Consider the following 499,845-nt stretch of genomic DNA (forward strand, 5'->3'; position numbering starts at 1 on the left):
TCTTCGGCACGAAGAATACGGGATATCCTGCTGGCGATGTGGACTCCCTGATATGCCCTCTCTTCAGATTCTCGTCTAAGTATTTCCGTAGCTCCTCACTCTGCTTGTCGTTGGTGTGATAGACCTTAAATAGCCGTAGCTTGGCTCCTTCTTTTAACTTGATCTTGTGGTCCCACGGTCCTCGCTCTGGAAGCCCCTCCAAGTGCTTGGCCGTGAAGGCTGGGTGTCCTTGATATTCCACCGGTACTGCCTTTTTCTCGCCCTTCTCCACGTTGTTATAGTAGGCGTACTTGTTGACCTCCGATATCTCCACCAACGTCGTTAACCCTACTTCTTCGATCTTGCCGCCTGTGTCGATGGAATATACCATTACTTCCTGTGCTCCTTGCGGTGGTGCCGTGGAGGGTGCTTGTCCTGCACTCTGCTCCGTACGTGCTCCTGATCTTCCATCGTTGGTTGGATACTTCCAAGGCTCTCTTGGTCGTAGGTGGCCACCATCCCTCCAATCGATGTCTGGGTTGTAGTCTTCATGCCATGGTTGCCCCAGGATCATATCCTTCGAGGGTCCCATATCCACAATGTCGAATATAACTGATGTCGTTTTTCCTTCGACTGTGATGTCCAGGGGTAGTGTTTCCCTATAGACCTTTTGCGTGGGAAATGGTCCTTGTATAACGATCCATTCCTTCTTTTTCTTCCATGGTATACGGGCCTGGTGCACGAACTGTGGCGAAATCAGGTTCGTTTCTGCACCACCGTCTACCAATGCCACTGCCTGGAGATCCCTCCATCGTGCAGTAACCCAGAGGCGTTTGTCTTTCTTGCCTCCTCCCTGTGCGGCAGCGACCTCGCTGACAAGCGCCGGGTCGTTGTCCCACACCTTCGCCTTACGCCGATGCTTTCGAAAATGCCGTTCGTGGTCCGTTAGAGGTTGACGGCCCCCGCGAAGGGCCGCGAGTCGTTTCCCAAGCGGTTGTGTCGTTCAAGAGCGTCCTCCTGCTCCGGGTTGACCAGCAACACGAAGTCTTTCAACCATGCCCGCCTGGCTTCCTCCCATCTTCCGTCTCTGGCATTCTCTCGCATCCACGCCCGATAGCGGTTCTTCTGCTTGGTCTTGGGCGTCTTGGCTTGATGATATCGCTTGACCTTCTCCCGCAGATGTATAGCGCAATCTGGGCTTGGGCACCATCCTAGTACCACCCCCTCCCACGAGCGCACACTATCGTCTGTGTTCCAACCGTCTGCGTATTCGACGCAGCACCTCGCATGCCTTGGTGCGATCTGTATAACCTGAAGGCCACCCTTCAGTTCAACCGGGTCCTGAACCTTCCATAAGACATAGTCGTTCAGGTCCTCCTGTTGGGCCTTTTCCCACCGGGCCATAGTCCTTTTGACTGGCTGTGGCTTGCCCTCCTTGCCCACCTTGCGTACCGGCCAGTGGCCGTATAGCGACTTGCTCTGGTGGTGCTCCACACATCCGTGTGTAATACACTGGAACCAAGGTACTCTCCGATGCTCCGGATGCCTGGGATGAAGCTGTGCCGTATCCCCCTCACAGGGTGTGTACCATGTGGGTGTTGGTGTATTTCCTGGCAACTTCGCGATCCCGATACTAGCGACCTTCCTGCCTTTCCAGTACTCTTCCCAGCTCTTGTACAAGAGCTTCACAGGCTGTGATGTATCCTGTGAGACAGTGATTCCGTGCTTGCCATACTGTCTCTCTGGTATCGTCCACCTGGTAGGTCCTTGCGCGAGACCCTCGTCCTTGGCGACCTCCGTGGTGACTTCCGCAGTGATCTGTGCCATCTGATCCCGCAAGGCCTGTATCTGGAGATCTCCTTCCTCGTGCTCCGCCTTCAGCCTTTCCAGTGTTTCCTTTACTTCCTGGAACTCTATATCTTCCTGTCCGGCGTGCCAGTTGGAGTCTTCCTCGGAGCTTGCCGCTCCGCCTTGTTGATACCCGATGGCTGCTACCTCCACAACCCTCGGTCCCTTCGATGTGGTGGTTGATGCGATCTCCTTTTTCCATCCGAGCCGTTTGGGTGCCCTGCAGTCCTTCTTGAAGTGTCCTGCCTTGCCGCAGTTAAAACACTTGAGGTTGTCTCTGCCCTGGCCTCGGCCTTGCGGCCTCTGCTGCTGTATGGCATCGACGTCCATCGGTCCCGAGTGTGTAGTGCCGGAGTAGCTAGTGCTGGGGTGTCTCCGCTTACGCCTATCGTTGGAGCGGTTACCGTTGAAGTGTCCCCTGTAGCTATTACCGTAGCTACCCCTGCCGTTACCTCCTTTCTTCTCCATACGATGCTCGAACTGCCGATCGTCGATCCGTATGGCCATGGCGATATACTTGTCGATAGTGTCGGGCCTTGTCTCCTTATACAACTCATCCTTCACCTCATCCTTAAGGCCATGGTAGAAAAGCTGCATTAACCCTTCATCGTTAATAGCGCTACGCAGGCTATCGATCTTGAACTGAGCCGCGTAGTCGGCTGCCGAGCGCGTCTGGCGTAGACTCAAGAGTCTACCCTGCGCGCGCCTTGCCTCATCGTACTCCCCAAACACCTCCTTAAGCTTAGCCTCAAAGGCACGATAGCTCTCGAAGCATTCCACAGTGATCTTCTCCTGATCCTCCGGCTCCTGCTCGTAATAGTCGTCGAGGATAGGCTCGAACCATGCGAGAGCCCTGTCCTTGAGCCTGGTGGCCGCGAAGATCACCTTCGACTCCTCGTTGGTGAACTGTTCTGGGTATTGACGAAAATAGGTCTTGAGCTGGATTAAGAACCCTCCAAGCTCTGCCTTTTCTCCTCCATAGCGCTCCGGTACCGGAAGCTTAATGGTCGACTTGGACGTAGCCGAGATAGCGAAAATCTGCTCCCGGGTCTGTTGAGCCTCGTCCTCGAGCTCTTTGAGACGCTTGATGACCTGCTCTGCGGTAGAGGGCACAGGTCTGGCGGAAGGTCCCTCGGCGCCTGGGCTAGGCGGGACGCCTCCCATCTGAACGTTCTCAGGTCCGGCCATGGTGGTAAAAAGACGCCTTCGACTTATCCGTGACAGAGTTGAAGTGAGTATGCAACGTGTGACGAACCCCTATCCAGAACCTCTGAAAGGGATATCGGTTGAAGGCACTTCTGAATAATCCTGGTTCGGTGCAGCTAAACAGTGCACAACAAGATGTCTCGATGTAAACACTAGATGCCGTGAATACCACTTGAATTGCATACTGCGGAACTGTCTATCTACGCCAGCCAGTTCCTCCGTATATATAGACCTTGGAACTCTGAGGTGCTCGCCCTGCTACGGCCTCGATCACTCCTAGCACATTGCATCCTGCAATGTGCTCGTCGTGCTATACCTCTGATCACCCCTAGCACTTTGCATCCTGCAGACTGCTCGTGAGCCTTGGCACCGTAGCACTTCTGTCCATGCCTGATTGGCCGTCCCCTGACTTCCTTAATGATTGGCTGGGCGCCCCGCGTCCCACATGTGGCGTGGCCCGCTGTTGGTTTGACTGTGACACACGGCTTGACACCTAGTGGGGCGCAGAGCGCACCACGGACCAATCGTTAGTACATAAGCAAGGACCAATCAGGACAGGATCAGTGGGATCGAGGATCGATCCAGAAGAACCAACTCCAGAGGTGACAGTATCGATAGGATCGAGGGTCGAGTCAATCGATCCAGAACGGTGCCAGGCTTGGCGCGAGGACTATATATACGGAGGAACTGGCTGGCGTAAATAGACAGTTCCGCAGTATGCAATTCAAGTTGTATTCACGGCATCTAGTGTTTACATCGAGACATCTTGTTGTGCACTGTTTAGCTGCACCGAACCAGGATTATTCAGAAGTGCCTTCAACCGATATCCCTTTCAGAGGTTCTGGATAGGGGTTCGTCACAACACAACTTCGTTAAACGCCAGCCATAGCTCCGTACGCGTTTTACGCGTAGGTACGATTACTAGAGGGCCAAGTGTGAGGATCCAAAGGTTATTAGCGAGTGGTTCGCGCTTATACGGAGCACTAAGGCCAAGTACGGTATCGTAGATGACGATGTTTACAACTTCGACGAGACTGGGTTTATAATGGGTATTATCTTCGCGGGTATAGTAGTTACGACCTCGGACGGCCTTAGCAAGGCAAAACTGGCCCAGCCTGGCAACCGCAAATAGGCAATGGTGATCCAGGGAGTCAATGGCTGTGCATGCACCAGGTGGCTCTCCTACGTGCAGAGAACGCTTCACTCCGCAAGGCTAACGAGGACTTAAGCAAGCGCCGGAGAGCCAAGAGAACACGTGTGCAGCTTGGAGGATCACTTACTGTACAAGATACATAGGATCTACTGGACCAGAAGGCCGTGGGTGGGGAGGTAGTGGAAGAAACGCAGCCGGATGGTAATGGTCTAGGGAGGGGTCGTACGAAGGTTCGTTGCTGTGGCGTGTGCGGCAAGCCTGGCTATAATGCACACACTTGCCAGAAGACTGCAGAATCGTCTGATTCAGCTGTTTTATATGTGATTATAGTTAGTTCCTAGTATTGTTTTGGTATATCTAAGGATGGTTGTCACCGGTAGTGGAAGGTGAGCCACTCACTTGTCTGGGCCACTCGCTTGTCTAGGCCACTCGCTTATCATGTACGCTATCAATATTTTCTTCATTTTCCTAGCCTATAACCCTAACTACGCTAATATTATATGGGAGGTAATACCCCAATAACCAAAGGGTAATGCCCCCTTAGTAGGTCTCTAAACATAAAAGGTTCAATGATCCTGAACATTCCGACCAGCTTTCTCCTCTTCATCACCTCATTATCATAACACACACATTACAGACCGTCAACTTAAAGTTCAGCTATCAAACAGCTACCATCATGGAGTTCTCCGACGCCCTTCTCACTCTTATCACTCTGGCCACCAGTGCCATGTCCTCTCCCGTTTCCGTTACCGAGAACGAGATTATCGCTCGTCCAGTTCGCAACGATGACCTCCAAGAGTAAGTTCATGATTAATTTACGATGACGCCGTCTTACACACTCCATCTCAATTCCAGCGCCGACTTTAGATAACATCATCCGTCGTCAGAGCAGCAACCCCAATGCCGCCGCCACCTTGCAAGCCTGGCGGTTTGACAGATTCTGCTCCCCGGTTGATGCCCAGGACTAGATCTGGAATCCCGTCAGCTGGACCGGCGGTACCAACCCCTCTGGTGCTTACCTCTCATTCTGGTCGGGCGGCGTGCTACAGGACGTGTACTCTGTGCTGCTGATGGGTTTGTGGGGATTGGGCTGCCGGTTGATGGTGTACGCCGGCACTGGCTGTTTTGGAGGGTTCTCGAGCTTTCAGGTGAACAGCTGCGGAAGTCGTAATGGGGCGTCAATCAAGAGCTTCAATTTTGTCTGCTGAGCAACTTATTGATTGGTCAGCAATATCAGGACCATGGAGGGTCCAGAAATGGGCAGAGGGTGGCGGAGCCTGGTGAGAAGGCGATTGTGAAATTCAACATCTTCACGTCGTCCTTTTTGCACATGGGGCTTTGGATCACTGATGGGGGTGCCAGAAGGCATTCAATTCATTGCTCCAGATCATTATCACGATTTCTTTTTGACGGATATACATCACATAACATTTCAATGAAGAACACAGTCTCTCGTTACTACCTCCAGTCTATAAGAATACCACCTGAAAACTCAAATCCCCCCTACAATCCCCACATTACCATCACAACCACCCCTCAAACAACCACAGCGCGTAAACACCCACCCCTACTTTTTAATCACCAAGGCCGAACCCCCCCATCCAAATCCAAAATTCCACTCTCCTCCCATGCCTCTTTATCCCTCTTCCCATTCACCACCTCCACCAACGCCCTCGCCGGATCCTCAGCACTCCTCGCGCCCCCCCTTTCCCTCATAACTCTCCCCTCCTCCCCCGTCAAATTCGTCACACACCACCCCGGATTAAAACTCGTCACCTTCCCCCCCCAACTTCTAAAACCATACCTATCACACGCGGCCAGCATATTCAAGGCCGCTTTGCTCATCCTGTACTCCGTGCCCGGGGCGTCACGCCAGGGGTACTCTGGGTCCAATCTGAGTGTAATACTCCCTTGTTCGGACGACACATAAATCACCCTCGGGTTCGTGGACTTCTGCAAAAGGGGGACTAGGGTCTCGGTGAGGACGCGGGGGCCGAAGACGTTGGTTTCGAAGGTGAGGCGGAGGTTCTCGAGGGTGGTGCAGGGATGGTGGACGATTATGCCGGCGTTTTGGATCAAGATGTCGAGGCGGGAGAAGGTGGACTCCAGGTAGGTTTTGGTGGCTTCGATGGTTGAGGTGGAGGTGACGTCCACCTCGATGGGGGTGATGAGGGAGAGGAGGGTGGGGCCGTGGTCGGCTTGAATTTGGGACAAGGCGGCTTGCCCCTTTTGAAAGGAGCGGGAGCCGAGGAGGAGATGGTAGGAGGGGGAGGATTTGGAGAGGGCGACGGTGGTTTCGAGGCCGATGCCGCTGTTGGCGCCTGTGAGGAGGGTTAGGAATGGGGTGGGGCATGGGATGATGGGGAAGACGAACCGGTGATGAGAATGATGGTCTTGTCGGCAGCGGTGGACATGTTGATGGTAGTTGCGGTGGACTGGTTTGAGTAGGTAATGTTTGAGGTTGAACTGATGATGCTGATGAGTTACAAGATAATTCAGTACGACAGACAGAGCTGGTTATGTAGATACATGTCATCAATCTGAATGACATAGAGGAGCCATTGGCATCGCCGGCATTAACGGCCTTAAACATGACGCTCGATTAACTTCTATCTTTCACGATCTCAGAATTGACGTTACAGATTCATCTTCTACCTATTGTTATTACATCTTTCGGTCTCGTTAATGCCGACTCGAATTTCATAGGATGTAAGCTGTCCAACCTGGAGGAAGAATGCCAAGATATTCAGGGTCCAAGATATCCCCCATTCTTGGCAAGCAGCCGGAGCTCCTCCGCCAAGACAACACTACCCCGCCAAGCCGCAGCTTCTCTCTGGACCATATCTGCTCCAGACGCAATGCGTACTTCAAACCGCTCAAATAGTCCTCGGAAGACATAATCAAATCGGGCTTCCAGGTTTCTTGGAAGAATGACAGTGTCAGAGTTTAAGGACTCAACGGAAAGAGCCGTCAAATCACCACGTCTGCCCAGCGCTCCATTCCTGAAATGATGTCAAAAGCCGCAGGCTAGGGGTGACACAAATGCGACAAGAGTGATAAATCCTATTGCTGTCTACCTATTCGAAAGATCAATTGTTTGCGTGTCTATGTATTCCACCGGGCATCTGGGTGTAACCGTTACCGTTACCCTGACAGCCAAATCAGTAGCTCCCAAGCATGACAGCCAACCGGCCCCCATCGTTCACGAGCACCATACCGTTGCAGTAACTTCCAGCGCGGCTGGCAAGATACAATATCGTGCCCGCCATCTCCTCCTCCCCGCCAAATCTTCTGGCGGGAATGAACCGCGGGTCGTCGCTGGATTCAGTGCCGGGGTCTCGACTTCCAATCAGCCCGGACGCGAGCTCAGATGGGAACACTGTGTTGCGCGTTTCTTGTCAGCCTCCCTTTCTCTCCCACAAATTACGGGCAAAACTCACATCCAGGTGCAAGCGCATTCACCCGAATCCCAAACCTCGCCAAATTCGAGCTGGCCTGCTTGGCAAGGTGCAAAACCGCCGCCTTACTCGCCGCGTATGCCGGCTTGGACGCTGGGTGACGACTGAAAGCAGCAATGCTACTAGTAACAATAACTTGACTCTGCACACTCGGCACATCACTCCCCTGCTTATCCCTCCGTCCAAAGACCTTACTTCCCTTCCCTTCAACCGCATTCTTATTCCCCATGTCCAAGAGTTCCAAAAACGCCACAATGCTGAAAAACGCACCCGTAACGTTAACATTCAAACAATCCGTCATTGCGCTCATTGTCTTCTCATCGAACATCTTCTGCCGAATCTCCGACAGGGACATGGAGGGGTCAAACCCGTTAGTGGGTCCAAGCACGCCGGAGTTGGCAACGAAGAGGTTGACGAATCCGGACTGCTCAGTAATGATATCGACTGCGGACTGGAGGGATGACGCAGAGGTGACGTCGCATTGGATGGGAACGAAGACGGAGGGGTTCTGAAGGGCGGCGGTGTCGAGGACGGATTTACGGCGGCCGAGGAGGTAGATCTTGGAGGCGCCGTTGGCGGCGAGGGCTTGGGCCATAGTGAGACCGATGCCTGGATGGAGGCGGATGGGTCAATAAAAGAGGGAAATGGAGAGGGGCGGACAAGGGGGAGGTACCAGTTCCGCCGCCGGTGATGACGGCGACCATACCCTCCACGCTGAAGAGCGAGGCGGCGTTGAAGTTGTTGGTGCTGTTGGATCCCATTTCGAAGTATTTGCTTGCCCGTCGCTTGCGTATCGAAATTGCGGAAAGACAGGAAAGGCAGGAGAAATCAAGAAGTTAAAAACAGATTCAGGGGCAAGAGTAAGTAATGTAGTTCGCAGGAGCTATGGCGCTTTCCAATAATGTCAGTAGTTAGCGTAGGGTGTTGTCAACATAGCATGACTTGTTAAACTCAGGGGTAGTCGGGACGTAATAATACCGTAATTGTAAGATCCAAGCTCTATTCAGGGAAACTTTAGAGCTTCACTCTAACGCTTCTCCCTTTTGTCGTTCTATTCCGGAACTAAGAGATGGAAAGCCCGATCCTTGTCCGGAACGCCGATGTGTCGGCGAAAGAGTGGCATCGTAACAACAGAGACAATCATTATGGGATCGATGAAACCAGCGTTAAACACGTTTCCAAGTTACTCAGCATCGGACTTTATTTTGCAGTTGGCTCTTCCAAAATTTCGTTGTTCAACGTGTGCGACTGTCGTTGATTCAAGCTTTCGGCTCACTCCACCCCCGGAGCCGAGTGTGTGGGGATTCCCGGACCTCCGGACTTAGAGCCCCACTAACTCCGACCACATGCCGGCAGCTGCCACCGAGCATGCAGGAAGGGGATTCTGACGGCTGTTGTCCGATGGCGGAACTGTCAAAGAATTCACCTGGATCAACAAGTCCAAATGAAAGCAGGTATCCAAAACATTCAGTTTCTTGCAAAGTGTTCTACGTTAACCAAAACCATCACTCCTGCGAGGGCCCATAGGTGGCCGCCCATGCATCGTACGTTGGGGAAAGCATCAACTGCTGCAAGTGCCCCAACAAGGCCAAACGTCAGGCAACGATGGTCAAGGTGACAAGCCCAATGACAGCAACCAGAAGGATGACCCGATCGTCCTAACCTCTGACGAGTCTGACTCGTCAGAAGTGGAGGAAGTGGCTGCTCCCACCCCACAGAAGCGCACTGCCAGCCAGATGGGAGCATCGGAGAATGGAGAGACTGCCAAAAAGAAGGCCGGTCCTTCCCGCAGTAATCTCTCTGCTCCTGCGGCCGATGCCGCCTCGGCTGGCCATAATCTCGGCACTCCTGCGTCCGAAGCCGGCCCCTCCTTCGGCCAACCCGGCTCTTCACGTGATTCGCACTCCCCCCTTCCTGCCCGCAGCCAGGGACAGCACACATGAACGATTTTGAGTATGGAGGTTTTCAGGAAGAAAGACCAGATCGAGAAATTCCAGGAGCAGGTTAATGAGTTGCTTGACAAGGCCTTGGCGAGGGAGTCTGAGATTGAATTGTTACAGAAGAAGGTCGACACTCTCACACAGCAAAAGCAGGATGATCAGACAGCGGTTGCGGGCGAAAGGACGAGGAGTGCTGCCTTAAAAAAAGAGATTGACACTCTGCGCCAGCAGATGTCTGATCAATCCCAAAAGCTGTCAACTGCCACCGAGGTGCCAGCTGTCCGATCTGGCATGACAGCAGATGCTACCGTTGGTGAGGTGAACGAGTTGAAGCACAAACTTGCTGAAGCCCAGCAAGCTCTTATCACGGCTAGGAGTGAGCAGAACTCATTAGCACAGTACAAGCGGCTCAAGTCCATTATTGACGAGTCGACTGCCACCAAGACCGCGCTGGCCAAAGAACGTGCCAGGGTGGCAGAGCAAGAAATCACGATCGACAATCTTCGTATGGAACTGGAAATCGAGCAGAGCATGTCGACTGCCAACGACAGCACCATAACGGAGCAGCAGGGCACAGTTGCGGCTCTCAACAGCCAGCTGGCGTCCCTCCAGCGTCAACTTGCGGACGGTGCCAATAATGAAGTGTCTTATCCCAGCAGTGTCTCGTCCGACAACGATGTCTCCTCCGGCAACGATGCCTTGAATAGTGTGATTGAGCACCAGGGGAACCTCATTCAACAGTTGAAGGGTGAGGTTGCCACCCTTGAGCAGCAACTTATACAACGTCCGGCCACGTCCGAGGAGATCGACGAGTTGGTAAACAGGATTAATGAACAAGAGGCGAAGGTCAACAGCCTGAACAAGTCAAACGACGACTGCATACAGGAGATGACCAACGTTTCTGGTGACCTAGTCAGCACTCAGAACGAACTGCAAACAGTCAGAGCCGAGAGATATGAGGCCATCAAGAAGCTCAACAAGCACCCAGATCAGATCGCGAGCTGAAGAAACAGACCGCGAGCCAAGAAAGGTCTGCCAACACCACTGACCTCGAGAAAAAGCTGGCCTCTGCAGAGAGCAGCTTGGACTTGGCCAACCACCAGACCGAGGAGCTCAACGACAAGCTTCAGGAAGCGGAGGTCACCAATGGAGACCTTAGCACTGCATATCAAGATTTACAGGCCCTGGCTGATGGTCTCAGGGCTCAGCTTGAGACACAGTGGGAGAACGACCCAACGGGTAACGCTCAGCGCGATCCATTGAAGAAACTCCTGTCAGAGCAAATAGATCAGACCAAGCGGCTAGAAGGCGAGCTGAAGAAACTCAAAGAGACCTTTTCCATGGCCCAAGCCGAGATCGTGGCTCGAAGTGAGCACTTCAGGGAGAATGCCGAGAAGGAAAGGCAGGCCTTCCGAGACGAGAAGGATATATGGAAGCACGATAGGACTGAGTTGGAGGCGACTATTCAGCGCATGGCCAACGACCTCTCGAGTCTGCAGTCGAAAAGTGATGGGGTCCGCAATCAAGTCGACAACCACAACGGCAGCAATGGTGCCGAAGCCGAACAGCTGTCTCCGGCCAAGTTCAAGGCCCTCAAGCAGGCCCTCGATATTTGCCAAAATCACATGAACTCCGTCCAAAGCGAGCTCACAACTTCCAAGAAGAAGATTGAAGAACTCGAGGCCAAGATCAAGGAACTTCAGGAAAGGCTGCTGGCTGCGGACAAGAAAGCGAAAGACGCCGAGACAAAGATTGTTAAGGTGACCCAGCAGTTTACCAGCTACAAAGAGCAGGCGGCTTACCTCAAGGAGCAGGAGAAGACCCAGAAGGACAAGATCCCCGAGAGCCGATCTCGCAACCCTGAGTCTGGAAATCCACTGCAAAAATACCTCGACGAACGGCATGAAAGTGATCAGGACACGATCTCCAACCTCCGTCAGGTTATCCACAAACTAACCCAGCAAGTTAAAGAACTGCTGGACAAACCGCTAAGCAGGAAAAACTTGGATGCTAATGCCATTTCTGAGGGAAAGTCTAGTCTGACCAAGCTAAGTATGGAGAACGCAGACCGGGTGTTTGACAAGCTCAAAACAGAGCAAGTTAGAGTCCTCTAGCTCATGGATGAGAGACAACAACTTAACGTTCAAATGCAGCATCTAAAGCAACAGCCGCACAGCAATGGCAACGTAAAGGACAAGGATAGAATCTCCCACCTCGAAGCGGAGCCCCACGCCAAGTCTCTTAACAGTCTGCGCAAAGGGCTATACAGGTGCAGCAGTTGTGTGCCCAACTTCAACAGCAAAAAGCCACAATCTCGCAGCTCCGGACGCACAACCAACAGCTTTCCCTTGTAGCTCAGAAACTGCAAGTACGGCTTGATACCCTTGGCAATGACCACTCCAAGGCCAAGGAGCGAATCACCGCCCTCGAAGCGAAACTTCAAACCAATTCGTTGCAAGTCTCCCATCTGACCAACCTCAAAGCCATCCTGTGTGACCAAGCCGACGCCCTCAAGGCTGACGTTACCGAGCTCACCAAGGAGCGCGACGACCTCCACAAAGATTGGCGTGCCGCCGCTGACGAGCTGAACTTCGTGACAGAACTGATGGTCCTGGTCGACAATGGCGGACACCCGGACTTTGCGCACATGCAGAATACCTTGGAGCCCAAGATAAAGGGGCTCACGTCCAAACTTTCTGAGGCTATCAAGGCGAGGCATACTGCTGTGAGGATAAAGGCCGCGGCGCTGGAGAAGCAGGTGCAGGTTCTGGAGGGGATTTTGAAAGAGAAGAATAGGTTGGTTGAGCTGGCGCTTGGGCTGGCGTCGGGGGGTAGTGGGTCGCCTGAGGGTGATGGGGGTGAGGAGGAGTTGCAAGATCCAGATGATATGGATGCAGATGCGATGGAGGTCGATGATTCAGACATCGTCAACAACCCAGCCGTCGAGACTGATGATGTTTCCCAACACACGTCCGCCCAGAAGCTGTTCAGGTCAACTGCGCTTGGTCGTTCGACCCGCAAAGGTGGACCAACTCACTTTGTCTTTTCGTCATCAAGAATGCGGTTACGAAGGAGGCCAATCCGTCAGATGTCTCGAAATTCCCCATAACTCGTCAAAGGGTCTGTTCTCGACGGTTGCTGGATGTCGCCCCGGACTTGTAGGGAAAGATCTTTCCTGTCCGTGTTCCTGTCACTAAGTCATCTTCGTAAACAATGGAATCCCACCTGGTTTGCTGCAGGGAGAAAAAGACGGGACCCTCGAAACTGCTAGATACGGCCGGAATGGACGGCTAAATGTCGGAATTTATGGTGGAAAAGTATAGATAAGGACGAGGGAGCACCTGCCAACCTGAGGTCTTTCGACCTTGGGGAAGGTGCAATCTCTCACTGCTCCAGCTCAGACGATGTGAGGAAGGTCGCACCTTCCTGCTCCACTCTCTCGGTCGATTTCCATTCCTCTTTTTCCCTTTGCTGCATGTTGTATAACTGAAGGAAGCGACACCTGATACTCCTTCCCCAAGGCGAAATCGGAAACAGCCGCTACAATCATCAAAATGGGTACGTGATTCTTCTTCCTGTCACTATGATCCGACTTCAGAGTCGCCACCCCAAAAAAGAAAACAGATTGATGATTGACAAGCCGCGCAACAGCTGATACCGCCACCACGGCCATCCGGGCCTCGATCGGAGACATTCACAGAGTCAGCACCAAAGACGTACCCCAATACGGCCCCCTATATGATGCTATCCACGATCAGGTCAGAGAGACGGTCAATGGCCTCGTCTTGCCCACCGAGGAGGAAAAGGCGACCCTGCCCCCACATTGCAGGCAAGATGCCGGCTTCCTGTTACTACCTCTGCGCCGTCGAGTTTGCCGAACGCGCCTCGTACTATGGCTGTTTCCAAGTCTACAAGAACTTCATCCGCGCTCCCCTCTGTTTTACAGTATGGCAAGACGTTGATACCCTTTGCCATTTCTCTCTACATGTTGGCCATCGGCGCAGGTAAGGAAGTAATTGCACAAGATGGCCCATTTCAGGACTACTCATGTTTCGTAGCCCAGTTTAAGCCCAACATCTCCCCTATGGTCATGGACCAAAGTCCGCACAAAGTCGCACATGTGATTGAAAATGATGTGCGAGAGAGTCATTGTGGACCCTGAGGCTTCCTTCAACAGCGTCATGCTGTGGTTCTACCTTCGGATCAACATCGGCGCCTGCTTTGGTGTTCCCACCGTATACCTGGCCAAGATCGTCGGCTACTGGGTGGCCTACCTTGTCCCGACCATCTTGTAACTCATGCTTCCCCCGCTCCTGTGGTACCTCAACCCGAGGCTCATCAAGCAGGCACCCGGCGGCTCTGATCTGCCCAACGTCTTCAGGGTGCTCGGCGACTGTCTTCGTCATGGTGGCATGAAAAGCATCGGCCGCAGCGGCTTTTGGGAACAGGGCAAGCCGAGTGTGCGCACTGCTGCTGGCAGCACAAAGGAGTACGGATACGATGACGAGTTTGTCAACGATGTTAGACGAGCCTTTCAGGCCTGCGGGATCTTTGCCTTTACGCCCATTTATACTATCAATGATGGCGCTCTTGGTGCGGCTTCCAATGCTCTGACGTCTAGTCTGGTTACCTATGGCTTGCCCAATGATTTGCTCGACAACCTGAACTCGATCAGTATTGTCGTTAGTAAGTTATCCCCTGCAGTTTCCCGGTTACGTTGCTGTGCTGACACCATTCTAGTGGTCCCGCTCATGAACCACGTCATCTACCCCATTCTACAGAAGCGAGGCATCTACTGGGGCCCCATCAGCCGCATGACTTTTGGCTTCGCGCTGTGCACCATTGGCTCCTCGGGCTTTGCCATTCTGCAACATTACACCTACCAAGGGTCCCCTTGTGGTTACAACGCGACGACATGCGCCGAGATCCTCCCCAAGGGTTCGAAGACAATTTCCGATATGTCCTATCTGTGGCACAGCATACCCATTATCCTGACGGCCATCTTGGAGATCTTTGTCAATGTCATGGCTTATGGAATTGCGTACAGTCGGTCGCCCAAGAACATGAAGGGGCTTGTCTCGAGTATTAATCTGTTGATGACAGGTGTGGCTCCTATTGTCGGCTTGCTCTCCGCGCCAGCGATCAACGACCCAAATTTGGTGGGTGTGTTTGCCACGCCGACGATTCTAGGGGCGGTGTCGACTGTGGTGTTTTATTTTACGTTTAGGTATATTGACAGGGAGGATTTTGTGCTCAACACAGGAGATGAGCTGGGGACAGGGAGGCAGGGACCGACTGTGGACACTGCAGGCGAAAGAATTTTCCAGCGATGCGAATAAATAAAGATGCGACTGACAAAACGATGAAAGTTGGAAGGTACAGCTGGAAGAAAAGGCGCAAAATGCAAAGTTTGGGACAAGCTGTGATCAGCTTCAACTTAATTTTCTGGCTGGCGCTTTTGAGTTCTTGACATAACGTCCTTCTTTCCACAACACCACTGGGCGATAGCTGGGCGAAGCCACTGCAACACCACTGCAACACCACCACCTCGTGACGCTATACGACCACCAGGCCCCGAACAACAGAAAGATGGAGTTTGGAACAGTTCCAACGGTTTTCAAAAAGTAGTGCAGGTCCATATTTTTCTCTTTGGTAACTCCACAAGCCCTCAATCTTCAAACTTGTACTTCCAATCCGGAATGCTATCTTCAATCTCCTTGAGCTCCTTTAGAACTTCATCTCGATATACAGTATCTGGATGCTCGTCGTAGTACTCACGGATCGCCCGAATATGGTCTTGGGCCCATGTCCGCGCAAATTCTGACACCTGGGAAAAGTAGTGCGGGTAGAACTCGTTCCAATGAGCCGTCAGCCCCTGCGCTTCCAACACATTCCGTTCAATCAGGCCGAGCTGCTGATAGATGGCCGACACGGCACCGTCTAGCTGTGTCACGACTTGATCATCCCGCACATACTGGAAGACGCCACGAGTTTCGCGCAGCGGATTGAGGAAGCGATTAACCGCCGTCTCGTCGCCGTCTTGAGCGTTGTCCAAATACTCTTCAAGTATTTCCTCAGACATCGGACGGACATATCCCTCGATTCGCCCCTTTTGTGCATTGACGGCTGCGTGGAGGAAGGTGAATGGCGCCGGGTTGCGGTTGGATCCTATTGCCTCGTAGAGGCGCTCAACAGGCCGCCTTATATCCGAAGAGTTGGGTGTAACGGGAGGCAAGCCGGCCGGAAGCCCGTTCGCGTTATTCCAGACGTTCTGCCAGAACTCGGCTCTTATGCCAGGCGTCCTGGTTTGCGGTCCTTCGGGAGTGAGTTGCCCAATAGGTCGACCGTTTCTGCCGATATATCCGGCGCGTCTTGGATTCCAGTGTTGACCGTGGTTGGCAACTGCTGCAAAACGGGCTACTGCAACAAGCTGTTGTATTTGGCATTGTTAGCAAGTGGACTGATTATGACACAATCACAGACAATCCAAATCTGAACCCCTCACCGGCAGTGGGTGTTCCACTTGGAGGTTAGGGGGCAACGTCAAGTCACCACCCTCCTCAATGGGTCGAGATTCGACCCTTGCATTATCGCAGTTTTGTGAGTGTACATCGTAATAGCGATCCAAGAATCCCTGCTGAGCAAGCCTCCATAGTGCCCTTCCAGTGACGTAGGCAAGGGACCACTGGGTGATCTCTGCTCCGTTGGTCGTCCACCAACTGAACTTTCTCGGTGCGGTTCGCTTTTCAAGAACCACAATGCCTCGCCTTTGTGTGATGAGGTCAAACTCCCCATCATTGTCAATGCAGGCAGCAGGGTCCAGGTCGCAGGTTGTCTTATCACAAACCAACGGTGGTGGTAGTCGCTTGCTGACTTGACAGCACATGGACTTTTTTCTACCCCCTGAGTGGTTTCCCTATTGTGAGTATCGAGCCATATTTTCCCCTTTCCTTTTTGTACGTGGCCTGTTGTTAAGGAAAGGCGTGTGGACTTACAGCTACAAAGGTTCCACGAGCTGCCGCCCGCATGGGAATCCACCTGTACCTCCGCCAAGTCCTTACCATCCTCTTGCATTTTGCAGTTGCTATCTACACACTCCGGGGCACTACCTCTCCACGTACACGAATGCAAAGGGGTGTCATTTGGGCAGCAGTATTCTTGTTGAAGATGCCGTAGTACTGATCAGTAAACCAAAGACACCTGTCATAGTGGTGATGATATGATGGGCTTGCTGAACAGGCAAGGTAATGAATGTACTCACTGGGTTCACCACTCATAGGACAAGCCCCCTTTTTGGTAGCCAGTTCTTTAAAGCCAGTACCACAGTCACCCCCACCGAAGCTTTAATGTTGAAGCGATGGTCAGACCATGACATTGGAAACGGAAGCTCACAAATGAGATCTACATACCACGTGGTCCAGTAGCACCCATCGATCACTGTTTTCCAATCACCGGCCTCACAGCAAAACACCTTGTTGCCCCTGGCGCAGACGTAGGGGTCGGACTCTCGATCCTTTTCGGGCCCGCCGCCCCTGAGATTCTGGTCAGACAGGTCGACAGTCAACAAGACGACTGAAAGTACACGTAGGCACTTACCATCTCGAATTCAACACCCTCGCCTCGCCGGCATGACACTGACCGTTACAGTCACCCCATATCCCTCCATCATTCCCGCTGCCACGCCACACACACTTTTGAGGTGCCGTGTCCTCGGGGCAGCAAATCGGCTTGCCTTCATCTTCCTTACCCTGGAGATCGGTAACGGCGATTAGTATAGTAGCTTACAGACCAAGGCCAGTTTGAACAATGGAATTACAGAACCTACACAGCCATCTCTATCCCAACCAACCAAACTCTCACCCTTCAAACATCTTAGGTCTCGGGCCGGCTTGCAGTCATATTCCTTGATGACCCTGCACCCCTGCCCGTTCTCGCCTTGCAGGCTGTGGGCAACGTTTTTGGAGGTCTGCGCCAGCGCCACAACGCCGTTCAAGGAGGTGTCCACGTGAGAGACCTGATACCCTACCAGCCCACTCATGGCAGAAAACTTGTCGTCATCCGTATCAACAGCCCAGATCATGCTGCCACCGAAACCAATCCGGTTGGCCCATTCCTTCTTCAGCTTAAAGGTCTCGGCGTCATCATACGAGATCCACTGATCCCTGTCAAAAGTAAAATACTTGACGGCCGCCTTGCGGTCGAACACGGGCTTGATGTTGGGAACCTGCTTGAGGATGGCCTGGATCTCGTAGTACATGAGGATCCCGGCCTCCTTGGAGCACGGGCCTTGTTTCGCGCCGCCGCTGAATGGGCAGCCCGGGGTTGAGCACCTGGGGTTTTCGAGCTGGAAGGATCGCCCGTAGAAGCCATAGCCGAGGACTACCTGGTCGGGCCGGACGCCTACACGCCAGAGAAGCTGGGCGGCGAGGTTGATCTCGGTGAGATTGGTGTGGGCCTGGGCGATGGCGCCGATGGGGTTGTTCCGGTCCCAGGTGCCGTGAAGGTCGTAGCTCATCATGTTGGCCCAGTCGGCGTACTGGAGTAGGCCGGGGAGGTCGAACCATCGGAGGTACCAGAACGAGGAAGGGATGGTGAAGGTGATGCCCAGCCGGCGCGGGGAGGCATCAAAGGTTGACCGCAGGGTCTTCAGCAGCAGCACAAAGTTTGGGGTGTCTTCGGGCTTGCCACCTCTGTCAGGGGCTCCCGGATATTCCCAGTCGATGTCTAAGCCGTCGAATCCGTATTTGTTGAGAAACTTGACGACGCCGTCGGCAAACTTTTGGCGGTTCGATTCCGTGCTAGCGATTTCACCAAAGAGTGGTTGGGTGACCGTGTCATTGTCTGAGAATGTCCAGCCTCCGACTGCCACATATACCTTGAGGCTTGGATTGAATTTCTTTGCGTCGACTGTCAACTGCCACAGATCTTCGCTAGTTTCGTCGTCCATGGTGGTAAGTGCATAGCTCCGCGGTTCGATGAAAGCAAAGGCGTAGAAGAGGTGTGTGAGCTCCGTCAGAGGGAGATCGCTGGGGGATTTCTGATTGCATTTCGATCGGTAACTCCAAGACTCATAGTATCCGATTACTGGCACATCGTCAGTCTCCAGTTATTCTATTACTGGTATCCTAACAAATTCTTACAGATATCCATGGATGCATTCTTGGGAGAACCGCCCGGTGGTTGCGGTTCCAGAACACAATTTGACTGACACCCAGGCCGACAAAACTCCTAATTAAGTCGGATACTCTATTATCAGCATCCGTCCTCACAGAAGACGAGAAAGGAGAGGCATTAGTCCCTGTACCTCTGTCGTCCCACAGAACCCATGCTCGCTGCAACAAGCATTCAGAGGGCAAGTGGTTCCGGGTATCTTTGCGTACTGCCCGCATGGGGCTTTCGCATCACAATTCGAAAGACATCCTGTGCCGCAATAAGCAGGGGCGTAACCGCAGTTTCCCGATGGACCGCAACACGCTCCGTTGGAGCACGGCCGACCAGGACCACATGTATAGGGGTCATCAACGAGGACTCGTGCAAAGCCGGCGGGAGGCTGTCCAAATGCTTCCAAATTGTTGGAACTAGCGGTCGAGCGTGACGCTGTGGTGTCGTTGCCGGTAACGGGCAAACGTTGTCGAGCTGTCAGTTCGGAATGACTTGACCGGTCCTTTGGGGCGTAGCTCCAGAACTGAACGCTGACAATAGCCAGGAAGAGGAATAAAGCAAGCCATATGTGTTGCTGTGCGTTCAATGAGCGCATGATAGAGTCGATTACGAGCGTGTCTGCGCCTGATAAGTGTTCAGTCTACTGACGGGAGACAAGCTGTCTAGAGGGTGTAGAAACTGATCAATAGAAAAAGGTAGAATATAGAAAGCCACGAACACAGGGAAGATTCATGTGAGTGGCTCAGATGTCTGGGTGTCATGGGGCCTTACCAGACTCTCAGTTTGTATCTGGCTACTCTGAGCTACGGTCTATCACTTACGAGTAACCGGCAAATGGCTGTTCTGACGGCAGTTATATGATCAGATCGCTTAAGGACATGGAGGGTCTCATCAGATACACAGTGTCTTGGATTATCATCAAATTGCCATCCATGCTCGCCTAACCATGGATCGATTGCTCTGTAATGTTTATAACTATGACAGGGTAAAGATGATTGGTCAGCTCGTATTTTACCTATCTCTGGTTTAGGTCATTCTCCATATGATCACTATACACTCGCATTTGTCGCTTACGTGGTCGACGAAAAGTATCAGCTAATATGGCATGAAATTTTAGGTATGTCTTACACGGATAATTCAGGGTCAAAAGGGGTTCGGTGAAGTGAACATCATCTCTCTTTGCATTCTGGACAGTGTGTGTCACGGGGCGCGCCAAAGGCTGCATGCGCAGCGGATGAAAGCTCGAGGAGCATTGGGCAAGGGATGAATTAAGGGGATATGCGCGGTTCCCCTCTTTCTTACATGATCTAACACATGCACGGCAATGGTGGCATCCCGTCATGTACCACAACCCACAACTATGCCGTATCTATTTTACATTCCTTTTTTCACCGGTCGGTTACCGGTAGAATTCCGCTAGAGGTATCAGAGTCCGAAGGCACTACCTCGTGTTCGACTCCCCGACATCCTTGTGATCGTCCAGACCGACAGATGAATTCTTCAAAGCTCGTTCAAGTATGGCAAATGCACCCTGCGAGAAAACGCTTCTTCAGACCATATAGAACATCAGCCCTTCAAGAGCTATCAGTTTTACTAGCTACTTATTTGAGCTTGAAGGTTCCAACGACGGAATAACATGGTCATTTCACGATCCGGATCGACTGCGAATACACTCAGCTGGTTCGTTGGTCTCCTGTCGACCTTTACCATTGCAATCGCTCAGCAATTCAGCGATGGGCTCCTCGGCTACCATGTCTACCCAGGGCTGAGTGACCAGTGTGCCGAAGCTTTGAACACAACCATCACAAATTGCGCAAGCTTTCTGGCCACGGTTGCTGTCGACATGCCCCGTCTTGACTCGAGGTCTCTTGAGACTCTGTGTACCGCGACATGCAGGTCCTCCCTGTCTTCCGTCCGAGGGACAATCGCCTCGCGCTGTCGAGGCAATACCGATGTCCTCGAGATAGAGTCAATCGTTTATCCTGGTGCGGGTCTCTGCTTTAGGGGCAAAACCTCGAAAAAGAGCTTCACTAAGACAGGATTCTCAAACAGCCACGTTCGTGATTGACAGGTTTCTCTATGCGTATGATATTTCTTGCGCAAAAGACAGGTGAGAATTACTATGTCGATCTTATTGTGTAATCCGGATGATGATATCCTGCTGACCTCGTGACAGGAACACCGGCAGGTTCTGCGATCAGATCTATATGGACGCCCTCTCAAACGGCACGGCGTCTAATGGCTGCTCCGACTGCGCTTTGGGTGTTGTGAGTAGACAATTGAACTCGCCTTTTGGGTATCACCCCGATTTTGCGAACGACTTTCGTTCCAAAACGTCGGAGTGCGGTGCCACGGGTTATACCTTTACCTCGCCAGCACCATATGCCATCAGCACGAAGCCCAACACGAGCCCGACAGACATCCCAACATGCGTGTCGCCATACACCGTCCAAGCAGGAGATACGTGCGACTCGATTGCGGTGGCCAGGGGTGTCTCGACTCATAGCGTTGTCAAGGCCGGCGGTACGGATCCCGACTGCACTACCTTGCAGGTCGGCGTGAAGCTGTGCTTGCCAGAGCCGTGTAAACTCTATCGTGTTCAGTATGACGATACATGCGAGCGTATTCTGGCGTCTGTCACTGGTTTGCAAGCGCATGATCTTCTAACTTGGAACCCCAACATCAACCCACTCTGCACCAACCTGGGATCGATGGCGAAAAAGCTCATTTGCATCAGGCAAGTTCGGGTTCACCCCCCTGATCAGGATGAACAAGTTGATTGCTTTATGGACCGAGTGGCTGACAGTTGGTCTGCTGCTACAGTCCCCCTGGCAGGACTTTAGACGAAGTTACCAGGATAACGACCCTGCCTCCAACCACTACGCAACCTCCTGAAACAGCCGTCCCTCGCCCAACAAACGCCAAAGCCGAGTCACACACCCGGTGTGGCAGCTGGTATGAAATTCAAGAAGGGGACTACTGCCAAGCCATCTCCATCCGCCAGGCCATCCCCCTCCAAGACTTCTTCTTTCTCAACCCATCCATCAGCAATCCCGACTGCCTCAACCTCTGGCTCGAGACTTCCTACTGTGTCAAGCCAGTAGGCGACATCAACATGTACAGCGACTACCCTTATTCCACATCCCCGGTCTACACGCTCACTTCGTCCAACTACGTCACAACCACCGCTTCTCTGGTTGACAGGGTGCCGCCCATCCCCACTCCCATCATCTCGCTGCCTCTAGCACCTGGCTCGCGGACAGCAGCCGACGGCTGCCTTGGGTTTGTCAACCATCGGGTCGTCGTTCCACAGATGGATCAGTCCCTGCAGACGGATGTGCCCCCCTTGACAAACATGATCAACAGTTGTGACTACGTCCTAGGGGCGTATGAGGTCCACCTCGACGAGTTTCTGTCCTGGAATCCCAGTCTGGTGGCAGTGAGTCCTTGCTACCTGCAGGCTGGGTATAGGTATTGTGCTGCGCACCGAAACGCTACAGGCGAGTGCCTATTTTATGACGAGCTTACACCAAACCGACAGAACAATTTGCTAACATTTACGTCTCGTTTGTAGCCGAACCGTCAAGGGCCAACCGCACTTGTATGGAGGTGGCAAGTTCTCATCCCGGAACCATTCCGTCCTGTTCTTGCTATACCGTCTTGAGAGGCTGGGATGCCAAAGGTTAGTTACAGTAGCAGTTTTTTGCTCGCCTTTCCCCGTCATAAGAAAAATATGATTGGTAATCCAAAAGAAACTCACTATTTTCCTATTATAACAGTCTACCCTTGCGAAGACATCGCCCTGGACCACAACATCACAGTGAGCGACCTCATGACCTGGAACCCCTGGATAGGACCAAGCTCGTCCGTCTGTGACACGGGCATATACGCCAATCTTCCCGAGTCTAGCGAGCGTCCGATCTGCGTGGGGACAGGGACAAGAAGCAACACCAGCTCTGTGACGTCAGCACAAAGGACGACGACGACAACGGCTAGAAGCACTACTCCTAGCCTCACAACCTCCGATAGTCCAGGCGCTCCTACGCAGACGGGAATCGTGGCGGGTTGCCGGAAGTACTACATCGCGCAGGCAGGAGATGGTTGTTGGGCCATCGCCAGCAGCAACAACATCAATCTCGATGACTTTTATGGGTGGAATCCAGCAGGTTAGTACTCACAAGCTTGCACTGGAAACAACAGTGGAAACAAGACTCGTTAACGTTTAAATTCGGTAAATGTGCATTTTAGTCGGCAAAGACTGCCTAAACCTCTGGCCAAACTACGCGTACTGCGTTCAGGGCCCAGCCTCCATGACTTCCCCCACTCAAGTACCCACAACGACCACGGCTGGCGGGGTGCCGCCGCCGGGACCGACGCAGGACGGGGCTAATCCGGCGTGTAAGAGGTGGCACACGGTCGTTTCTGGGGATGACTGCGCTGCTATCCAGCAGAGATATGGCGTGCCGGATTTTGCAACGTTTCTTCGCTGGAATCCTAGCATTGGGTCTAACTGTGAGAATCTATGGTTGGGGTACAGTGTCTGTGTCGGGGTTTGAAAGGAGGGTTAGGATGCATGTAAAGATGTGATTCAGCCTGCCTTGGCCTGAAAGGTATGCTCAGATATGATTCCCTCTAAAGGGTATTAGAGCACCTACGCAGTGTAGTGGACCTCAATTCGGAAAATAACAGGAGTTATCTGCATCCACCACCGCATAACACATAGACCACTTTCCCCAGAAACTGCCCAACCCCCGAACAACATCAAGATGCCCACACCCTCCCAGACTCTGGCTTCGTCCAATATATATACCAATTGTCGGGATTGTCCATCTCCACCCAACTCGCCGGCCCAACCATGCCCACACTGATCCTCATCCAATCGTCCAAATCCCACTCTTCTCTCTCCTCTGCGCTAGCATCCTCCGGAGGCATCATGCGACTGTCCACCCACCCTCTCACAACGTTCACATACGCTCCATAATCACCCCCCTTACCTGAATCCATTCCCAAGCAACTCAACAGCGCCTGTTCATCAGCCTCCAAAAAGACCTCATACCTCGACCCTTTCGTACCCAACCCGCCGTCTTTTGCCACCACCACCCCTGGGTCTTCACCCTCTACGAAGGTTTTGAACTTCCCCCTCAGTTGATCTCGATCCGCACCGTCGAGGGTCGTGGGGTCGGAAACAAACCGCCAATCCATCTTGTCAAGCACCTCCGGGTCATCGCCAACCTCGTCCTTGCAATTCGCAACGATGATCCGCTGCAGCATCTCCCACGGGGCGTCTAGCTCGGGCTTGTAGCAGGTTCGGTAAACCACCCATCCCCATTTGGACCCCTCAGGACCGAGGAGCCACTTGATCTTTTGGGCGGGGGAGGCGTCCTCCCACTCCTCTCCGGAGATGGCCTGCTGCCGCTCCTCCTGTCCTTCTCCTGGGGAAGAAGGCATTGCGGTGATTATAGATGATGTTTTTGTGGTGAAATGCCGACTCGGAGGGAAGAAGGCAGGATTTGTTGCTCCTGCTGCTGGCGATGGTGCACGTCCTGCGAGGAAGACTGCCACTTCGGCTGGGGAGACCTGGGGGTGATTGATAAGGAGAGGACGATTGCCGGGGTGGTGATGTGATGAGACACCAAAACGAGAACGAGACCCGTGTGGAGCGCTGGGAGGGACGAAACGTCGAGCGAGTGCTGTCTGGATGGTAGCGCGAGTCCGAGAGTGACAGTGGCTGCGCATCTTTTGCTAATGCCAATCGAGACTTTGCAATGACAACGGTGCGTCGTTCGCGTTCTTGTTTTTCTTTTTTTTTTCTGGAAAGGGGAGAAGGGGGTTTATGTGTCTCGGATAAATCCAGGAGGGGTTGAGCTTTCCCGGCATTTATAGAATTTATCATGAGGTCACTATCTCTTTCTCTCCTCAGGTTAACACCCAAAGCGGAGGAGCACAAAGGTGGACAATTCAGTTCAGTGACTTCATTAAAGGTATACTTCTAAACACTTGATTCGCTCAAACCCCATGAACCTCACGATTACAAAGTATCCATTTCAACTTTGATCGATACACAACATCTTCATGGCCCTCTTCCCCGATCCAAAAATTCCAACAGCCCAGTATTTGGCTTACCGGGCGTTCAGCGCTATATTACAGGGCTTACCTCACAAAACAGCGGCGCGCAGCTCGCTAGTTGTACTTTTTGCCAGCCAACGAACCACCACTTGAACCACTACCATGGTCACATTTTTTATTTACACCACAACGCCGACAATCAACAATTGTTTTTTGCTCTTTTCCTCACCATCACGCACGCGTATGATGAGACTCACAATGATGCAACTCAAAACCTACGCTACCTGGCAGAACGATGAGAGCCGGTCAAATATCTTAAAACATAAGCTAATACCAAGTTTGTCGACGTTAAATAAAAGAAAACATTTAAAAGCCCGTATTCTTTTGGTCTACCTAGGACGCGGCTGCATAACTACGTTGAACGGTCAATTCCTAGCATCTCCTCAAAATCCCAACTGAACCAAAGTACCATCTCAAATAGAACAGTAACAAACATTGAAGACCTATTCGAGCTTAATATAGCATCAAAAGATAGACGATTCAAGAAACTCAATAATCCTAACAACATTCCTCGCCCCTTCTTCTCAACTTCAACTTCTCCAACATCCCATTGGCTCCCGTTCCCATTACCAAACCCGCCCCCAAACCGTCAGTTCATCATCCTCAACTCTTGGCATCTCATTCCGAGTCTCGAATGCGAGAGCGCGGCCCACTACGCCGATCTGGTAAGGCGCACTCTCCCAACCCCTGTTGTCCCCTCGTAAAGATAGGGATAATACGCCCAAATCCCCTGCTAAACTAACGGGTTCCAGGCAGTTGGTTCGTTAATTTCCCATATTTTTGATACATAAAACGAACGACCTGCACCGCCCTGTTCTTGCATTGCCACTACCACTCCTCGCATCATCATCTGTCATTCCTTCTTGTCGATCTTTTTGGTGTATTTCATTCTTTTATTTCCCACCCATAAACATTCCCCCAAATTCAACTACAGTTGCCCAACGCATATTATCAAAAACAACAAAAGACCAAAATCAAAATGCTCACCAAAAGCCTCCTCATCTCCGCCCTCGCCGGCGTCGCCCTCAGCACCCCGGCCCCGGCCATCACTCCTGCGCCCATCTACCAGCGCCAACAACAATCCGACTCCTCCCTCACCCTCGAATGCCAAGCCCAGTATGAATCCATGATAGCCCGCGCCCCCAACCCCTCCAACGACTCCCCCGTCATCCAATGGCTCAACTCCGAGGACATCCTCCGCATCGTCGACTCCGAGGACGTCAACAGCCTGTGCTCCGCCATGTACGGCGACGGTGGCCTCAAGCCCCCCGCCTCCGTCGCGTCCGCCTGGTCCAGCTACATGTCCGAGGCAAACGACTACGCGAGCTCCATGGCCGAGCCGGCTTCTAGCTTGAAATCCAAGTGTCCCGCCACGATTGGTGCGGCCATCGCGCTGCTGGCTATTACCGACGAAAATTCGTGCAAGACGGCGTACGCGGCGTACTCGAATGTCCTTGATGGGACTACGGAGGGTGGCTCCAGCCCGACGACGACGACGGGTCCGGCGAGGACCACGACGTTGAGCCCTGTGCCGACGGTGACGACTGGCCCGAACCCCGAGGATGAGGATGAGGGGGGAAATGAGAATGAGAATGTGGAGGAGGGAGGAAATGCACAGACGACTAGCACCTCTACGGCTGGCGGTGCTAGGGAGACGGGATTCGTTGTGGTTGCCGCTGCGGCGATGGCGGTGGCGGTGGCTGGTGGGATGGCTGCTCTCTAGAGAATGTTAGTGTTTGTAAGATAAACGAGACGATGGTGGAATAATAGAGTCATACCTAATATCAGAGAATTACACAACACTCTTCCTCCTCCGCCGCAGGGGCTTCTGAGTCAACCTCAACTGGAGGACCCAACGCTGTAGTCGTCCGATAATACCTAGCCCATGATGGGCTTATCACCTCCATGCCGCCTTGCAATCCCCATGCAAGGTTTCTGTCGGTTAAGTTGTATCACTGAGCCCGGCTCATCAACCCACAACTTGAAGGGGAATACGTATGATGCCGGGCGAGACATGAATGCAGCGACCAAGTCCCGGTCTAGCATCCTCAGGTGAGTGACGTCGGTCCACCAAGGCGCGGGATTCATCTTGACATCTTGGCTCCACAAAGAGCTTAGGCCAACCTGGGCTGGTTTATTTGGGTCTGCAGGATTTCTCGGTTTGCCTTTCCATAGTTAATATCAATCAACACTTTTATACCAACATATAATTCACTTGTGCTATTCGCCCAGGTGGGCGAACGCAAATAGGACCCGCCCGGGGCGAGTTCGAGTGAGCAAGCAGGAAATTCAAGCGCGAGTGAACAGCTAGAAGGTTTGAGCGAGAGTGAACAAGGTACCAGGGAATTTAACTGGTACTAGGAAATTTGTAATATAAAACCTTCCGGAGAGTCAATCCTTCCTCTTCTTTTTCGCACACTATCACTCCCGCTTCTAGAGATTCTTTTCACCTCAGTCAACCATCAACTCAACCACTCTGTGAAACCGTCAAAATCCACAGCCATTCCCTCAACATGACTGCGATGTCTTCTTCGAACAATTTTGCAAGCGAATCCGCCCAGAAGACCATTGAAGTCATCTTCAAGCGTGGCGTTGCTAGCTCTGGCAGCTTTAACGCTGCTTCAAGTCGCACACCTCGTGCCCTTTCTGACATCATTTTCAACACTAAAACTAGGGGAGAGTCTGCCAATGAGAAGAAGTACGTGATTGTTTAGAGCCCTAATCTACTTACACAATATGTGTCATCAATGCTGACTGGCTGAAATAAAGTGCTGGCGAAAGTAGAGCCTAAACGCGAATTTAGTGGCGTAGGGCCTTTTTGAGAAAGAAGCAAGACATTTCGACTGGGATCCAATGGGATAATTGGTCGGCAAAAGCGAGAGGATAATGGCTTTGGCGAAGAGATATCAATGACAGTAGGTCATTGCTTGATGGGTGATACCTTGTGAAAATCAAGCCGTGCGTGGAAGAATACCTATTAAATTGGTATAAAACTACGCGAGTGATAAAACTGTATGTAGTAAATCCAAGAGAAAGCAAATGAACGTAAGATTGAACCGAGCCTGATTATCTACATTCCATTCTCATACTTCTCATATGCTCAAAACCAATCTCGTTGACTTCCACTCCGTCGCAGTACACATAGTCATTATCCCAAGCTTCATAACCCCCACTAGTCAATGCACCTTGGGGTTCCACCCGAGCTGGTGCAAATCGCAGTATCACAGTCAGTGATTTTTCCATACACCTCTGACCCTAATGTTACCGTTGGCACAGTACCCCCTATCATGAAAGGTAAAGCTGTCCACATCGCCGGTCGAGATTCTGCCCGGGGGATTAGACACTCAGTTTTAGTCTGCTTTGAAGCTGGATAGTGCGAAGTACTGGCCTCATCAGTCATTGGTGTGCTACCTTCGCCTCAAATGTCGAGGCGAAGCAATTTTGAGGCATTAGGGCCGCAATGATTGCTCCGTAAAGGATAGTACCCCAATCGCATCGGACAAGACGTTGAAGCTCAAAGCTCTTGCCATATCCATTTGACTGGCCATTTCTGTCAGTCCCTGCCTACCTTAGGTTAAGCTTCCCTCGAAAGAGAAGGCAGACATTGTTGGCCTTTAATCCTCTGGTTACTGACTCGCTCTGTGTACGATGCTGCCAGTGCCAACTGGTTGGTCATCGGACCATTGGAAACACTGCCAGCTTCCAGCTGGGAATCATGCAGTTGCACAACTGCTCTCCGCATATGAGACCGGAGGAAGGGTCCGTGGTAGGCTTTTGTCATTTATCCCAGTGTCAGTTCGCACCCCAATGAGTTTAACACTTGTGATAGCTCCGTTGGAGTAAATGCTAATTATTGATATTATAGATCGCAGATCATTGAGTTCCTTGGCGGGATGTTCATGATAAAAAGGCCCATTTGCAGACCTCCCTGTTCAGCGACCTTGTTATCCACCCGAAACACACCCCCTGACATCTTCACCTTAGCACATTTGCTTCCTTTCCCAATCATAAATGCGGCGAGACGGCTAATGGCAGCTTCTTCAAGGCATTTCCTCCATTGGCTATCTATCTGCACAAGCAGACAAATCTCTCCAGCTTGCGCATGTGGGGGTGAGGCCTACTGCAGAATGCTTGGAGGCCCAATAGGAAGGTAGTCGGGCGTTTGTATCTTCCAATATGTGTTTTTTCACCAACACTGCGATCGCTTCCTCCATTTTAACTCTCCACTCATCTCCTCTGCTCCAGAGCCCTTCGCCGGTTTCAAACACCTCTTTCACTCAGGAGACTGAAGCTCAACATGGCAACTCTCGATACCCTCAAAAAGGCCCTCGTGAAGAAGGCAGCCGTGACCACCACGGCAAAGCAGTCATTGTCCGACGATCAATACAGTGCCGGTTTTGACTTTTTCTTGAAGGATACGGCATGGAAGACTTATCAGGACTTCATCATACCTCAGCTATCGCAGCTTTTGAGTCCGCTCTTCCAATCCCGCCTTCGCATATCTGTGCTGGAAATTGGACCTGGCCCAAAGAGCGTGCTTGGACACTTGCCCGACGACCAAAGACAAAAGATCACAAAATACGATGCTTTTGAGCCGAATAAGCTGTTTGCTTCTAGATTGGAAGAATGGCTTCGATTCAAACCCTTCCCAAATCTGGAACACGCCGCCAGCCTCGACCGTTCTGCTTTCACTTCGCGTGTCGATGTGTACAAGACTCCCGGTTCCCAGGAGCAAAGATTCGATGTCATCCTCTTCTGCCACAGCATGTACGGCATGAAGCGGAAACATGAGTTCATCAACAAAGCCGTGAACATGCTTCCTGACCGGCCGGGAGGTGGGATGGTTGTGGTGTTTCATCGTGACAGCCTTCAAATCGAAAATATGGCCGCTGATCGAACCTTGACCTTCCCCACAGGTGTGGTAAGCGTGCCAGACACCGACGATGATCTCGACTCTTTTGCACAATTCATCGCTGCGTCAGCTTCACATGATGATTCCCTTCGAGCTTCCTGGCGAGAAGTTTGTCGTGGGCTGGGAGTTCGCGACACTGTACACTCAGGAAGGATATCTTTCAGCACACCTGAAATCATGACCGTCTTCACTCGAGATCTGGGCTATAGCGGGTACTTGACGCTAGTGCAGGAGATGAGGGCAGTGAAGAACAGACAGGCTGGCCGACGCCATCCCAGGGGAATTAAACAGCCTAAGAATATCGAATCTATTCAACAATGCGTGAATTGGGCACTCAAGAAGAGGACGGGTTTGACTGTTTTGGGTGGCGGTCATAGCGGTCATTGTCTCTGGTATGGCATCACGGCGATTGATATGGGGATCCTGAAGAATGTGTATGTGGTCACAGCTGGGAATACCATGTCAAGTTCCCTGATCGTCGCTGAGTCGGGTTGCAGCACTGGAGATATCATCCGGAGATGTGTTGCAGACGGTCTCACGGTACCTCTTGGGGCGCGACCCAGCGTGGGGGCAGGGCTTTGGCTACAAGGCGGTATCGGCCATCTGTCTCGGCTCTATGGACTGGCGTGTGATGCAATTGTCGGTGCGGTAGTGGTCAGTGTCGATTCCGGGAAGGTTCTCAGCGTTGGTCATGTTCCCGATCAGCATCGACCTACCCATGCAGTGCAGGTGGATGGCAAAGATTTGCTATGGGCTATCAAAGGTGCTGGGACCAACTTTGGCATTGTCGCCAGTGTCACTTTCAAGGCCTGTCCAGCTCCAACATATACTGTGCGGAGCTGGGTCCTTTCATTCAACGACTTGGTTTCAGCCAGGGCCAAGCTGAGGGAGTTTGACAACCTCTTTGCCAGAACCCTGCCTAGGAGCTGCTCAGCGGACGCCTATCTTTTTTGGAATCAAGACCGGTTGCATCTTGGCGTAACAATGTTCGAGACCTCCACTGCCACTAGTTGCGTCCCATTGATCGCTTTGACGAGGGCTTACACGATTTTCGGACCGGAGAGAGGCATTCAGACTGTGGACAGCATGGGTGTGTTCGATACTGAGATGTACATGTCGGAGATGCACGGTGGTCATGGGGGTGGCAAGACGTCCTCTTTCAAGCGATGTTTGTTCTTGAAGAATATTGGAGAGGATACTATCACCACCATCTTGTTGAAGGCCATTGAAAGCCGGCCTACGCCACTATGCTATCTTCATCTCCTCCAAGGTGGTGGTGCCATCAACGACGTGCCAGCAGACGCCACCGCGTTTGGGTGCAGAGATTGGGATTTTGCATGTGTGATCACTGGTGTTTGGCCTCGTGATCAAGATGGGAGTAAGCAGGCTACAGCTGCTGTGTGCTGGGTGTATGAAGTTGCTGAGAGATTGCTGCCTCTCAGTACTGGCGCCTATAGTACCGATCTTGGGCCAGACCCCCGCGATGCAGCTCTGGCAGCCAAAGCCTTTGGGCCAAACCTTCAGCGACTTGCTCGTCTCAAACAGCGATGGGACCCCAACAACGTATTAGCCTATTCCTACCCACTCCCGGCACCGCCTAAAGATCCGAAACTCATCGTCCTCGTCACCGGTGAAAGCGGCGCTGGTAAGGACTTTTGTGCTGGAGTCTGGGTCTCTCTCTTCACCAAGAACAGCATCACGTCGAGTGTCTCAAGCATAAGCGAAGCGACTAAACGCGCATATGCCACAGCCAGTGGTGCTGACTTGAACCGCCTCCTTGAAGATCGTGACTACAAGGAGCAGCACCGAACGGCATTGACGACGTTCTTCCAAAACCAAGTTAACGAACGGCCTCAACTCCCACGGGAACATTTCCTTGAGGTGGTGCATGGTGCAGATTCCGATGTATTGTTCATCACGGGCATGAGAGACAAGACGCCTGTAGTGGCATTCTCCCACTTGGTGCCTGGTAGCAAGCTTTTGGAGGTCAGAATCGAGGCCAGTGAGAAGATTCGACGGGTCCGCCGGGGATTGGAGACGAGCGGTGACACTGATGAGAGAGCTGAGAAGCACACGCCCAGCATCACGATCTCTAACAATGCAGAAGGGAAGTCTGCTGCGATAGCCGCTTTTAGTAGGCACTTGCTGCCCCTCATGCTTCCATCCCTCCAACGTCTGAGAGACATAGTCCGCCAGATCACTGACTTTCCAAAGACTGACATCAACTTTCGTCATATCCTTGGAGTCTCCCAGACCCGTGGTGGATTATCGCTCTGCACATCTCTTCTACAGACACATTTCACTGGTGGTTGGTCGCAAATCTCGTCGATTGTGTGCGTTGAGACTGGTGGTTTCATCTTTGCTTCTGCACTGGCGTTGAAAGTGGATGTCCCGCTCGCTCTGGTGCGTGAGAGGGGCAAGCTGCCACCGCCAGTTGTTTCCATGGCCAAGGACGTGTCGCATATCTCAGGTATAGCTGGAAATAAGGAGCCTAATGAGGTCATGATTGAAATGGAGGTCGGTGTCATCCCCAAGGGCGGAAAGGTGGTAGTGGTGGACGATGTGCTCGCTACTGGAAAGACACTTTGTGCGGTACTCAAATTATTGATCAAAGCTGGGGTGGAGATGAAGAATATTTCTGTGATGGTTGTGGCCGAGCTTCCGTTTCACAAGGGCAGAGAGTTGTTGTACAATGAAGGTTTTGGCAGCGTCAGCATTCAGAGTCTACTGGTTTTTGGGGGTGCTTAGAGCACAAATAGAAGCATAGCACGCAGGTAAAACGATTCATGCTAGGTACTAAACTTGCACATCTTCAGACTATTTAATCGCAAGCCAGAGCCATTCCATCATAAGAGCAAATGCAAATCCACAAAATCAAATCCGCCCAATCCCCCCGCGTCCATTCTTCGAATGTCCAAAAGGTCCGCTACCGCCCCTACTATCCTTCCCCTCATCCCAGTGAGTGGGAATGCCGTCGTCATCTCCAAGCCAGTCATCACCCCCATCGTCATCACCTCCATTCCCAGGCCAACCAGGGAAGCCACCATTGTCCCCATCATTATCACCCCCATCGTCATCACCTCCATTCCCAGGCCACCCAGGGAAGCCACCATTGTCCCCATCATCATCACCGCCATCATCATCCCCACCAGGATTCCCATCATCACCACCGTCAGATCCAGAGTCGGATAGTCAACTGTTCCCTGCGGTCAAGCAGACACCACCATCGACGTCCCATGCATCAACACCTCCACTCTTGGCAGTCAAAGTCGCAGCGAAGACGTTGATCTCCTGGGTGGTCTCCTTGACCGGCTCGTAATGCAGGAGGTAAAACAAAACGATAACATCAGGGCTGCCCTTGACAATGATGGAGGCAAGAGAAGACCCCGGGATGGGGTTGTTGGCCAGCACAACCGGCTGCGGCTGGGTCACGGCGCCAGATGCATCGACTTTGAGCCGGAAGATCTGGTTTTGGAGGTCGGTCGTGTAGAAAGCCCAGAAGTTGGATTTGTCATCGACGGCGGTAATGGCTGAGTGAGCGGAGAGGGTGATGGTTTTATCGTTGATGGAGTAGGTTGCGTAGTCTGTGAGCAGGATGTTAGAAGAAATAGGGTATGTACAGAAGCTAACAGAGTCGGGGGTAAAAGTGGGGACTGACCGTTGGGTCCTTGATCTTGGGAGGAACCAAGTTCGAGTTTGTCATACTGGAAGAAGACGACCGGGTCGTCTGTGTCGGTGGGGTTGTTGTAGCGGATGACTTCGATTCCTGGCTGAGGGGGCACGGCAGTGAGGGCTGTGCCGACGAGAGGGGGGTCATCCAGGGGCGGGTTGCCAGTCTGCCATTTGTAGGTAGGGCTGTGGTTGACTAGGACGATGTTGCCTGTGTCCGATGTGTCCTGGTAGTACAGGCAGACGAAGTCGTAGCCTCCGTGGCTGACAAGGCGGACAGCGGCGAGCTTGGAGTAAGGGGCGCACTGCCATCTCTGGTCGTAAAGCTCGCCTTCAACCCATTTGGTTCCGTTGAAGTATATGTCGCGGAGGTAGTTTTGCTTGTCGACGAAGAAGACGAGGCGTTTGGCGTTGTAGTAGATGGATTTGGAGTTGATGGCAGCGAGGGGAGTGAAGCGCTTGGCGGGAGCGCTGCCAGACTCTTTGGTGAGGCCTATGCCTGTTTGGTCGCCAGTGACTTCGTAGGTTGCGGGATTGCCAGCGAGCTTTCCCTTGATTTCAACAAGCTCGCCGTTGTAGGTTTGGGCGTAAGTGAAGATCTCGCCTGCATCGTTGACGCAGGCTGCGAGAGCAGTGTTTGGGAGGAAGTTGAAGGACATCTTTGATGATTGGGGATTGGATGGTATGGAAAGATTCTTGACTTGTGACTGATGCTGTTATTTCAGCTGACAGTTCTTGCTGGATTGTGAGTCTTTGTATACTTTTTGACCCACGGCGAGGAGCTCACTGCCCTCAGTACCTAGTATGGCTGTGTGCTTCATCGATTTCTACGTCTGTCATCCTTTTAGTGTCCCCGTTCTTCAGTGAAGATATCAAAACAATGGGTACATGCAAGAGGAGACTTCCCATTGGGCTTTGGGCAACCTGCAGATTCCCCTCAACACATCCCGCAATTTTCCTTCCGTCAAATAGCATCGCCTCACTACATCTGAGCAGTCTTCGGGCCTCTCGCTCAAGCCTTGGCATTCAGTCACAAGGTCGCAGTATTGCCCTCTGAGATAGGATCAGCCCTCAGAAATGAAGCTGAAAACATCGCCAAATTCCTTCAGATTCACCGAACCCAGCTGAAAATCCCTAAAAGGGAAAGATTCTCGCTTGTAAAGGTTGTGAATAAATGCATGCACTAGGAAACAGGGACAAGATCACCACCCGGCAGACATGGCATTGGAGTTGACAATTTTGTCTCAGCTGGCCACAATTGCGAGCATCATGAAATGATGCCGTTTTTCATGACCGTCATGTTCTTGGAAGTAACACCGCATATTTGACGAGCCGGAATAAATGTCCTGAAGCACGGGATTGGTGGCTTGTTTCTCGGCCCGTGTCTACATCCCTTTTGACCCCTCATCATGGTGCATAACCGACGGGCTGGACAGCGGCTGTCCCGTTGTCAGAACTTTGTGTCCAGTAGGTGGTCAGAACTTTGTGTAGGAGTGGATTGTGGCGCTGCTGAAAGAAGGATGCATGACAACTAGGTCGAGTTCACCGACGGATTCTCGTTGAAGCTTAGTCTCTACATGTTGGTGTGTAGAGTGGTTGTGAATACGGTAATGAATGATGGAGACAATCACTGAGGGCGTCTGCTGGCAAGGAGACCTACTTCTGACGCGTAAGCAGTGAGAACATTTCAGGGGCATAGATATGATACCTACTACCTTGGGAGAAAGAAACACTGGCAGTAGAGATTTGGGGCTTTTGCTATAAGAGGCTGAGTTTTGACGCTCTTTCCCTCTCCTACAGACTGCAACAGATAAACACATTCGCTGAACATCAAGACTTCTAAATCTGGTTTCTCCACTCATCGATTGCCATGTCTCCTGTCTACCCTGTGACGGGCATCAAAGCCGGCGTTACTGGTACCACAGTCCCCCTCCGTCTAGAGGTGGACACCTGGTATCCCGGCCAAACACCCGAACACCTCATCCAGAACAACCTCTTCATCTGGGCCCTCCGCTTCCTCCAAGAGCGTGACCCCGATCACAAGCTCTCCTTCTTCCAGATCGCCGGCATACATGGCATGCCATACCAACCATGGGATGAAGACACAGACGCCATCACTGCCAACGAGGGCTACTGCACCCACGACAGTCTCCTATTTCCCTCCTGGCACCGCCCTTACATGCTTCTCTACGAGCAAGTCTTGTACGAGATCATGGTCAAGCAAGTAATTCCCCAGCTCCCAGAAGATAAGCAACATGAATGGACGGACGCTGCTGCCACTTGGCGTCTCCCCTATTGGGATTGGGCCCAGAAGAAGACGCGAGAGGGGCAGGATGAGACCCTGTACGATGTCCCACTCATCACCAAGCAGCCTAGAATCGGTGTCATTGATCTTAAGGACGGGGTGACTGTGTTTTACATTGATAATCCAATGTATAAGTTCACGATGCCTGATGAGGAAAGGATGGGTTGTTTCGGGATTAGCGACATCCAGGACACTGACGCCAACAACAACATCACGACCATTCCGGTATGACTTTTGTCCCAGTCAAAGATTTCATCACACTAACAACCGCTAGTTCTCCAAGGCTCAAGCAACCTCTCGCTGGGCCACTTACGAGCCCGAATCCGACACCGTCTCCACCCAATGGACCGAGGGCACCGTCCGCAACTCTCTCATCACTTCCACACTCAACGAACATCCTTGGTACGGTAAAGGCATTGACAACGTTCCCCTCGCCGAGATGGTCTACCGCCTCTACGTCCACGACTACATTGCCTCCTACACCCAGTTCGCGACCACCAAATTCCGCACCTCCCCCGACTATGACCCCGGCTCACCAGCCGCCTACCTCAACCTGGAGTATATCCACAATAACATCCACAACTGGACCGGCGGCTTTGACAAATACGTCGGCCACATGGCCGAGCCCGCCGTCGCGGCCTATGACCCCATCTTCTGGATGCACCACGCCAACGTCGATCGCCAATTTGCCCTCTGGCAAGGCATCTCCCTCTTGGATCCCACCAAAAACTGGTTCGAGTCACGCAACGAGCAGCTGGAAGACGACGGGAACTGGTACATCAGAACCGGCGACCTCGACACCCCCTCCACTCCCCTCGCTCCTTTCCACAAGGATGCCGAAGGCAACTACTACACCTCGGACGACGTGAGAGACATCCACAAACTAGGCTACACCTACCCTGAACTCCAACCCTGGCTAGACAAGTACAAAGACACTCACGGCAACTTCGACGCGAGCCTCTATGTGGCCGACATCAAAGCCATGATCAAAGCCATCTACTCCCCAGGCGAGATCGGCGCCCCGACCGAGATCTCCTCCATCCCTCGCTCCTTAACCAGCCCCCTCGGCCAACCCGACTTCAACAAAGACATAATCGTCAACGTCACCTACAACCGCTTCGCCCTCAACGGGATCCCCTACACAATCTACTTCTTCCTCGGCGCCCCCTTCTCCCCTCCCTCCTACTCCGACCCCCTTCACACCCACCCCCAACACGTCGGCTTCATTTACACCTTCTCCAACCCCATCCACCGCAACCGCGCCGCCCCCGGCTGCGGCAACTGCCGCCGCAAAGCCCTCACCGACACCAAATCCCGCGCTCAAGTCCCCATCACCGGCGCGCTCATCGCCCGACACCCGGCCATCCACAACGGCAACTTGCCTCACGGTATTCATGAGCTGCCCAGCTTGGAGTCCGACACTGTGGGGGAGTACCTAGAAAAACACCTGCATTGGAGCATCCGATCTGTAAGTTTTATCGTCCTTTGTTTACTCTGTTTCTTTGTTGGGGTTAGTCTCGTTTGTTTAGCGCACCCGTTGGCCCCTTTATTGCCCCTATCTAGCCCCTGAGCAGGGGTTGTCGGGTGGACCCACTTTGCCCGCAAAGCGTCTGTGGTCAACATGCTGATGAAAATGGATGATAGCACACTGGAAGCGATATCGATATCCCAGAGGAAGCTCCTTTTGTCGAGATCTCTGTGTATCACCGCAATGCCAAGTTTGATGATGTGGGCAACGCAGCGCGGTATGAGCGTGTCGAGCGGGCTACTCGGAGCAAGCCAGGGGGGTATCGCTCTGTGACTGCTTGATTTCTCTTTGTGCTTTTCTTCTTTCTTTGGCTTCCTAGGTGCTTCCTGATGTGTGGGAGATGATAGGGGTCCAAGATTGCCAGCTGGACACAGATGATGGAAGCTGGTGCAGCCCAACTGCGCGCACGGCTCAGACGGCTGCGGGATCATCACCGAAATGACTTCTTAGCAATGCTGCCTCGCACTTCCAATCATGCAATGTGACCATCCTTCTGCCACCTCTTTGCTTTTCCAACCCACTACCATCATGTTCCTTGTCGCTCTCACCTTCCCCTCCAGCTCTCCGCATTTCCGTTTCCTGCCAGAGTTTCCATTGCACGCACCTCCCCATTCTAGCTCCCACCTGGAAAAGATCTCAGGATGCAACACAAACACATCATATGATAGCTTCATCCTTCCCCTTCTTCGAGAATCTGCATCCCATATCCGGTTTCTGACGGCCCCAAACTGCACTTCTCCCCATCCCAAACCGAAATCCTTCACGAGAAGGCCAAGAATCCCATTTGATGATCCCTTGCCTGCCCGAGAATTGGTACAACCAGCGATTACAAAAGAATCCATCATTGGTTCCTCCACCAAGCTGTGCAGCCCGATAATGTGCAGATCCATATTGATATTTGCATCACTCCCACCAGTAATCAAGAGATGCTGGACACCACCTCCCCAGGCTTTGCTGCACTCATCCCACGTTCTGTTGTCGCAACCCCAACTGTGAACCTTGATCGGAAAGCGGGGTCAATAGCGGCAATTGGGGTAACAGAGCCTCACCAGGCTGGGGGCATCGAGGTATTAATAGATGGCGATGACTCTCTTTCGACACGTATTTTGAAGAGAAAGACGACGCAACCAGACAGGCAGAGACGAAGGCCGCCTTGGCTTATGAAGATGGCTGCTATCACTGCATCAGCTCCTGGTCGCATAGACTACTATGCACAGAGCTTGTGCCCCAGTACCACCACTTCAGCGACTTTCAAGAGAGGGACAGGGGAAACTCTACCTGGGTTCCCCTCTCAGTACAAGGGTGAGAGGGTGTGGACAGGATCCAAGTGGTTAGACCCCAACCTCGAGAAGAGTTACATCGTGCAGATCGACAAAGACGACTTGCTTGAGGTGGAGAATGCTCTCCGCCATTTTCAAGGTAATGGAGCCATGAACCTCCCGGCCCCTTGACCTGTGTTGATGAAGCTGACAGAAAGTGGTCATCAGGTCTGAACGTGCCGCCTGGTCTTTTAAGTCGCGACACTTTCCCTCTCCCCAAGGGGCTGAGCAACAGGCTTCGGAAGGTATCTCAAGACTGCTACAATGGTCGTGGGTTTGCCATTGTTCGTGGTATCTCTCCTGATCGTTTCACCGATGAGGAGAATGTGCTTGTCTTTGGCGGCATATCCTCGTACATCGCACCCACTCGCGGATTCCAAGATGTTCACCGTGAGCTCGTTACTTGCCATGTCCTGAGTGAGGATATGAGACCTGGCTCGAAGGAGCAGAATTTGAGACCTGCATTTACCAATGGCCGACTGGTGAGCCTCTGCTCCAGAACGTGAGAAGCAATTGGCTAACCCGATGAAGGCGTTCCATACCGACGTCGGCGATATTCTCGCTCTCCATACGCTGGGCGTATCCGATACAGGTGGTGAAACGATGATTGCCAGTGCTTGCCAAATCTACAACGAGATGGCAGAAAGTCGACATGATCTGATTCAAGAGCTTGCCCAAAACTGGGCTTTCTTCCAGTAAGTTGTGCTCTGGATACTCCAGTTTGTTGCATTTTGCTGATATGAGAATAGCTCCCAGGACTACTACACCGACGGGACTCCTCTCCTGACGAACGCCCCGGGGGACAAGTTGGTGTTCCAGTTCTCAAGGCTGCCCATCACAGGCTTTCGAAGCCAGGGTGCGAACCCCACTCTCCCTCCGCCCAGTGAGAAGCGTCTTGAGGCCATGGCCAAGGTGGAAGAACTAGCGTGGAAGCATGCTTTCCCGTTGCCTCGGGAACCTGGAGATATGGCGTACATCAACAACTTGTGTCTGATGCATGCTCGCAGCGCCTTTGACGTGGACAAAGAGGGCAACCCACTGCCCTCAAAGCGTCATCTCGTCAAGCTAATGCTGCAGGATCCAGAGTTGGCGTGGGAACTTCCTCAACATCTCGGCTGGTATCTGGAGCGTGTCTATGGCCCGAACCAAGAAGACGGGGGCAGGACTGAAAAATGGCAGCTCAGTGTGAAGGACGAATCATTGCCCGATGGTCGGATCTGGGCTGGCTCTGGAGCCCTCTCCAATGGCTAAGAGCATTCCCAAACTTTTCCCCTCTTAGTTGGTTGGTGCTATTGCCTCGTTGTCACTCCTTTCAGGATTCTTGTCCAGATGTTTGATGTTCATGGCTGCAGCCAGAATGATTACCATTGCCGCCAGTGAACAAGGCACAACTTCCATATTAGGTATTAGCAGGACTTCCTTTGGTCTCTTAAGTATGGAGATCATAGGGTGGCAGCAAACTCAAGAGACAGTACTCACAGAATGCGGTGTGCATCCCATTTTCAAAAGCCACCAGAACTGCCGTGCGTGCACCTGTGTTGAGTCTCCTGACACTTTTCAAATCTCTCATGGCATCAAGAATAATTCTCTCCGTGGTCTTGGAATCACCCAGGCTGGAGCGAATGCCAATCTTTGCGACCGACCGAGTTATCGTAGACATAAGCGCCATGCCCAAGTCCGCTCCAAAAGTCTCGATGAGGTAGTACAATGCTAGTGTTTGAGGCCACCCTAAGATAGATATGTTAGCGCGTGAGGTTGTATGTCTGTGAACACGATAGGCAATACATTTCTTTTCCGTGCTCGACAAAGTGGCATAGAGCAGACAGCTCTGCCACAAGCCAGTACTGATACCAAAAACTACAAGCAATGGCGCATGTTGCGCTAGTTCGGGTTCTTTGACTCGTCAGCATTGGCATTTGTCCAAGAAAACAAGACATCACCTTACTAATTAATCGCATAGCAAACAGAGAACAGCATGCTCCCAATGCCATGGCGTTTGCAAGCATTATACGCTGCACTGGGAGGATATCGTTCTTAATTAGATACCCGCCAGAAATGGCACCGATGGGAAACCCAAGAAACACACAGGTCAAGGCCCAATCCTCAAGCGATGGGCCATCGAAGGCGCGTACTTGGATGTAAGGTGGTATGATGAAAACAATCTAAGTCTCGTTAGCAGCTAGCAGACTGGATAAGGTACGAAGCGAGTAATCACACCGAATTCAAAATGGAAATAACTCCAAACACTTGAAACAGGACACTCAGATACTTCTTCGTGAAAATTGGTGTCATGTCAATAACGGGGAAAGAGGCGATCTTGAGCTCGTAGACCACGAACATCACCATAAACAACGGACCGAGAATGAGGAGGGCCACTTCTAGAGGATCTGTCCAGCGGAGAATATTGTCGCCGAGCGTGAAGGCAACGAGAGGTGTGGTTACCGCCAAAATGAGCAACAGCCAACCTCCTCCATCTGCGTGGGATGGCAGCTGAGAGGGATCGCCGTGCTTGAGCAAAGTGGACTGTGAGTACCGTGCGTGACAGGCAATCTTTTTAAATGACCAATGAAGCACGACCACTCCAGTGAGGGCGAATAAGACCTCTAGGAGAAAGGCGCTGGTGGCCTGGTTAGCACGTGCCATACGACAAAAGGTTGCCTGAAAGTCGAGACACACGAATGCCAACCAAATGACCTGTACATCCAAGCACCCAGAGGCCCTGCTGCCATGCTAGTTCCCATTTCGATGCATGTAACAAAACTTTCCCAGATTGCGAGCTGTTTGACGCCAACAATTTCTACCCTTCGTCAGCACTTTCACTGTGTTCAGGTGTTGAATGACAAACCATTGATGACGATCATGGAGAGCAGAGTGATCCCTGATGAGCCAAAGCCCACGACAAATCTGGAGCCCAGGAGTTGCCAAAATGATGTGCTAATGGTGCTGTATGCCATGTCAGCGGCAGCTGAATCATATGCCTCAGTAGGTAGGTAGGCACATACCAAAGGGTAAGCCCGAACGCGAATGATCCATACGCAATGAACATCATCCGTTTGATCCCATGATATGCGAGAAGGTAAGAGTACTGTGATGACATCAGCTTCGTGGACCTGAAAATCTAATGCTAGGTTCAAATGAGTACCACTGGCACAAAGATGGCTGAACATATCGACGCCGTAAGCATAACCCAGGATGCATCCTTGAAATGTTGAAGATCAGAAGCTAGATTCAGTTTTTTTCGTCAGTAAGAGTCGTTCAGGGCTTGTTGTACGAAGACGCTCACCGAGACGGGAGTAGCTCGTGGCTAGAAACGCAATATCAAAAGCTTTCACAAAGATGCTTGACCGTGTTAAGGATGTTCGGTTGTGGTAAAGTCTGAAGATGCAAGGAGGACACACCCAGCCAGTAACGCGGGGCCCATCAACCACAAAAGACCGTTTTCGGAGGCGGTCGATGCCTCATCACGAGGACTTGATAAGGGGAGAAGCGGGTCCTCTTCATTCAGGTTGCTCGAGTTTGTTTCGTCGATCTGAGCATGGTCGGCAACTGCTGAGAGGAAAGTGCCCTCCGGCCTTGCATTGTGGTGGGTGGCAGCCATGACGCAGGATGGAGGGAGGACACACAATGGAGTGCTTACGAAAGCAGGGTGGAAGGAGGGCAGCGGGAGGCGTGATGTACATCGAACGAAAAGAATAATAACCCTCACAGATTCAAGCCTCAAAGCCCATCGAACCTTTTCACGTTCTGCCCAGCTTCGTGTTGCCTCTTGACCCGACGAGTGCTTGGAGATATCTGGGGCTGAGAAAGTTGCCGTGTGGTCGGATGTGTTGGCAGGTGGCAGATTGTTGCACAGCAGGTATGCCAGTCAGCCTGCAGGATCAAACTAAACCATTTGGGGCACTCGGCCTCGACTCTGCGACCCCTTTTCGACATTCGGCAAGCGTGCAACATGTGATTATCATCTTTATGGGCGCTCCCCGGGCGAGCCAAGAGTCCAGCAAGCCCCATCACACTGTAAGTGATGAAATTCTGCGTGTGGCCCAGGCGAGTTTTCAAAGCCAACAGTTCCAAAAACTGACTTCTCATAGGTACCGACTTCCCGTTTGGGCATTCGGGGGAGGATGATGACCGTGTAGAAGTTATGTAGAGCTTTGACTGTGAAATGAAGAGTCAGTGATAGCTCAAAGATGGGGATAACATTTTGAGGCGCGTTCGGAATGTTATAAGAAAACTTCCGTCCGGCATCTCGGTTGAATCATATGTCCCGTTTCAGACAAAACAGATGCATCTAGTGTCTTGATACCTACCATGCAAAGTCAGAAATTTCCAACAACCTGCAGTCCTGTGGAGGGAGCCCATAGTCAGCTAGACAGAGGCAACAGTGTGCATGGTGACAGGTATGATCTCTACCTTTCTGTGGCAGTGAGTGAGCAGCCACTAACTTTATATCAAAGGTCTCGTTCGAGACAGGCCTCACCGAAATCGGCGGGAAACACTATGGAACACGACCTCTTGGGAGTGGGTGCTTGGGCAATACCCTATCATGAAGTCACAGTCCCGTCTTCTGTCGAGATAGGCACGGCACAGGGTGGCAACAAATTCAGCTTGAGGGCCAAGTCAATATTATGCAAACAATACGTCCACGCCATCATGCTACCCCCCGACAGTTCCCAACTTTGCACCACAGCTACATCCTATGATGCGAGACGAAGGACTAGTCTAGAGCACCATGTGCAGTTCGAAAGAAGGAGAGCCGAATATGGCATGCTGGAGCGATACTTGGAAGAGATGAACCGTCCGTTAATCTTTTCTCAATAGCGAAGCTGAACACAAAGAATTGAATCGTGGGTGGAGCATTTTTGTATAGTATATGAACGCGCTTGACATTCGGGAAGCGCCGTTCTGTGTTCGTGGGGGGCTCGGAAACCCATAAGTTGGAAACCTTACGAATGACGAAATGCATGATATTTCTGCTGTGTTAGATAGTGGGTTGTGAGAACGGCTTCTCCAAAGCGTCAATAACAACATGCTCTTCTTCTCCACCCACTCGTGCCGTGTCGGTGCCGACCAAAACGTAACCAAGTTCCTCATAAAGCTTCCTGCCCATTGGACTGGCCATAACAGTCAAAATCCAACCACCTCTTCTCACGGATTCATCAACACCCCAGTCACACAGTCTGGTTCCAGCACCACGCTGGCGAAAGTCAGGGTGCGTTACGAGCATCCAAAGGTGAAGTTGCTCTTTCCCATACGACTCGAAGCATTTCGCAAATGTCCGTTCCATAGCGGCTGCGTATGCCTTCATGTGTTCCCGGTTACCATCCCGTCGTTCGTCAATGAAGAGATCTACTCCAGGTTACACAAGATCAGTCAGCCAGCTGGCACCAGAGTACAATAATCTTACCTCCGCCTTTGGCCTTGATGTGAACAGCAATATCCCAGACACCAATAGCAATGGGGAGGTCATCGAGTCCTGCCTCCTCATTGGTCACTGTGACAACGTTGAAGGCGAACTTTTCTGGCTGCTCTAGGTACTCCTCATACTGTCGGCGCGTGTACTTCCAGAAGTCCTCCGGGTATTTGTCGCGGTATGGAAACTTGTAGTTGCAACCTGGGTCGTCGGGAAAACCAGCCTGGATGACCCGAGTGATGGCGTCGAGGTCGTTCTTGGTGGCTTTCCGCATGACGAGAATCTCGGCACCATAACGCTCGCGGTACAATTCATAAGGTCCACCGCCCATGGTTGGTAATGCCGGATACTATCAGGCTCGGTCAGGCAGGGTGAAAGGTGTGGATGGCCCTTGCAATCGTCAGAGATGATCTGGAGGCTGAGCTGGGTTGTACAGAGCGAGACTCAGACTTGGGTGGATTCTGCCTTACGCACCTTGACGGCCAAGAGAGAGTGTCAAATTCCAATTCCTTGATTGAGAACGTTTGAAATCTGGGACTGAGGCGCAGGAACGTGGCCGCCTAGAATTGGATCTCCTGGAGCCTTCTTGTATCGCGGTTGCCTTTGAGGTGGGCTGGATAGCGGGGTGTTGGGGTAGAAGTGTGATTGGTTCGTCCTGCAGCTGCCCGTCCGGTCACCCAGAAGGAGGCCGATTACCCAATTCGGTAGTCGGCCACTCCAAGCCACACAATTCCCTGTTGAAGCATTCTGGGAGTAAATGTGACGGTATGTACCGATCTCCCCCCCGTGCTTACATACTCCCCTGTCACAACAGCTGGGCAAACTGAGGGGTTTTGTCACCCTATTTTGATGAGAAAATGCACTGATATCTGAGTTACACAGGCAGACCATGGAGCCATCGCCCCGTTTACAAGTCTCCCTGCAGCGTACACACTGTCGATATCCTCTTGACCTTCCTCGTTTGTACGGCTCAACGTTCCGGTCACAAATATCTGGGACACACACCCCACCCTGTGCTATCACGCGGTTTTATCCCTCCCAAACTACCGGGCCTCTTTGTAGATTCAATATTCAAGTTACATTTCGATAATCCACAGCCCACGCTGCGCAACATGTATCCCCAGGCACCACAATTCGGTCAGGTTGAAGGGCGCGAGGAATACTGGGAGGAGAGATGGCCATCATGGCCAGGACCTTTCCTTCCACTCGATGAAAGCATGGCCCTGATTGAGGCTTCTGTGTTTCCTCCTTTTCCGAGCCCCCTTCCTTTCTCGAATGCTCAGGCTCCTCTCCCGCCCGCAGGGTTGGAAGAGCTATTCCCTGAGATTCATCGCCAAGTGCTGGTGAATGGCTTGGACAAGAATGGGCAAGACGAGCCTATCGTATCTGAGGTGGAGTTCTTCGGTCTGTCTGATGGTGCGCTGGGTGGTCAGGACTTTCTCGACTTGGAGGCCCCTTTGGAATCTTTCGCTAAGGAACCTGGGCTTGGTCATATTCGGTCTTCCCCACTGCCGCAAGTCCAACCAGTTACCCAACTATCGAGCCCCGACACATTAGGTTTCTCATCCCAGACTCTGTCTATATCCCCGAAGACAGTGACGTCCAACCCCTTATCAGAATCGCCCAAGACTGTCGCCTCCAAGACACTGTCACCCGTTGGGAGTCCTACGACCACACCCACCCAGCAAGTTCAGTTTCTTCAGTACGATCCTGCCAGGCCCACAAAGAGGATCCCAAAGGCAGCCCGTCCTCACAATGGGAGACCTCCGACCACAGAGAGAAAGCCACGTTCTGTGACCAAAAGAAAGAACGTGCTGCTGGAGAATGAAGTACGACCCAATCTTCTCAAATAACATCGATGTATCGTAACTTACTTTTCCTTTAGGCTTCCGTGATATCGAAGAAGAAAGACGCAAGTGGTAAACTGCAGTCAGTCGTGGAGGTCTGGGGGAAGCATCAAACGGTGCGCAAGGAAGCAAGCGAGGAAGAGAAACAGAACACTCGATACAACCGGCAGCATGGTGCCTGCGAAAAGTGTAGGAAACAAAAGCTCAAGGTGAGTTCTTCCGACCAGTGCCCATTTTCCCGTGCAACTTGCTAACTTTGGTATCAAGTGTGTCCAAATGGAACTGCAATACACACCATGCGCAAGATGCCTAAATTTGTACCTGAATGACCTCAAGAGGATGCAGAATGGAGGCACTTTCAAGGTTCAGCCCTGTGTCAGAATCGAGATCCTTGGCCTTCCTCTGCACCGAAAGGGTCCGACAAAATATTCAGAACTCGATACCTGGCTTCCTCAGAAACAGGCCCAGCTGGAATGGCACACTTTTGACAACACCACTCGAGTGTTCAAACTTACTCAAGGTTTCGGGGAGGGAATTGACAATGCACTGCGTCTCCGGGTGTCTAGATTCAAGCCTGGGCCAGGAGACCGCACTGCGTACTTCTGGACTGACAAGAAGACCGGGCTACTGCGTTCCATGGAGATGCCGCCCTACTTCATCAGCGACATGGATGCCGCCAAAGCCAGTGTTGTCGAGTTTCTTCGCAATTCTCGCTCCGTCTACATTGACACCCTACTCGGTGATGCCAGCCTGATAACTCGCAAGACGTTTGAGTCTGCTTTGAGATTCTCAGCTTTTGGTCAGGTAAGCTAAATTGTGACTGCTGGGGGAGGCCTAACTAACCAGAGGTACAGAGCAAATTGGTATCTCTTGCCCTCGACACCTGGGTTGCCGCACGGTTCATTGAAAGTCACTGGCGTGTCTTCGAGGGTGGTGAGGAAATCGGGGCTCACCCCACCGCCGAGGCCGGCCATCCTTACGACGGCTTCATCCCAGTAACACCAATCATGGACACGCAGCTCGACAACTTGGTAATTGCAGATCTGCTAGCGCCGATGAGAGAAGAGCTTCTCAAGCGGCTCAAGGCAAAGATTGACGAGAAGAAGCGCTCCAACTGGCTGGAGATTTACCTCACGCTTTTCGTGATGATGTCTAACACTGGTTGGATCATCAAAGACATGATTGCCATGACAACGTGGAAGGGCCTCAAGATGGGCAATCGTGGGGGACAACTGACAAGAGGTTACATTCACGCCTCCAAATCTCTGCTCTCGTGCTTTCACTACGCCTGCTCCGGGTCATTCCCTTTCACCATACCGGAGAATGAGCTGAAGACAGGAAACCACAACATGACCAGCGACCAGATTGAGTACATGGCCTTTGTGCAGCAAGAGCTTGCCCGTGAAGGTTCCAAGCATGCCAACTGGAAGAGTCTGGACATGTACAAGGACGATGAATACTGGACCCACCAGCTACTGTGCAATGACTGGAAGGGAGACGCGCCTTACACAGCAGGACCGATCGATGACTTTACCGAGGATGATTTTCTTTCTTCTTCTACTACATGATTGCGCTGCTTCAGGGGCGTTTTCGGGAGAGTTATCTGGATTCAAAGGGCTTTGCATACAGTTGCAATGGAATTTCCATCCAAAGAAATATATCTATGTGAATATAACCAGAACATCTAGATGTTCACGGTAGTTGCTGTGTCTCCTCTCTGATAGTATACACTCCCGTACTTACATCATGATACCCCAACTTCCCCACCCTCCCCGTCAACTCACTCCTCCAGTCCTTTCCCTCCTTCACCTTCTTTACTGCCCTCTCAAAAGTATACACGGCCTCCCACCCCAGCTCCCGCCTCGCCAAATCACTATCATAAACCCGATCCACCCTCTTCAAAAACTTCCACCCCTTCCCTTCAAAAACCTCCCTCACCCCCTCCACCGCCTTGCAATACTCTTCCCCAGCGTCCCTATCTAACCCCTTCAACACTAGTTCCTCCCTTTTGAACACCGTCGGCGCAGAAATGATGTACTTTCCCCACTTCCCTTTCAACCCCGGCCCCTTTTCCATCGCCTTCACGCAAGCCCCCACTACATCAGCGATATCTACCCTCCTATAGCCCAACTCCAACACTTTCAAATTATCATCCCCCATACTCCCCCTCCTCTCCTCGTCATCATCCCCCTCGGGAAAGAATCTACTCGTCCTCAACACCACAACCGGCAGCCCGCTCTCCTTGTTAACCAACTCGCACACATCCTCCGCACTTATCTTGGTAACCCCATAGACGTTCTTCGGTTTGGGAACCACCCCCTCATCAATCCACACGGCCGGTAAGCCAGGTCTAGCCGTCAGACTGCCCCCAAAGGCAGAGGTGGTGGAGACAAAAACAAAAGTCTTGACCCCCCCTTGCCTCGCAACGCTCGCTTCAAGCAGATTCAACGTCCCCGTGATGTTTGTGGCGATGAAGTCCGCCTTTGTGTGCGAGCAAATGTGCGGTTTGTGCAACGTGGCAGTGTGGATTACATATTCTAGGTCAGGATGGAGCGTCGTGAAAACGGACGAGACAAAGTCCGGGTCGGCGATGGTGCCGACGTGGGTGGTGAGCGGGCTGGGCTTGATGTCTGTTTTACAATCAGTATCAACTTCTAAAAATAAGGAGTGGATCAAAAGGGAAGAGTGGAATCACCAATGCCAATCGGAGTGAACCCGTAGTGTGACAGGGTAAGCATGAGCGCTTTGCCCAGATGGCCGGACGAGCCAGTGACCAGAACCTTTGGTGGACTAGACATTTTGTTGTTGACGTTGATTTGGTAATCGAGTTTGAAAAGATGAAAATCCGGAACATACAATTAAAAATCTAGAAAAAAAGCTTATATGGATAATCCCCGGTGACTCATGCCGGCACTCAAGGTGCCAAGCTTCCATTGACAGCCCTGGTCCATGTTGACATCAAGGGATGGATACCGTCCGTAAAAGGAAATATATCACCGACTTATACACGAAGAGCAGGGACAAGAAAGGTTGTTCATCGCTAAATTGTCATACTACCTAGTCATTCTACCTTCAACCACAACGAAAAGACTGCAAGATCAAATGAAAAGCCTCAGCTTGATATCCCGAACGCCAATAATAATATCCCTCCTGTACAGTGAAGTGGGCAGTCAAATCGAAATGGTATCGTTGATAGGTTGATATGCAGCGTTTATACAGCACCGAAGCAACTGTGACAAGTTAGCCTGTGTCGTTCACTCGGAGCGGAGTAGGGGGAACATACGTCTCCATGATGATGCCAGTAATCTGGTAAGGGTCAGCGTTGGAGGCTGGGCGACGATCCTCGAAGTAGCCGTAGCCCTTAGCGGCGCATTCTCTTGGAATGCGGATAGAGCAGCCACGGTTGGCAACACCATACGAGAACTGATCGATAGCACCAGTCTCGTGTCTGCCGGTGAGACGCTTCTCGTTGTCCTCGCCGTAGACGGCGATATGCTCTTGGTGCCTCTTGCCGAGCTTCTCGATAGCAGCCTCGATGTACTTCATGCCGCCCTGTAACCAAAGTCGTCAGTATATGTTCACGAGTGAGAACCACTATGTCCCAACAATCATCGTACCTCTTGACGCATCTCCTTGGTAGAGAAGTTGGAGTGGAGACCAGCACCGTTCCAGTCGCCAGGAATAGGCTTGGGGTGGACGGAGACCTTGGCGCCGAACTCCTCGGCAATGCGGTGCAGAAGGAATCTGGCAAGCCAGAGGTGGTCACCCATCTCGATACCAAGGCAGGGGCCGACTTGGAACTCCCACTGGGCGGCTATTGTGCATGTTAGCAACCTCGGGTCCAACCTTACACCGAATCACAGGAAAACCTACGCATCACCTCGGCATTGGTACCAGAGATCTTCACGCCGGCGTACAGACAGGCACGGTAGTGAGCCTCGACGATGTCACGCTGCACAACCTTGCCGGCACCCACACCACAGTAGTAAGGACCCTGAGGGGCGGGGAAACCGTTCTTGGGCCTGGGATCCAATCAGCATCTGTCTCACATCGTTCCAAAACACACGTGGGTGGAAGCACATACCAGCCATAGGGACGGTCGTTGAGGTCGAGGAGAGTGTATTCTTGCTCAAGGCCGAACCAGGGCTCGTGAGCGGCGTGAGCCTCCATCAGCTTGGCGGTCTCATGACGGAAGTTGTACTTGTTGGGGTTGCCATCGTTGTCGATGCACTCGGAAAGGACGAGAATGTTGTTGCCGAGACGGAACGGATCGGGAAAAACCGCTACGGGCTTCAGGTAAACGTCCGAGTTGTCGCCGGGGGCCTGGCCGGTGGAGGAACCATCGAAGTTCCAGATGGGAAGATCATCCGGAGTGTAGCCGCCCTCCTTCTCGTCGAGTGTCTGTTTGCAGGAGACTGGTAAGTATGCGTCGGATTTGGGCTTTCGGTTTCGGACTCTTTGCTTACTCTCGACTTGGAACGGGTACCACCTTCAGCATCAATCCTAGACACATTCTGTTAACAGCCGTTTTCCCCTCATTGGCCCTCATTGGCTGCGGTTCCAGGTGCAGGGATGAGCGGGATACTCGGGGGGGGGCCGCGTGGGGGACTCACCAGATGTACTCGGCCATGATCTTCCCCCTTTGGTCCAGAGTCAGGAACTTCTGGAGCTGCACGCCAATCAGTCAGCACGAGTCGCAGAAATAGCGGCGGCTTGGCCGGCGCCAAAAGTCAGAGTCGGGTCTTGCTCACGTTCTGGGCATTGGAGAGGAAGGACTCGGTAGTCGCCTGCAGTCGTCGTCGAACATGGTGGTTAGCTCGGCTCTCCAAACAGCGACGCAAGAATGCCATCGGCGGCATTGTACGCGCACATGGGAATCTGCGGAAACCTGAAGATGGCAGGGCCCGAAGGGCTGTACGCCAAGCAGGCCGGAGTGTTGGTGTTGGCGGGGTCACATACCATGATTGCGGATTATGTGAGGGCACGGTGGGAGGACTGAGCTCAAACTTCAGAAATCTGGAAGAGTCTGAAAGGACAGGGCGCAACGGTGTTCCCTGGGGAGGTTTGGGGATTTTAATAGAGACTGCAGAAGGGAGGTTTCATATGAAGGAGGGTTTGTCTGTCAGTGGCGATGGCGGGGATCGTGGGGTTAAAGCTTCAGCACCCGATAACGGACAGCGGCGCAATCAAACGCGGCGGCGCTGGCTCGCGACGAGATAAGGTAAGAGCCCAGGCCGGTTATCTGGGGGTGGCAGGTGGTTCACGGGTGATCGCGGGGTGAGAGCCGTGATAATCTATCTGACAAAGACGCCCAAGAAACGCATTCAGACACCCATTTGGGACTGGACGCGGTCGCATTCCAATATCTGGGGCTGAGTTCCCGAGATAGGACCACCATCAGGACAAACGAGGGGCAGAGGGGAGCAAGCTTCCCTGGAGCTTTCCCCTCGCATGATCCCACCCACAGGAGCCGCCGCCGAGAAGTAAGCTTATCGCTGCCTGCCGATTGGCTCCCTGCCCCGCGCTGCATAATACCTCCTCGTACAACGACGAGCGCCCGACAAATGGGAGCCGCCGAATATCTAATTGTGATTTGTCTTTTTGTGCTCCAAATACTTTGCTTGGCAGCAGTTGCAGACGAGTGCAACCCGTCTCTTTTTCTACCGCGGTCCCCGTTTTTCTTTTACTCGATGCCATTTGTTACGTTCAACAAGAGTCGCACCCGTGGCCTCGATCCCGTCGTCGAGTCAAGAGTTTGTCCCACCACCAAAGAACCCCCAAAATGCCCCCACTGTTCATCGTGAATATGGCGGGCCATGTCGATCTACCCTAACCCCATAGGGATCCATGGCAATAAGGGTCCTGAATAGAGGCTGGTCAAGATCCCCAACCACAAGTGCCAAGGTCGACGGCAGACCACCATGAGGCATATAGTTGCAGGCAGCCAATGATGACCGTGACGGAACTGCAGAGCAACAGCCAAAATAAATTTTCTCATGTGCCCTTTTCCTTTTTCATCCCACTCTTGATACTGGGACATGTGCCAATCAAGGACAGCCTCACCCACCTTTTTTCAGCCGGCTTTTGCCACTCAATATCAACCTCCTGACGCCAGCATGCATTTCAATCCAACACAATCCGCGGCATGACGGCAACCTAGTCCAGAGCTATCGTTTCGATCCCAACCCCCAGGCCGATGTCCTGACCTCGTCTTGTTGGTGACCTCACGCCCTCAATGCCCTTCAACGTCAGACGCGCTGCAGAATGACCGCTGCCTGACCTTATTGGAGGCATAACTAGGCGAATGATGCAGATAGGCCACTTCAACAGCAAGTCTCCAATCAACCAGGGCTCGTATGCTGACCATCCGCCGGAGACATCATAAATTCGGATTTGAATATTCTTTTGCGTCCGACTGGAAATATTGGGACAGTTTCACTCTTTTTTGCAGAGCGAGACAATGGTAGATTTTGATTGAAAGCAGCTTCAAACGAGATGGGTTTCAGTTATGAGGCTGGTTGCATGGATTTGGTTGGTTTCAGCTTCACCTTCACAAGGCCGACTCCCAGAGGAATTGCCAACCAAGGTACAGTGGTCACTCTGTGAAAGCGTGATAATACTCATTCATCAGGGGCGTGGATGGCGAATCGCGCTTAACTCACGGTTTTTAAGACCGGATATGTCAAGTCTTGAAAGAAAGACGCAGTCTAATTCCTTTGACGCGGATATCGTAGTTTCAGTCCCAGACGAACGTTCCGACCAACACCCTAAGTCCACACAGCATTTCAACATGGCGACGGTTACTGGGATAGCTTGTTTTGTTCTCTATGAGCTGCGTAGTCAGTTAACGCTTGAAGGGGCTGCCTTTACGAATGTCCTCGCCAAAAGATGGCTTACTACTAACAGCACAATCAAAGTTGGGGTGGATGTTGCTATCAACTCAGTTGTTGGCATCACGCTTGTCTAAAATCAATGCCAGTGCTGCAAGGGCCTGTTGCCAACACATAAGATATGCTTGAATATGCTCCTGAACACAGCGTGACCGAGCAATTCCCTGCGGAAAGGTGAGACCAATTCCAAGATAGTGTAACTATAGCTTCGGGTCATTTTCTAGCTAGCCCTCGATACTGTAGCCATTCCCTGTAGTTATGTTGAAGTCCGTCTTGTATCTCAAGGAATATTGCCGCTTGATAAGTGGAAATCGACCACTTGGAATACCAGGTAGACAACACACTGGACCGAGGAGCAGGAAAATTTTATCCTTAACATCATAAGACCACCGCGGCTCTTGGCCTCCCTCAATATTCTCAGAGTTCCGTGCGTTGGAATTTGACTTGGGGCTCCTGTAGCCCACTGCGGGCGACTTGGTCAGAGGAGAAAGATCTTACTCGTTAGCACCGGTCGAGGTGCACCGTCTTTCAGCGTTTCCGCATTGCACATAAACCCTCGGAATACCATGCAAGGGTCAAGAGAGTCGCTATCTATGCCAGATTCGTCTTGCTCGTGAGGTTGAGGTCGAATTCAGAAGTGCAACTCAGATCCCATTCTGTCATCATCTTTCCAGCGGTGTATGAACCCAGTGCAAATTGTCCAGCGTGACTTCGGGCTTGTTAGTCATAATCGACAAGCTGAGTCTCTGGTTGATGTACCTAGTTGATGCGAGGCAAACAAGTTGATGTTGAGGTTGTGGACCGTGGCGTGCTGAAAATGTATCACTCCCTACTGTATCTGGCCGATGGAAGGTACCAATTGCTGTCGGTCTACAGCGGGAAAACTGAAATCCCATAAGAGATCGCACAGTATCTATGTATTTATTCCCAGGGCGAGAGAGCGCCTGTTGACACTGGGGCTCTTTCCATTTGTGGTGTAAATGGCCCCAGTGTGACCAATCAGGTGTCGTTAATTAGGTCCGACACCAAATGGTTCGATGTGGCCTTCAACATCACACCACCTTGAGCCCATGCGTCATGGTCACACCACGCAACACCAAACTCGTGACTAGTTGACTCGATGGAATGCTTGAAAAGCTCAGTATCTCCTCTTCCCCTTTGATATCTTGACCTCAGCATCATTTGGTCTTCTGAGCCTCATCCTCCCACTCTGCAACCACCCCTGTTCGACCCCAGATTTCGGTTGTCTCCACTTACACCGACTATCCCTAAACGGCAACCCTTCCAACCTCTATCATTTTCTCTCCTTCCCCTCCACAAGACATCCGCAACCATATCACGATGCCAGCATCACGAAATCGTCCGATGCAGCACATCGACCGCAAGAGTCTCTACACCAGTCTGGAGGCTCGTGTCAAGTACTTGCATTCTTTTCTTGACTTTGGTGTCAGTGAGTGTCTTCCTTATGCCAGGCTATCCCAGCATGAGCAACACTAACGACTTTACCAGGTGACATCGAAGCATTGAAGAGCGGCAGCAAATATATCCAGGCCCTCATCCCAGCGGTTGTCAACATTGTGTACAAGAAACTTTTGCAGTATGACATCACCGCCCGGGCTTTTACGACAAGATCCACAGCCTTCGAAGGTCCCATGGACGACACGCCAGATGAGGACAGCCCCCAGATTCTTCATCGCAAAATGTTTCTCAGAGCATATCTTAAGAAGTTGTGTTCAGATCCTGCGCAGATGGAGTTCTGGGAGTACCTCGACAAGGTTGGCATGATGCACACAGGCATTGGCCGAACGCACCCATTACACATTGAGTATATTCACATCGGCGCCGGACTCGCTGTTATCCAAGATGTTCTCACCGAGGCTATCCTCTCCCATCCTCGTCTACACATCCAACGCAAGATCGCCATCGTCAAAGCCCTTGGCAAGGTCATCTGGATTCAGAACGACCTGTTCACCAAGTGGTATGTCCATGATGGGGAGGAGTTCACCGACGGCATGGACTTTGGCGAAATCGAAAAGGAAGGCTGGCTGCACGGAAAGAAGGTTCTTAACGAGCAAGATGCTATTTCTGAGGGCAGCGATGACACAGCAACAGCCTGCCCCGCCAGCGGACAAAAGGGCAAAGATGGTCCGACAGCTGGTGTGTGTCCATTCACAGGGATATCGTCAGACATGAAGAATTTGAAAGTGCAAGATGACAAGCCCAAAGTGGAGGTGACGGCGACTGGACAGCAATAAGCCTGGGCGGCATTGACGACCACTGGTTTCACGAGAAATGATTGGCAAGGAGTTCAAAGGTTTGAGGGGTTTTTCTATGTACATACTTTTTCTGGCAGTGTTTGGCTTGTTGCGTTTCAGAACCAAACGATAGACCGAGGTGGTCGTTTCTTACATGGTCATTAAATATCACCATTCCTCACTCTGTCTATCACATATGCTCCAAAAGATGTGTGTAATCAAGGAAACAATCAGAAAACTACCCACCTTATCATACCTACCTAAAACCTCCTATATTGTGTAATGTGGGACAGGTGCATGACTGGCCTGTGGAGGCCTGGAAGGCAACCAAACACACTGCCACCTCGAATTGGGGGCGATATCGGTCCTTCCTTCCAGAGTTCAAGTCGAAGACTACCCAACAACAACAAAAACACACGTCTTCATCCAAGTTTGAGTTTCTGGCAATATGGAAACTGCAGCCGCGATTGTCGGATTAATTGATTTCTCTCTCAAGGCTACATCACGGATTTACGGGTTTACACCGTATACAAAGATGCGCGCGCCATTACTCTCCTCATCATGGAGAGAAGTGACAACCCTGTGGCAACCTGCTTCAAGGAAGTCTCGGCTATCCTGGACCTCCTGGATACGAAACACTGAATCTTGTGGCCTCTGCGGCAAAAAGATGTGGAAAAGCATCTGGACAACATGGAGCGAATAAAGACCCAGCTTGGATTGGCCATACAGTCACAGTCCATGTCGGTTTTTCTTTCATCTGTATCGCGCTTTGCTCTTACAAACTGACATTCTTGCAATGTTGCACACACTGACAGGGCGGTATTACTGGGCATTGACAGTGTTGTTGCTTCGCAATCTGCCATGTTGGAGCAGCGTATCCAAACTGAATTCCGCCGACAGTCACTTCAATGGCTTAGAGCGCCCGATGTCTGGCGCAATCTCCGCAATGCGCTCGCGAAGTGGGAGCCGGGAACTGGGACGTGGTTCCTCGAGTGTCCCGTTTTCAAGGATTGGCAGCAGCCTGCAGAGTTTCTTTGGCTCACTGGCATCCCGGGTGCAGGCAAAACCATCATCAGTTCAGCCATCGTCGCAAACCTCCTTCGCCAAGAAGATGGGTCCTCAACGCCGGTCATTTTCTACTATTTCGACTTCCAGATCGAGACGCAGCAACACGTACACGCCATGCTTCGGTCGCTATTGGTGCAGATGGCGGCTTGGAGTCCCGCATGCCTCAGATCGCTCCAAGCCCTCCATGATAAAACCATTGCTTCCAGTGCCAAAGATCCATCTCTAGACGACTTGCTCGAAGTCGTTGTTACGGGCCTCGGTCATTTCCCCAAAATATCTGTGGTAGTAGATGCCCTAGATGAATGTGTGGGGAGGCAGACCCTTTGGAAGCATATCAAGACTATTTCAGAAGTCTCTGGCGCGCATCTTCTCGTACTCAGCCATCCAGAAAGGGATATTGAACTTGTACTACAAGACGCTCCCACCAGGACAAGACTATTAGGTGTCGACGTCGATGCAGACATCGGTCTGTATATTGACCATAGGATGGAATCCTCAGATGACATGAAAGAATGGGATGACATTGTCAAAAGAAGAGTTCGCGAGATTCTGACTTCGAAGGCTGCGGGCATGTCAGTATTGTTGCAAGACATACGACATCCTGAGCGCGGTCTTTAACTGATAGTTGAACAGGTTCCGCTGGGCACAATGCCAACTTGACGCCTTGGAAATATGCACCAGTTCCTAGGAGATTGACGAAGTGTTGTCATCACTCCCACAAGATCTTCCCCCCACGTATGAACGAATACTGGCACGACTGGAAACAAGAAGTCTCAGAAATGTTCGACTGGTACCGCTAGCCCTCTCTTTTGCGAAGCGAGACCTCACAGTCGGCGAGCTCTCGGACATTCTTTGCATCGACCCCAATGGAGGCCTTCGCATCAAAAACACTGGGATTTATTTGGAACCGTCTACTCACCTCTTGTTCAAGCCTTGTGTCACTTTCGCCGATGTCCCCCTCATCGGAGATTGATAGCAGAGCTCACATACGGCTGGCGCATTTCACGGTCAAGGAGTATCTGGTATCCAAAGAGATAAAACTTGGAAAGGCCAGCAGATTTGCACTCAGTGCTGGAGAGGGGAGTCGTGTCATGGCAAAATTATGTCTTGCCTGCCTGCTCTATCACGACAACCTCATATAGTTTCAGCCAACAACACTGAAGAGGTATCCCTTTACTGTCCATGCGCAGATATTTTGGGCGACCCATTCAAGAGATGCAAACGGCGAACACGTGGGGTGTGACACGCTTGTCGCTCAGCCTTTCGCCACTCCATATGGCTCTGCTATCACGCCGAGACGAGTTTCACAAAACAATGGACATGGTAGAATGGCTGTTGTCGCTGGAAGCTGATACAAGGCGACAGTCATACTTGGGAAGCCCTCTTCAATTTCTATGTCTAATTCAAACTCACAGTGATGCCTCCACCGCTCTAGCAACCTAAGCTACTCGAAGCAGGGGTTGATCCTAGCGAGGGCTTTGAGTTTCAATATTTCGAGGTTCAGCTGGCTACTCCCCTCCAGTGTGCAGCTGCAAATAACAACGGCGATACAGGCACAGCACTTATACAAACTCCCCTTCGGCACGGCGCAAATATCAACCTTGTGAGGGGGGAAGCCAGGAACATGTCTTCATGCAGTGGCTTTATCCCGTTGCGCGGATCAGTTCGCTTTTTCTGTTGGGAACTGGCGCAGATCTCCACCTTGCTAGTCCAAAATACGGATTTGTTCTTGCTTGCTGCTGGATATGCCAGGGGAAAGGATATAATGAGAATCTGCATCGAAAACGGACTGGGATGGAGCGAGTTCGTCGACGACTCTGATGATAGAATCTCTGGCATCTCACCCGACCAAGCCTGGAAGCAAATGAGTGGCGAGGCCCAAGCCCCGGTTGTTGAAGGATATCATTCTTTTTCTTGCGTCCCAGCCAGGTGATTGAACGTCGCCATCGGTCGAATTGCTCCCTGAAGATTCTCAAGACCGTCTTAGCCTACGGTGCGCCTATCAAGCACCAGGTCTCTCAAACGCGTGGTTACATATAAACCGGCGGACAAGCCCGACATTGCGAGATTCATCGTGTACTTGGAGACTACACCAGAGACTGAGTGGAATCTTGAATGGAACGACGTCGGCTACAGGTTCAATGTGGCCAAGAGAGTATTTGAGAAGCGAGATGACAGGCTAACTGACATGACGGACAGTTTGGAGCGGATCGTGGAGGCAAGCTTGAATACATCCACCACGTGTTCTGCTATGGACCAGTAAGTAGCATTGCAGCCTCTCCAAATAGGCACTTTCAGTGTTGAACTTCTCTAGAGCTTTTGAATACCTCCCAGGTGACTTTTACACATCAAACTTCACAAAACAACAGAAAGAACCGTCCGTGTTCAATTGGGAGTGACATCTGAATAGGTACCTGTAGTGATATTATTAGAAGCAAAAAACCTCCAGATGTATGGGGACAAGGATGGATATCATCTCCAATTTGTCTCATAGCTAATCTCAGGTGTGCATGCTACCAGTAGTAAGACATACTTTCTCATCCAACCCCTTCACCCATGATCAATCTTTACCTATACCGACTCTCAGCCCCCGAGAACGGGGTCCTCGGCTGATGCATGCACGTTCAGAAACGTGTATTCATATGTAGATTACCCTTTCAGCGCGTCTGCCTTGTGGGGTTCTGGTAGCCTACTACCCTGGTTACCTGTCTGACATCTGCTCACAGATACCGTTTGTCATCTCAGAATATATCATGAGCAACGCAGACGAAAAGAAGTCGTATGAATCTCAATCATCACCGCCTTTCGGCACCTCGGTTAACATTCGCAACGCTAGCCCCTCAATAACCGCCGGCTTGACTGCCACGGGTGACCGTCTATACCTGCCAAATAGAAATCCCCACGGAAAGCTCCGTGATGCCAAAATTCCTTTTTCCATCCACCTCCGCCGAGGATCACCAGATCAGGTACCTACATTTCGTACAAAGTGGAGCAAAGGTGTGTACGCAACAAAAAAAAAAAAAAAAAAAAAAAAAAAAAAAAAAAGGGTCGACGTCCACGAAGCAAACAAACCGAATACGACCAAGCCGCGGGAGTGACGTTCTCTGGAGTAAGTGGAGGACCAAGCCCACGCGGCATTTCTCCACGTGAAACCCACCGTTTCAGAGAAACAGGAAAACGACGGAGAGAGGAGACAGAGAGCAGAAAACGGCGAGCTGCATTCCTAGGGTGATGGGGTTGGCAATGTGGAACGAATCACACCTTGGGCACGTGGCATTTTTTTTTCTCATCAATCTCCGGAAGGCTTGCTTCCATCCATTTTCTTCCTTCTCTTGAGCTCATCACAAGCCGGCGGTGAAACGCTCTTGGGGCGGGGGACGAAGTAACCTTGGCCAATGCGTCTTGTTGTGCTGCATGAAACACAATTCTTGTCGACTGGTGACCGGGCCTTCGTTCGAGCGGAGGGGGAGCAATGACAAGAAGAGTGTGGGGATGATATGATGGAAAATGGTGCATCAGGAAAGGAATCTCGTCAATGCAATTGCCCAAAGACTACCTACATAGTACAGGAACCCCCACCAAGAGGAGACAACGTCGTATTGTACCCCACGTAAAAAACGATGGAGATTTTTGTCTCCAAGTCGGCGATCTCGTACATTTCCTGGCTCCAAAAGAGGTTTAATGTGCGAGCAGGGGTCCGCTGCCGAAACTGCGAAGGGACACGACGAGCGATGCCATGTTGGGCTTTCAACTCCTGTCTGCTGCAGGAAAAAGGGAGACTGGCGTTCTGACAAAGCGGCGTGGCAATGGATCCTGAGGTTTGATATTATATTGGTAGCAAGCTAGGCTTGGAGGAGAAATCTAAGCGGATGCAGCGCGCTGTCACAACAGGACGACCGGCATCTTGCTGGGTGCGGGAAGCATTGCCAAGAAATATATCGAGGGAACCTGGTTTGCGCGCATCTGTGAGAAGAGAAACATGCACTGCATATGAACATCTTCATGCACGAGAAGAACTGACTTGCAGTTGTGACTTTCCCTTGGGCTCGAGGATTGCCATCGAGGGGGGGGGAGGGGGGCTGCTCAATCACCGGTCCGGCATGGGTTTCGGGTTGCGAGGTCGCCGATCGACCAGCTCCGGCTTGCTCCGGAAACCCCGGCATGTCTCGAAGATGCCACTGCGTTAGACTCGGCGAGCTCGGCGGTCGAGGTGGATTTGGACGGCCCACTCGGCAGCGATTTGCTGTTGCATCCTGTCCCAATGTCCGCGTCCCGTCAGAGCGCTACATGCATCCCGACGCAGGTGATAATTGGACGGGTTCATCACCGCATATCAGACGACTTTGGTGGTGAAGGCTTGAGATTATCGCATAGTATCAGCATATTATGACACGGTTATTACTCCGATACCAGGTCGGAAGATTTTGAAGCAAAAGGGGAGCCGTCCCAATGCCGGAGATCTCCCGTCTGGTGACCTGATACGAAGTACCACCTGATCTCAAGTTTCTTGAACAACATTTCGGCCTGATGGGATGTTGTAACCAAGAATTATGGCGCTGTCGCCCCACCGTCTATCGTATTGATGCATCTGTTCCGTTACGGTAGCTTGGGCTTGGGGAAGACAAGACTGAACAAAGAATGCCTGAGCGTAGGTAAGGTATGGATAGCGTTTTGATGCTGGCTTCGTCAAGTGCCAAGCGCCAGAGATGCAGGCTCTTCTCCAAACAACAAACAATATGTGTTTTGGCGGCGGCCACAGATGTTTGGGAAGATGTATGGAGTTGAGTTGATGAAGGTGTCGTTGCCTTCTGCTGGCGGACATGAAGATGATGAGCTCGGGCCGTTCCTTGCCCTGTGATGCGGGCAACGGGATGGGGGGGCAATGACTGGTGTTTCGCTCTTTGACGAATGCGGAATTCCCTGCAGATGGTGGGGCTCAAGTTGTGGGGTCCAGGAACAGGGGCTTTTTCAGGAACAGGAACCAAGTCGTCACCTCAGTGCTCGCAGAAAACGTGTTCGGGCTGCATTGCAGGTCTTCCTCGCCATGCCATCATCTGAGCGTCCCAGCGCCTTCTCGATCCCATCCTTTTTTTTGGTATCCCTGCCGCCCGCGTCCGCCGTGCCACCGTGTGTGTGATTCCGTATGCTGGCCATCATTGGAAGCTCTGTGCACTTCCCTCGGGCCCACTGCAACGTCGTCTAAACCGCCATTGCCTACGACAACGAATCATGGACAGCACAACGGCTGCCATTCCGGCTGATCAGTGACCAAGAGACAGGGCACCCCCCCTCGCAATCCAAAACAGCCTCATCCGAGTCCAGTTGCGCATAACGACGACGCTTCCACGCTCCCACGCTCCCACGCTCCCACGCTCCCACGCTCCCACGCACCTTCCTGATTCCGCACGAGGTGCTCGACGTTTGTGATCGTCGCGGAACGTTGTGGCTGCATCCGCCATCGAGATGTTTATGCGCCCTCCCCTGGGCCCTGGGAAGAATGGGTGGCGGACCGGGGAACTGGACCGTGAAGCGTCGAGACCTTCCGCCTCGACTCTCTCAAGACATTGTCCGTCCGGCCTTTGTCGACTTGGCGGAAGACGACACCGCTTAGCCAAGCGACGAAGCTCGCTGATGTTACATTCGGTCGCCGTTGTGACGAAAAAAGATACTCGCCAAATCGGACCCGCAAACGCATGACGGAATGCCCCATTCCCATCCATGCAGCACGAGGCAAGCGGGGTTGATAGCAAGCAATTTGTTGACCATATTGACCTTTTCCCACGACTACCCAAACGAGACACGCTCCGCTCACTGTTGATCAGTCACATCTTGAGGCTGGGTAGGTATCAGAGACGACCACCGAGATACACGTCTCTACCTGTCCACAATGATAGATATCCTCGCATCGTGCCGTGTCGTGGGGGTTCGTCCCAGCTACAACTGAAATATGGGACAACTGATGAGAGAAGTGCTAGGCAAGGACCTAATATGCTAGAAATAGCCTCAGGACAACCTCCTCGGCCATATATTAGCGCCCTTTCACCTTACCGGCCCTGCTATTGACAGGCAAAACCTTTGTTAAACCGGAAGAATCGCCAACAGAGCGCTTATCGGTTGACAACCAGCAGGCAGATTCACCAACGTGCCGTCTTCATCAACAGGTTCTTCTCACTGAGGCTTCCCTCGTGGCCCCTGCGCAGATCAACCGACCTTGCGTGCTTGCTAGAGCATGGAAGCTTTCCCCGCAGCGCGCTTTTGGCGAGCTTGACGACGTGCTCCGTGGGAAGTATCTTCAGCCGGCAGATCGCATCTCCGTTTTGGGCAGCCCGGATCAGCCTCCCACGGCCAGCCTGAGACATCGCTTCAGAGCAGAGCGCATCTCGAGCACCAGCAGTTCACTGAGATCTTCCGTACTGGTCTAGATGCAAGCTTATCATGGACCACAACTGCAGTCTTAGCAGTCTGTATAGTTTTCAACAAGTAATCCGGACACACAAGCGGAATCAGCAGCTCTGTTCAAGGTTCTCCCTCGGGCTGTTTAATATTGTCGACTTGATTCGCAAGCTGGGCGACGTTGCATCTTTGGATACTACCACAAGCGTCTGTGGGTGTTCATCTCAAAAAACCAAAAGCGGTTTCGAATCTCCCGGAAGGGAAAGCCAAGCTGTCAAGCTCAAGCATCCTTATTGTCGACAGCCCAGATCTGGATGGACCTTGCGCCCTGAAGCCTGCGTGCATGAGTGTACTGGGCGATGTTACGGTACGCGAAGCGCGCTCTTGACACCATCGCTTTGACCTCGCCATCGGTTTCTCGAAACTGTCTGGCAAATGGCGGTCCCACTGTCTTGTGTCCCGAAACTAACTCCCATAAGTCCGCCTTCAATGGAGTTTTTGTGTGTCCAATGGCGTTCAAAAGAAAAACGATGGACAGTCATGTGGAGCTGGTACTCTTAACGGCTCAATGCGATGTGCCTCATCGCTGCCTTCTTCGCGACCTGTGACCCAATATCCAACCCAGCGAACACCGCCATGTGTATGTACAACACACATAGACATCCCTGGAAAGCTAAACATCAAGCTCTTGCATTCGGGTCCGCAGAAACGCAAACTCGGGCAAGATGGTGGATATTCATGCGGACTGTTTGTCTGATATTGGACCTGGTGTGGTGCCAATCTCGCAGTCGAACATCCCCACGACAAAAAAGTGTCATCTGCTCGCTTGATGCTACACTATAGCAGCTCCGAATTATCATGGCCTCTTTGCCTCCTGTCCTCCAGAGCTCGATTACCGCCCCAATACGGTCGCCCGCATATCACCAAGTACCGGATCGTCCTTGGAGCGGCGCATCAGTGGTCCAAAGCTTCTGGAGATGTCGCGGATTTGCTCGGCGTCGTCAGTGCGTGGACCAGGGCCAGCTTTTCGTAGCAGCACACCACACACCCTCGCGCCCAGGTCTTGATGACTTCTGCGCACAAGCCTCCTGCTGGCTCTTTGTTCTCTCCAATCCCTTCTCATCAGTCACGTCTGCTTCTGCCCAAGAAGAAGATGGGATCGGGCATACTCCGGCTGAGAGCTGTCGTCCTGCTTCTCATCACCTTCCGTGCACCTTCTCCACATCCCACCTTCCCGTCCGTCCACCCCCTGAGCTCTGCTCGTCACCCCACCACCCCACCAAAACATCCCCTTGCTCCGGCGCTCCAAGCTCTGCCCCTCAGACGCAGGCGAGGGGTCGTCTTGCTCGCGAATGCAAGGGCACACACTCAGGAATGCTTCTGCGAGCAGCGGTCGATTTACCTCGCAGCATGCACGCGTCGCTTCGAGACGGAGAAGGCCCTGAGCCCCGGGCCCTGGCTGGGCTTCCAGGCACGAGATGAAGGATGACGTCCATCAAGGTGCACAGTCTCAGGAGCCGGACGGTTGTGCTGATTTTTCCTTTCGGGACTTCCACTCAACGCGGTGCCCGTTTGTTGGGTAGCCCGCTGCCCGTTGTGCAGTAGCCGGAGTTGCACTTGCACCGTCCTCTTTTGTTTACCATTTTCATCAAAGAACCTCCATTCCCGATCCCCTGTTCGAAAACCTCGACGAAACCACGCATCGGTGCGATGACCTGCATGGATAGGGACCATTCAGCATCCGTACCCACCATCGCCGCGCAGACCGTTTTCTTTTCTACCCGCCCCACATGTGACGGCCAAACTACCTTGTACCCAGGACCAGGGCAGGGCCGCTCCGAGTGTCCTAGGCCGGGAGGATGTTCCTCTTTGACCCATCATGTCCACTACCTTTTCTTCTTTCTTCTCGGTCTTCTTGTTGGTTGACAGGATGAGTGAGCCCGCACGGAGCAGGGCTTCTTCTTGCCTGTGTATCATGGAGATGCATACAGACAGGCATTGGGCCAAGCCAGAGTTATACTTCCTTGTTTCCATCAGCTCTTAACATGGAAACACATCCTTCCGCGTTGTTTCCCATCACTTCACCTACACACAATACCCCAGGATATAATTTCTAGCGGGGCTCCTCATCAAGCGCTTGCGAATCCACAAGCATACCACACACACCAGGCGAACACCCACACCTCTCATCAAAGCTGTTTCTTGTGAAAGCCACTCAGCTCGGACCAAGTGACGTTTCTGATATCTATTCGGGTTATTTGTTTGCAGTTCCCGCCCGCAACGGTCAAGACAGGGGCCCCGTGGAGACATTATCTTGGGGGGTGTGTTGAACGCTTTTTTCTTTCTCCATACCACTCCCGCTTGATTCGCGCCTCAGCCTTTTTTTGACCTTGTTCTTGTCTTGACCCTTTCGTCTCTCCCGAGTGGGGTCCATCTATACTGGGTCTCGGTTGCATTTCAAGTATACCCCCATCCACAACTTGGTCCTTCTTTTTTATTTTATTTTTTTTCCTTTTTTGTTTATATAAACTCGGGTCACCACCTCGTCTTCTTCCATCCTCATCAACTATCCCCTTCAACAACATCAGCCTGACCTTCACAGCAACACATATCGGTCAACACTTGGCTACCACCTACCAGGTAATATATCTCCCCGTTTTGTTCTTCTGACGTGCCACTCAAACTAACCGTCGTCAAGGTCACAACTTCACTCGAGCACAAAAAATGTGCGACTTCACCAAAAACTACTACATCTACACCGGCTGCATGGACCCGGGGGTACACTTCTTCCGTACCTCGGTCGACGGGAGCCGCCAACGCTCGTGTCCCAGAGGCCCTCACGAGCGCTACATCATGCAGCCCGGACAGTGCCCTCTCTGCTACGGTTGAAAAACCATCAGTCCCGTCGACCAATGTCCTTTTTTCCTGGACTTGCCGGAAAACCATCACCTTTGTACACCACCACACCCCGACAACAATGCCAGACCCTGATGAATGAATGACCAGCTTTTTCTTGTATTTTTGTTCGGGCGGGAGGGGGGAGGGCGAAAGGCGTTTTTCCTTTTTCCTCTTTTTTTTTTTTTTTTTTTTTTTTTTTTCTCGAGTCATCATCATTATCATCATCATCAGCGGCCTCGTCTTTTTCTTTTACTAGCATTCTTTCATTTCGGGAGCGGAAACCAAAATACCCCTTTCAGTCATTACCAATCTTTGTAATTCATTTTTTTTTTTCTGCGGCCAATCAGGCGGGGAGAAGACTACACCAAACGAATCCGAGGATACCACCACCACCACCACCAGAATACAACGCCTATGCAGGAAGACAACCAACCGGGACGGATAGGACGGGAGGAGGTGGTGAGGGAGAATCCAGCGCTAGAGCTGCGCCGAATGTTGGATGGAGGAAAGAGGTCAGGGGCAATGGAGAGAGAAGGGGGGGGGGGCGGGCGGATACCGGTCTGCTTCGGAGGGGGGAGACCTCAAAGTGGGGAACGGAGGGAAGGCTTTTGGTCTCTCGGTGGGGGTCTGCAACTTCCTCCGTGGCCTGATGGCATATGTTGATGGGAGAACAGCTGTGGTTGGTTGACGAGACCCATACCAAATTTGTGGCCACCCATTTTCGAGAAAGAGGAAGGCAGGGCTTGGTGTCTGTATCTACCATGTAGCTGATGTGTGTGTTGTGTTGTGTCAAGTGTGCATTATCTAGCAATTATACCCCCCCTCTCTCTCCTACTGTTCCCTTGGCTGTTCATCATCATCATATCAGATATCAGGTGTGACAAAGATGGTGGAAGGCATAACGGCACTGAGGACAAGAAGTAGGGAGAGAAAGGAGCGCTGCTGATGTTATTGTCGTAACAATATGACCGTCATCCATTCCCAACCAATCCATCCATCCAAGATTTTGCACACAAAAACGTGGCCTACCACGTCTCGGATCCCCGTGCGGTTAGTCCAGCCGGTGATGGTGGTGTGGCATGGCTGGTGAAGTGAGACTATCTTCTGATCCCAGATAAACCGCGAGAATAAATGAGACAACTTCGGCGCAAGGCTATCGCCGCCTCCTGGGGAAGGTCCAAGAGAGATCAAGACAATCATGGGGGCATCTCCGGTCTGGGACCGTCGCCGATGATGGGTCGAAAGGAAAGTACTGGATGGTGACTAGCTTTCTCGGTAAGATCCTCGGAAGCGGAGGGAGGGAAATCAGAGCGAGACCAACCAGCATCACCACGGCCACCCTCCCAGCCCTCTCTAGCCAGTGCGCGGATGGATGGGCGGCCATGCATGCATGTCTCTCCTTACGCTAACACTGATCATCAGGTTGTTTTTCTTCAACAGCAAGGAGAAACACGCATGGGTCCTGCCGAACGAGGCCTCTTATTGCATATCTTATGCTTGTCTAGACCCAAAGGCTGCAGGCGTGTGCGCGAAGGGGGTTAGATGGGGGTGTGATGGTGGTGTGGAGATGAGGAGGGCTTGTCCTTTCTGTTTGTGCTCGCTGCCTTCAGATAAGGAGGGGAGAAGGTATATATGATGAATAGTTTAGTCTGAATTGGTCATAACATATAGACGACTAGGAAAGGCGAGACGAAGGACTGCCATTGAAGCTTGTCCTGCCCTTCACCAACTCCTAGCTCGTCAGGCTGGCTGGGGCTGGTGTCATCATCAGTACCAACTTGGCTTGCTGACTTCTAATATCGCGAAAGATTCTGCCTATTCAAGGCATGGTCAGCAGCTCACGTCGTAGCCCAGTCGGATTCCACCGAGAACCTGGACGCTCCCCACCTAGCAACATCGTTGGGATGGCGGTATGTGACATCCAGCTCATGCAGAGAAACTATATGACTTGACAAACAAGAAACCGGAACGAAGGGTGGCGTGGTCCAGCGGCTGCCGTGAGACGATAAGCGGCTTGCAAGGGGGGTGGGTGAGGGGGCAAAGCTACTCCGCTCGACGGCGACCGAGATGGCAGCTGTGAGGGGGGGAGGAGGGGGGGGGGGTGAAAGAGTAGAGAAGAGAGGGGGGGACCCATGACTGGTGATACCATGATGCGTTGGCAACACTATCTTGTTCTCGGAGGGCGGGGGCAGCAGCGATATCGACTCTATCGAGGCCTGAAGAGGCGACCAGAAGGGAGTATAGCAGCGCTCCGATATAGCCTGCTGCCCAGTTCCCACGTTCCCCTCACAACGGACTCATTCTTGAGCTCTTGTTCCCCTCATCATAACGAGACCAGCTGCCATAGAGGCCACTTAACTCTGCCGAGCTGACCTGGAATATTAAGCATGATTAGGTTCCACCAAGCAAGCGTGATAACTCGTTAAAGAGCAAAGCAACCTGCTCACCTCCTCCCACAAACATGTTGAGTGAGTGGCTGATTTAATGACTAACAGAAACGTTCCTTGTATCGGAGCCAACTGATTTGAGGCAAGCAGAGAGCGGTATCCGTTTTCGTCCCTCTCTTTCGGTACATGTAATGGCGCAATTCTGTCGATCTTTCGAGGAAACAAGCGGGATTTTCGCGTGAGGAAAGATGTATCTTGAAACGAAGTCAAGGGCAAGATGGGAGTGACCTGAGTTGGTGTAGCTCTTCTGACCAGCCGTCAACTGTCTCGGCACAACAGCCAGCCCTCCGCCTAGCACTGTGGTTGATAGTGATGCATTGTGTGCCAGCACCCCTTCCACAACGATCTCTTCACGGGTGGCTGCATGTAAGGAATTTGGGCGAGAGTATTGCGCCCTTGGCATCACTGCACATCGCCGTGACTTGAGGTTCCCCCCAGAGTTATCTTGCCCACTTGCTGCGTCTAGTGGCTGTGGTCTTCCCACACCATGACGAGAAATCGCAGCCACTTTGATAGAGAACAGTCAATGCGTTAAACTTGGAATCGATACAGCGGACATGCCAGAACTTGACAGGCCAACACGATGTTGGCACGAGATATCTCCCGCATGGCTGGCAAGCAGAGCCTACCACGTTGAGACAGGAGGTAAGCAGGGACCGATGTCCACGACTGGGGGAGACGTCCTTGGTTGATCCGCCATTCAACAGTTGGTGACAGAGCCGAGGATCAAAAGCTGGGATATGGGACTGTACAAGGGCTCAATGAACTGGAAACCAGGCTCGAGCTCCAAGACAGCCCTTGTGGGTGTGGTGAACTCGTGGCAGATTAGCGAGGTGCCGCCTGCTCTCCCGATGGGTGTGTATTCTGGGACACGGGACATAGGGGTGATCGGGTTGAGATCAGATGTATCGCCCCGCTCGTAGTACTGGCTAGACGCCTGGCTGGCGGCAAGAGAGTGTTCGACGACTGGAGCCAACTTGGTCCTCAGAACCATACCCAAAGGATCTGGGGTACCCTTGACGTCGTAGATAGGATTGGGGGCCAGAGCGCGGAGAGAAAACTGTCGAGCTGACCTGACCTTTGAAGGACACACCCCTGTAGACTCCCTTGTGTCTGACTGCCGCAAAAATGTTCAGTTTCAGGCGCCCAGGACGTATCTGATGAAGCATTTGCATTCTGTTTCCAGCGGGGAGTGCACTATGCATAAATCTCGTTTGAGGGCACTGACCCTCACCTGTGTGAGAAACGGCTGTGAGGGACGTCGATCAGTGAACCAAGCAAGTACTCCTGTCCAAATCGGGATAGCCACACAGACCTTCTGTCGTCGGTCCGGGCCCTCGGGTTGATCTTGGCATAGAACCGGATGAACAAGCGCCAACAATCCACCCCATGTCTTCAGATTTCAGTTCCTGAACCACAGGATTATCTGTGTCGGTAGAGCAGTGGCACAAGTCATTCTTGGCCAGAGTGGTGTTGATATGGTGTTGATGTGGTATTGATGTGGTGTTGATGTGATGATGTTGCCGCCGGGGAATGCGTCAAGACAGACAAGCGATTCCCAGCAAGGCATCGGTACCACTGCCGACCACAACAATCAGATGCCATTGTGTACACCACTTGTAGAGTCCTCACTGGAGGTGATGTTGTAGGTGACAAGGTAGCCGGGGCGCTGAGATAAACGGAGAGCAAAACCGCATCTTCTCCCCGATTGAAAAGACGGGAGGGAGTTTTGCTTGCGTAGGTGTTGTTTCGGGATGCAGGGGGGGGGGTGCTTGTTTTGCATGTCTGCGGAAGGAAGCCACCGAACGCCCAGCACACTGTGCCCGTGGAAAACGATGCGGATGACACGCCGTCCAGCTAGATTGCTCCCACCAGATTCCCCGCAACCGGGTCCTTCCATACGTGTGGCTTAGTGGCACTTTTCATCATGCAGATGAATCCCAAGACGGTGTGCAGCTTACACAACAAAGTTATGCGATCTTATGTGTCCCCCCTATGAAAGCCACTCGGCTTTATATACAGGAATTTGTAGTCTAATCGTCGAACGACAGACAGTTAGCAATGAAGACACGCTTTAACCGCTCAGAGCTCTGTTGGAGAACGTTACCATGACCATCTCGAAGATAACTTTTGGCGCCACCATAACTCATCAAGGAAATTATGTGGTTGGTGCCAAAAAAGAAAGGTGAAGGATGCTCCGGGAGGACAGACGCGTGAAGTTGGGACATTGCTGTGGGTTCACGGGAGTTAACAAGATCCGATCTGATGACGCCTCCTCAGCTCAAGAAATTCCATGAGTGAAGTGTGTTAAACATCAGGCCAGGCGTAGTAGCTCTGGGAAGGAATACCGCAGGATGGTAGGCAGTGGTTCACCTGAACTTTCCAGCTGTGAACTGAACACGTGAGGCTGGATGGTGGCTTGGAAGCATTGACGATATGAAGTTAGCTAGAAAAGACAATCGCATACCATGATGTGGGTATTGTGTATGGTCTGTTCCAGAGGACGCGCACGAGAGAGGCACATCTCGAACAACCTGTCTGACGAAGAATGGGAGATGCGAGGTTGCCTGTCAGCGGCTACAGGTCGTTCCGCAGAACGCGACCCTGGCTTGGCACCGGGTTCCTGAGCCCCACACCCCGCAATGCCAAGCTGTCAGCCAGCCACAGGATCCACCAGTGGTTCTGAGCTTCAGCCTCATCAAACGGACCAATCCCAGCCCTGCAGTCCAAACCTTCAGGCAACCAACCAACCGCGACTTCAATATCGACATTTCTGGCATGTTGTTGAGTGAGTGAAGACGAGCAACCTCTTCTCCAATCTACTCTCTGGAAACTATGAGTGCCGCGTTTCTGGATAAGTTTATTCCAGCGGGATGCATTGTCCTTCATGAAAGACTGCGTCCGGTGTGTCCGAAGGAACTCCAGGTCCAGGATGAATGGCTTCACTTCCGCTCAACTCCAACCGACGATACCCCTGGGGATCATAGCTATCTCGAATCGCTGTCACGAGACACATTGATCACTTCAATAATAGGACTGTCGAAAGTGACAATAGACTGCCGGCGTCTGCTTCGCTATGGCTGGATTCACCTGACCTACAACCACGGCTGCGGTGTTGTTCGAGTTTACGTGCTACCTGACGACGTGGACAACGTGACCATCCCAAGGGCTAGCTCCATCTTGAAGAAAGATCGACAAAGTTTGCTAAGTCAGTTGGACTATTCGACGGCAACCTGGCATGGACGGCCTACTTGTTTCTTTGTTCCAACCACTACCCATCCTCCCATGTTTGAGACCGCAGCGTCAAATGCAGAACTGTACCCACCGAACCAGGAACAGTCCCTTCTCGGGATCTTCAGTAGGATTCCACCCCCAGATCCAAGGCCTGAACAAGTCGAAGATGCCGATGTTTACGACGCTATGTGCTCCCTCCTCGACAGCGATGTTCCCGGCCTGAGGACTACCCTCTATCCATATCAACGACGATCTGCTGCCCTAATGCTTCAGCGGGAGACACGATCACAACCAGTATTGGACCCACGACTGGTCAAAGTTGTCGATCAGTTTGGAAAGTCTTGGTACTACGATGCAGTGACTGGCTCCGCCTATCGTGGGCCACGGTACTATGACCGCCCACTTGGAGGAATCCTTGCTGAAGAGATGGGCTCTGGGAAAACACTGATATGTCTGTCTCTCATTCTTGCTACCAAACATATCCCGACCCGAACGCCAGAAATCTTTCACTCAGAGGCGTCGCCGGTTCGACCAACAGTGGGCAGCATGATGGATATGGCTGCAGCTTGCATAACAAAACATTCTATTCCCTGGAAACACCTCTTTGGCAGTGACTCATCAAGCGGGCTTCAGTTTGCAACCTGTTCTGCTGCTGTTAGACGGAACCCAGGATTCTACCAACTCCCTCCCCAGGGTGGACCTCGGTCAGCGCGCCAAAGGGGTTCGACCGATACCTCCATGCGGAAAATCTTCCACAGCAGTGTGTCGCTTGTTCTTGTTCCTCTCAATCTATTACAACAATGGAGACAAGAAATAGCCAAACACACCGTGGGACTTCGGGTCATTGTGTGGTCTTCTAGCGAGAACCAGCCTTTGCCCTCTCTGGAAGAGATACTGGACAGCGACATTCTGCTGCTGTCCACCACGCAGTTTGAGAACTTGCGGAAGACGGAAAAAGCGGCTTCTGCGCTCAGTATTTTAAAACAGTTGCATTTCAAGCGCTGTATAGTTGATGAAGGTCACACATTGGGTGGCGCGACAAACTTCAACAAGCGAAACATGCAGCTCATCATCGACGAGCTGCAAATTACAGCAAAATGGATTGCTACGGGCACGCCTTCGAAGGGACTGTATGGTCTTGATGCTTCTTCTGACACAGCCAACGGGAGCCGGGATCAATCTCTCGAGAAGATCGACCTGGAGCGGATTGGTTCATTGGCGACGTTTTACTTGAAGATGCGACCTTGGGCGAACCAGTCGTCTGAGACCGGCGATACACCTGCTCAATGGGCTCGTTATGTTACTGCGCGCTGGCCAGGCTTGATCGCCACAGTGAACAACTGCCTCAAGACTACGCTTGATTCGTTGATAATCCGGCATCCGTTATATGAGCTCGGGAATATCCTTCCGGTGGTTGACAAGAAGGTTGTATTTTTGGAGGGCTCTTATCAGGACAGGCTGACACTCAACCTGTTCTCCATGATGATCATCTTCAACGCCGTGCAGTCAGAGAGAACTGATCAGGATTACTTCTTTCACCCCCGACAGCGAAAGGCTCTATTGGAGCTTGTTGGCAACTTGAGACAGGCAAGTTTCTTTGGCGGCTCATTCTTCTCGCCGGCGCAAATCAGCAAGTCGATAGAGACTGCAGAGGAGTTTTTGAAGGAAGGCAAAGTACAGGTCAGTGCCGAGGATCGTGCTTTGCTTGGTGAGGCTATCAGCTTTGGTAGATTGGCACTCGGAAACACCATCAAGGAGTGCGCAAATCGGTTTCGGGACCTCCCCATTTATGTTCAGGACTTTCCGTTTGCTGCAGGTCGGGAGTGGTCCCTCGATGACGAGGAGGGTGATCCAGTCTGTACGGCTTCTGCAATAATACTAGAGCTACAAAGGTTTCTTCAGCCGTTGTTGGATGCACCGACAGCTCTCCAGATGATGTTTGCGAATGGACGTCTGGCACTGCGTGGCCAGGAAGGAAGGGCAAAGTTGATCGAAGCTCAGATCCCAGCCACTTCGACACCGAACAAAGTACTTGCCGGCAATACGGAACTTGGCCAAGATAGCAGTAGCCCCGTCAAACGGCGCGCTACAATATTGGGGAGAAACGTCCAGATGCAGCAAGCGCCTTCACTTCCAACAGCAGAGGTCAAGGGGACAGGAATTGCTGCACCGCTTGCGAAGACTCGGCTCATCTCAACCGCCTCCGCAAAACTGTCATACCTGATCGACCAGGTGATCAAGTACCAAGAGCATGAACAAATCATCATTTTCTACGAGAATGACAATGTGGCTTACTATCTCGCAGGCGTTCTGGAAATTGTAGGTCTGCCAACACTCGTCAAACTAAAGGGCGTTCTACTGACCCAAATACCCACCACAGCTTCAAGTCCAACACCTCATTTACGCGAGAGGTTTGAGTCCACAACGACGCGCAGACTATGTTGCAACATTTAACCAAAGCTCCAAGTTCAGAGTCTTGCTCATGGACATCACCCAAGCAGCTTTCGGTCTGGACATGAAGTCCGCTTCCAGAATTTACTTCATCAATCCGGTTCTTAACCCGCAAGTCGAGGCCCAAGCCGTTGGTCGAGCACGACGTATCAGCCAGCAGAAACCCGTCACAGTCGAAACGTTGGTTCTCAAAGACAGTGTGGAGGAAGTTATTGTTCGACGCCGCAAAGAGATGACACAAGCAGAGCAAAGAAAGTGCAAGTCTATTCTAGACGACAAGCCCATTTATGAATGGATCCTGAATGCCAAGATCCATCCATTGCCGGGAGGTGATGGCCAGCCGGTTGGAGGACCGGATCAAATGGCGAGGCTGCAAGAGCCGCAGTTCTTGTTCGGGAGAGGTTCCGGGAGGGAACTGAACCACCCTGATGAAGACATTGTCAAGGCAGATGATGCTGTGGTGCCAAAGAAGATGGATGCCCCGATCTATAACGGGGTCAATGGGGGTCTGAAGAGAAAGATGATGCCGGTCCAGCCGGCGACGGTTTTTGAGACTTCCAATGGCGTTGAGCGGCCGAAGAAGAAAGTTCGGGTGGCATTTGTCGAGCTGGACGGTGGTGAAAAGACTTGATCTCTCAGCTGCCTGCTTCATGTTTTCGCGTTGCTGCCATCTCTGTGAGCCGCAGGACTCACTTCGTCTAGACGAACCTGAAAAAGGCTTTCCAGGTTCTTTCCAATAAAGCTCAGGCCTAGTAACTAAGTTAAAAAGCCACACATGGGCCAGTACAGCGGCTGGCCGTCCAATCAACACATCATCAGCAGCGCCTCTGAGGCATCGCGCAATCGTGGCTAAGCAATATGCGCCAACAAAGAGCGAGGTCAGAGAATCATCAGTTCAGCTATGTTGATGGGATTAAAGGGACATCTTGGTATGGGTAGGGCCGAGCTTTTTTCAGCCTGGTTCGTGGAGCACACCCCCAACTTGGAGAGGCATGATGCGGTCTTGGATTGGGAGTCACCGCGGCATGACACCAAACCTATGACTTCGGCATTCAGAAGAAGCTCACTTCTCGTGTAACCCCTCGGGCATCGTTCCACTGGGGCGAGGGAGCTTCCCTTTTGAGTTTTGTCAGGTGGACCAAAGACTTGTAAGACTACAGAACCAATGGAACACAACCCCAGGTTTTTCGCTACGCAAATGTTATGACACTCGAGCTATACACAAAGCCCCACGAGACGAGATGGAGGTGCAGAGTACCATCTCAGGTGTGCATTCATTCCCGTCCCTGACACCGTCAGGTCCCGTCACCGCTTCTGGGGTTGCAGTTGATGATGATGTTTCGGTTCAGCCTTTCAGCCACAACCAAGTTGCCACATCCATCCCGTCACCGCTGTCGCTTTGTCGCCAAGTTGGTTAAAGATCGCAGAATTGGCCCCCTAGATCGACCCATGCATTAGTGTAGTGAATACGAAGTGTGTGTGGGCGCCTGCCGAGTCTCGAGTCTTCCCCAACCTCTTGTTTGTTGCGCGCAAACAGAATTTCCCGTTACAATTTGTAAATTTGTTTTTCTTTTGGGCCCGTCGAAAAGGTCCCAAACCTGATTCTTGTGCATCCACGTTTTCGTGGTGGACCCCACCATCAAGCCCATTCACCAGCCCCTCCTTTGGTGGGTGGATTGGTTTGATGGTGAGAGGCACGTTTGGGAAGGCTTCGCAACTGGCGCGGATGCCGTTGCTTCAGGTAAAGTTTCTTCAGGAATCTGAAGAAGAGCTAGAAATAGCTATGCTATTCGAAACAAGTCAACAAACAACCTTTAAAAACCCCCCTGGCGAGTTCCCAGACACCAAGCTCGATCTGGCGAGTTCGAGTGGAGATCCCCCGTACAGCGCATCGCAAACCATCCCATCTCACCGTGCAGTAGCACTTGCTTGCATCGCGGCGCTAGACACAACAGACAACACAGGGCCCTATTGTCTTCTCATCACCACATCCACTGACAGCAGCATTGCGGCGACACAGGGGGCAAAGAAGCAGCCAAGTTGAATTCAGCCGCCCCAGGGTCGGGGTGCTGCAAGTGTGGGTGGTGCCTACCAACCACACGCCCCCCCACCCTCCTAATACCGGGCATACCCCATTATCCAAGATCGGGGCAGGAGCATAAGGCTCATGATGACCCCGCCGGTCCAGTAACGCAGCAAGAATGAGATGCATGTGGACTGTGGACAGATTGTTTCGCATCGCGTGGTGTGCGTGGGAACCAAGCAATCAACACCTTCTTCCCGAGCCGAGCCAGCAAGCAAGGACACAAGCGAGGACAAGCATCTCAGGCAAGGTCGGTATTTGGGTTTTATGAAACCGTATTCCCACTACCTTTCTTCTCGCGCTCCTTTTGTGGTTCCAAAGGGTTTGTGTCCTCCCTTGTCCCTCCAACGACCCGGATATTTTAATCGAGATCGCACAACGGGAAAAGAGAAAACTGCCGACGCTTCCATGGTGGTGGTGCAAAAGCCGCGCATGACAACAGAAACTCGGTACCTTATCCATTCACATTCAACGACCCGGCGACACAAGAAGCTGGACTTGACTCGCCTGCCTGCCTACCTGACTGACTGACTGACTGACTGACTGACTGACTGGCTGGCTGGCTGGCTGGCTGACTGACTGACTGACACCCACGCGACCGAGCCATTGCGCAAACCAGGCACAAAAACCGTCTCTGGTTCATCATCATTATTCTAACCCACCTGTTGGATGCATGAACGGCTCCGGTGACTGACCGACATTGTTGAAGAGGCGGGTAAGGTGGGAAGAAAGTTTGGAGACAACACGAAAAAGGAGGGGCGGGAAAGAAGCGGGGTGGTGGGTTTTGTGGAAGAAGCAGGAAACATCTTCAACTCGGGATATAATATTCCTCGGCCGTCGACCTCTCTTCTTTGCGCCCGCGCGCGCTTCGATCTTTGACGCCAGCCTGGGGCGCGATATACGAAAACTCGAAACTGCGGCTGAATAGCATCGGGTTCTCTCTCTCTCTTTGTTGGGCCCGGACCGGCAACTCTGTGTTGTGGCGTTTAGTCCGTGTGCATATCCAACGGTCCGATCAAGAGTGCGAATAGGGGGACAATAAGGTACTGACCAACATTATCGAGACCGACGATTTCAACAACAGGGCAAACCCATGATACGCCCACGGCACTCGTTTGAGGTCCAATCTCATAATCGTTGCCAATATGAACGGCAATGATACACCAAAGTCACGACCGCGGTCATCGTCGATATCTTCGATAAAGTCTTGGTCGCCGTTCAAGAAGAGACGCAATAGTGAAAGCGAGGCTCCGGTTATCGTTCAGGATGTCGAAAGGAAACCCAGTGCCGGGACAGGTAGCCGCAGGAGCTCTTTTTCCCTTTCCCGGAGCTCCTTTTCGCTGTCCCGAAGCAATACTGCCGAAAAGACCATAGTCACAACGACCATGGCGAAACGACAAGAGCTGGCCGAGCTTTCGAAGACGCTGACGAATTCATATGGGTTTTCGACGCCCGAGACCAAGACCGGGAATGGGAGTGCACGTCCTGAGATGGCAGCGGGTACCAGCGCGGGCGCTGCAGCTGCCAAGAATAACAACCGCAGGTCAGGAACTTCTCGGTGAGTGCGGTTTTCTTCTTCTTGCTGTTGTTTTCTGTCGCTTTCAGCCCATCAGCTTCCATTTCGTATCAGCTGGTCATATTATCTCCCCCCTACGCAAAGTTGCAATCGATATCACTCGGCGATGTGGCGTCTGGTGGACGTTGTGGAACATGCAATCGTTTTATGGAAGAACAATAGGGAAAACCCTCCGTTGGGCATGGTGTCATCATTCCTCTCGGCACTCGGAAGTCCCCCTGTCGCTGGGCCTGGGGGCTAGTGCCCCACGCTGGACTTCCAGGTTTGGGCGAAACCCCAAGCCGGCAGGTCGGCAGCCTACTTCAAAAGTATTTTTACATTCTTTGTTGCTCTTTATATGTTTCACAAGCCCATTGAGCCTTGCATGTTCTATTGGCTTTCTTGCTCGGTTTGCTGTCAAGGCTGGCTTGGTGACACACCCCCTTTTCATCTGCGATCCAGCGATTCGAGCACTGATGCCGCAGCAGCGCAGCGTGTGAACGCTTCCGCGCGCAATTTCCACCATCTGGCTAGTGGCGCCATGTCGAGCCTCTGAGTGCCCAGACACAATCCCACCCCAAAAGTTCAAAGCGGTTAGCGCTTGGCAGGGTCCTCAGCAAGCGCTGAAGCTGACCGTCTTTCCTGACTTCTCGATTCGGAATGCAGCGCTCTTGGTTCTTGGTTCTTGGTTCTTGGTTCTTGGAGCCTTGGAGCCTTGGAGCCTTGGAGCCTTGGATGTGGTGGTGATGGTGGGATGGATTTGGAAGCACATGCAGGAACCGCTGGGCCATCAAAGCCGCGCTTCTCCTCTTTGTACCCACAGACAGCCGGACAGGTGTTGGATCTGTTGATCCCACGCTTCTCTTGTTTCTTTCTTTGACCGTTCCCAACGCCTGTCATATCCTTATTTGTCCGAGATCTGCATGGTTATCCTTCCCAAGTTGTTCATTTTAAACGCGCGACTTGGCCCACTACCAGCCTTGCCTATGACCTTCTTGGCTGATTTCCCCTTTCTTCGCTTGTACTTTCGTGGAATATTATAAGAGATCATTGTTGTGCCGATTATTGACTCCTGTAGACCTCCGCCTTCCTTTTACAACAGACCCTACAATCAGCGAATCGTTTCGATTACGCCCGTCTCCTCCCAGCGGCCCTCCCACCGGTCTTTTCACAGCTCCCCAGACATTCTCACGCAGGCGGATAAGTCGGATAAGAGGGACAGAAGAGACAAGGAGGACACGCCAGAGGATGATGATATTCGACTGAAACCACCTGCTCCGCGAGTCAAGCCAACAGTGGTAAACACGCCTTTACCACCTGTTTCTCAGCCCAAGCAGTCTGATATTTGTCCGATGACGACAGCCGCCCCGATATCGCCAAGTCGACCGTGGGCAGGAGGGATGCCCTTGGCGATGTATCCGCCAAACGACCAGGAGTTCGTTCTGAGGACGCAGAGAGCAAGTGCAAGGATACAAGAAATTACCAATGGAAACGGGAAGCCCGAGGTCGGGGCCTATATTAGCGGCTCGCCCACGGATGGCGTACCCACGACCCACAAACCGACAGTCCAGCTTGGTGGCAACGCCAGCTCAGTTTTGAATGGTACGGCGGAACGATCGGGGTGGTATGATCGACCAAGACGCCTGTCCAACAACAGCGAGGCCAGCAGCACGGTAGCCAGCAGTGCTGTTTTTGACGGTGAGAGTTTTGATGGACGGATACGTACCATGTCGATGAGCAGCAGTCATACGAGCGTCGATTCTTATCCGATCGGAGGTCCACAGTCACCAGCAGCTCAGCCAAGATGGCAGACACCGTCAAACACGCCGCTCATCATGGGAGCTGGAAACGCTGTGCGGCCGTGCGCACAGTCCTACCCGTGGCAAAAACCAGCACCAATCAAGCAGTATCGAAAAAAGGCACAGGGAGAGCTATTTGCGGCATTGCCGGGCGAAGTGTTGGAGCTGATGCTGGAAGAGTTGCGCAAGCTGCATCTTGGCCAGGGCCGGAATAGTTGTGCTACTTGCTGGATGCGCGATTGCTGCTCGGTTGCCCTCAGCGCTCGCAAGTGTCTCAAGTATGCTCGGGAGGCCTTGTATGGGCACATTCACATTGTGGGACATGAGGGCCCGGCCATCAAGAAGCGGACAAAGACGACGTACGGGTCGAGATTGATCTTGCTGAGGCGGACTCTGAGGTCAAACGCTCAGATTGCGGTGATTGTTCGGTCGCTGAAGCCACCTGCATTGCCTCAGGGGGTTGGGTTGACAGAGTACAATGATTTGCTTGCGTCGGTGATCATGGCATGTCCCAGCCTGGAGCGGCTTATTGGATATTACCCGACGTTCAACCACTCTTTCCAGAGGATATTCCAGGCACTCTCGACGCGGCCCAAGCTGAAGGAGATGAACTGGATTTTGGAACCGTCACCGTCACAACAACAGCAGCGGTCACGACCGGGCGGTCCAAATAGCCACTGGGGCCCGGTAGATCTCACACGGCAGGAAGCCCAGGGATTCTTGGATTTCAACGTGAATTGGAAACACCTCACCACACTGGTAGTTCACTGCCATCTCGGTGCCACGCTCAGCCCACCCGACCTCCTAGACCGCACCGTTAGATGTCTTCCAGCCCTCCAGAATCTGTATCTCTCTCACCTGCCACACTCAGCGTTCAATGACAGTTCTCTTCTGGCCCTCCCTCCACTGAAGACACTATCGTTGGCTCATTGCACAGGCGTAACCACCAACGGCCTCTCTGCCCTTGCAACTCGACGCAACAGCAATTCCCTCCACACGCTCACCCTCATTCACATGAACATCGAATCTCTCCCCGCCATCGCCCGACTATTCTCGTATCTTTACTGCCTCGAAACCTTCAACATTGTTCAGACAATCGCCCCTGCGATACCACCAGACGAGTTCATCATGCTCTTTCCGTATCTCGCGTGCCGAACCCTCAAACGACTGCACTGGGACATTCCATACCTACCAACACAGTCCACACCCTCGGATACCATCCTCGCAAAGTCCATCAGCGCAGGGGGCTTCCCCGCCCTCCGCTACCTCTGCGCGCCGAACGACCCGGAAGGGATCTTCCAGGCTGTCTGCCAGCCGAGAGAAAAGGTCGATTTGCCAGGTGACCGCTTCCGCGGACGAGCCCACAGTTACGGGCACGCACACGCCAACAGCACTTCCTCTCGCCGCCCCAGCTCATCCCAAGCCTGGCAGGGTTTTGGCTCGGGCCACCACCGCAACTCGTCCACTGCCTCGTCGCAGCGGTCCGGCAGCGCGCTGGGGTTCTGGGGGAGCAGCAACCGGTCTCGAAGCGGGAGCCGGTCGGGCAGCAGAGGTGGAAACACCCCACCGCCGGTCAGCCCGCTCTTCCCGCCGCCGGATGCGCTGGATATGATGGCGCGGGATAATAGCGATTTGCACCAGGCGAGGATGGCGGCGCAGGCGAGGATCGACCAGGCGAAGAAGTATCCGAGGTTTTTTATTCAGGTTTTTGACGAGGGGGGCACCATGAGGGAGAAGTATGGAGTTGGGGCGTTTGTCGGGACGGTGGGGAGCAAGGTTAGGTATGTGCTGACTCCGAATGAGGGGTTGGGACAGACGGACGAGGGAGGGGGGTTGGTGACGGTGGAGGATATGATTAGGGATGATGGGGGGGAAGCGTTGGTTATGGGGGGAGGGGAGGGGGATGGGAGAAGCAAGAAGAAGAAGGGTGCTGGGGTGGGGGAGCGGGAGGAGGGGGAGAAGAGGACTAGGGAGGGATGTACGGGACGGTGGAATACGTATTCGGGCATGGTGGTTGATAAGAAGGACAAGGAACGGTGGTGGCATCAGGAGCGGGGGAGGTGGAGGCAGGCGGTCCCTTCTTGAGGAGAGAGAATCATGTTGTATATTGAGCATATTTTTGGACGAGGTGATGATCATGTTGGAAATGCTTTGGCAGATTATCTGGGGTACAAAGTAGGTAGCCAGTTTTTAATCATGAAGCGATGACATACAAGCACACACATGAAGACTGTACGATGTAGTCAAAATAAGAATATCCCCGGCAACTCAACGTCGGTTTAGAGCAATTTCCCTATCGGGCGATCGTGAAGGATGGCTGGGGTGTCATTAACGTTTCTGGGTTAGGGTTGTTACCTTCTGTCGGGATCTGCCGGCTTTGAGCGACAAGGGTAGTAGCTTATCGAACCGGCGGAGATCGGTGGTAGCGCCGACGTCATTTTTCTCTGGCTGGGAGCCGCAGCGGATCTCGGGTTTTTTTCCATCATTTCACTAATATCTTGAGCATAACTATCAACAATTACGCGCTTTTAAACACTAGGCTATTCATCTTTGCGAACCTGCACCCTGGACTTACCGGTTTAAATCCTCAGAAAAAAGAGCACAAACGTCAGAATGCGGTCCTCGCTTGTGTCGTCCTCGCGGCGCGCGGCATCACAAATGTGCGCCTCTTGTCAAAGAGAGGCGAAGAACTCGCTGAGATCGAGAGCAGCCTTTTCCAGTCTGTCTGTAACCCCCAGAGAAAGATCCCAAACATCAATGTCAGGGAGTACACCCAGAATATCACTCCTCCAGCCCCGACAACAGCGGTGGTCCTCCTCCTCCTCCTCCTCCTCCTCCTCCTCTTCTTCTTCTTCTTCTTCTTCTTCTTCACCATCAGAACCAACACCAGCCTCAAAAGACGGGAGCAAGAAGACGAAAACCCCCCCATTCTACGCCCTCTTCCCCCAGACCCTCCCCCTCGGCCCACCTCCCTCGGGACCATTCCACATCCCCCTCCGCACCCTCCGCAACGAGTTCCTCAAGCTCCAAGCCCTCTCCCACCCAGACTTTGCCCACTCCTCGGCGTCCGCCAGTGCCAAATCCGCCGCGACGACCAACTCTGCCATTATCAACACGGCCTACAAAACGCTATCCAACCCTCTCTTGCGCGCGCAGTATCTCTTGCATGAGCTGTACGATGTCGACTTGGCGGGTGATGAGGCGGGGACGCATGCGGAGCCGGACCCGGAGCTGTTGATGACTGTTTTGGAGAGTAGGGAGATCATTGAGGAGGCGGACACGGAGCAGGATCTGGAGGAGCTGAGGGAGGAGAATGAGAAGAGGATTGAGGAGGCGGAGAGGGGGTTGGAGGAGGCTTTCAAGGTGGAGGATGTGGAACGGGCGAAGGAGGAGGCGGTGAGGTTGAGGTACTGGATGAATATTAGGGAGGGGGTGGATAATTGGGAGAGGGGGAAGGGGGTGGTCTTGCAGCATTGAAGGGGGCGGGGTTAGAGATGGGGAAGAGTAAGGGAGGCTCTGCGGTGCAATCAATGGCACTTGCGAAGTCTGGTGAAGGTGAAAGAAAAGGGGAAACCTGATGGGAAGGGGACATTGAGGCTTGTGTGTGTCTTGCCAAAAAGAGCAGCGTATGCGTATATGTAGGATTATTGGCAAAATATTGGGAAGAAACGTGCCGCAGGACTGCCATGTTTGAAGCAAGAGTTCAAAGTTCACGGGGGTGCGGTCACTTCGAATTTGTTTTGTGCGGCCAGAGAGCCGGAAAAAATCGTACGATCTTGACGTAGGGCCGCCAGTGCCAACCAGTAGGTAGGCACATCTGACAGCTGCATCACTTTACACGCGCTGATGGGAGGTCTGCTGAGGACGCGGCTGATCAGAAGCCCCCAAACAGGCTCTCGATCTCAAAGTGCATCACTCGACCAACCCATAGCCGAGAGTAATCGTTGATAATTCGTGTACACCAATCTGAATACATGTGCCGTAATGCACCCCAGATATGCATAGATAAGGATGCATGATTCCCCCTTTACTACCACCCGCGCTACCACTCTTCCGTTCGTCCTATCATTCATTGCACACTAGCATCAGAGCCGTCTCTCGGTGATCCTCGGTATTCAAGTGACCCAAACCACCGGTATCTTCATCAGATTAGGCAGGGATGAGACGGTCCAATCGGAGGATTTTATCTTGGACCGCATGGGAGGGAGCCAAAAGCTTGGGTACAAGGCGAGTTGCTTCATTCATGCTCAGGTATCTAATTACATACAAAAAAAAAAGAAAATTAAATATTGTGTTTTGTCTCGTCATCATAATTATCATCCTCCAATCAGCACGCCCTTCAGGGGAGGGCAAGAGCCTCCTGGAGGGCAGCCAGCGCGCCAAAGAGCTCGTTGTCATGATATTTTCTGGTGGTAATCTGCAAGTTGATAGGGGCGTTCTCAAAGTCACCCTTGGCCCACAGTTCCCGGGTGTGCTTGTCTTGCTCGCTCAGAGGAGTGGCGTCCTCGGGAGCGTAGTCCTCGGCACCCTTCTTGAGCGCCTTGATGGGGGTGGGGAAGACAACACCGGGGTAGTCGAGGTAGTTCCACAGGGCGGTGTAGTTCCAGTAGAAAGCAGTCTCGTGCTCACAAGCCGGGCCAACAAAAACGGGAGAGATGACCACATCGACATCCTGCGCGTTCCAGTCCGCGACGAACTTCTGGCGGTAGACATCACGGGCAACACGGTACTCGAGCACCTTGGAGACGGGGAGCTCTTCCTCGCTCACGGCGTCCTTCAGGATCCACTCCGTCAGATGGAACATTGGCTCGCCCGTGGCGGCAAGGTGAGCTCTGACGGCGTTGCCACCGTCGGGCCAATAAGCCTTGCGGATATTGACCATGGCCTCGGCCGCTTGGTAAGGGACAAAGGACTTGACCTCGAACTTGCCAGGGAACTTGGTCTCTAGCTGCTCCTTGGCCCAGGCAAGAGCCCGCTTGACAGGAGGCTGAGGGATGATGGCACCGTCATTCCACATGATGCCGACCTTGAGAGGAGTGGTCTTGGGAGCGGTGGCAGTGCCGGTCCACGGGATAGGGATGAGTGCTGGGTCCTCAACGTGCGGGTTCGAGGCTTTGACGACGGAGCAGAAGAGATCCATATCCCTCAAAGAGTGGCCCATGGGGCCGGTAGAGCAGAGCACCGTCAGCTCGGCAGCGAAACCACCAACAAGGAAGTCCTTGGTAGGGAGATAGTACGATGTCGACTTGTAGCCATAGATACCGCAGAATCCAGCCGGCCCGCGAATCGAACCGCCAATGTCGGTACCGATACCAAGAATGGAGCCGCGAATGGCCAACAGGGCCGCCTCACCACCGGTAGATCCACCAGCCGACAGATCAATGTTGTGAGGGTTGAGGGTGCGACCAAGAGGAGAGACGGTCTCAAGGTGCATGATGCCCTGGGGCTGGTTGGTCTTGCAGTAGAAGACGGCACCTGCAGCGCGAAGGATGGCCACCATTTGGCAGTCATAGTCATCAATGTGGCGCGTGTCGAGGAAACCAACGGCTGTGTAGTGACCCTTAATGGGCATGTGCTCCTTCAGACTGATAGGAACACCATGAAGAGGACCAACGGTCTTGCCGGTCTTCTCCAGATGCTCGTCAAGGGCCTTCGCCCTCTCGAGCGCCTCGCCTTGGAAGTACTCTACCAAGCAGCCGGTGAGCTGGTGGGCGATGGCAGCACGCTTGGTGAAGGCGGTGGCGACAGCCACGGCGCTGAACTTCTTGGAAGCGATGGCAGCGGCCAAGGCAGTGGCATCGTAGTTTTCGGTAATGTCGATTTCCTCGGCAGTCAGGATACCGCACTCTCTTGGTACGGAGGTGACGTCCCGTGGAGGGTTGTCAATCAGTGACTGGGGTAGGTAGTACTCGTCAGGAATGCTGGCCTCGAGCTCGGAAAGATACTTCTGGCGCAGAGCCTCGTACTCAGGGGTTCCTTGAGGCAAGGGTACCCGCTGAACAACAGGAAGCGGTCTGGAAGACATGTTGAAAAATGACAAGGGGTAGATCGTTGAGTAGATAGGGTTGAAAGATGATGAGATGAGTTGAACTGGTGATTGGAAGCCAGGTGCGAACGGGCCTTCGACATTTATCGACCTGGAAACTGCTGTATTACTATTGGGAAATCTGTCCTCTGGATACCGAACCCGGTGATACCATCGTAATACCTGACACAACACGCGTTGTTGATGAAACTTGGATATCTCGTTCAGTTGGCTTATCGTGAGGGGGTATCAACCAGATAGGCACGGTGGAGAGCTGGGCTGGAGCTGTCCCGATACCAGCTGCCCGAAAGCCAGTCGAGGGGACGATGATGATCCCCTCCCGAGATATGCAAGCACGGCTGATGCTGGTTGGTTCTCTTTCCGTCGGGATCGTGGTGTGTAGTTCACTGCCAAGAGCTACCGGCGGTTTAGCTCCATGATCCTGCTAGAGAAGCCGACATATCTGATAAGAGGGAGATGTCTCGGAATTTAAGTGGAGATCTGGGGAATCCTCACATGCCCTGGATTGTAAGCCACTAAAACGTAGAATGATTGTCAACTTACACATCTTCACCAAAAAAATAGGCTTTGAAAGAAAGGTAATAGAGGTCAAAGGATAGTAAGAACGCCTATTATCCATCTCCGAGCTTCATTAATTATCTTTTGACGTGTATTGAAGATACGGTCCTCCGTTGACTTACTTTTGCAGTGCCAGTTATTTTGTTCCTAGCGTGCCTCGTTATCCGATAACAGCGGAGAATAATTAGGCTTCCAAGACGTGTCTAAGTGGTCAGCATGGTTGACAGCAGGATCCTAGCGGTAGTCCTGGAGGTCTGTGTAGCTGTCAGTGTCTGACAAGTGCTGAGATAACGGCGAGTGGTTCCCATGTCTCTTCCAAAGAAGGTAACATAAATGCAGTTTATAAATACATTACGTCTTGTCCCCAATGAAGATTGTGATTCTCCAGTCAACGCCCGCTCATCCACCTCGACACACACCTCAGGATGGCTATTCAGCATACGGCCGTGGTGCCCGGCACCGTCCACCTCGTCGATGTTTCCGGCGCGGCGCCTGCAGGCGCAAAGATGCGGGACGGAATCCAGCTTGTTCCCCGTCCTAGCGATGATCCCGAGGACCCTCTCAACTGGAGCAGAGGCCGCAAGATGTTGGCTCTCGCCATGGTTGTGGTCTACACCTTTGGCACTGGACTTCCTATGACCCTCCAATACTCGATTCTCGCCGACATCACCGCGGATACCGGCATCTCCACTGCAACACTTGTCGAGGGTACCGGTTACGCTTTCTTGCTGCTTGGTTTCGGCTGCTTGTTCTGGCAGCCTATTGCCTTGACATATGGCCGCCGCGGTGTTTATCTCCTTTCGACCCTTGCTACCGTGCCCTTGATGGTTTGGACAGCCTATTCCAAGTCGGGCGGCGAATGGTTCGCTCACCGTATCATCATTGGGTTCTTCTGTGCACCTATCGAGGCCTTACCCGAGGTCAGCATTCCCGACGTCTTTTTTGCCCATGAGCGCGGTGCCATGATGGGCGTGTACGTCTTTTCGCTCTTCGGCTCCAACTTCCTGGCTCCCTTGATTGGCGGCTGGTTCAACGAGGCGTATGGATGGAAGTGGACCATGTACTTTGGTGCCATTTTCGCTGCCGTGGCCTTCATCATCATGTTTTTCTTCATGGAGGAGACCATGTATTTCCGCCAGGGTTTGGAGGGTCTGGAGGATGAGCAGGATGAGATTGCTGCTGCTGCTACCACCACCGATGCCGGAGAGAAGGGAGAGAAGAGCAGCAGCTCGAGCCAGACCGTCAGCGAATCTCCTGCTGCCATCTACGTCAAGCCCACCCTCGCCCAGAAACTCGCGTGGTTCCGCAAGATGGACGGCCGACCAACCTACCAACACATGCTCAAGACCATGTATATGCCCTTCATTTACCTTTACCAATTCCCCATCGTCCTCTGGGCCGGTTTCATCTACGGCATCAACCTCTGCTGGTATCAAGTCCTGAACGGAACTGCCAGCCCTGTTCTCGCCAACGCTCCCTACAACTGGTCTTCCGGTCTTGTCGGCACCATCTACACCGGTCCCATCGTCGGCGCGGCCATTGGCTGCTACTGGGCTGGTTCCATTGCCGATAAGTTCACCTTGTGGCTTGCCCGCCGGAACAACGGCGTCCGTGAGCCCGAGCACCGTCTCTGGCCCCTTCTTGTGACGGCTGTCTTGGGAGCCGTCGGCCTTATCATGTGGGGTGTTGGTGCCCAGCATCACGCTCACTGGGCAGTTTTGGCCGTCGGTCTCGGTATTCTGACTGCCAGTGTTGTAGCTGGTGGCTCGGTTGCTCTCTCGTACAACATTGACTGCTACAAGGATATCTCGGGCGACACCACCACCGCTGTTATCCTGGTCCGCAACCTGATGGGTTTCGCCATTGCCTATGGAATCACGCCCTGGTATACCAACATGGGTCTCCAAAACTGCTTCATCATGGCTGGCTTCCTTGCCTTGGGCTGCACTCTCACCTTTTTGTTCATGACATGGAAGGGCAAGGATCTCCGTAGAGCTTCTGCCGAGCGGTATTGGAAGTATGCCGCCGAGAGCTCTTCTGCCCACTAATTGTTAGGGGGGTTGATGGGTGGGCGGAAGCCCTAATGTTGGATCTGATGAAGATGAATACCTAATAATACATAGAATATGAGTATGAGTAGTGAGTCCTTGTTTCTCATCAAGCTTGCTCACCAAAGCAGCGGCGGGTGGAAAGTCTCAAACGATAATGATAGATAAAATGAATATAAAATACCTAGGGAATTTTCTTCTCAGACAAGATTCCCCTTTGCGTGACGTGGCTGTGTTGTATGTACATTGGAAAACGGAAGCCACCTTCCTTTTCCATTGGTGGACCCAAATGCGCATGACAAACCCCACTCCTGGTGTTTGACAGCTCTGGGCTTGGCGTTTCCCCACAACCCCGCCCCCCCCCCCACTCAAGCGGCCCAAGGCTGCACACTCCAGCACACAGCTTCCAGTCCCCCCACTGTCGGGCTGGCTGAGCTTCAACTTCCATCCATACAACGCTCTCAGCCTTGCTGTCACCAACCAATTTCAGGTCCGATTCATCACAGCCAGCTTATCATACCCAACATTTCGATCTCGTCATAAGCCCCAAATCCAAGTAACTTCGTCATTCTAGCTACCCAATTCGACCTCCGAACATGGTTTCGCCCAAGGTCCAAGAGGCCCTCGCAAAGGCCCAAGAGAACCCCGTCATCGGTTACAAAACCCTCCTCAACAGCCTCGACGACTTCTCCCCCCCAGAAGCCCGCAGCACCGACCTCAAAGCCATCACTGACGACCTATTCGCCGCCTCCCACGGCGTCGTCACCACCAAAGCCGTCCTTAGCGACCTCATCAACGTCCTCACAAACTCCCAGAACCACGAGTCCTGGATCGACGTCGGCACCCACATCGTCCGCGCCATCTCCTCCACCCCCTCCCTCTCCTCCTCTCTTGTCGACCAAGCCTCGGCCCTCCGCGAGCTCATCGCCACCGCCCACGAAACCAACGAGGACTTCCTCGCCGCCGCCAAGATCCTCGCCGAGATCCCCCTCGACTCCTCCCAGCGCCGCGTGTCAGACCGCGAGAAGGCCAAAATATGGATCAGAATTGTCAGGAACCACCTGGAGGAAGATGACAGCACCACCGCTGAGACATACCTCAACAAGCTCAAGAACGTGATGCACAAGATTGGAGACGCGGATCCGGAGATGATGCTCCACTTCAAGCTGAGCGCCGCTCGGATTCAGGATTCCAACAGGCAGTTCTTGCAGGCGGCATCGAGTTACCACGACATCAGCTTCTCGCCTTCGATTGCTGAGGAGGAGAGGCTGCACACGCTCAGCATGGCGATCAAGTGCGCGGTCTTGGCGCCGGCTGGTCCGTTGAGGAGCAGGGCGTTGGGCAGGCTTCACAAGGATGAGAGGTCAGCGGGGCTGGAGGAGTATGGGATTCTGGAAAAGATGTTCTTTGATAGGCTGCTGTCGAGTGACGAGGTGGAAAAGTTTGCGCAGTCGTTGGCGCCGCATCAGCTGGCCAAGACGTCGGACGGGTCGACGGTGTTGGCCAGGGCTGTGGTGGAGCACAACTTGTTGAGTGCTGGGCGGTTGTACACGAATATTGGGTTTGACGAGTTGGGGCTGTTGCTGGGGTTGGATGGGGACAAGGCTGAGGAGACAACGGCAAAGATGATTGAGCAAGGGCGGTTGACTGGGTCTATCGATCAGATTGATCGGATCATCTACTTTGAAATGGCTGAGGCGTCTGGTGAGCATGGTAGCGGGCATACAACAGCACAGGTCGGAAAGGAGATCCGGCGGTGGGACATCAACGTGCAGGCCTTGGCCGAAGATGTCGAGCGTGTGACAGACCTCCTGCAGGCAGAGTTTCCAGATTTTGTGGCCACTCAGATCGCCGTATGAAAGGGGGGATACAATGTCAGAAGAAGCGCATCTGTCTATAACAAGCGAGCCGCATCGTCCCCCTGTTTGGGACATGTAGCCGGTTGAATTGTGTACGGACATGCCCTGTCTGTGGGCAAATTGTCTAGATCATAGATGAATAATGAAGAATTCGAATATAAAACACATATTTACTTACCCTCGAGATACCTATCCAACCGTTGCCGTAACTCGAAATACGCCGATGCCAAACCTGTTCTCTTGAGACTAGAAAGCCAAACGCTGTCCGCCACTACCATGTATAACCAGAAATAGAAGTCCAATCCAAAAATAAAAAGAAAAAAAAATAAAAAGCAGGCGCCTAGTCCAGATCGGTTCGCCGAACCACGACATAGCCCCCGTCGAGGCTCTCTGGATTGCCGGTCTCCTCCTCGAAGAGCTTGTCATCGTTCTTGAATATCCGCCGTCTCTTTGCGGGAGGAAGATCCGCCACCCTCTGCTTAACCAGTAAGCTCACCAAGGCCATGCCCACTTTGTTACCGATCAGGTCATAGCCCTCTGGGGTGAAATGGATTTGGTCATCCCTGTAAGTCTTCCTGTCTGTCGAGGACATCTTCGTCAAGCTGATAGCATCGTGGAGATCGTATACGTGCCTGCGCTAAGTCAGCTAGGTAAGACAACAAAAAGTGGTAGACGATTGAACCCACAAGTTAGGCTTCTTGTAACCCATGATCAGCTCGTTGAGCACTTTCCTATCCGCGTCGCCCCTCATCTTGAATTTGCCGTCGCCCACCACATCGGGGACTGTTAGGGCCAGGACTTTACATCCACGTCGAAGCGGTATATCCCAGACCTCAGTCAACTTCTTGAAGATTTCCTGCGGTGGTACTTTAAACGCGATGTCGCTTGATACTCCGTCAGCGGACCTCATCAACCAGTCTATCATAGGGACGTAGACATACTTTGTGCCTCCCAAAACAATCACCCAGTCAAACGGACGCTTATCGTCCTTTTTAGCAGGCGGGACTATATCTCAACCTTGAGTGTTAGCTGTGTGTTCAAGTCCATCCATTTTGGCAATTGGGAAGCATTAACGAAAGAGCAACTAACAGCACTCCTGCATCCTCGTCAGAAACCCATTCCTGACCATATCCCCGCACTTCCCCCGCTCGACGGTGGTTATTTCGTAGTCGGGAAAGGCCATCGCCAGCATCTGGTCCATCTTGAAATGGTACGGGTGGTAGGCGGAGCCTAGGTAGGAATAGCCTGCTGTAAGACTGTCCCCAAAGCAGAGGATGCGCAGCTTCTGGCGGGCTGCCATCTTTGCAAGGGCTTTGGAGATGCGATGGCCCAGGTTTGTTTTCGGAAGGGGGGGAGTAGCGATATCAAGAGACACGTGTTCGAGGGGTTGTGAGGTGGTGGAAGTGGAAGCTGATGCTTGATTGATGGTTCGGATCTCGGGGGCAGAATGCGGCGGAGAGAGGACTGACGGGGTGATGATGACGCGGGGATGCGCCTCCTTCGTTGGCTATCCAGCCAGCTTGTTGAGCGCTTCGTTGAAACTGTCGAAATGATATTCCAGAGGCAAGTTTATAAGCAAAGTTTGATGCACCGTAAAAAGAGCAATGTCTGATGATACGCGCAAGGTTGCAAGTTCCAGGTTGTTGATGGCTGTTCATGTGGTCCATGGTCTGCTGCCGTTGGGAAGGGTGGGGGCGGGGAGCTAGCTGAGGTGTCGGCCTCGCGCTAACAGCGGAACCCCTGCCCAGCGAAGTGGGCCTATCTGCTCACCAAGCACCAAGGTCCCATTTTCATGGCAATTCAAAAGATCTCGATGTTTCTGAGCCTTATTTCTCGGTCTCTTGCTTTCGCTGCTTGTAGCATGTCAATGCCTATTACCGTTCACATATTTACTTGTATATCATCCTCCAGAAACTCCGGAGATAAACTCGAGTATCCACATGGTCAACTAGGTACATCACATGAGCAGTTTTATGTTTCCCTGAAACAACCCGGGGTTGGAGATTCAACTTCAACAGTTGTCTAGATGGGACTACATGCTGATAACGTCTGCTGAACTTTCCCCAAGAGCCCCTAACCATGAGCAATAGCTCGGTGACAGGAGGACTCTAGTCACAGCAGAAAGACAATTTGCACTTAGTGTCGCCACCCAGCCCTCCTTATGAATCATTCAACCTTGACGGCACCTGTTGTTGATGCAAGGGAAAAGAGTCCCATCTACTGCGTATAAAACAAAAGAATACTGCACTTTGATATCGCCAAGCCGCAACTGCAGCCTCGGCCAAGCGTTACAGCGAACTGTCGGTCCGTCCGCCGTTGTCGGAGTTCTAGATGTCAACCCCGGACCGCTGTCCGGTTCGTCACTTTCCCCAGTAAAAGCAACTGTCGGGTACAGTGGGGTCCCCTAGAGCAACAGCACCCGTCCTCCAATCACTCACCACCGCATTAATTGAGCCAGATATCGGGTTTGCCCGCTCCCGCGTGACATTATCCCGTTGGCGATTGAGGGATGTTGAGATATAAATAATAAAATCTTCTCCGTATAGTTGTCAACATTGCTATTTGCTTTGAAGTCATTCCACGAAGCCCAGAAGGCGAGTTGTCACAATGGCCAAAGTCTTCAGTGCAGAAGAAGGCATGTCTAAACAAATCAACCACACACAGGCAAATGCATTGCTGACCGCTGATACAGTTGCCAAGCACAACACCGCAGAAAGCTGCTGGGTAGTCCTCCATGGCGCTGTTTACGATGTAACAGAGTTCCTCCCCTCCCACCCAGGAGGCTCCAGAATCATTCTCCAGCTCGCCGGCCGGGACGCCACCGCCGAGTTCGACCCTATCCACCCCCCAGGCACTCTCGAGGACAACCTCCCACCCACCGCCAAACTCGGCATCGTCGACCCCGAGAGCCTCAAAAAACTCCAACGCCAGTCCAACACCGCCAACCCATCCCAGGAAGCAGCACGCCCACCCCCGCCACTCCACCACCTCCTCAATCTAGACGAAATCGAAGCAGTTGCCAAAACCCAGGTCTCCAAGAAATGCTGGGCTTACTACTTCTCCGCCGCCGACGACCTCATCTCCAAGACATACAACAATACCGTCTATCGCAGCATTCTCCTCCGCCCCCGCGTCTTCGTCGACGTCACCAAAGCAGACACCACCACCTCCATCCTCGGCGGCGCCTTCAAGCTCGCCACCCCCTTGTACGTCTCCCCAGCAGCCATGGCCCGGCTGGCTCACCCGGACGGAGAAGCTGGAATAGCAAAAGGCATCTCCCGCTTCGGAGCCATGCAGCTCGTCTCCCACAACGCCTCCATGTCGCCGGAGCAAATCGTTGCCGACGCCAAACCGGATCAGATCTTTGGCTGGCAGCTCTACGTACAGAACGCTCGTGCTAAATCCGAGGCCATGCTGGCGAGGATAGCCAAACTGCCGCAGTACAAGTGCATTGTTCTTACTCTTGACGCACCTGTTCCTAGCAAGAGGGAGCACGACGAAAAGGCCGCGTTGGAGGCGGAGCTACTGATTGAGGCATCGAAATCGGAGGAGGAAAAGGAAAAGGCAAAGAAGAGGCCGGATTCGAATAGTGGTGTGGGACAGCAGCTGTTCTTTGGCACGGCGGCTGATTTGACGTGGGATACGACTTTGCCGTGGTTGGCGAAGCATACCAAACTGCCTATTGTTTTGAAGGGGATCCAGACGCACGAGGATGTTTACCTGGCTGCGCAGTATGCGAAGAAGCATCCGGGGACGGTCAAGGCGGTCATTTTGAGCAATCACGGGGGTAGGTCGTTGGATACGGCGCCGCCGGCGGTGCATACGCTGTTGGAATGCAAGAAGTACTGTCCGGAAGTGTTTGATATCATTGAGATTTGGGTGGATGGGGGTATCAGGAGGGGGACGGATGTGGTCAAGGCTTTGTGTCTAGGGGCAAAAGCGGTGGGCGTAGGCAGGGCTGCACTCTATGGGTTAGGGGCTGGCGGGTGGAAGGGGGTGGAGAGGACTTTCGAAAGTGAGTTTGCCTTCATTGCTGCGGATTCTTTGGTCGTGAGGGTGCTGACATGATCATCAGTTCTCCAAGGCGAAATTCAGACGTGCATGAAGATGATGGGCGCAAAAGACATCTCGGAGCTTGGGCCACGCTTTGTGAGTTTGCCCGGATTTCAAGGGGCCCCTGACGAAGAGCTAATAATCTTGTGATCGCAGATCAACAGCAGGATGGTCGAGCGGGACATATTCGATGGCGGGGCTGGTCTCGACAGAACGGGGTTGTGGACGTCTCGTGCTGCCAAGCTGTAGGCGATTTTGCGGGGGAAGGTGTGCCAAGCTGGGTTGAGCATGTCGTAGATCCTTTTGCATGACGATCTCGTCCTAGCCGAGGCGGCATGTGGTTTGACGGGTGTTTTTGGGTTCTAGACAAATTACCTGGAAGAAGAACGTTTCGAACAAGCACGTTCATTTGGGAAGTGTGTGTACAACGCTGGTTTGTAATGCGAGATATTCAGATGGGTGTTGCAAAACCTCGCGATGGCCTTCTCATGGCAGCTATTCAAAGTCAGTCGGTCAGTCCGATGTTCACATGATGTCAATTCGATCAAGCAGTGCCGTCGGGTTGTTGCATGAGGCACAGATGTAGCCAAGACGGCTGTTCGAGGCTCTGCGGGTGCCAAATCTGCAAGGATTTGAGCTGGTCTCATGATGACCACCTCCTCCCCTTTTCCACAACAGCTTCCAGATCAGCAAGGGCAGATGAAAAGGTGACGCCAATATTTGCTATCAAAATTCAAGCTGGAGACCACAGGATCAAGTTGATTGGCTTATCTGCACCCACATGGATAAGAGGGAGAATGGGAAGTGTTCAAGGGAAAACCCAAACGCCACTTGAATCAACGGCATACTGCGTATTTGCGTATTTGAGAGACGCGAATTGCCAAAACCGCAACGTTGCAACCGGGTTTTCTGAGAGGACAGGAGTCGAATCGGCGGTTGGCTTCGTGCGTGCCATCAAAGAATTTCGTTGTGGTTGCATCACTGGAACCGGGCCGACCACTCACAGGCTTCCATCCTGGAAAGAGGACTCAAGCTTCGGTGTCAAATCTCCCAGTGGATCGCGTGGACACCTCTCCACTGGTCCACTCTCAACAACACAGACGGTATCGACTCGCAAAAAGCGCTCCACGGATACGCAATTGTTGAACTCTTCCGTGGAGTCGCTAGAAAAGTGGTTGAGAATCGGCGGTGATGGTGATCAGGGCGAAGAGAAAATAGTCGAGGGAGCTGAAGGAGAGATTCACATGCAAGTTTGGACAAAATGATGCTCGGCCCCTCATCTGATAAATAGGCGAACGTTTGACCAAGAGATTAATTACTCTTGGAGAGGATTATTGGAGAAATAGCTTGGCTGTGCGACTCCAAAAGTGCCTCTGTACCCAATAGTGAGCACTGCTTGACGCCTCTCGCGGCCAAATGCAGGTGTTGAGCTTTGTCGCTTTTGGTGGAGTAGACCCAAAATTTTCATGTGCTCCATCCATGCCGAGGGCCTTTCCCTGTCGAGCAGGGATCTGCAGACGGGGAAGGAGGTCCCCCTTGACGCCTCTCCCCCAGAAAATGCGGGGGCAGGCCACGAAATGATCTCTTGGCATCATCCTCGTTTTGGCAGTCACGTCCGTTGTCGTTCAGATTCTCGACCCTCGAAGCTCGACAGTGCCACCGTTTTTGCAGAAGAAGACCCTCGCCACGATAATGCCAACCACGACGGATTTGAATAGTTTTTCGGCCGCCCTTGCAACGGTGTGTTAGGGGTGCCGAGTAAGTAAGACTCCCTTCGAGTCAAGCCGATTTAGATAGACGTTGCGCAAACTGCCAACACAAGAGCTGCTGCAATCTCGTCAGGTCTGAGCAGCCTGCATATGCAGAGCGTTGCTAGGCCTCATGCAGTTAGAGACGTCTCCTCGTGAGGCTTTTCCCCACTGGTGCTCGCAGGTTCCAATCCTTTCACGCTGTCGACGGCAGCAGGTACGGATACGGAAGCAATCGCCTCAGCATGTCAAGCTGGCCTGGCCCCGTTTCCTCCACATTCCCCGCATTGTCAGTCTCGGGCCAAGATCTCTGGGCATTGAGAAAAACCCCATTCTCCTGGCGACGGTGACAATTGATGGGGAGGCCCAACCGACTGTTCAACGCGAAGGAGAAAGCGTCCGGATTTGGACAAGAAGAAGGCCTCACTGACATCACAAACCGAACCAGCTGATGTGTTTTTGTGTTCAGATCAAAGAAACGTCGGTGAGGTAGGTGGCTTTGATCTGATCTCTTGGCTCTCGGTACGGTAAGCCCCATGTCCCACGGAACATTTCAGGGGCGCTGGCCATCTTGGAGCTGAAAAGGGTTAGGGTATGAAATGACGGGCGCGACAAGGGCGCAACAAAGACTGCGGGGGAACCAGGTCAACTGGGCAATAGCTCGGGGGACCTACTTGAACAGGCTAGAGGAGTGGTCAAGACGAGACCTACCAGCGGGGGGTGGCAACCAGGATCCATTGTCCTCCAGACCAACGCACCTTGCCATCACGGGGGAGCAAGCGACAGAAAGCGACGATGGCCCCGACCCTTGCTCTCCCGACTTGCAAGCTTGCCCGCCGACAGGCAACTCCCCTGTGCGGCGTCCCCAATTCTCTTTGCGACCACTCAGAGCTCTTGTGTTCATGACACACTTATAAGTGGTCAGCCCTGTCCTCCCGCGTCTCTTATACCCCCCTTCTTTCCTCTTCATACCGTTTCACCCTCCCGTCCATCCACCCATTCTGCATCTTTCTTTCTGCAGGCTGAGGAGAACCGGTATCGAGATCCGTCACAGACTTCCGACATGGCCGACGCCGACAAGCCCATCGCTACCACTAGCGAGAATGTTGTTGAGAAGCCGCGGAGACGCGGATGTGTAGGACACTGCGTCAGATTCTGGTGGGTGTACTTGATCGTCCTCATCGTTCTTACTGTCATTCTTGTGCCAGTCATGTAAGTGTTTGCCCATTCTCCGTTGCCAACATTCGCGGCGAATTCTTACTGATTCCTCACCCAGTCTCCTGGTCGCCGTTCCCAAGATTGCTCAGTCCAAGCTTGATGACGCCGAGCTCATCATCAACGGCATCACTGTCACCGATACCCAGACCAAGAAGATGACCATGTCTATCGACAGCACCATCAAGAGTGATGGCAAGGTTCACGCCACCATTGAGCCCTTCCTCGGGGTCATGTACCTCGAGGATATCCCTTCTCACATTCCTTTCGCCAGCATCAACTTCCCCGAGACCACCAGCGAGGCCCTTCAGCAGGTCAAGGTTACCCAGACCCTCGAGATCAAGGATGTGGATGCCCTGACCACCTTCAACACATGGCTGCTCGCCAACGAGACCCTCAGAGTGACCGTCTTTGGTGAGACTGGTATTCACGTCAAGGGCATCTCTAGACGCTATCCGGTTACTTTCAAGAAGACCATCGAGATGCCCGGCCTCCAGATGCTTCGGGGCACTTCTGTCAACGAGACCACGATCAACCTCGATCCCGTGTATAACTTCAACGCAACAACCTGGATTCCCAACCGCTCTCTTGTGTCTTTCGAACTTGTAAGTCTTGACCGAGTCATCTCTACCATCACTTGAGCGTTTACTCATCCTTCATCAGGGCAATGCCACCTTCCACAACTACCTTGACGGCAAGGAGATTGGTACCGTCTATATTGACAACCTCTTCCTCAAAGCCGGCGAGGTCACCAAGGCCGACATGCGCGCCACCATTGAGAATGCACCCGTAATTGAGGCCCTCGGAAAGTCTCCCGCTTGCGACAAGGACAATGGATGGCTCGACTTCGAAATTCGTGGCAAGACCGTCAACAACAAGGGCCAAGACCTTCCCTACTTCGCCAACGCTTTGGCTGCAGACACCCAGACCATTCCTATCGATATCGGCGGCACGATTCAGCGGTCTTTGGGCCTCACTATTCCCTGCGGCGGCCTCGGCGGCGGTGATCATTCTGATTAAGTCGCAGGCCGTCATGAGTCCTGATGAGCACCTTGCCATATATCGAAACTTGTAATGACCGGGCGAACGGATGGAATTCTGTGTTAATACCTTTCTGCTTTTTTTGTTGATGTTGTTTCTGGGAGCCGAGATACCACTGTATGGTTTTTTTTGCTGCGATGGGATGAGTAATGTGGAAAAACAAAGATACCAAATGAAGTTCATGAATTGAACTTGGAGAAGGGAGGCTCAGTCTGACTGTAGCTATGGGAAGATAGGGGTCTTGGGGCGGGGGGTTATGTACAGTACTTTTGGATGGGCTGGCTATATATAAGTCGGCAGTCCTTGTGACACTGCCAGTCGGTGGGCGACATTGACTGACCAACAACATGACGCCTTTTAGGCCTTCAAGATACGCATGCTTCCTATCTTTTACGTGACCATCAAAGATTTGTCCATCTGAGAACTAATATGGTCTTGCATCAGCTTATATCACCCTGGCTGCTCACGTTATCATTACCTAGGTGTGCAGTAGAGCCGAAGCCAACTTTATAAACTCGCTCTACCTACCTGCCTACCTCCGGACCAAGTCTTCACGCTGAATGCCATCCCTTCCATCATTGACCCCGCCTGATGTTGACGGGAACGGGACAATGGCAGGAAGATGATGGTCCTCGTTGCCAGGAAGAAGACATTACCGTTGAATAGCCACCGGTTTCATCACAAGTCACCGAGGGTGCCCAAATGATATTGCTGCAACACTTGTACTTTTTATCACTCCACAAATTTTCATGGAATTGTGCAGAATAACTGGCCCTGACGGCTAGGATTACGATGACACTTCTGTAACCGAGCAGCAGTTCAGGCTCTATTTACATATGTCGGACGTATTGGCACCTGATCGTGATTTCCCTTCCCCGTATATCAATTCCTCAATCTCGCACACCGATGCTTCTCTTCAGGTATGCACAACTACCTATCACAATCCTTCATCCCGTCCCGTCATCAATACCTCCCCTTCCTCTTCCTCCCAAACCGTTCCTCCCCCGACAAACCCGTCCTCAAATCTGGCAACACCCCACTATCACCCCCCGCCGCTGCTGTCCCAGCGCTCACAAACTCAACCCTCTCCCCTTTCCCCCTCTCCCTCTCCTTCCTAGTCTTGATCTGAGTCTTCCACAACGCATCCTTGTACGCCCACCCGGGAAACCCCGTCAGCGGATCCCAGAGCTCTTTACTCAGGGTGGTAGCATACTGCTCCGTTCCTTTCCCTCCGTCATCATCCCCGTCAAAACTCGTCCCGATCCCCGCAAACGTCAGCAGCTGCTCCATCACTGCTGGGTTTCTCAGGCCGTGGGATTGCGCGATACGTTCGTTGAAGTGAATGTTTTTCTCCCGTTTGAGTTTGAGGAAGTTGTCGAATTTGGCAGTTAGGGAGTTGATTTGTGGGAGGAGGGCTGGGGAAAGGGGCGGGGAGGGAGGGATGGAGGTGTCGGGATTGGGAGGGAGGGTAAGGCTTTGGATTAGGGCGCGGTTGGCGGAGTAGGGGGATCGAGGGGGGGGGGAGGGGTCGAGGGGGATGGTCATTTCCATGTCTTCTGGTTCGGGGAGGGTGTTCGATGGTGGGAGGGAAGGGCCGAGGGCGGGGCCTAAGACAGGGCCGAGGGGTGGTGACTGTTTTGATGGCTGGGGCAAGGGTTGAGGTGGTGGTGAGGGTTGTTTGGGTGGGAACGAGGGTGCTTGTTGGGGCGCATCTTTTACTTCTGGTGCGATGGGTTTGGCTGGTGGTTTGGTGACCTTCAAAAACGCGTGTTAGTGGAAGTATGCATGGTTGCGAGAGTGTAAAAACATACCTGAGGCTCGGGGAGCGGTTGGGCTTCCTCGTCCTCGTCACTACTTTCGTATACTACCAAACCCATTTTTTGGAGACAATATTCGGCCAATTTCGTTTAGAAAATATGAGTCTTCGTGTTTTGGGAATAATGGAATTGCGGCTCAACTTGATGGTTCTCTTGTATGTTTGAGAAGAAGGGTATCACGTGCAGCCTTGGCAGATGAAGTTGAACCTGAGCCATCCAGCCTCAGGCTGTCAGCCACCCACCCTTGCCTTGGCAGCGCAAGCCCGCACTGACCAAGCAGCACCCGCCAGGAAGGCAGCACTTGGACGCGAAGCTACAGGGAGCTCCAGCCCCAATCCAACATCTTCGAACAAGCTCCCCGTATCAACCAACCCAACGTAATCACCGACGACGAAACAGACTCCAACCGCTCTCGAGAAACGAATCGAAACCCGAATTCGATAGCCGCTCCCCAGACCACTGTTGTGTTACTACCCTCCACAACCCACCGCAGCCATGGATCACCGCCCGCAAGCCTGGGGTCGTGTATGTCCCCTCACATCCACCACTGCCCACCACGGCAACAACTAACTAACCTTCCCGCTCTCAAAGCCCAGAGATGATGTCTACGGCGCCTACGATGCCTCCTACCTCAACAACAGCGGTCCCAGAACCGTCACACAATCACCCGTCGTAACAGGCACCTCGGTCATCGCAATCAAGTACAAGGACGGCGTCGTTATGGCGGCCGATAACCTGGGTATGTTTCGCCTCCTCAACCCACCCCAGCAACCGCCCAACTGACATCCCCTCCCCAAACCAGCCTCCTACGGCTCTCTAGCCCGCTTTACCGACGTCAAGCGCCTCCGCACCTTCCTCGACACAACCGTCATCGGCTTCGGCGGCGACGTTTCCGACATGCAGTTCCTCGACCGCCACCTCAAAGAGCTAGCCACCGACGAATCCTACGAGGTGGAACCAACCCTCGACGACGAAGACGACGAAGAATCCTCCTCTTCCAAACCCGGCCACCTCAACGCAGCCAACCTCTTCAAGTACCTCCAAAAGCTCATGTACCAACGCCGCAACTCGTTCGACCCCCTCTGGAACCAGATCCTCGTTGCCGGGCTCGACTCGGACTCGAAGCCCTTCCTCGCTTCTGTTGACTTGAGGGGAACATCTTTCACTTCCCCGTCGTTGGCTACCGGGTTTGGCGCGGCGTTGGCTCAGCCCATTATGCGCAAGTACGCTGGTACCGAGGAGGATGCTGCCAAGCTTACGAGGGAGCAGGCGGTGGAGGTGGTCAAGGAGTGCATGAAGGTGCTTTTCTACCGTGATGCTAGGTCGCTGGATCGGTATTCCATTGCGGTGGTGAACAAGGATGGGATTGAGCTCAAGGAGGATGAGCAGCTCGAGAAGCAGAGTTGGGCGTTTGCTGAGCGGATCAAGGGGTATGGTACTCAAACTGTCTAAGGCTTGGGCTTGGGCTGTAGCAATGATGGGAGCATGGGTTCTTAGAAATGGATGGGCAAGTCTTCGCCTTGTACTATCAGCAAGCATGTGCAAACGAATGAATGATTCTGAGCAAAAAAGTAGCTTGTGCCAGCATGGCTCACCGGTTCAAATTACGACTAACCTTGCATCACGAGAAATGTTCAGATTTGCTCTCCAAGTTACTGTTCATGTCTCTTTATTTCGACTCGCTTTCCTAGATATGTATGCCACTATCTTGTAAATCCCTAACAAAAAATCGACATGGGGCGAAAATAACACAAAAATACGCTTTCTTTGGCACGCCAAAACCAGTGCAGACGACAAGTCTTTAAAAAGCATCGGTGTACCACCCACACCTGATATCCTTTTTTTGGGTACCCCCCCCCCACCTTCCGCCCAACGCCAGTTGGCTTGGGAAATTAACAGACGGTAGCATCCGTATTCTTACACACATACAACTCCACCCCCAGTGCCGGCTGTTGCCAACACTCTACTCAACAGTAACCGACTTAGCCAGGTTACGAGGGAAGTCAACGTTGAGACCCTCGAGAACAGCGAGCCAGTAGGCAATCAGCTGCAAGGGGATGACATTGAGGATACCCTGGAGAACATCAACCGTCTTGGGGACCTCGATCTTCTCGGCCTGGTTCTCGCTGAACTCCTCGTCGCCTTCGTTGCAGATAACAATGGGCTTGCCTCCACGAGCAGTAACTGGAAATGTGACGTCAGCATGAGAAACGTGAATAGGTCATGAAAGCGGGTTTGCAAACCTTGTTGGTAGGCGTTCAAGCTCTTCTTGAAGAGATCATCACGGGTGAGGATCATGATGATGGGCAAGTTCTCGTCCACAAGGGCGAGCACACCGTGCTTGAGCTCACCGCTCATGACGGCCTCGCAGTGCAAGTAGCTGATTTCCTTGATCTTGAGGGCACCTTCCAGCGCTGTGCTGTATTGGCTGCCACGACCAAGCAGGAGCAAGCTCTTCTGGTTTCTGAAGGTGCTCTCGCAGAGAGCCTTGATCTTTTGGTCTTGAGAGAGGACGGACTTGATCTGGTCACTGATCTTAGAGAGGCCCTCCATAATCTCCTCTCTTCTCTTCTGCTTGGAAGCGCGGTCCTCGCCCAATGAGAGAGCGAACATGATCATGGCAATGAATTGCGAGGTGTAGGCCTTGGTGGACGCAACACCGATTTCGGGGCCGGCGTTGACGTGCACACCGCAGTGGGTGAGGAGGGAAATGCTGGAACCAACAACGTTGACGATACCGACAGTCAGGGCACCGCGGTCGAGGCAGTATCTGAGAGCCATCAGCGAGTCGGCTGTTTCACCAGACTGGGACACAAAGACGCAGGTGTCATCTCTGAATACTGGCGCCTGGCGATCCAGGAAGTCGGAGGCAAGCTCAACGGCAATAGGAATTTCGGTAAGCTCCTCAAAAACACCCCTGACAGCCATGCAGCTGTGGTAGGAAGTACCGCAAGCAATGAAGATAATGCGACGGGACCTGCGAATGGTGGCGATGTAGCTCCTCAGACCACCGAGTGTTACTGTCTGGTTGCCGATGTCAAGACGACCACGCATAGTGTTGACAACCGACTCGGGCTGCTCGAAAATTTCCTTTTGCATGAAGTGGTCGAACTTGCCCTTCATGATCTCCTGGAGCTCGAGCTCAAGGGTCTGGATGGTACGGACATTGCTGCTTCCATCGGCCTTCTTGAGGCGATGGATGTGGAGAGAACCCTCGTGGATGTGGGCGATGTCATCGTCCTCGAGGTACATCACCTTCTTGGTGTGCTCGACAATGGCCGATGGATCCGACGACAAAAAGAACTCGGTGGGCATTGGGAGGCCATCATCGGTCATGAAGGCGCGGGACTGCGATCGGTGAAGGAGCGACTTGTCGGGGGCTCCAAGCAGGCCGTTAGGTGAGAGGAGGCCACCGGCGACAGACGACTTCTTGAGCGCAACATTCTGGGAGGCGGCTTCGGCGGAGAGGGGAGTGTTGTCGTCCGAGTACTCGACATCGACGAAGTCGACCTTCATGCGCTTCTGCGTCTTGACACCGACAACCAAGGGAGAACCCTTGCGAGCGGCAATCACCTCATGGGGATAGTGCACGCTCTTGATGAGCAAACCGTAGGCGCCCTCCAGCTCGCTAATAACGGCCTTGGCGAGATCGGTGAACCCAATGCCCCTGTTCTGGTCGTAGAGATACTTTGCGAGCTTCGCAATGCATTCTGTGTCCGTCTCGGTCTCAAACCTGAAACCCTTGGCCTCAAGGAGAGTCTTGAGCTCCTTGTAGTTGGTGATGATGCCGTTGTGGACGATGGAAAACTCCCATGTGGGGTCGGACCTGAAGACGATCAAATGGTCAGGTCGGGGTCAAATCAAGGCAGAGGGGTTGCAATGGACGTACCTGTGGGGGTGGCAGTTGAGACGGGAGGGGGGACCGTGGGTGGCCCAGCGAGTGTGTGCGATACCGACGTGGGAGTCGAAGACCTTGGAGAGGTCGGGCTTGCTCTCATCAACAAGCTGCCTCAGCTTGGCGACCTTGCCTACCTCCTTGAAGGCAAGGACTTCCTTCTTCTTGTCGCCATCGACGGCAAAACCGGCCGAGTCGTACCCTCTGTACTCGAGACGGGAAAGTCCTGCATTGGCGCAACAAGTCTAGATCAGCCACAGCCCACTCTCTGACGGATCCGTTGAATCCTGTTTGTTGTGCCTCGTTGCTGTTTCTGGGTGAAACGCCGAGGTGGGGGAAGCAGCGGCGTCGTATTCCCGCCCAACCAAACGAAGGACCAGAGACACATACCGTTGATGAGTGTGTCAATGATAAACTTCCTGTCCTTTTCCACCAAGTAATTCACGTAACCGAAAATGCCACTGCGAGTCCGGAGTCAGTGTATGGTAAGGTAGGGGCGGGGCTGGCTTCGGGAAGGGGGCTGCGTACCACATTGTCACCGACTGCCAGCAAAACGAGGGGATCGAAAGGAAAAACCGGAAATTGCGAAGATGAGAATGCGCGGGGTGAGCGAGTGGGTATCACGGGATGGTGCTTTCACAAGCCTCCAAAGCTAAAAGCAAGAACAGGTGAGTCGAGTTGATGATGGGAAGGGGAATGGAGTCAGGAAGGCCACCTGTATCTGCAGCCTCTGGGGAGCTTGACTTTATGGCTGGCCCTCTGGCACCGAACTGGCGCGAGGAATGCTGCAGGGTGTTTGGAGTGGGGCACCTAGCGGCCGGAGTCGACTGGGAACAGGGGTTGTGCTGGGCGCAGCATCTGCCATTGACCACCGTCGTCACTGCCCACCACTCGTTTGACCTTAGCCCGTCGTGTTCACCTCTTTTGCTTTCTTTGGAATAATGGAATACCACTTGGAAGCGCAGTTACCCGGCCCTTCCTAACACCCTCGCTTTATCCAATTCGCCCGCCCTGAAATCCCGATCGACACACTGCAGAAAGAGGCACTATGTGTTGCACTTCAGGTTTCTTGTTCGCTGACAGCGCCGCTGTCAACAGGGGATCCAAGAGCTCCCACCGACGGAGGCGTCTCGGTGGCACCCTGAGTCCTGACCGCAAGGCCTCATCCCCGCGCACCCCCCTTTCCCATCCCCCAACTGTCTGCTCTGCTCCTCGCCGTCTGATATCAAAACAAACCAGGCGTTGTTTGCGTCGCTCGTAATCTTTCACAACACTTGGACTAGGTTCCGGATGTCTCACGGGTGCCTCAACTTTTACAAGAGGAAGGGGTGACCAAAAGCAACGACATCATTCCAATGCAACTGTTCTCCGAGACGGTCTCAGAATTGGACAGGAAGGAAACCAACAGCCTTCCCATTGGAGAAGACGAGGAGCCGCCAGCGGGCTGCATACTCTTGTCAGCTCATCGCTCATCCTCAACTCCGATCACCACAGCACCGCTTGCTAGTCAGCTTGCCGCTTGTCGGTCCAACACTTTGGCTTTTGTCAGTTACGTGGTGCTATCTAGCCTCAGCAGTAGCTCGTCCCGTCAGATCGAGGCGGCTGCTCTTAACGCCCTTTTGCGAGTCGACTGGTCTTGTCTCGGCAGTCGACCCTCTCAACTTGTTTCTCGGCAAGCTGCCATCGTTGTACGCTCGCTTTTCGGCGCCAAGAACGCTGCTGCTTGAGCCTGTCGTCTCACCGCCACCCGAATCCTGACATAACGGCTTCGGGCCCCTCAAATAGAGCAACGATGTGTCAATACAGTTCCGACAGGAGACACTCCGACCCTCTGCCCAGCAATACACGTATTGTCTGTTCTTCGTGCCCAGCGCCGACAATCCGGAAGGGGCAGCCACTCGGATCGGTATACAATTTGCTCCAGGGTCCCTCTATAGCAACAGTGGAGCATCTTCGTATCACGACGGGCCAAGCTGTTTCCCCGTGGACGAGTGGATATAACCTCTAGTGCTTCGAGGCAGAAATATAACACAACATACAATCTCGTGGCTCTAGCGGTCCCCCAATTCTCTAGCTGCGTCCCTGTGCACAGTAGTTGGGTGTTGTCATACCAAACCCCCTCGTTCATCTGCCCTATCGCTGTGCCTGTGAACATGACGTCTGTTTCCAGGTTCTCCGCCAATTGCCCATGGACATGGCATCCGGCTACGCTAGGCCAGGAACCGCCTAGAAAGACCAGAGAATGGTTCTGAATGCAACCCTTCCAACCAAGAAGCTTCCAAGATGATCGCCTCCCAGGTCCGGCACTGATTACCGGGAATGGAATAACTATCATCAATCAAAACAAGCAGGAACCGCATCAAAAAAGGGGGGCCAAAAGAGGTGAGATCGCGTAGCCCACTTTTTGAGGCTGTGAACTGGTTTTCACACCCTGGTTTGTTGGAACAAAGGGATGGGTCTCTTCTCTCTCCCACAGGCGCCCCTCCCCCTGGGCTTTGCGATTTCTATTCTTAGAAATACCTAATCTTGCTGGGTCCCTGGCGTGGGGCTTAAACCTTCCAACTGCCGGACACGATCATCTTGTCCCCTGTGGACGGTATCGTAACGACAAACGGCTTGGTGGGGGTGGAGGGGGGAAAAGAGAGAAGAGAGGGAACCAGGTGCAAAAAAGTGCTACGATGCAATCGGGCCGCCCATACGCAATACGAGGAAACAATTGCCCCCTTTTTCTATGTTTATTTATGCGATATCGTCACGGGCCACTGTCAGTGATATGAGGATGATGAGCAGTCGGATGCCTTGTCGCTTCGGCTCGGACACGGGCCTCGGAATTCCTTCCGAACATACGGAGCACGGGACAACCGAATGCGTTGGGTGTTGAGAACAATGCTGATGGAAAATAGGAGACAAGCGTCCCCGGCCAAGAAAGATGTCTTGACATCAATGTGGTCCGTTGGTCCTTTCGATGTCCTTTCATTGACCGTCAACCAACACAACCTCCTGTCCTGTCAAGACCTTGTGTTCAGAATCCTTCCCATGCAAATGCATGTCAACAAGAGCGCTTCCTGCAGAAAGAATGGTGCGAGCAACTGTCTGTTCTCTGAGACCGAGGTGAACCGACCGGATCCAATGAATGCGAAATCCTTCAGCCTTATCAGCCTTATACGGCATGCTCTTTTGACGAATCGGACTTCCAACGCGCCAGACTCTGCATACTGTTATCTCCAAAGGCGTCTCCGTTGCTTGCTCTGAAGGTGTTATATGCCATACCTGCATCAAGGCTTCTCACAGGCTTCCATCCAGGACACGAGGAGCGCGAACGGCACCAACAACCAACAAGAGTAAACACAAGATGTGATTGGTCACTCGAAGCAATTCCAAATACATCGTCATCATAATATCTTCCCTATCGGTGCATAGTATTACAGTAAAAGTAGTTTCAGTGTGCTCAAAACGCTTGGCATGAATTCATGCGCTCTATCCGCGTCTTCCTGTAATGTGATTCGTCATTATCTAACCCCCTTCCGCTCTTCACCAACACCAAACCGTCTCTACAACTTCTGGTACTCAAGCTTGCCCTCCAGCTTCTTCGACTCAGCCACCTTGCGAACTGCCTTGTTGAAGTCATCCTGATTAATCGCATCTCTGTCGGCCTTGATGGCGAAGAGGCCGCTAGGAAGAGAAGGTCAGCATGGTAGTCTTCCAGTGTTTGTTCCTGTTGGTAGACTTACGCCTCGGTAACCACGTTTCGCAAATCGGCACCGTTCAGCCCATCGCTCATCTTCACCACGCTCTCAAAGTCAATCTCCCCTTCCTTGGCCACGCCCGCGGCGTGAATCTTGAGAATCTCCAGACGTCCAACCTCATTGGGGAGGGGAATCTCAATCTTGCGGTCTAGACGCCCGGCACGTAGCAGCGCAGGGTCGAGTGTGTCAGGTCGGTTCGTGGCCATGATGATCTTGGTTTTCCCGAGATAGTCGAAACCGTCGAGCTGGTTGAGCAGCTCCATCAACGTCCGCTGGATTTCACGATCGGCACTAGTACCTTCGCTGAACCGGCGGCCACCGATGGCGTCGATTTCGTCCATGAAGATGATGCAGGGTTCGTGCTCCTTTGCGTATCCGAACATTTCGCGGATCAACCTGGCAGACTCGCCAATGTATTTGTCGACGATAGCTGATGCAACGACTGTGGAGGTGATTGCGTGTTAGTAAACTTGTCGTCCAGAATAAAGCATACCGATCACCTACCCTTAAGAAAATTCGTCTCTAGACTGCTAGCAACTGCTCTGGCAAGTAAGGTCTTGCCGGTACCTGGTGGACCGTACAGAAGCACGCCTTTGGGTGGCTTGATGCCTACTCGCAGAAACAACTCTGGGTTCTTGAGCGGAAGCTCAATGACTTCTCTGAGCTCGCGAATCTGGTCGTTGAGACCACCAATTCCGCCGAAGCTGACCTGGCCCGGATCTTCCAAAGACATGTTGTAGACGAGGGGGTCGACCTCGCGGGGAAGCATGCGCATGATGGTGAGTGTCGTCATATCAAGCGCCACACGGGTTCCTTGCTTGAGCTTCGCTTTGTCGACCTTGGAGCGGCAACCGACGACGTAACGAGGACCTGACGAGGCCTTAACAATGACTGCAAGAGGTTGGAATGTTAGCGGCGTGGTTGCGGGAAGTCAAATAACCATGAGCAGAGGGAAATGGACCGGAGGACGAAAAACATACACCTCTCCTCGTCAAGCTGCTTCAGTACCTCGCCAATAATCTGCCCGACACTTTGTAACGCCTTGATGTGATCCTCTGTGTTGTCAAAGTCCTTCTGAAGACCCTTGATTTCGAGCCGGAGGTTCTTGAGCTTGGTTTCCCACTCTCGCGACTCAATCAACTTCTTCTTGAAGCTGGCGAGAGCATGCTCGCGCTCCTGGTCCGACATGATGGCGGCGTGGATATGGTAGCTGTTTCGAGGGTTGTGAAGGGCCGGATCTTGTGGCTTGATGTTTAAAGTCGCAGCGGTGTTTGTGATTTGGATCTTTCGGTGAAAGAAAGGACGTTGTTGAAGGAATCGTGGTTGTCAGGCTGGGGTTGAATAGCGGCTTTCCCAGCTCCAGTTGCGATGCGTGTGCCACTCTGGGAGCTTATTCGTAGCTCTTGTTGCCTTGCCAGAGTGGGTCTGCCGCCCAAGTTGCTAGCCGCACGGGGCGAGCTGTGGCTGGTGCGACAAGGGTAGTTGAGGCTGATGTGACATTCAGCCAATAGGAAGCCGGTAATATTTTCCGATCCATCTGATGAAGTCACCAACCATCCCCAATTGTCTCGCGAAAGTACATGGTTCAATTACTGTCATAACCCTCTGCTCCGTATTCTGTTACACGTCTCCTTTGAAAAAGAGAGATAAAAAGTGCTTTTCTCCAAGAGCTGACTCAAGTATCTCTTTGCAGCAAGCGAAATCCCTCTCCGTTTCGGCGCCTCCAGCCTTCAGGGTGTCATACGCCGTTTGGAGGGGGAGGACAATGGATGTTGGCCCAAAGAGCTTCATCTTGTCTTGCATCAAATACTTGGTGCTCCGGCATATGAGCATCGACATCCGCCTGGTTTCTTGAGAGACCATCCCTCGCGATATATGAGCAAAGGGACGCAGGTCTGGAAATAAGCCCACAATCTTCCCGACACATGTCAAGCAAATCACATTGAATGCCCAGCAATGCGTCAGGCCGTTAGCTGTTGTGAGGCTGTCAAACCAGATGCAGTCTCCATCATACCAGAAACGAGGGGCCTCAGGAGTGGCCTGGAAGCTTGTTTCCCACAGCGCAAGTCGGTCAAGCAGTGCTTCTAGCTCCGTCAATAGCCTGTCAGCAGTCGTGATTCCAGCCTCCTGACTCATTCTTTCGATGATGCCCGGAATAACAGTTGCTTCGTTCATCAATGCTTGCATTGGCGAAGGAATGATCTCTTGGAAAGGAGCTGTTTGCCACTCTTCTGAGGCAAGGAAAGATGCCTTTCTCGACTGGATCTTCAGTACAATCTTAACAACATCGACATGGGTCAGCTACACATCGACCGAGACACACATCGAACAAGATGGAAGATCTTTGATGCTTACCAATGCCGGTCTTGCCCCGACAAATAGCCTGTGGGCGATGCCTGATGCGTAGAACTGTGGCTCTCGCGTCTGCATCAACTCCCCAAGTCCCTCTAAATGAGCGGTCCAGCTTTCAAGGCTTGTTGGCAACACAAGCTCAGCAAAGAGCAAGCACATTACAGCAGCCATTAGCTGAACCAACGACGACTTGTTGGGGATCTTGAGCGAGTCGTTGACGGATCGTAGCGCTACGCTATATGCTTCAAGCGCCGTCGCCATGGGGATCTTGCGTTGCGTCTCGCACACGAGTATGGAGAAAGCAAAGGCTTTGATGGCAGCATTCAAAGCTGTGTTGTTACCAGCTTTGACGAGATCTGGTAGTACTTCTGCCCACGCACCTTTACGAGTCAATTAGCCCTTGTCTTTCCATGACGCCCTGAGAGCAGACACTTTGAAGGGGGAAATCAAGCCCCTTGACTTTTGAGGCCTCAAGCTATACGTACCGCATATTCGAGGAGTAGACGCACTGGCGCCTTTTAGAATCGCCGCAACATCAGTACCTGGAACATACCCCTGGATGATGATTTCTATCAGCTTGTCCAGCGGTAGGTCTTCGTGGTAAAGCGACCTGAGACTCCCATTCGGCTCATGCGTTTTCCGGTTCAAGAGTATGCCTGGAAGCTGAGAGGGGGGATGCTTGGTTACGCCAGAGTGACCAGCCACTCTAGCAAGTATCGGCTTTGTCTGAATGTTAGACGGAGCGAACTGAGAGATGAATATCCAATCCGGTGGATATCCGGGGCAGGTGATGTTGCGGAGGAGACATTGGCCGCATGAAGGCTTTCTCCCGTCACACTAAACGCGCCTCGTCAGCAATGTGGAAGGTAGGTACAATCGGATTCCGTACACTGATCTTCTTCTGCCTGCAGATTTGACATGTCGTCCTCTGTCGAATCTTCATCCTGGGTGCTGACACAGCAAGTGATGTTCAAGGCTTGGCGGGTTATGTTTCCAGGAAGGGAATAGCAACATCAGAAGTGAGAGTCGCGGGGCTCCATACTTTATGTACTCCAACTCACCAAGTCTGGGTATACCCCTCGGCGTCATGATCTGGATTTGTACAGCTCTCGCATTTCCCCGTGAGACTGATGGTTGTCGTTGCCATCTCTCCTGCGCTAAGCCGAATCGGGAGTCATTAATCGCCAAGACCTGCGCCATGGATCACAAAGCGGGGGTTAGCAACCCCCCCTGTAAAGCTTATCCTGAGTGCATCGACATCAGGCCCTTGCGATGAACCGCAGAGATCTGGGGGGTTCGAATGGAGAGCGTTGCTCTCCGTCATAGGGAACTCGTGTATATAAGACGATGGAATTTCTCCAGAATTTATCTCGACAAACCATTCCGTCCCTTCAATCTCCAAGCGCCTGTCACTCCTGAACTTCTGCATTTGACTTACACACTTGTTGTGAACCTCTCAATCATGACCTCCTCGATCAAACTCTCGGCCCCTCTGAGCCTCACCCACATCGGCACTGCGACTGCCCTCATTCATCTTGGGGACGATAGCAACCCTGTCACACTCATCACCGACCCCTTCTTCTCTCATGCCCCATTTGAATTCGATATGGGTCTCCTTGTCCTCAAGGCATCCATTGAACCGGCTCTAGGCCTTGCCAATCTCCCTCCTATCGATGCTGTTCTCCTGAGCCACGAGGACCATGTCGACAATCTTGACGAGCCTGGCCGCCGTCTTCTCGAAGGCCGCATCGTGCTCACCACCCCTGACGGAGCAAAGAACCTTGCTCCTCGGCCTGGTGTCAAAGCTTTGCAGCCTTGGTTGGTTTTTGTTTTTCCTCTCAGAGATAGCTGCAGAAGCTGATATCGAATAATCAGGGAGACTGTTTCTATCAAGCTCCAGGGACAGACTTTTGAGGTTACTGGAACCCCTTGCGTACACCTTCCTGGTGGTGAGGTCACTGGCTTTATCCTGACAACGGAATCGTTTGGAAAGACTGATGGCAAGCCAAACGCGATATTCTTCTCTGGGGACACAATTTACATCCCTGAGCTGGCAAAGATGAAGGAGAAGTACCGTATGTTTCATGTTCCTTCCCCTCCTTCACATCACCACATTACCACATTACCACAACAGCCGTTTCTTCTTTCATCACCAAAAAACCAACCAATATCTAACAACCCTCCAGACATCTCCGTCGCCTTGCTCAACCTAGGCAAAGCAACAGCCCCTCTCCCCACGGGCCCCCTTGTCATCACCATGGACGGCGCGCAGGCAGTAAAGCTGTTCCGAGAGCTGGGAGCTGACGTGCTGGTCCCCATGCACTTTGAGAGTTGGGATCACTTCAAGGAGCAGCGGGAAGATTTGGCGCAGTCGTTCAAGGCCGAGGGGTTGGACAAGGAGGTTTTGTGGTTGGAGCCTGGGAAGAAGACCAAGCTTGTTTAGGTTGATGTGAGCATGGAACGTTTACTAGGTATCTATCAAGGTCTGTCCAAGAAGGAAAGAGGTCCATAAAGGCGGATGAAATACATGTGGTGAAGGACATCTGGGTGGCTCCAACGAGGCTTCCTTTCAAGACCGTGATACAGCAAAGAGCGACACAAGGTAGCTTTTCCGGCCCGCATTCTCCGCCCAAGTCCGATCATGACACTGCCAATCATCCGCCCTCCTGTGGCACGAGGCGCACACATTGACCCTGTCGGGGAACCTCCTGACGCAGTACTGGTCCATGTTGACGAAGTAATTTTCTCCTCTGAAAACACACGACCAAGTGTTGCATGCCTCCTCCCACCCCACGCGGGCCTGGGCGCCGTCGCCGTACTGCTGCTGTCAGGCTTCCCGGACGTCCACGTTGCTGAGCCAGACTCTGTTCTCTAGGGTGGAGTCAGCTGCGACGGCAGAGATGGGTGTTGTAGATGCGGCAAAAGGGCTGTGAGAGCGGGGGAGGGGGGAATGATCATCTTGAAGACTGTTGAAGTGGTTAGTGGAGGGCCAGAAAGAGAAGATCAGGCGAGATATAAACAGAGATTTTTCAGTGCCGGCAAAGAGGAGGTAAGCTAGGCAGAATCTACAAACTTGTTTTTCTGGTGACGATGAATCTGGACTGTCGAGAGCTGAGTTCAAAGGTGTTGGGGGTTGTTATAGGGCGATGGTCTGGGGAAGGTTCAAGATCGTGGTCGTAGAGGCCTCTTTTATAGAAATTGGGAGCTCCTTCCATCTCAAGCAGAAGTCTCGAATAACTTCAGACTTGTTTACAGAACCCTTCCTACAGTCCGGTGGAGGTTGACATTTTGACACCCTAATCACCACCAGATTCCCGGTTTGTATCCCTCTCTATAGGGGTCAAACAAGACAACGGTTTGGGCTTAAAAATGAGCTCTCGCGCTCAGAATTCAACTCTTGAGGATTTCAAAGACGCTGCATTCCGGGGTGTGGCATCATAGTTCCTTTCACTCCTGGGACTGCGAATAACACGAGTACTCTGGCTCTGGAGATGCTATCACGTTGGTGCAGCTGCCCATACTATTGGCAATCTTTATGAGTACTGCTGCTGGAAAAATACCGCCGTTTAGGTGTCTGAGCCGCGACAACCTTTGGTACCGCCAAATCAGTTGGTCGGCCTTAACCGCGATGTAAATACCCTGGTAGCTTCCTGGTTGGATGTTTACAGAGCGGACGCACAAAGTAGGCAGCCTTTTGGACTTTACCCTCTCATACTGCTGTCTGGTGCCAAAGGATACCGGGTCTATAGATGAACCTCGAAGAAGATAAGGAAGGCACCTAGGTAGGAATGCAGCACGGAGCCGGGCGGAGAAAAAAGAGTACGATCACCGCTTGAATCCCTGAAAAGCTGGAACTGTAGTTATCATCCGATTGAAGACCCTACGAGCCTCCTTTAAGAATCTGTTGTCAAAATGATAGGATAGGAAATTTTGAAAATGTTGCCGCAGCTCTCAATACTTTTCGGTGAAGCAGGTAGCTGCCTCGGATGCCATCTACCTACATAATTGATAACGCACCCCATTTGCTGATGTGGGCGGATGCTGTAAGTCGGTGTTTCCTACATGTAAAATCCTAAACGCGGATTGTTTTCTTTATGCTTCTCATTGCCATTGAAAAATGGACATACCACTTGCGCAGTACCTCGTTCCCTTTGAAATCAAGCGATTCATCAAGGGCAAGCTCTGGCAACCGTGTATCCAATATAACGCCGAAAGAATCACGGTATATTTGGAGTCTTATTGCGACTACCTTACCTACCTATTGCTATCTTCCAGTTGTGACAATCGACTCTTCCCAAACGGGCTTGTTGATGAACCTTGCGGACCTTGGTCCTTACACTCCCGCAGAACCAACAAAAAGTCATGTGCCTGGACACATAAGCAGATTGGGCGTCACCAACCAGACGCCTGTGTTTGGCAACCTGTGGCAGTCTACCTGCGCATAAAAACGAATGTTTTTCATTCTGGCATGACAGACTTGTGGTTTTGAAGTAGGCCTACGATGACTCAAGTCCAAGAGGAATGACAGTCCTGTTTCTGTAGGGCTGCACCACTAGAGGATATGGAGCCGGGAATCGAGAAAATGCACAATGGTAGCGAGGAAATTGGAACCACAATAGCAGTCATTGGGTTTTGTAGCAGCTTGTTCATGGTGGCATGCTGTTGAAGCTGGAGCTGAAGCTGTGTCGCTGCGGTCCATGATTGAAACCAGTCACTGTCTGCTTACCCACGGAGTCTTGACAAAAAAAATGTCGAAAGGCATAAAAGAGCAGTAATAGGGAGCAAAGCTAGATAAGGATATCCAACCCCATTTTTTTTTTTTTTTTTTTTTTTTTTTTTTTTTTATACAACGCGCCATGTTCCCCACGTTTAAAAGTTAATATGTTTAAAACGTCTCCCATCTACCATATCTTCAAAACATACATCAACTATCATTCAGCGTCTATCCGCGATCTTTGAACATCTACCAACTGTCGCCAAGGGCCTATAAACTAAGGTATTTTGAAAGCCCCATCAATCATTTTCAAGGGCTTAATCAGGTAGTGCTATGTTATACAGGGTAGTTAGGGTAATCGACTATCTTTGGAAACCCATCATTTCAAAGAGATAACTGTCACTGCCCTTCTTATCCGAGAGTAAATGCAGTAATCACAAGACGGGGGCCTCTCTGCTGTAAGTTTTATTACTCTCCAATCACAAACCGCTCTTTTATAGGGCTGAAACGGCCGCTCGTTCTCTGCTTCAATCAAGCGCCTCGCAGCGCTTTCCCAACGGGGTGGCAGTGTACCACCACTTCACCTCCAAGCCCCTGGAATTGTCGATGTGGGAGACCTGGACAGTCAGGTACGCAAGACAATTGGCCGTTCAGGTGACGCAAGGTCAAGTGAGTGCTGCACGTCTGGTTCTTGGGAAGCGCGTTCTAGACCTCTGGATGGTCAGGGTTTCTTCGGGGTACCTTCAGCCGCATGCATCCACGTTCTTATCCCGAGAGAGATGCGCTCCCTGCTGGTAGGCATGCAAAGGTAAACCACAGCACTGCCATCGACGGCGTCCTTTTCCAGCGACGGGTTCTTCCGCTCTGTACCAGGCATCCTTAAAGTCTGTCTATTTGCCAAAAGTTTTATCATGGCGACGCAGTTGGTCAACAATGGGAGTCTGAGTCGATTCCTTTTCAACCTTTACCCTTCACGTCAGTTTTCCTTTTCTTTTCTTCACTCTTTAGTTTGTTGCAACCCTGCTCGTGTGTTGTCTTGTCATGAACTGGAACAATGGCGTCCCTCTCAGAAGATCGACCTTTGAAGAAAAAGAAGAGCAGAAATATCAAACTCTCCAGTATGTTCTGCGGTAGGCTCCAAGATACACAGCACTTGCTAACAGGATACCCCAGAAAATGGGAATCCAACATCAAGGCCCTTCTTGTCGAGAGTTTTTGGAATGGCTACAACTTTGGTGATTACATTGGGGCTTGTTGGCGTTGTCATCTATTTGAGAAAGACTCTCCCGGACGGTTCAAAGCCAAGCTATGCCAGCTCATCCACACTGCAAGCGCGAGGAGGGGGAGCGGAGGGAGCAACAATAATTGAACGCCAGAGAAACTTGTTTACTCTAGTGCCAGTCTTCACGGCTGGACCGCCAATACTGCCCGGAGACTTCCCGATCATTTCAAGCACTGTAGACTGCACAACGGTCATGGTTCCAGCGCGTCAAGTCAAACGACAGGGATATTGGCACACATACTGCTCGACAAGCTATTTCACAATTACTCGGACACCGACCGTAACTTTGACAACAAAGGGGCCGCTCTTCACTCTGAGGCCGACGAGAATAGTTACTTTTAGACTTCCATCCGGCTCTCCTGTGGTAGATTGTACTACCTATGTTATCCCAGATAAGCTCAAGCGCGGCGAGGAGGTTGACTGCACAACTAGATACGTGCCTTTCACCACATCCACCAGGCCAACAACAACTGTAACGACAACCCCAACAGAGACCCCTACAGAGACCTCGACAATAACGCCTCCAACAACACGGCCGCCCACATCGATGACCATCTCGACCAGCTCAACAGTCTTCTCGTCCACAATATCAACATCGACAACGACAACAACAACAATAGTGGAAGAGATATCCACTATGCCAACCGTTGTTGATCCCTGCGCTACGACATGGATGGACTGTCAGGACCGCATCGAGGGTAGATGCCTCACGTTTGCCTTGACACTTTCAGATTGCCCTTCCACCTCGACCGAAACTGTGACAACCACCACGCGGATAGTTACGTCAACCGTCACTGCACCACCCATTGTCGATACATGCATGGCAACTTCGGTAACCTGTACAACCATACCGATTATTCTTGCAAGGGGTCTGAGAAGGGCTGACAGGATTGACTGTATGACGTCTTTTTCAACTTTGGAAGAATGCATCTCCACCTCAACAACTACCACCACTCCTTCTACAAGCTTGCAGACTTCAACCACTCCGGGAAATGCAACAACAATTACCATCTCGCCATCATTCACTTCTATTAACTTGAGTACCTCCACCCCGGGTACGGAGGAAACTACATCCGCCTCTTCATCAGAGCAGTCAACGTCCGCCGAAGTCAGTACTACAGATCTTCCCGAGACACTACCAACCTCTGAGATAGAGTTTCCAACTACTGTTATAATTCCACCTTTGACTACCTCAACAGCCACCTTTGCATCCATCCCAACAGCTATCTCTATATCCACCTCAAGAAACCCTCTTATCACCACTCTAACAACTGCTCCAACAACTGCTCCAACAACTACCTCAACTATTACTCCAACTACTAGTCCAACGGCCTCCTCAGCAGCCATCACAGCGGTTATTCCATCGACTTCTGCGACCAATACTTTGACAACAACACCCTCTGCAATGTCAGTAACAACCACTCCGATAACGACTCCTACTACGACGCCAGAGACTCCATCAACGGTCTCACCAACGATTTCGACAAATACCCCATTGAATCCGTCATCGGTCGTGTCTTCAAATGCCGAATCCAATCCAGGCTCAACAACCTTAACAAGTGTGCGGATTCCCGGAGTAAGCACTAGCCTCCAGACCGAGACGACAAACACGGAGTCGACCAGCTTAATCTCTTCAGCTTCAGGTGGAACTTCGACGCGGAATGTGCAGACCACGGATCCTACAAACACAGCAACTTCTTGGGGGACTGAAGCAGCGACAGAGACAAACTCGGACCCATTTGTTATTGCCCAAGTATCGTCTCAACCGGAGCCCGATTCCACAGCATTGACTGTGAGTGGTTCTAGCTCGAGTTCGGTGACGTCAATTCTGACAACAAATACGGAGACTGAGGAAGCTGCCAAGTCAACTTCTGCCCAAGAATCGACAATTGTCACGGGGTCAATCTCGTCCGTCGTATCATCTTCTGAGACCAATCCATCCAGGATTTTATCCTCCACGCTGTCTAGCCCCGATATAACCCATTTTTCCTCTTTCTCCTCTGCTCAGAAATCTTCTGGGGCTTCAACTGAAGAACCCACACCGATAGCCCAAACAGGTCAAACAGCGACCGGCTCAGCAACCGTTGGTCCAGGTGAAACCACAGCAACATCATCACCAAGCCCAGATACAGGCGCCCCAGCCCTCATGTCATGGCCATATTGGAAGATCACAGAGTCCCTCACTGGAAACCATGCCCCTCTGATCGTAGGGCGAGGTTTCATGCTCATGATGGGTGCCTTCTACCAACAGGTCATCACCCATGACCCAGTCAGGCAGCTCACAAGCGGGGGCATCTCTGCCACAGAACTTGTCAGTCCCGCGATGGGAGCTTCAGAGTTTGGTCTCTTTGTAGCTCAAATTGGCACCATCTTCGTAGCTGGTGGGACGTACATCGATACCAACTACTGCAACGACCTCGCATCTCCCACCAACATCAACCCCTGTCCTCCCAAAATCACCGGAAATTCATGGGTTCTCGACATCATCATTACCATTCTGGTGATCCAAGCCGGGGTGGTAGCCTACACGATGAGCAAGTGGTTCCAAAAGCCAGGGCGCCTCTCGGCTGACCCTACCACCATTGCCGGCGTGGCAGCCGTAATGGGCCATCCACAGATTGAACAGCAGTTTTCGTCTTTTGGCGGAGAGATCACACAACAGGAACTGCTGCATGCCCTCAAGGGGCAGGAATTCAAGCTCGGGACTTTTACCACCGAGGATGGGGTCACAAAGTATGGGATTATGCCTGTGGCTTTGTATGAGAGGAAGGATAGGAACCAGAGGGGGTGGTGGGCGAGGACGAGAGACACCGTCCGGTCGGGGTTCAACAAGGCGATGTTTTTTAGGAATTGGAAGCTGAATAGGCTGTTTCTTGATGTTGTTTTCGGACTGTTGCTGGTGGCTCTGCTTGGGCTAACGCTGGCTTCGTTGGCGAATATTGACCAGCCGCAAAAGGTATTTTTGCCGACGGCTGTTGCTAGTGGAGTTGGGATGAAGATCTTGTTTGCGCTTTTGGGGGTGCTGATCTCGTCGAATTGGGGGAGGTTGTTTCAGGGTGAGTTGATATCTTGTTCTCTTTTTCCTTCTCCTTTTTCTTCCATTTTTCCCTTGTTCCCTTTTGTTCCCCTCTGTCTTATAGAACCGGACAAGCAGCTAACAGCACGCGAAAAGATACCCAAACCTTCAGCCCCTATTTTCCCCTGAGAGACGGAGAAGCACGGCCAAACCCAACCATTCTCCTAAACCGCCACAGCAGCCCCATCTGCGCTTTCATTCCCCTCCTACGCAACAGACATCTCGCTGCAGCGTCAGTGGCATTCACCGGGATCATCGCAGAGTTTCTCATCATCGCCCTCGCTGGCCTGCCTTATCGACCGGGTCAGCTTCGATCCGAGTTCTTGTTTTGCGGCATCGCTAGTGCCATCATCCTCTGCGTCATGCTAGTGCAGTTGGCACTGGTGATTATCTGGCGCAGAAAGCTGCCTCACTTGCCCCGCCAGCCGGATACAATTGCTGCGGTGATGACATACGTCGCTGGCACGAGCATGGTGAGAGACTTTTATGGGTTGGAAGAGATGAAGACCAAGGAGAGGAACAAGGCCATTGTCCGAATGGGCAAAGTGTATGCGTATGGGTGGAGGCAAGAGCCGGAGGGTGGGATAAGATGGATTGTGGATGAGGTTCCTGACGCGGAGAGGAAGAGTTTCTTGTCCGGGACGAGAACGAGTGCAGAGTCGTCGGCCGGAGGGAGGGGTTGGTATAGACCGAGGGGCCGGGAATGGAGGAGGGACGTATAGATGTGATATGACTGGATGGTATGGATGAACTGCTGGACAGCACATTATGTATACCTGCCTCGCCTAGGTAGATAGGAAGATGGCACTGCATATAAATGGAATTTTACACAACATATTGTCCTTAACCACATCATAAATGACAAGGTGATTAATAACACTTGAAAGATAAGGTGGTTGAAGGTCTCAAAAGATAGTTGGTAGGCCTCAAAAAATGGTCAATAGGCCTCGAAAGATGGTCAACAGGCCTCGGGAGACACCTAAAAGACCAGCTTCCAACTAGAAAGGGAAAAGTTGAGGGTCATCATACGTTTCACTGACTTACTGGTATTTTTTTTTTTTTTCAGGCCGTGGATGGCTCCTGTCATGATGATATGCAATTATTTGGAACAAGTCACACCAATAGACGGAGGAAAGTCAACCTCTGTGGGGGTTTTTTGTTTGACCTGCCGTGCTGCCCCCCAAAGATGAATTGTGTCCACTCCCGATAATACAGCCTGCTGACTGGACACAAACAAGCGCGTCGATCGGACGATCAAGCCGATCGTATTCATGCGATTTGCCTTTTTCTACCTTTCATTTTTCGTTTGCACGCCAACATCCAGGTTACATTCTGGGGGTGGTGTCAATTCGAAACGGGGCTATTCCCTGCGGTGCGCCTATCCGAGACAGTGGGCGCTATCGGACACTAACAGCGTACCACTGATTTCTACAGGCTGCAAGATAGCAACTCATAGCACTGCCATCTTATACCGGAAAGGCAACACAGCCCGATCACCAACTCCGCAGCGGCAGTTTGAGACTTGGGAACGCCCCGCAGAACCATTCTTCCAGCATGACAAGAGGAGTCGTTTGCAGCATCGTGTTTGGTCAGTTTACCAGGGAGACGAACAACCTTGGCAGGGAATGCCGTTTCAGCTTCTCTTGGGGGGAATATGGATACTTGCAAGGCGGCCATTTGAGATGAACATGCATTGATAAATAAATACAAAAGGCATCCTTCCCTGGTCGTGGGTGGTGGGCGTTTGCTGGTCGGCTTTTTTGGTTTGTTTGTTTTCGTTCATTTCCTGCTGTGCTTGTGAATACCTGCAGCTTGGGGGGCCTGCAGTGTCCCCTTTCACCACGCGGTTTTTTCTTCTGCTTGAAATCATCATTTTCTTTTACTGGCGTCGTTTCTCTTGGGGGTTGCTTGATTCATTCATTCTTTCATTCTTTCCAGGCAGGCCTGATTAGCACCGGCAGCGCCGTTACCATCGTTGGAAAACCATCCAGCAAAGACAAAAATACTTCAAAAATGCGAGCCTTCATCCAGACCATCATCTTCTTCCTGCTCAGCCTGCAAATGGTTGCTGCGTTGGTCATTCCAGTTCCTCTCAAGACCTCATCTACTCCCCGGCGACGAGATACATCGAAGGAGTCTGATTCAGCGTTGCCGCCAACCCAATACAAGATCACCGACTTCTACGGCCAGGCAGTAAGACACCATTTTCCATCGATGCTATAAGAGGAATTCAAAGACTAACAGTCATTGACAGGCATGCCACAACGTCTTGACATCGTGCCGCGCGGATTCCGACTGTTGCTCCGGGCTGCAGTGTGGAAACTTTGAAGGGGAGATGCTGTGTACGCCTCGAGGTTGAGAAAGTCACCACGGACGAGAAGGCCTTGATGCACAGGAGCTACATGTATGATATTGGCAGTTGTCTTCTTCAACTGTGTATGCTTGTGGTAGTGTGTACCCACCCCGCGAACAGTTGTCTGGAACGGTTGTAGGATAGCAAAAGAGAAACAGATCTTGCATCACACTATGGACTTTTGCAAAATTGCAATACTGCCTCTATTGGTTGGAAGGAAGAAGATTTGGAAAATGTTCGTCCGAGCGGCATTGAATGAGGGTGGGTTTGGTGACAGCAAACTTAACATCGCTGTCAGTTGCATGGCAACTTATGACATCTTATGGCATCTCATGACATCTTATGACATGGAAGGTATACGGGACTCCTTGTTGCGCTTCTGACAACCGCAAAAAAGGCATGTGCCTCTGACACCAAGCGCCCCAGCCTTACTATTACTAATTCTCTTCAAGTGTCGGTCACCAGTGCCTTCGGTCGGTTTCGGATTTTTGAGTTGAACGGACGTCCGGTGGGCCGGCGTCTTACGAGGCCGTTATCAACTGCACCCTCCAAACATCGAGATTCACTTTTTCCAACTCTGCTGTCCCTGCCGTTACTCACCCTTGCAAAAATGCATATTTCTCCACAAGAAGCCCACCACGTCGCCGTTCTTGCCGGTCAGGGAGAATGCGCCAAACTGGTGACAGCCGTCAAAGCTCTAGCGTTGCGAGAACATGAGTCGCCTGCCGACATCCTTATTGCTTGCAAGGACGACTTTCAACAGACAGCTGCGCATATTGCTGCAAAATCAGGGCAGTCAAGTGTGCTGACGCTTCCCTCTTGTCCGCAGCCGATGCTAATATTCAAACAGAGTCCATCGACACACTATCCGATCTTTTGGCTGACAATGAGAAAAGAGCACTCTATTTCAACATGGCTAACCGTTTTTCCGGGGATCGGCCCATCCACACAGCCATGCGCCATGGGTATCTGGATGCCTTCAAAGCCTTGGTCAATCATGGCGCGGACCCGACGCTGAAGAATCGCTTTGGAGATGTCGTTGAGGATTATCCAGGTGACTTCGAGCCAGAGGAGGTATCACGAATTGTGGAGGAGTATAGGACTAAGGTGGACAAACTCAGGGCATAATTTTGTATTGAGAACTTTGATTACTCTCTAATCTTTACTGTTATCACAGCCACCAACTCCCGACAAAAACAGCCGCAACATAACCCATGAACAGGGTATACAGTACCACAAAGTCCACCTCGAACAAAGACCACCTGACATGCTTTGCCTCCTCCGTTGGGTAACGCGCACCGTTTTCCTCCCGCTTTCCGAGCAGTCTGTCCCGCTCAGGTACGCTAGGCGGCCGGAGAGCGTACCTCAGCGGCGTCAAGCATCCCAACATTGTCGGAAACCAAAGATGTGATGGCCACGCTACTGTCTTGAGCAGCTCAATCCACATGTCCCTATTGAAAACCCAGTTGCCAGACATCCAATGTGGTCCGAGTACCCGGAATGCCTGCAGGGAGGCACATGAGGCAAATGCCAGCACGACGCTCAGTTGAACCCAGGCACCACAGTCGAAAAGAATATGGCGCAGCCGCTCGCGGAAAGGAGCACGGCGTGCAGGGTTCCGCTCTTGGAGGCTGTTGGCAATGCTCCCCGTTGGGGTGAATCCATCAGGCTTACCCAGGAAAAACGTCTTGAACCACGCAACGGTGTAATCTGTGTCATGTTAGCCGACGGTCCTTTCAAGAATCTGGCGGACTTACAATGAGACATGTATCTCATCATACCCGTCTCCATGACTGCAACCCGGTACCCAGCCATCACACCGATGTGGCAGTCATGAAGATAGCGTGTCAGGACAATGGCACAGTAAAGTCGAAGCAATAGCTTCATTTCCGCCTCGTCTCGCCAATACATCAGGTGCGTACCAGTCAAGAACACAAAGGGCGTCAACAACATGAATACTGTGGCTAGCTGAGCCTTGGCGTGGACGTTGATACCGCTGGAGAAGCCGACCAACTTGGCAGCAAGGGTCATCCGCTTGGTCAGTTTGCTGGAGAGATATCCCTTGAAGTTGACAAACATCTGAGCTCCACCGATGTACTGCTCTCATCATTAGGACAGATGATACCACACGAAAGTATAGAGGAACGTACCCATCGAGCAAATTGCTTCACATGAGCAGCATATGTTTCGGGAACCAGACCATACTGAAGCGACTCGGCCAGATAGGCAGAACGCCACCCCTCTGCCATCTGCAGCATGGAGCTGTAGATATCCTCGACAAGGCAGTCTGTAGGAAACCCACCGATATCGTCCACCGCCTCTCTTCGGACGACCCAGCCAGATCCGAGATTCCTGTGCAGTGTCAGTCGCTGGGCCCCAAGGCTTCGAGGGATTACTTACCAGCCGAGTCCGGCATGGTCCCTGATGATGTCCATACAAAGCCAGTTGATAGAACTCTGCTGATTCAGCGGGTCATTGTCCGGCACATTGTAGAACAATTGGGCAGGACAAACAACTCCCATCTTGGGATCCCTAATCAGATGTGCAACACACGCCCTCAGCCACCTCTTTTCAGGAATCATATCAGCATCCAACCCAGCTACAAGCTCAGCCCGCCCACCAGGAAGGGTGTCAGACACAGTAATTGCATGATTGAGGTTGCCAGCTTTGTACCCTGCCGGCCCATACTTGACACGCGCGGTGTAATACAAGTTGGGCGTGTCGGCGGCCAGCTGCAAAACCCAAGCCTCCAGCTTTTGATTCCGGCCATCATCAGACACGATGACTCTGAACCGATGAGCAGGGTAGTCGATGTTGAGTGTAGCGCGAACGGTATCTTGGATGATGTCGAGCTTCTCGTTGCAGACTGGGATGATGATGTCCACGCACGGCACATTATCACCCAGTAACCGAAGTCTGGGCCGATACCGAGCAAATAAGGATGCTGCTTTGACCAAAGAGGCAGCGATTGCGTCGGCTGTATGTAGGTTTCCAGTCAGTTTTCTGATCAAATCTTTCTAAGCACCAAGGATCGGCTTACCTGACCAGAGACCCTCAATGGCAAAAGCAAACCAAGCGAGATAGAGCTTGACCCCACCCAAGCTTCCTTCCTGTCCAAGAGCCAGCAGGATCTCTCCCTGAATCTTGGAAGCCCATAAGAGCAGAATGCAAGGGATGATGGCAGTCAAAAACACGAACCGGGTCAAGAATCGACGCACAGGCCCGAAGTTGGACTGGATTTGGTCGTATTCTTCGTCATTACCGATTTCAGTAACCACCATGCAATCTGGGTCGGTGATGGTGTTGTCAAAGGTAATTGGATTGCCCAAACTGTCCAAAAGAAAAGGAAGAGATGCTTTGGAGGTTGACAGAATGGATGATGTTGACTTGTTTCGGCCGTGAGAGGTTGGAAGGGGCGCTTTGGCCGCCTGCCTGAGGCGATAGTCGTCCTCTACCGGAGAGTGCATTTTGTGCTTGAGACTAACATGAGAGTGTCAGATGACGGGAGGTATCTCAAGGTTTTAAGTGTCTACGACTTCTAGGCGCTGCTCGACTTGCTATCCAACTTTTCATCGGCGCTCCTCCACCGAGACCGGAACAGCACACGCCGGACGGAGAACTAGACGAGAGGTTCTGTTCCAGTCACCGGATAGACTCATCTCGACGCCATCGAGCTGTGCGTGATGCAGGTTGTGCTATCACACCAACGATTCACGCATATCAGGGCAGGGTGCCAGAGTCTACGAGGCGCCAACAGGCGGAGACGGCGATAACGACCTGCCTGTCCCGGTGGTTTCCCGCGTCTCTCTGTCGGCACCAAATTCCGTGATAGTAATGACTCGGACTTGACAACCAACTCCACCATTTCCTCCATTCTCGGCGACATCCTCGGTCCTGACCCCTCACCTCCGCAGTCTGGATTCTTCACCGCTACAATCGACAGAATCAAATGTCGACAGGAGGGCATTCAAGAACCCACTTTCTGCAATAGAACTGCTTCATGCTACATAGGTATACGTCCCATAACCAGCCACAGAGTTCCCACATGGCCCCTGCGTGCCGTAGCGGCCTGGAAATAAGAACTCTAAGTCAACCACCCTACACCCACCATTCCGGTAGGCTAGCCTTGACCCATGGCAGACGAACTGGTTACACAAGAAATGTCAGACGTTGAAAGGAATTGGTGGGATTACAGACTAGTCAAACGGTTGGATACCGGTTGCCTGGCTGTGGCTGTCGGTGCCTCGCACACAGAACATGAGCTAGGATTCCTTCAAGAATGATGAATTCATGCACGTGGCTCAGAATATCGCAGGACCACTAGAAAACAACAAGCAAGATCGAAAATTCACCAGGGATCGGTTAAAATGGAAATCTTCGAGGACACTACAATAACCCATGCCAGGATCACGATGGACTTATGCATGCACCAGTTGCATTATTGACCCTTGATAAGTGGCAGCAAAGGATCAGTCACAGCTCGCCACCGAGCCGATCGTGAAAAAATTTCAAGAAAGCTGGATGCGGGCCACAGATGGTGTGGGCGCTAGAGATTGTTGTTGTGGGCCAAGACAGGGGGGGATGGATAGGGGTTCCATTCATGCAGCACAGTCTTGACAACACAACCTGTTGCTATCATCTCCATATGGAATGCCAGTCTGGACCAACCGAAAAAGAGGAGATATTGCGCAACCTAATGCGAAGCGAAGATGTTTGAACAGCTGAGCACATCCCATCATGGACCCTTGTTCACGCCCTTTCGTCTGTTTTGGATGAAGATGGACTTGTCTGACCTCTGCCTCGCCTCGTTCTTGGTCGGCGTTCATGCCTGAGATCAAGCTCAACTCTTGAAGCTCTATGAAAGTAATTTACAGCAATGTCAGGCCTGGTCAAAATTGCCTCACTGGCAGTTGTGCTATTCCTGTTCCTAGCCCTCACCTTTCAGTTCCAGTTCAACACAAGCGTCTACGTCCTAGTACAGCAAAGACAAGAGCACGCAAACGCTAGAAACATTGGCCGGTGGGAACAGAGCATACTCCTTCCCATCGTCCCCGTAGCTATTGCGGTGCTGCCAAGAACAGGCAAAGTCCTCGCCTGGGCTGCCGACAAGCCAAATGTCTTCTCTAACGCGACGACACATACTCTCTCCGTCATCTACGACCCATCAACGCACCAGGTCAACAATCAGAATGTCACCACCACACACCACAACATGTTCTGTCCCGGCCTCTCGCTCGACACCTCCGGACGGGTAGTTGTTACAGGTGGCAGCACTTCGGATGCAACCAGCATCTACGACGAAGTCCAAGGGAGATGGCTTTCCGGCCCGCCCTTGACTGTTGGTCGAGGGTATCACTCTCAAGCGACCCTCTCCGACGGACGCGTCTTTACCATCGGCGGTTCCTGGAGCGGTCCCCTGGGTGGCAAGAACGGGGAGATCCTCGACCCCAACAAGCAAACCTGGACAGCCCTTCCAAACACCCTCGCAGAGCCACTCCTCACAAGCGACTTCCTCGGCCCCTTCGCAGGCGACAACCACGCCTGGCTCTTTGCCTGGAGGAACGACTCCGTTTTCCAAGCCGGGCCTTCCAGAGCCATGAACTGGTACGGGGTTTCCTCCTCAGGCGTCTGCCAACCCGCAGGTTCCCGAGGAAACGACACCGACTCAATGAACGGAAACGCGGTGATGTACGACGCCCTAGCAGGGAAGATCTTGGCTGTGGGGGGTGCGCGGCACTATAACGACGCCGCCGCGACCAACGCTACCCACATCGTCACCCTCCCCTCCGGCCCGTTCACCCCGCCGCACGTCCAGGAGCTAAGGGGGATGAAATATCCCCGAGCGTACGCCAACAGCGTTCTGCTCCCGACCGGCGAGGTTCTCATCACTGGCGGAGCAGCATACGCGAAGCAATGGGCGGACGTCAACGCAACGCTCGTGCCGGAGTTGTTCAACCCTGACACGCTGACTTTCACCCCGCTGGCCAAGATGCCCATTCCAAGAACATATCACAGTGTTGCTGTGCTCTTGCCCGATGCAACTGTGTTGACCGGGGGAGGGGGCTTGTGCTGGGAGAAGTGCTTGGGGCCGGAAGAGGAGATAAACCACTTGGATTTGCAGAGGTTCACACCACCTTATCTGCTGAGTGGAGATCCGCGACCGAAGATCCTGGAGATTTCCGACACTGAGGTGGATCTGGGAGGAGTGTTTGAATTGCTGGTAGGCGGGGAGGTGGCAGAGGTAGCGATGGTGAGGTACAGCAGTGCGACACATGCGATCAATACTGACCAGAGGAGGGTGAGGCTTGTTTCAACGGCGTTGGGGAAGCAGAAAGGGAGAGCGCTGCATAGAGTTGAAATTCCCGAAGACGGAGGGGTGGTGGTGCCGGGATATTGGATGGTCTTTGCCATCTCATCAGGGAAAGGGGGGATGAAGGTGCCATCAGTAGCAGAGACAATTTTGATCCGGGCAAAGTGAATGAACACAAGTTTATTAAAGCAAACTCCACTCGGACAAGGGCACTGGTGACGTAAAAGAACATTGCATCCCAGGCTCCGAAATAGGGCAGAAAATAACAGACACCGTCAAACTGCCTGGCGGAAGATCAACAGCCAGAACACTGACCCCGGGGTTCGGTAGGTCTTCTCGGCCACCTGAGAGAGGATGCAGCTTGGGTGACCGAACTGGCTTGGTAGTACGAAAGACTGCAGCTCGGGGTGACAGGAGTAGCACATCAAGAGCCTTTCCATTCAGGCGTAGATCTGATTATCCGTCGTTAGCATCAAAGCAGCGAGAAGGGGGGGAGGGGGGGGGTTGGAAAGGACACTCACGGGCTATCCTACCACTGTTACTGTATGTGATATGTGCTTTGGTATGCATTCGCCACTGACTTGTTTCCAACGCGTCAGTTATCTCGTCCTGTATCAACACCTTACTCCGCTCTGGGAGCAATCGAACCCCACGCTTGATGCTCATGCCGTCATATGCCTGGGTTAGATCCGCAATCCAAAAACCGCCAGCGTCGGTCTTGCCCTTGGTCTTCTGAGTGACCAGAGTGCTCTCAAACTTCATTGTTGGCTCAGCGTCAACAACCTGGTTTGAGTTGTTGTGGACAATCGTGTTTTGACCAGCTGTACCGCAGCGGTAGTAGTCCCATCGGACACTGTCCTGATCTTCACTCGAAAAGTAACCAGGAGCATCGTAGCTGTCTTGGCATAGCTCTGTCGCCCATCGTTCTCCCAAGGCGTCCAGAACGAAATCACCGGCATCAAGGTTGCCATCTGCCAAATATGTCAGTCGATGTTACAGCCTGGATGAAGGGTTGCTTTACGTGTGGCGTGTCCGGTCATCTTTCCTCCTTTCATGGCGACAAAGACACCATTAGAATCCGTCCAGGAAGATCTCAGTGATACCCAGGCGCCCCTGGGGTCGGAGAAAGCCTTGTCCAGAGGCAGATGATCGTGCCATTCCCCCTTGAGAGAAGAATCATACCAGAGCATTGACAACGGATCAGCCGCATCAGGCCTGTCCCTCTGAAACAAACCATACTCAGGAATGCCGTACTCCCTCCCATAAAAGAATAGCGAATTCGCCGTAGCAGTGATCTTGGACGGACCGCAATCCCCATAATTGAACTTCTCCGTCATCCCCATATTATGAATATGAAACATGCCCGTCTCCCGAAACTTGGGATGGCTGTCCAACATCCCAAAGGTGCTCCCCAACGATGTTAACAACCCCGACGAAAGCTGTGCATGCGCCTGCGTCCCAAAATGCCAATAATCCGGCGTCTCAGCCCACGTCCCGCTCTCGTCAACACTCTTGCCGCAGTGCTGCTCTGCGTTTTCCACCGCCCTCCCCAACAAGCTTCTCGCCACACCACTGGTGTCATCCTCCAACACCGCCAACGCCCCCACAATCATCCCACCCGCAGTAACACAGTTCCAGTTCCCCGTCACCCCCAGAAACCACTCCTTCCTCTCAAAACTCTCCAGCCCCTTTCTCAGGCCTAAATCGACAACACTCCATCTTATCCCCTCTCTCTCCTCAGCTGTCCATGCGTCATAAAGCCAGTCATACGCAATCCCAAACGCGACCAGAAACTCGCCTACATCCAGCCAATGATCCGTGTTCCAGCTGTCGCCTTGCGTCCCAAACGAAGCACCGGTAGAGTTCCCGGCTGTGTGGACGATTTCTTTCCAAATGCGATCTTTCCACTTGGGGTCGTTGGTCAACCGGTAGGCGTAAGCCCAGTGTTTGATCCTGAGCTGGACCGTCCTCGCGATGTCGAGGATCCCACTCGTTCCGTCTTTTTGGTAGTCTGGGGGAGGTAAAGAGAGCATCTCGTCGGCTTGGCGGAAGATGGTTCTGTTCCACCTTGAAAGGTATCCATCACCTGCTATTTGGTCCGGAAGGGAGGCCCATTTAGACGTGTTGGCGAAGAGGCGGGGATGGGTGGGTTCAAGATGGTGGCCAAGAATCTGGATGGTGGCCTCTTCGTTGGCTGTGCTGGCGGCGGTGGGCAGTGGCAATGGTGTCTGCAAGGTTGCGGTCACCAGCGACAACCGCAAACAAAACGTCAGGGTGATGATGGTCGACATCGCCAGTGCTGCTGCCACAACGACTGCCCCCGGTACTCGTGCGCGCGGAGAGGATTGCCAAGACATGGTGATAGCTTCACATGGGTGGGCCCTCAAAAAGCAACCCTCTCAACCCCCTTCAGCACCAGCCGGGAGATGACCGGAAGAATAATACAAAAACTCAACAGGGAAAAAGAGAGAAAACAGGCTTTCGCTCACGATCCGGCCATCCTTTCATCACGCGATTCGTCCATTTACGACCCCTCTTGCCATGTCGCTTCTCAGCTCTGCGCGAATAGCCCCGTCTGTACTGCAGCAACACGCCACCCCCCGGAGCCGCACCCCGGACTGGTGTAACCGACCTTTGATTCCTCCCATCCCCACTCGCCTTGACACCACGGGAAGTGGCGGTCACGATCCCGCGCGAACAAACATTTTGCTGATTCCGAGTTCCGGGAACAAAACGGTCTCGAGGTGCATCGGAGGATCGCATCAGTGGCTGGCTTGCTGCACCGGACACGCTCCCTAGCACCTATGACGTGGCCGAGTGAGTACAAGTCGCGGGGGGGTTCGTCTGCATTGTTCTACCATCGCGCCACTAGAAAAATGGGTTGGTGCTGGGAGGAAATAACGCCGAGCTCGGCTTCAGCGGGCCAACGTGGGAACGACATGGAGAGATCTTCGCGACGGCAGCAAAATGTCCCCCGAGAGGATGGTGCAGAGGTCAAATATCATCAAGATGGATACAAAAAAAATCAAAATCAACTTCAACTGATTAAAAATTAATCACAAATCTCCTCCGGGAAGGCTCGAACTTCCAACCTCCTGATTAACAGTCAGACGCGCTAGCCAATTGCGCCACAGAGGATTATTGCTTTGCTTTGGCGACGAGGAAAATAGCCTTAGGTGTGGAGCATGAAGCAGTTACTGCCAGCTCTAAACCTTCAAACATCAACTATGATCAAAGAGCGAAACAATAACCCCAAATACATCTGCAAACTTAGAGTCGTTTTTGCTTTGTTCTTTGTTAGGGCTATATATCTGTGATACTCGTTGTCCGGTCAACAGTGGAGTCGTTGATTACCCCTGAACAAGCCACCGAGTCCCTGAATCCACCTTGCCTCGGGTTGATATTGAGGATGCAGAACAGCAAAAACAGCTCGAAGAGCATGTTGGATGCCGAAGGCTGTGAGCACTTTGGGCATCAACGGCAGTGCCAACCCGTAGCTGCAATTGCACAAACACCACAGCTCTCGTGCTAGTATTCTCAACAAACAAAACCGTGGTCACCCGATACTATGGTTCCCAGTCTTGCGGTCAGCCAAGAGACAAGTAGATAGAAACGCACCACGCTTCCATGCACGTGTCGTGAAACCAATGCCCGGCATAAATAGCTTCTCTACATCGTTGATTCGCTTCTGTGCTTCGTCAATGACGTACAAGTATGCGGGGAAAAGCAGTGGAAGTAATAGTACCTTCCTCATCAAGCTCACAACCACATGGCTGGTGTCACAAACGTGAGACCTGTAGAGCTGGTTATCTCATAACTCACTGAACATTACTTTATGCTGCGTAATAATACCATTATCAATATGAATCTCTGCCCCCCTCAAGCCCGAGCTGCCGCAGCGTCGTACAGCGCCTGTATGTCGGCTTTCCATTGCGTTACATCCACACGCACCACGCGACGGTCGTAGGTCACAAGCCCATTGACCTCCCCTTCCACGTCCGACGTTTGAGTGTACACAGCACCACTGCATGCAAAGTGCTCAACCTGCTGTCGTAGCAAGTCGAACAACACATGTGCACGGTAGTTGTAAGATGCCTCATCGGCATGCATCTCATACGTTTCATTGATCGTCCTAACGGCCGCTTGCACTGGCCAGAGACTGCGTGCATGTCAGATGGGAAGTCATTGCAGCGATGGTGCCACTCACTGTTCATCCAACGGTCGGTGGCCGAGTCCTCCATACTCTCCTTGGAATCCAATCCGGCTGGAGTCATATGGTGTGTTTGGCAGCGAGTAGAATGGTGTACCGCACTGGGGATCGGCATAATGATGATTATCCTGGCTCGGAATTAGAAAACGGATGCAAAGTTACTCGGGACTTCGCTTACATGATAATCCCCAGCTCCGTGATCATGCCACCCTGTTACGGAATTAATCAGCCGTGTTGGATCAAGCTGTCGAATGCGGTCCGTGATATGAAACTCTGGATAGCGATCCGTAATTTGGCCCCAGCCTTCGTTGTAGATGACCCAGGTGACAATGCTTGGGTAATTTCTGTGTTCCTTGATCATGATTTCGAGCTGACGTTCAAACTCGGCTTGTTCGGCATCAGTTGGCCGAGCATTGGTGTGGACCCTCATGGAAGGCATGTCTTGCATGACCAGCAGACCGAGCCGATCACATGCCTCGTAAAAGAGGTCCGGCTCAATTTTGATCTGGCAATGTCAGTCATGCCTGAAAAGTTGCCCCCGTACAGGCTCATCTCCCTCATGCTTACATGTTTGCGAACCAAGTTCATGCCAAGACTTTTGACAAGCTCCAGATCGTACACCATTGCTTCGAGAGTCGGTGGCAGATGAAGGCCATCTGGCCAATATCCCTGATCAAGAGGTCCGAAAAGGTAAACGAATTTCCCATTCAGAAGAGGCCTTTTGATTCCATTGACGACTCCTGTGGAGATGGTCCGGAATCCCGTGTAACTCTCAATCAAGTCATCACCCATTTTGACCGTGACATTGTAGAGAGTAGGCTTTTCAGGGGACCAGAGTTGTGGGCCAGGGACATTGAACACAAACTGCCGGTCTGACTCTGCATCGAATCGCCCTACCACTTCCCCTGATTTCGTGGATACCTCAATGCTAATCGGGGTGGATTGGTTCTGGGAACTATGTACGGTGAAAGTTACTGTTGAATTTCATCAGCCGCTGTCAATTTTCAAGGTGTCATCAACCCGTCGGACTTGCCGTCGCCGTTCATGTTGGCCGTCAGATCCAATGACTTGATATGATTGTTGGAAGCGCTCTCAAGCCATACTGTCTGCCAAATACCGCTGCAGGGCGTGTAGAAAATGTGCGAGAGACGTTTGGTCTGCTTCCCTTGTGGGATGCTTTGATCGTCTGTTGGATCGAAGACAAACACCTTGCTATACCACAGGTCAGCATCAGAAACTTCTCAAACACCGCGATTGTCCGACTTGCAGCTCGTTTGGTCCATCAAAGTTGATCTTCTCAGTGACATCCAAGCTGAACCGAAAATATCCACCACGATGAAACGCGAGCTGGACGCCATTGATAAACACCGTTGCTTCGTAGTCCACTGCTTCGAAATTCAACAAAACACGTTTCCCACCTCTCCACTCGAGAGGGATCGTAAAGGTCGTGCCAAACCACATGTGGGTCACGCCCTCGGTCATGATCCCGGAGATGCCACTTTCGATGCAAGAGGGGATCAAAACCTCCTGGCGAAGGGGCAATCGAGGCGGACTCTTGACATCCTCAGCTCCTTGAGCTGCCTGGTAGGTCCATATTCCGTTCAGCGACCGCCATGGCTCGCGACGGAGTTGAGGACGTGGATACTGCGGCCAGGGGCTTGTGCCAACCTTGTCAGTCCATGGTGTGTCAAGGTGAGGGCGTAGGAGCTGGTACGGAGCAGCTGCATGGGCTGAAGGGGCAGGCGTCGCGTTAGAGTCTCCAATCGTTTTCGTCGCTGTCACCAAAACTGTCGTAAAGATGGTGTAGGCATCCTGAGGCCTGGCGGTGACAGCGAGTGCCAAGAAGACCAAACAGAGGTGGGCGTAAAGTAAGATAGGCATGTTCCTACAGCAATGATGAAGTAGTGCGGCTGGCGGCAAGCGTCTCTCGCCGGAGAAGAAAAATCAAGAGGACCTTTATAGTGCTCGAGTCAAACCCACAAGCGGGCCGTTGAAAAGCGAGTCGTGTCATCTCAACGTGGTTCGGTCCGTCGTCGGGAGCTTAATCTAACAATTGGGCCGACAAGGTCCCCACAAGTCAACTCCAAGAAGGTGTAGACCCGTCACAAGACCACCTCACTCATGGATGAGGACTGTACTCTCCCAGATGACCGGCCAGTCATGCGGCAACATGCCGTGTTCTAAAGCGGCAGGGACGGCATGTGTATCTTGCCCATCTCAAGTACATGGCATGGCCCGGCCGCGTGCTCGATGTTTGCTTCTGTGGGTGGCGTACCGGATTCACAACCTCCACTCAGACTGTTCAGTTAGCCCAATTACGAGTCTTGTGTTGGGGTCAGCCTGGTATAGCCCGCCAACAGCGGGTTAGGTCGTATCAGTCCCACCACATTTCTGGTGTACCCTGAGGGGTTGCATTGCCATGAGGTGAGACAGCACGTATGACAAGCCGGCCGCGGTGAGGATGGAAGTCGGCGCCCCCAACCACGACCGCGCGCGCGATATGCAGGCTCAGGCATTGCCGTCTCGGAAAAAGCAAGCAGCTTGAATTTTGAGACAGCGCCAAGATTTGATTGTATTTCGGTCAACAGGTCAAGAACGACGCTGTAGGGATGGAGCACCTTGGAGGCTGCGCCAGCAATCGACGGCAGGCCCGCATGGCACGTCTGATGCTGGGGCCCAAGGGCCTGCCAGCAGCTGCATCTCGCCAACTGAGGCAGATCCACCGACCGCTGGGCAGTAGGTAGGCACGGATGCATAAAAAATTCGAGGATGCCATGTTGGTCACTGGTGGAGAGCAGTGTTGAAATATCAGACAAATAGGTAACCGGTAGTAAGTTTAAAAGACGATTCCCAAGGTATATCACCCTCGCCTCATCCCCTGTCGGTCGTGTCTGGTGGCCAGCACACTGCTTGGAGAACTTCATCTGATATTTCAAGCGACATGGACCTGACCAAGCTCCTGGTGGTTGCTATGCTTTCACGCCATGTTTAGACAGATAGCCCAGTTCCCTTGCTCATCTCAGAACCACCATTTCTGGCGGATATTCCGTGGGCCGCAGCTCACCCAGCATCACTCCATGCACGTAGCAGCCCCCCATCAACACATGCTCATCTCCTTCCAAAGGCCCAACTATCGGTGCTTGTTTCCCAGGCTCTCTCAACAGCAGCTCTTGATGTCGCAACGCCGATCGCATAACCAGCGGCAAAGGGGTGCCCCATGCCATCACAATGCTATCGCCAACCCGACTCCTTGGAGGAACGATCCCGAATCTCCCGCCCTTCGTGACGCAGAAGCTCTTACCCCCAATTGACCGACCGAGCTCGAAACCGAGCTTCTCATGAGCCTTGCCGTCCGCCTGTCTTGGGTATCCCTTCGCCGCGAGGAGAGCCTCACAAGTAGACACGTGTTGGAAAAGAACGGACGTGTCCATCGGGGGCAAGGACCCCGTGGCATAATCGCAAAATATCGTCCGGTACAGCGCCTCTACCAATCCATCCTCGGAGATCGGTTCTTCGCGCGCGAGCGCATCCCTGTGGAGCTGAGCTGCGAAGCTCTTTGCCTCTAGAACGAAGGCACGTATGTTGTTTAAAAAGGCTGTTGGGCGTTCCAGCAACTCTACTACCGTCAAAAAGGGCTTTCCCAGCAATTCGATTTCGTCCACGATAGATAATGAGGCTCGTATGCAATTGGGTCGACCCGGGATCTCCTCAAAGAGTTTTGTGCCATGCGCACCAGCATTGTATCCAATAGGTTCCATAGCAGGCAGTTGAAACCTGCTCAGTGTCCAGTGAGGCACCCACGACGGGAGACTCAGCAGTGATGCAGGCGCTTTCCACCACAGCACCCGCCTCATCCATAGCACAATGAACGACCAGGGCGAAGCCGCCCAGATATGGTCATCATCAGCGTCAAGCCCAGATAGCTCGAAGCCCCAGCCGGCGAGACCCAATCGTTCGGCAGGCTCATGGCGACCAGTCAAGATGTGCTTGGCACTGTCGCGCAATAAATCTCCAGCAGGCAGAATCGTGTCGTCGTACTCAATATTGATATGCTGGCGGGTTTCTTGCTGCGTCAGGCCAAGGACGGCATAGATCTTGTCCTTGATATTCGAAGCCGAGAGGTCCGTTGTCAGGCCAAGCAAAGTATCCAGTGGAAGACGACCGACACGGTCTTGATCCCACTCCTGGCTGACGGGCTCGGACCGGGGATTTCCTTCGGCGTTCCACCCGGCGACTTGGTTTCGGACCAAGCTCATCACATGGGCTCCTTTGACGCCAAGGATGGTGGTCGGAAAATTGTACCAAACGGTCCAGAACCCAGGTTCGTGAAGGAATGGCTCACCATCGCTCCCCATCATGAAGTTCACGAGGGGAGAGATATCATCCCAGTCGGCTTCCTCAGCTCCATGCTTTACCACGACCTTTCTCCCCAGGGCTACTTCCTGCAACATCCACATGCGGCGAAAGTATGGCTGCTTAAACAGCTCAATAACTCTCAGCCAAGTGGTAAGGATCGTCCACGGCCATAGTTCTACCGTGATTCTCTCATATTCGAAGTTGTCCATGGCTTCTGGGTCTCGACAGGCGGTCTTGTTGATGAAAGAGAGGGCACCTCGTCCATTGGCCGTACCCCCAACCCAGGCGATGACTCGGCTCGCATTACGGTAGATGGTCCCCATCAACGCAACTTGGTTGGACTTTTCATCCAGGTCTTCAACGGAGGCAGGCTTGTCGGCTGACGCGTGTTCATGACCCTGGTTAATGCAGATGGCATCGATCCAGACATACCTACCCCTGTCCTTGGTCTGCAGGGCGTGGAGAAGCTCAAAGACGGTTCTCGTGACCAAGAAACGCTTGCCGTCAATGACAATGGGAAAGTTTCGTCTTTCATTTCCCCACCGGTATGAGATTGCCTCGTATGCTTCCTTGCTGCGGTGCTCTCCTAGCGGTACGCTCACCAGCCAACAGCGAACGAGGTTGTCGCCAGAGATCGGTTCCAGCTGCAACAGCCTAAACTCGGCGTTGTTGGCGTCAAGAGGCGTGTAAGTGTATTGTCCGAGGCCCCGAGTCTTGAATGTACACATCAGGCGGACAGCATGCATTCTGACTGAGGCTTCTAGATCAAGAATGAAAACCATAAACCGTCGTACCTCTCGAATAACGGGTCTAGGCCAGTGCGCAACACTCTGGGCTATAGTAGACTGGGAGTTGTACATTCGATGGTAACAAACTCCAGCAGTCAATGCGGAAACCGCGGGCAGTCTGAGCCAAATGCTGGGGAAGATCCAGCGAATGGTTTCGTAAGTAGCTCGAAGGAACAGCGTCACCAGGATGAACGGGGAGGCGGTCAGATACTTCAGCCAGTGTTCCAACTCGAGGTCAAGCGTATACTCCTCGACAAGCTTTGCCAGCGGGATCTTTGTGGAAGAGGCATCAGGCCATGTGATAGACGTTGCTTGACGCAAGCCAAGGAGGAAGTGGATGGCGTTCAATCCTCCTAGCGTAGTCACCAGTGGGAAGATGAGCATGCCCCCAATGGCGCGGTAAAGATCATCTCCAGCGTAGGATATGATTGCATGAACATAGAAATCCAAGGCGTAGCGTGTCTGCCACTTCGGGCCGAGAAGTTCCCACAACAACAAGTCCCCCGGGAAGGTAGTAAGAGCTCTGTAAACATTTTCTCCGATGGTGACCAGGACTCTGATGTCACGGACTTTCTTCGGCTCAAGCGGAAGCTGAGTTGGTTGCTCGGGGGCAGGATTGAAGGAGGCCAGGATGTTTTGGTGGAACTGCGAGCTAATCCTGTCGAAGATTGCAGCGTCGATGTCAGGAGGCAGGTCTTCGTGGGACTGGTTTGCCGAGTGCAGTGATTGGAGGAGGAGTTGATACGCAAGAGCCTGCGTGTCCCTCCAGCTCTCTATTTGTTCACTAGATAAGATGTTAGCCAACTGCTCTCGCGGCGCAGCAATCTCGTTGTCGTCGTCGAGGGGGTTGTCATCGTGCTGATCCCCCGACTGGTCGGATATTTCCGTTGGAGGATGCGATGGGTCGTGCGCTTCCTCCTCCTCACTTCCGTTTTTGCTGAGGTGTTCTTCCTGCATTCTGGTCCGAGTCTGAGTTGACACCGTCAGCGAGCGGGGGGATGGATGCGGAGTCTTGGGGAGGAAAGAATGCGACGCAACGGCGGAGATCACATATACATAAACCTGGAAGCCATGTCTCAGGATGTCGGCTGACTGGGACATGCAGGAAAGCCCAACATTACTTCCTACAGTGCGGCTGGACTTGAACGCAGCGCTAAACGGATGGGCAGTGCAGATGCCCTTGGCAGCCCTAGACAGGGGACAATCCGGAGAATCTGTTCCCATTGCCAATAGAAAAAGAACCCTCACATGTAATCTCTCGTCCTCTCCTCACACCAGTCCCAGAACTCTCCTGCAAGGCCCAGTCCGCCTTCCTCTTTTCTCTTTGCTCCTTCAACAATGTCTTGTCTCAAGTCCGCCAGCCTCCCAAAAGGAACGACATAACACCCGCTATTGTTGACCGTTATATCCGGGGAGATGCCGGCAAATAGTTGCGTATGTGCTGCCAAGTTTGCAGTGTACATCAGTGGCCACGCCAGGTACGGAAGCAAAGGTGTGTGGCGAAATAGGTTCGTGGCAGCGGCTCCTGGGTTGAGCGACACGCTCACGATCCCCGACGTGCTGGCTGGATGACGATGCGCAAGCTCGGCAGACAAGAAGATATTTCCTGTTTTGGAGTTGGTGTAATTCCTGCCCTTGTCATTCGGTGGTGAACGTATTTCGTCCATTATGAGACCCCCCTTGGGGGCGCTCAACTCGGCCATTTGGCTGCTGGTCCATATGACGCGGACGCTTCCTGGTGCTGCCGAGGATGCGGTCTGCTGAAGAAGGGGGAGTAGAAACTGAGTGAGTAGGAATGGTCCGAGACAGTTGGTTGCAAGCTGCAATTCAACGCCCTGCTTTGAGACGCTCCCTAGCGGAGGCTGCGAAACACCTGCATTGTGAAATAGGAGGTCGAGGCGCGATTCCTTCGCCTTGAATGCGTCGGCGCATGACTTGATCGTCCTCAGGTCATCCAGTTCAACGTGAAGAAAGTCGAGGGTGCCGGTGGACGAAGGGTTCGCTGCTTGGATTGCTTGAATAGCACGGCGTGCGTTCTTTTCTGACCTGCCTGCGATATACACGCGTGCATTCTTGCGGTAAAGCATGGTAGAAATCTCCAAGCCAATTCCTGAGGCGCCTCCCGTGATCAAGATAACCCTGCCATCTTGTGTCCCAAGGTCGGCCTCGGTGTATGTGGGCTTTGGCGGGAAGAACTGTGACCATTGACCACCCATGGTGGGTTGATGATGCTTTGAAGTTTGTTGCGAGTTGTGGGAAAAATAAATTACGAGCAAGCTCCTCAAGAATAAGCCCGTTGGTAGTCGTTGGTTGTGTCAGACCCATGCTCCTGGAGTCCTGGGCCTGTTGGTTGTCCCCAGTGCGACGCTGCAAACTTGTGTACTAGGACGAGGCCGAGGATTTCATCTCCGTCGTCCACAGGCCTTCCTTCAACTTGAAGTTCACAAATATCTCGTTCTTCTCAACCAATATAAAAGTTCTCAGCTTTTCCCATTGGGTTTTCCTGTGTTCTGTTGGCGGCTTCAAATCAAATTCCCATACCAATCTGGCCAAAATCAAACGCATCTGGGCCATGCCGAGATGGAGACCAATGCAGATCCTGGGCCCCAAAGAGAAAGGATGATAAGAATGGCGCCGGTCATTGAAGAAAGGCGATTGCGGATCAGTTTTAGCTTCGGGAAGGTACCGCTCGGGGACAAATGACAAATGATCGTGGAAATTGTTTGGGTCACGGCCCATGGCGTAGGTGAGAATGGAAACGGCGGTCTGAAAACTGTTAGCAACGAAAGGGCTTTCACACTCTCGGCAGTTTACTTACACGCCCAGGTAGTGGTATCCCACAAACAACTGAGCCCCCATTGGCCGCCACTCTGGGTGGAAGCCAAGGAACTGGCGGACACAGGCGCAGCCCCTCGTCGATCACGGCATTAAGATAGAGCATGCCTTTCAACCTCTCCAAAGTCATCTCGTGTGGGTTTGAAAAATGGCTGCGAATCTCGTGTGTGAGGATAGAAAGCTTGCTAGGATTCTGAGCAAGATAATTCACAATCCCGCACAAGGTGGTTGCGACCGTCTCACTACCAGCAATCGTGAGCACCATAAACGTTGCGTTGACGTGGTCCATGGTAAGTCCCTCCAGGCCATCACTTTCTATCTGCTTGATTACGTGGGACATGATGTCAGATCGTGTGGACTCCAGGTTCAGTCGACGCTCAACTTTCTCTGAAACGACTCGGACGTGATCAAGAACCTTGTTCTTCAGCGATGCCGGAATGAGATACTTGAGTGCCGATGCGAAAAGAGGATAAAACAGGGCAGCAGCAGCAAATGCCCCTGCTTTTGGTGTGTTTGTGAGGAGCTCAATCCAGGAATGATACCGCGATGTGTGCAGACAATCGAATGATTCTCCAAATGCCAGATCACCCAGCATATCGAAGGTGACGAAGTTGAACCACGGAACGACATCGATCTCAACGCCGTCTGTGCCGTTATTTTCGGTTGTGACAAGGTCTCGAAGCCGATCCATCAACAATGTGATGTATTGTTGTAGGATGGGCTCTTGACCTCTTAGCGCCGACGTGGTAAATGCTGGTGCAATCAGCCTTCGAACTCGGCCATGGAGATCAAGGTCAACAATGTTGACGATCCCTTGGGCTTTTAAGCCAGGAATAGACCACCGACCATCTTTGGGTAATGGCGGTGTGCGACCTGGCTGAAGAATGTCGGTCCAAGCATCGGGTGTTGTGAACGATAACTCGCTTGGGGCAACGCGAACAACCGGCCCATATCTATGATGAAGTTTTTCAAAATCGTGAACGATGGTCCCGCTCACAAGTGCCCAGACGTATCGGAGTCGAAGTGCTCCCCAGCTTCTGGGACCGGGCACTCCGGCAAGTGGATGAAAATACAAGTTGTAGATGATGGTAAGCACCAGCCAGATCTGCTCGATGGGTCAACACAGCATTTTGGCAGTGCCAGTACCGGCAAACACGTACGTACCATGGGAAATGAGAATGTCCACATTATAAACCAAGAACTTTCTACTCCTGCCATCGGCGCTAGAGTCGTTGACGGTGTTGGAGATGACATGTCACGCTCAGTGTAGGGTCGGAAGGAAACTGAAACTGACCAGGCTCTCGTTTAGTTTGATGTGGCAGCTGCCTTTTATGCCACCGACGAAGCATGTCAGATGAGAGACCATGGATGCGAGAAATGATTACTAGTATTGGTGACAGGACCAAGCCTGTCCTGGGCCGCCAACGTAATCCATGCGAAGCGCACATTGTGATACTAGTATTCCAGTGGGCTGCAGGGAAAATGGCATCACCTCCTCAGCCCCTCCTCAGCAACCCCTCCACCGCATTCGTGATGTCGGGAAACGGGAACAGGGTCCGATTACCTGCAACCATGCCCGGAATGAAAGGATCGATGTTCCCAATGACCATGTACAGAGAATTGCTGCCCATCTGCACCGGAGCCACAACCGCCCCATCAATCACCAGGCCGTTCAACGTCGGAGGCTTCGAAATCGTCCCCAAGTTCTCCGCCTTCCTCCACGTCCTATCTTTACTTCTTAGCACCTGAATCCCCTCCAACAAATCCGCCACCAACAGCACACTCCCCCCATACTTTGGCGGCAGGTAGATCGCATCCAAGTTCAAGCGCAGGCCCTCGCCCAACAGCGGCACATTCACCGGCCTCCCCCTCTCCTCCCTCAAATCAAACCGGTACAACTTTCCATCACCATCGCTCGCCAGCATAATATCACTCCCCTTCACCACAGCCAATCCGCTATACCCCTTCCTCGTCGTCGGCGACAAAGGCCGATGCAAATACCACTCTGTAAGCTTTCTTCCATCCTTGTCCACGCGAATAATAACCCCAGGGTGAGTCCCGACAATGTAGGTGTTCCCCCGTTTATCATGTTCCACATCCTGAAACCCGCCGTATCGATCGCGGGAAATGTCCGTCATGTTCCTCGCCCAGAGAACCTTTTTCTTCTTGGGGTCATATTTCATGAGTTGGCGTTCGCCGGTTACATCGGCTCCACCGGTTGCCCAGGGGTTGCCAGAGTTGGAGAGGATGGAGATCAGCCCCGAGTAGGGATCGCGAGCGACGCCGCCGATGTGGGCCAGGGTGAGGGAGATGCCGGGAAAGAAGAGGACATCGAGCATTCTGTCACGGTAGGGGTCGTAGACGCCTACCGTGGCGTTCCAGAGGCAGCTACATACAGGTCAGCGATGGGTGTGGGACAGCCTTGTCTGTGTGCAAAGTGGTACCCAATCCAGAGGAGACAATTCTCCTCGTCCCAGTCGGCGTTTTCGGGGTAGAGTTGGAAGTAGTTGACGATGAAGCCGCCCCTGTTCAAGGGCGGGCAAACCTTCTTGCCACCGCCGCGAGGTGTCAGGTCGGATGCTTCGGTGTCACGATAGCCTTGGACCGCACTGCTGAGAGCAGCCAGGAGGCCACAGACAAAACCAAGCCGAACCATCCTGATTCTTAGTTGCTATTATTTCATTTCAAAATGACACACAATCCCCAGGCCCTGAAAGGCTTCCAGCGAGCCTTATACCTCTCTGGCTTTGCTGTACCCGAACAAGAATGGCAACTCGTGTGGGCTTCTTCTCGACACCTATCTTGATGAGCCTTTTCATGGCACCAACATCAGAACCCCGAGCCAACAAAACAGAGGTTCGAGGTGCGGCGGTAGCGATCATGCAGCCACCTGCGTCTCAGCTCCTCGTTGGATCTCACTTGCATGGTGGCCTAATGCTTACCCGCATTTATTGGTTTTTTCTCCTGATAAAGCACATCGGAGAGATCAGTCATGGTGGGTGAGAGACGGTCGATTGTGACTGAATAGCTGCAGTGCAACGGTGGAGACACTACGGACGTCGCGGCTGGGCTGTCAGAGCAAAGTTCCCAGCAGGCAGTGTGGTCCTGGACCAGGCGTGCGTGATCTCGGCATGTAGATTGAAAAGCCGAGCCAGACACGGAGACGCAGACTGAACATGGTACATTTGGATTTGATTGTCAGCACGGCAGGGGGGAAAGAGTATTGAACAACCATGGTCGTCATTGAAGCTATCTAACCTTTTTTTTTTTTTTTTTTTTTTTTTTTTTTTTTTTTTTTTTGTGATGGTTGAAACTATCTCTTCTTTTCATTCAGAAGCATATCGCCCATTATTCCACCCAACAAAGTGTCTTTGAATGAAACACGACGAAACGAGGCCGGATCCACTTTCATCCATTTCCAAACACAGAGACTCCCAGTAGTTGAAATCCACCCAGCCCATCTCACACACCACTTCACAGCAGCGCATCAAAATCCACTCCCTGATCCTTCAGCCAAAGCTTAGCCTTCTCCGCCATCATCTCCCACTCATCCTTCCTCTCACCCAACTGAGTCTGCAAATAGGCCAATACCAACGCCGTAGCAATCACGTCATCCCCCTTGTCCATCAACCCCAAATCCTTAATTTTTGCTGTCACCGCCTGTTTGTCCAGCCCAAGAAGCGTCAACAACTCCTCTGTCCCTTCCCACTGTCCTGAAAACTGCTGCAGCGCCACGATGGCTTCCAATTTGTCCGAGCTTGATTTTTTTCCCTGGGCCGACGCTTGTGCCATCGGGGCCCCCTCGTCGCCGATGTCGTCCTCGTCGGGAAGAGGCATCGTAGCTGCCTGGTTCATCTCCTGCTCGTATTGCGCTAGCTGCTCCGGCGTGATGTAAACCGTTGGCCCTTTGTCGGCACTGGAGGCGGGGGTCCATCGGTAGGGTGCCACAGACGGCTTCGCAGGGCTGGCCTGGGGCGCAGGTGATCCGAAAGGTGAGGGTTTGCTTCCGGTGGATCCAAAGAGATACGATGCTGGTAGGGCAGACGAGGCGCTGCCGAAAGCTGTTGTGCCAAAGAGCCCTCCTGGAGCCGGGGGAGGTGGTGCTGCAGATCCGAACAGGGGAGCCGGAGCAGACGGAGCAGGAGCGCACGCTCCGAAGAGTGCACCTCCAGAGGGCGGAGGTGGGGGAGGGGCCGAGGCGTTGCCGAATAGTCCTCCTCCGGATGGTGATGAGCTTCCGAACAATCCACCAGCTGGATGCATGGCGGCTCCGAAGAGGCCACCCGACATAGCCTTGGCTTGTGCACCAAAGCCGCCTCCTCCCGAGCCGCTGTACTGAGCGCTTGCAAGACCTTGGGCTCGTTGGGCTTGTTGGAATGGCTGAGTGCTTGCGGTAGCTTGGAATTGCTGACCAAAAGGAGATGCTGACTTTGTCATCGCCCGTCGAAGATGTTGTTGTTGATAAAGCGCTTGATGGAATTGGCCACCCTGCCGCACATTGTGTTCTGCTTGCGCGGTCAAGTCTCGAGACATGTTTACATCCTGGTCCTTCTCTACCGCTACAAAACTGCACCACTTGCCTCCAACCTGATACTCGACCCCGAGCCGGACAGCCTCACGTTCCACCATGTCAGAGAAGCGACCAAAGTGCTTGGTACGAAGAAGGGCAGCATCCTTCTCCTTGGAGTCCTTGGCGTGGTAGATCCAACCGCGACCTTCTTCAAGTTCTCTGACTGCCTTGCGAGCAGCGAGCTGATGGATTGTCTCTCCGGGCTCAGCAAGAACAGTCACAGGAATCTCAAGCTCGAGTGGGCCACTAGGACAGGTGCCGCGAAGGACCACTGATTTGGGAGTCCTGCGGCTAGCCTCCGGGGACAAAAGCAGGTAGACTGACGTTCTCGAGAACGGAAACAGGGGAGGGATGACGAAGGGAGCCTGGAGTATCTTGGGCTCTGCGACCTTGGGCACGTGAGAATACTTCCCACCAGCAGAGGTGTCGAGCCCCGGTTCCGTCGTCTCAGTGTCAAAGTCAGCCGCCTCATCAAACAGGGAAATCGGTTGCTTTAGCGCTTGCTCGGGCGCTTGCTCTGGTCGTGTCTTCTCCGAGTCAACTTCACCCACATCAATGACAAGGGCATCTTGAACCCTCTCAACAAGCTCAAAATCGTCGTCAACAGTCGTAGAGCCTGACTCATCCTCTTTACCATACTTGATCTCCAGGGTGTAGTCCTTCACATGAGGCGTCAACGAAGCTTTGAGCATCCTGATAACTTTGCTATTCATGCTTTCGTCATCGGCCACCGACTGTGAGAACCCGTTGCCCGCCTGCGCGATCCCTTCAATAAGAGCATGGCTCACATCATTGCCGATACCCAGAGAAAAGACACGGATTGCACCTTCGCTCTCCGCCACATGCGTGTTGATCATCCCGAAGACTTGCTGTTGGTCCCAGATCTCACCATCAGTCAGCATGAACACTTCAAGATCCATATCTTTGTACCGCCTCTTAAAGGTGTCCTGCAGGGGCATGCGCATCTCGGTACCACCATAGTTGGCCGAGATGCTGTTGACATACTGGGTGGCATGGGCCAAGCTACTGGCATCGTAAGTACGGGAGCCCTCCGGAAACATGAAGTCCCAATGGGAGCCGAAAGAGCAAATATTGAACTTGACACCAAGCGGCAAAGACTTCAGAAACAGATGTAAAGCGGTCTGGAGGTTCGGAATTCTCTTGCCGTCACCCATGGATCCGGAACGATCACAGACAAACACAATCTCAGGCTTCGAAGAAGGAAGATTGAACTTGGGCACAAGCGTCGCCATCAGGGCTCGGTGATTGGGCATGGTGGGGTGGGTCTCAAGCACAGCGACAGGGTTGGCGGTGTTGGTGGCCACCACATGGAGAATGAAGTCTTTGTCCAGCTCGGAAGTGCCCAGGGAGAGAGTTGCTGAAGCTTTTTGGAGAGACATCTCGGCACCCTTTGCGGCGCCAACCGAAGTGTTGCCAACGGCAACGGCAATGGGGTGGGACGGGGACTGGACACTTTTGATTTGGGAACCACTGGGCATCTCGGCATCAACTGTGATGCTGATCCCTTTTGTTGCACCAAACTGGGTGCTTCGGAGCAGATCACCAGGGTAGCTGCCATAGCGGGGTGCTATGCTGGTTGGGATTGTGAAGCGGATTCCGTCAACTTGAGCGTCGTGCTTCAGTTCACCCAGGTATGTGATCTCGACCTTGAGGCTTGCATCGGCTGGTATGTTGCCAATAGTGGTGGTGAAGACGTCACTGGCCTCGAACGACTGCTCTAGCAGACCGGCGACCTGGCCTTGAGCTACGGCGTCGTCGTAGGTCTGGCGTGCCTCAGAGCGTTCTTGGACGACTCCGTGGATGACGCGGTCGTTGTTGACGGTGCAGACAAAACCCACAACTGAAACGCCTTCATAGAGAGGAAACGCATATTTCAGTTCCTTGACCGGGGACGAGGGCGATCGAAAAGTCTGGGTAAGAGTAGTCCGACTGGTGGAGGCGATAATGGTGGCATGGGCGTTGATCGAAAGGGGTGCCAGAAACCGTCGGCCAGGTCTGTCATGAAAGGTATGATAGAATCCACACACGTGAGTAATGGGATTCTGCTGGTCCATCTGCCATTGCTGGCTCCCAAACAGAGACATGGCGAAATCCTGTGAAGCCTGGCAAGGTAACCTGTGAATGGGTGAAAAGCAAGGGCTCAGGTGTTGATTGATGGGGTTGGAGTTGTGATGAATGTGAGAAAGTGTCAGAGAGCAAGTGGGAAGAAGAAGCCGGCTTTATAGCAGCTGGCTTCCTTTTAAGTCTCCATGCTGTTGCCTATGTAAATCGCAGGCATCTGTGTTGGAATACGAAAAGAGTGGTGGTAGTGTTGGAAGGTCGTCACTGGAGTCACCAGCTGCGGCTGCCTCTTAAAGGCTGGCCAATCAGGTATTGTGCAGTAGTTGCGACCCACACCATCAAACTTCCCCGCCCAACTGTGCAATCGTCCCCGCAATTAATGGCAGCGCCTTCAACCTACAGCCGCAACGCCTATCACCTCTGTATTGATTGAGCTTTTGTCACACATAGCTACCTCTGTCCTCAACTCGTCCTTCTCGAGAGGCAAGACCAAAGGCAGGCAGTCCAAATGAACCGCCACAGAGTTGACGTCTTTCACAGAGCTTGCGCGTCTCTGCTCTGTTTGCCAATTTGGTTCAGTGGATTGTCACTGATCGATTATCCACCCACTGCAGATTCAACAGGCTTGGCGTTCGGTCTCGAGAGCTGAGTGCAATACGGCATTCGCGGTATGGTTTCATCTCTTGGTTGTCTTTTCCGTGCAAGGTTTTAACAGAGCCGTTGTGGTGTTCTGGTATGGGGCTGGAAAACCAACAGATACAACGTCAGATACGGTACTGTCCACAACCAAAGCCAGCTGCCGGATTATTCAGCATCCGATGACTCATCTCCTTGAAACCAATAGTCCAGCAGAGCTTTTGCTGCCTAACCCCTGAGGTTGTGAATCTATCTGTGATTACCAAAGGGGGCTCCGGGTGAGATCCGTACCAAGCCCCCGGAGAGGGACACCAGCCGAAAGTTTACCGGCGCCGGACCGGGCCGGATGCAACGCACGATCTAACTGCATAAATGGGTGGTTTCATCCGTGCGAGTAGTTTGTGGTTTCATTTATCAAGGGCATGGGCACAGGTCGCAAGCCTGTTCCTATTTTTGGGACAGCTCCCAGGCCTGACATCATATCAACAAGTTTGTCCCGCTTGCATGTCCCACCACTGGACAAACAAAAACATCCCTTGGCCAACCGCTCAAGACGACTTGACATCTTCGTGTTCTTCAACATTTCCTATTCAAACCTTCTCATGTGCAAATCCCGCTTCCCACGAGCCTCTATCTAGCCCCAACTTGAGTGGCCAACCTGGAATATGGACCCAGAAGATGAATCTCATCCTTGGTCAGCAGACAGCTCGCCATCGAGCAAGGGTTGAATCTCTGGCAAAGAACAAGTTTAAATTGACTAGAAACTGCAATTGGTATTCCGCTGGCACCCCGTGTAAATCCCCAGGAAGTAACGAGAAGCAGGATCATGAATAGAGTCATCAAAGCATTGCGGAGGCCGATAAAGACATCAATCAGAATGATGATGAAAACAGCAGCTCGGGGGCTGAACAAGAAACAGAGAAGAATGAGTCTTTGAAGAACCGGAGGGGCAGAGGGGATTTGGTAAGGGAGGGGGGGTATCAAGTGTATATGTATTAATAATACTATGGTTGTCTTTGACCACCAAGTCATCCAATATGCTGGTACTTGGTATTCGGGGTGATTAGTTCGGTGTACTGTATAGATGGAATCCAACTGCTGATCGGTCGGAAGGTATCCCAAGCCCCATTGTGCCAACGCTGAACTCCAAGTTCTTCAATCCATGCTCAAGGCTTGGCTATCCTGACAGCCCTCAAAAAGTAGTCCTCGACTGGCAGGAGGTTGAGGAGCAGACCGTTGAACTTCCAGGCAAGAAGGCAGGCAATGGCACCGGCAACGGCGTCTAGGATGAAATGGTTGGCGGTAGCAACAATGGCAGTCAGGATAATGCCAGGATAGATCATGCCGATGGCAACAATGGCCAGTCTCTTCCACCCAAGCTTTCCAGAGCGTCTGAGGGGAACGGTGGCGATGGTGAGTCCAACAAGGAAGGAGTAGCCGAAGTGAAGAGAAGGCATGGCGGCTAGTCAAGTCAGTGGATTTTCTCACAGGCGAGAGGAATAACACGTTGGGAACTCACCATATTGATTGCAGAAGCGGTTGGTGGTCCACACACTGCTGTCACCATCGGCGCCGTGGACAGTGTCAACAAAGCCATAGCTCTTCGCCTCCTTGGCAAACTCGCCAGTGTAGTTTGGGTCGCTGAGCAGTCTCGGTGGCATGCAAGGCCAGAAAGTAAATACGATGAAGGCCAACAGGTTGCAGAAGGCCATGGTCCTCCTCCTCTTCTCATAGGTATCAGGTCCGAATCGGGGGGCCAACTTTCTCCAGTTTCCACTAATCGGGCGACCTCCGTTCTCCTCCTGAATCTTCTGTCTGGGACGGGCTGTCGTGACATAGTAGAGGACGATCAGGTAAAGGATCGTGCCGGGAATGTGGATGAACGAGTATGTCTTGTTCGTCCATCGCATAAGCTCGGGTCGCTGAAGAAACCAACCTTGCACGGCAGGCTCAATGAAAATGCCCAGTCGCTGTTCCATGTGAATAACCTGGAGGGCATGCTCGCGAGCGGTGTCGACTGTTGACTCTTGCAGAGTGACGGCTGTGAAAGCTCTTCCAAGCTGGTAGACCCAGTAGATCAGAGCCCAGTACCAGACCTCGGCCAAAAAGGGAAGACGCTGAAGCACGCGACTGAGGAAACGGTCCTTGAAGATGGCGGTATTCGGCGTTGTGACCTCACGCTCCCACCTGAAGACCTTCAGCTGGCGCTTCCGCCATGGTGAGTTCGATTCGTCGGTCAAGGTGCCGTCGGAGCCGATGCTGGATTCGCTGACTGGTGACCGCAAAAGGGCATTTTCGTCGTCTGTGCTGGGCCGTCCCGATTCCAGCTCATCGTAGTCGGGGTCCTTGTCGTACTTGAGATGTTGCCAAGGCACGGGCCTGGATGATCTGTATGGTGATGGAGAGAAAGTGGCCGACTTGTTGCGGTTGACAATGGTACCAAATGTCAACAGACTGACCACAATGAGTGGTTCCAAAATGGCCCCGATCGCCATCTTGGTGAAGGAGCGAAGTGGTCAGAGACCGGGTGTTTCTCAAAAGGAAAAGTGCCAGACAGGCGAGCCCAGAAGTGGCTTCGTCACAGGCAGAGGGAGGAGCTTCAGACCGATATGCAGAGTGCAGACCGAGAACTTGACAAGCTCTCCGCTGAGGTCCCGGGGGCTCGGTTTTAACAGACGACCACCCCCTGACACCAAGAAAAAAAAACCCCTTCAGTTTGTGACTTTTCCCTGGGTCTCTGGAGATCTCCACGTCCGACATGCCGCGGTAGGGCGGCTTCCCGTATGGCTAGCCCCTGACAGAGTTCGACACCAAGGCGGGATTCAGCTTGGATGCCACTGACCTCCAAGCACAGCCCTTGCTATCTCGCAGGAAGAATCCACCTGTTTTCATCCAGAAGCGTAATAAAACCCCACATCCTGACTCTTCAGTCTCCAGTGTCGCGTGAGGATTTGCTGAAGGCAGACACCGGCTGGGCAGTTGCTCCGGCCGCATGTCTAGTCGATACCAAGGGGGGTTTCCATGGCATGAGGAAAGATGCTGCTCTTGTTGGAGGGGGCTACCACATCGCCTAGAAATCCCAAGGCCACCGGCACCACCACACGTCCCCTTGGCCCCCTCCAGCAGCAACCCGAGCCCGAAAACTTCACCCGGCCGGCGACCGTCGTTGGTCATGGCGGATATGTCGGAAACAATTCGGCACAAGGGTGGCATCTCGATGTTACAGCACGGGGGCTAAGGAGACACTAAACGAGAAAATGCCTTGGAATTCCACACCCATATCGGGCACTATCCCGCCCGATAAACATCTCGGCGGCAGAACCCAGTCGGGATATGTCAATGACGACACATTGACAAAGCAGGCAGGTTTCCGCGTACTGGTAGTTATGTGTACACGTACAGGTTAGAGACGGAAGTTCACACAAACAAACCATGACATGCTTTAGACAAAAGCTTTCATCCAGCGGCCCTCGGATGGTGATTGGCTGGTGGAGAGAATCAATTTAAGGTGTATATCGGCTGTTTCCGTTTCATGATCAGTACTTTTGCTTCGGGATCTAAAGAGGAGAGTACCTTTGCAACGGGCGGACGGGGATTCGATTGCACGATGGATCCACCCCGTCGGGCTTTCGGGACCCGACTCTGCACCAACTCCTGGGCATTGGTGATCGAAAGTTGCAGCGGTTCTTCCATCTGTCCTGGATCTCCGGTACAAGTGAGAACTTTATTTGCACCCGAACACTATTGGTGATCCAAACTACTACATAACCTGACTACAACTACAACTATGAGCGCCACTCCGGGCCGTCGGCATGTTCTCGGATCTCTAAGTATAAAACGTTCCATCTTCGAGGCGTTTGGTGCTTGGTTTTGTGAACGATCACTGGCAGGATATCCGGACACAATCCATGCCCCGATCTCCGCCCCTACAAGTGCGGCGCTAGGGAGGCTTGGCCGAGAATGGCCTTGCACCCGACGACACATCCTTCCTCTCTTATCTGTTTTAACCCATCACTGCCCGCCGAACCGTTTTGCTAGACGTTCGAGATGGTGCTGTCAGCGACTCTGAAACAGCGCGCAGTCAGGCATCATGCAAATGTCATCGAGCTGCCGACTGGGATTCAGAACCAGACCCATGCCTCCGGCTGCGCTTTGCATACAGCAGCCCGCACACATTGCAAAGCGTTGCTGGCCCAGCAGGCCCTGTTCGCCATCGAGGGCTATCCATCACACCACACTTTTTGCAAGCTGTCGTGCTGATGTCGCTCTGTCGGTTTCCTCGAGTCAGCATTCATCCTGAATCCACAAGGTAGAGGGACTGGCGACACTTACATCTCGTCTCCTTGACCGTTTCCGCCTCTTCGCATTTGACGGCTTGTCGTCTTCGTGCATCCACTCAAGGGTTTCGGTTGCCTTGCGGCTGTGGACGTTGATGTCGCCAACAGCATGGAGCAAACCCCATGATAGTTGGGTCATCGACACGAGGTCAATCTGTTTCGGCAGCGCATGGAGGACGAACGAATCGTCGGCTGGTGTCATCTGGGAAGCTCGGTATTGGCTGTATAATTCAGCGAAGCGAAGCAGTTCTTGTGCTCCTTGACGAATCTATGCTACATATCAATAAGAAGACCGGGCAACAGCTGCTCAGGATGGACGTACCCTCCAGAACCCCTTTTCCATACCATATGAAAAGGATTGATCATGGGAAACTTCCGTGGCGATGGATAGCGCTGAGGAGTCGTCAGACAGTCTGCTTGTGCTCATAGGGCTATGAGTATGGAGATTATGGCCATAGGCTCGTCGGTCCGCCCCAGTTTCTTCTTCTGGAAGACTTGATGCACGAATTGGAAGCTCGCGGGTGGGTGCTGTATGGAATACTGGCCCGTCGAGTTCAAATGCCGACGCCATTGGAATGTTGAGGGCGGTTTCCACGACCCGGTGGCAGAATGTGTTAAAGGTGTATGTGCGATGTGCTCGATAAAGTCATGTATCCCCAAACGGCCCCCGTAAATGGTACTTTTTGGCTGGATATCGTGGCAGCTCTTTTGTGTAGACCACGGTGGCAAAGAAGGCGTTGCAAAATTCACGGGTATAAGGTCACAAAGCCGGGAGATCGACCCTGCCAGTGTAACAAGCACTACCGGCATCTTCCCGGAGACGACTGTCCGCAACCTGGCCAGGCCATTGGCGAGTGGCGACGGAGAGAGCGATGGGCTGAACCACTAGCATCAAGGTTCCAAACTTTCTCCAGAACGTGCCCAGCAGCCATCGCCATCACATCAGGCTCACTTCCAATTCCGCCGTGGCCATTCTTCTATTTTTCCTCGGACCGAATTGCTGCTTTTTTTGTTGGGTCAAATAGGGGCCTCGCCTTGGAGTAAAGTCGACTTTGATTGGATGAACGCACCCATGTTCAGACAATGTCAACATACGTCAGCCCCCTCCAGTTTGAGAGTCTGCTGAAATCTAGCTCGGATAGTCCTCAGGGAAGTGCCCCTGTTGGGTGATTCCACGCCTCCCTCTTCCATCATTGTCAAGAAGAGGTCCCATTGATTTTCGAGAAATTCATCGTCCTTGGGGTGTGATGAAACGATTTCAAGGGGAGACAACTTGAGAGAGGTTGATGGGTCTACTTCAACCGCAGTCTGACAGGGCGACAGTGAAAGTTGCTCCTTGGAGTTCTGGTGAAAGAGCACAGAGGGATCGTCTGTCCAAGGAGCCCAGGGTGCACCCGCGCGGATGAGAACCTGGGCGAGATCGTAAACTTCGCATACAGACGTCGGTGGCAAAGTTTTCTTCCAGTTTCTGATTTGCCCGGTATCCGTGGGGAGGTTCATCAAATGATAAATCCGTCGTTTTTCGCGATACCCGCCAGTAAGGAGCTCAAAAGACGCACCTCGATTCTTTAGATACGTCTTTGATTTCGAGCTTGTAGAGCTGTTCGACGAGAATCGGGTGGTTCCCGCAAACGGTGACTAGGTAGGTAACCTGGCCAAATCCAGCATGCTGAGCTTCTCAGCAATAATGTGGACCAGTTCCTAAAGCAGCTTGATGAGTCCGAACTTCCTGTTGGGCGTCATGACGGTCATCGTTTTCCTCCTTAGAGATGAAAGTCGCAAGAAGAAGTCGGAGATACTGGATCAATGTGCTAGTCCCAGTCGACCAGTGTGGTGAGTACCTAGACTGTTACTTGAATTTGAAATGGATGTTGAGCGCCAGAACTGAGGGAGAGCTTGTGGGACGAAAAAAAAATGAATGAATGAGACTCATGGAAAAGAAGAAGTAAATGGGTGTCGAGCGGAAGATCAGTGCCACATTAAGATCTCAGTCGTCTGGTGGCCATTGCGATGAAAATGAAGGAAGAGCCGTCATTGCTACAGGAGCGTCGCCTCGAGAGCAAGCTCAGGCTGTGGCTCAGGATACACAGACCACTGCTGTTATTGACAGGATGTGAAAAAGATGGGGCCTATAAGCCAACTGGAATGGGCCCTATTCATTTGCTGTAATTTGATGTATTTATAAGTGATGGCGTTGGCAGCAGGTCAAGTTTGCTGTCGGACCCTTCACCCACCTTTTCACCTTTTCTTTTCTTTTCTTTTCTTTTCATCGCCCTCTCGCAACCTTTTCTGCAACCCTTTCCTCAAGCTTTTACGTCCTTTTCTTCGATCTAGGTTTTCCTGACCTTTTTTTCGACCTTCTCCTCCACCTTCAAGTTTCCCTCGACGTTTTTCTCAACGTTTCTACCGACTTTTCATCTCGTTACCGACCAACCATTCTATGCAGAGCTCATGAGTTTCACATCTGGGGCTTCTTCAAGTCTTGCCTATTTTCCTGATCATATGTATCCTACACCATCCAAAAGAAAACTATGGGCGGACCGCCAGCCGAAAGGCGTAAGGTCTAAAACCCTTCCAGCCGCAATGATCTCAAGTCACGGTGTAAGGGAGAGCATCTCGCCAGAGCCGACGACTACGCACACCCTCAATCGCATCGAGAAGCTACCCCCAGAACTCCTGCTCCAGATCAACGAGTCGCTTGAGTCGTACGCAAGGGCCGCGCTTGGCTTAACCAGCTGCACGATGCTGGCCAAAATCAGCTCACACTGCCTCCGCCTCTCAGGAAAGGGCCTCTACAACCTGTTAGCCCTTGTTGAGAAACAGGGCATCTACCCAGACGACATTCTATGGCCCACATGCGTCAAAGTCCATTCGTCAATCTCACCCACGGCCCATGCATTGCGAGCCTGCGGAAAAGACACTTTCAAGCCAGCGTGGACAAGAGGAAGCGCAGAGCTCCCAGACCAGCCTCGGTTAGCTCCCAGCATCATCAAGCTCCGATGTGTCGTCGCTATCCCCTTCAACTTGGCGAGCGCAGTGATGCGCTCCCACAATCTCGGCATTCCGACCTCCTGTGGTCGTAGCCAACGACCTTGATTGCCAGTTCAACCGAATATCATCGTGTCCCAATAGATCTTTCGAGTGGAAGTTCGACACCAAATGCGCCTTTCGCGTCGGGAGAGTCGCTGGCCCAGAAACCGGGTCAGAAGAATCACGCCTCTTAACGAAGCAAAGCACATACGTCTCCCCGGTCGTTGTGACAGCGGCTCACGGCTTGGAACGCGCTAGCATCGACCTCTTGCGACAACTTGAGGGCGAATTTAGCGGCGACACAGGAAGGTGCTCTTGCTGTTCTGCAATGCACCTCCAAAGAGACCATCTGGAATGTTTTTTCAAATCGAAAGTCCCGCTGAAATGAGCTGCCCGTGTTTCTGGGATGAAGAGAAAGATTGCAACCCTTTTCATCAGTCCACCGGATGGAAAGAAGCCGTTTCCGCACACCATCGACACATGTGCTTCTTGTGGCTCTAACTGCTGGTTCAGTGCCGAGGTGCCTCCCGATGGGCACAAGATGGTCTGCGAACTGGTGACATGGAAGGATCTCGGAGATTGCAGAACGTGGGATAATAGTGTTTGGGAGCTGGATGAAGATAACGACTGGGTAGTACGTGAGCACATCGAGATTCCCAGGGCTTACGAAGCCTATGAACGAGAGGCTGAGAGGGAGGAAGTGCAGGAGGAGACAGAGCAGTGATCAACAGGTTCAGGAAGAGGAGGATCTGGAGAGCTGTTCTGAGTATCCGATTCAGCCATTCAAATACTTATTTTTCAACAAGACATCTTGATACACAGTATTCCGGACATGGGTCTCGATGGACACACCAGACAAACTGCCCAGGGAGGAATGAAGGTCGCGTATCGACGTCACGAACTACGGCATCTCATAAAGATTGTCATGGGAAGATCAAGGGGAACAACGGCCCAGTGTTGTGGTCAAAACACGGAGCTTTTATGCGGCTAGACAACATTGCAATCCGTTGATAGCCTGCAATAGCTTTATTCGCCGACCCGTCAAAAATACCCAGGTGCCTAGGAATCATCCTTCAGGACTTTCGGTGTGCAATGCCGATTATGTTTGCCCTTGATGTGATAAGATCAGCCATGTAATATCCACAACCAGGCATTCAAGCTGTCCAAATGCTATTGTCTTGTTAGACCGAATCGGTCAAGTCTTCGAGGTATACGCAAAAAATGGAAAGACGAAACTCAGCGCCGGACTTTGACTCCACGGCGGTATACGTTCACACCAAGTCCTCAATCTAGTCATGCCCTCCGCTGCTAACCTTGTTATGGTGTTTCTCCCGGCGTACCTCGCATTTGCCTCTGACTAGGTAGAGGATCCTTTTCCATGTTCCGTCCCACGGCACGCCCTGGACAAATAACTGCTATTGCCAGCTAGTAAAACACGTGGTGACTGTCAACTCACACCTTTTGAAATAGAAACCAGGCCTCTTGGCTATCCATTCAAGGCCTACTGACCATCCTTTTGGGCTTGTTGGCTCAGTATCTTTGAAAGAGTTCCGGTTGTTTTCTGAAGCGTGGTTCGGCATGTCAGCTTGTGCTGACTTACTCACCAGTCTCACTGTGTTTATCCACAGCGTGCATGATTACGTACAAGCTACAGATATCACTGCAATAGTCGAACTAATTCTGCCGTGGGAGGCACTCATCCTTTCCACTAGCCGTTGCTAGCTCTATTTTGAGGGTTGAAACTCCGACCCCAGCATCATTCAGTCCACTGCTTTTTGCGTACCTTGAACCACATGACCACGAAAGCATGAGGTAGTCCTTCAGAATGACCGGTTCGAGGATGTGAGGTGATACGGAACAAATGCCGTCTAGCCGTCTGACATGAAGCATTTTGTCAAGGTTGACTGAACCCTTCCGGGAACGGTGATTTGAAAACTCCTAGAAACCAGGTAGAGTCCAGGGGTCAAACTTCCCGGTTGGGGCCAAAGCGCCAGCACTTGTCAGCACCATTGCCTCTTGGCATCCTTCTGACGCCCCGGGAAGTGCTCTGGTGTGCACCAAGCTTTCTAATTACGACGGTATGGGCTTAATGCGCTGTATGTAAGGCTGACTTCCTGGCAGCCAATTGTCATAGCCGCTACCAAACTTCCGTACATACCTAGGTAGATGCCTAGATAGCTAGGTGTATTGGATGTCACTGAGGAACATTGGAGTGGGGGCCCATAGCAATCAAGATCTTTCACCTCTGGTATCAACTGTTCTTGCTGCCATCCATGTGTTCAAGAACATGTCAGAGTATACTCGACGGCGTGGAGGCATACGTACGTGAATGGCGAACTAAATCTCCGACCCCTTGGTGATACAGTAAGAACATGGAGCATGTAGCACGTCTGCGTACACTTATACAGAGCCCTGTCAGGTATAGTTGGGTAACATCAAAGGATCCGACTTGTCATCCTCAGTCTGTGTGTTCAAGTCAGTTTTTGTTGCCGAACCTTACAGGTGCTGATCACCGGGGTAGGAAGCCATCGTGAGTGGTTAGCTACATGTCACTCGGGTCTCCGTATTCGTGATGCCTTGGTGAAAGTCCAACCATGCACACACATAACCACTTAGACAGGAATGGCATACAGCACACCTCCACCATGATCGATCGGAAGATAAATAGGAGCGCCATCCCGCCATACCCATCGTCTCAACCGCTCACCATCCAGCCTTCACTCAGCCCTTCCCGTCATATCTTACACTCTTCGCCTCCAGAAACAAGTCTCCATCACGATGGCCCCATCCAAGTCTCAGTTGCTGACTTCAGCTACCGCCGCGCTCCTGGCCAGCCAGGGTGCTTTGGGCCAGCAGCTCACCAAGCCGATCCTCAACCCTGAGTACGACCTCGGTGCCATGTCCCAGGCATTCTTGCCCCATCTCATTGCACCGGCCGCGACAAGCATCAACAAATGGCCCTGGGGGAAGCTTCCTGCATTCTGCAAATCCGAATCCATCCACGAGGGCTTTTCCGCCTACGACATGGAGGTCTATGAGGTTACCTTTGCGGACTGTAGCCAGCCTTGGTACATGTGCCGCCACAACGGGTCGACAATGTCGGTGGGCGGTATGATCAACGCGTTTGGGTCCCTTCCTGTGGGAACCAGAGACTTCATCCGTCATATTGTTGGTGAGTTTTTGGTGGTTTTGGCAGCCGAATAGGAATAACTCTGACATCTGAATAGTCTTCCCCGATTTCATGACACCCGGTGTTGCTGCTCACGCCAAGTAAGCTCCTCTCTGTCTCTTCAACGTACAGGACTGACAAAGGTCAAAGATCTGGATCGGGTGATCTCATGTTTGGTCACAACTACCTCGACACCAGTCTCTGGATCCACGAATCAGGCCACATCTTCGACCGCCAGCATGGTGGAAACGGCGACTATTCCGCCACCTCTGCCTGGCTCAACGCCTACAACTCCGACTCGCATCTTCCCACCGGCTATGCCAACACCAGTAAGCCATGCCCGTTACTGTCTTTGGAAAGTTCTGCGAACGAGTGTACTGATTGAAACCACAGACCAAGCCGAGAACTTTGCCGAACATGTTATTCTGGCCACATACGACAACGTCGTGCCCGGTGGTCTGGCCGGCATTCCCGCGCCCACCCCCAACCGCCAGGCTGTCCAAAACCAGTACACCAATGTCAAGAATCTCCTGGGCAACAAGATCCGCAAGGTCACTGGCGCGACCTGCAATCGCCAGCCCACCCCCCTGATCGGCATTACCAGCCCTGTTGTCTGCATGGGACCTGATGCTTTGGCTCAGGATGCTTGTGTCGGTACACCCAACATGAAGAGGGATGAGAACGGCCATGACGCTCTCATTGCCGCTGCCGAGAAGGAGCCTGGCATCTATGAGCCCGCAAGCCGCTGGACCGAGTCGGCTTAATTGTTGTTGTTGTTGTTGTTGGTGGCTGGGATGGGAGGGGTTTGAAGTGTGTGAACAGACTGCATTTGATAGCTTAACCACCGGGTGAGTGACATGGTGGGATGGTGTTTGTCAATTGAATCAATCAAATCTGTTGGATGACTTGTTATGTTTGCCTTTCTTGGTGGTGAGCCATGTTGCGGCCCCAGGTGCGATAAGTTTGAACCTTGCGGTGTGCTGGCTGAGCTTGCGAAAAATGAAGGCTTTGGAGCACCGCGGCAGTCATAGATGCTGGCTTTGGAAAAAGCAGAAGCAGCTCTGGCCAGGCGGCGTGGGCAGATGACAGACATAGTATCAGCTCTGGATGGGAGGAGTGATATGAGATTCATCAACGGGCAATGCTGCTTGTTCTTCTTGCATAATGACCGCATACCTTGCTCTCTGCAAATACCTCAACGAGAACTAAAATATTCACATGTGAGCTGCGTTCCAAAGTCCCAACAAACCCACTTCCCGCCCACCTCGGTAATCTATCTCCTGGGGAAATCACTGCGATATTGGTGGTGGCCAAGTCGACCCAGCCCTATGGGCGGAATGGGCTCTGCCTTATCACGGCCCTTGGATGCATGGGTTGAATTTGTTGTCTGGTTATCCTGTTCTCATCTTTGTCCTCTTGTTTGCTCATGTGCTAACTGGATGTAGTTAGGCACTCATCAGCCCTGTGCACGGGGATAGCCGACGCCATCATGAGGGTGTCACAGCCAAGACTGCTGCGGCCTCCAAACACACCTTTGTCCGATTGGGCAAGGCGTCCTGTGATGTAGCTATGGCGCGTGTCATAAGAACCATGGGTTGCGGCTGGGATTTCAAGTCGACGACATTGCAGACCTGATCTTCGGGTTTCGTCAGTTGCCTTTCTGAGAGGCATTGCAGCTGTTCAATGCCCATGATGAGCGACAAACCCAAGCCAGCCGAGCTGCTGAGTGCGGCAGCAGTTGAATCCCAGTCAACAACTCGGCCAGCAACTGGTTTGCCACATGAATCGCAAACAATCAAACCAACAGAAGCAGGCAAAGAACCACCAACCGAGCCATCAGCAGTGCCATCACCAGCGCCATCAACCGAACCACCAGCCTACACTGACAATCCCTACATCACCAATGGAAATACCAACACTCAAGCTCCCACAGGGGAGATCGACTTCCCCATTCTAGATCCCGGGACTGCCCGTCTCAGAATCGAAAACCAGAACCTCTACGCCATGGATCTTGAGCACCAAAACCTCCACGCCCTTCTCGACCGCTTCCTCGTAGACCCAGGCTTCTCCCCCGACGCCCCCCTCCCAACTTACACCCCACTCGACTCTGCCTTCATCCCCTCCTTCCTCACCCACCTCCCCTCCCTCTCCACCCTCCTCTCCCTCCCCCTGACAACCTACCCCTCCCCCCCCTACCCCCACTACTCCTCCCGCGACCGGCGCACCATCCACCCCTCCCGCACCAGCTCCCCCTTGGCCGCCTTGGAAGACGAGGACCTCAGACGCCGATACCACACCCTCCAGCAGCAAATCATCTCCACCTTCTTCCACGCCATCGCCCACGGCAAAAACACCGAGCTCGTCACCCAGTTTGTCAAGTCCGGTTTCATCTCCCCCGACTGTCCCAACGCGCTGGGCGCAACCCCCCTCGTGGCGGCCATCGAGGCCGGAAACGGGCAGATGGTCTGTCACTTGATCTCCCTCGGTGCGCAGGTCAACGGGTACGGCACACTACCCTCCGGCAGCCTCCGCGGCAAGGGAAAGCACGGGGGCTTGATGCCCGAGCGGACACCGCTCATGGTGGCCGCGAAGAATGGGAACCTGGCGTTGGTGAAGCTGTTGGTGGAGGATTTTGGGGCGGACGACGGGGTGATTGCTCCGGACGGGCAGCTAGCCCTGCGGCTGGCGGCGGAGGGGGGGCATAGGGAGGTGGTCGAGTACCTGCCGACGAGAAGGGGGGGCGCGTGGAGGAGGTGGAAGACGCATCACAGTGTTGCTGTGGAGAGAGTCAGAAAAGCAGGGAGGAAGATTGTGAGGTTTGTGTGGTTTTTTGTGTGGGATCTGCCGAGGTTTCTGGCTTGGAGTGTGCCGAAGCATACGATCATCAGACCGGCGGTGAAGACGGTGAAGTATTGCTGGGAGAACAAGGGGAGGTTCGGGGGGTGGGCGAAGAGGCAGGTGAAGGAGTTTCCCGGGAGAGTGAAGAGGGCGGGCAAGGGGGTTTGGGAGGGTGTGAAGAAGTTGCCGAGGGGGGTTTGGGAGGTGATGAAGGAAATTCCGGGAGTGGTGAAGAGTTTGGGGAAGTTTATCTGGAAGATTGTCAAAAAGATTCCGGAGGTGATGAAGAATCTGTGTATTTGGATATGGACGACGATGAAGAGGATGGGGGTGGCAGTGGGGAACGTGTTTTTGAGGGTGGTGTCGGTTCTTCATACGGCTGTGGCAGCTGTGCTGGGTTATTTTAGGAGTATTTCCTTGAAGGATGTATGGAATGGGATCAAGGCTGTCTTTCGGGCTGTTTTTGTCGGATTGCCAGAGGCAATTTGTAAGGCAGTTGTTGGCTTGGGCAAGTGTGTGGGTATAAGTATTGTCGCCTTGTTTGGGCTCACAGGGCAGGTGCTGGTTTTCCTGTTTGAAGCCCTCTGCTGGGTGGCCGCATACATCCCGAATCAGCTTGGAAAGATCGTCAGCGCGATATGGGCGTCGATCTCTAAGGGATATTATGAGATCATGGTGTGGATCAACCCGAAGCATTGAGTCTGGTATCATGAATCTCGAGAGTGGGAGGACGGTGGTTATGGACCATAGATACATACCCTTTTTATTTTGCAAAGATCTTTTTGAGCCTCATGTATCATATCACGCCTCTCATTGTGTTAATCAGCCCCTATCTCGTTCGCGTCACCTCCAAATCAAAAGTATCAACCCTCTTGTAAACAAAAGCCAACCAACGCCATGGGTATCTGTATGTGGGTATCATTTAATGCAACCGAAACCAATGCAACCCACAGATCCCCTGTGTTATTCCTATATTCCCCCAAATCCAAACGCAGTCTAGGAACCCTCCTCATCATTCAAATCAGCCCAGTCCAGCCCTGGATAGTATGCCAAATCCACCAGCTCATGCTCACTTCCCTCCGGTGTCGTCAACCTGATCACTGGCGCTCCACCACTAGTGGCCGGGTCGGCCCGAGTGGGGGGAGCGGAAAGCTTGTGCCAAGTGCACTTTGACAGTGTTTCAGCTATCCCATTATTGATCTCGTCCTGCCGCTCCTCGTTCTCGAAATCCTGGACGACGCCAAGTTTTCCATCACAGACGGCTGTCTGGTCGTTTGGGCGGAAAGCAAAGGAGAGGGTGATTCCCGTGCCAGTGGCAATGCCGGTGACGGTTGTTTGGTTGGAAGAGTCAATTGTGTCAGCAGAGGGGGTTGAATCGTCAACGACCTCGGGTTCAGAGTCTTGTATCTGAAGCTGTTGAAGGTCGGCTTGAAGAAGGGACTCTGACTCGGGCTGGCGGTGTTTGTTTGGAGCAAGGGATTGCGGAGTCTGCCTCTGCTGATGGCTGACGACTTGATGGTCCGGTGGAATATGGTGTGATGGTTGATTTGTGAAAGTGTAGTTGTTCTCAAAAGATACCTGAGAAGATCTGTCCTCTTCTGTGGGCTTGTTGTCTGTTGCCAGGGTCTCGGGCTCTTCTCTCTTCTCAGTCCCGAGAGAATCTTGTGAGAAAGCCTCGGCAGGACAGAGATGATGCTCGATCCCACACCGACGAGCAACCCTGGGAGCAGTTCCATTGTGGAGGTTGTCCGGAGGGAGAATCGTCTGTTCCTCATCCGCAGATCCCTGGCTGGTTTCCTCTGTTGTAGGGGGTTGAACATGTCGCTTTCGGACGGCTCCAAAGGGGCTCCAAGTGCGACCGCATTCTGATGAGCTCCAGGAGTCTTCGTCGCCATACGGAGCTGACTTGGCTACCATCTCGTGAAGCTTGGCCATGTGCGGCGCGCTTGCAGCCGCCTTCATGTACGCCTCCTTTAGTCGCAAGCAGGCGTCCAGGGCTTCAACGTTGGCAGTTGAGGCATCTGGGGGCGTGGTGGTCGCACGGGGCTCTGTCGCGGGTGATGAATTGCTGGAGTCCATTTGAGTGTTTCGGTGTGTAGGTAAGCTTGTCGAGATTCGACATGAGAACTTTGTTATGAACTCTCAAGGTGGATTGAACAAGGCAGAGAACGTTCCTTGTGGAAAGTCAGGTAACTGGGGAGGAAAGGTGGATGAGTTTGAGTGAATAGAAGTGGGTTGATTTGTTAAAACAGGTAAAGAGTAAAGAGAGCTGAGTTAAGTAGTCGAGAAAATCTATTTTTTGTCGTGGGTGAATTCTAAACCGCGCTCGGCGTAGTTTGGCTCTTGTTCGCTTTTGTAATCAAAAGTCAATTGTTGCTCCGAACAACCTTCCAGTAGCAGTGAAGAGAGATTTCTGAATGAACTATTCATGTGCTAGACCACAACGCTGGGAGCAGTGGGCATCACTATCGCTATTTGTGGATCTCTGGTTTGAATTCAAAACCAAAATCACCAAGAGAGAGCAACAACATTGCCTATCCTGACGCTCCCACCGCCCTAATTGATTTTGTAAATGTCTCTACAAATATGTAGCACAATAAAGCATCATCTCAGGACACATGATTTCCCCTGCTGTGGCTCAATAACTCGGATCTAAGGTACGTGACTAAAATTGGGCAAGTGAAAATACCCTGTGGTATTTGGTTTCTATCATGGAGTTATTATCAACACCCCAAAGACCAGCAGCCAAACTTTGCGAGCCCCCGTTGTTTTACACCCACAATGCTTCGTGATAACAACGATTGCAATGATCAAGGCAACAGTTGCAACACCGCAGAGCCTCGTGTCAAATTTTTCACAATGAGTGAACACAACTTAGGTAGACATCACTGTTGGATTATATCACAGCCTACCCAGAGCAACTTGAACCAGATGAGCTTATTTCACTTGTTTATTAAGCCAATCCTCTTCAGCAACAAGCCAGCACCAAGGTCATGATATCAAAGTCAAAAGGTTTACGCCTTTTTTTGTTATAGTACAGATGTGCCTGTTATACCGCCACACCATTGGCACCATAGACACCAAACAAGCCGTCCTCCTTAAAGGGCCCCGTCCTCTCCAAATATTCACCACGTTACATAACGCCATCACCAAGCCCGCCGTCCAAAGAATGCAACTAGGAAAACCATCGATGGGGTAAATATATAGCCAGGCACCATCAGCAGCAAAATCAAGTTAAGTTGTTATGCGCACGACTGCATATGGGACATAAAAAGCCCAACATCTTCCACCCTTCCACGTCCCTGATCATCCCATCATACCTCCTGGCAATATTCCAGACCTTGTACACAACCAAGCTGGCTCATGCGCCTCAAAGCGAACCGTCCATTGGCTGGGCCTCGAAATATTCCTGCACCATCATCCCATCCATCCCTCCGCTTTTTCTGCAAACACCGAGAAAAAAACGAGTATCTTGCTGCCAGCAGGGTATCCCATCCACCGACTTAAACCCGGAAAAAAAATGACACCAAACCCCTTCTCCCGCCTGAGGCGGTGATGATGAAGAACAAAAAAAAAAAAGGATAGCTCTAGATAGAGCTGAAGAAAGGTAGAAAGAACAAACAGACCAACCGAATGATTTCCTTTTTTTGAACCCCCTTTCCTTCGCCATCCTCCCATTCCCAGGGGTATTTGTCACCGGATTGACCCAAAAAAAAAAAGAAAAAAAAAAGCTACAGGTATAAGGGGAAAAAAGGCCACCTTCCATCCCAGACGCACCTCAACTTGAGAAAAGCACCCCTGAATCTTCCGGCGACTCGTATACACACACATACATGAATAGAAAGGAAACCGCCTCGAAGAGGATACTATGAAACACCGACCCCAAATGTAACCCGGTCGACTTTTATCTGGGGAAAGGCGCCCCTGGTGCGCGTGTGTAAACGGTAGTGCCATTTGGTCGTGGACCTTCGTACTGCACGCCCGTCATAGCCTCAGGGCCTGCGCCATTGGTTGGCCCATCGAAAGACCGAAGTGGCGGCAGCTCGGCTTGTTGCCGGGCTCTGGCATATTGGTCATTCGCGTAGTGCTCCGACCCAGGCGGAGGAGGGCCTTGCATTGAGTGACTCTGGCGGTACTGAAGCTCCTGAATCTGACGTCTCATATCCTCCATCTGTGCATCGCGCTTGGTTACCTCCTCGGCAAGCTGCTGAACATGTGACTGAAGATCTCTAATCGTGTTGGTCTGACGTGTGTGTTCTTGAATGGCTTTGCGGACATTAGCTCTCTATTACAAAAAGACACATGGTTCCGAAAACAAACCAACCTTTGGTGAGAATCTCCCACTTGGAAGCCTTGGTGCCCCGCTCTTGAGGCATAAGATCCCTAAGCTGCTCAAAAAGCTCCTTCATCTCCGTACGACGTTTCCGCTCAGCCAGCTTATGGGTGATACGAAGCTCGGGGGTCCTGCTATACGGCTGGTTGCCCGCATGAAGACCGCCTTCTTCGTTCTGCAAATCAGACAACTGCTTGTGCTGCAGAGAGTGATGGTGGGTTGTCGAGTACTCCGAGGCGACCGAAAGCCTCTGGTATTCCGTCATGCTGTGGTGGTCTTCGAGTCGACGTTGTCCGGGAGGCAGCCTTGAATCAACTGTGTATTGGCTGCTGGCCAACGATTCGGCAACGCTGCTTCTCCTCGAGTTTGCCAGGGACTGAGGTGGTCCCGACATGCGTTGAATAGCATTGTCATCTTCGGGAAAAGCCCAGGCCTGACCCTTAGTAGGCTCTGCTGCTCGAGCAATGAGACTGGTGGTTGGCCCTGTGATGGTTGGCGCAATTCTCCCTCCTCGGGGATGAACTTCGGGTTTGCGTTCTGCGTTTGGTTGATACCCGTTGGAGATGCGGTTTGTAGCAAGAGAATCGAGGTTGGCACGAGGATGTCTCTGTTGCTGTAGTGTATTCTGGATTGACGACGTCGACTGGTTGTGGCTTGCATAGGGGGACCCGCTCAATCCCAATTGGCCGAATCCCTGGTTGAACCTGCTATCCACGCTCTCCCTCCGTGACATACCAGGCTCCGGCAGCTCGCCATGGCCAAATGTGGCGCTGTTGGGGGCCGACTCCAGCGATTGCGGACGGTCAAAGCGGCGAGGGTCGGCGCTGAGAGGGGTTGTCGGCGACACGATCGAGGCAACGCTCATATTACTGTTCGTCGGAGACACGAGTGGCAGCGGGAGGAGGTGGGTCGCTGTTGTGGGCGATGGTGTTTTATCGACGGGCGAGGTTTGGAAACCGGAGTTGGGTGGGCTAAGGACGCCCAGGCCTGAGCCTGTGGAGTTGTCTGCCAGAGCTATTAGTCCTCTTCTTCTCTCCCCCTCCGTGACCGAGTAGTTCCTTTCAGCTGGAGCAACATACGCTTGCTAGACACATCTCCGCTTGAGTAGTAGGCAGAGTCTCTGTGGTCTTCAGGTGAATTCAGCACATTTGTCAGGGCGGCGGGCCCGAACTTTTGCGAAGGTGGCCGTTGTTGCTCCATGACGTTTGGTTGGGCCGTTGCTAGTTTGCCAGTAGCTGCAGTGTGGAAATCCCAGTCCGCACGTGGCTCAACCCACGGCGGCGTCGAGTGACGATTCTCAACAGCTTGCAACGTCTCAAGGCACTGAAAAGGGAGCAGCCACGGTCGGCGACGGCAGTGGTGCTTGGCTCAGGTCGGGAGGCAGGTCAATGGGCCACTGGAGGCAGGGCGGGGATAAAGACGAGGAACAGGATGAGATATGTCGCGAATTAAACAGAAGCGATTGACGCTGGACCGGCGTCTCCGGGGTTTTTGGTCTTGTTGTCTGTCTGGTGTTGGGCGGCCGTGAAGACAGACAGAAGGTCAAGATTGACGGCAGGCAGTGTTCGCAGGTGGTGGTAATATCGACGACAGGTTGCTGGAACGGAAAGCCGAAGGAGAAGCGGCAGGATTGTCGAGTGTCAAGGACGGGACAAGCACGTTTTTCAAAGAAGCCTGCCAGCATTGGGCTGGGGAACAAAGCTGCCGGGGAAGGGGGGGGCGTGGAGGGGGGAACCAAGCGCACCAGCCAGCAGCCAGCAACAAAGGGGCCGCTAGCCGGGGGGAACAACGGGCAGCTGGGATTGGGCGGATGGAATTTGATGGGCGGCGATGGTACCGGAGTGGAGGGCGTGGATGGTAGGGGAATCCCTCCCAGCGCAAGAAAAGGGCCCGTTCCTCTGTGGGCAGCCACATGTATCCCGCATGCTCAGGTTCCGGGTACGCAGTTACAATGGGAAATGGGAGCGACAGGGCACAAGCGCGGTCGATGCATGCATGCCGGGGGTACAAGTTCGAGGGTTGTGGGTTGTGTGCGTGCGCTCTCTCGGCACAGCCAGGTGACACAGAACGGATCAGAGGCAGATGCCAGGAAAGTACTGCACTGGTAGTCTCTTAACAGGGCTGCCGGAAGTGGCAGGAGCCAAAGCCGTCGCGAGGATGCTGAGCTGGGGCTGCGCTCTCTATTTTACAATTGAAATTTCACGTTTCAGGCCACCTGCCACGAGGGACAGCTGTTAGTAGGGCAGGCCTGTGGTACCAGATCCCGATCGTCGCCGCCCAGAGGATCTCCTTGGGGGGGCCCTTTGGGGCCACTAACACGGCGTGGCGTGCCATAGTCGGGACGGTTTTGGAAAGTACCTGCCTGGAGCACCGTGGACAGCAAGCAGTGGGATGGATGACTGAGAGGGCGGGGTGGTGGTGGGTTAGTGGGTGCCTTGCGCACACTCTGAGCTTGCAAGCACATGGCGGATTTGCAAAGGACAGTTGAACAAAGAGAGAGCATGGGGTGTGGCCTCATGCTCATGTGCCCGCGAGGTGAGCGAGACCTGTATGTGCATTGTTGTCGTCTCTCTGGTGGAGCGTGCACGTCGCAATTTGACTGCGTCGGTTTTCTTCAAACTGCACAAGTGCCTTCGTGCTCAGATTTGCCTGTGACAGAGGGTATGTCGATATGGGAGCATACCACCGAGTAACGGGGCACCGGCCGAGTCCTTCTCCGAGCACACAAGAGCGGCATTGCGGATGACCATCACAAGAGTTTGCCCATATCTTGTCCAGGTGTGGAACAGTCTGTCCTCTCTCACCTAGAGATATCACCGTGTCCTGGGGCCACACCGTGTTGGGGTGACAGCAGAGACTGCATACTGTAGAGCACATTTGTCCCATCTAGAGTATCAGGTATATTTGACTAGTCACTTAATCCCAGGTGGGCATACTTCTATTTGGCCCTCTCTGTCAGTGGATGGACTGGGCCACCTGCAGAAGCCAAACGATGGTTGCAGAGCGGCGTCTGCCTCTCGATGCAAGGGAAGATAAGAGGCCCAATCCCAAACCGTGCCATGGGAGCTGACAGAGAACGTGCGTTTGGTCCAGTTCTTCCACCATTGGCGTGTATGAGTTGTGTGAGCAAGATTCGGCAGACTTCCGGCTGAACACTATATGCCACTCGAACCACACTTCTAGCAAGGCCGAGTGAAACACAACGACGGCAGGGCTTTGGTAGTCATGTCAGCATTCTCTGGCTGTCTCTTCGGCGACAAGACCCAGTGGTTGGTACCGTAGATAATCTCCGTAGCGCGCCAGACACAGGCCCGGCTCCTACACTACGACAGTTCACGGGCAGGAAACTTCAGCCAAGAACCAAAAGCTGTCACTTCACCCTAGCGTAGATACCTGAGTGAGGGGCGGGCTGCGGGAGGTACTTGATGCTTGAGAGGAATGAAGTCCTTACTCCATACGGAATCGTCCCGCAACCTGCTGGAGATCCAGCCAGATGCATTGCAACGTCACAAACCCCTGTCCGCGCACAATTGCTTGCGCGCTCGGCACGTGTCGTTTAGGTTTCCCGCCCAGTGGCTCGTTCGGCGGGAATATTTAGACCCTTGGTAGCCCTGAATGGCTCCAGCCTGTTCGGGGAAGTCGGTACGGTAGCAATGTCGCCGTGGCGGATCGACATCTTGTTTTGTGGATGTGGACCGTGCTTTGATTCCCATCTGGCGGATCGAAACGCTGATGCTTTCGGACAAGACGTTGCGCTGAAGGTTTGAAGAGGAACCGAGAGATGCCCAGCCGGGCCACGGTTGCTGCTGCTGAACTGCTGCTCGGTCGGTGACGAAGGAGAGGGAGAGCTTCAGTGGCCTCCAGAGTGACACTGTTTCGGGCCTGCTGCTGGGCCTGCCGTCTGGTTGCTGCCAGGTGTCGAAACCATCGACGCCAGCTGGTGTCCAAAGGTCTGTACAACCACATAGCAGGAGCACTAGTGTAAGGGCAAGTCACATTCCAAGTTCCGAGCTGGCTCAGTGTTTGGTTCGTTCCATGTGCTTTTGATTGCGGCCCTCGTGGCCTTTGTTGGCACGTTTATTATTACCGAGTCTTGTACCCTGGTACCGTCCACTTTGTCTCGTCAACTCGGGCGAACATCCGTCCTGACTACAACACACCAGGGAATGGTCCTTGGCAACGCACATAGCCTCTCCAATCTCCATCACCCAGTTTATTACTGCGTTATGTACTGTCAAGCCTCGGTCTTGAGACGCCTTAGCCGCCGTCCCGTGGACCAACAGGCTCTCTGGGAGTTCCAGGTTGGATCCTCAACGGCCCGAGAGCAGAAGGGACCGGGTAGCCAGCCCAATAAGCTTTATGGCGTTGAAACCACTCGCAAAACACCGTTATTTCCTCCTGTACATGTTTGTGAAGACGGCACTGGCAGACAGATCTCTGTTTCGAATGGTCCCGACAAACACAGCTTGTGTTGGATCTCCCTTGCCCCACACCTCCTGGTTCATATCGGCGCCAGGATCCGAAAGCGGCTCAGGACCTGGACGATCACGCCCCCAAAATGTTTGTTTCTCAATCACAATTACCGCTCGGCTCGTCTGGCATCGAACATCTGGCATCTGGCATGCGATCTTGCGCGAACAGGTGTCGTGCCAGGTGCGGGGTTGCCTTGTTGAGTACCTTGCAGCTTCATTCTCTGGACAAGTGCTTCCAAGCTGGGAGATGGCACAGGCAAGACATCCTAAAAGGCGCACAAAGTGTGACCAAAGTTGCAGACTCTACATCGTCAGGAGATCCGGTACGAAACCCATCAGATATCGACCCAACTACTTACGTACAGCAAAGCCCAGTCTTATGCGGCCCCAGGCGCCTTGACTATCGATATGCGAGGCAAACCAGTTCGCGGAGTAGTTCCAGTCTTGATGTGGATTGGGCCAGATCCTTCCGCTTTCTTCTTGTTGTACACTTGCCCTCAAAGTTCCTCACATCAACCCAAGCTGACCTCAGTACAGTTGTCTCAAGCAAGCGGTTTGCGAATGCCTTGACGGCTGCGCTTACGACGTCTCTTCGACAGAGAGGCCTACTCAGCCAGACAGTGTCAGAGAATATCCCGACTGTAGACAGCCACAAAAGCCTTGTACCTCACAGGTCCCCGAGGGGTCGGCGACGTTGGCTGCAGCCCCTCACTCTCCACCCCACGGCTATTCAGTACCCGCAACCCACTAATCAGACTAGAGAAACGGTATCTTGCATGGTTGATCTGTCTGGGGTGAACCATGGCCGGGGTTGTGGGCCTCCCTCCTACCGTGGCTCTCTGGGCCTTCTCAGGGCCAACAATACAGGAGTCCTAGTCGACACCTGTCGACATCCGGGCGGTCTGGTCAGCGATCTCATCTCACAAATCCCAAGCCTGCACAACAATGGCGCGGAGTGTCTCCGTAGTCCAGTCCAGCCAGGTCAGGTCTTGCGGTTTCGCTCGGCCGGGAGATCCTCCCGCAAGGGATGTCGCCATAGTTTTCCAGGGATGTATTACTCGTCGATCACTGGACGCCTCCAACTGACCGTGCAGCAACCTCTTTCCGTAAGCCAGATTGCCTAGGCTCAACTCTCGATGGCCTCCCCTCGATGCGGCTGAGGCCTCGAACTTCACCAAGCATATGTGCTCTCCTGCATAGCCGAGCAGAATCCTCACCATCACAACACGGATACACGCACTGTGTTGGGCATTGTCAACTTCTCAATAGGCGGCCTGTACCTGCATTTCCATCCGGAACCGGCGTGAGACCCTGCTCATCTGATGGGTTGTGGCCGTGACACTGTGATTTCTGCTGCTGCGGTGACAAAACCGGGAGCCAAATGATGGAAAAGTGGTTCCGGCCGACAGAAAACCCTCATGTTGGAGCCGCTGGGCCACAGTCGCTGGTCGCCAGGGTTTGTGAAGCCAACATCCGTCGCTCGCGGATGAGGGTTAAAGGGCAACCCCTCTTTTTCTTTGCTTTTTTTTTTTTTTTTTTTTGGTTTCTTTTTCCGTGACAGAACGAACATTTGCTTGCAACCTTGCTGATCGTTCTCAGTATCTCATGCTCACCAGATGGCGTCGTACTGCTGGGGCTGCAGGGCACAAGAAAAGAACTGGCAGCTGAGGGACCCAATGAAGGCAATTACCACAAGTACGACCGCAGCTGCTGTATCACCCTGCACAAGAACACTGATCCGGAGACAGCCATGCTGTAAAGCTGATTTGTACTCTTGTGGCTCTCTCCACCGAATATTGTCGGACTGGAACATGGACAGTTCATCCCAGTCCTGACTGTGTTCTCTGGCTCGTATTGGCGAGGGGGTGCGTCACCATCCCATGTTCACGCAGCCAAGGCCGAAAGGTCTTCCTGTCCGGCGCCCCTGATTTGTTCCGTCCTGAGACGCAGAGGTTGCCCCTTTTTCATGGTTTCTCCTATGCCCCTTTATTGGGCAGGAGGAGGAATCGGTTCAGGGACAGAAGAAAAGTGCTCGGATAGAAACAAAAGAAACCAAAGCACTCGCTCCTGGCGAGAGGCTACGCAAGCTTCTCTGGAAATAGTTTGAGTCTCACGGTATTCTACGAAAGGCTGATCTTTTGTGTCGGGTGCCTCGAGCCCACGTGTTTCTCTGTTCCTGAAAACCCCCTCTCTCGGTTCCGTCAGGTTCGGATATCATGGCAGAGGGTCAGGTTTACCACCATCCGATGTTCTGCTATGTGCTGTCAGGTACCACATTCATCACAGTTTATAGCTGAACTGATATGCCACAGGACAGTTGCATCCGCCATTTGTGGCTAGCTTCGCCAATCACAAACTCACATTGCTCACACAAACATCTACTGTCATGAGGGGAAACCTGCACGTATCTGGCGAATCAACAGCACGGGGGAAAAGGGGGGATCAGTATGGGACTGGGGACGCGGGCGCGAGGATGTGCCACAGAGCACAACGGATGTCCTCGAGGGATGGCGTTTTCACTCCGCAAGAAGGACGAGGAGTGGGCTATCAGGGGCACAAGACTGGGTGTCACATGGCACACATAGGTTAGCAGTGCCGGATTCACCCAAAACTGGTTGAAAACTCTCCATTATAACAGAACAAGGCCATGACGGAACCAACGGAGGCGGGCGAGCGAGAAACGTCGTATGTCACTATACACAGGTAGCAAGACCATCATCTTCCAGAGGGGTTGCCACAGGTCCCTCGACTATTTACTCGAGAATGATAGGACCATCGCAAAGCACCCACTCACGGAAGTTTACCTTTGCCCTGAACCCATCCCACTCATATCTGTCATACTGACCATAACACTCCTCCTCAGTACCACAATCATTCACACCAACCACAAGAAGGCCGATTGTTCGCATGTCATTTCCCCCCTTCCCCTGAACTAGCGGGAAAAGCCTGCACACATGGCTCTCGTAGCTCCTTTGATTGTGACAGGAGGTGAGGTAACATGAGCAAACGACAGCCGTCCATCCATCCGATGTGGGATAGCTTTCAGAAGAGCACACGGCAGGTTACTTGTACCTTGGGAGAGTGCTGAGAAATAAGGTACACGGGTGGTTGCCACTGTCATGGGAGACTTCTGCGTGGTACGTAGTGATACGGTGAGGAGCTTCTCTTATAGAGGAGGAAGTGGTCTGATTTTTTTTGGACGGGCAGGCTGTCTGTTTGGGGGGGTGATATCGGAAAATCTTGAAATAGGTTATCAAAATAGGGAGAGGTTGAGCCATCCTATGAATTGCTAAAAGGAAGCGAGAAATAAAGGGGGGTAATCGTCTATATTCAGGAGCGGCTGGCAAACAGTTAGACTTGCATGAAGAGGTATTCAATGGCTACCACCGCACTTTCCAGGCGTCATGGTGCCAGGAAAGATGATCTTTCAAGTGGTGACTAGAATTCTCTTTGATCGAAGTACCTTGATTTTGAAAACTCTCCCAGGTACAGGTGTCTAATACATCCATAGTTCGGGTGTCCCTTGCTAAGCCTCTACACAACTTAGGTGTCATATCTTTTGATTGTCACTCTCGGCTCGGGAAGTTTCAAAAAGGCGGTTGAGCAGGTGAAATGCCATAACCTATACATCTCAACATCTACTCAACAGTCAGCGCAGATTTCTTTCAAGTCCTATCTTTTGCTTTCAGCTAGCTTTTTTTAATTTTTAGCACACCGCATCAACATCCACGTCCTTGTCAAGTGTATGTATACCACCTATGGTGATGGTGCCACTAGAATAGCATACTGAAACACCGCAATGGTAGGCCAAACATCAGCTCTCGTGATTCTTCGTACAGTGAACGTAAACAACAACCTGCGTGAGATTGATTCCATGAGCATGTTGCTGACACTGGGAAAGTATAGAATGTGACAATCAAGTCCCCAGCAGCACAGAGACCCATCTCAAACCATGGCCAAAAAGAAAATGAGGAGGAGGACCACACAAAGATGTCAGAACTGAAATGAGGCAAAAGAGATATGTGGACGGGCTGGGAATCGAACCCAGGACCTTTCGCATACAAGATGACTGATACTAAGATCAAGTCCCGATGCTAAGCGAACGCTCTACCAACTGAGCCACACGCCCTGTTGTTGTATGTTGATGTTGTGGTGGGTGGAGAAGGAATTAGGCTTTGAGTATGGAGTGGGATGATGCCTCTTGGAAGCTGTGCATTCTTTTGGTGTGCTTGGACCCCACCCTGTCTTTTGAATGGTGGGGGTTGGGAGCAGGAAGAATTGCCACGGGTGAGCGGAAGGACCGTAAGCGCACGTTTGGAAAATTCTTCAAATGGAGGCTTCGACGGCTGGGATTTTGCTTGGGAGGATTGTCCGTGGTTTGTGGCGAGTTTATTGAACTGTTGTTCGTCTTGAACCTGTCAACAACTGCGGTGGGGATTATGATGATTATCCACGATAAGTTATCGGATAAGCTTATCTTGGCTTGGCAGGACAGCCGGGGTTAGGGTTGAAGCAGAATGTCGGCTCTTAATGTTCCACTCAGCCTAACCGTATTGAGCTGGCTGGTAAACTTGTGGGGACACAAACATCCGCATCCTTGCAAAGCTTGCTGGTGGGAAAGAAATTTTGGCGCAGTTCGTTCAAAAACTTCATCATCCGCCCATCACACATTCGGCTTACCTGTACCCTTCACACAAGACCAATCCTCTAAGCCACCCTCCCCATTCTCATGATGTAAGTAAACCCAACGAATGAGCTCACCATCTCTGTCCTCCATATATTAACCTGCTGTCTTGCACTAGGCAATCTCTTCGCCGCGCCGCTGTGCGATCTGCCCTCTCGGCCTCCAGAGCCGTTTCGGTCAAGACCACCTCTGCTCCCTTCGCTTTCCCCATCGTCAGAGCCGCTGCGGTTTCCAGAGCTGTCCCTGTGCAAGCTGTGCGGTGGTATTCCCAGGAGCCCACTTCGCAAGACCCATTGTCGCAGGACGTCACCGAGGAGGCACATGAGGCCGAGGAGAGCATCACAGAGCAAACCCAAGAAGAACGCCAGCCCAGGAGGCAGCTCGACAGTAAGTCTGCACCCTGCACACGCAATATCATATGAACACCATGCTGATAGTGTGTAACAGAGTCGAGAGCCATCTTTGTGCGCAACATTGTGTTTGAGGTCAACGAGCAGCATCTGAAGGAGGCCTTCGAGACATATGGCGAGATTGAGGACACCTACGTTGCCCGCGACCCCCGGGGTATGAGCAGAGGATATGGCTTTGTCACCTTCAAGGACGCCTCCGCCGTCAGCGCTGCGTGCGCCGCTGTCAACGGCTCTTTCTGGCATGGACGCCGGGTAACCTGCATTCCCCGCAGAGACGAGGAGCAGACACCCCGTGCCCGCGAACAGAACAGGACGCCTAATGCCCCCACCAATCAACTTTTCGTCGGTAACATCCCCTACGAGACCACCGACGCCGAGCTCAACAACCTCTTCGCTGGCCTCTCGAACGTCACCGACATCCGTATCGCTGTCGACCGCACCACCGGCTGGCCCCGTGGCTTTGCCCATGTCGATTTCACCGACGTTGCTTCCGCTGAGGCTGCCAAGGAGAAGCTGGCCGCCACCAACCTTGGTGGCAGACAACTGAAAATCGACTTCGCTACCGGTTACGGAAAGGGTGAGCGCACCAACAACAAAACCTTTGGTGGCCGTGGTGACCGTGGCGACCGCGGAGACCGTAGAGACCGTGGCGACCGCAACGACCGTCGCAGCAACGACGGCTTTTAAGATGGGCCGACCAGCCCTCGTTGATAATGACGCAAATACCCCTTTTTTCATGTCGGCCCCGGATGGTGGGCGGAGGTTTCATTCTTGTCGTGAACGATGGGAGGTAGCCAGAACTGTGTAAAATACCATGATTTGTGTTTATACCGAGATGCTTTCTGTTACAAACTGGCGAAAGATAGACTGTAAGATTATGTTGTGTAGCAATAATACGCTCTCTCCAAGACTCCTACCTCCCTTTTTCCTCTTTGTCGTCTTCTTGAATGTGCAGCAGCCCCAATGCACAAGACCAGCTGAAAAACGAATCTGAACAAAGTGGGGGCCCGGTCCCGGGGCAACCAGCAGCTTAGCAATCCCCAGGGGGGCCGGACCCTCCAGCAGCTGCCTCGGCACATGGCTCTTATTTGTTGCCAGTGGCGGGACATCAACTCGGTCCGGACAACAAACAACGTACAACTCAGCACAGCATCTGTATCGAATATTAATTCGCCAGGCGCGAGGCCATTCCAGCTCAACAAGAGAGGCCAAAAGAAAACCAGCAACTTGCTCACCGTCTCGCTCTGCATTTTAGGTCGAGTTGGGCCCGATTCTTGCTTACATACCTCCCGTCACCCCGCCACACGCTTCGGCTCTCCTTTTCCTCCCACCTGATTGAACCCCTTATTGCCCTCGCCAAACTCGACCGCCTTTGCGATTTCCTCACTCTTCACAGTCACAGCCATGTCATTTCTTGGAGGCGCCGAATGTTCAACGGCGGGCAATCCGCTCAGCCAGTTCACCAAACATGTCGGAGACGACAAGAGCCTGCAGCATGACAGGCTTGTGGGAAGAGGCCCAAATAGTGCTATGGGTGGCTTCCGAAATGTTGGCCGCAATACTCCCCAAGACGAGGTAGGAAGGATGTGAGGACCAAGAGGGCACAGGAACGATACTGACTGACTGGCCGAATAGATGGTGAATGGCTTCCTCCACCAGAATGCCACCCTTCCCGACATGCCCCTCGAGCAGCAGCAGGGTCCTTTGGCCCACGCCCATCTCGATCACCTTCGCGCTCAGTCCGGCTCTCCGCTCTCGCCAACATGGGCCCCTGATACCCAGGCCGCGATGGAGGCCGCGTTCAACGCACCTCCCGGCACCCACTTCAGCGCCGACGAATTCGCCAAGTTTCAGCACATGAACCCTGCGGCTGCCGTATCTCATGCCCCGTCGATGCCCGGCGCCAGCGCGAGCATGCAGCGGCCCATGATGATGGGCGGTGGTATGAGCTACAATATGATGCAACGCCCCATGTACCAGCCCATGTTTGGTGGTCAGATGCACATGGCACACCAGCCTCTCCAGCAACACCAACAGCCGGCAGTCGAGGGTAAGGGGAAGGGCAAGGTTGTGGAGCTGGACGAGAGTAAGTGGGAAGAGCAGTTCCAGCAGATGGAGCTCCACGATCGCCAACTGCGGGAGACAGAAAAGGACGAGGCTTTGGCCATGGAGCCCGAGTTGAACAAAATGGACGAGAAGCTCCTGCACTCCGAAACCGGCTACGGTGACCTGGAGTCGATATGGCGCGGCATCCAAGCAGAGCAGGCGCAGCTCAAGGAACTGGACGATATCGAGGACGACTTTGCCAAGTTCGACAGCGCCAACTTTGGCGGAGATAATCTCCACGACTGGGGACTGAACAACAGGCTCGGAGCCGATCCCATCGTTCAGGATTATCTCTTCGAGGATGAGAACATCTTCGAGAACACGACAAACCCATTTGAAGAGGGCATTCGGATCATGAACGAAGGCGGAAACCTTTCCCTGGCCGCTCTTGCTTTTGAGGCTGCCGTCCAAAAGGACCCCGAACACGTTGAGGCCTGGGTCTATCTTGGCCACGTGCAAGCCCAAAACGAAAAGGAGGAGGCTGCTATCCGCGCTCTTGAACAAGCCATGAAGCTCGACCCCAACAACCTCGCCGCTTTGATGGGTCTGGCCGTCTCTTACACAAACGAAGGCTACGACAGCACTGCCTACCGCACCCTCGAAAGGTGGCTCAGCGTCAAGTACCCCCAGGTCATTGCCCCGCAAGATCTGTCGTCCGCTGCCGAGCTCGGCTTTACCGACCGCGCCCAGCTCCACGACCGCGTCACCAGCCTGTTCCTCGAAGCTGCCCGCTTGGCCCCCGACGGAGACCACATGGACCCCGACGTCCAGGTCGGCCTCGGAGTGCTCTTCTACGGCGCCGAGGAGTACGACAAGGCGGTCGACTGCTTCCAAGCCGCGCTCCACTCCTCGGAAATGGGCACCTCCAACCAGCGCGAGCAGATCCACCTCCTCTGGAACCGCCTCGGTGCCACGCTCGCCAACTCGGGCCGCTCAGAGGAGGCGATTGCCGCGTACGAAAAGGCGCTGTCGATCAACCCCAACTTTGTCAGGGCGAGATATAACCTGGGCGTTTCTTGCATCAACATCGGGTGCCATGCCGAGGCGGCGGGGCATTTGCTCGCTTCGTTGGATATGCACAAGTCTGTCGAGAAGAGCGGGAGGGAAAAGGCTAGGGAGCTGCTCGGTGGCGGAGGTGGTCCGGACACGGACGCGAGGATTGACGCGATGACCACTCAGAATAGGAGCACGACGCTGTATGATACGCTGAGGAGGGTTTTCACCCAGATGGGGAGGAGGGATCTGGCCGAGAAGGTTGTTGTTGGAGTTGACCCTGATATTTTCAGAGGAGAGTTTGATTTTTGACGGGGACGGTGACCGTAACAAAGGTGCGTGTGAGAAAGGGGGGCTGTGGCACTTGAGTGGTAGGAAGGGGGTGGTTTGGGAGAGGTTGTTGGTTGTGTGAGAGTAGGGGTTGTTGATATTTCCTTTGTTTGGTTGAAAAGGGGCGGTAACAGGTTTTGGGTAAGTGTTGGGAAGGAGGCGAAAGGAGAGGCATTGCAATCAGCATTTTCGTGGCGATCATTCTGTGGCATACAATAGCTGGTTGGGGGAGGGGCTGGTAGCGTTGCTGGGTAGTGCATAGAGACAAATAGCCATATACACAAAGCGAGTCACAGTTGTCATTGTTATCACTGCATACACGAGGTCCACCATGTTTTGAAGCTTTTGGCATTGCGCCTGCTCTTGTTTCTTCAAGGACCAGGTTGTCTGGTTGCTGCTGCTGCTATACAATCGCTGTTACAAGAAAATATTCCCACCCAATTAACCGGAACACTGCTTGGGTATCTCGGTCCAACTCCCCCCAGCACCATATGCCAATCAGCTGTCCATTATTTGACGCTTAGGAATCCAACACCGGCCCTCGCCACCTTGACTGCCTTCCTCAACGCGTCCTCCTCGTCCGTCGTCCACTTCACACTGAGCTGATCCCACTTCGTCCCAGGAGTGTTATACTCCTTCTTGAACTGGGAATGCATAGCCTGCAGTCTGCTCATCTCCCTCGGGTCGCCCGTCCCGCTCAACACCATCAACAGTGTGCAAGGGGGCAACGCAGCGTGGATCCTCTGGAGTCGCTGCGCAAGCGTAGATAGGCACTCCTCCAGAGGAGAAACTGCCTCTTTCTCAGCATCGCCATTCACGTCTTGAACCTCGGGCGTCTCCTCTGCAACCGTAGCAACAGGAGGAGTGTTCGGCTTGTGTCTGTTGGCCCACCCCTGAACAAACTCCAACTCTCTCAACCTCGCCCAGACAAAGTCAACACCGCCTCCTGGAACCTCCAATCCATCCGGGTCGCCCTTGACTGCGCGAATCACGCCCGCTTCAACCTCGGCGTCCGTCTTGCAGGATATGGCAACCGTCGCAGCGTTGCAAGCACTTCTGGACACATCGCCCCATTCAACAGCTGCACTCGTTTTCCCCACAGGGAGACCGCCAGTTGCCTCGGGCCCGGCTGTGGCGCGGTAGGCTGTTCCGGAGCGGGCGAGGCGTCTGAACAAATTCTCGCCTTGCGAGTCACCGGTAGCCCAGGCCTTTCCTTTCTCACACTTCTTCTTGACGAGGTCTAAACAGGTTTTGGCGTCTTCCACACTGTCATGCCCATTGATGGTGCCACCGCCTTTCTGGACTTCACGGCTCAGGTGGCGTTGGGCAAGGTACTTGAGTGAGTTTTTGAGCGGTGGGCCGCGAGCGTGGGGGAAGAGCATCGACGTGTCCACGATGAAGGGATGGGCGAGTTGGAGAGCTTTGAGATCCGAGTCAAGTGAGTGACCCAAGAGGATTGTGCGGGGATGTAAAAGATCAAGCAGTTTAGCCTGGATATCGCTCAGGGTTGTTGTGACAGGATCGAGCATCTCCTTGGTGATTCCTGAGTATTGGGTGACATAATCGGTGATGGGCTTCTCAGGCTTGACCAGCTCGTCAAGAACTGTTTCGCCATCCCAAGAAACCAAGCTCACTCTCGTGAGAGCAAGCTCGCCAGGCCCGGTCAAACACATCTCGCAGTCGATGGCAAGGACCTCTCGCCCAGCTGTGATGCTCCCTTGCTGGATTTCGCTCTCGGGAACATCTCCATCTTCAAGCTTGCTGACCCTGGTGTGTGCCCATCCTTCTGGATTCTTAAAAGAGTCCCTGCGCTCGCCTTCTGGCAGCAAGGCTGGATGCACTGGAAATCCGTTGTCCATCAGTTCTTCTGGAGTGGCGAGGAACTCGGTGATTCTAGTTCTGATATCTCTGTGAGAGTCTGGCCCGGCCTTGTCTTTGCTCTTATCTTTGTTCTTATTCAGAGGGGCAGTGAGCATCGTGGTCAAAGGCGAGTGCAATCTGCCATACTTGTCGTCCCCGGGTGCCTTGACAGGCCAGAGGTGCGGGAACATGTCTGCAAACGGTTGCAACGAGGTTGGCAAGGCCTCTTTGCTGAGAGGCCGAGGGTAGTAGTGATCTGGAGAAGAACCATCGCCAATCTGCTTGATCGCTTGATCCAGCGTGGGCGTCTCATACTTGGAATAGTCGACACCGGGCTCGAACATGGCCTCCTCCAGACCAGGCACCATGATGGCAACAACCTTTCTGAACTCTGGGCGCTGTGAGACGGAGATCCATTGTGGCGCGGGACCATCGGCGAAAAGATACAGGATTAGATCGCGGAAAGCTGAAAGGTTGACCTTGGACTGCAGTCTTGACTTCTCTGAGAAATGCAGGGCAGGATATCGAGCTGAGTTGGGAGTGGGAATCTTCTTGTGTTTTTTAACTGGCCGGCCGCGCTCAATGGTCTGCCAACCATCATCGCCGTCAGCATCATCATCATGAGGACCGGGCCGCTTAAGACTGCCCGAGGAGGATTTTCCTTCAGAGTCACTCCGAGCCACTGGTGTTGCGGCAGGTTCCGTGTCCTTGGTGAGATTGGTGAGATTGATGAGTGGTAGGTTGGCGGTGGCCAAGGCACTGGCAACTCCGCGGTTCGCCATGTTGTTTTTCTTTTTACCCATGCTGTACAATGAGTTTCCAATGATTCAAGATACTTGGCGATGCCGACGAGCAAACAACAAGAAGCAGGCGACGTGAGAGAAAAAAAAAAAAAAAAAAAAAACAACCGGTGTTGATCCAAGTCGCAAGAAATCAGGCCTGCCAAGACTGATGGGAGTGAGGACAGGGCGGTTGGCCACAATCCGATAAACGAAAAACCTCGATAAGTGAACAGTGGCTGGTGGAGCTAGGTCACTTTGGGCGAGAACCTTGCTGGCCAGCCAGGCCAAGTTGTGGACAAAATAACTGGCCCACGGTCTGCTGTGCCCCTTGCACCTGCCTTTTGGACGAACAAGTATAATCAAAGTCTCCATTTTGAGAAACTCTGTTTTTTATTCTTGAACCCACTGCAAAATTCCCTTGTTCCACATACCGATCCTCGAGGCCTGCAATGGGCACCAAAGGCTCAAGCAAACAGCATCACAACTCTGCAGGCCTGGGTTGAAGCACACATACATCATCAAAATGAAGACGGCCTCCTGCGAATGCAAAAAATGCCAGGCATCAGTTGGGAAGTTTTCCAATCTTTGGATCCAGATTGGCAATAGCTATCTCGGCCCTGTGATTGGATCAGACGAGGATTTGGCCATTCGATGCGAAGGAAAGACAAGAATCGGGGGGAATGGGACTCTGGTGGAAGGATGGTAAACATCCCCTTGCTTGTGTTCAAGATATTTCTAATCTGTTCTGACAACCGTCGCAGCCATTTACAAAACCTTTTCTGTGACGGTTGTGCAGCCATACTCGGCTTTCGATGCATTGAGACCCCAGTCAACCATGTCCTCGACGAGTATGTGCCATGGCTCCTATGTCGTCAGTTTGAAATCTGACAATATTCCCGCAGCAACCAAGTTCTGTTGAGAATCGCGTCTGTCAATCTGCTCGGTGAGGAAAGAGAAGAGCTTAAACCCGAGGTCAAAAGAGTCCTCAGCATCAACGAACCGTCAAGAACGAGCAATGGTGGGCCGCCCGACCTGTCCTCAAATTTCCCCAGTACCATCGAGTTTCAGCAGCTTAAGTTCGAACTCGAAGGCCAAAAAGACTACCTCAGACGTATTGACAGTAATGGCTTCAGAATTGTGGCAGGCTTGGACAAACGTGTGGCTCGTGTGGAGAGTGATTCAAAGACACTACATGAAACAGTGAGTGGGTTCAAGGGAAGCATACTCGGCGTACAGGATAGCCTCAAGTCACTACTCGGATCAGAGCTGAACGGGATTGATAAATTCGGAACCCAGCAAAAGGCGACACTGGAAGGCCTTCGGAGCCGGGTGTCCCTGGTCAGTGATGGCCTCGACATAATCCAACAGCAGGCAACAGATCTCGCCGAAGAGCTGCGAGAGGAAGTCTCAGGTCTCAAGAACCAACTTGAACAGACGACAGGAGAGCTTCATATGCTGAGGGCCGAGATCAAAGTGAGCGTCAGCGCCGACAACTATGCCCGCGATATGGCTGCTATGCGCACCGAGATCGCGCAGCTCAGAAGAGATCTTGGCACTGTGCGCAGCAACGAACACGAGCGTGTTGCCCCTTCTTTTCCCTCAAGGGAGCTCGAGATTCTCACCAGCAACATCGCGAAGATTGGTAATCGAGCCAGCCAGGTCGAGACTTTACAAATGGAGTTTGAGATCTTGAAAGAGAGGGTCGACAGAGCAGAGGCAAATTATGGGGCATCCAATAATCGACGTGTGGCATATCCCTTGGATCCAGAGGCATCTCTTCCCCACCCAGGAGCGAGGAAGCGGGCTTCTTCGCCCAAGCCGGAGCCTGGATCAAAACGAAGAGTGCCCTCGGACCAATTCTCGGATTACACGGTCTCTGGACACAGTGCTGCGCCGCTCACCCCGTTGAGGCAGAGTAGCACGACAAACTTGCAAAATCCCAAGAAACGGAGTCGTCCCAAGACAGCTGCTGCATTATCCAACTCGGGAGGCAGGTGATGATCCGTTATCCCGCTAACGTCGAACTACCGATCCTTGCCCTTGGACAAGCACATCCTCCAAAATCTCCGGCGCGAAGGAAGCCAACGTGTTGACGGGCTTGAGCACCTCGCTCTCAAAAAATGCTTTTGCTTGCGGATCTTCAGGGTCTCTAGCCCACGCCTGTACCATCTTCGATTCGTCTACCCGTCCGGGCAAACTCTCAAGATCCTTCAGCATCATTTTGGCCTCCTTCAATACGTCCCAATCCTCAGCAGCGCCGATAGAGCCCTGATGGACGACGATGTGGAGGAGAGCTTGGCACATGGTGACTTGATCCGCCATCGCCAAAGCACCAACAATGCCCTCGTGAGTACACCTTTTTGCCAGTTCCCCGCTTGACGTCAGTTCTCCCGTGAAAGCCAGCAGTTTCGTAATAATCATGACGCCCTTGATGCGCCACGGCATGAATGGGGCAACAAGCTTGATGGGATCGCATTGGGTTGCCAAGAAACAAGCCAGTGGTAGGGCGTAAACGGCCCATTTGTAGTTGGTCTGCCAGTTGGTTGCGAGGAGGAGGATTGTGGTTGGTAATGGTTCGACTGCCCACATCTTTGCTTCAACCAAGGGCTTGCACAATTTCCAGCGAGTCCGTGCCGCTTCAATCGAGGTGTCCTGCTCTGATTTTGTCTGGTCATAGACCACTTTGTAAATAATCTCGATTTGGTTCATCGAGATACCTGATTTGTCGATAGCCGGCTCTCGGAACTTTGTAAGATCCGGCTGCAAGCTGAACGAGTTAAGTGAAATGACCGGCGATGTCTGAGCAACCTGGTATACATCAAGATCATCCACACACCGTGGGCAGTCGCACTCAAAGTAGTAGAGTCTAAGTCCTTCACGGCGTATCGACCGAGGCTTGTCGTTTGCTGCAATCACTCCGTCAGTACTTAAGTCCTACTACCAATAACTGTCCACATACCAATGTAAGAAATCGTAATCTCCTCCCCCTCCTTAATCGGTCTCTCCGCCCTCAGCGTCGCCGTCCTCTTATCAAACCCGATAAACGCATTCGGCACACAAGAGTGATTCACCCTCGCCAGCGCAGGATCGAGAAAAATCCCCGACATGCCCGTGTCCGCATCGAGCCGATTGAACGCATTGGTTTGGATCTGACACAGAAATCTCATCGCCACTCTCAGCCCGTCCTCGTTCATGAAAACACCCGAGTAGGTCATCGCCGCCATGGCTTGGAGTTCAAAGTCACCCCACACTTGCTCGTCTGCTTTGAAGCCTTCGAGGTTGCTCTCGAGGGGGTCGGACCCGTCAAAGGGGTCGCGGATGCCCTTGTCGTTTGTTAGGAGGACTTGGGCCAGTGCTCTTGCGGGGGTAGGCAGCCTATTCCAGCGTCAACATGTCTGCTCTCGTTTTTGACAGGAAAGGGGGCTACATGCCAGTCTTTGCCCGTAGTCTCCCTCACCCTCGCAAACATCTTACACTCGGCCTTGTGGATCGACTTCCAGTGGGCACGCTGGCACGTTGGGCCGCAGTACACAGCTGCCTTGCAGCCGGTACAGGCTTTGAGTGAGACGGGGGAGAAGCCCTCATTGGAACCGACACGGAGACAGTAGTTGCATGTTGTTCTCATGCTGGGGCCATCGGGGAGGGCGAGGGTGGGGGAGGAAAAGGTGGCGATGAGGGAGCCAGGGGTGAAGTCCTGGGTTGCGACGAGGGAGCGGCCGTGAGGGCCGGAGGAGAAGGCTGTTCCTGGGGGCGGTGTTGGTGGCATTGCAGGAGGAGGGGTGGTTTGAATCTGAACTGAGATGGTGATGGTGAGATCGGGACTTGGGCAGCTGGGTAGAGGGCTTATATGTCACAGAATAATCTAGGGCTTTCCCTAGGACTCTACCAAGGACAGTTTTGGTAAACTTTGAGTGAAAGCTGCCTGAACCCTCCTTCCTTCGCACTTGACACGTAAAAATATCCGATGATATATATCTTTCGTCGTCTCGGTGAAGCCCCCACCCCACTATTTCCGTGATGCAGTTAACCAGCCTTTGAAATGCCCCGCAGCGCAAACTGTCGCGCGGGAATGGTGGGGCACCAACGGCGCCTCATCCACCGCCAGGCGCACACACCGTCCCGGGACTTATCACAGCTCCTTCAAGTCCCAGGATCACCACCGATCCCCAACTCTCACAATGGCCAGCCAAGGAAGACAGCAAGGAGGAGAGCAAAGTATGTCTCATTCCCCCCCTTCCTCAACCCCGCACCTCTTTCATGCTCACCTCTCACCTCTCACCTCTCACCTCTCACCTCTCACCATCTCATCTCATTTCATCTCAACTCACCTCACCCTTCCTGGCCCCCTTTAGCAAGCCCATAACCTACGCCCGTATCCCACCCCCAACTAACACATCCTATAGTCTCCCTCGATACCCTCACAGCCCCCCAACTCTCGGCCGTGAAAAAGCAACTCGACGAAGAAGTCGAGCACCTCTCTCAATCTTACGCCCAGCTCGCCGCCGCCCAATCCAAGTTCAAGGAGTGCCTCCGGGTCGTCAAGTCCGGCTCCGAGACCTTTGACGAGAAAAAGCCCATCCTCGTCCCCTTGACCAACTCCCTCTACGTCAAGGGCCGGATGGCCGACCCGGACAAGGTCATTGTTGATGTCGGGACTGGGTTTTACGTCGAAAAGGTTGGTTTGCTGTGACACTTTCGGATCTGAGTGGCATGGGTTACTAACGGGATCTGGTGATCAAAACAGGACACCAAGAGCGCGGCAGAGTTTTATGAGGCCAAGGTCAAGGAGTTGGCTGCGAATATTCAAGGACTGGAGGGCATCGTGCAGGCCAAGACTCAGAATTTGAGGCTGGTGGAGGAAGGTAGGTCCATGTCGGGATTTCACCATGCAAATGAGAGGATTGAGTATGCACTGACTTACTTCCTCACCACAGTTCTCAGACAAAAGGTCTTGGCTGCTGGACCAGCTGCTGGCCAGGCTGCTCAGGCGTCATGATGGGCCAATAATTGAGAATAGCAATGAACCAGCTTCATGTCAAAGTCATCTATCATTCCTACGTATGCGAGTGCCCTTGACTGCATGTAACAGTTGGTTTGAGAAGTCACAGACGATACCAGTCGGTGCCATGCTACAAATATGGTGGCCCCTCACGCACCTCTCCTTCGCCACATCACAATAGCCTAGGGTTATAACTGACCTTTGCGTCTCGATATTTTACATTGCAATGCTACAGTATCACAGCCATCCCTTCAAAGCTCTTTTTTCGGAATACAATGACCCATTCACACACCTCTCGCCCCTTACACGATAACACAATACAGTAAAAAATAAAAATAAACTTCCTCCTGAACTTCCCCTATGATATAAAACAACAAGAAGAGATATAATACATAGCCCACGAAGGCTCCATGCTTCTCTCCCCAGTGCCATCATCCTACAACCCACCATAAACTAGACGGTCACCTCCCTAATCCCAATAGCCCAAGTGGCATTCGCCATCCAATTCTTCGAATGTTCCATCAGGACACGACTCGGCTCGAGCCCTTTGCCCCTGCACTCAGCAGGTTATCAAGCATCTCCTGCACCCACGATACCCACGACAAAAACTCATCCAGTGGATGCTCATCGCCACCAGCCTGCGTCAAGGGGTATGGGACCTGGGTCTTGTCTCTCGAGGTCAGGAGTTGAGTGGCAAAACTCTTGTCCCATTCCCGCGGAATCGTAACGGGGAGCCCGAGGTGATCGTCCCAGTCAGGACTGAATATGGAGAGCAGAGTTGTCGTAGTCGGAGGCTTCGTTGTGTTCGTTCCGAACGAATGGTACACCGTAATCTCAAGGCTATACTTGAAACTCAGCTCCAGGGTCCAGATGACCTTGCCCACAATGTTCGTCACCTTGTTCTTCTTGATGAACTCTTGAGACACCGAAATCTTGGGGAAGCCACCTGCATATGTACCTTGGCTGATCTTGGTGAGCCTAGCCATGTCATCTTCAGTCAAAGGTAGACGGGGCCTGCCTTCCCTGCGGCTGACCTCCTGGGAAATCTTCAACTCCCAATCAGTACCTCTGCGGTGCAGAATGTCAGTATACTGAAGCAACTTGGAAATAAGCGTGTTGTCTTGTCTCACCTGTCGGGGCAAGCATTGAGGACTGAGAATTCGTTGTAGACTTTGGCTCGTTGATAGGCGCACACGGGCATGATTCTAGGCTTTCGGCCTCTGCCCGCCTTAACGCCTTCTACCATACACTCGATCTCCAAATTTGGCGTGACTATATATAGGGAGAACTCGGGTTCGGAGTCGGAGTCAACGCTCTCTCGGACCACTGCTGGCAAACTTTCATCCCCGTTGATCAGGGCGACTCTGAGGGCTTCAACCACATCGACAGGAACACTGTAAGACTTTTTAGCACGACTCTCATGAGGAACGAGTCCATTCATACTTACTATGGTGAAAGATTGATTACGTCGCGGAAGGCGGCATACTCTAGCTCACGCTCCATTTCGGCCGAGTTGTACCTCCTCTTCTCTGGGTTCCAAATTTCACGTCGCTGTAGGTAGCCGATCTTGACACGCATCTGCATCTTGTTTGGGTCTCGGACAAGTGATCCGACGGCCCGGTCAAGAATATCAGACAGCTGGGCCTTATACTTGGCTTGATGAGTCCCAGAGGTGGTTTCCGAGACGGTTGGGGCCGATGCTGAGGGGACGACAGCGCATCTATCACGACCAAACACGATGGCCGAGTAATCTGCACCTGACTTGGATGGGCACAGCAGGCCATTGGTTCTCCACATGTCTTTGATGTCGGCTTCCTCGATGAGTAGTTTCCTCACTCGCTGGGCAGCGTCCTGCGCAGCCTTGGTGCCAGGTGAATGTATGGAAATTTGGGTGGTCGTGTCGTCGACATTGATGGCCTTAATGTCACACAAGGTATCCTTGCCGATCAGTTCCAACTTTGTGCGTAGAGCAAAGTCGGCCGGGTCGACATCGATGGTGGAGGGTGGGGCGAGAAAGATCTGGTGCGGTTAGTCGACTGCGATGCTGTACTCTGTAAGTAACGACTTGCCTGCTTGGTCAGCGGCGGACGATATATTTCCGCCAGCTCATCAACCCCCAGTCGAAAATGCTTCCGTTCCATGGTGTCCATTCTGGCGGTGTTCTCTGTGAATTTTGTGAGTTTCTCTATTCTGAAGCAGAAGGTAGTGTGTGGAAGGTGTGATCGAAACGAGATGTAAGAAGATGTGCGAGGGAGATGTTGGGAGAAGATCAGAGTCAGAACCTGAATGCGAACACAGAATCGAGAAAAGACAGGCAGACGAGCTGGAGGGGCAATGTGGGGAAAGCGTGAGCTGGTGGTAGCAACAGGAGGCAGGGGCGAGCTTCCATTGCCAGTGCTGCAAGTGACCTGCAATCATAGGTCTGGGAAGGACCGACTGCTCCGGTCGATGCGGGATCCCGTCGAGACAGCCTAGAGGGAAAGCACAGTATGCTGATCCTTGGAGAGATCCGGATTGCTCAAGAAGCAACCAGTCGCAAAACCAGCTTCAAGCTGTGCCATTCGTAAAGACCTCGATCAGCGTACCTAATGTAGGCTAATGTTAGCAAGAGCTCTGGCAATGGAAAGGTAAAGTTCTGTTCGGGATGGTTGGCCAAGCTCCATCAAGAGGATTGCATCTCAGCTGGTACCCTCGGCTGGACACTTGTTACCTAGGCCTTTAGGTGGAGTTCAGCCCTGAGCAGGTCCCAAAGATGATGGATCTTGTCAGCTATCTGTGTGGATGGCATGTGGTTCCCTGAGGCTCGATGGCTTGGCCAGCTCCTATCGGCATGTGAAATGTTGTGAAAACCCATCACACAAAGACGTCTTGTGCTAAAAAGAAAGATCCTTTCTTTTATACACAGCGATAAAGAGGCCGCCACATGGGCAGTCTCAGACCTGCCCGTTGGCGTCGCATTAACGGACAGCAAGCCGGTTCAGCGACATTCTTTTGGAGCGAGACAGTCTCAATCTCATCTCAAATAAATCAAGATGGCCAGACAGCTCCAAGGAAACCCACAAAGAGTTTTACCACAAAGCTTTCATAAATGAGGGAGGATATAAAGAAAGACTTGCCTCGGTGAGGAGAGAGTTCCGACCAGAAGCCGGTGACCAGACAGGCCAGCTAACTGGACGACAGCGTGCTAAAGGGCATTCCGTACGCTGTAGGTGAACTTCCTTGTAGGCAAGGAGCGTCCAGTAGTCGCAATAATATCCCACAAGTAGCCATTGAGAGAGGTTAATCTGGCACGGGGCCCTCGGTCGACAGGAAGGAAACCCGATGAGATGAATTGAAACGCTGGCCGGGCTGTTTAAACGCAAGGAGAGGTGAACATTAGCGAGGGCAGAAGATTTATTATCGGACAATTTCGAAAAAAGAAGGCCGAACGTCAGAAAGGCTTGGAGGAGACAATCGGGAGTTTCAAAAAAAAAAAAGAAAATGGAAGGCACGAAAACAGCCACAAGGTAAGGTAGTCACGCTCTAGCCTTCAAAAAGTGCGGTGATCACGTGTATCAGAGCTTGAGGGCCGACCAAAGAGGTTAACCGTGTGTTAAGTAGTCGAATATCTGACTACTCAAAGACAAGACTCAATCAACTCTTGCCCGCAAGAATATCTAGAGTTACTTATGGTGGACATGGGGTCGGTCATTTATCGGTCTACGATGTGAGACCAGGCAGAATAGGCAAAATAGGCAATTAAAAGACTTTGTTGAAAGCAATGACACGAATACAGAGTCTCATTTCTACTCCTATGTTGATGCTGGAAAGCAGATGAGGCCGTATGCAAGTGTTCGTCAGATATCCAGTGAATCGACGTCCCGTTTGGAGACTGTCTGGCCTACAGGGATATACCGGTTACTTGCATAGCATCTTGGCATTTCCAGTGGTCTCAAAACGTCATTGTGGCTAAGGAAGCATTTGGCTGGCAGGGGTCTTAATAGATTTAGGCGCGCCCGCATGGAACGCGTCTATCGACGCGACGGAGGGCCCCCTTTTGAGTTGAGGCAGAAGCTCCAAAAACCACAAGCCAGACCGCCCTCTACTAAAATTGTCAATTGATGACCTATTTCACTCAGCTGTTCGTCATTTTGGACTCGAATAGACCAGTGTATCGGTCAACAAAGCCATTTTCACAGATAATCGCTGCAGCCTTTCGCATCTGCTCGCATTGTTTACCTTCCCATCAACCGATTCCGAGAAATCTTCAACAATGCCTGGCGTCGTCGATGGGCGCTCGAGAAAGCGCCATCTCCCAGGCGTCCTAAGAGAGGATTCTGACGACGAGCTGGGAACAGAAGACCTTCCGTGGGAATGGATTTATGCCAACGAGCCAGACACCGAGGAAAACAATGGGAGGAAACGAAAACGAGCTACGTGGCAAGATGGCCAGATTATTGGCGCTCGTAATGGCAATTTCGAGTGCTATTTGGGAGACACGACGCTTCTGAAGGCCGATAGCTCCAACGAAGCCTGGGTTGGCATAATATGCGAGTTCCAGGAGGACGAGGAGGGCGAGATGGCCGCCAACTTCATGTGGTTCTCGTCGCCAAACGAGATTCGCAGCGCAAAGAAGAGGACGGATTATGTGGAGGTGTGTGTGATTGCGCTTTGTCTTTGCCTTGATCTCGAGTTGCTAACTTTTTCTGCCTCTATAGAACGAGCTCTACATCACCACCTCGTTCGATGTCAACGCCTTGTCGACCATCAATGGCAAGGCCCATGTTATGTCGCAGCAAGCCTTCATGAACGAATTCCCAACAGGCAAAGTGCCACGCAAATCCAAGCAGTATGGAAAAGTATTTATTTGCCGAAGGGGCTGCAACACCAGAACATGCACCTACACCGAGGAGTTCATCTGGGAGGATATCTACCACGGCAGGGAAGACCTCGAGGCTCTCCAGGAGCGGCTTCAGAAGGAGACCAAGGCAACTCGGAAAAAGAAGCCCGCGAAAGACGAATCCCCCGAGCGAGACTACAAGTTTGAGGTCGACCCAGAAGCAGATGGAGAATATGCCCCTGGCGTCTACCGCACCCCAAAGAAGGCTCGTATCAGGGACGCCGTCACCCCCAGCAGCCGACACAAAAAGACAGGCAACAAACCGGCAACCCCCTCCTCCCACCGGCGCATCGTCGTCAAAAAGCACCTTGAATTCACACCCCTAGCCACCCGAGTCCTCTCTCCTATGCACGTTCACGCCTCCCCATATCAGGTAGCCCGCACCCAGCTCCACGTCGCTTCAGTTCCCACCAGTCTACCATGTCGCGAATCCGAGTTCAGTCTCGTCTATTCGCACCTCGAAGCTGCCATCACCGACGGCTCCGGAACCTGCATCTACATCTCTGGTACTCCGGGTACAGGCAAAACCGCCACCGTGCGCGAGGTAGTTTCCCACCTCGATGCCGCCGTTCGCGCCGACGAGCTCGACGACTTTATCTTTGTCGAGATCAACGGCATGAAAATCACCGACCCTCATCAATCTTACGCCTTGCTGTGGGAAGCCCTCAAAGGCCAGCGCGTTTCCCCGGCCCAAGCCCTCGACCTTCTGGAGCGAGAATTCAGCCACCCCTCCCCCCGTCGTGTGCCCTGCGTGGTGTTGATGGACGAACTCGACCAGCTGGTGACCAAAAACCAGGGCGTCATGTACAACTTTTTCAACTGGCCCGGCCTCCGCCACTCCAGGCTCATCGTCCTGGCGGTAGCCAACACGATGGACTTGCCCGAACGAACCCTCTCCAACAAAATCAGCTCCCGTCTTGGTTTGACGCGTATCACGTTCCCGGGGTACAACCACGAACAGCTCATGCGTATCGTCCAGTCTCGCCTGGAAGGTGTCCCAGGTGACATCGTGGACCCGGATGCAATCCAATTCGCGGCGAGGAAGGTGGCTGCCGTCAGCGGTGACGCCCGCCGGGCTCTGGATATCTGTCGACGAGCGGTCGAACTGGCGGAAGCAGACGCGAAAGTTAATGACCTTTCCGACGATGCCACGCCAAACACGCCGACGAAAACCCCCGCCAGGAAGAAGGACGAATCGCCCCAGAAAAAGAAGAAGAGTTCTGCTGGGAGGGTAACGATCGAGACTGTCCGAAGAGCTATCAACGAGGCCACTTCCAACCCGCTGCAGCAATACCTCCGCTCTTTGCCCTTTGCCTCGAAACTTTTGTTGACGGCACTGTGCTTACGGATTCAGAGGACGGGGTTGGCGGAGAGTACGTTTGGGGATGTGCTCGAGGAGATGCAGCGGATGCTCAAGCTGACGGTCAATGAGTCTCGGCCGTTGAAGTTATTGGAGAAAAGGGCTACAGGGCAGAAGGGGGAAGGGGCAGACGATGGAACAGGGTTGATGATTACAAAGGCGAAGCAGACGGGGCAGTTGATCAGACCGGCTGGGTTGGGTTCTGCTGCTGTTGATCTTACCGGGGCCGGGATTATCAATCTGGAGGGGCAGAGGCCGGAGAGGCCGAGCAAAATGAGGCTGGCGGTGGGGGATGAAGAGGTTAGGTTGGCGTTTAGGGATGATCCTGAGATTAAAGGGGTGGGTGTGATGCTTTAACGAAAAAAAAGATACCCATTTTGCATATGGACAGAAACTTCAAAGACCACAGACGATGTTTTGATATCTATGTTTCCACCCTTGATACAGTTTTGTCTAGATGCTGTGACATAACCTATGGAAGATCAATCCCCTCCTCCTCCGCCTTTCGTTGAATATACTTCTTGACCTGTTCCCCCGTCCGTCAGCTACACATACCACATCAACCCCCGCACCACCACAAGACTTACATCAATCCCAGGCGCCACCTCCAAAGGCAGAAGCCCATCATTATCCTTCCTGTCCATCTCAGCCCCAGCTTTCATCAACACCACAGCCGCGTCACCTATCATCATCATCATCAGCCTTGAACCGTTCTCGCTGGAGAAGAATAGATAACATACCATGCCCCTCGGCAATAGCATGATGCAACGCCGTTTGTCCAGCTGAATCGCTGGCGTTCAGGGGACTTTTGTGCTTGAGAAACAGGTTGATCAAGGGGACCGAACCGACGGCGGCGGCGCGGTGGAGGGGGTACTGGCCTCGCTTGTCGCGGACGCGGACGGAAGCGGGAGGTTTGTGCTCTTCGAGGAGCTTGCGGGCGAGGTCGAGGTTGGACTTGGAGGCTATGAAGTGGAGGACTGTCTAGAGAGGAGTTAGGTGGTGGAAGGGGCAGGGGAGAAGGGGGGAGGGGATGTACTTGGCCGTTTTCATCTGGATTCTTGTTAGTAAATGAGTAGCATGAGGACGGGAAGGGGGCATGTGCCATGTGGTAATGTGTAAATGTGTGTGCTAATATGTGGTAGAGGGGTAATGTGGTAAAGGAGAAATGCGGTAGTGTGTTAAAGGGCCAATCAAGACGCGGTGGGAAACATGGACGTACTTGTCTCATTCACGTCGGCATCTCTGGCAAGGAGGAGATCGACCACTCTGTCCGAGTCCTTGACGCTGGCTGCGATCATGAGAGGGGTCCAGCCCATGTCATCCTACAAGTGAGGTCAGAATTGAGCTGTTCCAAGTAGCAGGTATGCTGGGAATATCTTATATACTTTGGCGTCGACATCAAACCCTTTCTGTTGAACCAGGAGGTTGACAATCTCGTGGTGGTTGTACGAAGCCGCCCAGTGGATGGGAAGACGGCCATCGTCGTCTTTCAGCTTGGCGAGCTTGGGATTGGCCTGTTGGTATGGTTAGACCGACCATATCATCATCACATAGCGGACAGCTACTTACATTCAGCAAAGACTCTACAACGGTCGCTATTCTGGGAGTCAGAGTCAAAGTCACCGGTTGAACACACACCGTTGGCTAGCTTCACTTGCCTTTCCCGTCACGAGCGGCTGCGTGGATGGCGAACTTGTCTTGATTTTCCATTTTGACTCTGACTTGTTTGGTATTTCCAGGTATCTAGTTGAAGCTGAAGAATGTAGTTGTATTTAGATGATTCGCTGCTGAAGGCGGCGTCATATAAGTGATGCCTTCCACATCAGACCACCCCGCCATAGCAGTGTCAAGAAGAAGGCACTGTGTGGGGCCCCTTCAACTACCCCCTGTAGCTCTAGGCTGGCCCGAGCTTCAGCCACACGCCTGGAAATTTTGGGGATCCAATGTCAACCGCGCATTGGACAGGCGGAGCCATCGCTATCGTTCATCATTATCATCATCGACGCGACTGAGAACTGCTTGGCTGCGACAAATCCACCACCAGACACCGGAACTGACGGCCCAAAATTCCATCCACGACTATATCGAGTCACACGCTTACACAGCTTTAATTCTTCACCATGGCAGCTGAGGTTGCCAACGGCGCTGGCCTCGAGACGGAAGTATCCCATCTCGAGTCTTTAATCCTGGCCAACGCCCGCAGATCGAAATCCATCTACGCCAACACATCCACAGATTCGGGAAGGAAACGACTAAAGCTCGATCCCGGACTGGCATCAGAAGATCCCGACATCTCGAAAACATCCCTCTCCCTCCGCCTTCATGCCGAATATGAAGACGTTCAGACCCTACCCGAAGTCATCGCGAAGAAGCTCCCGGCTGCCGGTCTTCGCAAGAAGAAGCCAAAAGCAGCCGAAGAAGCACCATCAAAGTCAGAGGAGCACGCGCGCAAATTGATAGAAGGGATACCGGCAAACAAGACCGGGCCTGGCTCCAACGCTCTTGTCCTCTCCAGAAGACCAGGCGGCGCTGGCGCTGCTGGTGCTGGCGCGAAACCGAGCGCAAACCGCAACGACCCCCAAAATATGAGCCTCACCCGCCGGCAAGACAACCTCCTCGCACAGCCCCGGCCAGACTGGCACCCACCTTGGAAACTCCAGCGCGTCATCAGCGGCCATCTCGGCTGGGTGCGAGCTCTCGCCGTCGAGCCAAACAACAAGTGGTTCGCCTCGGGCGCCGGCGACCGCACCATCAAAATCTGGGACCTGGCCTCCGGCCAACTCAAGCTCACCCTCACCGGTCACATCTCGACGGTCCGCGGCCTGGCGGTATCACCCCGACACCCCTACATGTTCTCCTGCGGTGAAGACAAGATGGTCAAGTGCTGGGATCTGGAAACAAACAAGGTCATCCGTCACTACCACGGCCATTTGTCAGGTGTATACACCCTCAAGCTCCACCCAACCCTCGACGTCCTCGTCACCGGTGGCCGCGACGGCGTAGCTCGTGTATGGGACATGCGCACCCGAAGCAATGTCCATGTCCTGTCGGGCCACACCGGCACCGTCGCCGACCTTGTCTGTCAAGAAGCTGACCCCCAAGTCATAACCGGCAGCTTGGACTCCACCGTCCGAATGTGGGATCTCGCCGCGGGCAAGACGATGGGCGTGCTGACCCACCACAAAAAGGGCGTCCGCGCCTTGACCACCCACCCAACCGAGTTCACCTTCGCAACAGGCAGCACAGGGAGCATCAAGCAGTGGAAGTGCCCCGAGGGAGCCTTCATGCAGAACTTTGACGGCCACAACGCCATTATCAACACCCTGTCGGTCAACGACCAGAACGTGTTGTTTTCGGGTGGAGACAACGGGTCGATGAGCTTTTGGGACTGGAAGAGCGGGCATAGGTTCCAGGCGTTGGACACGACGGCTCAGCCGGGCAGTTTGGATGCTGAGTCGGGGGTGATGAGCTCCATTTTTGACCATTCGGGGTCGAGGTTGATCTGTGGTGAGGCTGATAAGACTAGTAAGTTTTTTTCTTCTGACAAAATGGATGAGAGGGGGTTTATGTGCTAAACGTTGCGATAGTCAAAATCTGGAAAGAGGATCCCGATGCCACGCCAGAGACACACCCGTTGGAGTGGAAGCCGACCTTGGCTGCTAGTAGGAAGTTTTAAGTTGAGGGATGAGGTTACGGGGTTATCGTACTTGTAATGAACATGTGTGAACTGCATAGCGGCGTGGAACAAAAGAGTATAGGGGCTCGAAAATTGAAGAATCAGCGAGGTACATATTCAACCGCGCACACTACCAGATGCGATTAAACAATGTTTGATGTCCTCTACGAAATTACAACCGCAATGCCCATGCAAAATTTATAAATTGTCGTTCCGTCCCCCCCTCCTCCCACCGCACAAACTATTTAATAGTCCTCTCCACCAGCTCCCTATACATAGCCTTAACATCCTCCACATCAGCTCTCAACTCCTCCACCTCCTCGCTCTTCTCCCCCAGCAGCTCCAGCGTGGTCTCATACCGCTCCTTCACCTCCCTCACCTCCCCCTCCAACACCCCCACCCTCTTCACCGCAGCACTGTTTTCCTCCACCTTCTTCATCATAGCCACAATCTCCGCCCTCGCCTCATCCCTCTGCTTCGAAATCCTCGACAACTCCTCCTTCGCCGCCACCTTCTCCGACTCCAGCCTCCTAATCGCGGCGCTCATCCTCTCCACCAACTGAACCGACGGCCCGGCAGCAACAGTGGAGACCGAGACCATATCCTGCATGATGTTGTTCTTATCGTTATCCCTCCCGCCACTCCCACTGAAGGCGTCTTCCCCTTGCTGGATCTCCCGGTGGTTATTCAATATCGAAGGCGGGGCAGCCTCACTCGTAGGACTGAAAATAGACGTGGGACTGAAGATCCCACTGTTGCTCGTCGGGTGGGAGGGCAGAGTAGGGCGGGCAGGCGGTTGGGCCGAGGGTCTTCGACTAAAAGAACCCATTCCGGGAACGGGCAGCCCGATTCGGGAGTTGGCATCCCCCGCCTCGCTGTTGCTGGACTGCGCGCCGGAAATCTTCCTCGCCTTGCTGGTAAGGGTTTGGATGCCCAAGAAGTCGGTGCTAAATGTTCGCTGAGGGACGGCGGAGAGCTGAGGCGAGGCAGGGCGGCTGTCTGGTTTGAACAAGGGGGTGCCAGGGAGATCCTCGAGCCAGGAGCGGGGGCGCTCGACGATGGGTTGGTGAAAGCTGGTTTGGAGTCTTTCCTTTTCGGCTTCGAAGGCTTGCTTTTGCTTTTCGAGCTCAGACTTGGCTTCTGAGAGGGCCGTTTCAGCCGCTTCAGCACGTCTGCTGAGGGCGTCAAGTTGGGCTTGGTAGGATTTGACATCTTGTTGGATCGTGGGGATTTTGGTCTTGGTCTCTTCCAGTTCCTCTTCGTGGCGCTTTGCGCGGACGGCCTGCTGCATTGTCAGTAGTTGTCGGGGACTCATCGCACAGCATTCGAGACTCACCGCCTCGCGAGCTTTCCGCCTCATGTCCGATTCTCTTTGAAGAGCCTCGTCTCTTTCCTTTTCCAGCCCAGCAATACGAGCCAGCAAGTTGGTCTCAATTCCCTGCCAGTTTTCACTCGCGATGGAGTACTGTGTCTGCAGCTGTTCGATCTGCCGCAGTAGTTTGGCTTGCGAGTCTCCAGCCACACCCGAAGATGCCTCCTCTGCTCGCATCCTCATGGCCTCGAGCTTCCCTTCCATCATCTGAACCTCAGCCTTTAGCTCCAACTCTTGCACACGGGCTCGCTCGTTCGCCCTTTCCACCTGCTCTCGAAGGTCGTTTGCTTGCGCTTTGGCACGATCTGCCACCAGAGTCTTTTCGACCTTGAGAGCAGCCACCTGCTCTTCCAGATCATCGATACGTCGCTTATCCTGTTCTCTCGGGCGTTCGTTTGCGTTGGTCGATAGCTCGTCTACTTGTTCTTTGGCTTTTTGCAGTTGACTTCTGAGGTCTGCGATGGTAGCATCCTTCGACCGTATCTCTGGTCGCAAGCTGCCGAGTTCCTTCTGAGCTTGATCATACTGCTTTTGTAGAACCACCTGTGATCTTTCCAGCTCATCTGCTCGGCGAGCGCGCAGACGCAAATTATCCAACTCCTTGTCAGATTTGTCCTTTGCCATCTTCAGGCTGTTGATCTCCTTCTCACCCTCGCCAACTTTGAGCTGCAACTTCTTCATGATCGTACGGTGCTTTTGCTCAGTACTGGCGAGCTTCTTGCCCTCCTCCATGAGCTGGGCGATCTGCTGGTCCTTTTCCGCCAACTTCTTCTCGAGACTCCCAGCCGGTGCAGCAAGGGCGGCCTTCCTGGCTGAGTCTGTGGCCTCTCTCGCGAGAAACTGCAGTTTGGCTTCAAGAGCATCGATGCGCTCTATGTAGCCATGAATCTCCTCCTGCTGCTGGGTCTGAGCCACGTCCGGCACATTATTGCCATCCTTCTGCGTTTCTTCGTCTCCAACTGTTGTTTGGTCGGGCTTGTTGGTGATGATCTCCTCTGTTTCAGGGGCAAGAGTAGGGGTGGGCGCTTCCACGGTTGGCGTGTTCAGGAGAGGCACTTCGGCTGGCGGTGGTGCATCGGGGGATACCTTCGCGCCGTTGGCTTCATCTGTGACCCCCTGTTCCGTTGTTGTCCCATTCTTCAAGTCTTGTTTGGTATCAACCTCCTTCACGGCATTATCTTGGGACGTTCTGACAACATCCAGGGAGTCCCGCGGCGAAGAAGTATCCCTTGGCGCATCCTTCAATGCTGGACTCGCCGGACCTATACTATCGATCGATGTGCGGCTTGCTGCGTCTAGACTTTGGCGCGGGCTTCCTTGCGCAGAAAGGGGCTTTTGACCGGCCGTTTTCGCAGCTATGGCCCGCGCAAGCCTTTCTTGGAGCCGATCGTTTGCGCGGGTGCTCGAGGAGGTCCTGGAGGGCCCTGCAAGGAATCCATACTGTCAGAAACCTACAGCCTTCTGGGAAGAGCTTCGATCATCAAGCATACCTGGCGATTGCTTCACTGGCGAAGCAGGAGGGGCCGGCTTGGCCTCCTTCGTTTGCGCCGAGCCATCATTGTCCTCGCTGAGTATATTATCCAGGCGAGCTTCCACACCAGCTACGGCTTGGGTCAGAAACGACCCCCATCGCGCGGCCATTGCTCAAAATAACAACAGCACGGCAGTGCTCGCTATGACGTTGCCATACAAAGGCGGGGGACAACGGTATAAGTGCGGTGGTCGCCGTTACATTCGATCCATCACAAGTCGTCGAGGGAGGAGGGTAGATAGGCAGATAGGCACGGCAGGCTCGCAATCGTCCGATGCCTGCTTCACTTGCAGCTTGTCGCTTTACATCCAGATACACCGAGAAGCCAGAATCCGATCGTGACGCATGTCGACACAGTAAGACGAATTACTGTTGCGGAAGGGTTGGTCTTGTATTCTTCCTCAAACACAAGTGCTTGGTCCTTGGCGAAAGGCCACGCCAAACTTACAGAGTGTCCAAGCCTTCCAGGGATTCGTAATTGTTCGGCACCTGTCAGCGAGGTGGTCCTTGACTCCAGAGAGCCAATTGGATCCGCTACAGCTCTCGGTTCAGCCCTTCAGGTGGGGCCGACCTGCTTCAAAGCCAACGCACAGGCCATCCAAGTCGGCATGACCAACGGCGTTTGTTGCTTGAGAATTCGAATTTCAAAGACGCCATCCAAGTATTTTATTTTATAGCATGTGAAACCACCGAGATATACTTTGACGGCAGCTTCTACATGGCTGAAGCTTCCATTAACCCTCATGGCACCTTGATATACGGTGCTTAGAGAGGTAAAAGTTGCCGAGAACGTGCATCATTACATCATCTGCCAGGATCCACCAGTATCGCAGTACTACATCTCTGAACATTCATAATTCAAGGTCGAGACGAGGCTTATCGTTATCGTTGCTTCCAAAGTTCCATGATTCTTGCTACTGCGTTCGAAAAGGAGGTTGGGAAACACCAACACCAAAGTTTACAGTGGAGAATAATACGTTGGCATGCCCCCAAGTTATCAATTCCAGGCCCTGCCTTCTCAGTTGCTGTCCAGTGTTTTGATTCCGAATCAGCCGCTTCCAGCATCCTCCCTTCTAACCCTCCACCCTCGTTTTCCGGTTGAGCCGGTATTTATCGGCTGACGGCACGCACAAGAACCTCACCTAGGCCGGGACCTCGTAAAATACTGGTTTTGATCCTGCGCTGGTTGTTGTTGCACCAACACACCTTCAACCACACTCGCTATTTACGTGCGTTACATATTGGCCCCGAGAACAGCAAGAGGAGGCCCAGCACAGCGGAACCGAGACGGATAACCAGCGCAGCCCGTCTCTTGGCGTGCGCATTGTGCTCGAAGCTCAAACACCAGATCTCTGACCACTCTGTTGCCTTGCTTATTTCGCACCATTGTTATGAGACGGGGTGTCGCTTGAGTGTCGTACACAATGGCATTGGCTTCGGCATTTCGGATTCCTTACCGGGAGGCGCGAACTGGGTTTTGGGGGGAGCAAACGTCGACGTTGAACTGGTGTGAAGAGGTAAACAAACCCCCTTTTGTGTCCCAACTAGTCGGAAAGCCTTGGCTGATCAGAACGTCTAGGACTACAACATCAGCTACTACTGTGCTGAAGTGGTCAACACACTTACAAACTTGGTTTTTATGTACCTTGGCTTCAAAGGACTACGCAATGTCATCAAGTATGCGCACTCCAAGGTGTTCATCCTCGTGTTTCTCGGCTACATTGTCGTGGGTCTCGGTAGCATGGCGTTCCATACTACGCTGAAGTGTAAGCTCTCCTTGAGTGATAGTGTAGGTACTTGTCCCTGTTCTAACGTGGAATGCAGATGAGATGCAACTCGCAGACGAACTCCCCATGATATACACCATCTGCATCATGGCATACGTAGCTTTTGGAACCAACAAGTCTCCTGCTGTGAAGGGTCTTCTTGCGGTATTCCTGCTGGGACTTGCCACTTTTATCACGGTTTATTATCTTTACGCAAAGGACCCAGTCTTCCATCAGGTGGCTTATGGTTTATTGACGGCGTCAACAATCTTCCGCGGATTCCACGTCCTGGAAGGGTATGTCAAACAGAGGGAAATTGACTAGTGCGTATTTGAATTTGTCACACTAACTGTGAGACAGTGTGTTGCGACCAGCGTTCAAGAAAAGGAACCCTGCCACGTGTGACCAGCACATGAAGGAAATGTGGACACTGGCTCTGACAGGTATGTCCTACCTACACAATACCTATGGTTATACAACAGGAGGCTGATTTTAAATGGCAAGGCATTTTCATGTTTCTGGCTGGTTTCCTCATCTGGAACATTGATAACGTCTTTTGTCACCACATCACGCAAACGAAGCAAAAGGTTCTTCTACCGTGGGCCATCATCTTTGAAGGGCATGGATGGTGGCACATCCTAACCGGTCTTGGTATGTTCCTCCTGCGACCCTCATGCTTCCATGATAGGATCAGTATGTCGATACTAACGCTGTGTGTAGGTGGTGCGTAATATCCCTTCAGAACCTAACCATTTCCATTCTTTTTGTTTTTTTTATGTGCACAAGGCTGACTCTGTTCCACAGCATACCATATGATTCTCTGGAGATTGTGGTCCAACTGTTGCCTGGAGGGGAAAGAGGACGAATTTATGCTGGACTGGAAGCCGTTACGCACAATCCCGCAAGTGGTCCCGCGTACCAAGGGTGCAGCTCATCTCAAGACCCAGTGAGGCGGCTCTGTCCTACCTTCGGTGAAGATCACTATCCGGGATGATTCTTGATGGTGACGAGGGCCTGGTATATTGCCTATGTGCCCCACACCCCATACCCTCTTTGTGGCAAGGCAACAGCATAGCAACGATACACCAAGTCGACTACGCGAAAAGGAGTCAAAAACAAGACCCTCGGATGACAAGCACGACTTCGGCAGGGCGGGGTCAAAGGTTGAGCTAAGAGATAAATGAAAAACACCGGAATACAGGCAGAGCCTCATTTATGGAACATGGTACTGGGCTAGAACTGCTATATAGTTACGATGGGCGTTAGTGATCATGGTTCCACATGATAGATGTTCGACTCGCGGACAAAATAAGTAGGTTGAAACGTAAAACCAAGGGCTTGAAGGACAACGCAAACACTGTGGATTTTGATTCCAGAGCATCCCACTATAATTTAAAGGTCTATAATACATACCTATCGCTTATCTACTGTCCTGCTGAGGCCTTCACCCGAGTAGCAATTCTCTCGTTATGCCAACGACGTCTGTCATGTGCGCGTAGCTGGTATTGGCACGGTGTTGAATTACACACCAATTACGTTACGGATACACCGTTTCTGCCTACGAGCCCAACACCGCAACCTAAATTTCCATTTCCAACGGCCAGTGGAAGAGACCAGCAACGACACTGAGCCCCAGCAAAGTTGCTTTGTTACCGCAACTCGCTCGGCTGCGGCACTTTCACGACATTTTACTGCCCGAACAATACGCTTCGCCTTGCTTTCTTATCCTAATCTGTTTGGCAGCCCAGTCAGCCTCATCACAACCACCCAAGATGTCGATATCAAACGAAGCGCTGCAAAAGGCAAGTCACCTCTCACAGACAAGACAAGATGAGTGTTACAAATTCCGCCAGTCGGGCATCAACGCCTAATTATGAGTTTACCATGGCGGCAAGAAATTACATCAAATTAACCTTGGGCCTTTCGCAGCTCGTCAGAGAGATCGAGTCGCAGGCCATCGCTGCGCAACAGCAAATCGGCCTGGTCCGCACTCAGATGGCGTCCAAGCAGCGTGAGATGCGGCTAGCCCAGCTGACGCGCAGCGAGATCTCATCATTGCCACCCGACACGGCTGTCTACGAGGGAGTCGGGAAAATGTATGGCTTTCCTGTCTCGTGCTTCGTTGCTTGAACCCCCTGACTAACCAACCTCCTTTGCTCCACTATCAGGTTCGTTGGGCTTCCGGTGCCCACGTTGCAGGAGAAACTGAGCTCTCAGGTCAAGGAGAATGAGACCGAGTTGGAGGCTCTGTCCAAGAGGCTGCACTACCTCGAGACGACGGACAAGAACAGCCGGGAGCACATTGAGAAGATGCTCAAGGGACAGGCTTAATTTCATACGGCCTTTGCCTCGAGCCTTGATCGACTTGTAGGGATTCACAAACCATTTTGACTCGCGTCTCTTCGGTGCCGATTGTCCCGTAATTGCAAAACTGGGAACGCTCAATGGAAAATGTGGTGTCTGCGGCGCAGTGCAGCATGGAACCCAGCTGTCTTATCAACCCCTCACTCTCACAACAATACACCCGATGGCACCATGCCGGATGGTTTGGCAAAGATGGAATTGCTGTTTTATATCCTATTTCCCATACACACAAAGCCTCTTCTCAAGTCCTGTGCTGGACCTGCTGCTGTATCTCATGTCCTCAGTTGCCAAAAAGGCAACTGGCCTGCTGCATGCCCGGCGGCCAAGGATTCTCCAACACAACAACAATTCAGGTGCCTGGGCGGCGAGGGTCCAGCACATCGGCTCCACGGAGGTGTAGGAGGTACAGAACAAGAGGGCTGTCTCGCATGCCGCTGGGGAAAGACACGACGGGTTTCAGGCGCCTGTTTTCTGCATACAAAGTGAAGCTATGCAGTAGTATTGTCAAGCCACCAGATGGAAATAGCCAAGAGGCACTCACAACCACAGGAAACCAAGTCAACAGGCACGGCATCACGACCCGACACACGCCCGGCGGTTCTAAAGATGGCGAGTAGCCGTCCAGACCAACCACGGGGCAGCCGTTTCGACCCTTGCCTGCCAAGATCTTCTGCCAAGCCGCACCGATGCCCCTCCCCTAGCCCTACGCACCGTTTGTTTCGCGGCTTGCTGCCTCTTGACGATGCCAGCTTCCGAGCCTTTGAAAGAACATATCGCCATGGCCATGGTCTAGAAACCATTCAGAGACAATGTTCGGGTTTCTACAGAATGGGAATAAACCGTCCCAGGCGTCTGTCTGATGGGCTTCTCTATTTTCTGCTGTCTCGTCAGTCCCGCAACACAGAGCCACGAGGCTCAGCATCCCGCTTCCCGTTCGTTTCGCTTCCATGCCACTTGTGCCCCTCCCAGCTGCCGTTGGTGCCCCTCCACCCACTCACATGAAGACGTTTCGTTCAGGGTGGAAGAGCGGGGCCCATCTCTGCGCTACATTCACCTAACCAGCCTCCTTTGCTCTGTCGGAGCACACACGCACGCAACGGGGGACATGGAACCTAACCAAGCAGTCTCACAGTTCCCCTCTCTCAGCCCCCAAGACAGGTACTCAAGGAAAATGAGATGCTACCAGGCTCCGTCTCCCGCCCTGATGCCGTCCATCTCTGGTTTTCTAGAGCAAAGTGAGGTGGTAGGACAGTTCTCCCCCACCAAGATGAGCAAGTCGCTCATGGGCCAACCACACGGCGGCCGCACCTTGGAAAAGACAGTTCTTATCCCCCCTCCACTAGGAGCACACGATACCTAGCTCGTCCCGAGGGCCACAAGTGTGGCACACCTTGGGCCAGTCCTATCACGCGTTGGTCCCGAGTACCTAGCTGGAATTTATCTAGCAACGGGTAAGGCATGGCTTCTTATGCCGTACTGCACAGCTGGGAGTGTACAACCTGGCAGCCCCATGGGCCAAAGGCAAGATGAACAGAGGGTAGAGGACGGCAGCCGGGAGGGAGCTGAGATGCTGACAGACGCAGACGGGGAGGTATTTGGTGTGGACCAGTGGTACAGTCATATGCATAGAGAGGTACTTGACACTACCCTCTCACATCCCTGACCGTCCCCAGGCCCCGAATGTCCCTCCCCCTACCACCCTCCACGCTGATTTGCTCCTGATGCATCTCCGCTCCCTCTCTTGACCGCCGCCGAATAATAAATGGTGGGTCACACCCCGCTTCTGTTGGCGGCTTACAATTCCTCCTGACCCCTCCGTCGTGCCACGCCGGCCGTCTTTCCTCACCTTCTTCACTTTTCGATTTTCTTTCCGAAGCGTGTTTTCCATCTTTCCAGTCTTGAGTAGACATATCGCCCAAGTGTTTGGTTCGGGGATATCACTCCCAACGCTTGATCTTAGCATACCCTCTCTCTTGGGACTGGGAACAATACGTAAGAACGGCCCATTCTGGCCTGTCTCATCTTTTCACCCTTGACTCACCACGGCTTCCTTAGCAACAAAGACCTACCACCACCGCCACCATGCCCCGGTCTTCTTACTTGTCGAGTGACGACGAGTCCGTCGACATCACCTACAGGCGCTATTCTGCTGCCCGCGACCGGTCTAGAGGGCCTTCTGGCCCCCCCCCTCCTCCTCCTCCTGGTGGCCCGCCTCATTTCATCCAGACTGTAGTCCGCGATGCCCGGGACACCCGCCCTTCGGGTCCCACGGGTTACTTCCAGGGCCCTTCATTCCTCAACTCCACCGACCAGCGAGAAATGACCATGGTCCGCGCCCGCTCAAGAGAGCGCCGCTCCCCTCCCATCGTCGCCGGCCCTCCCCAGCCCCCTCCCCCTCCGGCCGTGGTGATCAACCAGAACAGGATCAACCAAGGCCAAGGTCGGTCCCGCCGCGGCTCCAGCTCCTCCTCGGACGAGTCCAGCCATGTCTCCTCCCGCTTTCACCACCACTCCCACTCGCGGCACCGCTCCCACTCCCGCGTGGGCCACTCCCGTTCCTCGTCCACTCACTCCCACCTCGAAGACGCCCGTGAAAGGTGGGAGCTCGAGCGGGCCCGGGAGCAGCTCCGCGCCATGCAGGTCAGCAACGAGCGCAGGGAGCAGGAGCGCCAGCTCGACCGCTACAACGACGAGAAGTTTGGCCGGGCCCAGGCCGACTGGGAGCTGGAGCGCCTCCGCCGCGAGGACGAAGCCCGCCGGCGGGAGGAGATGGCCGAGGAGAAGGCCAACCGGAACAAGTCCGACTGGGAGCTCGAGCAGCTCCGCCGCGAAAAGGAGGCGAGGCGGGCGCAGGAGATGGCCGAGGAGAAGGCCAACCGCAACAAGTCCGACTGGGAGCTCGAGCAGTACCGCCGTGAGAAAGAGGCCAAGCGCCAGCAGGAGCGCATGGCGGAGGCGTCCTCGCGGGACAAAGCCAGCTGGGAGCTGGCGCACTACCGCAAGGAGAAGGAGGAGATGGAAACCCGGGAGCAGATGGAGGCCCGGCTCAAGCTTCAGCAATTGAGAGAAAAGGATGAGGCGGAGGCTGCTAGGCAGAGGTATGAGCTCGAGAAGTTCCTCAAGGAGGAGGAGGAGAGGCAGATCAGAGAGAAGTACACCGATGAGTACGAGCTTGATAGGCTCCGGCATGAGATTGGCCGCATCAAGCGTCGTGAGGAGGAGATGAAGCGGGAGAGGCACGAGGAGGAGGAGCGCCAGCTGAGAGACGCCAAGGCCGAGCTTGACCGGATAAAGAAGAAGGAGGAGGAAGCCAGGAGGGAGAAGCAGAAGGAGGAGGAGCAGGAGTACAAGATGGGCAAGGCTGAGCTGGACAGGCTCAAGAGGCAGAAGGAGCAGGAGGAGCGTGATAGGCACTATAAAGAAGACGCCGAATTCCGCGCGGCCAAGGCAGAGCTCGATAAGATCAAGGCTGAGAAGGCTCGCAAGGCGGAGGAAGAGCGGATCGCCCGGGAGATCGAGCTCAAGAAGCTCGCCGAGGAGAAGAAAGCTGCTGAGGAAAAGGCAAGGAGGGAGAAGGAGGAGGAAGAGGCTGTTGCTCGGTGGAAGGCCAAGGAAGCCGAGCGGATCGCCAAGGAGAAGGCCGAGGAGGAGGCCAGAGAGAAGGAGTTCCAACGCCGCCTCCAGGAGCAACTCATCCACTCCGGCCTCGACGAGAAGGCCATTGAGGCCATCCTGAAGAAGGAGAAGATCAAGAAAGACAAGGAGAAGAGGGACAGGGAGGATGAGAGGGAACGCGAAAGGGAACGCGAGAGGGACAACAACAATCAGATTGCCAGGCCGACCTACACCAGAATGTCCCTGAGGCACTTGGACATTGAGACGTTGGCCCATTTCAGGATCGAGTGGGAGTGGGATGCGGTACGCTTTTGACCTGTCTTTTTTTTTTTTTTTTTCCTTTCTCTTTTTCCAAGACCTGATTGCTAATAATGATGTCATCAACAGGAGCCCGGTTACATCCTCATCAAGCGCTGGGTGCCCGAGTGGGAGCAGCAGCAGCTCTGGGAGCACACCAAAAAGATCCGCATCGTCGAGAAGAGGAAGGAGGAGAAGGTCGTCCTCAAGATCAAGGACCACCGCGAGGAGGACGACAAGTACGAGTTTGTGCGCCGCCGCCGTCGGTCCAAGTCCCCCAGTTTGCTCATGTACTTGGCTGGTGGCCGGCCCGCGTGAACTGTTTTCGGCTCCTTTCGGTCTTGTCTGTCGCGATGGATACCCATCTTTTCTTCTCACTCCTTGGAACTTTTTTTTTTGGTTCGACGATTACGTTAGGGTTGGGAGGGTTGTTATTCGGGGAGGAATTGGATACGACATTGGGTAGGAAAAGAGGGAGAATGATGACGGGATGAAGATATGATGATTGTATTTTGTTTTCTATTTTTGACATGCTCTTTGCGAGTTGAGATAGTTTTGTTTATTCTCGTATAAATACCAAGTCCTTCTAACTCCAAGGCATGGCTACACAGAAAAGTTGAATATCACAGAACTGCTTTGGTTTTGTCTTTCAGCATTCATCATACATGCCCCCGATTTTCCGTTGATATAATACAATGCATCCCCCATCCGTCCATGACATGAGCGTAGAGGCCAAATATGTATACAGATGTCATGACACATAAACACACCTCGTCTCTGTATCTCTTATAACTTCCCCGCCTCCTTCTCCCCTCCCCTAACCCCATCCTTCTTCGTCCAGCTCCCCTCCGCCCGTCTAATCAACTCCTCATACACCGTCCAAGCAAGCGCACTGCTCGCCGCCTTCCTCCCCATCCTCAACCCCAGCCCATCCATCAAGCTCCTCAGCCCTTCCTCGCTCACCATCCTCTTGGCGGCATGCACCATATTCCTGTAGCCATCCGGCTGAAGCTGGATCCTCGTCTTAACCGCATCAAACGGGTTGCTGATCGCCGAGCAGACCGCCCCGGAGAATATCGCGCTGGCAAAGTTGATTGTGGCTGCGCCTCCGTTTCCGGATTTGTCCATGTAGAGGTTGGAGAGGTGCTTTTTGGACTGTTCGTAGAATAATATGTAGAGACCAGCATAGGGAGCGTCCCGGATAGCGGTGGCGCCGAAGCCGGAGAAGAACCCACGGATGCCCTCGTGTCGGTAGATGTCTAGCGCTGCGCGGGGGAGGGAGTTGTAGTTGTACAATGTCGACTCATATCTCACCTTCAGCACCGTCAAAGGCATGAGAATAAACCCCGCGAAACTCCTGGCTACTGCTCCCGATGTCAAATTGGCGATGTGGGAAAGTTTCGGGAGGGTGGAGGAGTGGTTACTCGCGTTGGCTAACGCTGGAGAGGACAGACGGTGACGGATCGAGTTGAGGGAGGTGAAGTAGATTGCGGAGCCGAAGCCGGTTCGCAAGGCCGAGGGAACGGCACCGCGCCATAGGGCTGGGAGGAGGTGAGGAGCCGAGCGGATTTCGGCGAGGGCGAGGCGGAGGGCCGAGGCGCCGTGGGGGTGATGCGGGGTGGAGTGGGAGGTTCGTTGCTGGACGCGGGTTTTGAGGAGGTCGATTGGTTGGAGGAGGACGGCGGAGGTTATGCCGGAGGAGAGGCCGGCTAGGAAGTGGAAGGCTGAGGGGGGAAAGATGGTTAGATTGAGCGAGGATGGGAAGGGGGAGAAAACCGTACTCGACTTCGGAGACGTCTTGCGGGCGCCATCGGACATGGTTGCGCTGGGTGGGAGTGATCTGCGCGGATCGCGGGTTGGGTCTGTTCCTGGTCCGAGATTCTTTTCCCAGCGATGGTTGCAGTGTCAGGAGGTAGTGGCCTGAGATCGCGCTGCTGTGGCGTTTCGTCGGCTGTCACGATGCTTTAGAGATGGTGGCAGAGGCGTCTGGGTTGTGGACCAGCCATAGTGTGAAATGATTTTATATAGGAGACGCCATGCTGTTGAAGAACCTCGAAATAAGTGAACGCGCCGTTGAGGGTGCTGACCTGGTGTTCAGTTCAGATGAAAAGGCTGGGGTTTGCGGTAAATCCGCTTTGGAAGACAGGGCCTATGACGGCATGGGAATCCTGTAATTTTTTCGGTCCCCGATCAATCGAGGTGGGGAACTACCCCGCCGTCCGGTCCGCCCCGGAGTTGCCGGGTTGACCCGAGCAACTACTCGGCCCCGGGGGTTCCACCAATGCCGAGTGACGCCCAAGGGGGAGCTGATAAAAAAAAAGTAAAAAAAAAAAAAAAAAAAAAAGTGATAATCAGAATGGAATTATAATGATATTATCTTCTGATGAACCGTCATATCGCCCGCCTCTGTAACTTGTACTTGTCACAGTCTCCCAATCACCCCTTCTTCTGCTCCCCCACGATAGACTCCAGCCTCCCAGCCAACGCCTTGTGTCTCTTGACAACCTCAACCCACTCCTCCTCCGCCTCTGGTCCAACCTCCAAGCTCGCCAAAAACAACCCAAAATCACCTCCCAATCTTTCCAAACTTCCTGCGCAATACAGAACCTGAGTGAGCAGACTGTCCCTCGCTCCCTGGTCTTTCACGGTAGGCAAATACACGCGTAGGGTCTCCAATAGCATGTCGACCAAGTAGAGGGGGAAAGTAGCAAGCGCAGACGGAATCGGCTCCAGTGGGTCATCGCTCCCAGTTGCCGCTGCTGGCCCGTCTGTTGCCACTGCCGTGGTAGTCGGAAACAGCTTGAGGAACATGTTCACGATAGCAAAACTCTGCTCACGGAAGATCTCAATGTACCGCTTCAGATATCTTTCCGTCTGCTGCCCACCAGACCAGGCGTTTCCGCTGCCAATGGCCTTTTGGCGGGCCTTTTCTTGATCGGCGAGTTCCCTAAGTGGTTCGAGGGCTTCGAGCATTGTCATGAGGGTTGCCAGGCGGCAGACAAGCAACACTGCCCCCAGCGCCCTCTCCCGAGCATCGCTACTCTTTGAGCCGTTGTTTGTTGGTGCAGTGGCAACTGCCTCCAAATCCGGCAAGACTCTGCGAAGCCAGCTGATGGTTCGGAGGGCAGCAGGGAGTTTGAGACCAGGAGCTTTGAGAGAGAGGATGAGGTTGGCCGCCATATTTCGCATGACATCGTCAGCCTCGGCGGAGATGGATGTAACAAGAGGTGACTTTGGGTAGAGCGAGTGCAGTCGCCGGATATGACCGTTCAAGTCCAGTGCTGACGAGTAGTTGGCTGGGGCTGTCGAGATAGACGAGGAGAGGAGGGGCGGTAGCTCGAGGACGTCGACGAGCCGCTCGACGTTGCGCGAGAGAAGCAATGCCTTTTTTCGCCGGGCGAGAACATCATTGTCGCTGTCTCTGTTGTAGGTGGTTGCGAACCGCACTGCTTCACTATCCAGCTTTGGGAGGGCATTCCGCAGCTCAGCGGTGCTCGCTGCCAAGGCAGGCAACGTAGTGCGGAGTGACGCGTGATGAGTTGCCGATTCGATGATCTGCTTGTGAGATTTCTTGGAAAGCGACTGAAGTGAGAGCAGGAGCGCGTGAGATGAGTGTGCGAGCGCTTGAGGTTCGCTTGATTCGAGTGATGATAATGGCTGGGACGCCAGTGTTGTGAGGTACTCGAGTAAACTCGCATCGGGAGTCGTCGTTGGGGATGAAGACGACCCTGACGGTAAAAGAAGATCATATAAAAGGTCCGCCATTGTATATATGGGGCTTCTGCCGCTTGGTTGATGAGATCACACTGGGGACGGAGAGGACAGGTGTAGCGAGCGATGTGAATGTCAACGCTTGAGTGGTATCGGGAATCGTGACGAGATCCCAGGCTTTCTTTGCCGGCCTCCCTGTGAATTATGTCGCTGTTGTCGAATATCAAACTCGCGTCTCGCCGTTAAGTTGAAGGCTGGCTGCCTATCTGTCCGCTGATATGGAAGTGCTGATGCCCTCTCGCTCGTCGTTAGTTCCAATGGAATGCCTGCAGTGTGATGAGAGATTGGCTAACAGACCCGGGTGTGGGGTAGGTAGCACTATGTTAGTGTGCTGTATTTCCTGGCCGGAGCGCACTGACCTCTGAAACATCAACCAAAGGCTCAACATTGAGAAATTCAAAAATACGAAGAATCAGCTTTAAACATCAAATCATCGATCGTACAGACACTTCGACTCCCATATTATACACTAGCTATTTACTATCAACAGAAAAACACGCCTCTTTTCTCGCCATCTTTCTGCCGTCATCCTCTAGCCTCTTCCGTTTGTTCGGGGGTGGGGTCGAGAATACATGACTTCCGAGTCCCTCTCTCCTTCAAGTTCCTGTTGATGTTGCCTTTTTAGGCGTTGTTGAACGTAATGCACTTTTTGGTCCTTTCCTCCTTTCGATCTTGTCGCCTTCGATCATCTTGACCTTCGGATTCGACGTTGCTTCCACCACTGACGCACCAATTGCGCGAGCCAGCATGGCCAACCACACCAGCATGATGCCTCTCAGCCATATCGAGACCGGGTTACCCATATCCACTGGGCTATCTTTTTGTGGTCTAACCTCCTTGGTTTCTTCCGCAGCCGTGCTCTCAGTACTCGAACTGTTCCCGCTGCCGCTCTGTTCATCCTCATCGGCATCCTCGGACGAGTTTACACAAGTGGTGGAGCCCAAAGTTTCCGAGACTTGATCTGCCTCTGGACCGGCTTGCTCGTGAGCTACTGGCGGAGGAATGAGCCCCGATGCTATTCGCAAGCTGTCTAGAGAGTCGCTGGCGGGAAGTGGAGGAGGGCGGTCCGGTTGTGATATCCTGACATTCCCGTCGATGTTTCCCGACGACACTTCCTCTATCCTCCCCGTTGGTGGCATTGTCTCGACACTGGGCTGTTGCGGATGGTATACCGGCGGCATTGGAGACGTGGCCACAGGCCGATAGTGTGCTGGCAAAGCATCGGGCATTTCCATCGGGATCCTCGCCATGTTTTCGTACTCCATCTGCAGATGCAGCTCACGAGCCATTCGATCCAGCCGGAGCGGGCATGAGTAACCGTTTGCCCATTCAATCTTGGTAACTATTTCCTTTTTCCCGTCACGGAACTTGAACATCTTCATGAACTCGTCTGAGAACTTGGAGAGTTTTCCGCTAATCTCGACCGTCATATAGAACCGTGTCGCATTGTGCTCGAGCACGAAGGCTGTGTGGATAAGGTTGTTGTGTGATGGTTGATACTCGAATGTGTTCTCCTTCAGCTCCCATTTCAAAGTGTTGTACCAGATCGAGCCCTTCGTCGAGGAGATATGACCCTCAAAGTTCCAGCGACTCCCCCCAGTCACGGTCTTTTCTTTGTCGATACCCAGCCCACCGGCACCATATCCCAACACGTTGACATTTGGCGTTCGATTAACGAGCTTTCTCGTTTGGACCAAGGTTTCTCGGCCGCGGATGTGTTTTGGGCCGTAATGGTCGGTGAATTTGACTGGGCAAGAGGAGCGATGCTCAATGCGTGCGTCTTCGCCATCTTCCTCGGTCAATTTCACAGATACAGTTGCAGACTCGAGTTTGCAGTCTGGGGGTTGGTGAAAGTCTAGATCGAGGTACAATATGCCAGCTGGGTTCTGTGACTCCCCAAGTACACCCCAGCGGGATTTGGTGAACATGAAGCGGCAATCAACCTCGACTTTGCCAATGCTTCCACGGCCGGCTCGCATGTGGGATGAGGCTATATGGTCGAATCGTTCATAATCGCGCCGTCCATATCTCCCACGCTTTTTGACCTTCAGCTCGGGTGAGGTCCATGTGTCGTCCATTGTTGACATCACGAGCTTGGTTGGCTGGGTCCAAGACACGTGGGGAATCACAAAAGCTCAACTCAGGCCTGATGCTGCGGACTTTTCGAACAGATGTAGCGGGGTGCTAACGATGATAACACAACATTTGGGCCGCGGGGGATTTGTGCTGGTGCAGGCTGTGCAACATGGATGCCTCACTTGAGCTGCACAGGCGGGTCGTCTTGATGCGAGCCAGCTTGGCCAAGCCCCCGCGATTCGCCAGAGATGCAGCCTTCTCGTTTCGAATTGGCGCTGCTTACTTTCTTCAGGGTATGCTGCGGAACAGCGTCTCATGGGCTCTCGGCAAGGCTGCGAGACGCTCCATGTAGTGCCCACCCCCCCGCATGGCATCAAGACAGAGTTTTGCAAAGACTTTGGAAGAACGCAGCCAGCAGAAATAGGCATAGGAAGGCTCTGATACTGGCCGTCACGGTCTATCTCTTCGTGCTTCTCCTTTCGGCCACTCTGTTTGCGCCATGTCGGGGTCATCCTACTCAGACGATAGCGTCGACCAGGATGATATCGGCGACAGTGAGCATTATCATGAAGATGAGAATGAAAGACAAGGCTTGTCTTCTACGACGGTTCGCAACGGCAGCGTAGCACCAAGAGCCCCTAAACATGGGAAGTTCTATGGCCTGCCACCTCGTCAACAGCAGCAGCCGGAGCGGCCGCGGCGACCAAAGCGCTCAGCACAAGATCAAGGGGGACAGGATTGGGAAACGGGACGTCAACGGCAACAGGCGAGCTCTGCTTCACGGGAACGGCGCCGGTCTCCTTCACCGCTTTCTTTTCCAAATTCCCCATCGCCTCCGCGTCCAACCTGGGTACAAAATCTAGGCAGGGCAAATACTTATATCTCGGAGGCGAGGGAACGAACTACTGGGCCGGTGAACTACTGGGATCAGATGGGTCACGAGGGCCCCGAGCAACGCAATCGGTCCCTTGTCACGGTTCGGCCAGTATCTAGAGCAAGACGAAGGCCAGCACAAGAGGAACCAACGGCACACCAGTCTGGCAGGGAACCACGTACAGGTCACTTACATGAGGACCCCTTCAACGTCGAAACTCGTACGAGACCGCCTGTTCTGCAACTTCGGACGCAACCACGACGAGAACAGTCTCGCAGAAACCGACGGATTCCAGATTTCAGACCGCCCCCTTACGAGTATGTGCCTACTTATTTACAGGACCGCTCAACATCAATAGGAGAAACATTTAGCCAGAGCTCGGAATATTCAGATATAAGCGATGAGGGCCAGGAAAGCCAGCCATCAAATCACGATGTTTATGAGAGACCTGTTGACCTCGTTCATGACCCCTCACAATCAACCAAAAATATGACGATCCGGCTCGAGTTTGATATCGAAGAAGACTGGGACACTGATCTCGAGGAGTTTTGCCGACTCAGGCGGCTCGGTCGGTTCAAAGACGCGCAAGAATACTTCAAGCAAAACCTTGAACGCTACAGCACCATCCCGTACATCCGGGTTCAGTACGCAGAAATGCTGGTTTCATCTGGAAACTTGAAGCTATTCCGAGATATGCGGCTACTGCCGGAATTTCTGCCTCCTGTCGGAGAGGAGAGTATGGATGAGCTGAACAGAGGCAAGCTGGCAGCGAACTATGCTCTGCTGGATCTCTTGTCGCAGCGGCACTTTCCAAACTACATACAGATGGCGTGGCAGATTGTGGAAAACACGCTGAAAGCCCTCAGCACCGAACAAGTCATAGGATCAACAGAGGTAAGAAACATGTAATCTCTTGCATCACATCCTCGAGGATCGTATGTTGACCATTTCCTAGATACAACTACTGAGTTTGTGCCTGCGGGTGTTGCACCGCTTGGAGGCCTGTACGCATGAAGGCATTGTTGACGTGCCCAAGATTTACGCAAAGCATCTTTTCGATTGGAGCCGCCTTTATCGCGAGATCACCGCAGAAGATAGCATCTGGGATGCCAGAGATCTTTTGGTGGCTGCCACATCTGTGTTTGGCTGGCAGGACATGTCAGTCATGTTTTTCGGGACCAGTTACCTTCCCAAAATTATGGAGTTAATTTCCAATGACTGGATTCGGACAAGCTACGACGAACCATCGGCGTTGGGTCTCCTTGACCTTTTTACCTCACTGATACTTCAAGATCACAACAAGGAAATGGACGTTCGCAACCACCTTTTACTCGAATATGCCACGATCTTAGCACGCTCCATTCAAGACCACAATGAGGGGTTCATGCGAAGCAGGCCCTTTCTACAATGGTTACTTGTCAAAGCAGTGCTCGAGAAGACGGCTGCTCCAGAGCGACCTGACGGGATTCACCTCAAGGACTTTGACGGTCTCGAGCTCAAACAAAAGAACGGAATACATTTGCCCATCTATATTCCGAAAAACGGGCTGGAAAGGCCTTCATGGGACATGTTCTTCACTCGATCTAGCCCAGCACAACGCCATACCGCAGAAGTTGTGGTAGCCACCGCCGATGCCATTGGAGACTACTTCCTCAAAGCAGAGGCCTTGAAAATCTTGATCCTTTTTTCCCAAAACCCGGGAAGGTCCATGTCAGATCTCTGTCGCCTCCAGCTCGAGATCCAGGGGGATACTGAAGGCTACCTCGCCACGCGACTGTCGACTTATTTGCTCTTGAACGAGTCGAATGAGCTGCAAGACTTGGGAATAAGTCCCACCAATTTTGATCCCACAAGGAACGAGAATTGTGAAAATGCAACACTAAGATGGGCCAGCGCTGTTCTTCCTGCGCAAACCCTTCTCCGTTCCGATATTCGCGAGGATAATCGGCAGCCTACCCCTCAAAATGAAAACCTTTCATCCGAACTTCTTCAGGCAGCCTTCAACGTGTGTGGCCCAAAGCTTCCGTCTTATATCGTAGATTTCGCAAGACAGAAGCTTCAACTCGACGCCCCCTCGATAGTCCCGATGCCGATGCTGGCATTACACAACCCGACCGACGATAAGCCAACAGCAGATAAGGCCAGAGACAATGTTGACGGCATTCCGAGATACAGTCCCTTCATCTCTGGACAACAACATGCTTCAGGATATCCGTATCCCTTCATCTACCCAAATCCCAACTACCCAGCTCATAACGATCCATTTCTTAGCCACCAGCCTTCCAACTACCCATACTCCAACTACCCATACTCCAACTACCCGACCGCGTACGGACAGCCACAAAATCCAAATGCCGTGTATCACAATGTTGCTCCCTATGTCGGGACATATCCTTGGCTACAACGACCCGGGCCCGCCAACGTTGCCGGGACACCGAACCCCTTTGACTTTTACACTCCATCGGCGCCAGCGCCGCCGCCTGCTTCCGGGATGCCGTCCCAAGACTGTCAGACAAATCAACCTCCAACGGCGCCTAACGGGGTGTGGCCGGACGTGGAGGTGGCTGGATGGCCTGCTACGTGGCAAGAGGATGCTCAACGTCTTGCAAACTCTCGGCCCCCTCCTTCAACCGACGACGAGGACGTCACCATCAGGGTGAAAGGTCATCAGACTCGGGTTGGCGGCGACGCGCAGGCGAGTTCGGACAAAGTTTCACAGTGGCTATTTCCGGGAAGTGATGGAGCACCGAATATTGGCAAGAAGGACCCTAATGAGCAGTCGATCCCTCCACCATCCGGAAAGCCTGCTGTTCCTGGTGACAGTGCGCCCAAAGTCAACAGTTCGACTCCTGTCAATGATAATGTGGCTCCCGAAACAAAAGAGGGCGATCCTGGCCAAGCATCGAAGCCTGTTGCACCAGAGACCACTGATGCCAATGGCGGCTCGAACGTGAATAGGGGAGATCCGGGCCCAAACACTGGGATACGTAGGCGGCACACTGTGGATGTCTTACCGGAACGCAGTCATGCTAAAGTGAACAAGACGGCTGACACCGCGAATGGTATCATTCCCGAAGAAAACAACCCTTCTGGCAGCCTGGAGGCCGAGGATAATGGTGACAGTGTCGATGAGAAGCCGAGTTTCGATGTGGAAGAGGGCTTGCCCAAGCTTAGCTTCCCTCCAGGTCTTCTCAAAGGGCACAAGTTGACGGTCATTCTCGATAGCAAGGACGATCCTCAGAAGGTCAAGGCGTATGTCATCGACGTAGAAGGCGTGCATGAGACCCCAGTAGTGCGCCCTACAACTGGAGAGCAGCACCGGTCCAGGACGAAAATTCACGTCAAATCCGGTTCCTATGAGGTTGCCGATGCAGGAAATGAATCGGGCGAGTCGACTGTAAGGATAAGCAGAAGCAGAAGCAGGGAAAAGGGCAAAGCTAGAGACACCAGCGAAGCGCCACCGAGTTATCCAGAGGGCGGTGTCAAGGAACACACGACTATACACGGCACCGTGCGGCCCCACGTTGTTTTGGATGATTTTGTCACCCAGCCGCCACACGATAAACTGTCGAAACCGACAAGGAAGAATTCGGGGTTTGGAGGTCCAGCCGGAGAAGGTCCATCGAGACGGCAGAGCATGTCCAAGCCAAGGTCTAGCAAAGAGGAGCAGGACAAGTTGGCAAAGTCTGTCAACAAGAGAGCAAAGAAGGCTGCCCAGAGGTTTTCATCTCTTGGTCCCGCTCCCAGTCCGGCCCCCAGTCCGCCGCCTAGCCCACCGCCCTCTGGTTCGCGACCGCCACCTGACAGGCCTGTGTATATCCCCGATGCCGATCCCGACACGGGCGCTATCCCCGAGAACGACGAGGGTGCTGGTGATGGCGTTGGCGGGCATGAGCATCAAGACGGAGATCAAGGACAGGCGCAGGACCAGGAGCAGGGGCATGGACAAGCTCCAGAGCAGAAACAAGACCATGTTCAAGAAGAGACCCAAAGTCGGAACCAACGGGAAAGGCAGTACTACAATCAAGGTCCAGACCGGCAACAAAACGAGCAACTAGGCGAGGGCATCCGAGTCTATTGTTCAGGCAACCCCGCAGATCCCACCATCCCGACCACCAACTCCTCTGCGCAAACTGCGCCCTCCCCCGGGAAAACATCCCATCCCGACAGCCACGACAGCACAGATGAAGACTGGGAGACCCAGAGCATAGACGGCGACGAAGCTGCTGGCAGCTACGAGGCAGTGTTTGAAGCCTTTTCTGACGAGGACGCAGACGAAGACGAGCAGGCGACCCGCAAAGAGGTGGAGCAGATGCTGAACGACATGCAAACCGCCAGAAAGAGGAGACAGGATGCGGATCGGGCAGAGGAGGAGTGGTTGAAGGGACGGCTGGAGCGTCTTGCTGCTAAGGAGAAAGAGGAAGAGGAAGCGAAGGCGAAGGGGAAGGGGAAGGGGAAGGGGAAGGAAAAGGTTGCGGTGGTGGAGGAACTGGAGAGCATCTCTTCTGTGATGACGGAGGATGAGGAACGGTTTAGGTGGGGTGAGGAGCCGAGGTCGCCTTTGAGGAGTTTGAAGAGGAAGGGGAGGGGGATTAAAAGGTTAGCAGACTTTGTTAAGCGGGGATCGGGGTAGAGATGTGTGTGGGGGGTTTCAATGGGATATTTGGTGTGTTTGTCAGGGATGGCATCGACAGATGGGAGGTGGATGTTGCCTTTTCTCGGGTAGAACCGCCCATGTTGACACAATTAGCTCACACAGTTTGGTCGAATCACTCCATGAAACAAAGCTTTGTATTCTCGAGCGTCTTGTGGTTGACAGCATGGCAAAGCTCACTTTCCAAAGCGAACATTAAACCATCTTGAAAAAGAAGAACTAGGGATCGTGGGTAAATAAACTAATATTCTCTGTGTCTCAATCAGCAAGGGGGAGAGGAAGATGTCGAGATCATAGTGACGGCACTGTATTTTAACGATGGGTTTCGAGAACAAAAAGCCTCCTTGCTTCCCGCGCTCAGTTTCGGGGCCAGGTGTACGTGCGCAACAGGCGAGTCTCTCGGGCAGGCAGTTTTGTATTCGTCAAGGCCGGCGATCTGGCCGTTGCCAGACCCGTTCCGGAAGCAGCCTTGCCAACATTTCGCACGCAGTCGAGAGACCTGCTGAGGGAAGTCTGCTCTACAGTGGTATCGCGGCCAACTTGGCAGTAACAGTCGGGCTTTAGCTGAATGGATAGCTTGACGAACTGGCAGGCTTCTTTTGGAAGAGAACTTGGGAGCCAGGACGTCGGTGGCAACAGAGAAAGTTACTGCGCTGAAATATATGGAACAGAACTATATCGTAAGGGCAGGGCGTTCTCAACCTACGCCATGGAAAAGGCGAGGCGCTGGACACGCCCGAACACTTTGGTGCGAGCGATCAGACAAATACTTGTATAATTGTAGAAGCAAAAGTCACTGTGTCGCCCTCTGTACTGATATCTCTGCATATCTGAGAGCAGAGGTTCCATGCCCAGCGAGAATGCGGTCGTTGATGACTGAAGAACCGGGACACCACCTAGGGGTCTCGCGGTCCTGTACGACGACGGAGATAGCTCCGTGCAGCACATGCTTTAAAATCAAAATCAAACTAACGGTCACGACAACTAAATGCAGTACAACACCGAAGCGAAGTCGGCTACACGGAGCGGCAGGACTCTAGAATGGATTGCGCGCAAGAAAACACAAGGCCCCCGGTCCGGCTTGGCGAGAGCATTGGAGCTTCCGGGCCGGGTCCGGGTCCGGGAACCAACCCCGCTTGTTTGAGGCTCCGTAAACCGTAAACCCCGGGCCGGCGGCGGAAACGGAAGAAATTCAATGCCATAGAAAAACAACCGCAAATATCAGCGCAGAAGTCAAACGAGCAAATTTCAATTTTTGCCACGAAATTCTGGATAAGGGGACACCAGTGCCCTTGCTCCGGTTGAACAGCGTACAACAAAAGTCAGAGTGGCTGGGAAAAGTGTTCTCGCTGGACTCACAACACGGGAACCGGGGTTCAGTGCTGAAAAGGATTGACTTGTCAAAGCCGGAACGGATACAACGGGGCGAAATGTGATATGCCGTACAGATGAGAACTGTCCTTGGCCCGAAACGAATCTGGCTGTCGTTTTCGGCATCCAGCACACAACATTGCACTGCGACAGACGGGGCAGGTGGTGCATTTCGTTCGTTTTTTCCCTTTGGGCGCAGATTGCGTCTGGTGCGAAGAAAGCGGTTGCAGCGGTGCGGAGGAGCGCTATTTGCTGCAAGGATGTGGTGATAAGTAATGTCGAGTGGCAAAGAGCGGTCCGAAAGAGCATGGTGACATGCTGCTGCCAGGCCACACACAAGCAAGTCGAGTCGAGGTTTCCAGCACGGGCTCTCTATCGGGTGCTGGGGTCGGGGGTTGGTTGTTGTTGTTGTGAGGTGGTGCTGGTGCTGGGCCACAGAGGGCGCTACGGTTGCGATTGTGAGCAAAATCCCGAAGCTATTTGCAGCTCTGGATGTTGGTGGCAGGACTGCTCGTGTGCGATGTCGCTACCTGCTGCTCGTGTCGACCAGGTGTTTGCGAGTCAAGCAGCGTTATTTCTCTTTCCATGCAGGTAAGCCAGGAGTGGAAGGCTATTTGACGACGGCTTCTCAGCGAAAAGACATGCGTCGCCAAAGAGCAACATCGAGTTGCGCACCATCGGCCGGCCAATGGCACAAAGTTGCCGACACCCACTTTCCCATGTCGGCTTGGCAGGGAGGAGGGTTGGCGATGCTGGTCGATGCTGGTCGATGCTGGTCGATGCTGGTCGATGCTGGTCGATGCTGGTCGATGCTGGTCGATGCTGGTCGTGGGGGGGAATTCCAGGCCCAGGACAGACGGGGGGAGGGGTTGATGAGGGGTAACGTGAGCATCAAACCTAACGCGCCAGTGCAGCACAGCTCACCATCGAGAGCTTGGGCATGCGTGGCAGTTAGCCCAGTATCACCGGACGCTGCGCAGGACGCCATCCAACCCCATCCCCTTCACCCTCACGGCAGCCAAACGGTCGAGGCCATGTTTCCGGTCCAGTTTCGATGTTGAGAGCTTGGTTCAGACAGCTTTTTGAAGCGGGGCATTGCCGTCATTTGTAAGTGATCGGGCGAAGCTGATAAGATGGAATGTCATCATTCTGAACAGGGGTACATGATCAGCTCCAGGATCACAGATGGAAGAAAACGAATCAGGTGTTGAGCTTCATTTCGAGGCTGTCGGCTGACCAATAGATAAGATCCCGGCCGGCAGGGATCCCAGGCGCACAAGGAACAGAAACGGAATAGCGGGGCGCATCTGGGCTTGCCAAGCCGAGCTCCAAACCAGTACGTACCCGGAGCAGGAAGCCGGAAGGGCAGGAAAATGTGTTGCCAAAATCAAAGGTTTTGGGTTCGGAAGCTGTTGATCAATATGCGCCCAGAGCTATGGGCAAGCGATCCATGGTTGAAATCAAATGGCGAGTGCGGGGAGGGGCGGTAGTGTATACATACATAGAGCGATAATTCAGGCGTCGATATCGCTTGATGGCTAGGCCCGAGGAAGATGCGACTTAGCTTGCGACACGTTGCCTTGAGGAGATGGGTTGCGGCATAGCAGCAGCCACGAAAGCCGAAGCATGCGAAGGATGAGGAAGGAGAGTCGGCTTGGTGACGACCATGATGACCGGTGTCTGGGTGGATATGGGTTGTACAGAACACACCAGCATACCATTTTCGGTAAACACAGCATACGAGGGACTTTTTGGATCAGAGCAGCTCCGAGTATGGACTTTGGTGAAAAGTCCCTCTGTTCGCCGCACTTCCAGCCTCGGAGCCACCGCATGACAACCAGCGCAGCTCTGATGCAGAGAGACGGAACCGGGGCCAGAAGATGGCATCAGTAATAATGTGGCTCGGAGGCAGCGATTCCTTGCGCTCCAGGGCAACCTTGAAGGACTCCCGGGGGGTCACCAGAGAGACAGACGGGTATTATTCCCACAGAATCCAGGCAGCCTAATAAAAAGGCGATCCAAGTGACGCTGTACAGAACACACAGCACACCTCCAACCGCTGGCACATCCAGGCGCACACACGGCGGTACCGGACTTGAGACCGAAGTGCTCCCCGTCTGGTTGCCTTTTGAACGATTTGCTTTTCAGCATGTCTTGTTCGTAATCTCGATGCTGACAATGGTCCGTTTTCTCCGAGTTTTGTTCATTTTTGGTCCCTTGGACGGGCATGCTGCATCCCCGCACCACACACAGTCCAGCCGCCGCTTTGTTGAGACTTGTGTTGCAGTTTTTTTTTTTTTTTTTTTTTTATTATTATTATTATTATTGCTATTGGCTGCCCGCCTGGTATTAGGCACTGTACACTCGACGCCCTTGGCTAGGTTCCTTTGAGAACGGTTGTTTGTGCCTTCCACTTTTTGCCTTTTTGGAGTCTCAGACAGGACTTTCCACAGAAGCCCCTCCCTTGCACCCCTCACTCACCCCTCTCCTCCGTCCGTCCCCCGCCCCCCAGCAAAGCACCAAAGCACCAAAGCACCAAAGCACAGCGCTGGCTGGCTGGCTGGCTGGCTGGCTTGCTGGCTGTACGGATCAGGGAGGGGAACAAGAAGCGGCCCATGTCTTTGACGGTCTGTTTTTACGCAGCGCTGTGTACGGTACAGTAGCTTACGGTACGTACAGGGGATCCACCCTCTGCAGTCCACCAACAGCGGCGCTCGGTTTGGCTGGCAAAAGATGCCGCCGATGCGAGCGAGACCTGCGAGTGATCGAGGATCCCTCTTACTCTCTCTTCCTTGCTGCTTTTTCTTCTCGCGAGGGTAAGAGAGATAGCGGGTTGGAGGTGGCTCTTACTAGTGCCTGCTCTGCAGTCCCGCCTGTGACCAACGAGTGACCAGAAACGAATTGATTACGGGTGACTCTTGGTGACTCGGTGACCTGACCTGACATGACCAAGCCCATCCAGCCAGCCTTGACTTGGACTTGACTGGGCTCGTCCTGCTAAGAAAACTGATACCTACTTGGGCTTGAAACTGGAACTTGCTCGACGGGACAAGTGCCTTGCCTTTTTTTGCTCCGCCCTGCCCCCCATGTTCCATGCTCAGGCTCCATGCTGCTTCGGGTCTTTCTTGCTTTTGATGATACAAAACCGACACGATCCCCAACAGCCTGTTCCGCCCGTTCCCTTTCTTCTCCCTTTTTGCTCTCTTCCCGACACCTGCCTTCCCTCAACACACAGCCGAACCCGTATCCTCACCACCATCCCGTGGAGGTCTTTGCTCTCTTGTTCAGCTTTTGTGTCCTTGTCGGAGCACATCTCCAACCAGGCGCTTTTATCTTCTGCCTCTCGGCTTATCGGCGGTTTTCCTTCTGGTCTTATCAGTCCTCTGGCCCGGTGTGGAGTCTGGAGCTCGGTCTATCTAGCTGTCACCTCATACGTGGGATTTATGAATGAATAAGTGAGCAACCAAGAGCAATTCACCCCCCCACCCCTCCCCTCCCTCTGGGCTTTTGCAGGGGCGTGATGGGCAGAGCCTGCCGCCGGAGGGCACGAGACTGCTGTGGGCAGTTAGATTTTTCTTGGAGATAAATAACTGACTCCGCTGGTTGCGCTCAAGTTGCAGAGTAGAAAACTTCCACGAACATTGCCTCTGATTTGCGACTGCCTGACCTCAGCGAGTGTATCTGGTGATAACACGACGGCGAAAGTGAGCATCAATCACCGACGAACTCTAACCCTGTCCACGACCCCGAAACGAGCCCGTTTTTGCAGTTGGGAAGACTCGGACACGCGGGACATTTACTTATGCATGGTGGAGGATCAAAGTTTCAGCTTTGCCAGTCGTAAATCTGGGCCATCGAGGTTCTCAGCCACTAGATTGAGCCAATATTCAACCTAGCCATCACGGAGTCCCACCACCGGCTGGAAGCAAGAGAGGATTACGAGCCAGAGCATTTTTAGGGAACGGCAGAGCGGTGAGGGCCACAAGCTCAGGAGCTTCGCTTTCTTTGTCAAAAACACCTGGGACAGTTGCCATCTCCGCTGAAAGGAGCCCAACCACGGATCAGGAAGTTCACGGCGGAAACTGCAGCAGCCTCACACCCCCATAGGCTATCTACTGCAGCTACCCGTTGTGAATCGCAATCAGAACCACGGTCCGGGTGACTGAGCAGAACAGGATGGATCAAATGGACTATGAGATGCACCAGGCCGAGGTGCCAACCTCTCAGGCGCCCGCACATCCAGCAACGCATTCCGGATTCCAAGGTGGGCCACCACAGGGTCAGGGCGGCTGCCCCTTTTTCCGGAATGAACAACAGCATCGCCAGCCATCAGGCTTGCCTCATCTTCACCCCTCATACCCGCACTACCACCATGGCGTTAACTCTCTGTACCACCTGTCCAGACAAAACCAAGGGCCCCACGCTCCTCGGCCATCCCACAGCCGCAACCTCTCCCTTCAGCCACACCATCACCCTCAACAGCCCAGCCACGGACAACTGCAACAGCAACAACAACAACAACAACAACAACAACAACAACCGCAGCAGCAGCAGCAGCAGCAGCAACAACACCAACAACACCAACAACACCAACAACACCAACAACAACAACAACAACAACAGACTCAACCCCCCGCATTGTCTCTGCCACTGCCTCATTCCCAGTCCCACTCGCACTCGCACTCACACTCCCTCTCTCATCCCCATCCGCACTCGCACTACGATCCGATCTACCCCGGATGGTCCTCTTCGGCACAGAGCGCCAGTCCCGCATATCAGTGGGTGGCCCCCGCTTCTGCCCCCGGCCCTCCCCCGCCACATGCCATCCCGCTCCTTTCGGTTCCGTTGCAGCTGCAGTCAATCTTGAGGCCGTCAGGCTCCGATCAATTCTTTCCCAACGGCGGAGCAGGGAGCACAAACCCTAGCGGGTCCAACTCTGTGCTACCCAGCTTTCACTCGAACCAAAATCTTCCACATCTCGATTCCACCGTGCCACCACCCTTCTCCTTCCCCTACCGCCATCCTTCTGCCCTCCACCGGTTTTCGGTGGCGCCAGCTATTCAGAACCACCAGAGCCACTCGGGCTTGCCACAAGCCCCGTCTTTTCCTCAAGCGCCAACCCAAAACCAAACCCACCAACTTTACCAGAGTCAGCCTGGCCGGGAGGCGCTGTCTGCCGTAGCCATGAATACCGACCGCCCTTCTCCCGGCGATGCCCCCGCCGCTCAGCCCTCCCAGGCAGCTTCGGGTACCAACATGTCTTCCAACCCAAGTTCCGGAGCCGGCCCGGCGTCCTCTGGCTTGCCCCAGCCGGTCAATGGCTCAGGGGAGCCGTCGAGACGATCGGATCGTGGCCCCGGGAGCAACATGGCGTCCGGTCAGTTACCGCTTCCCGAACCTCGCCCAATGACCGCCGGTGACTCGACCCTGGCCATGTATCGGGGGTTCAGTGGTGAACAACGCCGAAGCGTGATTCGTCGAGCTCGTGCTGAGCTGGCCCAACCAACCGGCGACGACTACGATGAAAGCGAAGATGACTACAGCCCGATCGACGACGACGATGAAGCGTACCGCTTTGCCACCCAGTTCGGCCACGGATACATGCCGGACGAGAGTCGTCTCCGCCAACAGCAGCTTCTTCGTGGCCAGATGTCGAGCAACAAGCGTGTGGCCTCCAAGAAAGCATTGGCCTCGTTGCAGAGCGTCGATATGGAGAGCCTGACGGCATCCGAGAGAAGTAAGTGCCCCCTGCCCCTCCAGGTGTCAGTTCGAGCTCAACGGTGCTGACTTGGCTGACAGCCTGTGTCATTTGCTACAATGACTTTGGAGTGACGAGCCCCGAGGGGATCAGCGAGGCTCCGCTTCGACTTCCAAAGTGCAAGCACATTTTCGGTGACCACTGCATCAAGAAGTGGTTTGAAGAGTCTGACAGCTGCCCTTACTGCCGAGACAAGGTGCCTTCTGACCCTGTCATGCCCCCCAGTGTTCAGGGATATATTCGAGCGTGAGTTGTTTGGGATTTCAAAAGCTGTGGCGCTGTCGAGTGGGTTTGCTAACAGCTGTCAACAGGACGGGAGAGTTTGTAGGAATGCCATATCGGCATGGCCCAGAACCAGGCAGCCGATTGCCTACCCACCCGCCGTCGAGAAGTGTCCAGGGCGGGGAGCGCCGGGCCTCTCCCTCCGACCCCTCGACCGAAAGCATGCGGAGGACTCGGGCCCGTTTCGGTGCCGCCCGTGGCTACGGCCCTCCAGCTTCGAACTTTGCCACTCCTTCGGGCTCTCGCCCGGGGCCTCCCCATGGTGCTTTCCCGAGCATGGCCAGTTTTCCTGGCTCAGTTGGTGCTGCCCCCCCGGGGCCATTCCAACCAAGTGGCCCGCCAGGAGCAAGCGGTGAGCAACAGATGCCCCTCCCTGCCCCCCCTGTTTCCTTTCCCTTCACCCAAGAAAGTTCCGTCGGGCTGACTGGGCTGCTTCGCGCCGGGCGGCAGCTCCAACTGGGTATGGGCAGCAACAGCAACATGGGCAGGGGCACCCTCCTCCCCGATACTATGCGCCATAACCTGTTGCAGTTTTCGGCGCCGCCTGCACCGGCCGACTTTCTGAGGAGCCCTTCGATCCTCCGTCCTAACCCGTCTGCTTTTCCGTCTTTGTTACCCGATCTGAACGCACCATGTACGCACCCATTTTCGGCAGCTGTGCGTCAGGGAATGTCCGCCCGCGGCGCGAACCCTACTACTCAGCCGGCCCCAGCCCCCCGGAACTTGTCAAGAGCCAGACCGGGATACAACTCGACATACTCGACCACGAGGGACGGCCGGTCAAATGCCGACTTGATTGCGGAGGTAGAGGCTCAGTTGAGAGCAGAGACGCTTGGACCGGCTTCCAGCAGAACGTTGGGTGGCCCACAGGTCGTTCGCGAGCGGCTGCACCAGCAACGGGCGTCATCAACAAGCTCGCTCGCTCCCCAGCGAGGCTATGGCCATCCGCAGCCTCAGTTGCCCCAGAACGCCCGCGGGGAAGCGGGTGAGCCACCACAAAAACGACGTCGGAGCGGTAGCTTCAGCGAGGGGAAGCAGTGAGCGAAAGGCGGCCACTGACAACGAACCAGCTTTTGTGATTTCTTTTTCTCTTTTTCCCTTCATCCTTAATACCCAAACTCGTCTCTTTTTTTTTCTTTTTTTTTCCCCCATCAACTCTGCGACATTTTCGTTCTCCCCTGATGCCTTTCCGGAGTCGATCTATACCATGCCTCCCACTCTTTGTTTTCTCCTTTTCTTTTTTCTTTCCCACTCGCACCGCACAGACAATATGGGCATAGACTTTTGATTTTTTTCGGGAGCAACACAAAACGGCACAGCAGTTGAAGTTCTGAGGCTTCTTTCTTCAATCGCCACTATTTTCTTTTCGGCGCTTTTTAACCTCGTGTGGCTTTGATCATTGCGAGCCACGGGTTACCAACAAGAACGGCGTTTTCTTTTTCGCCAGTGGGAGGAAAACGAAACGCGATTTGGGATGGCTTACGCGGGAGCTCGGTTTTTCGGTTCAGTTCACCAAGAGTGGCTTTTCGTTTTCTTTGACTGGAGGGGTGGGAAGGAAAGGGAATGGTTTTGGTTTTGGTTTTGGCTTGGTGCTGTTTTTTCTCATTTGGCCTCATTGCGAAAACGAATCGGCTATGAGAGGACATTGTTCGGAAGGCGGGGATTCATGATGGAGTTTTGTCACTTTTTTCTTTCTTTTTTTTTTACGTTGACAATCAGTCTGCGATTTGCGATTCGGTGGGGATTGCGTCCGGGAAGAATGAGACCAGGCAGCGAAGAACGGACTGCAAGTGAATCTACGAGAGCGGAGAAGGAAGAGAGATTTGCAGCGGAGTGAGCAAAGGGCATGGAATAAGTGGACTGGACTGGAAGTGATGATGGGACGGGTAGTGCGAATGGTAATCTCGCCACTTTGAGGGGGGCGGTGGCTGGACGAGATGAGATGGGATGGATGGGGTCCGATTTCGTGCCTTGGGCTATTGTCTCTTTTATACTTGTTACCCTGAATTCGTCGTCACTTAGGTCCAGCTTCTTTCGTTGATGCTTCCTAGCCTTGCGGTAAACAGGAGCAAAGGCTGGCGAAACAGAATAGGGAGACAACATCACTCTTCTCACTAAGCGCTTGGTGTTCTGTGGGATAGTTGTGATTCGTGAAGAGGAATAGCAGCAGAATAAGCGATGGTTTAATATGTTTTGCGGTGCATGAAACCAAGCAGAGTGGATATATCTCTGAAATCCTCGACACCAGCTCCAGGGACGTCTGCACTGGTCAATAACACCTACCTACCCCTTCTCTTGAATAACATGCGAAAGGCGAATACGAAACTTGCCCTTCTGGTCTCATCAGGAATGTCCTTGTAAGCAGAACCCCTCCGCTATCCTTTTTTTAATATATATATATATATATATATATATATAAAAGAGGTTGCTCTTGAGATATTCCATCCTATCTGACCAAAGATATCGGGCAAGCACACCAATGACAAATTTAGCAAGGATAGAAATATACATTCTTTCTACTCGTCCTGGCCGGCTTGAAATAGCTAATACTGTAAGTCGAGAGATGACAAGAAGAAGTATATCTACTGGAAAACATAGTCATAAGGGACGTAAGACGTTCTCAGGCATGGCGAAGAGGCTACATTGACTCGAAAGGATGATTGGTTAAGTGCGGGTAGGCATGAGAGAAAGCTTTTGAGGCCTGAGAAGGAACGGATCTATCTTTCCACATGAGGCAAGGATGGAGTGGGGCTAGTTATAAGGGACAATAGTAAATATTAAGAGGAGGGTTATGTCGGGAGGGGGTTACCTGCTCGGACGAAAGCCGGTTGGTTTGTGTTACAGTTGGAGGTGTCATCTCAGCTTGCGGGTTGAAGATGATCAAGAAGCCATCGCAAGTCGAGTCCGTCTTTTTTTTTTTTTTTTTTTTTTTTTTTCTCATCCAGTCCCGGATTATCATATCATTCTCCAAGAGGAAACTGGAAGACCCAATAAAGCTCGTTGTTCAAATTTCAAAATATCTCTCGTTGCTCAACACACGCCAACACTATATATCCCACCCCTCATAACTTACTCTTCTTGGCCTCCGCCCCCTTGCTGCTCTGCGCCAGCTCCCACGCAAATTCAGCAAACAGCGTCCTCGCATCCCCGTGCCTCTTGGCCTGCTCACTGCTCGCCTGCCTCCTCGCCAACCTAGCGGCAATCCCCTGGCAAATCGCCGCCAACCTGAAGATACTAAACGCCTGCGCCCACTGCAGCTCCCTCCTCCTCGTCTCCACCACCGCCCCCCTATCCTCCTCCCTCGCCTCGGGCTCCAGCACCGCAAAATACAACTCTGTCAAATCCTCCCTCGACGGCAACCCCCTCGTCGCCTTGGGCAAGAACCCAGGGTGCAAGTGCACCGACCGAGCAGGGTCCAAAAACGCGGTGTAATACGGCGTCAGCAAGTTCGCCAAATCGGAAAGGGGGTGCCCGATGGTGGACATCTCCCAGCTTTGTTTGTGACAGCACTTGTTAGCATGGTAGTCGCAAGCAGCCCGGGGAAGGAGAAGGGGGTCATACTCCAGAATCCCAATCACCCTCGGCTCCGTCTTGTGGAAGACCAGGTTGTCAATCTTGAAGTCTCCGTGGATCAGCGTCCCCTTGTCCGCCGGCTGGGCCTTGCCGTCGCTGAAAAAGGCCATGAGCTCCTCGAAGAAGGGGAGTTGTCCGACTTGCTCTTTTGTGTCCACGTCCTCGACCGCGGCCTGGGCACCGCAGATTTGCTTCCAGGTGGCGATCTGCCGGTTGTAGAAGCCGTCGTGGCGGCCGAAGCTCTCCAGCCCGACGCTTTTTGGGTCGATGCGGTGGAGTTTGGCCAGGGTGCGGACGGCGTCGGCCCAGATGGCGCGGCGGTGGTCGGGGAGGACGTTGGGGATGACGGGGTCTTCGAAGATGCGCCCGTCGAGGAACTCCATGATGTAGAAGGGGGTGCCGATGACAGAGTCATCTTCGCAGAGGCAGTAGGCTCTGGGCACGGGGACGTCGGTGGTGGAGAGGGCGGCGATGATGCGGTATTCGCGCTCGACCTTGTGGGCGGTTTTGGAGACGAGCTTTCCGGGAGGCTTCTTGCGGAGGACGTAGCGGTCGCCCGAGGGGGTGGTGAGCTGGTAGGTGGGGTTTGATTGGCCGAATCCAAACTGTTTTGTGGTGTTAGCAGTGGTGGTGATGAAGGGGGGTGGTGACGAGGTGAGTTACCTGGTGGACTTCAAGGGGCGTCTCAATCTCAGGGACGGTCTTGTTCAGCCATCGCTCCAGGGAGCGGATGTCGATTGGGTGACGGACTCTTCCTGCCATTGTGAACTGTTTTCTTTTCTAACTTTGCGCGCAGTAGTCCAAACCAGATTAGCCAAACAAAGCGGTGCTGTTTTTATAGATGTCGATATTCAGCCTCCTCTTCAACTTGCTATCCGGGACTCGACTCAAGCAACAAATACCCCCGCCACCGCTACTTGCGACTGGCTGGCGCGCTGGGGGTTACGGAGCTGTAGCGAACACAAACACCAATGAGAAAGCGAGCGCGTGCTTGCTTGATGACGCCAGAACGAAGCAGCAAAAAGGAATCACGACAGCAAAAAGGGACAATGGTGAATGCTACAGGTCCATGGTCAAATAATAGGAAGGCCCTGCTATCCGAGGCTGCGGCTACGAGAGCGAACGCAGTGATGGTGATGATGGACTTGAGCCGAGGTTGCAACGCAAGTTCCTAGGTCAGCTCTCCAACAGCGAGGCGAGGCACACCGTGAGCCAAGCCCAGCCGGCGGCACATTTCCGGCAGCGCCCCGGCACTGGATCCGCACCCCGCACGGGGCTAGCCAGCTTGGTCTCTCCGATTTCGATGCAGTTTGAACATACCGATATCTGATGGGAGTTCTTCAATATCATATGAAATGAATGAGACTGCTGACAACGTTGACCAACTCATGGAAGCCTGTCAAGTAGACTGCAGCAAGATTGGACGCGCAGAAGCATGATGACGCTCCTGGCCATCAAGGTGCAACTCCTCCCGAAGCCATCATCACCAGTGGGTCATCACTCACGGTTTGGGCATCTTACCCCAGATTCCCTCCTCCTCCTCCTCCTCCTCCTCCTCCTCCTCCTCCTCCTCCTCCTCCTCCTCCTCCAGACTTTGGGGGAAGGCTTATTCCCGCCACACCATCGGGAACCATCTTCCTTCCTCTGAGTGAAAGCACCACCTCATCTGTTTTCCTGAGATGGTGTTTGGTTGTCTCCGAGGTCGTCATCATTCGAGTCGAAACCTCGAAGCAGTATCGCACAAACACCATGGCGCTGCGGCAGTGACAAAAACAACTTCCACCTAAAAAAAAAAAAAAAAAAAAAAGAAAAGAAAAAAAAAAAAACCAGCATCAACCAAAGATCAAAGTGGAATACCAGACTGCATGAAATTGGACATTTTGAAGTGTGCAAAAAAAGCGGCAAAAAGAAGAATCGAATTCTGGATGTACCAGAGGTTTTGTTTCCAAAGATTGTAGAATGGAGTATTTGAGGCCAACTCACGGTCACATCCGGTAAAAGGCAGGAAATGAGTTCGGACTGAGCGGGCCTACTCCGGCCAGAACCTGCAAACTTGGGGCTTATAAAAGCCAACTCCACTAAAACTATGGATCAATGCGTTTTGCACAATAGCACAAATACAAATAATGCTTCACAACCTGATCATTGTTTATGCAAACCCCCCTGTTTCTCCATCTTCACTTGATGTGTGTGTGTCCCTCAGTCATTTCAGCCATTCAAAGTGCCAACAAAAGTGTCACAGGCCGGCTAAACACCTCGTTGGACATCTTCAACGCACCTCGATAGACATCCTGTCAAATAGGAATATTTCAGCGATTGCACCGCCCTCACAAACAGACACCTAAACTGGCTCTCGATCCGTCACGTGTTGTATGACAATGTGAGCAACCATGAGAAACCGGTTGCACAAACAAAAAGTTGTGTCGAAGGTGGTGTCGTCTTCTACCTTTATTATCTCGATATACTAACATGCGCCCTTTGTCCTGATCTTCCGTCCAATGATGCTATATTCCCAACCTCTAAAACGCCATTTACACAGTGGTATCATTTTGTTATCCCTACAAACTCCAGAACTTTTCAGTCTCCGTCCCATCTAATCATCCTCAATATCATCATCACTAATCACCAAACTCTCCATCGGCAACCCCTGCATCTCCTCTTCTCCATCCCCCGCCTTTTGCGTCGGATGAAGAATCGCACCCAGTCCCATCCTCCTCTTCTTCCGTGGAGTCATCTCCTCGGTCGGTTTATCCGTAGCCCAAGAGGTTGCTGCCTCTTTCGCATCTCCGCTGTCCTCGTCTGCCGAGTCCGCCCCATCTTCCTCGTCCGCACCCGCTCGACCAATGCCCCTGAAGAAAACGATCTTTTCCAGCTCTTTAGCTTGTGAGGTGCAGAACGCCGATCGGTTGCGGCGGGCGATGTGCGCCATGTATGGTAGGCGCTCGAGCAGAAGCTCTTGACGAGCGGCATTGCCAAGTGATAGTAGAGGTGTATGAGAAGGTGGTTCTGCTTTTGGCTGTTGCTGGTTGTGACGAGCAGACGGGGCGAACTGGCTACTGGTGGTCCCGAATGGCACTGCTTTCCGAAGGGCAGACGCACCATGGGAACCGCCCCCTTGTGGTGCTGATGAGTGGTGACCAGGCCCACCATATTCCCCTTTAAGCATCTTGGTAGCCATCAGGTCCGTCAGACCCTCCAGTTCCTCCTTCGTCCGCCACAGTTTCAGATACGTAGGATAAAACATCTTGTAAGCATCGTTGCCACGGCTACCCCCTTGCGTAGGGTGGCTTTGCCGTTTCACGGGCGATGGCAGCGAAAAGAGCAGTCCTCGGACAGCAACCTGAAAGGCCATCTCATCCTGCCTTAAAACATGGCTGCTTGAATCCTTCCCTGCATACCCACCTCCATAGCCTTTGCCTCCAAAGAAGATATCCCAGGATGGGCACAGGAGGTCAGCTTCAGAAAGGTAATCAAGGCAGCCGTTAATGTAATCCAGCGATGAGTTCTCATCCTGAGGCGAAGTTTGCTCACACGACAAGGGGTAGTTCTCGTGTAATGCTGAGATGAACGTATGGGTATCAGTTCCAGTCTCATCCATCAGCGTATCAACCGAAACAAGCGATGGGTTAGGCTTCGCAAACCGCGCCATATGGCTAGGCAGCGTTTCTGCTGCCGATGCTGGTTCGCCTGTCAGCTTACCACCTCTCTTGTTGTACACCACTTTGCCCACGGCATGGAATATCCCGAGCGTCGCCTCTCGCTGCGAAACGAGCTCTAAGCTATCCTTCTCACCCTTGGTCAAAGTGGGCACGCTTTTCGATTTCTTCGTCTTGGCCAAGGCGACTTGAGAACCCCAATCGGTATCATCGTCGCCTTTGACGCAGAGAAACTCCAAGGAGGACACAGCACTGCGGATATCACCAATTTCGCCCAGTCGCTGCAGCACAAGCGGTCCGGGTGTCCGTCGTCTTCCCGATTTGCGTGCCTCTTTTTGCACTATCACCTCCAAGGCTTTCGCCAGGAGTGTTGGTGCAACAGGGTTGAACTCAACGATTGCCGTCCCAGGGTGTCGAAGAACCTCGGGTCCTAGTAATCGATGTGCCGTAAAGCTATCTGCTGAAGCAGACGCAGTAGTGAGTAGTGTTTCCGAAATAACCATGACAATAGGCGTGATGGGCCCCGAAGAAGAAGCCCCGCCCCATCCCACCATGGCCGGCATATTCGCTGCCAAGTACTGTATTATCGCATTTCGAAAAGAGACCAACCCTGCAGATGACCGCATAAAGGTGTTGGGAAATTCTTCAATCAAGATCAGCTTCTTGTCTGACCCATTCTGTGCCGGCAAATGCGGAGGCGCCATCTCTGGCTCCTGCTCTTCGTCTTCGAAGTCTAACTGCCCAAATTTCCCACCCCGACCGAGGAATTCTTCGAATTGCGATGCTGCGCTCTGGTAAGCCTGCCCCACAGCCCCGAATGAATTGTTTGGGTTCCTCCACTCCAGAACCTCGCATTTCAGATCCTTGGCGAGCAGTCGTAGCGTTGTCGTCTTCCCTGTCCCTGCCGCTCCCTTCAAAATCAACAACCGTTGTCTTAACCTCCCACCATACACATCCTCCAACCACCTTCTCACATCCGCCACCTTCTTCTTATGAACCGCCAATTCCTCCAGGTTAACCGGTCCATACTTCTCCGACCATGGCCGCGGATCGTCGTCTACTATGCTCGGCTTTTCCGCATGTTGCGTCTGGCTAAGAGTTTGACTCGCAGACATAACAGTCCCACCCCTACTCCTGTTCAAGAACCTCGCCCCTCCCGCGCTCAGACTCCCGTTAGAATGCTGCGATAGCGGCAGTTGCGATGCTCCAACCCCAATCCCACTCCCATCGTTTTCTTTCCGTTTCTGAGCCCTCAACCCAATGATGCTCTTCCCAGGCTGTGTAGTTACCGTCGCGCTGGCACTCCTCCTCCCCAGCGGCATATCATCGTCATCAATAGGGTCACTGATGATATCCTCAATCTCCAATACCTGTGTCTTGCTCGTCGTAACCCCATTACCCTTGTTACTTCCCGTCCCAGTCGAGTTCCGTTGCGCCTGTTTCGAAAACAACGTCCTTAAATCCCCCGACTTCCCCTTCTCCTCCTCCAGCGCCCTCTTCCCAGCCGCCGCTCGAGTAGCCCGTGTCTTGATCGGGCTCTTCGATTGGGTTCCTGCAGCCGCAGCACCAAAGTTCCTACTCCTCTTCCGTACCGGACTCGGGCTTTCCTCGATTATCGACTCCTCCAAATCCAATCTTGATTGTGATTTTTGCGGTGAGTTCTCCGGTGACGAGACCAAAAAACTCTGGAGAGTGTTTCGAGCCGACGTTCGCGTCGCGGGTCTGGGTTTTTGTTTCACCGGTGGGGAAGGAGAGTGGTTGATATCAAAGTCGGCATCGTCATCGTCCAAGTCGGCGGCGCGCTTCCGGCGTTTGGTTGGTGGGGGAGGCATTGCGCCTGGGTGTGGGTGAAAGCGGTAGGTGGCTTGCACGGGACTGGAATGCGGTGATTGATTTGTTTGAAGCTTGACCGAACCGAGGGAAGTGAGACATCAATCATTTGGAAAGTGGTTTGGTGAAGGTTCAGGTTGTGTGGGAAGCTGAAAGCGTTGACAAGGCTGCGTCTTGGATTCGGAATCAAGCTGCGGTGCCCCGGCGCCAGGCAGCCAGCGGGCTGCAGGGGGGACCTAACGATCCACAAGGTCTGTGCTCCTACGTACAGATGGGACAACCCTAACCCTTCGCTTTGTCACCGCAACCACGATAGCGAACATGAAGAGACATGAATTGGACCGAGTATGAAATTATATGCATGCTACAACCTCCTTGATGATATTGCAGTTTTGATGCCAAAAAGAACCCCCAAAATATAACATGTAAGCTCAGCTGAAACGACCGTTTCGATGCCAACTCAAAGATCAACTTCCGCACCCATATCTCAACCTCCCCTCTCCCTCAACCCTTCAAAACCACCCCTCAAAATCATCACTGAACCTCACAGCAGCAGCCAAGTACTTCTCATGAACATCCCCCCAAGTCCTCGCCGCTTCCCTCATCGCCCGGATGGCTATCATCCCCGTCTCGGTCAGCAATCCCATCTCACACTTCATCATCAGGAAAGGAACTCACCCTTGACATAATGCGCATCAGTAGCCCACTCCCCCGTCAAAGCCTTATGCTCAACATACTTCCACCCCTTCCCCTTCAGCTCCCCCTCCCCAGGCACATAATCCACGTCAATCTTCGGCCTCAAGACAGCAATATACGCCGCCAAGGCCAACAACCACCACTGTCTCACAATGCTGACATGGAATTTCGCCGGAATGAACGGCAAGAGAACCCTCACGGCGTGGCTGGTGGTTAGAACGTGCACCAGAAAGAAGTTGTAAGAGTGTGTTCCCGGGGCAACGGTTGCTACTAAAAGTTGGACAGCGGCTTCTTGTGAGAGCTGGAATTGTTCTGCTGGGGAGCAGGCAGAGGAGGTGATGTCCCAGGCATTCCAGTACTCCAGTACCAAGGCTTCGGATTCTTTGCTGTGGAAGAGGGCGTCGATGTTGGAGAAGGCGGGGGTTTTGAAGAGACTGTCGAAGCGGGTGTCGTTGGAGAGCTTGTTCAGGAGGTCCAAGGGAGTGGATGAGGTGGTTGGTTTGACGGTGTAGGTTGGGTCGTCGAGGTATCTGTGGAGATAGTTGTATTGTGTAGAGGCCAGACCGAGGGCCTCTGTGGCGATCTCGCGACTGTCGAACTCGTAGGCGTAGCCAAGGTGGATGAGGGGGTGACCGACTGATGGTGGTTAGTAAGATGGGTCAAAACGAGTGGGTAGGCATGACATACGACCGCCAACAAGACCATTGACGAGGGGCTCATCTCCGGAGAACATGTACTCCTCCACTACACCCTTCCACTTATACGCGTGCTTCATCGCCAAGGCATCCTCGAAAAAGTCTACGAAAGCTCTTTGGTATCTTTTGTCTCCGAGGAAATCACGCCAGTCTTCCTCGCCCATCTCTGCAGGGGAATCTTTCCACGGCTCGAGGGTTTTGGCTTCCACTTCGAATATGTGATACAAGTGTTGTGATTCTGCGCCGAGCAGATATGATGAGCACAGAATGTGCGCCATGTGGTTGTCGAATTCGAGATTGTGGTACAGAATGGAGTGATTGACATGGTTGGCCTTCAGAAGATGCTTCAACGTGCGCGGCCTCTTGTCCGGGTCTGCTTCCACATTGTGAATCTCGACGGGAGGAAGATCGATGGCAGTGGGCGCCCCTCTCACCAGTCGGTTGACTAGCGGGATGTATGAGAAGAAGGATGCCATTTTGGCCCGTCTCTTTTACACTCTGGTGAGGCGGTTACTTTGGTTGTGTCGAGATGAATAAGATCTCATGGGCGGGGAAGCTGTCTTGTGCTTTTCTTTGAACGACATCAACCTCAAAGGCACACACCACTCACCCAGCTTGAATCCCGAGCGTCACCGCAATTGTTGGGGAGACGCTACAAAAAATGGAGTGATGTCAACCCGCGATCAAGCCCAGAGCTTCTCGCCAAGCCCAGCTTTCAGGGGTCTCCCCACTGTTTTGTATCCGCCAGCCTGCGTCATTCTGCCCCGCCCCCGCGCAGAACATTTGGTTGGGGCTCAGCAAGGCTCCGGCACCGAAGCACATCATCCGATCTTGCCCAGGACCCCTATCCCAGAGGTTTGGCGATAGCTTCATAAAGTAAACAGAAGGCCACTCTTCACTAATAGTAAATAATCAGACACAATGGCCCCCAAAGCTATCATTGCCCCTTCCATTCTCTCGGCAGACTTTGCCGATCTCGGCGCGGCATGCTCGAGGACTATCAAGCAAGGTGCCGACTGGCTCCATGTTGATATCATGTAAGTCAAGTCACTATTGCACCTCGCACTCCTTCATAGCGCTGACACTTCCCCCCTCAGGGACGGCCACTTCGTCCCCAACCTCACCTTCGGCCCCCCAGTTGTCGTCAAGATCCGCTCCCATGTTGAGAAGCCCGCCGAGTCCTTTGGCAAGGGCACCTTTGACTGCCACATGATGATCGCTGAGCCCAAGAAGTGGGTCAAGGAGTTCAAGAAGGCCGGGTGCGATCTATACTGCTTCCACTACGAGGCCGCCATCAACTCGTCTGCTGCTGAGAGCCCCGAGGGCAAGTCGGACGAGAAGACGAGCCCGAGGGAGCTGATCCGGTACATTCATGACCAGGGCATGCTGGCCGGTATTGCTATCAAGCCGGCTACTCCCGCTAATGTGCTGTTTGACTTGATTGAGAGCGAAGATCCTAAGGAGAAGCCTGATGTGAGTTGACATCCCGACAGTTACTGGCAAGGCTGTTACTGATTCGAGAATAGATGGTTTTGGTTATGACTGTCGAGCCTGGATTTGGTGGCCAACAGTTCATGGCTTCTGAGCTGCCCAAGGTGGAGGAGTTGCGGAAGCGGTACCCGGACTTGAACATTGAGGTTGATGGTGGGCTGGGACCTGGCACGATCGACCAGGCTGCGGACGCGGGTGCCAATGTTATTGTTGCTGGCAGTGCGGTGTTCGGTGCGAAGGATCCCTCCGAGGTGATTTCTCTGCTCAGGGAGGCCGTCGAGAAGAGGAGTGGCAAGTTATAGAGGTGTAGCACGGTGTGAGATAGGTGACTCGAAATGCAGATGCCGCTGCTCTTGACAACTGTTCTATTTAAGAGCAAGACTTGCACCAGTAGGCATCAAGGAACGGAGATAGGGGTGTTTGGCGCAGTGGTCAACCGCGGTGTGTGGTTTATGGGACCTTTGCTCGCAAAGGTTCACCCCAAAATGGGGATCGTGCTCGCCTGCTCGGCTTGATCAGAGTCCAGGGCTTCGAGTCCTACTCTTTGCCTTTTTTTGGTATTATTATTATTATTTTGTTTGGCCATTGTGTCGCCTCAGCCCCTAGATCTTCCAATCACTTTTCCTCGCACCATTACCGCTTCCCTCAAGGCCCAGCACCTTTAGAAGAGCGGTATAGAACAACCGTATCTCCTCCACTACTTACAGTCAGCTTCAACTCGTTCAAATCCCCTCAACGCAATAACTTACCAGTGTTATAATGCGCCAAACTCACCCTCACAACCCCATCATCCCCCAACCCAAGCACCTCCTTAGCCAGCCTCACAGAGTAATAAGTCCCCCAGCTCAACTTAACCCTCCCATTTGTCTCCCGCTCAATAGCCTCTACCAAATCCTTCGACTTCCACCCCCTCACCCTAAAACTCACCGTTGGCACCCTCACCTTAGCATCACCACACCACTCCCCGTAGATCGTTATCTTTCCCTCCAACCCCGCCAACAAACCCAGCAAAACCGACTGCAACCTCTCCTCCTGGTCTACAACCCCCTCCCATCTCGGCGTCAGATAGTCCGCCACAGCCGGAATCCCATAAATCAACTCCTGACACCACCCCCCCGCCAGCCCAATCTTGTCATCCAAACTCTCAGCAGGGTTGAAGAAATGCCCCATGGACTGGAGCTGTGCCCTAGCGCAGGGACCGGCGTACAGCTGTGAGATTCGAGGTCCGAAAAGCTTGTACCAGCTGAAGACGTAAAAGTCGACCCCGAGATCTTTGACGTCGATTCGGCGGTGGGGTGCGTGGGCTACGCCGTCAACGCAGAGAAGGGTCTGGGGGTTTAGGAGGCGGATTTTGGCGGAGAGGGATTTGATGTCGTGGATGGTGCCGAGGATGTTGGTTGTGTGGGTTAAACAAATGAGGCGGGTTCTAGGGGAGATGGGAGGGTTGGTGAGGTCGAGTTTGGGGTTGACGCAACCCGGCTGATCTTCAGGTGGGAGTTGGGGGTGCCACCAGCGGATTTTGAGATTTTGACGTGCTGCTAAGGCGAGCCAAGGGGCGATGTTGGACTCGTGGTCGAGGGGGCAGAGGAGGATCTCATCTTCGGGTGAGAAGGAGAGGGCGTGAGAGAGGTTGTGAAGGAGTTGGGTTGCGGAGGAGCCGAAGACTAGGGGTTGTGTAAGAGAGGAATGCGGTTTTATGTGAGGGTGGAATAGAGCAACTTTAGGGTCTACGAACCTATTTCATCTGGGGAGGCGTTGATAAAGTCTGCTGCGGCTTTGTAACCGTCGTTGACGAGGTTTGGAGTTATGAGGTAGTCGCGCACACTGGGGACACGCATCAGCTTCGGCAGGGCACTGGTGGCATGGAGACTGGTTTACTCATACCGATCAGCTACTGATCCCAATACCTGGCTTCCAGCTGCAGTATTAAAGAATATATAATCTCCTGACAATGCGGGGAAGCTTGCCCTCACGCTGTCCATATCTTCAGGTGTAAACGGCGGCATCTGAATTAGACTTGTTTTCAGACTCTCTGTTTGGGGGCCACCGAGTGTCCAAGGGCACTCCTCGGTCCGCACTTGGGAAGAAACAAGACAAGAAGAAATCCAAGACACTAACTACCTTACGTTGAAGTCATGTTTGACTTTAGTCAACGGCTCGGAATGTCGGGCACCATCATCTCCAAGTGGATAACAAAGAGAGGGCTCTATTGGTCGAGTCAATGTCGACACCCAGCTCCCTACCTGCAACTATCATCCTCTTTTATATCAACTGCCAATGGAGCCTTTCAGAGCCCGATCTAAGGATCGAGACTGAAAGCTGCATAAGAGACGCATAAATAGGATCAAGGCGATCCCACCCGAAAGAGATCACCGGCGGCTCCATGCAGACCTCTCTGTGTCTTGTTGGATGCCATCCTGACGTGGAAGCAGCCATCTCCAGACAGGCGCCGAGGCTTAACAAACTGCGGCGAATTCTGATGCTCACAAGACCCAACCGGAGGAAAGATGCTGTTCAAGAGAAGCGCCTAGATCGAGTAAGGGATGAGGGGGGAGGGGGGGGGGGCATATGGCATTACCATATACCCTGCGCGGTACCAAAGCCTGCTCAGCCTCTCGAAGCAGCGCTACCCACCCGCTATGAGCTTGCAACTGGACAAGCGCTTCGGGCATCATGCAAGACCTGCGCAGGGCCTCGCAGCTTTCTTGAGTCCATCATGGCGTTTGACCCCACAGCGAGCCAATCGATCGCTTGTTTCAGGGTCGGCCCATGTTCGTTTCCCCAAAGTGGGGCATAAAAAGTTTTGGACCCGCACATGTTCTTCATGGGATATTTTATCTTTTGATATCAGCCCATCTCCAGAGCTCTTCTTTTTCTGCCCCATTTTTCCACCGAAAACCAACCCCAAATCCTGTGCAACAGACCCAATTGCACCATGAAGATGAAGAGAAAGGCCGATTCTCCAGCTGATGGCAGGAAAGCCATCAAGAAGCGGACCAAGAACTGTAATAAGCCTGCCGCTGCCCCTCAACCCGCCCACCGATAGCTCCGGCGGTACGATAGACGCTGACACAACTCCTCCATCATAGCTCTCAGCGATGAGGATGCCAAAGCCCGCTTCCGCAAGGGGCTGTTTGACAAGAAGGTCCTCGAAAAGTACACCTCAGAGTATGCGACATCAACACCGTACAAACACAGCGTAATCCACGAGCTCGCCGACGATTCCCTCCTGCGCAAGGTTCGCGAGGAAATCAAGGCCAATGTTCACTTCACCCCCAAAGAGACCGACATCTACAAGATCCACCAAAGTGGTGACCTTGCCAACCTCGACGGACTCGACGACAAGGCATTGGCCAAGCTCCCCTCCCTTCTCGCCCTCCGCGATGCGCTCTACTCCCAGACCTTCCGCGAATATGTTTCGCACATCACCGGCTGCGGCCCCTTGAGTGGGCGCAAGACCGATATGGCCATCAATGTCTACACACCCGGCTGCTACCTCCTGTGCCACGACGATGTCATCGGTTCTCGAAAAGTCAGCTACATTCTGTATCTTACCGACCCAGACACACCATGGCAGCCCGAGTGGGGCGGAGCTCTTCGCCTCTTCCCCGTCGTCGACCGAGAGGGCAAGGACGGCGAGGTTGCCAAGACACCCCTGCCAGACTTTGTCAAGTCTATCCCACCAGCCTGGAACCAGCTCTCTTTCTTTGCCGTGCAGCCCGGCGAGTCCTTCCACGATGTCGAGGAGGTCTACCATGCTGCCAGCCCGGAGGAGCTCGAGAAGAATGCTGGGCGCATCCGCATGGCCATCAGCGGGTGGTTCCACATTCCCCAGGTTGGAGAGGACGGGTGGGTGGAGGGTGCCGAGAGAGAAGCGGCTCACAAGAGCGGACTGATGCAGCTGCAGGGTAACCCAGACCAGCACGACCAGCCGCAGGCGAAACCCATAAGGGTTGAGAAGAGCAAACTCGAGGAGGATGACTTCCCTCTGGATGAGTCTGATCTGGAGTTCCTTTTGAAGTACATCGCGCCGACCTACCTCACACCAGACACCATCGAGCGCGTCGCCGAACACTTTGAGGAGGAGTTCAGCATCACTTTGCCAGACATTCTGCATCCCAGGTTCGCCGAGAATCTTCGCAAACATGTGGAGGACCAGGAGAAGAAGCCACTACCGGAAAGCAGTGATGAGATCGAGAAGGGCGCCTGGAAGGTTGCGCGCCCACCTCACAAGCACAGATATCTCTACCTCCAGCCTGGAGAGGAGAAGACCGAGGAGTCGCCCCTCAAGGAGCTGCTCGAGGTTCTTTTGCCATCCAGACAATTCCGCCTGTGGCTGCAGATGGCTACGCGCTCTACGGTCGAAAGCGTCGATTTACTGGCCAGGCGCTTCCGCCATGGACAAGACTACACACTCGCGACCGGCCATGAGGGCAAGCCTAGACTCGAAGTCAATATTGGCCTGACGCCCACCACTGGCTGGGGCGATGTTGAGGACGACGAGGATGAGGAAGAAGAAGAAGAAGAGGAGGAGGAGGAGGAGGAGTCCTCTGAAGAGGAGCAGCCCAAGAAGAAAGGCAAGAACGGCGCGGCGAACGGCAAAAGAAAGGAGAAGGCCAACGGCAAGTCTGCTAACGGCAGCGATGCCAAGGGCAAGGGCAAGGGCAAGGGCAAGGCTGTTGAAAAGGAGCCCGAGCCTGAGGAAGAGCTCGAAGTTGGTGGCCACGAGGTTTACATGGCTGGCGATGACGACAGCAACGAGGATGCTGCCATCTACAAGACCAGCGATGAGGACGACAACATTCTCTTCTTCCAGGCTGCCTCCTGGAACAAGATGAGCATTGTGCTGCGCGATAGCGGGACTCTCCGCTTCGTAAAGTACGTCTCCCAGAGCGCCAAGGGCGACCGATGGGATGTTAGTGCGATGTTTGAGATTGAGGAACAAGACGAAGAGCCCTCCTCGGAAGAGGAAGGGAATGGCGAGGCTTCGGGTGTTGGTGTTGTGGATGATTCCGAGGAGGAATTCAAGGGGTTCTCTCCCAGTGAGGACAGTGATTCCGACTAATGATGGAAGTTGTCAGGAACTGAGGTCGACACAACAAGGTTGCGTGAGCAAGCTGAGAGAGGGAAAAGCACACTAGCTACAGGAAGAAGATGGCCAAGGCCACACTGGTTCAACCAGACTGGTGGAACCCTACCCCTTGGCAAGGGAATTCATGACAGAAGTATGCTACGAACTAAAGATATGATTTGGACATCTATAGTGTTGGTCGATCTGGGACTCGGCCGAGTATTCTTGGCTGACGATTTGAGCAATGTCACTTCAGAGACTACATCTGCTCATGTGCTGATGAGAGTCTTAATTGATGATTTAGCCGGTAGGCTGAGCAACTGCACACTCTGCTCTCCGGCAAGCTCGGCGCTGCGATCAGTGATCTACGGGTGTGTGTGTGCCTTGCGTCACCGACCTGTAACAAGTAGGTGAGATCTTGTGTGAGGAAGGTTGTACGATCTTGGTGGGACTTGTCATCTTATGTACATCGAGGGGTCGCATAGTGGGCTGCTATTGGCGTTGATCAAGACGGCACAGGTGCTCGGGGTGGCAAAGGGGTCTCTGACCCTGACTTTGAGAGTTTCTGGAAGAGAGGCTGGGAAGAGTGGGAAGGAATGCATCTCCAACGTGGCGTTGCCTGCATGAAACCAAATAAGGATTTGTCTTGGGCTGACAGGCGGGTTTTGGGGCTGTTTTTTGTACCTTCACTCAGCTTGCTCGGCAGAGGGAAGCGCGGAGATGTCTGGATAGCTTCAGCAGCCGTGCTTCAACAACGTCATGTTTGGATTTATTTTGCTTTGACCCCCGAAAGGTGGTGTAGGCGATGATACCGGCCAAAGTCGCATTTCTCGTCCATCTCTTGGTGTGAGTCCACCAGAGCCGGGCAGCCGGGCACTCCATGCTCCGACTTCCCAGCCCTTATTCCTTCTTTGCGGGGTCGGGATGGGGACCGAAAAGGAACGGGGTTTCCACGACCCCACTAAGCGGCCTGCACCGCCCGCTGGTAGAGATCTTACAGCATGTTTTATTCAGGGCTGTAAAAGACATTCAGGGAACAACCAGAGCTGTGTCTTTCGAGCACGAGAGGATGCCCCAGTGCCGCCCTTCTTCCGTCCGAATGTGTGTGTGTGTGTGTGTGTGTGTGTGTGTGTGTGTGTGTGTGTGTGTGTGTGCCTTTGCTGACGAGAGAACGGCACCAAGGCCCAGACCATTGGTGAGGAGGGGACTGAATACAATTTGCTGCGTGTGTGATCTGCTGCTTGCTTGCTTGCTTGCTTGCTATGTTATACCGCTGAATTTCCCAGTTCCCCAACCGCTGCAAGTGCCTTTTTAGCCCCATCGTCTGACCACTCTCGAACCAATCCTGTTGGGACGGGCCTTCTTGTTAAAATCTTGGCCCTGCATTTGCCCTTTTTGCCCTTCTTGGATTTAAACACCGATGCCCCGGCCATCGCAGACCGTTCCTGTTCAAGCTTCGAGTTCTTTGGTTTTTTCTCCTTTTTGCGCGCGACTGGTTTCTCTGCCTCTTCAAATTGTTTGAAAGCATTTTTCTGAAGAAGCCGGTCAATTTCTGGAGTTCGGTTGTCGAGCTCGGTTCCTACGTAATATCTTCAGCATGCCAATCCGCAACCCCTTTGCGCGCCGTCCCGGTGTCATCGTCACCGCTCATGATGAAAACTCACGACCGGGGTCGGTGGCCGGGAGTGTGAAGGAAAGCGTGCTGTCGCCGGGTTTTGAAAGGGTAGATACTGTTGGGTCAAAGGCATCGTCGGCGTTCAGCATTCGCAGCAGCAGGAGGAGCCAGGACACAGGGGAATACAAGATGAGCGGTACGGTTCCCTCAAAGTCTCCTGAATGAGCGGCCCCTTCCCCCACATAACTGAGTGGGAGGCTCGGGATCACCACCATCGTGGCGACACAGCTTCAAGCACCGAAAACTGACTCGGCGCCTGTTCATGCAGTGGTCAATGATAGTGGAATTTACCTTCCTGTAAGCTACCGCCTCCTCTCTTTCACATATCCTTCCCAGTCCTGACGCGACCCCCTAGCCATCTCCCACCGAAAAGGAAGCTACCTGGCCACGCCGGTACCTCTCCCGAACCTCCAGCGACAGAAGCAGCCGGGATGGCTCGGGTGACATTGAGCACTTCCCTATCTCGAGGGAATCATTCGATTCTTACCGCCGCTCCTTTGTACGCCTTTCTCTCCCAACAACCCCCCCCCACCCCCTTCATGGCCCAACCGCTAACACATAATAGGACATCTCCGCCAGAAGCTACATCACCGACCCTGCGCCGCGCCAATCCCTCGATTCCTCCGCCCGCTTCCCCCGCATGATGCACACGCGCTCATCGTTCCTAAGCCGGGAACCACCTACCCCGGAAGAGGGTTTTGAGGATGTTGGGCTAGGTGGTGAATCCAAGACCACAGCGCAGCACCAGCACCAGCAGCAACACCAGCACCAGCAACAAGCCGAACAGACACAGACTCCAGCGTTGCCGAAGAAGAAGGGGCTCTTTGCGAGATTTGGATCTGAGCACACCCATGAGACGACCGATGCAGCACATACTGCGAACAGCAACGCGACGTCATCATGGAGTTTCCTGCCTGGGGCGTCGAGAAAGAGGGCGCAGAGCGGGCAGGGAGCGGAGTTGGGGGCCATGCCTTTCCCTGTTGATAGGTCGGGGGCGAATGGGGGTGCGGTTGAGGTTGATGCTTAAAGGACGTGCATGATATAGGGGGGGTATCATTCTGACCAGAGGAGTCATGGCGATAGACGGGCAGCCGTCTGTGTTGAATGGGGGGCATATTGCTTGGAAAACAGACATATCACCAACATCTTTGTGTGGTGGTCGTTTTTTTGCTGATGAAAAGGCGTTATGGGGTCTGGGTTTGGGATGGAATGATGAAGTGGGAGGTACACATATACTACTGTAATAATTCATGGTAATGAGGGTAACGAATATAGAGGTCGATTCAAGACATGCTAGTCTTGGTTAGTGATGGGTTTTGGTGGAGGATAAACGCGATGCTTGGCTTTCCGTATAGGGATGGCACAACCTCGGGCACCGATGCTCTACTCACCTCAACAGGGATGTTTCTGACTTCTTTGCAGAAAATTCTCCCACCTCCTCACGCTGTTTCTGGTTTCTGGAGTTGTCACTGTTCCGGTGTCAAATGCTCTCTCTGTCTGCAGGCTGTCAGCATGCGACCGTCTGATCCGCACAGCCTCGCCAAGGTCTTCTTGACAGCTTCTTCAGTTACAGCAATCAGGTCGGGATGGTCAAAGACCGCTGCCGTCGAGCGTTCTGTTTGATTCCAGCTCCTCGTCTCGACCTGTGGATTGATGTCTAAGCATCTCCTCATTTCTTGCTAAAACACTTCCCCAAGACGAAGCTCCAATCGTGTGTGTTCATTCTTCAAGAAAACTGCATCGTGCTCCCAATGACTGCCTGACCACTTGACTGGATCTTTACAAAAGTTAAGCAGTCGGCAGGCTTCAGGACTGGATACTTCCATTCAGACGCAGAGGTTTGCCTGATCCATCCTCTTGGTACTGCAACTTCATCTCACCTGAGGCAGACAGGAATATCACAACCAGCCTTACGTAGGTCATCTATGCAGTGTAGCCGCTTACTCTCAGCTGAACATCCCCTTCTTTCACACTGCAATATTTATAAAAAAATAAAATAAAAAAAAAGAATCATGCCCGAGCCGTTACGTACCATGCTGGGCCAAGAAATTAGCAACCAAAGACATCTTGGTTCCATCTACCTATATCCCTTTTCTTTTATACACCCCCATCCCCTCTAAAACCCCTCCTCCTTCAACCTCTCCAGCCCCTGCACCAAGTCATCCCTCAAATCCTCCCACCCCTCCACACCGATGCTAACTCTCAACAACCTCCTATCCACCTTGGGATCCGTCATCGCCCTCCACTCAATCAAACTCTCCACTCCACCCAGACTCGTGGCATGGTGGAACAACTGCAGCTTGCTAGGCAACCTCTTCGCCTTCTCCTCGCTCTCCAACCACAAGCTAAACACCGGCCCAAACCCATTGGGCATCTGCTTCCTCAGCCACGAGTTCTCATCCTTTGCCTCCGGCTGCTGAGAAGCGTGCTGAATCTTGAAGACAGACTGCGCAATGATGTTGCTGTTGTCGCCGGCCGCCTTCTTCTCGGCAAGGAAGTCAACCAGTTTCTGGGCGCTCTCGCTCTGGCGCTTGACTCTCAGTTCCAAAGTGCGGGCACTACGGACGCCAAGCCAGCCTTCAAGAGAGCCCATCACACCTCCAAGGTGGAGGCGCTCCTCCCTGAGCTCTGGGAGCCACTTCTCGGCTCTGTCTGGGCGGATGGCGAGGACACCGGCAAGCATGTCGGAGTGGCCGCCGAAATACTTGGTGGCAGAGTGCATGACGATATCGACGTTGTACTTGAAGGGCTCCATCAGAGGGGGGGGGGCAAAGGTGGCGTCAACGGTGAGATAGCACCCCTTTTCGTCGGCCATCTTGCGGTAGTAAGCCAGGTCGCGAGCCTCGCCCGTGGGGTTAAGGGGTGTCTCGACGTGAATAACATCGCCCTTTTCGAGTTTGGCAAGGTCGGCATCGTCCTCCAGTTCAAGCTGCTCGAGGCCGTTGAGCCTCTTCATGATGTGGAGAATGCCATGGCAGCCGTGATAACCACCGCCGATAGCCACACGTTTGGGGTTGAGGAAGACAATCATGGCGTGGAAGGCGGCGAGACCGGATGCATAACTGAGTGACGGGGCTCCGAGGAGCGAGGTGAGGATGGCCTCGAAGCGGGTGGTGTTTGGTGCACTGTCTCGGGAGTACACGTGAGAGTCATAAGGGGCATTGGGCTGAACATTGTGTTAGTGACAGTGAACATGGGGTGTGATATGGTGTGAAGCACTCACGTTGAGATTGTCCCATGGTCTCAACTGTTCGGGGTCCCGGTTATATCGGAAAGTGGTAGAAACGTGCATGGGGGGAGCCACGGCCTGGTGATTGTTGATATAGTCATCGGCGTGGACCGAGCGAGAAGCCATAGACAGCTCCCTGCCAAAGGCGACAGCGAGCGAGTTGGGGCCCTCAACGACCGCCTTGACCGCAGACCCAGCGGGGCGAACAGGAAGCTCATCAGACGCCATCTTGGTAGATTAGTGAGTTGTATGTGACGACAAGGACAGAAACCGGCCGGTGCAAGTGAGGTGGTGTTGAGCGGCTCATATAAACGTTCGATATCGGCGCGGGGCAGCTGGGCGGCTCCATATGGTGGAATTCGTCATTCCAAGGGCGTCTCAACTGCTGCTAGCGGCGGCCTTTGCATCCACAACGCTTCTAGAAGCAGTTGCCCCTCCCCACTCGCCACTTTCACAGGGGCTTCCCCGGATGGCACATCGGAGCTGCTTCACCAGCCGATACCGACCTCTACCGCGCGGCCCCGTTACTTTATGCATCGTGGTGAGAATCGTCGGTGCCTCTGGTCGACAAAAACAGTGACCTCATGAACATGTCCGATTGCTTCCAATGTTGAGATCTTGCTCTGTGCGCTGGCTTCACGAGTGTCATGTCATGTGTCGTGCTTGCAACGTCGGATAACGCAGGTCGAGTTGGGGCAAAGGCAAGCCTCTGTATCGATGCCGATGATATGATCTTCCTCCAAGCCCTCCTCGACCAAAAAAAATCCCACATGTAGATTGCATCTCACGCCACATTCAAATCGCACTGGATTAGTTATCCCCCCATCTCACCCCGTCACCTCCCCCAGCAACCCCGTCACCGTCCTAGCCTCCCATCCCTTCCTCCCCATCTCAGGCAACACCCTGTCCAACATCGGCCTCGTCCAACTCCTCCTATCATGACAAATAATCACCCCTCCCGGATCCAACATCCCCAAGATATGCCTCCCATTCACCCCCGCCCACCCAACCTGCGCATCATGAGGATAAATACTCCCCAACACCAGCCTGTACCCCAACCGGTTCACCACCCCCCTAATCCTATCGCTAAAAAACCCGCTCCCCGGCCTATAATACCTCTCCCTCCCCTCCCTCGGCGGCTCTTTCCCCTCGTCCCTATAAGCCCTATCAATCATCCCCTGCACCTCCCTCATCTCCCTCTCCAGCTCCTCCGTCGACAACCCCCTCGCAGGCTCATCATGCATCCCGTGATTCCCCAGCTCATGCCCCTGCCTCACAATCTCCCTCAGTATCCCCTCCCGCCCAGGAACCTGCGAGCCAATCACAAAAAACGTCGCGTGCGCCCCGCTGGCAGAGAGCGCGGAGAGAATCCCCCTCGTGTGATCAGACGGCGCGTCGTCAATAGTAAGCGCCACAATCTTCTTGTCGGGGGGCAGCCAGATCCGGAAGAGGACGTCGGTCCAGCGGTGGGAGAAGTAGCGGATTAGCGACGAGGGCGGGTAGTACACCACGTACAGCGGCAAAATCACCACCACTACTAGGAGCAGCAGCAAAAAGAGGAGGTACATTCGTCGTCGGCGGGCGTGGCGGCGGGCGAAGCTGGTGGGGAGACGGAGGAGTCGGCGAAGGGGGAGGAGCATTGCGCTGCTGCGGCTTTGCTGTGTTTAAGGCGGGAAACAGGAAGAGACAAGATTAGGGTATCATGTTTCAATGGCCTAGAAGCAAGAGACAAAACGAACGACAGGAAAAGTCTTCAAAGCTTACTCCAAGACAGCTGAGCATCAAATGGAGAAGGGCAAATGAATTGGCGATAAACGATAAGGATAGACAAGAAATGCGCGTGTTGCTGCAAAGTTACAGCAGCGTGACGTGCCTGGGTTTAATTGGGGTGGCGCAAGCTTCCTTGAGCTGAGAATATGTGGCTGAGAGTGTGGCACTCACCCCCTTTTTCTCTCTTTCTTAGCAAGCCGCAATAAAGTCTTATAGATAAATGTTTTAATTTTTGTATTACCTATTTCCTACATGTTCTAGCTCCATCGAGCCCCTTGAATTCACCACGTAAATCCCAGCAGAAGAATCTATCCACTCCATGCCAACATGATGCTGTGAGACTCCAACGCTTCTTTTGCATTCTTCTCTTGCCCCCTTTTCCGTCGTCAATGCAACGCTGTCCAGGTATAGTATAAACCATACAAAAAAAAAAAAAAAAAAAAACCTCCCTTGAAAACATAACGCCATAGATGCATGCAAATACCCGCCCCATGAACCAGCAGATAACCACACAGATCGCCCCAGCTGAGCAATCCCTCGGTATCACTCCTGCTTGGTAGAAACCAAATCATGAGTACCTCTTCAGCTCACTCTTATCCAACGTCCCAACAAACGCATGACTCAAAAAATGCAGCCAGATCTTGTTCTTCTTTCCCTTCTTCTTCTTCTTCTTCTTGTCCCCTTTCTTGCCCTTCTTTTTCTTGTCTCCCTTCTTCTTGTCCCCCTTCTTTGCCTCAGCCTCCATCTCTTCATCATCAGAGTCACTGTCCGACTCAAAATCAGACTCATCACAGTCATGCTCCTCCTCAACATCTCCCACCTCTTCATCGCCAGCCATCTCAACCAGACTCTTGCCCTTGGCCTTCTGCCCAATCCTATACGCCAACTCCACAAAGCTGTTCACCGTCAAATCTCCCAGCTTGTAGATCTTGTCGTTAAAAGTGCTGTACTCGACTGCAAAGGCAAATTCTCTCGGGTCCGGTTTCGGTGTCAGCGGCTTCTTCCCTCCGTTCTTCCCCTTTCGCCACTTCATAAGCCACGATTTCGAGGATTGGAGCAGGGAGAAAAGGCTGTTGGTTGTTGTTGGCTCGACGCTGTTCAAATCGGTAAGGTTGAGGTTGTTGATGTGCGTTAGGTTAGCAAAGTACTGTGTGTACCCTGTCAAGCTCAGAGGCTGCTGAGAATACGCAGGTCCGGGAGGGCTCGTCTTCGCTGGTGGAGGAGGAACGACGAGGTTGGGATCGTGAGGCTTCTTGTCCTTCTTTGGGCGTTTGCCGCCCTTCTTCTTTTTCTTCTTGTCGGTTTCGACATTTTCGAAGGAATCGCTCAGATCGTCTATCGGCGCCAAGCTTCGCAGGTCGAGGTGCTTCTGAGGTGCGCTCGGGGCACTGGCAGGGTGCGACGAGTTCTTCGCGCCATTGCCAGGCATGTCGCGCCAAAGAGGTGTGTTCTCAAGGCCAGAGATGTTGTATTCCACCACGCGTAACGTGGGGAAATACGTTGGTACGATGCTGGGGCTGACCAGCGACAACACATATCGCTCCCCCCAAGGATCCTTGCGCTTTGGCTTTCTGGTTCTGCCCTTCTTTCCATCCTGATTCACTTCGTTCGACTTGCCCGGCACAGTTGGGGGTGTCAACTTGGACCAGTCATCGCGGAGTTCCATCAGATAATCGGTGCCAGCCTGAACCGTAAGCTCATCGTCCAAGTACTCGCGAACGCCGAACTCGGGTGATAGACCGTTCAAGAAGGCGATGTCGACGTCGTGGGTGTCGTGGATAAGAAAGTGATCGATGTTCATGTGCCCATACATCCCGCTGATAACCACATCCCTATACTGGTGCAGCCAGAGCGTGTACTTTTGCCAGCAAGTCTCATCCCAAAGCTTCTTGCTGTCCGTCCTCGCTGGCGGGACATGGCCCATCAAGATAACCTTCATTCCCCTCTCCCTCATAAACTCCAACTGCACTCTCAACCACTCCAGCTGCTTAAACCCTGGCTCAGATGGGTTCTCACATCCATCCACACCCGCATTCCGGTCGAAAAAGTACAGCGTATTCAAGCTGAACACCGCCAACCGATTCGGAATAACCTCCACGTGGAACCAGCCTCCAAACTCAAAGCTATGCCTCTGCGCCTCTGGGATAAAATGCCTCCAAATGTGCGTATACGTCTGCAACCACTTATTCGGCCCCGGCAGCAAAATGTTATGCGGCAAGATATCGTTATTCCCGAACGTCGGCACAACCGGTATGCTCATCCCATGTCCCGTCTCCTCGTTCCTGAGCATCTCGGCAAACTTGTCCGCAATCCAGGTGTTGGTCCCGAGCACCTGGTCCTGCGTGCGGGGCAAATCATCGTCGCGATCGTGACGCGCCGTGTCGCCCGTCCACACGACAAAATCAATCTTGTCCTTTAAATTCGCCTCAATCCAGTCAAACGTCGCATTCACCAGCGAGTACGGCGAATCGCAATCGGTCGTCTCGGCACCGTACGGCCCTGCTGGCCCTTCGCCCTTGTGGCATCCGTCGTCTTCGTCTGTGGATGAGTGTACTTTGTAGAATTCATCGGGATGGATGTCTGCGCGTGGATTTCCATAATGTCAATTTCAGTTCCTCAGAAACGACAGGCCTGCCGCGATGGGACACAGAAGCCTGCCGCGAAGCTACGATAGCAATGGTGATGGAGGGGATAGCTCACCTGTGATATGCAGGAACCTGCCGTGCAGCCCTTTTCGCGGGGCAGAATTCGACAGTATGTGCTGCTGCTCTGCCGCCGGCGCAGTTGGACCTGAACCCGAGAGCCTGGCAATGACGCCATGGTACAGCAGTCCCAGGCACAGAATGCGCTGGAGAGCCATCATCTGGTTGACGGCTGAACAAAAACGAAATAGTAACAGGGGAAATAATAATAATAATGACAATTCAGGAGTATGTATCCCTTCCGTGGGTTGGGGGGTGGTGTTTTCGCGCTGGGGCGCCTTTCTTTAGATATAGGTTGTCATACCAGGCATGGATGGGATTCGAGAAAGAGGAGCGGGTCGGTAGGGTGGTGGAAAAGAAATCTAGATGGCCGTCGAATGTTTTTGGCGTCAAAGGGAGGAGGAGCCCACTGTAAAGTGGTTCTCAAGCCTGTTTTAGCTTTTCAGACCCTCAGCTGGGCGGGCAAGGCGAGAAAGTGTGGTGGCCAACAAACGGTCGCGGTCTGGGCCAGTGTCAGAGGATGACGCTTCTTCCAGGCTCTTGTCATGTGTGTGGATGGAGTCTTGGCTCCTTTTCTGCGAGAACCCTTTTGGGTCGACAAGTCAGTCGATCACAAGATGCCCAGCCTGTGACACTGAACGGGGATGTGGTGGGAGACGTGGGATGTCTTCATTTTTAATACCCCAGAAGCAAACCTAAAAAATGCTTAACATTTGTTCTTTTTTCGTATCACCACAATCAAATCAACTGCTATGAGTTGATTACCTGCTGTACCGCCCATCTGAACTGCGTCTTTTTCGCTTCCGATCACCATCCACAGCACACCAAGTTTCTGTCTTTTTCGTCTCTTGAGCACCTTGACGGTTCAGATACCGAGTATACCTATTCAGCCACGCGGGACCCCCCCCTTTTGAAGACTTTACACCCACACAGCCAATATCCTTCAAGCTTCCTCCCCACGTGTGTAACAGAGCACAACTACATATTGTAGAAACCAGACATGTGCCTCGCTCTGTGGCTGTCGACCTCTCTACCGTTCCATCATCTGCCTTTCTGACACCATTCATGATGTGGTGATCTCTTCTGCCTAGTGCACCCCCACAGGCCATCACCCAGGTCCCCGCGGCATAACCCGCATCACCATCGACGTCACAAACCTCGCTTTTCCATTCCGCCAGCACCCTTTGCCGGCCGTGATATCGACCCCACGAACACTTAACTTCATCAAAGATCAGCGGGGCATCTCCCTTCTTGGCCCAAGCCCCAAAAAAGGGTCAAAAGGTTTCGCAGCTGGACTTGCTGGTCTGGTGGGGTGGAAGGAGGGGTCGTCGACCACCCCACGGACCTACTCCAGAAACATCTTGGTAAATGATCTGAAAACATTTCAGCCAGAAGCGTTGACCAGCGGTTACTCTTCCATGACAGCATATCCTGTGATCCCCAATCCATCCATCACAGCCCAAAAAAAAAAAAAAAAAAAAAAAAAAAAAAAAAAAAAAAAAAAAAGGCGGGGGAAATCGGAATCGCCATCCCCCAAATCCCATCTTTCATTATCTTGCCCATCAAGAACAGTGCGGGGTGTTCGATAGTGGGACGTTAGCACACTGTCCAGCAAAGTGGGGCCTCCTCCCATTAAAACCACCAATTTTTTTCGCGTCTTTGCGCGTTTCTCTTTTTCTCCTTCTTTCATACATCAAATGCAGCCAGCGCCGCGTCTATAGACTTCTTCTCCTCCATGTCTGCCAGAATGCTCATTGCTAGCTTGCTAGAAGAAATATTAGATTGCCGTACGTTTGAGGGAGGTTGGAGCTTTCAGGAGCAATGAATACTTCCTATGGTTTAATCGGCCACATTTTTTTATTTATTTTTTTGTAAGAATCTTTTCCCCACCCTCTGATAGCTTGAGGGTTTTGGGGGGCCACTTCCGACATGGAATCATGACCGGCCCCGTTAGAGAGTTGGTATACCTTACTGGTGATGATCAGCTGCTGGAAAACTTTGTGTAGCCTTGCGTGGTGCAGCTGGTCGTGGGTTGCCGTGCGGGTGGGCTGTGGAGGGGGCGGAATGACCCGACCAACTCGGCCACCTGCCTGTGATGATTTACACTTCTTCCCGGCGGATCACGTTAAAACATCTCGATCTGACCTGAGCCTGATATCACGACCTGTTGATGACCCAGCACCGGAATGCCCGAGCTGGTGTGTATCACCACAAACGTGGTATAAGGTAAGGTGTCGCGTGTTCGCTTTTCTGGTGTCTGCCTCGATCGATGGTTCACCCTATTGTTCTGCCCCCAGTGTAGTTTCACAGCATGGAGGTTCGTTCCGGTTTCGCCCTGTCGGTTACAGCTTGTGTACAGTCTCGCTGTCAGGAGGTGTGGTGTGCACAGCATTGAGGGGATTTCCCCTCAAGGTGGTTGGTGGTGGATGCTGTTGTTGTGGATTTGCCATGGTTGCGATGGCATCACAGCACAGATGTGCAGAGTCCTACCAGGTGATAGAGAGAGTCCCCATGCCGTGACCCCTCGGTTGCCAATCATTGTTTGGTGCTTGATATACATTCGAGAAGGCAGCTGATGGCGATTTCACAAGAACGGGCCTTCTGGCCTCATGTGGTCCCAACATACACATCAACTACACCCTCTGGAAAGAGATGTTTGTTTAAAGAAAAGGAGAATCCAAAGAAGATAAATATAACCATTTCAGCTGACCACACAGCTCAGAGAAACAACCCCTCATATATATATATATATATATATATATATATATTTTACACATAAATCACGAAAGACCTCTCCTTCCCCCTTCCAAAATTATGAATGACAGTAGAATAAAAGACATAAATCCGTCATCATTATAAAATCTCACTTTCCCCGTTGAAACATAAAAAGTAGATATCTCCATCCCTCTCATTCTAGCCAAGTCATGGACTCATCTCCCGTATCTTTTTAGACCAGAATCACCAAAAAAAATTTGAAATAAATGGATGTAATAGGAGCCGGCAAGATTTAGTCCGTATCCATCGCATCCGGCGGGACCGGCGATCCAAGCGTCACCTCCGGCCGACGCAAGGCTTGGTATGGTTTAACTTCTAGTGACAACTCGGGGGGCTCTGACTTCTGCTGTTGTGGCTGGCCAGCCCCAACGCCGTTCGTTTCTTCCACTACGTCCATCGCGTCCTCCTTCGATGGCCGGGGCGGCACGGCGACTTGGATCTCGGAAGCAATCTCTGATTCGTGATCGGCGTGTGAGTTGGGCAGTTGCCCAGATGGCTCGGTTTTGGAGGTCTGGATCGACGAAGGAGCTGGAGAAGCCTGTGCCGATGAAACCCGAGTGCTGGGCTCCTGCTGGTACAGTTGGGTGCGTTCTTCGCGGGTGGTCTGAACAACAGATGCCCTGTCGCTGTATTCGGAGCCTCTTCGGGAGTCTTCATCCATGTCGACATCCAGTTGAACATGTGAATCGTGCTCAAGCTCTTTGCCCTTCTCCGTTGCCGTCGTCGGCGTCCGGGCAACAGAATCTTTCCTCTCACTGGTGTTCCCACCCCCGCCGCCCGTCGTCTTTGGCGTAGAAGGAACGATGACGTTCAACACACAGTCATCCAAATGCTCATAAAACTCCTGGGCTGTAGCGAACTGGCTCTGGCAAATGCTGCACTTTGCCCCGGCAGCACCGGCTCGCGCGGACCCAGATGTCAAAATGAGCTTCCTGCTGTTCGGTGGTGTCTGCTCGACGTTGTGCACGGCTGTCAAGTGACGCTTGAAGACATCCGCCCGGTTGAAGGCCTTCTCGTAGGATGTCCCGGCACCAGGACAAAATGGGCAGATCATGGTGCCTTTGTAGTGTGTGAGGGCATGTCTATTCTTGTCGTATTTTCGCGCGAACCCCTTGGTATGATACTCGCAGGTCTCAATTGGGCACTTTTCAGGACGTTCCTCCATGTGGGTCAGCATGTGAGCTGCCAAGTCCTTGAAAACACGACCGCATTCTGGATGGGGGCAGCGGTTGCGGACGGAGGAGGATGCCGAAGTAGGTGTGAGCTGTGACTCGTCGTTGCTCTTGAGGACCGGGGTCGGTGTCATGTAGGCACCCGGTGAGCTTTGTATGATCATAGGTGGTGGGCCAACTGGACCCCCTACTGAGCCGAGAGAGCCGAGGGGCCCAGCATGAGCCATCGGGCCGAACGAAGGGGCCAGCAGCGGCTGAGAGGGTACCGGGAGACCGTGTGGATGTGGATGTCCCAAGTGTGCCGGCGGTGGTGGAGGAGGCGCAGGGGCTAGGCGTGGTGCTTCTAGAACCGGTGGTGAGCGGCGCCGAGGTGGGGAGATAAAGTCATGGGTGTTCTTGTAATCATGCCCCTCGTCTTCTCCACTGGACGCGTCGTCCTGATCCTGTACGTCAATCGACTGCCGTACTTCCCGCATCCAGTCTTTCAAGATATTCATCGGCGGCCAATCCCCGCTCGCTTTACCGCCACGATGAGGATTGAAGTGAGCTCGTCTCAGATGCGCTGCTGCGTTGTAGTAGGCGCCGTAGCGTTTTTGGGTCACGCAGGCCTTGCATTTCGAGAGAGGTATCACGGGCTGGGGTGAATTAGGTGGGCCCTGAGGCTCTGTGCAAACCCATCTCTTGACCAGAGCAGCATGCTTGGCATCGTTGTGTCTTCTCAGTTCGTGTTCGCCACGGAAACCCTCAGGGTACTCGTTACATTTCGTGCAGTATACTCTCCGCAAAGGCGGCCTTTGGTATGATGGTCGAAGCCTCGGTGCCGCGATGGGCGAGGTCAGCCCACGACCAGCCTGTCTGGGGAACGTTGGGCTTTCGGCAACGGTGTGGCGCCTACCCATATCCATAGACTGTGGTGATGTGGGAAATCGGTCCGGCTCTCCTTTGAAAACATAAATATCCCTGTCGGCTTGTCCGGGGACGTTGGGGCCCCACGGGTGGGCAAGAGGTCTCATATCTGGCAGCGGCTTCCGCGGCTCTTCCGCAGGCTTGGCGATTGGGGGTAGGACGAAGGATCCTTGCCTTTGTGATGACCGCTGCTTCAAAAACCCATGGTAAACATTGCCCTCAATCTCTCCGCTCCCGAGAAACAGCAAGAAGTCTTTCGTACTTGTCAAACCACGCTCCGCCCAAGAGTTCCTTCCTAGGAACGCCCCAACTGAAGCGAGTAGCTCGCGGTCTTCGTTGTTCAGCTCTGATTCGTGGCCATCTAGTAACATGGTGGTAGAGGCTGCGAAGATGCAAACCAGAGCTTTGTAAACTGCGTGCATGGCCGATGTGGCAGGCTCTGTGGGCGAGTTAACGCGTGCTTGTGCGGCCCTGTCCACAAGCAACGTTCTGACGATGCTAAAGATGCAGAGTGAAAAGAAGCTTGCGAGCCAAGTCTTTGGGTCCAGCGTGTTGGATCTCATCATCTGAGTATCGAGAGAGTGCAGGAACTGCGTCATGCAATTGTAAAGCAACTGGAAACGTCCGTAGAGATCGGCATCGTCGAATATGACGTGGGTGCTCGAGCTGCTTGGCTCGCCGTGGATAGCTGGGTCGGGCAGCTGAAGGTCATAAAATAGCGCTTCTCGAAGCAGTAGTTTGGCCCGATACAGGACTGGATATGTCACCGCCTCCGACTCCCTGCTTGCCGAGAGAACGCCGCTCATTTTGAGAAGTTGCCAAAAGTTGTAGGTGCCACTCATATTCCAGCTTGCTGCCAATACGGTCAGGACCGGTGGAGGGCGGTCCACGGGCTCTTTGCCGAATGATGCCAGCGTTGGGTTGGATGGAGGTAAGCTGGCTAGATCTTCTGTCCACCAAAAACCATCATCAAAGTCCAGATCATCCTTGACCATCCTCGCGATTTCCGGTGCAATGACGAATGATCGTTCGAGAAATTCGTTCATGTTTCGGCGAATTGCAAGTGGGGAGGTCATGGGAGTCTGCGTGTGTCGAGGGGAAACGGCGGCTGAAGACAAGTGTTAGCTTCACAGCCGCTTGACAAGATAAATCAGCAAAGAAGAAGAGCCATACTGGGAAGCATAGTCTCCGTAAAGTTGGCGAGCGGTCCTCGATGACAGCCCAGAGCTTTCCAAAAATCATTGTCTGACGGGGCTGTTGGTTCAGGACAAAGTCCGCATGGATCATTGGAGTCACACTAAGACGGTCAGCGAACAAAGTACGAATCCTCAGTCGGCAGTAGCGCACTCACCCCCTTTTTCAAGACTTTACATCGAAGACATGGCCCGACCTCCCGGAGCAGCCGCAGCTCACCAATTGATTCCAACCGCGATTGCCCCACACGACTGCGCTTCAACGGTGGCAGCAAGGGATCGACCTCGGAATCGACTGACCCACGAGGGCCTGCCGGATGTTCGGGTACAAACGAATAGCTCCTTAGCGATTCGCGGTGGTCTTTTGCCGGAGGTTGACTGTTTGTTGCTATTGGCGCAAGCTGAATGTTGGGGCCTGGACGAGGTAGATACAAAGGAGATGGCTGCTTGCTGTAATCGGTGCTGTAATTTCGGTTGGTCTTCTCGGGGAAGACAAGCGGTGGTGTGCCGCTGACTGAGAGACCCGAGTCTCTTTTTTGGAGAGAGACATGCTCTCTCGAGTGTTGATCTCGGTCATCGTGAAGAGGATATCCGTAGATGTAGTGCATACACCTCTCGTCCCAACACTTGTAGGAGTGGTGAGTCCGAAAACCTAGAGGTACGCTATCCCTCAACCTCATTGCAGACACAACTGGGTCGAAGCGGGCAACGTTCCTGTCCAGCCATGCAGCATACCCTTCCGGCGCTTGATCCCGAAAATAATGATACTTGAGGGTGTCAAGAAACCTAGGGTCCTGAAGGTCCACGCCTACCAGATAAAAAGTTCAAGTCAACCCTCCGAGTAGGCAGAGCAATGGAGCCAGAGACGTGACTTACCCTGTTCGAGACAGGCTGCCTCGATGCATTCGCAGTTATACTGCAACGTTCGGGCCTCTTCTATTTCAGACAGGAGAGGGATTTTGTTGGATAATTCTGACGAAAGGTTGGCATTAGACGAGATAGACTTGGAACAACTGGACAACCCGGGGAGAAAAGAAGCCACGGTGGACGGGGATGAGGGTGGCTCACGGTTCTCGTCGGCATACGCGCGCAGTACACGATGCTTATGCCGCAGCATTTCAAGCTCGACCTTGATGTTGGGGCCATATTTCTGAGGAAGCAGGACAGCTAGCTTGGCCTGAATTTCGGCCTGCTGATCCAGCAGGTGCTTGATGGTGGGATCCAACGACGGATCATACTGAGGCGCTGGATGAGGAGAGTGATGGGGGGCACCTCCAGCTCCAACAGGTGCGGCCAGGACAGACGACGGCGGTGGTGGTACGGAGAGCGAGTTGCGCTCGGGCCGAGACGAAGATGCCGGCAGCGGCAGCGGCGCGATATTGTCGGCGGCCATAGCGTCGGGCCCCCTCGGCGGCGGCGTCGGGGAAGGCTAGGGGTTGGACACGGACGCAGCCACGGCACGGCAGTTGATGCCGAAGCGAGGCTCTCTGCTCTGTGCTCTCTCACAAACTGTGCTCAGGTTGTTCACACAAAACACCGAGCCGGAGGCCGGAAAATGCTCTCGGCGACCGTGTCGCGGAGGCGGAGGCGGTGGTGGCGGCACCAGCAGCAGCGGGTGTTTATTCATCCACAGACCAGCTCCGATCAAGGCTCTTGGTGCGTCAATGACAAAGGTTCTGGCGGGCCGGTTTGCGCAACATGGTAGGACGGTTGTGGCGGCGATTCAACGGCGCTGAGATGCATCACAAGGCCATAGTGCGCGCGGGCACAGTGGAAGGTGAAATTAGCTCAGGGCAGGCCAGGGCAGGTCAGGGCGAGGTGAAGCTGTGACTCTGTGGGAGAGAGGCAGGGCCTGGCAGCCTGATGGCTGATAGGTATCCGGAGAACTGGAAAGACAGACGGGCTCGGGCTCGGGCTCGGACTCGGAGCTGTCAATGTCTGTCAAACGGAACCCAGGTAGAAGCTGTCAAGGACAGCCCAACGACCGAGTCGTTTTTTTTGGCGATGGATACGCGCTGCTCCTCACTTGGGGTATTATTAAACCATAGTCAAAGGGTCAATTGGGGAAGTGGGGCGCAACATGGTCAAGTTGTTTTTGCCTGTCGTCCAGGGACCTCTGCTTCTGCTACAGAAGGGCGAGGCGGCAGATTAGATAGCTTCCTTTTTCTAGCTGCCCTTTCTAGTCCCCGGTGCTAGCCAAGCCTTCCCGTGCCGGCCACCGCCTTGTGTTTCTGCTCCATCACCTAGAATCTCTCTCTCTCTCTCTCTCTCTCTCTCTCTCTCTCTCTCTCTCTCTCTCTCTCTCTCCTTCCTCTGATTCCTCTATCAACTGCACCTCTTGCTGCACCTGCTGCCCTTTGTGTAGCCCATCCCGTCTCCAGCTCACCCACACTCGCAACTGTCCAAGCATAACGCACGATTTCGTCTCGCAGCCCGCCCTCTCCGCACGAGGGGAACTCTTGAGACTGGACGCCTCAACGCCCCGCCAGGGTAAGCTAGGGCTCGAGCTCTCGGTGCTTTTCCGGGGTGGGAATAGCCTGGATGCGATGCAGAGCCGGGGTCCAGAAGACCGTTGGAACATGAGCTGACCTGTGTGACGGAATTTCCAGTTCACCTCCTTCTTGTCTTCCAGGTTCTAGTTTCTTTTCTTAGGCCTCCCCCCCGCGCGCCGTTGCATTTATCTCCATCCTACCCGCGAATCCCAGGCTGGATGGACGGACTATCAGATCAGACCTGCTTGAGACACCCGTCATCATTGGCAACAGACTGGACGGTGTATGCAAGCCTCTCTCTCTCGAGTGAGGTCTCGAAGCGATGTCGCGGCACGTCTGGCTGGTCCGGCGGGAGGAGCAAGAGGAGGTAGGTCAGGTACTCTATATGTCACGCACTCCGCGCCGCGGTACATGGCATGTAGTCCCATGTAGGGTGTATGTGCTAACCAATCTAGAAGCCGAACGGCATCCTGTGGCCGCGATGCAGGTGGTATCTTTTGCCGACATGAGAATACAACCTCGATGCCCGCCCGTCCACTTGCTGCTCTCAGGAAGGAAGACGGTGGTGTCGCCCGCAGCTGGCCCGTCAGCTGATTCGATTGTCTTGTTCGTCCCTCGCAAGGCTTGCATGCCAGCCCCTTCGTGCAGACTGGGGTTGCTACGATGACAGTCATATCGCGCGATAGCAACTGCCAGCACCTACTCCGCATCTCCAGGCAATAGTCTCCCAGCATACAGGCAACGTTAAGCCAACCTTCGTTCGTCCAAGCCACGGTTCCCCAGTTTCTTGACTCAGGTTGACATTGGCCAATGCATCTTGGCCAGTGCTTATTGCGCCATCCTGTTGCTTGCATCATGGGAATCCTGGTGCCGGCTCCCAGGCCCGCATTTCTCCCCTCAGCAACGTCTGCTCTGCCGCTTGTTTTCGCTCCGAGAGCCGCAGCGCCTGGTCTTTGGGCTCCACGTTTTTTCAACGGCGTGACATCGGGTGCGTGCTGCGAGGGGAGAGTCGCTGGTCCCCGTGCCATCCGCCTGGCGTTTGCAGCTCTTGCAGCTCTGAGAGGCCCGTCCCACGAACCGGCTGTCACCAACGCTTTTCCCGCAACCCAGATCCACTTTATTTCTTGAAGAATCAGGGTGTTCGACCCTCGCTTCCAGATTCAATCCCGTTCCTCAACCTTGACGTCGTCGCCGGCAACACCCGGTTCTCCAGCATGTCATCCTGCCAAACTCTGCCAGGTACGGGCCGAATGGCAGGTAACTGACGAAGAGTGAGGCGGGTGGGGTAAGGACCTAGTCCGTATCGCCGTGTCTCTCTTTCGTTGGAGTGACTGGACAATGGTCCGGTCAATCTATGTGATGGGAAACTTGCAGCGTGCTTGAGCAGTGTAACGCATGGCACCGGCACCGGCACCGTCAGTGCAGAGCATGGCTCACGAGTGGAATGGGAAGAGACAGTCGAGACATCACCTCCTATCGAGGCTTGCGCAGCATTGATCGGAGCTTCACCGTCCCTCTACCTGATACTGGCAGACCGGACAGCCGACAAAGAGGCGGCTGCTCCGATGTTCCGAGTTGGGAAGGACCCCCTAGAAGTCACTAGATTGTGTGCGTTGCAGCAGCAGCACATGGGCCCTCCTCGATGAGAGGCTCGCCGAATCGCTGCTATCTACCACCCTCCACCACAAACCAAGGAGTTGAAGCTCTTATCATTCACTGGTGCAAGCCCCCCGCCTCCATGCTCTAGCCGCCCGCTCATGGCCGCTCACGTCCCCTTGCTCTTATTGCCCAGCCACAAACCAGTCGTCACCAGTTGTGCTTCTGTGGCACAAGCTTTCCCCTCACCCCTCTTTCCCCTCTTCAGTCAGGCCTCCCAAGCTTCCAGTGCACAGCCTGTCCGTTTTGGGGATAGAACCATCCGCCTGTCTTTCAGCTTTCCCCAGCTGGGTCGCCCTATGCCCCCTCGTAGAACTCTTGCCAAGCATCTGACCTTTGATCATAGTTCACGCGCGCCTGGGCCGGTAATGACGAGCCCGATGGCTGGTACCTTCCACTGTGGCTGGTGTGTTGAGAGATGACGGTCCTGTAGCAGCCGAACAGCCCCTTTCCCCCGTAATGGGAAGCGATGGCGTCGTCGACGAGGCATTCGAAGCCCGTGCCACCACCATCAGACTGGTTTGTATGAGCCTGAGGACGCGCTGGAGGGCAATAGCCCCTGGCCGACGTTCAGGAAAGCTACCAGGCCATTCCCCTTTGGCGTCAGGCTGGCGGTGTGTCCGTAATTGCTATGGTTGCGGGTTGACGTAGTAGCAGTGAACAAGTTGCTGATGATGCAGAATAAAAGAATGTGCTTCCCCTTCGCCTTCACCTCTGTCCATTACATTCGTTCTTCACATTATCGTCACATCAGCACTCAACCAATTTTATGGTTTACATCAACACTTACCACCCACCATGGATACCTTCCAATTTCTCCTCTGGCTTCCAGCCAGCCCCCTCAGCCTCGCCCTCCTCGTCCTGGTAGCCATTCTTGTCAGCATCCTGGTTACCTTTTACACCACCAAGCAACACTACCAGAACTCGACATTGATCACCACCACTACTACCACCACCACCACCAGACAACAGACCCCAAAGGATCACCAGCCGCAACTCCCCGCTGCCACCCCCGAGACAAGACAGCAACTCGTCCAGGAGTCACTACTCCCCGCCGAGCAGCCCACGGCAACGCGGCCGATCCCAATCCCCATCCCGACATCACCAGTAGGCTGGCGCAACTCCTTCGGTCCTGCCGTGATGCACCCCCCCAAGAGGGATTCGCTCGTGAGCTCGGTCAGCGCAAGAAAGGGGAGCTACTGCGCTAGGTGCTCCTCCTGGCCGGTGTCGGATTGGGACGGCAGCGGCAGCGGTTCCGAGGGGGAGGTGGTGGGGGGGAGTTTCGGGAGGGAGGTGACGTTTGGATTTATGGGGGCTCATCTTTGAGGTGAGGTGAGGTGAGGTGAGATGAGGTGGTGAAGGGGGGAAGGGCGGGGAAGAAGGGAGGGGAGCGATGGGGAAGAAAAGAGGCAGAGGGACGGCGAAGGGGAGAGAAAAAGTAAAACATCAAAAAAAAAATTAAAAAAAAATTGAAAAAGATACAAGGACAAAAAAAGGGTCGATGGGCCCAAAAAAAAAACAAAAAAAAAAAAGAAAGAAAGAAAGAGAATAAAAAATGAAACAAAAGGAAGGAAAAGGGGGGAAGGGAAATACACGCAACAAGGGGGGGGGAGGGGGGGGGGGTCGGAAGCTTGGATGGTGGGATGTATAAGGGGTTGGGGAACTAGAAGGAGGAAAATAGAAAGGCAAACTGGGAGGAAAGGGGGTGAATATCACAACGCGTTTGCGAAGGGAGGATAGATCATTGCTCGATTCATTGCTCGATTCATTGCTCTCTTGTTTGGTACATAGAAGGACGGGGAAAAGTTTGGGTTTTGGCTTCTCTTGATAGATTTGGGTTTTTCTTTCTGGTCGGATTTCTATGGCGGGGGATGGGGCAATGATGATGGGCCTGGTGATGAGCTGTCATGAGGAACGGTGATGAGCTGTCATGAGGAACGGTGATGAGCTGTCATGAGGAATGGTGATGAGCCAGGCATTTTTCTATCTGGTTTCGAGCGAGCATACTCAATTGGCCTCCAACACTGAACCAAGACGGATCGTTGTTGGGATGTTTATTTACGTTATAGAGAGAGAGAGAGAGAGCATCATGACATCAAAGTCTGTTGATGAGAGTGTAAGGGAATGTGATGTGACCACCGGATTCTAGTGGATGGTTTGACCATCATGTCTAGCATGACACATCCATCCATGAAGGCGGACACACGGAACACATGACCAGTGGCAAGCGCAGTGCAGATGAATAAATCGCCCCCAATATTATTATATAATTCTTATCATCATCCTCCCCAAACAATATGTGTAGCAGGTATATATATATATATATGTATGTACATCTGAACAAAGTGAAATCCTCGTCTGTGACCGACGATAATGCGTCCACGATGATGTCCAATCATCACTTTCGTCCCTTCATAAACCCAACCCGTCCAACTCCACCCATCATCACATCATGCACTCAATACAGGCTCTCGGTATCCAAGCAAATTCTGATGCTCCCACTCCGATCCAACTCATTCAACTCATCCGCAAATTCCACCTTGGGCCTAGGAACCGGCTTCCTCGCATACCCCTTCAAACACCTAAACAAACTCCCCTTCGCCCTCCCCTCCTCAACAACAGCGCTAACATCAGCAATCATCTTCCCCGCCTCCTTCATCGCCTTCCCAGGCGTAACCGTATCCGCCAACCTCAACTCCCCCGCCGCCCTCTCCATCTCCGCCCTCAACAGCCACTTCTCCCAACTCCACCCCGCAACCAACCCGGTAACAGCAGCAATATTATCGCTCGACCCACTCACCACCGCCTCCATCCGAAGAACCTCCCTCTCCTCCCCGCCCGCCTCATCCCGACCGACACTCACCACCGGCTTGGGCAGCTTCTTGGGTCCCACCGGCATAGCAACCCACGCCCTCCTCACATCCTCGAAACCGGCCTTGTCAAGCCTCGAGATGAAGTTCTTTGTCGGGCGGGCGTCATATCCCAGAGTCTGCAGCGCGAACCCAAACTCGACCGCCTTGGCGTTGCCCAACTCTCCCGCGTTGATGATGTCGGCATCCAAGAGGTTGAACTCGATGTAGCCTCCTGGCTTGAGGACACGCATGCACTCGGCCAGGCAGGCGTCCCACTCGTCCACCCCGTTCTCGCCCGACATCTTCAGCACAGCATGGAGCTCACGAGCGGAGATGAGATCGAACTGGTTGTCCGCAAAGGGAAGCTTGGTCAACCTCTCCACCGCGACCTGCCTATGGTTGGGAGGGCCACGGATGTTGGAGTTGGACAGTTGACGGATGGCCTTGGTAGTGACAGTATAAATCTTGCAGTTGGGGAACTGGAGGGCAGCATGCCAGGCCCAGTCGCAGGCGCCCTGGCCGCCGAGATCAAGGATTCTAGCCCGGTCACGGGGGAGGCCATTGCTGCCTGTGCCAGGGGCAAAGGTGGACTGACGAGCGAGGCGCTTGCCGACGGGAGCAGAAACAAGCCTGCCGCCGTTGAGCTGCTTGGTAGCGGCGACGTGCCAAGCGGACATGTGCATCTGGCTGAGGGCGTCAGCTTCCTTGTCGGCGCGGAGCTTCTCAGGGTCGTCAATGAGGTTGTCATCGCCGCGGACAACGTTGGTGCTCATGCGCTTCTTGGCGGACTGAGGGACGACGGAGAGCTGGTACTTTCCGAGGAGCTGGTTGCGGTGGGCATCTCTGAGGGAAATGCGCTGGGCCTGAAGAGCCTCGAAGCGGGGCTGACGGTGGACAAAGGCGTCGGTGTGGCAGGAGCGGACGGTGAAGTCGGTGAAGGCGCGGTAGTAAGCCGACTCCTGACGGAGGAGCTTGGGTGGGAGCTTCTTGGGGGGTTGAGGGAAGTTGTCCAGGGGAAGGGCGGAGAAGCGGACGGACTTGGACTTCTTCAGGGGCACCTCTTCGGTAGCCTCAACCTTGGGCTCCTCGACCTTGTCCTCGGCCTCGGACTCGTGCTCAGAAGCCTCAGATTCTTGCTCCTCGGCCTCATCAGAGAAGCCGGCAACACCTTGAAGGTAGGCGCGCTGAGCCATGAGCCACATCTGGGTGCGGCCAGCGTGGGAGACAACATTCTCCTCTTGCTTGGCGACATAGTCACGGTCAAGCTCGGCAATGATCTCAGTAACAACGATTGGTGAGCTGGGCTCGCCAACAGCGGTCTCGGAAGCAGTGGCCTCAGACTGTCTAGGAGTGGGTGGAATTCTAATAGCAGTAAGAGGAACTGGGGTAGGCTCAATGCGAATGGCTGTCGGGAGGTCCTCCTGGCCCTGGGTCTCGGGGAACTCAACAACACGCTCGATGATGGCTGATGGCAGGTTGTCGAGGTGCAGTGGCCTGGGTGGTGGGGGAGGAACTCTGTCGCGGCTCCATGGGATCTTGTAAAAATTCTCAGCGGTTGTAGAAGTAGGGGGTTGGCCCTCATCGGTTTCCTCGGTGTTCTTCTCAGCGTGCCATGTTTGCCGGCTGGCAGACGAGAGCTCGGAAAAGAAGCCACCTGGGGATGGAATCTCGAGCTTGCTGAGATCAGCAAGAGACAGGCGGGCTGCTGATGGGGCCCGGTTCAAGTTGGTCATGATGCGGGGAGGCTGTCTGCGGGTTTGAGCCATCTCTTGTGGCACCTCAATAACCTGAGTGGGTTGCTCAGCAAACGCTGATTCGTCACCAGCGAGGGCCTGGAGAGTCTCGAGAGCACCAGGCTGGAGACGAACTCCAGACCACTCCTCATCGGCACCATACTCAGAACCAACCACGGGAGTGGGTGGTGCTGACATGGCGGCCATTTCCTCCGAGTTGATGCTGCCGTCGAGAGATGGTGGGGCTGAGACGCGGGGAGTATCTTGTCTTTGCCTCAGTTCCATAAGTGACATGATAGCTGGTGACATGGCAACAGCGGATGGCGGTGTTGGTGGGATGGGCGACAAAACCTTCTTCGCGGCTTGCTGGGCTTCCTCTGGGATCACAAGAGGGGTCAATGACCGGCGAAACTCAAGGGAGGCCCTGGATGATCTCTTGAGGTTCCTTGAACTCCTTGAGCTCCGGGTGGAGCTCCGTTGCCGGCCGATACCGTTTGCCTGAAGACGCTGCTTTCGTCGGATCTCGTCATCGGACACATCGTACAGATCATCAAACTCGGTGACATCGGTCATGATACTCTCTCGGTTGTTGCTGTTGTGGTTCCACTGGAAGGATGGGTTTGATGATGAAGCTTCGGAGCTGACGTCGTCATTATCGAGCTCGGGCTCGCTCTCGTTAGTTGCCTGGGAGAGGACTGATGGTGTAGCTGGCAGGATCGGGGCGGCCAGAAAGTGCATTCCTCTTGGTGTGGGGAAGTGGTCGCTCATGGGGGAAAGCCACTGTTCAATCTTCTCAACCGAAGGCCCGTTCCTTCTCCTCCTCGAGGCGAACGAGTCTCTCGAGTGCTCTGGCTCCTCCATTATAGGATTAAGTGTCCGCGCCGGCCTCCGCCGACCCTGCGGGGAGGGTGGCCGGTACGCAACCTGGGGCAGCAAAACTTGGTCGGACATTATGGTAACTGGTATCGTTGGTAGGATCCAATATTCCAAAAAGCGTGGCACAAACACGCAAAATAAACTCTGTCAGGTAAGCCGGAAGACGACCTGCGCCGGAAATGTAACACTAATTAAGAAAGATGGTGTGAAAGACAGGACCGGCTTCGGTCAACGAAGCACTATAATGTAAGTGCGCAAGAGGCGTAGAGAAGAGAATGGGGAAGACTCCAAATTGCCAACGGAGCCAGGTGACCGGAAAGCGAGATATTATAAGAAGCCCTCCACCAAAGAGACACCAACGACATGGGATCGAGATGCATACCCACCGAGGCGGCTAACGGCAAGATTCGATGGCTTCCTTCCCGCCACGTTGATGGGACTGACAGATCGAGTCATCGACATGGTGTGACCGCGGTCAGAGAAGCGCAGATGGCACGCTGAACCGGCATCTCTGACGGCTTCTTTGCTGCCGTCTGGCGGGTGTCTCTCGACATTGGCACACTAGTACGCGTCCGGCAGCATCACCAGTGCAATATCGACGGCGGCAGCGAATCAGCGGACGCATGGCCACAGGAACAGGTCGACGACGAATCGATAAATGCTATGCGAAGACAAGGCGCGCGCCAATGAGGTCTTGATGGTGGCAGTTCCAGGAACAGAGTGCAGCTGGTGTAGCCAATAAGAGCGAGAGGTGCAACGCCAGATGTAAGGCGGGCGCTTACAACGGCGCCTGTCCTCCCTCAATTGGTCCCGACAGCCTCTTCCCCCAAGATGAACCACCCACCCTTTTCGTCATCTCCACAAAAACCATTCACCTCAATACCTTTACCCATGTCGACGAAGCTGCACGCAATGGGCCTTCGCATGATGCTTCGTGGCGGCGTGAAACGGCAGAGACCAACAGTCGTGGCCAGGAAACACCACATCCAAGAAACATTTCGCTGAGAGCGCCACTCGGCCGACCTGTCGATCTCCCTCGACATAACGTGATAGCCTATGGCCCTCCTCTCCGGTCCGTTGGCGCAGCCGCCCATCTAGTACGCTTGTTGCCGGCCTCCGGTGCTTCTTCAAGGTTGGTAGCACTTGCATATAACCCATCCCGCCAGCCCAGCTCAGCTCTGATCACTATCACCATCACTTTTGTTCCAGCCCAGCCAAGCTATCACTACTAGATGCACAATAGCTGTGTGAATGTGGCAATGTAATGCCAACAGTGCCGTGAGCGCCAAGATAGAGAGTGACAGGAAACACCAGATCTTCTGTTCCTGGCTGTCTTACCACACCTCCCCATCTCGACGGAACTTTGGGTGTGTGTTTCCTGTCGGCTGATTGCTTGCATTTCTTCGCAATGCCAACTCGGCAGATGTGCTGCTACTCCATCCCATATATGCAGCTTATGACCGAAAACCGGAAGCTTCCATATGTGTTGTCAATGATAAGAAAAGATGAGAGTAAGAATAGATACAGCCAGAGAGCCAACCTTGAGAGAACACCTGCGCTCTCACAGACCTGTTGTTCAGATGCTCGGCTGGTGGTACGAAATAGTGGTGAGCGGTGACAGAAATCGTGATGAGTGACGAGTGCCGAACAGTGGTGATCGAGCGCGACGCTGGTGACATGAGATGAACGGGTGATGCTGACTGCAGAGCTTCGAGTTCATCCAAGGTAGGTGATAGTCGATCCGTGATAATCTCCCTAATCGCTAGCCGGTGTGCTGAGACTCGTGATCATGTCGGAAAGTCAATCAGACATGGAAGGAGCTTCGAAGGCGTACCGAAAAGGGATAGAAGATTGCACAAGAGCACATTGTCGAGATGGAAGCGCCGGCTTGCCGCCATCACTTCGAGGCTTTGGAGTTCGAGCCGCTGAAAGATAATGCGGGGCTCACATGCAAAACTGCAAACGATGATTGGTTGAATTCTGCCACAGATCAACTGCCAGAGAGCTCTGTCTCCGCCTTCCCCTTCCAGCTTCGTTGCTTTTTGTTCCTGTCGCAGTGCCCCGCCATCAGAGTCAGCCCCGCAGTCCAATTCCTAGGAGGGGCAGTCCATTCAGGCGAACATCCACGATAACAACCTCGCGATTATCATATCAAACCCAACTTCGCTTTCTGTACCCGTCAGAACTCCCGAACTGTAATGGCCGAGACCTCTGCTGCCAGCCGGCATGTGACCTACTGTGGTGGTAGGGAACCCCGTTTCTTAGCAATTCTGCCCCTCCATCCTGGAGCTGTCCCTCACAGTGACATCACCTGTTTGTGGCTGTCGCGATGCTCACCACCTCCCCTATTTACCCCTTTTCTCCCGCCGTCGCGAGCACAAGCCATAAGACAACCATAGCTGACCTATACTCTCCAGTGTGCACACTACCACCCGAGGTACGAACTGCCACCCGCTACCCTTCCCCTCCTCCTGCGCATGCCCATCTCTTCCAACACGCAACCCATCACGCGACACCCCTTAACCCAAACTAACACCCCGTCTCTTAGTACTGCGAATACGGCGGAACAACCGCCAAATGTCAGAAATGGCTCGAAAAGTCCCACCCGGACCTCTACTCCAAGATCTGGTCCCCCGAAGCCCTCTCCGCAGCAACCGCCTCCCTCTCCCTTGAAGCCCAGGAACGCGCCGCCAAAGACGCCAAAAAGAAGGCCGCGAAAGCCGAGGCCGCCGAGCAGAAGCAGGCCGAAAGGCTCTCCAACAGCGTCGTCACCATCAAGCGGATCGAGCGCAACAAGCGCAAGTATGTCACCTCTGTCTCTGGGCTGGAGGCTTTTGGGTTGGACTTGAAAAAGGTAATCCTATTCCCCCCCCCTAATATATGTTTGAAAGCAGGGGGATGTTGACAGTGACAAAAAAAAAAATAGGTGTCCAAGGACTTTGGTAAGAAATTCGCGACCGGCTCGTCCGTCACCAAAACCCCCTCGGGCGGTGAGGAAATCGTAGTCCAGGGTGATGTCAGTGATGAAATTGAGGAGTTCATCCTCGAAAAGTACAAGGATGTGCCCGAGGATAACATTGAGCTGGTAGAAGACAAGAAGAAGAAGGGGGCTGCTGCTGGTTAAACAAGGATAAACATGGAGAGCGTGTTGGGTTCAGTTTCGTAGATAAATCTGGAAAGGATGTTTCTTTTGTGCTTCAAAGAGCCAAATAGTTGTTGGTGCTGTAAAAAATAACAAAGACATGCTAGAATGAACCCCTTCTACCGGGTGGAAAAAACTGGATATATATAAAAAAAAAAAAACACCACACAAACCCGCCCCTTGACTGCTATATCCTATGGCCCCTTATCCCATATCGAACTGTACTATCCTGTACCCAACGGCCAGCCTAAAACAAAACGCCACGTGCAATGATAATGCCCACCAACCACCGGATTCTCCCAAAGCCCTCAAATAATACCAAAATACTAACACAACGTCATCAGAACAGAACACGCCCCTTCATATCTCCCCTACACCTGCGCCCTCTTCCTCAACACCCGTCCCGCTGCACTCCCCGTCGTCCCAACCTTCCCTCCCGCCGCCGCAGCGGCAACGACCTTCTTCCCCGCGCTCGCCCCAACAGTCGCCGCCTTCTTCCCCACTCCCACCCCAGAAACACCACTCTTGCTCTTTGCGTGCCCACTTCCCCCAGCCATCGCCTTCGTGATCGGGGGCCTCTCCCCCGGCGCCGTCGCCGGCCGCTTCTTAATCACCGTTCCCGTGCTCGCCTCGCTAGACTCCGAAGTGCCACTAATCCTTCGTTGTTGTTGCCCAGTCCGGTTGGCACCGGTTGTTCTTACCGCTTGCGGGGTAGGCGCAGCAGCTGTCAAGGCGCGTTTTCTCTTCACTGCGGAGGAAGAGGCTGTGGTGGAGGTGGATGATGAAAAGTTCATTTTTCTGACCGAAGCCGATGTTCCAGGGCGGGAGACGGACGGTGGGGGACGGGAGATGGTATTGTGTAAAGAGTGGGAGGTTGACGTGGTGCCTTTGGTCGGGGAGACATTTCCCGTTGGGCGGGCGATTCCCGAGCGGATGGTGTTGCCTGGTGTAGTCGTGGGGTTGCATCTACCGGCCATCCGGGTGTTTGAGGAGGTGGGGGAGAGGACGTTGCTGTTGTTTTGGCTTCGTGGTGGAGGAGGCTGCGCCTGGGATGACGATGGCGGCGGCAATTGCTCGGCTCTGGGACGCTTCTTCGGGTTAGCGAGCGCGTCGTTTTCGTTTTCCTTGTCGCCGCCGGTCATCTCGTGGCTGCGGCGCTTGGGCGGGGCACCTGCTGCTGCGGATGGGTAGGTCACGCCTCCTGCTCGGGGAGGGTAGACCTTGGAAGGGTTGGAGTCCTTTTCTGGTACGGGGGGTCCTTTGAGGTAGCCGGCTACGGGGGGTCGTTGTTGGTTGGAGTACTTGTCAAGCAAGTCGCCCATCTTCATTTTTCGGAGGGACATTGGGATGCGGTTGACGCGTATTTCAATTCGTGTCCGAAGACTTTGCGCGTGGATGCTGTAGTTTGTTCGGAGTTTGCGGGCTCGTTCGGTAACTGAGGGGGGTGTTAATTATGTTTGTCGCGTCAAGTAACAGTGGGATACATACTCTCGAGTTGAAGGTTCTCCATGAGAGCCTGCTTCTGCGTGGCTGTGACACCTCTTTTCCTCATCTTGATCGGACTCCTTTGACCGTCTAGGGCCGTTTCTGTCGGCACCATGGCCATTTCGTTGTCGCTCGACATTGATTCTGTGATTTTATCGGATTGGGAAGAAATTACGGCGCAATAGGCTGATGAACGCGGTTGTAGGAGATAGATCAAGTATTTCGTCCGTAGAATATTTGAATTGTAGAAGTCCTGTGCCAAATTCTGGTCAAAACAAGATCCGTCAGGGGCGAGTTGAGTGAACAGTCGAAATGTGGGAAGGGCTACCCGCCATCTTTGACGTGAGTGGCCCGCGTTTGCAAAGTAAACAAATGCCAGAGCTAGGTGTTTGGGGGCGCACGGTTGCCTGTGGGGCTTGAATTTTGGTGGGGTCAGCCAGGCGCATCCCCAGGTGGTACCGCTACCTGCTGATAGCGGCACAGTGTGAGGCCTTATCGGTGACGCTACCTTGAGGCTTTGGACCAGGGTTGGGTGTCGGCGTGACGGTCTCCAGGCTGAACCGCCTTACGCAGGCGGGAGCTCTGTTACCCCAGCACATTGACTTCCAGTTGCTTTTCGAAGCTTCAACTTCAAACCACCCGACAATTGCACAGCCCATCTCCCTTTGTCAGTGTTTTACTGATAAACTACGGCCAATCCAATTTTGCTTCTCCTTATTCAGACAACACCCCAAACCAACTGCCCAACATGGTGCTCGAGGCGGTCATGATCGTGGTGGACAACAGCGAGAGCAGCAGGAACGGCGACTACACACCAACCCGGTTCGAGGCGCAATGCGATGCCATTAACATCCTCTTCCAGAACGTCATCCAGGGCAACCCCGAGTCGTCGGTCGGTCTTATGAGCATGGGCGGCAAGGGCCCTGAGGTTCTGGCGACTCTTACGGTAGATCAAGGCAAGATCCTCGAAGGCTTGCATCGGACGAAAAAGAACATCCGTGGATCCGCTCATCTTGCGACTGGTATTCAAGTAGCACATGTGAGTTGCTGCGCAGTGAGGATCGACTTCTCATAATACTGACCGATGGTGTCTTCTGTAGCTCGCCCTCAAGCACCGACAAAACAAATCCCAGCGGGCGCGCATCGTCGTGTTTGTCTGCTCCCCCATCGAAGACATCGAGAGCGACCTGGTCAAGCTCGCCAAGAAGATGAAGAAGGCCAACACGAGTGTCGACTTTGTGCTGTTTGGCGATATAGATGAGGAGAATCAGAAGAAGCTCACGGCGTTCAACGAAATAGTCAAGGGCAGTGGCCAGGGCTCGCATCTGGAGGTTATTCCCCCCAGTTCCAAGCTGCTCAGCGATCAGCTTCTCGCTACACCCATTTTGCTTGGAGAGAATGCCAGTCAAGGCGGTGCCGGCGCTGGTGGCAGTGCTGCCGAGGAATTCGAGTTCGGCGTCGACCCGTCCGCTGACCCAGAGTTGGCGCTGGCTCTGCGTATGAGTATGGAAGAGGAAAAGGCCCGGCAGGAGAGGGCAGCTCGTGCCGAGGCGGAGGCTGCTGGTCAGAACACGTTGGAGACTGTCAAGGAAGAGAACGAGTCAACACCTCTGCTGGGCAAAGACGGAGAGCCTAGTGGCAACAAGAAGGATGATGATAAGATGGACACCTCTTAGTAACAGGGCACCAATGGCTTCGAATCGCGCTCAGAATGTGTGATGGCACACGATATCCACTCTTCCCAAAGAATCAGCGGTTATGCCCCCAGCGGAAGGGCTTCTTCTTGTAGAATAAATCTGTTTTGTCATTAAACGGCGGAGTAATTCCCCTAATCGCACTGTGGATCTCATAATGTTTCCCATGAACGCCTGATAACTCCTCATGCTTGAATCCGACACCTGACAGACCAACACCAGCCCTTGACCAGCAGACACTGTCTACCTGTTGTTGATCTCCCTAATATACGACAACAACTTCCTGTCAAACATGTCGCAGCGCACCGGCATTTCCAACTGGTAGAATGGGTTCTTCATGACATAGTCTGTGTACATCTCGTAGACCCGCCGCATGGTCAAGTCGACGTTTGTTTGTGTTGTGTCGGTGAAGAGGAGGAACTTGATGCCTGTCAGAGTAGTGAAGCATTGCAGCCGAAAGTTTTCTGACTCTAGGACTTCCAATCCAGATGGTGGTTCCGGCCGGGTCATGGTGCCAGCTGATGAGGCCGAGTTGCGGTTTGCTCCTGGGGTGGGGATGGGGCTGAGGCGGGCTGTAATGGCGTGGACGCTTGAAGTGATGGGTGTCAGTAAGGACAAAGTGAGGAGTGGCAGCCTCATACCCATGGAAAGTACCAGCGAGGACGAGATAGTCGTTGGTGCTGATTTTGTTTAGGCCCCCTTCGTGGAAGGTTCGGTTGTAAATGAGACCGCCGGCCTTGTTGATGATGATGAGTGCGAAGACGGTCCTGGGGAATGTAGTGTTAGTATGGCGACAGTAGTGAATAGGGGGGTGGGTTATGAGAGACACACATGGTGGCAGGCTCATTTCAGTACTACGGAAAGCATGAAATTAAAGGGCTACAGAGAGTCTGTGTATTTGTAGCTAAGTTTGTAGCTCTGTAAAGTGGTGCTGATGAAATGGGATTGTTTTTTGCTGTGCTGAGGTGACCGTTCTGCTTGACAATGTTTGATGAAGTGAGTGGTGAATGATGATGAGCTGTGAGCTCCTGTTGTGGTTGGTAGCCGCAGCCAAGCATTGTGGGGCTTGTGATTTGAGATGGGTTAGGGTTGAACAGGCCGTTCTGCCGTTTCACTGCCGTATGTTCCATGGTTCACTTACAGAGTGCTCAAGACTGCTCCCAATTGTATCCAAGGTAAGTTACCTTACCTGACATCACATTCTGTGCGAGCGCATATGTTTACGATATATGCCCTCAGTAAAACTGCTGTGAAATGAAAAGAAGAACTCAGGTGCCTCACATTTCGGGGGATAGGACGGCAACCCATCTCCAACCTACAGGGAGGTAAAAGGTATGACTTTGACATGTACTGGTAAAACTCCAAGTATAATTGCCAGTTGTTAAGTCAACCATTGTGGGGAGGCGTAGTTGAGATGGCTACCAACTAGTACTTCTCCTAGTGGTGCCAGTTGCTTGCCAGAGCATGCTTATGACCCTCATTGTCCACGGTCATATCATATCAGAAATTCACATGCCATGTGTCACTTGCATCTGCGAACAAGACCAAACCCGGGCTTCGGATTCTCATCCCCCGCCTGAACGGACTTGATAAAAAGCCGAAAAGACACTGAAACATACGAGACGAGACCCGCCGGAATGCTCCCGCATCAAGCCACTTACACCATCAATCCATATTCCCGGGCAAAGAAGCAGATATCGAACTTTGAACTACCGGCCGAAGATCTGGGCATGCAGGTTCAACAATCTCAAGCATTCTTCCCAGCTGCACCCCACCACCACAAATACGACTTGCAGAGGGACCTCAGTGGGAGACTTCAGCCAAGGAAGCCAGCAAAGATCCCGGCTCGGCAAATGGCAAGCCACACTGAAATCTCAGGGCACTTGCGCGTCAGGCTTCCGCCCAATCTTAACATGGATCATGGCGGGCGGTGGGTATCGCGGAACATCTCCACCGTGCTTCTGGAGGCTTGTCGCCTTGTCTTGTGGCCACATGGAAGTTCGAAAACCAGAGTAACGTAGCCCTGGGTTTCTGCAACGACGAGATATTTAAGCAACGGCTGCACGGGCGACTCTGCGGAAATGCTGGCCACTTAGGGGAGGGATTGGCGTTTTTAATGCTGGTGCTACCGCCGCCGCAGAAAGCCGAAGTAATTGATGCCAGTTTGTTTCCTCTGAACCTGAACCACAACATCGTGTCAGCACACAACTGGCCGTCCACCGTCCACCGTCCACCCTCTCGAGAACAAACAACTCTCCACTCGCTGCCGTTGACACACTCGCTTTTTTCTCTGCCTGCCCCGCCATCACTTGCCCTCGCCCACCCGTCAGCAGCCGACAGGGCAGCATCCAAACCAACACTCGTGCACTTGTGCGAGGGCCGCCGTTTCAGCAGAGTCTCTTCTTGCATCGCTACAGCCTATCCGCATAGCTGGGCAAGGCCGAGTCAGCCCCCTATTCTCCGTTAACAATATTCCCGAACCTGTATGCGCTCGTCGTAACGGCCCCCGCGCCGCCTACAACCCCTGGCCATGGCCGCCCGTCGTCGCCCGGCGCCGCATAAACTGCAGCAAACGCCTTCGAACAACAAAGATCGCGGCGACAAGGGCTTCAGTTTGTCGGCACCGTCGCCCCGCGTTATCAACGCCGCTCCGTCCCTCGAGAAGGCCGAGATGTATGGCATCGATGACAACCGTCCGGTCTTCAGTCGCGCCATGGCGCTCGCAGGGCGCATGTTTATCGAGACCATCCCGCAATGGCTGGCCGTTGGAGCTATGCTGTCGCTGATTTTTGGCGGCTGCTGCTCCAATGTCTTTGCGCTCGAGTCAATCATCAAGGTGGAACCTGACAGCGGTATGTTTCACTTTCTGATGGGCAATTGGGCGACGGCACTAACACAGTTGCGCTGCGGCCAGGTTTCTTGTTGACTTTTGTGCAATTCATCTTTGTCGCCATTACCAGTCTCCCCTCCCAACTCGACAGCAGACGCCCGCCGTTCTACCTCAAATCCAACAGAGTCCCAATTCGCCGCTGGCTCGTCAACATTGTACTGTTCTTCGCCATCAATGTTCTCAACAACCACGCCTTTAGCTATGACATTTCTGTACCGGTGCACATCATCTTGCGCTCAGGAGGCAGCATCACCACCATGCTGGCTGGGAGCTTGTACGGCAAGAGATATTCTCGGATCCAGGTGACAGCTGTGCTCTTGCTTACTGTGGGAGTGATCACTGCCGCCTGGTCTGATTCGCAGACCAAGGTATGTCGGCACGGTTTATCGGGGTCCTATGGACATGAACATGAAGCTAATGTGTGATGTAGGGAACTACGAGTAGTGGATCTGCCGGGGCTACGAGCTTTGTAACTGGCCTCACAATCCTGTTCGTCGCGCAGGTCCTCTCTGCTATCATGGGCCTCTACACCGAAGAGACGTACCGCATGTACGGCCCGCAGTGGAAGGAGAACATGTTCTACTCGCATCTTCTCTCGATCCCCTTGTTCCTGCCATTCTTGCCGTCTTTGATTAGACAGTTCATGAAGCTTGCCAACAGCCCTCCGCTGTCGCTTCCAATCCCCCCGCCGGAGGACTATCCTAACTTTTCACCCAGCCTGCAACGGCTTGTCGAGAAGATACACATACCCAGCCAGCTGTTCTACCTCACGCTCAACGTCTTGACGCAGTATGCCTGCATTCGGGGCGTCAACCTCTTGGCTGCAGCTAGCTCGGCTCTGACAGTGACAATTGTTCTCAACATTCGCAAGTTGATCAGTCTGTTGTTGAGTATATGGCTCTTTGGAAACCGGCTGGCGTTTGGAACGCTGATAGGAGCCTGTATTGTATTTTTCGCAGGAGGACTGTACTCTTTGGACGGAAAGCGGAAGCCGCCTAGCAGGAGGGGCACCGCGCCGACCAAATCCTGAGGAGCTGCTTTGTGAGCAAGCCCCAGTTGTAGATATTACCTGATACAAACATGGTAGGCCCCATATAGGGCCGAGATTTCCACTTGTTCACCTTCCCAGTTGGGCGCAACAGCCACCACTTAGCATTCCTGGTTGGATGCCATGTGACTGATACCGAGAAACAACATTGTTTCGGGCCGGTGCTTGTGAGCATGAGTCCGCCCGGAAGGCGCCGTGCCCCTTCTCCCAGTGGGACCCTGAACGTTCCAATCCAGGGGTTCCCGCGGCGGCTGGGGTCGGTATGCATGCTTGCTAAGCCGCTAGAACAAAGAGCTTCTTAGCTGAGCTTGGCAGGCGATTAGCGCCTCGCCCTGGTACGTCATGCCTTGCCTTATCGCTAAAACGATAGGTGAAAAGTGTCAGAGCCCAAGAAGGGAGAGGACTTCGTTGAGGGGGCGGTGACTCAACCAAGACATTGGTCCTGATGGGCGCCTGTATATATTATCCAACCAACGGCTGGAGCTGAGCACTCAAGAAGCTGGTTTGGATTTGGAAAAACGGCCAGTCAAAAGTCAGTCAAGAGTGTGCGGTATCTAATTATTTCTTGTGCTTTCTACCCCTCCTTTTTGCCCACGATCAGCCTCAACGATGTGCCGTAAGTTTGTCTCTACATTTGCTACCTAGGAATGCTTCTTACCACGCCTCGCTGTTGCTCTGGGCTCTGTCAGTCCTGCGTTTGCCAACCGCTCAAAATGCCAACTTGAGTGTGACCTGTCTACGCGCGTGGAACAGCCGGTTAATGCAGTGAACAGAGCACTCATTCTCGCATGACCCGTCGTCAAACTCGACGTCGCCCAGGTTTGCAGCTACACAAATGCCGGCCAACGATTCGGACGACGAGGAGTACACCCGGCACGGGCAGAGTGACACGGAATCCGACGGTTTGCTCGAACAACACGAACATGGCCGCTCTCACGGGGCACCCGATTCACTTGCCCAAAGTCCTGGTTCGGATGGCCACGTCCGCAGGGCGGATGATGCAGAGCTCGAGGAGGGCATGCTTCCCCGAGACATGCCCCATAAGACCGCCTTTTTCGACCTCGTTGCCGAACGCCAAATGACACAGTCAGAGGCCAAACTGTTCTACCAGCGAAGCCAGACGGACAGCCGCACCATGCAGACGCAAACACAGACCCAGTTCTCCCCTCAGGGAAGCCCATTGCTTTCTTCGGGGACGTCTCACACCTTGGGCAATATCGATACCGCGCTGGGCCAGAACCCCGCGCACAACGCCAGCGGGATCAGGCTTTCAGACCTCGACCCGGCGATCCTGCCCGAATCTGGATATGAGCCTCCCCTCAGCGCAGCGAGGCGCGATCCGAGTCACTTTGGCTTGAGCAGCCTTCCAAGCCGCGGTAGCTTCACCAATCTCAACAACGCCGCGGGCGCTCCCGGGAATCAAATCGACCCGGCGGTTCAGCAGCAGATGCTCCTTAACACGGGCGCTGTTGCGGGTATCGGAAGCAGCACCTACATGGACGCGGACCCTCAGATCACAGCGGAATTGAGCACCATATTCCAAAGGATCCAGAACATTTTGAATATTCGTCACAGATACATCAGCCTATCTAATCAAGGCCCCGAGGACAATCCCAAAGATGACCCTAGCTGGCCCATCTACCCGCCGCCCCCAGAGCCAGCGTGGAGCGAGGAGAGAGACAAGGCTGGCCGGAGCACAAAGGCTCAGAACAGCGCCTACAACAGCATGGCTAATAGCATGGTTCTGAGCATGGACAAAGATAAGCAGCGTTCCAGCGACCAATCTTTCGATATTCCCGACACTCCCCAAAAGCCATATAGGAGTAAGCGGAAGCCCGGGCAGGATATTGGCGAGGATTTCGACATGGATGACTTGCTACCCCTCCCGGGTCCGAGCGAGATGACATACCGACTTGATGACAACGGCGTCTACCAGGTGTATGAGACCGAGGAGGCGAGCAAAACAAGTTCGCCTGTCATCAAGGTGCCTACCATCAAAGAGTACTACCTTGATCTCGACGAGATTTCGAGCGTGTCATCGGACGGCCCCAGCAAGAGCTTTGCCTTCCGGCGGTTGCAGTATCTGGAGGGCAAGTTCAACCTCTATCAGCTGTTGAACGAGTACCAGGAGACCGCCGACAGCAAAAAGGTGCCTCACCGTGACTTTTACAACGTCAGAAAGGTGGACACGCACGTTCACCACTCTGCTTGTATGAACCAGAAGCATCTGCTGCGGTTCATCAAGAGCAAAATGAAGAAGTTTCCGGACGAGATCGTTTTGTACAGAGATGGCAAGCATTTGACACTGGCGGAGGTGTTTGAAAGTATCAACCTCACGGCCTATGATTTGAGTATCGACACGCTGGACATGCACGCCCACAAAGACTCCTTCCACCGGTTCGACAAGTTCAACCTCAAGTACAACCCTATTGGCGAATCTCGACTGCGTACCATCTTCTTGAAGACGGACAACTTTATCAATGGTCGTTACCTGGCTGAGATCACCAAAGAGGTCATCTCCGATTTGGAGTCGAGCAAGTACCAGATGGTGGAATGGCGCATTTCCATCTACGGACGGTCGCTTGACGAGTGGGACAAACTTGCGGCTTGGGTTATTGACAACAAGCTCTTCTCTCACAATGTCCGGTGGCTCATTCAGATCCCTCGCCTGTATGATGTGTACAAGGCTAGCGATTTGATGGGAAATTTCGAACAAGTGGTTGTGAATATCTTCCGGCCTCTGTTTGAAGTCACAAAAGACCCAAATAGTCACCCCAAACTCCACGTCTTCCTGCAAAGAGTCATTGGATTCGATAGTGTCGATGACGAAAGCAAGGTCGAGAGGAGGTTATTCAAGAAGTTTCCAGTCCCTCGGGTGTGGGATAGCAAGCAGAATCCTCCTTACAGCTACTGGATCTACTATCTGTTCGCCAACATGACCTCGCTGAACGTCTGGCGCAAGAGGCGGGGCTTCAACACCTTTGTTCTCCGACCGCACTGCGGCGAAGCAGGTGACAGCGAGCATCTTGCTGCCGCTGCCCTCTGTTGCCACAGCATCAGTCACGGACTGCTTCTCCGGAAGGTTCCCTTGCTGCAGTACATTTTCTATCTCGAACAGATCGGCATCGCCATGTCGCCCCTCAGCAACAACGCCTTGTTCTTGGCCTACGAAAGGAACCCCTTCTACCAGTACTTCAAACGTGGATTGAACGTGTCGTTGTCAACCGACGACCCGCTTCAGTTTGCCTTTACCAAGGAACCGTTGATTGAGGAGTACGCTGTCGCGGCGCAGATTTACAAGCTGAGCCCGGTCGATATGTGCGAGCTGGCTAAGAACTCTGTCAAGCAGAGCGGCTACGAGTACTCGGTGAAGCAGCAGTGGTTAGGGCCCAACTTCAACATTCCGGGTGCTGGGGGCAACATGGTGAAGACCAACGTACCTGATAGAAGAGAGGAGTTCCGGTACCGCACTCTAATGGAGGAGCGCAGAATGTGAGTTTTGTGCCTTGTTTGGATGCTCAAAGTTTGTGTTGAGACTGACCTGTTGCTGTCAGGGTGGAGAGATACACATCGATCGCTGAAAATGCGGCTGCTGTGGATGCCGCCGCGCAGAGCGTGGCGTCCCTTGCAATGCCCTCCAAGAATACTGTCACGGCGGATTCCAAGCAACAGAGCCATGCGCCATCTCCCGCCTCGCAAGCTCAGGGCCCGAACATTATTGGTAAGTCCGCCAGGGTTGAGACCGGTAGCCCGGCAGTTAGCGCACAATCCCAGGTCTTTTCAAGCCCAGTAACGGCTTCCCCATTGACGGTTTCCGGCTCGGAGGAACACATTTCAGGTCATGAGCCGAGATACTTCCCGGGAGTTGTTTCGCGGAGGCGGCGGGATAGCACAAGGCAGAGCTCGATGCATGAGAGTGACGACGCTGCGCTGCGGAAGGTGTCTTCTAAGAGAGATGCTTCCAAGGAGGGGCGCGGTAACTAGGGAAATTTCCGAGCTTGGCTTCGGGAACCATCTGGATAAATATTAAGAAAGGTCTGGATAGATAGAGAATTTGATGAATCTCAAAGCAACGGTCCCATCATGTTTGGACCATGTTTACATCGTCCGGTGTTCAGGGGCGACCGTTCACCCCCCTTTTTTCCAAAGGGTTCCAGACCCGTGGAAGAGCACGTGGCGCTCTGTTTAAATGCCCCCACCCACTTTCAGCAGACGGGATCAACGCCAGCTGCCAGGCAGGGACTGACAGTGCGTTATCTAAGGCTGACTGCCAGGCTGCACAGAGACAGGAAAGAGAAAGGCTGCCCGGGCGGACTCCTGCACATGTATGTGTTAAGTGAATTCTGCTATGAGACATCAGCTTTTCACTCGTCCTAGACAAACCTAGACCATGTGCATACCTATCTACACAATTGCGTTTTTAACGTTACGCCTTCCTGCAGGCACATCTTCAACTCCTGTCCAGTCTAGCCTTTGAAACATATTGGGAATAGCCCGGCCAATTTCCCCCGGTCCGCCGAGCGATAGCTTCTGGGTCCCCATTCATTCAATCATCTCTCGACCACCTCCTTTTGCATGTTATTGTTTTCGTAACCAACTTATCCGACTTTTTTTTGATTATCCCAGGACGACAAGAGGGAGAGAGTGAGGGAGAAAGGTTTGGACGGAGAAGAAGCACCACCACCGGCGGAAGAGCGAGCCATTTGTGGGCAAAAGACCACACGCTCGCGCCTTTTCGGTCCACTTTCCGGGGCAACGCCCACGTTTGTCCACTTTCCCATTCGCATTCGATTCGTCCGCCTGTTGCAACAGTCCAGCGTTCTCTCTGGAAGCGCCAAGTCCACTGGCTTCGGCTACAGCCCAACGTCAACAGTCAACAGTCAACAGTCAACAGTCAAGGAAAAACCAGCCAGCAGAGGGAAGTCTACTGTTGCATCAACCTTTCCCCGCGCGCGCGCAGTGCCCTTCGCCGCCTGTGACGGCAACAACCCATTTTCCAACAACGCCGTGAACCCCCTTTCCGAATGCTTCGTACCATTGACCATCTCGACCGATAGCGCGCGGCACCCCGCTCCACCCCCCCCTTAACGATCGATCCAGCTCGAGTTACGAAGACTGCGGCAGCAATGGGGTTTCTTGGTGTGTACAAGGCCCTGTACGACTACACTCCCCAGGCGGAGGGGGAACTGTCAATCACCGAGGGCGACGTTCTGTATGTGTTGGAAAAGAGCACGGATGATGACTGGTGGAAGGCCAAGAAGAAGGCTACGGCTGAGGATGAGGATGAGCCGGTTGGCTTGATCCCGAATAACTACATCGAGGAGGTACGTCACGTCGGAGCATTGGAGGGTACTTGGCCATTCTTTGGTCTCGCTGATACGAGGTGTACAATGGCTGCAGGTAAAACCGGAAAGCAAGGCTCGCGCGCTGTATGAATACACCAGGCAAACCGACGAGGAGCTGTCCTTCCCCGAGGAGACCCAGCTCGACGTTTACGATACTACTGACCCGGATTGGATTTTGGTAGGGTACCAAGGAGATTTCGGGTTCGCGCCGGCCAACTACATTGAGATTGCGGCTGGTGGACAAAAGCAGGAGGAGGCCGCACCGTCCATCCCAACTCCGCCTCCGCTTCCCGTCAGGACGCCGAGCGATGCCGCACCCAGCCCCGCCCTTCCCCCGAGACCCCCATCGGAGCCGGCCAGCCCGGCTTCGCCTCCTGTCGCGCCGAACCCAGCCAGCATGATTGCGGGTATGATGGCTGCTCGGGGAGGTCATACCCCCGCGCCATTGGACCTCCAGCCATCTGGACAACGGCATGTTGCTGAAGAAGAAGAAGGACAGGAGGTCAAATCGCCACCTCTTCCGACCCGGCCGCGTGGTGATTCTCAGGTCTCGGAGCCTGCCCGCTCGGCGCCTGCTTCGGGCGGTCTGAAGACACACGGGTTCCGTGACAGTGATCGCATCGACCGCTATAGCGACTCTGTTCCTCAGACTCCAAACACGGCACCACTCACCCCTGGCGACTTTCACATGTATAACATTAATGAAATGGTCTCGGTGATGGGCAAGAAGAAGAAGATGCCTACTACTCTGGGCATCAACCTTCGGACCGGCATCATCTTGATTGCCCCCGAACATGCTTCGGACGGCCCATCGCAGGAGTGGACGGCGAACTTGATGACGCATTATTCTCGGGAAGGCAAGCACGTCTTTATGGAGCTGGTCAAACCAAGCAAGAGCATCGACTTTCATGCGGGCGCAAAGGACACCGCAGAAGAGATTGTTGCGATGCTTGGGGAGCTGGCCGGGGCCGTGCGTGCTGAGGGACTGATGGAGATTGTCAAGGCCACCAAGGGGAGCAAGGTGCCTCAGCAGAAGACCGGCGTTGTTTTGTACGATTTCTTGGCCCAGGGCGAGGACGAGGTTACGGTTGGGATTGGTGATGAGGTTATCATCTTGGACGACACCAAGAGCGAGGAGTGGTGGATGGTCCGCAGGGTTAAGAACCAGTTGGAAGGCGTCGTTCCGAGCAGCTACATTGAAGTCACCGGCATGCTCGACACTCCGGTTCCGACATCGGCTTCCGGTATCAACGCGGGCCGGTCGACCATCGAGCAGAACCGGCTGGAGGAGGCGAGATTGACGAAGGAGGCGCTCAAGGCGGCGAAGCGGGAGGAGAGAAAGGAAAGGGAGGGGAGAAGTTCAGAGGTAGGCCCTGGATTGCGTTTGCCCGAGCGAAGTAGTAGTTTGTCTCAGGCCAGAAATGGTAACACTGTGGGACAACAGCACTCCAGCAGACGCGAGAACGGAGCCTCGGGTTCGTCGAAATCGAAGGATGGGAGCGTCAAGTCGAGTAAGTTTCTTGTGATCTGTGGGGTTTGAAGACCGCTCGCTGACCATCCTCTTTACTGCAAGAACCCGACCCGGCCAAGGTGCGGACGTGGACGGATCGGTCAAAGTCTTTTACCGTCGACGCTCAGTTCCTCGGGGTGAAGGATGGCAAGCTCAACTTGCACAAGGTGAACGGTGTCAGGATCGCGGTACCCATCGCCAAGATGTCGATTACGGATCTGGAATATGTCGAGCAGATCACCGGCATCTCGCTCGACGAAGACAAGCCCCTTTCCGATCTCAAGAAGAAGGCTGCCGCCGAGAATGCTCGCAGTGGACGTTCCTCGTCTTCCAAGACCAAGGTCGGAGCGTCTATTGAGCCCAAGAAGTCCACTTACGATTGGTTCCAGTTTTTCCTGGACTGCGACATCCAACCTCAGTCCTGCGAACGGTACTGCCAAGCGTTCGAAAGGGACTCCATGGATGAGAGCGTGCTGCCAGACGTGAATGCTACGGTGTTGAGAAAATTGGGATTCAAAGAAGGTGATATCATCAAGGTTATGCGATACCTGGATACGAAGTATGCCCGAGGCAAGGGTAGTGTTGGCGATGATGAGTCTGGTGGTGGTTTGTTCTCGGGTCCTGGGGGCGCTCTCCGAAACAACACCAGAAAGGGACGGCCAGCCCCACCAGTGGAAACTAACAACGTTGTTGATCCTAATGCCTTTAAGAAGGACGGTAGCGGTGCCGAGCCCAAGTCGGCGTCTCCCACCACTGCGACAGGACCGGCAGCTGCAGCGGCCGCTCCAAGCAAACCCGCAGGTGGATTCGATGACGATGCTTGGGATGTGAAGCCTTCCAAGACTCCCGAACCAGCTCCGGCAGCGAAGGCACCTGAACCCGCACCGGCTCCCGTTGCGGCTCCTGCGCCAGCCCCTGCTCCCGCTCCCGCTCCCGCTCCCGCCCCCGCTCCCGCGCCCAGTACGGCCAAGCTCACGGGTTCGATGCAGGAACTGTCATTGCTCTCTCAGCCATTAGTTCCAGAACAGGTTCAGCCTCCACCAGCTCCTCCTGCTTTGGACTTCTCGCCTGCTCCCACCGCCGCCGCAGTTGCCCCGGTTCCAGCTCCCGCGCAAGTTCCACAGCCTACCGGCGCGACCCCTGGCTTTTTTGGTGGTCTGCAAGCTCCCGTTGTCAACGGACAGCCGCTCACTCAGCAGCTCCCACAAAACATTGCCCGAGCTAGACCTGTGGCACCTCAGTATACCCAGGGTCAAGGCGGTTTGATCGCTCCTCCTCCTCCGTCTCGACCACTATCAGCTCCTCAGACGGCTCAACCCAGTCAATTCGCGCCACCACCACTCCAGCCCCAGATGACGGGCTTCCAGACACAAGTCGCGCCCCCGTGTCAGAGCCTAGCCGAGATCAGCCAGCAGCGGATGCAGCAGCAATACGCCGCCCAAATGCAAGCCCAACAGCAGCAGATGCAGCCTCAAATGACGGGGATGCAGCCCATGATGCAGCCCATGATGACGGGTATTCCTGCTCAGCCAACAGGTTTCCAGCCTGTTCCGGCGGGGCCGTTCATGTCACAACCCACGGGCATGGCACCACCCATGCAGCCGATGCAGATGCAGCCTACCGGGTTTGGTGTTGGTGGGTTCGGACAGCCGCCGGTTCAGCAACAGCCTTTTGCTCCTGGTGGCGGGCTGCCCATGCCGTTGCAGCCTCAGCAGACGGGTATGAGTGTGCTGCAGCCGCAGATGACGGGATTGACTGGGTTTGGGACAACGGGGAGTCCAGTGGGTGGGGGATTGGCGGCGCCGATGCAGCCTTTGATGCCGCAGAAGACGGGGCCGCCACCGCCGGTGAGATTTGGGGTGCAGCCTGATGCGAAGAAGTTGGCGCCGCAGGCTACCGGACGGAGGGCGAATTTGGCTGCAGCTAGTAAGTTTTTTTTTTTATTTATTTTTTAGTTTTTTTGAACCTAGATTACCATGAAGCGATGAAAATGCTGACGCGTTAATAGCACCGGATAATCCGTTTGGGTTTTAATTGCAGTGTGTGAGGGGGGTTGGGATGGGTGGTAATGTGAATAGAGGGTGGCCAGGGGGATGTACGGGGGGAAGTTGGTGGGTTGAGGAGGGGTTAGAAGGGGTGGTTGTTGGAAGAGAAGGGGGCTGTTGTTTGTGTTGTATTGAGTTGTGTGGGTTGTCTCTGGCTGTGGTTGTTGTGGGCTGAAGCGATGCAACCGATTTTACTATATCTATTTTTTGCTTTTTATTATTCAATGCGTTGTTTTTCTTCGAGTAGAACTGCTTGTTGTACTGTGCCATGCAAAATATTTTGGTTCTAGTATAGCGTGCGTGGGAAAAGGGGTAAACAACAGAGAAGAAGGGGTAACTGTACGTACACCTAGGGCGACTTCGCAGCATCAGTTGAGAGGACGATAGGGAAACATATGTTAGTAAACTTTGGGAACCGTTTTGAGAAGTCCATGGGTAGTGAGTGTGTGATTTGGGATGTGTGACCATCTTTGGGAATGAGACGCCGTTTATACAATTCTTTCAAGGCGCGGTTCAGCATGGTGGTGGCAGCTACCTATCTTGTCCACGTCGTGGGACCTCAACCCAAGGCAGAGATCATATGATAACCAACATATACCTCCTTTTTCCTCTTCTCTACTTTCTCACAAGTTTAGAACATCACGTACCTCGGCATCTTAACCTGAAGGAGGCCCAGCAAGGTCATGGTCAAAGCGGTCCACATTTCAGCCCCAACCTGGTTGAGCTAGAAGCGACATCTGACCCAAGTCTCAGAATGACGTTTACCCACCAAGTGCCCGCGTGACGGGACGGAAAGCTACCTGGTGTGGAAGTTACTCTGGCACCCCGCTGGAGGGTTGCACTTGGATACCTTGTAGAGAGTACTTGAAATTGTGTGACTGATGGGGCAAAGCAGAGGTAGAGGGTACTCAACGTGTTGATAAGATAAGAAGCTTGATCTGTGCCAAGACTGGTTCAGATCCCCAACAAAACGCACCTCAAAGGGACTTGAGTGGTCCAGAACAGGCTGATGAACAACGACAACTGACGGTTTGCTGCAACAGCTGCCTTCCGAGTTATCCATACGCGAATGACGACGGGGCACATGGCTGGTTGTTAACGGAACGGAGACATCACACAGCAACTGTGGGTGCAACAAAGATATCCCGACAACACCACACTTCGAACTGTTTCTGAAAGAAGGTGGTTGAAAGGTGTAGAGGCTGCATCATCTGCCAGGAGGTAGCGAGGTGTGTGGGTGCCTGGTGACCAATAACCACCACACCTTTTATCAAGAAGCTTCTCCGAACGAACGGCAACAGCCGCCTGATTTGGCCTTCTCTTTTCCAACCACCACCAACCCTTTGTCGAGGTTGGTGCCTACGAACGGAATACACCTAGTTTTCGATCGACACAAAACCTATAACTTCCATCAAGCACCATCGACAAAACCGCCCCCACCTAGATAGCATCACCAACGCCTGCTTCACACAACCGCCCAGCATGCGCGACCCCTTCCCCATCGCCCCGATCCCGGCCCTCTCAGCCTGGATCCAACCCTACGCCGACGCCTTTCACCTCCCCACTCTCCCTCTGCACATCCACGAAGTCCTCGGCGCCGCCGCCTTCTACACCTTTGTGCACACCATCCTCTCCCCCATCATCTCCAACGCCTTCTTCTCGAAATACTATCCCAAGAACCACCGCGCCAGAAAGGCCAACTGGGATGCCCATGTCGTTTCGCTCGCGCAGTCAGTCCTGATCAACGGGCTGGCGCTATGGACGATGTACTATGACGAGGAGAGGGCCAACAGTGACTGGGAGCAGAGAGTATGGGGGTACACTGGAGCAAGTGGTATGATCCAGGCTCTGGCAGCGGGATATTTCGTCTGGGACTTGGGAATCACGCTGTTGAATCTGGATATTTTTGGGTTGGGGCTGCTGGCGCATGCGGTGAGCGCGCTGGCGGTTTACACTTTTGGATTCGTACGTTTGATGCTCCCTCTCTCTCGCCCCCCCCCTGTTTTGATGTAATGCGGTGTACTGACGAAACTACTAGCGCCCCTATCTGAACTACTACTCCTCCATCTTCATCCTCTACGAGCTCTCCACCCCGTTCCTGAACATCCACTGGTTCTTTGACAAGCTGAACATGACCGGTTCCAAGCCGCAGCTCTACAACGGGATCGCGCTTTTGGTCGTCTTCTTCTGCTGCAGACTCGTCTGGGGAACGTACCAATCCGCTGTTGTGTATGTTGACATGTGGAAGGCTGTGCAGAGGGGCCCCGATGCGGGTTACATTGCTGCCGCGTTTGAGAAGGCTTCTGGGGTGGACAAGAATTTGATGCATTTTGCCAAGGATGCGGGGCCGGTGCCGGTTTGGTTGGCGGTCACGTATGTGGCGAGCAATCTGACGCTGAACACGCTGAACTGGTATTGGTATTTCAAGATGATTTCTGCGGTGAAGAAGAGGTTTGAGCCGGCGAAGAAGGAGAAGGCTGCTGTTCCTGCTGGGGGTAAGGGGACTGGCAATGTGGCGACGGGGGCGATGGTGGGGGAGAAGCAGGGGCTGAGGCAGAGGGCGCACTCGATTGAGGATGTGGTGCCTGATTCGGAGGAGCTGAGGCAGGGGACTATTCAGTAGGGATGATGTGTGAAGGTTGAGAGGGGCGTTGGATAGGGGCAATGTGGGGTGTATAGGAGGGGGTGTGGTGTTGGTTACTGTGGCCTGGGTTTCTGGGTGATGATGGACGGATGGGTGGGCGGGCTGTGTGTATAGCTGTCGATGGTTGTTGTTGGTATTTCTCGTTTTTGTTTACCTCACTATGTAATCATGGGATATGGAGTATTCAAGCTGGCATTCGGTCGTTTTTTTTTCTATGTCGTGTATGGTGTGTGCACACTTTGGACTGGGATTCGGTTTTTTGGTGATGATGGTGAGATCTTTTTACGAGCCTTGTTTCTTTCTGTCATTGTTCGGCAGGCTCTGCTGAATAGTGAAGACGGGCGGGAGTTTATCTATCTACCTTATCTAGTTGCTCACCCTGGGTACCAAGAGAAAGGATTAAACTGCTTAACCAAAGGTGACCGACGTTTCTGTGAGTGCCCCTTGATGTTGTTGTGACATGTGCCTATGTGTGTTGACAGAAGGCCTGGAGAGCCGCTGGGCTGAGCTGAGACAGATGCCCTTTGAAGGTTTCTTAGTGAGACTGGGTTCCATTCCAAATCAATACCAGTGAAGTAAAAATAAGAAAGTGAATAGACAATTTAGAATTGTTTGATACTCAAATGCCCTCATGGCTACCTAAGGGATGTTCAGTCCTCAAAGAGTCAGACCTTGATCTTTGACGATCACCAACTCCGGCGAGAAGGAGAGTATAATCTGTCACCACAGGCTAGTCTATATGGGCCTCATCATGTATCCTCCAGACCCTTTTGTCTTTCTTTTTTTTTCCTTTTTCTTTTTTTTTTCTTTTTTTCTTTTTTGAATGAGTATTGTTAGATGTCAGCATTTACCCATCACCAACAATACTTTTTCTCTTTTTCTCACTAGGCTTCTCGGTGAGTCATGACAGAAGCAGTTGTTGTGTTGCTCTAAACGAGATACTACGTGGGCATCACGAACCTCTTTCAGTATACCACACCAAGGCAGAATCAATGCACATTACATAGCACTAATCAACTTTGAACGACTGCAGTTACGTGTTCTTGATTATCAGTTGGAAGGTAGCCGCCAGTCTTGAGGAGTAAAGTTAAACATTGCGGTCACTGCTTCGCTTTCTGCTTCACCAAACTATGCCTATTGAGCAGTGTGTAGCTACCTCACAGTTCACGATATTGACCCGGGTCTTGCTGTTCTCCAAGGCGCTAGCTAGAACATCCCCTGGAAGGGCGAGCACAATCTCAGACAACGCAGGGTGGAGGCAGTGTTTTAGAAGCGGTTTTGGGTCAGGTAATGTTTGAGGAGAATGTTTGTCTGTAGCTGAGGGGGGCTGAAAAGGGGGGAGGCGGTTGCCATCCGGCCAGGCTATTGTCAAGTTTCAACATTGGCAGGGCAAGGGGAGGCTATTGTTGCCTCTTGAGTCTACCTTACCTATGGTCTCTCATCGCCCTGCTCTCTCGGGCGGTGGGATGAGTCGGAGGGGTAAGCCCCTGGGCTTGGTAGGGACTCCTGAGGTTGAGAACAGGCCCCCCACGCTTGAGGAGGGCTCTCCCACGCACACGCCGGCGAGGGACATGTCTCGTGCTACCAACTTGGTTTTGTGAGTGAATGTGGTGTTCTATTTAGGTTATGCCCGGAAACACCGGGCGCTTGGAGATTTGCTTTGGCTTCCTGTGTGTGCTTTTGTTGGAAATTGTGTATGCCGCATGGTTTGGTGGAAAGGGGGGGAGTTTGTGTGACGGGATGACAAATCTAGAGCAATGGGAGGTTTGAGATTGAGATGGTAGGAAATATGGGATGTTTAGACAAACATAGAGGTTACGTATGGCCCCCTCCGGTGGTCGTGGTTGTTGGGTGTGGTTGTGTGTGTCATACACAGTGATGGTGATGGTGATGGTCTGTGAAAACTAGCCTTGTGAAATTCAACTCGAGTCTTAAATCTCTAGAATAGGCTTTCTGGGAAACTAAATTCTATTGGGAGAGTGTAGACTGGCGTCGGGCCACTGATTCTGATGTCGCGTGTTGACGTCGTTACGGCGAGGAGGGTAGAACTTCGCAAACTGGGCCAAGTGATCATCATTGAATGCCATCATGGAATTGTCTAGATACCACTTTGAAACCCAACAGGGAAACAGGCACACTACTATCGTCATTCATACTATACACAGCTCTCATATCACCAGTGATACCTATATTGAGACGTATTCTCTGATAGATGCATACCTACATATCATCTTCCCCAACCCTCCGTGACAAACAACTCCATCCTCACCTCCCCCCTCGGCGCTACCCCCTCTCCATCGGGGCTAACAAGAGCCCCTTACCATAATACCCATGAACCTTATTATAGCCTCCTCATGATACAACCGCGTCACGCTGTACATCACCCGGCAGCACAACACTCACCATCTCTATCCAACAAACACACATCCAAGGCAACATGAAGCAGCACCAGCCCTACAAAGGCAGGAGACAAAGCACAAAGGAGGCGGCGTAGAAAAACGCCTGAATGACACCGCATGTACCTACACGACTACTACCCCATACCGACTCACCGCATTCCCTTCCCGCTTTCTCACAAATCCTCCCGTGGGAGAGAGAGAGAGAGAGTGTGTGTGTGTGTGAGTGTGCTCGGCATTTCGCTTCCAGAAGGAAAATTGACCACCACCACCCCTCAAGTCTGGCGAGGAGGTTTCCCGTCTCGCCTCTCAAGTTCACCTTGCAGCTCGCCTCCCTGGTACGCCTCACCCCCTTCTCCTCGGGTCCTTTCCGATGGCCGTTAACTTTCCCAACCGTTTGAGGAATCCTTGCCGTGTGTTATCGAGATGAATAGGTGTATGGGCTGACCTGTTGAAGTAGTTGGAAGCTGCCTAAGCTCATGGAGATATCGGGGAATCTTTTGCCTCTGAATAATCACCATCACAATCCCTGAATAATGAGAGAAAACACACAAACTTGCATACCACACAACCAGGGAAGCCAGCCAGCTCGCCATGTGGTATTTCGACGTTCCATCCCACCGTTGCCTCTCCCCCGTCAACCCAGAAAGCAGATACCTATACTGCTGTCAAGAACACAGAAAAACTTGCTGGTACCTGTCAGGGCCCAACCCAAGCCCGGCCGGCCGGCCACCCGATCCAAGTCTGCAACTTACAGCCACCCATCCACCACCCCCCCCCCCTTCCCCTGGTCAAGAAAAAGGGTCGGATTTCTATCCGGCCATGTTAATTCAGACCTCGTTGCTTCGAAAAAAATTTAGGCTTCTAGATTGTTTGAGGAACCACTGGTTCGCCACGTTTTTCTTTTGCCTGAAAGTGGCGTGTTGTGTTTACAATAGCGATCTCCCTGCATGATAGCAGATGCTATCAGATAGGTTAGTGACCAGATACATGGAGGCTTCGCCTCAACACCGACAAGAAATCAAGGCCAAAAGTTCCGACTACAGCCGCGCGTCTGGGCCCGGGGGGGAGGGGGGGGTGGTGGATAGATAGTTAAGTGGAGTTTTTGATTCTCCATAATGATATGATCTACCCTGCTGTCGGGACCGAAAGCTGTCTGTCGGTGTCGGCGGCGGCTGTGAAGATGGCTTGGTAGGGGCAGGTAGAAATCGCACTTGGGAAGGCTGCGGATGGAGGAGGGGCTTGCTAGCTCTATTCGATATCTAAGTTGGTCTGTTGTTGTTGTTGTTGTTGACGTCCAGTCTCAAGCGCGCTCGTACTCGTGATGCTTTGACAGCTAAGAGCTTCAGCAAACCACTCTCCCACAGCTTCATGGCGGCGGCACATTGCAAGAAGCTTGTCTGGCCTCCCTCCCGCATGCCCTTTCTCCCACCTCTCTCTCTCTCTCTCCCCCCCTCTCTCTCTACTCTCTAACCAAATCCCCCCCCCTTCCTTCCCCCCCACAGCGATGTTAGTGGTAGTCGTCGTCGTCGTCGGCGACCTACTCCAGGAGAAGGAAGAGGCACAGCTCCTTTCCATCGGGAAGGATCCATCCCCTTACCTTAACCCCCTACACCACCCAATCTCGAAACAACCGCGCCAAAAAAGCAACACCAAGACGCACGTCTCCTCCTCCTCCCACGGCGTTCATCTCGGCAGCATTTCAAGCCTCCCAATGCAAGGAGTTGCAGTTGCATCATGACAAGTTATCTGCGGCGCGTGTTATTTTCCTCTCTGTCGACATCATCGACATCCCTTGTTAGAGTTTCACCCAAGCATAACATGGGCAGCAAGCGGACAGCTTCGTAAAGCCTTCTGTTCCGGTTGGTCCGGCTGGCTGGTGGAATCATGGGGGAAAAAGGGGCGGTGGTGGAACTGCGTTACAGTAGTCACTAAAATCAAGGAAGTTGAGTCGTGTACCGTGTTATTTTTTGCTTGTTGGCCGTGACAAAACTGAGTGAGTGGATGGGTTGTGGGTATCGAGCTGCGCAAATCCCTTACCCACACCCCGTCGTTTAGAAAATGTTCTGCTTGACGGGATACAAACCACAACGATGTGGTTACTCAGCGGTGGAAACTGTCCTGCCACCGAGATGGTTGACAGGTCCTCCGGGCGGGTTGAAAGGCCCTTTCGCAACCCCTCAGGGCCTGGAATGTCCCGTAATAGTCAGCCACTCTCCCGCCCGAGACACTACCATCAAGGTACCCTACTCCTAACCCTCCTTCTCCGGCCGCCGCTGCTCCCCACGATGACAAGGTTCCCCGATTTGTTCACCGGTAAGGAAGCCTTGGCTCTGCGCTCCCTATCCGTCCGGTAGGATCAAAGAACTTTGACAACAATGGACAATGGTACGCTCCTTCCCCCCACAGTCTCTATGCAGGGGGGGGCTTCATGAAGGACGGGGTCGTAGTCAGTGGCACAGAGCGTCTTCGGGCTGGCGAATTAGGGGAGACGACTTCGTATGTAGGTGCTTTGATAGTTTCCATGTGGTAAGGTAGGAAATAGATAGAGTTAGGGAGACAGGGGAGCCCGAGCTGGCTGGCGTGTACCGGAGCCATCTCCGACAAAACACCAGCCTGTAGAACTGCCCCCGCTTTCCCCTTCTTCCGTGACGCCCGCTCTTTCTTCCCCGGTCGAGATAAGGTACCTATAAACGTTGGGGAAACGGGCGTGGATGCCGGGTTCCATGCGTCTAGAGGAGCATGAGATTCTGACAGATGGCTTTAATATTCCGTCCTTGCAGCAAACTTGGCTACTGCTTGTACTCCGTACTGGGCCACTGGCGAGCGGAGCATATCTTCCTAGAAGAGAGCGTGCTATCATCAGGGTCACCGCTCGGACGCCCTGGATATCAAGGTCGGATGCGATGTGATGTGATGATATCCCTTCCGTCTGTTCCGTCCGACTTCCACAACCATAGCAACAGAAGAATTTCGAGCTTCTGGAAGACGTCCCACGCCGCCTCCCCTTCATGTTTCGCATCTTCGACCGCTAAAACGCTTGTCTTGGTCGGTACCAAATCAGCCAGGCGCACATTTGCGAATCCTTCAGCGCCACCATCACATCAAGGTCATTATGTCAGCAGCGGTTACAGTTCTGACGCCAGGCGCTCTGCTTCTAGAAAGACGCAATATCCGGATGAGCCAGGGATATATCAAGTAATGACGAACGACTATACATTTCAAGAAGTCACCCAGTGCCACCTTGTAGCTTCCGTGGGTAGTCTAGTCAGGTCCAGAGGCAGAGAAAACTGAGGGCGATAGGCGAAATGATGCAGAGGCTTCATCGTCTAACCAAATCTTACAAGTGTAATAACAACTGTATCACTGAAGAAGCCGGGGCGATCATGATGGCAACATTGGCTTTCAGGGATGGGACCTTCGTGCAAGTCCGAGCGAAACAGGCAGCGCCGTGTCGTTATGGCGGTTGAACGCCACAGCGTGTCTTCCGGCCGCCGAGTGATGGGGCTGATGCACAATGAGCCGGCTCGAGCCACACCCGAAACAGAGGCATATTGCCTGATAGGGCTGATGGTGGCCTTGTGAGGTTTTTGGTTGCAGACCCTGACAAACTGCTGGTGAACAACCGAAGGCTGGCACCATCGGGTTTCTGGATTTGGAAGCCGGCGAAGGTGCAACAAGAGCCAGTGGTTGGTTGCTTGCAAAGCCTCGGGTATCGATTTCCAATCGCTGATGGATGAGTGTCATCGCGTGGAGACCTCGGACTTTGGGTCGCTTTCGAAAAGAGTTGCAGTTACTAGTCGGATACGGTAGAGCTCAAGCTTCGTTGGGCCATATGGGCGAATATCGTGATTTGAGAATGTATAGTTTCCAACTGCAACTAAGGTTCCAACGCCAGGCCCCGAAAAGGCAGCTCGATGGCATGGCCGACTAGCTGTGCCTCTCTGGCGGTGTCCGGGTTTCGGATTAGCAGAGATTCCCCATGTTGGGTCAGGGTCAGATGGCTGAGAAACCTCGACCAGGTTAGAGGACGGACGGTTTTCTTGAAGAAACAGTCGGAAAACGTACCGGATATAACTAATGATCACCTACTCCACACACGTGTCATCCCAGGTGATTCCTCATGCTCGCGAGTGTGGCGTTTGGCCCTCTGGCCCAACAGTGGGGGGTTGGTTCATAGCGAGTGGTTATTGTACGACCAACAACAGTTATTGTGAACCCATTTGGCATCTGTTGTGGAGCGCGCGGAACTGGGTAAGCCGGTGGCACGTTGTGTGTGTATTGCGAGATTCGAATCTGACCGGTGTAACTGTCGTTCTCACCGTTTCTCGGTCCAACACACTTTGGTGCCGGCCGCCGTTTGTCCGAATTGGTTGTCACAAGCCACACGCAGTGGTTCCAGCCTTGAAGAAACGCCCTTTCAGCCACTGACGCACAAGCCCGCCCTACAGGGCTGATGGATCAACTCGTTCTCGTTCGTTCGTTCGTTGAACTTCTGACCCCGATGTGCAGAACCATCAGACCGTGCAGCTGATGCAAGACTGTACCTGTTATTTGACTCGCTGACTGCATGCTGACCCAAAATGACTCCGTAGTAGATAAGCACCATCGCCTTCTCACCGCCCTTATCACATGGACGTTGGGCTGGAGTACTTGTGAACCTCAGCTTGAGCATAAGATGATCAGCCCAGGTGGAATATCACTGAGGCAGCGCCCCTGTTATGTGAGATGATCATTCGGGTAAATAGATTGCCTGGCGTATTCAAATCTACTGTAGGCACTCTGCAAGCAAACTGCCGCAAACATAAAGAGTCGGTGAAGCTGACAGGGTGAACACTACACTCACAAGTCGAAAAAAAAGCCCTCAGTGGATAGACTGCATACCCAGTCACATAGATCGCGGGGTGCTTCTGAACAAGCGATCCTGGGTGTACGAGCAATCGCGGTGGATGCGGGGATGAAGTTGTAATGACAGACACCTGCTGACTGCCCACCCGTCTCTCCAACGGCACGAGTGAGGCACCGGGTGGTGGGTAGTGATGAGGAGAACCAAGGGCATATGCCATGAGTTTTGCTGTGCCTTTGAGGTCCAACGACGGAACCTACGGTGTGCGATTTCAGCGTTCCTGTCATGTGGTTGTAATAGGGCTTCTGTTGTGATACCTGTTGGAACATCTAAAGCGGGGTGTTGAGGACTGTCCTATTTATCGCGACATAGCCATGCCAGGACGGCACCCCGCTTTAAGTGTGTTCCAACGACTGACTGTTAGCTGCGTGGGCGGCGCCTTTGCCCGTTGCTGTTGGTACTGTTGGTGTAACCAGTGCCTGTATGCCAGTCCTCAACACGAAAATCCTCGATCGCTGGCAGCACGGCTGACCCGAATGTTGGCCAATCCAATCGGAAGATTTGGGTTCACAGTGCATATCCCGACAGCCACTTCGGCCCCCAGGCACCTGTTTTCACTTTTGATGTTTGGGACTTTAACATCTCACGCCCCCCGCAAAACTGGTATGGAAATGCTGCAGATGGATGATGTTTGGGTGATCTTCGGGAAGGACAACACCACCCACCATTTTGATAGTCCTTATGGCTACACTACCGGCGCCGGAGATAGACCACATTTGATTCGAGCGTCGGCATCGGAACTGCATTCATATGCGCGGACGGCGGCTAGAAGTGTGACTTCGGTTTCTGTGGCTGACAGGACTCACCGTGATTGGGAATGCTAGCCGCCAGAATGCAGCCAAATCTGCCACTTCACGGTTGAGTACACCCCCATGTGGGTTGCTGAGGTCTGTGAAAGAGAGCTTGATAACTGAACCGGGCTGACATGTCTATCTATGGGTGTGTTAGGTAGGCTGTGAAATGGTAGGCACCTGAATGTCTGTACTTGACCTTGAGATTCTGGTTGTTGGCTTCTCTTCGCGCTCTTCAGGGTCTAGACAAGCTTCTAGTATCGTTGAAACGGCTGCGCCATCACGATCCCCAAATTTGAGTTCTTACGCAGCGTAACTGGGAGCTAGATGGGCGCGAGCCGCGATCAAAGTCCGATTTCGAGAGATCGGTTTCCGATACGGGGCAATGACAGGCGATGAAGTTGGGGACTAGCCCAGGCAACAGAATAAAATGTGGCTAAACTTAACGGCCGTGTCGATTGCGCGGGGGGGTTCCTTGTCTCCACAACAATGCTGCCCCTCACTCCAGGCTTAGCATCTGCAGGTGAAGAGGGGTTGTGTTGTCGAATCAGATACCGAGACTGGAATACCTTCTTCAATGCAATGGGATGTTCAAAAAAGGCATCTTGCATGCAGATATCGAGGATATCAGCATGTACCTAGGGGGGGGGGGGCACTAGCTTGGCCACTCAGGCTGCAGTATGTATGGCTGGCATGATTGGGAAGTATGTAAAAGTCTAATGCCAACATCCAGAGGACGGACCCCAAAGATCTCGGGCCTCTTCACGGGTTCACGCTAGAACTTGTCTGGAGTCAATCCCGTTGTGGATGATGCTTAACTTGTGTGGGCAGGCAAGCTTGGCACGGACTTGCGAGAGTATGTATAAGTGGATCTCGGCGGCACAGGGCTGGAACACTAACTTTGGTCCTTGGGTCTGTCTCATCATCTGGTGGCTTGGGTTGTTATTCAAAAGTTGATTGAGACGGAAGTAGTCATGAAATAGGAGACCAGACCTAAGCACTCTTGGCATGATTGGGCACCAGGTATGCTGTCAGACTGAATTATATAATAGACCGATTGCACTTGCATCTCCTGGGACAGGGCATACTGCACTGTCAGCTTGATTTCGATTGGTTTGCCCACTTACGAGAGTCTTGGAGCAGACTATTGGACTCCATTCTTTTCCCGAGTTTGGCAGGTGGGTGCACTAGTGTAGATGTAGACCAAGCTGGGTTTCTTCGTATTCTCCCTGGCCACAAAAAACCCGAAGACACTATACAATTAGCAGCCTTTCATACACACCATTCTCACTCAAAGACAACCATAAAATTCCACCAAAATTCTTATATGTTTCACAAGTACTAAAACAGTAGTGTTGAAAAGATGAGAGGATTTGATGAGGTGGTGGTGGAGAAAATTACGTTTTAATATAGACGTGGTTGTGTAAGTGACGGCGATTTAGGTATTCCAAGTGGGGTCTCCCGAGAACTATCGCCGTGCGCGTCGTTGTGATCGCCGAAGTGTCCGGGGCTCCGCCCGCCCGGCTTTTTGTTTCAATATCAAATACCCTTTCGGCGGTCGCGAGAACGTCAAACACTCTCCTTCCCTCATCTAACTAAGCAAACAAGCGCCGCGCATGAGCAGTGTTTGGAACAGCTGTGCCAGCGCCGCAAGGGCTCACGGGCTTCGAGAACAAATGGAAGACAATGCAGGAAGACTCGAGCCAGCGGCGTAGATGACATGTCTTGGCACAAAAGTCCGACGGGGGACTTTTGAGGTTGGATCGCTTGTCGTTCGCCGTGACAGCAGCAAGACCTTGAGAGTTGCACAGAGGCGCCTGTCGGGCGATGTTTGTAGGACAAATTCTCCCAGATGTAACAGCAAGAGTATCATTTTAGGACTTCCAATGCCCCGGAGCTGGAAAGCCTTGTGAAAGTTGGTGGCCTAAGCTGCGCCTACTGTCCAGTGCAACCCCTGCTGTGTCGGGACATGCGAGACAACCGCTCGTCAATCGTTTAATGTTCGCCGGTTTGCCGCGATGGATGGTCCGTGCACGCCCGTTTTGACCGCTATACGCTATGCACGATGGGGTTCTTTCGAAACGGAATCAGCAAACTTGACCCAGTGCGTCGGGACAGGGTTCAGGATCCTTCAACACGACTTCATCTCCTCTGCCGCAAACTCGAGGTGCTCGCCCACACCAAAGAAATCATTCCCCCGCTGACAGCTTGTTCACAAGTTTCCCCTCAGGATACGCCGGTCATGAGCCGCCGGCAGGCATTTCTCTCGGAGACAACGAAAACATGGACTTATTGCAACTTCGCCTGAACCCTTCACCTCGCTGCCACATCTTTCCACAGGTATTTTGCCCGTCTTTTTGTCCTCCCGGCGAGGACTTTGAGTCTTCTGCAGGAGTGGATCTTGCCGGACTCCCCCATGTCTCTCAACGAGGCAATTTGACCCATTGGCTGTCCCCGCTGACAATACTGATCCTGCCCCGCTATATGAATAACGTCGTCTCTGGGAGTTCTGCGAGATCCCTTTCTCCTCGCTCGTCTGCCATCATGCCCACCAAACCCTCCGAATTCTTCACCGTGGCGGTATTTGGGTCTGGCGCCGTGAAACGTCCAAGTCAAACCCGCACAAATCAACTCGAACAGACGCCAGCCGCGCATGGCGGGAACCGGCGTTTGCTTCTTTGGTCTGATTGATTCCGCCAGACGCCGCAGACACACTCCCGGGACAACCTGTATGGTCGCCGTCACCTTGATCTTAAGCATGTGGTCATTGTGCAGCATTGTCCTGGATAAGAGTGCAGTTGCACCACTCAGAGGAGCATCTTCAACATCCCATGCCACCTCTCCCGCGACATTGCTGGGCAGTCCTGTCTGGGTACGGCACATACACCTTCTTTTCACCTAATAGCATGCTGTTTCTCATAGCACCGCGCGGCACAGCTTCTCATAATCTTCTGCTGGCACCTGAACCGGGCATTCACGGACAGAGATGGAAACGCTGGAGCCTGGGAGCCATGGCATGACCGTTTCACTTCTGCGCCACTTGATCGCTCAGTCCGTTCTCAGTCTCTTGTTTCCTCTCTCCCCTTCTTCTCTATGCTCGGCCATCTTCATTCCAAGTGGGAGGGGGATTCTGAACGAGGAGACTCTTTCCAATGTTTGGTCTTCAGGGGGAGGACGTACATCTTGACCAACTGTCAACCACACAGGCACGCTACCAGCTGCGGAAGAGACCTTCCCCATACCTACACAGTGTACGCAATGCTGTCATTGCCCCAGTAGGGTCGCTGACTCGTCGACTTGACAAGCAGTCAATTCAACATATTTCTCCAAGCTAGTCTCTTTTTGGTTGTCTCTTCCAGTGTAGGGCTTGTTTTCCCGCGCTCTTTTTATGCATCTTGTTTGTATCGAGGTACTGTTCTAGATCCACACCACCACCCACACCCTCGCTGTCTCCCGCCGTTCAGTGGCCCTTGCCAGAACCCCTTACCCCGACCCCTGGAACGTGCCTCGCTCTCTCTGTCGTTCCCGGCCTTACTCCCTGTCAGGCTTGTTGAACCCATGTATACCCGCAGCCCACTGGGGTGCGGATTCCTTGCCGGCCCAAACTCGCTCTGGGTGCTCGACGTATGGATACCTCAGGAGCAAGGTGCAACCGCCATGTACAGCAGTACCCCAAGCAGGGTATGTGTGGGGATGGGTACTGCCTCTCTCCACGTTATAAGCCTAGCCTCCCCGGCCCCATGCTCCATGACCTTTGAGGCTGAGGGCCATTGCCATCGAAAAAGCTTCAAGCTACCCCAAAGATAGATTGACAAGCTTTGTTCGAAATCTTGCTACCTGATCGCTTCACGGGCCAGAGACCCGACGCCAGACCTCACACGTTCAGTTGACATCCTCATATAAGTCGACAAGTGCCTTTTTGCCGTCAACTTTATAGCGGCAGATCCATACCATTACTGACAACGTAGGTGGTGTTCCACTCGTATTCCTTTTTGTTTTCTTAGTGTGTCTTCTTTTCCCCCCAGTCTCGTTTCTCCATACAAGATGGACTCCTCCTATTCAGACCAAGACTTCGACAACACTTACTCACACAACGCCAGATCGAGAGCCGGTAGCGGGGTGTCTACAACAGAGGGGCTCTTTCAGAACTTGCAGCTTGCCGAGTCTCCGTCCCTGGAAACCGGTTCCTATACCAGCAGCAGCAGACCACCATCCTCGAGGGGCCTGGCCTCACCCGTATACTTAAGTCCGAGCCTGTCCCACCCGCCCACCTATCTTTCCAGCTCCCTCTCTCCACATCAACAACACTTTGCACACCTACCCTCGGACACTGAGTGGTTCGAAGCGGAACACGCACCAGTCCACGGCACACCACTGTTGCGACTGGAACCTGCACCAGACCACGGGGAAACGCCTTCGACGTCATCGCCGCTGGCATCGATCGAGCCGGAAAGCATGAGGTACTACGCACGCCAGTTAGAGAGTTGGAGAAAGGATCGTGACTGACACCCATCCAGCGCCGTTGCCGTATCATACGATCCAGGATTCAGCATGGGAAGCAGATCTTCTTTCACTTGGCCAGGTGCGTCAGCCTCCCTATCATGCTGGACGGACAATGCATGCTCACCAGCAGCAACAGTACTGGACTCTGGAAGCGGTCTTTTGCCGCCTGACATGAGCCACCACTACGGATCAGAAGCCAGTTTATCACCGCCCAGCGGATCACGATCGATCACGGGCAGCCCGCCAAGAAACACACTCACGCCGGAACAGAGGGAACTAAAACGCCAACGAGACCAGGCCCGACACAGTTCGAAGATGCACGCTCGCGGGCGAAGGGCGGGAAGTGGCTCCGAATCAGTGTACTCACCTCCAGTAACGCTGGCCGACTTGACGACAGGCTCCTCCACGATGCCGATTTATACCACCGCGCCATCTCAAATGTCGCTCATGGCCGAACCTACAACGTCACATTATTTGCCGCCCTTCTCGCCTCCCCTTCCCGATCAAAGCCAGACAAGCATGTTCCCGAGTCCCTACCCGCCACAGTCGTACATGCCAGACTACAGCTACCAGCCATCTCCGGCCCCGAGTCTACCATCGCACTATGGGTATGTTTCCAACACGGGAAACAATCGGGCGGTTACTACTGACACCTTCCTCAGCAGCAGACCAGTCATGGGAGACCCGAATCTTGGCATGTACTCAGTTCCACCAGTGATGGGCCCAGGACCTCAAGACACGAGCGGACAGGTACGAGTGGTACACAGCCGACCAAAGCCACAGTGTTGGGAGCACGGATGCAACGGTCGCCAGTTTTCTACCTTCAGCAACCTTCTCCGGCACCAGCGTGAAAAGTCAGGACAGGCCACGAAGGCGACGTGTCCCAACTGCGGCGCAGAATTCACACGAACCACGGCGAGAAATGGGCATTTGGCACACGACAAGTGCAAGAAGAAGAGCAGCAACTGAGCTCCAGCGGGCTGCGGGTGTTTCTGGATTTGCGTTTCGACTACAATTTCTATTCTGATTTCTGTACACATCTATCTCTTTTGCATGGCGAGATTTTGGGAGGGAATTTGGGTTCTTTTCTTCTGGACATTTTATCTTTTCTCTATACATTTCTTCTCTGGTACATTATGTCTTTTTTTTTTTTTTTTTTTTTTTTTTTTTTTTTTCGTGGGTTTTTCTAGAATTAGGGGGACAGTGAAGGGTGCTTCTCAGGGGGTCGCATATACTAGGGGATGGCGAAAACGATGCCGAACTTATAGGTGTAGAAGACTGGGAGTTCGGCAGCTTTGCTCCAGAAAACGGAGCGGGCAACAAGGGGGGTTTTTGAGGTGTGTTATTTGAGGACCTGTGATGGCACAGGTTACGAGCCTTCTTGGGCCAACTACTATACCCATTTCATTAAGCAGAAATATGATCAATGTAACAAGCACCTTTGAGTGTGCATCTGCAAAGGTTACAGCTCTTCTCCAGTTCCACGTTGCCGCTCTGCAAATCAAGGTGCCTCCTTCCCAATCAGTCCAGTTGGAAGAAATGGGAAGTTGGCCGTCAGTCAGACGAACTAGAAGCAGGAGGCACGCACTGGGTCCTTCCCGCTCCCGAGTTCCTACCTCAGAAGGAGGGCTGCAGTCTGACCGTTGCTCCTTCTTCCCGCAGTCAACTCCCGTGGGGCGCCTGCCAGGTTGATCCCACAGTGACGTTATCAGCCTCCAGTTCAACATCACTTCACCGCCTTATCGTCCGACCTCTGACTAACACACCCTGATGCGCAAAATATACAAAGTCGTCACGCCAACATCTGTTTGCTGTCTGCCTTCCCGAGCAAGTGATGTCGGGCCCTACCTGAGGGCTTTTGGCAGTGATGACTGTGGCTGAACCCAAGGTGCGGCCAACTCGGCGGCCATCTTCAATGGCGGCAAACCGACCACCAGAAACTCACAAAAGCCATGTGCTTTCCAACAGTGCACTCGATAGCTTTGATCTCCGCGCGTGGACGGCAGATCGTCGCCAAACACATTGCCATGGCTGTGCTTGTCAGGTATGTCTCCCCTGATCAAGGAATGCTCAGGGGCAGCCTTCATGAGGGCTCCTACAGCGGATCAGTTCTGCTGTTGACGAGATGACCACGCCGTGCTGATTTCAAATGCAGTCATTTCTTTTCACACAGACATCACACGATCCAGGGCCATATCCATGAGAGCCCAGCATAGAGCGCTAGCCTATCATGTGTCCCATCTGCGATCTTCAGGCTCAACTATTCATGGACTCGAACAAGTGCCTGACAAATCCTCGGGGTTTGGCTCCTCCTCCGACACAGCAGAGAGCGGGCATTTGTGCCTTTGTGATCGGGAACTTCACCCACAATCCCCAACAGCTCACACAGGTGTCACGATTTGATACCAACCTCGGTCTCAAGGGGAAAACGCCACTGGGCCATTGGAAGACCACGTCGTGCGAACAAACAAGACTGGTATCATGGCCACAGACAACAAGCGATCTCCAAGAATGCCCTGGCCCAATTGGGAGACTCGAGGGTAGCCAACAGTCGACATCGGGCCCGCACCAATGATGTTTGAGAGAATTCTGCTGGCTGAAAGCAATCTCAACTTTCCCTGGAAGATCTGTTTCAGCGATGACTTTGTTACCCGCGAAGACCGAAGACCATGCGATAACACTCAGCGGGGAGTTGCTGCTGTCAAGTCTGGCATAAGGGTTACACAGCCGCGCTAGAAATAGCTCCAAACCAGAACATGTCAACCACCACCTCAAATTGTGTTCGACGCTCGTGAATGGGCAGCGTCCGGGCTCGTGCTATGACAATGCGAGCAGATGACCAAGTGGTGAGTGCAATTCTTCACCTCTCACCGTATTTTGTGACAACGCGAGCATCCGAGCTCACCTAGCATGCTGGGTCCCTAGCCATTTCCGCGGCCACTGTGCCACCAAGATGCCTAATGGTGGCAGGGAGCTCAAAACACCGAGTGTCTTCTTGCGAGATAGCATGGCGACCCGGGTCTGACTCGGCCCATCGGCTCCGGCGAGGTGTCCGGCGGTCATGCTCGCTAATGAAGATCCGACAGCTTCCGGAAGGTCAGACGTCCGTACGGAGGCCGTGGCCCGGCTATATCTCCGCGATTCAATGCCAAGACCGGATTTAGATCCAACTGTACCACAACGACGTCGACATCGCATCTGGAATTGTTCGAGAAGCGGTCATCATATCATGCATGGTAAATCACTGCGTCTGAAGGCGATTTGAACAATACGAACGGTCACATATGCTTGTGTTACGCATCGCTCGGAGTCCGGATCATCAGGAGGACGTGTACGGCACAAGCACAACCGAGCAACCCGACAGTTGTGCTGCGTCATGCTCTTCCATGGAGCGTTTGCCTTTTTGGAGCGTCAGCAGCCACCGGCCATATAGGCGCCCCTCGGGGATGAGCTGACGGAGAGGATCCCGTCGGCCCGCAAGCGGATTTCCACCTACCAGGTCTGGCTGACAGAACTGGTGAGTTTGGCAATACTTTTTTATTCTGTTGGCCCGGCATACCTGTTGGAGCACATCTCGTTGGTCAGTCTCCAGACCGGCCTGTTACCAACAGTTGCTGCGCAGCAAGTGAAGCGCAGCAGCCCGGTAAATGCATATCAAGGTTTGTTTCGCTGCAATCACACCCCCTTGCCAGAAGGCAAGCCTCCCTTGTTTTCTGTTTCTTGGGTGCGATTTAACTATGCAAGGACGGTTCCTGACTTTGCAACGATGTTATGAAACACGACCACGGCATCTGGGGATCGTAAGTGCATTTTTTCCTGGTCATAACTTTTTACTGATCGGTGGAGATTGTTGTTATGCGCCCGGATTGCTGTAAACAAGAATGAACTGTGTTTGTCTGGCAACGGTCCCATGCGGGTCAACCATTTGCGGCTCAATCCCGCTTCCCCGAGGCCCGTTACACCCCGGTACCGGGGCCCGCTTCCAACATTGCCGACTCCGGCGCCGCTCTGTCGTTGGCCACTTGAGCAGATAGTGAAAAAGATTTGGGTGCAGGCAATCTGTGGAGAATGGCCCGGGTTCTTCTTTGAGATGCCGTTGCTGTCTCGGTGCTGGATCCGTAACGAGACCCGGAGAACGGGACACCCCCGGCAGGCAGCAGCGACCGGTCCCTGTCCAAGCACGGCTCATTCATCTTTTTTTATCTACGGTCAGCCACGATATCAACAAGAGGACGCGTTTATTTCCTAGCTACAGGGTGGAACCAGGTGATGCGACAACACCAGCCCCCGTTGCAACATCGAGTGGCCAGCTCAACATTTTGAAGGGAATGAGACAACTTCTAGAAAGACACTGCGCCGTAGGGGGGCGTCCCATGGTGACCCGATGATGGCTGGGTTTCACCTGGGATATGGTATGGTATCACTGGGTGCTTCTCGCGGCTAGCATTCACGGATTGCGTCTATACGAACCCGCCAGTGCGATAGGCGGAAGGCAGATGTCAAGTTTTGTGGATTACCCACCAGCTAAGCCCTGGAACCCGGTGAGCTCCACACCGGGTGCGAGGATCCTTGTGGGGTTTTTTGTTTCCTTACAGGACTAACGACGCCATGAGAAGGGGTGGTGACAGAGAGACGGATGGCGCTCACCATGTTGGCTGGAACTTTGGCAGGGATGGGTATCCGAACAACAGGTAGGTTTTCTGATTTGCTCCGTGATAGCGGTACGATGGCGAGATAAAACCGGCGGGATGGAACCATGGCGTTCTTGACAAATCTCACTGCTGGGACTCAAAGTGGCGGCAGGATATCAGATCTCATAGTGTACGAGACGAACCGGACAGGGCCCAACGACTACGCTTATGTTCAGTTTTACCAAGGCGGAGTTGCACAAGCGCTGCGCTGGCAATAGACCGGGGGGGGAGGGGGGGATGTTCTTGAATTGGAAACCGATAATGAGAATGATTTCTATTGTTGTCGAGGATTACTGGCTTGTGGAACGGAAGTTGTGGTGGTTGGGGGAGATGGTTCACACACGACGAGATGAGGTGTGGCGCATGGAGCCAAAATTGTTGTCGAGGACAAGCCAGAAGACGTCAACAAACTGCTAAACCTGGAGGGTTTGTTAGGGGAGGTAATTTCCCCGTTGCTTGGTTTTGATGGTTAATGTGTTGGTTTGCAAGAGCATGTGGTGTTTCAATATTGCATTTCCGATATGATGATTATTACTGATGACGATGGGATGAACTTTGTCAGCTAACGAATGCATTTTTTTGGTTGTGAGAACGCCTCAAAACGTGGCACATGCAGGGAATTATAGATTGAGGACCCCGATAAATCCGGGCCGTCTTGTCGATGAGAATAAATCCGGCCAATACGACGGTCCATGTTATATAGGTAGACGGAGATGTCCGTTTTGGATGAGACGGTTTGTGTTGTTGTTGTTGTTGTTGTTGTTGTTGTGGTTGTTGTTGGGGTGTGTTTGAATGGAAATGCGGGGAGAGGAGAGGGGGAGTTTGCTTGTTAGGTTGACCGCCTTCTTCATCAGGAGGCCAGACAGGGCAAGCAATAGCAAGCGATGCTTCATGTGCCGCGATGAGGCAGCGAACATCCCGCGCGAGGTTTTCCTGTGAAGGGGACGATTGGGTTGGGGGCTACCGAGAGTAGTGGTGGTGGTGGTGGTGAATAGAGGGGTGGTGAATAGAGGGGTGGTGAATGGAGGGTGGTGTTGTTTTGGCACGTGCGGCTTGAGGGATGTGGGAGAGATGCCGGGTGGGAGAAAGATATATGCACACCTACCTTGCCGGGTTACCTAAGCTGGGGGGTAGGGGTAGAGCAAAAACGGAGGATATCTATCGATTTACTGAATAAATTTATGCTGATGGAAGGATCTGCACTATTGACGTTATCCGCCTCTAGCGCGCGTTAGTTCGCGCTTAAGACCTGGGAAATTTGGGGCTCTTGGCAGCTGCGGCGGATTACGTGAAGGAAGGCAAAAGGGTCAAACAAGCGCGGTTTTTTTTTTCCAAAGATGGTTTGGAAGGAGGGAGGAGGTATTGGCTTTCTAGAATCTTACATGTGCGATTGTCAGATGCAGATTGCTGGCGCTTGTGAGAGCGCGAAACATTTGCTGATGGTGCAGGCGAGGCTGGGGCGGGAGTTGGCTGAATGCCAGGCGTAAAGCCCCACTATTGGGACGCTGAACGTCAACACAACACACACCGTTGTGGCTGCTGGGTAAGAAGCGGGCAAATCCAAACAAACCGACGCCCCGCCCATTCTTCACGATTTTGATAGGGGACCGAGTGGTTTGTACCTTCCCACTGCCACGCAACCCTCTTTCAGTCGGGAACAGATCAGCAAGTGCAGGAGCACCTGAATCGTTGCGTGGGTCTTGGACCGTGTGGCTGCCGTTTTTGGAGGGTGTAAGTATCTTTTGCAGGCAGGAGCAACTGGGGGACTTTTGTTCACCATTCACCTGCAGCAGCTTTTCCAACAAATTCGCCGCCCAATTATCAAACCAAACAACGGCAACAAGAAAACAAAACGGGGGACATCGCCAGTGATCAGCCAGAACTGATTGACACTGTGTGTGCTGGCACGGGGAGGCGTATCTAGACGAACACGACGAGGTTGATCGACAGCAAGCAACAATCAATATTACATTTGTCCCTCGGGAATTCACACCACCAAGGGACTTTTGTTTGAGTGTGTGTCGGTGCGGTTATCGATCTGAGCGGCCAGCGGCGGGCCACGCCACAACGCGACCACCACCACCATCAGCTCAAAACTTACATCACACATACCAGGCCCGGAACGGACCAGCTATCAGGCCGATATTCTTGACCTGCCACCACCTCCTCCTCCTCCCCACGTTTTTCCTTGTCTCTGTGGACTGGGCCGCGGTCTCTCCAAAAGGCGAAACTTTTTTTTTTTTTTTTTTTTTTTTTTTTTTGAACCACGCCACCGGTCTGCGTGCTGAAGCCGCCCCCCACCCCCCCTACCTACCTACCTACCTACCTACCTACCTAAAGGCCGTCTAGGGAAATTCTTGCGATTGGAGGTTTTGGGGCGTGGAAAAACGTGGGTGTGTGGTGCAGGCTAGACCAGCTCACCGGCCTCGATACTGGCCTGGAGATTGAGATCTAGAAGTCTCGGGTTGAAAAGTTACCGGGTGATCAAAAGGGCTTGGGATTCTGATATTGGAGAAACCGCAAGGGGATCTAGGCACCGGGTGCGGGATAGGTTCGGCATTGAAGGGGAGGGAGATCGGGCAGAATTCTCGGGGTTTCCGGATTGTGGAGGGAAGAGGTCGGTGACGGGCTGGGAGGAAAAGTGGGAGGGAAATTGCTGTGCAGGCCGGTTGCCGTCCGCTAAAGTTTTGTTGTTGATCAGCGGACTTGACAGCAGCCTAGCGATGGCAGGTCTAGTTGTGGCCTCTGCTCGGAGGCAGCAGCGGAGGAAAATGGTTTTCCAGTCTGTTTTCAGCGGGGAGGTTACCAGTACCACTACGGTAGCGGGAGTTCAGTATCCAGATCCGGGACAGGGGTTAGGGGGTTTGATATTAGGGAGTGGTGCTGGTCATAGTGTTGACCCCTATCTTGCTCCTTCGTCGTCGGCCACGCTGGGGCATAGCACACCTGAACCACAGCCACCACATCCATATGCGCGAGGTAATGAGTATGCGCCAGGTAATGAGCACCAGAGGGCGTATGATCAGGCGTGGGAGGTTGTAACTTCACGGGTGGCTCTCCCTGCGAGTGCTGCCGGTCCAGCTCCGGGAGCGGGGGAATCAAGTCCCGGCTTATCACTGGAGGGTTTGACTGCTGCCCAAGAGCAACCTCAATCACGGCATCGGAGGAACCAGAAGGTAGACGAGGAACGGGAGCAGTTTCTGCAGTGTTTGTCCCTGCTAGAGAATGCAGAGGCTGTGCTACCGGAAGCGAGGGAGAGGAGGGACGTGATAGGGTGGTATGTAAGCCAGGTGAGGGCGCACTTCGCCATGTGGGTGGTGCCCCTTTTGGCGGGGGGGTCGGACACCGCTGCTGCTGCTGCTGCTGCTGCTGCTGCTGCTGGGACTTTAGCAGCTCAGGGGGTTACCCACCGGAGGCATCAGAGGAATAAGCATTCGGTTGATTCTACTGCTGCCGGAGGTGGCCGGGAGTGGAGTGGAGGGAGCCAGTATGATGGGCATATGGCCGTGGTGATGAGCACGATTGAGATGCTGGAGGGGGCGTTGGGCATGTATTTTGAGGGGTTGAATTCGTTGTTGGAGGGGTTGAGACGGGCTTCCGGGGAGGAGGACAATAGCTCGTTTGGGATGAAGTTCAAGAGGGATATTCATGCGCTGATTGCGAATTCTGCCTCGCAAGGCGGGGTGATGGGGAGTGTGAAAGTTGTTCTGACGAAGCTGGCCGGGGTGATATTGGGTGTGGAGGGGTTGATGGTTAGTTTGGGTAGTAAGAAGGGGCCTTGGGGGGCGCCACCGGCTATTCCCCAGGAGAACGATTTCGATGTTTTGGCGGCGAAGAGAAAGTTAGGGGGGTTGGTGAAGCAACTGCACAATGTTGGGTTGACGGGCGAGAGGTTTGAGGTGCTGTTTGCGGAGGTTATGAACGATATGATGTCGAGATTTGTCAAGGGAGCTTATGCGGGAGTCTGGGCGGCGAGCGATCCTGAGGAGGGGAATGTGGTTGGGGGTGCTGGGACGGCTGCGGCCAGCAGTGTTTTTACGACTTCGAGGGGGCCTGGAGGGGATACGACAGTGCCAGCTGCCACCTCTGCTTGTATCAAGTCGCTCAAGGACTGGGTCGAGAACCGGTATGCACAGTTGAATGTCCAGGTTCTGTCGTGGATCAACGCGACGCCGATGTCACTGGCCGATCTCAAGGCATGCCAGTCACTGGCTTTGGGCCGGTTGGCTGCGTTGCGTATTCAGGAGCTGTTCGACATTGTTCTTGCCTGGCCGGATGCTAAGGGTGCGCTGGAGGATTTGAAGGCTACTATCACGACTACTGCTCGGAGACAGTTGCTCACGGCAAACTTCTCGAAGGCGCTGGAACAAAGATTGTTACATCCTGGGTGCAGCACACTAGAGATTTTGCAGACGTACATCCACATCATCAAGACATTCCACGCACTTGATCACAGCAAGGTGTTGTTGGGTAATATCGAGCCAGGACTGCAGCTGTATCTCGTCCAGCGTGAAGACTCCGTGCGGGTAGTAGTGGCCGGCCTGCTGGCCAGCAAAGAGGAGATCGAAGCTGCAGCAAAGGTTCAACAGATTGACGAGGACGAGAGATCGCAGCGAGGGGCGTCCGGTCCCAGAGCTGCTGCTGCCGACCTCGGCCGAAGAGAGATCAAAGCGCAGGCATATTCGACGCCAGGTGTTGCTGATTCATCAACGGCTACGACATACAAAACACCCACCACACGCAGCAGGCAAGGGAGGGATAGCAACCCATCGACCCCTGCTCCAGCACCAGCTCACAGGCAGGGACCAGTTCTGGCCCGCGCGAAGAAGGTCAACAAGCTGGTCGAGCTCGCCAAGCTCCTCAACGAATCCGCCTCTGTCCGTCGTGCTGGTGCCACGGATGATGACCAAGAACTGGACTGGAACGACCTCAACTGGGTTCCTGACCCTGTTGACGCTGGCGCCAACTACAAACGTCCCAAGTCCGAGGATGTGATCGGCACCTTGATCTCGGCCCTGGGAGCAGAGGATGTTTTCATCAACGAGTTCACCGCTGTCATCGCCGAGCGTCTGTTAGGAGACCCCAAATCTTTCGAACAAGAAATGCGGGTGCTCAACCTCCTCAAACGACGCTTCGGAGAAGCCGCCCTCCAAAAGTGCGACGTTATGATCAGAGACATCCAAGAATCAAGAAAGCTGGATTCCAAAATCCGAAGAAATAACGCCGGTGGCCCACAACCACCCAATATCCCAGGGCAACCCCCAGTGCTGGCTATACCGGATAACAAGGGCAAGTCAGTCGCCACTCCCCAGTCTTCTGAGAAGAGCAAAGAACAGAAAGACACAGGATACCATGCTCGCATCCTCTCCCGCATGTATTGGCCCGCTTTTGAAAAGGAGCACTTCCTCCTCCCGGCTCCGATTCTCGACTTGCAAAAGCAATACGAAAAGGGGTATGAGGATCTGAAATCGGACAGAAAACTCACCTGGCTCAACCAGCTGGGTCAGACGAGGGTGGAGCTGGAGTTGGAGGATAGAACGGTGACGGTGGACTGCGATACCGTTCAGGCGACGGTTATCTATGCGTTTCAGTCGTCATCGGATTCCTCGACGACGCCGGTCAAGAAAGCGGTGGATGATTTGTATCTTGAGCTTCAGCTCGATGAGGATCTCATTGCGGCGGCGTGTGACTTCTGGGCGAGGAAGAGGGTGCTCAGGAAGGTTAGCACGGCGGATGGGGGCGTGTTTGTCGTTTTGGAGAGGCTGTCTGATGAGAATGCGCCTGTGGGTGAGGATGCTCAACAGGGCCAGGTGGTAGAGGAGAAGGGCAAGGAGAAGGAGGCGGCGGCGGCAGGGCCAAAGGAGGGAGGGGCGAAGAAGCTGAGTGATAAGGAGAAGGAGAAGAGGGAGGTGTATTGGAAGTACATTCAGGGGATGCTCACAAATTCGAGCGTGACAATGCCGATCAATCAGATTGCCATGATGATGGGGGTGTTTGTTATAGGGGGGTTTTCGTGGAGTCACGAAGAGCTGCAGTCGTTTTTGGGCGAGAAGGTGGAGGAAGGGGCGTTGGAAGTTGTGAGCGGGGGGAAGTATAAGTTGGTCAGGAAGCGAGAGAATATATAGGTTTATGAAAGGATGGAAACTGTAGCTCTTTATTGAGGTCAACAGGAGGTAGAGATACTACGAGCAACCTATTTATCAAACGCGATGTTGCATTGTCTTGTAGAGCTCTGATTACAGCTCTGAGCGTGGGAATAACCCCCCGTAGTTATCCAGCTGCTTCCTGACCGAGCCATTTACGAATGGATACTACTTGCTTGATGCTGCCTACCTGCCCAGGGTTGATACAGCCACATCGAGAATTCAACAAGCAATTGCTAACCAGTCCTGTAAACATCCATCCCGCAGAACAAACACACACAAGCCTTCAAATTGTATGATGAGCGAACACCACCTCTAATAAAACTGAGTCGGGTATCTCCAAGCACTCCATACTCCCTCCCCCTTTGCCGTCTAATCTTCGTTGCTTATGCACCCCATGAAGCCACTGCGACATGTATGCTTTCCCATCCAACAAGGCCAGCCAAGCCGTCAAGTCCTCATAACAAACCCCCATGGGCAAACCACCACCACCCCATCCCCACCATCGCCATCGTCCCCAGGAAAACCGCTCCCTCCTTGGTACTCCAAACCAAAGCCAACAAACCCACCACCAGCTCCCTCCTCCTAGCCGTCTGCCTCCTCCCCCAAGCCCAGACATCAATATCGACCGGGAGCCTTTTCTTTCCTACAACTTCCCCCTCCAGCTTCTTGCCTCCATCAGACAATGGCACCCTCCCTCTCCAAAAAACAGCCCTGTGATCCGAACTCCGCACCACAGGCAAACTCCCATACACACCCGTCTCGACCTCTGCCCCCTCGGCAGCGCTGAACAAAACCCGATCTGTCCACGCCGGCCATCGGTGCGAGGCAAATTTCCAGGGAACCTCGCTCCCCTCTGCTGCGGCAGCCTCATTCACTGCCCCTTCTGGCGAGTCCAGAATATCGTACTTGTATGTTGGGCCAAAGGTGACCTCCGCCTCGGACATTCCGTGGAATGTCCTCCCGGCGAGGCGTTCTTGAGTGAGCTGATCCCGGGAGAAGAAGTGGCTGTGGTGGTTTTCGGAGGCTGGGTCAAAGCTGGGGAAGGCAGAGCCGGGAGGGGGTGTGGTGGAGGAGATGCGGTAGTTGAGGTCGCCCGCCACAAAAAGGTGCGAGGTAGGTTTGAAGATGGAGATGTCTTGGAGCCGTCGCTTTTGCTCTGGCGTCAGGGCGGGTGTGTCGTCGCTGTCAAGCGAGAAGGTGGAAGGCGGAGAAAGCAGCGGCGCGTCTTCCTCCTCACTAGAATCCATACTCCCCGTCCTCTCCAGCGGCATCGACCTATCCACTTGCGTCGTCGCCGGCCTCTCCCCAAACACCCCCGGCAGCACCACCCGCGGATCCTCAAACGTCAACCCACCCACCACCGCCCTCCAGTTCGCATTCCTCTTCTTGAGGTTCCACTCCATAGCCGCCAAATGCGTAGCCACAAACGTCAGCTCCTGCCCTTGATAGTTCACCCTCACCCCCACCGCCCCCTTGTTGCCCATCCCGGCGGCCCCAAACCCCACCTCCCCTTCTTCTACCGTTCCAGAAATCCTCTCCGGACAAAGCGCAAACACCAACAGCGCCGTCATGCCCACGTTCTTCCCCTTCACAAGCGTGTACTTTTGCCCGGCAGCAGCGAGATTCAACGCCTGCCCAAAAGCGTCGTAATACCCCCTCAACCACCACTCCCCGAGGAAGGAGTATGATAGCGGTGCAATTTCCTGGAGCGACCTGGACCCATCAAGTTAGCAAGAAACCATCCGAAAAAGATCAGACGGCGGACTGGTGTGGGGTGGGCGGGTGAGGGAAAAGAAAAAGAAGAAAAAAAAAAAAAAAAAAAAAAAAAAAAAAAAAAAAAAAAAAACATACATCACCACCAGTTCGGGCAAACCATCTTGTCCCAGCAGCGCATCCCGCAAGTGCCCCCCAAAAACAGGCACATCGACGACATTCTTCGCGCAGTTAAACGTCAGCACCAGCAGCTCCACCCCCGCCTTGGAGAGCTTCATCCCGCCGTCGGTGGCCGTTTGAGGAGCGGTGACGTCAATGTCAATGTTGATGCCCGCCGTGGGAGGGAGGTTCGCCGTGCTCCCCGATTGCAAGCCCATCGCTGCTTGCGTCGAAGATGTGGTACGGACCAAAAGGTGGAGGGAGTGTCGTAACAAGTGTGTCAGTAACGCAACGGGAAAGTGGGAGAACTGAAAATAGAATCGTGGGAGGGGAGCTGTTTAAATGCGAATGAACCCTGACAAAGCCAGTCTGCTCCTCCCGTAAAAAAAATAAAAATAAAAATATAAAATATAAAAAATAAAAAATAAAAAATAAAAAATAAATAAAAAAAATAAGAAAATCAATCAACCAAGGGAGCAATTATCAAGATCGATTCTATCAGTTATCACACACCAAAAGATAAATCTTCCAGAACAAAAAGAAAACCTCAGGTATCTAACCTACATCCCTTCTTATACACATTTTCCTGCCTAGCTGCTGCTTTCTTTGCCGAGTGGTGTACGTACTCGGTTACTGCCCGCCAAGCAAAAGTCACTCACTCGGTCTATGACTGCGTATTCTGCCATCTGCGTGTGACATTCACACAGCCTCACCAGAACACCAGACACCGACTTTTCCATGCAGCACACTAAAGGAGGCTGAGCCACCCGCTTCAGTTCAATGGTCGCTTTGCGAAACATACCTGATCAAAACCGGGAATTATCCTGTAACAGCAGTCATGCTTTCACACACAAATCACTTGCAGACTTGTGAAGAGCAAAACAAGACCTGAATTTATGAAAACTACCTGCCGCCATGCATTGCCTGCCGTCCCCAGTTCAGTCTTGAGTGCGAGTCGCCTCCCCAAACCCGGACCCGGCGCAGCTTCCTAGTTCCACTTATTCCCGTCCGGCTTCCCCGACCATGACCGCAGGGGAAATTCTCCGAAGAAGGTCCACGGAGATGGTACAGTACTAGCTAGTGCGTGATCCCATGGTCCTCTCTCCTGAATCACATCACCGCCAGCGGCCAATCCATACCACTCCGCAGTTTCCCCCAACCAGCCATCCCCATGTGTCACAGCCTCCTCGACTCAAAGCCTCCCCGCCAAGCAATGCAACGACGTGCCTCTGGATCTCCAACTACGCCTCCGCAAGCCCTTTAAAAGTACCACTGGGAAGCGGAAATCACCAAAGACGCAAGTTCGGTTTTGCCAGATCTCCATCTCGTCTTGCCCATCATTGCAAAAGAAAACGCTTCTTCCCCTGACCTCCCCACAAGCGGATCCCGATGCGATGAAGTGCAAGTGACGAAAAGGCATAATGGAAAAAAACAGAAAACAAAAACAAGAAAGAAAAGTTTGAGCGCGGTAGTCCGTGTCGAAAGCGGTGTGCCTTGTGTTGTCAATCTGTTGTGGCGACCCGAAAAGCCAGCTGCTCGAAACCGTCGACAGACAAGCAGTCTCCCCAATCCAACCAAGTTGCGCAGCATTATGTTGAATCTGGTCCGCCGACAGCCGACCGTCTCTCGATATTCGACACCCCGAACAAGTCAGAGTGCCGGGCATGCCGTTCGTCCGATCAGTTTACCCAGTCCGAAATCCTCTCCAAGCTCCTAGCCATAGGGGCCAAGCAGCTTGCGAGAACACTTGTGAATAAACAGTCATCCGAGCCAGAAGGGAAAAAAAAAGAAGGGGGGGTCATAACCGATGAGATGCCGAAAAACGAAAAAGAAAAAGACGCAATTCGTAAAACTGGGTGCTGAGGCGTGTATCTGCTATCGATGCTGATCCGCTCCCGGCAGAGCACGAGATTGTGCTCTGCCGTAGAAATCAAGGACAATTCATAGTGGGGGCCGCAGGTCGACCATAACCCACAGACAATCGATGAGAATCCACTAATGCTACAACCCAAGGGGAAAGAGGGTTCCGTGTGAAAATTGCCAGTATCAGGTGTTGCTTCACTCCATGGGGCGGTACTGTTTGGAAGCATATCCCGTGCCAGCGCCTTGACCTTTAGCGGCCGAGCGCAGCCTATTTATCGCAAACTGATTGTCAGCACTCCATGTCAGCATTGTCCCTCCGGCCAGCGTTGATGAGCACACCAAACTCGAAGGAAATATGATTCCTTACTAGGAATGCTTTTGGGCGGTAACTCACATCCTGTCGCTTCCTCCGACGGCACGGTTGGTCTCGGGGGTCTCGCCGACCTTCCTGGTTCCGCGGGGGGCAGCGGGCTGGCTCTCCTTACGGGCGGCCGCAGTGTTGTCCTTGGATTCGGCGGCGGCCTGACCGGGCTGGTTGGCAGCCTGCTGGATGGCCTGGGCGTTCTTCTGATACTTGTACACAGTCCAGTCAAAGACATAGTCGTACTGGAAACCCTCGCGGACGAAGAGGTCGCGGAAGATCTTGCGGAGGTAACTGTAGTCCGGCTTGTCGTCGAAGCGGAGCGAGCGAGTGTAGTTCAGGTAGATAGCAAACTCGTTAGGGAACCCGCGGCACAGCACATCGGTGGGCGTCGTCATCTTCTTCTCCATGATGCGGTCATACTTCTGCTTCTTGGTGGCAGCCTTGAGTCCCTGCCAAGGCAGAGATCCACGGCAAAAGTAGAGCATGACATAGCCGAGAGACTCCATGTCGTCACGGCGAGACTGCTCGACGCCCAGGTGAGTGTTGATAGACGCATAACGAGCGGTGCCAGTCAAGTTCTTGTTCTCTCTGTAGGGAATGTGGAAGTGCGTCTTGGGGTCGCGGTACTTCTTGGCCAAACCGAAATCGATCACGTTGACCTGGTTGCCGCGCTTACCGATACCCATGAGGAAGTTGTCGGGCTTGATGTCACGGTGGATGAACGACTTGGCGTGGATGTACTCAATGCGGGAAATCAACTGGTCGGCCAGGAGCAGGACCGTCTTCAACGAGAACTTGCGGTTGCAGAAGTTGAAGAGATCCTCCAGGGAGGGGCCGAGGAGGTCCAGGACCATGGCATTGTAGTCGCACTCGGTGCCGAACCACCGCACGAAGGGAATGCCGACACCACCGGCAAGGGACTTGTAGACGCGGGCCTCATATTCCAGCTGGGGGTGCTTGGCCTTGACGCTTTCGAGCTTGATGGCAATTTCTTCGCCCGAGATGATGTTGGTGCCCAGGTAGATGTCGCCGAAAGAACCGGAACCGATCTTGCGACCGATGCGGTACTTATTACCGACGCGAAGATCCTATGCGAACATGTCAGCTGTCATTTCGAACAAGATGTTTTTTTTTTCTTGTTTTTTTTTTTTATTTTTTTTTTCATTCACTCCGATCGACGGCCATCAAGGCCATGATGGGGAAAAGCGAGATTCATCATCGCCGACCGAAGAAGGGGATGCGTACCATGGTAGTCATGCTGTTGGCGGACGTCATGTGTCGTTCCGAGAAGATTCAGTGGTTAATCGACAGTGAGAGGGTTTGAAGTCGTTCGGACGTTGCGAAAGACTGTAGTTTAAATGGAGCCGTTAGCCTCTTGCCTAGGCGTGTTTCGAGGTTTCAGGTCTTGGGCTTAGGGTAGAACCGGATGAGGGAAAAAACTGGGCACAGGCGGTGTAGTAGTATGGTGCAGTGTAGTCAAAGGAACGGCTCAAGTCTTTCACCCGGTGCAACCAAGGGACATCGGTGCAGTGGACAGATCAGATGCGTGATCACGGGGAGTCTCGCCTCGGAATATGAGGACGGTGAAAAAGGCGGACAAGGACGTCTCGCATCTGCCCAGAACTCGGGACCGGGAACTGAGCCCTTTTCTTAGGGGCCACGAGCCGCCCAGCAACGGGGGGGGGGTAAAAACGAAGCCAAAAACAAACAAATGCATCTCTGTCTGGTTTCCAACTCACCTATTGATATCCGCAATGGGGGAGTGTGTTCGATCAAGTCGCGGGTCGGCCGGGGTCGATGTGTCGACGACGGGTTCGGTTGTGGTGAGGAGGTGAGTTGTCGAATGGAGGGGGAAGGATTTCCTGCTTCCGACCATGGAAGGGTTGGAAGGGTTGGAAGGGGTGGCAAGGAACAGAGAGATCAGGCCTGTCAAGCGGGCGGACTGTGGTTAGCTCGCAGTTGTGGACCAGGCACGAGAAAAACAAGACACGACAATGGCAAACAATGGGCGCGGGGAAGGGGGCTTCTTACCCTCAGAATAGCCCTTCTACGCTATTGCTGTCAAAGGGCGGGAGACGGTGACGATATTTGGGAAAGGAGAAGGGCAGAGGAGAGCGAGGGAGAGAGAATGGAAAGTGTTGGAGCTGGAGACCTGAAAGACCTGGGCTGGGCCAACCTGACAGGCTGACTGGCGAGGTCCATGCTGGGGCGGGCTCGGCGTCCGCCCCCCCCCTCTCCGTTGTGGGACGAGAGGTGGGCAGGCTCTCCAGTTGCTGGCCTCGCCCCGACCAGACGCATGGACGGCACAGTGCGGGTATGCGCTCAGGGCGACACCGAAGCTCTCACCTTCGGTTGGAAGAGACAACCTGAACAGCCGTTTCAGGCACAGCCAGCAAAGCAGCCCAATGCGGATTCGTGTCTTTGTTGACAACATGAGCATTCAACTCCTACAGTTCGCATTTGAGCATTATACAGAGACACGACAGGCGTTGGGCTGGCCAGGGTTGTTCATGGGGCGTTTGGCGCTGGCTTGTGTCGCCTTCTGGTAGGCGGGCAGGCGGGTGGTCGGACAGCAGTTCTCCTCGCGTGCCCGACGCACAGTGCAGGAAACGCACTGTTTTTTTTTTTTGGTTTTGGGAAAGTGGGATTATCCAAACTTGCAGTGTCTCTCTGCCCGCCTTTTCCAACTCATGCTTCCTCCATCATGCACCCAAGGGATATCCAAGCTAACTTGCAAATAACGAAGTCATGTGTTGTTTGTTTCTTGCTTCCCGGCAGTTCTGGGTCAAATACTTTTTGCCTGCTTCTTTGAAAACGATCGATAAACCCGACGCCCTTTCGGAAAATGGAAGCCTTGGAAACTGCAGTTGCTGTCTGTCTGTTGCCTACGCACCTATCAAACGGCCGCCCCAAAGCCTGCGGCGGCGCTATCGACCATCAGCGCCTATTATTAACTCCGTACGAAAACACAGATCCGCGCTCCATTTCGGTGCATCTCGACCTTCCACTTTTCCTGTCAACAACGCTAAGAAAACGGCATCGCTGCAACGGGTCAGCCGAAGTGTATACTACTCACACTGTATCCCGGCTTTTGCGAGCGGTGGGAACGAGGTCATAGGGCGTGAGCAGGGGAGGGGGGGAGGGGCATTCAACTCTCCAAAATCCACGATTGGCTGATATGGGAGGGATCCTGGAAGGCATCCAGAACGCCCCCCTCAAGACCAGCCTCAAGTTTGCCTTTCTCCCGGACATGAATGTTGCCTCTAGATGTTTCTGGACCGCCCACCGCCTCTCCCACGTCGTTTTTCCGATTCAGATCGGCATATCCAGGAGAAACATGTTCAAAAAGTTGTAACTTACAGCCCGCGGCCGTGTCCGCGTGTGCTGATTTATTCAAGGGTGCGCCCTTTTGATGAGGGGAAGCATGGGCTTCCCATGGTGTGTGGCTTTCCCCTCACTCGGGCCGCGACCCACACTTGACAGCATCCCAAAAATGATTCAGATGACCTTTTTCTTTTTCGTTTTCTTTTTTCTTTCTTTTCTTTTCTATTTTGGGTCAGGTAGTGATACACTACGCACGTATTGGTCCTAGTACCGCTCAGCCCGAGAGTCGAAACAAGCGGGCAAAGCTGTTGTTTCTCCACGTTTTTGGTCTGTGTCTGTTGTTTTGCCTGTGCCAGACCTATGCAAGTCATCCATCCCCAGACTTATTCACCCACAGCCAGCCCCCCCCTCCTCCTCCTCCCCCTCCTCCCCTCCTCCCCCTCCTCCCCCTTCTCTTGATTCGGTCACCAACCCAGTAGTTCGACACCGAACACGACGCGATGTATCGAGCCGACTCACTCTGATCGCATCGTTCATCCGCGGCCCTGGGTTGAGGGCTGTGAGAAGACATTGGCGTTCTCTCTCTTCCCCAAAATTAGAAACCGGTTTTGGGGGCCGCCTTGTCTATCTTTCGTACTGAAGCCAAGGGGTGTGCCCGCTATTGCCTTCCACGCTACTGCGTAGAACAACATATATTATTCTTTCGCCACAGAGTGCCCAGGTGAGGAGCGTGTGAGACAGGATGTTGTGTTTGTACGACAGCGAAGAAGGTTTGTGTAGGTACAGAGCCCGTCTCCGATCAACTCCTATCTACATCTACGGTTTTGATGTAATAACAGGTCGGAGATTTACTAACCCGACCTACTCATTCTCAGTCCGATCCGCTAGTAGTTCCGAGATAGCCGGGCTTTGGTGCTGGTGTCACAATGACCATTCGAGATCGGGGATTAGGGAGGGAGTGGGAGGCAGGTTGCACAAAGATACACCCGGTGTTGGGTTGGGCATAGACATCGGAGTTATCGAACATCGGTCCAACCGTGCTCGGAGGAGGCAATGTCTGGTTCTCGACATGGTCAGCTTGTCACGTAACTCGGAGTGAGTTTCGATGTTGAGAAAGGGGAGGTAGGTAGGACGGGAGATGTCATCATGTCTTACTGAATCAGAGTTTGGGTGTTGGGCATGCCAGATCTGGGTTGCTTCATGTCTGTGGCTGAGGCTTCAGGCTATGGTGACATCTTATGGACTGGGCATATTGTGATCCAGAGCTCTTTCTTGCTTTAGTTGAGGCAGATCTGGTGTCGTGGAATGTTCTCGGGCTTCAGTCGACATCTAATCATACTGCCTATAGTCTCATGGGGGTCGGACATCTCATGACTGCTCCTCATTTGACGAGAAGATCTCATGATAGGCACCACTCCGATAGTTATGCACCATGAGTTGCCCTGTGATAGCTCACAAAAACAGCTCACATAAGGCACCGCTGGATTCTCATCATCATTGAACCCCTCCACTCGTATTTCCGTGGTACTCTTCATGATGCTTGATGAGTGGGTGAACAACAATAGTTACTTTCAAATTCATCGAGCTTGGGGCGAAAGTTGGCCTATTCACCCGAGCATTAGACATCAAGGTGGCTAGGTGCTCATAAGCCTACCATGGGTCTACGACCACGTGTATAGGGAGGTAACTGGAGGTCGATGAATGGCCCGGAAAATGAACCTGCTTACAACTTGTACAGTCCATTTCATACCCCGCCGCTAACCTGTCGATATCGCAGTTCAGGGTCCATGGAGTTGTGGATTTGGTTGTGAATTCGGAAGGTGGGGCAGAGTTCACAAGTGGCATGAAAAAAAAGGCAAAAAACCCCTTTATGCAGGCGCGGACAAGGAAGGGGCCGGTAACTGTGGAATTGTGTCGATGATAAGACTTGGCACTTAATCAACACCCCGGACCCAGGGTCCTCGATCCATCACCGTCCGTGCCCGTCCCCCGTGGCCCGGCTGATGTTGCATCTTCAGGGTCCAACCTGCAGCCACCGAGATCTCGATTTGATTAGGTTTGGTTGTTGAGAGCTGGAAGGGAAGGCGAGGAGAAAGAAGGAGGAAAAAGCAAGTGAAAAATAGAAGGGTGGGATGTCTGAGATGGGCACGAACCTGGACTCCTGCAGCTCACCGTTGGGGGTTGCCTCTATTGGCGACCATTGGACTGTCCCGGCCATCGACTTTGCGGGGAAACAGGACCTGCCACGAACTGTTGGAATGGCTCAGGAGAAGGTGAGAAATGACGCATGTGCTGACGAGGGCGGCACCAAAAACAGAGCTGGTAGGGAGATAAACATGATATACACACACTTTGCCATAGCTGTCGTTGGCTGCCTCTGATCCGACCACCACAACCTCTCTCTCGGCTCCGTAGCGCGACGGGAGAAGCAAACACCCGGACGCCGGCAGGACCGCAATTCCAATGACCAGACCGCCGTTGCCGGTCAGTCCACCATCGTGAAGTGAGCTTCCTTGTCGTCCGCTCCACCGCCCAGGCCCGGGGGATATTGGTGAGTGGACCAGGGGACAACCGTTAGGAACGTGGCAGATAGCACGGCGCGGCTGCTGTCCTGTCGTCTCTGCGTAGTGTTTCCTTTTTTGACATGATTTCCTCGTTTTTCGTAGCAAACAAACACTGCCGAGGGGTTGTTCATTTCTCACGAGTTTTTGGTGGCTGATCTGGATGCGACACAAGTGGACAAGCGAAGGGCCAAGGAGAAAAAGGGTTGTTCGCGATTGCTGCCCCCCCCCTCCCCCCCCAGAACGGACCCCAGACGCCGAGACGGAGAGCTTGATGGTTCCATAACTTTTTATTAACGTGACCACCCAAGGAGGAGTCTTCAGGGTCAAAGTCCAACACCTTCCCCCCCTCCCCATCCCCTTTTCATCCCAAACAACCGGACAAAGAGAGAGAGCGAGTTAATATTCTGCTTCTATCGCAGCATTCTTTATTTACTTTGAAGCTGAGTGTAGCATCCTGTAGGCAAACACAGCACCTAGAATCACCACCATCACGTACCTGCGCCATTGTTTGCAGATTCCCAGATTCCCGCCGCACCTACCTGGCCCCAAATCTCCACCTCGACCTGCACGAAGCGATCCACACAGCATTCTCCAGCTTCCCACGGCGCGAAAGCAAGACTGCAGCTTGTTTTGTTTCGCGACATTCTGGTGGAAGCCCCCCCAGAGTATCCAGAAGGCATCCAGAAGGTATCCAGAACCTAGGCTGGAAGCAATCGGTTTCGCACTTTTGACGCTCTGTCGCTCTGTCGCTCCCTTCTCTTGGTTGGACTCTTGTTCGCTTCGGTGTGGCCGCGTGGTGAGCTCTTGGTAACGACGATCCCCGAACTGGAATCCACCAAGACCCATTCCTCCTCCTCCGCGAGCCCCGTCCGCCGCCAGTCATCTTGCCCGCTACCTCTCTGTCCCAACAATTCCAAACCGCGGCCTCTGTTTCCCCCTTGCAGCGTCGCAAAATCATATTCACAGTTCGCGTTCGACCTTCTCTCCGATACGGTACGTACGGTAGTGGCCACTGTTGGTAGCCATCGTGCGCGTGCGTGTCTTGCCGTCTGCTGCTCTTGAGATACCTAACCTGGGCTGCCCTTACGTCAGGGGCTTCAACTTTGCCAGCTGCAGACAGACGCGACATTGCCAACTGGACATCCGCCTACTACCGCACGACAGCCCAAAGGCTTTCACGGCCAGAAGTCAATTTGGTTGCAAAACGACCTGCATCACGTAGTGAATTATTCTTCGCGCCATCTCACCTCCCAACGCAACCAATCCATCATCCCCAGGGCAGTACCAAGTCAAAGTACCCGTCGCCCAGTCGAGCGAGCACAGCGTGTGCAGTCGAATCTCGATCGAAATAGCGTCGAACCAGCCGGTCAGTCTTTTGAGTCTGTCGCTGTTGTGTGATTCTCGGAAAACCTGCTCCGAACCGGCTGCTGCTGCTACGTTAGCACAGAGAGAAGCGACCGAGATCAACTGCTAGGAGCATTGCCTAGGAGCGGTCCCTAGGAGGTGTTCGAAGGGGGAATTGAAACAGAGACGGGCCCGGGGCCCCACGAACAACCGTTGGCCGAACTTGACCTTCTTATCTCTGGCAACAGACACAGACAACTGGTATGACGCTAGCTCCAGCCAAAGGAATGATGAAGTGCCAGACATTTTTGACACGGTGCCACAGGGAAAAAAGAAAGAAAAAAAAAAAGAGAAAAACAAAGCAGCACGAAAACCCGACATCCGCCCAGGCCGCCTCTCGGAAGCCTCTACGGTAACCTTCAATCACACACAGACATCACATCGTGCATCTTGTCCTATCGCATCTTTGCATTCACCGACGCTCGCCTTATTGTGTCCTGCCCATCATGGCCACCGCCCAACCAGATCACGGTGAGTTGAGCGCCTGTCCCCCTGCAACATCCCTTGGAGATGAACACCCCCCCAAACTCAAAACACGCGGCGGTCAAGTGTGACTGGTGCGTGGGTCGAAAACATGGGACAGATTTGCGCGGACGTGTGCCCACTTCCCAGTTTTCGTTGATGTTGGCGTCTGGGCAATTTCTATCGGTTCGCTCTGCCGTCGAGCCTGCTGTGTCATGTTAAGGAGATTGGTGTTTCATCTTCCTCTCACAGTCGTCATTTGCATGCATGGTGCCGCCGTCCCCGATCCACCACCGTTCCTTGCTCGCAACCTGGCCCGCCTGATGATTTACTGACGTGCTGGCCCTGCTCTAGATCAGCAGTCTGATCGGTTGTTCCTCAACCTTCCCTCCAACAACCCTTTCCGCAACCGCGCTGTGTCGCCCGCTCAGCAAAGTCCAACCTCGCCCTTTGACGACCCTCCTCCGCGCCCTACTTCGCGCAACCCTTTTCTGGATCCCGCCATTGCCAACAGGGCCAGCAACCCAAATATCCGATCTGTTTCCGACAACATGTCGTCATACGATAAGCGCCCGTCGCTCACGGCCGAAGAAATATTCGTAGGTTTCTCGTCATTTTCTGAGCGTCGGCCATTGATACAGCGAGATTATGACGGAACCTTGAATTAACGCCGCTTGACTCGCAGGGTTCGTTGACGCTAGAGGAGTCCAACTCTGCACCTGCGAGAGCCGAGGCCCCGAAGCCTCCCATGGGCCGCCGCGGTCCTCTGCCACCGGGACGTGAGAATGTGCCGAGTGCTAGCCGCAATGGCCCAGGGCCCAACCACCGTCCCACTCGATCCCAGGAAGAGGCTATGCGTGCCGGCCGGAAGCAGTCCAACGCCGAACTGTTGATCCCTATCGACACACCCCGCTCCCCTCCGAGACAGCGCCAGGACCAGCGAAGGCCCCGTAGGAATTCCGACTCTTCCATTGTCGGTGCCGATAAGATCATGACCGAGGAAGAGAAGAAGGCCCGGGATCAGAGACGTCGTGAGCGTGAACGTCGGCAGCGCGAGGGTGGTGGCAAGGATAGGAAGCCCGCCAGCCGCAAGCTCGACATCATCGATCAATTAGATGCCACCAGCATCTATGGAACAGGAAGTATGTGGTTCTCGCACTCTTTTGTTTCTGGAGCTTTTGATTCTAATCTTTGGACAGTTTTCCATCACGACGGACCTTTCGATGCCCTCAACCCCCACCGCAACCGCACTGGCAGCCGGCGTGCACCTATGGAAGCCTTCCCTGAAGGCTCGCTCAACAACACCCTCGGTGGTTCTGGTCCTCTGAACGCTCGCCCCGACCATTCGACTTTCTTGGGTGGACACGACGATGAAGCTTTCAGGGAGTGGTCCAAGGGCTCCAAGGATAGAAACGGCGCTCCTCCCACGGCCAGCAAGGGCGAGTTGCCCATGTTTGACCCCCTCAGCCGCGGCAACGTCCTCCATGGCGATGAATCCCTCGGCCTCGGCACGTCGACCTTTTTGGAGGGCGCCCCGGCCGCCCGCACAGCGATCCAGAAACGCGAGGAGGAGCGAGCTCAAGAGGTTATGCAGGAGGGGCTGCAGCGCAAGAAGTCCCTCGCCCATCGTATCCGCAACATCAACCGCCAGCCTCGCGATTTCCAGGCTTCTGGCAGAACCACCAACCCCGAAGGAGCCTACGGGTCTCGCCGATCCCCCTCCGAGAGCGGACCCGCCTCTGCTGGCGCCAACGGGGAGCGCAACCCATTCTTCAACGAGTATGGCCAACCGAGGGGTGAAGAGGGATTCAGCGTGCGCAAGGAGTCCAACGCCGGGCCCAAGTCTCCCGGCAGCCCCAAGGGTGGTTACGGCCTCGAGCGGAGATCGACGACGGACGGCACAGGCGGCGAAGATGGCCCACAACCTAAGAGTGGTGGAATCTTGGGCCGCATGAAGAGTCTGAAGGGCGGACGGCGCCAGCGTCCTGGCCAGGGCAGCTCTGATATGGGCATGCCTCCTGCTCCTGGAACCGCGGTTTAGAGGAACCACTGGTCGATTCGGGGACGACTGCTTCGCATGGGGTCTTTTACGAGGTGTTTTGGGGAGAGGAGAGAGCGTCTATGACGTGCAGTGAGGATGGTGGATGAGACAACAACCAGGAAGAGAAGAGAGAGGAAGTCAAGCCGTGTAATTTTTTTTTGGTGCAAAGGAGACGGACGGGACGGGATCAGGTTGGATGGCTTGTTGTTTTTGATTTCAGTACACGGAGAAAATTCAGGAACAGGCCAGTTTTCTTTCTTTTCTTTGTGGAGAGGCGTCCTAGCTCCCTGCGCGTGTGGGATGTGTGGTGAACGTTGTACATAGAGCCCATTGTTGCTTTGGTGATGACTTTTCTTGTTTCGTCGCTCTTGTTGCTGGGGTTCCTAGGAAGGGTTGAGAGTTTACTCGGTTACTGTTGTTCAGGATGAAGTCTGACATTCACGGAAAAACCACTGGCAAAAGGAGAGGGGGACTGCGCTGGTGGTGTTGGGACAGTTGGTTTGTGTAAGAGGTAGTAGTGTTGTTGATAATCTTGAATTGAGTAGGCAGTATTGATTTTGATTTTGCGGTCGAGCCAAGGGGTTGTGATTATGGTGCTTTGCTTGGTGGGTAGTTGGTGGGTTAGTGGGTAAGGGGCTGACGATGGGGCAGATCAAAGGGGCTAATGTAAGGAACGGGTGGGCAGGCTGTCAGATCAGGGTTTTGTGGGTGAAGCAGTGTTTGGATTAGGGGTTGGGGTGAAACGGTTATGGAGATGGGGATCTTGAAGGGAAGACTGTCTTTTTCTATGAGGAATAGATCTAGTCAGATATAGTTATGGTGACTTTTCAGAGTCTGGGTCAGAGGAATGGGGACGGTGTTGGTGTTGAGGGCGGTGGATAAGTTTTATGCAGCAGTTATGCATGTCACTGGCCAAGCACGAGTTGCTTTCTGATGTCCTGAGCAAAGGTTGGGAGGCGCATTTACATGTCCAAGGTCAGGGGGCAGTGGAGTTTTCAGGTACCCCATACTCACCATCAGGTATCTTGACATCGTAAATGCGATTTTCAATCGAACAATTGGCGGAGGACTCTTTTGCTCCCTGTGTAAGTTGGGCGTTGGTGAAGCTTCTTCTTTTTGACCTGAGCAAGCTCACTCAACCACATCTCAATCCGTTCAGATTCGCTACACCACACAGTCACTACACCAAAAAGTGGTATTTTCAAAACTTGACTCGAATCTGACTTGGACTTTTGATCGGAAATATAGCTTTTAACTGATTTACCTTTGGCAACAACACCTGCAATTCAATGGACACAACAACCCAACCCCCACCTCCACTTCCCACGACAACTACTACAACAACAACAACAACAACAACAGCAACACCAACAACAGCAACAACAACAACAGCAACAGCAACAGCAACAGCAACAGCAACAGCACCAGCAACAACTACAACAACGCAATTCGACTCCTTAATCCCTCCACCCAAAACCGCACTCTCCTTATTGTCTCGATCGATCCAAACACAGCAAACCAAACCAAGATATCCCACCGGCTGTGCAGAGTTTGATCAAAATGTCTTGTTGGGCGGGCTGGATGGTGGTTCGGTGGTGGGGATAAGTTCGGAGGATGACGACTTCTCTCTTGCTGTATGCTCCCTCTTTCACTTGTGATCTCTTTTTTTTTTTTTTTTTTTTTTTTTTTTTTTTTTTTTTTTTTTTTTTTTTTTTTTTTTTTTTCCTCTTCCCGCTCCAACCGCTGGTTTGTAGTTCTCCTAACCTGAATAATTGCAGCTCGCATTACAAACCATCGCCGTCGCCCTCACACAAGCGGCCCACGAGAGAACGGCCTTGATAGTGACCACCCTGCCAGTCCAAAGCCTGCTCCCGAAGCTGCGACAAGTGCTGGCAGAGCAGCTCTCAAGAACTGGCGGGGCCGTCGACCTCGGCTCCAAAGTCAAAGAGCGTCTCTCCCTCGTATCCATCTCCCGCATCTTTGACCTCCACGGTCTGGTCGAAGTCCTCGGCGAACTTTCTCTTCGCCAAGGCGGCGGGGGGGGAACGCCTGATGCCGTCCTGGTCATGGGCACGGCAGCCCTGATCAGCAGCCTTTTCACCTCCAAGTCGACCGATAAAGCTGCCGCTCATGGGTTCGTGGCCAATCTCGCTGTCCAGCTGGGCAGGGTTGCGAGGGGAGGACCGCTGGTGATACTGCTCAACTCTGCTACCGCGTTGCACAACGACGGCGTGCCCCTACCCCCGGCAGCCGAGACCGGCGGGGGGGAGAGGAAGCTGGAGGTCGGGGGGCTGACGTCTATCTTTTGGACGGGGGGAGCAGGACAGCAACACGGGAGGAAGAGTGACAGCAGGCCGGCGTGGGGACAGGTTTTTGGGAGGTTGGTGGGGCTGCATTTGTTCTGTACGAGGCGTGATGTTGGGTGGGTGGTCGAGGTGCTGGAAGACGAGGTTGGGGTTTTTGAAAGAGAGGCAGATGAAAAGGGGGAGGGCGAGGTCTGGACGAGGAGGAACAGGGAGCAGAGGTGGGGGGTTTTGGAGGGGGCCGACGGGGGGGTGGTGGTTGATGTTGTGATTTGAGGTGTAACTACCTTGTGGCGTTTATTTTTGATACAGAAGCTGTGGTCAGAATACCGCAGCTAGAACGGTGTTGGGTACAATCTTGCTATACACGTCATGAAATCAAAAGTATCCTGCCGCTCGAGCGAGTGTCCTGTTTTACCACAAGCGGGAGTGGTCTTCATCCCCAAACCTCCTCGCATATCCCAAAATCCCGACCCAGATCCAACTGCAATCCTTCTCTACAAATCCCCGGCCTCGTCTCTGTCCACATACCTCTCCAGCCTAGCCTTCAGCTCCTCAACCTCAATATCCTTGCCGTCATCCTCCCCAGCATGTCCGTGATGCCCATGAGGCGGAATCAAAACCTTCCCCACCACTTGCACAACACCATCGCTGGCAATCCCGTCCGGGAAGATCACCTTGGTGAACCCATTCAGCACAATACTGACCCACCCCTTCCACCTCTTGACGTCAACCGCGATTGCCTTGTCGTCCAGCAGCGTCTCCAGATCCACATGCCAATACTTTCCGCCCTCTGCATCTTCCACAGCAGCCTTCTCGTCCTTGTGACTATTGTAAAAGGCATCGCTGTAGAGGGTCTGGTCGACGACAAAGTGGTACTTGAGCAGTGCCTCGAGGTACTTCAACCCGTGGTGGGAGAACAAGAAGGCGTTGGCGCGGGGGCCGAGACGTCGCCAGGCCGAGTTGGTTGGTGCGAAAAGGGTGCCGCCTTTGTGGTCTGGGACGGAGAGTTCGGTCTTTTCCAGACCGAGGGAGAAGGTGCTGAAGGTGTTGGGCAGCAGGGAGATGATCTTCGCCTGGGAAGGGGGTGGGATGAGGATGTGGTCAATGGCGTGGATGATGCCGTTTTTGGCGAGGATGTTGCCGTAGACGATTTTGGAGATGACGTTGACCCTGATGGAGAACAGCAGCCCGGTTGAGATCCTCAGCCGCTGGGGGCGGGAGCCGAGGGTGTCGAGCGAGAGATTGGAGGGGAGGGTGTGCTTGTGGTAAAGATCGACCTTGGTGTGCAGGCCGGGGGCGATGTGGTATTTCAACAGGGCCAGAACGAACTCCTTGGGGGGAGGCTTGTCGCCGTGGTGGGGGATGCGCTCAAAGGCTTTGTCGGTAGGGACGAAAAGGGTCTTGTTGTGGGAGCTGGAGTCGAGGAGGTCCTTGATGTCGGAGAAGTCCTCGTTGTCAAGGAGGGAGGCGAACTTGGTGGTGTACTTGTTGGATTTTATCAACTCGTAGATGGTCTTGGTCTTGTCGCCGCGGTGGGGCTTACGCTCGTGAAGAGGCAGAGGGGGTAAGTTGCTGTCACTGTTGAAGCCGTCGAAGCCGTCGAAGGAGTAGCCGTCGAATTCGCTGGTGGCCTTTTCGATGCCTTTCTCGATCTTGGTAAAGATCTTGGCCGAGCGGGAGACGGTGGAATCCCACCAGGTTTGTACCAACTCTGGAGAGACGGCCGGTTGTTGCTCGTCAAGCTTAATTGCCTGATCAGGGGCAACCAGAGCGGCTGCGGTAGCCGCAAAGAGAACGGTTAGATGCTTCATGGTCACCAAGCCCCAGAGCGAGACTATTCCGGATCAGTTTTCAAAGACGAGAACTAGATCTCAAGGGAAACTAGGCTCCCCAACTCAGGTTTCCTTCCCCGGTTCCTTCTCAGGCTTGTTATACCTGATGGTGGGACGCGCGGACATACAGGCATCCCATCTCCCCGCCCCATAACCCCCAATAACGGCGTCATCTGTCGATTCGGATCAACTGATTGGCTGCCCACCCCGCAGTTTGAATCGAGCCCGTTTCGATCCGTCCTCATCGGGATGCTTTGTCCAAGCCTCCTCGATCGTTAGACCCAAAGCTTGTAAAGGTCCATCTCATGTTCCGCGTACTGCTTATTTGTATGGCGAACTGTTGGGCAACTGCGTCATTGTCTTGTCACCGAACCTGCTCTCATTCCGCCAACGGAACAGCGGACAGCACTGAGCCATCCATCATTGACTTACTTGAGAGTGTTCACCTTGACTGCCAGCTTTCGAGGTCGGGCATTCCGTATGCCCCGAGATCCGATTTCTGCATGTCTGTGGTCGTCCATGTCAACCTGTTTGCGTCGGCGGAAGGGAGCCGTTGGTCTTGGATGCCTGTCTATCATTTATGGAGCGTGGGATTGCTCTCCATGTGTGATCGAGCTCTTCCCCGCATAAGAGGGCTGAGCTTCCATCTTGAAATGTAACGACACAGCAAAAAGCTTCAATGCCCACATGTGCATCTTTTGCTATGCCAGGCATATACCGTGCTATCACACAGCCGGAGACGCCGGTCTCGCACGTAGGACAGCATGTGTGTCAAGAGATGGCATTACTGATACCTGCCACTCATGATCAGCCAAAGTATTCTTAGAGATATGTTGAGAAGCCACAACTGTGACAATGCAAGGTCACAAAGATACCCAGTTGCCGAGGGTGGATCGAAAGCTAGCACAGCCTCCGGAGCTGCCAACATCTACGCTTGTTTCAGGTCGGCGCTTGGTACCAGACTGCCGGGTTCTATCATTTGTGTTGATGACTTCAAGTCCCTTGAGGCATCGCTCTCGAAAGAAGAAAAGCTTGGCCTGCTCGTTGTCCACCATGGCTGATGCTCGGCACGGTGGCGGGGAGGATTGGGGAGAGGGAGCCGGGGGAGGGAGGCCACCGGTTTGTCCAGTCAGAATGCTGGAAACCGGCATCTCTCACCTGCCACAGCATCCCAAGTCGACGTCCCATCCACCAGTCCCAGAAGGGGTAGGGGTCTCGCTCGCTAACGAGGTCGCTGTTCGTGAGGCTGAAGCGATTAATCTTAAGGCCCCAAACTGCTGGAGAGCGCGCTGGGCATTTCCACAGTGACCCGGTGTGATTTCCGCCTCTTCCATCTGTTCATCCCATTCTGCTCACTTATCGACAGGTCTTCTCACCTCAACTCATCCATCATCGCATCTCTCTCAATCTCAATCTCAACATGGCCGTTCTCATGAGTTCTGCTGCCTGACGTTAGCCCAGCCCCCCGACACCCATTGGATCCCTCTTTTTTCTCTCTCACTTCTCGCCGAGGAATCTTTTCTGTTGCAAGGAAGCGTGCTCGGGCTGGTCTTTCATGGTTTTGTCGGGTGCTCCGTGGTGCTAGCACAGCCTCGCCCATTGTGGGACACAACGCACCGTGGCTTGGAAACTCCCTTTCAACGACACGTCGAATTGATTTCTTACCCAGCGACGGCCTCTTTTTCCCTCACCGGCATTTTGCGCATCCGTAAACCAGCGATTGACCGCTCACCGTCTCTGCATCATGCCGGTTTTTGCGGAGCGTTCGGTGCTCGCCGCCAGGTCGACATCGCCGCTCTCTGCCGGCGCCATTGCGGGGGCAGTGGTAGGATCAGTGGTGGGAGTCCTCATTATCCTGCTCTGCATCTTTCCCTTTGCAAGACGGCGATGGATCAACCGTCATGATGAAAACACCCTGGCAGAGATGGGGCAGAGTCCCGGAGGCCCCAACTTCACTCATCCTGATGACGATTCTACAAAAAAGTATTCAAAGGATCATCTAGTTCCTGGCTCCGATAGTCAAGCTGGCACCGCTCACGAACAACCCGCACACGGCATACCAGATAGCAACGGCCAGAATACATCACCAACAAAGACCAGCTTGGATCAGCTTCCCTCTCAGCCAGCCCTCCCGCAAGGCGTTTCTCTTGACCAAGGTCTCCCCTCGCCCATCTCGCCATCTGCTTCGCCGTCACCCCGGTCCGAGTCCTTCCCCGGCCAGGCCCAAACTGGAGGCCAGGCAGTATCTTCACCGGCAGCCGGTCCGATCCGGTCACCAACGAGTGCCTCGTCAAAGTCACGTTCCGCTTCAAAAGGCACCACCGGCAAGGACAGCACACGCCAGTTGAACTTTGACTCTTCGTTCGCTTCGCCAAGTCGTCAGGGCACTTTTAGCAACATCGTCGAGGAACCCGAGTCTTTTGAGCCCCCTTCGCAACGCTCCACTTTCCGAGAGAAACTCACTAGTATCTTCCGGACTTCATCTGGTGAGGGACGTCGGGACAGCAAGCGATCTACCGGCACCCGCTCGTCTTCTGTTCTCACAGGCGATATTCTTGCCTACCAGGAGCCGATACCAGGACAAGCCATCGGCCAACCTATTATCGAGGAGCACCATCCCGACCCGAGTGGTCTCAACTGGGGCTATTATAACGACCCGACTCTCCCACCAGGTAGTGACGCCCTTCCCCAAGGAACGGACCTTTCCCAGTTCAGCGAACCAGTTATTTACACGGAACCAGGAACCTTTACTACCATCCCCAACCCCGCAGACTTGACCTTTGTGCCGCCAGCGACTTACGCTTCAGCCTCGGTCTTGCCTAGCCCAGTGTCGCCAAGTCAACATCCATTCCCTGGACTTGGACTCGACATCACTTCACCTGGCGGTGACCAGACTGTCACGCCTATCAACCCACTGCATAGTTTCAGCCAGCGGAATAGAGTTCCAGGGCCACTCCAGCGTGTCGATAGTCTGCCTCCACCCACCATCGTGTCGGATATCCCGAGTCCCCCATTCAGCTATACTGCCGGCCCCAGCGGCAACCCTATGGACTTTATGAACCCCACGAATCAGGTCGAGAGCGCTTGGATGGTCGAACAGGAGATTCTCAAGGCCGAGAACTCGCCATCACCCCCAGCCCCTTCACCGCCCACTGACACCTTCCCACCAACAATGGCCCAGGAGCCTCAGCTGCAGTATATCGACCAAAACCACCAGGTCCAGTACATCAACGGAGCTGGCCTGTCACCAGAACCAGAGTATAACTTTGGCCAGCAAAGTCTTGGCCAGCAAAGCCTTGGCCAGCAGAACCTTGGCCAGCAGGACCTTGGCCAGCAAAATATTGGCCAACAGAACCTCAACATGAACCAGCAAAGCTTTGGTGAACAAAGCTATCAGTCCCCACCATATCAGCCTTCATACCAGCAGACGCCAGAGATGGGATTGGTGCAAGATTTTGGCGTTCCATTAGGTTACTACGACGGTAACGGCACCGTGATTCAAGATTACTCGACGCCACCACCGTCAGGTCCATCACTTCCCTCGACCGTCCAAAACACCCCTGACACACGCCTCACTGCGTACACGGCATCCCCATCACCGCCATCCGAACTCGACCCCCACAATGGAATGTACCTCAGCGTCTCTCCCATCCCATCACCAGGCCAGTCCCCACATCCATCATCGACCCTTTCTCCAGGGCTCTCGGCCCCGTCACCAGCCACACCGGCGGGGTTATCACCTGGGGGGCAAGAGAAGGCCTTTGCCTGCAACAAGTGTGATCGCATCTTTGATCAGATCCACAAGCTCAAGTATGTTCCCAACTCATCCCCTCCTGCAGGCCCGTGTTCTAACACATACACCAGTCACCACAAACGCTACCACGACCGACCGCATGAGTGCCCACACGCAGGCTGCACCATGAGATTCGGCACCAAGACCCATCTAGACAGGCACATCAACGACAAGCACTTCAAAACCCGCAAGTTCTACTGCACCGTCCACGACTGCCCTTACTCGAAGCAAGGGGGCAAGTCATTCCCACGCAAGGACAACTGGAGGAGACACATGGTCAACAAGCACCAGCTTACACCAACAACGGATCCCGAGCCGGAGTTTATCGATGAGATGATGGTGGGTGTATAATCAACACTGAAGAAAAAGGGGGGAGGGGGTGGCCGGAATTTATGGCGAGGAGTGCGGAACATTCCTCGCCAAGGAAACGTTCGTTTATACCCAACATGGAGGAACAAAATCCAGGAGATACTGGTTTAAAAGCAGGTCATCTATGTTTTTCCGGAATGGTGGAATTTTTTTCGGGCGATATCAAGCGGGCATTGAAAGCGTTTCAAGATTTTTCTCTCTCTCTCTCTCTCGGGATATGGAAGACAGGACATAGCATTTCTCTTGCTTTGTTTTTGTACATGTATTTTCGATTTTCTTTTGAGATCAGCGAAAAAGTCATGGAAGGGCTCCTGGCTTGATTTTTATTTTTTTATTTTTTATTTTTTTTTAGTTCGTAACCCTAGATTTAATAGGGGTAACGACTTTGAAATGGAAACGCGCTATACGCGCGGCATTACTTCCGCTTTTTGACGAGTGTTGATGACCTTTTCTGTCTCGTGTGCGTTACTGATGTGACATGTCTGCACCTGCTCAGCCATCCATCCAAGCTTTATTTTCGAGTCGTTTGATCTCTTGGAGATCGAACATTACTTTGGTCGTATTGGTATCATCATCTCACACATCTCTCCTCTCAAACTTATCCCCCTCACTTCATCCCCTTGGCCAACCTCCTCACCAACTTCCTCTGCGCCTCCACCCCCAACCCCCCCTCATCCGTCTCCCTCAACGCCCTCCCGACCACCACAATAGCCTTCACATCCTCTCCCCCAACCCAAACCTTTCCATTCCTCCCCACCGCAATCTCAAACACCAACCCCTCCCCCCCTAGCAGCTCCAGCACTTCCACCTTTCCCTCCTCCTTGCTCTTCGCCATGAGCAACCGTCTGGCAAACTGCAACGAAACATCAAACACCATCCCCCCTTTCAGCTCCCCCAGGCCGTCCGACTTCCCCGTGGACTGGGAGACACACTCGATCTCGGGATCCATGTGCTTGTTTGCCAAGACCACGCGGGCGTAGACGAGGGCTCCCGGGGCGAGCTGAGGCCGGGTCTTCTTGGTGGCCGACTCGAAGGAGAGGTGGGGGAGGGTCGCGGGGGGGGTGTAGGGGGATATGGAGGTGAAGTAGAGGTCTGGGCCGGAGCGGAGGATTTGAGCTATTATTAGGTCGCCTGGGGTTGGGATGTACTATGGATGGGTTAGTGGGAGTTGTGAATGGGGGAGGCGGGAAGGGGGAAGGCGGGGGGGGACATACCCGGTTGTTGTTGTATTCCACCCACATGGAGTTCTTTTGGTGGTTGGTGATCAGCTGGCCGGCGACGACGGGGACGATGTCGCTTGGGGGGACATGGCGGAGGCCGGGGCCGAGGCGGAGCGGTTTGGAGGTGGAGGAGGGGATGAGATCTGGGGAGATGGGGTCGCCGGGGAGGACTAGGGGACGTTCGGTGGTTGTCATGGTGGGCGCGCGATTGTGAATTTGTGGGTTGTGGTTGTGATTTGGGAGAGATGGCAAGTTTCTCCGATTATTGGGGCTAGAATTGGTGTTGTCGTGGCGGCGATAGGGGTATCAAAAAGAGATGGCGGTTTGGGATGTGGGTGTTTGCTTTGGTCTGGTCTGGGGAAATTTCCAGTTCAGCCTTGCGATGCGCATATCGATTGCGCTTCAGGTGCAGCCTTGGTGGGGCTGTTCGGTCGTTGATCTTGGGTGGGCAAGTTGCGTCAACGGGGCGGGTCACGGCAACGGGCAGGGTTAGGTGTAGAGTTGATTGGCCGCCTGGTATATTTGGCTACAAGACGAGACAGTGAATCAAAAAGAATCTGAAGAAGCCTGTCGTTCAAGGCCGCAGAGGTGGTGAAGTCTATTCGACCTTGGGTCTGTAAAGCTTCTGGACTTGTGGTTGGGCTGACCTGGGTGGAGTCCAAGCAAGGTTGCTAGTACAGCAGTGATCAACGACCATGGCAGCAGTGAACAAGAAAACTCTCTTGCTATGACTACGAGGGTCCTCTGCCTGAGCCTTGTCTTGCTCAGACAAACCATGACCCGGCTTGATAAGGCGAATAGGAGACCAAATGCTGCTCCGCGACCAACCGCGCCCCGTATTCACCATGTCACTGGTACCTCGATGTGGGCCCCACAGTGTCCCGCATCCCTGCGAAGACTTGGGCCAGTATTTTTTTGACAGTGGAAATTTTTGGATCCCCCACCACTGTTGACCAATTTTTAACTACGAATTGCCATTCCCACGCCGCTTCAAGAGACATCACCACCCCTCTTCGGCCTCCAGAATCTTCCCTTCCTTCGCAAATCGCCAGTTACAGTCAAAATGAGCGGTGCCAAGTCTGTTTCGCCGGAGAACCGGACCGTCATTGGCTTGACCTTTGGCAACTCCAACAGCTCCATCGCCTACACTGTCGACGATAAGGCTGAGGTTATCGCCAACGAGGACGGAGGTAAGCATCAGACTCGAGGCCCCTGGTCCCTCCAAGCGCTAACACATCCGGAACAGACCGTCAGATCCCAACAATCCTCTCCTACGTCGACGGCGATGAGTACTACGGTCAACAGGCGAAGGCTTTCCTGATCAGAAACCCAAATAACACAGTCGCCTACTTCCGCGACTTCCTCGGGAAAGAGTATGTGGCCATGTCAGACAACAACGGCAGTTACTAACAAGCCCGCAGCTTCGAGCATATCGACCCTACCCACAACCACGCCTCTGCGCACCCCAAGGATGTTGACGGAGCCGTCTCTTTCACCATCAAGGACAAGGCCGAGGAGGACGCTGAGCCGTCCACCGTTTCCGTCTCCGAGGTTGCCACCCGCTACCTCCGTCGCCTGGTCGGCTCTGCTTCCGATTACCTTGGCAAGAAGGTCACCTCTGCCGTCATCACCGTCCCTACCAACTTCAACGACAAGCAAAAGGCCGCCCTTCTTGCTGCTGCCAACGCTGCCGATCTCGAGGTTCTCCAGTTGATCAGCGAGCCCGTCGCTGCGGCGCTCGCCTACGATGCGCGCCCCGAGGCTCAGGTCGAGGACAAGATCGTTGTCGTTGCCGAGTTGGGCGGCACCCGCTCCGACGTTGCCGTCATTGCCAGCCGTCAAGGCATGTACACCGTCCTCGCCACTGCCCACGACTACGAGTTCAACGGTGTTGCTCTTGACAAGATCCTGATGGATCACTTCGCCAAGGAGTTCCTCAAGCGCAACCCCAGCGCCAAGGACCCCCGTGAGAACGCCAGAGGCCTCGCCAAGCTCAAGTTCGAGGCCGAGGCCACCAAGAGGGCCCTCAGCATCGGTGCCAACGCCAGCTTCAGCGTTGAAAGCTTGTCCGACGGTATCGATTTCGCCAGCACCATCAACCGCCTCCGTTACGAGACTCTTTCCAGGACCGTTTTCGAGGGCATCAACCGCCTGGTTGAGTCTGTCATCAAGAAGGCCGGCCTTGACGTTCTTGACGTTGACGAGGTCATTCTGTCTGGTGGCACTGCCCACACTCCTCGCATTGCTTCCAACTTCAGCAACATCTTCCCCCAGACCACCAGAATCCTGGCCCCCTCCACCAACCCCTATGCCATCAACCCTTCCGAGCTCGGCGCTCGTGGCGCCGCTCTCCAGGCCAGCCTGATCCAGGATTACGAGGCCGACGACATCGACCAGTCGACCCACGCTGCCGTCACCACTGTGGCCCACATCAGCAACGCCATTGGTGTCGTCTCTCTGAACGCTGCTGGCGAGGAGATCTTCGTGCCTGTTGTTCCCGCCGAGACTGCCGTCCCCGCCAAGAGGACAGTCCACGTCGCCGCGCCCAAAGACGGCGGTGATGTTCTTGTCAAGTTCGTCGAGGGCAACACCCACATCAAGGTTACCAAGCCTGAGCCCAAGCCCAAGGAGGACAAGACCGCCAAGGTCGAGGATGCTGCTGACTCTGACGAAGAGTCTGACTTCTCCGACGACGACGAGGAAGAAGAGGAGAAGCGCGAGAAGGTATGGAAGATTGGCAACACCCTTGCCGAGGCTGCCATCCGCAATGTGAAGAAGGGCGGCAAGGTCGAGGTTACTGTCCAGGTCAACGCCGATCTTTCCGTCATTCTCACGACGAGAGAAGTTGGCGCCCAGGGCGGTGTGAGAGGCCAACTGAACGCTTAGAAGGTTGGCGTGCTCGGGCGAGGGCAAACCGTTGATAAAAAGACACAAAATCTCCTGCTAAAAGGCATGGAGCTGGATGAGTGGACCCCCCAAGACTTACTCAGGAATTAGACTACAACTGAGTGGCCGGCTTCCTTGTGTACGGGGTGCATTCGGGGAGACTGCCTTGGCGTTGGTTGTGACCATAAGTCGGGGTCGGATGCATCGGAGGAGGAGGGAGGTTACAAATTGTACGGGCATAGTTGGGACGACGAGGAGGATGAAGACTTTGAGAGGGTGTATGAGTTTTCGAAGGGGGTTCGGTGGTGAGGAAACGGAGGAGGATAACCACCAGCTGCATGGAAGGGTTAAAAGGAAAACGAAAAGGCGCTCGAGGTGGGGAAAGCCTCTACGGAATGGATAGGCAGGCATTGTCATCAATAGACTCAGCGGTTGTTTGTTGATTGTTTCTTTTTTTTTCTCATTGCAGATGGATATGGTTGGGGGTTTATATGGCATGTCATTTGCTGTGGGACGCAGGTGTGCGTATGTGAACTTGCGAGATGGGGGTTGGGAAGCGTAAATATATTATGAATTATGTCATGTGCCAGAACGGTTTCAATGAGCCAAATTCAAGTGTCATTAAAAATTGCCCATCCTCTTAGGGGACGGATGGTTAGTGTTTTAGAAACCAGTGTGTTGCCATATACCCGCACACACACACACACACACACACACACACGTGTCCAACAACAAAAGAAACAAACCGCCCGCTTGCTTGCTCTTTTCCCAACTGAAAACTCATCACCCCAGACAACAACCTGATTAAACCACCACACCGGCCTCCCTACCAGAAGAGGGAACCGTCCAAGCAACCAAATCCTCCCTCACCTCCATCTCGTTCACCTCCTTCCCCCGCTTAAAATACCCAAACCCCCTCGTCCTCTCCCTCTCGTGGTGGTCACTGCTCCCCGTCGTCGTCGTCCCGCCACTCTCCTTATTGCCAAACCCGCTCCCGACGGTAACCAAACTCGAACTCCGACTCCTCAACCCCCCCGCGTGCGTGATTTTGCTCTCCTCCCTCCTGTGCAACTGCCTCATCCCCCCGACCACACCCAGCCCAACACCCCGCGACGACTCCCGGTTCAAGTCGGGCTGTTGATCTTGGTGTTGTTGACCCAGGACAGTATCCCCATCACTCGACCCGCTCCTGTGCCTCAGGTGATGGCGGAATCGGTGGAGGTCGCCCGGGCGAAGGGTGGACGACATCATGTCCTGCGAGCTGTGGCTTTCCCCCTCGTCGTCCGTCTCATCAGCGGGATTGCTCGATTCGTGTCTGAACGACGGCAAGAGGCGGTTTGCGGACGGGGGGCGGCCCGGCAGGACCGTCGTCCGTCTGGTGTGCCCCCTTCCATTGGGGGCTTTGGACGCGCGGCGGAACCCGTCGCCGCCGGAGAAGATATCCTCGATGCACTCGTCTGCGGGGAGCTCGCCCGGCTGGCTGGCCCAGCTGGCTGCCAAAGCGCGGCGGTACATATCCTGCGCTTCAAACACGTCACGAGATTTTCCAACGAGAGAAGAGGGAACGTGCCCGTTGGACGATTTCCCCACGTCAACCGGCTCGAGGGCCTCGCCGGCGACAAAACCGGCGATGCCGCCGAATACAGGGGCTGATTTTGGGGGTGGAGCCGCGTAGTTCCTTTCGCCGTCCACTTGGATCATGAGGATGGAAATTTTGAGCGTCGAGTTGATTTTGGACTCTTGCATCAGATACCGGCGCATGACGCCATCACGGACCTCGGACATGGGGCTGGTGGTGTTGCTGTCGTCTTCTGCTTCTGACGCATGAGAGGAGCGGGGGCTGCCGTCAAGGGTCTCCGGGACGGTGGTGTTACTTAGGGAGCTGCGTTTGCGGTGGTGGCTGCTGGCGCCGGATTTGGGATCGCGGCTGGTAGGGGAGGAGAAGATATCCCTTAGACTTGGCCCGCCGGGAATGACACCATCTCGGAGGATGGCCTCGCTTTCCTCAATGTACTCGCTTAGGTTGAGACGGACGACACCAAGGCTGATTTTCTCATCGCGGCCGCTCGTGCTGGCGGTGCCGGGGCCGCTGAACTCTTGGAGCACTTCGAACTCTATAGGGCATTCCACCAGGTTGCTGTTCCGGTCGATGCCAATGCGGACCGAGAAGACACGGGAGTAGTTATAGTCTACCCGGTGATTTTGAATGGGACATTTTTGTGTGCGCCCTCGTTGTTCACTGTGTATGCTGTGGGGGAGGTGCCATTTGATCAGTGACACTCCCGACACGAGTGGCACGTTGTTGAGGTCGTATATCTAATCAGTTGTAAGTCATGTGCTTAGTCACAGAGAAGGGGATGTTACTGAGCCTTACCTTGAGATGTACCTCGAACCTAGGCTGTGGAGAAAGGGGCGATGTTAGCTGTCTCATTGTCTCACCTTACTCGTACCCAATCAAACTGGTGCACAAAGAGAAGTGGGAAAAAAAACATACCTTTCTCGATTTGCTAACTATAGGAAAGATGCGCATGTCAGCTGTCTGAGACCGTTATGACCAAGTGACGTAAAGTATCTCCCGTTGGATCCGAAGTAAAGAGACGGGAGTTTTAAGGTTGGTGCACGGTTGGTTTGGTGGTTTGGTATAAAGACGTTGTCTGCGGCTCGTGTACTGGTAGAATGTTGGAGCCACGGGTTGGGTGATGTTGCCAAATGCAAGACAGTGAACAACAATGAAGCGTGAAATGCCAGTGAAACCAGGTTGGCTGAAGAGCTTCTTCAGAGGCAAGGGAGGCAGGTTGAGTAAGACGAGTGGTGAAGAGGAAAAAGGAAAAAAAAAGAAGAAAAAAAGAATTGCTAGTCATGCTTACTTAGGGATGCCATGACTTGTCACTAGCACAGATTATGAAGGTATGTATGTAGCCTATGGTATGGACTGATTGATGCACATGAGACGAGCTATTACTGGAGAGTGTCAGATGGCGGACCGTTTCGTCGAAACCGGAGGCTGACGTCGGGGCGCGACAGATCCAGGTTCGGTGACTTTCTTCCAGATTGCGACTATAATATCGTATATCAGCTTATCGCCCGCGGTATTTAGGTACAGTAGTAGTGTGGTAGGGAACGGCAGAGTCCAGGACAGGGCAGGGTATCGTCAAAACTTGGAATGTAAGGTAAAAGTATCGCCGGAAGCACCGAGACCGCGGGACATTCGGCTCTAATCGCGATGGAACGTCAGTGGGGAGTATATACAAGTTCACTAACCTGGACTGTCCTTTGAAGACTCTCTGGCGGCTTCAGAACGCGCCGGCGGACTCAAAGCCAGGCACTGTAATGCTTCCAAAGACGTGGTTGCTGAAACTTGCTTGGTCGTTGGCTGGTGGTGCCAAGCCAAGGGGTTCTTGGGGGATCTCGCCCCTGTCAGGGAACGGCCGGGGGTTGTGGAGCTTGGGCCGAGGGGCACGCCAAGTCGTCCTGGGCCTAGTGCAGGGGCCATCTGATAAGATAAGAGCTCCAAAAATTCAAGGTCCAAAGTCAAACAGTGACTTCATTTACCCAGCAAACAAGCTCGACGACAAACAGAATTATTCGGGACTGGGGCTCAGTTGGGAGGTTTTCGCGGCATTCTCGTACTTTCCAAGACCACAGCCAAGATGGTGAAACGAAAAGACCCTCCAGGAGGAGGCAAAGACAGCCACGGACGCCAACCAAACAACACGCGCAACACCAAGCGCGCCAAAGTTCAAGCTGCCCGCACCATTCGCACACAGCCCTCCGATGCTGCGCTCGAAGACGGCAAGCTTGATTTGAACAGATTCCTCAATGCCCGCGAATTCGAAATCAAATCCCTCGAAAGGAGCATGAACAAATGCAAGGCCGTCAATGCCACCCGCGTTTTCCAGATGGTGCCCCGCGCGATGCGCCGGAGGACAGCAAGCCATAATGTGAAGAGAGTGCCAAAGAGACTGCGTGCGCAAGCGAGAAAGGAAATGCTGGAAGACAATACGCCGACGGTCGAGTCGAGGAAACGCAAGCCCCGCACAACCCGCGCCCGAATACGCGCCGAGACGATGAGGAAGCTACGATATTTGGCCGAGAAGAAAAGGAAGAGGAAGGCTAAGAAGGCCGGTGATGGGGCGGTGGAGGAGGTGCAAAGGAGAGGATCAGCTGTGGTAACGGCGAGACCTCCACGGCCAAAAATACGACGGAACATGCTAAACGAGCCACCGAAAGCCGACTCGAAATACAGAAAACGCCAGATTAACAAGACCTGGCTACCAACCCATTTATGGCATGCGAAACGGGCCACGATGACGAGGCCAAGCAGCCCCTTGTGGAGATTTGCCATTCCACTCACATCGACGGCGAAGTGCTACCGACCAACACATCGTGCTTCCGGGCAAAAGGGGGTGGTTGCGTGGGATACCAGTTACATGAGCACGATAGGGGTTTATGGAACGGCTGACTGTCTCGAGCGGGCGTTAAGGTATCTGGGGTTGGTACAAGAGGGTCTTTGGAATACGAGAGGCAAGAAATGGAGGGCCGGTGTTCGGAAATGGACAGGTACCGTCAGCAGGCAACAGAAGGGTTCGAGACGGGATATTGGTCCCGCCACGATAGTCTGGAACCCACAACCGCCTGCGACAACTTCGGACGAGATGGAGACGTCTGAGAAGCCCAAGAAGCCCCGGAGACAGATTCTTATTCGCACTCATCCATCTTGTTTCCTCGAATTATTTGAGGAGTTACTCAAGGTTGCAAAGGGCCAGAAGCCTCAACTTCACGTGGAGGACCTACGGTTCGAAGTCGGCAGCATTGAGCTAGTTGGGCCGGCCTCTACGGAAACATTGTTGGGAATTCTTGAACCCTTTCACGATTCACCAGAAGCGGCCGAACGCCATGCTAATGTCTTCCGGTCCCTCGCTGGAGTAGCAAATCCGGCATCTCTGCCCAAGGACGCAATTCTTGCCTTTTCGGCCAGGGACCCGCGTTTGTCTTATCCCCCAAAGCGAGTCGAGATTCCCAGCGGAGGCGAACAGACAATCCTCAAGACACTCACAGATTGGCCAGTCGAGGAAAACCTCAAGCCATACGACATATTCGACCGAGAGAGCCGCTATCAAGCTTCGAGAATGCCATCACAAAAGTCACTCAACCGCCGAAAAGGCGCGAATGCTCCGGGAGAGCCTATCAAGGTCACCGCAGCAGACCCCCCCATTCCAGTCATGTTGCTCGCCTCAAGACCTGGCACAGACGGTCAGGCCCAGGGTACGTGGACATTACTCGCTCCGTGGAAATGCATCCAGCACATCTGGTACTGCTTGATGCAGTACCCCGTCAGCACAGGTGGGAACCCTCGGCTGGGAGGGCTTGAAGAGCAGAGACAAATCGCTTTTGAGCACGGGACTCCATGGTTCCCGGGGGATTTCCCGGCAACGACTGCCGGCATGAACTGGGAGCTGAAGGAGAGGGCCAAGAGGAGGGGGGATTGGGATCGACGACCAAAGAGCAAGAGATTGGAATGGAAGTCGCTCGATCTCGGGGCTGGGAGAAAAGGTGAGATCGGAGATGGGTTGGCGTGTGATTTTGAGTACCTGTTTGGGGTGTCAGCCCGAACCCGAACCCAGGGGAAACCTGACGCAGTGTCGATCCCGGATGCCGCCGCGGAAGCGATGGTGGTTGATCCACCTGCCGAGCAGCCGCAATCTCCAGTTGGTATGACGATCAGGCAGGTGACGAAGACAGAGTTTAGCGCATTGATGAAATCGGGAAGCGGGGAGGGGGTGGTGCCGGAGGGAGGGATTGTTGCTGTTGGGTTGGAGTTTGTGACGAGGGGGGTTGCGAAGCCTTGTGCGAGGATTTATCGGCTGCCGGGGAAGGGGGGGAAGGCTGGAGGTGCGGTTGGCGTTTCGTCCACGCAGGCGGAGGTGCCTGCTACGCCTGAGGCGAGGACGAAGGACGGGTTGCCGGTTGACTTGAGCGAGCAATGGCTTTCCAAGGTACCAAATGGGGACAAGAAAAAGGGAGCTGCTGTTCCAAGGATGCCGGTTGGGGTGGATATGGAGACCAGGAAGAAGATTTTGGCCGGGTCACTTTTGGCTGTGGAGGTTCCCTATCCCAAGCCCGCCGCGGGTAATCAGACGGATTTTGGGGGTCACCCGCTTTGTCCTGGGGAGGAGGACTTGATTGGGTTTGTGACTACGGGCGCGTTCAGCCTCAGCGAGGGAAGGGGCACGGCGATTGGGTCGATTTCGGCGGCGAGGGCGCTCGAGACGTTGAGGGAGACGGGGCCTCGGGAGGGGAAGTTTTGTGTGGTTAGGAATGCGGGTGAGAGTATAGGTTGGTTGGCGAGGTGGGAGGTTGTTTGACGGGATGGAAAAATCATGATACGACAATTTTACCTATTTTGTGGGAATATGGGATTCTCACGAATGCAATGGTGAAGCTGAAAGAGCGAGCAAGCATCGGGATGGTGTACAGCCAGCTTTTTGCTGTAAAGGAACCCACCCAATACTCAAGGGCTTGAAGCTTTGTACCAAGCAGGGATGATCCCGAGATGTGAGACCTGCAGTTATGTATACAAGGCTCGATTGGATTGACCTGGGAGCGGTAAGATGTTCGGGTTCGGGGAGGGTGGGCTGCCAAATCGGCAATCTGATCTTTACCGGTCAAGCCAGAATCGGGCATATGATAGGCATTGGGCAAGGGAAATGTGACGAGGTCTTCTTTGTAAAAAGCCGGTCACCCAATGAAGGGCAGATGATCACAATCATAGGTGGTGGTGGCGGATGAGTTTTTGGACTCGTGAGACACCGTCACACGGGTCATTGGGCAGATGGAAATACACCGCTTTGGGTTTCTATACCGCGATGAGGAATTGCATGGACTGGGTTGGGAGTGGATGCAGCATCTTTGTGCGAGTCTGTCGGCTGGAGATGCCCTTCGGAATGAGGTCTAGCCGCGAGAAACGAAGGGGAAAGGATTATCGTCGTTTGAAGGCTCACCGGATGCAAGGTGTCGCGTGTGGCTTGATAACTGGCAGGTTTTGGTACTTGGTTTTGTTGATGAGACGGGGGAGGTGATCGGCGGGGAGCTAAGATCGATTATATGTGAGGCACGGTTTTGGGATGTCTTACTCAACTGGCTGGCTGTCTTATTTGTGAGAAGGGTTTTTTTGCCTCTCGGTAGATTTCACTTGGTGATATCTCCGTAGACATGATACTTACCCAATCTGTGTGCTGTGATGGTGATAGAAAGGGGCTTAAACACACCGTTCCCAGATGCACCACCCTCAGCCGAGCCAACCAGCGGAGGGAAATGCAGGCGTCGGGTGCATCAACGTCGTCGAAAAATACTTGGGTCCTCCCCAAGTTGGCTGGCGCACCAAGTTCCCGGTTGATGTGTGCCGGGAGGCAGAGAGGCTCCAGATTGCTTGCCGTTGCTGATCAGACTTTTGACACATTTGTCCCGGAACAAATGCCAATGTCAGATATTGGAAAAAAAAAAAAAAAAAAAAAAAAAAAAAAAAAAGTCATCACGAATCGTACGAGGAAGTGGGCAGACAAGCCAGGACAAGGCCTGGTCACTGACTGCGCCAAAAGTCCAAAATCGGCGGCCCGGAATCTAGAGCGATCCCGTCTGGAGCCTATCACACTGGGCCGTCACCCGCGGCGGCCAGCTGTGTGTGTCCAGTCAAGTTTTCAGAGCTGTCAGTCATCCGGCTCACCGCGAGGCACACGGGCACAAACAGCCCAGCCCAGCCCCATTCCTGCAAGTTGCACAAACAACATCTCTCTTACTTGTTCTCTCCTTTTCCAAACTACAGCAGCGAATTGACCCGTCTCCATCGCGCTGGCCCCAAGCTCTCGGGCCGTGCCCGTGCGGATAGACACAACTCTGACATTGCCTGCCGACTTGGCACGATCGGCCAAGACAGCCCACCTGCAACCCAAGAGAGAGAAGAGGGTCCTCTTCACCTTGTCCGGAAGCCGGATTGGCAAACTGCGATAACCCCATCCCCATCCACTACCCCCCACCCGCCCCGTCACCACTCCCTCGACGGCGCTTCGAACAACAACCATATGGGACCACTCAAGAGGTCATTTTCGCATGTCATGCCTCGAAAACTCCCAGAAATCACCGTTTGATCGGATACGGTCCTGCTTGCTTTTCGTTTTTCTTTGTCTTTTTTTTTTATATATTTTTTATACTGGAATATTAATTGGTTTTTGCGGCAGCAGCCATGGCGATGGCTACCCTGTCGCCCCTCCTGAACAACCAAACCTCGAATCCTGTCAGCCCTGTCGTCACCACCACGGGCGGTGGCCCACCCGAGTTAAGCGATATCGATTATCTCCGCGAGGTCCTGGGGCAGCAGCAGCCACCCGACGGCAAAACAGAGGCGGATATCCAGTCGGAGCTTGCTGACAAGGCGGCGGCGTTGGGGATAGAGCTGCCGATTGAAGGGGGGGCGAGGTTGACGGTGGAGGAGCAGCTGTCGGGTGGTGAGTCGGATGGTGCTTTTACTAGGCAGCATGGGAGGACGGTGTCGTCGACGAGCTCGAACGAGACGGTTGACTCTGGTTCTGGTTCACATGCGTCGCGCCACTCGATAGTGCTGCCGGCAACGTTGACGGAGTCGGCTGCGAGGAGGAGGTCGAGGAGTTTGACTTTTTCGCAGTATGAGAAGTATCTAGGCCAGATCAACCCTGCGCTGGATCAGCCCAAGTTTATGAGGATGCAGCATGACAAGACGGAGAGGTCGGCGGGGATATTGGTTAGGTCAGGGACGAGGAAGGGGGTGATGGATCTCAAGAGGAGCATTGCTAGCAGGTTAAAGAGAAGGAGAGCTACACCTTCCTCTCCGACGCCCATGTAAGTTTTTCTTGCTCGAGTTGGCACCTCAACGCCATGTTGACCCCCTTTTTGCACAGCCCCTGCATCTGCTGCCGCGAAGACTTTTCCCGCGAAAACAACACCCTCCAAACCCTCCCGTGCGGCCACACCTACTGTCAAGATTGTCTTGAAGTCATGATCGCCCAGTCCACCTCGGACGAGTCCAAAATGCCTCCCCGCTGCTGCACCCAGCCCATCCCCACCCCCATCATCAAGAACGTCCTCCCTCGTGACAAACAGCAGCTATTCCTCAAAGCGGTCCAGCAGTACTCCACCCCCTGGGAAAACCGAATCTTTTGCCCAAACACCACCTGCGGCGAGTTCATCCCCCCGACCTCCAAAATCGACCCGAAGCACCCCTTTGAAGCGGTGTGCAGGTACTGCCGGACGAGGGTGTGCGTCATGTGCAAACGGAACGCGCACAGGCTGGGACAGGACTGTCCGTCTGATAGGGAGCTGGACGCGGTGCTTAAGATTGGTGAATGTTCCGGGTGGAGGAGGTGCTACAAGTGCCGGACGTTGGTGGAGCTGGCGCAGGGGTGCACGCATATCACCTGTCGGTGCAAGGCGCAGTTTTGTTACATTTGCGGTGCGGTCTGGGATCCGTGCGTGGGGTGTCCGAATTTCTGCAACGGGGAGGAGGAGCTGGAGCGGAGGAGGGTGGCGGAGGAGGCGAGGTTGGCGGAGCTGGAGGCGGAGGAGCTGGCGAGGGAGAAGTTGGCGGAGCAGGAGGAGATGGAGCGGCAGGAGAGGGAGAGGAGGACGTTGGATAATGTCGAGTTTAGGATGTTGAAAAGAGAACAAGAGGCGGAGATGCATCGTTTCAGGGCGTTCGAGCTGGGGGCGAAGCAGAAGATGAAGGAGAGGCACTCGAAAAAGAGGATGGCGCTGGGGGAGAAGTATGACGAGCTGACGGAGAAGATGAGGGAGAGGCACGCGAAGACGGAGCAGCATTTGGAGGATCGGCAGGTGCTGGCCGAGTTTGAGCTGTTGGCGAGTTTGGAGGAGAAGGAGAAGAAGATTAGGCTGAAGCTGAAGCATATGGAGGATTATTGCAGTGGGAGGCACCGGCCGTCGGCGAGTGAGCTGAGCGCGGATCCGGAGGAGAGGAAGATGCCGAGACGGGAGATCACGATGAAGGATAGGGAACAGCTGAGGCAGCAGTACTGCATACGGGATGGGATGGAGAGGAAGCATCAGTCGCAGATTAATGTGCTGAGGGAGAAGCAGGCGAAGGCGCTGGAGGAACTGATTGGACGGCATGAGAAGGAGATGGATGCGCTGATGGACAGGCGAGCGGAAGAGATTGAGGATTTGGCGGTTGAGTTTGCAAACGAGGAAGAAGAGATGGTGGGGGTCTTTAGGGAGAGGAGGAGGAGGCTAGAGTGGAAGTGGGAGTTGGAGATGGAGATCCTTCGAGTGAGAATGGAGAGAGAGCTGGGGGTCGCCTTCGTGAGACTCGGGGGGCCAAAGTGGCCTGAGGAACAACAACTGGTTCTGCAGCAACAGCAAATAGTAGCTGAACACGAGCAGCAGCAGGAGTACATATTGCCTGTGGTGGCGGGGATAGAGAGTATCACGGTGGACGAGGTTCAGGTTGAGCCTGAAGCTGAGGTTGGGATTGCGAAGTAAATTTCCCTTTTCGATTGACACTACCAGACCACACCACACATTTCGTCCTTCCTTTCTTGGATTGGATTGGAGTTTTATCTTTACGAAACCTGCTTTTTCTTTGGGGGTACGCTGTCATCGCTTTGGCGTTTTTGCCTGTCTGTTTTGTTCGGTTTGTTTTACCATCTTAGGGCATTTACATTGGAAGAACGATGGGGCGGGGTGTATCGATACCATAAGGAACTGGGGCGTGGGAGGAAAGAAAGGAACTGGCTGACATGGAAGGGTGGGATTTGGTGGAAACGGAAAGATCAAGGCGTAATATGGCACTGGGGGAAGTGTGAGCAATGTGTTTTTATTTTAGTTACATTTTGATACCTACCCTTATTTACCTATGAAGAGGAAGAAGGAAAGTGACATCTAATTCTGCTCTCGTCGGCTTTGTTAGTGTTTTCTTCCCAATGGTGTATGTGAGCAGCTGCAGTTACCTATATTTGCTTAAAGGATACTGATTATGTTAGAAGATGGTGTTGCTGTGTCTTTTGTGTGTGGAGATTCAAACCAGAAGAGCCGAACAACAAAAGAAGACATACAGCTCTTGCGGTGTCAATTATTCTGTGGGCAGGGTCCAAATACTATCAGTTAGGAAATTGGTCTTGACCATGTCTCTTTTTGTATTGATCACTTATTCTCTTCATCAAAAGTACCGTAGATATGCAACCAACTGATCCACGCCTAGTGCATATCTCGTCTTCTCATATCATTCACGCTTTCTCTCCCATTTCCATCAGCATATGCTCGTCCTTTTACATCTGCGGCGCTAGCAACTCCTACCCCTTCTGAACGCCAAATTTCGACTTCCAACCGCTCCAAAATCTTCAAATATCTCAACATGCTACCCCTCACCCTTCAGTGACCCAGATCACAAATATAACCTCCTCGTACCAATTTCTCATAACGCCGTTCCAAATCCCAAAGTCTCAAATCACTTGCCCGACCGTGGCAGAAAGAATCCCTCTCATACCCTGACAAAAATAACCAAAAACAACAAAAGGATGTTGGTATCCCCACCCAAACCCGTTCCAAAACAACAACAACAAAAAAAAAAAAAAAAAAAAAAAAAAACATAACCCGTAGCATCACCGACTAAAAATCCTCAAAATACTCGTCATACTTCTCAGCCATCTCACCCGTATACTCCTCCTTCCTATCATCCTCCTCCGGGTAAATATCAAAACACTGCGCATCCCCCGGGTACCTCACCGGTGGCAGTATCGGACCCTTGTATTTCCTCGCCAGCACCGCATCCCAGTCCACCCCCTTGAAAAAGGGGTGAGCTTTTACCCTGGCAGCGCCGCCGCTGATGTTGCCTAACCTTCGAGAACGATCAACCGTGCAGAATTGGCGGATGATGTCTTTTGCTTCTGGTGAGATGGGTGGGTCTTGGGGGAAGACGACCGGTTTTTCTACAATTCTGGGAGATAAGTGTTATTAAGGGGGCAGCTGGGAAGTTTGAGACGAAAAAAAAAAAGGGGGGGGGGGGGGGGGGGGGGCGACATACTGTTTGTAGATTTCGATTGGGTTCGAGTGCCAAAACGGCGGGTACCCAGTTAGGAACTCGTAGATTAGAATCCCCAACGCCCACCAGTCTACCGCTGTGGTGTGCCCCTTGTTGTGAATCACTTCTGGAGCGAGGTATTCTGGTGTGCCGCAGAGGGTGTACGTCTCTTCGGGATGATCGTTTTCGTTGTTGCCCAGCCGTTTCGCAAAGCCAAAGTCTACGAGCTTGATGTGACCTTCTGCGTCGAGAAGGAGGTTTTCCGGCTTCATGTCCCGGTAGGCGATGCCGCCTTGGTGTTCGTGCAGGTATTCGAGCACGAGGACGATTTCAGCAGCATAAAACCGGGCCATGTCCTCGTCGAAACGGCGGTATTTGCGGAGGTAGGTGAAGAGCTCGCCGCCGGGGATGTAGTCGAGGAGGATATACAGAAAGTCATGGTCGGAGAAGGAGGCCTGGAAGGAGGTGATGAAGGGGTGCCCTGAGACATCGGAGAGGATTTGCCGCTCGTGGCGGACGTGGTCGATTTGCTTTAGCTTTATCACTGAGAGGGAACCAAAGGTTAGTGCGAGGTCAGGACGGCTGTGAAAATAGATGAGACGTACCCTCGGTCTTGCGGAGAATTTTGAGAGCGTAGACTTTGCTGCGATCGGCTTCGGTACCGTGCGATGGCCGAACAAGGCATACGCGCGCAAATGTTCCTGTGCGATTGTGGTGGTTAGTACAGGACTCGGATGCGACAGGGAGGAAAGCTTCAACTCACCCGTTCCTAACGTTCTCACCCTTGAGAAATCGGCCAGATTTAGCTTCTTGGACGTTAAATCAAACGGCTCCTGATCGCGGGCATTTATCCTTTGCTGAGACTGCTGTTGCTGCTGCTTCGCGGCATTGGCTGCCGCGGCCGCCATCAAGGGATGAAGACCACCACCTCCTCCACTAGCACCACCGCCACCGCCGCCGCCGCCATTACTTGCTGGGCCCCCAGGCGAGAGGGTTTGTTGTGAATGCGCAACAGTGGCCGCCATTATGGGCGCGCTGGGTGCAGAAAGCGACGAATGAGGCCTGAAGCGGGAAGAGCCGGCTGCGTATCGAAGCCTTCGCCACCGGACACTTTATGAATGCGCCAACGTAGGTATTTGATATGGGGAGGATACAAGAGACTACGAGAAACAGCGCTTGCTGGTGAGCGCTACGAGATCAGAAAGAGGAGCCCAGCCTCACAAGGATATGTAGCAGCGGTAGAGGCCGGGCTGGGGGAGGAGGGGGAAAGACTGTACTAGTGATGCGATGAGGGGGGCCGACGGCAAAGGACGGACCTATGGACAATGACGGGGTATGGTGGATGCGGGTGTGTATCTGCGGCTCGGGTCGCGGGGTACAGAGAGCGTGGGGTGGGTGCCAAACAAGAGGGGCTCGAGGTTCATCCAAGGGGAACAAAGGGGTAGGGGAGGGGGGTTGCGGACTCTTTAGAGGCGGTGCTGCTGCTGCTGAAGAAGAAGAAGAGATCCCGGCATGTCTATGGCCAGCGGATGACGTTCGCCATGCAGGTTGACGGTTCCAAGCATCTGCTGGCAGCGCGCAAAGTCTCGGGTGTTCTCGATGGCAGGTCCGCTCTGGCCTTGGCATTGACGAATCAGGATCCGGTCAACTTGGGCGGCAATGGTGATGATGGTGAACCGGGATGTCTGGGATATCAAAGGACCAGACAGCACTCGGAAGCAAACGGCGTCTACAGGGCTGGATAAACCCGGCTTCCAAACCGAAACGTGGCGACCGGCCCCCCTGGATAGGAGTAGGACTGGTGTTTCGTTTCCATTTGTGCCCACAGTCGCATCCTCAAGAGGATTCTAGGAAGGAATGTGAGAGAGGCTGGCTGTCGCTGTTGAAACCAGGTCCTAGCGTAGCGCAGAGGGGGCATAAGGGCGCTTCTACAGCTAGACACAAGACAGCTGTTCCTGGATGTCTTCCATGATGGCTCTTGTCGACATTGTGACGCGAGTTGTAAGTCAACCTGTTGGGCAGCAGCGGTGTCTGCAGATGTAATCTTGGATCGGGATAATGAGGGCAAAGAGCGTGAGGGAGTCAAGAGACAAACGGAAGTGGTATTGGAGCCACAAACATACCACAACAAATGCCCTAAAAGATGGGAACGAGTGTTGGAAGATTGACCCTCTTGCCGCACGATCCGAGTGTAGCTCAGGGTTAAGCCAGGGTTGTGTGTGTGCGGCAAGGGTAGCATGGATACGGGCAGGCTCAAAGCAGAAGGGTTCCCTGAGACCCCACAATCCACAACCGTGCCAAGCCACCAGCTGCATGGACCTGTGGCTGCCAGGCTTCTGTCAGTCTGTCTCGAAGCATCAGCAGCACTGACTGCACTGCACCGACGAGCAAACATCAGCCTTGCTCTCAGCTGGGGCAGTAGTCGACTGACTGTAAGCAACTTGGACCAAAACACGCACACACACACACACACACACCCACACACACACACACACACGCAGCGTATACTACAGTACATTGCTGGGCAATGCCATCCGATCACGTCCAACCTTGACCACACGCCGAGCCCGCCCTGCGATCTTGCGAACCGCTTCGTGCCGCCGCAGGGCCAGCACCGATTACCACCAACACACCACACTCTTTTGAATAGGCAAATACACGCAATAATCTCGTCATGTTGAACCTCTCCAGCTTCGTGCAAAAAGCCCAACAGCTACTGGACCCCAATCAGGGTTTGAATATCACCGACTCGGACAGAAATCCATCCAAAGCATCCCTCTTTCAAGCCCAGTTTAGACTTCCAGCCTCTCAACACCCGCTCTACGAGATCACTGCCGAGCTTACCATTCCCCTTGCCAACGCCACACAGAGCGACAGAGACCGTGAAAGAGGCTACCAGTACGCCGGAAAGCTTCACCTGTCCGAGTCCTACCTCTGCTTCTCTACCACACCATCCAGTTTCTTGCAGTCTGCGAGCACCCCGACTTCGTCGGTATTCACTGGCCAGACACATGGTGGAGGGCCGAGCGGGAACGGCTTCACCTTCCCCCTGTCATCCATTCGGAGGGTCGAGCGGCTTCACAGCCAGAACTTTCAGGTAAGAAGCCTCCTCTCAACGGCCCTGCTTTGCTTTGACTTACACTGAATGCGCCTGCAGTTTGCCCTAGCTATCAGCACATGGAACGGTATAAGCCAGGAAGCCGCCAAGGACAAGGACAAGAAGGACCTAAGAGAACAGCGGATTACCATCCAGCTGGCCAGTAGTCGGCATGCATGTGAGAGGTTCTGCGATGGTCTAAAAAAGGGTCTCCGAACAAACGTTGGAAATGTGGCCAAACTGAAAAAGGTGGTGGGCGAGTGCTATTCCGAATACCTTCTCCGACCTGAAGAACAGAAAAATGCGACGCCTCCCGATGCCGGCTTGGGCCTCATTTTCAAGTACCCCGGCGATCCCAAGAAGCTTCGAGACAGGGCCAAGATGCGGCTGTGGGCCGAGTATTTGAGAGACAATGGACGGAATGCGACATTAATCCGTCAGCCTACCTTCCACAAACTAATCAGAGTCGGGCTGCCAAACAGGCTGAGGGGTGAGATGTGGGAGCTGACGTCTGGGTCACTATATCTGCGGCTTGAAAACCCAACACTGTACGCCGACACGCTCGCCAAGCATTCGGGCATGGAATCTCTGGCTATTGATGAGATCGAAAAGGACCTGAATCGCAGTCTTCCAGAATATCCTGGCTTCCAGAGCGAGGAGGGCATCGGCCGTCTTCGGCGGGTCTTGACTGCCTACAGCTGGGTCAATGCCGATGTTGGCTACTGCCAGGCGATGAACATTGTCGTTGCGGCCTTGCTAATCTACATGTCAGAAGCACAGGCCTTCTTCCTTCTCTCCGCCCTGTGCGATCGGTTGGTGCCGGGTTACTATTCAACCACCATGTACGGCACCCTTCTCGACCAAAAGGTGTTTGAGTCCTTGGTGGAGAAGACCATGCCCATCTTGTGGGAACATCTCGTGAAGAGTGACGTGCAGCTGTCTGTCGTGTCGTTGCCTTGGTTCCTCTCGCTTTATATCAACTCGATGCCTCTCGTCTTCGCCTTCAGGGTCTTGGACGTGTTCTTTGTCGAGGGCCCCAAAGTGCTGTTCCAGGTTGGCCTGGCCATCTTGAGGATAAACGGAGAGGAACTCTTGGATGCGGCGGATGACGGAGCCTTCATCTCGGTCCTCAAGTCCTACTTTGCCCGTCTCGATGAATCTGCTCACCCCAAGTCTGAGAACCCCAAGCTCAGGGCGGTCACTCGGTTCCAGGAGCTCATGGTGGTGGCCTTCAAGGAGTTCTCGGGCATCACGCACAACAGTATTACTGAGCTTCGCCTCAAAAACAAGGACGCCGTCCTGAACAACATCGAGAGCTTCGCAAAGCGAACGGCCATCAGAAATCTTGGCCCCGATAGCAAGCTGCTGAGCGCCGATGAGTTGGCCGCCTTGTACGACAGGTTCTATGGCGTGTTGTACGAGAGACAACAGCAAGACCACATCATTAAGCAGGAGCAAGCAAGGCGAGCCAAGAACAGCCGCTCACGGGTGGCTGCTGTTGAAGGACACGACGAAAGCATCGAGAAAGGTCGGGTTGGGTTGGGACCGAGCACCAGCCTGATGGACTATGACGCGTTCCGTGAATTCCTGGCGGGAATGTCCAGATGGGCCATCTCAGACGCACCCAGCACGCCGCGACGTGAGACTACGGGGGATAGGCAGACAGGCTTCTACGGCAGCTTTAGACGAGGTGACGTGACGTTGTCTCCCTGGGGGGCAGGTCCCGAACCGGCAGATCATGAATTTGTCCAGCGACTGTTTGCGAAGTGGGACGTGGGATCCGCCTCCGCTCTCACTCTCCAAAACGTTGTGTCGGGCATGGCTCGTATCAAAGGGAAGCGCGACATCATGGGCACCATCAACTACTTTTTTGAACTACACGATGACGACGGAGACGGCAGGGTCGATCGCGAAGGCATATTGCGCATGTCCGAGGCCTTGCTTTTCCTATCTCGCCGTGGGCTGGAAGGCACGCTCAGCCCGTCAAGTTCGAATCTCGCCCTCAGTACAGATAACGTGAACGGTGGCGGCGAGAACCCAGGCCATTCTATCAATGAGAGGTTCCTTGGCAGCGTCAGCGCCTTCATCAGGAGATGCTTTGAATATGCCGACCCGGATCATCCACAAAATCAAAATGCGATACAAGACGTGCAAGAACGACTAGATGCGCAGAAGCTAGAGGATGATGAGGAGCTCGCAGACCCCGACGCCTTCGCCATTGGCGATGACGACGATGACGATGACGATCTCATGGCCATGGAATCACCATCCGCAAGTCCCAAAACAACAGCTGTTCGCCCTGACAAAAAGCTCGGCCAGCCACCTGAGCTGCAACTAAATCCAGCATCTGCAGGGCTCTCCACGGACGATGACATGTCAGCACGAAGACGGGTGTCCAAAGCTCAGTCGGTCAAGGCCAACGCGGCCTTGGACCCATCGAACCCGTTGCATATTACTCTCCCAACATTCCGCATGGTTGTACTTGCAGACGAGCTTCTGGAACAGTTCTTCGAGTCATCCTTCCCAGCATCATTTCACATTATTGAGGGTCTGGCCTCTTCGACCACACCCACCAGCGCATCGTCCTTGACTACCTTCTCCAGTCTTGGTATCGGCGCCGGACGGGCTGTCAATGCCGCGCTCGGTGGCGCTCCCGGGGCACCTGGTGCTGCCGCTGGAGGTCGCGGCCTGCGCGGTGTCTTGGATAACATTGTCACCGACGGGATGCGCGTGGCGGCTGAAGTCCGCCGTAGGATGGAGGAGGCCCAGCGCGAGCTTGAAAAGAACGCACTCCCAGGCCAGCGCACCGAGGAGGACGACGACGAAGAGGACGATGATGTGGGGCTTGGACGGCCATCAGGGGCTGGAAAGAGTGGGGCGTACTCTGGCGATGCGGAACGGCGAAGCGTGCGCAGTTCGGACCGAGACCTCTTGACAGGTGCAGACGCTGAAGCTAGTGACGCGACAGCGACAGGTGCCGGACGTGCCAGCGGGAGTCCCGAGGGTGGGGGTGGTGGGAATGGGGCCGGTAATGAGCCTGGCAAGGGCGCGGGGGCTGGCAAAGTTGTTGGGGTCGAGTTCGATGGCTAGGGGGCGTGGAACTTGGACCATGGCACCACTTGATAACTCCATGCGAGAGCCCGGGGATGGCTGGGGAGTTGGATCTTTTATGCTTATCATTTTCTGCCAAGTTGGCACTCTGCTGCTTTTGCTGTTAGAAACCATCGTCGGTTTTACGGGTCAGGTTTTGTCTGGGACGAGCGGACGGGTGTTGGGAGTCTGGGATGGAAACACCATTGTAAGTGAGCTTGTGCGAGGGAAACGCATGGCTTCTACTGATGCACAGCTCCAAAGTGTTAGGTATCTAGATGATAGCATCACCAACTTACACAAATATCGATGGTTCACTTGCTCAGTGCACATTTGTCCCTCGCCCTCGTTGTACATGTTGCCTAGCCACTCTCCCTAGAAATGCCGTCCCGATCGATTGGCCCCTCATCCCTTTTTATTCCTGAGGACTGAGACCACCAGGAATTCTCCCCTTCTCCTAGATCTCTCCATCACTTCAAATTCTACCCACCACTCAGTGAACATTCCATGCCTCGATCGCCCTGTCTTGGTCGCGTCTCAACAACCACGGGGAAAGTAGACCGCGTTCGCGACGCCAGTGTCACGATGGTTATCATATACAAACCCACGTTGCCGGGCACGCTCGCGGGCCGCTGTCAAGAACTTTTTCTCGTCAGCTCCCTGAGGCTACGTCCCGCAGTCATTCTTTTCTGCCTCCGTAGCCAAGGCTGCTTTCTGCTGGCTCGTCACTTTGACAGTCCTGTTCTATCATCCGGCCTTTCACCTGCCTGCCTTTGCCTCCCAGGAAATTGATTTTGCTCAGCGAGACAACCGCAAGGATGCGGAACCGGACGGGACAGGCCATTCTGGCCGTGCTCCTGACCATATTGAGTTTTGCGGGCATCACCGATGGACAAGCCTACTATGGCACAGTACAACGTGAGTTACAAGCCTGCGGTTCTGACAACTTTATCAATCTAGGATGCTTCAAGAACTTCATCTCCGTCGCCCAGCCGACATATTTCCAGTTCGATCCGCAGGGCTATCTGCCGTCAGATCCCTCAAGGAGTTTTCCAGGATGGAGTCCCGGCTCTAACTACAACAACACCGCTACCGGTCTTGACTGTGCCCGAGCCTGTCGTGGTTTTGGGTACAAGTTTGCCGCCATGAGAGATAACTCCTGCAGATGCGGTATCCAGCTACCTGTGGGATACAGCCCAACGCAAGATGCAGTCTGCCAGATTCCCTGCCAGGGCAACCCCAACCAGACCTGCGGTGGCGGCTCAGACGCTCAAATCTACGTCGACCCTTCCTTTGCTGCAAACTCGCAGGTGCCGATTCAAGTGCAAAACCCGTACATTGCAGGGTTTTATAACTACTTGGGCTGCTTCTATCTCCCGAATGGCATGCCCTCGGGTGACAGCCGTGCCGCTTTCACCGTCCCCACGGTCGACGAGTGTTGGAACAGATGTGCTGGCCTGGGTTATCCGCTCGTGGCAGGCGTGGTAGATTCGTATGGACCAGGTCGTCTTGCCTTGAAAAGAGGAGAGCTAACATGAACTCAGCGGTTCAACTCGGTGCTTTTGCGGAACCACGTTTGGCTTTCCTTCATTTCGAGCTAGACCAGAACTCCTCCCTGTCCCTGGAGACTGCAACACAACATGTACATCACTTGGGGGGTAAGCAAACCCCCAACAGTTCAGGGAAGGTAGCCTTAGGGATTACCGAGTTAACAAGATGTATCATAGTACCAACGGCAACTGCGATATTGCCACCGGGAGGTGTTGCGGCCGGGGACCGTATATGCCTGTCTATATCAACCCCGAGCTCCAGGGTTGCTACTCACCGATCATCCCGGGCTTTAAGGCAACGCAAGCTGAGCCAGACTATGAGTGTTTTGATCCCCCAACCAGTCTCCTGGGTCCCCCGAAGGTTCTGGCGCAGCCAAGTTATCCCTCCAGTTTAATCATCAACACCGGGCCAGCTCTGATTCGACCTCCTTCGGTCTCAGCAGGTCAGCGTGTTTATCTGATCAACGGCTGCTACGGAAGCAGCGTATTTGGTACGGGTGGTGGAACGGCGGTCTTCAACTCGGCTCTTTCTCTCACGAGATTGAACATCAGTCCTGCAACACTGGAGAACTGTGCAAGCATTTGCAACGCAGGCAATTATGACGCGATGGGCATGGTCAACGGGAGGGACTGCTACTGCTCCCCAACCGTGAATAGCGGTCTCACATTCGACAACATGGGATTCTGTAGGGTTCCATGCGGGGATGCCAACAACATTGCTTGCGGTGCCCCGAACAGTCCGGTAGTTTACGCTGTCAATGGAGGGGGCGTGTTCTCGTCCTATGTGTCAACCCAAATTGTTACCCCTTATCCAACCTACAACTGCCTTGGCCGAGCCACCTCCTTTACGACGACAAGCACAACCACAACTTCCACCACAACATCTATTCAGACCAGTACATCGACTACCACCACAACTACAACCTCTACCTCTACCTCTACATCGGCCACAGCCACCACCACCGGCACGACTACCTCAACCTCCACCTCCACATCCACAACAACCACGACGACTAGCACTACCACCACAGCAATATCCACCTCCACCTCAAGTGCTACAACCACCGACACGTCCACCACTAGCACTACCACAACTGGCACGTCCACCACGAGCACAACCACCACAGGGACCTCAACGACTAGTACCACCACCACCAGCACAAGCACGTCGACAAGTCTGACGACGACCAGTTCAACATCTACTAGTCTAACAACCACAACCACGACTTCAACTTCCACAAGTCTGGCCACGACGAGTTCCACCTCCACGGATCTCACAACGACGACCACTACAACGACATCCAGTTCTACATCTACCAGTTTAACTACGACCAGTTCTACATCGACAGATCTCACAACGACAACCACAACAACGAGTTCAACATCTACGGATCTTACAACCACCAGTACAACCAGCACTTCCACGAGTCTAACGACCACCACTGCCACAACCAGCTCGACGTCTACAAGTCTCACAACGACGAGTACGACTAGCACTTCGACAAGTCTAACAACAACTAGTTCTACTTCTACAGATCTGACAACAACCACCACAACCACAACCTCAACCTCAAGCTCAACATCTACAAGCCTTACCACTACAAGCACAACCAGCACTTCCACAAGTCTGACAACAACTAGTTCAACCTCGACAGATCTGACGACAACAACCACCACCACAACAACCAGTTCAACGTCCACAAGCCTTACAACAACGAGCACGACTAGCACCTCCACAAGTCTAACGACAACTAGCTCAACCGCTACTGATCTGACTACGACAACTACGACAGCAACCTCCAGTTCAACATCTACAAGTCTGACGACGACCAGTACAACGAGCACCTCTACCAGTCTTACAACCACTAGTTCAACCTCGACAGATCTCACGACTACCACCACAACCAGCACGTCAACATCCAGCACCACTACAGACACTACCACAACCACAACCAGCACCTCAACAAGCAGTACCACAACCACGGGGACAGAAACGACGAGCACAACAACCGATACAACCACCACAACTACAAGCACCTCCACCAGTATTTCCACAACGAGCACCACGACGAGCACCACGACGACGGGCACATCCACATCCACCACCACAACTGATACAACAACAACCACGACAAGCACGTCAACTAGTGTTTCCACAACAAGCACTACAACTACGGGCACATCCACATCTAGCACCACAACTGATACGACGACAACCACGACAAGCACTTCAACGAGTCTTTCCATAACGACCTCCACATCCACATCTAGCACCACAACTGATACGACGACAACCACGACTAGCACTTCAACGAGTCTTTCCATAACGACCTCCACATCAACAAGTATCTCAGCAACCAGCACTACCACTACGGGCACGTCAACGTCGAGTACAACCACAGAGACCACAACGACATCTACATCAACAAGTATCTCAACAACCAGCACCACTACCACAGATACTTCCACCTCAAGTACAACCACAACCGAAACATCAACAACAAGCACCACCACCACCGGCACTTCCACATCAAGCACCACCACTGAAACCACAACAACAAGTACATCAACAAGTATTTCAACCACGAGTACCACTACCACGGGAACGTCTACCTCAAGTACTACCACTGAGACTACAACGACGTCTACATCAACAAGTATCTCGACAACCAGCACCACCACCACAGGAACAGAGACTTCAAGTACGACAACAACCGGCACATCGACAACCAGTACCACTACTACCGGGACGTCCACATCAAGTACAACGACAGAGACAATAAGCACAAGTACAAGTATTTCGACTACGAGCACCACTACCACCGGAACCTCGACAACAAGCACCACCACTACTGGGACATCAACATCGAGCACAACAGCCACGGAGACTTCTACTTCAACAACCAGCACAACAACCACCGAGACATCGACTTCAAGCACAACAACCACCGGAACATCAACCACAAGCACGACCACCACGTCGACGTCAACGTCAAGTACCACGACCACAGGCACATCCACGTCAAGTACAACCACAGAAACTACAACCACAACCACATCTACATCCACATCAACGAGTTTGACAACGACTAGTTCAACATCAACTAGCCTCACAACCACAAGCTCCACATCTACCAGTCTCACAACAACCACAACAACCAGCACATCAACCAGCCTCACAGAGACAACCACCTCAAGCACCTCGACCAGCTTGACCACAACAACCAGCACATCAACTAGCCTAACAGAGACAACTACCTCAAGCACCTCTACAAGCTTGACCACAACTAGCTCAACATCCACAAGCTTAACAACCACAAGCTCTACATCAACTAGCCTTACGACTACTACTACGACAAGTACGTCAACAAGTCTGACCGAGACAACGACAAGCTCCACGTCCACCAGCCTTACAACGACAAGCTCAACCTCCACAAGTCTTACCACTACCAGCTCAACATCAACAAGTCTGACAACAACGAGTTCAACTTCCACCAGCCTTACAACCACCACCACAACAAGCACGTCAACTAGCCTCACAACAACCGACTCCACGTCAACAAGTCTTACAACAACAAGCTCTACATCTACGAGCCTTACAACGACAAGCTCCACGTCCACAAGCCTAACCACAACAAGCTCGACTTCCACCAGTCTTACAACAACCACCACAACCAGCACCTCGACTGACCTAACAACCACGAGCTCGACATACACTAGCCTCACAACCACTAGCTCTACCTCTACAAGCCTTACAACTACCGATTCAACTTCCACGAGCTTGACAACTACCAGTTCTACATCAACCAGCTTGACCACGACCACCACGACTGAGACTTCGACAACAAGCACCACTTCCACAGATATCTCCACCACAAGCACCACCACAACTGGCACGTCGACCTCGAGCACAACCACGGAGACAACAACTACAACTACGAGCACATCAACAAGTCTCACAACTACCAGCTCCACTTCCACCAGTCTCACCACAACAACTACGAGCTCCACTTCCACAGATGTTTCTACTACAAGCACTACCACTACCGGGACTTCCACTTCGAGCACAACCACAGAGACAACAACCACAACTACAAGCACATCGATAAGCCTCACAACTACTAGCTCCACTTCCACAGACATTTCCACGACCAGTACCACCACCACGGGGACCTCAACCTCGAGTACTACAACTCAGACAACGACGACGACAACAGCGACATCCACTAGCTCCACAACAACAACAGACACATCGACAACCAGCACCACAACCACAAGTGTCTCTACAAGCAGTTCTACAACCACTGAAACCTCAACCTCAAGCACTACAACAACCGGGACAGAAACAACTAGTACTACAACAACTGGCACATCAACAACAAGCACTACAACAACATCAACTTCAATAAGCCAGACCACTTCGACAAGCAGCACCACAACCACAGGAACAGAAACAACGAGTACAACAACCACATCTACAACCACATCAACCTCTACATCGATAAGTGAGACCACTTCTACCAGCAGTACTACAACGACTGGCACATCGACAACGTCAACGACAACCACATCAACCTCAATCAGCGAGACTACTTCCACAAGCAGTACCACCACAACAGACACATCAACAACATCAACAACCACAACATCAACTTCCATTTCCGCTACCAGCACAACCACTACTGGCACATCAACCACATCAACAACAACGACATCAACTTCAACTTCCACCTCTACATCAATTAGCCAGACCACATCTACCAGTAGCACCACCACAACTGGCACATCGACAACGTCAACAACAACTACATCCACTTCCACCAGCAGTGTTACCACCACTGGGACAGAGACCTCGAGCACTACTACCACAACAACATCAACATCAACATCTGTGCGCGAGACTACGTCTACGAGCAGCACTACAACAACCGGCACTTCAACAACAAGTACTACAACTACATTGACGTCAACATCAACATCTGTCAGCCAGACCACGTCGACTAGCAGTACAACCACCACTGGCACATCCACAACAAGCACAACAACTACCACAACATCTACATCAGTCAGCGAAACCACGTCAACAAGCAGCACAACAACCACTGGCACCTCAACAACTGACACGACGACGACGTCAACTTCGACTTCAACCTCAGTGAGTGAGACCACATCAACAAGCAGCACTACGACTACTGGAACCTCAACCACAAGCACCACCACAACGTCCACATCTACCTCGGTCAGTCAAACAACGTCAACGAGTAGCACAACAACCACAGGGACAGAAACGACGAGCACAACCACCACCTCTACTTCCACTTCTGTGAGGGAGACCACTTCAACAAGCAGCACAACATCCACAGGGACTTCCACAACCAGCACCACAACAACATCTACTTCCACCTCTGTGAGTGAGACCACTTCAACAAGTAGCACCACAACCACTGGCACCTCCACAACCAGCACTACAACCACGTCCACATCTGTAAGCCAGACCACATCGACAAGCAGCACCACCACCACGGGCACAGAAACTACAAGTACTACAACCACATCTACTTCAGTCAGCCAAACGACTTCAACAAGCTCTACCACCACAACCGGGACGTCAACCACAAGCACAACTACCACAAGCACTTCCACGTCTATTAGTCAAACAACGTCCACGAGCTCCACCATCACAACTGGCACGTCAACATCAAGTACGACAACGACTGGGACGTCAACGACAAGTACGACGACCACTGAAACGTCAACCACAAGCACAACTACAACATCCACATCTACATCAGTGAGCGAGACTACCTCCACAAGTTCAACAACTACCACGTGGACATCTACCACAAGCACAACCACCACTTCCACATCTACCTCTACGTCCACATCAATTACCCAGACGACCTCGACAAGCTCGACGACTACAACCGGAACAGAGACCACAAGCACAACTACTACCGGCACGTCAACTTCAAGCACAACGACTAGCACCACGACTACTGGCACCTCCACAACCAGTACCACAACCACAGGCACGTCGACGTCAAGCACCACGACTACTGACACTTCCACAACCTCCACAACAACTACTGATACGTCAACGACTAGCACAACCACAACGGGCACTTCCACAACCAGTACCACCACCACAGGCACGTCCACTTCAAGCACAACGACTACTGACACTTCGACAACCTCAACGACTACTACCGGGACATCAACCACCAGTACCACCAGTACCTCGACTTCAGTAACCGAAACCACTTCCACAAGCTCAACTACTACCACAGGGACGTCCACGACAAGCACCACAACCACAACCACGTCAACATCAGTTAGTGGGACAACCTCAACAAGCTCAACTACGACCACTGGGACTTCAACAACATCAACAACAACAACCGGCATATCGACGAGCTCAACCACCACCACAGGAACTTCGACTACTTCAACGACAACAACCGACACAAGCAGCACAACAACCACAGGCACGTCAACGACTTCAACTACAACGACTGGCACGTCAACTAGCTCAACTACCACTACCGGGACTTCAACCACGTCAACTACCACCACAGGGACTTCGACGACATCAACCACGACCACTGGGACTTCAACCACGTCAACCACCACCACCGGCACTTCAACCACATCAACAACCGAGATTTCAACTACCTCAACAGCCACAACTGAGACGTCAACTACATCAACCACAACAACCGGAACTTCTACCACATCAACCACCGGTACTTCAACTACATCGACAACTACAACCGGGACTTCGACTACCTCCACCACTGCCACCGACACGTTGACAAGCTCAACAACAACAACTGGCACTTCGACCACGTCAACAACTACTTCCACGACAACCACCGGGACGTCGACCACTTCGACTACAACCACTGGTACGTCAACGACGTCAACGACCACTACTGGGACGTCAACCACATCAACGACCACCACTGGGACGTCGACGAGCTCAACCACCACCACCGGGACTTCAACAACATCAACGACTACAACAGGCACGTCGACAAGCTCAACGACCACAACCGGCACCGAGACATCTTCAACAACAACCACTGGCACTTCAACGACTTCCACAACTACCACTGGCACGTCAACCAGTTCCACGACTACGTCGACGACAACTACAGGCACATCTACAACGTCTACAACAACTACCGGTACGGAAACGACCTCGACAACCACCTCCACAACAACCACCGGCACATCTACCACTTCCACGACGACAACCAGCACGGAGACCAGCTCTACAACCACCACCGGCACGTCCACGAGCTCGACCACTACTACCGGCACTTCAACAACTTCAACGACCACCACTGGCACCTCAACGACGTCCACAACCACCACTGGTACATCCACAAGTTTGACTACGACAACCAGCACAGGCACTTCAACTACCTCGACGACTACGTCAACGACGACTACCGGCACATCTACAACATCTACAACAACTACCGGTACATCAACAAGCTCAACCACAACCACGGGCACGTCCACAACGTCCACCACGACCACAGGCACGTCAACAACATCAACAACAACCACTGGTACATCAACAAGCTCTACCACAGCCACTTCCACAACATCGACTACAACTACAGGCACTTCGACAACTTCGACAACCACGACTGGCACATCCACGAGCTCAACCACCACAACTACCACTGGCACTGAGACAACGTCGACCACCACGAGCGGCACTGAGACAAGCTCAACCACCACAACCACCATCGGCACGTCCACGAGCTCAACCACCACAACTGGCACCGAGACAACATCAACCACCACGACTGGCACTTCAACGACGTCAACCACCACAACTTCCACATCTACAAGTCAAACCACATCTACTAGCAGTACAACGACTACAGGGACATCGACTTCCAGCACGACAACCACCACCACTTCCACATCCGTGAGTCAGACCACCTCCACGAGCAGCACGACCACCACTGGGACTTCGACAACCTCCACAACAACCACTGGCACCTCCACGAGTAATACCACAACTACCGACACGTCAACGAGCTCGACGACTACGACGACCACTTCCACGTCGGTCAGCCAAACTACGTCAACAAGCAGCACCACGACCACCGGCACGTCAACAAGCTCAACGACTACCACAACAACCTCGACGTCTGTGACTGAGACCACTTCAACGAGCAGCACGACTACCACTGGCACGTCGACGAGCTCAACCACCACTACTGGCACCGAGACAACTTCCACTACCACCACCGGCACGTCAACAAGCAGTACTACAACCACGACAACTTCGGTATCAACGAGCAGCACGACGACGACGGGGACATCGACAACCAGTACGACAACTACCGGCACCTCGACAAGTAACACGACGACGACGGGGACGTCGACTTCCAGTACCACGACAACCACCACCTCCACGTCCACCTCTGTCAGTCGAACCACCACAACGAGCAGCACTACGAGTACCGGCACGGCGACGTCAAGCACCACCACAACCACCACATCCACGAGCCAAACCACGTCGACAAGCAGCACCACCACCACCGGGACGGCAACATCTAGCACTACGACGACGACAACGTCTACGTCCACCTCGCTCAGCCAAACCACCTCCACATCCACCGAGACAACCACGTCAACCACCACCTCCTCGGCAACGGTGATCAGGGTTACGATCGCAACAACCAGCAGCACGTCAACAAGCGTCTCCACGACGAGCACCACATCGACCGTCTCCACAACAACCACGGCAACGAGCACAAGCAGTACGACGACCACTGGCACATCAACAACCTCGACCACCACCACCCAGGCCAGCACAACAACCACGGGCACAACGACGATTTCAACCACGCTCACCTCGGCCAGCACCACAACAACGGGGACATCCACCAGCAGTACCACCACCACTGGCACGGCAACTACGAGCACAACCACCACGAACACGTCAACCAGCTCGACGACCACCACAGAAACCACCACGTCCTCCGCTACCGTCATCAGAGTCACCATCAGCGGTAGCACTTCCACCAGCGTCTCAACAACAAGCACCACGTCCACCTTTTCCACCACGACGTCCACCACGGCAAGAAGCACAACAAGCACCACGTCCACCTTCTCCACCACAACGTCCACGACTGCCACCAGTACAAGCAGCACAACTACCACTGGCACCGCCACGACGTCCACAACCACCACCAGCACGCAGACTTCCACATCGACAAACACGGCGACAACTTCGACGACGACGACAAGCACAACTAGCACCACTACCACTGGCACGTCAACCACGTCGACTACCCTCACCCAAGCGAGCACCACTACCACGGGTACGTCGACGACGACGACAACAACAACGAGCACCAGCTCCAGCTCCGTCTCCGTCTTCAGAGTGACCATCATCTCCACAAGCAGCACCACAACGGAGACATCCACCACACGGACGACGTCCACATTGTCAACATCAACAACGGTCATCAGCACATCCAGCATCACAACTACCGGCACCGCAACGACGTCGACGACCGCCACCAGCACATCCAGCACAACAACCACTGGCACGGCGACGACCTCAACAACCACCACCGTGCCTAGCACAACCACAACTGGTACCTCCACCATCTCAACAACCATCACTTCAGCCAGCACAACCACAACCGGCACCTCGACCTCCCTGGCCACAACAACTAGCACATCCAGCTCCACTACGACAACCATTTCCACATCCACCTCGTCGACAACTACAACCGGCACATCCAGCACCACCACCACAACTTCCGCGGTATGTCCCCCCTGAACGCCGCCCCCTGAGCGCCCTCTTTTTCGCCTGTGAAACTAACACATGATCCAGACCACCTCAACAACCAACACCATCACCTCCACCTCCACTGTCTCCATCTTCCGCGTTTCCATCCTCTCCTCCTCCACCACCGCAACCTCAACCCGCACAACAATAGTAGATTTCACCACCACTCGCACAACAACTGTCGACCTCACAGTCAATGGCGCCGCCCGTCAAGCCTCGGCCGCCGTCTCGCAGGCCCAAGCTGGACGTCAACAAGGCGAGGCCATCATCGTCGAGATTGACGTCTCTGGCACAAGCGTGGGTATTGTTTCTGCTACAACAACAGGAAGCGTCATGGTTTCCATCTCTGGCACCACCGTACCAGTGGTTATCACCGCAGCGTCAGTGTTTGCCAGTCAGAGAAGCGCAAGCAGTGCCAGTGTGCGCAGTGCGTCACTTGCGAGCGCGAGCAGGGCGAGCGTCGCTTCTGTGGCGAGTGTGAGCAGTGCAAGCAGGGCGAGTTTCTTGAGCGCAGCTGGGATAGGGGGCAATGATGTGATTACGGCTGCGGCGGTTTTCAGTGCTCTGAGAGCAGAGAGTTCGGCAAGGGCCGCGTCCGCCTCTTCGGCTTCGGCTTCGGCTTCGAGGGCGGCAGCAGCACGGAGACTGCCATTGAGTGGACAAGCTTTTGGAGTTGGACCTGTGTCCGCTTCGGTTGATGTCGGAGTGGGCGCTTTGCCGGTTTCTGCTTCGGTGAACGTTGGTGCTGGAGGAGCGGCTGGTCCTCCCAGCTCGAGCACTTCAAGCTCTGTGACTCCTGTGCGAGCCCGAGCCGGAGCACCAGGCCAAGCGTCCATTTCTGTTTCCCAAGGCAGAGTTAGCTCAAGCTCTTCAACCACATCCAGTTCAACAACACCACCAGCAAGAGTACCACTCGGTCTCGGCGGTACGTCCGGCCGCTTCACCATCCCCGCCCAACAACAACAAGGAATCAGCATGCCCGTCAGCTCAGTTTCCTCCTCATCATCCTCATCCACCGCCCGACCAGCCCGCCAACAAGGCGGAGCAGCAGGCGGCTTTGGAGCAGAGTTTGCTCCCGGGGGCGGTGAAGAGGAAGGGACAGAGTTTACTTCCGGAGGAGCGGGAGCGAGAGTTGGGGATGGGGTTGGAGAGACTGAGTCTCAGTTCGGAGCAGAGTTTGTCCCTGGTGGCGGGGAAGAAGAGGGGACCGACTTTTCCGCTCCCATCACTGGACAAGGAGCGCCTGGCCCACTGACGGAAGGAGACAATGTCTTCATTTTCGACAACGGCAACAACGAGGCAGGAACTGGGCTTGGCACCGCTGGCTCTGTGACTGGCTCCCAGTTTGGCAATGAGTTTGTGCCAGGCGGCGGCGAGGAAGAGGGCATTGTATTTTCTGGAGATGGTCTCACTTCCGACTCCCACGTCGAGACGGGCTCTGAATTCGGTAACGAGTTTGTTCCCAACGGCGGCGAAGACTGCTCCGTCTCGCTCTCCGCCAACGAGTTTCGTTTCCCCGTCGCCGCAACTGCCACACCAATCGGTGCAGCGTGCAGGACGGTGGCGGAGAGTTGGAGGCCTGGGGTGACGGAGTTGCTTCCTTCTTTGGGGGGTAGAAGAATTCCCAACCCTGACGACGGGAGAGTCGGTAATGCCAATGGGCAGGAAGACGATGGCGGCAGGGTAGAGAAGAGACAAGGCCAAAACGACCCAGTCATTGTTGTCGTTACCGCTACCGCTACGGATAAGGTAACTGCCACGGCAGAGACGGATGTCACGGCTACGGCGACGGCGACGGCGACAGTTAGGGCGAGGTTTAGGGGCGTGAGGGATTATGTTCTTTAATTTTTGAGAGCATATCTTTTCCGGATGTTTTGAGTATTCTTATCACAGGGGGGCTTTTTTGAGGGAGGAATCTTTTCAGTTTGGTGGAATTTTCAAGGGAGGTTAAGAAATGAGTATGTTTGGTGATTTTTTTTTTTTGGATGGAGTTTGAGAAAAAGATAAGGAAAATCAGGGAAATGGGGAGTGAAAGTGCAAGGAAGGGGTTCAAGAAAGATTGGCATTCTTGTTTAAAGAAGGAAAAGAGAGAAAGGGGTTTCACTTCTTGAAAAATTACAAATGTTTGTTTTTGTTTTATTCTGACGGCGGCGAAGAGGGTGTTAACCCCCCTTACCCCGTTGTTTGTTTTGGAATACACGGTACCCTGAGTTTGTAGGTAGTTTTTAATCGATTGAGTCTGTGAAGTTATACACAGATGCTTACACTAGGTGGTTTGTTTTTGGGATGGTGTTTTGTGTGATGCTATGGGAGTGACATGGAAAGAGGTATGTCTTGGGCCTTTTGATGTGTTGATAAATATTCTACTGAGGCTCATTTGGCAGTAAACACACCAGGGGCTCACCACCCCCTCAAAACAAACCCAAGATCTTTCCCAAAGCAAGCCTTTCAGCCTGTCAGGGCTCCCCAGATCTTTTCCCTCCGTCAGATCAATCAAGGGGATCTCAACACCCACGTTTCAGCTACCAAACCCGGCGATGCACGACACCAGATCATGAGGCTTGCCCCCCAAAGTCTATTGCTGGTGGGGTTCCAAGAGACGTCAAAGTGTCCAAAAAAAATAAAAAAAAAAATAAAAAAAAATAAAAAAAAAATAAAAATAAAAAAATCGCCAAGAATAACCAAAAAGATTCTAGAATCTCAATGATGTGGTGTAGCGTGCCCGACTGCCGAAATAGTCTGTCGTGTCGATGAAGTTGTTTCAGGGGGCTTGGGTATGGAGTTTGGACCTCCTTTTTGTTTCAGCGGCGGCAGTGAGGTTTGTCGTCTGATCAACCTCGCGCCAAAAAAAAAAAAAAAAAAAAAAAAATTGTCAAAGCGATTAGACGCGGCAAGGAGAGGGAGAGATGAACCGTACGGAAGATATCTCCGTACAGAAACAGGGAGGTGGTTGGTGGAGGCTGCAGAAACCGAAGGGATCACACTGACACGACCCGGCAGTTCATCAGGACACAAGAGTTGGGTTCATCCTATGAATCAACTGCACGGTGAATATCAAAATGGCTAATATTGACGGGCTGATGATGCTCTGCTTCTGCCATTGTGTCCTCTTTGCTGCCCGTCCCTTGGTTTCAGGGTGCCATTTTGCCGGTGAGCCTTGCAAGCACCAAGCAATTCATGCATTCTTACAGGGCTGGTTTGGTTGCCCGGATTTGACTGAATTTCGATCGAGTAATACAGCCAACGGACAGGATTCGAGTCGTGATATACATCCCTTGATTAAGCGGAACAAAACAGGTTGCTGGAAGAGGAGAAAATCCTGGCTATTTGATGGGAGAGGGGATTCTTGGTCGGATCACTGGAAACAGATGATGTCAGAATCGGTGTTGGCGTCGACATCCGAACCTGCCCTGTGCTTTTCTTCGCGCTGAGCCGCCCTTTGAATGGCGGGGGCATCCTGCAGAGACAGGGGGTGTGGAAGGTGGTGGTGGTGGTGTTCGGAGAGAAAAGCGCTCGGTGAGAGGCCCGACTTGGTGGGTGGGTTTTCTCTGCAAGCTTCAGCTTCATGCTGTCAAACCACGATCCTCGACAGCATCCGACCCGACGACGACGCAGGTGTCTCGACGGGCGACCGGCGGGCCTCGACTCTGAAAGACTGCAATTCCTCCTGCCAGCAATCAGCAGTAGCGTGAGAAAATAAGAGTTTTCTTGGTGAATGGGCGCTCCATGTCTCACCACGTGTCGAAGGGGTCCTCCAACCCCTCATGCTATTCCACTTTGACTTCATGCAGACTCTTCCTCTTGATAGCTGTTGCATGTATGTCCCCGCCATTTTTACCGCTTTTCTGCTCGACAGTTGTGCAAAAAAACTGGTTGTCGTGTCGATGGAGGGTCAAAGTCAACAAAGCAAAACAAGCTGTCGACGGTGGGAGAGAACACCTACCACACACCGATCGATCGGTCTTGGCTTGGCCGACGACCGACCCCGGGTGTGGGGCATTCTCGGACACGAAGAATCTCGGGAGTGCGTTGGGAATTCCCGGAGATGGTACCTCTCCGCCCGAATCAGAAGTGCAGATGGCGTTGCCGGAGGCGGCAGTTGTGACTCCAATCTGGGCCTCGAAACGCGCGCAAGTCCTGAACTCTGGAAAATGTCCACGATGTCCAAGAGACGCGCTCGGGTGTTGCTGCTTCTCCAGGCTGATGACGTTTCGCGCACAGGGTTACATCCCGAACAGGGAGGCTCAGAAGATTAACCCCCTCCCCACTTGCGGGGGGGTTGACGGGCGCCAAGCGGGGGTTTGATGAAGAAGAGAGAAAATCAGCGGGATCGAGAACTCGGAGATCACATCTTGAAATTGCGTGGCATTGTGGCCTTGGCTGGTCGTTCAACCACTGAAGTCTCCCCTCCTCCTCCTCAACCCCCCAGCCCACCCTGGAGCCGAGCTTCCGGGCTTTCACAGACACGATCAACAGTTGCTTTGCATCATGGAAATTCCAGAAAACCCAGAGATCTCGTCGCTGCTGCGACATGGTAGGACTCTTGCTGGGTGACTATCAGCTTGACAAGGCCCCAAGCCTGTACTCACCTCGTGCCAAGATATCTCGCCATATAAAATTGCGCTGCCATCTTGTGAGATGGCCGGTGATATAGCGGGAATTGGCCAACTGACCGGAGGCAGACATCGAAGCCATTTTGGGGCAAGCTCACTGGGACAAGGTCCTCAACAGTGCCCAATTGGGACATGTAAAGACGGCACGAGGGGTGGATTTCCGGAGCTCTCCCATCTGAAACAGATATCGCCAACACTGAAGGACCCCGCTTCACCGAGTCCTGATCTTGGTCTGTTCAGGCCTGGTCTTCATGGTATGTCGAGATTGTAGAGCAAGAGAGAATAGATTATGTTGTTCGACTCATTGGCTGTCCGGCCACCCGTCTTGTTTGGTAGGTCGTGTATCATTGCAAGGGACAAATCAGGCTTTATGGTGGTAGCAGGAACAGGTGCAAGGGAACCAAGATGCGGGCACTGAATCTGGAGCACTGGAGCACTGGAGCACCCTGCCATGCATCCCCATCTGTCAAATATACGACAGACCTGAACATGCCCTTTCTCGCCGCGCAGCCAGACCGAAGCAGGAGGGAGGTTGGCGGGTGCAGGAAGAGACGTCTGTAGGCTGGGATCAGACGCTCTCCAGTCTCACTGATCTCTCAACGATGGAGCTGGCGCAACGTCTCGCTCTGGGCAGCCCCGCTTTCTTGCTCCTGTGCTCCCTGAACAGAAGGGAAGGGGGCAGGGAGGGTTCCCTGGCTCAGGCGCATGCACCTCATGTAACAACCAAGACTTGTTACATCTACAAAGCAACCGCGCCCCATCCAGTCCCTCTCTTGTCTTGCTCCCATCTTCTTGCCTTCTTCCAGTCGTGTTTCGACGTCTACTTATACGTCTCGGATTCTTTCCAGCCTCGCCAGAGCGAGAGGCCAGACAAACCCCAGGAAACACGCCATCCTTTGAGCCAGGGCAGGCTGGTTTCTGCTGGGCCCATTTGTGTGGCTGTCCAACTCCCTTTCTTTCAGTTCAGCTTTTTCCTTTCCTTCCCACCCACCACCCCCCGTTTCCGAATTATTCCCAACCGACAGCCGGCTGCTCTCGCCCCGTGTCTTGACTTGATTGCTCTCCCATAGCCCCCCAGACAGAACCTCACCGCGGCACATCACTCCTGGACCACACAGCATTGGAACGGCATGGCACCCGCAATCTCCGCATAGCAACACTCTTGCCGTCGACCCTCGGTGGGCTACTGCCCCATAGCCCACTCCTGGCACCATGGGAAACGCCCAGTCCACTGAGACAGCCCGGAGGTATTCCCAGAAGCTGTCCAAGCCGAAAACCAACAATCATGCCACAGCCGGTCTGCTGAGCCCCAGCGGCTCCTCAAATAACCCCAAGAGATACTCCAACCGCCCACTGCCAGATCCTCCATTGTCTTCTCCCTCGCCAGTCTCTACCCCAACCTCATCGGTTTTTGACCAGGCCGACACTGCCCAGACACGCAACGGCCGCAGTGCCTCGTTCACATCAGTCCCAGCTCTGCAACAGGAATCCAAACGAAGAAGCCTGTTCCGCGTGAGGTCAACCCAAGTTGTGCCTGACGCTGACCATCGGGATAGCATTGGGTCGGGATCGAGGATGGTGGATCTGATGAACAGGGCCAACTCGTTGACGTATGAGTCGGCAGTCGCATACTATGGGCCGCCCGAGCCTGAGGAGTACGTTCTGTGTCTGTGGGCGATTGCTATTGCTGGGTCTTGAAAGTCTTGCTAACATCTGTCTGCACAGGTGGTCATCCGAACCTAGAACCCGGACATCTTGGAACTATAACTTGACGTCATATGAGGCTAAGCGTTTGTTGAATCTCGTCGAAGAACCAGGGCTTGAACATGCGACGACCATGTCAGAGAATCGGATGACGGTTGTCACCGAGACGACGTGGAAGAGCTCCAATCCGACGAACCCTCCGAGCACCTCGGTCACCCGTGCCAACTCGGAAGTCTCGCTCTACATGCCTGTTCGACGAAGATCCATCATCCAAACGCCAGGCGTTGCTACCCGAGCAAATTCGATGCGCAGCGTTCCCGGACAACCGAGATTCAATCCACGATATAGTCACCCTCCTACCCCAAGTCTGTCCAGGCAACCGTCTTTCGACTCGTACCGAGATGGAATTGTTTCTATGCCGCCTCGGCTTGATGATATCGGGTCGATTCCCAGAGCGGTAACGCCGCGCGAGGAAGATTACCAGTCAATTGGTGGTTATAAGTTGGGTTCTTTGCGTATCACGAACGGGCCCGCCAGCCCTTCGAGTCCGGAGGTGGAGAGAAAAGGTGGAAGTCGGTTCAAGTTGGGGGGAGATGATGACTACTTTGCCAACACGACAGCTTCGGACCAGAGCAGCACGACAAACCCCACTACCGCTGCACTACCACCGACACAACAACAGCCAGATGCTGCGGGACTCAGTCACACGACCACGACCGTTGTAAGCCAGCAGACAAGCGTTGTCTCTGACGGCGTCTCTGTCACGAGCACTCGACAATACTTGAAGGAAGTCAACATCAGCCCGCTCTCTGTCCGTTTATCTCCTCCGACAAGCCCGCGACTGCAGACCACATCCAAGCATACCGCCCAGGAGGATTCACTGTTCGAGGATGATGTTCTGTCGGAGATTGCAGCTGCCGAGATTCTGGACGTTCGTCTGGATCCCAGTGCAAAGCCATCTCAAGTCACTCCGACCAAGGCTCTGTCCAGAAGCGACAGCGGATTCATCTCGACGACGAGCCCCTCCCCCGAATCCCCGCACAAGCCATTGACAAAAGCCGATTCCGGCTATAGCTCCAATGTTTCTCTCCGCTCCTTCAAGGCGAAGGATCAACCTTCTAAGAAGGAGAGCATGCGCTCGCTTGAGGGCCGGTCGGAAGCAAACCGCCGGAGCAGCTCAGTCAGATCCGATGAGCGGGAGCAGATTGTGCCCGCCTATGTCATAGCACCACCGAGAGAAGCACCGCCTCCTCCAGTACCTCCGAAAGATGCTCGCCGCGAGAGCCCGGGTCCGTCGCCCAACCCAAGGTCTGCCAGACAATCGAGCCGCTCCACCAGCAACCTAGCTCCGGAGAGTAGCCTCAACAGAGCGGGAAACTCTAGGGAGCCGCTTTCTCTGACTCCAATCAAGAACCTCCGATCTCGTGATCGCGGACCAGCGTCTCCCGAATCTGTCCCCACTCCTGTCAGTGCCAAATCGTCAAAGTCTGACAACTCTACCTTGAGCATTGGGACCAAGCCTCAGAAACCCAACAGACTCCAGAGACTCCTAAGCAGTGCTCGTCGCTCTGCAGCTGGCCCACTGGAAGCCCATGCGACACATGCTGTTGGGCAGAACGCCATTCCGTCGATACCGAGAGAGGTGGAAAGCAAGCTTCAGGAGCACAATGGCAGGTTTCCCATAACAACCAAGAGGCTGGCACTGAGGCCTCGAGCCAGTTTGGATACTCTGAAGACCATTTTCAGTGTTGGAAGCATGGAGGCTAGTCTCGATGCCCTTCACACGGCTCAGAAGCCCCCTGCTACTGCTGAATCAGGAGCAGAGCACAGCGCAAAGGAGAGTTCGTGGAGGCAAACCATGCACTCTGTGCCCACGCACATTGCCCACGTCGCCTCGCAAGTTATGCCGAAGAAGCCCATCGTGCGGAAGCCTGTAGTAGCTCGGCAGAGTCTTGAGAACCGAAGGAGCATGGATGGCAGGCCACGGCTTGTTTCTGAATTTGCCAACAGCTCGCCTAGGCACTCTCACGAAGCGACACTTGATGCTCTGGTGGGTGGTCGTGCAGTCATCTACTCGCCCCCAGACGAGGACCAGGAGGATACGAGGTATGCCATCGCGCACACCGAACTGCTTGCTTCGCTTCCATCACCCTTGCTTCCTAGCCCACTCGCCAAGGCGATGTCCATGAGCAGCAAGACCAACACACCACCTCCGGTTAGTATGGCGACGAGGCGCCAGATGTCCCTCCGCGTGCCACCGCCCTTACGATCACAGTCTTCCAACTCGAGTCTTCACCGCACGGCCAGCCGCGAGAGCATTCAGAGCTATCCTGCTGCTCAATCCCTCTCGAGGAAGCCCAGCAGGGAGAGTATTCGCAGCTACCCATCATACCAGCAAGGAATGATTCCGGACGCGGCTCTGCCCTCTGCTGCACCCACAATGGATCCCCGCCGCCTTTCAGCATTCCGTCAGTCGAGCAACAGGCCCCCCGCCTGGGAAGTTCAGTCCGAGTACGGCGGACTTTCCCGCCAGCCTTCATACACATCGATGAATGGTGGCAGCAGGCGGGGCTCACTCAGCTCAGTCCAGGAGCACGAAGAGGATGTCATCAAGCGCCCTAGCAGCGCTCAGCCATGGCAGATGCGGTCAAGTCAGCAGCAGCAGCCCTTGAGGCACCGGGCCAGTCACGATGAGTGGAACCAGTTCGCAAGACGGCCACAAGCTGGACATCCTCCCTCCATGTCCAACGGCTACACAGCAACCGCCAAGTCAGTGTATGAACCGCGGTATGCGCAACAGCAACACACCCCGGCCAGCACTTGGAGCCGGAGTCAGCTTGATGCCTCGGCTGGGCAGTGGTACCAAGATGCATCTTACCCCCAGGTGCCACGAGGACATTATCGCAAGCGCAGTATGAGCTTGCAAAACTCGTATGGACCAAAACCTCCCTACCGAGTGTTGCATAGCTACAACTCGCCCGCCTATCGCAACGCCCCTATTTGGGGATGATGTGAGCGGGCACCCACACACACACACACACAAACGCATGATTATTTCCTAGCGTTGTCGTTTTTTATCATGATATCCCGCATAGACGGCGCTTCCTTCTTTTTTCCGACGGACGAATGTCGCAGTCGTCATTATGAACATCCACATCACACATCGCTATCCGCGAACTTTTCCGTCAGGCATTTCCTTGCAACTTGTTAACTTCTAATACCGGCTTGAATAAGGCTGTGTAGGAACTATTGTACATTTACCATGGAAACATATCTGCACATTTTACGGATTTTTATTTTTGTTGGGAGTGGCGCTTTTGTTTTATTTTGTTTAAGGGGTAGGGAAGGAGAGAAAGCATACATTTATACCCAGTTGGAAGTTGGAATAGGGGAGAGTTTGGTTCACAAAGAGAGGAACGGACGTTTTTTTTTTTTTTTTTTTTTTTTTTTTTTTTTTTTTTTTTTTTTTTTGAAATATTGAAGGGGATTTCTGGATGGAGGTGGTTTGGTCTGGCCCAGTAGTGTGGTGGTGATTGTGGGAGAGGGGGAGGGGGACTTGGCTTGTATTATTTATATACATATTCGTGTACCCTCCAACCTCCGTATATGCGTGGGGTTGTTGAGGGGGAGAATAAGAGACATTTTGAGATGTGATCACTTTGTTCTTTGCCTGTGTTCTGCTTCTGTGTTTGTGGTGAGAGTGGGGGATGCTTAGGGGTAGCTAGTTGCAAAGATGACTTGCCCAATGGGCGCGGGTTACCAAGTTTTCGGGTCAGCGTGTTGCTTATGTGGTGATGGTGGTGTGTGGGTGGGTGTTCCGAATTGGGGAGAGTTCCTGCATGTTTGTTTCCAGATGTGGTGTGTATGGGTGGTGAGCAACGTTCTTTCGGTGTCTCCGGTGTCAGGGGTGACTGGCGTACGGTAGAAGGGGGGCGAGGGATGGGAAAGTTGAGCGAAAGAACGTACGGAAGAGAGAGCTAGATGGAGGACTATGATCGAGTGAGATTGCTGAACCCACTGTCGCCATTACTTACCACCCGTCACCAGGTATATCATTTGTGGGAGACTTGTGTCATGTTTCTCTCGTCGGTTTCAAAGCGGCCCGCCGGCGTATCCCGGCGAGAAGATGGCAACAGTCACATATCCAGACAGAGGTCAGTACGCCGTCCGTTCTGGAAAATCCAAGTTTGGGTTTTGTGGTTGAGTCAAATGTCAGGGTCGTGGTGGGGGAGCGGAGGGTTTGGTACCTGACTACCCTGAATATGCGTTGGAGTGGAGAACCTGTATGCAGGTGAGGCTGCTCCGAGGCTGTGCTGCTTGTCTAAAGATTATCTTCGGGGTTGGGTTCGACAACAGACGTCATTATCTCCTGTTAAAAGCTTCCCTCTCTACTCGAGATTCGACGGGTGACTAGGCGAACCCTTGCTGGAGTACACACCGGTAGATCTGAGTAGATATTAGACGGACTTTTCAGTTGTGACATGTGTCACCGGGGAGGGAAGTGGGCATGCCGCTGCAGATGCTCGAGGGTCTGAGGTTCGGAAGGCCCTGCAGATATACATCGAAGATCGGATGGGTTTACAGGGCACCGCAAGGTCCGGCCGTGATGGCGGCCGCGGGGCGTTCCTTTCGGCTTTTGTTGTTGATCGTCAACTGCGGGAGGGCAGTGCGTGCCTCGTTCCTTTTCGTCCTCTTTGCGGGGGAGCTACCTACAGCTGCGCTACTGTATGGTACTTTTCTTGGGTGGTATTCGCTTGTGTAGCCAGCCGTGGGAATCTTCAGGTGACAAGAATCAACAGGTTCGAGGATAATATTCCTCAGGCATCTCCAACCCAGTTGAGAGATGTCAAAATGATGGAGACACGGCGGATTCTGCGGAAAAGAACGTGAAGGCAACTGATGCTAGGCCCAGCCGGACAGGACCGAAGCTGCTGCGTTGCGGTTGTGTGGTTGGGTCCTGCGTGGTGTCTGCTGTGCCTCAAAACTGAGGAGGCTGTGCGTATGCGGACTGGGCCGAGTTGGCGACTTGAACCACATACTCTGTGTGGGTAGTCATTCGCCGCGTGGGTGATTGCTACAGCAGTAGTTTGGCAAGTCAGTGTGCTGGATTGGGTATGGAGAAGTCCATTGGTTTGGTCAAGCATTTTGGCCTCGTTTCTGCCCAAGGCGACCACGGCGACGACTGCGATGTTGATTTGATGATGTGTTTTGCTTGAACTAGCCCCCTTATTCCAGCGGCACAGTGCTATAGAGAGCGCAACGATATTTCTCTACCGCGCTTGGCTGGGCCGGTGTCAATTTGCTGAAGTTTGAGTGACGTTACCTTAGCTAATGTAAGATGCTGTGTCCTCAGAAAGACTCTAAATCAAGGGGCCGAACAGACTGGCAGCAGCTCAGCCACGACAGGCATCAAAATCGAGTGGATGGAGATGTCCTTGAGCCAAGGGCACGAGATTCGATAGGGCTGATGGGGAACAGCAGTCTCCTTGGCAGAACAGGTGGTCGATCTGGAGAAAAAGTCAGCAAAATGGTTGGAGAATGTGTGAGCAAATGCCCAAAAGGGACCGCTGCTGTGTTGGAGAAACAAAAGATTCCCCACCTTTTGAACGAGTTTGTTGCACAGCCATGATCGCTGTTACGCTGGGCTGGGGAGGTAGGCCTTGTTCTCCAGGCGCGCCCAACTTTGGGGGATGGATTCGGTACGCAGCTCTCTTGATGCTGCTTTGGGGCCATCTCCGGATGGCTTGGACCAGACGTGGACGTGATTACCTGAGAATTGACGGCTTTGGCCAGAGGAGGGATGGATTACAAAGCGTATATGGCTTGTGTGTCAAGCCGTCGTGTGGTTTTAGTCCCTGAACCGTATCTTCGGGCCACTCGTGGTGTGGGTGGTGGTGGTGGTGGTCGTAGGACAGGGATCAGCGGAGGGCGGGGCATTTCTCGTGGATCCATTGGCGGCAGCGAACTCTTGATGCGGGACAAGGCTCCGCTTGGTCGTCGGTACTGCTGACATCCCTGCCCCCGTTGTGCTTATCCTCTACCACCCTTCCCCAAAAGAAAGGCGCCGCCTCGTCCTTTATTTTTCTTCATGGCTCGAGGCTCTCACTCCCACACCTCTTCTTCCCTCCATCCCAAACCTCGCTGTACATACCCGTCTATCGTTGACTACGCACGCCTACAAACTCTGCGGCTGGGCTGGCTTTGGCTGCCGCAATCCCCCAGCCTCACAGACGAGCCAATGTGTCGATAGCCACAGGCCCCCATCCAACACGCACCGTGACTGCCGGGAACCTTTGACTGCGAATCCCAGAAGCTTGTGTATTTTCAGACGGCGGGTTTTGCCAGTTGGCAATCGCCAGGCAAAATGTTTTGCATAAGGGTAAGTCTGTGCCGTTCTTTGTTCTTGGTAAGCCGTTGGGAAATACTACCAGGCAGGAGGCTAATGCATGGCGTGGGATTGCAGTTCGGGCGAGAAGAGCCGTCCAAGAAAAAGGGCAAGGGGAACTTTATTCGCAGAATGACAACCCTTCGACGCGGAGCTCCCAGTCAGGGGAGATCGGCCATGCTCCAAGCTGCCCTTATGTCGGCTGGGATGGGTGGAAATATACGGCCACATTTTACCTGCCATGACTCCATCAGAAGACACATCCTCTACGTCTACAACATCGCACGAGGGTCCGAAAAGACACTAAGAAGAGAAAAGTTCGAGGCCTTTCTCAAGGGAACACAGGGCGCCTTATGGGTGGAGCCGTTGACCCAAGAGTCGTACTCTTTCCAAGACTTCTTTTGGGTATGGAGTCAAAATGAGTCGGCGTGGTCTGCCGTGAGGAGGCATGAGGAATTAGACGCCTCAAAACCGATCAGCAACTACTTCATTAGCAGCAGCCATAACACATATCTGGATGGTAATCAGCTCTCGTCCAACAGCACGGCTGATGCCTATCGCGAGGTTCTCAGCAACGGTTGCCGTTGCATAGAGATTGACGTCTGGAACAATCCCAACTCCCGTAGTACCTCCCGAACACCCTCCAAATCGCCACAAATGGAACACCGGCGTCAGTTTTCATCCAACTCAATACCGCGAATTGCGGCTGAAAGGCTCGATGCCCTCATGAGCAGACACAGCCGTAGCCCTAGCGCCCCCCAAAGCGCCTTCTCATCGCTCGAATCCAAGCACAGCCGGAGTCCAAGCGCCGCCCAAACCACCTTTTCGACTCTAGAAACGCGAGAAAGCTCTACCACCCTCGATCCGCGAGACCTCGTCGGAAGCCGATCCCGGGCCTCCTCTCGCTCCAAGGAGGACAAATTCAACGGTGAGCCCGTCGTCCACCACCACGGCACCATGACCTCCATGATCAGCTTCCGCGAAGTCTGCATCGCCGTCCGCGAAACCGCGTTCCAAAGGAACCCCCTGCCCATCATTGTCTCCCTCGAAGTTGGCGCCGACAAGGAACACCAAGAGATGATGGTCCAAATTATGAAAGAGGAGTGGGACGGCTACCTCCTCGACAAGCCATTCGATCACATCGACCACATTACACAACAGCCAAGGCTCAATGAACTCTACAACAAAATCCTCATCAAAGTCAAGCGCATATCTGACAAGCAAGTCGAAGACGAGATTGAGCGCGGGAGGAAGCTCGGAATCAGCTCCATCAGAGCCAAACCGCCCATTACCAAGCCCCTGGCCGACCTGGCGATCTACACCCACAGCGAGCACTTTGACGACCACCAGTCCCTCCACTCCCGCACCCCATCCCATATTTTCAGCCTCAGCGAAGACTGCTTCCACGCCTTGGCTCACGACGCTACCAAAATCCGAACCCTCCTCTCACACAACCGCGACTTCTTCATGAGGATATACCCCAAGGGTCTCCGCGTGGACAGCAGCAACCCCGACCCCTCTTTCCACTGGAGAAGGGGGGTCCAAATGGTAGCCATGAACTGGCAGCGCACTGACGAAGGGATGATGATCAACGACGCCATGTTTGCGAACACTCACGGCTGGGTGTTGAAGCCCCCAGGACTGTTGAGTGACGAAAACGTTGACGTGGAGGACATCCCCAGGCGAACATTGGATTTGCGAATTACCGTCCTGGCAGGGCAGGCAATTCCCTTACCGCGGGACAGGAGGCAGTTAGGCGGGGTGGGGGTGATGGGGGATAGGAGATTCAGGCCGATGGTGAAGGTTGAGCTGCATGTGGAGAAGCAAAAGGGGGGGAATCAGGATTTGGTCAAGGAGACGGTGGTGGCGGAGACGGATAATCCTGATTGGGGGTATGACAGCAAGTCGTTGGACTTTTTTGAGGTGAAGGATGTGATTGAGGGGTTGAGTTTTGTGAGGTACGCTTTTTCTTTCTTTCAGGGGAAACCGAAGGAGAGGAGTTTTCCTCTGCGGCTTTCCGTCCTGGCCGGCCGTTGTCGTTTGCACATCACGGAAGCCGGGCGCGTTCGGAATTGTGCAGCGCAGAATGAGGCCAGAACAAAGTCCGGGAGAGGGCTGGGCGGAGCGGGAACCGGCGAGATGAACGACAGACGGGGGGCATACGGAAGACGAGAAAAAACAATTTCTTTGCTTCTGACCGCCTCGCCGTCATGTCACGCAACGGACAACCGCCTCCCGCTCCGTTCCGGAAACCACACCGCTTCTCATCCCGCCCATCTGTGTCCTTTTATTGCAAGCAGTGGCTAACAGCAACACGCGCACAGATTCAAAGTAGAAGACAGCTCCTCCATCCGCGACAACCTCATGGCTTGGGCCTGCATCCGCCTTGACAGGCTGCAGACCGGGTACCGGTGTATTGACCTACTGTCCAAGACTCGTCGAAAGACGGAGCACGCGAAGTTGTTGGTCAAGGTTGAGAAGGTTTTTCGGGCTGAGACGCCTGCGTAATCAACACCCTCAACTGACCGGGGGGGAAAACACACGCCGCCGAATGTGTGACTCCGGAGGCCATCTTGCACCATTTCATTTCATTTCTGCTGGCATATTTACCATTTTTTTCTTTTTCTTTTTTTTTTTAAAATACCAAGGCAAGCAAGCAAGCGAAGCATAGATATCCTGGCGTATGTTTTGTTGTTTTCAGGAGGTTAGCATTCCCTTCTCATCAATTTTTATCAGGGAGGGCAAGTTTCTCTTTTCCCCCTTTTTTTTCAAGCGAAGCGGGCGTTGTTTCGTCGTTATATCCACTTGACTAGGCATTTTATCATTTTGATCAAAGCGGGAGGGAGTTGGCGATTTGGTGATCTGGTATTGTCGTTTATTTATTTACCATTTTTTTTTTTTTTTTTTTTTTTACTTCTATATGGGATGAGCTCGCAATGGGAGCCTTGGATGGAATGGATAAGGAGGAAAACTTTTGGAATAGGATACCCCATGAAAGTTGTTATTACAGACGTTTTTGTTTAGTTAGGACAGGACATAACAGGCAAAGCAAAACTGAGATTTGCATGGCGTCAACGTTGCGTCTTGAATATTTTTTTGGTGTACTCTTGCACTTGTGGCATCCTGATTGATATCAAGCATCTCGTTCATCCCAACTGTTGTCTCCGTGGTATGGTTTCCAGTTGCAACAGAGTATCTACCGTGTATCCCGTCCCAACTAGTCTCTGTGGCATGGTTTCCAGCAGTGATAGGTATGATAGGTGATGCGTCGTATATGTCAAGGCAACAGTTTCCGCGTATGTACACACGGATCTGTCGTGGCATGAATACACAAGAAAGAAGTCTGCTAGTCATCCTGTCACCACGGCTTCGTAAGACACCAGAGCCCAATCTAGACCGCCGCATTATTTCTGTCATTTGCCTCCCGCGCCCAAATGAGAGATATCTCATCACCGTTGTCTGCAAGCGGGACGATGCCACGGAGCCTACTCCCGCTAAGGGTGGCACAACGTTGAGGGGACCAGGTGGAAGCACCTACACTGACTACCTGGAGAAGTTTCGAGCCAATATGTGCAGAATGACCGGCGGGGAGGGTGCAAGCACAGGCAAGGCAGACGATTAGCAATTTGCTACTTAGACCCGGGCGCTGTACAAGATAGCTAGCACACGGTAAGATGTAGAGGATAGATGTACCTCCATGATGGATAGGAGGTATTTTCGAATCTTGTGCCTTTGTCTGTCTGTGTGGTAGTATCGATTCTCTTGTCAACAATAGGAAGCAGCGCCTCGGCGTTGCAAGGTAAAAAGGGTGACAGACAAGACACAACTGCAACAGGGAGCCATTCCGCGAGTTCTCATTCGTTCCCGACAGTCTGGCTCATGTTACCCTCGCCCGTAGAAGCACTGGCTGACAGCGTCCGCTGTGTAACAAGCTTTGCATGACCTAGCGTGCAGTACCCGAGGAACACTTCCCTGTGATGCCCTCGTGGCGCCGTTTCGTGGTCTGCCCAGTACAGAAGAGCAGGGAAAAGCGGGAAGGGGTTCCGGTTCTCGGGGGTAGTTACTTTTGTGTGACCCGAAATGTGTGGGAAGGGTTGATATGAACGGCCAGAGAACATTCTTCGCTCTGAAGATTTCGGGATTTCGGTGTCAACGGCGGCTGTCCACGTCGAGCTGGTTATCGCACAACTGGTGGTTGTAAGTGAGCCATCATTTCTGGCCGGCCGGAGACGAGCTTATCAACTTAACAAAACAAAAGATCAAGCTCCAGTCCGCCCCCACGCGAGATTACCGGCTGGTTGCGTAAAGTGCTGAGTGAGAGGGAATCGACAACCCTTTCACCGCCAGGCAGGGCTGGCCGATTGCATCGCAAACCAACCCGATATCAGGCCACAAAACCCTCCATCATGGACGGCGTGGTAACAAACGCAGGTTTCCGTTGTCTGGTGTCTATGCTATGGGACTGTGATACAAAGTTCGAGTCTCTGTCCTGCTTTGCACCGTCTCCAGCTGGTTATGGTGTCTTGAAGTCCACAAGCGTAGCACATGTCGGGATTAACCACCAGGCATGTAGGTCATGCCTGCGTGAGGCGCGGCAATGATCGCACCGTCAAGACAAAGACTACCGCCAGGTCAGCTTGGCCAGTGGGGGTCTGCGGTGTTTCTTACCTGGATATCTCCCAAAAAAAGCACTGGCTTTATAGCAGGAAAAGGAGCAAACGGTCTGTCATTGACCCTTGAAGAAGAGTAGTTCCCCTGCAGCCAAGAGCATCGGAGGGGCCCAAGTGAGATGGAATCGATCTCACAGATGGCATTCGCAGCTCATCAGGGATGCGGTGCCGAGATCGTGATGATTTGCAGCGATGGGGAACCCTTGAAGTCCCAGCAAATCACTGGTGGCTGTCGAATCCGGTTGTTTTCTTGCGTCCCGCACGAGGCGCTGATTGGCCAGACGCAGCCTGAATGTCTCACCAGCCCAGCAGCGCACAGGGGGGCAGAGCGCTGATGATACCCCAGTTCCGTGACGACTTCTTGTCGTCGACTTGCGCATGCACGAATCACAGTGTGAGTAGGCTTTCGGCGAGCCGGTTGAGCTAATACTTGATGGAAAGCAGAGAAAAGAGAGGGTGAGCCATGGAATCTGTCTGAGCGCTAATCAGAAGACCAAACGTGACTTGAGGGGGAGGAAAGGAGAGGGCAGAGCTCTTTTCAAACGGCGGGGCACAGAACCGACGATATGACCACTCACCACCATCCATCCGTCTGCTTGCCCTGGTCAAACATGACAGAAGACGGGGGCAAAAAGAACGAACGGGATCTGGACCACCGGATGTGGCACAGGCGGAAACCAACGGCCGACAGCCGATTGCTCACCGAACTTATGCTTTTGTCTTTTATTTTCAAACGGCTGTCACCGGAACGAAAACATGGGAAACGAACGACGCATCGAATCGAATCGGAGCTATCACAACTCCCATGCTTTTACCAGCTGCCACCCGCGGCTGGTTGCAGGTATTCTGCGATCAGGCACTCGAACGCTAACGTGCCAGTATGCAAACAACCTGTGTAAATACCTGAAATCAACAGCCTAGGGTGGGCGGGGACACTTGATGTACGAAGTATGCGCTTCCTATGCTATCACGCGGTCCGACACTGTTTGAGAGACACTACGAGCACCCTCGATGAGCATCCATTGCCCTAAGCTTGGACTGTACTGTGCTGTGCTTGTACTGGGTGCCCCCAAAGTCGGCCCGGAGCGTATTCCCTGTTCTGCGTTTGCAATCCTGGTATATCTTTGAATCGTGGGTAGTGTAGGTGTGGTAAGTTGTGCGTAATGGTGGCTGAACCGGCACCATCCGTAACAACGGCCGAGAGATCGGAGCTCACCAGGGTCTGTCATGTCATTTTCTCCCCTTGCTACCCGCCGGCTTGTGGGGCTTCGAAATCCCTTTCCCTTTTTTCTTCCCCTCTCCCTATTCTTTGTTTGTACTAGAGCAAAGATGTCACTTCTTGTCTCCTACCCCTCGGTGGAACCAATCCACCTGTGGCTATCAAAAGGCAAGGCAACCCAACTGGCACCTGGAACACTAGCATGCTATCTGCATGTCCCCGTATTCTTCCACCGGAAACTCACCGGCGATCAGACGACGAGTTCCCGTTGTGTTCCTGAACGCCTCGAATCCAAGAGACTGACGACAATCGTTGGTGATAGCCGAGTTGCTTCGTTTCTTGTCCCCCCTGCTGTTAGCCTCGTTCGACACCCAACCTAGGAGCTTGTGACGTTGACGCCACCGGACACAAAAGTATAAGTATCTACAACATCCTTTTTGGCCATCTGTCACATCTCAAGCACAACAGCCATATCTCGTCCTCACTTCGAAACCTCATCCTATCTCTAGCACTCGAGACTCGCTCAATTCCGGACTCCCACGCTCTGAAACTTTGTCATTACAACCTCTAGACCCAAAGCCTCCTCAGAAAGACGACCGCGACACTTCAGAAGCCTACAGTCACCTCACCCTTCACCATGTCTATCACAAGTGGTCAGTCGCCAGTCTGCCAGATGACTGTTTCTCAACCATCAGATAACACCGATCAGGGACTGGTAAGAAAGACCAACGATAGCCCGATAATCCAGGGTGAATCATCTGTCTGACCGTTCTGCTAGTTTCCCGGTGTCCGTTGCCCTACATGTGCGGCCAAGGGCCTCGAGACCTGGGTCATCGAGGGTCGAGCCTGCGGAACTTGCGGTACACCTTGTCTATAGAGAGCTGGCTCAATCACCAAAACTGTATAATACAATTGGGACATCAACGGCGGTGTATGGGGTATGTAAAAGTTGGACATGGGGTTGTGATTTTGATATTCTTATCTGGTGGCTTTGGGGGGAGGATTGCTTCTTACTGGCGTTGCTTGGTGGCTGGGGGACATGAGAAGGGGATGAGAGAGAAAAGTTCGGCGTGGGGCTCAGGGAACTATTACGATAATATATTATTTGACTCATGATACCCTCAAATTCTGATCAACTTATGAGATCAACATGTATCAACATCATGTGAAAGGGATGTCACCTCGTCAACACTGTTGCCAGACAACCCATATTGCCTCGGCCACCTGTGGGCACCCTTCCCTCGGTAAATCAACACACTGTCCTCTCAATCTAGAAACCATACGCCTGCCAAGTTCGGCGACGTGAACAATACATACCACGTCCCTCCCGACAGTCTGGTTCCACTGAAACAGACAAGGACAGCGGCATCTGCCACAGTCATGCCCATGGTACAGGGACATAGAGAATCAGAAACATGCATCTACAAAGCAAGCTGAAGACTGCCGGCAGTAATCCCGAGCCAGAAGAGTCTAGTATTCCATGTTTCTCTGCATTGCGATGTGCAACGTTTCAGGGCTGTCGTGCTGAATGGGAAGGTGGCCGGTGTCTGTGTTTGGTGTGGTCTCACATTTGTTGACGATCATCACCCAATCACCATGATGGGACTCTTCCCTTTTACCACCAGACTCGGCCAGTCTCTTTTCCTAGGCTCAGTGTTATGCCCATTGCCGACGACCATCACTTACAGTCCCAGTCACACTGCCTCGCATGTGTTTGCAGGGTTCGGGTACAGCAAGCAGTGTGAACAGTGAGCTTGAAAGGGGGGGAACAACTGCCGGTCCGTGGCCAGCTGAAACCCCACACCTAACCCACGCACCCACAGGAAAAAATGCTTATCTAATCGGACGTGCAAAATTCAACGTCCTCAAAAGCTCAATCGCCAATTTTTTTTTGCTTCTGCTTCCCAACTTCGCAACACAACGCAACACGACTCCAACAACAGCACAACATCCAGCCCGCGATGGCGCCGATGTTGATCGTCGGACAACTGCAGTGGTCTTTCGATCCCCAGTTGCAGGAAAGCTACACCACACAAACTGCTCGTATCACAAAACTGAGCCAGTGACGGAAAACACTAGCTTTTCTGCCCAAACGGTAGGTCGGATCTGCCGCAGGTCCATCTTCGACAATTTTCCTTTTTCTTTTCTTCTTCGTCTTTCGTTCGACATTGCACGACAATTTCGTCACTCTTATGGTACGCTCCTCCTCTCATCATCCGGTCATTCTCGTCTCGTCTTCTTGTGTCTCTCACTATGATGAGAGTAATTTGCGATTGATACCGTCTAGGTGGCTCACTTTCGCCGGTGCGGCTATACCTGTCGGCCAACTGATAGTATTTCTTACATATTCTGAATATGGAGACACAAGAATGCGAGACTTGTTTGACCTTTCACCAAATCATCAGACCATCAGATTAACAGTCTCCCAAGGTTTCTTAGTTATCCTCTTCAACCTTCCCGCTGTTAGGTAAGCGCCTCTTCCGTCTGTTACCAGTGGACTTGGTCGCTCAAAGGTCGGGAGAAAGCAATCATTTTGCGAGGCATCAAGTTCTTCACCTGACAGGCGTTTTTTGTACACTCATTGAGTGCCTGCTGGGTTCAATTAGTCTTTGATTGCTTACAAACTTTGATCTTTTGTGGTCAACTCTGAGCAGTCAATATCTGTCATCCCACTCATTCACAGGTTCAGTTGCAGTTTCGAGATGTTTTTCGGTGGAAAAATCTGGGTATTGTTATTGAATCAGTGAAGGAACGGGAAGGCAGGTATTTGACGGCCCGTGTTGTTTCAGCTTTGGGTTTGAGAAAGAAATATATAACAGAAGATTGTTTGCCTTGACTTTTTGTGTGCCCCTCGACTGCTGTGTGATTCTTTGCTAATTCACGCAAGTCCAATTCATCTTCTACCAGAACCCAGGTTCTCTCTATCCAGCATCCACTGGTGAGGTGGCACAGTGTGACGAACCCCTATCCAGAACCTCTTGAAAGGGATACTAGTCGAAGGCGCTTCTAGACAATCTAGTTCGGTGCGGCTAAACAGTGCACAACAATGGCTTGGTCTCAATCACAATAGTCTTGATACCGACGAACGTGACTTGCATTGCATACCGCGGAACGATCTGCTACCCATCTAGTCCCTCCGTATATATATAGCCCCCGGGACCCTGAGCTGATCATCCTGATCTGGCCCTGATCAGCCTGCACCAACAGACCCTTACCCTAACGTACCAGTGTGAGAGTCTGGGCGTGACAGAAATTTTCATTATCCTCTGATTTCTCTACCCTCCTCTACGTGGAGGGTGTGGTAAACATCGACGCCTCACACAGCTAACACCCTCAAGTAAACAACTCTACCTGCACCTGCGTCAGATGAACCTTGTGTGATGGAGCTTGAAGGGTGGCGGGGGACATGGCAGGCCGATTGATTGAACTGGTGTATCATCACAGAGAGAAGTTTCTTACCCAGGGATATCTCATCTATCAAGAACTGCCCTTCAAAGACTCATTTACTGCTATCGGCAGATGAACAGTCTCAGTCATCACAGTCAGGAGAAAACAAATGACAAGAGCATCAATCCATTCCCATCTAATTCACGCCCCTTACTCTCTCTTCCCTTTTCCCACCACCTTCAAGATGAAATTCACTGACAAGTACATTCATTGTCTTGTGTTACATTATCATACCAGTACAAGCAAGGGCCAAAATGCCTGCTGCTCCTAACTGCAATAATGACCTACATAACCAGCAACATACACCTCCAACTGTGATAATGCGAATACCTTAAACCTAACATCGTGATGGTGGTGTACAGGGAACCAGAGGAGACTAGAATGTGAGGAAAAGAGCCTGCAGTAGGATAAACCCAAGGGCCGCTGACAGAATCACAAGAGACGGGCCATCCTGCGCCGCTTTTGCTGCCGTAACTTGGGCTGGACCAGCACCCCAGATCGACGGTGGGATCGCGGGAATCGGCGCAACTGCACCATCACTGTCTGGTGGGTCGCCATATGCGCCCGCTGCCCCTGATTGTTGGAAATGGGGAGCAGCAGTGATTGCTGTGTAGAAAGACGTTGTAGTCTCGTCTGCGACTTGTTGCTGCAAACCCGCGCCCTTGGCTCCCAAGTATGCAACCGTGTTGGGAGGAGCGTACGCTGGAGGATCAAACGAAACAGCCGCCAACGGAACAGGGGCTGGGGAGGGTGGAGGAGGTGGTGCAGCGACTGTTTGAGTGATTGTCACATAGACTGGTGGTGGTGGAGGGGGAGGAGGAGGTGCAGGTGCGGCTTGGGCTGCATATTGTGAACCGTCGTCTCTGTTCCCATCTCCGGCTCCGGCTCCGGCTGGACAGCTTGTTGGAGCAATGGCCATTGGACTTGGGGTGCCCAAGATGAAGACTGTCTCGACCAGCGGGCCTTGCAAAGCAGGCTGAGAAGGTTGACATGCCTCATTGCCGTTCCCGTTACCGTTGCCGTTGCCTGCTGGACATGGTGGTGATCCGCCTCCGCCGTTGCCATAGCCTTCTGCCGGCGACTGTTGAGCTGAACTCAGACAGATGGTTGTTGTCTCGATGACAGTGAGTGTTTGGCCATTGCCTCCACCAGGAGGACCATATGCCGCAGGATCAGAGCCCCCATTCCCAGCACCCGCACCATAAGCCCCTTTTCCGCCCACGCCGCTACCACTTCCGGCACCAAAGTCATATGACCCAGCACCGCTGCCGCCGGCATTCGCACCTTGATAACCACCGTACGCATAGGAACCAGTACCTGAGCCCGAGCCGGCACCTGCTTGGGGAACTGTGACGGTCTGTGTCATGGTAACGACCCGAGGGGGAGAAGCACTGGGATTGCCAGCAACATGGTTTGGCGAATACTCATCAATGACATGTGTCATGTCAGAACTGGTGCCGGCGCCAGATAGAAGCCTTTCCGCATGTACCTTGGGGTTGGGCGAGGACGTCGTGCCATCGGTATTGCCATCGTCATAGTGAAGGTTGATGTTGAGGCCGATTGGGGGGTGGTGACCGTCTGGAGTCTCTGAGAATGTATTTGGCGAAAGTATCCTTGCTCCAGGAACCAAACTGCCTTGTCCTCCAGACCCAACGTCACCAACGTGGCCCATGTGCCGAGCGGCTTCGAGTTGCATTGGCGAATGGTGATTGATGATGTCGTTGGTGTCTGTTTCGTCGCTAGCTACAATGTCTTGAACCGTATTGACAGCCGAGGACGTGATGCAATTCCCCGTGACGGTTTTCAGAGCGGGTGAATATTCCACAGCGTTGCAGTTAATGAAGACACAGTGAAAAAGATTCTGTGTCAGACATTGTCAGTGGGTGAGGTGAAGTGAGCCTGGGCATCTCAGTAAAGGTTACCTGTAGATCCTGCTTTCGCTGGCAGATACAGCGGATGTCGGCACAGTTCGTGCTTTGAAGGAGTGGTTGTAGACAAATCTGGGCACAGGGAGGCAGCGATTCTTTGTTTTGTCGGGCCGATGAGATAGATGAAAATAGCGTAATGCTCCAGAGCACCGTGGACTTCATATTGAAGGCGAGAAACTTGTCGGTGATTCGAAGAGCTGCAAGCAAAGATATGATCTCCAAAAGGAGGTGTCAAACGACCGACGAGACAGAATTTGGGTACCTAATCCAAGAAAAGAACGACGTTCAAAAACACAGAGCGACTGTTGATGATGGAAATGTGATGGGAAGAGAGAAGAGGAAGACAGGACCCAAAGCTGAAATACTGGAAACCCTGGGCACCGGCACCGGCACCAAGAATATGGACGGCAGGAGCATGACATGCCAGAGCCTGCGATGTTGTGCCAGTAGCCGATCGAGGCAGGCACAACAACAACATGGACTGTTTCCCAGAATGACAATCCAATGGTGTGGTCCCGGGGGCGGGTCAGGAGGTTCTTTCCAAGCTGAATTGCGGAAGGACATCGTGCAACAGCTATCAGACGTACAAGCCACAAGAATAAGAACCGCAGTCATGGATGGTGGGAATTAGTGCGGAAACTGTGAACTTGGCCAGCGTTTGGATATCTACCAACAGACAAATCAAGAAACTCAAACTCCTCCCGAGCTTAGTAGAAGATGAGATCGATCGGGTGGTCGGGATCCGTATACTTGTCCTTGAGCTCCTTCCTCGACAGAAGCCTCACAAGCGGCATCAAAGTCTCCCTCATGTCCACAATCCCCCGCTTCTTCTGGTCAATATGTGAAGCATCAACAATTATTCTTTTGAGATGTGAAGTAGCGAGCGCCCCTTTTGCACAGTCAGCATAAGAACGTAACAGTTGCTGGAAGAATACCTACCATTCTCGATGAGATCAACCAGGCGCTGAGGCGTGCCAACCGCCATGCCACTGCGGTTCTTTTGGAGAAAGGCGACCTGTTCTTCTACCTTGAAATGCTTGGCAAACTGGTGATAATCAGTCAGCCAACGTCATTGACTGAGAGTAGATATGGCTTCTTACCAGCTTGGCGACTGTGTTGCCCTTCTTTTGAAACGTCCTGAGTGCTCTGTGATTTGGTCAATTTAGCAGCTATCTCGATACAACAACTACACTCGTACCTACCTGACAGTATCAGCGGCTCGGAGACCGGCAGCCGAGACAACTAGTGTATGCGGCGCACCACACGTCTTGGATGCATTGTTGAGCTTCTCAGGCTCAGCTGAAAACTTCTCCAGGAAATCTGGTAGGTTTTCGAGATTTCTCGGCTTCTCATACGAAGTGATGTCTTTGATGGCGTTGGCTACATCATGGAGTTAGCCTTGTCCTGCAAGCCCCGTAAGTCGGAGTGCCACTCACCCGAAATGTAAAGATCTGAAAGCTCAATGTGACTGAGCTCTGTGCCAAAACGAGACGTCTTTTGAGCAATGTGATCAGCCAGGAGCTGGCCGTCCATCCGAGCGAACGCCTTGTTCAGACCAGCCTCGACATCCAGGTCGGCCTCATCCTCACGCTGCTTCTTCTGTTTCTTCTTTGCCTTCTTGACGAGTACACCCTCGTCGTCGATCTTCCTCTTCTTGCTCTGTACCTCGGGCGCCATTTAGAAGTTTTCGGTGTCGGTGTTTGGTGAACCCGCTTATAAGAGAACTCGAGTTTGAGAATGAGACCCGAGAAGTGCGTTACTGCGATGCAGTCGATAGATTGACGCTGTGTTTTGAGTCTAGTCGACAAAAATAGGAGGCTTCAGATTAGGTAAACAAGCATCGCCCAGATGATGAAGCGATCTGTTTCTGTTGTGGTGAATGAAAATGTTTCAAAGTGACCTTCAAAGAATCAAGCTTGGCAGAGTCGAGGGCGGATGGAATTTTTTTGGGAATAGCGGACAGTGTGCACAGGAGATGTATGGTTCTGGCACTGTATTTCTCAGTGTCTGCCGGCAACGGGGTGCCAAATTAGAACGGCCAGGCCCCCGAAACCCACAGTGCGAATTGTCTCGCGCCGGTGTTGCCCAGCAGGTGGTGAGGGTCCATGTTGCTCCTGCTTCTGAGTTCAGACTCTTGGGGGCGGAAGAGATATTCCCGGGCGACTTTGAGTCCTTCCTTCTACCTTTTGACCCAAAACCAGACAGGCACCCGCGTGAAGCAGGAGTGGCCGTGCCCTTACGGTGAGATGCAATTGACGTTCCATCAGATTGACATTGCTAGCAGAGTTCCTCATTTTGTACACTTTCTCACATGTATCGGAAGCATATGTCTGTCTCTTCGTGATACCCTTCTGGACCCTTCTGCCACAAAGGCATCTGAACTCCATCTTCACACCAGCATTCCGAGGCTGCTTCTCTTGACCCTCCTCTGGCAAGTCCTCCTAGCTCGATCCTCTGTTCATTACCACTCATCGATGTTTAGTTGCCTCTGAAGATCAAGAGGATGTGGTTACGACACCAAGGATAGGTATTTGCCAAGTTGACGGTGGCACTTGTCCAAAACCCGAACGGTCTGGATCTAGTGGGCAGTGAGAAGACGCCATCGTCCCAAAAAGCACTCTTGCATTCATCCAGTTTGTCATAGCTCCGAGTGGCGGTGCTGCAATCCCGATTGTTTTCCATGGAGCCCGAGGCTTCAGCATATCCTGTACGTCGTCACCTCACCTGGTCGGCTTTGTTTCCCGCAAGCTCAGACACACCGCTTCTCAAGACTGTTTAGTTTCCGACAATACGGAACAGACTAGTCTGGGGAGACAGTGGGTAGAGTGGCGCAAATATAAACATTCCCCATCACCAGACCAGTGCGAGCTCTGCATCCCTATCGAGTGACGAGGAGAAGATTCCCACGAAGAGAAGCAACTGCCGACTTGAAAACACCGGTGCCAGAACGCTCGGATAGCCAGGATCTGCCTCTGAAAGCTCTGGCCATCCCGACCCAAGCGGCAGCCTGTCGTAAGCCACCTGTACGTCGCCTTGTAGGTGTCAAATCCCAGCACCGACTACAGTTTCCTTCCATGTGTGCGTCATGGTGTGCCAAACCGGAAAACATGGGAAGACACAAGGGAAAAAGCAATGAGGTTGCTAACCCTAGGCCCCGCCGAGTGGTGTATGCCAAAAGCTCGGGCTTGAGCTATTGACTGGCATGGTCAGCGGATGACATCTGGGTCACTTGGAGATGATGGCCAGAGGGAAGAAAATGCCAGTCGGTGGTTCGTGGAAGGCGAGGAAACAAACACGACAAAGATACGAGCTGCCGCGTAACCTGCAGTGGCCATTGGTTTTCCAACATCGAGTTTGTTCCTTTTTCCGCGAGGTCCAAACGTTGTGCCGAGAACACCGCAGGACAGCTGCTGCCAACCAAGGGCGGTCTCTAGCGAGGGGTCCTGCGCAAGACGCATAGGTGATGGAATGAGAATGTGCACCTAGGGCGTGCAGCCAAGGGGCTAGCGAGTGTAAGGGAGAACCCAGCTCCGAGACCAGGTCAGACCTGCTGTCTCGAGGGGGAAAAGAAAGTGGCTTCAAGCTGCTGGCCTGGCTGTTGGAGCTGGTTCGGATCGACATGGTACCAGGAGACCGGAATCAAGAGTCAGATCAGGCAGAAACAATATGATCTGGTGTTTGTGCGTGCGGGGCCGGCCACAGCCAATCTTTGGGCCCTTGGGCGGCGAGATCAGCATCGAGAAACAAGGTGGAAGATCCATGAAAGGCCTCAGTCCACCTGCGTACCTGCACAGTCCATGTCTGTTCCTGCATGCAACAAGCCCTGGCTCTGTTCGCTGGCTGTCACGGCGCATCGTCGTCAAAGCAGCTGGCGTTGCGTTGCAGCAAGACAGCCAGGTATTGTTGGTGGATGCTGGTGGGCGGTGGGGGTTTAGATCCAGGTCGGTGATGGAATTGGTGGGACCCCTTGCCTTTTTGCTCACAGAAGCAGCCTCATGCAGCTCTGATGGTCCCTTTTTGGTGTCAGTTGGTCCGTTCGCTAGCCTTGCCCGCATCTATCATCCATTCACCAGAGCCCATTCCGATGCTGGGGCATGCAAGTGCTATGTAAAATTCTGGCAAATAAAAAGGGCGATCCAAAGATCTCCGAGACACTGTCAGGACCGAGCCGCGGCCTGCCTGACTGATCTGCTGCGGTCCCGTCTTTGTTCTGTTGATTTCTGCCGTGTCCTGCCGTGTCCCGGCATCCAGCGTGTTCCATATATGTCATCCCGACTTTTTTTTTTTTTTTTTTTTTTTTTTTTTTTTTTTTTTTTTTTTTTTTTTTTTTTTTCAGATGGCCACCGTCCTATCTTAACACTGCGTATGGAGTACACTTACCCGCCCTCGGAACCGTCCTGGTGGTCCGCTAGTAGATCCATCCAATATCCATCAGTCTAAAATAAAAGCTCGGGGTAGCTTTTTTGTACCTGTCCCAATGTCATGCCACATCGGCACCCTCTCTGGTCTAACCTCCACCCACCAGTTGCTCATTCCCAGTCGTTCTCCTTCGTGCTCGCTGTGACGTTTATACCAACCGAGGTGCCCTCCCGGTCCCGTCTCTTGCGTGGCGTCATCGACACAGCAACTCCGGATTCGCTCCAAGAAGTGAGAGTTTGTTGGTGCCCGCCGCCCACCCTTGCGTCAGCATCAGCGTCAGAGAACCCGGGGTTGAGCGAGGTACAAGAATCCCTGAACACAGGGAGTCGTCCCTGCAGACAACCGCAGACAACTGGTGACACCACACACTACAGCTGGGCCTTTGATCCCGCCGATTGATACCCCCCGAGCCAGCGGATCCAAAGCAACAAGATCGCCCTAGGGACCACTCATCACTGACGTTGCCGTTGGCTGGTCAGGCTGGTCACCTCCCTGCTATAGGCGAGAACAGATTCCCAACGCTCGGTCCTGGGTCTGCACGGAGTGCTTTGGTGCTTTGGGTGCGTTGCTGTAAGGTGAGGAGGTGGCTGGCCATCGGTTGAAAGAAGGGCTCCATCTCACGGCCCGCTAAAGCTCCGACTGGACGTCTCTCCCGCAGCTCTGCGCGCTTGTGCCCCTAAACCCCCGGCCTCGCAGCCCCCAAAATCGTCGGCCAAGCACACCCCCCCCTCCCCCAAGAAAGGACCCGGCACCAAAGCACCCCTGATTACAAGCCGCGTGCTCGTCCTCGAGTCTTTTTTTCCCTAGGGGTCTTGCGAAGGAGACAAAAACTGGCAGCAAAATACCCGGTGACCGCAGGGAGAGAGAAATTGCATCACTTCGCTTCATCTCCCTTCCTTCGCGTTCATTTCTTTTGCCCTCTTTTTTCAGACCAGCCCGCGTGTCCGGTCGATTCTCGCTGCATGCAGCCGCACCTGGGGCTCCAGTCTGTGTCGATTCCGTCTGTTTGGCGTCCCGTGAGGAGTCGGAGCTGCGAGCTTCAGGTTTGACTTACTACATCATATCTCAACCTGGCATTTCGACAAAAATAAGGCAGCCCTGCAAAGGAAACGCGCGAAATCCCTACTCATTTAGCCAGGCTCTGTTCCCTTTCTTTCCTCCCAACACATCAACCACGACTGCTGGGGGACATCACTCAGTGTCGAATCTTTCACAACATACACAATGCCGTCGAGGTTTACCTATCAGCCCGTGTAAGTCATACATTCCAGTTTACATCATTTTACTTTCTATGTCATCCACCATTTGTTTGGTATACTCCATCTACCAGATCACTGAGATGAATTTTCATACGTCTTCTCATATATGTCGAGAACGCCTCCTGAATCAGAGAAATCCACCCGCTCTTTCCCCCTTTGTTTTTCATCAGCTGCCCAAATCCCAACAAAACACGCTCTCGGGATTTTGGCGTTTTTTCTTGGTTTTTTTTATTTTTTTTTTATTTTTTTTTAAATTTTATTTGGGAAGGCTGGGGAACAACACATTTGCTAACACGTCGGGTGGTGTCCACCCTGATTGTTTAGTCGGGAATACCATGTGGTAGTTTTAGGCGCAGGTTGGTTTGCCTTCCTCCTCTTCTCCCCCACATATCCCACGCTTGCGCAGAAATTCACGAGAGCTCTCTTCTTTGCTGGAGGAGCGAAAGAGTGACAATGCCCAGATGGGGTGGTAGTTGCGAATTGTCTGAGTGGTAGTACGACTTTTTTTTGCTGACGTTGTTTTTTTTGGCCTATCTAAGGTGGTGTCGGGAAGAGTTGCTTGACTGGTATGTATGCCCCGTTTTTGCTTGTATAACCCTGGGTTCTTTTGGTGGTCACACATAACCCTGAATAACCCCCCTTCCACCTATCTGCCCTGGAGTGAGGATTGACTGACGAGAAACAGCCCAATTTGTCCACAATGAATGGATTGAGAGCTATGATCCGACAATCGAGGATTCATACAGGACGCAGGTGACTGTTGATGTGAGTCTCTTGCCATTCCTCTCACAATGCATTTTACTGACGCATGGTTTCATGGTTTCAAGGGACGGCAAGTAGTACTCGAGATGTAAGCACACCCACACAACGCTGATTCTTCACACGTCTAGACGCGTCTTGTTACACTATACTAACCTCATCTTCTTCCCCCTTCTCCCCAGCCTCGACACTGCAGGAACAGACCAATTCGTCGCTATGCGCGACCTGTTTCTCAAATCGGGGCAAGGGTTTCTTCTAGTCTTTAGCATCGCCTCCCGCAGCTCGTTTGATGAGCTCGCGACCTTGAGAGAAGAGATTCTCCGCATCAAAGACGACGACACGGTCCCGATTGTGATGGTGGGCAACAAGGCCGATTTGGAAGATCAGAGGGCGGTGGACAGGGCGAGGGCGTTTGGGGTTTCGAGGAGTTGGAACGCGCCGTATTATGAGAGCAGTGCCAGGACGAGGAGTAAGTTTTCTTGTTATTGGTTGTGTGTGGTGTGGGTTGGTGGCTGATGAGAAGATGTAGCGAATGTGGACGAGGTGTTTATCGATCTTTGTCGGCAGCTGTGCAGGAGGGAAGACAAGCTGGAGGAGCAGGCGAGGGATGAATTGGGGCAGAAGATGAGTGATGAGGCGGCGAAGAAGAGGAGGAGGAGGAGGAGGAGGAAGGAGAAGTGTGTAATTCTTTGAGAGGTGGGGGTCATGGATTGGGGAAGGGACTACGAGGGTTTTGAAACATGTGGAATGAAGCTATGCTATGGTTGGGATTGGCGAGGTAGTTGGGCGGGCGGGATATTTATCTTAATAGTACTTGTGTGTTTATCATGAACGGGAGTGGGGAACCATACTCTTGGGGCCAGATGGGGAGGCGCGAGTCGTTTGAGTTTTCTGGAATCTTTGCACAGTTTTATATGCTGGGGGAGTGAGTGTGGAGTGGTTTGGCACGGAACTTCATTCATGATGGGGGGAACGCAGGCACAATCCACAAACGCAAAAGACAAGTGGGGGATATATATACTCGGATTTAGCGCAAGCATAGGAGCAATGGGATTTTCTTTCTCGTTGTTGGTGTCTACTTCTTTCCCCTGAATAGCCAAACAACCACCTTTGACTAAACCATCTTGGTTGGCCAACAACTCCATTCCTAGCTATAACACCACCAGCCCATACCTTGATCAACAACCAGCCGATGTCGGCCAACGCATCGGACTCCCAGATATCACAATCACCTACACCTACATATATCACATTGCAGAACAGCACCAGAGCTCTTTTCTCAGCCGCCGAACTTTCCGTCTGAGAACTGTAGCCAGAATAGGGGTGGTGCAGGCCATCTCGTAAAATTTGACAGGTCAGACGCATCTGATCAGACACTGCGCATCCAATTCTTTTGCAGGTCAGTACCCTAGCTAGGTATCTGCCAACTCCCGCGCTTACTGCGTGTAGAAGTAAGCGGCGCGGTACGGCGCGCACCCCGTGCTCGCTTGTCGGGGGCGGTAGTGAGGTGGCACAGCTATGTATTCAGCTCATGTGAAGGAGCCGTGGGGGTGGTGGACTGAGGATGAAATAGTGAGATGTTGGGACGTTTGAGCGGCTATTATGGAGGGTTGATTGGAAGTGGCTTTCTTGAGGATGGGCGGAGAAGAGGTACATGGAAAAAAAACTGCAGAGAACACATACCTAGTGTAAAGAGGCGCAAAGAAGAGATAAACGGCGGAGGGAAGAGGGTGCTGTGAGTGTGAGATAGGTAAGTCATTGTAGAAGCGCGGCTATTTTCTTGCGAGCGATTGGGCTGATGGTTGACAGACGGATGGTGAAGTGAGAGTAAGAGGGTGTGCTGACTGGTGGCTGCATGTTGATATCGGGATGCTAAAACCAGCTTCAATCGTAAGGTGAGCGAGAGAAGATAGATGGCTGGTGTATGAGGCTTGTTTTCTCCCCAGTTAGATGGTAGATGTCGTTATGAGGTCTCGGGTAACCAAAATAAACACGGTAGTAAAAGGGGCTATCTCGGTGCAAGGGAAGAAATAGGGGTTTGCATTCTTGGTACTGTGTAACCACATATCGCCAACATCCAAAAGACAAAAGGTCTCATGGAGTATCTGCTGTTGGATGGGTTCCAACATATTTCCCATCAACTGCAAACCTGAATGTGAGCAACTCTGCAGTTGATATGACCTCAATGCACTCTCCCGCAACAGCGCAACATGTTTCAGAGGGCACGGTTGCCCAACTGTGGTTTCTTTGAAGTCTCGCAAAAGGGAAAAGGGGGAGTATCAGTCAGACTGTGTGACGGCATGAACCTCTGTCTTGGGCCATGCGTCGCGACGTCACTTGAAACGCGGATGAGAGGCGGATGTTGTGCGAGGAAACATGACTGGTTGGTTCGTCACAAGGAACGGAAACACATCGAGATGTTTGACAGGACGGGCAGTCGTCATGGTACGAAAAAGAGGAATACCAATGGTATGGGTGTGGGTTGCGGTTGATCGCTCTCGAAGCACAGGAAAGGGCGGCAACATGGCACAAGGCAAGTTTAAGCTCGAGATGCGATTTGCTCTTTGTCTTTGCAAGACCTTGAATACTGCCACCAATCAGCAATGGATCCAACAGACTTTGAGAAAATGTGCGACGAAAAGCCCGGGCGGAATCCGATCAGCAAATCGAAGGCCGTGTGTTGGTCCGAATTCGCCGTCGTCTGATGTTGGATGTGACTGTAGGTACGGACAGACACAGTCTGCCTGCGCAAAGAAAACCCCAAAGCCTGCTTGGGCGACTGTTGGTGCCGATGCTGCCGGGTTTGCGAAACCCAGTTATATAGAGTCAAGCATTGGGTTTGTGACAGCGCCACGCCGGCGGTCTCGGATCTGGCCCGTTGAGAATCGTGGGAGTCTTTTTGCGGCCGAAATCAGGCCACGGCAGAGCCCGTCATCCGTCGGGTTGACTCCGAGGTGGGCAACGGCATCTGAACATGTCGCTTGTTGGGTAATCCGTTGGCCTTTTGCTCTTGTTCATATGGCCACGGCCACAGCGACTTGATCGACCCGCTTGGACCAGAAGGTCATGTGGGCGATGGCGCTAGTGTTTTAGGATTGAGCCTGACTCCACCTGCTTATCTACATGCTCTTGGAGTGGGGAGAAGCACCCCTGCAATTCGCACCGTGATCAGACCCACCATGAAAGTTGAGATATTGATGCTTCTTGGACTGTTACCAATGTCCAGTCCATCCTGGTGCCGCACTTGGGCTCTTGTCGAAATCGCCTTCTCTTGCTCGATATTGGGTGGTGCGCCTCTACGGCACTGATCTGCAGTGCGAATGTCATGCATAAGCGTTTGTGCCGCAGAGGATGGATGGGACACTTGCTTGTCTGAGCATGCTATAGGCTGGTATTCTCAACCTTCTGTTCCATACAGCATTCTTTCCCACTAGATGGTCTACCGAAGCCAAAGTCTCTTCCATCGTCCTATTTCCGTCGTCACCGTCGTATATGGCAGCTTCGTATTGTCCAGGTAAAACAGACTTCTATGTAACCCTGGCCACGGACAATGCCACCCCGAAGCCTGCAGGGCTGCGGGCAACGTCAAAGCCCAGACCAGACCCTCGGCGTGTGCCTGCCCCCTGTGTCTTGCGTGCTCCTGCCCCCGTGTCCGTCCCCTCGGAGCCATGATGCCCCTTGATCCCGATCACAGCCCACTGGGGAGCGTGTTTTCGTGTTTTCCTTCTCGAGTTTCGTTTCTGTCATCGTTGTTGTTGTTGCTGTTGCTGTTGCTGTTGCTGTTGCTGTTGCTGTTGCTGTTGCTGTTGCTGTTGCTGTTGCTGTTGCTGCTGCTGTTGTTGCTGCTGCTGCTGCTGCTGCTGCTGTCGTGTTCATCCAAACTCTTGTCATTCTTTTGCATATCCCGTCACTCGTTCGCCGCCCGCGTGGCTCCGACAGCATTGCCGCTCCTTCGAACCCTCCTTTCGCAACTATTCGCACTCTTTGTCGCCGCTTGCCACGTTCACGCTCCTGTTGGTTCCCGCCGGTGATCTGGAACCACTGCTCTGGACTGGCAAACTTCTCGGCAGGATATCCAGAAGAGCTCCAGCGGATCTCTCAGATCAGCGGATTCACTGATCACTAGCTGACCATCACTGCTGCTCGCTGCACGCCTTGCACGACACCGTCTCTGCACTACGTTAGTCATCGCCTGGTTCTGCGAGGGACTGCAGCCAACGCTTGATTTTCTCTTGATCTTCATCTCTCAGACACCCACTTCTGCTTGCTGGAGCTGGGTGCCGCCGCGAAGAGCTCTCTTGCTCTCCCGCACATCTGAAACGGCAACCCCCGCCTCGGTCGTACGTGCACGATTTCATCCTGATCCCCTCCCATTACCGAGTCTGCCCAGTACCGACGTCCCACGCCTCTTTGGTGCAGTCTCCCGAATCCCCTGAGAAGGAAAAAAAGAACACTCCAAGTTTGTTGTCGTCCTCGCCGTTGCTTGTCTTTTCATCGGTTCCTCGCACTACAGCACAACGTGCGACTTGTACGACATTGCACCTGATTCGCCGGGTGGGAAGGATAGACACAACCTACGGTATACAACCGGGTCGCCCCAATACCGCGCAGTGTGAGGTGACAGGGGTGTGTTCGTGGAGACGTCGAAACACAAAGGTACGTGATACTTCATCCCGTCACGGTTTCCCCCAGGGGTTCGTCGCTGGCTTGGCTTGGCTTGGCTTCGCGGTAGGTAGTAACCTCACACACACACACACACACACACGCACACCTTTGCTCGGGTCAACCTGAACAGGCAAATCTGGCAAATGGGTTGAATACTATCGATCTATTGTTACACTACCCGCCCCCAAAACACCCTCGTTTTCTTTCTTTCCTTCTGTCTGTCCCGTTCTGCCCGCCAGGCCACCACGGCTAACCTCTGATTACCTGGCGTATAGACTGTCACGTCGTTTTATTTGGCTTCGCGAGATCGAAGGCCACTGGTTTGTTGAAGATTAATTCTCTCGTTTTCCTGTTTGTTGGGCCTGGTTCGTGTGACGGCGCACGCTGGGTTCGGTCCAATCTTTTTTTTCCATTCTCCTACGCTGGCATAGATTACGCTCGTTTGTCGCGGCTACACACGCGTCCGGTTCCACGACTCTGGGATTTGGGATTGGGGCACCCGACGTTTGCGATACCAGGTGTTTATGAGGTCCGAAGGTTGAGACAGACACGGTTTACTATTTACCATCAGCGGCAACTCGTGCCACCCGCCCTCCAGCAAACATTGGCAAACTGTTTCTTGTCGAAACCAAATCAGCAACAGCCTATGCTCGTGGAGTCGAAAGAAGGACCGGAAGGATTCGAAAAAGCCAGGGAAAGGAGGACTCGAAGGGAACGAACAGCCGGACTGGATGAGCCGGGGTGCAAGAGGGCTCTGAGCTAAATGAGTACTAAAGATGGGAGAGGTATGGACCGATCACCACCAGCTGGGTCAATTGCAAGGGCGAGGGAGCGTGCCGCTGCTGGGTTACCGGGACAGGAAAGGTCGCCACCAAGGTCAAGGCGAGGGCCAGCTGATGAGGAACCGCAAATCTCAAGACCATCGAGACCACAAGCACCACCAGGACTACAGACGAAGGATGGGAATATCGGCGTGGCGATCTCCCGCCCGACACAGGTTCCACAGTGGCCCCTGGCAGGCGGTCCTATTATAGCTCCCTCGAGTGCCAGCGGTGAACCGTATCGACCACCGCCGGGCAAGTCGCAGCCGCCGCAACGACCTCCACGTCCGAGCCGAGTGCCCTCGATATTGGACGGCTCCAAGGTGCAGGATCCCACGCCGGTATTCCAGTATCGCCCGCGACCCGGAAGAGAACCCTCGGGCCAGGAGTTGCTACCCGTGCCAGAAACGCCGTTCTCGGTGTCCCGAGCATCAACACAATCTTCAATAGTGTCAATACCTGACTTCCCCATCCCAGCCCAGATTCCACCAGGACCACCGAGACGAAGCGTCAACCTCGGACCGCCGCCCTCTGCGCGACGTGGTGTTTCGTCTTTCTACTCCAATGTGTCATATGTTTCACCTATTCCCGAAGAGAGCCCTCGCTCTCGATCACATACATCTTTTGCCTCGAGCGCTGCGATACCTGATGGCTGGGACACACCATCACCCGGACCCAGTCCTCAGTACCCGGAAGCCTTTTACGACGACACTATCCTGGAGGAGGCCGGTCCTTTTAGTGATGAGGAGGAGAGTCGGTTGGTACGAAACGCTAGTGTCGGAAAACGAGCGAAGCCAACTCTCGTGGGAACCGTAGTGGCTCCTGGCCCGCAACAGGAAGATCAAAACAGGAGGCCGGAGCCAAGGCCACTGCAAGGCGGGCCATTTGACGAGGGTACAGGTTACGTGGACTACTCGAGTTCTTCCAGCACGATTCCAGCTTCAGCGAGGTTGCCTATCGGCGCGGCAGTCACTCGGGATTCTGTGATCAACGCCTTGTCCTCGGCAAGTGCGGATGATCCGTCGACCACACCGGCACAGCGAGAAGAAAAAACACCATCTCCACAAGAAACTCTAGAACCTAGACAATACAGCCGGCTGTCGGCCATTCGAAGACCGCCACGGTTGGATATGGATGCTGTACGAAAGGCCGAGGCGAGAGGGAGCTTGACGAGTTTGCCAGAATTGATCAGACGGGCGACGAAACTAGCTGCGAGTTTGGAAAAGGGCAAGAGACCGGCGAGTCGGTTCGATGACCTGGACTATTCGGGTTCGGAGGGATATGGAGGTGAGGGCACATCTTGGCTCGATATATAAAGAACAGAAGCTAACACGCCATGAAGTTCGCAATGAGAAGCATCAATCCGGGCTCTCAGACATGCTCGCAGCCTTCCCACCACCCGCCCAACCAGGAGCAAGCAGCAGCCGTCGCAGTATCCGCAACAGCATACGAGACCATGTTCAGTCATGGCCATTGCCGATGAACACACGCTCCAACAACACATCTCGGGAAGCCAACGGCCCTGACAGCGACCCTGACAATCCGGACAAGAAGCAGAACCGCCGGTGCTGTGGGCTCCCTCTTTGGGGGTTTATCGTGGTAATGGTTGTCATTCTGGTCATCATGGCCGCCGCTATCATTATCCCGATCGAGTTCTTCGTCATCCGCAGGCAAAACAACGGCAACGACGCCCAAGCCTCGATACAACAATGTCAAGAGCAGTTGACATGCGCCAACGGGGGCACCAACGTCGTCAACGACGGAATTTGCTCCTGCATCTGCACCGGCGGCTTCACCGGCTTCGACTGCACCACCGCCCCATCACCAGGCTGCACCACCTTTACTCTCTCCAGCCCGGAGAACATGTCCAATGTTACCGTAGGGGACGCCATCCCACGACTTATCCAGCAAGCCCAGAGTAATTTTTCCATTCCGTTAGATGGGGAGCAGGTCATCGCCAAGCTTAACTCGGCCAACATGTCCTGCACGGCGACCAACGCCCTGGTGACCTTTGACGGCAGTGCCGTCCGCCAAAGCAGTGCGGCTGCTCTGGCGCAGGTTAATGATGTCAACGTCAACGCGGTGGTGATCGATGGGGTGTTTTGGACTACGATTACAATTCTCGCAGGGCAGTTCACCACCATCACGATTGATGCTCAGAATCCCTTGGGGACTCCCACCGGTACCGTCCGGCAGGGGGGATCTACGGTGTTATCAACGGGGACGGGAACGTCAATAAGACCAACACTGACAGTCACACCAACTGTCACCCGGACGGTTACCACGACGATCCCGCTGAGTTCAGGGCAGACAACGGTGCCTACGCCGACGCCGACGCCGGGGTTCAAGGTCACGGAGGATGTGCTGGATTTTGCGAGGGTGGTGGTGCTGTTTGTGCTGCAGGAGGAGAGCTTGAGGGGGGCGGAGGGGGTGCAGATTGCGTTGCAGAATTTGTTTAGCAGGACTAGCCCGGTCGTGAGCGTGGAGGAGGCGAGGAACGTGACTGTTGGAGGGGGGTGGAGTGTGGATCTGGTGGATTGGAGGGTTGATCTTGGGAAAGGGGTGGTAGGGGGGACGCATGAGGATGGATAAGGGTGAGGGTTGGGGAATATTTGGGTTTCTATACTATAATGCCGGGAGCGATCTTTTTTTACTATTTGAGTGTTCGAGTTCAAAGGGGGAGGTGGCAGGGAATCAAGGCTAGGACCTCCATGTGAGGAGCGTGGTTACTTGATCGAGAGGAGTATCAGGGAGTTTGGGGAGAGGCGAGAAGACTGAAAAGCTGTTGTACAATACCAACCAACCTTGGAGAGAAAGCTTTTCACAGCGAGCTTTTTTTCATAATCCTGCCGTTCCTTATCTAGGTGGCGGGGGGCGTCTTGGAGATATGGAGTTGGAGTTGCGAGAAGTTTTGGGGAGCAAGAGAAGAAATCTGCAGATATGTTTGATACCAGACCGTTGGGGATATTTACGCCTCGAATTAATGTAGATTTATACAGAATTGCTTGATTGTCGTTTACATTGCCACCTCTCGCTTTTGCTCTTTGGTTATCAAATTGCCAGTGAAAGGCAAGCTGGGACAATGATAAGAAACCCAGTCAGGAAGCTCTCCCCGTCCCGATTAGGATATAGATGATGTAGCCGAGTTGTAGCGATTGTGCCAAGATTAAGTAGGATGCAAGCGAGCAGAAGGATAACAGATGGTTTAACCGTGGGAATTGAAGGGATTTACAGTATGTGGCCTTTTCTACAGAATACTGTCGTGTACAGTTGGGATTGGTTCTGCTTGAGGAAACCCAGTATCACGGAAAATCGGGATTGTTGACGGGCAGTCGCGATTCAAACAGACCCCGACGATGAGGTTGAGAGTGGGGAGGAGATGGACCCCCCCTGCGGAGAAGATGGTTTCTGGGGTGTCGCCTCTTTCTTCGTTGGAGCGGGGTGAGAGAGGACGGTTCTGGAGCTTGCGGATGAGGCTGTCAAAGAGACTGAAGCTGAGGACGAGAAGGAATCCAGAAGAGTGATTATAAGTACAAGAGGTTGGTTGGTGATATACATGGCCGCTAAGACGGACCTGCTTCCGTCCTGCCTGTTGTTATTTTACTTGCGTACAGGAAGGATTGGTATTTATGGTGTATTGATGGCGTAACCGGGCTGGCCCTGGTTGCGGAAGGTCCGGTCGGTCTGTCGGTCGGTGGTTCACATCAGGTGCGGGGTGTTTCGGGGTCTTGGAAGAATACCCAGAAGCAGATGAGATGGGAAGAAAAGTGGCGAGAGAATTGCTTATCATGTGACGCAGACGATGAAACTGCTCAATCAACAAGACGCACGTTCGAAAAGATCGAAACAGGAAATGTGTGGAGAAAAGCGAGCATGCCTGAGGCCCCTAATTCTTACGTCTATTGGCGCTGAGCACCTCCGCTCTCTTTCCCTTCTTGGCCTGGGAGGGGCCATCATTTGGCTGACGCCACCCAGACAATGTTTGGCTCCGGCAGGCCCGGGTCTCTAACGATAGCATTCCATTATTAACAGTCAGGGTCGCCAGCAGGCCAGTCAGTGGCCACTACGCAACACACCTCATGCCCACCACCTCAACCTCCCTCCAACAAACACAACACATTCCACCATAACACAAAGTCGACTGGCTCGCATCCTCCCATCGATACCTAACCAACTAACCGACAACCCACCATCCTTTTTATCCGCGCTTTTCCTTTTTGCTGTTTCTTCCTCCCACCTGAGAACTCGCCCACACAACCACCGCGACAAGTGCCTGTCGACTTCCCGCCGCTGGACGATTAGCGATAACCCTCACTAGCTTGACTTACAATCGACACGCGGCCCCTACCCACAACAACACCAAACAATACACTGTTCCGTCGGCAATCATGCTCATGAAGTCACTCTCACTTGCAGCGGCTGCCGGCCTTTTGGCCGCCCCGGCTGCTAACGCATTTCTCATCCCTCCCGAGATCAGCGAATCCGACCTCAAGATCGCCCAGGAAGTCGAGTTCGCCGAGCCCAAAATCGCAGAGGTCCAGCCCATCGATCTTGAATGTCCTGGATGCCCGCTCAACATCAAGGGGCGATTTGGACAAGACATCCAGGTCAAGACTGGACGACCAAACCACCTCGAGCTTCTGTTTGCCATCGAGCACCGGCCTGAAGGTGGCGATCGTTTGTTGGTGAACGACTTTGAATTGTACCCCTTTGCCGACCCATTCTCTAGCAATTTGATGGCGCCCCAGGTGTTGGATGACGGTGCAGAGGTGGAAAAAAGACGTGATCACCATGGTGGAGAAGAAGATGGGCATCGCAGGGGCAAGCACCATCGACGACCGAAACCGCAGGCTCAGCGACTTGGCTTTGGGCTTCATGTCTCCCCGGTTCAGAAGGATGCTGATGGCAGTTTTGAGCTTATTGAGGTTGAACTGCAGGTTATTGAAGTCGGGTACACGTTTGTCGAGAACATTCCCAAGGTCAGGGTCAATCTTGTGAAGGATCAGGAGGGTAAACTCCTCATGACCACCGTCGAGAAGACCGCCCCCCAGACTATTGTCGAGGTTTCCGATCAGGACAAGCCCGCCGAGTGCACCACCCGGATCTGCCAGCTCATGGCTGCCGCGCACGAGAAGATGGAGCAGCTCCGCAAGATGAGACTTCCTGGTTGCCATGGTGGTAACAAGGAGGGCATGGGCATGAGACCTGCCTTCCACCACGGAGGCGAGCACCATCACGGCGGCCACCACGGCCACAGCGAGCCTCGCCCTGGTCGCATGGGTATGCGCGAGCACAGCTGGGGCAAGCTGTTCAAGAACATCACCTCGCACATCTTGCTTCCGGTCCTCATCGGTCTCGTCGCTGGTGTCGCCGTTAGCTTGATCGGTATGGCGGTTGGCACCGTTATTGTTGGCTTGTGGCGCTTCTTCCGCAAGCCTACCCACACTTCCCGTAGACACTCCAGACGTCACTCTCTCCACAAGGCTTCCCACAAGGAGGCCGTTGTTGCCGAGGAGAAGTCTGGGCTTTTGGCTGAGGAGGAGCAGGATGCCCCTCCTGCTTACCAGGATGCGGAGACCAACACCGCCGCCAAGCCCGCCGGGGAGGTTTAGACCAGTGGTGTATGAGATAAAGGTGCTCGAAGGAGAAGATTGGAAAGTTGCCACAGGGGGGGCGGAAGGCTTTTGGATTGCGGGCGTTTTTAGGGGACCCTGACTGAGCTGGACAAAAACACACACGGCTGACACTCCTTTTGATTTTTTTCATCATCATTGTCAAAACGAGGGCTGTTTTTTTCCGGATTCCAGTGTTTTTCTTTTTTTCTTTCAAGTTTTCCTATTGTTTGGTCTTTTTTTCTCTTGATCATCAAAAATACCCACATTCCTTTTTAGTTTTATACACCTACTCGGAGATGAAATATGAACAACAATCTGTCAAGATTTGACGTCACCGAGTTTGTCCCTTGATGTGTGCATGTGTGACACAGGGGGGGGAGAAGAAGAGGTTGTCAAGGTTTGAGCTAATGTGTCTTTGTGATGCAACGAAAATGAAAGATTGGGCTGCAGGATGGGGGTTTTCCGTGGGAGATCTCCCGAGATCTGCCTTGCAGTATGCAGCTGTCTTGGATGGGTGGGTGGTTTTGAGGCCGGTGAGGTGTTGGACTGTGTGGAGACATTTGGAGGGTGTAAGTCAATGTTCAGTCTCTTTTAGCGTAGGACTGTTCTGAGAAGTGTCCGAGATGATTTAGCTGTGTCTGGTCTAGAAAGTCAGCAATCTCTCACCGTATCAATCATACTGTGCAACTCGAATGTGGACACATCCAAGAGGTGGCCGCCAAACAGGCCGCAGTTCGCCTCTTGTTTCTCTGTGCGCGCACCTGCCCGCCTGCGGCTTTCAAATCCCGGACTCCACACGGGCCGTCTCTGCTGTTGTTATCGATAGGCATGTCCCCAATTCGCTCCACCAAAATTCCTCCCCACCGCCTTTGGTCGCAACGCTGGCAGAATTCGCTTTTTTTGCGGAGTTGTTCTCGACCCTTGCCGCAGCACAACGACTTGGCGACAACCTTTTTTTTTTTTTTTTTTTTTTTTTTCTCTCTCTTTCTCTCTCTCTCTTTTCGTTGCTGGTTGAATTTCTTTGTCAACCACCATCCATCACCGATTCCACCTCCAGTCGCAATCCATATTCTTCTGGATCGCGCTCTCCTTTTCTCACATTGCTTGATTGGAGGAAAACAACAAAGCAACAATGGGCAAGTCAAGCTCCAAGAAGCGCTCCCGCTCCGACGAGGACGACATCGCTGTCGCGGCGCAAGAGCAGGAGGTTATGAAGAAGAGCAAGGTGGACGAGAACGGCAAGAGCGAGGTGACAAAGTCTGAGTCTTCCGACAAGAAATCCAAGAAGGAAAAGAAGGACAAGAAGGAGAAGAAGGACAAGTCTGAGAAGAAGGAGAAGAAGGACAAGAAGGACAAGAAGGAAAAGAAGGACAAGAAGGAAAAGAAGTCCAATTCGGCTGCCGAGGAGGAGGAGAGGGAGGAGAAGGAGGAGGAGGAGGAGCCCGCCGTCGAGTCCTCCGAGAAGAAGTCCAAGAAGGACAGGAAAGACAAAAAGGACAAGAAGGACAAGAAGTCCAAAGAGGAGAACCAGCTCCCCCCCTCCCACCCCGACGCCCAAAAACCAAAGTCGCAAGAGGAGGCAATGGCGGAGGAGACCCAACCCAAAGGCCGCTTCATCTGCTTCGTCGGCAACCTCCCTTACACGGCCACGGTGGAATCCCTCACCGCCCACTTCGCCGCTCTCCAGCCCACCTCTGTCCGTCTCCTCACCGAGCGCGACGACCCCAAAAAGTCGCGCGGGATCGCCTTTGTCGAGTTTGACCGCTTCGACAGGATGAAGACGTGCCTGGAGAAGTTTCACCACACCGAGTTTGAGGGGAGGAAGATTAATGTTGAGTTGACGTATGTTTCCCCTTATCCCCTTTCCCCCTGATGGATGTTTCTGCTGACAAGTTATACGCAAATAATTAGTGCCGGCGGCGGAGGCAAAACCCCCCAACGCCTCGACAAGATCAAGGAGAAGAACGCCAAGCTCAACGAGGAGCGCCGCAGCAGGATGAAGAAGGTGGAGGTCGAAAAGGCCGAGAAGGAAAAGGCAAAAGCTGCCGGCGGTGCTGAGGAGAAGCCTGCTGAGGAGGAGGACGACCAAGCTGGTATCCACCCTTCCCGCCGGGCGCAGGTCGGGGCCGAGTTCAACGAAGATGAGGAGGACAATTTCGGGTATAGCAATGGTGGTGGTGGCAGGGGTAGGAGGGGTGGTGGTGGTAGAGGCGGTGGTGGTAGGGGGAGAGGTGGTGGTAGAGGTAGAGGTGGGAGAGGTGGCGGCGGCGGGAGGAATCAAAAGAAGTGGTAGATCATTTCCACTGCTGGCTTGAGAGGGGGGAAAATATAGGAGAAAATGGATTGGTCAAAAAAAAGAAATGGGAAAAGGGAGTGGATACAGGTTTCACACCTGGGCTTCTCTTTGCTGTTAGGTAGATATAATGTGGTTCTGGCTGGTTGGTTGGACAGTGGTGTTTTAAGCAAAAGTTGGAGTACGCTTATGATACCCCTTTTGTTTTCTAGCTGAAAGTTGCAGAAATAGAAGAGTGTAGGGCTCAGAGAGAAGAGAGAGAAGAATGGAGAGTTCATGTTGTCAACCATCTAGGGTGTATCGGTCTTTTTTGAACACGGTGATAAGCTGAGAGAGCCAAGTGAATTCGGATCATCGTGCGGCACCACGGGAAGCCAGTATACGAGACACTAAATTGTCATCAGCATACAAACAGACACCGCATTTCACATCAAAGCAGTTTCAAGATGTCTTCTTTCGCACGTTCATCATATTCTCCCCTCCTCCCACCTCAACCCCAAACTACGTACCGCCCCCCCCCCAGCTATCTACAGGAAATAATAAATAAAAAGAAACGAGAAGCAACGGAAAGAGCCCTAGTAACAACCCCTAGATTATTGACGGTTGGGTAGGATCGCCAGCATGTGGAGGAAACACAAAAACGTGAGAGTTCGTTGAGAGCGACATGTGCCTGATTACTCGACACCCTTGTATACCCCCAATACAATATCTGCGGCCATAAAGCCAGAAAAGGGTTGATTCAAACAGCCTAGGTATCTTCGTACCTTGCATGACTGCCTTCATCCCTTCTTCCGTCTAGTCAAGCCTCAAATCTTGCAGGGTATCCCATACTAAAGGTACGGTGTAACCCCCGAACTACACGTCATACTTCATCCACACGCGAAGCGACCCCGGAAAAGGTTTGAAAGAGGTGTTATTGGGGTTGTACTATGGAGGTTGAAGCCAAATAGCAGGCGCAGGCATATGTCGTCGGGTATAGATGGTGTGTGTGTGTGTGTGATTGTATGGTTTGCATTACGGAAAACAATCGTTCGTCGTCGTAGCGATTAGTAAGAAGCACTTCCTTTTTGCTTTTTTTTTTTTCGAATTGAAGACGAGGAAACAAGGTTATCAGAGGAGCGTGCACTTGGACGACTTCTTCTTCGTCTGAGGAGCGGCCTTGGGCTCAATGACGGCTCTGAGGTGGCTGAGTTAGTCTCTGATTTGAGGTGTTTCAGTGGGCAAAAAGATGAATTGCTTACCTGATGGCATAGTCAAAGACGGTCTTGAGACCCATCTGTGTCAAGGCAGAGCATTCGGCGTACTTGTAAGCTCCAATCTCCTTGGCAAGGGCCAATCCCATGGGGTAGGTAATAGGCGACCACCGCTTCTCGGCCATTGTCTTGAGCGTATTAGGGTCATCTCTGGCGTCCAGCTTGGTGCCAACCAGCACAATGGGAATATTGGGAGCGTGATGTCCGATTTCGGGCCACCACTATAGAACGCGTCAGAATATGCGAATGATCACAACTTGCTCGATAAGGAGGTCCATACCTTGGCCTTCACGTTGTCAAACGAAGGAGGGCTGACGAGGGAGAAGCAGATGAGGAAAACATCGGTCTGGGGGTATGAGAGAGGCCGCAGTCTGTCGTAATCTTCTTGACCGGCCGTATCCCACAGCCCCAAGCTGATGGGCCTTCCATCAACAGTTACGCTCGCAGAGTAGTTGTCGAATACCGTGGGGATGTATTCGCCGGGGAAAGCATTCGTTGTGTAGGAGATGAGCAGACATGTCTACCCCGTGTTGGTCAGTCAAAAAGTCAGGAGAGCCAAGGAGAGAATACATAACGGGCATCCTTACCTTGCCGACGGCACCATCACCTGTGACGACGCACTATACACGAAGAAATGAAACAATTAGCCTTGCGTTCTCCTCGACGCGAATCTTCATGACGCGAATAGGAGGTTGGGATTGGAACTGGCGGTGTCGGCGCCGGGCTGGCGTTGTTGACGAACCTTGATCGACTGGACGGGCGGGGTGGCCATGGTTGAGAGATATTTGGCTTCTCGTGTGAATTAGTGTCGCTGCTGGAAGGCTGAAAACAGAAAAACAAGAAAACAAAAAGACAACAGTATCGGGCGTCGAAGGTGATGCAGTGATGCACTCGGTGCAATCGAGTTCGAAGGGCGGCGGAAGGATGCGGGAGCAGGGTTGCAACGAGTGAGCAAGCGGAGCAGAAGGGCGACAAAGAATTGCCCTGGGCTGGATGTGAGTTGGCAGATGTGGTTGGACGTAGTTCGGACCACGGTTCTGGATAGGGATGATTCTCGACTGCGAAAGGGCAGAAACGGCACCTAGAGGAATCAGAAAAGGTTTTGACACAGGGCCGGAACGGTTTGGTGCCGGGAAAGGAGGTGTGGGATTCGAATTCGGGCGCGCAATGGGGGAGTTGGGACGCTGGGACGCTGGCGGTCCGGGCAGGACAGGCCGGGGCGAGTCGAGATAAAGAGCCAGCGGCACTGTGTGGGAGCCTTCGGCAAGGTACTGTCCACCCACTCCAGCAGGACAACAACCAAGCAGAACAGCTCCCCCTGCGCTGTCGTTTGACTGGCTGGCTCCAAACCTGCAGAACACGGCTCCACCATCGTCGCCCTGGCGTACCATCGTCTTGGCGGCACATGCCCTGTCTGGGCGGGTCGAGCTTCCACTGGGAATGGGCCCTGGCACTGGGCCACCTCTGACACTTTCGGCGTCAACCGCCTTGACCAGGCGAGACATGTGAGGGGCAAGCTCCAGAGGTCGGCGCGACGATCACAGGACCGAGCACGACTCTGTTCCGACACGCGATTCGCCTCCAGGGCAAGAGTGTGCCGACGCCATCCCCGCGTAGGTGCCCGCCTCGCCTCTAGGAGAGCTGCTGTGCTGCTCGGCGCCGAGTTGTGCTGTGCAGGGGAACAATAGGACGACGGGATAGGTTAGAGGGACGACTTACCGGACAGTGGCTCAGGAGCTTTTACCTTATCGGATCGCTGTGCTCCAGGTATAGCGGTGGCTCCTAAGGTGAGGTGAGGTGTGGTGAGTATCAAATAGCCGCACTGTGTCGCAATTTGGCGTAGCTAACGTAGGACCCCTATCTCCCGCGAGGTTCAAGGAGTTATCCGTGCAGTGGTTTTCGACTCTTCGAAACGTTTGGCGATGCGTCCTTTGCGGGTCGTGCAAGCTTGCGTCGACTTGGCAGAAATATCTTGCTTTCAATCGTGGGTGGTTGGCAAATCAACCGGGGTTCATCTTTCAACAGTTAACCGCCAGGGGCAGCACGGCTGGTTTTATCTAACAACCTGTCAAGAGGTATGTCTTCAAAGTCGGTAAGGCGACCAAGCTGAAAGCAGCCTCCATGGGCCTCGCCCACCAAGACGTTGTTGCACCACACAGCAATCCGTCTCGAGCGGCACGGTGACCGTCCTCGAACCTGCCCGGCCTCTGATCGCCCGGCCGCCGTCATGATACAAGAATACCTAGTCATCGTATCGGGACTAGGACAGCATGGTGGCTCTTCCACAACATCGAGTACACCACCGGATTTATTAACTGCTCAACGGCTTGAATCCCGCGCTCGGATGCATAACGTGGGTACACGAGAATGGGGTATGATGGAAAAAGTCATCGTATCAATATACATCTATCAGATGGTGTGAATCTTGCTGTACTGTATACCAGTGTTTATTTACTTCGTCGGGCGATTTTGAAAGTTTCAACGGTCGTGGACCGAGACGGCGGGTCTGTGGTTCACTGATTGACAGAACTGAGATCATATCTCAGCTTCCACGTTCCCCCGCGGGGCTGGGCTTGTGGAGGTATGTCAGCGGGCATATACGTTGTTGACAGAGGTTGGACCATTTTCCCAGGTGATGGTGCGAGCACTGCGGGTGAACAACAACGAGCCGGAATCAGGACTTCAGGCACGGGTGCGTCTTGACGCACGTATGTAACGGGAGGCTTTGGAGGTTTGGATATGGAGGAGGGCCAAGCGTCGGGGCCATGGCGGAAACACTGCTCTCCTGATTCGTCTGGCTGTGTTCGTTTCTGTGACAATCCCTGACAAACGCCGCGGGATGGGCCAAAGCTCACAGTGAGCGATGGACACCATCAACTGTCCTGCCAGTCGGGAAATCCGATGGCCCTCTGTCAGGGCTAGCTATCAGCGAAAGGGCCCAGGTGGTTGACCTTTCTGCTGATACTCTGGTTGCTGACCAACGCGTATAGCACTCCCCTCTGGCTGTTGAAAGCGCCTTACCAACGGCGGCGAAGTCATCGCGGGCCGCAAGTGGCTAACTTGACGCAACGACCGGCCAGGAACATGTCCAAGAGCGAGTCAGACGAGGCACCAAGGAAGTGAACAAAAATCTTCCGAGACTCATCCATCCGACGTTGGATTGAGATGTTGACTGTGGTTTGGACATGGCTGTGACTATCTTGATTGTTGCGTGGGGTGAACGCTTGGCACCAAGTCGGTGGTTCAAAGTGGATATCCAAAGGCTTATCAATCGCTTATCGTGGCTCCACAATCAGCTTGTGGGGTGTGTTATGCGCACCTTGGAAGTTCGATCGCGTCACCCGGGAACAGCTACAACAACCACACGCGTCGATAATGTAGTTGATCTGAGAGAGTAGACGAAGAGCGCCAAATACCCTGCTTGTCTGATATCTTGAGATGGGAAAATAAACCAGCAATCACGGTTTCCCCGTCTTCATAACCCACCCGATCTGCACCATGGCCCGCGAAAGTCGTCCACTGGACGCAACACCAAGAGCCGCATCTGCAGACCCTGTATCCAGCTTCCGCCGCTCCCTCCTCCAAACCCCCGGCAGCCAGCGCCGTCCACAAGGCCTGTCCGCCTCTGGAAGGAAAAACGCCCCCCCAACCGCAACCCCCCACGCTCGCGCGGCCTTCCGAACCATCGACTCCCGCCGGGCAGCAATCTTCACCCCCCACCGCGCCCGCCGGAAATCAGTGCGCGAAGCCCGAGACTCCCCCCGCGACCTCCTCCTCGGCCTTGGAAGGGTCCTCGCCAAAAAGACAGAGCCGATAGTAACGTCCTCCTCCTCTCCCGGCGACACCCCCAACCATAACCCTTCCGACGATGACGACTCCCACGAGACCACCCTTGGCCCATTGCACATGAGCTACGATGATGACGACGAAGCAGATATTCCCAAGAGACCACGGCTGTCACTGCCGATCGACAGGGACGACGACAGCGGTAGCGACGATCTCGTCCCCCATCGGTCGATGCTCCTGGACAATGAGGACAATTTCACCATGCAGTCGGTTGAGATGCCGCGTAGGGCGTATAGCGAGGGACCTGGGGGCAGACTGTCCTTGAACAGCACGAGGATGAGCGACTTTTTCAATCCGAATGATATGCTGCATAGTGAGGATTTTGGAAGGGAGTCGGGCATGTTTCCGCCGATCAATGTTGTGGAGGAGGAGGGTACTTTTACTATGGCGGATATCATGTCTCCTGAACGGTAGCTACATGCCCCTTATGGTAAACATTGAGATCGGATTCTGACAAGTTTATACAGAATAGAAGACGGCCGTCGAGAAACCGGCCACGAAAGCGACTTCGGCATCCATGTCCCCGTTGATCTAGACGACCACACCTCCTTTGTAATCAACCCCGATGTGCAATCCTCCCCCGTCCGTCAACCCCCCGACTTCGACGAGCCAGACTTTGCCCCATTGGAAGATGCCCGAAGTGACAGCTACGACGGTGGTGATGGTATGGACAACCACAACTTTGACGACTTCGGAGACCTCCCAGATGTGGAAATGGACGACGAAGAACCTGACAATACCCTCAACGAAACAACCCGCATGACCGCTGGCAACGTAACAGAAACAGAAGTTTTGACCCATGCTCAAAGAGCCGAACTACGCGCTGCTGCGGCGGCAAGAAAAAAGCGCATCAACATCTCCAAGCACGGGATCCAGTACCCTTCCCTTCCAGCGGGTGTGGTTAAACGGCTGGCGCAAAACTTCGCCAAGACGAGCGGAACCAAGGGGAGGATCACCCCAGACGCCATGAACGCCATCATGCAGGCTTCCGAGTGGTTCTTTGAGCAGCTGGGGGAGGATCTGGAGGCGTATTCCAAGCATGCTGGGCGGAATACTATTAATGAGAGTGATGTCATTACTCTGATGAGAAGGTACGTCTATTCTTTTGTTCTTATTGTACAATCTATGTGTATGTGACGGGGTATCTTTGTATATCAAAAATGTTTTTGCTTGTACATGTGTTTTCTTTTTTTTTTTTTTTTTTTTTTTTTTTTTTTTTTTTTTTTTTTTTTTGGTTGCTGACAAGGCTCCTTTCTTAGGCAGCGTCAAATCAACCCACAGACTACGCCTTTTGCTCTTGCGTCACGGCATTTACCACGAGAGTTATTACAGGATCTTCGGATGCCACCGCCTGTCCTATCCAAAAGGCGTCTCAAGGCAAGCGAAGGGGCAGTTCCGGCTGGCGAAGAAGATGAATCCGTGACGTGAGAGGCCTGTATGCCGCCATTGGACCTTGTGAGATTGTTGTTTTACCAGTTCTTGTTCATGCGAACACGACGGGTGATATCCTTTGGTGGCTTCTTGACTACCAGCCAGAACATTATCGATGTGGCCAGAGAGAGGCCATACCTGAGGATATTGTTAGATAAAAGTGCTCATAACGCATTCGAGCACACTGAGGAGGCCGCGTCGCCAAGGCAGTTACGCATAGACTGACCGCCGCGGCATCGAAAGACAGGAGAGGAGCTATATACATACCAGGTGAAGATGTACTGCGCATGGTTGTTGCGCAGGTTGACCTCGGCAGGTCGCCCGATGGGTACACCCTTTTGTTCATACTCCAGAGTAGTGAAATAGTCAGGGTCTGTAAACACACACATATCAGAGTTAGCAAAACCATAGCTAGCTCACCAACCCAATATATCCCAGATCAAGACTTAAACCTACTCATAGTTTGCTCAACCCAGACAGGCTGACTCCCAGTCAACTCAGCCATCTGCTTCACATCAGGGAAGTAAAACTCCCCCTTATCCGGCCTGTTCTCAGGGGTGAACATATTCTTCTTCCACGGCTCCCTCAACAACCCCTCCACCGTCACCTCCCCGGTGGGTAACCCCTCGGGTCTCAGTTTCTGGTCCTGATGTTTTTTGGAAATCCACCCTCGGTTCACGAGAATAGTAGCACCAGGATCGTCCTTTCGTTCCAGGGGGGTAACGACAATGTATCCTTGCTCGCCGTCGCGCATGCGAGGGCCGATGAGCATTTCCTGATCGTGTCGGTAGTGGCCCGTCACAAGAACGCGGCGGAAGTCAAAGTCGGAGATTGCCGAGGGGTCGATGCGGGGTGGGAGGGGGAGAGGGGGGCGGACAATGCGGTCCTCGCATTTGGCGATCAGGTCTGTCTTCCAGGAGAGGCGCTTCACTTGCCAGGTGCCGAGGAAGAATGCCGTTATGGGGATGATGGCTAGGATGATGAGGCCGGGGCCGTGGCGTTTTCCTGTGCGGACGAGCTCGGGGGGGTTGTCGATTATGGATTGGAAGCCGGGGTCGTCGGCCGGTTGGCGACGGGGGTCACCATGGCGGCGGGGAGGGGAGGTGGTGAACTTTCTTGGTGTTGATGGCTTGAGTGTAGAGGTGGGTTGAGGCCATTGTGGGCGGGGGAGGGGGGTCCTTGATCTTTGAAGGGACCGGAGCAGGGTGGGAAGTATCCTTCCCGACGTCATTGTCATCCCTGATATATGCCCCCTTACTTTGAAGCAAAAAAGGGGATTTCCAGAAGTGGGATGTTTATTGAGATGGGATTTTTCGTTTCCAGTTTTCCCCAGACCACTGGCCGGCAGAGAGAAACGGATTCGCGCGTCATAATTCGGGGAAGCTTAGGACCCCGTTTCTGTGACTTGATTGGCTGCCCTGTTTGGAGCAGCTGGGTGCCCCGCAAACAGCGTAATCTTACAGGGGGTGGGTAGTCTGGGACCGATGTGGCTTGCCGCTGTCGTGGACAACGTGAACACATGAGCCAGCCATTCATCAATTCTATCCCTTTTGTAAAACGGTGAACCTGTCATCAATTCTATTAGGAACTTGCTCCAGGTTTTGCTTTCAAACGTGTTTTCGGTGACGATCTGCGGTTTACAGTATCTCATCTTGCCTCGACTGTCTTGTACATTCGTCTCTGGAGCCCTCACGCCATCCAATCGACACGTTGACACTGCCCCATCGGCTAACAACATATCGCGGGGGTTGCTGTTTACAATGGCTTTCTTTCAGGGCTCTCTCCAGGAGGGGATCGGCGCGGCGTTGCAGCAGTCCAGGTCTGTTGTCTGTTTTGTAACCGGTATGTCGTTGGTGTTATTCCAGATCTGGTCTCAAGTTGCTGACCTTATCATAGATGAGCAAGATGAAAGTCAAACATGGGAGAATGAGTATCTCAAGGAAGAAGAGGTGTGTTTTGGCGAACAATGCTTTTGGAAGCTCGTTTACTGACCGGACACATATCAGATTGTGGAATTGTTGAAGTCCACTTCTGTGACACTTCGTTTGGTGGCCGGATCACAAGAGGAAGGCTTCCTCGCTCAGCTCTACCCATTGCCCAAGAAACCAACACTAGTGGTAATCAAGTAAGTGTTGGGTGCTGAGCGTACATTGAGGCATTCCTAACCAGGCTATCAGAAGCGGACAACTCAAAGAGTACATTGCTGCCGGTGTGCCCAAGGAACTATTCATAGAAAGACTTCGCAAGGCCCTCGCTCCGGTTGAAGCTCCTCCACCACCGCCAACCCAGCCCGAGCCCGTTGCTTCCCCGAACGTTCCACCAGCAGCCCCCGTCGCGACTACCGCTTCCCAACCCGTCACAGCTACACAACCAGCTCCCATCACAGAGTCCAACGCCAGCAGCTCAGGCCAAGTAACCCCGCCCACCTCCAACGAACAATCCCACGCCCAATCCCTAGCAGCCCAAACCGCGGCCAGAATAGAACGCATGAAGAAGGCCGAAGCCGAAGCCAAAAAACGCCGCGAAGTAGAAGCCAAACGCCGCCGCGAAGAGAAGGGCAAAGCTGTCGAAGACCCAACCAAACCTCCCACCGCTCACAACGCCTACGCCGAAGCCCTCAAGAAGAAGCAAAAGGAAGCCAGGGAAGAACGCCAGCGAATCCTCAAACAAATTGAGGACGACAAAGCCGAGAGAAAAGCCCGCCAGCAAGCTCTCGAAGCCGAGAGGAAAGCCGCGGCGGAGGCTTCCACAGTCCCTCTTGCCCCCGCCAGCCAGCTTCTCCCGAGAACGAACAGAGTCTCTTCCCACGCCGCGATCCAAGTCAGGCTATTCGACGGGTCTACCCTCCGCAGCCGGTTCTCTAGCACGGATACTTTGAAAGATGTTCGGCAGTTTGTGACAGAAAATCGAAAAGACGGGAAAGAACCCTTCAACTTCAAGATTTTGCTCACGCCGCTGCCTAGTAAGACGGTCGATGTGACAGAGGAGGAGAAGACGTTGCAGGAGCTGGAGCTGACACCCTCGGCAACATTGATTTTGCTCCCGGTGCCAAAGTACTCGTCTGCTTACTCTCGCAGTAGTGGTAGCTCGGCCGCTTCGACGACTTCGGCAGGGGAAAGGGGGGGTATCTTCCAGCGGTTCATCGGATTCATTCTGTTCGTTGCCAGTTTGATAGGCGGCTTTTTCTCGACGTTGTTTAGTACTTCTGGTCCTGTGGGTGGTGAGCAGGAGTCGGATGGGGATGACACGCCTAGGCAGCAGAGTCCGAATCGTGGGGGACGACAAGGGCAAGCAACAGGAGGTGATCGTCGTATAGGCGGGCTGGAGAGTGTGAGGAGGAGGGGTGAGCAGCAGTTTTATAACGGGAATTCGGTAAGTTGACTTTGACATGCAAACTTCAAGGGAGAATACGTTTACCAACATAGATCACAGACGAACTTTGAACCGAGACCGGATGATGAAGAGTAGGAGTTTGATATTTTGTTGTGGCAACTAATAGGATTTCGACTTGGTTTAATGGTGTCCAGGGGTAGGGGGGATTTAGGTAGTTGATCAGTTCAACCGAATGGATTCTTGCTGCTGTTTTTCTGCTCAACCTCAAGAAAAGTGCAAAAATCCAAATCACAGGGGTATTAATTTGTTGTTGTTGTCCAAGACAGGCTGATGTTTGCGCCGCCGAGTGGTAGTTGGTTATAATGTACAAGTGAGTTGTGAGGTGACTGGCTCTCGCATGTGGGTTGTCAAACTTGTTGTAAAGACAAGTCTTCCACCTTGAACGCTACCGCACCATCTCACAAAACTCAACAATCCTCCCCTTCAAAGCTTGTAACGATCGTAGTTTTTCAACCATCAAAGCCCCTCTCTCTCATCCCTTGACTCCCAGCACCAAGACCAAAAACTTAGTACTGAGAAGCAGCCTGCTGGCAAGCCTTAAGCTGCTCGAGGTACCACCCGCAAATCTGCATGTTCCCCTGGTTGTCGTCCATGCACTTTGTGAACTGGGTCGTCGCGCCCTTGCAGTTGTCGCCCCAGGTCTGATTTTGCTGGCTGGCGGCCGAATTGGCCTGGTCGACGGGGTCGGCAGCGGCAGCGGAGGAGCCGCCGCCGAAGAGGGAGGAGATGCCGCCTCCGATTACGTGGCCTACGGAAGAGCCGATGGCGACACCACTGACATACTGTTAGTATCACGGATGTCAAACGAGGGGAGGGGGAAGAGGGGGAGCATACGCAGCAGTAGAAGCCATCTGCGCCATCAGCCCTGGGCCCTGAGAGGTAGGGGCACCAGCGGTGGAAGCAGCGGCATTAGGGGCGCCAGTTTGGGGACCGGCGTAGGTGGTTGCTGGGCGGGTTTGCTGCTGCTGGGTTGGGGCGGGGGCAGAGCGAGCGGGAACGGTAGGGCGCGCGGGGGCGCGAGCGGGACCACGGGATTGGCGAGGCATTTTGGTTTTTGGTTTGGAAGGGGGGGTGATTCAACGAGTGAACGTGTATGCGTGGTTTGTGGTGTTGAGGTGGTGAGGTTTGAGGTTAGGAGGTGTTGTCGGCGGGAAAAGAAATAGCGGCAGTTCGGATCGTCGGTATAAAGTCTAGATGAACGCGCCGGGCGGCCACGAGGACGGTATGGGATTTTGCCATTGGCCACTCAGAGGCGGCGCTGAGCCTAGAAGCCAATAGAATGTTAAGGATTTGTTGGTCCCTGCCGGTGGCGGGGCAAAGAAGAAGGCCGGGGGTTAGGGTTTAGATAGCTGTGCTGGTATGACGGAGGATTAAAAGAGAGAAATATGATTTGAATGCACGTATTTGGTCTTGGTCAAGACCTGATATGTAGTCTACTACGGCCGTCCACACCCCTAATCCCTCTGCCAACTTGAAGCTTCAATGCTCCATCTCTTAACCAAATAATCAGAATGGACGCGCAGCTAACCCAACTTCCGTGGATTGCCGTTGGGTATCTTGTGTTGTGTGACTTGAGCGGGTGTGAGGCTCCAGAAATTGCCTCGCTATGCCTCATGACCCAAGTTTTTCACAATGAGACTCACGCTGAGGCTGTGTCACCTCGATGCTCATGGTCCGCCGTAGAAGTGCTTGGGGGCAAGCTCTGATTTTGCTGTCCACTTGGACTTAGCAGTATGTTGATGTTGAACCCCTTGGGGAGCATTCATTTCCTCTTCTTGGATCCATCACGCTTCGGCCGTTTGGCAATCTTGTTCCCAGCTTCTTCAGGACGAACTTCTGATGTTGAGTCCTCTGCAGGCCGCTTCTTTTCCGCAGCGGCCGTGGCGGCTTTGGCTTCAGCCTTCGCTTTTTCTTTGGCAATCAGCTCCGTCAGCTTGTTCTTGATGTCCTTGTTGTCGGCCTATGAAGCGTGTTAGTCATGGTCGGTGCTTAATAGTAGTGGACATGAAAACGCCGAGCATACCAAATCATTCCTGACAAAGCGAGCCACCGCCTCGGTGTTGACCGTGTTTTCACGCTCTTCTGGGGGTGACTCGAGTTTCTGGATCTTCTCAAAGTACTGCCTGACACGGGTTAACTCTGTGAAAACGGGGTGGCTTTTTGCATCAGCTCCATTTAGGCGCAACGACGCTGAAGTGAATGTCAGTCAGTGACCGGTGAAGTCTCAAGTATGGCAGGTGTATCTTACAAAATATGAGTGATTCAATTGCATAGCACACCAAGACATAAAGCTTGGCCTTGTCGAGAAGTGGCATCTTGGACGAAACATCGCCGACATCACTCAAAAGTGGTTGAAGTACTTCGTGGAGTGTGTTGAGGTCCAGCTCCAGCTGTTCCAACTCTGGTGTCAGGTCGCTGACGTCCATCGTGGATGCGATTCGGGTGAGCTTAACACGGAAACTACTAATGTCTGTCTGTAACAGATCGAGACTTGAGCTCAATAAGTTGCCGAGTGTGGTTTGATGAATGAAGTCGTCGAAGTTAGATGTACCGTCTGTTTTTGCTGAGAGGCGTCGTTTGAAGGTGATCCACACTGCAAAAATATCGACAGGGGTGTTTGTTCTCGGCCCAAGCTGCTGGGAGTTGGCGTGGGGAAGGAAGGCTAAACGGCGTGCCTGGCATCGCTTATCTTATCAGCGCCTTTATGCACTGCAGTCTGCAGCTGAAACCAGTGTGGGGCACAGCTCGATAAGCCGCTGGCCGCCCATCCAGGAGATCCAACAGCGCAGTCAACCATCTGATAAATCCATTCAGAAATGATGATATCATGTATCAAAAGCTACCTTCTTCCTCTCGTAACTTTGGTATTTTCACACGGCGTGATTATACAAAATTAAACTTGGTTTGGCTTATTCACATTCCAGAGGTTACACACACTCTTTCTAGGTCTTTTTCTTACCACACTCTCACTGTTCCACGAGCCAGCACGCTGAAGGACACTCAAACTTCAATTCCCAGCGACAACCTGGAGCGTATGTTGTCATCTCCAGATCGACAAACCCCCCCTTCTTAAAAGTCACCTGCTCGGATCATTCAACTTCAATAGAGCACATTTACAGGCAACTCCCTAACGAAACTCCTCGACATGGGCGACCGCCGGCGCCCGGGTGCCACGACCGGTGCCGGGTCCGCAGCCGGAGTTCACATTCAAATCCAGGAGCCCCCTGAACGGCGGCCCTTGCTCCCTCATCGCGCCACCTTCCCGCACCGGACCGACGAGCAGGTCTTCAGTTGCTTCAGCTATAACACAAGCACTCACAAGCACCTTCCCGTTTATAACAACATTCATCGAATCAGACGCGACATCATCTCAGTAGTGGAAGACTATCTCAGTCTCGATCAGCTCCGTGATGTGCGCATCAACATCAGCGTTATCCGGCCTTTGGTGGACAAGCTCTACGAACAGGACGATATCTCCATCGTCTACTGTTTATTGGTCAACAGAGCCCAGTTTCTGAACGAACAGAAACATCTCAGCAACAGACAAAATGTCAACTCAACACGCGCCATGCTGTGCGAGCTCATTGCCACCCGTATTCTCAGACGGTTCAATGAGGACAATGACGGGCCAGATAACCTGCTTGTTCTGGCGCACATCTTGATTGCTGGGTTTGAGCCATTTCAAAATGCCCCCGAAGAGATCAGGAGGGAGGTGCAGGCTAGTACAGCATGGCATAAGACACTTCCGGCTTTGGAAGTGGCTATCCTAAGCGAGGCCAGAATATTTCTTGCCAGTACTAGTTGCCAAAAAGTGTCAGTCTCTCCCCATCTGTCAAGGTCGGAGAAACTGTGCTGACTGAAATCAGGGTTGATGCCATCTATGACGGCCGCGTGATTTACACGCCTTCGAGTTACATGGACTTGATTGCAGACAGATACAAACAGCGGCCTATCTCCCTGTACAATCCCCGAGAAGCGCCATTACTGAACCAGTATCGTCTTTTGGTTCCACGGACCAGAAATTACCTCGAGATTATGCAGTTCTTTATTTTGTTGGCGTTGTACGTCGTGTTTATGGCCGAGAGAGATCCCACACAGTTCAGCAAGCTCGAGATCTGTTTTACGGTGTACGCCATGGGATGGGTTCTGGATCAGTTTGCCACCTTACTAGAGCACGGATGGTATGTCTAGACCGAGTCTATTGCTGCTTTGTCAGTGTCCTGGCTGACAGTCTAATCCAGGCACGTATACGCCCAAAATCTTTGGTCGTTTCTCGACGTCGGTTTTGCCTTCATTTACTGGATCTACGTGTTCCTCCGCATATATGGCTGGAAGACTGGAAATGCCGAAGCTGATCAGCAAGCTCTTGACGTCCTTGCCATGGGGGCACCGGTCCTTGTGCCGCGGTTGGCGTTCAACCTTCTCTCTGACAATATTGTATTCTTATGTCTACGGTCCATGATGTCTGACTTTGCGCTGGTGACTGCGTTGGCCATTTGGTGCTTTTTCGGGTTCTTACTGTCGCTTATGTGGCTCGGAAACGACGCATACTCGCCTTTGTAAGCAACTACATACCTAGATCCCAACCTGCCGCTAACTAACCATTCTCCAGTGTCATCAGCAAGTGGATGATATACATCTGGTTTGGACTGGACGGATCAGGGATCCATCACTCGGTTTGTTGTCTTCGTCTTGGTCAGTTGTCACGGTACTAACAACAGACCAGATTGAGTTTCACAAGATATTGGGACCAGCTCTTATGGTAGCTTTCGCTTTCTTGGGCAACACCCTCTTCCTCACCATCCTCGTATCGATGCTCTCGACCACATTTGGCACCATCGTCACCAACGCCCCAGCCGAGATTCAGTTTCGCCGGGCCGTACTTACCCTTGAGGGTGTCAAAGGCGATGCCATTTTCGCCTATCAACCACCATTTAACCTCATCGCCATCTTCATCCTCGTACCCCTAAAATTCCTTGCCTCGCCGAGATGGTTCCACAAAATCCACGTCGCGAGTGTCCGTCTGCTCAACCTCCCCCTCCTCCTGTTCATCGCCGTCGCCGAGCGTAGAGCACTCTGGCCCGGTACCCCAGGAGGTCCACCTACCCAACTCACATCTTTCGTCAAAGCCCAAAAGAAATCCGGGCTTCACTTCTGGGAAAGATGGAGAATTACCTCCCATAGCGATATATCGACTGTGTTCGAAGTACCACCACCGGAGTCGGTCCTCGAACAAATAACCACCGATGACGACCTAACGCGGCACTTGATCCGGAGGCAGTTCGCCAGAGGAAACAGCCACATAGACTCAGTGGCATCAGAAGCGAGGAAGCAAGCTGCCCAGACGGCGGCGGCAACGACGGCTGTGGCAACGGCTGCGGGAGGTGCGGCGCCGGGAGGCCCCAAACCTTTGAGCAGACGTGATAGCATCGCGCCGTTTCCTGGGTTGAGAGCAGAGCTCCAGGAGGTGCTTAGTGAGAGTGATGAAATGAGCAATATTACCGCGAGGTTGGAGGCGTTGGAGGAGAGCACGCAGAGGATAGAGGAGTTGTTGGAGAGGTTAGTTGGTGTGAAGCAGGGGAAGAGCCCGAGGATAGAGCAAGAGGATGATGGTGTTTCAGAAGCGGGATCGCCGTCTGGGTCGAGGAAGGAGTCGGTTGCGGTTTCGTCAGAGCATGATCCTGGCGAGAGTCCATGGATATAAAAGTACTACCCATTGCGTGTTGAAAGACTTATGGAAGCATGGCGTTGGAGCTATGGGAATATGCTTATGTATTGGCTGGTAGATTAGAGGCTTGGTGGCAGCGTTGTCTTTAGGGTTAGTTTATCATATCAAGATGAGTGAATCACTTGTCCGATTCATCTGATCCTCTGCCATTTACACTTCCATTTTGTCTAAGCAGGAGGAGCAAACAGGCAACAACTGCATCCCAAGACTATTGCCTGTGTCACAACGCGCTTCTGACACTTCTCAGTTGCCGACTGACATACTCCTCTCTTTTACACTCATGACATCTGGCCAAGCAGCCCACAACTCAAAACTATATCACTTGTCCTCTTTACAGCAGTGTACAGCTACCACCCTCGCCACACATTGACAAAACACTGAGAAAGAAAATGTGCCAAACAGGCCACTATAAAGACTTCCACTGCCACCACCGCTGGGCAGTCGTCACGGTCTCTTGCCACCCAGGCTACGGCTTCGACAACTGCCCCTATCTGTTCAATAGATAGGCAAAGCCATATCCGCAGATAGTAGTGGCGCAGGGGCATCTATATCCCACCTGGTAGGTTTTCCCTACAACGAGGAACAGTTAGGAAGTATGAGGTAATTTGCTGACGATATCGTGGGTGAAATTAGCGACCTTAGGGGACAGTACGATAGAAATTACACGAGAATGCTGGTGAAGAATCGGCATGGATTTCGCTGGGGGTTGGGGCCGAGTAGGCAGGACCGAGGGAGGGATTTTACTTGTGTTATTCGTGAGATATATTGGCATCATCTAAGAGGGACAGCGGAAGGCAAAGATGATATCGGTTGATATTTTGTACATTTTCTCTTCTTCATACAGACTCGTGACATATAATAGGTAGAGCCCATCCTTGGTGCGGCCTTCTACATGTTCAAGGCACGTAGTTCAACTTTGGGAAAACCAACGACGCTATCACCAATGGCATGTCTCCTGTTTTTGCTTGCATTTGGTGAAATCTTATTGACCTGGTGCTGCTCATGTGAGAAGTATGATCAAGAAACTCATACTTGTCTCATGCTCATCACGTGCCCCACCCGCTGAAAAGTCCTTGTCAAAATTCCCGCTTGGTGCTCACTCTTTTCACACACATCAACCACTTACCAAATCCGGCCCAAAAGCGAAGCTATCCACAACTAGCTTCTTCTCTTTCTTTCTCAGCCAAGCACGGAAACACCAGACCGCCCCCCACGGCAATAACCCCGTACCTATCAACACACATTTTACACACACACCATCAAAATGCTCCCCACCCCCTCCACCTCCCATGTCCCCTACACCCTTGTCTACGAACCAGCAGAAGACTCCTTCCTCCTCCTCGACACCCTCTCCTCCCCCACCTCCCTCACCTTCCACACCTCCCACTTTCCCCCCTCATCCCCCACCCCTCTAGTCCTCGAAATCGGTCCCGGCTCCGGCGTGGTCCTGGCCTTCCTCACCGCCCACGCCAACCACATCTTCTCCCGCCCCGACATCCTTACCCTCGGCATCGACATCAACTCCTTCGCCTGCGCCTCCACCGCCAAAACCGTCTCCCTCGCCTCCCAAGACCACCCCACAACATCAGGGGAATTTCTCTCCGCCGTTCAAGGCGATCTCACTTCTTGCTTGAGAGGGAGACAAGTCGACGTCCTGGTCTTCAACCCCCCTTATGTTCCCACTGAAGATTTACCAGCCCTGCCTGAGAGGCTGAGGGAAAAGAAGGAGGGCAAAGTGACGTTTGAGGAGGAGTCTAAACTCTTGGAGCTGTCTTATGCAGGTGGGAAAGACGGGATGGAGACGACGGATAGGGTTATCGACAATTTGGGGGATGTCCTCAGCGAGCGGGGGGTCGCCTACTTGCTGTTGTGTGCGGGGAATAAGCCCGAGGCGGTGAAGCAAAGGATTAGGGAGATGGACAATGCTGGGGAGGGGAGACGGTGGAAGGCAGAGACAGTAGGAACGAGTGGGCGGCAGGCGGGGTGGGAGAAGTTGCAGATTGTGAGGATATGGAGGGAGTGAGATGTTGAGGTTTGTGAAACCAGAAAATGGATGGGTTGCTCTTGAAAGCGTAATGCTGTGGATAAGAGTCGAAAAAAAATACGGGAGGTTGAATTCTTAACATATCGTCATATGCCATGATCAATATATGGCATATATGTGTTTGATCGTATGGCAAATATATATGAGTCGGAGTATCGAGGTGTCATTGTTAACGCGTCCGTCCTACCCTCGGTGAGTAAGAACACTATGAATACAGGCCGTTTTGTCTCCTCCCCCATATATCAGAAAATCAAGAACGTACCCCTTGGCAGTCTTTTTGCAGTATCAAATCATCCATCCAGTAACGCCAAATTCAGAATTCCCTGCCGCTTTTCACGTCTCCGCTATGTTTTGTTGATGGTCAAAACGCAAAGAGTGCTCACGCACATATGTTGTGTGATCTCTCGTGTCTCCTCATCCTCCTCCGGTGGATTTGTGCGCGCCTAGTCGAGCTGCTTCTGCCTGTCGCCATCGAATCGCCCATATGTTGCCGATGAAAAGCGCAGGTAGGGACACCTTGGGCGCATCGTTTGGCAGCACCCCAACCAGCGGCCAGGTCCGTAGTCCAACCTGATGTTCCCAAGTTTCCCAGCTTAACCCCTTCCTCTGCCACGGCCACCGCGACCGCCTCTTCCTCCACGCATACCACGGCCACCGCGACCGCCGCCTCTGGCACCACCACGATCCACTTCCTTGCGGGCCTTGTTCTTGGGCTTGGAAGAGTCGTCGATCAGGAGCGAGTCGAGGGGAAGCGAATCGGGGAGGATGTAATCTTTCGAGCTTGACGTTAGTAATTTGTCCTTTGAATTTTGTATTGGACCGCCAACTACTCACAACGAATGGTGCTTCCGCGCTACAGAACCGGAACAGTCAGTGGCTTGTTCTTTGACGGCGTTTTGATTTCTAGAGCAATACGTACAACATTAAGAGTCTCCAGCTGAATCATTTCTTGCCCGCGAGGCGTCATCTTGACATTTCGGAGCGCCGTGTTCATTTGTGGCGAGACGGAGGCGATAGTTCCAGAGATGATGGTGCCGCTATATACCTTCCCTATTAGCCTTCCGCTGACAATATTCCTTGCAAGAGATTATTTTGTCGTACCCCTTCAGTTCAATCGTCACTGACTCGTTCTGGCATTTCATAAGAAATCTGGCGGCGAGAGTAACCGTTAGCTTTGGGCATTGCGCAAGGCTACTGCTGGCTGGAGGGCCTATGCGTACCTGACGAGCTTCATCTTGGCGGTCTCTGAGTATTGTCGAAGTATTAAGATAGAGGGCTCGTGGAAAGCTTGAGGCTGATTTTCGCCGTTGTTTATCGTCTTGTTGGATCGCAATCGTTGGTCTTGCCGGAGATGGTGAATAGTGGAGCTTTCAAGGTTGATGGCAGCGCGACGCGAAATTTGGAGCACGGGGCCGTGCACGTGCTCCCATTCCGGGTTAGGGTTGTTTGCCGTGTTGTCAACTGCTGTACCAACACTGCTCTATTAAGGAGTACTATCTCCTGCCGTTCCACATCGTATGCTTTCGAATTCTCCTCCAGTATGCATTGATGTATAGCCAAAATAGGCCCTGAAGCTACCATGGGTAATGTAGTAAGCGCAGATCTAGACTAAGATGAGAGACCACCCCCAGACCAAACTTCGACTATGTACAACTACTTCTCGCTATGCGTCTTGATTGGTGTTTCTCTAAGCTGGTTTAGCTTATGGTACATAGGTGGCTCGCACATTTATTTCTCCTTCTCGTTCTCATTCTCAGAGACCTTCTCCCATTCATCCTCAGTGCTGACGCCGCTTTTAAGTCCCTGGCTAGATCCTGGCTCCTCCGCTGGTACCCTCAGCTTCAACTCGCCCTGGTTTTCTGCTGGCTCGACAACGGTGCTGACCGCCGCTGCTTCCGGTGTTGGCTTCTTCCCTTTGCCTAAGCTCGCCGTTGACTTCGATGCCTCCACCTCGGTCTCGCTGTCGTCGGAGGATGTTGGGATCTGAGCCGCCTTGGCCTTTCGCGCCTTCTCTTCCTCCTGTATTTGATGAATGATCAACTCGCCCGCGAACCAATTGATAGACATCCACAGGCCGGCACAGATACCCGAGAGGATAATAAAGTGAATACTGTATGTGGCAAGCAACATGGCGGCCAACACCACCTGCAGGGCGGCAAAGGTGACATTCGTGGCTACAAGGAGCGTTGGCGTCGGTCCTGGGGTGAAGATGGACTCCCAAAGGTTCTGGAAAAACGAGGCCATGATTGTGGGTTCGGAGTTGTCGACTGGAGTTGGAAAGGTATGATGTTGAGGTCTTGAAGTTTTGCGCAGGGACCGGCTAGCGTGGTGGTCTACAGGCGGGGTTTCGACGTCGTCGCAAATACTGGCAGTTGTTACGGAAGACTGAGTACAGGATTGTCAGCAATCAAGCAGTGGGTAAAGTGACATTTAATAATGAGACGGCCTGCCGAAGCCCAGCCCCGAAAGAGTGTCCAAAACCTGGCAGTAGCAGCCTGGCAATCGTCGCATGCCACGGTGGCAGGAACGGGCAAAAGAGGCCACATACATACAGTGATCTCGAAGAGATGAACAGCTGATCTGTCACTTCGGGTCCCAAGACAGCACGTCGAGTCGCGGGGTGATGCAGAATGTGGTTGTGGTTGGGCAGAGATGACGAACCGCGACGACGCCGTTCAAGGGACAGAAAACTGAAAGCCGTAGTCCACAGCCGTGCCAAGCGTCCACACTCACTGGAGCAACGGTTTTCCACAAGCACCGAGAAAGAGCGCGGACAAACAGGAACAACACAACCAAGAGGCCAAGAAAGGGCATCAAAGACCAGGAGGACTGAGCAATCAATACTGGGCGCAGATGTCCATAAACTGAAAACGCTTCGGGCGCCGTTGTCGAGCGCTGTGCTGCTCTACAGCGGCAATAAATCAATGTGACGGCGGGATTGCGCATGCAAGGAGGGGTCCTCTGGCGTCAGCGATGGCTTCCATCTATGGACTCCTTCCCACCTTCCGCATCGGCATCAACCGGCGAGGCCTGCATCTGAAAATAGCCTTCTCCCGTCGAACAATTCCTCTCTGGCTTGGGTCACACTCTGAATCCAACATCGGGAACGCGAAAGCTGATCAGGCAGAACAAACCACTGACCTCAGCACGGGGGGCATGCGGACATTGGTGGGGTTGAGTTCAAGTGACAAGCCGAGCCAAGACGGACCAGGCCAACGCCAGAGAACATGTGCCGACCAGGATGTGTAAGAGTGCCCAGACGTGTATTCGTGGTGTATGCTGTGCACAGTACAGCGTAGAGAGCCCTGGGGTGGAGAGGGCCACAGAGACTGAAAGCATCCGCCGTAGGGTTCAGTGTACAGATCTGGTCTTCTACAGGAATGTCACAAATTCCATTATCAGCTGTCCAGTCACTCATTCCAAGCCATTCGAGATCGAGAACAGCTCAAGTCGAAATCTGGGGTTGGGGGCGCTATTCCCAATTTGGCCTTGTTTGCCGTCTGGACCAGCTTGGCTTGGCCGCTGCTCCGCTCGTGCCTGTTGCCCTGTGCGCTCGGGAGCGGGTGGATCTCTCCACACAGGGAAACGGTACGCATTCACCTTCCCACAACAACACTGTATTGATACGTTCGCGTCGAGAACGGGCATTTTGGCACGTCTCCTGCCATCGTTTGAATCATCAGTCCATCATCGTCGTTCCTCCTGAGTTGTTACCTTATATAATAGGCGCCATCAGCAGCATCAAAACTTGTATTAGTGCGCCGGGCCATTCAAGCTTCCCGAAACTCAGTTACAAACGGCGCATAGAAAGCCAGGCCCCCAGCCGGTCCCATCGACAACGCGAGCCACCGGTACGCTTGTCGAGAAATATTTGTGTTTCCGTTCAGTCAACTTCACAACTTCGGGTTGCTGGCGGGGCATCTCCAAACGAGAGGATACCAGCAGGGGTATCCTGCCGGGCGATGAGAGTTGCTCGCTTGGCCTGAAAGAGGCTCCGTCAGCCATGGACACCCCAATCGAAGCACCCAGCGGAACGCCTCAAGGAAACTCTACTCAAGTTGTTACCGACTATATTAGAGAGAAGGACCAAGAGCGCAATGTTACCCCCAGACAGGATAGACCCCTCACCTTGCTCGAACTTCCAGTCGATATTTTGCAGTTGATCGTTAAGGAGGTATCTTTGTTCCTATCAAGCCTTCATGCGAGTGCCGTACTGACATGGTGCCCTCCAGATCACTCATACAAACGATCTGACAGCACTTGCCTTGACGAACTCGGCTCTACACGGGCTTGCTACACCTCTGATATACTCACGGTTCGACATTGTTTGGCCAGATGGACACATCACGGCAACAGAATCCAAGAGCGTGGACGCCTTGACCTACGGACTCAAGACGCTGTGTCTCGGAAGCGCTTTTGTTCGCACCATGCGCAGAGCATTTCCACGAAATATGCGTCAACTTGCTAAGTTCAATGGTAACGAGTATGCACAATATATCAAGAAGTTCTCGCTGGGCAACGGGCCGGCCGACTGGGTTGCTGAGTACATGATCAGTAAAGAGAGTGGAACAATGCTTGGGACCATGGTGGCACTCGCGATCGCCAAAATGAAAAACCTCGAGACGTTCATATGGGACATGCCCACCGGTGTGCTGTCCGACATCTTCATGGCGCTGGCATCCTTGGCTGAGCAGCCCGACAGAGACTGTAAGCTCAGCAGGGTCTGGGTCCGCTGGCATGACAACTCAGAGCAGTCCGGCAACTCTGCTTCTCAGAACGGAAATCCAGTGGCGGGTACAACTGCACTTGTTCCCCAAGGGAGCCATGTCACGGCTGTGGGAATAATGCTTCCAGAAAACGCCGCCCACCCTTCACCTCGGCCTCCAGTCTCTTACGCGAATTACCACTGCGAATACCCAACTTTTAGCGTCTTGCCTCCACTCACGAGCTTGACCGTGCTGGACATTGACGAAGTGGCCTACCTGGACGAGATGGCCATACTTATAGAGCGCTCCAAGGATACGCTTCAAGAACTCCGCGTGGGTATCTCAGCAAATGCGGTACACAAGGACTTTGCTCAGGCTTGGGATGGGCCTGGCTTACGACAAGTGGACCACAAAGCCCAGTTTCCAGGAGGCAGCACAATTGGCGAGAGGCGTCTAGGGGGCGTTATCGGTGTCCTGGTTGGGAAGATCTACGACATCAGGCAACACCGCTCTTTAAGAAGCAAGATGAAGCTCGTGGCCGTTGCTGGTTCTGCCACAGAGAACAACGCTTCGCCAACCACACCAGTCTCGACAGCCTCCTTACAGTCACCATTAACTGGGAACTCCTCACCCAATAGCGCTTCCGGGCCATCGCAGACTCAGCAGTCCGAAGACAATACTGCTGCGGACAAAGGACAGCCGAATGCCTCTGACAAGAAGAAAGATGGGTTGAAAGGTGGCAGGGGTAGTAAGCCGACAGCTGTCCCTAACAAGGTTCTGGACGGCAAACTCAAACTACAGACCCTTGAGCTCGAGCGAGTGACACTATCACTGCATGTCTGCAGGCAGGCGTTAGATTGGACGGTGTTGACAAATCTGACGCTCCTCGACTGTGCCCAGCACGAGAACCTATGGAAGATGCTACGCAAGAATTTTCAGCCGACATCTCTCAACAACGGAATCAGCCTGTCTCCCAACGGGTCCAGGATGGCAGCATCAAACGCGCCCTTGCAGTACCATCTCGCCCTCAAGTCTCTTCATACAGACGCTACTACCTTGGCTCTGGTCAACTTCATCAGAGAGACCCTTGCGCCTAACACCCTCGAAGTCTTGTTCCTGCAAGATCGCAGACGAAATTCCACCCCCCCAATTCCGCTGGCTGAAATCTTCAAAGGTTGTCTGAGAAGACATCCACAAAGCCTGCGGAAACTCCTGCTGGATAGCTCTGTCAAACCCCCTGCCAACCCCAATGCTGCTAATAACGACAACACCAGGTGGAGGAGTTGGACTCTAAGTACGGAGGTTGTACAGTACCTCACCAGCGGACGCATGGTCAATCTGAGGGAATTGGCCGTGTCGTTGGAATACAAGGACTGGGTAAGCAAATTACTTTGTCTTTCCCTTAAAAGGGACCAAGCTAACAGACTATATAGCACACCTTCCTACAACGCCTCGTCAACCTTCAGCAGCTGCGTTCTCTTAACATTGCTCACGTGGCAGACTACCCAGGCGGGAAACCCGAACCGCGAGAGCTCGCTCATCAGATTGCAGACATTATTACCCTGAGACTCGAAATTCGGCTTTGCTACGTTGGTGTCGGTAGTAAATGCTTTGAAATGCTTGAATCCCGCGAGACAGGCTCATCAAGCGCAGCAGACTCCAGTGGTGGAACAACCACGCCGGATATTTCGGCTCCTCCAGCAACAGCGAATCCCTTCACTGGGCAGATGAACGGCATATTTTCCAATAATGGCTTCAACAACATCAACGCCGGTGCAACGTCAGCCAATGGGGTTGATTTGGGGGATGCGGAGGATACATCGGAAGACGAGAATGACCACCAGTCGGACAACTCGGATGAGCAGTCTGAGAATGACGAAGACGAAGGGGAGCTCGAGGAAGAAGATGAAGACGACGACAACACTCCTACCACGGCGACTAGCGATCCCGAGGAGACACAAAGTGAGGATGACGGGGATGAGGATGATGACCAGACCACAGGGACTGGGATAGGAGGCACCATGGCTGGGACGAACAGCACTAACGCCAACAACAACAACAACAACAACAACAACAACAACAACAACAACAACAACAACAACAACAACAACAACAACAACAACAACAACAACAACAACAACAACAACAACAACAGTGCGGACTTGGTCGATGAGTATGACGACGGCTGGGTCGAGCCAGGGGCTAATTCGGTGAAGCTACGGCTGAGGGAGATCTTGTTCTACGATGACAAGGTTGCTATCTTCAAGGCTAGGCATGGAAAGTTGTAGGAGTCTAGCTGTAGCCAGGAGACTCTGCAGGCAAGTTGGAGGTGGGACACGTTCTTGTAATGGCGGCGGGTGATGCGGCGTGACGCGAGACCCTGCGAACCATAGCGTTTTCTTCTAGCTTTACTTTTATTATCTCTATCGGTTTGTGGTTTATGCCAGGAGACTTTTGGTATGGTGGTTGGCAAATGGGCGGGATTCGAACCCAAAGAGAAACAATTGAAGCGACATTAATTTGGCATGGATTCAGTAGGAAAGGGGGGATATCAAGCGGGTTTCTTTTCTTTGCTTGTTGTAGTCTCTGTTGGTTGCTTTTACTTTTGCTATTTGCGGTGGACTTTTGTCTTGAAGGTCGAGCATTGCTATGCATAGCATTTGCTCTGGTTGAAGAGAAGGCGAGTTATCGAGCACATGGTTTTCTTCATTGTTTCTTGACGTTGTTGGACCCTTTGCGTTCATTCCTTTGTGCTTTTTGCTGCTGTTGTCATGTCAGTTTCAACATTTGGGAGGGAGGGGGGTGATAGGGCCTGTTGGAGGTAGTTTAAAACAGGTTAGTCGCGATCTCTGAAGACGTAAGAAGAAGAGGAAACGCAAGTTTTATTATGAGCACACGCACATCCAGAATTTTCGAGCACTTTTATTTCCATGATGGTCTTCCGATGCGATGAAACTGGGTGATGATATCTGCCGCTCTGGGTACCTATCGAATCAGATCAGGCCGTACTATGCGTCAAAGCTCATCGCAAAGAACAGGAACAAGAAGCTACCTATTGAGCAGCGGTCATCAAATGCTGACGTCCAACATTCCGGTGTCAGGCGTGTGTGATGCGGTTGGGATCGGTAAGTTGTGTGGAAGATAAATTTCCAGTGCACCATCTTCCGGTCGCTTCAGCCAGTCTTATATTCCTCCATGTTCTCATCCAGTTGCCTGGGAGAAATGTTGCGCATCCTTGCCCTTTGCAGTTATCAATCTGATCGCATTCAGGATCAGGGTCCATCTGATGCAGGAACCATGGAAAAAGCTGGGACGACACCAATGCGCTGTGCAGTGGCAATTGTATCGGTCACTCCTATCCAACCAGAGTGAGCATGACATATTGAAAGCAGTTTGACAGGTACAACCATTCTGCGACCAAGACCTTGCTTGACAAGACCTCTGCAGCCATATCGTATCACTGCGCGGTTGTCAGACTGGAGATTGCAGGGTGTCCAGTGACACCTGGTTTGGCTATCAACCTCACCAAACACTCTCCCAGCATTGATGCCAAGCAAATGTCGGGCGTCAGTGTGGAATGCTGCGAAGAGGCTTCCCATGAGACATTGGCCGCACCCGGCGGACTCTGAGCGTTATGAGACATTTCTCAGATAAACCGGTGGGTTGGGGTTGTCAGATTAGTTGTCTTCGTCTTCCACTTCCTCAAGCGTCACCCCATGAGGAACCTTGCTTGGGGCAGATTGCTGGGTGTCAGGTACCCGAAGGTAGCCTTCCCGTTCCAATTGATCAGCTTCTTCAGGCTCGAGGAGGCCGCCTTGTCCCTTGCCCTTTTCAATCTTCATACGCACATGTGTGGGAACGAATGCGCTGACCGCCTCCTTCCGCAAGTCTCTCACCACCGGCTTGGCCTCGTACACTGTCTTGGACTCCACAACTGGTGCTGGCGTGGCAGAATTTTCTGACTGAGCCCTTTCCGCCACTGGCTCCTGGTTTGCGTTTCTTTTGGCCCGACGCTTGGCGTACCATTCGTCCATGATCTCTTTGGGGATAGGCGGCGGTGTGTCTCGCGGCATAGGTATCCTTCTCACGTCCTCGGGAACATCACTGTCGTCACTCGACTCGTCCTCGTCTCTTCTCCGCTTCCCAAGTACTCCGTCGTTTCTCTGGCCTGGCTTTGACGGACCCCCACGACCAAACTGGGGCGCTCGGTCTCCGAGAGCTTCACGAGCTTTCTTGACTGCCTTCAAGTCCTTCTCCAACGCCTCGAGTGATTGCTCTTCGAGAGCGGTAAGCTTCCCTCCGCCTTCTTTTATAGCCTTAAGATCGTTGATTTGCTGTTCTATTCTGGCCGGATTCCTCTGGGCGAGCTTCTCGTTTCTTCTTGCTTGCTGCTCTGCTTTGCCTGTGGACGCGCAGCATGTTAGTCATCGGCCTCAGCACAGTCATTGGGAAGAGAAAATGCACCTTTCTTGACAGCCTTGGCCTTGTCAGCCTTGTGCTGGGCCTGTACTGGGTTGTACTTCTTTTCTTTTGCCATGCTGCAAGTCCGCTGCTGAACTCAGGGGCCCGCGTGTTCTCGATACTGTCCCGGTTGCCTTGCTGACGTGCCGATGTAGTGATAGCTGAGTTAATAATCTCGTTCCTTTTCAACAGCTGCTTCGGTGATCTTGCAGTGACGCGACCTAGCGGCTGGACTCAGCGGTGCCAACCGAGACATGGAAGCACAGACCACACCCCGCCATCTGGCCAGCCGGTTTGAGCACTTGCAGGAGCCGTTACCCCTCCAACAATTGTTGACGCAGCCCCTCTGGCGCAAGCTGCCCAATCAGTGCAGGAGAGAACGAGTTGGGTTGTCATGATTTAAGCTTGTCTCCATCTGCGCGCGACTGCTTGGTCTCCTGCGTGGAGGCACACCAGAGACGCTTGACATCATCTTCCGGTCTTCTCCTGAGCTTTGTTATTGTACCGGCATCCCATCTCTTAACCCCTACTGCTGGAACAGACAACAGACAGGCCGCAGGGTGGTCGACAGACATCAGCATACCTTACTATCAGGTTATTTATCGACTTGCAGAGACAAGGTCCAGCCATCACATCTCCACATATCGCTTCGGCGCACCCCTGACACCGCCATGGCGAGCTTCATGGCCAATCTATTCCCTGGTGGGAAACAGGACAATCGCCCCTCCACCCCGATCAAAACCAACTTCACAACCCCAGTCAGCACTCCACAGGGCAGCCCCAGCAAGCGAACAGTACCTCCCGGCGCCCATGATCTTCCTACCGCCGCCTTTGATGGTCTGAAGCTCGCAGCACCGCCCGGCATGGGCATCCTCGACAGTCCCGTCAAGCTGGGTCGCCCACAAAGCGTTGCGGCCCCATTATCTCCTGGCAAGAGCAACGTGCAGCATTTCGAGGAGGGGCCATCGGCTGTTGAGCATAGTCCTGTCCACAAGAACGCCACGCAGGGTGGCAGTCCCCTGAGAAGCCACATGCAAGAAAACACACCACCCATCTCGCTGCGCGACCCTTTCCAAGAGCCGACATATCAGCCAAGTCATGCCGCCCTCTCTCGTCAAGAGCTCTACCAGCCACGAGAGCGAGAGAGACCGCAAGGGACTGTCAAGAAGTTCAACACGACACGGGGTCTCACCGCTGAGGAGCGAGAGATCTTGTCAAAGCCAAACGTTAAGCGCCTGGTCAATGTCACTCAGTTGTGTAAGTCTAGTTTCAGCACTCATGATGAGCACCCCTGCTGATACTTACGACGGATAGACTTCCTCGATTACTACTTTGATCTCCTGACCTATGTCGGTCAAAGACAGAACCGCCTCAATGCATTCAAGGCGGAATATCCCGAGCCGCCCGAGACGGACCCAGAGACGTACAAGCAAATGTGGTCAAAGTACGCCGGTCGAGAACGCGCCAATCTCCGCAAGAGGCGAGTCCGGTTGAGGCAAGGTGATTTCCAGATTCTCACCCAAGTTGGCCAGGGCGGTTACGGTCAAGTCTTCCTCGCGCAAAAGAAGGATACCAAGGAGGTGTGCGCGCTCAAGGTGATGAGCAAAAAGCTGCTGTTCAAGCTCGACGAGATTAGACATGTCTTGACGGAGAGAGACATTCTGACAACGGCCAAGAGCGAGTGGCTGGTCCGCCTGCTGTACTCGTTCCAGGATGACAAGAATATCTATCTTGCCATGGAATACGTACCAGGCGGTGACTTCCGGACGCTTCTCAACAACACTGGGGTGTTGTCCAACAGGCATGCACGGTTCTACATCGCGGAAATGTTCTGCTCGGTTGATGCCTTGCACCAGCTGGGCTACATTCATCGCGATCTCAAGCCGGAAAACTTCCTGGTCGACTCCACCGGCCATGTGAAGCTCACTGATTTTGGCCTGGCGGCCGGTTTCCTCGCACCCGCTAAGATCGAGTCGATGAGGATCCGGCTGGAGAAGGCGTCCGAGACGTCGGTTCCGTTCGGTAAGCCAATGGACCAGCGTACGGTGGCAGAGCGTCGGGAGGGATATCGGTCCATGAGGGACAAGGATGTGAACTACGCCAAGTCGATTGTCGGCTCGCCAGATTACATGGCTCCCGAGGTGCTCAGGGGAGAGGAGTATGACTTTACGGTTGATTACTGGAGTTTGGGGTGCATGTTGTTTGAGGCATTGACGGGGTTCCCCCCGTTTGCCGGCAGCAACGCGGATGAGACGTGGAGGAATCTGAAGCACTGGCGGGAGGTGCTGAAGAGGCCGGTGTGGGAAGATCCGAGCTACTTTTTGAGCAACCGGACATGGAACTTTATCACAACGTGAGTACCACCCACCATAAAGGCAACGTTGTCGGGGATCAGAAAACTGACACAGTTCGAAGTTGCATCAACTCCCGATCCAAGCGCTTCTCCAATATCAAGGATATCCGGAACCACCCCTACTTTGCCGAAGTGGACTGGGAAATACTCAGAGAGACCAAGGCGCCGTTCGTCCCCGAGCTCGACTCCGAGACGGACGCCGGCTACTTTGACGACTTTTCCAACGAGGCAGATATGGCCAAGTACAAGGAAGTGCACGACAAGCAGCAGGCACTTGAGGGCATGGCCGACAGGGATGATGAGATGAGCAAGAGCTTGTTTGTCGGGTTTACCTTCCGGCACCGCAAGCCGGCGAATGAGGATGGCAGCAGCCCGAGAAAGAAGATTCCGTTTGAGGAGGACGCGGCCCCTTCTTTTGGCACCATGCTGTAGGCTCAGCAGAGGAGGTCCAAGGGGGCGCATTTGCAGTCCTCGCCTAGGAAGCCGAGGGACTGGATGAAGGAGTTGAGGGTGGCACAGGAAGAGGTGGAGAGGAGAAGGAGGGAGTTTAAGTTGATGTGAGGGAGGTTCTGTTGAATCATGTTTGTGCTTGTATTTGATTACCTTACTAGCCTTGAGTACTTGGTTTAGTGTTTGCATTGCTTTTCGAGAGCCGCGGCGTCGTTGATGCGTTTTCACAAGGAAGGGGATAGATGGCGGGAAGGCAAGGCAAGAAAGGCAAGCAGGATAATTGTGTTAGTTTACCGTAGTATGAACTTGTACTTTTGTAGAACAACAGGCTGTGGGTATGTCAGCAAAGCAAGGGAAATTAGTTGTCAAGTGATCATCTTTGCGGATAGTATGCTGCCACCTCGGGCTGCGGGGTCTGGGATGCTGTGTTGCAGACGCGTAATTCGAGACATTGGAGATGGTAGACAAGAGAAATATCTCCTGCCTTGGTGACAAGTGACAAGTAACAGCATTACACCACATTGTCGTCGTCAGCCTGGAGGTAAACGGTTGGCCAATCCAACACCAGGATCTAATCTTGAGATGGGATCTCCACTCTGGGCCCAGTCTGATGGAATCGATAACATATTATAATCCCTGAGGGCGATCAGGTTTGTCACGATGGCTTGGCATTTGTAACAGATTCAGGGCACCCTCGCAGCCCTAAAGATGGGGATTTGGGGTATGAAAAGGAAAAAAAAGATATCCACCATAGACGTCATTGGGTGGAAAGAGCCAGGGGGGAAAGGTAAACAAAGAATTAAGTGACGACGCTTCAAGGGGGTGAGGTGGGTGGAAGTTGAGATGGAACTTGCCGGCCGGTGTGTGTTTGGGACTGGCTCTGCCCCCGACAACGCTCTTGGATTTGGCATCTGGCATGCGCAGCCGACACATGCGGGCTCTGTCTAGCATGTCGTCCATCACAGACAGACGTGCTGCTGCTTACATGTAGCTACACGGCAGGCAGTGGCAGGTAGCAAGACCGACGCCCAATCGCTTCTGACTTTTGTCTTTGCTCCCCGAAAACAGTACGAATGCATTCCCCACCCCAGCCCTGCCGCCTTACCTCTCGGTCCCGAGAGTGATTTTCAGGATTTCTTTCAAGGATCTGGAGCTGAATAGATGAGATGGTATTCGAGAAGGAAAGGCTCAACACACTCGGTGTTTTTCGGCCCGGTCCCGCTGATGTATTGCGTGGCTGTCTTGGCGGTACGAGATCGGGGCATTCTTTTGGTAGAGCCGCAAGCAGGACAACATTCCCATAGGGTTGCTATTTTCAACCACAGGTATCTAGATAATGTAGGTGCCGTACACGGCAAAGAAAAGGTATGGATTACCAGATGGACGCGCGGCATATCAGTCCCAGTGGCGTCTCTAGTCTCGAACACGGCAGTTGGACGATGTTGTTGCTCAACAGGAACCCAACAGCCAGATGCCTGACGACAATCCGAGCTTTTTTTTCTTTCATTCTTGCTCTGATCATCCCAACTCAACTTTGCTCGGTCGAGGAGCTAGCGACCTCGGGGCTAAAGCCAGACCTACAGCGTCCGTCATAGCTCGGCGCCCATAGCCTTCCGTTGTCGTCTTAACGTTTGGCAGACCGAAAGATTGGACTGCTTGGACTCAGCACTAGTTGGTCCGCTTGAAGATCCCGCACCTCCACCTCTGCCGTCTGCCGTATCGCCCGGGTGAGATATGTTATTTGTTGTTTTCTCGTTGTATCGGCCTCGCTGAGGTACTTGTCGATCGGTATAACGCAGGGGGTGATATAAACCCCCCTCCCACCATCCCTTGTTTTTCCTGTCTTGTGTTGTCTCATCCCAACCGCTTCACTTCTCTTCCCCACCTCCCACCTCACCTTGTTATCCTCCTCTGCTTCAACCTCATCGTCAACGCTACTGCTCTCTTATTGTCTCTTCCTTGACCATCAAAATGAGACCCTCAACCGTGACGGCCTTCCTTGCCCCGGCGGCCGCCAACGCCCAGTGGTACGGCGGTGCCCCCGAGTGCGCTGTAAGCCTCCCCTTCCAATTCTCCATCAACAATACCTCCAACTAACCCCCCCCCCCCAAAAAAAGCAATCCTGCATGTCCTCCCTCTGGGACGCAGACTCCACTTGGCCAGCACCAACCTCCTACTGCGCCGAGCCAACCCAGGCCGCCCCCTTGATCTCCTGCATCTCCTCCGCCTGCTCCGCCTCCCCCACGGCGGTAACCTCCTACTCCTCCCTCTCCGCCTCCCTCTGCGCCCAGTGGGCCTCCTGCTCCGCCGCCGGCTCCACCGGCGTCCTGACCGTCTCCGCTCCCGCCTTCACCGGCGCCTGGGGTTCCGGCCGCGGCTCCAACGCCTGGGGCGGGGACGGGGAGTGGACAAAGACCTGGGCTGGCGGTGTCTACACCGTTACCGGGTGCGAATGGAACGGCAACCCTTGGGCTGGCGGCCCGGGCGGCTGGGGACCGGGAGGCGAGGCGGGTGGTAGCCCTTGGGGTCCTTGGGGTAAGGGGTGGAAGTGGAGCACCGAGACTCAGACGGTGACGAGAGTGTTCACGGGGGTTGATAATGGAGTCACCAGCTTCAGCACCTCCATTGGGTTGGCGACGGTGGCGGTGGCGGTGAGCGGGGACAGCACCACTACGAGCTTTCTGGCGCAGGCGACGGGGAATGCCGCCGCGGAGGGGAGTAAGGTTGATAGCGGGGTCAGGATCATGGGTGCGGTTTTGGGTGGCGTGGTTGCTGTGGCTGGGTTGCTTTGAAAAGAAGATGACCTGGTTGCTGTGTTATCTTTCTTCTTGTGAAGATGCTCTATTTCTTGGGTTAACATTGTTATGGGTGAGTGAACGAAGAGAGGTTGGAGGGTGGTTTCTGCTTGGAGATTTCGGCGGTTTCTTGTGTCGGTTGGTGATTGGGAAGGATGTGGCTGTTGACTTATTTCGAGGATATACTTGGTGGTCATTTTTCTCGTGTGTGGGTGATATCTTTTTTGGGAGGCGAGAGGCAGACACTTTCAGAGTAGCATTTTGACAAGCTCTCATTTACTGGAGAATCGGTTTTGATGTGACTTGATCCTAGACGTCTGTAGTCAGCAAAGAGGCGTAGCTGACCTGCGATGTTATATGTAGCCGTCCCAAACCCCAAAGGCTCTTACCAGGGGACGAGATATTCGATTTCCGTCACTGGACTAAGGAGGGGATCTCAAGCAGGTTATGGCAAGCAGATAATCAAGCCATTAATATTTGTAACGGATACTGATATACTGCCCTACGGGCTTGTTTTCTCAGAAATCGATACCGACAAGCCCGTCTTTGACTGGTCCCTTCGAGGTCTTCACCCATCGTCACACCAAAAGCTGTCTACTAGATCCGTTCGGTAGATCGTTCTGTGTTGTATAGGCCGTTCAGGGATCGCTTTGCTTCGTGGTGACCAGTATCAAGCCTTGGAAACTCATGATAAACATAAAGGCAACTTTGGGGTGTTGAGATAGTCATCAGCTTAGCCATTTTCAAGCTTTCCCAGGACCATGCCTCCAATGGTGTCCCTAGAGTCAACCGCCGAGTCGAATAAGCCTCCATCTTGTCCCAGATACCCTTCCCAGGCCCTCGCAGCTCGTCGAGGCGAAAGAGAAGCAAAAAGTCAACATAACGGGAGCGTAGAGCAGCCATTCAGCAGGGCAGGCCGAACTTATACCAGCCCAACGTGTTGGTCACCCCCTCCCAGCCGTTGTAACCTTGTTACCACGTGGTATAGAAAGAAAAGATAGCGCCCTTTTCCCGGGCCGTGAAGACGGAAGACGCGCCGTTGTATATGCAGTGTTCCATCCGAGACAGCAAGAAACGGGCGGCGCGTGCCGCAACTCACCAAACTTGTTTGATGATCGTTTCCAAAGGCTCCGGGGCTGAGGAAAACTCGATGATGTGCGATAGCGCAACCCGCCTCGTCACCAAGGACCATCCCGACCGATAGCATCTGATAATGGCTGCCGGCTACCGTCTTGGCTTGGGAAGCCGACTTGGCAAAGCCGTCGAGCTTCTAGCTTGCCGAACAGTCTCGCTAGAGATTCAGTTCATGTATGCTGGCGAGGCGCGCCGAGTCCATGGAACCATCCTGACCAACATAATGTCTGGTCTGATTCGGGTCCAGCAGCCGGAGATGCAAATCTCAGGGCCCTGCCGGGCTCATGCCTACGGCAGCACATATGGCACGGAGGGATGCCGGCATGATGTGCAGTGATTCTGTAGGTGTGGGCGAATAGCCGCGATAAGGTTAGCCATGTGAGCAGAAGCAACAGACTGGATGGTACCTGAACAGCAGGTGTGATTCGCAGTGCCTCGCCTCAGCTTGGAACGCCGGCTATCTCTGGGCTTACCAAAGGCGCCTAGATACCTGACAGTTAGGGGCTGGTGCTCATGTTTGACGAGGATTGCGAATGGTCGCTCGCCAGATCTACAGACTCTCAGTGGACGGTCGGTGTGGTTTCCTATCACACACAGATAAGACGCGTGGAAGATCACCAGAAGGTCAGCAGAGCTTGCGGGCTATAAAGAAGACGAAAGCCTCCCACTTCCATGCCCGTAATCACCCAGTTATTCAGCCCGGGAAAACGGACGACCCTTGAGCTGCCAGCCGAATCGGAGGCAGAGGACAATATGTCAATGACCATCATGATCGACGCTTCCTGTGATGAATGGCAATTCCCACCCTTCCAGAGGCAGAGAACGAAGGCCAACAGGACACCCACACCACCCCATCCAACAACCGGCTTCTGGATTCTGACGGGTTGAACTTCCACAGCCTCGCCCTTCGCATAAATCAACCCCCACGTCGATTCCGCGCTCGGGCGCAAGGTTGCGGGGTGAGACTCCATCCCCCGAAGCCCCCACGGGTTCACAGGGAGCTCATTGGCCACGCCTCCACGTTCGGTCATCAGCCTACGTCGTTCTTTAACCACCAGACCGTGTTCAATGGATTTAATCCCGCACGAAACACCAGTGGGTGATCGGAAGCGAAGGGGGTTGGGCGGCTGGACCATCCAACCGAAAGTCTCAATATTGGAAATGTTCCAATGCACCTAAAAGGCATTGGGCACATCGGTTGAGGAGCCCAGTTCCGCCCGGCAATACAGAGGACGAGGGGGGAAGATGGCTTGCCCGAGGGTTTCGGGTGGTCGGAAGCTCAGTTTCTCGGGAGTAACCTCAAACAGGAAAGGACAGCAAGATTCTTGGCACCGACGGCGACAAGACAAGCTCCTTGGTGAGGGGCACGGTCTTTGGCCGTTTGAGAGCACATATCCACCACCGCCCAGCTTTCACATGTCATTGATGGTGCTGGGTGGGTGCTGTAGGTGTGCAAAAAGTCATCAGCACCCACTACCGTCCGTCATATCGCATCTGTGGTTTGTTTGACTGCAAAGTGGCTGTTATGTAGCTGTTCAAGCTTGGCAAGGGAGGAGCGAGATCGGCCAACCACCACGACAGGTTGATTGGGTCGCATGTCTTCTCTGATGTCCGCCCTCTTGGTACGAGGCCGGTTCCGGGGAGTGAGGGCTGGGTCACTTCTCTGGATGATGGAGGCGGCTGGAGACGGCGACACCTCCCGTGTCATCACCACACCTCATACCAGGTCTGTGATTCGAGCTTCCGTAGGCATTGCCATGTAGGACCGTTTTCGTCGTTTCTTGGTGGTGGATTTCTGCGTGTTCGGCAATATGGATGGCTACAAAATGAGAGATTTGTGCCGGTTGATGGTGCGGCAGCGTCTGTGGCTGCTGGTCGGAAGACCGTCGTTGTTTTGCCGCGAGCAACTGCTGAACCCGGCCTCGTCGGAACGCATTTCTGGGCGCTCTGGGCAGCCCCAACGGCTTGCCCTTGGTGATGCTGTTAGCGTACGTGGGCGAAGACGTCCGGTGCACGGAGGGGGTATTGGAGATCCACAGATCGGAAAATAGAGGAACAGAAAGAAGGCTAAACACCACCTTTGTTTTCTGTTGTGGCGGTCAGGGGAGGGGCTCTGCCCAGAGAGCTTGTCCCAAGCCCGGTTGCAGTCGGGTATCGTAGCGCCTCTCTTGCGCGTCTCCGTTGATCAGAGTCTCCAGCGGTCTCCATTGTCTCCAGCGGCCTCCATTGTCTCCAGCGCCCCAATGCTTCGAAGCACCTGCGTGACGTGCAGGACAGGTGGGCTTTGTGTGTGGAGATTCGGCCTGAATCTCCGCCGCCAGTGTGGACAGTTGTCAGGACACGTTGTTTTGGTTGACGATGATGATGACATGAGGTTGATGGCGATAGGGACAACGATAGATTGTTGCTGTCTGTGTCTGTGGTGTCGCCGAAAACGCAAATGGAAGACGGGCCGCCAATGCTGGGTGGGATATCGCTTTCAGCAAGCAACCCTGGGCCACCGCTCGGGGGCTAGCCTCATGGCCCTCCATGCTGCAGAAGCTTGGACCGTATTGGGCATTGTGTCCGTCTGTCGTCATTGCAAGTGCGTTCTCGTCGATAGATTGGACCGGCAGATGGATGATGCGCTTTTCGACGGTGGTGTTTTTGTAGGAGTATATCAACACGGTTTTACCTGGCATGACAATGGCTTCCATTCTTACTCTTGACATCCACTGACATCCAAGGTCTTACACGGAGCCGTTGACAGAAAAGAACGGCCCTGCCTCGGCTGCTGGCCCACCGTATTTTAAGGGTCCTGTGGACCCGTGTCCAAGGCCCTACCTCAGAGTCCAGGGTAAGACGCACGGCACCGGTTTCAGCGTGTAACTCGTGGTGTTCTGTGAGGAAGAGGAATGGTCTCTCTGTTTTGGAAACAGTTTGTTTTGACCGCCTCGACAGCATTGCTACCGCCAGGACCTACGAGTTTGAGTCGACAGAAGGAAGCTGACGATGGCTTGTCGTCTGTTCCCGCCCGGTAGGTGTGGGGGTACCACCACGACGGGAATCCTGGGAGGTGCTTAGGCCTTCTAGGCCCCTGTCAGGTACTCGGTACTTGTCCTCTGGATCCATTTCTGATCCTCGCTGTAACCATGTTGGGAACCGCTTCCCATCACTTTCATTTCGTTCCTTTTTGCCTTCTCAATATTACGATATTGTGTTTGCAATACAAACTTGCTGGGTATACCCTCCTTTCTCAGCCTGCAAAGAAAGCCCATGCTCACCGCAACAGTGTAGACAGCATACCTAGAAGCCCTTCGCTGATGGAAGAGCAGCCAAACACTGCCACGATGGCCAGCGAGAAACCATGCCATTCTCCCACCTCCATCACCCCACGCAGGTCGAGACCCCTCACGCAGACGAGCAGTCTCACCACCAAAGCCACGCGTCTGGAAATGCCACACCCATTTCTACCCATCCTGTCCCGCGTTGCGGAGAGCGGAGCGGGTGGGTGGTGTCCAGGATAATCCGAACTGGGAATCATGACACCTGCGCATGACAGGACGCTGGAATGGGCTCTCCGCTTCAGAGGCTGCCCACCACAGCACGACGACACGCTCGGCGGCGAAGCTCTAAACTCATGCCACCCATCAATGTGGGACGACATGGACATCGCTCGTCTCACAGAGCCGAGCAGACCGATCGGCTTCACAAGATTTTCGGCAGCGTTCAAGCCATACAGTGCACACGAGCAGTGACATATTCTTGTCCGACTTCAACCCTCTTACATGGCATCTGTCTCTGTCACCATGGCTCTGTCTCGAAGAGCCCCCTCCCCCCCGCCATGGGCTATTGCTGGGCCGTCCTGGTACACTACCCGGGGCATCCATGCGGTGCGGCGTTGGCCAATAACCGGCATTTCGTCCCAATAGGCCGTCTCCTATGCCCTGAGAAGAAGCTCCCCTTCCAGCCTTAGTGTCGTTTGGCTCTCATCACCCACGCTGTCATAGGCTCAGGTGAAGGTTTAGCAGACCGACTGCGTGCCAAGCAACCCCACACCAGCCCACCTGGATGCGTTCTGCCAAGAGGAGTGGGGTTGCACTGCGGCCCATGAAGTACCAGCGACTTCGGTCTTTGTTCTGCGGCCACCAGTGCGGCTTCCGAGAAGACGCTCTCCGACCCTGTTGACATGGACTGGTTTTATTCCATGTTTTCTTTCTACAAAGTTGCGGTTTTCCTGATTACGATGGATCCTCATAGTCAATACCCCCGTGGAGATAATATCACTATGATATGCATCTGCGCAATCTGTTTCTCTCGAGCATGGACAGGCAGGGATCCAAACTCACACTATTCTGAATATCTTGGCATCCACCATGTCAGCCATGTCAGACCTGTCATAGACTGACCGAAAGGTGACTGTAGGGACTCGGCCTTTTCTTCCTCTTATGGCCCCATATTATCCGCCCGCAAAGGGGTTCACTGGCGAAGTGTGCGAGATCCCGCAGCTTCGAGACAAACAGAGAGCGGAGACCCTGACCCCGTTGAGGGCAGACCTGTTCAGGACCACTTCTATCCACCTGTCAACTCTGCTGCACCGTATAGTCCTCGCAGACTCAGCATTTTTGCGGGTTCTAGCAGTTTGAGAAGGAATAAGCTTAACAGATGTCTTACCTTGCCACTCCGTTGTACGGAAATGTGAACACGGAGGCACAATCCACAGTCCTGCAACGGCGAGACACCTCAGCAGGTAGGATTTGCCGTTGTATGCAGAACTTGGCTTCCTAGGGATTGGACTAGTGTGAGAATTAGCATGCTTGTCTGAGGAGCAAGAGGCCGGCGATCCATCTAGCGGTCCCACAGCGAGATGGCAGAACAAGATGACCCCCCGTCCCAACCGGGCTCCCGATTCTTGCACAGCGCGACGTGGGCGGGCGGCGCGCGGTGGATGGATACCCAGGCTGCTTGCAGTGGCCTGCTCCCTATGAACAGGCAGTCCGCGCCGGCACCTATGGGCATGTCGACGGACCGGGGAGGGTGGCTTGCACACGATCTCTCCACCTCCATGCTCCATTCCCACTCTCCTCTCCAGCTGCTCCTCCTGCTCCTCCTCCTCCTGCTCCTCCTCCTCCTTCGTTTCCGTATAGTCCCGTCTCTGTGTGTGTTATTGCTGTGCTTGCGGTGGCCAGCATCCACCCATCCCCAACCCGGGACCTCGTCGAGACAATTCATATGGTCTTTTTGTACCCAGACGCGCCCTGTCACTCTGTCCCATCTTTCTCTCCTCTCGCACCACTCCGGCGGGGCCATTCATCAACACCACAGCACCTGAAGGAAAAGCCGCCGAGGACCCTGCCGACTGCCAGGCCAAGTGCAGCAGCTCCCCCCCGTTCCTTGCTTCACCATCCTCCCAAGGTCTTGCGCACCCCTCCCTCCTCCTTTTCCTCGTCGGTTTCTTCCTGAGCACAGGCCTATACATACGGAGCAAGGGTCACACGGAGCAAGTCATATTTATTTTCTTCTGCTTCTTTGTGTGCGTTCTTCGCAGAGCTTATTTCGAAGAGGAAAGCCACTCCGACGGTTTTTTTTTCTCTTCAAGCTCCGAAGCTTGTTGCCGCAATCTCGCATTTCATCAACGCAGCGCAGTCCAGCGGGAGCAGCTGCTAACTGGGCCGCTGCCCAGAATCCACCCCACACCACCACCACCACCACCACCACCACCCCCCCCCCTCCCCAGCACTTGCCCGCCTGTACACAAAGGCCTGTGCGGTTAGGTGGCTCTCCAAGCGTGGGGAACCAGCCATAGCCAAAACGGCAGACTTGCAAACTTCTTTGCGCCCAGGTTCCTTCATCCGGACCACACCTCACCACATACCGTCGAGAAGGTCTCATCCATTGTACGACTCAATGGCTGCGAGCACGGCGATGCCGTTCTCTACCATGAGCCCTCTTTCTTCCATGAATCCCACATCCACAGAGCACGACTGGCGCTTCCCCCGGAGACCTCAGGACGCTGTCCACAACCATCGATCCAAGGCTGATCGAGTCACCGCAAATGCACACCCAGGCCAGCCGACCACCGGCCAGAGGATAGCCACCACTGCCACTTCCTCCGCCCGTCCGAGGTATCCTGCCCTGCCCTTTGACGCTCCTGCTCCATACAATGGCCCTTACCATGGATTGCTTCATGCTGCCGCCTTCCCCCCTTTTGAGCGCACCAGCCCCAATGTCGTCCAGGGCTTTGATGAGATGCAGAGGGAAGACCCCTTGGCTACACAGATCTGGAAGCTGTTCGCGAGGACGAAGCAGCTCCTCCCCAACCGGGACAGGATGGAAAATTTAACATGGAGGGCGATGCATATCAAACTGCAAAAGGCCAAGCAGGCCGAGGAAGCCAAGTAAGTTTTTCGACTTTCCCACATGGAATTCTGGGAATACGCCATTGTTGGTGAGCTCTGCTGACTCTCCGGACCCCCTCAAGACGGGAGCGTTCGCGTGCTGCGGCACTCAATGCGCCCAGCGGAATCGCTCAGCAGTTGCGCCAGTCATCGGATCATGACGCCATGAACTTGGACGAGTACATCAACCATGAACTTGTAGGGACCCCATCTGGCATGGCACTTACCCCCGGATCGGAGAGCGCCAGGCAAGCCGATGAACGCTCCAGCTACGCCACGGCCTCTGCAATCCCCATCAAGTCGCGCAGGGACGCAGCACAGCCCATGATTCCGCAATCTGTTCCTGTGGCCGCACATCAGCGCGTGCCAGAGGAGTTCGGCTATCTCCCCCGGCAAGTTAGGAAAACGAGCATCGATGAGACAAGCAGAAGTGTAAGTCTACGGGCCGACCCCTCCCGCGTATCAACTTGTGATTGTGTCAGGGCATTCGCGTTGAGGATCAGGTGATCTGACCTTGTCAATGTGTCTCTAGAACCGGAAACGACCTGCCAACTTCTCTCCGCACGTCTCGGCCATGAACAGTGGCTTTGGAACCGGCGGACTGGACGCTGATCAATACTTACTCGATAACAACAATTCGCAACAAAACACCATGGCGCAAGCGAACAATCAGCCAGGTGTTCCATTTCCCCTGGACACCTTCCAGCTCGACAACGACCCTATTATCACCTCTGCTGGTCCTTTCCAGCCCAACTTTACCTTCTCGCCATCGACTTCGCCTATGGTTGCTCATGATCACTTCTCTGTTTACAACGGCAACACGATGCAACCAAGCTCGCTTGCTGGCGCAGACTTTTACTCGCCCCCTGGCTCTGCATATCAATCTGCTGTCTCCACCCCTCACCCACTGGGCGAGGGCGGCGAGGGGTTTTACTTTGCTTCCATGGATATGCGCCAGCGCCAGCAGCCATATCGGCCGGGCCCGTCTGGTATGAACAACACCCTCAGCCAGCAGTTCAGTTATCCGAACAGCGGCAACATGATGTTCGCCACGACGACCTCGAGCGCCGACCCCACCTCTGCTTTCACTGCGCCGAGTAGCTTTGGTCACATCGATCCGTCAACGGTGTTCGGACAGGATCATGCTGCTCGCTCCCCCGGCGTTGGCTTGGGCCAGGATCCGCCCATGTTTTTTGGGGGCGCCGAGTCGGATGATGAGGAGGGCGGAGTGTTTGCTGACAGAAACCTGTCGATGACCATAGAAGACAGCTTCGAAAGCTCAAGCTCGTCGTTGGCGTGGGATCCCACATTGCCCGGTAACTTTAGCACGCAAGCTGCGAGATATCCCGCCGGGCCACCCCGTAAACATGTCGCGATCGGGGGCACGACGACCGAGTTTGTCGATGCGAATGGGGATTACGGTCTGGCTAGATCCCACTCTCAGTCGTTCCGCACGACCAATGGACGCCAAATCAAGATGCCCCGAACGGCATCGACACCAGGATTGGCCAACATGGCTCATTCCTTCGGACAATCGAACCCCAACTCGCCGCCGGGTGATGCCATGTTCACTGCTGGCCTCTCATCCGTAGCAGCCAGCCGGCCTTCTTCACCTCCGCCGGGATCGATGCACGGTTCTACCACGAACCTCCAGGGCGCTGGTGGCAACCAAGGGGACAGCAGTGCTCCCACCATGTGCACGAACTGCGCTACAACCACAACACCTCTCTGGCGCCGGAACCCCGAGGGCCAGCCTCTTTGCAACGCCTGCGGCCTGTTCTTGAAGCTTCATGGAGTAGTCCGCCCGCTCAGTTTGAAGACTGACGTAATCAAGAAACGCAATCGTGGATCAGGGTCCAGTTTGCCAGTCAGCGGAACCAGCACTCGATCTAAGAAGAATGCCGCTTCCAGCTCTTCTAGCAACCTGTCGGGCGCGACCGGCCGGAAGAACTCTACTCTTTCCATCACTTCCAATGCCAACCCTCCGCCCACACAAGTGAGCACACCTCCGGCTGCCCAACACCGATCGAACAGCGTTCATGATGGCGAAAGTCCCGCGAGCGGCCCCGCCTCGGGGGGCAACACGGCTGGGAGCACCCCTACTAGCTATCATGGTAGCGCTGGCTCTACCAGCGGCGTGGTTGGTGGCAAGGGTGTTATTCCGATTGCCGCAGCACCACCCAAGAACACGCCTGGTCCTGGCGCTGCATCCTTGACCAGAGCCGCGACTCTTGGTTCGAAACGCCAACGTCGCCACAGCAGATCTGCTGCCGACCAGCCTTCGAGCAGCATGGACATTGATAGCCCCGAGAATTCGACAGGTTCGAACGAAGCCGCCCGATCAGTTGGATCTAGCAGCGGCTACTCCTCAGCCCATGCCACCAACAGTATGAGCTTTACCAACGGTAGCAGTTTCGGCGTGTCTCAACGCCCTCCCGGCGGATCGGGCTCCAGAGGCGCGCCCGGCAACCAGTCCTCGACCATGCTGAGCGGTAGCGGTACAGGCGGCCAGCCCCAAGAGTGGGAGTGGTTGACTATGAGTCTCTAAAAAGCCGTGCGTTTCTTCAGGCGCAGGGAATTCTTACTTGGGCCTTGGAACCCTTCTCAGTCTCCGATCAACCTCGAGCCTTGGTAATTGGTTTATTGGCCAGCCTCCGAGTTCGGTCTGAATCGGACTTTTGAGCTTTGGTACGCGGCAGACTCTACAGGACTATCGGAATCAATATCAAAGCATGGATTTATAACCATGCTTTGTCTCTCTTTTATTTACGTTTGTCGTGGCTTCTTTTTGGTGTATTTCTTTTTGTATATGGCTTTTCTCTGATACCACGATGATTTTGACCTGGTGCTGGGCAGACAACGGGGATGGCGTGGTCGATGACGCTGGCGCGTTCGCTACGAAACAGCCTCGATGATGGTAAAGCGTCGCAACGCTCTTTAATTTCGGGAGCAAGGCGATTGGTGTGGTGGGAGTCCCTGGGTTACACTGAATAGATCGATCAGGCGTTGCGGAGACGGGTGAGGAGAGAGGGGCGAAGTTGACTGCGGGAAGAAGGCTAGCCGTGATGTTCTGTTTTTGTGGCATGGCTTCGTCCGGCCCGCGTTTTCTGGTCTTTTTGGGTACTTTGTCTTTCTGATGGTGGGCTTCAGCGGTTCTTATTACACTCGATCAAGCGCCCATGGGACTGTTTCCTTTACAGCGAAATCTACAACTGGCTGGCATATGTTAGATTTTGGTTGACGCTTTCCTTCTTTTGTCTCCCGGTGTGGTAATGGGCATCAACGTGGGCCTCTTTGCTGATGATGGGCGAAGTGGGCAGCGGGATTCTTTTTCATCATCTTTTTCCTTTCCTACAGATTCTTGTTAGACAATCCGGGATACCCTAGTTCGAGATGAGATGGGCGGGATGGGGAGCGCGGGAGAGAGAGAAGAGACAATTTTTTTGCTGGAATCCTTCGTTTTCTTCTCAGGGTAGGAAGAAGGTTGCACACCCAGACACACACGAGATGGATGTATGGGAGGCCATAACAATGACGATGATGGATGACAGCGGGTCAGAATAGCAGGAGAGGGCATGATGATGAATTTTTGCGTTGTCCACGCAGGGTTAGGTTTCTTTGCCGACCTTTTTGAAGGGAAGATTGGCCATGAAAGGGATACCTAATTTCCGACGAGCAGGGAGAGGAAAGCGTGCTGTAGCAAAGTATAGCAACAGGTATAGCAAATGGTTTGATATATACATACATACATACATACATACATATATATATATATATATATATATATATATATATATATATACATACAATTGGCACACGTGAATACAAAAATGTCCTGGCCAGTGTGTGATGCCCGATGTGACTGGGAAATGCCATCACCCGAAACGAGCTACTCGTTTGACACTTAACTTGAAATATCATTATTATTCAGACACCTCAACACCCATTCATTATATATACCACTCCTATCTCACACCTTACCCTCCCTTTTGCCTCACCCGTTACCTTCTCACATGTTCCCCATAATATTTCCCAACCCCTTCGCCAGCTTCCTCCCCCACCCCGGAGCGTACCCCATCTCCACCACCCCCCTAGCAAACCTCGAGCTCCTTTCTTGGTCGTTCACAGGATACCTCATCGCAGGCGGGATACTCGTCCTCACCCCCCCAAACCACCACCAAGCCCCAAACCGATCCTCACACACCGACTTGACATTGCACAACCCCCTCAACCCTTCCTCCCCGGCAAACCTCCCGTACCCACTGCCCGCCACCCCGCCAAAAGGTAGCTGCACCGCGTACGTAGCCCCAAAGTCGTTGACCGCGATCATTCCCGCCTTGATCTTCTTCACAATCACCGGTATTCTCGGGTCCGTCTCCCCTCCAAAAACAGAACTTCCCAGCCCGAAATCGGGAGCGTTGGCTACCGAGAGGATATCCTCCACCCTGTCGGAGGGCGTCTTCATCACCGTCATCACAGGGGCAAAACACTCCTCGTTGGCGATGGCCATGTCGGGAGTCACGTCGACCAGCAAAGTGGGAGTAAAGTAGTGACCCTTGGGGTGGTCAGGGTGGGTGTACCTCCTCCCGCCGGCCAGCAGTCTCGCCCCCTTGGAGACGGCTTCCGAGATGAGCGATTCGAGGCGGGAGAAGGAGCTGTCCGAGATCATGGCGCCCACGTCCTTGTCTTGGCCTAGGCGGAGGGATTTGACGCGAGGTTCGAGGAGGGAAACAAGTCTGTCGTAGAGGCCCGGGGTGGCGATGATGCGCTCGATGCCGATGCAGTTTTGTCCCGCTGCCTGGAAGGAGCCTCGCAGCAGGGTTTCAACCACGCGGGGGACGTCACGGTCGGGCAAGGAATCGAGGATGATGGAGGCATCTTTCCCTCCGAGTTCAGCCACCACGGGGATGAGGGCCTTCGCGGCAGAGGCGGCGACCTTGTGGCAGACGGGGCGGGAGCCGATGAAGGTTATGTGGGAGATTCCAGGGTGGGAGGTGAGATGGGAGGCGGTTTGGGGCCAGCAGACTACCGTTTGGATTAGGGAGGGGTTGTGCCCGTGTGCGACGAGAGCACCTCGCGCGATCGAGGTGAAGTAACCGGATGACCAGGCGGTTTGCTCAGAGACCTTGACGACGATGCCGTTGCCGGAGAAGAGAGCCGAGATGACGGGGCCGATGAAGTTGTGGAAGGGGTAGTTCCAGCTGACCAAGGCCGCAACAACACCGAGGGGTTCGTGGTAGACCGTGTTGCGCTTGTAGCTCATGAGAAGGTTGGTAGGGCGGCGGGAGGGGCGGAGGGCCTTTTCACCGTGCTTGATGGTCCATTCGAGCTTTTCGGCCGTGACGAGGATCTCGCCGAGCTGGGCGTCGACCATGGATTTACCGCTGTCGAGACAGGCGACGCGGCAGATCTCCTCTTGGTTGTCAAGTACATGTTGAAGCAAGGTTCTAAGAACCGCCCGGCGTTCGCGAAACGAGGTGGTGGCCCATTGCTCCTGGGCGGCCTTTGCTTGCTCAATGGCACGGTCGATAGCGTTCGAGGAGGAAGGGTTGGCGAAGCCGAGGAACTGGCCTGTAGCCGGCGCATAGCATTGAACAGCGGTAGATCCAGAGACCTGTTGAATACAAGCAATTAGTCTCGTGGTATATTCTAATATGATGCAGTGACCGCCTGCGCACCTTGATAGCTGGCTCCTCGAGAATCTCGGCGTTCTCAGGAACCTTCGGCGACGGGACTCGATAGAGAATGGGCTTGTCGTTCTCCCGAACAGCCATATACCAAACAGCAAACAAAGCAATCCCAGACCAGACAATCGACCATGCGGGCTCGGAGATATCAAGAGACCTGAAAGTAGTTAGCAACCAATCTTTGCGCCATCATCAACCGTCGCTGCCCACGTTTTCTCCTGTATCGCCAGGCGCAGCTGGATGAGCAAGCTCGTGGGAGCCTCCATCAGTGTCTCCGCCATTGCTGCTGATTTTTCAACTGCAATTGACCTATTCACGACACTGTCTGGAAGCTTTGGTGGTGTCGCGACTGGTTTTGTTGGGAGAGGAAGCTATGGGCACACAGTTTCGGCGTGGGACGCGATGCTTGGTTGTTCCCTTCCTCACACCACTTTCTTGCGGGTCGTGCCATCTTGGCAGGGGCCGGGCTTGGCGATGGCCCCCTGACAACCAACATCAGATTCTACAGTTTCTCATAATCACAAGTGGCAGGACATACAAAATATTCGATAGAGAGGAAGCTCTCACTAACATTGATAATAAGGGATGTATGCAAAATTGACTCTCCGACTAACTCTATACAGCGCAGTTGAATTGTTGTATGTGTGGGTGTGGGTGTGGGTGTGTGTTTGTTTGTGTCGTTTTTGAGCCCACCCTGCCCCCTTCTTCCCCTAACACAAGTACTACCACCACTACCACCACCACCACCACCACCACCCTCCCCCCCAGGCAAGTACAAACTCCAGAAAATTGCAAATGCACCATCCAAACGCCGGCTTCATTAATCTCAGAAAACAGTAAACAACAGAAACGACTTGTGTCTCGCAAAAAAAGGAGAGTATTCTGTCTTGACCACCCACCACCACCACCACCACCAAAAGGCCAAGTCTTCTCTGAGTTACAACCTCCAAAAACAACCTTCCTCCCAATCAGCCCCTTCCTCTCTTTTCCATCCCCACCCTCACCATCTTCAAGCTCTAAACGGCGCGATGGGTGCGCCACACAGCTCTACGTGGCAAAAACACCCGGGATATCAAGAACAAAAAAGGAAAAAGAGAAAAATTCAAAGACACCACAGAGGTAAATCGAGGAACAGCGGAGGGAGAAAGAGCAGCGATGCTGCCCTGCAACAACGCGTGTGTCGTCCCGGAACCAATATAATATACAGTCGAATTTTCAACCTCCAAGAGCAAACACGCCTCTACAACACCAAATCATTCAATGCTTTGCTTGGAGAATGCCGATAACCCTCGTTTCCTGACCGTGGTCAGGTTGAACCTTCGCTGCCCCGGCAGTCCTTGAGCCGAATGGCTCGACTCAATCCTACTGAGCCGCGCCGCCGAGGTGAAGTCGTTACTGGCCTCGAAGCTGGGACGGACCCGATCTATGGATCGCCTCACTCGGTCATACGACGGCCTGGCACGGTCTATCGAGGGCCGGCCAGGTCCGGTAATTTCTCTTTGAATGCTGTCAACCGGCTCGGCCTCAGGGAGATCCATGGACTGCCGGTTTTGCATGATGTAGTTGGTGCCATCGCTGCCGTTCTGTGCGCGTGTGTTGTGCGTGGCTGCGATGGAGGGAGGATAGATAGGCCGCCTGTCTTCGTCCACGCTTGCATATTGAGCGTGCTTAGACTTGCGGCTTCTGCCCGACATCTTGCCCGAAGAGGCTAAAGAGCCCGTAGAGGTACCCTCGAGACCCTCGGACGCGGCAGCTGCAGTCGCAACAGCCTGCGGGTCATCGAACAAGCCCTGCTTGGCCTGCTCCCGAATGATGTCCACATCGTAAGGGAACGTCTGCTTCTGAATGCATTTGACCACGAGACGCGGAAGCAAGCAAATAGCCGGCGTGACAATGAAACACATCCAAAAGGTCAACTCCTGGTAAACCTGGGGGGCGGCTTGGTAGAACGTGACAGCGTAGGTACTAGCCGTGTACACTCCAGTCCAGAAGAAGATGAAGATGTCGCTGATTACTATGGCGAGCAATGTCAGCCAATCCCATCGGTAGGTGTTGATGAGAATGTAGGCATTGATCGTGAAGACGGCCGGGTGGGCAATGTAGCACCCAAGACGGGTGCGCTCTGCGATGTCCAGTCCGTTGCCGGCTGCTGTGGCCGTCAAGGTGACGAACACGAATGGGATGAAGAAACAAGCGGCGGACTGGTAGACACCATCAGCCATATATGCCCTGGTGTGAACGTTAGCTTGAGCCTCCACTGCGTCTGCGGAAAGGGGAGTGTTACTTACCAGAACTTGGTCTGTGTCCATTCCTTGCGCTCAATGCCACGTCGATAGAGCTGAGGCACCACCAACGACACAGTGTCCGACACATCCTGGTCCAACACACCCATGAGAATGACCGGCACCGAGGTGAAGAAGAGATTGAACATTAGGATATAGGTATACTCGTAGATGTAAGCGATGTCGAAGTTGCAGTAGATTTGGAACCAGAAAATGGCAAAGGTCCAAATCATGTTCTTGTAGAAGAAGTTGCTAATCGACTCTGCCAAGCGCCGGTAGGACCATCGGCCGTGAACAAGAACAAGCCTCTGCAAGAAGCGGAACTGTCCAATGGCATAATCCGAAGACATGACGGCTTGACGACCTTCGACACCAGCAATACCGACACCAACGTCGGCTTCCTGGATCATGGCCACATCGTTGGCACCATCACCAATCGACAGGGTCATGACATCGAGACCATTCTTGACCATGGCAACCACGGCGGCTTTTTGGGCGGGACTGACACGGCAGCAGAGAACTGACTTGCACTGCTTGCACAAGAGCAAGAACTTCTGCTTCAGAGCATCGCTGAGCACCCAGCGGAGGGTGAAACCGTCGATGACGAGACCGTGAGTAGCGGCCGGGGGTTCGTGGTCCTTCTTAGCCATCTTAAGCTCTTCGTCACTGCCAGTCATCTGAAACTTGGCCAAACCGTTGTCGAGTTGTTCTTCAGCGTGCGCCAGATAATCCTCTTCCGAAGACATGCCACTTTCATCCTCGTTAACCTGGATGCGAAGAAGGTCCATGTCGTTGTGCAAGAGGTTGCAAGAGAAACCGATGTTGATGGCCGTTTCGACCTTGTCGCCAGTCAGGACCCAGAGCTTGATGCCGGCATCGCCGAGAAGAGCGATGGTGTCAGGGACACCGTCCTGAAGTCTGTCTTCAATAGCCGTGCCGCCCAGCAGGGTCAAGTCACGCTCGATCTTATCAGCAACCTCCTCGAGCCTGTCCTCGCGGTTTTCCAGCGCGGTGGCGGCAAGGTCGTGCTCCTTTCGCCACTCGCGGTATTCTTCCTCGGAGAGCTCCTTTTGTGCAATGCACAAAGTACGGAGACCCTCGATGGCGAACATCTCGAGATGTTTGGCGGTTTCCTTGCGAAGTTCCTGCTGTTCTCCTTTCTTGAGACGCGAGTAAATGATGCTGTCGGCACCCTTGCAGAACAAGATGATCTTGCCGTCGGGCATCCTCACGATTGCGCTCATCCTCTTTCTGCTAGAGTTGAATTCGATGGTGTTGAGAACCGGGTAATGCCTGTCCTCGCCCATGACGTTGACGTTGATCCCATCGTTGGCGGAGCCGAGGACTGTGAAACCCATATCGCGGGCGGTTGCCACCAGGGCAGCCTCATCTGGAGATTGAGCCTTGAATTCCATCTTAGGAGGGTTGCCGGGAACCTTCTCCGCGATCACTGTGTGACAGAGAGCAAGGGCCAGCATGAAATGCGCGTTTGCCTCTTGCTGTTCCCTGCCGTTCTTACCAGCGAGATCCTCCACAAAATCAGGGGCAATGAAGGTCAAGTCCTCGTCATGCAGGTACGGGTTCTCATGGAGCGAACGAAGGCCTTCCAGGGCCCTCACCTTGGCTGCGGCGATCTCGGCCCGGATCACCTTCGCCTCGTTCTCAACGTCGATGCCCATACGCTTGTTCATGCCGGCCTGTGCCTCCGTGTAGGCCTCGCCGTAAGGTTGACCGTTGATCGTGGCTTTCTTGAACTCCATGACGTTTTGCGTGAGTGTGCCTGTCTTGTCCGAGAAGATGTATTCAATTTGACCGACGTCATCAGAGATATTCCAGGACTTGGGGATACAAGGCTGATCGATCTTATCATAGTACATCCCAATGTCGCTGTAGATGAAGTAGGCCTGTAGCGTCCGTACAATTTCGAGCGAAATGTACAGGGAAATCGGAATCAAGTTCTGGAAGACGATGACAGCAGCCCAGAATGTGATGAACCCCGTCAGTTCCGGCGTTGAGCCGATGGAGCCATATTCAAACCAAGCGAGCGAAGCATCGTCCTTGGCCCAGGTAACACCGTTCACAAAAGCAGCCACCAAGCAGATCGCCACGAGAATACCCAGATTGCAGATGACGTTGAAGTTCAGCTCGCGAGCGATGCGGGCCCGCTTACTGGGCGTGATACCTGCATTCATCATGATCTTGGTGTCGTGGCCGGTGAAGACAACGATGCCGAGAGCCCACTCAGTATTGCGCAGATTGCATCCGCGGAGAAGCATGTTGTCGATGCTGATAGGTTCCGACATCTCCCTGGGCTCCCCTTTTGGATCCCAGGGTACCTTTTGCTGCCACTTGATCGCACCATTGTACTTGTAGAGATTTGCCTGAGGCGGCTCGCTTTCAATCACGAACCGAGCTCGTTCGCAATCACGGGCATGCTTCAGAGTACGACCACATCGAAGGGCGGACCGAACTTTCAAGTTGGTTTCACCATCCAGGTTCTTGGTTTCCACGTAGCATGCACCATCGGGATCCGAAGTCGCGAGAATGATGATATCGGCCGGAAGTTCGTCGTCGTTGTAGATACGGACAAAATCGCCCACAACCAAGCTCTTCCAAGCATCCCTGTGAAACCTGGCCTTACCAGAGATCGGAACGTCTGGGTTTATCATATCACCCTTGAGCGCTTGGAGAAGAAGGCCCTCATTTTCCACGGCGGTAGAGGTGCTGGGAGCCTCTTCATGATTTCGTGGCAACGGCGATGGTACTGGCGTCATTTGAATTTCTTCTCGAGCCGAGACAAACGAGTTTCGTGACATGGGTGATGCGACCGCCTCCCAGGGTGTCGTCCTGGTCTCAATCGACATGCGCGGATCGACCGACTTCGACTTCTCCTCGGCAGCGTGTTCGTCCTTCTTCCATAACCCCTCGATGGCACGCCAGAGAGCTCCAAAGAACCGCGAAGTTGCCTTCTTTATCCTCCGCCAAAGAGAAACGTTGTCCTCCTCCACATTCACATTCTCGACCCCGAGTAACCGATGAACGGGGGCATTGTTGAGCTCATTATCCAGGATCGTCCGTCGGTAATCTTCGATGGCGTCCTTGACTGCGGTAACGCAGATAATAAAAATTAGGGGTACGGCGTTTAGTCCAGGATTAACACCACCAAAAATAGGGAAAATCTGCCACAATGTTAACGATGGCACCTGAAGCGTTGACCGCTCAATCGAACCCAGGGGCCACTCACAACTAGAATCACTATGAACAAGAAGAATATGTTGGCGACATTGTGAAATTGAAAGAAAAGGTTTTTAGGAATAAAGGATAATGGCGTGTACTTGGCCGTTCGGATCTTGTTTCTCGTAAACTGTCGAGCCGGCTTGCCTTCTTCGTCTTGGAGTTCGCGTGGCAACGGCTGGCCAAAATAAAGTTGTCTTGGAGCAGGGCCGCCCTCGTCGTGCGCACTCTCGCTCTGGGTATCGACCTCTGCTTCTTCTGGGACAGCCTCCTCGGGCTGCTGTAGCGAACCTGCTCCTCCAGATGCCCTCTTCTTTTCCGACGCGGTCCGGTTGTGTTGTTTCCTGCCTATCAGTGATAGACGCTTCTTCGTCCCACTCTTCACCGTCATCTTCCGGGTGGCCCATCGTGTCCTCTGCATCGATATTTCCGGCCCCAAGTTATCGTTCCCCTCTTCTGCCATTGGTGGAGAAGCCATGTCGAGGAGGGGATTCCGGGCAGCGCCCGATCAACCCACTTGCGTTCGCCAGGCTGGCCCCGTCCGGTACCGTCACCGATTCGACACCAGGGCAGTGAATACGGCCTAGACTACCCAAAGCAACAACTCGGATCGTATACGTGTCGTCGAGTAAAAATAGTCCGGGGCCAACAAAAGGATGGCGGGACTTGGGGGGAAAAGCGCCTTTGATGCTGTGGCTCGTGCTGTTGTTTCGAAAGCCAAGCAAGCCGTCCGTCTTCCTTGTGAGCCAGGCGCGTACGGTGAAAGAATTGCAATCTTCTATTCAAGTTGCGACGGCGGCGATGGCGAACAGAAAGAATCGGGGTCTTCGGGAAGCGTGGCCGAGATTGGGACCGGTGGCAGAAATTGGTGGTGCTCGTGATGGGATGGGATGGCTCGCGGGTGTCAGGGTGTATGTAGCAGGGAGAGATTTTGATGCGCGAGGGCGAAACGGGCAGTAGAAACGTGGCGGACCGGATGAGCCGGGGTTGTTGCAGTCAGCGATAGACCGTCAAGCACCTCATGATCCAGCGGGGACGGGCTCGCAAGGAAAAGCCTGGATGTGCTGCTGGGAGATCAGTCTGCATGAACGGGAGGGAAAAGAAGGAGAAAAAACTTCTGCGAAACTGGACGTTCTCCAAAAGGGGACACGCTCCAGGAGGGGGATGGCTGTGGATTGCGGTGCTGCACGCTGCGTTCTTCACAGCCCAGAAGGCCACAACTGCAAAACGGGGGCTCCCGCTGGACTTCGTTAGCTTCGGGTCCCTGAATTGGTCAGCAACCCTGTCCGTAAGCTCTCATTTTACGGCGTCGCGGCACAGGGTGTGGGGCACCCAGCACACTCCAGCCCACCCCAGCCGCCCGGCTGCTGTCCAGCATATAACTGCCAGCCCGTAGGAGCGGTTCTATGATTTCATCTCGAGGGACTTTTGGAGGACTCTTTGTCGGCATGAATCCACGGGGTGCATATGGCTGTGCTACGCTGTACATCACTGTCAAATGTTCATCGAGGCCGAGTGCCGACATGCGTCTTTCTCAACCAAGAGACAGGGACCAAAATCACAATGAACCATTCACCAACAGACATCTCGCACAAGGGCTCGGCAGTGAACACCGCCTTCCATGTGCTGCAACGTCCATGTGGATTAGTAAATTCAGTGTGGGGGCAGCGGAGACTCATAGGAAACTTCCAATTTGGGGCCTCGAAGCGGTCGACGATCCTCTGCAAGACATGGACCGTATGAGCGCCCTTCAGACGTTTGGACATACACACGAAAAGTGTGTCCGCGCCAGCCGAACAAGAAGCCAAAGAGCCATGGGCATTCCAGCACATGGTGCACGTACAAGATCCTAACCTTCTTCTCAGCCCTCTATCTTGTAGTTCTACAACTATCTTGAATTTGTTTCTAGACTACTGGGCCTGCTTGCTTCGGTCTCCGCACAGTACGCCATCTCGGAGTTTGACTTTAACCCGGGGTGCCGACATCGTTGCAACTTAGATCGGCGAAGAATAGCTATTGGACGATTGGAAGCATCGAAGCATAAAAAAACGACGCTACATACGCAGCCCGGCTGGCCAAGAAGGCGTGCACAACTCGCCTAGCGGTTTTTATCCAACTCTTTGCTCTCCGACGGCTTAGCGGACTTGGAAAGTCGGCCTTTGGGGACACCATCGCATCCGACACCAAGAGCGCAGATGTTGTTGCGGCCTTGGTGAATACACCGAACAGTGTGTGCTTCAGATCACGACACGGACCGAAACTGGGCATCAGACTGTTGGCAGCGCCACGCTGCCTATGAATGGCACATGGCGGGCTTTCTTCAACCCCGCCACGCCTACCAGAATACCTAAATAGTTGCGCACTCACCTCACCCATCAGATCGATCACCACCTGACGGCATGCTCGGCACCGGACCCTACCCTCAGCCACTTCCTCTGGGAACTCTCGGCCCCAAGGGTTGTCGCGGGTGAGAAAAACCGTTGCCTTGTATCACTAGCTCCCGACGATGTCATCATGATGGGACAGGACTGGTGAGACATCAGCCCCTTTCAAACTGTGCCCCAGGGGTCAGAAGTCTTCAGCCCAATCAGTTCATGGGGCACCTCAAGGTTCCGTTGTCGATGATCTCTGGATTGGGTTTCATCGCAATCCAGGAAGTCAGCACCGAAACTTATGCGTGGCCTTCCGCAACCTCTCTGCTCACTTAACCGCCCTAAATGTGGATCAATAGGGGTCTTTTACCTGGATGGTGAGGTTTGCTCAACTGCTTTACCAGAAAATAGAGTTGGAACGGTAGCTATCCCAGAAGACACAATCCCATTGTTTCGAAACTCGGTCTCCAAGGAACAGACACGGAGTTAACCGAGCGGGCTGGCATCATGCCAGATGGCGGCCCAGCCCCCCTTTCTATCCCCGAACACGGTGAAAGTCCGAAAGGCAGACATTCTCTGAGAAACTCCGTGCCAACCGGCGGCGGTTTATCATACATACTCATCTCGCTGTAGACAGTTGACCTTACATTCGGCCAATCAAATGATTTGATTGTAGAGTATCCCGAGGCAGTGTTGTTTGAGTTTCAGCCTCTCGTGTTTCGCACCGTGTTCTACAGCGCTTTCTCACCGTCAGGATGAGATAAGGAATACGGTATGCACATATGGGGGTTTAGGCTTTCTTGTCTTGTTCCATACTGTGTAGAAGCCGAGCACAGACCAAGGTGTTCACCCATAGTTTAAGTGGAAGGCGCGAAATATGCTGTAAACGCGTCCACTGAACGCGCCTCGCCAAGGCACCCTTTCAAAGCGATGCTTCAGATTATCACGATTATCTCGATTATCACGATTATCTCGAGACACTGGAAATAGAACTCGGCCAATCAAGTAACAGAGCGACTTCATACTTCATCATGTCGAGTAATATCTTTATCACAAGCTTCTTTAAGCCAAAAGTGGAGGATCCATCGAGCCCTCCCCAACAACCCCAAATCGAAAAACCATCATCATCACCACCACCACCACCACCACCACAATCACCATCCCCGCCCCCACCAGCACCACCCTCAGCCCTACGCTCACTCTCTTCCTCACCGCTACCGCCTTCTTCAGCACTACGCTCATCTTCTTCGTCACTGCCACCGGTCAGGAAACCTAGAGACAGGAATGAAGTGATCAAAGGCTCGGATGATGAAGAGGATGATTCGGACGACTCAGACGCTGATGCGTTTCCTGACCTTTTCACCTCTCTCCCTCCTTCGGCCCCAGCTCCGGCCTCTACCCTGCTAGCAACTCCAAAAGCAAAGAGAATCGCTGTCGAGGCCTGCTCATCACCACTCACAATCAACACAAAGCACAGGTACGACATCAAAGCCTTGCTTGAACATGCAGAGAAGGATCGAAAATTGAATGAGAGCCAGCAGCGGCTTGCTGCTGTCATGGCTCAAGGCTCCCCAACAAGGAAGGACAGATCTTCGTTCAGCGCCAGGCCAATCACTGGCGTTCGCGATGCCATGGAGGCTATTCTCCCGGATCTAGACAGCAGTGAGGATGAGGCTAAGAGAGGGAGGAGACTTCTCGCTGTTAAAAGGACTGAAGCGCTGGAGGTGAGGCCGGAGTGGTATTTCTTTGAGGAAGAGACTCAGGTCGACGACGGCGCCTCTATTACGGCGAGGGCAAGCTTCCCAGAAGCTAGGGCTACGGGCTCATGGTCATTTTTAGCTCAGGAAAAAGGCAGACGGGAAATAATCGAAGATGGGCTGCCTTATTACATCCAAAGCAAACAGGGCGATCTACCAGATGATATCTTCCTCTGGGTTCTGGATGAAGCCCTTCACGAAAAGTCTAGAAAGCTCCGTGAAGAGTATGTAAGACTTCTTGGAGTCTGTCCAGCGCAGGCAGCGCGGGTCATGGATCCCGACCTTATCTTTCAGATGTTTCGAGACCTTGGAGCCTCCAAACACGCCCTTGCACCAGCTTCTCAACAAGATCAAGGCAACTGGCTAAGAAAGTACCCCTATTCCGGACGAGACTGGACCCCCTTGCAAACCGTCCTGCGCATTCTATCAAAAACCGCCGACGGCCTCTCAGTCCCCTCCCTCACCCAAGCCATGGTTATCCTCCTCCGCCTAGGAATAGACAACATCGTCCGCGACGACCCAGGCGTGGCACAAGACTTTCAGGACTGCCTTCCCCGCATAGTCCGAGCCGTCCCCCGGGAAGCCTGGAACAATTTTGTAAGGCTCTCCCCCTTTCCTGTCCTCCCAGCCTACTCACTAACCCCCCTCCCAGTGCGGCGACGTAACCGACTCCCTCTACTCCCACACCCATTCCCCAGCCCTCCGCTCCCTCGCCATCTCCTCCCTCCCCTTCACCCACCCACGCCTCAACGAACTCCGCCGCCGCCTAGCCCTAACCTTCCTCTTCAACGAACCCCAACGCGCCCGCTCCAGACCAGAAGAAACCTTCTCCATCCAGTCCGTCCTCGACCTCCTGGAGTACTCGGAGCACTTCATCATCGACAGGCACAGCAAAGAGTTTTACAACCTCCGTGCCATGTCCGAGATGGTCGCCGTCGCAGTAGCCGACGGTTGCCCCCCACAGGATGGGACAAACGAGGCCGCTCACAGGCAGTTCAACGCCGAAGTAGACCTGCTGGCCCGCCATGTGAGGAACATGTACTCGCAGATTCCAGATGGCAGCGCGGCTCACTCGTCTAAATGGGAGGCCAAGGCGCAGCTCAAGGACTTTGAGGCGATGTTGCTGAGAGTGATCAGGACGAGGGCAAAGCCGGTGGGTCACATTTTCAGGTCCGAGGACGAGGAGGATCAGGACAAAAAGCCAGTCAACCAGAGTTCCCTGACGGAGTGGATGCTGAGGAAGAAAAATAAGGCCAAGACTGAGCCGTCGACTCCTTAGGGGAAAGTCACTGCAGGTCATAGTTCAACTATGTAGGTGTTGATGCATGGTATTTGAATTGCTTTGCTCCTCCTTGTGGTTTCGTGGTAAAGAACGCCCCCCCCCCCTGTAATATAAACATACAAACTCTTGATACCCGCGCACGCCATGCTACTTTGGCTTGCTCAACACTACCAACACGCACGTTGAATCATAGAAACAACAATACACTTTATCCGCCACCTCCTCCTTGTCTACTACTCAGTCATGAACCCTACCCCAAAGAAACATAAACAGGAATAGGAAGTTTAGTCAAAGAACTTGCGGTTGGGGTTCTCGCCAAACAGAGCCTTGCGCATGGCGGGAAGGGCGCTCTGCTTTAGCAGATCCAGCCTGGCCTCCAAAGTGTTGTCAATGTCGATCTTGCCGTTGCCACCAACAATGATCACACCACCGGCGCTGCGTAAATGATATCATGTCAGCAGATGTCCTGAAACCATAGAAGGTGGAATGCGTCTCACCTCCCCTCAGCAACCTCATTCTCCTCATCAATCGTCGCCTTGACCTCCCTCCCCGTCTTCTCCTTATACTCCCCCTCCGCCTTCTCAATCGCATTCTTGACCAGCTCATAATCCGCCTTCCTCGCCCTAATCTGCAGCTCCGGCTCATTCATCGCATATAACCCCTCCAGAATCAAATCCTTGAGGATGCCCTCGTACCTGCCCTTGTCCTCGGTCCCCTCGCTCAGCCTCTTCTCGGCCGCCTGGAAGATGTCGTCGAGCAACTCCTGACGGGCACCCAGGACGCGGAGACGGGTCTTGTTGGCGACTTTGGAGCTGGTGATTTGCTGCGACATGGTGGCCTGCTTGAACTTTTTGGCGTAGGCGGCGTCGATGGCGTCGGTCTCCTGGAGGACGAGCTTGCCCTTTTCCATGGAGAATTCTTCGTTGGCTTTGATTTCGATTTCGCGGGCTTTTTCTTCGGCTTCTTGCTTGATGAAGGCGGTCATTTTGCGGAGTTCTTGTCCGACCTGGAAGGAGGGGCGTTAGCCATCTTCCCCTCCTTTGGGTGGTGTTGAACCCCATTGCAGCCAGCGGTGATGCTGCACCAAAGGTGATATGTTTTGGGGACTTCTAGAACCAGAAGACATACCTGGTCGTCGGACAAGGCGTGAATACTTGACATGATGGGCGGTTTTGTAGTTGGAAGTCGTAGGGAACTATGTGATACAGGTTCCGCAAGGACAAGCGGGAGGGGGGTCGTTTAGAGGATGCGATATGCTCTGGCCTGGCCGCGGCTGTAGATGATCTCGATAGGCTTGCGCGGGGAGGTTTATGATGATGTGAGCCTTCACAGGGAAATGTAGCTGTATGTCTCTAGGCAGTGGTATTGCCGATTAGAAAGTCAATGCGAGGTTGCGGTGCCGCGCAGCTGTGGCTCCTGCGATGTCATTGGAACCAACAGCTGCTGACAAGCAACCGCCCCCCTGGTCAACTGGTCAAGGAGCTCGCAATGGTGGGTCTGCTTGAGTAGCCCAGCCACGCGTTGCATCCCCCACCTCGGACTGATAAGATAAAGGACCGGGAAGTCAAGCCACAGCTTGGATGAAAGCCACAATGCCACCTGGTGTTGGCATGTGCTGGCACATGTGGCTGGTGCCCAAGTATGCCAGGTCTGGTGATGATGCAGGCACGCACCGACAGCCCCAGCTGAGCTGCGTCTTGGCCTGTCCCTGTCCACTGTCGCCGAATGTCCCCACGGTGGAAGTGACGGGGAGAAAGGCCAGCGTTTCGTCTGCGAATCGTTGCTCACCCGCTCATCTCGTGTCCGAACTGTCTCCAGATCCACGATGCGCCGCTTTTGCGAACCACATCTCTGACCGTTCCCGGCAAACAACTTGCTGAACCCGACCGCGGTGGCCCAGTGGTCTCACAGCTCTCATACCGCAACCAGGAGCAGCGCCGGGCCTTTTTAGTGGCCTCTCTTCCCCAGGCCCAGAACACCGTGCCTCAAGATCGCAGTCCCCCCGTAAGCCAGCCTCGACCTCGGCCACTGTGGGTTTGAACGACACGAGAAACACTCATACGCCGGGCTGTCTGCAAACCATCTGCAACAACAAACACCCCATTGCTCCCTTCTGATCGAGTGCCCGGGAACTGGTAGCGTCATTGAGTGACGTTTCCTGGCAGCGGTCAGATACAGCATCTTAACTCTTTCCCAACGCAAACGGTCGACGAAGCGCCGGCCCACGATTCGGAGTTTCCACGCCTACCACCTTTTCGATACATTCTTCGAGTAAACAGGCTTTGGGCACCTCGTCTATTTTTCTTTCTTTTTGTTTCCCTTTTTGTCCAGTTTAGCTACGATTTACGACTAGTTCCATCCGAATCCTAACCACCGATTTTCCTCTTGCCCATCCCAACATTTCAGCACCACAACGATTGCCCATGCGAACACAATAGGACACCGTTTACTTGCCCTCGAGAACCGCCGCAGGACTGGTTGTCTACTGGCGCAATGGGGCTTATAGGCGGCTTGTCTCCTGGCGGGAGTATTGCTGTAAGTTGTCCTCCGACATGATGGGAAACACCTGGCAGCAGGAAAGTCGCTGACAGCTCCCTGGTGACAGCTCGGCATTATAGTCGGCCTTCTATCAACCAGTGTTCAGAGCTTGGGTCTCACACTCCAACGAAAATCGCATATTCTCGAAGACGAAAAGGGCCCTTACGATGTTAGGCGCCCGCCCTACAGGAGGAGGAGGTGGCAGCTGGGGATGGGAATGTTTATCATTTCCAACGTGCTGGGGAGCTCTATCCAAATATCAATGCTCCCTCTGCCGGTATTGTCGACATTACAAGCTTCCGGGCTGGTGTTCAACTCGATTTGCGCCACCCTGATACTCGGAGAACCGTTTACGAGGTGGTCATTATGGGGGACGTTATTGGTCTGCAGCGGCGCCGTCTTGATTGCTATATTTGGGGCGATTCCCTCGCCGACACATACGCTTACGGAGCTGCTGGATCTGCTTGGGAGGCGGCCGTTTGTGATTTGGATGTCGTTCCAGGCGGTAATAGTGATTGCTATTGCGGTGGCAACAGAATTCGTCAGCCACTTTACGACATGGATGCAGGATACACGGTTTCGTCTGGCAAGGGGTTTTGCGTATGGATGCATAAGTGGCATACTATCTGCGCACTCGCTCCTGGTTGCCAAGTCAGCTGTGGAGCTCATCATCAGGACAATTGTCGATGGGGACAACCAGTTTGTACACTGGCAGTCGTGGATGTTGGTTCTGGGTCTCGTCACGTTGGCCCTCAGCCAACTCTACTATCTTCATCGGGGGCTTAAGCTGGTCTCGACGTCGGTGCTTTACCCCTTGATTTTCTGCGTCTATAACATTATCGCGATTCTGGACGGCCTGATTTATTTCCGTCAGACAGACCTGATAGGCCCGCTCCGCGCATGTCTCATCGCCCTTGGAACAGCTATTTTACTATCTGGCGTTCTCGCGCTGTCATGGCGCCTCAGCGACGAGCAACATACCCCTGGTGTCGGCCAGTCTTCACTCGCACCTGGTCTTGGCCTTGTGGAGGACACGGACGGCGAGGAAGAGGAGGAAGAGCTCCTGCTTCACTCTGCACTTGGGGATGAGGAAGAAGCCCGGCCGCTACCGCCACCACATTACAGCAGCTACCAAACTTTTAAGCCAGCTCGTACTTCCTTGGAAACCCCTGCTGAACAACCGCCGGTATCACCATTGGTCATGCCAAAACGACAAAGGCCAACGGCACGCTCGATGAGGACAGTCTCCAACCGCTGGACAGAACGAGCGGAGATCTGGGACGAGCTCGAAGACAGAGAGTCACCAGAGCCCATACCCCCTGCTTTGAACAGACGGCGGTCGACTACGCTGCCAGCTAGGGAGACAATCGCTGCCCGTCAAGCGATAAGGAGGGGTGTGACCGACTTTCCCATTCTGGGCGATGCACCAGCAGATACGGAACCATTATTACCCTCGTCAGCCTCGCCAAGGAGGGACTTTAGGCGAAGAAGGAAGTCAACTGGCTTTCCGGGATTTACCGCACGAAGGAACTCATCGAGGAAGACCTCCGGCGGTGGATTACAGGATGCGGTGGGGAACCTGTGGAAGATGAGGTGGTGGAAAGGCAGCGGCAGTAGGTCTGCTAGTACCACGCCGGTTCTCCCGACGACGGAGGATTCGGCGACTTGGGGCGGTGGGGCAGGAGAATCGTATAGAGATACCCCTGTGGAAACATATAGAGATGAGGAGAGTGTTTCGAGAGATCCAAGAGCTGGGAGAAGTAGATCTGAGTCTGGGGCAAGGAGGCTTGTGGGTGGTCAAGATGAACCTCCACCACCGCCAGTGTAAAGGAAAGCATTCATGGCCGGCGTTGATTAGGGGTTTTGGGTTGAGTTAGTTTTGCTTGAATTCAGTTGTATATCCAGAAATGCATTATCTTGAGTTGCATCATTCGATGCGGGATTAGTCGTTGTTGGCTATCTTGTTTGCTGACTTACGAAGTCTGTCTGCTGTGTGTCAGTAGTAACAGTTGCTGGCTTGGAATTCGCCAACTCAAAAGATATCATCAGGGTCAGACACCACGAGAGGACCCCCGAAGAAGCTTGTAGTCAAAACCTACAAGGCAACGCGAGTGATCTCAGGCGTTGGCTAGAACCTACACCGAGTCCCTCGCAGACTCCTCCTGGTTGTGATCAGCTTTCAACCTCATGATGGGAGTGGCCGAACATACTTGACGGCTGTCCCAACTCACCAGCCAGCACGATGCAACGAGAACCGCAAGCACCACCCGCCGTCTGTCAGCCGGCATGGCGCAACACAGCCGGCCCCCTCCACCAACCACCTTGACCCGTCACAAATCCGGGACAAATACACAGGTCACGCCCTCCTACCGCAACGCTCCATCCACCAGCATGGTCCGGCATAGGCCCCGGGGTTTGGACGGAGGAGACAGGTTTTGGGGGTGGGAAGTGGGGTGGACTTGGCTTTTGAGGGTAGAGGAAGGGTGGCTATGGGGAGGTTAGCTAACTGCTGACTTGTGTGGTGAGTGGACATAACCCAAGATGAGTCACCATACGGTGAGTTTGGGTGGGAAGAGGGGCTATTCTTGGTCAAGGTGAAGTTGTGGATAGGAAGTTAAGAAAAGTAAGGTACCTAGGTGAGGAGGTTGGAGAGACATGGAGGCACGCTGATGGGAACTGATGGATGGAATGATGCTGATATTTCTTGGGGGGGAACAAGAGGATTTGTTGTGTTGTTGTGTGGATGTTTGACAAAGGCCTGGTTGGTCGTGCATGATGAACAATGTCTGTGATGGGGACTTGAAAATAGTCGAGAGACGATCCAAGATGATGGATACGTCTGATGACCTTTTGAAAGGGCGTTAGAGATGGTCGAGGACGTGTCTCTTATCTTTCAAGGCCTTGATTCCACGTACAGTTTCTATTATTCTGTCTATGGCGTGGGCGGGCAGGGTGTAACTCGCTACTGCCTACCCTTGGTAGCCCAAAGGACAGGAGATAAGACAGTCGACATTGCAAACATAAAGATGTCATTTGCCCAAACACATAATTATATACAACTGCAGACAGCCAGCTACACGCACCATCCACCATCCAGACAACATCTACAAACGATACAGGGGGGGATCATGAACCGAAATTTCCGAAAAAATGAGAAAGAGATAAAAAGGTATATGGTATGTAACATAAAGCTAGGAAAAAAAAGTAAGACTTTGCAGCCCAACAATGATGCTGCCAAAGAATGAATGGTGTGATGTGTGCAAAAAGCCGCTGCTCGCCACACGCTCTCCTCCCTCTCTTCTTTTCACCAGCCGCAAACCCAGAAGCGGACCCTTTTTCCATCCCTTGTTCGATCGTCATCGTCTCAATCCTGGCGAGTCGTGGCGGCCCAGGCGGCCCAGGCGGCTCAGCACTCCATTGCCGAAAGAAAAAATAGCGTCAAATCCTCCCATACCCGCTCTTCTCATCGATATGCCTGAACCTCTCCCTCTCCTTGCGGTCCTTGAGCAGGCAGGCGGTCGCCATGACAAACACAAAGTCGATACCGACCATGCCGAACATGGCGGTGAAGATGTTGTCGAGGAAGATGTTGGCGAACGAGGTGATGGGTGTGGCACAGCCGCGCACGAGAGCCGCGGCCGCTGGGCTGGAACAGGTCGCATCAGTGACGAACGCGGGGGAGGTGCTGTTGAAGTAACCGCAGCAGTTGAACTATTTCATAATCAGTAAGAGAAATTCCAGTGTCACATGTTGATGAACACAAAAAAAAAACACAAAACGTACCTCCGCCTGCATAAGCTGCTGGACATTCGCCGGTTGCGCCCAATAAAGCGGCGCAAAATCCTCTCTTGTCTTCAGCGTCAAGATCCATAGGAACAACCCAAGAATCATGCTGAAGAGCCCGCAAAACGTCGTCATGTAAGCGCCCAGCTTGAGCCACCCGCGAGACTGCGTCGCCAGTCCCGGTAGGGTGACCATAAATGTGAGGAAAATGAAGACCGCATTCACGATGCCCGCTGTGAGGGGAAACCTCTGATACAGAAGATTTCTGGCCGCCTGCCTCCCGTTTTCTGGAATCTCATCCCTGATGTTCCCGACGATTACTGAGAAGCCGATGATGAAGATGCCCATCAGAAGAAAGAGGCCGTCTGCCACCACGTAGGCTGCTTGTACTTTGTTCACCATCTTGCTGTTGCGTGTTGGCTGCTCGCGAGCAACCTATTTTTCGGGGAAACTAGCTCGGTTTTCGGTTCCTCCAAGGTCTCTCCTTTCAATTTTCGGTATATAACTGACGGCCAGCGTCCCTTTTCAATTTGTCTCGTCCTTTGTGATATGTATGTACGTGGTTGTCAAATATTTGCAATGAGCGTACACGGGCGAGATCGACCTGCAAATCCCAGCACCCCCCCAAAAAAATGTTGATTAAAATAACGGTTCGAATCGAAGTTGAATGGTGATGATTTCGAGTCTCGGCATCGAGCGACGGAGGTTTTCTCGAGTTCCAGCTCTCGGCGCGAGCAATTGTCGTCGAAACGTACACGAGGCGGACCCAAAGGGAATGACAGAACACACAAGCAACAAGAAAAAATGAGAGACTGTGAGGGTCTAGCCTCAACCAACAAACGACAACGAAAAATTAAGATAGGACACCCTTTCCCCAGCGGAAGATGGGAAACGGAAAGGAGAGAGGTTGCAAAAGGAGAGGGAGATGGTGAGAAGGGACCTTGGCAGAGTGGAGGAGGTGACCCAAAAGGGAGCGCAACTGAGACGGGCTCAGCCTACCACAATGCCAGATTGTGCTTCAAACTCCCAGCCCGGGCGACAATGCACCAAGAGAAATGGGCTTGACTGCGACAAGAAACAGCTGATTCTGCTCCACCGCAGCGAGTCAACCGCCTGCTTCAGCCTGTATGAGGGCTTGCGCAGACGCTGTCCAGTGTCGTAGGAGATTCTCGGTCCCTAACAGAAGCCGTTTCAGATGGCGTCGGGAGACATGGGCTGACAAGGGACGGACGCGCCAGCACGGGCCATTAGGCGCTCTGTGGCGCCGAGTGCAACGTCTCCGAGGCACAGGATTGGTTGCCCGACCCCAGGCCAAGGGGTCTGGGGACGGTCAAGATCGAACCATTGCGTCTTTCCGCCCACGCGCCATCAATTTGCGCCACCGTTCCTGATAAACAGGAGGGCCGGATTTGAAGATATCTCGAACCTGGTTGTCTCTCTTTCACGGTGTTGCTGCGAGATTGGGTTTTCGGCGATAGCTTCCCATGGGATCTTGAAGGTAGAGAAGCTGGAGGACAGATTGGCACTTACCCCTCAGTACCACGCTCAGCGCGACACAGATGCTAACACAACCTCGAGATCCCGTTCTGACGGCGGCTGGACCAAGATGAGCAACGTATCGCAGCATCGCCTCTGTTGCACAGATGGGACAAGCCCAACTACACGGTACTATGAGTTGGCAGAAGTTCAGAATCGGGCAAATCGGGTCGGTGTGGTACAAAGATAGGATTCTGAACTTCCCAGTGGCTTCTCCATCCGTTCTTTCCGACGAATCTGCTTTCTCTCTCTCGACACCGCTTTTTGGACATGACGGCTGAAGAGTGGACGGTGTAGATACGACGCAGTGTGTGAGAATATCCCAAGATTGTGAGCTGGAAATTATATAAAACAATTCGCGGTCCTGTTTTGGACAAAACATCACCTGATGTATGATCGACAACCGAGTTTTTTTCTATAAATATCATGCGGGGGTTTGGTGAGCTGTGATGTCGTTCTGGATCAGCAAAACCCAGGTTCTCGACTAGTGTTCCAGCTGACAGGAGACTCACCAGCAGGCACAATGTTCGAGGCCTTCAAACACCGGACGAGATGCTTCGGCCGTTGGAAGCCCCGCTTCCGAGGAATTAATTAGTAAGCTCGGTGCCCCCAAGTGGAGGCCCGCCCGGAGCGTTGAATATGGTCAACCAATCAGACCGCGGCTGGCTTCCAGAAGGAGAAGTTTTGCACTCCGGCCTCCGGCGCAATCCACCAGCGAATTTCACCATCAAAGCCGAGTGCCCACACTTCACCGTTGGAATTCCGCTTCTTGAAGCGGAGTGGAAAACAGTGACAAATAAGCCATCTCTGTAGTCTCAGAGCGTCGATAAACACCAGGAGTGTCGAACCTGGAGTTTGGGCCGGAGAAAATAGAACAAGATAGGCCCGCCTCAAAAGCACGCTCCAAACTAAAGCCGCCAACGTCTCCTCGCCCCAGATTTCAGCACAGTTTGGAGACCAGGCGGAAAGTCAATTGCCCTGGCTTCGTCCGACTTTCCATTCTCTTCACTTCATCCCATCTTCTGTCAGATGAATGCACCCCAGAGCTGAACAATCCCATGGTACTTCGTCGCTATCGATGTTCCCCCCTCTCCTATGTTGGAAACGGAAGCATTACAAGTGATAAAATCTCTCCCTGCTTGTGCATCAACCAGCGGCTCTTTGACCCCCCCGGGGCTATGACTACGGCTTACCAGGGCCCCTTTTTCGTGTGCAAATCCTCCACGGGCGCAATCACACGCTATCGCCTCTCCCCGCTTCCCCCTCCCCCTTGCCTGATGCATGGGACCAACCTCACCTCACGGGCAAATCGTTCAAGATTTCATCGCGCAACGACTCGAACAGGGGGAAACGGCACGGGTCGCCATAAAAACAAATTCTAAAACCCCACCGCGGGGGCCACACAACGCAACAACTCCAAGAGCTTGAGGTCGGGTTTGTTGAACGCCAAGATATGACATATCTTGTTTGAACGATGCTTCAATGTTCATGATGGCTTGTCGTCGATGTCAAGTGTGTTTTCGAGCCGCTTGACCTGTCAGATTGTTTTCTATTCGTCATCTGCAGACCGGCTTTCTGGTTCGGAGATGCCGGTTGGCTGGGAAGTAAAACATATTGCCCGCCATCGGTACATCTCACATCTCCCGGGCGAGCTCAACCTAGCCTTCACATCGATCGTCGGTGGGGGAGGAGCAGTGCGCCATCTGTCATCAGCCCATCACTCTCCGTCCAATATCGATGCAAGGGACTGGAGAGTCCGGCGGTAGACGTACAGATTTCTAATCTCATCTCTTCCCCGTACTGACAACCCAGAGCTGCAGGTAGATAGATATATTGCAGAAACGAGATAAAATGATACCCCGCTGCGGTTACACGCTGAGCTGATTGTCGGCTGCGATCACCAGCGTCACTGGTTGCATTCCAAGGAAAAGTTCCAAGGGGGTCGATGGAGGCAACTCGAGAGGCTTCGGAATTCGATAGTTTGTAGCTGCTCCTCCACACAGCTTGCATCGTTCTGATGAGGATGGGAAGTGTAAGATGGTTGGCGGTGCTCGTCATTGGACACGGCGTCCTAAGGAGTGGTTCCGACCAGCGAAAACCCCCTGTTCTGCCTGCACCGGAAGGCTCGCGGCGAGAGGGGGTAGGGAGGGACGCGTGAAGCGTGAGGAAGCCAGAGGAAAGCCGCTCTGTGCTGGCTGACGGGCGACGCGGACTGGTACTGCGGAGTTGCGGCGTCAAAGAAGACCATTGTCGACCCCACACCCACGGGCATCCTCGGCGAACCGCCTCCCGTGCTGGTTCACACAGCCCATTGAAATTTACAATGTCAGATGCAAGTGCCCTGCCGGAAGTGTTACGCGCAAGAAATAATAGCGGTCCCTCGCCGCCAGCATCACTTGGCCGGCCTAGGGCACCTTCGCTTGCCGTTGAATCACAAACAGTGATCCATCGTGTCTCCAGGCCTGTGGGTATCGGATATTCCCCCGTGGAGAGAAAGGCCGCAACACCGTCTTCATCCTCCGTCTCTTCTCCAGAGATCAGCCCTGATAAAATGGCCGAGAGGATGACAGATGACAGCGGCCTGGGCCTGGGCCTGGGGGTTTTAGATGGAAAGTCAACATGGAAGCCGTCGAGGCCTTCAGTCCCCCCCACACGCTTGTCAGACTGCATTGACCATTGCCCCAGCGAACAGGCCCGGTGGCACAGAGCACTCGGTGGTCTGTCTCTTCGCCAACGTTATTTGTCCCTCTCGCACTTGTTTGGTCTGATCTGGTCGGGTCTGCTTGAACCGGGGTCTCGAGGGCCGAGGGATGGGGGATGGGGATCGCTTGATTACCACAGTGCATCTCTCCGCAAGCGAACTGTGGCTACCTGGCCGCCCAGTCTCCCTTCCAGACGGCGCACTGTGCTGACGGAACCCTGACAGGGCAGTTGTGGAGCGGACAGGCCTGTCACCAACCAATCACTAGTCACCTGATGCCAGCTGGAGCTCTCCTTGAGCCGTGCCCTTCCGCGAACGGAAATCAGCTTTCTGGTGCAGCAGTTGCATTCAAGCTCAAACTCAGCTCCAACCAGGACTGCGACGGTACCTATTAAGAGACCAAGAGAGCTTCATAGGCATGGAGATAAACTCGTGATAAGAGAGGTAACTCACCACAGGTCAGAAGCGGCAGTGTCAGAGATGCAGCCACGGTGTTCTTGCAGCCTTCTCTCCTCCCGTCAAAGTGTGAAGTTCAAACTTGCTGCTGCAGCCTCCTGCAGGTGGGTGTTGCCCCCAATGGATGCCGCTACCCAGCTAGCGCCCTTTCCTCCCTTGGGCAAGGCCTCGGGACAGCCCCCTTCCCTCTCGCGTTCCCACACTCACACCGTGCACTCGAGGACCGCCACCCCACCCCCCCGCCTTCGTTTTTTTAACTGTCTGGTCTGTTCATATGGCCCGCAGGCTGCGTGCCACCAACTCGCTATCCTCTTTTCAATCATTCCGCTGTCACCAAACCCGTTCAGTCCAGGTGCGCCTACTTACATTTGATGCTTGTTTCTGGACAGGGAGCCAGCAGTCCAAAAACGTATTTGACGCGGTCAATTCAGTCAATCTGCATCGCGGCTTCTTTTGATTGATCCGTTTTTGTGTTCTCTTTTAACTCCCAGCCTGCCAGTTCCCAAATCGCTCTTCAAAAAACCGATCCGATTCTGTGTGTCGAGTTGCTCCGTCCGGTGCATGCCACACGCGCGAACTGCCTGCCTGGGTCAGCCTGCCAGACAAAGCCAACAAATAAAAATTAAACGTGATTCCTCGCTTCCTTCCGCCGGACCAGCCTCGACTACAGTGCAGCGCCCAACCAGGTTTCTGCGACAAAAAGGCGACCTCTCCGCTCGAACGCCAGATCAAGTCTAGGCCATCGGCATACCGCTCAAAACAGCATCTCCACCATTTTGCCTTTTTTGTATCTCGTGATACCTGAACGGTAAAAATGGCCGACATCACTGACCAGCACGACCAAACCACCCCAACCGAGCTCGACGACGTGCACTCGGTCGGCAATGGAAACTCGGTCGCCGGGGAGTCTCGTGGCATCAAGCGCGCCCGACCTAGCACTGCCGACGACGACGATGACGACGACGAGAAGGGCGGCCGTGAGCGTCGCAAGATTGAGATCAAGTTCATCAGCGACAAGTCGCGCCGCCATATCACATTTTCCAAGCGCAAGGCTGGTATCATGAAGAAGGTACGTTCGTTCGCATGTTTGGACAGAGCAGCGCGCTCCTTGCAACAACGCGTCTTTTCTCCACGATCGATCAATCGCTGATCCGAACTGCTGTGTATATCAGGCCTACGAGTTGTCAGTCTTGACAGGCACCCAGGTGCTCCTCCTCGTCGTGTCCGAAACTGGCCTCGTCTACACATTCACGACGCCGAAGCTCCAGCCTCTGGTTACCAAGTCTGAGGGCAAGAATCTGATCCAGGTAAGACATGAGCTTGGGAGCCGGGCAGGATGCACGTGTCGCGTGAACTGTCGCATCATGGCCATGGATCTTTGCTGACATGCTGTTGTAGGCCTGCTTGAACGCGCCAGAGCCTTCTAGCAGCGCTGAGAATGGTGTCGACGAAGCTAATGCCGTCGACTCCCCCGAGGAGCCGCCCAGCAGTCATCTTCCTCCTCAGCAGGGACGACCTGGAATGCAGCAGCCTCACGCCATGCCTCCCAACTACATGCCCGTTGGTGGGATGGATCCCAGCGCGATGGCCTATCAGAACTACGTGAGCCAACAGCGCGGCGGCCAATACATGCCGCAATCCGGTCTGCAACAGCACGCTGGTCACCAGTCATAACCGTCCCGGCCGAGTTTTGTCATGACTTTACCTTACGTATCTCAATACCCAGCAATTAATGCACCTGTGTAAACGTCCAGTTTCACATTCGACATCATCACGATGAGGCCACACATTTGACGAGGATTATCTGGTTCGGCGTTTGATTGGGGCATGTCCATTACCTACTTCCGTATTTTATACCTCTTGCTTTTCGGCGGTGTTTTGCCGGGATTTCGTTTCTGCTGACACCACCTCCCCCTGGTTGTTTTTGTTGGACATCTGGTGCGCTCAACCCGTCCAGATATCGGTGCGGTCAGCTCTTGGTTTTTGAACACATTTGGGTTCTGGTTTCGCCTGACAGACCCAGACCCTTTGTGCTGTGTGCGTGGCGCTTTAAAGGTGGTGGGTTCGAGAGAAAAGCGTGGCGGGCAAGGGATTATAGACCGAAAATGTCTTTGGCACTCGGGATCCTGGGAGGTTGGGTCTGCGCATGGCGGCGTCGGCTTGGTTTTCTATTTTTTTTTTTCAAGGCAACTTGCCTTGTCAAGTTCTGCCTGGTGGTTTGCCGTCGTTCTTGAGACTCTTTCTGGTTCTTTTTTGGCGAAGGGTTGGGTGGACACGCAACGTACTTGGAGCACGACATATGAGCAGAAAAGGCTTATGATCTGAAGGAATTGGGAACGGTTCGGCCAGCATAAGAACAGCGATTTCACACCTCAGGTGCAAAATCGTCTTTTCATTTTCCAGACCTCTGTTTAGCGATTTTGACTGATCACTTGGCTTGGACCTTTTTGTTGCGGGTCGCTTGCTCTTTATGATGCTATTTCTCCCCAAAATAGAGACGCGGACAGCTTGGTGGATGAGGGAGAGGCGGTTGTTTCTCATGTAATTTCTGCTGCGCTGGGAGGAAGGGGGAAGGCCTGGGGGGAAGGGGGAGGGGGAGGGGGAGGGGGACACCTCTGGGGACGGCGTCGGAAGAAAGTGAGTATCTATACCTGTATGATATAGCACAAAGTTTTAACCCTGAAATATATCGAGTTCACAATCCTGCTGGCAGCGTTGCTACGTGTGTTTCTTGAGACCGTTCCCGGATTAACATGAGGATAAGGTTAATGAGATGATGTTGGCCCAACTGGGAAGGAGAGTACAGCCGGCTTACATGGAACCTGGCTAATCCCTTTTTGACCTTTTTTTTTTTAACAATGATATGATCCTAACCGGACCGGGCGTTCAATTAATCGATCACCTACTCACGGACACGGACTTGCTGCCCGGTTTTATTCTTGGGCTCAATGCCTGCCGGTCGGGTGCCTGCGTCGAGTCGGTCGGCAAGTCCCGTTCAGGTTTTATAGGCGCATGTAATGTATCCACAGAGCCGCCTGGGTGTGGCGATGACGCGCTGCCCTCGGGGGAAGAAGAAAGAGAGCTGCTTGAGGGTGGGGGACTGGTATGGCCCTTGTATGATGAGGTGGTTGACCGATGAAGGACTTGCCCTTTTTTTTTTTCTTTTTTTTTTCTTTTTTTTTCTTGTGTGGTGGTCTGCTGCTCGGGCTGTGAGGCAAGGCGGGGATGGGTGCCGTTTTCGTCGACGACCTCCATACCAGGACACTGTCGATCAAGCGCATGCTAGAAGCTCAACTCTTTTCTTCAGAGTTCCAGGGCACTAAAAACTGCAAGTTCAAATCCAGAGCAATCTCATCTATCCGTTATGTCGGTAGTTAACCCTGAAGATAATAGCAGACCATGGTGGTTTCTAGATGCTCAGGAAACGCATCAGGTTTCTTTTAAGCCCAACATATCCGACCAACCTCAACTCCCGACTACCTAGTGGGGGTAGAAAGGTAGTTAACTGGCTTTTGGGGTCAGTTTACACCAAAACTTTTACCCCTGTGATCGTCGTTGAGGATTGGTGAGATGTCGGAAGGCAGCGCGAAAGGAGTAGTGGTCCACAGCCATCGCCGAAAGCAGAAGGTTGACTTACACGCACTTACACGCACCCTCACACCTGACCCGATTGGGACAAGCCATCCCCAAAGACACTTTTAAGGTTTTCTTCTTCGTCCCAGCAAACAATGGTTTTTTTTTTTTCAAAAAAAAAAAAAAATTGACTTTAGGGAAAGCAGTTTGCGCTTTACTTGGGAGGGAATAGTTCAGGAACGCTCCGCTTGGCTTCATGGTGCTAAGGTAGTGGCGGGGTTGGCAAGAATGACGCTTGACGGGAGGTGATGGAGGAGGAGGAGGGTACCACTTCCCGCTTTCCAGGACCGGGACACTGTCAATTGGAGATTTATTTTTGCACATGTTGGATGGTGATATTTTACCAGGGTATCAACCCTATCTCGGCATCCCACAAAGGGGGCTTTGGCTGAATGCTTGCCAAAGTTGTGTGAGAGATAGACGTCGGCATGTTACTGCTGGAGCAACTATAAGGACAACAACCACGCATGCAGTGAGGGCGACCACAAGCTGCAAGCCAAAATATGGCTTTTTCGCGTCCTATTTCTCACACCAGCACACCACACCGAGGAGTCCATCGAGAAAGTAAGTAGTAATCGCCCTAGGGCACAATCAACAAAGCTGCCGGCACTCAACAAACCACCGTAAATTTCCACACAACATCATCTCAACCAACTTAACAGAGCACCATTATATAGGCTGTGTGATGCTTGAAAAGTATATTTTGTCCAATATGTCAGTTGTACAATGCTCGCCCACAGAGGACCTGCTTTCTTTTTCTTAATGACCGAGCACTTTGGGCGTTGTCCAAAATCATCCTCGCTCAACCCATAAGAACTAAACAGTTATTCATCGTTTATCCGATCTCCAACTTCAGTGTAGATATCCATCTCTTAGCATCCCATCTCCCCTGCTTAGGGTGTTCTCCTTACTCCGAGGTACGCAGGCATAGCTCGTTGTGAATCCTGACGGGCAGTTCTCTTTTATCTCTTCACGGCTGTCAGCAAAACTTGTTGTTCTTGAAAACCTCCAGGAGCAGCTCAGACGGCGCTTTTTTCTGTTTGAATCAGATGACAATGGAAAAATTGGGCTGGAAGCCCTTTCAAGCCACTCTTGTTTTGTGACTTTGGGACTCGGGCTTGCAACATTTCTTGCGATCTGCGACTTGTGGGACTGCATCGTCAATTCTTGATTTCAACACTATAGACCATGACTGACATTTTTTTGGATAAATAAATTAAAAAAAAAAAAAAAAAAAAAAAAACCACCTGAATAGTATTTAGAATATTCCTCTCTTTCTTGCCCGCACTATTAGATGATCATGGGTTTAACGTTGGAACCGAGTGACAATATAGTCGAGTCCAAATCATCTCACGATTCTACCCTGTTATCAGGCTGCTAAGTTATCATGCTCAAGCCATCAACAACATCATGATGCAGTCGCAACAGGTACGAAGGTACCTGTCGCAAGCTCGATAAAAATAGCAGCGTCCTTGGCATTACGTCCAAAACTGTGGGGAAACCTGCCGTCAGCAAGCACAACCTGTCAGCGCGCGTTGCGCAGGTTTGAGCAAGATTCCAAAGCTAATGCGGAGACCTCACCAGGGGGGGCGCTATGGTGATCAGATGAAAAGGGGGGGGTTACAACATCCATCACAGAAAGTGTCGTGACAATGGCATTGTTGTTGATTCTGGTGCTTGTCCATGGCACTTTTCCATGCTTCAGATGTGGAATGCTGTTTCATCTGCGCCAGGATCCATTCCCTTGCCATGCCATTTACCTGATGTTCTCATCCGAGTTAAAGTAGAAGAATATACACCCAAATACCAATTCCAACACGCTCATAAACTCCGTACCCAAATGCCCCATGTTAGTGTTCCGTAGAAGAAATAAATCTGCCCACGAGCAGACTACCCAAGAATGTGCCTCCCAACACGGACAAGAAATACCCCACGTTCATCGACATCACAGCCAACATCCTATATCGATTTGTTAGCATCGCCCTCCGTGACATCTAGTCATAGTGATGACTCACAGTAAATAACCCACGCCCGCCACGACGGTATCAATCGCTGCCCTCACCGGATCAACACTCAACCTCCACGGCCTCGCATGGCTCCCTGTCCTCCTCTGCACAACAACCACGTTCTCCTCCACCCCGTTCTCGCTCAGCACCGCCGCCTTGCCTAGCGAATCCCTGCTGAGATTCTCTGCCAGTGGCGCTTTTCCATTGACCACGACATACCGCCTGTTCATCTCCTTATCCAACCACCTCAGCTCCTGCCATGACTTGAACGCTAGCAGCCCCCTGAAGATGACGGCAAGAATAATGAGAAAGATGCATGTGCCTGCGTAGGCGCCGGCGTTGGTCGGTGTCCATTTCGTCGAGAACAGGGAGGTGGACATGGAGTTTTGGAAGATGGCCATCATGGACATGTGCGTGTCCATGCCCATCGAGCCATCTGGGCTTGTCGATGCGGCGGCGGTGTTGGTGGTGGTGTGGCCCGAGTGAGATTCGGCGCCGTGGCGGGCGTAGAGTAATGGGTCCATTGTGTTGATATTGGATGGGCGAGAGACTCTGAGGACCTCAATTGGAGTTTAAGTGGTGGTGAATCTCAGGGGGTGTTGTTGCTTGTCACGCTGCTGACTCAATTGCGTGATGTGGCTGACCCGAGGTTGCAAGATGATAAAGAGGAGATCCGCGATTCTTGTGATGCCAGATCGGAGAGCGCTGCCCTGATGTATTTGTTGTATCCGTTTAGCCGTCGCGTGGGGTATAGTGCGTGGTGAATTCTTTCTCTTGAATTGAATGGTAAGGACGGGACGGCTGGCGGAGAAAGCGGTGAGTGATATATTTATCGCCTTTGCAGTACGCAGTGAGAAGAACAACATGAGCAAGTTGTTGTCTTGTCAGAGGATGAAACGTGTATGGGAGAGAGGATCACGCATGGAGCGGCGAGGGAGGTTTATGTTCCGCCATGCCATGGTGATCTGGGTGTCTGGATTTGGAAGAAACATGCTCAAATGTGGGGGTTGATGCAGTGACAGGGGTCAGTTGAAATGTGGGGGCGGGAGCGCAGATGGCTGACCAGGGGGCCATGTCCACGACACCAACGGCAAGTAAACTTTTGATATTCAACCTTTAGAAGAAACAAGTCGAATATTATCTTACCATTCATGAATGGAAACGAGATTCTTCCAGTATTCATCACTGCCCTCGACATCATGCTTGTCATCAACGTTGGGGAATAGGAGACACCATCAAGATACACGAGACCTTGGTCCCGGAAAAGGCCGGTCGCTCTACCGAATAGATATCCACCCTTTTATCAGAGCGCCATTGTGAGCATCTGCTGTAAGAGAGAATGCTGTGCCATTTCAGTCCGACATGGGATGAACAAGTACTCGGCAACAATCAAACCAAAGGTAAATGTGGAGGTACCAGGTATCTCAGGCCTAACTGGGTCATTAGGCTCACCCCGGACGTTATCTCTGTTAATCATCGCAGTCTTGGGATTCGAGAAGATGATCTGATTGAACGAGGCGATGTATCAGTCCAGATCTGGCAAGTGGTAGGCTGCTGAGGTAAAGTGCTCCTGCCGGCTGTGCTTGCCTTGGGACGTAACGTTACGACCGGACAAGACTCCGCTCCTTTGCCTGCATATTCCAGACATCGTCGCAGCTTCCTTCCACCTCTGGTCAAATCTGTGAGTTGACACAATGCTGTGAGTCATTCCACTCGGCACTTGATCGAGTCATTGCAGCACTGGTGAATGTTGGGAAGGTGCAAGCGAGTCCCGGAGGAGAGGGCAACAGGTCCTGTTTGGTCAGACCGAGAACATGATCACCCAAGACATCCCCCAACAAACCACACCTCCTTTGGCCCTGGGCTGCAGCAATGCGTCTCTCCACGACCGACCGACAGCGACCATCCGTTTACCCGCCAAACCCGGAAATCTGATCGCCCATCGCCGGCGCGCGGCCGGAGACATATTACGTTGGACAAGCCGACAGCTGCAGTTGCATCGAGCCTGTCCCGGAGACATGGTCCCAGTCGAGTCTATTTTGACGACATCCCACCCTGCATCACACGGTTAGCCCCAAGGTCATAATCTGCAGAACCATCACATCGATGTTCTTTGCCGTTTTCGATACTTTCTTTTGTCATCAGAAATCCCACCTGGTGCTACCGCATTCAACGCAGCCCTGGAGGCCAAGCCGGACCTGGTTAGTACTATCAGGTATGAATGCGGGTTCGGATGCCAGATGAACACCGTCTGGCTCATCTTCCTCCGAAGTTGTGTCAGACAACTCACGTACGACGGTCTCATGGCCAGGTCCAATTTCTCCGTAGGGTCAAGACCCTTTGGAAGGCGCTCATCATCCTCATGCCTGATGAGCTGCACCTAAAATCCCGAGACAGACCAATATAGAGGAGACGGTCCCCTGCCACAGATGTGCCCTCTCTACTGTGTTTCTTCAAGGCCTAGTATCCAGCAATTGTAGCCTCGGGGAGGAGAAAATGCTGGCGATACATGATCGATGGAGCCAGTGTTGAGAAACTCGATGTAAGCCCCAGGACCTCGAGCACACGCACGGGTGATAGGGTTCTCTTTACTTACAGATACAGATTTATCTTGATCGAGATGACGTCTCTGCCGTGCAAAGAGAGCTATCACTTTGAGTGTCTCAGCCTCACCTTTCATCTCAATCTGGTTAGGCTAAGCTCCCCCTTCAGCCTCCTGTCGATCTGGCGTTTTGCCCGCAGCCACACCTCCAAAGCACCCGGCATTGGAGAAGAGGAGGCATACAGGGATCTCTTGGCTTGAGTCAATGGTGGCTTACTCGATCTTATTTCTAAACCCACAGCGCTTAGGCTACGGGACTACCTAGAGATTCAAGGTGCAATTTGATTATGGACCTCCAGTCCCCGATATCATACCTTTGGGCGCGTAACAATACTCGAGCCTTGGCATTGCCACCGAAAAGCACAACCTTTACATCTACCCCTTCTCCCGGACGAGACCGGTATCCTGCTGTGTTCATGAGGTAACCACACCCTGCAATGTTGGACCCCGAATCGGTGGGTAGGCTTGGGGGATGGGCGGTCAGGGCTGCATCCCTTCCTCTCCTCTCACTCACAACCCGATTCACAGGCGAGAAAGGTGGCTGAGGTAGCGAAGGCACGCGGCGGGCAGCGTGAATACCAAATAGTCTGTCGTACCGTGTTGTCAGACGGCAAAGAGCATGAGGCAATTCATGATTGGTACACGGCACTTGTCACCCCACGACTTCGGCCTCCAAAACGCTGGGAAGGAGTCATGGATCGGCCGTGAAGCTGGGAGGTAATAACAGTTATGTCCTTACCTTGTCCAGCCTTTGCACTCATCCGACCATGTTATTTTATTGCACACCAGAACGAATACCATTCATTGCCGAGATCAGCTGACGATGTCTTGACCACTCTAGCCTGTTATTTCCTGATCTGGGCCAGGCTGAATCGCGAGCCGCCCAGGACGCCATGGCTACCACCCTTGAGCCCGGTGGAAACCCTGCATGCTGCTGTTCATGGGCGGCACATTTTGCCCTAGGCGCCTCACAGTTCTCAAGTGGTGTTGAACTCCGGACGCCTCTCTGCCTCGACACACACGACACAGGCGCTAATACGTATGTACCCGCATCACTCGATACTTCCTGCCAGGAGGCGAAGGCTTCAGTTGGGTACAGTAAGCTCCCACCGCGACTGGGAATTGCAACAAGGCAACTCGAGAACCAATCCGTCTTTGGCAAGCATTCGGCTGTTCAGCCGCACTGCACAGTCAAAACCAGGCCCAAAACACCCCCTGCTTATTGCTTGATGATACATATGGCAAGGCTCTTTCGTAATGAAGTGAACGACGAGGAAAAAGAAAAACGAACGAAAGAAAATATGGAAACGGTAAGCTCACCCCCAAACTTACGCCGACCCCTCGCCCGGCCGGATCAGGGATTCGGTTGCAGAGCGATTGTGAGAGTGTGTCGTTCTTGCATTGGAGGAGGACCACAACGGAAGGTGTGTGCATGGTGCAATCCAGCTCTGCCCATCCACACCAGGCCCCCCCCATCCGACTTCTCCTGTGGTTCTCGGCGCAAGAGATATTCGGGAGGAGGCAGTTGGGGGAAGTGTGGGCATCCATGTCTGTGATGAGTGTGTGTTGGACCGGTGAAGGAGGGTCAGACCGGCGAGTACCTAATCCTCTTGTCCTACACCTTGGATTCCGACTCTTGAGCTTTCGTAAGACAGGGTCAATCAAATAGACACACTACTACTTGGAAAAGATAGGGGCGACTTTTGTGTTCCCTCATGACCCGTGATCGAGATCAGGAAGAGAGTGTTGGTTAGCTTAGCCAACACACCGATCAGACCAATCGAACCCATCCCGTCTCCTCTTGCCAAGCTTCCGAGATACATACATAACATGCAGACAGCAAGGCACTTGCCGCGTTTGCACATTTCGTGCGTTGCTTTCATACACACACTTGAAGCGTGGAGGGGAGTGTTTGGTTGGAAGTGCATGGTCTTTACCAGTATGTATCCGAAATGTGACAGTTTGTCTCTGCCAATGTTTCTTTTTTCTTCTTCTTCCTCGATGATGATGATCAGGTATGTACGTAAGTAGCAAGCAAACAGCGAACCGAAGAACGCCCCGGGCTGCTTTGTTCCGGACCGAGCAAGTCGTTATCTTGATCGGATCTGGGGGTGTCTTCCACATACTCGACTGGGAGGGGATGGGTAGAATTGGATGGTTATACAACATCCATGGTGGGTTTCGAAGTTGAAGTTGGTTGAGGGGATCCTATTTGGTAATGAGATTTGCCATTGGTGTGTGTGTGTGTGTGTGTGTGTGTGTGTGTGTATGCTGGAGAGCGGCTTGCCTCGTGGGGGAGAGTTTTGTTCTTCTCAGTGCCTACCTTGTTGAAAGGTTTGTCTGGATGGCAAGTGATGATAGTCACCCAAAGCACACAAATACGTATTCACATGGTCAGAAAATACTTCGTAAGATGATTCAATTATCAAGAGGAGGAGGTGGACACTCGTCCAATTTCCATCCCCGCTCAAGAATTAATTTTTTTTGGATTAATAACTCTCTCTCTCTCTCTCCCTCCTTCGCTCACCATTTCCACATTGGAAAAAGAGGAGGGGTTATAAGCCCTAGAAAGCCTTTCGAAAAAGAAGAGAAAAAAAAACCCAAAAAGAAAACAGGTATATACAATCTACCCCCTCTCTTGACCAAGCTTTTCTTTTGCTCTTGTTTTCCAGTGGACAGAGCCACTGTCAAGCTCATCTTGTTTGCCGGGGATTGTCCCATGGAGGGTTTTTTTTTCTCTTTTCCTGTTTCTTTCTTGATTTACATTATACCCTCACTTGAAAACAAAAACAATACCGTCCAAACAGTACCAAGTCAATTCCCCACCCCATCCCAGAATCGTCCCTCATCTGGCCGGCCTGCCCATCGCAATGACATCGTCGATTGTCGTGACGATTTTCGTAAAAATATTCCGAATACGACCGCTGCTTATTGGGTCAAAAACGCTATCAGTCGACCCATCCACCACTCCCATTTTTTTAATTAAAAAAAAATAAAAAAAAAAGCCATTCCCACAAACAAATACGTCTCAAGATATATAAAACAGCCAAGCAAAGCAGGAACCTCTAGCACCCAACCCTTTCCCCTTGTTTCCCAGGGGAACCAGAGATAAAACCAAAAACCAATCCTGCCGAACCCCTGCCCAAACAAGAGCTTGTGTCTTCCTAACTTTTGCCCTCGTGGTCGGGTGTGTGCGCCCTTTGCCCTGGCCCAAATGTCCCAACTCCAATAGCTTTCCCCGGAGACGAGGAGCTGTGTGCAAAAAAGAGATGGAAAAAAGTGTACCCGTCTTGTGTCCAACAATACAAAAGTGAAGCAGAAAAAAATAGACAAACGGAAAGACGGGTATGGGTATCAAGCTTGAAAACAGAGCCAAACGCTGTCCAGTTTGCTCCCCCCTCCAAAAAATAGCCAGCCCCCTTTGGTCATGTGATGATCTTGACAGTAGGAAACCCAATAACTCCCAATTCAGCTGGCCCCAGTACCCAAACTCCAGCACCCAAGCTCCAGCCTCCGCGCTTGCAGGAGATGGTGTTGTGTGCAAAGTCAAAAATATAAACAAAGACGAAGCGAAGCGGCAATGTTCCCCCAAAACAGGACCAGACCTTGTTCCCTGTGTTCATGGTCTTCCCCCCCTTTTTTTTCTTCTTTTTTTCCTTTTCCCTTCTTTCCCTTCCCTCGCCTTCCTTGTTGAATCCTGTCATCGACTTCCCCGCAGCATCATCAAGGTATACCCGCACAGTCGTTGGTCGTGATCGACATCTGCCATCGTCTTCGACACCGTCCGGACGCGTCAGGATTGATGTCCCTGTCAAGAACACATTCCTACTGCCTCTTCCTCAAAGCCGTCGGGCTAGAGGAATCCCCGTCACTCGTAGGTGGGCTCTCGCCTTGAGCGTTTGCATTTCTGGGAGCCGCGGCATTGTCCCTGTCCTTGTCCTTGTCCCTGTCTCTGCCCTTACCCTTGCCTTTGTCCTTGGACAGGCATCCCTTGACCAACATATGCCGCTGGAAACAAAGTCAGCACATGTAGCTGATAGACAACCAAAAAAAAAACCGTCGAACACATACCTTGAGTGCATCCTTCCTCGAGAAGGTCCTTTCGCAGTTATCACATGGAAAAGGCTTGACGGCCAAGTGTATCCTTGAATGCCTCTTGAGGTCATGGTTTCTGTTGAAGCTATGGTTGCACTGATCACACTTGAAAGGACGATCTTGCAGCGGCGGTTGCGGGTGGTGGTATCCCGCGTAGTTGTGAATGGGATACGGATGAGAAACATGACCATACACCACCATGGGCTGGTTTGGCTGATGCAAATTGGTCATCATCGAGCCCTGCATGCTTGGGTACGGAGGATACGTGGCTGGGGGCTGGTGATGAGGCCGATGGGATCCGGCATATATCGGAGAATGCATCCCTGGCATCAGAGGACCTAGGGGGTTTCTCCCAGGGAGAGGCCCACCCGTGGCGTTCGGGGATGGTCCGGGCTGGGAGGCATAAGGGAACGTCCCTTGCTGCGGCGACGACGCTGTTGGGTAGTAAGACGCCGAAGGTGAACGGTACTCTGACCCGACCGGCGGTGAACCTCGATTCGTCGACGACTGAGGTGCTGCCTGGCCCTGACCTGCGAGATCGGGCAAAGCAAGAACCGACGGTGATGGTGACTCCTGGGAGTGGGAAGGCATGCTTGAACCGTAAAGAACCAAAGAGCCAGCACTCCCATTCACACCAGCGTTGTTTCCGCCAGCACCGTTGGTTCCTAGCCCCCCGCCTCCGTTCACACCACTGCCGCCACCACCACCGCCGCCTGCTGAACTGGAGAACGGCGGATGACCTTGGTATGCTGAGACGCTCGGCAAGGCCCCGCCGTTAGCTGGGGATGATGAGGTTCGCCCGTGATACTGTGGGAGTGGGGAGGTAAAATTGAAGGGAATAGGTCGTTGGAAGGCCCCGGAGGTGGAATTGTTGCCCGAATAACCGTAGCTGCCCGGGGCCACCGGCGTAGGCCAGCTTCCGTGGCCGTAAAAAGACGAACCGCCGGCCGGTGATTGCTGCGAACTGCTGCCGTTGATTCCTGATGATGGGCTAGTCCCGTCCGCCACTGCTGCCCCTGATGTGGGAGTCAGAATACTTGTTCTACTGGCAATTGTGATGTTGGTATGGCTAGAAGGATAAGGGGAAGAGGAGGGAGGAGAAGAGGCCGAGGGCGCCGCCGAGAACGCCTTCCGAGGGGCCAGCTCAGAAAACGGCAGCGCCCTTTGGCCATCATCACTGTGGTCACTTGGATGGGTCATGGCTGTAGAAGCCTGTCTAGGGTCTCGCGTACTTGATAGATCTGAGTGAGAATACATCCCACTGACTGACGGTAGATTTGGCGCTCCCTCTCTCCTTGCTGCATTGTTCGGAGGAGGGGACAGGGAGTCCTCTTCGTCGCCAGACTCAGGATGCGACATCCTTGGCGGTGGTGGTGCTGGTGGTGGTGGTGGCGGTAGTGGTGGCGGAGGCATGCTTAACTGATCAAGCTGCTTTGCTGCCCTTGGTTTGGCGGAAACCGTCGTCACAGACAAGAGAGAGGAGGTAGCCACCGGAGGCTACAAGATGTGGTGGAAGATCGATGGCTTGATGGCGGTGAGATGGAGAGGCGTGGCTCACGTATCAGTTTTATACCCGTTCGACGTGACAGCAAGTGCTCGCAAGGTTTCCAGAAGATGGCGGCCCTAGCACATGGCGCAGATCAAGTTTCGATGGGGGCGCAACTAAGTTCTTCAACACCACAAAGTCTGATAAGACGAGTATGCGTGTGACCTGGGCATGAAAGCCTCTTGTACTTAAGCTTTTGATGCGTGGAGGTCGTTGACAAGGCCTGGTGGAGTGCCGATGCTGAAGGGGCGTTCGGTACGAAATACACGGTATGAACACTGCCAATAATTGGTAGTTTTCGGGTTCGGGACCCTGTCGGTAATCTGGCCAGGTCCAGCTCCAGGTCCAGCTCCAGGTCCAGGATCTGGGAGATGGGTAGAATGACGACCTCAAGCCAACCGCGCTGGACTGTTACTGCTGCCTCGTGTTGCTGCTACTCTTGCGCGGTTCCCCTCGTGTAGTTGTCCTTCATCAGGGACCCGTTGTCTGACGCAGTGGGGACGAGGGTATACCGACAGGCTGGAGACTTGGGACGGGAGAGGAAGCGGGCTGGCGGGGTGGGTGCCGGTGTTAGGGGCGGATGTGTGGGTGCCCTTTCCCTCGTGCTTTGTACTTTCAAAAGATGGGGGTGGAAAAGCGCGTCTTTTGATTTGGGATCGAACCAGGCCGGCCTGTCTAGCGCGGGAGGGCTGAAAGGACACGAACTGGGGATGTGCTGGTGAGATGAGTGTGCCACACCCTTCTCCTGGGACTCGCACAGACTTGAAATTGGCGTGCTCTTGAAAATGCGTATTGTGGACTCTGCGATGCAATGACAGCAGCAGGCTCCCGGAGGAATGGGCACAGCACAGCGCGTGTGTACGGTCTCGGATGTCTCAGGGCCAGGCTGTGGCGCTTGTTGGCTGAGTGGGCTAGCAGGTGGAAGGTGTGAGGAGAGAGAGGTACAATGTAGCAGAGCCTTCTGGGTTGTCGTAAGTATAACTGGTAGTCCTGTTGCTGCGGTGGTGGTAGCGGTGGTGGTGATGGTGGTGGTCGTCGTCGTCGTTGTTGTTGTTGTTGTTGGTAGACAGACATGGACGTGGGATGGGACAAGGCTTGAGGTCGGTGCTCAGGCTTGCCTCCGTTGCGGCTTCCACGTTGAGCTGATATCAGAGCCGGTGATAGATGTGTAGTAAGCAGGAAATAACTACCCCAAACAGGTCCCCTTCGTGACTCCTCAAGACGTGAGTATCAACCTTGAACAGTGTTTTCCCCTCAGGCACTGGGGAAAAGACAGCAGTGTATGGAAGGCCGGTACATTCAAGACTTCTTAACGAAAGACATACCCCCCTCCCCCCCTGCCCTGCCGCATGCACAGCTGGGAGAGCTCTGCGGGACTGGGACTGCACAGGGCACGGCTTGCTGGGAAAATGTCTGCGAGCCTGGTGCCGAGACCCTGGCTCGACTCTTCTTGATGTCGACACACATGGATGTGTACTGTAAGTATCGTATGGCCGCCCCCAGTTACGGGAGCCGTAATACGGCCACCCACGCTGGGCGTGTGTCTACTGTACCCAGGCTGAACGACACCCCAGTGGACAAGCGCAGCAGGAGGAGCCAGAAGCGGTATAGCTTGCCTGTCCGAACCGACCTGAAGATCGGGGCTCCATCAACATCCAAAACCTTTTGACGCTGCTTCTTACCAACTCGCTCAAATGATGCGTTGAGGGCTGGGGGAAAACACGAGGGGTGCGTGAGGGAGAAGCAGAGGTTGAGGGCAAGTATGGCAGCTTGTTTCTTCCACGCCTGGCCGAGAGAGAATATCCACCAGAACTCGACTTGGTAATGCTGGGTTCAATATGTGTGTTCTTTCTCACTGTCGAACACTCAGCATGTACGGTTCTTGGCAAGCTAGAACCCTGGTGCGCGGGAGGCGAGCACCAAGAGACGGTCGTTGACAGGGAGGTCAGATCCCTCACTTTTTGGCTGTGCCTCTCCCACGCTCACCTTTCGTCCCTCCCACCCGTGCACCATGCTTCCGGCATGCATGCCGCATGCCCCCCTACGCTACACCTTACCTGGGGGTGGGAGAGAGAGAGAGAGACAGAGAGAGAGAGAGACAGAGAGAGAGAGAGAAAGAGAGAGAGAGAACAAGAGGGAACAGGGAGAGAAGTTTTCCATGTCCTGTACGTGCATGGAGGGGGGGTGCTCTGTCCGGACTTGTCCAACTGGCTATCTAGCTATCTGGCGAAGCCCTCACTCACCTCAACCAGCTGCCAGAATGGGCTCAAGCTCCCCCCTCTCCCGACCAGCTGATGTTGAGTTGCCGCTGCGCGGTTTTTGTCTCTGGTCCCTGCGCTCCGAATTATGACATGCCTAGTAGGTGGACTTGGCCACATGTCAAAGAGAGCATGATTGATGCGCACCAGGGATGACAGGTGGACTGGTGCATCGCGGTCCGCTCTTTTGGTCCCAATTCAGGTCTGCCACGGACGACAGCAAAGGATAGCGGCATGTCCCCAAGAAAAACAAGCTGTTTTCACCAGAAAGTGCTGCTAGCCCTACTAAACGTCAAAGCGATAGCTTCTTTGCCGAGTTCGTCCCCTCTATTCGGTTCCACCTGACAAAGCCTGTTGGGAAGCTTGGCTGGTGAGTGGTGGTGGTGAGCAAATGGAGCAATGGGATGACATCTTGGATTTTCCCCAAAGCACAAGTCCCCAAGCCCGCACCCCGGTCACCGGTGTCTCCCTATCCATGCTTGGCGGCCCTCTTTGACGAGATGCTCGCGTCTCGATTCGGATTAGACCCTTTCCAGCATCGTGGGCTTCCCTGTGGGCCAAGTTCCCTGCTGGGTGAGTGTGAGTGGCCAGTGTGGGCCGTGGGCTGGCCAGCCCATCTAGACCTCTTGGCATTGAACAAGGCCTGTGAGTGCCTGAGCAAGACATTGGATGGCCCCAACGAACAGAGGGTTTGGCGAACTGGCTTCTCTTCTCCCGATGTCTTCCGCGGGTACAAAGACACCAATGTTTCGCCGTGATCAATGTCGGGGACCAGGTGCCCTTATCCCGGCATTGGGGGAAACGGCCATTTTTCCACATCGCCGCCTTCCACCATCTCTGAGATAGGCATGTCGGCATGTACATCGCGGTAGGGGTAAATTAGCTCAGCGTAGCTTTCCAGCGGCACTGGCGCTGGGCTGATGCAGCCATTTTCTCGCTCATCGTGCGCGTGGCGCTCTCCTATCTGCAAAACCCATTCGAGTCGATTTGGTTGTTTCAAACACAGATCGGACACGCGGCCGGCACCTGGCTCTTTCGGGATGGCTCTCAGGGTTTCTTCTTTGCCGCACCATCTTTGTTTGTTGGAAAATAGGCTCCGAGCCCGTCTTGTGCTAGTGTTGTTGGGGGACCGCTCATGTCAACACAAAGCAGAGCGCTTGAAGGCACTGCCGCAGGTGTCCTTCCCCCAAGACCTGCCTGCATAGCCATCGCTTTTTTCAGCTGAGGAGCTGGCTGGCCTTTGGATACCACTGACCAGGGCATCCCCTCATGCATCCGCCCTGGCGTTTCCCCATCGAAACCCAGTCGCCGGGTGTATTGGGAACCACTAGTTCCTCTGCAGCCTGCACGGGATCATCATATTCAGTTGTACTATGATATGGCATTGTCGCACGGAAAGCAACCTCACAGAAAAAAGGCTCCGTAGCATGGTGAACAGACCACCCAGCGCGCTTTTTTTTTATTTTGTTTTTTATTTTTGTTTTTTATATATATACATACATATATACATCCATATATCCATACATATATGCATGGATATATGTATGTTTATGTATAAATGTATGTATATATATGTATATATGTATGTATATGTATGTATATGTGTATGTATATGTATGTATAGATGTATGTATACCTGTATGTATATATGTATGTATACCTGTATGTATATATGTATGTATACCTGTATGTATATATGTATGTATATATGCATGTATATCTAATTTTTTGGTTTTTTTTTATCTCTGAGCGAGTCCCTGTCAAGGACCTTGGGCGAGCCGAGATGGACGAATCCGTCGGTTGACCGCTCCCGACCCGTACCGCGATTGGCGGGTATGGCTTTTGCGTGCCGTGAATGCGTCAGAACGGGATGGGGGAAAAGGATGCTGTCTTGTGCCGTTCCCCGCTCATCATTCCGCTCGGTTTTCCACAGATGACAGTATCTTGTCTGCTGTGTGTGCCTTGTAACGAGAAATGCCAGCGTTCTTATATCACTTTGACTGTGCCTATGCCTGCGCCATGCTTCTTTTGCCATTCTTGGCTGTGGTTGTTCGCCATCAAATACTGCTGCGGTCTGAAGTCAGCATCTCTACACCGTCGTCTTCCCCTGGTCAAAAATGGCGATGCGCCTGGTTCCTGGACACCTGGTTTTTGGGTTTACCCCCAACAGCCCCGGGGGTTTGGAGATGAAGAGAGACACGGAGACGAGCCTTTCCTCCATTCGGGAATTTTTGACGAGACTGTGATTCCAGTGACCAACCATTGTAGATTTCTTTGATGGCGGGTGGTTTATTAGACAAGACAACCACCGTAGTGAGGCTCCAGCAGAAACGTACTTTTGCTGTTGCCATTAGGATCTTCTCGTGTGATCGGCCTCCTTTGCTTTCAGAGATGTAACACAGCATTCTCTTTGTGTCACCTGTGTCGAGGACACTGAAGATGTTGAAGATGCCATGCTTTGTCGAGATCTAATGAGGAACTAGGACAGGCCAGGCGCCCATTAGAACCTCGTCCGCTACAGCTTTCCCACAGATGATCGGCTGCGGTACGTAACGGCACACCCTGGAGCGGGTCTAGTGCCGCCAGTGCAATACAGTACCGTCAAGCAAGGTTTTGGAGAATCAGAACCAGAACAGACATCGTATGGATTGCATGTGCTGCTCGTCTATCCTCTCGGGGATTGCTCAATGCGACCAGACGGCGCACTTGCTTGCGGGGGCAGCCCAGGCGATGTTACAGCAGAAACGAACCGACCACGGCGGGGTCAATGATGAGCATTACAGTACACCTCTGGTTTGTTTCGTTTCGTGTAGAATGGCGTCTTCGTCTTTCCTCACTTGTCGAAAAGGCACGGAATGTTCTACTTTCTGGCTGCTGCAGGTCCTGGCTGCCCGCGGCTGACAATCCATCCGCTGACGATCAGATGTGCCTGCCCCTGGCACAGCAGGCCCATGCTGCAAAATCGAGGAGACAATCACATAATGTGCAGTTGCTGAGACTGACCGACCTCCACGCATTTTTTTTTTTTTGATAGCAAATGTGGCGTGCGACAAGCAATGGGAACGGTTGAGACCAGCGACGGGTAGCCCATGTGCTTGTTTATATCTCGGGAGGCTGGGTCGAGCCCAATCAGGGTGCGACCTCGTATTCCTTGACCGGCCCCAGCTCATCAAGACAGGATCTCGTTAGCAAAGACAGCGTTGCTTTGTATGAAGATCCTGTCGCGTGTCGTCGAAGTCGAATGAGGCTCGAAAACAGTGGCGCTTGGGTTTCTCAAATGCGCACACAAAGGCGGCGGGGAAGGGCCGCTGCGGAAAGGCGTCTGTCTGGCTTTCTTCGACAAGGACCCAAGCCACACACACAGACACACACACACACACACACACACACACACACACACACACACACACATAGATGAAGAAGAGCCACGATGGCCTTCGACGCCCTCCCCCGCAACAGGACCTCGCACCGCAGCAAGGCGGTCCGTGCGCTGAGCTATTTGGCCAACCCCCGCACACCAATACAGCGCAAACCCGGGGTGTGGAAAAGAGCGGGAGATTGATAGGCTGGGAAATACCGAAATTCACAACAGCCAAAACGAGACGTGATCCCCAATACTTTGATGCAAGCTGTCGGGAAATTTGAACAGCTGGGAGCTTCACAGAGAGCTGGAACAAGGGCCGGGATAGGAGCAGCCCTCGATATTGCGGAGCCAGTTCATACAGCACTCGGCACAGGTTCTGTGCTGTCCTCGCCCGGCTGGTGCCCGAAAGGGGGAGCCGACAGACAGCTGGTTGTTGAGCCGCAACTCGGCCAGATCTTCTCGAGCTTGGACGCCACAAGCGGGCAGCGCCAACCATCTGAACCGGGAGTTGATCGCCACAAGCTCGGAACTGCAGAACTAGCCTCCTGTCAAGAGATCAAGATCGTGGCCGTTTTGACAGCAGCCTCTCGCGTCTTCCCGCGCCGGCAGATACAAGAGGGAAGCCACAACGGCACACTGCTGCCGATGTCCAGAGGTGGAGAGGCTGAGCGGCCAGGCGGAACGGCTGGAGTGAGGCGGGCAGCTCGATACCACAGAGTCGGTAGCTGCGTAGGCATTACAGCAATGAAAGCAATTCCTGTCTTCTTGTTCACACCTTCCCAAACAGGACGTCTTTCTCCACCCATCTCAACCGCCGCATCTTGGACTGTAACCCAGCATTCCCGGGACCTGCATCTTACACAAACCGCCATCTGAACTTCGCCGCCGCGCTCATGTGACATCCGGCTTCTCCCATACATCACGAGCAAACCAACTTTCGTGTAGCCAGTGGATTCTTGTCAAGGACAAAACTACGTGAGCGGGGAGTATTCAGGCGTCCTGGTAACCTGCCACCAGTTTGGTTCGGCCTCGACCATCCCCACAGCTCCAAGAAAGGGGCGAATACGAACGAAACGAGATGCTAAAGAAGGCCGTCAGACCTGCCACCCAAGCATCCGCTACCGACGGTCCGGTACTTGGTCTGCGCCCCTGGTGCCGATCTCACGATAAGCTTAATCCTCACCATCCCACTTGCCAACCACACCGAGCAACACCGAGATCACGCCGG

The 499,845-nt window shown here is 53.3% G+C and overlaps 146 protein-coding genes and 2 non-coding genes across 148 annotated transcripts; 78 read left to right on the plus strand and 70 right to left on the minus strand.

The window, feature by feature from the left end:
* Positions 1 to 5,764: 5,764 nt before the first annotated feature.
* On the minus strand, positions 5,765 to 6,685 carry QC763_117970 (uncharacterized protein; the record flags this gene model as incomplete). Its single annotated transcript, XM_062908387.1, has 2 exons — positions 6,561 to 6,685; positions 5,765 to 6,507 (listed from the first exon to the last, which is right to left on the minus strand). The coding sequence occupies exons 1-2, from the start codon at positions 6,598 to 6,600 to the stop codon at positions 5,765 to 5,767; spliced, it is 783 nt and encodes a 260-aa protein (XP_062771479.1). The 5' UTR covers positions 6,601 to 6,685.
* Positions 6,686 to 7,229: 544 nt separating this feature from the next.
* QC763_117980 (uncharacterized protein) lies at positions 7,230 to 8,931 on the minus strand. Its single transcript, XM_062908388.1, has 3 exons — positions 8,318 to 8,931; positions 7,627 to 8,253; positions 7,230 to 7,565 (listed from the first exon to the last, which is right to left on the minus strand). The coding sequence occupies exons 1-3, from the start codon at positions 8,403 to 8,405 to the stop codon at positions 7,348 to 7,350; spliced, it is 933 nt and encodes a 310-aa protein (XP_062771480.1). The 5' UTR covers positions 8,406 to 8,931; the 3' UTR covers positions 7,230 to 7,347.
* Positions 8,932 to 13,138: 4,207 nt separating this feature from the next.
* Positions 13,139 to 13,879, plus strand: PTR2_1 (peptide transporter ptr2; the record flags this gene model as incomplete). The annotated part of the gene is made up of 4 exons (XM_062905405.1): positions 13,139 to 13,142; positions 13,236 to 13,453; positions 13,531 to 13,704; positions 13,727 to 13,879. 4 exons carry the CDS (start codon positions 13,139 to 13,141, stop codon positions 13,877 to 13,879), a joined length of 549 nt encoding a protein of 182 aa, XP_062771481.1.
* A 3-nt stretch (positions 13,880 to 13,882) lies between these two features.
* On the plus strand, positions 13,883 to 14,923 carry PTR2_2 (peptide transporter ptr2; the record flags this gene model as incomplete). Its single annotated transcript, XM_062905406.1, has 2 exons — positions 13,883 to 14,270; positions 14,325 to 14,923. The coding sequence occupies 2 exons, from the start codon at positions 13,883 to 13,885 to the stop codon at positions 14,921 to 14,923; spliced, it is 987 nt and encodes a 328-aa protein (XP_062771482.1).
* A 230-nt stretch (positions 14,924 to 15,153) lies between these two features.
* QC763_0021520 (uncharacterized protein) lies at positions 15,154 to 19,545 on the minus strand. The gene is made up of 9 exons (XM_062905407.1): positions 18,889 to 19,545; positions 18,725 to 18,812; positions 17,410 to 18,668; positions 17,181 to 17,332; positions 16,994 to 17,116; positions 16,846 to 16,925; positions 16,580 to 16,741; positions 16,090 to 16,487; positions 15,154 to 16,014 (listed from the first exon to the last, which is right to left on the minus strand). Exons 1-9 carry the CDS (start codon positions 19,339 to 19,341, stop codon positions 15,253 to 15,255), a joined length of 3,477 nt encoding a protein of 1,158 aa, XP_062771483.1. The 5' UTR covers positions 19,342 to 19,545; the 3' UTR covers positions 15,154 to 15,252.
* An 837-nt stretch (positions 19,546 to 20,382) lies between these two features.
* QC763_0021530 (uncharacterized protein) lies at positions 20,383 to 22,917 on the plus strand (the record flags this gene model as incomplete). Its single annotated transcript, XM_062905408.1, has 5 exons — positions 20,383 to 20,731; positions 20,799 to 20,829; positions 20,923 to 21,483; positions 21,570 to 22,312; positions 22,526 to 22,917. The coding sequence occupies 5 exons, from the start codon at positions 20,383 to 20,385 to the stop codon at positions 22,915 to 22,917; spliced, it is 2,076 nt and encodes a 691-aa protein (XP_062771484.1).
* A 590-nt stretch (positions 22,918 to 23,507) lies between these two features.
* On the minus strand, positions 23,508 to 24,482 carry QC763_117995 (uncharacterized protein; the record flags this gene model as incomplete). Its single annotated transcript, XM_062908389.1, has 1 exon — positions 23,508 to 24,482. The coding sequence occupies one exon, from the start codon at positions 24,480 to 24,482 to the stop codon at positions 23,508 to 23,510; it is 975 nt and encodes a 324-aa protein (XP_062771485.1).
* Positions 24,483 to 25,851: 1,369 nt separating this feature from the next.
* QC763_118000 (uncharacterized protein) lies at positions 25,852 to 26,595 on the plus strand (the record flags this gene model as incomplete). The annotated part of the gene is made up of 1 exon (XM_062908390.1): positions 25,852 to 26,595. The coding sequence occupies one exon, from the start codon at positions 25,852 to 25,854 to the stop codon at positions 26,593 to 26,595; it is 744 nt and encodes a 247-aa protein (XP_062771486.1).
* Positions 26,596 to 29,169: 2,574 nt separating this feature from the next.
* Positions 29,170 to 32,532, plus strand: QC763_118010 (uncharacterized protein; the record flags this gene model as incomplete). Its single annotated transcript, XM_062908391.1, has 1 exon — positions 29,170 to 32,532. One exon carries the CDS (start codon positions 29,170 to 29,172, stop codon positions 32,530 to 32,532), a length of 3,363 nt encoding a protein of 1,120 aa, XP_062771487.1.
* Positions 32,533 to 32,976: 444 nt separating this feature from the next.
* Positions 32,977 to 34,112, minus strand: QC763_118020 (uncharacterized protein; the record flags this gene model as incomplete). Its single annotated transcript, XM_062908392.1, has 2 exons — positions 32,977 to 33,368; positions 33,443 to 34,112. 2 exons carry the CDS (start codon positions 34,110 to 34,112, stop codon positions 32,977 to 32,979), a joined length of 1,062 nt encoding a protein of 353 aa, XP_062771488.1.
* A 1,211-nt stretch (positions 34,113 to 35,323) lies between these two features.
* Positions 35,324 to 37,567, plus strand: QC763_118030 (uncharacterized protein; the record flags this gene model as incomplete). Its single annotated transcript, XM_062908393.1, has 3 exons — positions 35,324 to 35,983; positions 36,042 to 37,226; positions 37,403 to 37,567. 3 exons carry the CDS (start codon positions 35,324 to 35,326, stop codon positions 37,565 to 37,567), a joined length of 2,010 nt encoding a protein of 669 aa, XP_062771489.1.
* Positions 37,568 to 38,212: 645 nt separating this feature from the next.
* QC763_118040 (uncharacterized protein) lies at positions 38,213 to 40,404 on the plus strand (the record flags this gene model as incomplete). The annotated part of the gene is made up of 4 exons (XM_062908394.1): positions 38,213 to 38,705; positions 38,774 to 39,087; positions 39,137 to 39,300; positions 39,355 to 40,404. 4 exons carry the CDS (start codon positions 38,213 to 38,215, stop codon positions 39,854 to 39,856), a joined length of 1,473 nt encoding a protein of 490 aa, XP_062771490.1. The 3' UTR covers positions 39,857 to 40,404.
* Positions 39,881 to 42,203, minus strand: QC763_118045 (uncharacterized protein; the record flags this gene model as incomplete). The annotated part of the gene is made up of 11 exons (XM_062908395.1): positions 39,881 to 39,996; positions 40,085 to 40,333; positions 40,391 to 40,498; positions 40,551 to 40,767; positions 40,823 to 41,222; positions 41,282 to 41,402; positions 41,451 to 41,548; positions 41,608 to 41,690; positions 41,748 to 41,827; positions 41,889 to 41,944; positions 42,004 to 42,203. 11 exons carry the CDS (start codon positions 42,201 to 42,203, stop codon positions 39,881 to 39,883), a joined length of 1,728 nt encoding a protein of 575 aa, XP_062771491.1.
* A 247-nt stretch (positions 42,204 to 42,450) lies between these two features.
* On the plus strand, positions 42,451 to 43,458 carry QC763_118047 (uncharacterized protein). Its single transcript, XM_062908396.1, has 2 exons — positions 42,451 to 43,002; positions 43,060 to 43,458. The coding sequence occupies exons 1-2, from the start codon at positions 42,914 to 42,916 to the stop codon at positions 43,421 to 43,423; spliced, it is 453 nt and encodes a 150-aa protein (XP_062771492.1). The 5' UTR covers positions 42,451 to 42,913; the 3' UTR covers positions 43,424 to 43,458.
* A 97-nt stretch (positions 43,459 to 43,555) lies between these two features.
* On the minus strand, positions 43,556 to 44,759 carry QC763_118050 (uncharacterized protein). Its single transcript, XM_062908397.1, has 2 exons — positions 44,010 to 44,759; positions 43,556 to 43,951 (listed from the first exon to the last, which is right to left on the minus strand). Exons 1-2 carry the CDS (start codon positions 44,344 to 44,346, stop codon positions 43,584 to 43,586), a joined length of 705 nt encoding a protein of 234 aa, XP_062771493.1. The 5' UTR covers positions 44,347 to 44,759; the 3' UTR covers positions 43,556 to 43,583.
* On the plus strand, positions 44,564 to 44,966 carry QC763_0021630 (uncharacterized protein; the record flags this gene model as incomplete). The annotated part of the gene is made up of 2 exons (XM_062905409.1): positions 44,564 to 44,780; positions 44,941 to 44,966. Coding segments are annotated over 2 exons (243 nt in total), but the record flags the coding sequence as incomplete, so codon positions are not given.
* Positions 44,967 to 46,138: 1,172 nt separating this feature from the next.
* Positions 46,139 to 47,561, plus strand: QC763_118060 (uncharacterized protein; the record flags this gene model as incomplete). Its single annotated transcript, XM_062908398.1, has 2 exons — positions 46,139 to 46,666; positions 46,717 to 47,561. The coding sequence occupies 2 exons, from the start codon at positions 46,139 to 46,141 to the stop codon at positions 47,428 to 47,430; spliced, it is 1,242 nt and encodes a 413-aa protein (XP_062771495.1). The 3' UTR covers positions 47,431 to 47,561.
* QC763_118070 (uncharacterized protein) lies at positions 47,555 to 48,660 on the minus strand (the record flags this gene model as incomplete). Its single annotated transcript, XM_062908399.1, has 2 exons — positions 47,555 to 48,492; positions 48,558 to 48,660. 2 exons carry the CDS (start codon positions 48,658 to 48,660, stop codon positions 47,555 to 47,557), a joined length of 1,041 nt encoding a protein of 346 aa, XP_062771496.1.
* A 219-nt stretch (positions 48,661 to 48,879) lies between these two features.
* Positions 48,880 to 52,042, minus strand: GLN1_1 (glutamate--ammonia ligase). The gene is made up of 9 exons (XM_062905410.1): positions 50,822 to 52,042; positions 50,614 to 50,649; positions 50,476 to 50,531; positions 50,329 to 50,365; positions 49,947 to 50,263; positions 49,736 to 49,884; positions 49,480 to 49,676; positions 49,146 to 49,414; positions 48,880 to 49,092 (listed from the first exon to the last, which is right to left on the minus strand). The coding sequence occupies exons 1-9, from the start codon at positions 50,822 to 50,824 to the stop codon at positions 49,074 to 49,076; spliced, it is 1,083 nt and encodes a 360-aa protein (XP_062771497.1). The 5' UTR covers positions 50,825 to 52,042; the 3' UTR covers positions 48,880 to 49,073.
* Positions 52,043 to 53,813: 1,771 nt separating this feature from the next.
* On the plus strand, positions 53,814 to 55,311 carry QC763_118090 (uncharacterized protein). Its single transcript, XM_062908400.1, has 2 exons — positions 53,814 to 54,202; positions 54,262 to 55,311. The coding sequence occupies exons 1-2, from the start codon at positions 54,094 to 54,096 to the stop codon at positions 55,005 to 55,007; spliced, it is 855 nt and encodes a 284-aa protein (XP_062771498.1). The 5' UTR covers positions 53,814 to 54,093; the 3' UTR covers positions 55,008 to 55,311.
* A 9,881-nt stretch (positions 55,312 to 65,192) lies between these two features.
* On the plus strand, positions 65,193 to 65,357 carry QC763_118110 (uncharacterized protein; the record flags this gene model as incomplete). The annotated part of the gene is made up of 1 exon (XM_062908401.1): positions 65,193 to 65,357. The coding sequence occupies one exon, from the start codon at positions 65,193 to 65,195 to the stop codon at positions 65,355 to 65,357; it is 165 nt and encodes a 54-aa protein (XP_062771499.1).
* A 5,219-nt stretch (positions 65,358 to 70,576) lies between these two features.
* On the plus strand, positions 70,577 to 74,209 carry QC763_118120 (uncharacterized protein). Its single transcript, XM_062908402.1, has 2 exons — positions 70,577 to 73,366; positions 73,428 to 74,209. The coding sequence occupies exons 1-2, from the start codon at positions 70,649 to 70,651 to the stop codon at positions 74,127 to 74,129; spliced, it is 3,420 nt and encodes a 1,139-aa protein (XP_062771500.1). The 5' UTR covers positions 70,577 to 70,648; the 3' UTR covers positions 74,130 to 74,209.
* Positions 74,210 to 78,488: 4,279 nt separating this feature from the next.
* On the plus strand, positions 78,489 to 81,020 carry QC763_118130 (uncharacterized protein; the record flags this gene model as incomplete). Its single annotated transcript, XM_062908403.1, has 1 exon — positions 78,489 to 81,020. The coding sequence occupies one exon, from the start codon at positions 78,489 to 78,491 to the stop codon at positions 81,018 to 81,020; it is 2,532 nt and encodes an 843-aa protein (XP_062771501.1).
* Positions 81,021 to 81,548: 528 nt separating this feature from the next.
* Positions 81,549 to 82,412, plus strand: QC763_118140 (uncharacterized protein; the record flags this gene model as incomplete). The annotated part of the gene is made up of 1 exon (XM_062908404.1): positions 81,549 to 82,412. One exon carries the CDS (start codon positions 81,549 to 81,551, stop codon positions 82,410 to 82,412), a length of 864 nt encoding a protein of 287 aa, XP_062771502.1.
* An 862-nt stretch (positions 82,413 to 83,274) lies between these two features.
* Positions 83,275 to 84,960, minus strand: QC763_118150 (uncharacterized protein; the record flags this gene model as incomplete). Its single annotated transcript, XM_062908405.1, has 1 exon — positions 83,275 to 84,960. One exon carries the CDS (start codon positions 84,958 to 84,960, stop codon positions 83,275 to 83,277), a length of 1,686 nt encoding a protein of 561 aa, XP_062771503.1.
* Positions 84,961 to 85,472: 512 nt separating this feature from the next.
* On the minus strand, positions 85,473 to 87,457 carry QC763_0021730 (uncharacterized protein; the record flags this gene model as incomplete). Its single annotated transcript, XM_062905411.1, has 4 exons — positions 85,473 to 85,496; positions 85,890 to 86,345; positions 86,910 to 87,386; positions 87,419 to 87,457. 4 exons carry the CDS (start codon positions 87,455 to 87,457, stop codon positions 85,473 to 85,475), a joined length of 996 nt encoding a protein of 331 aa, XP_062771504.1.
* QC763_0021740 (uncharacterized protein) lies at positions 85,965 to 87,587 on the plus strand (the record flags this gene model as incomplete). The annotated part of the gene is made up of 1 exon (XM_062905412.1): positions 85,965 to 87,587. One exon carries the CDS (start codon positions 85,965 to 85,967, stop codon positions 87,585 to 87,587), a length of 1,623 nt encoding a protein of 540 aa, XP_062771505.1.
* A 596-nt stretch (positions 87,588 to 88,183) lies between these two features.
* CSN4 (COP9/signalosome complex subunit Csn4) lies at positions 88,184 to 89,446 on the plus strand (the record flags this gene model as incomplete). The annotated part of the gene is made up of 1 exon (XM_062908406.1): positions 88,184 to 89,446. One exon carries the CDS (start codon positions 88,184 to 88,186, stop codon positions 89,444 to 89,446), a length of 1,263 nt encoding a protein of 420 aa, XP_062771506.1.
* Positions 89,447 to 89,461: 15 nt separating this feature from the next.
* QC763_118180 (uncharacterized protein) lies at positions 89,462 to 91,097 on the minus strand. The gene is made up of 4 exons (XM_062908407.1): positions 90,536 to 91,097; positions 90,388 to 90,451; positions 90,133 to 90,330; positions 89,462 to 90,078 (listed from the first exon to the last, which is right to left on the minus strand). Exons 1-4 carry the CDS (start codon positions 90,744 to 90,746, stop codon positions 89,787 to 89,789), a joined length of 765 nt encoding a protein of 254 aa, XP_062771507.1. The 5' UTR covers positions 90,747 to 91,097; the 3' UTR covers positions 89,462 to 89,786.
* A 956-nt stretch (positions 91,098 to 92,053) lies between these two features.
* QC763_118190 (uncharacterized protein) lies at positions 92,054 to 93,748 on the plus strand (the record flags this gene model as incomplete). The annotated part of the gene is made up of 4 exons (XM_062908408.1): positions 92,054 to 92,081; positions 92,139 to 93,461; positions 93,522 to 93,595; positions 93,656 to 93,748. The coding sequence occupies 4 exons, from the start codon at positions 92,054 to 92,056 to the stop codon at positions 93,746 to 93,748; spliced, it is 1,518 nt and encodes a 505-aa protein (XP_062771508.1).
* Positions 93,749 to 95,257: 1,509 nt separating this feature from the next.
* QC763_118200 (uncharacterized protein) lies at positions 95,258 to 97,896 on the plus strand. Its single transcript, XM_062908409.1, has 3 exons — positions 95,258 to 96,459; positions 96,524 to 97,067; positions 97,126 to 97,896. The coding sequence occupies exons 1-3, from the start codon at positions 96,311 to 96,313 to the stop codon at positions 97,480 to 97,482; spliced, it is 1,050 nt and encodes a 349-aa protein (XP_062771509.1). The 5' UTR covers positions 95,258 to 96,310; the 3' UTR covers positions 97,483 to 97,896.
* A 357-nt stretch (positions 97,897 to 98,253) lies between these two features.
* Positions 98,254 to 99,891, minus strand: QC763_118210 (uncharacterized protein). The gene is made up of 2 exons (XM_062908410.1): positions 99,315 to 99,891; positions 98,254 to 99,258 (listed from the first exon to the last, which is right to left on the minus strand). Exons 1-2 carry the CDS (start codon positions 99,378 to 99,380, stop codon positions 98,467 to 98,469), a joined length of 858 nt encoding a protein of 285 aa, XP_062771510.1. The 5' UTR covers positions 99,381 to 99,891; the 3' UTR covers positions 98,254 to 98,466.
* PRE4 (Proteasome subunit beta type-7) lies at positions 99,597 to 100,947 on the plus strand. Its single transcript, XM_062908411.1, has 3 exons — positions 99,597 to 99,845; positions 99,912 to 100,059; positions 100,123 to 100,947. Exons 1-3 carry the CDS (start codon positions 99,816 to 99,818, stop codon positions 100,770 to 100,772), a joined length of 828 nt encoding a protein of 275 aa, XP_062771511.1. The 5' UTR covers positions 99,597 to 99,815; the 3' UTR covers positions 100,773 to 100,947.
* Positions 100,903 to 105,087, minus strand: GFA1 (glutamine--fructose-6-phosphate transaminase (isomerizing)). The gene is given in 6 exon segments (XM_062908412.1): positions 100,903 to 101,504; positions 101,564 to 103,146; positions 103,210 to 103,441; positions 103,606 to 103,676; positions 103,744 to 104,395; positions 104,406 to 105,087. The coding sequence occupies 5 exon segments, from the start codon at positions 103,746 to 103,748 to the stop codon at positions 101,284 to 101,286; spliced, it is 2,112 nt and encodes a 703-aa protein (XP_062771512.1). The 5' UTR covers positions 103,749 to 104,395; positions 104,406 to 105,087; the 3' UTR covers positions 100,903 to 101,283.
* Positions 105,088 to 106,557: 1,470 nt separating this feature from the next.
* On the minus strand, positions 106,558 to 108,149 carry RPT4 (26S proteasome subunit rpt4; the record flags this gene model as incomplete). Its single annotated transcript, XM_062908413.1, has 4 exons — positions 106,558 to 106,887; positions 106,947 to 107,403; positions 107,466 to 107,852; positions 107,942 to 108,149. 4 exons carry the CDS (start codon positions 108,147 to 108,149, stop codon positions 106,767 to 106,769), a joined length of 1,173 nt encoding a protein of 390 aa, XP_062771513.1. The 3' UTR covers positions 106,558 to 106,766.
* A 426-nt stretch (positions 108,150 to 108,575) lies between these two features.
* On the plus strand, positions 108,576 to 111,934 carry QC763_0021830 (uncharacterized protein). Its single transcript, XM_062905413.1, has 3 exons — positions 108,576 to 111,131; positions 111,189 to 111,388; positions 111,500 to 111,934. Exons 1-3 carry the CDS (start codon positions 110,614 to 110,616, stop codon positions 111,754 to 111,756), a joined length of 975 nt encoding a protein of 324 aa, XP_062771514.1. The 5' UTR covers positions 108,576 to 110,613; the 3' UTR covers positions 111,757 to 111,934.
* Positions 108,582 to 110,457, minus strand: QC763_118250 (uncharacterized protein; the record flags this gene model as incomplete). Its single annotated transcript, XM_062908414.1, has 4 exons — positions 110,203 to 110,457; positions 109,799 to 110,150; positions 109,317 to 109,693; positions 108,582 to 109,238 (listed from the first exon to the last, which is right to left on the minus strand). The coding sequence occupies exons 1-4, from the start codon at positions 110,254 to 110,256 to the stop codon at positions 108,582 to 108,584; spliced, it is 1,440 nt and encodes a 479-aa protein (XP_062771515.1). The 5' UTR covers positions 110,257 to 110,457.
* A 33-nt stretch (positions 111,935 to 111,967) lies between the features above and the next one.
* QC763_0021850 (uncharacterized protein) lies at positions 111,968 to 112,090 on the minus strand (the record flags this gene model as incomplete). Its single annotated transcript, XM_062905414.1, has 1 exon — positions 111,968 to 112,090. One exon carries the CDS (start codon positions 112,088 to 112,090, stop codon positions 111,968 to 111,970), a length of 123 nt encoding a protein of 40 aa, XP_062771516.1.
* A 2,991-nt stretch (positions 112,091 to 115,081) lies between these two features.
* Positions 115,082 to 119,107, plus strand: QC763_118270 (uncharacterized protein; the record flags this gene model as incomplete). Its single annotated transcript, XM_062908415.1, is given in 4 exon segments — positions 115,082 to 115,145; positions 115,201 to 116,580; positions 116,593 to 118,365; positions 118,482 to 119,107. The coding sequence occupies 4 exon segments, from the start codon at positions 115,082 to 115,084 to the stop codon at positions 119,105 to 119,107; spliced, it is 3,843 nt and encodes a 1,280-aa protein (XP_062771517.1).
* An 894-nt stretch (positions 119,108 to 120,001) lies between these two features.
* On the plus strand, positions 120,002 to 120,962 carry QC763_118280 (uncharacterized protein). Its single transcript, XM_062908416.1, has 2 exons — positions 120,002 to 120,578; positions 120,640 to 120,962. The coding sequence occupies exons 1-2, from the start codon at positions 120,399 to 120,401 to the stop codon at positions 120,742 to 120,744; spliced, it is 285 nt and encodes a 94-aa protein (XP_062771518.1). The 5' UTR covers positions 120,002 to 120,398; the 3' UTR covers positions 120,745 to 120,962.
* Positions 120,963 to 121,294: 332 nt separating this feature from the next.
* On the plus strand, positions 121,295 to 124,364 carry QC763_118290 (uncharacterized protein). The gene is made up of 4 exons (XM_062908417.1): positions 121,295 to 121,538; positions 121,589 to 122,652; positions 122,823 to 124,050; positions 124,237 to 124,364. The coding sequence occupies exons 1-2, from the start codon at positions 121,349 to 121,351 to the stop codon at positions 121,864 to 121,866; spliced, it is 468 nt and encodes a 155-aa protein (XP_062771519.1). The 5' UTR covers positions 121,295 to 121,348; the 3' UTR covers positions 121,867 to 122,652; positions 122,823 to 124,050; positions 124,237 to 124,364.
* QC763_118300 (uncharacterized protein) lies at positions 122,281 to 124,205 on the minus strand (the record flags this gene model as incomplete). Its single annotated transcript, XM_062908418.1, has 6 exons — positions 122,281 to 122,369; positions 122,413 to 122,448; positions 122,496 to 122,835; positions 122,889 to 123,090; positions 123,139 to 123,715; positions 123,779 to 124,205. 6 exons carry the CDS (start codon positions 124,203 to 124,205, stop codon positions 122,281 to 122,283), a joined length of 1,671 nt encoding a protein of 556 aa, XP_062771520.1.
* Positions 124,365 to 125,614: 1,250 nt separating the features above from the next.
* Positions 125,615 to 127,216, plus strand: QC763_118310 (uncharacterized protein; the record flags this gene model as incomplete). The annotated part of the gene is made up of 1 exon (XM_062908419.1): positions 125,615 to 127,216. One exon carries the CDS (start codon positions 125,615 to 125,617, stop codon positions 127,214 to 127,216), a length of 1,602 nt encoding a protein of 533 aa, XP_062771521.1.
* A 107-nt stretch (positions 127,217 to 127,323) lies between these two features.
* Positions 127,324 to 129,405, minus strand: QC763_118320 (uncharacterized protein; the record flags this gene model as incomplete). The annotated part of the gene is made up of 3 exons (XM_062908420.1): positions 127,324 to 127,443; positions 127,670 to 128,019; positions 128,070 to 129,405. 3 exons carry the CDS (start codon positions 129,403 to 129,405, stop codon positions 127,324 to 127,326), a joined length of 1,806 nt encoding a protein of 601 aa, XP_062771522.1.
* A 707-nt stretch (positions 129,406 to 130,112) lies between these two features.
* QC763_0021920 lies at positions 130,113 to 130,186 on the plus strand. Its single transcript has one exon. It is a non-coding gene; the product is annotated as a tRNA-Asn (tRNA).
* Positions 130,187 to 130,819: 633 nt separating this feature from the next.
* QC763_0021930 (uncharacterized protein) lies at positions 130,820 to 132,050 on the minus strand (the record flags this gene model as incomplete). The annotated part of the gene is made up of 4 exons (XM_062905415.1): positions 130,820 to 131,207; positions 131,256 to 131,386; positions 131,437 to 131,763; positions 131,826 to 132,050. The coding sequence occupies 4 exons, from the start codon at positions 132,048 to 132,050 to the stop codon at positions 130,928 to 130,930; spliced, it is 963 nt and encodes a 320-aa protein (XP_062771523.1). The 3' UTR covers positions 130,820 to 130,927.
* Positions 132,051 to 132,262: 212 nt separating this feature from the next.
* On the minus strand, positions 132,263 to 133,139 carry QC763_0021940 (uncharacterized protein; the record flags this gene model as incomplete). The annotated part of the gene is made up of 2 exons (XM_062905416.1): positions 132,263 to 132,470; positions 132,508 to 133,139. The coding sequence occupies 2 exons, from the start codon at positions 133,137 to 133,139 to the stop codon at positions 132,263 to 132,265; spliced, it is 840 nt and encodes a 279-aa protein (XP_062771524.1).
* Positions 133,140 to 134,272: 1,133 nt separating this feature from the next.
* QC763_0021950 (uncharacterized protein) lies at positions 134,273 to 138,618 on the minus strand (the record flags this gene model as incomplete). Its single annotated transcript, XM_062905417.1, has 2 exons — positions 134,273 to 137,591; positions 137,651 to 138,618. 2 exons carry the CDS (start codon positions 138,616 to 138,618, stop codon positions 134,273 to 134,275), a joined length of 4,287 nt encoding a protein of 1,428 aa, XP_062771525.1.
* Positions 138,619 to 138,784: 166 nt separating this feature from the next.
* QC763_118360 (uncharacterized protein) lies at positions 138,785 to 140,491 on the minus strand (the record flags this gene model as incomplete). Its single annotated transcript, XM_062908421.1, has 3 exons — positions 138,785 to 139,168; positions 139,221 to 140,342; positions 140,402 to 140,491. The coding sequence occupies 3 exons, from the start codon at positions 140,489 to 140,491 to the stop codon at positions 138,785 to 138,787; spliced, it is 1,596 nt and encodes a 531-aa protein (XP_062771526.1).
* Positions 140,492 to 140,733: 242 nt separating this feature from the next.
* Positions 140,734 to 142,261, minus strand: QC763_118370 (uncharacterized protein; the record flags this gene model as incomplete). The annotated part of the gene is made up of 2 exons (XM_062908422.1): positions 141,682 to 142,261; positions 140,734 to 141,625 (listed from the first exon to the last, which is right to left on the minus strand). The coding sequence occupies exons 1-2, from the start codon at positions 141,891 to 141,893 to the stop codon at positions 140,734 to 140,736; spliced, it is 1,104 nt and encodes a 367-aa protein (XP_062771527.1). The 5' UTR covers positions 141,894 to 142,261.
* Positions 142,262 to 142,711: 450 nt separating this feature from the next.
* QC763_118380 (uncharacterized protein) lies at positions 142,712 to 145,912 on the minus strand (the record flags this gene model as incomplete). Its single annotated transcript, XM_062908423.1, has 1 exon — positions 142,712 to 145,912. The coding sequence occupies one exon, from the start codon at positions 145,910 to 145,912 to the stop codon at positions 142,712 to 142,714; it is 3,201 nt and encodes a 1,066-aa protein (XP_062771528.1).
* A 1,584-nt stretch (positions 145,913 to 147,496) lies between these two features.
* On the minus strand, positions 147,497 to 149,633 carry QC763_118390 (uncharacterized protein). The gene is made up of 2 exons (XM_062908424.1): positions 148,045 to 149,633; positions 147,497 to 147,987 (listed from the first exon to the last, which is right to left on the minus strand). Exons 1-2 carry the CDS (start codon positions 149,018 to 149,020, stop codon positions 147,692 to 147,694), a joined length of 1,272 nt encoding a protein of 423 aa, XP_062771529.1. The 5' UTR covers positions 149,021 to 149,633; the 3' UTR covers positions 147,497 to 147,691.
* A 567-nt stretch (positions 149,634 to 150,200) lies between these two features.
* On the minus strand, positions 150,201 to 151,865 carry QC763_118400 (uncharacterized protein). Its single transcript, XM_062908425.1, has 3 exons — positions 151,185 to 151,865; positions 150,858 to 151,130; positions 150,201 to 150,792 (listed from the first exon to the last, which is right to left on the minus strand). Exons 1-3 carry the CDS (start codon positions 151,431 to 151,433, stop codon positions 150,625 to 150,627), a joined length of 690 nt encoding a protein of 229 aa, XP_062771530.1. The 5' UTR covers positions 151,434 to 151,865; the 3' UTR covers positions 150,201 to 150,624.
* Positions 151,866 to 156,670: 4,805 nt separating this feature from the next.
* On the plus strand, positions 156,671 to 157,825 carry QC763_118418 (uncharacterized protein; the record flags this gene model as incomplete). The annotated part of the gene is made up of 4 exons (XM_062908427.1): positions 156,671 to 157,064; positions 157,120 to 157,162; positions 157,212 to 157,390; positions 157,455 to 157,825. The coding sequence occupies 4 exons, from the start codon at positions 156,671 to 156,673 to the stop codon at positions 157,823 to 157,825; spliced, it is 987 nt and encodes a 328-aa protein (XP_062771531.1).
* Positions 157,826 to 158,744: 919 nt separating this feature from the next.
* Positions 158,745 to 160,598, plus strand: QC763_118410 (uncharacterized protein; the record flags this gene model as incomplete). Its single annotated transcript, XM_062908426.1, has 1 exon — positions 158,745 to 160,598. The coding sequence occupies one exon, from the start codon at positions 158,745 to 158,747 to the stop codon at positions 160,596 to 160,598; it is 1,854 nt and encodes a 617-aa protein (XP_062771532.1).
* Positions 160,599 to 162,777: 2,179 nt separating this feature from the next.
* On the minus strand, positions 162,778 to 166,064 carry QC763_118420 (uncharacterized protein). Its single transcript, XM_062908428.1, has 3 exons — positions 165,312 to 166,064; positions 164,224 to 165,237; positions 162,778 to 164,165 (listed from the first exon to the last, which is right to left on the minus strand). Exons 1-3 carry the CDS (start codon positions 165,430 to 165,432, stop codon positions 163,804 to 163,806), a joined length of 1,497 nt encoding a protein of 498 aa, XP_062771533.1. The 5' UTR covers positions 165,433 to 166,064; the 3' UTR covers positions 162,778 to 163,803.
* Positions 166,065 to 170,320: 4,256 nt separating this feature from the next.
* QC763_118425 (uncharacterized protein) lies at positions 170,321 to 170,539 on the plus strand (the record flags this gene model as incomplete). Its single annotated transcript, XM_062908429.1, has 1 exon — positions 170,321 to 170,539. One exon carries the CDS (start codon positions 170,321 to 170,323, stop codon positions 170,537 to 170,539), a length of 219 nt encoding a protein of 72 aa, XP_062771534.1.
* Positions 170,540 to 172,727: 2,188 nt separating this feature from the next.
* Positions 172,728 to 172,833, plus strand: QC763_0022050. The gene has a single exon. It is a non-coding gene; the product is annotated as a tRNA-Ala (tRNA).
* A 451-nt stretch (positions 172,834 to 173,284) lies between these two features.
* Positions 173,285 to 174,726, plus strand: QC763_118430 (uncharacterized protein). The gene is made up of 3 exons (XM_062908430.1): positions 173,285 to 173,438; positions 173,507 to 173,775; positions 173,836 to 174,726. The coding sequence occupies exons 1-3, from the start codon at positions 173,434 to 173,436 to the stop codon at positions 174,483 to 174,485; spliced, it is 924 nt and encodes a 307-aa protein (XP_062771535.1). The 5' UTR covers positions 173,285 to 173,433; the 3' UTR covers positions 174,486 to 174,726.
* An 88-nt stretch (positions 174,727 to 174,814) lies between these two features.
* On the plus strand, positions 174,815 to 177,549 carry PEX5 (Peroxisomal membrane signal receptor PTS1). The gene is made up of 2 exons (XM_062908431.1): positions 174,815 to 175,373; positions 175,434 to 177,549. The coding sequence occupies exons 1-2, from the start codon at positions 175,203 to 175,205 to the stop codon at positions 177,207 to 177,209; spliced, it is 1,947 nt and encodes a 648-aa protein (XP_062771536.1). The 5' UTR covers positions 174,815 to 175,202; the 3' UTR covers positions 177,210 to 177,549.
* Positions 177,550 to 177,736: 187 nt separating this feature from the next.
* QC763_118450 (uncharacterized protein) lies at positions 177,737 to 179,890 on the minus strand (the record flags this gene model as incomplete). Its single annotated transcript, XM_062908432.1, has 1 exon — positions 177,737 to 179,890. One exon carries the CDS (start codon positions 179,888 to 179,890, stop codon positions 177,737 to 177,739), a length of 2,154 nt encoding a protein of 717 aa, XP_062771537.1.
* Positions 179,891 to 180,392: 502 nt separating this feature from the next.
* On the plus strand, positions 180,393 to 181,867 carry QC763_118460 (uncharacterized protein; the record flags this gene model as incomplete). Its single annotated transcript, XM_062908433.1, has 3 exons — positions 180,393 to 180,571; positions 180,631 to 180,717; positions 180,772 to 181,867. The coding sequence occupies 3 exons, from the start codon at positions 180,393 to 180,395 to the stop codon at positions 181,865 to 181,867; spliced, it is 1,362 nt and encodes a 453-aa protein (XP_062771538.1).
* QC763_118470 (uncharacterized protein) lies at positions 180,726 to 183,635 on the minus strand (the record flags this gene model as incomplete). The annotated part of the gene is made up of 3 exons (XM_062908434.1): positions 180,726 to 182,775; positions 182,829 to 183,244; positions 183,301 to 183,635. 3 exons carry the CDS (start codon positions 183,633 to 183,635, stop codon positions 181,883 to 181,885), a joined length of 1,644 nt encoding a protein of 547 aa, XP_062771539.1. The 3' UTR covers positions 180,726 to 181,882.
* Positions 183,636 to 183,748: 113 nt separating this feature from the next.
* On the plus strand, positions 183,749 to 185,117 carry GIM5 (subunit of tubulin prefoldin). Its single transcript, XM_062908435.1, has 4 exons — positions 183,749 to 184,084; positions 184,273 to 184,544; positions 184,614 to 184,731; positions 184,804 to 185,117. The coding sequence occupies exons 1-4, from the start codon at positions 184,048 to 184,050 to the stop codon at positions 184,863 to 184,865; spliced, it is 489 nt and encodes a 162-aa protein (XP_062771540.1). The 5' UTR covers positions 183,749 to 184,047; the 3' UTR covers positions 184,866 to 185,117.
* Positions 185,118 to 185,214: 97 nt separating this feature from the next.
* QC763_118485 (uncharacterized protein) lies at positions 185,215 to 187,083 on the minus strand. Its single transcript, XM_062908436.1, has 4 exons — positions 186,983 to 187,083; positions 186,316 to 186,887; positions 185,999 to 186,262; positions 185,215 to 185,936 (listed from the first exon to the last, which is right to left on the minus strand). The coding sequence occupies exons 1-4, from the start codon at positions 187,016 to 187,018 to the stop codon at positions 185,390 to 185,392; spliced, it is 1,419 nt and encodes a 472-aa protein (XP_062771541.1). The 5' UTR covers positions 187,019 to 187,083; the 3' UTR covers positions 185,215 to 185,389.
* Positions 187,084 to 188,847: 1,764 nt separating this feature from the next.
* ORC1 (Origin recognition complex, subunit 1) lies at positions 188,848 to 191,464 on the plus strand (the record flags this gene model as incomplete). The annotated part of the gene is made up of 2 exons (XM_062908437.1): positions 188,848 to 189,501; positions 189,566 to 191,464. The coding sequence occupies exons 1-2, from the start codon at positions 189,121 to 189,123 to the stop codon at positions 191,462 to 191,464; spliced, it is 2,280 nt and encodes a 759-aa protein (XP_062771542.1). The 5' UTR covers positions 188,848 to 189,120.
* Positions 191,465 to 191,483: 19 nt separating this feature from the next.
* On the minus strand, positions 191,484 to 192,944 carry NAS6 (putative ankyrin-repeat protein). Its single transcript, XM_062908438.1, has 7 exons — positions 192,766 to 192,944; positions 192,677 to 192,702; positions 192,493 to 192,621; positions 192,327 to 192,429; positions 191,848 to 192,106; positions 191,695 to 191,789; positions 191,484 to 191,633 (listed from the first exon to the last, which is right to left on the minus strand). The coding sequence occupies exons 1-6, from the start codon at positions 192,815 to 192,817 to the stop codon at positions 191,786 to 191,788; spliced, it is 573 nt and encodes a 190-aa protein (XP_062771543.1). The 5' UTR covers positions 192,818 to 192,944; the 3' UTR covers positions 191,484 to 191,633; positions 191,695 to 191,785.
* A 128-nt stretch (positions 192,945 to 193,072) lies between these two features.
* Positions 193,073 to 194,922, plus strand: PRP46 (pre-mRNA-splicing factor prp46). The gene is made up of 2 exons (XM_062908439.1): positions 193,073 to 194,632; positions 194,695 to 194,922. Exons 1-2 carry the CDS (start codon positions 193,228 to 193,230, stop codon positions 194,781 to 194,783), a joined length of 1,494 nt encoding a protein of 497 aa, XP_062771544.1. The 5' UTR covers positions 193,073 to 193,227; the 3' UTR covers positions 194,784 to 194,922.
* Positions 194,923 to 195,011: 89 nt separating this feature from the next.
* QC763_118520 (uncharacterized protein) lies at positions 195,012 to 198,275 on the minus strand. Its single transcript, XM_062908440.1, has 3 exons — positions 197,646 to 198,275; positions 196,120 to 197,579; positions 195,012 to 196,065 (listed from the first exon to the last, which is right to left on the minus strand). Exons 1-3 carry the CDS (start codon positions 197,794 to 197,796, stop codon positions 195,025 to 195,027), a joined length of 2,652 nt encoding a protein of 883 aa, XP_062771545.1. The 5' UTR covers positions 197,797 to 198,275; the 3' UTR covers positions 195,012 to 195,024.
* A 344-nt stretch (positions 198,276 to 198,619) lies between these two features.
* On the plus strand, positions 198,620 to 200,882 carry YDC1 (alkaline ceramidase ydc1). The gene is given in 7 exon segments (XM_062908441.1): positions 198,620 to 198,770; positions 198,790 to 199,203; positions 199,266 to 199,452; positions 199,511 to 199,748; positions 199,813 to 199,895; positions 199,957 to 200,103; positions 200,257 to 200,882. 6 exon segments carry the CDS (start codon positions 199,111 to 199,113, stop codon positions 200,400 to 200,402), a joined length of 894 nt encoding a protein of 297 aa, XP_062771546.1. The 5' UTR covers positions 198,620 to 198,770; positions 198,790 to 199,110; the 3' UTR covers positions 200,403 to 200,882.
* Positions 200,883 to 201,336: 454 nt separating this feature from the next.
* Positions 201,337 to 201,783, plus strand: QC763_118540 (uncharacterized protein; the record flags this gene model as incomplete). Its single annotated transcript, XM_062908442.1, has 2 exons — positions 201,337 to 201,548; positions 201,621 to 201,783. 2 exons carry the CDS (start codon positions 201,337 to 201,339, stop codon positions 201,781 to 201,783), a joined length of 375 nt encoding a protein of 124 aa, XP_062771547.1.
* Positions 201,784 to 203,898: 2,115 nt separating this feature from the next.
* QC763_118550 (uncharacterized protein) lies at positions 203,899 to 206,135 on the plus strand (the record flags this gene model as incomplete). The annotated part of the gene is made up of 2 exons (XM_062908443.1): positions 203,899 to 205,734; positions 205,819 to 206,135. 2 exons carry the CDS (start codon positions 203,899 to 203,901, stop codon positions 206,044 to 206,046), a joined length of 2,064 nt encoding a protein of 687 aa, XP_062771548.1. The 3' UTR covers positions 206,047 to 206,135.
* A 224-nt stretch (positions 206,136 to 206,359) lies between these two features.
* MIC13 (MICOS complex subunit mic13) lies at positions 206,360 to 207,833 on the minus strand. The gene is made up of 2 exons (XM_062908444.1): positions 207,510 to 207,833; positions 206,360 to 207,452 (listed from the first exon to the last, which is right to left on the minus strand). The coding sequence occupies exons 1-2, from the start codon at positions 207,544 to 207,546 to the stop codon at positions 206,515 to 206,517; spliced, it is 975 nt and encodes a 324-aa protein (XP_062771549.1). The 5' UTR covers positions 207,547 to 207,833; the 3' UTR covers positions 206,360 to 206,514.
* A 331-nt stretch (positions 207,834 to 208,164) lies between these two features.
* Positions 208,165 to 209,493, minus strand: QC763_118570 (uncharacterized protein; the record flags this gene model as incomplete). The annotated part of the gene is made up of 1 exon (XM_062908445.1): positions 208,165 to 209,493. One exon carries the CDS (start codon positions 209,491 to 209,493, stop codon positions 208,165 to 208,167), a length of 1,329 nt encoding a protein of 442 aa, XP_062771550.1.
* Positions 209,494 to 209,884: 391 nt separating this feature from the next.
* Positions 209,885 to 217,082, plus strand: QC763_118590 (uncharacterized protein; the record flags this gene model as incomplete). The annotated part of the gene is made up of 4 exons (XM_062908447.1): positions 209,885 to 210,837; positions 210,934 to 211,273; positions 211,336 to 213,343; positions 213,405 to 217,082. The coding sequence occupies exons 3-4, from the start codon at positions 212,075 to 212,077 to the stop codon at positions 217,080 to 217,082; spliced, it is 4,947 nt and encodes a 1,648-aa protein (XP_062771551.1). The 5' UTR covers positions 209,885 to 210,837; positions 210,934 to 211,273; positions 211,336 to 212,074.
* Positions 210,096 to 211,586, minus strand: QC763_118580 (uncharacterized protein; the record flags this gene model as incomplete). The annotated part of the gene is made up of 1 exon (XM_062908446.1): positions 210,096 to 211,586. One exon carries the CDS (start codon positions 211,584 to 211,586, stop codon positions 210,096 to 210,098), a length of 1,491 nt encoding a protein of 496 aa, XP_062771552.1.
* Positions 217,083 to 221,481: 4,399 nt separating the features above from the next.
* QC763_118600 (uncharacterized protein) lies at positions 221,482 to 226,739 on the plus strand. The gene is made up of 5 exons (XM_062908448.1): positions 221,482 to 221,929; positions 222,089 to 224,211; positions 224,274 to 224,478; positions 224,544 to 224,866; positions 224,965 to 226,739. The coding sequence occupies exons 2-5, from the start codon at positions 222,651 to 222,653 to the stop codon at positions 225,033 to 225,035; spliced, it is 2,160 nt and encodes a 719-aa protein (XP_062771553.1). The 5' UTR covers positions 221,482 to 221,929; positions 222,089 to 222,650; the 3' UTR covers positions 225,036 to 226,739.
* Positions 226,740 to 227,496: 757 nt separating this feature from the next.
* On the minus strand, positions 227,497 to 228,849 carry QC763_118610 (uncharacterized protein; the record flags this gene model as incomplete). Its single annotated transcript, XM_062908449.1, has 3 exons — positions 227,497 to 228,006; positions 228,076 to 228,692; positions 228,751 to 228,849. The coding sequence occupies 3 exons, from the start codon at positions 228,847 to 228,849 to the stop codon at positions 227,577 to 227,579; spliced, it is 1,146 nt and encodes a 381-aa protein (XP_062771554.1). The 3' UTR covers positions 227,497 to 227,576.
* A 1,831-nt stretch (positions 228,850 to 230,680) lies between these two features.
* rad17 (RFC checkpoint protein Rad17) lies at positions 230,681 to 233,575 on the minus strand (the record flags this gene model as incomplete). Its single annotated transcript, XM_062908450.1, has 1 exon — positions 230,681 to 233,575. The coding sequence occupies one exon, from the start codon at positions 233,573 to 233,575 to the stop codon at positions 230,681 to 230,683; it is 2,895 nt and encodes a 964-aa protein (XP_062771555.1).
* Positions 233,576 to 233,865: 290 nt separating this feature from the next.
* QC763_118630 (uncharacterized protein) lies at positions 233,866 to 235,602 on the minus strand. The gene is made up of 3 exons (XM_062908451.1): positions 234,957 to 235,602; positions 234,252 to 234,905; positions 233,866 to 234,189 (listed from the first exon to the last, which is right to left on the minus strand). The coding sequence occupies exons 1-3, from the start codon at positions 235,438 to 235,440 to the stop codon at positions 234,086 to 234,088; spliced, it is 1,242 nt and encodes a 413-aa protein (XP_062771556.1). The 5' UTR covers positions 235,441 to 235,602; the 3' UTR covers positions 233,866 to 234,085.
* A 52-nt stretch (positions 235,603 to 235,654) lies between these two features.
* RPE1 (RIBULOSE-phosphate 3-epimerase) lies at positions 235,655 to 236,909 on the plus strand. The gene is made up of 3 exons (XM_062908452.1): positions 235,655 to 236,001; positions 236,062 to 236,437; positions 236,491 to 236,909. Exons 1-3 carry the CDS (start codon positions 235,886 to 235,888, stop codon positions 236,755 to 236,757), a joined length of 759 nt encoding a protein of 252 aa, XP_062771557.1. The 5' UTR covers positions 235,655 to 235,885; the 3' UTR covers positions 236,758 to 236,909.
* Positions 236,871 to 238,821, minus strand: QC763_118650 (uncharacterized protein). Its single transcript, XM_062908453.1, has 5 exons — positions 238,757 to 238,821; positions 238,340 to 238,576; positions 238,191 to 238,279; positions 237,205 to 238,119; positions 236,871 to 237,152 (listed from the first exon to the last, which is right to left on the minus strand). Exons 2-5 carry the CDS (start codon positions 238,459 to 238,461, stop codon positions 237,058 to 237,060), a joined length of 1,221 nt encoding a protein of 406 aa, XP_062771558.1. The 5' UTR covers positions 238,462 to 238,576; positions 238,757 to 238,821; the 3' UTR covers positions 236,871 to 237,057.
* A 569-nt stretch (positions 238,822 to 239,390) lies between these two features.
* Positions 239,391 to 241,520, plus strand: NUA3 (putative component of NuA3 histone acetyltransferase complex; the record flags this gene model as incomplete). The annotated part of the gene is made up of 2 exons (XM_062908454.1): positions 239,391 to 239,460; positions 239,545 to 241,520. The coding sequence occupies 2 exons, from the start codon at positions 239,391 to 239,393 to the stop codon at positions 241,518 to 241,520; spliced, it is 2,046 nt and encodes a 681-aa protein (XP_062771559.1).
* A 1,252-nt stretch (positions 241,521 to 242,772) lies between these two features.
* On the plus strand, positions 242,773 to 244,526 carry QC763_118670 (uncharacterized protein). Its single transcript, XM_062908455.1, is given in 5 exon segments — positions 242,773 to 242,921; positions 242,932 to 243,337; positions 243,470 to 243,498; positions 243,557 to 243,700; positions 243,767 to 244,526. The coding sequence occupies 4 exon segments, from the start codon at positions 243,124 to 243,126 to the stop codon at positions 244,226 to 244,228; spliced, it is 849 nt and encodes a 282-aa protein (XP_062771560.1). The 5' UTR covers positions 242,773 to 242,921; positions 242,932 to 243,123; the 3' UTR covers positions 244,229 to 244,526.
* Positions 244,527 to 244,977: 451 nt separating this feature from the next.
* On the minus strand, positions 244,978 to 246,658 carry QC763_118680 (uncharacterized protein; the record flags this gene model as incomplete). Its single annotated transcript, XM_062908456.1, has 2 exons — positions 244,978 to 246,367; positions 246,425 to 246,658. 2 exons carry the CDS (start codon positions 246,656 to 246,658, stop codon positions 245,318 to 245,320), a joined length of 1,284 nt encoding a protein of 427 aa, XP_062771561.1. The 3' UTR covers positions 244,978 to 245,317.
* Positions 246,659 to 247,257: 599 nt separating this feature from the next.
* Positions 247,258 to 247,998, minus strand: QC763_118690 (uncharacterized protein; the record flags this gene model as incomplete). The annotated part of the gene is made up of 1 exon (XM_062908457.1): positions 247,258 to 247,998. The coding sequence occupies one exon, from the start codon at positions 247,996 to 247,998 to the stop codon at positions 247,258 to 247,260; it is 741 nt and encodes a 246-aa protein (XP_062771562.1).
* Positions 247,999 to 248,415: 417 nt separating this feature from the next.
* PPN1 (Endopolyphosphatase) lies at positions 248,416 to 251,063 on the minus strand (the record flags this gene model as incomplete). Its single annotated transcript, XM_062908458.1, has 2 exons — positions 248,416 to 250,780; positions 250,901 to 251,063. The coding sequence occupies 2 exons, from the start codon at positions 251,061 to 251,063 to the stop codon at positions 248,769 to 248,771; spliced, it is 2,175 nt and encodes a 724-aa protein (XP_062771563.1). The 3' UTR covers positions 248,416 to 248,768.
* A 2,846-nt stretch (positions 251,064 to 253,909) lies between these two features.
* Positions 253,910 to 259,769, minus strand: QC763_118710 (uncharacterized protein; the record flags this gene model as incomplete). Its single annotated transcript, XM_062908459.1, has 5 exons — positions 258,017 to 259,769; positions 257,825 to 257,920; positions 257,107 to 257,756; positions 256,929 to 257,052; positions 253,910 to 256,863 (listed from the first exon to the last, which is right to left on the minus strand). The coding sequence occupies exons 1-5, from the start codon at positions 258,339 to 258,341 to the stop codon at positions 253,910 to 253,912; spliced, it is 4,149 nt and encodes a 1,382-aa protein (XP_062771564.1). The 5' UTR covers positions 258,342 to 259,769.
* A 1,998-nt stretch (positions 259,770 to 261,767) lies between these two features.
* Positions 261,768 to 262,304, plus strand: QC763_118720 (uncharacterized protein; the record flags this gene model as incomplete). The annotated part of the gene is made up of 1 exon (XM_062908460.1): positions 261,768 to 262,304. One exon carries the CDS (start codon positions 261,768 to 261,770, stop codon positions 262,302 to 262,304), a length of 537 nt encoding a protein of 178 aa, XP_062771565.1.
* Positions 262,305 to 263,554: 1,250 nt separating this feature from the next.
* Positions 263,555 to 266,632, minus strand: QC763_118730 (uncharacterized protein; the record flags this gene model as incomplete). The annotated part of the gene is made up of 1 exon (XM_062908461.1): positions 263,555 to 266,632. One exon carries the CDS (start codon positions 266,630 to 266,632, stop codon positions 263,555 to 263,557), a length of 3,078 nt encoding a protein of 1,025 aa, XP_062771566.1.
* A 1,472-nt stretch (positions 266,633 to 268,104) lies between these two features.
* TMA22 (Translation machinery-associated protein 22) lies at positions 268,105 to 270,505 on the plus strand. Its single transcript, XM_062908462.1, has 5 exons — positions 268,105 to 268,801; positions 268,975 to 268,994; positions 269,106 to 269,411; positions 269,484 to 269,807; positions 269,949 to 270,505. The coding sequence occupies exons 1-4, from the start codon at positions 268,756 to 268,758 to the stop codon at positions 269,679 to 269,681; spliced, it is 570 nt and encodes a 189-aa protein (XP_062771567.1). The 5' UTR covers positions 268,105 to 268,755; the 3' UTR covers positions 269,682 to 269,807; positions 269,949 to 270,505.
* On the minus strand, positions 270,071 to 272,647 carry QC763_118750 (uncharacterized protein; the record flags this gene model as incomplete). Its single annotated transcript, XM_062908463.1, has 2 exons — positions 271,188 to 272,647; positions 270,071 to 271,134 (listed from the first exon to the last, which is right to left on the minus strand). The coding sequence occupies exons 1-2, from the start codon at positions 271,321 to 271,323 to the stop codon at positions 270,071 to 270,073; spliced, it is 1,200 nt and encodes a 399-aa protein (XP_062771568.1). The 5' UTR covers positions 271,324 to 272,647.
* On the plus strand, positions 271,598 to 272,951 carry RPN10 (proteasome regulatory particle base subunit rpn10). Its single transcript, XM_062908464.1, has 2 exons — positions 271,598 to 272,223; positions 272,285 to 272,951. Exons 1-2 carry the CDS (start codon positions 271,933 to 271,935, stop codon positions 272,858 to 272,860), a joined length of 867 nt encoding a protein of 288 aa, XP_062771569.1. The 5' UTR covers positions 271,598 to 271,932; the 3' UTR covers positions 272,861 to 272,951.
* QC763_118770 (uncharacterized protein) lies at positions 272,911 to 274,314 on the minus strand. Its single transcript, XM_062908465.1, has 4 exons — positions 274,020 to 274,314; positions 273,710 to 273,943; positions 273,520 to 273,645; positions 272,911 to 273,467 (listed from the first exon to the last, which is right to left on the minus strand). Coding segments are annotated over exons 2-4 (474 nt in total). The 5' UTR covers positions 273,712 to 273,943; positions 274,020 to 274,314; the 3' UTR covers positions 272,911 to 273,121.
* Positions 274,315 to 274,392: 78 nt separating this feature from the next.
* On the plus strand, positions 274,393 to 276,911 carry YEA4 (golgi uridine diphosphate-N-acetylglucosamine transporter). Its single transcript, XM_062908466.1, has 3 exons — positions 274,393 to 275,730; positions 275,793 to 276,136; positions 276,199 to 276,911. The coding sequence occupies exons 1-3, from the start codon at positions 275,409 to 275,411 to the stop codon at positions 276,796 to 276,798; spliced, it is 1,266 nt and encodes a 421-aa protein (XP_062771571.1). The 5' UTR covers positions 274,393 to 275,408; the 3' UTR covers positions 276,799 to 276,911.
* Positions 276,912 to 277,029: 118 nt separating this feature from the next.
* Positions 277,030 to 280,909, plus strand: AMD1 (AMP deaminase). The gene is made up of 2 exons (XM_062908467.1): positions 277,030 to 280,308; positions 280,371 to 280,909. Exons 1-2 carry the CDS (start codon positions 277,652 to 277,654, stop codon positions 280,798 to 280,800), a joined length of 3,087 nt encoding a protein of 1,028 aa, XP_062771572.1. The 5' UTR covers positions 277,030 to 277,651; the 3' UTR covers positions 280,801 to 280,909.
* Positions 280,910 to 281,138: 229 nt separating this feature from the next.
* SLA1 (cytoskeletal protein binding protein) lies at positions 281,139 to 286,289 on the plus strand. Its single transcript, XM_062908468.1, is given in 5 exon segments — positions 281,139 to 281,695; positions 281,707 to 282,140; positions 282,217 to 283,672; positions 283,735 to 285,597; positions 285,680 to 286,289. 4 exon segments carry the CDS (start codon positions 281,943 to 281,945, stop codon positions 285,703 to 285,705), a joined length of 3,543 nt encoding a protein of 1,180 aa, XP_062771573.1. The 5' UTR covers positions 281,139 to 281,695; positions 281,707 to 281,942; the 3' UTR covers positions 285,706 to 286,289.
* Positions 286,290 to 286,720: 431 nt separating this feature from the next.
* On the plus strand, positions 286,721 to 288,828 carry QC763_118810 (uncharacterized protein). The gene is made up of 2 exons (XM_062908469.1): positions 286,721 to 287,681; positions 287,755 to 288,828. Exons 1-2 carry the CDS (start codon positions 287,199 to 287,201, stop codon positions 288,337 to 288,339), a joined length of 1,068 nt encoding a protein of 355 aa, XP_062771574.1. The 5' UTR covers positions 286,721 to 287,198; the 3' UTR covers positions 288,340 to 288,828.
* Positions 288,829 to 300,217: 11,389 nt separating this feature from the next.
* On the plus strand, positions 300,218 to 302,423 carry QC763_118820 (uncharacterized protein). The gene is given in 5 exon segments (XM_062908470.1): positions 300,218 to 300,913; positions 300,971 to 301,035; positions 301,093 to 301,564; positions 301,619 to 302,099; positions 302,113 to 302,423. 4 exon segments carry the CDS (start codon positions 300,498 to 300,500, stop codon positions 301,923 to 301,925), a joined length of 1,260 nt encoding a protein of 419 aa, XP_062771575.1. The 5' UTR covers positions 300,218 to 300,497; the 3' UTR covers positions 301,926 to 302,099; positions 302,113 to 302,423.
* A 5,947-nt stretch (positions 302,424 to 308,370) lies between these two features.
* QC763_118830 (uncharacterized protein) lies at positions 308,371 to 311,772 on the plus strand (the record flags this gene model as incomplete). Its single annotated transcript, XM_062908471.1, has 1 exon — positions 308,371 to 311,772. The coding sequence occupies one exon, from the start codon at positions 308,371 to 308,373 to the stop codon at positions 311,770 to 311,772; it is 3,402 nt and encodes a 1,133-aa protein (XP_062771576.1).
* Positions 311,773 to 311,982: 210 nt separating this feature from the next.
* On the minus strand, positions 311,983 to 313,956 carry QC763_118840 (uncharacterized protein). The gene is made up of 2 exons (XM_062908472.1): positions 313,645 to 313,956; positions 311,983 to 313,506 (listed from the first exon to the last, which is right to left on the minus strand). Exons 1-2 carry the CDS (start codon positions 313,881 to 313,883, stop codon positions 312,249 to 312,251), a joined length of 1,497 nt encoding a protein of 498 aa, XP_062771577.1. The 5' UTR covers positions 313,884 to 313,956; the 3' UTR covers positions 311,983 to 312,248.
* A 576-nt stretch (positions 313,957 to 314,532) lies between these two features.
* Positions 314,533 to 318,022, minus strand: HRR25 (serine/threonine protein kinase). Its single transcript, XM_062908473.1, has 3 exons — positions 317,138 to 318,022; positions 315,923 to 316,980; positions 314,533 to 315,796 (listed from the first exon to the last, which is right to left on the minus strand). The coding sequence occupies exons 1-3, from the start codon at positions 317,165 to 317,167 to the stop codon at positions 315,724 to 315,726; spliced, it is 1,161 nt and encodes a 386-aa protein (XP_062771578.1). The 5' UTR covers positions 317,168 to 318,022; the 3' UTR covers positions 314,533 to 315,723.
* Positions 318,023 to 323,129: 5,107 nt separating this feature from the next.
* On the plus strand, positions 323,130 to 326,358 carry QC763_118860 (uncharacterized protein). The gene is given in 5 exon segments (XM_062908474.1): positions 323,130 to 323,267; positions 323,281 to 323,655; positions 324,001 to 324,245; positions 324,332 to 324,788; positions 324,846 to 326,358. 4 exon segments carry the CDS (start codon positions 323,631 to 323,633, stop codon positions 325,685 to 325,687), a joined length of 1,569 nt encoding a protein of 522 aa, XP_062771579.1. The 5' UTR covers positions 323,130 to 323,267; positions 323,281 to 323,630; the 3' UTR covers positions 325,688 to 326,358.
* A 618-nt stretch (positions 326,359 to 326,976) lies between these two features.
* On the plus strand, positions 326,977 to 328,266 carry QC763_118865 (uncharacterized protein; the record flags this gene model as incomplete). Its single annotated transcript, XM_062908475.1, has 3 exons — positions 326,977 to 327,046; positions 327,098 to 327,321; positions 327,466 to 328,266. 3 exons carry the CDS (start codon positions 326,977 to 326,979, stop codon positions 328,264 to 328,266), a joined length of 1,095 nt encoding a protein of 364 aa, XP_062771580.1.
* Positions 328,267 to 328,487: 221 nt separating this feature from the next.
* QC763_118870 (uncharacterized protein) lies at positions 328,488 to 329,804 on the minus strand (the record flags this gene model as incomplete). Its single annotated transcript, XM_062908476.1, has 1 exon — positions 328,488 to 329,804. One exon carries the CDS (start codon positions 329,802 to 329,804, stop codon positions 328,488 to 328,490), a length of 1,317 nt encoding a protein of 438 aa, XP_062771581.1.
* A 1,012-nt stretch (positions 329,805 to 330,816) lies between these two features.
* On the plus strand, positions 330,817 to 334,432 carry QC763_118880 (uncharacterized protein). The gene is made up of 2 exons (XM_062908477.1): positions 330,817 to 333,635; positions 333,690 to 334,432. Exons 1-2 carry the CDS (start codon positions 331,570 to 331,572, stop codon positions 333,967 to 333,969), a joined length of 2,346 nt encoding a protein of 781 aa, XP_062771582.1. The 5' UTR covers positions 330,817 to 331,569; the 3' UTR covers positions 333,970 to 334,432.
* RRP40 (exosome non-catalytic core subunit rrp40) lies at positions 334,178 to 335,902 on the minus strand. The gene is made up of 2 exons (XM_062908478.1): positions 335,202 to 335,902; positions 334,178 to 335,134 (listed from the first exon to the last, which is right to left on the minus strand). The coding sequence occupies exons 1-2, from the start codon at positions 335,400 to 335,402 to the stop codon at positions 334,595 to 334,597; spliced, it is 741 nt and encodes a 246-aa protein (XP_062771583.1). The 5' UTR covers positions 335,403 to 335,902; the 3' UTR covers positions 334,178 to 334,594.
* A 178-nt stretch (positions 335,903 to 336,080) lies between these two features.
* Positions 336,081 to 338,689, plus strand: SSZ1 (Hsp70 protein that interacts with Zuo1p). Its single transcript, XM_062908479.1, has 3 exons — positions 336,081 to 336,397; positions 336,454 to 336,580; positions 336,629 to 338,689. Exons 1-3 carry the CDS (start codon positions 336,271 to 336,273, stop codon positions 338,091 to 338,093), a joined length of 1,719 nt encoding a protein of 572 aa, XP_062771584.1. The 5' UTR covers positions 336,081 to 336,270; the 3' UTR covers positions 338,094 to 338,689.
* A 33-nt stretch (positions 338,690 to 338,722) lies between these two features.
* On the minus strand, positions 338,723 to 340,623 carry QC763_118910 (uncharacterized protein; the record flags this gene model as incomplete). Its single annotated transcript, XM_062908480.1, is given in 4 exon segments — positions 338,723 to 338,782; positions 338,793 to 340,409; positions 340,468 to 340,491; positions 340,588 to 340,623. 3 exon segments carry the CDS (start codon positions 340,621 to 340,623, stop codon positions 338,898 to 338,900), a joined length of 1,572 nt encoding a protein of 523 aa, XP_062771585.1. The 3' UTR covers positions 338,723 to 338,782; positions 338,793 to 338,897.
* A 441-nt stretch (positions 340,624 to 341,064) lies between these two features.
* QC763_0022570 (uncharacterized protein) lies at positions 341,065 to 345,496 on the minus strand (the record flags this gene model as incomplete). Its single annotated transcript, XM_062905418.1, has 3 exons — positions 345,362 to 345,496; positions 341,355 to 345,183; positions 341,065 to 341,150 (listed from the first exon to the last, which is right to left on the minus strand). Exons 2-3 carry the CDS (start codon positions 341,584 to 341,586, stop codon positions 341,065 to 341,067), a joined length of 318 nt encoding a protein of 105 aa, XP_062771586.1. The 5' UTR covers positions 341,587 to 345,183; positions 345,362 to 345,496.
* Positions 341,744 to 344,458, plus strand: POP1 (Ribonucleases P/MRP protein subunit pop1; the record flags this gene model as incomplete). The annotated part of the gene is made up of 1 exon (XM_062908481.1): positions 341,744 to 344,458. The coding sequence occupies one exon, from the start codon at positions 341,744 to 341,746 to the stop codon at positions 344,456 to 344,458; it is 2,715 nt and encodes a 904-aa protein (XP_062771587.1).
* A 262-nt stretch (positions 345,497 to 345,758) lies between the features above and the next one.
* Positions 345,759 to 349,002, plus strand: QC763_118930 (uncharacterized protein). Its single transcript, XM_062908482.1, has 2 exons — positions 345,759 to 346,964; positions 347,024 to 349,002. The coding sequence occupies exons 1-2, from the start codon at positions 346,333 to 346,335 to the stop codon at positions 348,615 to 348,617; spliced, it is 2,226 nt and encodes a 741-aa protein (XP_062771588.1). The 5' UTR covers positions 345,759 to 346,332; the 3' UTR covers positions 348,618 to 349,002.
* Positions 349,003 to 349,222: 220 nt separating this feature from the next.
* Positions 349,223 to 352,065, minus strand: PKA4 (cytochrome c oxidase subunit 1). The gene is given in 6 exon segments (XM_062908483.1): positions 349,223 to 349,690; positions 349,704 to 350,070; positions 350,158 to 350,698; positions 350,760 to 350,855; positions 350,918 to 351,314; positions 351,432 to 352,065. The coding sequence occupies 4 exon segments, from the start codon at positions 351,177 to 351,179 to the stop codon at positions 349,743 to 349,745; spliced, it is 1,227 nt and encodes a 408-aa protein (XP_062771589.1). The 5' UTR covers positions 351,180 to 351,314; positions 351,432 to 352,065; the 3' UTR covers positions 349,223 to 349,690; positions 349,704 to 349,742.
* A 763-nt stretch (positions 352,066 to 352,828) lies between these two features.
* Positions 352,829 to 356,341, plus strand: GYP2 (GTPase activating protein (GAP); the record flags this gene model as incomplete). The annotated part of the gene is made up of 2 exons (XM_062908484.1): positions 352,829 to 353,251; positions 353,312 to 356,341. 2 exons carry the CDS (start codon positions 352,829 to 352,831, stop codon positions 356,339 to 356,341), a joined length of 3,453 nt encoding a protein of 1,150 aa, XP_062771590.1.
* Positions 356,342 to 373,082: 16,741 nt separating this feature from the next.
* QC763_118980 (uncharacterized protein) lies at positions 373,083 to 377,044 on the plus strand (the record flags this gene model as incomplete). Its single annotated transcript, XM_062908485.1, has 2 exons — positions 373,083 to 373,985; positions 374,056 to 377,044. The coding sequence occupies exons 1-2, from the start codon at positions 373,543 to 373,545 to the stop codon at positions 377,042 to 377,044; spliced, it is 3,432 nt and encodes a 1,143-aa protein (XP_062771591.1). The 5' UTR covers positions 373,083 to 373,542.
* Positions 377,045 to 379,955: 2,911 nt separating this feature from the next.
* On the plus strand, positions 379,956 to 383,308 carry QC763_118990 (uncharacterized protein). Its single transcript, XM_062908486.1, has 2 exons — positions 379,956 to 382,377; positions 382,744 to 383,308. Exons 1-2 carry the CDS (start codon positions 380,399 to 380,401, stop codon positions 382,925 to 382,927), a joined length of 2,163 nt encoding a protein of 720 aa, XP_062771592.1. The 5' UTR covers positions 379,956 to 380,398; the 3' UTR covers positions 382,928 to 383,308.
* Positions 383,309 to 390,131: 6,823 nt separating this feature from the next.
* QC763_119010 (uncharacterized protein) lies at positions 390,132 to 391,451 on the minus strand (the record flags this gene model as incomplete). Its single annotated transcript, XM_062908487.1, has 1 exon — positions 390,132 to 391,451. The coding sequence occupies one exon, from the start codon at positions 391,449 to 391,451 to the stop codon at positions 390,132 to 390,134; it is 1,320 nt and encodes a 439-aa protein (XP_062771593.1).
* An 808-nt stretch (positions 391,452 to 392,259) lies between these two features.
* Positions 392,260 to 393,651, minus strand: cms1. Its single transcript, XM_062908488.1, has 5 exons — positions 393,120 to 393,651; positions 392,886 to 393,063; positions 392,784 to 392,829; positions 392,623 to 392,728; positions 392,260 to 392,572 (listed from the first exon to the last, which is right to left on the minus strand). Exons 1-5 carry the CDS (start codon positions 393,358 to 393,360, stop codon positions 392,391 to 392,393), a joined length of 753 nt encoding a protein of 250 aa, XP_062771594.1. The 5' UTR covers positions 393,361 to 393,651; the 3' UTR covers positions 392,260 to 392,390.
* Positions 393,652 to 396,841: 3,190 nt separating this feature from the next.
* Positions 396,842 to 399,165, plus strand: RSR1 (Ras-related protein rsr1). The gene is made up of 7 exons (XM_062908489.1): positions 396,842 to 397,355; positions 397,686 to 397,717; positions 397,901 to 397,927; positions 398,047 to 398,126; positions 398,189 to 398,211; positions 398,303 to 398,589; positions 398,650 to 399,165. Exons 1-7 carry the CDS (start codon positions 397,327 to 397,329, stop codon positions 398,811 to 398,813), a joined length of 642 nt encoding a protein of 213 aa, XP_062771595.1. The 5' UTR covers positions 396,842 to 397,326; the 3' UTR covers positions 398,814 to 399,165.
* A 3,721-nt stretch (positions 399,166 to 402,886) lies between these two features.
* On the plus strand, positions 402,887 to 406,628 carry QC763_119040 (uncharacterized protein). Its single transcript, XM_062908490.1, has 2 exons — positions 402,887 to 404,893; positions 404,949 to 406,628. The coding sequence occupies exons 1-2, from the start codon at positions 403,549 to 403,551 to the stop codon at positions 406,196 to 406,198; spliced, it is 2,595 nt and encodes an 864-aa protein (XP_062771596.1). The 5' UTR covers positions 402,887 to 403,548; the 3' UTR covers positions 406,199 to 406,628.
* Positions 406,629 to 407,994: 1,366 nt separating this feature from the next.
* Positions 407,995 to 409,218, plus strand: QC763_119050 (uncharacterized protein; the record flags this gene model as incomplete). The annotated part of the gene is made up of 1 exon (XM_062908491.1): positions 407,995 to 409,218. The coding sequence occupies one exon, from the start codon at positions 407,995 to 407,997 to the stop codon at positions 409,216 to 409,218; it is 1,224 nt and encodes a 407-aa protein (XP_062771597.1).
* A 1,135-nt stretch (positions 409,219 to 410,353) lies between these two features.
* On the plus strand, positions 410,354 to 411,514 carry QC763_119060 (uncharacterized protein; the record flags this gene model as incomplete). The annotated part of the gene is made up of 2 exons (XM_062908492.1): positions 410,354 to 411,063; positions 411,133 to 411,514. The coding sequence occupies 2 exons, from the start codon at positions 410,354 to 410,356 to the stop codon at positions 411,512 to 411,514; spliced, it is 1,092 nt and encodes a 363-aa protein (XP_062771598.1).
* Positions 411,515 to 412,022: 508 nt separating this feature from the next.
* On the minus strand, positions 412,023 to 414,775 carry QC763_119070 (uncharacterized protein). The gene is made up of 6 exons (XM_062908493.1): positions 414,629 to 414,775; positions 413,510 to 414,569; positions 413,355 to 413,387; positions 413,048 to 413,287; positions 412,756 to 412,988; positions 412,023 to 412,691 (listed from the first exon to the last, which is right to left on the minus strand). The coding sequence occupies exons 2-4, from the start codon at positions 414,172 to 414,174 to the stop codon at positions 413,203 to 413,205; spliced, it is 783 nt and encodes a 260-aa protein (XP_062771599.1). The 5' UTR covers positions 414,175 to 414,569; positions 414,629 to 414,775; the 3' UTR covers positions 412,023 to 412,691; positions 412,756 to 412,988; positions 413,048 to 413,202.
* QC763_119080 (uncharacterized protein) lies at positions 414,108 to 418,575 on the plus strand. Its single transcript, XM_062908494.1, has 3 exons — positions 414,108 to 417,023; positions 417,081 to 417,704; positions 417,873 to 418,575. Exons 1-3 carry the CDS (start codon positions 416,266 to 416,268, stop codon positions 418,039 to 418,041), a joined length of 1,551 nt encoding a protein of 516 aa, XP_062771600.1. The 5' UTR covers positions 414,108 to 416,265; the 3' UTR covers positions 418,042 to 418,575.
* Positions 418,041 to 419,367, minus strand: SHY1 (surf-like protein). Its single transcript, XM_062908495.1, has 3 exons — positions 418,501 to 419,367; positions 418,312 to 418,417; positions 418,041 to 418,182 (listed from the first exon to the last, which is right to left on the minus strand). Exons 1-3 carry the CDS (start codon positions 419,279 to 419,281, stop codon positions 418,083 to 418,085), a joined length of 987 nt encoding a protein of 328 aa, XP_062771601.1. The 5' UTR covers positions 419,282 to 419,367; the 3' UTR covers positions 418,041 to 418,082.
* Positions 419,230 to 422,570, plus strand: QC763_119100 (uncharacterized protein). The gene is made up of 5 exons (XM_062908496.1): positions 419,230 to 419,886; positions 419,941 to 419,993; positions 420,051 to 420,169; positions 420,222 to 421,416; positions 421,477 to 422,570. The coding sequence occupies exons 1-5, from the start codon at positions 419,805 to 419,807 to the stop codon at positions 421,510 to 421,512; spliced, it is 1,485 nt and encodes a 494-aa protein (XP_062771602.1). The 5' UTR covers positions 419,230 to 419,804; the 3' UTR covers positions 421,513 to 422,570.
* Positions 419,965 to 422,483, minus strand: QC763_119110 (uncharacterized protein; the record flags this gene model as incomplete). The annotated part of the gene is made up of 3 exons (XM_062908497.1): positions 419,965 to 421,223; positions 421,295 to 422,211; positions 422,272 to 422,483. 2 exons carry the CDS (start codon positions 422,481 to 422,483, stop codon positions 421,944 to 421,946), a joined length of 480 nt encoding a protein of 159 aa, XP_062771603.1. The 3' UTR covers positions 419,965 to 421,223; positions 421,295 to 421,943.
* Positions 422,571 to 423,199: 629 nt separating the features above from the next.
* QC763_119120 (uncharacterized protein) lies at positions 423,200 to 424,234 on the minus strand (the record flags this gene model as incomplete). Its single annotated transcript, XM_062908498.1, has 4 exons — positions 423,200 to 423,397; positions 423,461 to 423,627; positions 423,686 to 424,112; positions 424,148 to 424,234. The coding sequence occupies 4 exons, from the start codon at positions 424,232 to 424,234 to the stop codon at positions 423,200 to 423,202; spliced, it is 879 nt and encodes a 292-aa protein (XP_062771604.1).
* QC763_119130 (uncharacterized protein) lies at positions 424,216 to 427,310 on the plus strand. Its single transcript, XM_062908499.1, has 5 exons — positions 424,216 to 425,250; positions 425,304 to 425,618; positions 425,679 to 425,996; positions 426,050 to 426,113; positions 426,164 to 427,310. Exons 1-5 carry the CDS (start codon positions 424,583 to 424,585, stop codon positions 427,139 to 427,141), a joined length of 2,343 nt encoding a protein of 780 aa, XP_062771605.1. The 5' UTR covers positions 424,216 to 424,582; the 3' UTR covers positions 427,142 to 427,310.
* Positions 427,311 to 428,429: 1,119 nt separating this feature from the next.
* MTQ2 (S-adenosylmethionine-dependent methyltransferase) lies at positions 428,430 to 429,188 on the plus strand (the record flags this gene model as incomplete). Its single annotated transcript, XM_062905419.1, has 1 exon — positions 428,430 to 429,188. One exon carries the CDS (start codon positions 428,430 to 428,432, stop codon positions 429,186 to 429,188), a length of 759 nt encoding a protein of 252 aa, XP_062771606.1.
* On the minus strand, positions 428,856 to 429,507 carry QC763_0022780 (uncharacterized protein; the record flags this gene model as incomplete). The annotated part of the gene is made up of 2 exons (XM_062905420.1): positions 428,856 to 429,029; positions 429,472 to 429,507. 2 exons carry the CDS (start codon positions 429,505 to 429,507, stop codon positions 428,856 to 428,858), a joined length of 210 nt encoding a protein of 69 aa, XP_062771607.1.
* Positions 429,508 to 429,802: 295 nt separating this feature from the next.
* On the minus strand, positions 429,803 to 430,578 carry smd1 (Sm snRNP core protein Smd1; the record flags this gene model as incomplete). The annotated part of the gene is made up of 5 exons (XM_062908500.1): positions 430,430 to 430,578; positions 430,311 to 430,358; positions 430,129 to 430,246; positions 430,044 to 430,062; positions 429,803 to 429,981 (listed from the first exon to the last, which is right to left on the minus strand). Exons 1-5 carry the CDS (start codon positions 430,441 to 430,443, stop codon positions 429,803 to 429,805), a joined length of 378 nt encoding a protein of 125 aa, XP_062771608.1. The 5' UTR covers positions 430,444 to 430,578.
* A 72-nt stretch (positions 430,579 to 430,650) lies between these two features.
* Positions 430,651 to 432,023, minus strand: PKR1 (SMK killer toxin resistance protein; the record flags this gene model as incomplete). The annotated part of the gene is made up of 2 exons (XM_062908501.1): positions 430,651 to 431,594; positions 431,943 to 432,023. The coding sequence occupies 2 exons, from the start codon at positions 432,021 to 432,023 to the stop codon at positions 430,938 to 430,940; spliced, it is 738 nt and encodes a 245-aa protein (XP_062771609.1). The 3' UTR covers positions 430,651 to 430,937.
* A 515-nt stretch (positions 432,024 to 432,538) lies between these two features.
* QC763_119170 (uncharacterized protein) lies at positions 432,539 to 436,520 on the plus strand. The gene is made up of 3 exons (XM_062908502.1): positions 432,539 to 433,383; positions 433,442 to 435,292; positions 435,349 to 436,520. The coding sequence occupies exons 1-3, from the start codon at positions 433,213 to 433,215 to the stop codon at positions 436,201 to 436,203; spliced, it is 2,877 nt and encodes a 958-aa protein (XP_062771610.1). The 5' UTR covers positions 432,539 to 433,212; the 3' UTR covers positions 436,204 to 436,520.
* Positions 436,521 to 437,592: 1,072 nt separating this feature from the next.
* Positions 437,593 to 438,452, minus strand: QC763_119180 (uncharacterized protein; the record flags this gene model as incomplete). Its single annotated transcript, XM_062908503.1, has 2 exons — positions 437,593 to 438,317; positions 438,380 to 438,452. 2 exons carry the CDS (start codon positions 438,450 to 438,452, stop codon positions 437,593 to 437,595), a joined length of 798 nt encoding a protein of 265 aa, XP_062771611.1.
* A 260-nt stretch (positions 438,453 to 438,712) lies between these two features.
* DBF2 (serine/threonine-protein kinase dbf2) lies at positions 438,713 to 441,521 on the plus strand. Its single transcript, XM_062908504.1, has 3 exons — positions 438,713 to 439,633; positions 439,691 to 440,729; positions 440,792 to 441,521. The coding sequence occupies exons 1-3, from the start codon at positions 439,048 to 439,050 to the stop codon at positions 441,159 to 441,161; spliced, it is 1,995 nt and encodes a 664-aa protein (XP_062771612.1). The 5' UTR covers positions 438,713 to 439,047; the 3' UTR covers positions 441,162 to 441,521.
* Positions 441,522 to 442,371: 850 nt separating this feature from the next.
* Positions 442,372 to 444,651, plus strand: QC763_119200 (uncharacterized protein). Its single transcript, XM_062908505.1, has 3 exons — positions 442,372 to 443,231; positions 443,297 to 444,047; positions 444,419 to 444,651. The coding sequence occupies exons 1-2, from the start codon at positions 443,151 to 443,153 to the stop codon at positions 443,969 to 443,971; spliced, it is 756 nt and encodes a 251-aa protein (XP_062771613.1). The 5' UTR covers positions 442,372 to 443,150; the 3' UTR covers positions 443,972 to 444,047; positions 444,419 to 444,651.
* Positions 444,652 to 450,791: 6,140 nt separating this feature from the next.
* On the plus strand, positions 450,792 to 455,215 carry GAT1 (Sodium- and chloride-dependent GABA transporter 1). Its single transcript, XM_062908506.1, has 3 exons — positions 450,792 to 451,485; positions 451,569 to 451,917; positions 452,018 to 455,215. The coding sequence occupies exons 1-3, from the start codon at positions 450,995 to 450,997 to the stop codon at positions 454,031 to 454,033; spliced, it is 2,856 nt and encodes a 951-aa protein (XP_062771614.1). The 5' UTR covers positions 450,792 to 450,994; the 3' UTR covers positions 454,034 to 455,215.
* Positions 455,216 to 455,302: 87 nt separating this feature from the next.
* Positions 455,303 to 457,589, minus strand: MSC7 (Meiotic Sister-Chromatid recombination aldehyde dehydrogenase). Its single transcript, XM_062908507.1, has 3 exons — positions 457,383 to 457,589; positions 457,164 to 457,329; positions 455,303 to 457,099 (listed from the first exon to the last, which is right to left on the minus strand). Exons 1-3 carry the CDS (start codon positions 457,451 to 457,453, stop codon positions 455,495 to 455,497), a joined length of 1,842 nt encoding a protein of 613 aa, XP_062771615.1. The 5' UTR covers positions 457,454 to 457,589; the 3' UTR covers positions 455,303 to 455,494.
* Positions 457,590 to 457,932: 343 nt separating this feature from the next.
* Positions 457,933 to 463,878, minus strand: DNF1 (phospholipid transporting ATPase). The gene is made up of 3 exons (XM_062908508.1): positions 462,699 to 463,878; positions 459,461 to 462,633; positions 457,933 to 459,401 (listed from the first exon to the last, which is right to left on the minus strand). The coding sequence occupies exons 1-3, from the start codon at positions 463,164 to 463,166 to the stop codon at positions 458,426 to 458,428; spliced, it is 4,617 nt and encodes a 1,538-aa protein (XP_062771616.1). The 5' UTR covers positions 463,167 to 463,878; the 3' UTR covers positions 457,933 to 458,425.
* A 2,084-nt stretch (positions 463,879 to 465,962) lies between these two features.
* QC763_119240 (uncharacterized protein) lies at positions 465,963 to 468,356 on the plus strand. The gene is made up of 2 exons (XM_062908509.1): positions 465,963 to 467,414; positions 467,470 to 468,356. Exons 1-2 carry the CDS (start codon positions 466,092 to 466,094, stop codon positions 468,094 to 468,096), a joined length of 1,950 nt encoding a protein of 649 aa, XP_062771617.1. The 5' UTR covers positions 465,963 to 466,091; the 3' UTR covers positions 468,097 to 468,356.
* Positions 468,130 to 470,197, minus strand: VMA4 (V-ATPase V1 sector subunit E). The gene is made up of 3 exons (XM_062908510.1): positions 469,228 to 470,197; positions 468,597 to 469,105; positions 468,130 to 468,534 (listed from the first exon to the last, which is right to left on the minus strand). The coding sequence occupies exons 1-3, from the start codon at positions 469,258 to 469,260 to the stop codon at positions 468,384 to 468,386; spliced, it is 693 nt and encodes a 230-aa protein (XP_062771618.1). The 5' UTR covers positions 469,261 to 470,197; the 3' UTR covers positions 468,130 to 468,383.
* QC763_119260 (uncharacterized protein) lies at positions 469,723 to 472,583 on the plus strand. The gene is made up of 2 exons (XM_062908511.1): positions 469,723 to 470,634; positions 470,705 to 472,583. Exons 1-2 carry the CDS (start codon positions 470,593 to 470,595, stop codon positions 472,463 to 472,465), a joined length of 1,803 nt encoding a protein of 600 aa, XP_062771619.1. The 5' UTR covers positions 469,723 to 470,592; the 3' UTR covers positions 472,466 to 472,583.
* Positions 472,584 to 474,075: 1,492 nt separating this feature from the next.
* Positions 474,076 to 474,822, minus strand: QC763_119270 (uncharacterized protein; the record flags this gene model as incomplete). The annotated part of the gene is made up of 2 exons (XM_062908512.1): positions 474,076 to 474,348; positions 474,421 to 474,822. 2 exons carry the CDS (start codon positions 474,820 to 474,822, stop codon positions 474,076 to 474,078), a joined length of 675 nt encoding a protein of 224 aa, XP_062771620.1.
* A 4,365-nt stretch (positions 474,823 to 479,187) lies between these two features.
* Positions 479,188 to 482,225, plus strand: MCM1 (transcription factor of the MADS box). The gene is given in 6 exon segments (XM_062908513.1): positions 479,188 to 479,217; positions 479,503 to 480,182; positions 480,286 to 480,420; positions 480,512 to 481,434; positions 481,445 to 481,750; positions 481,808 to 482,225. The coding sequence occupies 3 exon segments, from the start codon at positions 479,928 to 479,930 to the stop codon at positions 480,785 to 480,787; spliced, it is 666 nt and encodes a 221-aa protein (XP_062771621.1). The 5' UTR covers positions 479,188 to 479,217; positions 479,503 to 479,927; the 3' UTR covers positions 480,788 to 481,434; positions 481,445 to 481,750; positions 481,808 to 482,225.
* A 2,164-nt stretch (positions 482,226 to 484,389) lies between these two features.
* On the minus strand, positions 484,390 to 485,866 carry QC763_119290 (uncharacterized protein). Its single transcript, XM_062908514.1, has 2 exons — positions 484,762 to 485,866; positions 484,390 to 484,705 (listed from the first exon to the last, which is right to left on the minus strand). The coding sequence occupies exons 1-2, from the start codon at positions 485,274 to 485,276 to the stop codon at positions 484,597 to 484,599; spliced, it is 624 nt and encodes a 207-aa protein (XP_062771622.1). The 5' UTR covers positions 485,277 to 485,866; the 3' UTR covers positions 484,390 to 484,596.
* A 5,313-nt stretch (positions 485,867 to 491,179) lies between these two features.
* On the minus strand, positions 491,180 to 492,808 carry QC763_119300 (uncharacterized protein; the record flags this gene model as incomplete). The annotated part of the gene is made up of 3 exons (XM_062908515.1): positions 491,180 to 491,362; positions 491,426 to 492,459; positions 492,682 to 492,808. The coding sequence occupies 3 exons, from the start codon at positions 492,806 to 492,808 to the stop codon at positions 491,180 to 491,182; spliced, it is 1,344 nt and encodes a 447-aa protein (XP_062771623.1).
* A 6,454-nt stretch (positions 492,809 to 499,262) lies between these two features.
* QC763_119305 (uncharacterized protein) lies at positions 499,263 to 499,449 on the plus strand (the record flags this gene model as incomplete). The annotated part of the gene is made up of 2 exons (XM_062908516.1): positions 499,263 to 499,349; positions 499,405 to 499,449. The coding sequence occupies 2 exons, from the start codon at positions 499,263 to 499,265 to the stop codon at positions 499,447 to 499,449; spliced, it is 132 nt and encodes a 43-aa protein (XP_062771624.1).
* Positions 499,450 to 499,845: the final 396 nt, after the last annotated feature.

This window comes from Podospora pseudopauciseta, chromosome 1 (assembly GCF_035222475.1).
Source record: "Podospora pseudopauciseta strain CBS 411.78 chromosome 1, whole genome shotgun sequence".
Classification (NCBI taxonomy): domain Eukaryota; kingdom Fungi; phylum Ascomycota; class Sordariomycetes; order Sordariales; family Podosporaceae; genus Podospora; species Podospora pseudopauciseta.

Excerpts from the sequence above, each read along its gene's own strand:
- QC763_118120 (XM_062908402.1), top strand. The coding sequence starts at position 70,649 with ATGAGTGCCGCGTTTCTGGATAAGTTTATTCCAGCGGGATGCATTGTC. Across the intron at positions 73,367-73,427 it reads TCGCAGGCGTTCTGGAAATT|CTTCAAGTCCAACACCTCAT; the intron begins GTAGGTCTGCCA and ends TACCCACCACAG.
- QC763_118860 (XM_062908474.1), top strand. The coding sequence starts at position 323,631 with ATGGCCACCGCCCAACCAGATCACG. Across the intron at positions 323,656-324,000 it reads CACCGCCCAACCAGATCACG|ATCAGCAGTCTGATCGGTTG; the intron begins GTGAGTTGAGCG and ends GCCCTGCTCTAG. Across the intron at positions 324,246-324,331 it reads TCACGGCCGAAGAAATATTC|GGTTCGTTGACGCTAGAGGA; the intron begins GTAGGTTTCTCG and ends CTTGACTCGCAG.
- QC763_118050 (XM_062908397.1), bottom strand. The coding sequence starts at position 44,346 with ATGGGCGGTGGACCTTATGAATTGTACCGCGAGCGTTATGGTGCCGAG. Across the intron at positions 43,952-44,009 it reads CATCAAGGCCAAAGGCGGAG|ATCTCTTCATTGACGAACGA; the intron begins GTAAGATTATTG and ends AACCTGGAGTAG.
- QC763_119130 (XM_062908499.1), top strand. The coding sequence starts at position 424,583 with ATGGGCGACCGCCGGCGCCCGGGTGCCACGACCGGTGCCGGGTCCGCA. Across the intron at positions 425,619-425,678 it reads ACCTTACTAGAGCACGGATG|GCACGTATACGCCCAAAATC; the intron begins GTATGTCTAGAC and ends AGTCTAATCCAG. Across the intron at positions 425,997-426,049 it reads AACGACGCATACTCGCCTTT|TGTCATCAGCAAGTGGATGA; the intron begins GTAAGCAACTAC and ends ACCATTCTCCAG.
- QC763_118520 (XM_062908440.1), bottom strand. The coding sequence starts at position 197,796 with ATGGCCGCGCGATGGGGGTCGTTTCTGACCCAAGCCGTAGCTGGTGTG. Across the intron at positions 197,580-197,645 it reads GCCAGTGAAGCAATCGCCAG|GGCCCTCCAGGACCTCCTCG; the intron begins GTATGCTTGATG and ends GATTCCTTGCAG. Across the intron at positions 196,066-196,119 it reads GGCGGAAAGCTCGCGAGGCG|GCCGTCCGCGCAAAGCGCCA; the intron begins GTGAGTCTCGAA and ends ACAATGCAGCAG.
- QC763_118390 (XM_062908424.1), bottom strand. The coding sequence starts at position 149,020 with ATGGCGATCGGGGCCATTTTGGAACCACTCATTGTGGTCAGTCTGTTG. Across the intron at positions 147,988-148,044 it reads CCGCTTCTGCAATCAATATG|CCGCCATGCCTTCTCTTCAC; the intron begins GTGAGTTCCCAA and ends TGACTTGACTAG.
- QC763_0021520 (XM_062905407.1), bottom strand. The coding sequence starts at position 19,341 with ATGCGCTCATTGAACGCACAGCAACACATATGGCTTGCTTTATTCCTC. Across the intron at positions 18,669-18,724 it reads GAATGCATCCATGGATATCT|TAATCGGATACTATGAGTCT; the intron begins GTAAGAATTTGT and ends ACGATGTGCCAG. Across the intron at positions 17,333-17,409 it reads GTTGGGATAGAGATGGCTGT|GGTAAGGAAGATGAAGGCAA; the intron begins GTAGGTTCTGTA and ends ACCGATCTCCAG.
- HRR25 (XM_062908473.1), bottom strand. The coding sequence starts at position 317,167 with ATGACGTCCGCCAACAGCATGACTACCATG. Across the intron at positions 316,981-317,137 it reads CCAACAGCATGACTACCATG|GATCTTCGCGTCGGTAATAA; the intron begins GTACGCATCCCC and ends ATGTTCGCATAG. Across the intron at positions 315,797-315,922 it reads GTCGGAGGAAGCGACAGGAT|GCTGCGCTCGGCCGCTAAAG; the intron begins GTGAGTTACCGC and ends TGCGATAAATAG.
- GFA1 (XM_062908412.1), bottom strand. Across the intron at positions 103,442-103,605 it reads CATTGACACACTCATCAACG|GACTTTCCCGTCTCGAGTAC; the intron begins GTATGTGTCTCT and ends GCGCCAATGCAG. Across the intron at positions 101,505-101,563 it reads CTTGAACGCCTACCAACAAG|TTACTGCTCGTGGAGGCAAG; the intron begins GTTTGCAAACCC and ends TCACATTTCCAG.
- QC763_118047 (XM_062908396.1), top strand. The coding sequence starts at position 42,914 with ATGCAAAGTCAGAAATTTCCAACAACCTGCAGTCCTGTGGAGGGAGCC. Across the intron at positions 43,003-43,059 it reads AACAGTGTGCATGGTGACAG|GTCTCGTTCGAGACAGGCCT; the intron begins GTATGATCTCTA and ends TTTATATCAAAG.
- QC763_118420 (XM_062908428.1), bottom strand. The coding sequence starts at position 165,432 with ATGGAGCAACAACGGCCACCTTCGCAAAAGTTCGGGCCCGCCGCCCTG. Across the intron at positions 165,238-165,311 it reads CGGAGATGTGTCTAGCAAGC|ACAACTCCACAGGCTCAGGC; the intron begins GTATGTTGCTCC and ends TAGCTCTGGCAG. Across the intron at positions 164,166-164,223 it reads GTGGGAGATTCTCACCAAAG|CCATTCAAGAACACACACGT; the intron begins GTTGGTTTGTTT and ends ATGTCCGCAAAG.
- QC763_118990 (XM_062908486.1), top strand. The coding sequence starts at position 380,399 with ATGTTTTGCATAAGGGTAAGTCTGTGCCGTTCTTTGTTCTTGGTAAGC. Across the intron at positions 382,378-382,743 it reads GAGGGGTTGAGTTTTGTGAG|ATTCAAAGTAGAAGACAGCT; the intron begins GTACGCTTTTTC and ends ACACGCGCACAG.
- SSZ1 (XM_062908479.1), top strand. The coding sequence starts at position 336,271 with ATGAGCGGTGCCAAGTCTGTTTCGCCGGAGAACCGGACCGTCATTGGC. Across the intron at positions 336,398-336,453 it reads TATCGCCAACGAGGACGGAG|ACCGTCAGATCCCAACAATC; the intron begins GTAAGCATCAGA and ends CATCCGGAACAG. Across the intron at positions 336,581-336,628 it reads CGCGACTTCCTCGGGAAAGA|CTTCGAGCATATCGACCCTA; the intron begins GTATGTGGCCAT and ends ACAAGCCCGCAG.
- MIC13 (XM_062908444.1), bottom strand. The coding sequence starts at position 207,546 with ATGTCCGATGGCGCCCGCAAGACGTCTCCGAAGTCGA. Across the intron at positions 207,453-207,509 it reads CAAGACGTCTCCGAAGTCGA|CCTTCCACTTCCTAGCCGGC; the intron begins GTACGGTTTTCT and ends TTCCCCCCTCAG.
- QC763_118930 (XM_062908482.1), top strand. The coding sequence starts at position 346,333 with ATGGCGATGGCTACCCTGTCGCCCCTCCTGAACAACCAAACCTCGAAT. Across the intron at positions 346,965-347,023 it reads CCTTCCTCTCCGACGCCCAT|CCCCTGCATCTGCTGCCGCG; the intron begins GTAAGTTTTTCT and ends CTTTTTGCACAG.
- RPE1 (XM_062908452.1), top strand. The coding sequence starts at position 235,886 with ATGGCCCCCAAAGCTATCATTGCCCCTTCCATTCTCTCGGCAGACTTT. Across the intron at positions 236,002-236,061 it reads TGGCTCCATGTTGATATCAT|GGACGGCCACTTCGTCCCCA; the intron begins GTAAGTCAAGTC and ends TTCCCCCCTCAG. Across the intron at positions 236,438-236,490 it reads ATCCTAAGGAGAAGCCTGAT|ATGGTTTTGGTTATGACTGT; the intron begins GTGAGTTGACAT and ends ATTCGAGAATAG.
- QC763_118820 (XM_062908470.1), top strand. The coding sequence starts at position 300,498 with ATGGACTCCTCCTATTCAGACCAAGACTTCGACAACACTTACTCACAC. Across the intron at positions 301,036-301,092 it reads ATCTTCTTTCACTTGGCCAG|TACTGGACTCTGGAAGCGGT; the intron begins GTGCGTCAGCCT and ends CAGCAGCAACAG. Across the intron at positions 301,565-301,618 it reads AGTCTACCATCGCACTATGG|CAGCAGACCAGTCATGGGAG; the intron begins GTATGTTTCCAA and ends CACCTTCCTCAG.
- QC763_119080 (XM_062908494.1), top strand. The coding sequence starts at position 416,266 with ATGGCCCGCGAAAGTCGTCCACTGGACGCAACACCAAGAGCCGCATCT. Across the intron at positions 417,024-417,080 it reads GATATCATGTCTCCTGAACG|AATAGAAGACGGCCGTCGAG; the intron begins GTAGCTACATGC and ends AAGTTTATACAG. Across the intron at positions 417,705-417,872 it reads GTCATTACTCTGATGAGAAG|GCAGCGTCAAATCAACCCAC; the intron begins GTACGTCTATTC and ends CTCCTTTCTTAG.
- QC763_118290 (XM_062908417.1), top strand. The coding sequence starts at position 121,349 with ATGCATATTTCTCCACAAGAAGCCCACCACGTCGCCGTTCTTGCCGGT. Across the intron at positions 121,539-121,588 it reads TGCAAAATCAGGGCAGTCAA|AGTCCATCGACACACTATCC; the intron begins GTGTGCTGACGC and ends ATATTCAAACAG.
- QC763_119170 (XM_062908502.1), top strand. The coding sequence starts at position 433,213 with ATGGACACCCCAATCGAAGCACCCAGCGGAACGCCTCAAGGAAACTCT. Across the intron at positions 433,384-433,441 it reads TGCAGTTGATCGTTAAGGAG|ATCACTCATACAAACGATCT; the intron begins GTATCTTTGTTC and ends GGTGCCCTCCAG. Across the intron at positions 435,293-435,348 it reads CGTTGGAATACAAGGACTGG|CACACCTTCCTACAACGCCT; the intron begins GTAAGCAAATTA and ends CAGACTATATAG.
- QC763_118400 (XM_062908425.1), bottom strand. The coding sequence starts at position 151,433 with ATGGCGTCGGCATTTGAACTCGACGGGCCAGTATTCCATACAGCACCC. Across the intron at positions 151,131-151,184 it reads TGGAAAAGGGGTTCTGGAGG|ATTCGTCAAGGAGCACAAGA; the intron begins GTACGTCCATCC and ends TATGTAGCATAG. Across the intron at positions 150,793-150,857 it reads AACGGTCAAGGAGACGAGAT|AGCGACATCAGCACGACAGC; the intron begins GTAAGTGTCGCC and ends GGAAACCGACAG.
- QC763_0021830 (XM_062905413.1), top strand. The coding sequence starts at position 110,614 with ATGGAGAGCGTTGCTCTCCGTCATAGGGAACTCGTGTATATAAGACGA. Across the intron at positions 111,132-111,188 it reads GTCAAAGCTTTGCAGCCTTG|GGAGACTGTTTCTATCAAGC; the intron begins GTTGGTTTTTGT and ends TCGAATAATCAG. Across the intron at positions 111,389-111,499 it reads AAAGATGAAGGAGAAGTACC|ACATCTCCGTCGCCTTGCTC; the intron begins GTATGTTTCATG and ends ACAACCCTCCAG.
- YEA4 (XM_062908466.1), top strand. The coding sequence starts at position 275,409 with ATGGCCGCCCGTCGTCGCCCGGCGCCGCATAAACTGCAGCAAACGCCT. Across the intron at positions 275,731-275,792 it reads CAAGGTGGAACCTGACAGCG|GTTTCTTGTTGACTTTTGTG; the intron begins GTATGTTTCACT and ends CGCTGCGGCCAG. Across the intron at positions 276,137-276,198 it reads GGTCTGATTCGCAGACCAAG|GGAACTACGAGTAGTGGATC; the intron begins GTATGTCGGCAC and ends TGTGTGATGTAG.
- PEX5 (XM_062908431.1), top strand. The coding sequence starts at position 175,203 with ATGTCATTTCTTGGAGGCGCCGAATGTTCAACGGCGGGCAATCCGCTC. Across the intron at positions 175,374-175,433 it reads GCAATACTCCCCAAGACGAG|ATGGTGAATGGCTTCCTCCA; the intron begins GTAGGAAGGATG and ends CTGGCCGAATAG.
- QC763_118810 (XM_062908469.1), top strand. The coding sequence starts at position 287,199 with ATGCGCGACCCCTTCCCCATCGCCCCGATCCCGGCCCTCTCAGCCTGG. Across the intron at positions 287,682-287,754 it reads CGGTTTACACTTTTGGATTC|CGCCCCTATCTGAACTACTA; the intron begins GTACGTTTGATG and ends CGAAACTACTAG.
- QC763_119240 (XM_062908509.1), top strand. The coding sequence starts at position 466,092 with ATGTCGAGTAATATCTTTATCACAAGCTTCTTTAAGCCAAAAGTGGAG. Across the intron at positions 467,415-467,469 it reads GGGAAGCCTGGAACAATTTT|TGCGGCGACGTAACCGACTC; the intron begins GTAAGGCTCTCC and ends CCCCCCTCCCAG.
- DNF1 (XM_062908508.1), bottom strand. The coding sequence starts at position 463,166 with ATGGCTTCTCCACCAATGGCAGAAGAGGGGAACGATAACTTGGGGCCG. Across the intron at positions 462,634-462,698 it reads TGTTCATAGTGATTCTAGTT|ATTTTCCCTATTTTTGGTGG; the intron begins GTGAGTGGCCCC and ends ACATTGTGGCAG. Across the intron at positions 459,402-459,460 it reads TGGACACAGACCAAGTTCTG|GGCATATATGGCTGATGGTG; the intron begins GTAAGTAACACT and ends CGTTCACACCAG.
- RRP40 (XM_062908478.1), bottom strand. The coding sequence starts at position 335,402 with ATGACAACCACCGAACGTCCCCTAGTCCTCCCCGGCGACCCCATCTCC. Across the intron at positions 335,135-335,201 it reads TGGAATACAACAACAACCGG|TACATCCCAACCCCAGGCGA; the intron begins GTATGTCCCCCC and ends ACCCATCCATAG.
- QC763_118210 (XM_062908410.1), bottom strand. The coding sequence starts at position 99,380 with ATGGGTTTGGTAGTATACGAAAGTAGTGACGAGGACGAGGAAGCCCAA. Across the intron at positions 99,259-99,314 it reads AACCGCTCCCCGAGCCTCAG|GTCACCAAACCACCAGCCAA; the intron begins GTATGTTTTTAC and ends GCGTTTTTGAAG.
- PKA4 (XM_062908483.1), bottom strand. The coding sequence starts at position 351,179 with ATGGCGGCCACTGTTGCGCATTCACAACAAACCCTCTCGCCTGGGGGC. Across the intron at positions 350,856-350,917 it reads GGTGAGAACGTTAGGAACGG|GAACATTTGCGCGCGTATGC; the intron begins GTGAGTTGAAGC and ends ACAATCGCACAG. Across the intron at positions 350,071-350,157 it reads CCAATCGAAATCTACAAACA|AATTGTAGAAAAACCGGTCG; the intron begins GTATGTCGCCCC and ends CTTATCTCCCAG.
- RPN10 (XM_062908464.1), top strand. The coding sequence starts at position 271,933 with ATGGTGCTCGAGGCGGTCATGATCGTGGTGGACAACAGCGAGAGCAGC. Across the intron at positions 272,224-272,284 it reads CTGGTATTCAAGTAGCACAT|CTCGCCCTCAAGCACCGACA; the intron begins GTGAGTTGCTGC and ends TGTCTTCTGTAG.
- QC763_118200 (XM_062908409.1), top strand. The coding sequence starts at position 96,311 with ATGGCCGACGCCGACAAGCCCATCGCTACCACTAGCGAGAATGTTGTT. Across the intron at positions 96,460-96,523 it reads GTCATTCTTGTGCCAGTCAT|TCTCCTGGTCGCCGTTCCCA; the intron begins GTAAGTGTTTGC and ends TTCCTCACCCAG. Across the intron at positions 97,068-97,125 it reads CTCTTGTGTCTTTCGAACTT|GGCAATGCCACCTTCCACAA; the intron begins GTAAGTCTTGAC and ends ATCCTTCATCAG.
- RSR1 (XM_062908489.1), top strand. The coding sequence starts at position 397,327 with ATGCCGTCGAGGTTTACCTATCAGCCCGT. Across the intron at positions 397,356-397,685 it reads AGGTTTACCTATCAGCCCGT|TCGGGAATACCATGTGGTAG; the intron begins GTAAGTCATACA and ends CTGATTGTTTAG. Across the intron at positions 397,718-397,900 it reads TGTGGTAGTTTTAGGCGCAG|GTGGTGTCGGGAAGAGTTGC; the intron begins GTTGGTTTGCCT and ends GGCCTATCTAAG.
- AMD1 (XM_062908467.1), top strand. The coding sequence starts at position 277,652 with ATGCCGGCCAACGATTCGGACGACGAGGAGTACACCCGGCACGGGCAG. Across the intron at positions 280,309-280,370 it reads CTAATGGAGGAGCGCAGAAT|GGTGGAGAGATACACATCGA; the intron begins GTGAGTTTTGTG and ends TGTTGCTGTCAG.
- QC763_118880 (XM_062908477.1), top strand. The coding sequence starts at position 331,570 with ATGCCGGTTTTTGCGGAGCGTTCGGTGCTCGCCGCCAGGTCGACATCG. Across the intron at positions 333,636-333,689 it reads GATCAGATCCACAAGCTCAA|TCACCACAAACGCTACCACG; the intron begins GTATGTTCCCAA and ends CACATACACCAG.
- TMA22 (XM_062908462.1), top strand. The coding sequence starts at position 268,756 with ATGGCCGAGACCTCTGCTGCCAGCCGGCATGTGACCTACTGTGGTG. Across the intron at positions 268,995-269,105 it reads TGTGCACACTACCACCCGAG|TACTGCGAATACGGCGGAAC; the intron begins GTACGAACTGCC and ends CCCGTCTCTTAG. Across the intron at positions 269,412-269,483 it reads TTGGGTTGGACTTGAAAAAG|GTGTCCAAGGACTTTGGTAA; the intron begins GTAATCCTATTC and ends AAAAAAAAATAG.
- QC763_118485 (XM_062908436.1), bottom strand. The coding sequence starts at position 187,018 with ATGGACACCATGGAACGGAAGCATTTTCGACTGGGG. Across the intron at positions 186,263-186,315 it reads GTAATCAATCTTTCACCATA|TGTTCCTGTCGATGTGGTTG; the intron begins GTAAGTATGAAT and ends AAAGTCTTACAG. Across the intron at positions 185,937-185,998 it reads CTCAATGCTTGCCCCGACAG|AGGTACTGATTGGGAGTTGA; the intron begins GTGAGACAAGAC and ends TCTGCACCGCAG.
- PRE4 (XM_062908411.1), top strand. The coding sequence starts at position 99,816 with ATGGATCACCGCCCGCAAGCCTGGGGTCGT. Across the intron at positions 99,846-99,911 it reads GCCCGCAAGCCTGGGGTCGT|CCCAGAGATGATGTCTACGG; the intron begins GTATGTCCCCTC and ends CCGCTCTCAAAG. Across the intron at positions 100,060-100,122 it reads TATGGCGGCCGATAACCTGG|CCTCCTACGGCTCTCTAGCC; the intron begins GTATGTTTCGCC and ends TCCCCAAACCAG.
- QC763_118090 (XM_062908400.1), top strand. The coding sequence starts at position 54,094 with ATGCCAGCATCACGAAATCGTCCGATGCAGCACATCGACCGCAAGAGT. Across the intron at positions 54,203-54,261 it reads TTTTCTTGACTTTGGTGTCA|GTGACATCGAAGCATTGAAG; the intron begins GTGAGTGTCTTC and ends CGACTTTACCAG.
- GAT1 (XM_062908506.1), top strand. The coding sequence starts at position 450,995 with ATGGCTGCGAGCACGGCGATGCCGTTCTCTACCATGAGCCCTCTTTCT. Across the intron at positions 451,486-451,568 it reads AAGCAGGCCGAGGAAGCCAA|ACGGGAGCGTTCGCGTGCTG; the intron begins GTAAGTTTTTCG and ends GACCCCCTCAAG. Across the intron at positions 451,918-452,017 it reads TCGATGAGACAAGCAGAAGT|AACCGGAAACGACCTGCCAA; the intron begins GTAAGTCTACGG and ends ATGTGTCTCTAG.
- QC763_118770 (XM_062908465.1), bottom strand. Across the intron at positions 273,468-273,519 it reads CTCGCTGGTACTTTCCATGG|CGTCCACGCCATTACAGCCC; the intron begins GTATGAGGCTGC and ends CATCACTTCAAG.
- NAS6 (XM_062908438.1), bottom strand. The coding sequence starts at position 192,817 with ATGGAAAATCAAGACAAGTTCGCCATCCACGCAGCCGCTCGTGACGGG. Across the intron at positions 192,430-192,492 it reads GGTTTGATGTCGACGCCAAA|GATGACATGGGCTGGACCCC; the intron begins GTATATAAGATA and ends CCTCACTTGTAG. Across the intron at positions 192,107-192,326 it reads TGCCGACGTGAATGAGACAA|CACCTAACTCCTCTCTAGAC; the intron begins GTACGTCCATGT and ends TGCCCCTTCCAC.
- YDC1 (XM_062908441.1), top strand. The coding sequence starts at position 199,111 with ATGGCATTGGCTTCGGCATTTCGGATTCCTTACCGGGAGGCGCGAACT. Across the intron at positions 199,204-199,265 it reads CGTTGAACTGGTGTGAAGAG|GACTACAACATCAGCTACTA; the intron begins GTAAACAAACCC and ends CAGAACGTCTAG. Across the intron at positions 199,453-199,510 it reads GTTCCATACTACGCTGAAGT|ATGAGATGCAACTCGCAGAC; the intron begins GTAAGCTCTCCT and ends CGTGGAATGCAG.
- PRP46 (XM_062908439.1), top strand. The coding sequence starts at position 193,228 with ATGGCAGCTGAGGTTGCCAACGGCGCTGGCCTCGAGACGGAAGTATCC. Across the intron at positions 194,633-194,694 it reads TGGTGAGGCTGATAAGACTA|TCAAAATCTGGAAAGAGGAT; the intron begins GTAAGTTTTTTT and ends ACGTTGCGATAG.
- QC763_118600 (XM_062908448.1), top strand. The coding sequence starts at position 222,651 with ATGGATCAAATGGACTATGAGATGCACCAGGCCGAGGTGCCAACCTCT. Across the intron at positions 224,212-224,273 it reads CCTGACGGCATCCGAGAGAA|CCTGTGTCATTTGCTACAAT; the intron begins GTAAGTGCCCCC and ends CTTGGCTGACAG. Across the intron at positions 224,867-224,964 it reads TGGCCCGCCAGGAGCAAGCG|CTCCAACTGGGTATGGGCAG; the intron begins GTGAGCAACAGA and ends GCCGGGCGGCAG.
- QC763_119100 (XM_062908496.1), top strand. The coding sequence starts at position 419,805 with ATGGCTTTCTTTCAGGGCTCTCTCCAGGAGGGGATCGGCGCGGCGTTG. Across the intron at positions 419,887-419,940 it reads TGTTGTCTGTTTTGTAACCG|ATGAGCAAGATGAAAGTCAA; the intron begins GTATGTCGTTGG and ends ACCTTATCATAG. Across the intron at positions 421,417-421,476 it reads AGTTTTATAACGGGAATTCG|ACGAACTTTGAACCGAGACC; the intron begins GTAAGTTGACTT and ends CATAGATCACAG.
- SHY1 (XM_062908495.1), bottom strand. The coding sequence starts at position 419,281 with ATGACAATGACGTCGGGAAGGATACTTCCCACCCTGCTCCGGTCCCTT. Across the intron at positions 418,418-418,500 it reads CTGGGTTGAGCAAACTATGA|ACCCTGACTATTTCACTACT; the intron begins GTAGGTTTAAGT and ends GTGTGTTTACAG. Across the intron at positions 418,183-418,311 it reads GCGCAGTACATCTTCACCTG|GTATGGCCTCTCTCTGGCCA; the intron begins GTATGTATATAG and ends CAATATCCTCAG.
- QC763_118280 (XM_062908416.1), top strand. The coding sequence starts at position 120,399 with ATGCGAGCCTTCATCCAGACCATCATCTTCTTCCTGCTCAGCCTGCAA. Across the intron at positions 120,579-120,639 it reads CCGACTTCTACGGCCAGGCA|GCATGCCACAACGTCTTGAC; the intron begins GTAAGACACCAT and ends AGTCATTGACAG.
- QC763_119200 (XM_062908505.1), top strand. The coding sequence starts at position 443,151 with ATGAGACCCTCAACCGTGACGGCCTTCCTTGCCCCGGCGGCCGCCAAC. Across the intron at positions 443,232-443,296 it reads GCGGTGCCCCCGAGTGCGCT|CAATCCTGCATGTCCTCCCT; the intron begins GTAAGCCTCCCC and ends CCCCAAAAAAAG.
- VMA4 (XM_062908510.1), bottom strand. The coding sequence starts at position 469,260 with ATGTCAAGTATTCACGCCTTGTCCGACGACCAG. Across the intron at positions 469,106-469,227 it reads ACGCCTTGTCCGACGACCAG|GTCGGACAAGAACTCCGCAA; the intron begins GTATGTCTTCTG and ends CCCTCCTTCCAG. Across the intron at positions 468,535-468,596 it reads AATGAGGTTGCTGAGGGGAG|CGCCGGTGGTGTGATCATTG; the intron begins GTGAGACGCATT and ends TCATTTACGCAG.
- DBF2 (XM_062908504.1), top strand. The coding sequence starts at position 439,048 with ATGGCGAGCTTCATGGCCAATCTATTCCCTGGTGGGAAACAGGACAAT. Across the intron at positions 439,634-439,690 it reads GGTCAATGTCACTCAGTTGT|ACTTCCTCGATTACTACTTT; the intron begins GTAAGTCTAGTT and ends TACGACGGATAG. Across the intron at positions 440,730-440,791 it reads ACATGGAACTTTATCACAAC|TTGCATCAACTCCCGATCCA; the intron begins GTGAGTACCACC and ends CACAGTTCGAAG.
- QC763_119040 (XM_062908490.1), top strand. The coding sequence starts at position 403,549 with ATGAGTACTAAAGATGGGAGAGGTATGGACCGATCACCACCAGCTGGG. Across the intron at positions 404,894-404,948 it reads GGGTTCGGAGGGATATGGAG|TTCGCAATGAGAAGCATCAA; the intron begins GTGAGGGCACAT and ends CACGCCATGAAG.
- QC763_118840 (XM_062908472.1), bottom strand. The coding sequence starts at position 313,883 with ATGGGCTTGCAATCGGGGAGCACGGCGAACCTCCCTCCCACGGCGGGC. Across the intron at positions 313,507-313,644 it reads TTGCCCGAACTGGTGGTGAT|GTCGCTCCAGGAAATTGCAC; the intron begins GTATGTTTTTTT and ends TGATGGGTCCAG.
- SLA1 (XM_062908468.1), top strand. The coding sequence starts at position 281,943 with ATGGGGTTTCTTGGTGTGTACAAGGCCCTGTACGACTACACTCCCCAG. Across the intron at positions 282,141-282,216 it reads CGAATAACTACATCGAGGAG|GTAAAACCGGAAAGCAAGGC; the intron begins GTACGTCACGTC and ends CAATGGCTGCAG. Across the intron at positions 285,598-285,679 it reads GGCGAATTTGGCTGCAGCTA|CACCGGATAATCCGTTTGGG; the intron begins GTAAGTTTTTTT and ends ACGCGTTAATAG.
- cms1 (XM_062908488.1), bottom strand. The coding sequence starts at position 393,360 with ATGGCGCCCGAGGTACAGAGCAAGAAGAGGAAGATCGACGACGAGGGT. Across the intron at positions 393,064-393,119 it reads TTCAGATCTTTACATTTCGG|CCAACGCCATCAAAGACATC; the intron begins GTGAGTGGCACT and ends TCCATGATGTAG. Across the intron at positions 392,573-392,622 it reads GGTTGATCTCATCGAGAATG|GGGCGCTCGCTACTTCACAT; the intron begins GTAGGTATTCTT and ends ACTGTGCAAAAG.
- MCM1 (XM_062908513.1), top strand. The coding sequence starts at position 479,928 with ATGGCCGACATCACTGACCAGCACGACCAAACCACCCCAACCGAGCTC. Across the intron at positions 480,183-480,285 it reads AGGCTGGTATCATGAAGAAG|GCCTACGAGTTGTCAGTCTT; the intron begins GTACGTTCGTTC and ends TGTGTATATCAG. Across the intron at positions 480,421-480,511 it reads AGGGCAAGAATCTGATCCAG|GCCTGCTTGAACGCGCCAGA; the intron begins GTAAGACATGAG and ends ATGCTGTTGTAG.
- QC763_118180 (XM_062908407.1), bottom strand. The coding sequence starts at position 90,746 with ATGGCAGCCCGCCAGAAGCTGCGCATCCTCTGCTTTGGGGACAGTCTT. Across the intron at positions 90,452-90,535 it reads GACGAGGATGCAGGAGTGCT|TCCCGCCTGCTAAAAAGGAC; the intron begins GTTAGTTGCTCT and ends GTTGAGATATAG. Across the intron at positions 90,331-90,387 it reads ATTGTTTTGGGAGGCACAAA|CGACATCGCGTTTAAAGTAC; the intron begins GTATGTCTACGT and ends CGGAGTATCAAG.
- MSC7 (XM_062908507.1), bottom strand. The coding sequence starts at position 457,453 with ATGGCGGAGACACTGATGGAGGCTCCCACGAGCTTGCTCATCCAGCTG. Across the intron at positions 457,330-457,382 it reads CTGGCGATACAGGAGAAAAC|GTCTCTTGATATCTCCGAGC; the intron begins GTGGGCAGCGAC and ends AACTACTTTCAG. Across the intron at positions 457,100-457,163 it reads TCGAGGAGCCAGCTATCAAG|GTCTCTGGATCTACCGCTGT; the intron begins GTGCGCAGGCGG and ends TGTATTCAACAG.
- QC763_119290 (XM_062908514.1), bottom strand. The coding sequence starts at position 485,276 with ATGGACCCATTACTCTACGCCCGCCACGGCGCCGAATCTCACTCGGGC. Across the intron at positions 484,706-484,761 it reads GCGGGCGTGGGTTATTTACT|GATGTTGGCTGTGATGTCGA; the intron begins GTGAGTCATCAC and ends AAATCGATATAG.
- GLN1_1 (XM_062905410.1), bottom strand. Across the intron at positions 50,532-50,613 it reads TCCTCTCCAATGCCCAGAAC|CTCCAGAAGTTCCTGACTCT; the intron begins GTGAGCAAGACC and ends ATTGGCGTGCAG. Across the intron at positions 50,366-50,475 it reads ATCATGGCCGAGTACATCTG|GATTGATGCTGAAGGTGGTA; the intron begins GTGAGTCCCCCA and ends GAATGTGTCTAG.
- QC763_119070 (XM_062908493.1), bottom strand. The coding sequence starts at position 414,174 with ATGTGCCGCCAAGACGATGGTACGCCAGGGCGACGATGGTGGAGCCGT. Across the intron at positions 413,388-413,509 it reads CGCCCGTCCAGTCGATCAAG|TGCGTCGTCACAGGTGATGG; the intron begins GTTCGTCAACAA and ends CTTCGTGTATAG. Across the intron at positions 413,288-413,354 it reads GTGATGGTGCCGTCGGCAAG|ACATGTCTGCTCATCTCCTA; the intron begins GTAAGGATGCCC and ends AACACGGGGTAG.
- QC763_118650 (XM_062908453.1), bottom strand. The coding sequence starts at position 238,461 with ATGCCGCCGTTTACACCTGAAGATATGGACAGCGTGAGGGCAAGCTTC. Across the intron at positions 238,280-238,339 it reads TTGGGATCAGTAGCTGATCG|TGTGCGCGACTACCTCATAA; the intron begins GTATGAGTAAAC and ends GCGTGTCCCCAG. Across the intron at positions 237,153-237,204 it reads TTTGGCGCATTATAACACTG|TGGAGGAGATACGGTTGTTC; the intron begins GTAAGTTATTGC and ends GACTGTAAGTAG.
- QC763_119260 (XM_062908511.1), top strand. The coding sequence starts at position 470,593 with ATGGGGCTTATAGGCGGCTTGTCTCCTGGCGGGAGTATTGCT. Across the intron at positions 470,635-470,704 it reads CTCCTGGCGGGAGTATTGCT|CTCGGCATTATAGTCGGCCT; the intron begins GTAAGTTGTCCT and ends CCCTGGTGACAG.
- QC763_118670 (XM_062908455.1), top strand. The coding sequence starts at position 243,124 with ATGCCAATCCGCAACCCCTTTGCGCGCCGTCCCGGTGTCATCGTCACC. Across the intron at positions 243,338-243,469 it reads AGGGGAATACAAGATGAGCG|TGGTCAATGATAGTGGAATT; the intron begins GTACGGTTCCCT and ends CTGTTCATGCAG. Across the intron at positions 243,499-243,556 it reads ATAGTGGAATTTACCTTCCT|CCATCTCCCACCGAAAAGGA; the intron begins GTAAGCTACCGC and ends GCGACCCCCTAG.
- QC763_117980 (XM_062908388.1), bottom strand. The coding sequence starts at position 8,405 with ATGGGATCCAACAGCACCAACAACTTCAACGCCGCCTCGCTCTTCAGC. Across the intron at positions 8,254-8,317 it reads CATCACCGGCGGCGGAACTG|GCATCGGTCTCACTATGGCC; the intron begins GTACCTCCCCCT and ends GCCTCCATCCAG. Across the intron at positions 7,566-7,626 it reads GAATGCGCTTGCACCTGGAT|TGTTCCCATCTGAGCTCGCG; the intron begins GTGAGTTTTGCC and ends CGCGCAACACAG.
- QC763_118630 (XM_062908451.1), bottom strand. The coding sequence starts at position 235,440 with ATGGCATCCTTCTTCTCATACATCCCGCTAGTCAACCGACTGGTGAGA. Across the intron at positions 234,906-234,956 it reads CAATGGTCTTGTTGGCGGTC|TCGGTCACCCCCTCATCCAC; the intron begins GTATGTCATGCC and ends AACCACCATCAG. Across the intron at positions 234,190-234,251 it reads TGATGCGCATTATGTCAAGG|CCATCCGGGCGATGAGGGAA; the intron begins GTGAGTTCCTTT and ends CGGGGATGATAG.
- QC763_118430 (XM_062908430.1), top strand. Across the intron at positions 173,776-173,835 it reads GCCCAGGAGGCAGCTCGACA|AGTCGAGAGCCATCTTTGTG; the intron begins GTAAGTCTGCAC and ends AGTGTGTAACAG.
- GIM5 (XM_062908435.1), top strand. The coding sequence starts at position 184,048 with ATGGCCAGCCAAGGAAGACAGCAAGGAGGAGAGCAAA. Across the intron at positions 184,545-184,613 it reads CTGGGTTTTACGTCGAAAAG|GACACCAAGAGCGCGGCAGA; the intron begins GTTGGTTTGCTG and ends TGATCAAAACAG. Across the intron at positions 184,732-184,803 it reads TTTGAGGCTGGTGGAGGAAG|TTCTCAGACAAAAGGTCTTG; the intron begins GTAGGTCCATGT and ends TCCTCACCACAG.